The sequence below is a fragment of the Podarcis tiliguerta genome, assembly GCF_965153285.1.
Source record: "Podarcis tiliguerta genome assembly, chromosome: 2".
In the NCBI taxonomy this organism is placed as follows: Eukaryota; Metazoa; Chordata; class Lepidosauria; order Squamata; family Lacertidae; genus Podarcis; species Podarcis tiliguerta.
Genome location: NC_139535.1, coordinates 79,482,718 through 80,052,623, shown reverse-complemented (window position 1 = coordinate 80,052,623; position 569,906 = coordinate 79,482,718). Strand labels below are relative to the sequence as shown.

Genomic DNA, 569,906 nt, shown 5'->3' with positions numbered 1-569,906 from the left:
TGTAGGCCTGAGAACTTGCCCCAGGCTTAGAAATTACTACCTACAACAACACTGTTTATCAGGTTGGAGTCTGCAGGCTAAGCAGACAGTATTTGGGCAAAGGCAAGTGTGTTGGCAAGATCCGTCTGTTGTGTAACTGAAACCAACCAGGGGGAGATGAATGCAGACTTCAAGAGGCCAGTGGAGGGTCAAACAAAGGACCAAAACAAATGAGGTGCTGGAGATCCTTGACTGAGTCTCCCAGCATTTCCCCTTTTCTTACCTCAAAGCAGTTACAGAGTGTACTGGAGGGGTTAATCCTTCCCCCATGCCGTTTCCTAGATCTAAGTACCCCCATCCCAAAGCTGGTCTTAGCTCTGCAGCAGGGGAGCGAAAGAGAGGCACATGCAGGTGTCCTCTGCAGAGCAAACAACATTGTGGGAGGGCAATTTTGATTAGGGAAGCACAAGGGGTGGATTTAAGCTCCTCTCTCCCACCACTGCTCCAATCAAATTTGGACCCACCTCTTTTTAGGTAAAAAATGAATAAATTAGGAGGCTCAGATCATGCATCTCCTGCATCTCATCACTTGCAGTCCCAAAGAGGCCTATCACTGGAGCATGCATTCACCTGTAAAGGTAAAGGTAAAGGGACCCTTGACCATTAGGTCCAGTCGTGGCCGACTCTGGGGTTGCGGCGCTCATCTCGCTTTATTGGCCGAGGGAGCCGGCATACAGCTTCCGAGTCATGTGGCCAGCATGACTAAGCCGCTTCTGGCGAACCAGAGCAGCGCACGAAAACGCCATTTACCTTCCCACAGGAGCGGTACCTATTTATCTACTTGCACTTTGACGTGCTTTCGAACTGCTAGGTTGGCAGGAGCAGGGACAGAGCAACGGGAGCTCACCCCGTCGCAGGGATTCGAACCGCCGACCTTCTGATCGGCAAGTCCTAGGCTCTGTGGTTTAACCCACAGTGCTGAGTTTGTAGTTAAGGATGCCCAGGTTGCCCCCTGGGAACCTTGCCTATATCCTTGGGCAAGGGTGAATGGCTGTTGTTCCTCCTCCTGACTTTCAGCCACAGTTATGGCAATCAAGACCAGAGATCTTGAGGGATGTGACTTTGGTATCACTTGTATTTATGACCCACCCCCAGCTGTCCTGCTTTCCACTTCAAGTGCTTTTGCCCGCCTAGGATATAGAATCATAGAATCATAGAGTTGGAAGAGACCACAAGGGCCATCGAGTCCAACCCCCTGCCAAGCAGGAAACACCATCAGAGCACTCCTGACATATGGTTGTCAAGCCTCTGCTTAAAGACCTCCAAAGAAGGAGACTCCACCACACTCCCTGGCAGCAAATTCCACTGTCGAACAGCTCTTACTGTCAGGAAATATGTCATTGAACTCTGATAATGCCTCTTGCTTGCCTGGGTGGAGGACAAAGAAAGGCATAGGATTGTGCATAGAAACTAGCCTGCTGTACAGAGGGAAATGTTGCATTGGTGGCTCTGCCCCATTTTGCCCCGGCCCCACCCACCGCTGGCATGTGGTCCCTGGAAGGTTGCCCAGGCAGGAATGCAGCCCTTGGGCTTGACAGGGTTCCCCACCCCTTTGTGAAATTAATTTCTGGTGATGGACAGATAGATAGATCTTGGCAAGTGCTTGTCATTCAGGAAAAAATGGTACTTCTGGCAAGGGCTCAGTATTGGGTCAACGTATGCCTGCCCAATGTGACCCATGCTTTCCCATCAGAATTGTTCTTGGCATATTGGCATGTTGCTTTGATGGCTGCTATCGCTAATGGTGTGATATGTAATGGTTTCTAGGCGATGCTTATAACCTCCACCCTTTAGTTTCCACCCCACTCCAATAGAGTGGTCTCTCAGGTTAAGAACTTAATTTGTTCTAGAGGTCCGTTCTTAACCTGAAACTGTTCTTAACCACTTTAGCTAATGGGGCCTCCTGCTGCTGCCACGCTGCCACTGCACGATTTCTGTTCTCATCCTGAAGCAAAGTTCTTAACCCGAGGTACTATTTCTGGGTTAGCCGAGTCTGTAACCTGAAGCGTCTGTAACCCGAGGTACCACTGTATGTGGAATACAAGCGCCAAACAGAGATGCCCTTGCTTTGGGCAGCCCCATAAAGGAGGTAGCCAGGAAGGAATGGAAAAATATGGGAATGGGTGCCTGGACGCCGCAAAATTTGTGAAGTCTTAGCCCTTGCCAGTGGGGTGGGCATCTGGGTTCTGCTTCAGGCAACAAAGTGCCTAGGCACTTGCTGCAGCTACAACACACTCAGATTTTTCCTGGAGGAGGTTGGGGAACGCTGATGCAATGTATCTTGTTAATCTCCTGGTTAAATAAATGCTAATTCCACGCTGCAGTAAAGTGAGGCCCCAATCTTATGTACTCACTTACTAAAGAATAAACATCACCAAACACACGCACAGGGTTGCACTGCCAGGCTCCCCTCCTCCACCCACTTACTATTGAACTCCGGTTGCAATCCTGTGCACATTTACCTACTCAAATCCCATGGAACTGAATGAAACTTCCTTCCGAATAAACATGCATACAGGCTTGTTCTGCCAATGGGACTCCTTTATTACGAAACCTGCATAAGGTCTAACTACATGTCCCAAATCAATAAGAATGTAAGAAGTCGCTTTATTCCAAGTCAGACTGGTCTATTTAATTTAGTACTGTCCACACTGACTGGCAGCAGCTCTCAAGGGTTCCAGTCAGGGGCATGGCCAGCATGGGCTCTGCTGCTGGGGTATGATCCTTCCCCTCAAAATAAAGTATGTTTCTAGTCCTCATAGAGCTGAATAAAGGGTGTAATAATCAGATAGGTACATAGAAATCTGGAAATGTGGCAGACCTTCATTTTGGGGGCTGCTTCACAACCAGTAATAAGGTCTGGGTAACCACTGTTATCTCCTTCAATGGTATTGTTCCACAACAGATCACTACCGTATTTTTCGCTCTATTGGATGCACTGGACCATAGGAGGGGGAGAACAGGGAAAAAATTTTTTTCTTGTTCTCCCCCTCTAAAACAAGGTGCATTCTGTGCGTTCAAGGTGCGTTCACCCGAAGCCTTTTACATGTGAGGAAGCAGCTATCCCAATCACCTCAGAGCAACCATGTATTCACAGGAGTGCACAAAGTTTCCCTAACTGGTTCTCTCAGGAATGACAATAGCAGGCATATGGAACAATTTCTAGGTAAAACACTTTGAATAAGTAATGTAACTGCTGCCCAGCTCAAATTCCTCCCGTGCTAAACTACCCCCAAAAATGTGCAGCCCACTGCAAGGCTCTGAAGGCTTTGGGTTCCTTTCGACCTGCTCTTTGGGGCTGGCGGGGGGGGGGAGTGCTGCTTTCCCCCACCGCCAGCCTCCAAACCAGGTCGGGGAACAGTGGGAAGGCAGCGCTCCGGGCTTCGGGCTGCAGGCTGCTATCCGCAAGCCTTCGGAGTGCAGTGGGCACTCCTGCCGTGCTCCAAAGGCTTGCGGATAGCTTCCTGAAGCCTGGAGAGTGAGATGGGTCGGTGTACACCGCCCGCTCTCACTCTCCAGGCTTCAGCGAAAGCCTGCATTCGCCCCATAGGACGCACACACATTTCCCCTTCATTTTTGGAGGGGGAAAAGTGTGTCCTATAGGGCGAAAAATACGGTAGTTATTTATTTAACTACTACATCTCAGATTTTGATTAAAATTGCTGTTCTGGTTTATCTCACATGTCGAAATCATGGGTGGGAATAAATATTTCCTATGCCTTATAGTTTTTGAGTTATGTGGAGGGGTGGTAAAAATAGGGAAATGTTATATACATGCACGAATAAGGTCGCTTATGGGGCCCCTCCAGGATTAGGGGGCCCCTGAAGCTTAAACTTCATTAAGTTTCATAGTAGATATGCCCCTGCTTATACCAAATCAGGTCACTGGTCCATCCAGGGTGGTGGATTTATGCCAGACCTGTAGGAACTCTCAGACTTAGCAGGAAAAATTACCCAGTGCTAAACTTCTTCCTTGGGAAAATGATCGGCATCAAACAAGAGGCAAGGTAATTCCAAAACCAAACAGAAGGAGCGAGGAAGCAGAAACAAGCTGCCACATTTCTCAATGTTCTGGAGCTTTGGTGCCCGGCTGGCTTCCTTTCATTTACCTGCCAGTTGCTTCCGGGCTCTGGGATCCAGGCCTTCATACACAGCCACACTGTTTAGACTCTTGCGAGGGGAAAATTGGCATCAACACAGGGCCCAGCTCCCCAGCCCACACACATATTGCTGTCAAGAAGAAATGGTCTATTCCAACCAGAGCTGCAAAACACCACAGACAACCTGAGTACGTCTGTTTAGAGGTAGATCAGGGTCGGTTGAATTTCCCCCCAGACAATGAAAGGCTTTGAGCCCATTCAGAGTCCTAACGATCAGCTTTCTTGAGAACATAATAACCGCCTTTTATAGGCTGCTTTCCTCCACTCACCAAAGGGCAGAATTTAGCACAGGGTTTGTCTACAAGCTTGCCACAAACATTTTACGTAAGGGCTGGAGAGGGGATTATTTTTCCTTGCCTCCCACTTGGACATTGGCTGAAGCGGAGGAGCGTGACCCCAGAGGCAGCTGCATTTTTCAGCAGCGCCGAATGATCTCTGGGTAGCCCCTGCCACAGACTGTGTCCAGAATGACTCAATGGCTCTCAATGGCTGGTGCCTTTGTATGCTAAGGGACAGCACCTTGCTCCAGGGGAGGGAAATGCTGCTGGCACTGAATGAGAAGGCTTTTTGTCCAAGCACAAAAAGACCTGCAGAGATATGAGACCGAGATCCATATCATCACAGGTGTGTAAAAGCATCTCCAGCCTGGGGCTAAGAAGCACAGGCAGATACCAAGGGCCTGGTTTTAAATGGTGACAAGACTTAAAATGGTGTGATCACTGGGGCCTTTTTGACATGCTCTGCATGGAAGCAGCACATGTCCCAGCTGGGAAACCGAAGGCTAGATTCGTACAATCATTTGTCCCACCAGAAAGAGAACTCTCAACATCCAAGGTCTTCCAACACAGTTGTGGGCCAGCACTAGTTTGGTTCTGCCCTGATTGTGAAGATTTGCAAAGAATGCATGATCTAGGTTTTTTCTGCAACAGCAATACCTACATGGATCTCTAGTGCAAGGCGACTCCTCCAAAGCTTCACCTCATGGCAGGGGAAAAGGGATCACAGAAGAGAAAAAGGATTGTATGCATTTGCTGTGAAGCCACATTCATCACACAATCACATGGAAAGTCCTTCAACTACCACAGAGGTAGTACAAAACTTGTGTTTTGTATGTGAACCCTGGGCTGGGGGGGGCGCGCACACTTTTTTGGCCAAAAGGCAGAACAGAAATAAACTCAAACAATGACAACACATTTTCATCACCTCTGAGTGATTTCAGTTTAGTTCATCACTTGGTGAGGGCAGCATTGGATGATGAGTTTTGTTCATGACTCAGGCACTGCAGATCAGACAACACTGGCAGCCGCCACTGCATCAGCACAGCTGCAATATTCTTTAGTGGAAACGGTTAACTTGCTCGGTACTCCTGGTCACACTTTCTTTTTTTTTCTTTTTTGAGTTTTATTTATTTATTAATGTTCTTATGTTGCATCGGTAAACATTATCATATTACATCACAAAGCTTATTATAATATAATTTTCAGCATGTATACAAAGTTTATATACCTAAAGAAAAGCAACAAGGACAAAAAAACTATTCCAAAATCATATATGTACCAACACTTTGGACTTCCTGTCTATCCCGTTGGATATTACTTTTTTACAAATGAATGTACTCTTATTATTGTATATTTCTTTACATTTTATCTAATACATTCCGATATCAATATGTACCCTTGTTCTTATTTCTCAACTCAGCCTTTCTCCAACGTCTATCGTATGCTAGCATTCCTGGTCACACTTTCAGGGGCCTGGTCATCCAGTCACGAGAGGCTGAGCAACACAGGTGCTCTTACACTCCTGTGTGTCTACTCCAGCACAGCAATCCCAGATGTGTTCAATCAGGGCAGCCGAAAACATTTTGGCACCTGAGGCAAACCACAAAATGGCATGCCTCCTCCCCCAAGGAAACAAAAAGTGGACATTGACAAGGATAGCTCAGCTGACTAGAGCGTGGTGCTGGTAACACCAAGGTTACAGGTTTAATCCCCATAAGAAACAGCTGCATATTCTTGCATTGCAGGGGGTGGACTGCATGTTCCTCAGGGCCCCTGCCAACTCTATGATGGGAATAAAGATCTACCAGTATATTGAGAACATCAGGAACAGCACCTCCTGTTTGCTAAAAGGCCACTGCAGATGTGCTATTGGGGAGTCTGCAGTTCTATCCTCCAAGGAGTGCACCACAGCAGTTGATGCCACTGTGGCAGCAGCAGCGGGCAATGCATTTCTTGGAGACCAGGTCTGCTGCTTGTGGATCCTGCCGCCTGAGGCCATCGCCTGACCTTGCCTCATGGGTGGGCGAGCCCCGTGTTCACTCCAAAAGAAGTCCTGCTACGTTTAATGTAACTTAATCCCAGTCGGGTTGTGTGTGTTTAGGATTGCAGCCTTACAGTGGTTTGAGATAAACAGAGAAGGGCAAAGCCACCACCAGAAGTGGTGACCAGGCTGATGCACTTTGGATCTTGCTGAGATGTCATATCACTTTCTCCTGATATAGCTCCGAGCTGTGGAAGGAGTCAAGAGGCGGCGAGCTAGCCAACTCTTTTGTTGCATTTTGCCACATCCACATGAATGGCGGTCACCACGTGGGGTCAGCCGTCCACCAGAACCCACCAGGTCCCAACACCGCACCGCCCCCCATCCTGAATCTGCTTCAGACGTCCAGCGATCCTCGAGGGAGGTTCCAAGGCAGCGTGAGAGGAGTTGGAAATGGCAACCCTCCAGTGGGTGGTTCCCGGCCTGGGCCCGTCTCGGGCTGCTCTTCCTTGCTTCGCGTGGGCCGTCGGGGCGGATTCCTCTCGCTCGGTGCTTGGCTGGGCGGCGGCGGCGCCCTGCGCGAGGTTCCCTCCCTTCCCCAAGCCAGCTCAAGGGAATGGGCAGGGAGGCGGGAGCGCCGGGCGCCTGGGGAGGGACGGGCCCGGCACTGGAGGAGAGCGCCACTTGTACCGGCCGACACCGCCGCCGGCGCCGGAGAAGCCAGCAAGGGCCGCTGCCTCCTAGCGCAGGTGGCCATAAGGAAGCCGGCTCAGGTGCTTCCGGGCGGCCGGGGCAGCCAGCGAGAGCCTACAAACTCCAGGCAAGCGGCTGGGGAGAACCGTCGGTGAGTGTGCGCGTCTTTACGCAGGCTGGGACGTCGGTTTTAGGGAGAGGCGGGATCGACTCATAAAGGGACCGAAGCGTGTCCCATTCACTTCCTCGAAAGTGTGGCCGCGGAGGGGGACTCAAGATCCGGCCAGAGCCGGCGTGTTTACCTGGAAGGAGTCCCACAGGGCTCCTCGTGGAACTTCCTAGGCAGCGCGCTTACGGCGGGCGGCCCACCCTGACTTTGCCGCTAGAGGTATTGCCCCCGCCCCACCTTGGCGGCAAGAAAGCGAGCATGTAGCCTTGCCCGTTCCCAGAATGTGGATGAGGTCCCGACGAGGTGATGCCCGAGCCTAGACCCCCGACAGCAACGGGAGCCTGGCGCGCGCACCGACGGTGCCTGGAGATGCTGTGCATGGCTACCCTGTGAACGCGCGTTTGGGGGCAAGATTAGCAGGCGGTGGGGTCTCCCCTTTGACCGATGGAGTGGGAAAGTGCGGAGGGGGGCGCTAGAGAGATCTACTCGTAAATGAAGGAACGTTGGGTGAAGAGATCTCCTCAACTTGCTTATTTTGTAGCTCCCGAGTTTAGGAAGCTCTCCCCCCCCCCAACTCCATTTGGTCCGGCTGGAATGGCACCCTGCGCATGCACAAAGGGGCCTTCCTTCCTTAATATTGCATCACAGCCCCCAGGGATGAGCCCTAGCGCTGGAAATGGGCTTGGTGAGCCTGGGTGAAGGGGGTGGGTGGGCATTGAGACCAGCTCCTGTTGGTGGGCTTCCCATGGGCATCCGGTTGGCTGTGAGAACAGGACGCTGGACCAGATGGACTTTTAATGTGATCCAGTTGTGTTGAACTAGATGACAATTCTATGGTTCTTTAATTGTATCCACTGTTTTGGCCCCACCATACTTTTAAAGCACACGGCTTCTTGGGAACTGTAGCTTGTTAAGAGGTAAACAACAGTCTACAGGATTATTCAGGGGAAGCCATGTGCTTTAAATATGCTATGGTGCATCTCTACCCAAATGTAGCCATTGCATAATGGGCTGCCTGTGGTGGGGAACTTTTAAAACTACAACAGCTTAAAGTAATTGCTAGAGTTTTCCAATATCTTTAAATACAGGAGCGCTCTCTCTGTGTGTCTCTCAAACTGCAGGGGTGAGGGGAGTAAGGGGAGGACTAGGTACCACCAACCCCGACTAAATGTTATGCTCCTTGGGTGAAAAATAGTCTTGGACTTTCAAGCGTTCTAAAGCAGGTACTCATTGCTTTGTCTCTACTTACATACTGTTTTTTCCAATGGGTGGGGAGAACAGCAAGGAAAACTAGTTGATAGGAAAGATAAACAATTACAGGGGGAGGTTGGCTAGCAGTTCCTGCTCCCTGCTCCCTTTCAGTGTTACCTGCCTATTTCTGGGAGACTCTTCAGCTTATTTGACAGAGTTTGGGAGCTGCTTATTCCCACACAGTTGTGTATTCAAAGGCTGCAAACACATTTACACACCGTGCATTTAAAGCACCCCTCCCCCTACAAAAAAGAATCATGGGAAATGTAGCTTACACAGAGCTACATTTCCTAGCACCCTTAGCAAACTATTACATAGTTCCTAGGATTCTCTGGGTGGGTGTGCTTTAAATGTATGGCATGTCTGCAGCTTGAGACAATGAAACCACAGCTTGATGTACCTCTTGTTTTGTTTCCACTTTGACGAAGATAATACGTAGACACAAGGCCCCGGAGTGACTGTAATTTAGAAAGTATTTAGTCTGGACTGGAAGTAGGGGGATAAGGACTTGTACAGTCAGTCTGGCACAGAACCTCCCTAATTATAACACATCTTGATTTATTCTCGCTCTCTAGGCACCTGCAGACCCTCCCTCCCTCCCTCCTTCCTTCCTTCCTTCCTTTTATCCACACAGGCAGGAGGCATTACCAGAGTTCAAGGACACATTCCAGCCAGGCAAAACTCCTCAAAGTGTGATTTATTTATTTCTTTAATAAATTTGTATACCTCCCTTCATCAAAAGATCTCAGGGTGGTTCACATAATAAAATTCACGATAAAACATAGTAAAAATTTTTAAACCAAAACAACCCCCTTCCCACAGATACATTTGAAAGGCTATAGGATATTAATCAGCCAAAGGCCTGGCTGAAGAGTATTGTTTTCTCCTGGTGCCTAAAAATATGTAATGAAGGCCCAGGTGATCCTCCCTGGGGAGAGCATTCCACAAACGGGGAGCCACTGCAGAAAAGGCCCTCTCCACCTTCTGGACCTCATGTGGATGAGGTGTACGAAGAAGGGCCTCAGATGATGAACACAGAGTCCGGGATGGTTTAATATGGGGAGAGGCCGTTCCTGTGAAGAAGGGATAGTGAGAAGTGTGGTCTGGATAGAGTCCCAAGGGCCATATAGAGAGGGTTAAGGGTTGCATTTGGCCTGCAGGCATGAGGTTCCCCACCCCCGCTTTACGCCAAGGGGCTTTTTTTTTTTTTTTTTAAAAAAAAGGTGAAATGAAATAAATAATGGGATGTATTTTAGTGGAGAGAGGATGAAAGGTGGCGTGTGAAAGGAGCAGGAGGAGGCAGAGGGATTAGCAGGTGTGGGAAATGATTTGGAAGGCAGAGTTCCTGGGTGCTCCACTCTCTTTTTTTGGAAGGTATATGCCATCTGAGATTAGCATGGAAGGCAGGTAGTTTGGGAACCAAAGCATATTGTTGTTGTTGTTTTAAAAAAACTTCTTTTCCTTAAACTGGGCGGAGACAGAAGCAGAAGAGCTGGTAGCTAGGACGCCCTGAAGCTATTTCTGTTCCAAGAGATCTTTCTATGGAAAATTACTACTCATAACATTAACTTTTATATAAGTTCCATTACTTTCAGAACATTTTACAAGTCCCATTAAAAGCTTGATTATTCAAATTGCTGGATTTGCCCTCTGTTCACCCCCTCCTGCTTCTTTTTCCCTTGGCTGCTTCCTCTGAATGGTAACCTTCAGAGATAATTACCCGGCTGGTTTGGTGCTCATAGAAACCAGAACCTTATGCAGACTGTGTCTGTTTCAGCTGTTCAGACATGTTCTTATGGAAGAAGCTAAGAAAGGGCATGAGCCAGCTCTCAGCAAAAGGAGACAAATTGACGTTGGGGAACAGCACCAATGATCTACCATGCGGGGATATTGGTTCTGGCCAAAGATTCATCTTGCCCAGTATCCTGTTCTCACATTGGCCAACCAGATGCCCAGGGGAATCCTGCAAGAGAACTTCCCTGCCTGTGTTTCCCACAACCAAGTATACAGAGGCATGTTGCCTTTGACAGGGGAGGCAGAACCTCCACAAATTTGTCTATCCAAATTGGTGGCCAACCCTCAATCTTGTGGGAGCAAATTCCACAGTTTAGCAACGCACTGCACGAAGAAGGGCTTTCCTTTGTTCTGAACCTTCTGACATTCAGCTTCATTGAATGTCTCTGGGTTCTAGTATATGCGAGAGGGAGGAATAACTTCTGTTTTTTCGACTCCATATCTATTCTATCTAGCACGTCCCCTGCTTACTTGACTTTTTGAAACTAAAAAGCCTCAAATGTTGTAAGATTTTCTCATGTGGAAGTTGCTCCAAGCCACTTGGTCATCCTGGTTGCCCTTTCCTTGGGGTGATTTTGGGGTCTCCCCTGGTGCAGTCAATAACAACACCCCTCTTGTTAATCATTGCACTTGCCCTTGAGGAGCGTCTTAGTAAATTGCACCCAGTGATCTATTGTAACAGGTTAGTAGCGGTGAGAAAACAAGTTCTACAACTCTTGGAAGGCTGGGAAGGATAATGGAAACCAACACCTTTTTTCGCTTTCAATAGTCTCTTTGTGTAAGTGCCTTTCCACCATCAAAATTGACTTTGATCTGGAGGACTCTCTTGCCAGTTGCTGCCAGGCCTGTCTCAGTTAAACCATTTGGCTGAGTCTGTAGAGTCAAAGCACATTTATTTATTCATTTCCATTTATTGTTTTCTATAAAATCTCTTGATAAGTGATTTCACAGTAAAAAAAAATCAACAAGAAAAATGATTTCAAATCTAATACAAAAGATCTCCACTTAAAAGGCTTGTTAATAAAAGGAAGGTCTGCAATGGACGCTGCAAATATCATAGAGACAGTGCCTGCCTGATGTGTAAATGGGAGGGAATTCCAAAGAGCAGGTACCTCCATACTAAAAGCCAGATTCCTGTATCATATGGAACAGCCCATCCCTTTCAGAGTGCAATGACCAGCTGGGTATACAAGAGGAGAGACTATCATTTAGGTATCCTAGTCTCAACCTGTATACCTAAACCAACAGTTTGAATTTAGCTTGGTAACTAATCAGCAGCCAGTGCAATTATTTATGCAGTAGAATAACATGATGGCGATAGTCTTAGTCCCAGTCAACAGTTGAGCCCTACAGAGACTGTATTGCAGCAATACACTGGGGGGGGGGGGAGGGTTACCAGTACATGGATGACAATGGTCAATCTATCCTGGTCCAATTTGACATCTCTTAAACCACACAGCTTTGGGAGTCTGATTTAGATTAAGGAAATGTTGGTATTGGGTGAGTCTAGAGAGAAGCATATTTTTCACACTTTTTCTAAAGTGTTATTTACTTTGGAACTATAACTTCATCAGTCAGGTTGGAGGAATCCTGCCTGATGAAAATGAGACGTAGATGGTGATAAATCAAACACCTGCGGCATATGTCTCAATGTACAGTAGTGCAATGTTTCAGAACTGGAGATGGAAACATCAGTTGACTGCTTTTAGCTCTGTATTTGTTTTCATCATTGATGTATTTCTGTTGTTTATCCTTTGTTGTGCATCACTCTGGGCTCTGTTGGAGGAAAAGTGATTCACAACACAATTAATTATTATTGTTATGAAAAAAAATATATAGAAAATCTCTGTACCATACTAAGCACAGTATGTTTTCCCTACGTGGTTCCCCCGCCCCCCATTAACCAACACCTAAACTTCATGCTGACCTTTCGTATATACACATTTCACTGTTTGCACATTGTTGGGAACCTGCAATTGTACTGAGAAGCCACAGCCATCTACACACAGTTAATGTGTGGTGAAACTGATGAAGCCGTTCAGGGACCACCAGATTCCATGGATGCTCAGTCTGCTGCCATGCTGCCCTCTGCTGTTCTGAATTTTGCCCATGCAGTTTCCGTTTATGTTCCTCTTCGATAGAATGACTAGCACACAGCAATCAAGGACCACCAGAACCAGATCCTACATGCCTACCAAGAGAAGAGAAGTCAATGTTGGGGGTCATTAGATAAACAGAAAGGGAGATGAAAACAGATCGCACCCTCTGATCATACTGCTAAAGAGTATCGTCCTTCTGGATTTTGGTGGGGCTGAGGCAGCACTAGACTTTAGAGGCAGGATTAGCATTTCCATGTCCTTGGTTCTCCTTGGCACATTCCATGCTGCTCCTCCAACATCTTTGGCCAGGCCAGTGTAGCGAGAGCACTACTATAGCAACCAGAATCTCAGAGACTGCTCTGTTCTATGGTGCCAGAGTCTAGGTGCTGGGCAGGAATGTAGCTGTGAAGGTTGCTCTTTCAGGGTTTCTGCAGAAGGTGTCATCCAGAGGACAGATACACGTGTAACTCCTGACTCAGACTCTGCCATCCCATCCTAAACCAAAAGAGAGGAGACGAAGGAACTTTGCATAAGCTATAGCAAGGAGATTGCCATACCTACACCAGACCATTCAAAGATTAGATTTTCTCCTGGTGGTGCTGGAAGCCAGATCCATCTTCACCATGAGTACTCTATTTGGGTGAGTGAGTAGGTCTTGCCCTCCTCGATGAAGAAGGCATGGCTGTGCATTTAGATCTCTGAGAATCTTGCATAGAAGGCAGCATAGTTGGTAGCATAGTGGGATCATCTGAATAGGCAACACTGATCCCGTTATTCCAGTGTGACATTTATCAGGCATTATATTCTCAGTGGCATCATATGCCAGGCAGATGCATGTGGCCCTGAGTCTGGTCCTTCCATCCCCAAGACCAGGGTCCAAACTATGAATATACCTCTCTTGTTCAACTCTCAATACCAGACCCTACAAAAAAAGACCTGTCCTAAAAATAAAATTTTGCTTCCACATAGGCTTGTACTTCAAACTACCATAATAAAATCTATTAGCATCATCACTTTGGGGGGCTGTTAGGTTGCCAGCGTTGCTATCTGTATTTTTCTATTTTCCCTGTGTATTTAAATATGTTAGCAAACACAAGCAAGGGATGGCAGTTTCTTGAATCCTTGGGTGAGTCCCCTCTGCAGCAATGTTGCTGACCAGATAGCCCTGCCTTGCCCTGCTTCGGTGCTGGGTGTGGCAGCCATATAGAAACAATGGGTTTTCTTGGTCTTTGAGATAAGCTGCCTCACTGTGAGATGTGGATGCTGGCCCATGAAGTAGCATGTCAAAGCACTGCAAGGGGTCCTTATGGGCCTAGAGATGCTATTGCAGTAGATGCCAGAATCTGCCTAACTTGGCTATGTTTTCTGTCAGGTGTAAACAATGGCTATTAAAGTGTTTTAGGGCAGGCACCAGTCTAGAAGGCAGCTCCCTCTTCATGTACATGGCATTGTCCCAGTGGTGTATGTATATTGGACAAAGGACACCTAGGTTGTGCAAGAACAGGGAGAGATTATAGGCCCTGCAGCCAGCCTATGAGCATTGCTAAAAGTGAGAGGTGACTGTTCTAATCCTTCACTGTCTTTTGGCAGGCAGTATGATCCCGGTGGCCGAATTCAAGCAGTTCACAGACCAGCAGCCTGCTTTCAAGGTTCTCAAGCCATGGTGGGATGTCTTGGCCGAGTACATCACCATAGCCATGCTGATGATAGGAGTTTTTGGCTGCACTTTGCAGGTGAGTGAGTATGGGGGGAGCCCACGCAGTGCCTAGATGCTGGCATGGTGTCATAGAATCAGAGAATTGTAGAATTGGAAAGGACCCTTGCAATGCAGGCATCTCAGCTAGAGCATCTATGAAAGATGGCAATCCAACGTCTGCTTAAGAACCTCCAAGGAAGGAGAATTGGAATCTTGGAATCATTAGAATCTTGGGGTGATGATCCACTCACTGCCTGTGGGAGAAGAGGCTCTAAATATTTGGGGGCAGTCTGGGCAAGGGTGGAAACGACCCCAGCACAGAAATGGTCAACTTCTACAGCCTGGGGGGCTGGATTCTCTGCATCCAACCACTTGTAAGGGGTGGTGGCCTAGCACTGTGCAGCCTCAGTAACGTAGGCAGGGAGGCTCTGTTCTCCAAACGTTGAAGACCCTATGTGGCAGAGATGAGGGATTGAGTACTGAGTATACTGGATTCATGCAGCCCGGGAGCCACAACTTTTTAGATTCCATCCCGTGTGAAGGGTGATAGATACCATAGCAGGACTGGGAAGGACCTCTGTGCCATGACTTCACCTTCTCTTGCCAGTGCTTTATCATAACTCTCCTCAGATCCAAAGAAGCCCACAGAGGGTTAGATCCTTGGGAAGGAAAGATAAGACATGTCTCATGCAACCCCCTCATTCTGTAATCAGTATTGAAAATGCAGCCCTATAGGTGACACAGCATAGAAAATGCATGCAGACGAGTTATTTGCAGATTTATACAGGGGCAGATTTGCCCTTGGCCCCTTTAGTATTAAGACTAGATTATCAGTTCATTTAAATTAGGTCCATTTTGACTATACATGAAGCAGTATTAGATATTAGACTTTATCATTTCAGACTACAGTTGGGCGAGGATGCCTTTTTAAATAACATATAGAACAAAAACTCCTTAAAAGTGAAACCAGCACATCAGAAAGAGCTGTTCTAGACCAGCCTACTCCTTGCTATGCTAGTTTTCTACCTGCAGGGACTTTAAAAATATATATGAAGAGGTACAGTCCATTCAGCCACTTCAAGGCTGTATTTGTTCATCCCCACCTCATATAAACTGTTGCGTTCTACCACTAGCCTCTGTTTTATATCATGTTCCTCTCTTCTCTTTCCTAACCTGATGTGACAGGTGACACAAGATAAGATTATCTGCCTTCCCAACCATGTGCCTGATGGCACAACCTTCACTGGTGCATCTTGTGAAGATTTCACGAAAAAGAGAGCCAATGTCTCTGAGCCAGTAGGACCCTCTGCCAACCAGCGAATGAATGGATTGAAGAACAACCTAGACCTCCAACAGTACAGCTACATCAATCAGATGTGCTATGAGACGGCCCTCCATTGGTACGCTAAATACTTCCCATACCTCGTGGTCATTCACACCCTCATCTTCATGGCGTGCACCTCATTCTGGTTCAAGTTTCCTGGGACCAGCTCCAAGATTGAGCATTTTATCTCCATCCTGAGCAAGTGCTTTGACTCGCCCTGGACTACTCGAGCCATCTCTGAAGTCTCCGGGGATAACCAGGAAAATGCATTCTTAGAGAAGGGGTACCAGAGGAGGAAAAGCAGTGCTCCCAGCGAGACAGCTGAACTCAACCCCCCCGGGGGATCGGTGTCAGAAAAGAAGGTTTCAGAGTCCTCCCCGGTTAGCCTATTGGACAAAAAGGAAGGGGAGCAGGCCAAGGCTCTCTTTGAAAAGGTGAAGAAGTTCCGGCTCCACGTTGAAAAAGGAGACATCCTTTACACCATGTATATCCGCCAAACCGTTCTCAAAGTCTTCAAGTTTCTCGTCATCATTGCCTACAATGCAGCCTTGGTTTCCAATATCAGCTTCATTGTGCCATGCACTGTCAGGATGGAGGACATGACGGGCTATGACCATTTCTGCTGCAACCACACCAAAGCCCACCTCTTCTCCAAACTGGCCATCTGCTACATCTGCTTCCTTGGCATATACGGCATGACGTGTCTCTACACGCTCTACTGGCTGTTTCACCGGCCGCTGAAAGAGTACTCCTTTCAATTTGCACGCAACGAGACAGGCATCAGCGACATTCCTGACGTCAAGAACGACTTTGCTTTCATGCTCCACCTCATTGACCAGTATGATTCCCTCTACTCCAAGCGCTTTGCTGTCTTCCTTTCCGAGGTCAGCGAGTTCAGACTCAAGCAGATCAACCTCAGTCATGAGTGGACGGTGGACAAACTGCGGCAGAAGCTGCAAACCAACGCCCAAGGCCGGCTGGAGCTCCATCTCTTCATGCTACCAGGGTTGCCTGACACCACATTTGAGCTGAATGAGCTGCAGTCCCTGAAGCTGGAGCTCCTCAAAGATGTGACATTCCCACCCTCAGTGACTCAGCTGGCCCAGCTCCAGGAGCTCACACTGATCAACTCTCCCGTCAAGCTCTCTTTCACCTCTCTTATGTTCTTCCGTGAGCAGCTGAAGGTAATGACTGTGAAGTTTGATGACATCAAAGATATACCACTATGGACTTACAACTTGAGAGGCTTGGAAGAGTTGCACATCTCGGGACTTTTCAGTCCAGAGATGGGCCGGGCAGGAACTCTGGAGAACCTGCGTGAGCTGAGGAATCTGAAGACCTTGACTCTGCACAGCAACATCTCAAAACTGCCACCTAGCGTGTCTGACGTTGCCGCCCATCTGCAGAAGCTCAGGATCTACAACGATGGGACTAAGCTAGTGACCCTCAACAACCTCAAGAAGCTCTTCTCTGTGCAAGAAGTGGAGCTGATAAACTGCAACCTGGAACGCATCCCCCATGCTGTCTTCAGCCTGGTGAACATGCAGCGGTTGGACCTCAAGGATAACCAGCTGCAGTCCATTGCGGAGATCATCAGCTTCCAGCATTGCCGCAAGCTGGTGTGCCTCAAACTTTGGCACAACCACATTTCCAGCATTCCTGAACACTTCCGCAAGCTCAAGACCTTAGAGCAGCTTGACCTCAGCCATAACCGCATTGAGGTCCTCCCTTCCCAACTATTCCAGTGTTCTAGGCTGCACACTTTGGACCTTTCCTATAACAATATCCAGGTCATCCCCCCCGGGATGGGAGTCCTGCAGAGCCTTCAGCATTTTGCCATTTCTCACAACTCCTTAGAGGCACTGCCAAATGAAATCTTCTTCTGCAAGCAGCTTAGGGTTCTCAAAGTAGGACACAACAAACTGCATCGCCTCTCTGACCGTGTGAGTTGGCTGCCTTCGCTCTCCACGCTAGACTTGAGAGGAAACCCCCTTCAGGCCCTTCCCTTGGAGATTGGCCAGTGCCCTGTGCTCAAGCGGAGTGGCCTGCTGGTGGAGAGCAATCTTTATGAGGCGTTGCCTTTGGAAATTAGGGAGAAAATGGAGGATCAGTGATGAGGAGAATGGTAAAGGGGACAGGGGTGTCCGCTCATGTGTTGGCCCCTTTGAGTCCAAGCATGGACTGAATGGGGGAGCTGGCTGGAGTTCTATCTTCGGCTGGAACCAAGGAGGGAATGGGAACTTTTCACCCTAATAAGGGAGCAAAGGAATTGAAAAGACACAACAAAGAGCAAAAGTAGAAAGTAACTTTTTAAAAAATAAACAACCCTGTTTTCTGAATGGATAAGACCACAGGAATTATCCATTGGGGCGGGGGCGGAAGCACAGCTACACCTGACCAAATCATCATTATAGCTATTTTTGTACATTTGTTGTGTACTGGTGTATCTTTGTGAAATGCCCTGGGGCTTTGCGGGATTGTTTTGTTCAAAACTCCTATCTCTGTTCCCTTCTTCTCATCAGTGTGTTCAGTTCGCAGGCCTGTAGCTTACAAAGCCCATCTTTTGAGCTTATTAGAAAACTTTCTTTTCTGCAGTTTCAAATGCCTATATATCATGGGGTGGGGAATCAGGGACAGGCAACTCTTCAACAGGGAAAATAGCCTAATTCCTTTTACTTCTTTGTTCAAAGAAGGGCTGTGTTCCTTACCACTGGACGGCCAGAGCACAATGCCTTCACATACCACTAACTGTAAGGAATCTTATGTTTGTGTGTGTCTGTGTACATATGCATGTATACCTTAATCCCTTCTGGTTTCTGTTTTTGTCACATTCTAATCAGGGTGACATTGGTTTATCAGTTCTGCTTGAGTGCTGGAGCCGAACTTTCTGGCTGTTCAGATCTCTTCCCACTTCAGGCTAGGAGAGTAGAGCCCAGCACCTCAGATCCTCTTCAGAATTCACTTCCTCTCTCATTACCTTCTCACGTAATTTCGGTGAGCATCACACATGGAAGAGAGGAGGAACTCTGCACTGTGAAGACCCATCCTCACTACCACACATGAAAAGCCACCTCATTCCCCCCTAGAGCCTTTAATCAGTTCTCCATATATTCCAGTCCCAGCATAGGCTGAATTAGGGGAGTTGCTTTCTCACTCCTCCTATAAGCACAGACATTCTTTCTACCCATTTTCTGTAATCAAAGCAGGTAAGTGCCTTTTGCTTAGCACATGAAGGAGAAGTGGGACTCCCTGCCTGCCGCAGCCTTTGATTCAAGTTGGCTGAGCTGATTTCCCAGGTGGCTTGGGCTTGCTTCTGTTTCGTCCCTTTGGGTTTCAGCTCTCTTATGGCCTCTTGAGACACAAGCAGACTCTTCTGGGCCCACCATAACCTGGCCTTCTCTTCCTGCTTTACCTGATTGCAGAGCACTTTGGGGCATGTAAAAGCCATTGGAAAAGGGACCCTGCTTCCTCAATGGCAAAGCAACCCAAAGCTGGTCTCAGAATCCTACCTGTTGGCAGCAGACTGCTTCATATCCAGTTAAAGTATGTTTAGAAAAAGTTTATTAAAAATAAACATTAGGAAGAACTTCCTGACAGTAAGAGCTGTTCGACAGTGGAATTTGCTGCCAAGGAGTGTGGTGGAGTCTCCTTCTTTGGAGGTCTTTAAGCAGAGGCTTGACAACCATATGTCAGGAGTGCTCTGATGGTGTTTCCTGCTTGGCAGGGGGTTGGACTCGATGGCCCTTGTGGTCTCTTCCAACTCTATGATTCTATGATTCTAAGAGAGAGCTGAAATGCATGGCATTAAGAAGCAATAGTGCACACTTTTAGCAGATGCTGTGCTAACGCTCTCTCTCTCTCTCTCTCTCTCTCTCTCTCTGTGTGTGTGTGTGTGTGTGTGTGTAATGTTCCTAACCCCCCACTTGTCTTTGCTCATAGAGTTGCTTTTGTCCTTAGAAACCTCACAATCTGGTCCTGGTCCGAAATAGTTTAGTTCATATGTCTTCTGCCGGATTGAATATATAGAGGTGGTTGGATGATTTCACCTTCCATTTGTTGAGAACTAGTTGCTTGAGGGAACTTACACAATAAGGGAGAGGTTGCAGTAGTCCCTGGTAATTATTGTTTTGGTTAATGAAGTCCTAAATTCAGAGCCTGCTGAACAACAAAGGCTGAAGTCCTGTGCACACATAACGGGAATAAATCCCACTTGCACTTGAGTCAACATTCATAAGACCAAATAGAAAGGTGGCAAGGAGACACCCATATCTATTTGCACTCTTACCAGCAGTCCTTGGGACTCAGCTGCTGAGCCTTGGTTTTGACAGGAGCGAGCTGTGCCCTACACTGGGGCAACAAGCCAGCCAGCCAGCCAATGCTTCATACCTGGGAATGGCACAATAGGCCTCATTCCTCATGCCATGGTGGTTGGAGGAGGAGGAGGAGATGGGTGGGAATGTGAAGCAATGGGTGGGAAGGAGAACCTGCTATGTGACTCACTGGGAGAAACCAACCAACATAGCTGCATTTTGGGAGTGCTTCTGAGGCCATAAAATTGGAAGAGGCTGTTCTGCAGCAAGGTTGTAAAACAGGCCTATTGTGCAGGAACATACTTTAGTAGCATGAATAACACTGATGGTGTTAACTCTGTGGTGGGAGGCCTGGTGTTTACATGAGCATGCACCAAAGTAATTATTTGGCAGTTCACATTTTTGTTTTCCTGGCAAAATGCATTTACAGCGGTACCTCAGGTTAAGAACTTAATTCGTTTCAGAGGTCCGTTCTTAACCTGAAACTGTTCTTAACCTGAAGCACCACTTTAGCTAATGGGGCCTCCCGCTGCTGCCATGCCGCCGTTGTGCAATTTCTGTTCTCAATCTGAAGCAAAGTTCTTAACCTGAGGTACTATTTCTGGCTTAGCAGAGTCTGTAACCTGAAGCGTCTTTAATCTGAGGTACCACTAAACTTAAAAGACTTAAATAACATGGGGGGGGGGGGTAGAAGAAACGCCAGCAGAATTAAAACAGATGTAAAACATTGTAAAAGGCCAGAGTCAATGTAAGAGATCTTCAGTTAATTGGGTAGGAGGCATAACTTAGTGGTAAAGCACATGCAAAAGGCCACCTCAGTCTCCAGATGAAGGATAACAGGTGATAGGAAAGATTCACCTACTTGAGCCGCTGCTCAGAGTAAACATTACTGGGCTAGATGGACAAAGAGCCCTACCTGGTACAAGGTAGAATCCTATGTTCCCATGTACTTGGTACTAAAAGGATATAAAGTGCTAGCTGGGCTTCCTGGAGAGGACATTCCATAAATGCGGTGCCACCACTGAAAAGTACCTTTCTCTGATCGCCACCAGTCTAACCTAAATAGGTTGAAACACTTAGAGATGGGCCTTGGAAGATGACCTATGCATTTGAGCAGAGACCAAGAGGCTGCAATCCTAACCCCAGCACCTGGAAGTAAGCCAGGCAAGCGAGAAGCACAGTTCAAGGGCACATTCCAACCAGACACCTGAGGGCCAATGAAGGGTGTGGCCTGAGGAGGAGGCATGGCCTAGGGAGAGGTATGAAGGGCCTGCATCTCTCCCTCCCTGCCCAGGTCTGAAGTTCCCCTGGGAGGTTCAATTGGTGCCTTCATTATACACCTTTAGATGCCAAGCAAAAATGTTCCTCTTCAACCAGACCTTGGGCTGATTGACATCTTACACCCCTTTAAAAATTGTGTGTGGGAGGGGATGAGCGGGGTTATTGGTTTGTGGGGTTTTTAGTTCTTGTTTTTATCATGTATTTTGTGCTTTTATATTGTATTTTTAGGTTGTGAACTGCCCTGAGATATGTGGGCACAGTATACAAATGTAATAAATTATCATCTAAGCAATACACCACCTTAGGTTTCAGGCAAGGAGTTTGGGAAAACACTGCACTGCACCACAGAGGAGTCTGTCAGAAATAGTTGGGATTGTCACTATGTACATCCACTGCCTTCGATATGGGCAATGACTGAAAGGGTCCAGACATGATGGATTATATGTCGGGCTGGATCATTTGCTCCAGTAGCTACTTATGCCAGTATTGGATACCCGACAGATTTATATTCTCTCTTCGATCAGAGGCCTTCAACTGGTGGATTGGGAACTCACTACCAGGTTGCCTGATCTAAGGTGGGTCACAACAGCAGCACTACCACCATACAAATGTATGGAATGAATGAATGAATAGGTCCCCAAATACTTGTTTGGATTACATAGGGGTCCTGTGTATGAAACCACAGAAGATTGTTGCAGCTTAAACATTTATGTGCTATGTCACTAGGTTCATTGGCTGTGTGTTGGAGCCTAATGCCACCTAGTGGTTAAAATTATTCAAGCACCTCAAAGAGCAATCATAAAATGCACTTTTATTTGTGGTGGGTGTTCAAACTCTACTAGACAAGGCTTTTCAGGTATAAGGCAAATAGCCGATTCTTCAAACCCCACTGAAGACTCAGCCTATGCACCACTGCGATTTGCTCTCCTATGTGATCAATTAGCTGCAGACTTCCTTTTGGAAGGGAAGGTTATACATCTTTAAAGGGAATAAATAAATAGGTGGCCACTTTCTATTCCTAATATGGAACTAAGCCTCCTTACCAGTCTTCACAGCATACAGATTTCTGGGATCACAACCAGCCACATTGTTCGGCTGAGTCAGGTCTTACAAGACTGTATGTGGATAGAGTGGGTGATTATGTTCCTGTATTGCACAAGTGAAAAATAATGCAACTTTAAGGAGAGATTTTGCAAAACTGAATCAAGGAATACAGTACATAAAACCTTGATCAAAATATATTGCATCTGTGCCAACTCTGACCACACATCAGAAAGGGCGGGACCTACCAGCTGATACATGCAAAAGACATGACTCAGTCAGGTTAACAATGCTTGTTATGGGACCTAGAGAAGCTGAGGGAGCTAAGAAAGAACAAGTGGGTGGTCCAAAACAGGGACAGTAGCTTAGGGTGCAGGCATCACAACAGAGCAGAGTCCCTCAGACTGGGGCTAAGGCTTTATTGGGCCTAGTGGACAGGGATTGGCCTTTGAGGGTCACATGACTGAATGCTCAGGTAGACCAGTATTACATGTAGTTGAAGCAGAGTTCAGCCTGCCAAACGTGCAGTTAAAGCAGAGTCCTGGTGCTGCAGAGATTAAGACACCAGTCTGCTGGGAGTCCTGGTTTGTGCACACACAGTGGGTGCCTCCAGGGAGCTTGCAGCCTACAAGAGCCAGTATGCTGTGATGGCTATCATGTTAGTATTACACCAGGGATATGTGGATCTTCAGACTGACCTGTATCAACTTGTGTGCCCTTCCCTTTCTCCTTTGTGGCTAGAGTTTCCACGTGCGTCACATTCTTCAAAGTTTCAATTAGTCCTTGATTCATTCTGAAAACCTTTTAGCCTCTATTTCACAGTTGTGTAATGCAGGAACAGATTTCTTGCTCAAGCCACTCCACCCAACCCTGATGACCTTATGGCTGTTATTATCAGCCTTCCCTACCTCACAGGGTTGTTATGAAGAGAAAATGAAGGCAGGGAACTATGTTTTGTGGGTGAGGAGTTCTCTAGTAGTTTAGTGGTCGTAGCTTAGCCCCTTCCTTCTTTCCTTCCTTCCTTCCTTCCTTCCTTCCTTCCCTCTCACATTTTTCACAGTGAGTTACAGAAGACAGAATAAGAAGTGTGAGTGAGGGAGTTTGTCACAGCTGGTAGCAATCCCTTTGCAAGCAAATGAATTCCGAGCAACGAGTTTTGCTTCCCTCCTCCTTCCTCCAGTCCTTTCGTCCTGCCTGGAGCTGCCATGGAAACGGAATAAAGCCTCTTGCACTGAGTACAGTGTGGTGTGCAGGCTTAATGCACAAGCAAAGGAGAGGGTCTGGGAGAGGAAGATCCTTGCCGGCGGGAGAGAAAAGAGCAGAGGTTGTGCATGAAGAGGTCTAGAACCGCCTGCAGGTGAGGAATTGATGCCAAATGGGATAAGGAAGTCAGAGAGGGAGAGAAGCTTGGCATGTAACCCACGACCAGTGTTATAACCACAGCCAAAAAAATGCGTGTGTCTGTGCATGCTAAAACCACCCTTCTAAATGATATTTAAGGACAGCCTGCTGCAGATCTGGCAACAGTGAAGTGGTTCTGTTTCAAGGCTGAGTGTCTGGGAGTGCGTGTGTTTTGTTGGTGGATGTTTTAAGGTGCCCCCAAACTGTTGCTATTTTGTGGGAGGAATACAAACACATACTGGAACTTTAGGTTTGCACAGTTAAAGTGGATTGCAACCCTCTGTCATCCTAGCATCACAAATCCACTTTAAATAAACAACATTGGACTTTTCACAGTTTGCAAAGTGATGGGGAAATGCATTCAAAAGTGTGGGATGATGAATTATTATTATTTATTAAATCTGTATAACGCCCTATACTTGCAGGTCTAAGGGCGGTTCAATGACACATAAAGACCCTGCACGCACATAAGGGTGAATGTAAGATAAATACTCGTTGTTGTATAACTACCCCATAAACAAATCAGAACAAGCGCTCAATGAAGATCAGACATTGTCCAACTATTGTGTAAGCTTTGTGCAAGCATATCAGGATGAATGTTGAATAAACAGGTTGTCTGGAGGAGCCCCGCGTATTGTGGACAAACAACAACATTGTCAGCAGCAACAGCCAAAAGGAATTGGGAACTAAAGCAACAGCTGCTATCAGAGACACCAGGATTAGATCCTCTCATAAACAACTTGTAGCACAAATGTGCAAATCACTTATTGGTATCTCTGCTTTTCAACTTCAAGTAACAGTAATTCTTCCATCTACTCAGAGTAAGATATCATTAAGCCTAGGCCATTTCCCCCTTGCCTGATCCACTGTAGGATGTGGAAGACAAAGATGGGGAAATGGAAAGTTGCCTAAACGCCACACAGTAAACCACCCTCTGTACAGCCTTAAGGCATTTTTCCATCTTTCCACTTTCCACAAAGCAAAGTCTGGTTACAGGATCTAAGGAGAAACTGTGAGTAAGGAAGTGTTGTTGCTATTCATGACTTGGAGATAGGTCTTGCTTGGTGAGCATCTCGGCAGATGGCTATATGAATTATATTCTTAGAATTTTTTTAAAAAACACATATTGAATATTTTTCAAGCCACTCCATCTCATTGCAATTATTCTTATTATTTAATTAGGTATTTACCGTATTTTTTGCTCTATAAGACTCACTTTTCCCCTCCTAAAAAGTAAGGGGAAATGTGTGTGCGTCTTATGGAGCGAATGCAGGCTGCGCAGCTATCCCAGAAGCCAGAACAGCAAGAGGGATTGCTGCTTTCGCTGCGCAGCAATCCTTCTTGCTGTTCTGGCTTCTGGGATTGAGAATATTTTTTTTCTTGTTTTCCTCCTCCAAAAACTAGGTGCGTCTTATGGTCTGGTGCATCTTATAGAGCAAAAAATACGGTATATCCTGCTCTTCTGCGCCAAAAGCATAATCAAGACAGCATGCAGGATAAAATAATAACAAAAACAAACTAAAATGCAATGTTAAAAACAATAACAAGGAAGCCACAATAAAAACGCAGGGTTGTTTTTAAAAAATTACCTGGGATGCATACCGGCTCTGCTCAGCGCTCCCTTTAAAGAGTCACGTGGAGCGTGTGTGCAGCTCTTGGGGGCTTTTCCCCGAGGATGGAGAAGGGCAGCCCCTCAAGTCCCTTCTCCCACCTTGCGGAAAAGCCCCCAAGAGCCACACACAGTGAAGCGGGAGAAGGGATGGAAGGGTTTTAAGCAAGAAAAGCGAAAGCCGCTTACATGCTCTGCGCAGAATATTTTTTTCTTGCTTTCCCCCTCTAAAAACTAGGTGCATCTTATGGTCAGGTGCATCTTATGGAGCGAAAAATACGGTAAGAGTCCATAGGTCAGGGGTGGGAAACCTGTGGCTCTCCAGATGTTGTTGCAGACTCCTCAGGTTGATAGGAGCTTGAGGACTCAGCTACATTAGTAAGGAAAAAGTGTTTTATATGCGTTATAACACTGTGACACCAGATAGCACTGTGGAATTCCGTCGTTCACCAACATGCTTTCCCACTATGTTGTTTACAACGCGTTTTCCTGAAACACTTTTTTCATGTGTCTAGATCCAGCCTAAGACCAGTGACAACTGGAGGGCTACAAGTCCCTCCCTGCCCTAGATTATTATTTTTTCACATTTGGAATGGCAGTTCCAACTCAGCATCCACAGATGCCCTGCTGCCCACATTGGTGCCCCTGGGCGGGGGAGGACAGATTATGAGCTTTTATTTTTTATTTTAAGTAAGGCTCTAGCCTTCCAGGAAAGTTATGAAACAAAACATACAGGTACCCTTCTAAGTGATTTCTGCAAGATGGGGGCTGCTGCCTGTCAATGCTTTTAACCAACGAATGAAGCTGTGATTGATAAATGTGTTGTTTAGACACCAGGCATTAGGAATCCCCCTGTCCTTTAGCACACTTTTCCTGTTTCTGTCTGTCCTATTTATAGTCTTTGGATTCTCTTTAGTTTGCCCTTCTTTTCCCCGTAGCAGCCAGGATACATCTTCCCTAAGGTCTCTTGGTGTTTACCAGGGCTTATTCGCAGGTAAGTGGGTGCAGGATGGCAGCCTAGACTTTGGTTTATGGTTGACGCTCAGGAAACAGGAGGTTCTTGTGTCTTTGGAAGCTGTATGGCAGGCAGAAACTCAACAGGTCAAGGCAAGCCTTTCCTAGTATGGAAAGCCTCGCTATAACTGTACTGTCTCTAAGTTTGGGTTATGCCTGACCACTTTGTTCATCAATGACGGCGCTGTCAATAGTGCCACACAATGCCCGCTGTACAACTACCAGGAGAGGAGCATTCAGTGTGGCAGCATCAAAATGATGGAACTCCCTCCCAATGTGCATTATGCAAGCGCCTTCGGTTTTGTAATTTCAAACACATTTCTGTTTAACCAAGCCTTCCTTGAAGTGTGACCAGTTCTGTATTTTAGTCATTTATAGCTGAACAGTTTTAATGTTTAACTTTTTATATTGTTCCGTGTAACTTTGTATTGCTCACAGTTTAGGGGGGTGTGTGTGTGTGTGTGTGTATATATATATATATATATATATATATATATATATATCACTAGCTAAACGTGCTAAACAAGCAGACTTTGTTTCAGTGCAATAGCCAAGGATGTTACTCAATTCCCACTTACCATTTGCTCCTAGTGATGTTTAACCTGACAGAAGTGACCTTCCTCGGTGATGCCCACGCTCGGTTCCAGACTCTAAAGCCTTGGTGGGATGTCCTGATGGACTACTTGGTAGTAGCAATGCTTATGGTCTCTCTCCTCTCAGGTACTCTGCTGATTTCTGTTGACCATATGACCTGCTTGCCACTGAATTACAAGCTAAATGAGACCACAGCAGCTATGCTCAAGCCTGGAGCTATGGACAGTGCCACCAATGAAGAGTTTTCTGCTGAGAACAGTGGACGCCCAATCAACCTTGACTACCAGCAGTACCTGTACATAAACCATGTCTGCTATCAGAATGCTTTGCCTTGGTTCTCCAAGTATTTTCCTTACCTAGCACTTGTCAACTCACTGGTTTTAATGGCAAGCAGCAACTTCTGGTTCAGGTACCCTAAGACGTCCTCAAAGATCGAACACTTCTTATCCATCCTCATGAAATGCTTCGAGTCCCCTTGGACCATCAAGGCCGTCTCTGAAATGGGCTACCAGAATTCCGTAGACCTACCCAAAACCACGGATACTAGAGGGTGTCAGGAACAATTTATTTCCCCTTCATCCTCTCCTATCCTTGACTGGAAGGAGAGGGAGCAGGGCCGGGCACTCTTTGAGAAGATCTGCAGATTCAGGGCACATGCTGAAGGTGCCAGCTTGATTTATATGGTCTACATGGGACAAACAATCTTCAAAGTTGCCAAGATCCTAACTGTGCTGGGCTACACCTCCAACTGCATAGGAGCCATCTCCTTTGAACATGTTTGCTGGCTGGACACAGAGAACCTCACCGGCTACTCTGTTTTCCTCTGTAACCACAGCTTGGCTTTCATTCTGCAGAAGTTGATGGTGACCTACCTGTTCTTGGTATTCCTCTATGGGGTGGTGGGGGCTTACCCACTGATGTGGCTGCTGCGGCAGCCGCTGCAGAAGTATTCCTTTAAGCAAATGCGAGAGGACAGTCACTTTCTTGGCATCCCAGATGTCTACAACGACTTTGCTTTCCTCCTGCACATGGCTGATCAGTGCGACCAACTATACTCCTGGCGGTTTGCCATCTTCCTCTCAGCCATGAGCAAGAGCTCTTTGCTGGATGTGGGCCTTGAACACAAGGCAAGTATTGAAGGGCTGCAGCTGCATGTGCATTGATACTCAAGGGCATCAGAGAACTAAGGCTTCACAAGCTGCCAGGCTACCTAGGGCCCTCTTCTGTGAAATGGAAGTCCCAAAGCTTGCAAACAGTCCCAGACTAAAGCAGCCAGAAAAATAGGTATACTAACCTTTCTCAATCCTCATTGGTCAAGATGGGACCCACTGACCTAGGAAAGCCCACAGTATTCCACATCACATTTCCTGACATTACAACCTGGGGCTGTCTCTCTCAGGGGTCTCCATCAGTATCTCTCTAGCAACTTTGGCAAGATGAAAGATGCACTGTTCAGACCTGTCCTTGTTGGGCTGGGATTATGAATATGGATTTCATATGGATATGAATATAGAAGAAGGGGTACAGCTCAATAGTTAAGCATGGGCTTTGTATGCAAAAGATGCTAGGTTCAATCGTTGGCATCTCCACTTAGGGCTAGGAAAGGCTCCTGTCTGAAACCATGGAGAACTGCAGCCGGTCAGTAATACTGACCTAGACAGAGCAATAGTCTGATCCAATTTAAGGAGCCTCTGATATTCTGATTAACTGAGGGCTGAAGATAAGGCAGATTCACAACTGGATCCTTTAACTTTCGTTTCTGTTTTAATGCAGTAGTTTTTATTAGCTGCTCTGCAATAAAAACAACAGGTACCTGTGTTGCCTGTGAACTTTCCTCCCTGGGGTTAATAACAGCTCTCTCTCTCTCTCTCTGTGTGTGTGTGTCTGTGTTTGGGGGTGGGGGAAGGGATCAAGGAATTGGCACCAATAATTGGAAAACTTCAATAGAAACCAAAGCCTCTTCTGTATTTCTGCTTAAAACAACAACAACAAATAATACACTGACCTGGGGATAAGTCCAATAGGGACATACTTTTGAGTAAATATGCATAGGATTGCTGTAGCATTTATTGCATCTGTTCTAGCCCTGGGATATTAACAGAGAAGCAGATTTGAGTTGGCATGATTTCCCTGAGCTATGCTGAAAGTAAACACATGAGCACATACAAATTAATGTAGAAAACTGTAACATTTTCTCCAAATGATCTTTTCAATGTTTGTTTGTAAAAAAAGAATTGCAGGACTCTACAGTTTCAGTTTAAGAGTGTAAGGAGTTGTAGGTAGTGAAGTGATCCACTTTCTGAAACCAAAGGAGAATATTAGTCATCTGATGGCACAATGGGCCATCAGTGTGCCTGGCTGTTAACCAGAAGGTTGGGACGGCTGTGGGCAGAATTCCTGCATTGCGGGAGGTTGGACTAGATGACCCTTGGGGTCCCTTCCAACCGTATAATTCTATGATTCTATTTCCAAGCCGTTCATATGTTAATGAAACAAGTGTGGGTTCAACAAGCCCTTCTGCCAAAACAAAGAGGATAAGTCCTCCTACATCTCCCTTTCCTGCCTGTCTTAGAGGGGTGACACTTTAAGGATATATGAAAAATGTGTCAATGAGGCAGTGACATAAGAAAAGAGGTGTTTCTTACAGCAAGAATGAAAAATCACCATAACCTATATAAAAAAGGAGAGGCCTTGTAGCCCTGCAGTCAGAAACAATGATTTACAGCACAATCCTATACATGCTTATCCAGAAGTTCTATTATGGTTAATGGGGCTTCCTAAAGTAAGTGGATATAGGATTGCCGTCTTCTTAACTGGTAAGCAGATTGACGAAGGGCTAGTCCACACTTTCACTTATGTCATGCCTAGAAAGCATGGGTCCAAGTAGTTTCCTGCAGATTTCTGCATGACCCACACTTTCAAGGCATGGGTCCAAGCAGTTCCCCCCTTGCCCCGCTCCTTTCCAATTGGAAATCTGCTCTTTAGCAGCAGGATGAGAGGAAGTGTGGATAAGCTGGGAGAACAAGCTCACAAAGTAACCTTAGTAGTCTCTAGTTAAATGAGACAGCTCTGTGGTGTCCCCAGTTCCAAAAACAATTCAGGACAATGTCCCTTATTTTAAACACAAACAAGGAAGAATGCAAAAAACAGAAAGGAGCAACATAGTAGAACTCAGAAGACAAAAAGTACTGTACTCCCATAGAAATGAAATGGCCTGTTATGGTTTGCATTTTCTTGGAAGAAACCATTATTATCAGAATGTTCTAGCTGAAGGCAAAACATCCTTAACTGTAGCTAAAGTCACGCAGGTGATGTTATCTGAATTAGAGATGACAGACCATGGCAGGAAAGTCAAACCAGTACGTAAAACTAATTGACGCATCATGCCCCCCCCCCCCCGCCAGCATTGCACCTTCCACAGAAAAATTCTAGGAGTCTGTAAGGATTCGACATTTCCTTCTGATACAATCTGTATATGTATTTTTATGTAGGTAAGAATCAAGTAGGTAAGGTGTGGGGAACCCATGGTCCTTCTCCACACATTTCTAGACTACATGTCCTATCATCCTTGATTCTTAGTAATGCCAGCTGATGGTGATGGGAGTTGGAATCCATCATCTGGAGGGTCCGAGGTTCCCCACCCCTGAAGTAGAAGGCATATATTTAAAATGAAAGATGTGTCTGTCTTAGGATGGAGGCGTGTGTGCACATATATAAATATACACGCAGTTTTCTTCTTAAACTTGATCACCGTATAAGAGAATGCAATAAAGGCTTGCTTTGCTCTTTACTTTGGTAGCTGTTATCTCATAACATGCTTTCCAGGGTACTTCTTCATGCAGCGCATAGTTAAACTATGAAACAGGAGGCAGTGATGGACAAAATGTTAGACAGATTCATGGAGGATGCTGTCAGAGGCTACTAGCTGTGCCTCCACTGCTGGAGACAAAATGCTTCTGAATACCAGCTGCTGTGTCCTTGTCCTCCTTGTGAGTTTCCAACAGGTGTTTGGGTGGCCACTGTGAGAACAGGATGTTGGATTAGATGGGCCAGAAGGCTCTTCTTATGTTCGCACCAGACCCTTAAAAGTCTGCAGTTCACATTTTAGATGGGAAACAGATCCACAGCAACTCCGATAAGGAATATAAGCCCAGCTCTTTCGACTCCCAGACCTGTACTCTGGATGTCCCAGCAAACATTCTATCATGGGTACTCCACAATACCAAGAAATAGACAACCTTATAAAAAACCTAGCAAACTGTGATTCCCAGCGACCTTTCATGAGGTTGTAGCTGGTTCCATTGGTTCCCTATCTGCGCTTCCTGGTTTCCTATTTGATATAACAGGTCGGACCTAGCAGAAGTCAGTGCGACAGCTCCCACTAGTGCAATGCCCTGCAGTGCAATGCATCCTGCTCCGGAGTGTGGGGAGAACCCCCAGAACAGTGCAGGCGGGGGGTGGGGGAGAGAGACGGGAGAAAAGGCGGCATATAAATGCAACAAGTACTGTACACAAATTCTAAAGAAGCACAAAGGAAACCCAAGCGCAGACAGGGAAAAAAATGCTCTTTCCGTATTTGGAGCAGTTCAGCTCCCGCTGGTCTTCAAGTACGTGCCATAGAATCACAGAACTGTAGAGTTGGACCCAGAGGGTCATCTACTCCAACGCCTGCAGTAATATTTTGCTCCCCGCGGAACTTGCACCCAGGACCCTGAGATTAAGAGCCTCAGGTTCTATTGACTGAGCAACAGGGCAGCATCTTCTAACACGCCTCCGACCCGTCATGACACCCAGACATGCTCCCTAGTCCCCATCAAAGCTGAGTGGAGATGCACGAATACTGGCGAGGAGAACGTCCAAAATATCATTGACGGCGCGGCCGCGTTGATACTGAGCTCGGGCAGCACTTTGGTGCCCTCGCGCATGCGCGAGCCAGGAAAAGCCGCGAGGCAAAACAAGCACAGCGGGCAAAAGTGGAGCCGTGCCTTTGCGGTGGGCGGAGGAGGAGGATGATAATATGGTGGCCTGGTTGGTCCTTTCGGCGCGTGCGCACTGCGGTGTTTGTGTATTCTGGCTGCGCGGTGGCGGCAGCGTCGGCGGCTCCGGGGGAGGGGGGGGAAGATGGCGGCGTCCTCGCTGGAGCAGAAACTGTCCCGCTTGGAGGCCAAGCTGAAGCAGGAGAACAGGGAGGCCCGGAGGCGCATCGACCTCAACTTGGACATCAGTCCGGCCAGGACTCGGCCTAGTAAGGGAGGCTTTGAGGGGGGAAACGGGGGCGGCGGCAGGGTAGGCTCCGCGGAAGGCCCCCCCCCCCTGCTTGGGCGACTGACACGGGCCCGCCTGGACAGGAGCCCCAGGGCCGGAGGGATGCGGGGCGGGGATGGGAAGAGCCGAGCTGCCCCGGAGAGGGGCCGGTAGAGAAAGGTCCTCCCGGAGAAGCGAAGGGGTCGGGAAACCCGGGGCGGGGAAACAAGGGGGCTCTTGTTTACCACGGAGTCTGAGGGAGGTGGAGGCCCAAGGCCAGGACACCCCGGGGCAGGGAGAAAGAAGACCCAGGGGAAAGGTAAAGAATCCAGTGGGGAAGGGACTTGGAGGAAGGCGTGGGCGTGGGGGGCGGGGAAGAGTTCGGGAAGGAAGGAACATGTAGGGAACAGAGTTGGGACCTGGGACCTAGTGCCCGGGCTATGATCTGCGTGTGGGTTTTTATAGGAGGACTCAGGGTGGAAGGAGAAGAAATGAGTGTATCAGTGGGGGGCACCGACAGGAGGTCATTGGGGACCTTAGGCTAATCGATCTTCCTGGGGATCGGAAACCACCTGTGTGTTGAGCTTATGATGTGATGGCGTTAGTGGACCGTGGTTCTTTGAGATTTTCTTTAAAAATGAGGACAGTACTTAGAGCTCAGAGTTGCTTTCGTGGGGCCAAGAGGAGTTCCCATGTACTGTATTCTGATTAGAAAAACTGATATACAAGGAGTTATACTGTAACTGTTATACTGGAGGAAGTAAAAGTGGATTTAGGATCCCCCAATTGCCATATTATAACTATGTTTTTAAAGTTAGGGAAGTCTAAGCAACTGCTCACACTCTGCAATGGAGAGGGAGGAGGGGTGGGTTAGGAATACCATGAAATAGGGATATGCTGTGCTCAGAAATGTCCCCAAGTGTATGCTTCTCTAGATCAGGTTCCTGTCATTTGCTGGACTAGTATCTTTTTGTAAACAAAGAAGTTCACAAGAGCTCTTTATTTAAGTTCTAATTTAAATACAGGAAAGTTCCATATTGTGTATATAGCAGTGCTTCCAAAACTCATATGGTTTCCCCACCCCATCTTGGATTAAAATTGAATGCATCTTTCACCCTATACTCAGATGTGTGTCAGGGATCCTTCTTGTGTCATAGTCTAGTTAATAGTGCATCTTGGTTTACTGTTTCTGTTTAGTTATCTTCATTGGTGTTTCTAGGAAGACTAAGCACTTGCCAATTGTACCATGGACTATGGCAAGGACTTACCTGTAGCTTCCATATGCTGAGGGATATAGACAAGTGTAGGCATCCAATATGGTGACTTAATTCTTTCAAGACACACTTCAGCCTCTCTCATGACACATTAGATGCTCCAGCATGCAGTTTGGGAATCACTGATGGCAAGATGTGAATATATTCACTTAGAAGAGAGCTGAGGGAGGAACTTAATTATTTGGCATATTTATAGGCCTCCCTTTAATAAAGTTGTCAGGGTTGTTCACAGCCAGAAAAGCTCAGTCAGTAGAGTAGAGTATGGGCCAAAACCTACAAACTTGAGCTACTGGTTTTGAACAGACTAAAATTTTCATGATCAACCAACAGCTCAAGTTTTTATGCTTACTATAGCTGTTTGACCCATGTTTTGAGATACAGAGCTGAAATTTAACATGGAATAATATTTTTTTGTATCACTGAAGGATTTCCCCCTGTAATTGTATTGTATTGCTACTAGTTTACTTGGCACACAGGACAAAATATTAGAAAGTGTATTGATAACATGTATAAGTTTGTCATAAGCAACATAGAATGTATAGTACAATGATAGTGACATTGAAAAGATTTGGAATATTTTTAAATCTGATTTCTAATTGTTTGGCAATAGATTATCCTAGCTGTATAGTCTGTCTCTGTGAATAAGGCACTTACTTGTGTGGCCAAGGTGAAATTGCCAGGGCGAGAGTTAAATGAACAAAAAATCTAAATCATAAATATTTTCTGACAAGCCAATGGCTTAATATGTTGATCAGAGTACCTCTGATAGTCTTACTATGGCTGGAGCAAATCTCCAATTATAACAACTGAGATTTAAGCATGGACAGCTCAAAGTTTTGGTGCAGGCACAGGGCTCTTACCTGTGCAGGTAGGTAGACTCTACCCCATTCAGCATAGTGCCTGGGATGTCTCTGTCCCTGCATTTGCCTCTACTGCATGCATTTGCCTACTGCTGGAGCAGAATCCAGAAGTAGCTATGTCACTGAGAAAGGCGGAAGATTTCCCTTTAAAGTCAGTTAAAGGAGGAAAAATGTGAAGCTCATCTGTTCCTCACTGCTTTTAAAGTTGAATTACCTCTGGAGCATGGGAGCTATTTCAACACTGTCTGGACCTGCAGTGCCGTGATAATGTGCACAAACAAACATCATGTGAGTGGATGCTTATTTATTAATTTTGATGATTTATGTCCCACCTTTCAATCAAACAATTTTCAAGGCAACTTACAAGCAGGAGGTAACAATACAACCCCCCACCCCCACCCCCAATTCACACATACAATCTAGCAGCTGCTGGATGGGACCAGAGCTTGCTTTTCATCAGCTCTCTAGTCTCAGGGCAACTGGCAATTGAAGTTGAGTGTTCTTTCTAGAAGCAAGGGGGAGGGAGGAAGCAAATTCCGGCAGCTGCTCATTCTCTGGCTGATGAATGGGGCCAGACTGGTCTCCCTTTTGCCTTACTTCCTGTGAGGCAGGGGGTGCAGGTTCCCAGTGGCCCTGCTGTCCTGGCCAGAGACAGAATGGGATTCTCTTCTGTTTTCTGGTCCTTGTATTACATGATCTCTGCTGAGATTGAAATTGGAATGTGGTTGTTTCTTATCCTGGTGGTGTGGGAAGTAATTATATTATCCCATGCACCCACGTGGTTCTTGTATCTACATAGTACTGGGGTTTTCTGAATCCAGGATATAGACGAGCAGTTCCAATAGTGTAATGCTAATATTTGAATTGTTCTTTAATATCCAATAAAGAACAAAGAACAGATTCAGTTTTGAGCCACTTTTCAAATCAGCTCACCTGGTGCAGGATGTCGGGGGTGGGGGATGGGAAGGGATGCTTTAGCTCCTACAACTAGTTGTGGGTTTAATGTGAGTGTAATGCTTTCTGGTTCCACTTTCCATTGAGGTTTTGTGGCTTGGATGTAGCTTCTTTCAATCCTGAGTCTAGAAGCTGGAAGTGGAGATTACACTGTGTATGTTACCATAGGTTAGTAGGTTATGTGTGTGTAATTAGTTAGGGGAGGTTTCTGATAACCCTTCCATGTATTCAGAGACTATGTGAGGAGGATTGTGGGGCTGCATGAGTTAATCCTGGCTCTATTGCAGCATCTAGCAGCCCTGTACCCCACACTTTATTATGTGAAAAGAGGCTTGCTATACTACTACTACTACTACTACTACTACTAATAATAATAATAGTTATTTATTTGCTACCCATCTGACTGGGTTACCCAACACTGTGGGAGGCTTCCAACAAAATAGGAAACCACGGTAAAACATCAGTCGTGTGCATCAAGGTTCTCCACATAAGTTGGGATCTTGATGCACAGATGTTGGTATATTTGTAGAGCCCCTTCTCCTGTGTGCTAATTGCAGGTGAGTGGGCCTTCCTGCTGTGTAATTGGCAAGAGCCAATTCCTGCTCATGTGGTTCTGCAAACCCCTTAACTTTGAACACATGGGGAGAGTCATTGAACTAACCCCCCATCCAATTGAATAACCATTTCTGATCTAGGCTTTCTAAATATTTATTCAATGTACTTCTGTTTAGGTCACATTCTGTCTTTCTGAAATCTTGTATGCTTACTTTTCACACATTTGTGTGAGGGAGATAGTGTTCACGAATGCCTAATAATGTACCCCATTAACCTTAAGAATGTTTACAAAATATTTCACAAGAGTGACAGAGTCATGGTCCTTCCCTAATTAAGAAGCATTTCTTCATAAGAATAGATGCGACCTTCTTATATGGTATAGTGGAACTAGAACCAAGCTCTGTATCCTTCCTACTTTGTCGGATGATCCACAGCTATTTAACAGAGAAAGTCTAATTTACCAGATCGTAGAGGTAGAGGAGGTTTTGTATTCATTTAAAAAGGACAATACATACACTTGGTTTCTCTAGTGGAATGAGACAAGGGTAGTGTAGGTGAGAGATTAAAAGGAGAAACAAAAGTTTATGCTTTATGGAGAGTCCAGATGCACCTCCAGGATTTTTGTTTTACACACTAGCCTCAAACTTAAGTGTAATGTGAGTCTTTCAGTCTGCTTTATGCAGAATAAAAAGTTTTTATTGAAGGTGACTTTTATGAATTTCAACTCTTTCTATTTTGTTCTGGGTAGTCCACAAAGGCAACAAAAAGCTATTATGTACTTGATGTTTTTTGCCGTACTCTCAAGCTTCTGATATAAAATTCCTGAATTCTACACTGCACTTTGATTCACATTTCAGGCTATCGCATCTCATTTTGCATGTAGGTATCCTTTTAGAGAATGAAATTTGAGAATGACTTATGTGGCCATGTCTTCATAATTGCAGGCTTTTTGTAAGAAGATGTTAATAGTAGTTTCCTGTAGAATATGTGTGACTTCTGGTTTGTGCTGTTGGGTGCTTATATGCCAGATGTAAATGAACGTGATGAAAATGGAGTGTTCGAAAGTTGCCTTGCTGAAATTCTCTCTTTTAAAGCAGATCAGGTTAATCCATTTTAACTTAATAATGACAATTTAAGACACCTTTTAAAATTATTAGCATGAGGCAAGTAGAATTTTGACAAGTTGCTACATTGGTATAGACTTCTCATACTTATAATTCTTGTAACAATGCTCTTGTGTAAAAACACTTTTCAGTGATAATGTGATCATAGCAACTCTATAAAGTTGTATGTACCACTTTTAAGAAAGGGGCTGTAGTTTAGAGAGATTTGCTTCCCAATGTCTCTTAGTGAACCCATGACTAAAATGAGGGGGAAAGTAAAATGATGACCGAGACATGGCTTCTTGATTTATTTTATTAAGATGGTGAGCATCAGTTCTTGTTTATTCAGGCTCTTACTTGCAAAAACGGAGTGGAAATTGGGATTTCTTATACATTTACAATTAATATTCACAATAAATGGTGTCTTGAACTGGTTTTGAAGAGTATAAAAGCTCAAGAGAATATATTTGGAAGTATAACTAGGTTTTTAATGTGAATGATGCCATCATTGGTAGGTTATAAAATTGATTTCATTGTGACATAAGTCCTACCAAGTAATCCTTATGGCACAGTTTTTCAACCATTTGGGGTCCATGGCTCCCTTGACCAACTACATTCTTTGTGCGATACCCCTGTGGGGCTCAGGAGCCCAGTTATGTCACCCCTTGCCTGCCGAGCTGGCAGCTCCCTTGTGGAGGGCTCCCTCAGCCTCCTCTCTTCTCCCCATGGGAGTCCTCTGGGCATCTGCAGCTGCTACCCCTGGTATCTGAGCTGCCTCCCCTGCCCCAAAGAGAGGTGCCTCCTCTCACTGCCCCACAGGGGCCTGGGAAGCACGCCCTGGTCAGCTCCAGACACACCATTCACCTGGGAGCTTGTAGCCAAGGCTGCCGCAACAAACAACTGTGCAGACCTTTTGGAGGCAGAGATGTGAGAAAGCATCAGATGAAGGGAGGAAAAGAGGGACAGAGGCCAGTATTGCCCATGGCACCCCTGAACATCACTCAAGGCACCCCAGGTTGCCATGGCACACTGATCGAAAACCACTGCCTTATGCCTCAGTCTGCAAGAAGCAATACCAGAGAGCTTTTCATTGTATGTATATGATTTGATGTTACGAGCAGGTGTACTTTGTTTGCTGTTCATATTGCTTATAACATTATTTAGATCAGTAAGCCAGTTAATTAACTTCCATGTGTTATCATGAAGCAAGGAGTTCATATCCTATTTCAGATCTTGTTTCCTTTCAGGGCATGTAGTGGTGGTCCAACAGAATGAAAGAAGAAATAAGGTGATGGTTCAGATAGTGGCGGTTTTCTTTTGATAAGCTAGAGTACGGGTGGGGAACTTAAGGCCCTACAGAGGTTGTTTGAATCCAGTTCCCATCATCCCTGACAATTGGCAGTGCTGTCTGGGTCTCATGGGAGTTGGAAGTCTATTAACTTCTGGAGGACCCCAGGTCCTTCATCCCTGAGGTAGAGGCTGTTAGCAGAAGATACTGTTTTTATCAGTTGTTTTTAAATCTCATTAGCTTTCAAAAGCAGGAGCAATCATTTCTGCTTCTACGTCTTGGGGATCAACTAAAAACTTTGTGATTTTTTTTACCTTTTATTTTTTCTTAGAGAATGGGCATATTTTATAACAAAAAAGAAATTACTTACGTGCATCAGTTGGGGTGGAAGTCTTTTAGAAAGCAATTTTCAAGGGGAAATGAAGAGAAGTTATTAGCATCTGAGTACTTGGGTAAAAACTAGAATGTTTTGATACCTTAAAGTAGAAAATATTTCATGAGATGTTGCTTATGAGAGGTCTGTGTAACATAAATAGAATCAAGGAGCATAATTTATGTTATCGTCTTTAGATTATCCTAGTTACCTCTTATGGTTTAAAATGCTGTTAGTAAACGTCATTTTGAGAGTATAGCAAGATCATGGCCTTTAAAGCAAGTCTTTATACTGTGATCAGACCTTGGAACATCACAGATAAAAGGTTTCCTAGGCATCTAGGAATATGAAATATTTGAACGGCATTGGTGCCTAAAAGAAGTGGAGTTTGATGCACATAATATAGTCAGCCAGGTGCAATCTTGGAACATAGACGATGCTGACTTTGAAAAATTAGAGCTTTGCCCCTGGGTCCTTTAAGTACATTTCATGTATATCTATGATTGTGAAGCACTGGGCTAGATTGTTGATGACGCCATAGTGAATGGGTTTTGCTTTCTGGAATGAAGGAAGGCCAATGACCAGAACACTGCTGTGCAAGGGAATTGTTGACTAACAACAAGAACCATAGCTGTTTTTCATGTTAGAAGCGCTAGGGATGTGAAACCTGTGGAATTGATTCCTTACTGTTTGACGCATCACATTTTCACCTTGTCTGTCCCCTTTGTTGGTTTCTTGCCACCTCCACTCTTTATCCTGAAATTGATTTGAATATGAGTTATTTTCATTTTGATGATTTGATTGTTTCTGTTGTGATTTATCGTGTTTTTTTCTTCCTTTTCCCAATCCAGTTATTGTGATCACTCTAAGCCCTGCTCCCGCTCCATCCCAACGTGCAGGTACCAGAACTTTTTATCATCGCAGCTTGGATTTCTTGCATCATTTATTTAATGCTTCCTTCAACTGCATAGAATTGCCACTTGTCTGCTTCTCTTCCAAGTGTGTGTCTGACCCTGCTTCCTTCCCCACTTTCGTATTCTCCTTTACTATTGATCTAGCCTTACTTGCCAAGACTGGCTAGGCAAAGCGGTATGTAAGGCCATGCATGAAAACATGTTTTGATTGTCCACAGCTGCAGTAGTTGCTTAGCACCTTCCTTTCCTGATGATGTCAAAGCACTTTCTGAAGACAGGTAACCATTAAATTTTCACACTGATATTTCCCACCTTCTATCTTCCACCTTCCACTTTAATGTGCCAGAGCCCTCAAGTGGCAAATGGCAGAAATTCATATTGCCATACATTTCCTTAGATTTTCCTGAATGGAAAGGCAATGTCAAAATGTCAACCTGCATACAGCAAAATTAAATAGGCTCTGCTTTTTGTGATGTGCAGTTGCCTCTGAGGTAGAACCCAGAAGCAAACTGTCAGTGCTGTTGTACACTAGTTTGCTTTAGGGCAGGAAGTCAAGACTGCCCTCTTAGTCAAGGGCAGCTGCTGTAGGGATTTTAAGATGGGAACAGAGTAGCTTTCCTTAGAGTTGAGCAGGGCTCAGATTTCTATGAAGCTCCTAGTAGTGTCTGCTGCATCCCACAACGGTGCCAGACTATGTTTCTGATATAATCTCAGGAGGGCATATTTTTATATGTATTTGATACCTTTGTATGCCTCTTTCCCCCCAAAAGAATTTTGATTACTATTAACAGGTTTTCCATGCAGATTCCTGTCTAGGTATCATTTGGTCCCAAATATGCTAAGCTTCAGACATGGACCTAAATGAGCTATTTCAGACAATTCTCTGGACCAGTGTTATTCACTGGGGCTTTTATTGCACATATTTTGGAGATGTGTGCCGTAAATATATAATTGCTACCTAAATAAGCTGTAATTGGATAATATACGGTCAGGTGAGAGATAGCTTTATTTTATTTTATTGTTTAAGAACATGCATTAAACAGTTAATAAAATTCAGTGAAGCACAGATCTAATGCCATACCCTACATGATACGGGGTAGGAGTCTACAGCAGAAATAAAGTTAATTCCTCATTTTTTAATTAGTTGCTGCTGTTGCATGGTGCTGGAATCTTCCCTGCCTCTTACAGAGAGCTGTCCTTGATCTTCTGGATGTTAAAATTATGCTCTGGAAGTTAAAAGGATGCTGTACTGTTAATATTGCTGTAGCGATATCTCTTATTAAGATTAATGAATTAATTAGGTTCTGGGCATATTGGTGCTTATAGAATCATAGGATCAAAAACTGTAGAGTTGGAAAGGACCCTGAGGGTTATCTCGTCCTTGCAATGCAGGAATCTCAACCAAAGCATCCATGGCAGATTGGACGAGTCCATGGTAGTACATGAAGAGGGTTGCTCTGTAAATGTTAATGTCACAGTCTTTAGTTTATGCAAATGGGTTTCTTCACCTTCTACCCTGAGCTACTTTAGCTGTGCATTGTGAAACAGCTACTGCATTGTTTTTCTACCCTAGAGGCAGCAGTCTTTGAGTATAGAAAGTACAGGGGCTAGTCTGCCATTTTGTCTAGTGGATGCTTGCCTTACAGTGCTTTGAAGCCTTTCAGGATGGGAATGTGTTTCATTAGATTACCTTCCAATGCTTTCCAGTCTTGCCTTCCACTAGCTCTTACCTGTGCTTTTGTGCTATGCCACTTGTTCTTTGCAGCTGCCATCCAGCAGAATTTCTTACCCTTCCATTTTCAAGTAGTTATTATTCTAACACTTTCTTCTAAAAGCAGCAGATTGATAGTTTGTATGATTATTAGGTTTAAGCATGTGTTCCTCTTGACTTGCCAGTTCATGGCAGCCATCTGAAGTGCACATGGTACAGGCAACTCACTGTTGACCAAGGTTAACTATGCAACCAGAGCAGCTTGCGAGCAAGGTGGGTTAGTTTCACTTGAGTCTGCACACCTGATCAGGTACTGCCACAAAATCCCATCTCAGCTCCAACGTTTTGGCTTCATTTTTTTCAATTATTTATTGGAAAACTTAATTTTAGTTAATTTCTCTTATATTTGAGGGAATGGGAAGATTCCAGCTTTAACTTTGAATTGTTTTTTTCTATTGTGGCTGTATAGAAAGTTTAAAATATGACCACTGTGTCTTTTATTGCCTAGAAGTCTAATGACAAAGAACAATCCCACAAATATTATTTTGTAAGCTGTCTATTGAATTGGCAGATGAAGAAACCCAGGTGACACTTGCAAATATATAGGATTGGCAACTACCTGTATAAAATACATTAGCTGTGTCTCAAAAAACATGTTCCTCCCTGAAATGTGAGAGACCACTGGGACTTTAAAAGTAGCCATGCCTAGGATTTTTCTGTAAATGGTGCACTTCCATGTCTTCTTTCTGGGTAAATGTAGTCAAAGAGGAACATGGCAGCTTGCTGCTTGAATTCCAAAGGGATTCATGGATCATATTGCTGGATAGTGAGTGAGACATTTTGCAATTTAAACGGTGCAGTGCCACTTTTCCTCTCTGGTACACTTCTCCAATGATTGATGGACTGTTTGTTTTAAAATGGATATTCAGAATCTTTATTCTTTTCATTAATGTAGAAGTGAAAAGGCATATAAGCTATATGCATTTTGGGATGCAGGCAACAATATAGGCTTGAGTTATTTCACTAAGTACTGCTGTACAACCACTTTCTAAGCCAGGGTTGGGGGATCTTGTTGGATTCTAATGAGCTCCAACCAGCATGGCCAGTGGTGAGGGATGATGGGTGTTGTAGTCCAGGAACATCTGGAGAGCCACAAGTTCTGCATCCTGTTCTGTGGGACAGCATGCTGCATTTAATAATAATAATAATAATAATAATAATAATAATAATAATAATAATATAATATCCCACCCATCTGGCTGAGTTTCCCCAGCCATTTCATTTGGAATAGGTAGTAGAATGCTTGGTGCTAAAAATGACCAGGTTTTGGAGGATGGGGAGATTAGGAAGATAGAATGCAGCTGCTAGAATTAAAATAAAACCATTTTTGTGCTTCATTATGGAAGGGAAGTTTCCAGAGCGCAAAGACGCAGGCCCACATCTCTCAGCTTGCAGTTTCTGCAACCTGAAACTGCTCTTATCCCTCTACAGATGATTCTGTGTCATGCTCTAGTTAACTTTTTCATTCAAATGCTGTCTTGGCCTTTGCCTGCTTAGCTTGTCTTCTCAATCACAAGAGGCCTGAGTTATGAAAGGCCTATAGATTGTTGTCTTGGGGGGGAAAAGATACAGAAGCACTTGCAGTCCAGTAGCGGAACGGCAGGTTGGAGGTAGACATTATTAAAATGGCCCTTCTAGGCAATATTGTTTTTAAAGTCTCCTTGTGTGAAAAGAACCTTTGCCTCCCATTGTTATGGAAGTCCTGCCTACCGTCCGCATGACAACCATTGGAGAATAAACAATTTCAAATATCCCCAAATGAAAAAAAAAAATCCATACAAATTGAGCAACGATGACAAATTATGCCACTTGATTTTATTTGCATACATTATTTCACAGGGACGAACTGTAGATTGTATTTTTAAAAGAAAATTAAGCACAGAATTCAAGATTGCTTGCTTATATAGAGACCAGCTTGGCCTTATATAGCAAAAAATCACTCCTTCGCAGAAATGTAACAGACCAATGATGCTTCACTGTATTTGTGACTCTGGAATGCTACCACATGCTACCACATGAAGGCTGTCTCAGTCACTAGAAGTAAAAAAAAAACCCTGAGATAACATGCTTTCTTCCTTTTGTCACTTCCGTTGCCAGGCCTATTTTTCTTTGTAAAAGTTTTTTTTTTTTTAAATATTCAAATAGAAAGCTAAAAGGAAGTGTTAAGTCTAGTCTTCATTCTCATTCCCTGTGTGGTTGGTTGGCGTTCCTTGAACCTCACTCATAATCAGATCTGTAATTTGCCTGGCACAGGATTAATTCAGTATATGCCAGGAAGAAACAGGATCAAGTGATGGAATTTTATCCATTTACTTAGAACCATTGAAATTGGTCACCTTAAGTTGGTCAAGTCCATTAATTTCAGTGATATGACTAACATTGGATATAAGTCACTGTCTCTAAAGTACCTTCCATAAAAAGGCAGCCGATCTCCATGGCCCATGAAGAATGTATGTTCAGAAGAATGCCAGTTTGTCTGGATAGCTGAAATACATTTGTATGTGCCTTCATTTCATCATCTCTTGAGAGAAAGTGATCTTAGAAGTGACTGCATGGTTTGTGAGCCTTGAACTTCCAGGATAGTGATAATATTTGGTGTAACTTCAGATTTTGAACAAATGCTAAACCTATGAATACTGATTGGGTTTTTAAAATTAAAGGCATGGGGACTGACACAGAGCATAATTAAATATAACCAAATATTTTTGGAAATACGGAGGATTCACAGTTATCTTTCTAATACTTCTGAAGGTCAGATATATTTTCCCCACCTAACCCAGCAGGATTGTGGCTTTAGAAATTTGACTTCTATTAGTTTCAATTTTTCATGGAAATCTCTTTGCTAAAATGCAGGACTTTTTATTTATTATTGCATAGATAGACATATTTCACTGAGAACATATCAGTAATACTGACTTTGTAACTCATTCTCTAGAAGCATCAGGGACTTAATTTCCTGGTTTATGACGATTTAATTTTAACCCTTTATCACATGTGTGGTTATTTCATGCATTCTTAATCAGAATATTAAATCACATTAAATCCACCGCTTCCTGGTTTAAAGTAACTAGTGGCTTACAAGCAGAGACAATATGGAGCTATTTGAACTGGCTTTAGGGGAATGCCTTAAAGCTGCAATGTGGGAAGTTTAAGCAAAAGAAAACATTATTATGCCATGAAACTCCAGGTGCCTTTCTTGAGCAGTCAGGTATATAAGCTCTATCAGCAGTCTCAGTTTAGAGGTGATTTGCAAAAATAATAATTTCCATGACTTAAAATAATAAGTTGGTAATTTGCTCTTAACACAAGAGATCTTTTTTTCAAATACATCTGGTGCAAGTTTCTATCACATTTAATATGATTGGTACATTGAGCCTGGTTTCAACTCTGGTTAAACTGCTGGTTTAAAGAAAAGCCTTGTATGGGCATGCCAGCAGCTGGAACTGGGTTGTCCTTTTAGCTTAGCTATCACCATTACAATAATTTAAGCTGATTTATGAAGCTTGCAAAATGTGTGAGTCTGCTCTGCCTGCACTTCTGCCTCCCTGTTCCTAGCCATTGTCATTCAAAGTAGAGTTCATGTTGAATTCAGTCAGTGCTGGCCTGAAATGGCCATGTAGGGTTATGCCCCATAGCTGGCAAACCACATCATCTGAAGTATCTGGTGAATACTCCAATGTCAGCAGCCTAACTAGTGTTTCTCTTTTCCTCTGCTTCCATCCTGTGTGCAGTACCTGCTTATGCCCATCAACTGAACCTTCCTGCTTTGCTCTGCTTCTGTTTTGGCTTTCTTCCATGTCCTGTTCTTCCCACTACAACCGTTTTCTTCCCCTTTAATGTAACCTTTTCCAGTATTGTACTGGATTGATTGAGCATTTCTGCAGCATGATTTTCTCCTTTGCTGTGGTTCTCCTTTTGGCAGACAGAGGCTGACAGGTTTGCATGATCAAGCTGTAGTGTAGCATGCAGACTTCTTCGATTGAGAGCTTGAGCGGGGAGCGTGTTATAAGAATGGATTTCTCCTTTACAGACTATTACTATATTTGGATGCAAGGGGGAGGTGTGCAGTGCAGTAGGGTGTGATGGGGAGAATAGCAGCTAGATTTGCCATACAGTATTTTCACAAGCATTAACGTTTCTGGGTTTCTGAATTGGTATATTGATATCTAGGATTAAGAGAGTATACCCTTTATCCTGTTCGGTGCAGCATGATTGATAATCCTCTACTTTCTTCAAGCCCATCAGCTTCCAGGCAGAATTCTCTGCTGCTCTCCAGAGGGTCCCCATCCATGCTAGTCTGGACAGTTCAGTTGAAACTTTGGTTCATATGCTCACCTTTCTAACTACACATCAAAGAAAGCACGTGCTTAACCCAAGAAGAATAAGCCCTTTTTTGTTTGCAGAAGCATCCTGACTGTCCTTGTGTTGGAGGGTACCTTAGCTCCATTAAAGATGGCGAAACCAGAGAGAAGCCGGTGTCCTTTCATGATATCTGCCTCTCTTTCTCCTTACTTCAACAAACGTGATTCTGCTACTGGTTCTGAAAACTCTTTCTTATGTTATAAAGAAGGGTATAAGAAGAAGTTCAAGACTTCATTAAGCCAGTGTGGTGTAGTGGTTAAGAGCGGTAGATTTGTAATCTGGGGAACCGGGTTCGCGTCTCCGCTCCTCCACATGCAGCTGCTGGGTGACCTTGGGCTAGTCACACTTCTTTGAAGTCTCTCAGCCTCACTCACCTCACAGAGTGTTTGTTGTGGGGGAGGAAGGGAAAGCAGAATGTTAGCCACTTTGAGACTCCTTCCGGTAGTGAAAAAGCGGGATATCAAATCCAAACTCTTCTTCTCTTCTTAATGTGGAACCTGCAGATCTCAGAGATAAACAAATCCCAAGTTACAGTTGAATTGGGGGGAAAGTGAAAGCTGCCACTTCTGTCTGTCTTACAACATATGAGTAAGCCCCGAGATTAATATATGCCACTCCTCTTCCATCAATCAGGAGAGGCATATCACATAGTTCAGACCCACTACCAGGGGCCAAGCAAGCACAGTTGCATTGTGCTAGATATGGCACATATGATTCAGATATAAGCCAGCCTGGTACAAAAACTCGTATCTGCCTAGATAATTGTTTGTGTGTCAAGGCAGCTGAAATGCAGTTTCTTGGCAAACCATATTCCCAAATAGAATTACTCACTGCCAAACTGGTTTAGTCCCATGAGACTGACTGTATAAGAAACATTATGTTCCTAAGGAGGCAGGAGAAAACAGCAATGAATTCTGTAGAGCAGGGGTACCCAACATGTTGCCCTCCATATGTTGCTGGACTTGAATTCCCATCTTATCTGACCATTAGCCAAGCCAGCTGGGCTGGTGGGAGTTTGAGTCCAACAGCATTTGGAGAGCACTGTGTTTGCTACCGCTGCTGTAGAGGCTTCTGGAACACATTTTTAAATGGCAAAACTGCTACTTCTTTGCCAATAAACTTTGCAGTGTTTGTCCATCACAATACTCTTATTAAGGTATTATTTTCACTTTATAGGTTTCACTCCCTCCAAGGTTAAATTATGCTGCTTCATTGGTTTTGTTGGCTTCATTGGTTTTCATTGGCTTGCTTTTGTTAATAGAGATTCTTAAGCAACTTTAATCTACTGCTTGCAGTTTGCTATAGGCACAATCCTATCTGTGCTTGACAAATCAATGTGTTCCCAAAAGTAGGAAGCCCCAAACCACTGCTATAAGAGCATGCAATAGAGAGCCATTGGAGAGGTAAGACTGAATGTTTTATAAGAGAGATAATTTTTTAAAAAACCAAGTGAAGCCAGAAGAAAACTTTTGAGATTGTAGCTCAGTTCACTTGTAAATGTCTACTCAGTGTGGGACTTGGTGAAATGATGATTTTCTATCCAGAAAAATTATGAAAATTATCATTTGCTTATAACTGCAGTCATTTTTGTTGTAGACATAATCCTGACTCACCCTTTTGGTATATTGGCCCCTGGATCCCTTGCTCTTTCAGAACCCTAAGGTACTCATTAAAAAATGTTGTAGTAAAAGAAACAGATACAAAATGTAATTCTAAATCAAAAAAATGTCCCTGATTCTTTAACTTATAAACAGAATATTGCCCGAAACTATCTACAGAAATGGTGTACATATTTAGATGGCAGTCAAAAGTGTTTGACGGATTTGAACTGCAGAGGCTTAAAATACTATAGTGATATGCACCTATGTCCAAGCCAGAGTCCATTTATTTGAGAAGGTCTGTTCTGAGCATGACTAATGTTGAATATCAGCATATGTTCCAAGAAAACTTTGAAATGACATGGATCCTACCAGATGGGTTTTTAATGAGCTTAAGACCAATCTCTGTTCATTTTTGTAGTGTTGATTTTCAAAATGGATGGGCTGTCCTCTCAATGCAGAATTCTGTTAACTTCACTAATTGCTGTAGCACTTTGCTTTTGAAGTCACTTGCAAAGTAATATACCCTTTCTTTAACCTATGCACACTGGTGTGGGAAGAAAAGCCAAATTATAAAAAGAATGAAAAAGCCAGTTAAAGGAATAAACTCATAATGAGTTTTTTTATTCTTTACATTGTTTCTGAGGACACTCTTCCATAGCTCTCCCAGGGCAAACCAAAGATATGTTATGGTGCTGAAAAGGTTTTTTGAAATGCTATGTGTGGCTCCTTTAAATCTAAAGCCTATGCCATTGAAAACTTTATGAAAAATTGTTGCCAAACCTGAGCTTTAATACAACATAGCTGTTCCATGAGCAAGACTGCAGTGTTTCTGAAAACTATGGGAGACCAGGAAGGAATATCACATTAAATAATGGTTTCTTAAATTAATGTAATTCAATAGTGTTTGAGACTTCATCAGAGTTGAATCTCCCATTTTTGCAGCAATAACATTTCCACCTCTTTTAAATAGTTTTTATCCCCTAAAATAAGCAAAAAGGTTAATGCTTTTCATACCTACTAGGTGGAGACAACCTGGAGAGCAGATGCTTGTATGATGACACTTATATTTCTACCATTGATCTGTCATACTTGATCTGCTATTTGTGGAAACTAGGCCTCAGCTAGTTAGCTGCTTCTAAGATTAGTGTTTTAGCTAGTCAGGACCCACCTATATACCCCAGTCCTTTGATGGAAATTGAAGCACCTTTAGATTCTTCTGCTCCTTTGCCCACAGAACCAGTCCTACCAACATATCCTCCAAACTTCTCATTAGAAATTTGTGTTCACTGTTGCAACAGAAAACCTTAATAAAAGCCATACTATTTCCTTTATGTTGTATTTATAGCATAAAGGTACCCCTGCCCGTACGGGCCAGTCTTGCCAGACTCTAGGGTTGTGCGCTCATCTCACTCTATAGGCCGGGAGCCAGCGCTGTCCGCAGACACTTCCGGGTCACGTGGCCAGCGTGACAAGCTGCATCTGGCGAGCCAGCGCAGCACACGGAACGCTGTTTACCTTCCCACTGGTAAGCGGTCCCTATTTATCTACTTGCACCCAGAGGTGCTTTTGAACTGCTAGGTTGGCAGGCGCTGGGACCGAACGACGGGAGCGCACCCCGCCACGGGGATTCGAACCGCCGACCATGCGATCGGCAAGTCCTAGGCGCTGAGGCTTTAACCCACAGCGCCACCCACGTCCCCAATTTATAGCATACATTGTAATTAATGCTTTAATCTTTGCCTTTCTGGTAATTGAATAAGTTTAGAGAAATTCAAGGTAACGCTGAGGAGATTGCTCTATCGGTGCAAGCAGTTCTGCTTGTTTGATGGAACAACCTCTACACTCCCCCTGTGTCATTCTGGGGAGTCTCTAAAACACCCCCCCCCCCAGCCACTGGGTGGGCATTGGGGGGAAAACCTGTTGTGTGGTGGAAGCATTTGCATGGACTTCTGCTAGTGAGACCATCTAGCTGAATCTGGCGCCTTGTACTTTTTGCCAACCTGGACTGCATAAATTTTCATCCATTTCCTGTATTTTCTTTCTTTGCTTTCAGGTTATACTAGAAGCTCCTTTTCAGGGAATTTAAAAATCCTGCACTGGCCATTTTAGAATTCTCTTGTCCTTAGCAATAAAAACGATTATGCCTATATATATATATCTCTCTCAGAAATAGTCAGCTCTCCTTAATTAATTTTCTAGCTGAGGAAGCTTCCTTTTTGGAGTTGAATTCAGATGACCTGTACTCCATTGGTTTGCTCCTATCCTCTGCCCCAAGGGATTATGTACAAGCATTTTGTGGTCACTTGCAAGAGAAGCAAGCATCACCTTTAGTAGTTTTCATGAACTGGTACTAATTGAGATGAACCACAATTTTAAAACCCCTTACTCTTCAGTTGGGGGGTTGTCTCATGTCCTCCATGATTTTGTCATCCTATAAATCTTTGTAGCGTGGACTGCACTGCACATTACAGTGAAACATATCAAGAACAAGCTGATCTGAGTGTTAAGACATCCCTTGTTACAATCTCACTTCATGACCTCTTTTGGCTAGCCTCACTATCCCTTTCTCCACCTGTTATACTGATCTACCTTACACAACAGTTGTAAGGATTATGGATGCAATATAAAGGGGGCTCTTTTAACAGAAGATGTACATTTTGCTACCGTAATAGAGCTTCATTGTTTATATTTTAAAAAGTACCAGGAAACTGGTACTTGAGAACCCACTTGAGTACCGGCAACCTATCATAACTAACTGACAGTAGCAGCACTTCTCTCTCTGCCTCTCCCACCTTAATATTTGCAACCTGGGGGGGGGGGGATAGAAGTGTTTCAGAAATTAAAATTAAAAAATAACGTTACTGAATTCCCTTGAGCAACCTTGTCATTGAATGGTGAGATTGCAATATGGAAGTCAGTATTTCTACTTTAGCCAAGTTGAGGTTGTTGAAGGAAATTGTGTGTGGCTGAGCTTTTTATTTTTCAAATGAGCAAGCAAATCCACTGGGGCCGGGGTGGGGAACTTGTGTCCTGCCAGACGTTGTTGAACTCCCACCTCCCGCCAGCATGGCCATTGATCAAGGATGATGCAGGTTGGATTCCGGCTTCTGGAGGGTCACAGCTTCCCCACCACAGCACTACAACTTATTCACTGGTTGATTTAAGGGACAATCCTGTTCCCATTTGTAGAAATAAGCCATGGCACCAAGAATATGAGTTGCGGCTTTGTATTCTGCTTGATCTCATGATGCACTGCTTAGCCTCTGAGCTAAGTGGAGGTGAGTTGGGATGTCTGTGTAGAATTGTTGTACTCTGGCTGTGTGCCTCGCTGTGTCTTCCTATTTTTGGATTAAAACCTGTGTAGACACAGGAAACCAGGTAAAATATGAAAGGTTATGGAAAGAATTGCAGTATCAAATAATTGTACACATTGTGCTGGAAAGATTAGATCTAACCATTCAGCTACTAACAGATGTTTCTAAAACCTGTGCAGCATGACTTCTGCTTGCCTGTGCTATTCCCAGGATACTGCAGTTTCTTGATCTAGGTGCCCTGAAGGGTCCCCTCTTTTAGATTTGTTCAAAAATGGATAGTTGCCCTTAGAAAGCTCTCTTCAGGCTTAGGAGAGACCTCTGTCTAAATATGCTTGTGCTAAGACCAAGCAGGAAGAAAGTTCTTGGTGCTATCTCACATCACACTCACTGCACAAGCCCCTGGGCAAAGAAACTAGGCAAGATGGGCAGCTTTGTTTTTAGTTCCAGAAGCAGGTTCTTTCTAAAAATGGGTTTAATTTTAAACCACACATACTCTCCCTCCTAGTCTTAGGCCCAGATTAAGCCTGCAAACAACTTGCCAGTATAATATCCACACAGTCATTGATCTGCCTACCAGGCAGGCCTACCAATGTAACACGAATATGCCAGTTTATGGCTTATTCCCAGTCAACAGATGCCTACTGTTTTACTATATGCATAGGTACCAACAATCCAGTTTAACTTGCTGCATGGATCCTCATATGAGTGAAGCCTGGCCACCCTCTCAGGAAAACAAGGGAAGACCTATTTATTGTGCCCAGGGCTATCCCCAGGATGGTACAGTTAAAAGCTGTGGCTTCCACACACATTTGAGAAGATGGGATTTTAGAACACCTTGGGAGTACAGTAGGGCTAAGCTGACACCTCAGAAGTCAAGGTAACAACTGACTTTTTATTGGAACCACAGGCTGGTTTTCTAGCACCCCTGCCTTCAAGACAAGAAACATTGTGGGCTTGGGCTGCAAAGGAACCTAGCTTGAACCAGGAGCCCATGCATTGAAGCCTCCCTGCCTGACTTTCCCTCTCCTCTCCTCTCAGCATTGCAGCTTCCCTTAGCCAACGATGGAAGTAGCCGTTCCCCCTCTTTGGACAGCTCGCCCCAGCATCATCACACTCATCCGTCACGCCCCCGAAACTTTCTGGGCTTGCCTCCTCAGCCCCCCTTCCACATGAACAAGAGCATGGAGAGGTAAGCAGAACTAGACCAAATGAGGCAGGTTCTGGTGTGCTGTGCTCATCTTCTCTGCTGTATTGAGACAGGAGGGGCCAACTTGTTTTGAGAAAGGGAAGCAGTTTGGAGCAATGGTTTTATGTTGTGCTTGCCATTTGATCAGACAGGTCTGCGCACAATACATGAAGCGTTTGCTGTCCTTGTGCCTGTACAGCCGTGGATAATAGCGTGTTGGGGAACTGAATGTTCTCTAGGCACTTTAATCTTGTTGCCTATTGCTATTGCCACAGTCTTAACAGCTGCTTCACACAGTTCTTTTGATGTAAGAGGCAGAGCTTTTGAAAAGGGCTCCTGTCTCAAACCATCTTTGTTAGGTAGATACGGAACTTTCATAACCCCTAGTTGCCTTGAGTTGCATTATTTTTTTGTAATATCAGTAGCAGCCCATGCAAAGTTTAAACTCTCCTGTTTGTGAATTAACGGGCTAAGTTTGTCTGCTAAATGAGTGATTTATAGCATGCACACAAAAATATACAGTAATGGCCCTGGGAGTTAGTAGAGGACCTGCTGCTTTTTGGGGTTTCAACAGGTAATAAAAACTCATGATTTAACCTGCACTGTTCTGATCTGCAGATTGAGATGTCTTGTTATGTAAGTGACGTGAGTTGCTGGCTTTGAATTTATATTAGAAATTCTCTCGTGATGGAGACCTGCTAGTTCATAGGGTTCTCTAGATGCCCTTGTTGAGAAGAAGAATGTGTGGTTCTCCACAGAGATGGAGCCTGTTTCTGCAAAGAGAAGGGTCTGAGATGTTCGTATGCCATGGCTAAATGGAAGCAAACACAATATTTTTCCTTTTTTCTCTTTCCCTTTCTAGTATAGAGATTGATCAGAAACTGCAGGAAATTATGAAGCAAACGGGTTACTTGACCATCGGAGGGCAGGTGAGCTGACTTGACAGGTGCAGTAGTTCAAAATATATGGAAGTCTGATGTATATTAAGAATTAACCAAAAGCAACTGCCCACCCTTTTCAATATAAAATGGATTGACGAGTAGCTTCTCTATGTGCTCATCTTCTCACAGAGATACCAAGCAGAAATCAATGACCTAGAAAATCTGGGTGAGATTGGAAGTGGGACGTGTGGACAGGTGTGGAAAATGCGTTTCAAGAAGACTGGACACATCATAGCTGTGAAGGTGAGGTAGATCTACTGGGTGTTGAGTGGAAGATATCTTAAGATGAAAGGAAATGGCAGAGTTGGACTTCTAGAGGGTTCATTGCTCTTAGGTGCCACAGATTATTTGGTTCCTGTGTCAGCTGCTGAGGGAGAATCCAGTTGGGCAGGATTAAGTGGGCCTTAACTTTCTTTGATGGAAAGTAGTGATGCTCTGTGAATTAATCATAAAGCAGTTAAGGGCCATGAGGCCCTTTGTGGGTCAAAGCATTATCACCCACGACTCTTTAGTCTCTTTCTACTTCTGCTCCTAATTCCCATTCTCTTCTCTGTTCAGCAAATGCGTCGTTCTGGTAACAAAGAGGAGAACAAGAGGATTCTGATGGACCTGGATGTGGTGCTGAAGAGTCATGACTGTCCTTACATTGTTCAGTGCTTTGGAACTTTCATCACAAATGTAAATGAAGGCGATGCTACTGTTTTCTCAAGTCCACCTGTATTTTTCAATGTATTTAGAACAGCCACATCATAATAACCTTAACTTTTACTTCTTTTTGTATCCCCCCCGTCCCTTAGACTGATGTTTTTATAGCCATGGAGCTAATGGGCACATGTGCAGAGAAGCTGAAAAAACGAATCCAAGGGCCTATCCCTGAGAGGATCTTGGGAAAGATGACTGTGGCGGTGAGGGTTTTGTTTTTTGTTTTGCTTTTTACATTTAGATCCCAGATTTCCCCCATCTAGACATTGGCCCAGTTCACATGTCATGCTAAACATGGAACGAATAGCATGCTGGTATAGGCTACTTAATAGTACTCCTTCCTTGCTTCAGCTGTGGCAGATTCACAGATAAAACAAGCTATATATCTGGTGTGTCATGTCACCTGGACTTGGGCTCATGGCTTGTTTCCTCCAAACAACTGATGAGTAGTAACAAAGGTTTATTCTTGGGTTACCACTTGAGGTTTGTTTGGAGGAAACAAGCCCTGAGTCCAGGTCCACACAACATGACAAGCTAGAATCTGGCTTGTTTTGTCTGTGACACAGAGGAGCCATTAATTGCTTCCAGGTTTCCATGATCACGGCTTTTAAGGAGATGTGTTGTGCTTCAAACTCCTTCCTGCCTATGGCATCCAGGTATTTTTCTTTTTCAGCTGTGTTTTCTGCTGTTTTTGAAGGGACAGCAACCATTCTCCACTTGTTATTTGTTATTTTATCTACCATTCTCCTCCATTTACTTGAGCCTCACACGTCTGTTTCTCTTTTGGCACACAGAAATGAGCTAAGCTTCCCTGCTTGGAGCAAAATGCTGTTGTGGACAGCAGAGGGAGTAAGATTTTTTAAATAGTGACTGCACTGTTGGGCGGATTTTGGCAAAATCTGGAACCCAGGAGTGGGTGCTCTGTTCTGTGTGGTTGTTTTGATTTCCTTTTGGCCATGCCCCCCCCCCCTGATGCTGCATAATGAGATGTGGTAAAATCTAGGGCTCGGTTGAAGAGTCTGAAGTATTATCATACCCCACTGAAAACTATGAAGCCCAATATCTCACCTTAGGATTCCAAGAATAGTAACAGCATTTCAATAGTAACAACAGTTCATGAACATGCCATCTTTCTTTTTCCCCGGTGGTATCTCTGAAAACTGCTTGGTAATCTACATGACTGAAGGGCTGTGCTGTAACGCTGTCTCCCCACAAGTTGTTGTGTATACAAGACGTTTTGCCCCAGATAGCTGAAACTGTCTTTTCCAAGTATCACGAAAGCCTCAGACTGATTGCTGAGTGCATAACCTTTGTTCTCTAAGCAGCACATGTTTTTACAGGCACGTTGATAAAAGGGTATCATGAGTTCTAGACTAGTTCTGAGTTGTTTTCCTTATAGTGAGCAATGATTAATTCTTCCGCATTGTTTCCGATGTGTTGCTTTCAGATTGTCAAAGCGCTCTACTATCTGAAAGAGAAGCATGGTGTCATCCATAGGGATGTGAAGCCTTCAAATATCTTGTTGGATGAGAGGGGGCAAATCAAATTGTGTGACTTCGGGATCAGTGGGAGGCTGGTGGACTCGAAAGCCAAAACCCGGAGTGCTGGTTGCGCAGCATATATGGCGGTAAGAGATGGGCAGATGGCGAGAGAACAGCAGCAGGAATCTTGCTGTGCTGTGATGGAACTGAGTAAAAAAAAACCTAAAAAAAAACAACTGACGTTGTATGTTGCTCTTCCTACAAATTGCTCAGAATAGCTTGTGTATGATTTAATTAAATACTTTTTATTTGTTAAACTTTTATGTCATTCTTCCTCCAAGCTGCTTTGCATGGGTTGGGTATGATCCCTAGCAGTCTCATCCTAGCAGTGCTCTAGGCCAGACCCGCTTTGTTGCAGCCATTGAAATGCACCATGTGTCTCGATAACTTCTCTCCAGGACTAAGAATTCCATCGCTTGCATTTTACTATAGAAAGTTGTCACTAGAATTGGCCTGAGCTTTTGGGAAACTGTATGGCAACTATTACGCAGATGCTGTTACGGTATCAAAACAGCCTGCATTTTGTCTTAGCAACATCCAGTAGGATTCAGCTAAGTTTTTGTGTGCATGGAACAAGGCCCACTCATGCAGTGAGACTCTCCCTCCTCTCCCCATGTTCCCATGTGCTTCCCCCTAACTCTGCTTTGGAAGGTTGAGGGAACCCCCAGAGCAGGTTTAGGAGGATGGGGGAAGTCTTGTTGTGTGAGTGGCGTTCATTCTGTGCACACCCACACACCCACTTCATGCTGCATTCAATTCCACCCATGGTTTAGGCTTCTGTAATTAGGGGAATCTTGCTAGGTGCAGATAAGAAACCAGTAGCAAAGAGTAGCAAAGATTTTTGACTGAATTTGTAATAATCTTTTTGTTTCCAGCCTGAGAGAATAGATCCCCCTGATCCCTCAAAACCAGATTATGATATCCGTGCAGATGTTTGGAGCCTGGGCATCTCTCTGGTAAGTAAAACCTGCTCCCCATTTTTAAGGAAATTTGTGTACCTTAATATGCTTGTTGGGATCTTCAGGTTCTGGATCATATCTCAACCATCCTTTAATGTATGCAGTGCTTAATACATGACATAAACAGCAATAAGCTTTGGGGTGAGTTTTTCTTCAGTTTTTTAAAATGGAGTTAACTGATTCAAAGGAGGCTGAATTCTGGCTATCCTGAACCCCATTTTTGTCTCTGCTGTTGAGGCTGGATAAGCCAAGTGATCATTCTGTTCCACATTTCTTCCCTTTCTTGCTCTCGTCTCTTTCTGTACAATCATTTAGAATTGTGTTGTTTGTATGGATTTTTATCCATTTGCTTTTGTTGTAAACTGCCCTGCGGCTTATATGCAAATAGTGGCGTATACATCACTGAAGCATCATTGAAGAGATGCTGATGATAATAATGCTTTTTAGATTATTCCCATTTTTAAGCACTTCTTCTTCATTTCTCTACCACCCTTAATGCAGGTTGAGCTGGCTACAGGTCAGTTCCCCTACAAGAACTGTAAAACAGATTTTGAAGTCCTCACCAAAGTGTTGCAGGAAGATCCTCCCCTTCTCCCAAACAACATGGGATTTTCTGTGGATTTCCAGTCCTTTGTGAAAGACTGGTGAGTGAAGTGCCTTAAATTCATGTTATGTAGAGCGGCTGCTTCAACATTTCTTACAGAGACAGGAAGCCCTGCAGTTCCAGCTGGTTCCTCACTTTCCTGCTCAACTCTTGCACACCACTTGCTTTCTCAGATATTGGTTAATGTTCATTCTAGGGCACCCCATCTTCAGTACTATTAATAGTGTAGGTAAAAGAACTGGAACTGTTCTGCTTGTTCAAACTGGTACCATGCTCTTCTAAAGACTGAACTCAACCTGTGCTGGTGATTTCCACCTAGAAAGGAAATCCCATATCTGCCTCCGGGACAGCTGTGCTTAAATTCTGGGCTAGCACATCGTTGTGTATGACCTCTTCTTGTCTACACATTCCTGGCTCTTACCTCTTTCCTGTGTCTGATGTACCGATTCTAAAGGTGTAAGAAGTCCTTCATTGCTACAGAAATAAAAAGTAATGTTGTAAGTTAGTTACATTTCCCCATCTTTCCTTGTTTCCATTCATTCCAACAATTAGGCAGCCGTAAATGAATTGCACTCCTTGCAACTGGCATTGACACTTCCACAAATGTTCAAACAGAAAATCCACTTCTGATAGTGATTGTTTTGTTCCAGTTAACTTTGAGCTTATGTGTCCAACTTGCCATTCCTGGATTCCATCAAACAACCCCACATAAAATTGTTGCAAACTGCCATGGGATACTGGGCATAGGAAGTTGACCCTGAAAGATTATTGGTATGGCAGGATAATGGACTTGATCCTGTTTGGCTGAGAGAGTTTGAAACTTAGAGTAGACCTATGTCAATATGAGCTCTGTTTGCAAGGATCCATTATGCATCAGGTAGTGGAAACATGCCGTGTTGGTTGCTCCATAAAATAAATTGGATCCTGTGTTTTGAATGTGTGTTTCTGTTATTTCTAGCCTTACTAAAGATCACAGGAAGAGACCAAAGTACAACAAGCTACTTGTAAGTATTGGTCACACCTCTTTCATTGTGAATATTTTAAAAAATCCCCCAGGGCTTGGAAAAAGGCCACAGTGGGTGCTTCTGCCAACCCTTAAAGTTTAGAAATAACCAGTAACATTTCTTGGAACTAGTTTGTGCCAACTGGCACGGAAGCTGAGATTAATAAAGTGACATCCTTTCTTTTCTCCACATAGTTTCTTTAAAGGAGAGGGAAAGTTCTTTTTTATTTGACTTTGGTCAGATTTTTCCCTGCTCATGTTTGGTGCTGTAGTGTATCCTCCTTGTTGCTTAGCTATAGCTGACAACTGTTGCTCACAGCTCTGTAGGAATAACACAGGTGGTGTGACTCCCTTGCTTATTTTCCATCTCGTTTTGCCTGTTCCTTTGCAGGAACATAACTTCATCAAGCGTTATGAGACACTGGAAGTGGATGTGGCGTCCTGGTTCAAAGATGTCATGGCTAAGACAGAGTCACCCCGCACGAGTAGCATCCTTAGCCAGCACCACCTGCCATTCTTCACCAGGTAGCCACGTAGAGTGGCTATTGTGCCAGGGAAGGACCCCTTGGCAGACAGAGCTTGCAAGGTGGGGCAAGAGAGAGCACCACAACAGACACCTGCCCTCACAGCAGCAACTCTTCAGTGGCATGAATTGTTTGCTTCACCTGCTCAAATCACCCTTGCCCATGTTGTCTTTTCCTTCAGTATTGCCATGAAGAGATGGGGTGGCTGTCTGGTCTTTCTGGAATGTGGGTGTGTTCTAGAGCCTTTGGCGTTTCTGGCACCAGGCAGCCCAAGAATACAAGGCCTTTTCCAGCCTGTGCTTGTTATCTTTCTGTGATAGAGCGCCTGCCATCCGGAGTTGCCACGAAGTGACAGCTGCTCCCTGCTTGTCTCTCTCCACCTTGTCTGGAGGCTCAACAGTGACCCTTGCTCACGCACTGTGAACAGACACAAAACACACAAAAGGAAAAAGAAGATATTTTTTTTACCACTTATTTATTATGTTTGGACTTGTGGTGCTGCGGGCCGCCTGCTGCACCCGTTCACCCATCCCTGCGTTATTAATGTCTGTTTTTGTTTTTTTGTTTTTTCGTTTGTGTTTTTGGGATTGTATTTGCTGAGGGGGAATGGGGCTGGACGTAGATGGGTCGTCTGCTGCTTTAGATTCTGAGCTTAGCTGTTGCTGTTGTCTTGGTTTCATTTTTTCTTAGGGCTTGGGGAGACAGGAAAGTGTAGGTTTGAGAATTATTCTCATCCAAGAGTAGCTCAGTTAAAGTGATTTTTTCCCTCTTCAATTCTTTTTGAACTCAGGGGTTCCTATCTTTTGTTTTGAGCGTGAACAAAGTTTTGTCAGTGGTGTTTTATTTACCAAAGTGTGTGTTTGGTGCTAGGATAAATGCTTGTTCATTTTCTTCCAGTATTTAAGAAAAGGAAAAGCAGAACTTAAAAGATAATCCTGGCATCAAGAAAGCCATTTTTTTAAAAAAGATTCAGCCCAAATGATTCTTACTGCTGTGTCTTAGGGATTCTTTAATATATTTAAATAGTAACACATTTATGCCCTATTGTGGACTCGATTCTTAACTGGTCACAAGTGTGTATCTCCAGTTGAGAATTGGTCAGAGTTTGCTCTTTGGAGATCATGGGCTAGAATCTGCACTGTCTGTCTAGATGCTCAGACTTCATGAAATCTCAGAGGCGGGATTCTAAAATTATCCAAAAGGCTTGGAGGATGAAGGCTGAGCACCCTCCTCAATCCTACTCTTTCAGAATAAAGCTTTTTTTCTGCTAGTGTTTTTAACAGGATAAGAAGCCAGAAGGGACAGAATTCCAGTCAACTCTAATTGACAGGCATTCCCAAAGTGTTGGGGCCATGCTGTAGGCACCAAGGTCTCTGGGTCATTGAAGTTGTCATATAAACCTTTAGGGGCAACAATTGCCACCATCAGCCTTGGGAATGAGAGGTGGTCAGAGACTTTGGGAATGAATCCTGGTTTTCTTCTTGAGTCAATTCTGCCAATAACAATTGCATTTCAGGTAGTCCAGAGGTTAAAGCACAGTCCTGAAGCTCTGACTGTTAACCTGAAGGTGAGGCTTATTCCTGCTTTCTCTTGCTAGCAAAGGTTGGAGTACCATAATCTTCGCTCTTGTCTCAATCTTATGGATATTTGGGTTAGTGTGGTTACTTGTGGCGCAGGCATGACGGTTCACTGCATTGTCAGATGCCGTACTATATTAGATGTATAGATCAACTTCATAAACCCAACACACACACAGAAGTTTTAAACTAAAGTCATAACAGTACTTGGGATGTCCTGAAAAGGAGATGCACCTGTGGTCATTGATGATGCTGGGCTGTCTGCTTAGTACAACTCCTTGAGACATGATTCCATCTATATTCTGGCTGTTTCCAAGGGGGAGCTCCTATATTGTATTATGTTTCCAAGGGGAGCCAAAATTAGGTACATTCAGTGGCAGAATTAGTGGAGGGAGGAGCAGTTATAGCATAATCCATGTTTGGGTATGTCCTACAAAGTGCTTGGGGATGCTGGGCAACCTGCCAGAAAGTCAGACCAGACCAAGAGGCTCCTTTGAGATTGGGGCAGTGCACTTGCTTGACTTGCGAAGAAGTAGGTGGGTGTTTTCTGTGACTGATTAGATTTTTAGAGTGGATAGTTGCTAACAAAATGAGGCAAGTTACCAAAGAGCTTGGAGGACATGGAGAGTTCATTTCCTGAGAGGGTGGAGGTCTTCATTCCTTGTGACCGGGACATCGTTACAACACAGTGTGGAAGTTCAGTTATTCTGCTGACCTCAGTAGTGGCTGTTAATGTGGCAGCATTTTTCGGAATATGAAGGAAGGCAATTTCATTTGCACACAGGCTTTATGAGTAGGTGGTTTTGTGCCTAAAAGAAAATGGATGGAGTGTGTTATATGAAAAGACATTTGCTGTATGAGAGAAAGTTGGAAGTGAAGAGCTGATGAAAACTAAAGGGCAGTGAGCAGAGAAAGCAAGTTTCAGATTTAAGATGCGTCCAAACAGTGAGTGAATATTAATGGTTTTATGGAAGTGGAGTAGGAAAAGCAATGAAGTTTACCTATGGGTGTCTAATGAAAAACACAAGGTGGTGCTGCGGTGCATGTTTAAGAGATGCCTAGCCTCCAAGATGAATTCCTTTAGTATTGTGGAGGCTTCAGCAAGATGTTTATTTAGCCTCTTCTCTGAACTTTGGCTATGATGTCTTCCTAAACTCTCCAGAATTTTAAGAAAATCTGAGTGTTTTCCAAAGACATTATGCCACAGTTTGAAAGTAGCTTGAAAATAGTGTGCTAAACCATAGTTCAAGAACCAGGAACAAACAACAAACTCACACACTTACCTTTCCCATTAGTGATCTGATCCCATTGGATCTGAAATAGTAAACCGAGCTGTTACAGTTCTCTAGCAGTAATAATAAACCATGGTTTGACCCTGGTTAGTAAAATAACAGTTTGCCAATTCAGACATAATGGGGAATTGCAGCTGAAACTAACCAGGATCTCTGCATCAACACAGGGTGGGGGTAAAGGGGGAGAATGCATGCCTGATGTTTGGTGACTTCCTAAACTTTGATTTAGAGAGTCAGTAATGTACATCCAGACGTGGTTTTGATTTCAAGATACTGAGTCGTGCTTTTCAAAAAAAGAAATAAATGGGTCGTTCTGCATAGGCACAAGACTTTGTTATCTTCAATAGCAAGATCTTTTTGCCGTATTGGAAGCTCTTTGGGTAGAGGACAAACATAGTAGAAATGCAGTTTTGTGTTTCACTTGAGCAAAATAACAAGAAAGCTCATATTAAGACTACTTGGAGATATCATCTATCAGGGCGAAGGGCATAGGAGATCATTTTGCCACAGAAATGTGTTTTGATTAGGAATTGTTCAGGCCTCCCAACTTCAAATTGATACAAGAATGATCCTATAAAGATGCAGATTTGAGATGTCACTTGCACAAAAAAATGGTTTGGAGAAGAGTAAAGCATGCTTTCTAGGGCATCTTCCACAAGATGACAAGAAGAGCAGTACACTGTCAAAATATTGAACTGCCTAGAGAAGGAGTGGGGAGAGGCTAAAACCCCTTATAGCAGAGGACAAGGTAGAGTGTCTGAAAGATATAATGAGAAACTCATAGGAGAACTAAAGCCCTGGTGACCAGTAGGACCAGTTGCAGTAGTCTTCTCCATGGATGATCAGGGTGGCCTGTCTTTCTCAGTGATAGGCCCTCACCCTTCTGCTTGCTTTTGCACAGTCCAGCAATTGCGGAGTTAATCACCACTTTTGAGAATTCATCTTGGAAAGTAGGCTAGTAGTCATCAAAGGTCTGGGCGTGTCTTGTGGTTTTGTCGGGGAAGTGAAGCACCTTGGGTAGAGAATGCTGGCGCAGGTGAGGGAACAGAGGAGATATTGGAAGTGTGAAAAGTTGGACTCGAGATCCAGGTGGAAGAACAGCACGTGCAAGTTGAGAACGGCACTGGGCTGTGTGTAGAAGAAAGTGGTGTTTAAAATTGGATGTCAAGTTAATGTGCGGTGCGTACTGGGAAGTACAGAAGGTGTGGGAAAGAGATAAATAGAAAGGGTTAGTAGAAGCAGTCCAATGGGAGCGGTTTTATCGCCTTATCCTAAAAGCTGGGTGTGCCCTCCTTTTGGCTCTACAACCTGTTCTTCCATTGGACTTCTATGAAATGTACTTTAGGAAATGAAGTATACTAGTTGGCAGAGAATTGGTGATGCATGGCATGACAACTGGCACTGGTACCTTTCCAAAGTGGCTGATATCTAAAAGTGGAACTAGCAGTGGATCTACCTTCTGGCTTGACCTAAAAACCATGGTTTAGCTTTAGAGCACAGAGCCTCTCAAAACTTTTTTATTAGCAGTTGCCAGCATGAATTGGTTAATCTTTAGTGGCTGGCTAGGCCCTGGAAATCTTAAATCAAGAAGCATTGGTTGGAAGATAGTTGAGAGTACAAGAATGTTATTAGAGCACTGGGTTTTCTAGTGCTAATGGAAAGCAGGTGCCCCTAATGATGGGATTGGCTTTGCAATGATGAGATTTTTCTCTTTAAAGATGGCTTTTGGGTTTTGTTTCTTCTTGGTGTTTAAGAATTTGTAGGTATCTGCTTTGCCGCTCCTAAAAGCTTTATTCCGTTTAAGATTCCAAGTGATGGAACTGTCAGGTCCTATGAATAAGTGCCTCCTGTAATGTAACTCCTGAAAAGCTATTTTGTCCGTTGATTTTTTTAGTGGATATTTATTGAACATTTGTGTCGTATCTTGTGAACTTGGAATTTAAGAAAAGAGCCCTTTAAAAAAAAAAGTTGCTTAAAATAAGTAACTTCAGCCTTGCGCTGTTTTAACTTTCCATCTGGAAGCTTGTTCCAGCCATTAAATAAACATATAAATCTTTTGGCTCTCCTTTCTCTAGTGCCTCAAGACGTCAAGGTTTAGAAGTGCTCCTCCCACAAAGTTGTGAAATAAATTTGCCTGCATGTTTGGAAATGTGACGTATGAGATTTTTCCTGCACATTTCATCATATGTTCAGCAGAGCAGTAGCTAGAAGAGATACTAAGAGATTTCTCCAGGTGTCTGAGTTTGTGTTCTTGTCTTAGCAAGGCAAAAGATACCAGCAAGGGTCTTCAAGGGAATTAGACTGTTTGCATGCAGGTACTTCAGTACATAGTGATGTATGTACTTGAGTATTTATAAAATGACTATTAGATGAAATGCAGTACAATGACTTGGTAAAGTCCCAGAACTAAATCAGATTTTTTTTATATAAAAAAAATAGAAGTTGTGCAAATGTCAATTAAGGTTAAAATTCAAAATTGAAAATACCGTATTTTTTGCTCTATAAGACTCACTTTTTCCCTCCTAAAAAGCAAGGAGAAATGTGTGTGCGTCTTATGGAGCGAATGCAGGCTGCACAGCTATGCCAGAAGCCAGAACAGCAAGAGGGATTGTTGCTTTCACTGCACAGCGATCCCTCTTGCTATTCTGGCTTCTGAGATTCAGAATTTTTTTTCTCTTGTTTTCCTCCTCCAAAAACTAGGTGCGTCTTGTGGTCTGGTGCGTCTTATAGAGCGAAAAATACGGTATTTTTCGTGAACTGACAATTTATCCTGATGGAGAACATGGCCAAAGTGTTGGAAAAAAATGGGAGAGGGTTGATTATAAAACATAATATTTACACAGGTTCAGAATTATTAGATTGTTGTTCAGCATTTGAAGCAGAAAGCTTCTGGGTTCACTTTTAAAAATTGCACATTTGTCCCTTTCAAGAAATGAGTTTGGATACAGTATTCTATTTCCCTTTGGACTTGAAGCTCTCAAACACGGCAGACCACCCAAAAACAATTGACCTCTTGAAGAGCCTGGTTCATCTTCCCTTTACTTCAAGAGAAAGCAAGAATAACCTCTTATCAGGAGATTGCCTAACTCTCAAATGCGGAAGGGTGTTTTCCATTCTCAAAAGAAGGTTATAATTTAGCTTGCCATGGTGGGGGGAGCATACAGGGGTGGGATAGGTTTGGGAAACGTTAAAGGTTTTTTCAAACGTTCAAAAACACGGGATGTCTTTTCAAGAAAAATTGAGGAAAAAAATGCAGTTTTATTGCATTTTTTAAATTATTTTTTTAATGTATTAATTTAGAACAAATCTTTGTTAATGTTATTTTTAATCTGGATTGCTAAATGTTTACAATCGCCTGCCTGACATCTGCTCTTAAAGTGTGTGGGGATATTGGGGTGGGTGGGGCACAGGTGTGCAGCGTGTGGTGCATGCAATTCAAAAGGGGGATTTTAAAACAAACAAAACTGTAAAAAAAAAATCATGCCAAAGGTAAGGCAGAGACTAGCTGGGTAGATGGTTATATTCTAGACATTAGCATTTCACTATATTCTCTATATACCATATATTATAAATTTGCATGTTAAAGTAAATAGAAGTAACTTCTATCTTATACAGAAAGGGACTTTAACTTTGGATTACTTGTAAATTTGGTCACTTGTCTTGATTCAGGACTGCCTGAACACCTTAAGCTTTAGGGGCTGCTTGATTTTGTTTTTGTAATTTGTTTTATTTTTGTAGCCACCAAACTTTTGCTTTGCTGCCTTTTCATTAAAAAGGGCATGATCCAAAGTTTCATAGAGGGGTTTGAGAGCAGAGCTACTGAGTGGTGGCAGCGAAATTGACTTGAGTTGCAGCCACCATAGAACTAGTAGCCAATTTGCTGTATCTTCTCCAATGCTGTATCTTCCTTTGCTGACCTGTTATACTGAAATCGGCGTCATGGAAACACCTGGAAGCTTTGTATTACGGACATCCACCAGGACAATGCTGTACTCATGTGAGCAGTCAGAAGGTTTCAGACGGCCAGCAGTTTAGCTTTGCTTGCTCAACCAACCTCCCTCATGTTAGTTCCAAGTAATCAAAGCTACACTTTTGTGCACATTTATTTATTGCCCACAGGGAACTGTGTGTGTGTGTGTTTAATTTATTTTTTAAAACTTCCCTTTCTTTGACTTCTTATGGAGGGTGTATTTTTCATTTATAGTATTTGGTGAGTAGACTGTTTTCTCAAAGTGGAGGAATGGAGCATCACAAACAGATTTAATTTCAGGTTGCAGACCACAGTCCAAATTAATTCCAGTGCTTGATTCTTCTCTAAGAGACTTGAAATGCTCGGGCTGTGGTTGGGCACGCGAAGTCTTGGAATCATGTAACTTTAAAATTCCCAGGATTCAATATCATAAGGCTAAGAGTCGGTGAAGTTGCTCATAGGTAATATTGGAAGAAGGACTGAGGCTGGAAATCAAGAGAATCATGATTATGCAGATTGACCAAACTCTGTGTTGAAGAATTCATGAAATTTGCTTTAAAATGATAATTAAGCTGATAAGTTGAATATTTATGCTTGCCTGCTGGCTTCAGAATTTTAATGTAGAACAAGTGCTAGTCAGTTACCTTTTAAGAATTTTTTTTTCTAATGTAGATCAAGCTGTTCTAGGTTATTCTCCAAACACCCGATTCACAAGAGTTGCAGTCAAAAACATGAGAATTTATAGCCCTGTAAAAGAGGAAGATTGACCAGGAGATGAGTTGGAGAATTTGCAGACACCCTGCCAATATTGAGTTTTATTCCCAAGTAGAGAGAAAATACTGTTCCTCTGTAGCTGTAGTGGATTTTGCCCAAATACAAGAACACAATATTTCAGGATGGTAGCGTAGGAATTGGCATGCAACATGAACTGATGGGGGGTGCCTGTAGGTAGAGGAAAGGGACTTAGGAGAGACAGTTCACATTACTTGTTTCTGTCACATCCTAGTTTTAGAGATGGTTTGTACACTCACACAGTAAAGTTTGGAGAAATGGTTATCTAGAGAACTTTGGGATCAGGTCTGGAGAGAAGTCCTGTTTTGTTTATCCTGCTTAAGGGGAGCTTCTTAAAAACAACAAAATTGTCACCATATATATATATACACTTACCTGTAGAGTGGTTCTTAATTTTTTAAAAAATAATAATTTGGCTCTAGTTTCACATTGGTGCTGTAAACCAAACCATTTTAAAAAGAAAGTAATGCTCTATATACCAAAGTATTTCAGTTATTTGTTTGGAAGTTTGTGGAGTTTTTAATAGCGTAACCATCTCCTTCCTATCCCCACAGCAGGCCATTTTATTAGTCGCTCTCCTTACTTACTTCCAGTTTAATGTCCGGTTAATGGACCCTCTTTATCTTGTTGGAGGGTTTTTCCCCACCAGCACCAGTTGTTCCCAGAGCCATTTGTCACGGGCAAGAAAAGGTTTAATGTGGCTTAGTATGCTAGACGTTATAATGACGTTCAGAAAGCATGGAAATGGCTTATCCCAGGGATAACATGTTGAGTAAATTCCAATAAAGTAAGTATTGGAGTTTGTCTCAGAAGAGGAATGTTCTGATTTATGATTTGATTTTAAATGATTTCAGGCTTAGAGTGCCCTAGGCCCTCTGGCCAGTTTTGGGGGTGAGTGGATAATTTGCTGAGCTCATTGCTTTCCCTACATGCTGAGAAATCAGAAATCGAGCAGTTGCCCTTTTTAAAATATCAGTTGTACCTTGGATTTTAAAAGATAATAAGAGAATAGTATCTCCCTGGGGTGTCTTCAAGAGTCTTTGTGAAACACTCTTTTCTGTGCCCTATGGGACCCAACCTTGTAGGTTCAGTCCAGCAACATAGGACAGTTCAGTGTCACTTATTTCCAGTTATGGTTTGCTAGTCACCTCTCAGTGCGATTTCACTGTCCTAAATTTCACTGCCCACTACTTGGCATGCACCAAATTTTAGAACAGAGACTTTCCTTTTCCTAGTCAGCACCCCACCTCCCCGTCAGCAGTCCAAACAGCTTGTCAGAAGTAGTTGCCTGCCTCCAAGCAGCGAGGCCAGTCTGATCAATTTTAGTGGAACTTTTGGATTTAGAAACATACCTACAATAGTATAAGGTAAATGACATTCTTGCTTACTTTTGAAAAGCTTTTTTTTTACTCTGTTTGTAAAAACCCTCATAGAAGCTTAAAAATAAAACTCTCTTTCCCTAAATGTCTGTTTCTTTCCATTTCATGCACAATTTTAAAGCAGCTTGCTTCCCCGGAATGAACTTCTAAGTCATGAATCATTTTGTACTTGGAATCAACAAGAAAGGCATCCTGGCAACCTTAAGGGAGTCCATCATGGTTTTAAATGGGTGGAGAACCTGAGGCTAAGGGGACTCAGTACAGCTCTCCTGGTCTCTCTCTCTAGCCTTTGGGACTCCCCCCAGTCCACACACACTCCGGCCCAGCTTCTCATGCTCCTCTACTAGTTTTTGACTGTCTGAAATGTGTCCTTGAATTCTTATAGCCCCTCTTGCATGAATGAAGGACACAGAGAGGCTGCATATATATGTGGAAGCTAGCCTACTGACCAAAGGTAAAGTTCACATTTGTTGTTCCACCCACATTTTGTCTCTGCTGCCCATCCCCAGAGGTCGCCCAGGAGGGAATGATGTGACCCACAGGCTAATAAAGGCTTCCCACTCCTGATCTAAAAGATTGATATTTCAGAAGTAGGAAGTGCTGAGATATCCGACAAACTTGAAGCTTGGAATAAGTAAGTAGTATTATTAATTATTAAAATTTCTATACTGTCCTTCACCCAAGGATCACAGGGCGGATTACAACATGAGAAAACAAAATGTGTAACGTAACAAGCAGAAGAGAGTAACAAGTGGTGAATGCATTAATTTGAGCAATATCTGTTTTGTCATTCAAAGAAGAAGGCTAACTGATAATTTGAAGATGGAGGGGAAATCATATTTGGTCTTTGGGCTGTACAGAGGCCTCCAAGCAGTTTACAGTTAAAACTAACGTAGCAGTTTCTGGGTGCAATGTTAAATCATGCAAATTGACTATTGGAACGTAATGTACTGAATACATTTGCCACATGTCATCTGTCGTAAACTTGGGAAACGGTGACCTGTTGGCCTGTCCCCTGCATTTGTTTAACATGTAGAGTAAAAATGCTAAAATTGTCATAGAGGTGAGACTCAACTTACATGGGGGTTATGTTCTGGGGATGAATCAAGCCAGAATCATGGATAGTCCATTTGCCTTACCTTGAGACAGCTGAAAATTGCTGAGGCGAACAGTGATGCAGCAGCAGAACCACTCACAAAATGGAAGCAGAGTTTGATAATTACTGGTGATGGTTTTTACTGATACCTAATCCATGTTAGAAAATTGACTAAATTCTTTGCTGAAGCATTTTTTTGTGCGACTAGGAGCTCATCTTTCCTCAAGTTCAGTACATTTGCTCTGGAGGTTTTGTGACTCAGCCTGCCCATTTTAGGCAGAATTTGCCGAATCAGAATCAAAATGCAGAAAGCTTATTCCTTTATATCTTCCCCTCCCCACCTCCACATTCTTCTCAAAAGTATTTTTACCCATCTCCTATAATTTCTTCCCCCATCCTTCTTCAGCTTTCTTTTCAAACCAGCCAGTTATTTCATTTCTCCTATCTGGGCCTTCTACATTTGCTACGTCTTCCTATCACAGCCTTCCTCTCTTATCCTTTTTCTTTTCTGTTCTTGACTTGGAGTCAAATCCCTGCTCAGCTGTGAAGCTCACTTAGAACCCTTTCAAGAAGGACTGGTTTCTCAGCTTTACCTACTGCACCGGGTGCTAGAATCAAAGAGCTGGAAGAGCATCAAAGTACATTTAGTGCTGATGAAGGGACCCCACAACAGCAGCATCTGAGATAGCGTAAAAACTGCTTAAAAACCTGTAATAGATGAGAGTCCACCTTCTGAGGCAGTCCACTGTCCACTGTCAAAACAGTTCAGGACGTTCTTCCTAATGTTTGTAATTTAAACCCATTGTTTTGGGTCACACACTCTGGAGCAACAAACCTGCTCCATCTATTTGGCAACCTGTCAAATATGTAATGTCCGCTCTGCCCCACACAGCCAAACCAGATCCTTCAACCTTCCCACATCAGCCTTGGTCTCAGGCTCACTCATCATCTTTATTGCCCTCTTCCTTAAATTGTAGTGCCCTGTTCCTCAGGTGAAGTGACCAAAGCATTCTAGAGTGGTGCCATTACTCCTGAATGGGACACCGAAACTCCTGTTGATGCAGCTCAGGGTTGCATTATTACTTTCACATAAGCCTCAAGGCAATTTGCAGTTATACAATAAAAACAAAATAGATTTTAAAACGACATCCCCTCGGGCGTAAAAAAAATACAAATAAACCTCCAATGTACAGATCCATTTGCTTGTTGTTTTTTTCCAAAAAAGAATCCCAACCCATTTGGAAACGCTTGTCTTTTTAGCCACTGCATTGAACTCTGACTCCAGTTTAGCTTGTGGTTTGCTAAAACCCTTGTTTGTTTTCCCATGTACTGTACATTTAGACTAAAATTCCTCTCTGGGCTCTTTGAAGACTGTTTTAACATAAATGCAGTACTGTATGTTAAAACGTTTACAATTTGTGGCGAGGCTAATGTATCTGACTTAGTAACAGTCTGAACCACATATTATTGAAGACAACACGAGCTGCCCTACTGAGCCAGATCATCCGTTTATTAGGATCTGATTCTTGTAGGAAGAAGGATGCTAGGCTGAATGGACTCAGGACAGGAAGACCTTGATCACATGACACACATTCAGTTATGCTAGCAGAAGCCAGTGCAAGGACTTGTCACTAGCACAACAGGGCTTTGCCCCACTCCTCTAGAACCTCCAGAACAGCAGGCAGGAGGAGGAGAGGAGACTGTTCCATTGCGCAAGCAGAACTCCTTACTCTGGACTATATGCCACATGGCGCTCTCTCTCCTTCCCAACATGAGCTCTCTTGTTCACACTTCCAGCTAGCCAGTCAGCTTTGCCCTCCCTCCAGGATATGCCATTTCTTTGCTCCTCGCATATATTTCACATTTTTCATTTCCATCTGACAACAAGCGAGCACGCTTTGTCCTCACTGAGCTAAGTATTGATGGGGAAGAGGGGATCCCCTTTAGATTTTATATTTAAAGGATATTTTTGTACATTTGCAGATTTCAGCCGAGCACGCTCAACCTCCCTCTTGTTTCTTGGTCACTCTGCTTTGGTTCCCACCATCTTGGATTCGTTATTCAGGACACAGATGTTAAGAATAAGAGCTTTAAATAAGTACCTGGGCTTTGAACACACCTGCTTCCGTGCACTTCCATGTGAGCAGTTCAGATGGTCCCATTCTCAAGTTTGCTTTTGAAAAATAACCTTGGAGCGCAGCTCCGTTTAGCCCATAACTTTGCAAAGCTACAAAGGTCCAGTTAACATGTTGCACTCCACCATTTACAATCAAAGATAATATAGTAGTAATTTGTTACACCTTCACAATACTTTTAAGACCCAGAGCCTTGTGTTCTTAGCATGTTAGTTATATGACATATATGTCTTGGGAACTCTAGTTTATTCCTCGGTATTACAATACCCAGTTCCCTTAAACTGCAGTTCCTAAGATTATTTGGGGGAAGAGTTATGTGCTTTAAATGTATGCTGTGTATGCCACCCTGTATGAGACCCCACAAAACTTCCTCTGTTCCTCTACCACTGTATTGTCCAGCAATTTAGGTCAACTCTCTGCTTTCTGTCTGGCTTAATATTTTCTCCTTCCCTCCCTTCCTCCCTTCCATGTCTGCAAATGAAAAGGCAAAGGCCAATGTAGCCCCACCCATCTGCGGACCCAGAAGTGTACCAGGCATTGGCAAGGAGGGACTGACGACTGTTTTTGCAAGAAAGGAAGGAATAGAGAGACTCCATGGCCAATTTGGGGGTGGGGGGATGGAAGAGAGGCTATGAACCTCAATAATAAAAAGCAGGGCTGGCTTGACGTTTAATCTTCCATAATTAAACACTTCTGCAGTAGAGAACTCTGCTCACTCAGACATACTTTCCAGAAATGACTATGCCACATTCTTATGTACGAGTAGTAAACAAAGTTTATAAGAGAGAGAGAAATTCCATGGATGAGATAGAGGGGAAGGGAATGAAACAAATCATAACATGGGATTTCTAGTCTAATATAAAACGGTTGTATGCAAACTAACCAGTTTTGGGTTACTGAGTTTTCAAAGGCAAGGAAGTTCCTGTGAAATTCTTTTCTCAAGGTGTTGGATTTATTATTAATCAAATTCATATACTGCCCTAAACCCGCAGGTCTCAGGGCGGTTCACAGGAGTAATCCATACCGTGATTCCCCCAGGAACAGACATGGCCAGTAAAAAGTTAATAGGAGTTTTGACCCCCTTTGGAGTGGCAGGGATCAGGTGAGCCCCTGTGGGAGCACCCTCGGGCCAGTCTTGAAAAGCCATGAGGCTACTTAACTTTGGGTGTCTGAGGAGTCTGCAACACTTACTGTAGGTTCTCATCTGGAAAATGTTTTATGTTCTATATTCAGTTGTAGGATGATGGGGATGATGATAATAATTATGATTATTTATATCCCACCATAACCAGGCTAAGGGCAGCTAACATCAAAATATAAATACATTAAAACATAAAATTCAGCAATTGACTGAAATACACCTTAAAATCGGATTAAAATCAAATAAGATCAGAAGGCAACCGGCAAATTATGACTATAGGGTTTGGGAACCTTAGGTACACACCAGGCTCAGCTATTTATATGAACCGGTGAGAGGAATTAGAGAGACCTATTACCGTATTTTTCGCTCTATAAGACGCACCAGACCACAAGACGCACCTAGTTTTTGGAGGAGGAAAACAAGAACAAAATATTCTGAATCTCAGAAGCCAGAACAGCAAGAGGGATCATGATGCAGTGAAAGCAGCAATCCCTCTTGCTGTTCTGGCTTCTGGGATAGCTGTGCAGCCTGCATTCGCTCCATAAGATGCACACACATTTCCCCTTACCTTTTAGGAGGGAAAAAGTGAGTCTTATAGAGCAAAAAATACGGTATATGTAGGGTCTTGTAGGAGGAGAGGGGTCAGACTGGGCCCTGACAAAAGGCCTGGCGGAACAGCTCTGTCTTACAGGCCCTGTGGAGAGATGTCAAGTCTTTCGCAGCAGGGTGTTCCACCAGGCTGGGGCCAGGGCCAAAAAGGCCCTGGCTCTGGTTCGAGGCCAGCCTAACCTCCTTGAGGCCCGGGTCCTCCCAAGATGTTATTGTTTGCAGACTCTAGGGTCCTCCGTAGGGCATACCAGGTACTCCTGTTGGAAATCTAGTGAATCTAGTTACAACCACTTGTGCAATCCCTTATCCAGACTTTCTCCAACCCAGTCTTAATGGTAACCAAGCACTGCCCAGTGGTCTTCCATGCACCTTATGCAATGGACAGCATGCAACGTATAGTCCGCAGCATGCTTATGCTACCCTTATATTGATTGCTTTTGCTACGACAGACTTCCGCAGCTGCTCTGTTCCGGAGGTGTAGGATGGGGCAGTGCATTCTGAGGCCAGCTGCTGCCTTTGTCTGTGGCCTTGGATGAATCACCTGGGTTACGTTTATCCCTCCCTGGCGTGAGGCTTGTTCGTTTTTTTCCAGAAGGCCTTGGAGTCTGCCAGAGCATTCTGGGAAAGATGAACATCTTGTAAACAGGCAGCCTGTGGCCTTGGAGCCGCGTGCAGCCCTCTCTGCCTAATTTCTACCCAGGTGCTTGGCAGGCAGGTAGAAAGAGAGGCCTGCTCCTCCTGCTGTTTGGGTTCTGTCCTGTCCATCTGACAGGATCTCTTGCAAAGGAGTAGCGGCACTTGACAGGCAATGATACCTTCCCTGCCTGCTGGTATAAAAGGGCGAGACCGGAACTCCCCTGCTTCCCTGTTGCCTCTTCTCTGTCCCCTGGTTAGTGATCCGTTAAAGCCAGGACAGATACCCGGAACGTCTCCTTCCTGGCCCTACCTCACTGGGGTGGTAGGCAGGTCACGCTGACCCAGATTTCAGCACAGCATACCTGCCGGTGCCTCTCAGGAAGTCTCCTCCTCTGCCTGCGTTAATCACAAATCCACCCCAATCTCCTTGGTAACCCAAGCGGGGGCTTGCCTTGTGTTTCTCACTCTGTGGGACATCCTTCGGGGTGAAGGTCGCTCGCTTGATGACTCCCTGCTTGGGGGGGGGAGCCATCTCCCCGCTACGGGGAGGGGGGTGATGAACCTGCCACTCGCATGGTGAGTTCCTGGGATCTGACAAGGGAGGAGAGACAGACAGAGACACAAAGAGAGGGAAAGGGAGCGGATGCTTCTTATAAGTCTCTGCTTTCTTAATACCTTTCCTCCACTGCTTAATTCCCTTAGAAATAAACAGCTTGCCACATAAACCATGCCCTCCTCCCCTCTCACTTGTAACTTGACCCTCCTTGTGGGCCTAGAGTTATTTTTAACCTCCCATTGACCCGCAAAACTTTTTTATTATTGTTGTTCATTAAACGATGCCAGTCTGGAGATAGGAGGCCTTGAATTGGCTCACGGTTTCTGCATCCCCTGGATTAAGCGCTGCGAGTCCTCCCACTTGCTTCCTGTCCTTCAGTTCAGGTAGCACTTTGTCCAACCTCCTCCTCCTCCTCTATTTTTCTCCTAACCTGCATCTAGATCCACTGGCAGTGGGAGAGCTCTGCTGGGCAAGGTAAGTGTTCCTCTGGCATTCCCTCTCCACATTCGGGAGCTTGGCTTGCTGGGAGGTGGAACACGTCCTGGAAACTTTTAATTACAGCCAGTCTAATCCTCTAACACTGAATCTTGCTGTCTCAATGCATCCTTCTTTTAAAACAGAGCCATAAAGGTGGGAGGGAAGTTTTTGTGGGAAACTTGAGACAGGAGGGAAGAACGCCTTTTTGACTGACAGAAGTTGGGACCAGAAGGTGAGGGAGAGTAAGTTGCCTTCAGAGAAAGATTGCAGATCGAGTCTATAGAACTGAGAAGCAAGTGTTGGGCAAAATCCTTCTGGCTAGAGACAGATCATCACAGTGGATAATACTGAGCAAAGTGGACCGATGATCTGGATTAGGCTCACACATCTTCCCATTTTCAAAGAGTAGAAGCTATTAGATAGGAAACAATTTGGAAGCAGGGTAAGCTCTGGGGTCCCCAATGTGTCACTCATGATCATCATAGTGCCCTCCTCTTGGTGCCAGCCAAGATCCCCTGACCCCATTTTTTTTAAGAAATTGAGGCTTTTGTGATGAGGAGAGTGGGGTTTTTTTGCAGGGGAGACATTGCCTGCTTTTTGTGTCACTTTTATTTCTTTTGAGTGGGTAGGTGTTTAGTCTGGTTTCTGGGGATGAGGGAGGGGTGTCTGAGCATCACCCATTTTTCTTCAGTGAAATGGGTATTCTTAGATTCCTGACTGTTTTATAAGATTGAAAAGGTTGGAGACCCTGGCTATATGCTATACCCTTTCACTTTGTGGTGTTAATCGGAAGGGTGGCCACCACCTTCCCCTCTGCTTACAATTGCAGAAGCACCCACTGCACCAAAATGAAGTCCTTCCACCACCCCATCCTGCTATGATTGCGCATATGACAGGATAGTTGAAGGAATGTATAATCCGTATTAAGGGACACTGAGTGTGGTCTGTATGCTTGTTTCTGTAGCAGATAGATCAGGAACGGAGAGAGGAAATGTTGAAGTTCTGTCCCAAAATCCGAACCACAAATTGACTGGTATGAGGTCTTGAGGGCTGGAAAGTGTTTCCAAGTAGCTCAGAGGTCATGCAACGGCATTCCCTTCAACTCCTGTGCTTTCTTGCCCTGGCTTTGCTGTCTTTCCTAGGGTGGAACAAGAGGGAAATCACAGCTTTTCTTTGGGTTCTGAACACCATGCATAGAAACTGCCTGCATATCGATCACCTATGGAGACAGTACCTCCTCCTCCTGCTTGTCATCTGGGGGTGCTGTGGGACAGGTAAAGTCTAACAGAGTGGCTATTGTAAACATTTAAATGGGCTGCACAATAATTATCCACACCAAAGGTGTAAAACGTTTTGCTAAAACAAAACAAAACAAAACACAAAACAAAACAAAACAAAACACAAAACAAAACAAAACAAAACAAAAACATTATTGTAGGGGAGCTGTCCAGGATACATTGCTGTATGTATCCTGAAGTGTACATGTAAAAAAGAAATTAGCAGTCTTAAAATGCATTTTTCTTTGCAACCTTGAATGTAGAGCAGGTCTTTCAACTTTGCTAAATAGACATGTGTGCGCTCACACAGAGCCATTTGGACTTGTCAAATTTTCTTCCCTTGCAGCAGAATAGGTAGATGAAGTTGTCAGAGTATAAATGTATTCAATGGGGTTTTATACTAGGGGTTTGAGGGATGTGGGTGGTGCTGTGGTCTAAACCACTGAGCCTCTTGAGCTTGCCGATCGCAAGATTGGCAGTTCAAATTCACACAATGGGGTGAGCTCCCATTGCTCTATTCCGGCTCCTGTCAACCTAGCAGTTCGAAAGCATGCCAGTGCAAGTAGATAAATAGGTACTGGTGCGGCGGGAAGGTAAACGGCGTTTCCATGTGCTCTGGTTTCTGTCACAGTGTTCCATTGTGCCAGAAACAGTTTAGTCATGCTGGTCACATGACACGGAAAAGCTGTCTGCGGACAAACGCCAGCTCCCTCAGCCTGAAAGCAGAGATGAGCGCTGCACCCCAAAGTCAAATTCGACTGGATTTAACCATTCATGGGTCCTTTACCTTTACCTTACTAGGGGTTTCCCAATTCTGCATGATGCTTCTGATGCCCTTTGTCCTGCTTCTCTTTATTGGATGTACCTTCAGTGAGCAGCTTGGATTTACAGAGTGTCCTTCATTCTGTACCTGCTTATTTTTCGCAGGATGCAATTTCAGTTCCTTGATAACCAAGTACACACAGCTAAGGGCACTTTTAATCTCCAGCTCGGCACTCAGTATTTGTTTTTGACATTGATTACCATAGGGCAGGTAGATGCTGCCTGTGGGTTGTTTATAGCACAGAGGCTGTTAAGCTATCTGCTGAATTCATAGCCAGCCGACCATGGTTGTTTCCCATAAAGAGAAGAGCTCAGGCTTCCAAAGTTGACCAGGAGTCATAGTTTCTGTTCTGAATGGTGAGGGGAAGGCACTCTGCACTTGCTGTAAGGTACTTCTGCTATTTCTTCACATTCCTAAATTGGGGGGAAAACATCCACGTTGAACAGTCCTGCAGCTGTACTTTGGTATCTGGTACAGCTCTCTGTGGGACGTGGGTGGCGCTGTGGGTTAAACCACAGAGCCTAGGACTTGCCGATCTGAAGGTTGGCAGTTCAAATCCCTGCAACGGGGTGGCTCCCGTTGCTTGGTTCCTGCTCCTGCCAACCTAGCAGTTTGAAAGCACGTCAAAGTGCAAGTAGATAAATAGGTACTGCTCTGGCGGGAAGGTAAACTGCATTTCCATGCGCTGCTCTGGTTCGCCAGAAGCAGCTTAGTCATGCTGGCCACATGACCCGGAAGCTGTACGCCGGCTCCCTCGGCCAATAAAGCGAGATGAGAGCCGCAACCCCAGAGTCCGCCACCACTGGACCTAATGGTCAGGGGTCCCTTTACCTTTACCTTTACAGCTCTCTGTTCCTTTCTCATGGTGCCAGAGCATATTCTTTCACATGGAATGTTAAGGCAGGTTGAGTTGGTAGAATCCTCATGTGCTAAATGGAATTGTACCATTTCAGGCTGCAGATGGTGTGTGTGTGTGTGTGTGTTTCTTTTTTAAACCCCTCCCCCCTAAAGCTGTCTGTGTGTAAAATTCTAATACACTGAGGAGAAAAAATTAGCTCCCTGGGGCAACTTAATAACTCTGCCCAGAAGCATAGGCAGAAACGAGAGAGCCCAGGCCAGGCAGCTCCTGAGGTCGCCCTGAGAATATTTGGTAGCTTTTGTTCCTTCCAGAATTTTAAATTGAAAATTGCCTTGATAGAAAGGCAACAAACCAGCCCAGCCTGCTCCCTACTGTGTTAGCTTTCCTATTACAAGGGACTTTTTACATTGTAGTCTCAGAATAGTATATAGTCTGGTCTGCCACCACATTCTCACCCAGTCTTCTTGTTGTGTATGTAATGTGTAGCCCCCGTGCAGGGCTAGCAGCTTCCCTGTAATTATTTAATTCGTAAAATGAATGCTCAGTGGTTAGAGCACCTGCTTTGCATGAAGTAGGTCCCAGCTTCATTTCCCAGCATCTTCAGGTAGGACTGAGGTTGTCCCTAGAGAGCGGCAGCCAGTCAGTGCAAAAGACAATACTCTCATCTTCATAATGAAAACAGACTTTAAATAATAATTCTCTTTAATAGGGTTGAGTGCCAAACATGACCACTGAAAAACAAGAGGAGTGCCATCAACATGCCCAGGAGAAACGGGGGGGGGGACTAAAAGGGAGGAACCCCCCCCCAAAAAAAACCACTTTCCCACCCAGCAAAGGCTCTACATGCTGAGTATCCTTTGGAAAAGGAATTTAAAGGGAAGGAGGAGACTGAGCCCCTTACAGTTTATAGTATATTGGTGGAGGGAAAGGATAGCTGACTGAAAAAGAAACACTTTTTCCCCTTGTACAACTTGTACAATCTAAAAATAAGCCAGTAAGCCATTGTTAGGAGCAATTCACAGTGACCCTCCCCCCTCAGTGTGGGGACCATGATCCATTGGTGGGGACACCAATCCATTTCTGTCCCATCATACCAGTTCCCCCAGAGTTTCCTTGTTTTATTTTTCCCTCCATCATCCTCAGTCATTGGTCAGATATTCCATATTTTTTGTTTCTCAGACACAGAATGAATATGCAAAAAAGAAAAGAAAAAAAGTTAAGCTGGTGTATCATTTTGAGCTCAGGCACCTGAGCACTTTGTGTTTTGGGAGAAAGGGGATGCCAAATGTACAGAGTTTTGGAAACTACTTTTCTGAAACCCCGTTTCTTCCAGCATTGCTCTTCTCCTTCCCCTGCAGCCGCCTGGCACCATCTTGCTTGCCTCCCCATGTCTGCCTCTACCCCACATCCCGTCCTCGGCTTCTGGGAATCACTGCGAAAAGGCACCGGATGCACCAGCCGGGGCCGCTCTACCCTGGGGCAAGAAGTCCATGTCATCAGCCTGAAGAAGGGATTGCCGGCAAATGGCCAGGTATGGGAGATCCCCATCCATACCACCTTCCCATGTATGAGGCTGTATGATGGGTCTTGCTACAGCTCCATTGGATACCCAAACAAGATGGCCGTTCAGCTTGGCACTACAGTTCAAGGTGTCTCAGTCAGTCAAAAAGGCAAAACTCCATTTCAGTCACTTCTTCACAGTTGTCAGGGCCTCTCTTAAGTCACAGAAGCGTTAGGTTAGCCAAGTTGTGAGAAGCAAAGAGGAACACTCTTGCGCAGGGCCTGCTTAGTGCTGGGGGTGGGAACATGCCTCACCTGCTGAACATTCAAGGGGTAAGTTGCTAGGCTGCCTTTGGTGGTATATCCTACCTTCTCTGGTTCTTTTCCAATCCCTTCTCCATTTCACTCTTTGATCATGCATGGAGAAGGTACCTGTCCCCTTGATCCTCTTTCAGGTAACTCTGATAACTCTGGACCCGGATCCCCACGACAGAGGCCCCATCTTTGTGCTGTATTCTCGGAAGCCTGTGCGTTGGGTGTTGCTGTCTCCCCCTGGAAAAAACTGGACCTTCCAGGTGAGATGGGATAGAGGGCCAAAGGGCCTAGAGAACATCATGGGGATCACTGAGGGGGTCGTTGGAGTCCCTGCTCTACGCAAGCATAGAAGATGAGTGGCAGCTACGGGAAGGGTGGATGGAAAAGCTAATTTGCTACCTCCACAGAACTTTTACAAAATACTTTCAGATCTAGCCCTGTTTGTCTTCAGAAGCATCTTGTGTAGTAAGTTCCTATTCTTCCCATTTTACAGATGGGGGAAATTGAGGCTGAGGGAGGCTTGCCTAAGGCCACCCAGTGAGTCTGTGGCTGAGGTGGAACTTGAACCCAGATCTCCCAGATTAAAGTGCAGAACTGTTCAACTTTAATGCACTCCCCAGCGTGGGGTGTCAGAGAGGGGGGAGGGTTCTCCAGGCTAGTATATTTTACCTTTGCCTTCCTCCTATCTACAGGTCTCCCCTGGCTCTAATGTTTCGGCCCCGGGGCCAGTGGCTTCTGCTGAGACCAACTTACCAAAGACGCCCAAACGCCTGCTGAAGTGGGCACGGAGGGAGCATGGAGGGGTCACCTCTCTGGCTGAATACTGTGGAGTCAACAGAATCTACACACGCCTGGGGGCTGGCCTGGGCAATGAGGGTAGATATCGGCTCTGAGGGAAAGGGTGGCATTATGGCTGCTGTGTGTCCTACAATTCCCCATCCCTGACCACTGGCCACCCTGGCTGGCAGCTGATTGGAGTTGCAGTCCAGCAACATATGGAGAGACACAGGTTCCCCATTTTTGCTACTGCAGGATCCTGGGCTAATGCAGTAACTTTGCAGAAGTTGTGCAGGTCTGGGTCTGGTCAGTGCTTGGAAGGGAGACCATCCAGCAAGGAAAGATCTGTGCACTGCAATCATAGAGGGAAGATGGAATATATACACAGCACAGATAAATAAGACTCACCAGTATCAACTGGAGAGCAGTTGCCAAAGAGTTTGCATTGCTTGCAAAAAAAGAGAGTAAATCGCAGCAGCTCTTCTGTGACCATTCAGTCCAGATGCTTCATTCCTTTCCTTCTCCAGATAGGATTGCCCCAGCCGCTTGCAGATTAAGTAGGAATTTCCTGACCCCGGTGCACTTTGCCTCCAAGTGCCAACTCCAGCCTCTGAGAGTTTGCCTGCGTCCTGACCCTCCGCAAGTCCTTGAAGTTCACATCATCCTCTCCAAAGGAGTTGCACCAAGGTGCGTGCCAGGGAGGCATCGCCAGAGCTTCAGCATGCGGCTGTTGAACTGGGGGGGGAGGGGGAGCAGGGGGTTGGCAAAATGTTCATAACGAGATGCCGTGTCTTGAACAGGGAGGTTGAAATTGTTCTTAGTGTAGATGGGGAAGGGGGATGGTGAGGAAGAACGAAACCTATGCAAGAAGCTGCCTATGATAAGTGACCCTTGTGTTAAAATGGATAAGATATAATAAGCAGGAACATGGAAGCTGGTTCATTTAGCCTGGTACTGCTGACACAGACTGGCAGCAGATCTCCCATGTCTTTCTCAGCTCTGTCTGGAGATGATGGGGATCGAATCTCTGACCTTCTGCATGCAGAGCAGTTGCCCTGCCACTTAGCTACAGCACTTCCCCCGAAAGTCAAGGCCAGATGGACACTGAGCCAAAAATGAGTAGCGACAGTGGCTGGTTTTAGGCCTTGAATATTGGGCAGGGATTTCTGAGTTGGGGGGCGGGTGGCGTGGGGCTTCACTGGCTTCCATCATGTGCTTAATCCTGTTGTGGGGGGGGGCAGCCTGCTCTCTTCTAGGCCCACCCTGGCTCATTTGACTGTGGAACTTCATGCTGTCCGAAGGCCCCCCCACTGGGGACTGATCTTGATACTGAAGAGTGAGGGAGCTGCTGAGTGGATGGTTCACACCCACCGCCTCACTGGCCGGCTGCATGTACTGGTAGGGGCAAGACCTGCTCTGGGTATAGATCTGTAACGCTCTAGGCCAGCTAATACACTTCTCTCTCTCCACCTCCCCAAGTTGGTGCCAGTGGCACACATCTGGAAGGGAGCAGGGCACACATGTGCTCAAAGCCAGATACAGTGGTACCTCGGGTTACAGACGCTTCAGGTTCCAGGCGCTTCAGGTTCCAGACTCCGCTAACCCAGAAATAGTACCTCAGGTTAAGAACTTTGCTTCAGGATGAGAACAGAAATCATGCGATGGTGGCGCGGCGGCAGCGGGAGGCCCCATTAGCTAAAATGGTACCTCAGGTTAAGAACAGTTTCAGGTTAAGAATGGACCTCCGGAACGAATTAAGTTCTTAACCTGAGGTACCACTGTATAGCCAAGTGTGTCATCAACATCAGTACAAAACTGGGTGGGATTTATTCCTTAATTAACCTGAGGTACCACTGTAGATACATTATGTAGAATTGCAACCTTTCCTAGCGGAAGCAGTTTGGTAATTTTAGATGCTTGGCTTCATGCTATTATTAGGGTTATATTATGGAGGGTTCATTCTGCTAACTCCTGCCTTCACAGGCGCACTAGTGAGCTTTACCAACCCTCTTCCATAAGCTTCCCCTGCATTCTCCCTATAACTCTAGGTTTGCCGCCTCCTCCTCCAGCCTTATTTTTTTTTGCTAAAGTGAGCCAAGGAGTCTTACTTCCTGGCTCCAACTCTCCACCCCACTAGGCTACTCCCTCTTGGGAGTCTCTCTCCATGCTGCCATTTGATTCCCCTGGACCGTCTCTTGTTTATGGTGTGCCTCCTGCTGCTGCTGCTCTCCATGTCTGGGCCTTGTATTGTAACTCAGGCTGGGATTCCTTTCTAGGCTTCGCACAAAGTCACAGTCAGCAGCACAGAAATGGATCTGCCTCTGACTGTGACCCAGCGGACGTCCCCTCGGCTGATGACCCTCGACCCTTTGCAGTTTGCAACGGAGCAGAATCTGCCTGCCTTTACATCCTACGTTGAGGCTGAGCGGGTGAACAGGTTTCTCCTTTTTGTTGGGATGAATGGTAGGTTTGGAGGGATTCAATGGACATGAATGGGAAAAGTGCCCACCAGAGAGCTTAGAGGCAAACCACTAGTGACCGCTGCAGTAGATTCCTGGCATTTATATTCCAGTTCCTCCTGCACCATTTTACCCTAGGGTATACAACCTCAGTTTTATTTTAGAAATGCACCAAATCAAAACATTTTCAGCATGAAAAGTATGCTTCCAAGGGGGCTGAAATGATACATACACACACACCCAGCCAAAGCATATATTTTGGTGCTTGTTAACAGATATTTTGCTGCTTCAGTGCCATTTTCCCAAACCCTTTTGAGAGCTTATTTCCTAGTCGTTATGTGATCCCAGCCAATCAGGATTCACGTAGGGATGATAAATGGCGTCAAATAGGCAATCAGCTGTGGCTACAATGGTAAAATCAAGAAGGGCAAATGAAACTGCATTGCATTCTGAATGCTGAGCCCATGGAAGAGAACAGGAAGGCGTGCCATATTATGTCAGAATGTGCAGACCTTTCACTTAGGTAACAGAAGGAATAGATACAGGGTTTCCAACATTCTTGGGCCCATGGGTAAGTCTGCAACAGAGAAATTGCTGTGAGTACCCTCCCCTCCTCTCCTGCAAACTATTCTATGGGCTCCAATAGAATGCTTCTTCTGAGCCTAATTTCAGTGCTGGGAGGGGAGGCTAGTTTGTAGACTGTAGAGAAGGCCTCTGTGAGCTGGGCACATGTGTCCTTTGGGGCCACACTGGTGATGCTTGGAATAGATCATATTCTGATTAACAGCTGCAGTGTATAAGGCATATGATTGCATCACACCCACACACCTGTATTTCCTTTGTAGGGGCCACACCTCCTCTAGAAGAGCCGACACTCTTTTGGCCCATATTTCTGCATCCTCCCAGTTTCACAGCCTCTCAACAGGACTTTGCAGAAGCCAACACAGCTGGCTGGGAGGTGACAAGGCAAGACTTTGGGGGAGAGGATGGTTCCGTTACCTACCCACCGTCTACAGCCAAAACAGAGGGGACAGAATCTATCTTGTGTCTTGGGGACCATAAGCCTATTCTTGAAAACCAGGACACTCAGAGAGTGAGTAGCCAAGGATGACATCTCCAGATGGACAGAGGGAATCTCTTTCCTACAGTGCCATTTCATGTGGATGTGGATGGGTGGGTATTCTCTTGCCGTTGTACATCAATACCGCTCCACAGACCTGTTTTTCTCCTGCAGGTCTCCTGTGTTTCACCTTCTCCAACCCAGATATCTCCCTCAGAAGCCGCAACGGCCTTCCAGGATCCCCACCTTCACCTTGGCAATGCCCTCATTAACCTAGAGCTCTACCACACAGAGGCTTTTGCCAAGCAACTTGGACCTTTTGTCGTCTCAGCCAACAGCCTTGTCTTTGTGGAGGTAAAGCGGACGATGAATATGCAAGAGCTGGCATTGGACGCAGCAGTTACACGCCAGAATCTTGTCCCTAAGTGATTCCTCCTCTGTCCAGAGATCTGGTGGTTTGCAGCACTCCCTGTCTCTCTCAGAGCCTCAAACAGGGCAGTTGACCTGCTTGTTGCTTTATGGGGGGTGATAAACTTACACTGTAGCTCTCAAAGGGACGAAGTAACAGGGGTGATTTGCCATCACGTTTTACCAGCTTAGAAGGGCAACGTGCATCCCAGGGAAGGTCATGATTTTGTAAGCAAAACAGCAAGGAATAGACTTAGCAGATTTCATACTGCGGCCCAATTCAAGGTCCAACTTTATGGTTGGTCGGCAATGGAAAAATAGGTATAAAAAGACAATTCCTGGATGCCAAGAGCCAAGTTTGGGGCAAGTATTCTTTGGTGAGAGAACCCCAGCAGAAATTTAAAACAACAAACATCTAGCAAAGTAAAGCATGGAAATACAGGTTGTTATTCTTAGAATATGACTTTCTAAGTTCCTTCCAAAATTCCCCTCTTCTCCTGGCATGGAAAATACCATGTGTGTGGCAAGTTCAAAATGGTTTACTTACAGACTCTCCAATGGTCAGATTCATGTGCTTTTCAGTGCAGCATTCAGAAAACATTGGCAGCAAAACTAGCACTTGTGTTTGCAGACTAGATGGTGTTTCCTTTTTCCTCCAGGCTTCCTTGGCAACCTATGACTCGTCTCTCAGCTTCACCATCCAGAAGTGCTTCATTTCTAGCTCCTCAGATGCTTCAGAGGCCTCAGTGTATCTGCTGGTCCAGCATGGCTGTCCCGTGGCTGCCGCCCAAGTCAGGCTGTGGAAACCTGAGCTGCCAAGGCAGGCCCAGGCATTGCCTCGGGAGTACCAGGAACGCCAGCGACTGAGCTTTGTGTTGAAACCGCGGTCCAATGCCTCCATCCACTTCTTGCACTGCCGTCTGACGCTCTGCAGCAGGGGGTCTCAGGACCCCGCCAGACCTGAGGGCGCAATCCCCAAGGTCTCTGGCTCCCTGGGCTAGGGAACCCTGTCTTCTAGCAGCTATCTGAGGGCCTGATAGCGCTACTGCTTCAGAATAGGCTCTCCTGATTGGGGATGCTTGGGGAGGAAACTGATATGCCAGAGCAAGCTCTCCACTTGGCCCAGAGGTAGCCAAAATGGTGCCCTCTGCTCGATGATGACACTGGCTTCCCAATTCCCAGCACCTCAGCTAGCATGGCCATTGGCCAGGGGTGATGAAAATTGTAGTCAATTGGTATCTAGGGGGGCACCATGTTGGTTACCCCTTAGCTTATTATTACTGCCTCCTCTGAACAGCAGAACCTCTCAAGTGTTTCAAGCAGAGGTCTTTCCTTTGATATGTTTGACTGGGGGTTGAATGGGGGCCCCTCTGTGTGCTTTGCCCCTCAGCTATGACTGGCCCTTCCAGAAATCCTTGGTCCATCTCTGCTCTGAGGGTGGAAGGGGTGGTGCCTAAGAAAAGATGGAATAAAGAGGAAAGCAAAACCCCTTGGAGGGGTGAAAACCCTCTGGAATGGGTCTTGTGCAAAAGAGCCTCCCAGTTAGCTGTAGAAATGAACTAGCTGGGCTTATGGAGAAGCAGGTGGGATGCAACTGGGCCGAGGCCTACCTCCCACTGTTGGGATGAGGCACTGAGGCAAGTTTTTGTTTCAGTGTCGGTCTGAGAACGAGGCCTGCAGGGGAGAAGAGGAGGCGGTCCCAAGCCGCTTCCAGCGCACCATCACAAAGCCTATGCTAGTGACTGTGGAGACTCCGCTCCGAGCTGACTCTCCTGGCCCAAAACCAGGTACTTTCCTGTGGGTTCTAGATAGCAGCAGCCAGGAGAGAGCTGTTGGCTTGAAGGCCTTGCAGTTCAGCACCCTGGCTCCATGCTGGAGAGAACTGCCCCGCAGAGCGAGTGAGGAACTGAAAGAAACCGATGGGGGAGTCCTGCTTGCTGGGGAGATGGAAGCGTCTTGGTGTGCATCTCTCCAGAGCAGAGGTGGTGGACCTGTAAGGGTACCCCTGCCTGGACGGGCCAGTCGTGACCGACTCTAGGGTTGCGAGCTCATCTCGCTCAAGAGGCCAGGAACCGGCGCCGTCCAAAGACACTTCCGGGTCACGTGGCCAGCATGACAAAGCTGCAACTGGCGAGCCAGCACCAGTGCCGCACACGGAAACGCCGTTTACCTTCCCGCTATAAAGCGGTACCTATTTATCTACTTGCACCCGGGAGTGCTTTCGAACTGCTAGGTTGGCAGGCGCTGGGACCGAACGACGGGAGCTCACCCCGCCATGGGGATTCGAACCGCCGACCTTACAATCAGCAAGTTCTAGGCACTGAGGTTTTACCCACAGCGCCACCCGCGTCCCGGGTGGACCTGTAGCCCTCTAGATATTCTTGGACTTCAGCTCCCATCACCTCAAGCCAGCATGGCCAATGCCAAGGGATGATGGGGCTTGTAGTTCACCAGCATCTCCTACCCAGGAGATTGATGCATTGGATCTCACCATGCTACAAGCTCAGACTTTGCCAATGACATCTTACATGTTCATCCTGAGTAAAGCCAAGTAGCAGTGATGGGCAGAGTTATGCACTCATTTCTTTTCTCCCCCTTGCCACCCGGAGGCTATTTTCTTCAGACACTCCCTCAGATTATCTGTTCCTTTCTTGACTGTGGTGTCTTTTTCTGCAGCCAATTTCCCAGACAAACAACAAGGAAAAGCACCAAAGGATGCAGCCCACAAGCGGAAGACTCAGGTAGTCCGAAGTAAGTAAATATCCCCATGCTCTCTTGCTGGCCTTGCTTCCTGGGGATTTGGGGACTGAAATTGGTTTTAGACTGGGATTCTACTCCTGGCTCTAGGGGGAAAAAACAAAGGTGGAGTTGAGGATTCCTGCTGCCGTGGGCTGGAGCAAGAACTCTGATCCTCAGAATTTTTCATTCTGTATTTCGGGCCCTGGCCCATCTCCCCTTCCTGGACAGAGAGTGAGAATGAATTTTTGTGCTCTTTCTCCACACATCCTCCCCATTTCCCGCTTCTCTGTAGCTGCAGCTGCTCCAGGCCAGACGGTCCCCGCAGTAATTGGGATAGCTATTGCAGCCTTCCTCATCGGCATCTGCCTCAGTATTGGGCTCTGGCTCATTTACACCTATACAGGTGGGTATGAGGAGGGTCCCCTCAGTGCCGTAGGTACCATCTATTTTATTTGAATGATTGATTTTTGGCAAAGCCTGGGGGAGCACACCTTAGCATTTCTGTAAAGGTAGACTGGGCCACATGTCCGAGATGGGAAAACTCCAAATTATAGATCATGACACCTTTCATCAACCTATTGCCTTCCAGCTGTTTTGGATTTTAGCTCCCATCACTAGCTAGCCATGCTTGCTGGGCCTGGACCTTGAGTTGTTCTCTCAAGCATCTTTGGGGCACCAGGTTGGGGGTTGGTTGGCTTCTGCCAACTGTCTGCCTCCATCTCTTCCGTCACAGACAGAATATGCATTATTCAGTCACGTGTACACAGGTTGAGTTACAGTAGGGCATGGATCTTGGGGTGGAAACTGGCAGCCAAATGATGCCCATTGCAGTTGGCTTCTGGGAAGGATCATAGAGTGGGAAACATGACCTTTAGGCGATCGAAGATGCAGCAGCTGAAATACATATTGGAATCAATGTTACAAAAAAGTCTGGAGGGGGATTATGTGTCTAGGAAATTTGCATCATTATTCATATTGGTCTGCCTTTGCACAGTTGTACTTGTCCACCCATCCACCATGGAAAAAAGAAATAGAAACAGAACAAATGGGATGATGAAAAGGCCAGACAGTCAAAGGAGGAAAGTAAAGGTCAGAGGGGAGGGAGAGGGATTTATGTGCACATCCATGATATTGATCCCCGTCTGCTTTTTATTTCTGGTTATTTTTTATTATTAGACAGTGCACATGCATTTTCACACCTTTCTCTGAAATGAGGCGGTCTGAACAAAGCTTTAATTACTAAATTTTAATGCCAGCCTTGAACTCGTAGGTGAGTCGGCTTCCGGGAGGAGGAGCCAGCCTGCAGCTGAGACCGGTAAGGTGACACATTGGCTTTTGAGAAATCCTTCATTTGAGCAGAGGCTTTGATTCTGCACTCATTTCCATCTCTGGCTGTGAACGGAATCAGTGGTGAACGCTTATATAGCGATGCCCCGCAAGACGAATGCCTCGCAAGACGGAAAACCCGCTAGACGAAAGGGTTTTCCCTTTTGGAGGTGCTTCACAAAACGAATTTGCTATGGGCTTGCTTTGCAAGACGAAAATGTCTTGCGATTCCGGGGTTTCCCCCCTCCCCCCCCTTTTCCCAAGCCCCTAAGCCGCTTAACAGCTGTTCGCTAAGCCGCTTAACAGCTGATCTAAGCCGCTTATCAGCTGATCTAAGCCGCTTATCAGTCTTTTAGCAGCTAATCCGCTAATCCTGTAAGCCTTTAATAGCCGCTAATAGCCTTTTAGCAGCTAATCCGCTAATCCCTTAAGCCTTTAATAGCCGCTAATAGCCGCTAAAAGCGCTAATCCGCTAATGGGCTTGCTTCGCAAGATGAAAAAAAACCGCAAAACAAAGAGACTCGCGGAACGGATTCTTTTCATCTTGCAAGTCACCAGTGTATTAACTTTTAATTATTTTTCAATGTTTAATTGTTTCAAACTGGTTCTTTAATTGATAATTTCAACATTATAAGCACCTTAGAGGTTTGACTACAACTAAGCAGTATACAAAATTTGTGAAATAATAATGAATGCATATTGCATGAGTGGCCAGTTCAGCAACCACAGGCACATGGCACCTTGAGACCTTCCTGGTGCCTGCAAGTCCCCTTCCCTCTGCTGAAATTCCCTCTCTGGATGGTTGCAGTGCAACTGGGGGCGGGTGGGGGGCACTGCTGCATTTTCTTTCTTCCTCCTGCTAGACCCTGTAGGACCATCTGCTCCAAAGCATGAAGACACTTTGTCAGCTCCAGCTGCAGCTGGCCCTGCACGTCGCACGTGGTGCTCTACCCTAAGAAGCCTCTACCGAAGAAGGTAACTAGATTTCAAAAAGTTCATGGGAGGAATGAATTTGGAGAATTGGAAGGGGATTATTTATTGACTTGGATCCTTTGTGCCCCCTGCATTTCCAGAGTTTGCCTCTGCAAATATGCAGGCTTATGCAAGTAGCGTGGTGATGTTTTTGGGTGATTTTTGTTGATAATAATAATACAATAATTTATTATTTATACCCTGCCCATACGGCTGGGTTTCCCCAGCCACTCTGGGCTGCTTCTATCAAAATATTAAAATACAATAGTCCTTCAGATATTAAAAGCTTCCCTAAACAGGGCTGCCTTCAGATGTCTCCTAAAAGTCTGGTAGTTGTTTTTTCCTTTGACATCTGGTGGGACAGTATTCCATAGGGTGGGAGCCATTACCAAGAAGGCCCTTTGCCTGGTTCCCTGTAACTTTGCTTCTTGCAGTGAGGGAACCGCCAGAAGGCCCTCGGCGCTGGAGCTCAGTGACTGGGCAGAATGACGGGGGTGGAGCCGCTCCTTCAGGGATACTGGACCGAGGCTGTTTAGGGCTTTAAAGGTCAGCACCAACACTTTGAATTGTGCTCGGAAACGTACTGGGAGCCAATGTAGGTTTTTCAAGACTAGTGGTCTCGGCGGCTGCTCCCAGTCACCAGTCTAGCTGCCACATTCTGGATTAGTTGTAGTTTCTGGGTCACCTTCAAAGGTAGCCCCATGTAGAGCGCATTGCAGTAGTCCAAGCAGGCGATAACTAGAGCATGCAGCACTCTGGTGAGACAGTCTGCAGGTAGAAAGGGTCTCAGCCTGCATACCAGATGGAGCTGGTAAACAGCTACCCTGGACACAGAATTGACCTGCGCCTCGATGGACAGCTGTGAGTCCAAAATGACTCCCAGGCTGCACACCTGGTCCTTCAGGGGCACAGTTACCCCATTCAGGACCAGGGAGTCCTCCATACCTGCCCGCCCCGTCCCCCCAAAACAGTACTTCTGTCTTGTCAGGATTCAACCCCAATCTGTTAGCCATCATCCAATCTCCAACCGCCTCCAGACACTCACACAGGACCTTCACTGGTTCTGATTTGAAAGAGAGAGAGAGCTTTCAGCACATTTGTTTAACTTTTAATGGATTTTTGTTGCATCTTGTACTTTGTTGTCTCTGCATCTCACTTTGGGACTTGAAGCAATACACCAGCTGAATAGATGGAATTGTTCATGGGATACCTTCCATGTCTGTAACTGAGAGATGGAAGTCAAATCTAGTAGGGATTTTGTATTTTGAAACTGGTCCTTTTGTTGTTCGTCCCATATTAGCATTCACAAATGAGATACTCCAGACCGAATGGAAGGAAATTTTTTAGGGTCAGTTTTAAAAACATGCCTCTACAGCTTGAAACACTGCAATTGTTAGCTGATGAGTTTGTGGAGGTAGCACAATGACGAAAATGTAAAATGTTTGCAGGACAAGAGACGAATGGGGAGCTTGGGTCCGTAATAGGTTGGCAAGAAGGGCAGGTGAAGGAGGGCCAGTGGGGAAGTCTAGCCTGTCATCCGCACTGATTTATCTTTCTTATAGGTTCTAGGATGTTTTTCCTGTGACCAAGCACCTGTTTTGGTGAATCCGCTTGCATTCCCCTGTACCAGCAACTCTTTCAGGCCACAACGTCTTTATGGCTTCAGTCCAGCAGCACAACCGATTCTGAATCAATACCTTTCGACACTGGAAAACCTCAGACTTTAAGCTTTAGCTTAAATAAGCAATTGTGTTTTCTGGGAGTTGTATGGGATTTTCATTGCTTTGGGTAGCTGCCTGGAGAGAGCTGTGCTGCTTCTTCATTGAGTTTTGCTCTTCGTTTCTGCACTGCTGAGTGTGGACTAAAAGGCAAACTCAGGCTCAAATTTTCGCAGAATGTTTGCACTACTGCCTATCAGGTCTACAGTTCCCCTCACCTTTGGGGAAGCTGCTAGCTACCATTGTGGCCTTGCAATCGCTCTTAGGCCTGCTTCAGCACTTTGGGAGAAGAAAACCATCGTTGCATTTGGCTGACATTGCCATTGAGGATTTGGTTGTTGCTTCCTATCTGACTATAGTAATACCTTTGTAGGAATGTTATGTTGGGATATAAATGCTAGTTTTCATGCCATTGCCCAGCTTCACAAGGAAACAAAGCTGATTGCTCCACAAAAAGATTCAAATTCTGAAACCTTTTGGGTCTTTTTTTTAGTTCACCACCTTGCAAATGATAGTTTCTCCAGTTTTATTAAACAGATGTGCAACAGAGTTGCTGAGGCTCTTTCAATAGGCAGTCAAGTGCCCCCATTGCCTTTAAACACCACTTGCTCCCTGCTTTGTCTACAGAAGCCTGATTCAACAGGATAGACAACTGGAAAGTATGTACTCTGTCTGTAGACAGAGTAAACAGCCTCTAAATCTTATGTGTGATCGTAAGTGTGGAGAGAAAAGGTGAATGTTGCTTTTGGTATATTTTCTTCAGCAAATACAGAAATAGCATGCAATCAATTCCACCCATAAACTGTGCTATTGTGGGGAAGGAAATGCTGTATTTTGGGCAGGGATGGTGAACATGTGATCCTGCTGGACTCCAACTCCCATCTCCCCCAGCACCGGTTACATGGACTGGGGTTGGTGGGAGTTGGAGTCCAACCTCCCTGATGTTGCCAGATATTTCGCATGAGGCTTGGGAGTCTTGTGTTCCTTCAGGAAAGAGCCATTGCTTGTGTTGCAGAGCTTTCAGCCTGATATGTTGTCATGTTTGTGAGTTTTGTGAATTAGGTGGATACCATGATCTAGGCCTCCACGCAGCAAACTCCCACGTGGGCAGATAGTACAAGTCTTTTGTAGAGGAAACTATGTGCTGGGCACCCACCCAATGCACGCAGGTGTGGTTTTCTCAGTGACTAACACCCACCATCACCACTGAAGTCGGAGACAGAATTATTAAGACAGTGTAAATAGTTTATTTCGTCGTTTTTTTGAAAGTACAGATATTATTTTGTACAGCAGTATTTGTTTTAAAATGGGTGTGGGCTGAAAAGAATGGCAGTTTATATTCTGAGGAGCAGAGAAGGGACACTGGTACATAGTTACACTAAACGCATGACTTGAGGAACAGTTTGGGGACTATGAGGAGAGAAAGATTCCTTCCAACCTGGAAAGCCCGAACGCTGCAATGTGCACATTCCCTTTCGATAGATGCAGCTGTGGGCTAGTACTGGAGCCGTGCAGAATACAGGGGCTTTCAACCACATAGTCATTTCATACTGTTCCACAGGATGGTATAAAATTGGAGCTGGATTTTTAGCTAAAGGTGTGGCAAATGTGTACCACTACCTCCAATGCTGCTTTATATCAGCTAGGCAACTGCTCTCACTGGATTGGAGCAATCCTGGATTTTAAGGTGAACTTCAGAAACTACCACACAAACAGCAACAATATTTTACATTTTTTTTACGCACCCAGAAGAAGTCTTTCTTTGAAACAGTGGCGACGTAGGGGTAGAAGGAGCATCAGACTCACTACAGAAAACCCTAATATAGTAACCAACCTTTAACACGGTGGTGTTTGTGTAATTATGACGTCTGCTAATACTTTCCAATGCTGAAAAAGAGTGCAGTGCTCAAATAAAACTCCTCAGCTGTGCTACCTTCTTAGTTCACTGTTCCTTTCTTTTAAGGACTACTAACCTGTCTGGATGCACTGCTCCTCCTCATAGCAATGTCTGATGCAAAGTCACCCTGGTCAAGCTTAATTCTGGTACCATTAAAAGCACCCTTCCATCATAACAACATCACCATGGTTTGTGTGTGGGCATGTGTGTCTAGTCAGTGCAACAGGCCAGGTCCTAAGGAGGTTGTATTACCAGCTCCCACAGAGATCATGGATGTGTGTGTGGGTTAAATAGTTGTTGCACATTGATGTAACATTCATTCTAAGGCAGACATGGCCAAACTTAGCCCTCCAGCTGTTTTTAGACTACAACTCCCATCATCCCTAGCTAACAGGACCAGTGGTCAGGGATGATGGGAACTGTAGTCCCCAAACAGCTAGAGGGCCAAGTTCGGCCATGCCTGTTCTAAGGGCACTGGCAATGGATCTGTGGACTCCAGCTCTGCAGCTTGCATTACACATACATAGCAGCAGCCTTAATGTTGCAGCAGAAAAATGTGTCTTGCTCTCACTCTTGCCCTAGGGCCAGGCTCTCTTATTACTTTTTAAAAAATGGCACATGTGTGTTTTATGCATACAATTTTTCCACCATGTGGGAAAAAAATATCAAACATTAAAAAGCAACACAGCAAACCATTTCAGGGGACAATGTGTGTAGGCAATTTCACAGGTGCTAACCAAGTGGGACCCACAAGCACTAACTTGGTCCATCCATGTTCCAAACATAACCAGGCAGAGCCAGTTGCCACTTTTGCTAGGACAAAAAATGTACAATTAGGTGGATGGCAGTGCTGAAACTCTTAATTTAGCTCTGCTCCTCGCTGTTATTCTTTCTAGAATAACCAACTAGAATCTGGGGAGCACACACTCATTCCTTCAATCCTCTAGTTCTGCTTTGTCTCCAGCAGGATACTGTCTTTGCAGCTTGTACACTGGGACCGAGTCTGGGAAGCCAAGTTCTGTTTAGTATAATTAACAAAGGGCCACGTGATTTATTCACAAGAGTACACTCGGCCTCTCCCGCTTCTGCAGAAGGGGATGCTGTGGTGCACACGAAGGGGATGGATGCATTCAAGGTAGAGAATAGCTAGAAGTCAAGTGTCAGAGGTGGGAGGACAGAAGCAGCACTCCCAACCCCAGTCTAAACACAGCACCACATTGTTTTCCCTCGATGATGAAGGGAAAGAGCTACGATTAAAGTGCAAATTGAACCTTGTCAATAGCTAGTAAAGATCACGCACAGGCACCATCTCCAGCCTATCCGTCCCAGGAGAACAGACTGGAGCAAGACATAACCACCTGCTCTAGGATATTGGTTTTTCCGCAATGGTGGCACCACTGTTTGCTGGTACGTAGTATAGGAATCTGGAGGCGATCGAACACAGAAGGCCAGATTCCTGATAACCTGCTGCTGTTAAGAGATACAGGAGGGTCACAGGTGTAGCTCAAGAGAAGAGAAAAGGTCTGTGCAAGCTTACTTTAGGGTAGAAATAGGTGTGCAGCCCCCCCCCCATCCTTTAAAATCCATTCACAATATTTAGTGTTATAAAAATGTAATACAAAAGTCAAAGCAAGATTGTGAGGGTGGCAAAGAGGGGGGGGGGCGGCGGTGGCTTAGCATGGCCTTTCTATGCCTCTTGGAGCAGAAAACCCTTGCTCCAAGACACAAACACAACGCTGCCTGAGAGGGTTTTGGGGCAGCCAGACTGGGGGGCTTCAAGTCTTCTCCTATCCTCTATGCCAAGGCAGAAGCTTGCTTTGTAGTCCGTGTGTGGATAGTATGCAGAAGACCAGCACTTCCAATATGCAAGTACAGTGGTGCCTCGCAAGACAAAATTAATTCGTTCTGCGAGTTTTTTCGTTCTACGAGTTTTTTCGTCTTGCGAAGCACCAATGTGTATTGACGGTTTCCCATAGGAATGCATTGGCGGTTTTTTTTTAAAAAGGCGCAAGACGTTTTGTCTTGCGAAGCAAGCCCATAGGGAAATCCGTCTTGCGAAGCAACTCAGAAAATGAAAAACTCTTTCGTCTTGCGAGTTTTTCGTCTTCCGAGGCATTCGTCTTGCGAGGTACCACTGTATCCATCCCATGAGCCCCCAAAACACACCATTACCTTTTAAGCCAATGCTTACCACAAGAAATAGGAAAATCCCTTTGAGATCAATACAGTACTTTTTTTTTGTTACCTTGATTTAAAGGGGTTGTTTTTAATGACCTTAAGTAGATGTGCATGAGAAGTAAATCACTTCAATATAAGCAATAAGGTTAGGGTTTTCTTAAAAAAAAAAATCAGCTACATGACCTAATGTTATTCAGCTCACTGGGGATTATCCTCACCTAGCAATTAGCCAAACTCAGTGGGGAGAAACAGGCTGCATCAGCTTGAAGCAATAGATCGAGTCCCTTGTGCTCAGTCACAAATCATAGCAAAGTCAGAATTGCCCTTGCCCTTAATGCTTGTCATTCTTCCATGGTTCCAAGGAGTCAAATTAGGCTTTCATTAGGAATAAACTACTGTTTTTAGAGCTTTACTGCATGTTATTCAAAATAATTGTTTCATCATATGGTTGTATGTTGCTCGCTCTGAGTATCAAAAGGATATAAATAAATATTCCTTGCCGGAGTGCTCGTCCCTTACTCTCCTGTTGTTGCATGGATCTAGTCTGAGAGATCAGGCAACTCTGGGAGAAACCACTTATTTTGAGCACCCTGTGATTTCTTTTACAATATGGAAGGGAAAATGCAAATTTCCTCTTGCCATAGTCTCTACAGCCATAGTCTCAAAACCACTGCAACAGGGGTGACAGAAAGGTGAATAATTAATGTAGTATTACCAATGTCACTTCAGGGACAGTCATGCTAGAACAAACTTAAAAGTAAGGCCTGCACATCCAAGTGAATTTCATATGCAAAACAAATCCCAAACCCTGACAAAAACAGGCCAGAGAAGCCGCTTGGATTCGATTCTAACAAAAATATTCTCCCATTTACTCCAATGTAAATCTGAAACACTAAAGTCAACGGGGTTTTACTCCAGATTTAGAAACAGCAGCGATTAATGATCTTCCTAACACGTAGCCTTGGAGGCAGCGAGCATTCGGGTAGCACTACACAAACAAGTATCAACAACAATTGCTAGGAATTATGATGCACAAACTGGCAAACAGTTTCACAAGCCATCCAAAACTGCAAACATGTGCCCACTGCTAGCAAAGAAATGAAATCAGACTGACACAAGGAGATCAAAGCAACAGTTTGGGCTGAACTCTTGTTTGGACCACATACTATGCTGCTGGATTGAGGGGGGAGGGGTTGAGGGGAGACTGAAAAATGGTACAGAAAATCACAGAGATTTGGCAATACGGTGCAGCATGTATATATAGAATACATCTATTAAAATATGCAAGGTTATACCAAACTGGAGCCTTTCCCCCAGGCATATTCATATAAGTACATACATAATACTTCAGGGCCACCCATGTGACAGGCTGGGCCAAGTGGGTGCAGGTTTGTCCTCCTGCTTCTGCAGTGTAAATGCTGGGTTAACCTCACTAGAGGAATCCAGAGTTGGGGAGGTAAAATGACCAACAAGGCTTGCCTGTAGCTAAGAGGCATGCAGCATAAAATTTGGGGAGAAAACCAAAGGAACTCCTCCTTCAACTATGGACCAAATATATTGCAAATCCATGCCAAGTGAAAAATCATGGAGACCTCTTTCAGAAAGAGAGGTCCATGCATCTCATACAGAACCTTCATTAGGTTTATTGTTGCAGGTTTTAGAAATTAGGCAAAATCAAACGGAGCATAAATTTGTACAAGCTTGGTATAAGGAAACAGATGAAAAGTATGCCCATGACAACAAATGCTTCTCCTTCCCTAAAAGCAGAAGCATCCCACAGTTTAGGAACTATCTGGTACTGTCCAGGGAACATTCTCTATAACCAGGGATGTTGCCTGATGAAGCTGCCTACCTGCTCAGCAGGGTGGAAATCCTACATCTTCAGAATTCGGCATCCTTCACCGCCTCCTTCACAGACCTTCTGTGGAACCCCTCCTAACAACAGCTGGTCTCCACCTTCATTTGCAACAATGCCTTTATTCAGACACCTTGCAAGACAAAATACATTTCGCACACCAGCACGTCCTTGAGATCTCTCCGTCACCAGTGGAAAGAAAGTGTGACACGAGAGAGGCCTTGCTGATTTTAATCTTGACTCTATTGTTAAGAGGGGAAGGATCCAATTATCAGGCTTCCTCCCCGTGTGGAAAACAAAGAGAAGGACCATGAATTGCAAATACAGAGTGATTTTTGGCTGGATGAAATCAGCACCATGCCGCTTCCCAAAGCATTGCTCCACGGGTTACCTCTAGCTGGTGTGGCTATGTCAGCACTGGCCATGGTAAGCGTTCTTGTTGAGAAATCAATGTTTCTACCCCAAACAGAGGTCTGCTTCTGTGGAGCAGAGCTACACATTATACAAGCATGTCTGAAGGTTCACGTACGTGCAGAGGCAAGAGTGGAAGGGGCACCTAGGGTTAAGCACACACCTCCCACTTGATCTCCCCCTGCAACCCTCCCATCCCCGACCCAATAGTGTTAGGAGGCAAACAGTGAGCTTGGAGCCTCATGTTTGCTTCATATGTAGTTCCACTACAAGAGTCTGTGCATTTTCACTAAAATAAAAAAAGAATTTTTTAAAAAAGGGCAGAACCTGATGTCCAAGCAGCCCATGTTTCTCATCTCTTTGTTTGCCAAGAAGAAAATACTCTTTAGGCAATTCGCTCAGGTGCCAAAAAATTCCGCCACTTCCACTGGCCTTGTAAATCATGAACAGACTAAAAGTCCAATAGTGGACCCTTCTTTCCTTAAAAAAAACCCCCTAGGGTTTGGGTGCTTTGATGGACTGCCACCCCCCCTGAAGTAAGCCAGGCATTGGTAGGAACTTTGCAAGAACCAATGTTTGAAAAGATAGCCATAAAGGTGGAATTGAGAAAGAATACTGCATCAGCTCACACAATTCCAGGCAGGGAATTCTGGAGGAACTGTCACTGACCATATGGATTAAGGCAGCGCCTAAACTCCTGTAATGGTTGCAGCAGAACAGAACTTCAGGCAAAGTGAGACACAGAAGTTACCAAGGGGAACCCCTCCCTTACCACAATTAAATAGAAAAGATGTCATACCTTTAGCTACAAAAGCAGTTCTGGCTGCTCCTTAAAAGCCCTCAAGATAATTGAACTTAAAGCTTTATGCCAAGCCTCCTCTAAGGGAGACGGATTGGCATTGCACAGTATAAATAAATAATATACACAGAAACAAAAATAAAAGCTCTCTCTCTCTCGATCCAAGCCACCTCTTCAGAAGCACTCTCTCTATCCATCCTTTCCTGGGCTGAAAACCACAAACTAGTGTGGAGGCATCCAATCTTCTTACCTCTCTGCAGAACAGCAGGGTAGGGGATCGCATATAAATAAAAGGAAGACAGACCCCTCTCATCTCTCCAAGCACAGCAAGGAGACAGAGGTTAATTACTACTGGACTGCATTTTATAGAACCAGCGGCCTGGTTGCTTCTGCTGTCCCTTCAAAGTTCTCAAGTGTGCAAACCTTTGTGTGTAAGGAGGAAGTTTTTTTAAAAAAAGAAAAAAAAAGGTGTGGAAACGGTGGGTGGGAGGGTGGGAGATGTGAATGAAGTCAATACATGGATTTGAACTACCAGTGACAACAGAGCTGGAAAAAAAGGCAGTGCAGACAATGATCAACGGAGGTGGCCCATGTAATGCAGGCCAGCTGTAGGACTGTCCGTCCCCCATGCCATCTCGGGGGCACGGTATTTGCTGGGTAAGGGGGCCCTCCACTCCATCTTGCGTGATCTGTCTATGACCTCCACACCCTCAGTACAGCGTGGCCAGAGGGGCCTGGTGCCTTCCAGACAGACTTGGGACGGCAGCACCACTTCCTCATTTGCTCAGGGCTTCTTCGAAGATGATCTCGCCATTGGGCTCGGTGGCAGAGGCAGGGTCGTCTGCATCGCTATCCGTGGTGCCGTCGCTCTCCTTGCCGGAGCTCTCGGCCCCCCGTAGAAAGTGCGTGTTGTGGGGCGACAGCGGATACAAGACATCCTGCAGGGCACCTACCACCATGGGGCTGGTCAGCAGCTCCTCGTCGGAAGAGTGCAGCGAGTCGTCATCCACCGCCAGGTGACTCACAATGTGGATGCCATCAAAGCCCATGGAGTCCTCAAAAGGCTTCTGTCCCTTCATCAGCCGAATCTGCAGGGAGAAGGCGTTAGGGCAAAGATAGGAAGGGGGGGGGGTCCTGCGAACCCTCAGAGTACAACTCCCACTGTCTCTGACCCTTTGGCCATGATGGTTGGGGCTGACAAGAGTGGGGAGCCCCAATGTATCCAGAGGGGCGCAGGCTCCCCGCGGCTGCACTGGGACAGCCATGATGGACTTGGCACTCTGCCTAATGGGACCGTTAGATGACATTAACTCTGATGCAGAGAAAGAACCCACGGTGGAGAGGACGCCTCACGCAGAACATGCACAAAAAGCTCCTGAAAACAGTGGCGATCCTGTGCTCAGGGAATAAGTTGAAATGGAAGCCGCGCCCCAGATCAGAGGGTTATCAAACCACATATACAGTCTCCACCCTGGTTGGAACAGAAGAGCACATTTGTCTGTGTTACATGAACATCCCCTCCCAGGGCTGGCAAGGAATCTGGGCTGTGAAAATGAGTAACTTTTGAGAGGGAAGACTTTTCCGCAGGTGTGCGAGAGGCAGAGATGGCTAGCTTTACAGCAAGAAAAAGGGGTTGTTGTGTTTTACATCACATAGGCGTGGGGGGTAACTTACTCTGCACCTTCCATCATTACCCTAGTTCTCGCCCACTGAAATCTCCTTCCTATGCCCTGGTGAGAGTCTTTGGAGCTCCTTTGCAGTGAGTTCCAACTGGTAGCCAACCACCTGGTTGACTCGCACCTTAAAAGCTGACTTCTGATCTCTATCAGCTCCTGAGGAAATCAGCAGTTTTGTAAGCCCCAGTCGCTTATGTCTGTTCTCCAGCTGGAGGCCCTGCGCAGAAATAGGCAGCTGGGGAGAAGGAATGGGGACACAGACGGAGGCGCATTTGTATTCTTCGATTGCAAACAATAAATATTAAATCTTCAAAAAGAAAAACAGGCAGCCGTGACTTGATGCAGGGTGCTAACGGAGGCCAGCAGAGAAGACACCAGAAGTCACACAACCCCCCCAACCCCTTGGTGGATCCCTCCTCCCTTTCTCCTACTAGTTTGGGCTCACCTCTGCCTTGAGCTCATCAATCTGATCCTTGAGTTCACGGATGTACTGGGAGGAGTCGGAGTTGTTGAGCTGGCCCTGAATCATCCCTTCTTCCCTCTGTGTGGAAGAAAGAAGAGATGGGAATTTACAAGGGTCGGATGCTTGGCAGAGAAGGAAGTGGAGAGAAAGCACATTTGCTGTTTCCTCCTCCCCTTTGTATGCATTATTTCACAGGCTGCACAAATGAGCAAGCACTTTGTCTACATTATACAAATTTGACACAGTCCGTGTGACTGATTGTTTACGTTTTGAAAAAGGGATTTGGAGAAACAAGACAGTCTGTATTTCCTCTACAGAATTCCTTATGTAAACAAAAAGTTGAATGCTTGATCTTCAGGTCTCTTAAAAAGAAACAAAAAACTTGTAAGCTGTGTAAGCAGAACTAAATAAGGGGACCAACACTGGCTACCCCTGGTTTAAACAATGACAAATAAAACATGTTTTTAGCCACCAGACCTCTCAGCTAGCTGCAGACACAAAAGGAACAACAGTTCATACAACAAGAAACAAATACTCCTGGGGGGAAATTGCTGCTTTAGGTACAAGGCAGGTTCATTGCTCCTTATCCTCCTTGCTCCCTAACCTGGATCTCCAGCTCAGCAATCCGCTGCCGCATCTCTGCCACTGCAGCCATGCTGTCGGCTTCTCGCAGGCGCACAGCCATCACCTCTTCTTTGCTCTGAAACAGAAAATGCAAGCCAGTGGCAGCAGCCCAGTGGAGTGCAAGCAACGAGGTCAGCCAATGGGGGCGGTGGGCAGTACATTGGGGGTTGGGGGGAGGACCGCCTGCAGTTTCTTTTGGCAGCTGAAGATCTCACGAGACCCACAATGAGGGCACCAGTGCCGAGGAACTGATTTGGAGGGTGGGGTGTATTCTGTAAATTTGCATGATTTCTGCTCTGAGTTCCTTGACTTCAGAGCAGCAGTGCAGCAAGATTCCTTCCTTGTCATGCATGAAAGGCTTAAGAGAAAGCAGCCTATGTCAACTGCACGGCATTAGACCAGATCTCACCTTGCACTCGGATTCAGCATGCTTGCGCTTGGTCTCACTCAGCTGGGTCTGCAGCCCCTTGTTCTGGGCCGTAAGGTACTGGACCTTTTCATGCAGCCCAGCACACTCCTGCTCCATCCGGTTTAAATGGTTGCTGTGGATCTGATCCTGGAATAAAGGCAAGATGACACTTGGACCCTTCCAAGACCAGACACGCTTATGACAAATAGGTTGGTGTGCACCATATTCTTACGTGGCACACTCTGAGTGTACTCAATAAGTGCCTATAATACAGTACAAAACCCTATACCTTCACTGACTAGAGTGTCATTGTTTGCATGTTAAAAAACCCCCAAACCAAACCAGGTCTTCAGTTAAGGAGATATGCTCACATTGCAAGTGGAAAGATCTCAAGTCAATTCCTAGCCATAAGAATAGATGGGGAGAAATTTATGTTTTTCAAGGAGTTTGTGTGGAATTGCCATAACTGCAACTCAACAACAACAACAACAACAACAAAAGATTGTCACCTGGGTTTCAAGTTCCACCACCCTCTGACGCAGTTCACGGACTTCAGCTTGGGCCTGCGTCTCACGCAGACGGAGGCTCATCAATTCGTCTTGGAGGTCATTCATTGTGTTCTTGCGAGGAGATTCCTTCCATCGCCCGCCTGTCCGGCTCAGGTGGGCCTAGAGTGAGGGAGACAGAAGGATAACCTTCACGTCTTAATATAGGCATATGATGCTCATTGGTCTCAATACTCCCATGTGCTCTACTTTAAGACCATGCTATTTCCTTATATGCTGTGATTGCTTATATATCTAACTAACTTTTATTTAAAACCCTTGCTTGGCATGAGTATCAGATATACTGCTATGTAATTTACAGGTCAAGCCCTTGCAGTCTTCCATAAAAAAGGGGGTTACCATATGTCACCAAAACAGCAGCATGTAGGAATTCAGCAACAGGGACAAGGAAGCAGGGCACTGCTTTAGTGGGCCACCATTCCAGTGGATCATACCTGCCAATTGTCGTTGAGCTCCTTCACCTGCTGCTGCAGTTCCCGAAAGGATTTCATAGCCTCAGACTCCCGCACTTTCATAGCCTTCAGCTCTTCCTGAAGGCGGGCCACATTGTTTTCATCTGGAAGCAAGCTATTCTTCTGCCAAGGGAAGAGGGTTTGTGATATTGTTGAAGCATTTCAACCCACTCTGGTGCCCCAAAGTCCAAAATTCTGAAGAGTGCAATCAGGAAAATCAGACCTCTTTAAATATCACACATGCTACCTAGAGTCCCAGGATGAATATACCCAATAAGTTCTGATGAGTTTTGTGAGGATGAATCTCACCCAAAATTTCTCTTTCCCTGCTATCTTTCCCGTGACGACAATTTCTCCTGAATGCATCTTGATCATGATAAAATCCGTATTTAAACTGCCCTTGAAAAGTGCGGTTTTCAACAGTTTTTCTGCAGAAACTACTGATGCAACCTCAAGGTGTATATTCAGAAAGGAAGACTAATCATAGAAGAGCAAACAAGAAAAGGTAATCTCTTGACTTTTCCTTGCTGAGACTGATAAGTGTAAATTCACCCCCCATAATACAATCTTCATCAACATGAGCATTGCAGAGAGGTCTGTATCAAGCTTTTGGGAGCTCAGGCCCTACTAGCCTAGGTTGCTTTCTAAAACATGCATGTTTCATGCTAGTCCTTTTAGCCAATGTACCTTCTCCATGTCCAGCACTTTGTCCTGCATCTCTTTAAGTGCACTCAGGGTCTCAGACTCCCGCAAACGTGACTGTTCCAGCTCTGTTTCCAGGTGACTCACAAACTCCTCAGAGTAGCGGGGATTTCCCTGCAAACAGGATGAGAAACGTTGATAAAACCAGAGTGGCTGGGACAACCCAGTTGGATGGGCGAGGTACAAGTCATATAGTATTAGTATTATTATTATTACTACTGCTACTAGTTCCTAGATGTTGCAACCATCCATAAGCCTTCAGGTAACAAATGCCATCTTCAATGTTTTCTATAGTTTTTACTGCAGTGGTTGAGCGTGTTTACCAAAATGCACTTGTAGGGGGCAGAAAAGTAGGCAGGGAGATGCTTAACATTCTGCCACTGACCCTCCCCTCATGTCAAATTTGGCCCATGAGGCAGCTCCTGAAAAGAGATCTGGCCTGTGGAGCCTAAAAGATTCCCTCCCTCTGCACTAGGAAGACAAAGGTATATTTACTCGGTGCACATTCATGTGTTCATTAATGTGTGACCAAAATATGGCAAAACTAATTTTTAAAAACCCATGACTTTGAGTGCATTGAATTCTCTGTGCTATTAGGAAGAGAGAGAGAGAGAAGAAATAGGGGCTACTCTGTACTTCTTGGGCCAGGAAAACCACCAACACCAAACCAGTTCACCGTACTTTTCGCTTTATAAGACGCACCAGACCACAAGACGCACCTTTTTGGAGTTTTTGGAGGAGGAAAACAAGAAAAAAAATATTCTGAATCTCAGAAGCCAGAACAGCAAGAGGGATCGCTGCGCAGTGAAAGCAGCAATCCCTCTTGCTGTTCTGGCTTCTGGGATAGCTGCGCAGCCTGCATTCGCTCCATAAGACACACACACATTTCCCCTTACTTTTTAGGAGGGAAAAAGTGAGTCTTATAGAGCAAAGAATACAGTGCTTGTACCTCTTTAATTTCACCCCCTCCCCGTGCCCCGGACTGTTTCATTTGTGATGCCCATCACCTGCTGTTCCTGCAATTGCCGAATAGTGCTTTGAGCCTTCTGCAAATTCTCGGTTGCTGAACTGCACTGTTGCTTAACCACTGCCAGTTCTCGCTTGATGATGTAGTTCTCTTCAGCCTCCTGTGCGCGGGTAACTTGGCCCTGAAAAACAAGACGAGAAGCTATTATCTCAAGAGAAACACACCCACGTGTCATTTCTCTGTGGGATTCCAATTGAGGATGTGCACCGTCCTCCACTGCATCACTATGAGAGGCAATTCCATGTCCCAGGAGTCCCTTAGTACTGGGGAAAGTATTATCACCGCCAGCCCTCAGCTAAAGTGTGCAAGGTGATCTTGAGATGATGTATGAAATCAAGCAGGTATCCAAATGAGGAAATGTTGTAACAATGGGTGCCTGGGTACATGTGTGATCTGGTCATGATAAAGAGACAAAGTTGCTAAATACCCCAAATGACAATGCCCGAAAACAGCTGGCCATGGAACTGAATGGAAGGGAGGCTACCCTCAACTTCATCTTAAAAGGCACCCAGGACCTGGTGCAAGATGTAAGTGTTGATGAGCCAACTGGGAACTGTGACCAGTGTTATCAAATTCAACGTAGATGTAAGTGGGACATTGCCAGCAAAGTCCAACAGTTACATTTGACTTCAAAAAAGGAAAATTCTCAAAAATGAGAAAACTGCCGTTCAGCTTCCTTTTTACCAGTCAAAAGGGTCAAATCTCTCGAAGATGCTTGCAAGTTCTTCAAAACTATGACAGAAGCCCATTTAGAATGTATAGGAAGGCATTAGAGGCAAGAAGTCTTCCTTCAGAAAATGAAAGTCCTGCCCAAATGTGAAGAGCAAAAAGCAGCATGAACTTTGATAAAATAAAATAAAATAATAAAATAAAATAAATTAAATAAATAAATAAATAAATAAATAATAATTTATTATTTATACTCCGCCCATCTGGCTGGGTTTCCCCAGCCACTCTGGGTGGCTCCCAATAGAATAATAATAATAATAATAATAATAATAATAATAATGTGATAAAACATCAAACATTAAAAACTTCCCTAAACAGGGAAATGCAAAGAAATGCAAGCAGACAACAAGGGATGCAAAAAAAGAAAAGTTTGCAAAGCACATCACTAAAAACATTAAGACCAACAAAAAAATTGAATACATAAAAAGCAGGAAACTGGGAGGCAGTTGGATCTTTAAAGGATGGGGGAAATCAAAGGAGTGATAAAAGAAGAAAGTGAGATTGCGGAGGAGCTGAATAAATTCCTTGCATCTGTCTTCACTGCAGAAAATGCAGGGCAGATCCCTGTGCCTGAACTGAAGCAAACTGGTGAGAAGAGGTGAAGTTCTAGGCATCACTGACAAATTAAAACCAAACAAATCACCAAGTCCCATTGGTAACCACCCGAGAGTTCTTGAAGAATCCTTCAAACAAAAAAATATATGTCTTGTCCCCAAGATCAGTCTTGTATGGAAGAGTATAAATTGGCCACTCTAACACCATTTTTTAAAAAAGGAGTCCAGGATGGATCTGAGAAATTAATGGCTAGTTGAGCTCTCCACCTTTGACAGGTCATTTTGGCAGGTCAGCAACGCAGCTACTCCCAGCGGCACTGATCAGCACAGACAGCAAGCTTTGCTTGCCAAGGAACGATCAGGAGAGCACTTTAAAGCTCCTCATCTTTACCGCCCCACACCTGACATCACATATAGGGCAAGTGGCTGTGGTTTAGTGGAAAATAGCCTTCTTGGCAGAATTAGGACTGTTGCTGTTGTTCTTTAGGCTGCAGTTTTCCTGTCTCACTAACCTTTTAAAGTCCTTTGACAGTATCAATAAACATTTGGATAGGTGTGACCCAGTCAACCGTACATACTTAGTCTGACAAAAAGCATTTGATAAAAGTCCCTCACTGAAGACTCCTGAGCTTAGCAGTCATGGGGTAAGGAGAGAGGTCATTTTATGGATCAGTTATCTGGCTAAAGAACAGGAATCAGAGAGTTGGGGAAAATGGACAGTTCTCACAAAGGAAGGATGTAAGAAGTGGAATCCTACAAGGATCAGTATTGAGACTTGCCCTGGTAGACGGCCCAGTGAAAATGCAGACTTTGTGTGCGGCAAATGTGAAAAAGGCCAATTCCATGTTAAGGAGCAGGGAGCTTCATAATGCCCTTATACAAATCTGTGATGCACTTAGAATACTGTGTACAGTTCTAAACATCAAAAGTTATTTAGTAGAACTGAAAAAATTTCAAAAACGAACAACCAAAATGATGATGAGGCTGGAACAACTCCCTTGGGGAAAAGCTTACAACTTTTAGGGCATTTTAGTTTTGAAAATATGGCAAGTTAGGTGTGACATGACAAAAGTTATATAAAATTATGCACACAGAGTGGCTAGAGATACGTCTCTGCCTGCCACATAGAATACCAAAACCCAACACCATCTAATGAAGCTAAATGTCAAAAGATTCTAGAGAGACAAAAGGAAGCATTTTTCTCACAGTACATAGTTTGCAACCACAACATATCGTAATGGCCATCAATTCAGATGGTTTTGAAAGAGGTTTAGACATATTTGTGAAGGATAAAGTTATTAACAGCTACTAGCTATGGTGGCTGGAGTGCTTCTAGTATTGGATGCAGCACTTTTCCGAATGCCAGCTGCCAAGAATGCTGCTGTGTGCATGCTCTGCTTGTGGCCTTCTTATAGGCCTTTGGTTGGCCACTGTCAGAACAGGATGCTGGACTAGATGGGTCTTTGGTCTCATCCAGCAGGGTGGTTCTTAAGAGTTGTTTTTTAAAAAAGGGGTAAGCAGAGTAGCATTAATTACCATACCGGCTTCCCAAAGCATTGCTCCAGCGCTAGCCCTACAGAAAAAGGATTGTGCATGTAGGTTTTGCTCCCATTTTTATTTCACTTGGTTGACTAAGGAGTGCACCAGTCTTTTAATGCTACATGTGGTTAAGTCCATATGACATCACAAGGTATATGAAGGGGGGCTTCTCCTTTGAAAGCAATCCTATGTAAAACCCTTTGCATGTGTGCAAAGCTAAGCTATCGCTTTACTGAAAAGGCTAAGCTAGAATCTATCTCTCAGACACAAACTGCTTTGCTTGGAAGGCTTTGATACATATGATGCTTTAAAAGGCATCTAGCCCAGAAATGCTATCATGCTTCTCATTCCAGTTGTGCAACACTGCCCCCCAAAAGACTTCCAGCTCTCCCAAATCTACACAAGGCCCATTTAATACAATCCCCAGATCTACCTGCTCCGAAAGGGCCTGTTATGTTACAGAAAGAAGGTTCTGTACTCTCAGATTCTGCTTGGGAGGCACAGCCTGCAGCAAGGGTTGGGGAGGGCCAAAGAATTTCACGGTTTTCTAGGCACAACTGTAAAAGATGTGTGCCTTATTAGTTAAAAATTGTAATTCCTAGAAACTGTAATATTTATATGCCTTATGTCAGCATAAGATGTGAAAACATAATGTTCCAGGAATTTGTCTTTACACAGAGCCTGTGCCATCAGCCATATTGTGTATACAAGGAACAGATGTCCAGTCATCGAAAGCAATTCTCAAATTCAGAGAATACCTGTGGGCAGAGGCAGGAAACCGATTAGGGGACACCACGAAGCTCACCTTCTGCCCTTGAGAGGTATCTGTGACTTGCCCATGGACTAGGGGGCAAATGGGCTTCAGACTGAGGGAATGTGAGCCTCCTTCCTCTTTCCAAGCCCACTACGTCAGCCTCAACACCACACCAGCTTTTCTTCTCTGAATAATACCATCTGCATTCATCATGGTTCCTCCCCACCCCAAGTCTTTTCCGGCTGGCAAAGATCTTAAGTAGGTCCTCCATCAGACTTAATTAAGAACCACTTGGTGAGTGTCTGGGACCCATTAGAAGCACTACAGTGTCTCTCTCTAATTGGAAGCACTGTGTGCTTTTGCAAAATAGTTACCCTTAGCTGTACATCAATGTGTGTGCCAATGATACAAATACACAGTAAGAAAAACACAATGAGATAGCTGCCCTCAGAAGCTCAGGTGTGGTGACCCCAGGAGGGCATTTTCTGTGGCAGTTGTGGAATTCCCTCCCCCAAAATGGTGTGTGTGGCAACTTCACTGTAGTTGTTGGTGAATACAGAAGATGTGCCTCTTTCCCCTGGCCTTTGACACTCAAGAGATATTTTGGGACCCACACAATTTCTGTGACTGTAAATTGTGGTATTGAAACAGGCCGACGTGGGGGGGGGGTGGTGGTGGTGGAGGTTAGCTTTGAGAGATCTTTTAGAAAAGATCTCCCCGCCGCCCCTTTTAGTGCCGATTTGTTGTTGTTGTTGTTGTTGAGCAGCTGGCTCTGTCCTACTTTATTTCATGATTAATTTCTGCAATGAGAGAGGGGTGGAGATGTCTATAGACATCTAAATCTGCGCCAGAAGCAATAATATGGGAAGCTATATGAAAAGACTGACGGACAAATTAATAACTTATTGAGCTAAATTGCAGGTACACATGTAAGGAAGCTGGAGTCTGATGAGTTCATATACAAGGCAGTCCTTTTTGTGCTTTCTTGCACTAACAGGACGAGAAGCAGTATCCACAGTTGTGTGGGGATTTGTGTTTTACATATCATGCCAATACCTCCCAACTTCAAGCAGTGCTGCTAGTACTAAAATCTAACAGAGCTGTAAAAGATTCTGATTCCCATGAAAAACAGAGTTCAAGCCTAATCCTGTTTTTTGATCCTAAGCAAAACTTTATTCAGTGGCATGTAGCATCAAGTAACTGAACAGGATAGTTTAGAATAAGGGTTAAACAGGCCATCCAAGGATCATTCAGTGTTAACACTAAACAGCTGAATACTTCCTATTTGTACAGCACAAGAAAGGACCCATGACAGCAATGAGAAAACTGATGAAAAAAAACAGTAAGTATTCTTATTGGGAAAGATTGGTGTTCTTAGAAAACAGGAGGTCCTTCCCTTTGATTGGAGCTCTTCCCCATGCGTGGAAATCTGAGTGTGGCATCCTCACAGGACAGTATTGGTGTTGGTTATGCCACTTCCACAATGAGATGCCAGACCTTGTTCGCAACTTCTGAGTTTGCCCAGTATTTGGGGCATATACTAAGCTTCCCGTATATGTATCTCAGTGCAAGGAAAGAAGTGTTGTACCCAGGGAGGGTTTGTATGAGTTGCCTCTCTGCCTGCAGGCATCTGAGGCAATAATACAAGAGGAGTCCTGTAGTATAAGCAAGTCAAGGTGATGTTAAGTCATCCACATAATCTACCTTACAATTCTAAACAGAGTAGTATACAACTCTTACTTAATTAGCAAAAGTATTTTGTTCAAAAGTAGCCCAACGTTAAACACTAAAGGTAAAGGTAAAGGGACCCCTGACCATTAGGTCCAGTCGTGGCCGACTCTGGGGTTGTGGCGCTCATCTCGCTTTATTGGCCAAGGGAGCTGGCGTACAGCTTCCAGGTCATGTGGCCAGCATGACTAAGCTGCTTATGGCTAACCAGAGCAGTGCACAGAAATGCCGTTTACCTTCCCACCGGAGCGGTACCTATTTATCTACTTGCACTTTGACGTGCTTTCGAACTGCTAGGTTGGCAGGAGCAGGGACCGAGCAACGGGAGCTCACCCTGTCACGGGGATTCGAACCGCCGACCTTCTGATCAGCAAGTCCTAGGCTCTGTGGTTTAACCCACAGTGCCACCCACGTCCACGTTAAACACTAGTTGGAACTAATTTGCTATAACCGCTTTGCCAACAAGGTGCACTCCAGATGTTTTGGTCTATTATGGCCATCAACTCTAGTTACACTGGCTGGGGCTAATGGAAATTTAATCCAAAATATCTGGAGGTGTTGGTGAAGACTGTTATTAAGAACCTCATTTTTCAGAATCCTGAAGGTTTTATTCCCATGCATTTCCACACAAAGCTCAGAAGCAGATGTTTAGCTAAGAGCAGTTTTAATGATTTTAGCCCCTGCTCCCCCTTGTAGCTATAGTTTATATATTGGTGTCTTGGAAGAAAATTCATCCACATATTAAAAAGATAACCATGGAGAAACTTCCAATATCCACATCTACAGCCCATTCAGAAAGCTTCCAATGGAACCCCCTGCAGCTTTAATAAACCCTTATTTCTTCTAGGACTTTGCAGAATAAAGAATGATGGGCATTCACACTGAAGACATGTAATTTCCTATGGAAGCAGTATCTCCATAAATAAAGTAGTCTGCACACTGTTTCCCATATGGACGTGATATCTATGTAAGAAATGAGATATCAAGGATACTGCAGAAAATGTTTTTCTGTGCAGTGATTTTCACACAAGAGAGGTGTTGTAGTGTCATGGTTCTTCCTCTGACACTTCACTTCCCTCACCCTCCCACAACAAGTAGTTGAGGGCTACATTTTTAAAGTCTCTACAGCACTGTATCCTAAAACCAGGTAAGTCAGCCAGAGCATTGTTAATTTTGTTTCTGCTAAAATATAATAATAATAATAATAATAATAATAATAATAATAATAATAATAGATCTGCTAAGACCCAGTTTAAGTCAGCATCGTTCTAGCTAAAAGCCAATCAGCAAAGAGTGATGTAGAAAGCTACGGCTTCAGAGCTCACATCCTTAGCTGCATAAAACAGGAAGGATTGTAGCATCATTAATATCACATGATCTAATGGATGCAACTTAAGAGTCCCCCTTTAAAGAATGTTATGGGTGATTCAAGAACCAATACAGAATTGTTAGTCTGAACTCTTCTGGGTGGAAGTGCCAAGTAAACCCAAACACAAAGATAAGGCTGCAAGTGGTTTTTCTGTCCTGGAATGCAATGTTACACCAAGAGGAGAATTAGAAATTAAAAAAAGGTTGTACCATACCTGGATCAATCTATCTGCCAAAGCAGCACTCTCCTACAGACTCAGAAGAGGGAGTTCCAGACAAGGAAGGAAAGATGAAGGAAAGAAAAAGATACAAAAGCAAGGTCACACACGCACTCTATAGCTAGAAGCACAGAAGAAAAAAGATAAAGAACCCAACAGAGCCCAAGTAGAGAACTTCCATTCCAGAACAGTGTCCAATCTGCAGCGTGACACTTCCCTTTATGGAGAAAGCAAGGCACATTTTACGCATGTGCTTTGTGCCTGTCCACAGGGGAAGGCAAACAGATATGGGTTCCCTCAAGAAAATCTTGTCTTGCATTAACTTCGCTTCAATCCTGCAAATGCTGCAGCGGCCTGTAATTTTATTGCCCATTAGGTCGATGGAAGAGATCTTATTTTAGGAGTCAAACATGTGTGTTGCCCAGTCTCCAATTAGCCAGACTCCCTGGAGTTGCTGGCTCTGGGCAAGTCTCCAAGATCTCTGTTAACAGTACATCAAAACGGGGCCAGATAACTTCTATATTTTTCATGTAAAACTTTAATATTTAGCACAAAATAAGGTCATCTGAGGTATATGGCACAGCATAGCTGAAAAACAATGAAAGGTTCTATTGCCGCACAGTGAAGTCCCAATAGCAGACTTGGACTGTCTAGAATATAATATGAGTTGCTTCTGTTTTAAGTTATCATCCAAGCTGAAGTTTTTTGGGCTGACAATATAATCATGTGTCTGCAGCTCCTGCAGTTTACGTTTTCCATCTTAAAGAGTGCAGGTAGCAGATCACCAAGGTTTTGCCGCTTCTTCATTACCAGCAAAGGTTGTGAGAGAGCTGAGTAACACTGCTTCGGACATATATTACTCCCTACCCTCCCGAAATAAAAACACCCCCAGCAGTCTCTGTGAAGGTACGCAGCAGAGACTAATGGCTAGCGCCCTGAGTAGTGTCCACAGTCAACCGGGACAGTCGGTTGTGTAAGGCCTCGTTTTTGGTGGCCAAACTAGCCTGGAAGCGGAGGAAGTGAATTTTCATGCGGCTGGGTACTCTCCTCACCTTCTCCAGGGTCTCAATTCGCTGTTTCAGAAGACGGTTCTCAGAACGGAGCCTCTGCAAGCGAGATCAAAGTCAACATGCATTCTAATCTGTCAGAATCAGCTTTTGTTAAGCGATGGCCAGCATGCAGAAATTATGCTGAAATCCTGAACACCGAGCTAGAGCCATCTGCACAACCAGCTGATTGAATAACCAGGAAGCAAGCATTACACCAGAGAGAGTGAGAGAGAGAGAGACAGATCTTAAAGTTCAGTATAGAAGGAATGCTTTTAAAAGAACTAAGGTACACTGAATGACACAAAAGGAGCCAAGGTACGTGAGCACTTGGAACTTTTGCCTCAAGTGCAAGAGTTTCTATAACAGCAGAGGACACAGTAGAAAGAATGCAAGCCCTGCAGCAGACAGAAGGACCAATATACCAAGGGTACAAGGCACTGCTATGAAACAGCAAAACCATCTATGTGATCTGACCATTAGACAACATTGCACGCCCTTAGGATAACAGTGTCTTGAGGCCTTGCACTGGAAGAACAAAGAGTAAGTTGACTTGCTTTTTTGGGAAAGGAAGCATGGGGAACGCCCATGTTTTTGTTCTATATGTCGCCATATGTGCAAGACAAGTGCAGGAATGTACAGGGGAGGGAGGTAAGGAGGCAGCTTACCTTGATTTCAATCTGCTCTTCCATCTCTCTGTTTTTGATTGCAGTGTATTCCTTCTCTAGTCTGCAACACAGGCAAAATACAGTTCACCCTGATTCTCCCTACAGAACGCCAGCGCTCTGGAGATGCTCTGAGAGGCAAGCCTGATATGATAGCAGCACATCTGTGCATTTAACGCCTGATCTGCCCCCATCACATTGAAAGAAGTCTATTTGGGTTAGAATTTAAGGAACATGGGTTATGGCTATTGGCTTATGGGTAATAGGAGTTTAATCTTTCCCATGCCTGCCAGTTAATTAACTGGCACTGCCTGCCTTGTCTATTTTCTCCAAGCTAGGCTCATTTCTGGTACAAAAGTCTGGGCAATGGACTGTAGGAAGGTGAGCAGCCTGTGAGGTTAAGCTGCCTTCACCAGGATGCCCTTTTCTGCTCCTTAAACCAGATCCCAACCCCTGTTTTCTATGCAAAAATCAGATTTGCTACAGTTGCACCCAATCTGGCTGCTAGAGAAGCCAAGGACTGGAATAGCTAACCATCCATGCTGGACAAACACAACTCCAAAGTCTCCCGGGTCACACTTCATGATTACTAAGTGACACAAGGCTGCCTGCAGTATTTGTCGCACGATCAGGAGACTTTTAAACTTCCAATTAAGTCAATAAGAAATGGTAATATATGATTCAGCTGCATCTGCTAGCAGTTAACATATTGACCCTAAAGCTGGCTGTGTTTCTAGTCTCCTACATGTTATTTTACACTCACTCTCATGCTACTCTGTACAGAGGCCGAATTGCCTTATCCCTTATGTGCCCACTCAAGTGCTTTAACCTGTGGAACTGGCACTGTTACAGGTGTCACATAATGCTTGTGAGATCTTTTAGTGTAACAGCACCAACACTTTGTTCCCACCTGCCTACTGATAATTACGCAGGCACCTTCACTGGACTCTCTCTCTCTCTCTTTTTTTGCACTTGCTAAAGCATTTTTGTTTCGGCGAAAGCCTATCTAGATACACATGATATGTTTTAATCTTCTTGTTATTCATTTTAACAATATTTAAAATGTTTCATTGTTTTGAACTCTTAGTGATTTTAATATTTCTTGTAAAAACCTCAGGGTTTTTATTACAATCAAACAATATAGAATTTTTGTTAGATAAAAATAAATAAAATAGATGGGACCCCAGTTTACAAATATGTTAAATTGCAGCCAGGATCTCCTATCTTTAAACAGATTTTATATTTAGGATGTAAGGTACACAATTAGCTAGTTCCACAAAAAGCCACACCATGCTCTTTCTAACCCCTGAAATTTATCTGAAATTGAGCGAACGAAAAAACACAGAGAAAGTTAAGTTTTAGTATTGGGTGCTTTTTGATGTTGTACTAATTCAAACACTAACCTTACCCTTCAGGGTTGTTTTTTGCTTGCTTCGTTTTGACTAGGAGTGGAGTTTCCCCAATGTAATATTTACCATGGTAAAAGGTAAACGTAAAGGACCCCTGACAGTTAAGTCCAGTTAAGACAACTCTGGGGTTCTGGCGCTCATCTCACTTTACAGGCTGAGGGAGCCGTCGTTTTGCCACAGACAGTTTATCCGGGTCATGTGGCCAGCATGACTAAGCCACTTCTGCCGCGCAACGGAACACTGAAACCAGAGCAGTGCACGGAAACGCCGTTTACCTTCCTGCCGGAGCAGTACCTATTTATCTACTTGCACTTTTGAGCATGCTTTCGAACTGCTAGGTTGGCAGGAGTTGGGACCGAGCAACAGGAGCTCACCTTGTCACGGGGATTCGAACTGCTGTCCTTCTGATCGGCAAGCCCAAGAGGCTCAGTGGTTTAGACCACAGCACCACCACCTTGTTTACCATGGATGTCCTTTAAATCATGTGTTTTTTGTGGCTTAAAGTAGGCTTTGTAAGCTTAAAGTAGGATGATCAAACCCATCGAAAAGGACAAGCCACAGAGAGGTTTCTTGGTGGATAACCATTAGTATTTTCACTGCAAATTCCACATACACTTACTGCCGGTTAGAACTTGGTATCTTAGCAATTAGTGAGAGCACCATATTTTAGAAGCATGGCATAGGAAAAGTTTCCAATCAGATTTAGTCTCCCTGTTTGAACTTTTGTTACAAACAATGGTTCCAAGTTCTCTCTCCCTTCCCATTAATGTTTAAAGACTCTGCCGATTATACAGCCAATACATAGGGTAGGAATGGGAGTTTATTTTTGACTGGGTCAATTTGCTTAACTTGCACTTTAATTATGTTAATGTGTGATTGTAAAGGGATTGTTAAAATCCATGAAGCGCACAAGGAAAGCAATAAGCACACATAAGATTGAGTTAATTCTGGACAGAAGGGGCAACATCCAACATGATGATGTGAGTGGATTCCTCCTTCTGCTCCTCCGCCCTGCAGCCTCCTGAATGTCCCAAATCCTGCTCCAGGGGGTCTTCCAGCCCTCCAAAGCATATTTGGTGGGTGTGCAGAGGGCTGTAGAGGGGAGAAGAGGAAAGGGAAGTCCCATTGGGCAGGTTGAAGTCTGTTCTGCTAATGTGTGGGCACAGCAGGGTATCACCTCAGGTCTTGTGAGCTGAGGGAGACAAACACCCATAAGAAAAGGTGTTTCGTGTCTACAGTCAACAAAATTAGGTGCTACTGTGTCCAAGTTTCAGCAACAGTCCATGACCACTTCTCACAAACACTATCTGGTGAAAAGGCCCCTTTTATGTGCCATCAATCATAACAGAAAACCCTGTTTCTGGCAATAAAAATTCCTCCAAGAGAAATTCCTTCGATATTCAGTGGTACCTTGGGTTAAGTACGTAATTCATTCCGGAGGTCCGTTCTTAACCTGAAACTGTTCTTAACCTGAAGCACCACTTTAGCTAATGGGGCCTCCCACTGCTGCCGTGCCACCGGAGCACAATTTCTGTTCTCATCCTGAAGCAAAATTCTTAACCCGAGGTAATATTTCTGGGTTAGCAGAGTCTGTAACCTGAAGCGTATGTAACCCAAGGTACCACTGTAGCTGTTCAGGAGACTTCCCACATCAACCTACACAGCTTTCCAAAGAAAGCGACAAAAGACACTTATGAGATATATGATAAAGTAATACTTACCGCTTCATTTTCTTAGGGTTGTATTTGACCTGGTAAGCCTTAAAGATCAGCTTATCAGGACAGTTTTCAAACTGATGAGGAATCACCTTCTGGAAATACTGTGAAAAAGGCAACACTGAAGTCAGAATGCGCTTAGGATGCATTCCCTGGTCAGCAAACCTGCTTCTAACGTCCAGCTTAATTGTATCTACTCCTTCCCAGAAAGCTAAGACAGAGGGAGTGGCCAGTCTCTGGAATGCTTCTTGTCATATAACACTTCTAAGTGCTGCTCACTTGAATTTTACCTCTTGAGAATCACACAATCTAGCATTACGGTCTGGAATGGAAGTGGGGGGGGGGGGGGAGCACTCCTGACCACATTTGTTTTAGTGCATTAAAAGCACTTTAAAAACGTTAACTCTTCCCCACCTCGAGGCACATGTGCAACACACCAAACACACAGGGCAGGCCTCAAAACAGGCTGCCTATAGGCTCCATCCTTTGCTATAAGATAGCTCGTAAGTGTTTGACATGACCTCCTAAAACAGTGTTGAAGCAGCAATGAACAGATAGCAAGGAACTGCCACCTTCAATCACTGCTGCTGTCACCAGCTGGGGTGGGGCCCTTCTCTGCCCTCACAGAGGCCCCCAGTGCCAACTTCCTTGTGAGAAGTGTCAGAACTACCTTCTCTGGTGTGCATGTGTGCCGTATTATCAACTGGCCCCGATTAGACCAGGAATGACAAGAAGCTGGCAGATTCCAGCTAGGCCCCATTCTCTATGGCCAACTTCTAGGAAGGCTGGGTCGCTGGGCTATTTTTAAGGATCTGCCAAGGCCTGCTTTTTAAACTGTGAGCAGCCTGTTCCCATCCAAGCTGATCACTATGAGAAACTTGTAACATTAATCATTTGGTGACCAATATTTCTGCTTTCACTCCCTATCCCTCCCCCCCCCCCACTTGTGAGACTGTAAGCCTGAAGGCAGGGACTATGCTGTTTTTACTGATTTGTAAGCCACTCTGGGTGATTTTCCAGCTAAAGAGCATAGTATAAAGGCCTTGAATAAGATGTATTCCATGTTATGGGAAAACTGGGTTAACCTGCAGTGGAGATTAAATCTGGTATAGACAGACTAGATTCATTTCAGGAGAAGAATGTGTTTAACACAAATCTCACAGTGAAAATATTACAAATGGGATCGGTCCTGGCGATATACTTAAAACGTTTTTATGCAACCCGTCAGCTGAAATTGCTCGCAAGCTCCTTCTGCAAGGGTGAACAACCAGGATCAGCTTTCAGAAGATTTGACACTTCAAAGTTGTGAGTCAACACAATTTAGATTGATTTTTACTGCCATTTTTGTTTCTGTACCTTCAGCATTTTTCCCCCCTGGCATTATGTCTTTAGCCCTAAAGGGAACTTTGTAAGTTCAACCTTGCAATTTGCCACACAGTTGGGTGGATAGTACTTACCCCAAATGCAAGCCCACCCTTCCTAGTGCTAGCTAATCCTGCATGTGACTTCCAATACCTATCACAGTGGGACATTGTCTTTCTCCACCTGTGGCAGTTCTAGTCTCTGCCCTCTTAAGTCTCAAAACCAGGAATACTCAAAGCAACTTCTAAAGTTTGGTTTCCTTACCTTCCTTTTAGAATTACTTTAGGAAAAGCAGGAGCAATAAGTGGTGCCTCGCAAGACGAAAAGAATCCGTTCCGCGAGTCTCTTTGTCTAGCGGTTTTTTCGTCTTGCGAAGCAACCCTATTAGCGGCTTAGCGGATTAGCGTTATTAGCGGTTTAGTGGCTATTAGCGGCTATTAAAGGCTTAAGGGATTAGCGGATTAGCTGCTAAAAGGCTATTAACAGCTTAGCGCCTTAGAAAAAGGGGGTGGGGAGCGAAAAAACCCCTCAAGAATCGCAAGACATTTTCGTCTTGCGAAGCAAGCCTATAGAGAAATTTGTCCTGCGAAGCGCATTGAAAAACGGAAAACCCTTTCGTCTAGCGGGTTTTCCGTCTTGCGAGGCATTCGTCTTGCGGGGCACCACTGTATAGATATTTGAATGGCCAGAGTAAGAACGTATACTCTCCCTCTCACCTCAATATTTCAGCACTAATGGTATTAGCAACTGCAAAAAAGCAACAAAAGGTCCCAACTGAGCTGCACTTAGTAACAGCGAAATCCCAACCATGTCTCCTCAGAATTATTGCCTACTGAGTTCAAGGACACTTGCTGCCAATTAAGTGGGGTTAGGATTGCAGCCCAAGGTATTTTCTTGTGATACTTCTCTTCCTCACTTGGTAGATTCCAAACGCCAACATACACCAGTTTCTTAAAAGGGCTATAATATTACAAGAAAGGACATTCCAACTAAACATCAGGAAGAACCTTCTGACAGCAAGAGCTGTTCAACAGTGAAATGGACTCCCTCAGAAGGTGGTGGATTCTCCTTCATTGGAGGTTTTTAAGCAGAGGTTGGATGGTCATCCGCCATGGGTGCTTTAGTTGAGATTCCTACAGGGGGTTGCACTAGAGGACCCTACGGATCCCTTCAAACCCTACCACACTCTGGTTCTGTTATTGTTCTTCTACCACTCTATGATTCTATTATTGTTCTTCTACCACTCTATGATTCTATTATTACAGACATGTTACTCAGACAGCATCCCATTTGGAATGCTTATATAGTACCACAAAACTGAGAAGCATTCAAAGCTGCCCCCTGGAATGCAAGTGGGCATTGAGACTCTGGTCAGGCCTTGAGCAGACTGTATGCCCCTGCAAGCAGCTTCTAGATCCCAACAGCTGATAGTGGAAACAAGTTGACTGGCTCATTACATAAATCAAACTGCAGAAGAATAGGGAGCTGCCAGAATTTGGGCCGTGAGGCATTGCCCGCAGGCACAGTCAGGCTGAAATGGATGTTCCAAAGATGTGTCAGTTCTCAACCAGCCCCCCACTTCCATTTCCCCTTCATGTCTTTCTCCCCCATACGGGTATCCGAATGAGAGACAGAAACTAGCAAGTCTACCTCTAGTCCTACAGTTCACCGTAGAGCTGACCTGTGACATCCCCTCCATGTCCAGTTGCATCAGTTCAGCCTGGTTGAATTGCAGAAGAGCCATCCCCACACGGAAGACTATTTCCAATCCCTGTAAGAAGTCAGCAGAAGTTAGATGGGCTCCACCCCAAAATGGAGTTTCCCATGGTTCCGAGTAAGACTTTGGAGTAATTGAGGAATAAGCCACATTTCCTATGAAGTGGAAATGCATATGGGATTAGAAGATATCCAACAGAAAAAAAATATCTCTAGTTTCCAACCCCCAATAAAATCATCAATCCGCTTGAGCACACCATCCAGAGAATGTGTTGGCTCATCCGTTGCCAAGTTAGGCTGAGAGAGCTCTGAATTGAACACAACTTAACAATTTGCTTAAGCAGCAGCGGGCATATGGATGCTAGCACATTTGCACAAGTATAAATGAACACAATTACAGAATTCTGTGACAAATGGAGCTGAGATAATACTTTGATGTCTTTAAAGGGGGATTAGACAAATTCATGGAGGTTAAGGCTATTAATGGCTGCTAATAATTTTGGCTATATACTACCTCAAGGATCACAGGCAGTAGGCCTCTGTATACCTGTTGCTAGGGAACAGCAGAGGGGGAGGGTTTGTTTCCCATTTCCTCCCCGTTGTGAACTTTCCATTAGGTATCTGACTGGCCACTGCAGGAAACAGGATGGAGCAGATAAGGCCTTTGGTCTGATCCTACAGGGCTCTTTTTACAGCATTTGAAGACACTTTGTTTAAAGGGATGTTCTGTAACCTGCAATATTTTGAAGAGCTGGTGTTTGGCTACAACACCTTTTTTATGGAAGCGGTGTCACTTTTAAACAGAATATCATTCAGACACTTTCTTACACAGACCTGGACTAGTGGCGTAGGAGAGATGGACGCAGTGTACATCATCATCATCATTATTATTATTATTATTATTATTATTTCAACTTATACCCAGAGGTCTCAGGGCGGTTCAGATGAGAATGCTGAAAGTAACATGTTTATTTCTGGTTGCATTCAACATAACACTAAGTACTGTATTGACCCGAATATAAGCCACACCCGAATAAAAGCCACACCTTTAAAATTCAAAGGGGGGGGGAGAGAATACCCAAATATAAGCTGTTCCCTTAAAATTCCGCAGGTACTCACACCCGTTCAATTTTACCATATGTCTGTTTCAGCAGCAATATCGTAAAAGCCAATTTTTGTAAGGTCGCGAATTTAAGCCGCACTTTAACTTTCCATAGTTGGAATTTGAAAACAAGTGGGCCTTATATTCAGGCCAATACGATAAATCCTTGTATGGATGGAATGGCTCCCATTTCCACAACAGGAACCCCCCCCCCCGCTTCCCCACACGTGTTCCCTAAGTTTATTCTGAGGGTCCCCCCCTCGAGAGATTTAGGGACAGCACAGGGCACACACACGGGGGGGGGGGGAGTCCCATTGCGCAAGCAGAAGCTATTGCACTCTGGCAAGGATTTAGTTGAATACCACTCTTTGATCCAGGTTTTTTCCTAAAACATTTAGAGTCTTACACTATGTCTTCACACAATCCACATTTCATAGCATACAGCAGCCTGGAGCAATGTTATTTTAAAAATCAGCCATTAATTCTTCCTCAATATATGCAGACTTGTTGTGATACGTCACATGAAACAGGCCATGCTCTCATTGCTGCTCTTCCTGTAGCCCTGGGTCCCCCCCCCCCTTCACATTTTTATATCGAATGCTTTACCTCGTACATGAAGATGTCAAATACTCGAGTGGCCACAGGCAGAGGAAAGGTGGTAAGGAAGAGGGTAAGAAACCAGGATGATGCATACATAGAGGTAAGGAAGCTTTGAGAACGGAAGTGGATATTCAGTTCAGGCAGCTGCTCCTGAAGAGACACAGAACACAGCTCTTAATCAAGAGGAATAACAGCAAGTCTTGAGCATCACAGTCGGATTCCCAGAGTCAGGACACTGGATTCTCAAAGGCAGGGACACATATAATAGTAATTAGTATCCTTAACTTTATTGCCCTAAAATAATAAAGCTGATGTACTTGAGACTGCTACAGGACTTTAAGGAGACAGGAGGGAAGTAATTCACAGTCTAACAACTTGTACACTTAGAAGCTTCTTTATTCACAACAAATGCAGCCTTTTTTACCTGAAGCAAGTACTCAAACTGGTAGATGCAGAGCCCTAGCTCAGCCATAGTGGGTTTAAACAACTCCCGTAATCTGTACTCTTGCATCAGACGTACAAACACACAGAACGCCTCTTCTTCAGGCATCTAGAAATGAGACAAGATGCTTGCATAAGCTTCTTCAAAGTGATTCTGTACCAAAAGACTGGTATCACACAAGACTGGTATCACCACAGATCCCACCCCCTTTTCAAAATAAAGAATGCAACAGGGAGAGGTGATACCAATAGCAGAAACTGACATCTTGCACAAGATGTCAGTTTCAATCCCTTGCACCTCCAGTTAAATGGGGCCTAGGGAGCAGAAGTGGGCAAGATGCTGGCCTTTGGAATGCTCTTGCAAATCAACGTAGACAATACTGCATTAGACGGATCCATTATCTGTTTAGGGCAACTTCGTATGTTCAACAGGTAACCGCCACGTTGCCACAAAAGTATTGAAGAAAAACATTCTATCTACTGTATTCACAGAGTCAATTTTTGTGCAAGTAACACAAATCTTAAGTGCATTCAGTATGAATGACTTCAATTAACTTGATATGGGAACACACTGCAGAATTGTTCTTCTTTGGTACACTGCATTAGGGCTTCTCAGCAGGATACTGGTGTTCTTGTTGTGTTATAATAGATACTTTTAGTGCCTAAACTAGTATTAGTTTTCATTTGCAGCAGTAAAATGATGTGTTCTCAAAAATGGATTTTTCAGTGATGCTTCTTCTAAATCAGATATCCCCATTTTATACTGACATATGCATAACACTCTCCCCATCACTGTTTAAAGTAATGGCAACTTGTTTTGTTTTGAAGCACTTGAAATTCTATATGGTTTTTCATTACTAAAGTTGATGAATAGGCTTCCACTCTTGTATTGACGACATTAGTACAAAGGAGTGACGGCGGGATATCAAAAAGATGCCTTGAAAGCCCAGCTCCTAGTCCAAACACAGGCCCAACAGTGAATGTAACTGAAAAATATATTCATTCATTGTGTTTATTCTAGATTACATTCCTCCAGCCTGGGCCAGAAAAAAAACACACATTTGTAGGACTTACCCTACAATGGATTTCAAAATTCCTAGGCACTAGCATTAATATAGGTGCCTGAAGATTTTTTAGGCCTGCTTCTAGCTCAGTCTTTCCCAACCCTGGCTCCCAGATGCTGTTGGATTACAAGCCCCATCTTCCACAGACAGCATGGCCAATGGCCATGGATGATAGGAGCTGTAGCTCAACAAAATTTGGGGATCCAAGGATGGGGGGAAATGTGGGGGAAACCATTTGGAAATATCAAAAGCTTTAATAAAGTAGGGTCATATAAGATAATGTTTCCTTCTACTAAAGGAGCTACTTTAATAATATAGTCAGACCCAGTTAAAATTTGTGTTTGGCACTGACCAATGCTAAGGGGCAAGCAACTAGATTTATAACCTGTTTTAATATTTCGCAAGGTACTGAACTGTTCCATAAGCTCCCAAGTAAAGATGAACACTTAGGTTCAGGCCAGATATCTACTCCCATGTTGCACAAACCTGCATCAGGAGCAGTCCAACGATGAATGCACTGCCTTGGCAGTACCCAACCTCACGGTCTACTAGAGAGTAAGCCTGAAAGAAAAGCAAACCTTAAGCAACAGCTGGTCCAGATTAGCACAAAATACAACCACCAAATGCCCAAAGGGATTTGAAGCACAACTAAAATACACAACTACGAGGCAGAGTTTTGACACAACTTGTTCAACCGCACACAGAATTTTCTTAATGCTGGGAAGTTTCAAGTATCAGCAGTGGGAAAGGGAGGGGAACTGGGAAGGATCCAGACCATGTCATTCAAGTCACTGCTTAATACACACAAGGAGAATGACAGAAAATATTTCTACAAATGTTTCTGCAATCATGCTACAAATGAAGATTAAAATGAGGACCTTAATACAATTAAAATTCAAGTAATTGCTGTTGTTTTGAAAAAATGAACTAAATGAAGAGGTGTATACCTTTAAGTACTTAAGAACAGTGCTTTGTTCCCCACAACACACAGAACACTTTTTTTAAAAAAAAAAGATTAGCTGAAGCTCCTGGCTGGGAATTTCCCTTCTTCTAAAGTACTCAGGATGTATCCTCTGCATTTCTTTCTGGGAAGTTGGGAATTTATTGAATTGGCTTAGCTTCAGCATCTGTCCAACTCTTCCTCTTTATACAGCAGATTAAGCATTTGTCTTTCCAGACTGTAGTTCAGCTTCAATCCTTGTGTCAACTACAAAGCCAACTGGGAAGGAGGAACGCATAGCTAAGCTATCCCAATGGCACAGTGTAGTTACATCAAAGAGCAACATGCAGAGACACCTCCATCTCAGGAATAGCTACATCTTATATTCCCCCTGAGAAGTCAACAAAATTTTGCCTCTGGCAGTCAATTATGTGTGGTCATCAGTGGCTCCCGTACCAATAGATGAGTCACTTCTAAAGTAACAGATGAGTCACTTCACACCACACATCAAAAAATGGGAACAGGAGAAAAAGAGGGACTGCCTATTTCCTTCTCCAATGTATGGCATGAAGCAAGACAGACATCCTCAAGTTCTCTGCATGTGTAGAGGACTCAGTGGAGGGCAAGGGACTTCTCTCCCATGTCTGGCACAGTGACAGCTCTTCCTAAGTTTTCTGTAATTTGCAAAGGTCTGGGTTCTAAGATCTGTGGTGTGTGTGGCTTTGTCAACTGGCTTTCTTAATTCCTGCTTCCCACAATGCATATCCTGCTAGAGGTTGGTTCTCTTTACCACCACACTTTTATTTATGGCTTTATTATGTAGCTGAAATTTTAAAATTGTATTTAAGTTTTAATTTCCCAAAGTCTGGACACAAACAATTGGATATCACAGTGTGTTTTCTGCCAGGCAGAGCCTACGGCTGTTCAGCAGATTGATGTCAGCCACAAGCCATAAAATTATTTGCTACAAAAAATGACATTAGAAAGGTCTGCAAAGCAATAAACACCCCATTCCCCACTGTGGAAGTCAAGCAACTCCTTTAGAAACTATCCATGGCTGGTATATTTCATGATACTGAGAGTTGAAGGAGCATCAGTTCGTATCAAGGCTGTCTCAGGAGAATTTCTAGATATAAAAAGAATAATAATTCAAGTAGCCTAATATAAAGCTGCATCCAGGGATTCAGGGATCCATGTGACAAGGCCCATGTAATTTAAGGGGCAGAGAAATTAGCATGTATTATGGTACCAAGATTTTACAGAGCAGATGAAAGTAGTGCATAGATACCACACATTTTGTCTTATGAATTATGAATGCTAATACCCAAACTCTAGGCAGCTAGAAGTCTTCCTTTGATGTGCAGGTTAAGCCACTTTGTAAAGTTCAATTCATGAAATGCCTGAATAACAAAGGATCAGACTTTTGGAGCATCAAGCACTGAGTGTTGATTTCTAAAGCAATTTCATTAGGGAGATTCCTACTTGCCTTCATAACATTGAAGAGGACCTCTTGGCCCAGACTGTCCTGTCCCTTAAAAAACTCGTGCTCTGGGTATGTCCGGGCAATATCCCTCCTGATCAGCTTTTCACAAGGAGAAGACATCTTTAACAACTCTGAATACTGATTCTTCACTGGCATGTCAGTGGCACTGCACAGAAGTTGCCAAACAATGGCTCGGAAGTGGTGGGGAATTCCTTTCCTTATGAGCTCCTAAAATTGGGGGGGGGGGGGGAGAGAAAAACAAAGTATCAGAAACCCCAAGTGACATCTGTGAAGTAGTTCTGCTCGATATACCATAAGGAAGCTGCATATTTTAAACCTTTGGTGTAAACTAAGGAGGACGCCGGATGCAAAGCAATTACCTCATGATCACAGCATATTGGAAAAAGTCAGCTTGGTAGGAGAGAAGGGAGTACATGAATAAAAAATTTAAGTTTTCAAAAATGTAACCAAAATTCTATTGGGAGAGAATTTCTGTTCACTATCTAGTTCTCTGTTTGTAACTATTAACTGATTGCACCATAATTTTTAATGCATTCTTTGCAAATTACCATGTACATCAGTGGCACTGTATAAATAAAACTTTCCTTCCCTCCAATATCTTGTCTCTGATAAATTCTGCTCCCCTCAAACAACCACAGGCACATCATTACTTACACATTAGCCCACAATTGTGATGCAAGTGTGTACAACTGTGAAAAGGATTACAGAGTTTATGCAATCACACTTGTGTTATTATAATTAAAAGTATTCATTAGCTGCATTACTTACAAATGAGACAACACAATATGAACATTAAAAGCAATTGTCACAAGCCAACCATATCACTTCTTGTTTTTACAATACTTCTTGTGAGAGGAGGAGTAGTATTCATGCGTGGTCATGGGTACTGCCCATCGCCAGAGCAGACTCCCTCACCTTGAGCAGTTTTTCCTTCTTTTTCCGCCATTCTTCCCATTCATTTACAATCCTCCCCCACAAGATCCAGGTATCCTCCTCAAGATGGCTCAAGTTGGATGAGGCAGAAGAGCTCGAGACCAAAGAGGACCCACTATTCCTTCGCGAGCCATTCATGGAGCGCAAGGATTTGGAATCTGCTTCCAGCAGCCTGGGAAAATGACAGCCTGTTAGTAGCATCCCTACCAGCCCCACAATCAGGTTACACCTTCAGAGCTATGCAAGTGCATCAACATCTAACTAAGTTACCACAAAAGTAGGACTCCTCAATTACACTTGGTATGCACAGAGCTTCCAGTTGAACTAAGTTTAAATGCTTTTGCACACAAGCTTTTTGACATGCCAGCCCTTCTAGCGGCATACAAAGCATCTCCAGAGGTAAAACAGCTACAAACATATCACATGAATCACAGAAAAGTTTGTTTGCTGATGGAGTCTGTAACAAGTTTACCAAACGATGCAAGCTTACCAAACGATGGGCCGGCCCATGTTCCGTCTGTCGGAGGATGGGCTAAAGTGTGTGTGCACGCGTGCTCTTCTGGGTCACTTCTCCGTCCCGCACGCGTGCGCACACGCTATTTCCGGTGCACATCCAGGTCAGAGGAGCACCCGTGCGCATGCGCACAGGCGTCATCAACCTGGAAGTCATTCCCCACGCCACTCCACACCGGTAAGAGCGGGCGGTGGGAGAACAAAGCACATTTCTCAACAGAGCCTAATTTAACGATTAAGATCTCAGGCAGTAAGAGTCAAGAATGATAAGAAAACCTCTCCATGTCTATGGTACATCTCGGCTTCACCCAATTTCTATTTTAAATAAAGGTATAATTTATATTCAAATGCAAGACCAGAGAATTAAGACAAATTGAATTCTGTTACTTTTACAAATCATTTTCAATGAAATCCCCTACTAGATTATTCTACCCATCAACTTGGTAAGCTCCTGAAGCCTTTAGCCAAAATCACATCACCATTTTAAAAACAGATTTAGAAACACGAAGGGCAATATAATTCCTATAAATATTAAGAAAACCTTGTTCATTATACACAGCTCAGCAGAATTTGATTCCTCAGGCAGCTATAAAGGACTTATGCTTACTGATCAGCAAGGTGTTCTCAGTTTTCTACTTTACTAATTCTCAATCCCAATTGAAGCAGCCATGATAAAACAGTCTGGTAAACAAAACAGCCTTTAGATTAGGAAAAGAGCTGTTATACATTAGGTCAAAGATATAAGTATGTCAAAGAAACAGCCAGACACAAGTTACCAAGAAATCTTTGCCTGTTCAATTCAAGATTTGTCACTTTCCATTACAGGTTCTTTGGCTGTCACGATCATTTTATGTACGGATGCCACCACATGGCCATTTAGAAATCAAGCAGGGCATTCAGTAAAAGGAAGCTACCATACAGCTACTGAAAGTAGAAAATCTACAGTTGTTTATATGATATGAGCAGCTGTCAAATCCAGGCAAATCAAAAAACAGAAAGGCAATGCCAAAACAGAGCTCTCACTGCCTGTCTACTCAGTCTAGCACACACTGCTTGGATACTTTGGCAAAACTTCTGCCTCTAAAAGGAATGGAGCCTCATCTAGACAATGGCATCTGAACAATGAAATCCAACATGAACTCAGGTCACTGATTGCTACATGGGAGAACATGTGCTTTGCTGGAAAGAGGAATACTGCACTCAGTCCTTATTCAAATGGAGAAACAGTGGAAAGTCTGCTAATTCTAGGGTCCCAGCAAGTTATTCCACCTGGCCTCTGATTTTTAGAGGTTCTAAAGTCCAACAAGGTAGAAAGCCTAAGAAGACTGAAATGCTGCCCTAATGATCTATGCAGCATCTTATTTTTAATATCCAGTTCATGTGCTTACAAATGAATGGTTCATTTGTATATATGGTTCATTTAGGGATGCTGAAGGAATGTCAGTGATCTGAATTATGAGGCAAGCACATCTGATCTACGCCTTGCAAACAAAATCATGGGTCAGACGAGTTCTGCCTCTGAATCTGGACCACCCAATAAAGCCCTACAAGGTGGTCTGAGTGGGACGTATTTATATATATATTTAAAAAACCCTCTAAGAGCTGCTTGCAGCAGCAAATAATCATGCCTGTTGCCATGCGAGTTGAAAACATGGCTACCAATGGCCCCAGGATTGATGAGATGTGTGTGTGTGTCAGTTGCTTCCAGAGACACTGTGTGACAATAAAACATGGTTGAACAATGCAAAAGGCATGCTGCTTGGACCACTAAAATGTAGGTTGGAAAGTAAGTTTTGCGCAGATTTCCTTTTAAAAAACACGTATGCAGGAACGGGACAGGTGGGGACTGATGGGGGTTCCATGTGATCAGAACTAGGCTGATCCCTAGGCTAAAGTAACCTGTCAAAGGGAAAAAAGGAAATGCTGGCAGGGAATGATGGCATATGCAACACTTGAGAATGTACAGACTAACTTGCCTGTACAGTATGGCTCACATTATTCATTCAGTAATAGCAATGATTGAACAAATGAACAGAAAAAGGTGACAACTGCATTTATCAAGGTCCAAGAATATCTCCCATTTGGTAGCATTGAGCTGTACACTATATGGCCTTTATACTCAAGAAAGCATTTAAAAATATGTATTTATGTACAGCATTCCCAACTAGAAGGATTGGTTTCTCAGCTTTAATACTCACATTGATAACTTTTTTAAACTACCCAGTGAGTATGCATACTATATCCAAGTTCAGCTCACTTCACTCAACTTACCTGTTTTGTTCTTCAAGCTTTGCCAATAGCTCCAACTCATCTGGGCTCAGATTCTCGGAATCGGACGTGGGGGAGCATGCAGGCATGGAGTTGACGGAGGAGAGTCCTTCATGGGAAGAAGAGTCTGGGCTGATCGCCGGACTTGCCATCTCAGGCAGTTTGAGAGTAGCGGGGATGTCCATTAAAAAAGTATTCAGAAACAGTTTCAGGAAGGTCAAAGTATCACCTGAAAGGAAGGGGGAAAACCACATTTTTCAGAGCAACAGTCCTTTTTTGCTTATATAGACTGATGTCAATATAAAGAACGACCTTTATAGGTCTAGTTCTACACTGTTCAGAGGCATTTGGTTGGAGGTGGCTAAGGCTCTAACAGGCCATCATATTCAAAACCGGGCACTTCAGGAAGAGTACAGAGATTATTAATTTCCGGCTCTACGAGATGACGACGACTGAATTTTTAACTTAAGGTGGTAGTTCAAGAGATGAACTTTTAAAAGATGTAGGAGTACAATGGTACCTCTGGTTACATACTTAATTCGTTCCGGATAACCTGAAGCACCACTTTAGCTAATGGGGCCTCCTGCTGCCGCTGCGCTACGATTTCTGTTCTCATCCTGAAGCAAAGTTCTTAACCCGAGGTACTATTTCTGGGTTAGTGGAGTCTGTAACCTGAAGCATATGTAACCAGAGGTACCACTGTACTGTTATCTGTGAACTAGGTAAGAATACGAAGAGTTGAATAAATTTACTCATTCAACTCTTCGTATTCTTACTAATCTGCTTGAAAATCCTGGCTGGTATTTTTTAATGATATTTCTAATCATGTCACGAAAAAGTGCAACACTGACATCGGAAGGACTCAGAAGTCAACTCACTATGTTCCCCCATGATGACTAACCATGTCTACTTGAAGTAAGTCCTACTGAATTCAGTGGGGCTTATTCTCAGGTAAATGAGGTTAGGACTGCAGCCAAAGACACTTTTTTCAACAGGCTGCATTAATGGTGCAATCCTAAAGTGGAGCTAGGCCACTCGAGGGGCCTCAGAATTTGGTAGAAGTCCTCCTGCCCTCACAGAATGCCAGATAACACCATAAAATCCCGCCACAAAAACTGGCAGGGTGCCCCCAGGAAGCCAACTGGGTCCTGAAGATGGAATGATTATGGTATTTGGTGTCTCAGACACTTTCCTGAAGGGCAGCCAGATATCTCTCTTAAGGAGCCATGTCTTGCCACTTGTGCCACTGGGGATCAAATGAATGATGGGCTGCTATGCCACAGCTGTATGTGTTGCAATGTATTCTGGCTCACTCCACTTCTGGGCAGTGATGTGGTGTTGACTCAATCCTATCCCAAGATTTGTAGGCAGCAGCTGTGTTGCCAAGGATAATGGAGCTGCCCTTTTTGATAGTGTTTTTAGATGCCTCTTCGTCCTGTTCTTCTGCTCTCCCCCCCCCCCCCACCAATCGTGGGCTGAGCAAGTATTGGACACAGCAAATGTTCGCCTGACATTGTGGCAACATTATCTGTGGCCCAAGCATTAATTGCAGTTTGTGATTGTTCAGCCTGGGTCTTTATCAGACCAATGTCTGATCTACCAGAGAAATCAAAATAATCCTGTTTCCAGGCTTTGTCACATAATTTATTTCCATATCATGTCATCTATTCACTTTCTATTTAAATCTCATGCCCCAAAGCCCAATGAATGTGAAGGAGAATGGGTTTGCAAGGCTGCAGTGGACCAAGCACTATCAAAAACATGTGCTCTCTTACTGTAAATTTGCCAGATGTCCCGGTAATTTCTTTTGCACCTACAGTGATACCTCACTTTTCGAACATAATCCATTCTGGAAGTCCGTTCGAGTTCTGAAACATTTGAAAACCGAAAGCGGAAGCCTCAAAACGCAAGCCTCAATATGGGAAACTCAAAACGGAAGTTGTGTTTCCTGTTCGACTTCCAAGGCGCGTTCGAAAACCGAGGCACTTACTTCTAGGTTTTCGGTGTTCGAGTTCCGAAATATTTGACTACGGAGGTGTTCAAAAACTGAGGTACCACTGTACATATTTCTAGATGTGTTCTGTTTAGCTGCTCTCTAAACTGGATGGACAGGCAACAAAAATCACAAATGAAATGTAAATGAGCTTCAGTGTAAGTGAGTGTGAGCGACACAGATACAAAGTGGTACAAAATAAGCTCCAACCTCTCACATACATTGATGAGGTAGTTGTACCAAAGCAGAGCAACAGCTAGGATATATTGTGCAACTCACTATTGGGATCATGGTGGAGAGTATAATGAAATCAATACAGCATCCTATGTGAAAAACAAAATCCATGCTAGGGAGATTATTAAGAAAAGATTGAAAATGCTCTTCTTGGTACTCTAATGCCTTTATACAAATCTATGGAGCAGCCTTGTTTGGAATGCAGAATACAGTTCTGGCGATTCCATCTCAAGAAAGATACTGCAGAGCTGGAAAAAGAACAGAAAAGGGCACCTAAAATGGTCAGAGAACGCTGAAATTTGTGAAAAAGGAGTAGGAAGGGGCACAGCTAAAGAGGATGTGATTGAGGCTTGAATAGGACCATAGTTGAAGCCCTATGTTAAGGGTAAGACACACGTACAGCATTTCTCCATTATAACCTGATATCCAGGGATGGGGGAGTAGGTGCTGCAGCTTAAAGAATCGCTTAATAGATATACAAGAAACTTAGCAGTGTAGGAAAGGTAGATTTAAGGATGGTCCATACCAATTTGTAGGAGTCTCAAGGTTGACAAGTAATTTACAGTAAGTAGGTGTTGCCAGTTCTTCCCCTCCTAATGTTCGCTGTTGTTGGACATGATTTCTCCATTTGTACTGCATCTTTTGGGAAATCTTTTATTATTATTAAGTCAAGGGACAAGTATATTAACTACTGTGCCCTAGCAGTAGCGCACCATACATCTAGAGTTTTAGGTTTAATCAGTTTTGCTGCTTATTTTAACCTGTGAGTGGTGCCAAGGTATGTCATGGCAAATGCTCAGTCAAAACCTGTGATACCTGTCAACAGTTCCAGCAACAGAAGCTGTGCGTTTACGAGGGTCGCTGGGAGGAGGGTGGGGGGAAGACAGGCCTGGTTAGAACAGGGATGAGGACTCCGACTCTGTGGCTCTCCAGACTCTGGCTCCCAGCAGTCCCAGCCAATACGCCCAGCAGTGAGGGATGGTGGAAGTTGCAGTCCAGCTACATCTGGAATGCCACAGGTCCTCCATCTCTGGGCTAGTGGTGCTAATAACACTAAAGGCCACAGGTTCATTCCCCATGCGTGCCAAAAGTTCTGCACCTCTTTTTCATCCTACTCATTTCTCTCCATTTCAAAAGTATAGTCACATAAAATGGACAATAATTTTGCAAACACCTGCGATAAATGCACAATTAATCAACTGAGCCATTAGAAGAGGGGAATTCAGGGAACTGCAGAGTCCATTAAGTCTAAGACAACTCCCCCCCCCAAAAAAAAAATATCCCCTGCAAGTTCTGTTCTGTCAGATCTCTTCTTTCAACCAACTCAGAGACACTCCCTCAGACAAGGCCTCAGTTAAGCCCCACAGACATCAAGGGTTTACAGGCTGAAAATGTTAGGCCAAGAGGCTCAAGGCCTCCAGACCAATATACACAGTATTACCTATGTGCTCAAAACCTTGTTTTGTACATTAATAAATGAACCCCTTATTATAATGAACAACTGTGCAGTTTTCGAGCAGCCATTTTGTGAAGAGCCGTGGTTGATCTCTAATATACCATTAACAGTAAATATAAATAGAAGGTCTAAATAATTATAACTGGGAGGTTGGGGTGGGACTCAGCTATTGTGGCGCTTCCTGAGGGGAAGAGAGTCTCAGTATTCAGCTATAGGTTAGGGAAGGAAGATTATCTCAATCCCAAATTAAAAAAGTGGGGAAGCATCCCCACACCTCCCCATTTTTAATGCATCTCCTTTTTTCTTGCTCAGCCTGTATCTTTTTCCATCTCTCTCTCTCATTTTCCTAACCTTCCCATATCTTTCTTTTCTTCTTTATTATTTCTCATTCCAGTATCTTTCCTGATTCATTCTAATTTCCCACTCCTACTTTCCTTTACACTTTCTTTTGCTTATGAAAGGAGAGTGAATGGTGTGCTACTTCCTTCTATGACGGGGCAGGAAGAACTTAGAATAAACCCCAAGCTTTTTTCCTTTTTTACAGTGGACAGTTGCTAATTTGGTGTGGGTTTACTCTGTCAGTTAACACAACCTTCACCAACCTGATGTCCTCCAAATGTGTTGGACTACAATTCCCATCAGCCCCAGCTAGCACAGCAGTTATCGCAAGAGTTAATGGAAGTTGCCGTCCAAAACATTTGGAGACCCCTAAGCTGGAAAAGTTTGAATTAAAAGTATGTAGATAATACTTGCCTACCCTACAGAGTTGCTTTAACATTTACAAGAGTGGTATTTGTAAATTTTCATGGCTCATGTTTCCCAACACACATACATTGTTTTACTGAGTTAGTTCCTGTAACCTTAGACAATAAATATTATGTAAAAGTACAAGTAAATACATTCAGCGATGCAGGCATTCAAAATCAGCAGAAGACATTTGGGACTTTCAGATAAGCTATGAACTCCTTTTGACATCTTCATCAGATTTTTTTAAAAACCATTTTTCACTTATCAAGTGGCAAGCTTACTGGATTTTAAGATACGCTGCATGTGCATTCTTACCATTTTTAATGGTGCCTGTTTTCTTATTTTATTCCTTCCTTTCTCTATTTAATTTCTCATTTCCAATTTCAAGTTTGTCTGCTAAGATAGTTGTAGGCACAGACTTCTCAAAAATGTATTCAAATATAATAAACAAAACAACAACAACCCACTTTTGATTTAAAGCAGGGGTGGGGAAACATCCAGCCCATGGCACAGATTTGGTCCTGCCTGACCTCCCCATTTAGCCTGTGACCAAAACACACACCCTTGCCCCTCACGGAACACCGTAGTGACATCAGGTGTGGGGCAGGCAGAGCTCTGCCTGGAAAGCCATGGCTGATCCCTGCTGAAAGAAGGATTGAATTCTAATGCATGAGGAATTAAATCCTGCTTGGTCACTATCTCCTTCCACTCCCATGGGTCAATTCCTTTCAGACCTTCACATATTTAGCACAAAGATCTGAAAGTGGCTAAGTGTGTTCTGTTGACTGCAGTAAGAAAACTCTGTGCAATTAGAGCCCTGGTAATAAGGCAGGGTTTTCAACTGCACACAGAGGCTTCCAAGCCCAAAGAATATAGAAACCCCCTTAGACCTTTGCACTCCACATGCAAAGGTCTGAGAACCCTGGGGCACAGCTTGAGTGAACTCACCTCCTCCTACACAGTTTTAACCCTTTTGTGTTCAAGCTATTGCCTAGAGAAATGCTTAAAACTCACTGCAGTCCTAATGGCTTCCTATCACCGACACTTTCATCCTCAAATTAATTTAGGTTCTTTTCATATCCTGCTTGTATGACTGCAGAAGAGAGCTAATTCCAGCATTCAGTATTACGTTTTCTAAGCCAGGAAAGGCTGTTTACAACCTCCTCTACACAAATCCTGATACGGGGGGGGGGGGGGATATCTAATAATATATAAAAATGTAACAGCAGCATTCAACTAAGAATTCCCCACGGATCAGGTCAGAAGATTATGAAGCAAAAAGCAGCACTAGAACAGAGCATCTTATCAATATCCCGGGCCTCCCTGCAAGAGCTCTAAGTAATCAATGCAAAGTTGCTTCAAGTTAGGCCTGAAATTGAAAGCTTCCGTAGTAATAGTTTCCAAACCTTCTAATGGTTCAGTTGATTTAAATAAACTCTTGGCCATGAGAAGAAGGGAATTCAGGGCATGTTCAGAGTGCCCACAAATTAAGGCATTTTTGCTTTTTTGTCAACCTTTGGGACCAAGGAAGCCACCGTATCTTGAACTACATATCAAATGCTTACTGCTGAGGTTGTGAACCAAAATCCCCATCACTGAACCCTCAGTCAAGATCAATTCTAGTAGATGCTGTTTACAAATACCTTTTCATCTAGGGGGAAAAAGTAACTTTATGCAAAAGTACCAGCTATTGATCCTGAATTAAGTTATTGGTCGCTTCAACTTTTTCCCAATAACAGTATCTAGCTAAGATACACTCCCTTCAATCTGAGACTACAGGCCAGCCATTTGTACATGAAAGAGGAGTACACACAGATGTTGCCACCAACACTGCAGGCTATACTATTCACAAGAAACAGGAAGACATTCCTACATTTCCAAATGGATGACTGTACAAGGAAGTACCCTCTGGGGAGATAAGGCATCAGGGGTTGGTTTGTGGCCATACGTAAACACTGAGCCTGGCAGGGGAAAATTGTTTCGTGAGAAGGCTTGAAAAGGCAGCAGCTGTCATTCATCACATCACCCTTTGTGGCTCAGATGCTTCAGCTAGCCTCCAGATAAAAATACTCAATGCATATTTATGTATTAGACATAAGGCAGCATCTTTAGTTTGAGTTTTCTTGCTTCCATTTATGCAACATGCTAAAAGTGGTAGCTTTTTGGTAAAGTGCTACTTCAAGGCTAAGCTCCAGTTAACTTAGCTGGGAATAAGTGTCTCTGGATTCTTGTTAGTACACACACAAAGGACTAGGCACCGCACTTGTGTTGCCAGGAATAGATGGTTTGCGGTGCACTTGCTATGTATGACAGAGAGGGCTACACATACCAAAATGTGTAGACTTCAGAGTATAATGAAACTCCTGCCCCTGCCCTGGCAAAGCAATATTTGCAAAGTTGTTTCCCATTAGGCCCGAAATTAAAAGCTTCAGTAGTAATACTTTCTGAAGCTTTACCTTGAAATTAAATGCTACCTCATTTATAAAATATGGAATACAACGAAGTCCAAGTTATTCTTGCTATTGTTCGTGGTTGCAAAATGCAGTAGTGGCTACAATGTGAAAGATTTATAATAAAAGGATGCATCACAAAATAACTGAAGCTATTCTTACAGCAGGCTTGTAAATAGCTACTTGCCTGGTTACCCAAGTGTAAGAAGTGCCTCCAAGCAACCAGGAAAAGGAAGCTTTTACTAGAACAGCAGCAGTAGTCAAGCATCTATTTCAAGCTAGGTGCTATACGAAAGACAAAGTTAAGACAGGTTCAGCCTAGGACCATGACCTAACACAGAGGTTTACATACCTGTGAGTTATTCACTTTTGTGATCTTATTTAAACAGCAGTCCTGTTTAGGGAAGTTTTTCATGTTTAATGCTGTATTGTGTTTTTAATATTTGATTGGGAACCACCCAGAGTGGCTGGGGAAACCCAGCCAGATGGGTGGGGTATAAATATTAACAAATTATTATTATTATTATTATTATTACAGCAACAGCCAATGAATTGCTCAAATCACTTTCTGAAAGCTTCAAAATATACTAATGGAAGGGGACACAAGAATTGAACTTTTAGTGCAAAATTAGCCTCAAAGGCAAGTTGAATGTGGGCAATTTAAAATTCATTTGACATAATTACCTTAAAAACTTGGAACGAACGTATATTGATCTGTCTCTACAGATGTGCTTAAAAAAACCTAAGGCCCTGCAGATATCGCTGGACTACAACTCCCATCATCTCCAACTGCTAGGCATGCTGCCTAAAGCAGAAGGGAGTCCACACAGATCTGCAGGGCCACAGGTTTCACACCCTTGCACTAGAAATATATTAGGGGTTCTTAGTTTCCTCTACTATGCAAGAAACTCAATGCACAGAGCACCTAATCCATAATTTCAACATCACCCATTGTATGACTCCACCCTCCCCCAGGTATGTGGACTCTGGCCAACAAAAACTTATGTCTTTAAGGTGACCTGCTATTGCACAAACTAACATGACTATCTCTCTAGATCTTCTCTCCAAAGCCTTTGGATACAGATTTTGCCAGCGGACCAAATACTCATTACACACCAGTGACATTGCTTCACACTGTAACAGGTTTATGGCTAGACACAACTCTAGCTTCCTGAGGCGAATAATCAGCAGCAGCCTGCAGCCAACCATGCAGGGAAGATTTACACAAGTGGGGCTCTTCACTTTTGTCTTTCTTGGCATATATGGAAAAGTATGTGTGGGTAGCTGGGCTTGTAAGCATTTGTGAGCTTGTTAAATTCATAGAATCATAGAGTTGGAAGAGACCACAAGGGCCATCGAGTCCAACCCCCTGCCAAGCAGGAAACACCATCAGAGCACTCCTGACATATGGTTGTCAAGCCTCTGCTTAAAGACCTCCAAAGAAGGAGACTCCACCACACTCCCTGGCAGCAAATTCCACTGTCGAACAGCTCTTACTGTCAGGAAAGTAATTCGGCAGACTTATTACCAATGCTACAGATTTCATTGAAGGAACAAACAGGGGATGCAAGGAAAGTATTGCCACCAATACTTGATCAATGCTTTTTCTGTTTCTTGTCACAAGGTTGATGGACATTCCAAACATATGTATCTAATGTGACTGAATTGCATGGTCTGATCTTGCTATTTTATATAATCATCAATCTTTATTACGGTCCAGAGACCCAACAAAACATTACAAATCAATACACAGTTCATACAGCCTTAAACAGAGGCTCACTATGTCAGGTTCCTACTGGAAGGCCGGACAAAAGCTAGAACGTTGGCAGTGGCAAAGTTTTTATCGGTGGTTGAAAGAACAAATGAGCCCTATATTCTAAACAAAATGCTATTTTATATTGTTTTGATTCTTTTTTGTACTTTTATTGTGTGTGTGTGTGTGTGTGTGTGTGTGTGTGAAGAAATATTGCTTTTATTTGTTTCTGTTTACTACAATGCGTTATACATGGGGCTTCCTCTGAAGATGCTTTGGAAACTTCAGCTGATGCAGAATTCAGCAGCTAGGTTGCACACTGGGGCAAGAGGGTTTGAGCATATTACACTAATCCTGGCCTGGCTGCCCATTAATTTCCAGTTGCAATTCAAAATGCTGGTTTTGAACTATTAAGCCTTAAATGGCTCAGGACCGCAATAATTCAAGGGCTGCTTCTCCCCTTATAAACCGACCCGGACTCTGCATTCCTCATCCGAGTCCCTTCTTTGTGTGCCTTCTCCAAGAGAGGTCTGGAGGGTGCCAACACAAGAACGGGCCTTTTCTGTAGTGGCCCCGTGTGTGGAAAGCTTTCCCCAGGGAGGCTCACCTGGTGCCTTCATTAGACATCTGTAGGTGCCAGCCAGAAAGGTTCCTCTTCAGCCATGCCTTGGGCTGATTAACGTTCTATGTCCTTTTAAATGGGTTTGTGGGAGGGGAGGTTAGCTGTTTACTTTTTGTTTGTTTATTCTTGTATGTATTATGTATTTTGGGTATTTTTATGCTGCGAAGTGTGCTGAGATCTTCAGATGAAGGGCAGTATACAAATTCGATAAATAAAATAAATATTAAATATTATTGTTTTGAACTGCGTTGGGCTCAGTTTGGTTATTGTAAAAGTGGCATGCAAATATTAAATCAAATGGAGGAAAAAATTAAATTGAACTTCCATTCCTTTTTCTTCTTCACCATCCCCTCCTTATGTATGCACACTTCTGTGAAGCCACAATGCCCAAAGTTATGGAGGAGATGCTGGAATGAGCATTGTGTCTTAATGCAGCCAACCCAAAGAGGCTACCAAAGGCTTACAGTCTCCCAAAGACACAGTGAAGTCACAATTTGGAGCTGGACAAGAAGTTTGACAGTGGGCAGGGGAGAAGGGAAGAAAAGAGAGAAATGGATTTTAACATCAACCCTTTTCTGATCTAATGATGACATGGTAAAAGTCATCCTAAGCTGCCTTATTTGCCATGGTAACCACTCTTTGAGTTCTCCAATATACAGTGAGACTGCAGCTCACAAACACATAGCACAAGCCACATTTTGAAAGTCATCCATGCGGTGGTGAGCTATGCTCAATACAAATTACTCATTAGTCTTAAGGTCCAGTCACTGTAACCAGAAAGAGGCCAAGTATGTGGGGATTCTCCACATTGTAAAAAATGGCAAGCTGATCTGATGTAATGTACCAAGAAGAAACGCTTGTGGCTCAGGAGCAAAGCACATGCTTTGCTTGCGGAAGGTCCCAAGTTCATTCCCCAGCATGGACTGGGTATGTCCACTGTCAGTAACCCTTGAGAGTCGCTGCCAGTCAGTGTTGACAATACTGAGCTACATGGACCAATGGTCTGAGTCAGAATAAGGCATAAGTTCCTAATATCACAGGAACACCATCATTAAAAAAAAAGTTTAATGCTTGTGCACATGTCTGCGAAGGTTTGTGCAAGCAAGAGAAAAGGACTGAAACAAAGGCATGCTTTTCATCAGCATGCAGTTGCACCCTCTTACAGCCAAGTCTTCAGATGACAGTAGTGAAGGATATTGTGCATGGCTCACTATATCATACAGCGGCAGAAACCTACCAGGAAGTGCCCATGTTATAACGCTAGCTCTCCACTTGAAAAGAGACTATGGGAGCTTTAAAACGCCTATCTGAACAATGACCCACTGCGAACATTAAACAGTAGTTTAATATTATTTATTCCATGGCACATAATATTTTAATATAAACTGTGACACCAGGTTGTGTCTTTAGTTGTACAGAGTGAAAAATGTTTTTGACAATGTTCCACTATTGTACAAGATATTCTCCTAAACAAATAAAGTTAATGAAAAATCAAATCTTATCCTCTTGATCATTTGTAGAAGTTTCAAGTACATTACTTTTTCATTTCAAGCTGCTTTTTGAATGGCAATATGTTATAACCCAGGATGGAAGCCATTTCTTCACCAGTAGACGTTTTTAAACCATTGAGACTTCAAACAGTTGTGATGCAAAGTACAAAACACAAGGCATAGCATATGGGCAAGAAAATTAAAGTATTGTTGCCCAAACATGATTAGAAATAAAATGAACTATATCAACAAAGCAATAGATTTCCTCGTTGAGGGACAATGGGCTGGATCCAGACAGTCATGGGGTTCAAGTAGATCCACTGATATTTATGGGACTTAAGTGATGACTAAGTCTGGACCCAACCCAATGACCTCATGTGCACATAACACTACACTAAAACCACGGCCTCGTGTGAATGAACAAATCTGTGGATTCTCAAGGAGAAGAATTGTGATCGCTTTGCTCGTCCTGCAGTTCTGCTAGTGCAATACAGCTGTGAGCACAACCATGGTTTGGCTTAGTGTTAAATCATGAGCCTGGGGTTGGATGTATGTGATAAACCAAAGAACAAACATTGGCTACAGCCTGTGGTTTGTCCCAAGTGAGATAAACCATGAGTCCAGGTTTGGACATATTAAACCAAACCATGGCTTGGCTCCAGGTAGTGCAGCAGTAAGAAGAAGAAGGGAGAAGGAGCAGCAACATGACCATGATGTTCTCTCCAGGAATCCACACGTTTGCTCAGTCATACCAAGCCATGTTTTGACTACGCAAAATGTGCGAACTGGGTTTGTGTCTAAAAGCATGAACTCCTGTAAAGTAACATTTCAGGCTGGTAACTATTATTTTTCCAGAGTTTTGTGCAACTGCTATCACAACAGTGAACTGCTACCTACCCCAACTTTCTGGAAATCTGTTACTTCTTCGCCATTCCAATTCAATATACCTGTAAGTGCTAACGAACAGGACAAATATGCTTTGAATAAGTAGACTGATCATTGTAACCAACGATAAGGTGGGAAGGTTAGCAACCCACTTTCTTTCTAGAACCAAATACCCTGTGAATGTCAAAATGATATTTGAACGAGCTCTTAGTTTCTAAAAGGCTCTTATATATATCCCAAGTACATTGTATTTTAGAGAGAAATCACTCTTTTCTGTTTCAGCTGTGACAACACCAAATTGCTGACACCGAGACTGAAGAGGTTAAATATTAAATCTTAAGGGCACCCGAGGGCTGAAATTCCAAACATCCATTCACTCTTAAGCTTAGCAAGCAACATGTACTTACCCCCACATGTTAAAACTCTAACTCAGACAAGACATTCTTATCATTTCTATTTTCCTTGGCTAAGAGATTCTATACCAAAGAAGCAATTCATGAGCCAGTATCAGCAAGGAAAACAACTTTTTAAACACTGTATTAGTATCCAAGAGGTTCTCACTGATAGAGCTTCTGAAGAGACATAGCTAACAGGTACTTAATGATTGGCAATTTGGACCTCTTCCTCTCAGTACAGAGTCACCCCCCCCCCCAAGGCAAGCCACAGCAGCAGTTTGCACCCATGCATACATTCATTCTTGCTTCATTTGAGACACACTGTTTGGAAACAGTTCCCCCATTGTTTAAGCTGTAACACTGGACTTCCAATTACAGCTAAAAACAAATGCCTAATACTATTAAGAAAGCTTCCCACTGGTACTTGATGGTATGCGGGCAAGTAGAACAGCAGTACTTTCTTTAGGATCCGATTAATGCAAAGACAGGGAGGCCCTGGATGCCAAAGGTACAATTTCAAATATCTACTGCCCTGATGTTCAGCTTAGTTATTTGCTTTCCCAAACTCAAAACAATGCAGCTACAGCAAAGAGCAAAAACAAAAGCTTTTATTCACAATGCTCGCCATTCTGGACAAATAAATTACACTGACTATTAAATAAATAACAGGCATTAACACTAAAGCCAAACATGTGGTAATCTTCCAACGAAAAGCAGTTGGCAGCAAATCATAGAAAAACTGTATCAAGATGGACAAAGTGCCCTTGGTTGATTTCTATCCTGTAAAAGCTGCCCACTGTTAACAACTGGGCAATGACAGCCCACATCCAGGGTGAATTTAATTAAGACCTTGAAAATGTCAAAGTCACCAGAAACCAACCTACAAATCAGCATTCATACAGAGATAGAATTTGATGGAAATGGCGGAAAGAGTAAAGGTGGCACATTACTGGGAATCGTAAGCAGCTAATGCCATTCTAAAACGGGCAACACAAAGTCCTTATCCAGCAGAGAAAGAGTCACTGGTGTTGCCAGACTAGATTGCTGTTTTCTTTAACCTTTAAGCTGGCTGCGGTTTCTAAAAAAGATACACCCTCCCTTAAGGAAGCCTGCCAATCAACATTTTTATCACTAAGAACTTTGTAGGACAGAAGATGGAAGCATCTTCAGTTCTTGGGCAGGGAAGGTACTGTCTCTCTTCACTGACCACAAAGGTTGGCAGAAAAGGAAGCAAGCAATGGGGGCTGCACACAGAGCATCCATGTCCCTGAGCCGTTTGACAAGACCTGGTTGGGCCAGAAAACAATTAACAAAACAAAGGAGATCTATTTTGTCCACAGACCTTGGTTCAAGCCATTGATCAGCTGCAAACATACTAGGTACCTTACTTAGCAAGTTCAGCCCCAGTGCCTGTCTAAAAAGGACAGCAGCAATGAGTTCATTGTGGAAATAGGAAGGGTTGCACAACATTTGTACGTTCAAAGTGAGTGATAAATGGCAATTGTTGATGTGCCTAAGGGAAAGGAAGAGCAAACCACTCCTTAGTTGGCAGTCCACAGAGAAGGATAAGTCACTACTTCAGGGTGTAGGCACAGTGGAGGACACACCTTCGGGGGTTTGGAAAGTACGGTAAATATATTCTCTCCCCAACCACAGCCTCTGGGAAAACCCTCTTCTTCCCCCTTGGCAACAGGGGGCAAGGAGACAGCATTCTCATTTCATGGCCTGCCCAGAGCCTGTAGACAGAAGGCTGTCACTGCAACCCGAGAAAATTCAAGTGTCCCAAGACATTTAGGCCAAGTGCTCCAACACAGCTAAGGCAGATGGACTCAGGCCCTGCCTATAGGGCTCAAGGAGGGGAGGGGGAACAGAAGAGTGAGACCCCCTTAGACCCCTCTGGGGCTGCATAGAAAAGCCCTCGAATAAGGAGGGAGGAGGCGTCTCCTGCGTTACATGGGAGGAAGGAGACAGAAAACAAACTACCGGGTCAGCGGCGGAGGAGGGAGGGGGCGGGAATGAGGAGGAGAGGTGGGGGGGCGCCGAGCCCCCGCCCGTCCTCCCCTAGACGGTGCTTTGCGCTCTTGGGCGAGAAGATGCCCAGGCCTCTGAGCAGGAGAAGGGGGTCTCCCGAGGGGCTGCCAGGGAAGCGCCCCGGCCCTCCTACCTGCGGGGCCGGCATTGCCAGGGCCATTGCGGCTCCTTCTCCTCCTGCTCAGGGAGGCGGGGGTCCTGAGCCTCCAGGCCCGGCCTCGACGGCCGCCGCCTCCCCGTCTAGCGGCACATGCAGCAGCGCAGAGGCAGAGGCAACCACGCCGGGAGCCGCAGCGGCCATGGAGGAGCTGCTGCGGGTGGCGGCGGCGGCGGCGGCGAGGGAGGAGCCAGCGGAGCGGTCGCCACGGCCGCCTCCCGCCTCCTCCTCCCGCGGCAGCCCAGATCCAGGGATGGATGGACGGACGGGCAGACTGACTGGCAAGGCGACTCCACCTCCTTTTCCCTATGGCTGGCCAATTCTGCACCGGGCGCCCCGCGCTCGGCACCCGCCTACCCGGGCGCGTCGTCCAATGGAAAGCCGGGTTTCGCCAGGGAAGTGGATCCTGCGCTCGCTGCTCTCCCGCTCGCCTGCCCGCCCCTCTTCAGCAGCTGCTGCTCATAGAGCGATCAGGGATGGGGCTGCGGCCGTAGCAGCGGCGAGAGAGGAAGGAAGCCCTGGAAGGGGCGGGGAGGCTGGCTGCACTATATATCTCTATCTATATACATATGGACGGCGATGAACCTGCATCGCTCTCTGACGGCCAATAGCAGAACCGTGTGAATTAAGAGGTGGTTAGGAGCGCTGGCGGGGGATCTACCTGAGTGACAAAACCAGCAGCCAATGAGGTTTAACAAGGGCAGCTCCGCGTTATCCCTTCGCACGGTCGACGTCTAGAATGATGGAGGGATGGATGCAACCAGAACCTTGGCTTAGTCTCCTTCGCCGCCGCCGCCGCCGCCGCCGCCCCCCCTCTCCCCCATAATCCAGCCCCCAGCTACGAGCCTCCGTTTCTAAACATTACCAGTACTGTAGATGATTGCGGCAGCACGACAAGTAACGGCACGCCCAAATTTCTCATTCAAATGAGTTAGGATGAAGCTTTTTTTCAGGTTTCCCTAGGCGATACTGATTAAATAGGTCCCTTTTGGGGACAAAAACGGCGATTTGCACCCAGTAATGGGCAGGGAGAGAGTGGGAATATAAGGAAACCGCCTTACCTCGATTGGTCCATATAGCTCAGCAATTGGCTACTCCTACCTCGAAATGCCAGGAATTGCACCTGGGACCTTTTGTATGCAAACCAGCCAGGTGCTCTACTCGTTTGTAGGTAGCAACAGGGTGCCTTCCAGATGTTTTGGACTGCTCCAAGTCATAATGGTCACTGTCCACAATATAGTGTTTGGGCGGGGGTGGGGGAGAGTTGAAACCCTTCTAACCCCTACACCCAGCAAGGGTTAAAATGTAAGACAGGCTAGCTTTCCGAACCCCTGGATCCAGCAAATGTTAAGATAACCCAGGCTAGCTTCCTGTGTTGAGATGATTGCCTGGGTGACGAGCCATTCAGAGAACAAAGGAAAAGGGGCTCTGTGCTAGACAGCCCACCCTCAACTCAGAGATAGTTAGAAAGACAAAAGAGTTTGAAGTATAGTTTCTTGGGCTGTGAGGAAAAGCAATGAGAGAGAGAGAGAGTAGGAGTCAGAGCACGATGTTTGATTTCTCTGTCTTGCAAGAGTTGTCAAGTCTTCTATTCATTGATCATGTGGGGGGGGGGGAGGGATAGTTTTATTTTTCCAATGAACCAATATCAGTCTTTTGTCAGAAGTGATGGGGTGGAGAGTCAATCTATACTGACCTGTTGACAAACCCCATATAGTTGGTATATAGTTTAAATAATATTATCATCTGGAGACATTATGCTGTGATTGGTGCACGTATGCAATATTGTCATGGATGCTTGGGGTTGTGTGACAGTGCTGTCTCCTACTGGAACCGCTATCATTTTCTGGGAGTGCATAGAACCCTGACTAATCTACATCATTATCTCATTGACTCTAATGGGCCTCCAGTAATGGGCTGCAAGGAGAATATACAGGATACAAAACTCAGAAGATTTGTGAGCGGATGTGATTAAGTTTCAAAATGATAATAACAACGGACTGTTAGGGATGTAGTAAATTACAACAAGAAGAATAAAGCTAACAAAGATTAAAAGAAAGCAGCAAAGCACTACAGTTATAGTAAATTGCAATGTGAATATGAGTCAGCAGTGAGAGGCTGTCACAAAAAAGAAGAAGACAAATGGCATCTGGGGTGGTATGAAGAGAACCATATGCAAGGCAACGAGGGAAACAGTCCTCTGCTGCTCTGTACTGATTAAGTACCAGCTGTAATACTATGTCCCTATTTGGTCATCATTTTTAAGAAGGATACAAAATCGAGGAAAACCATAAAGATGGTTAAGAACAGAAGGGAAAATAGATAAGCAAGTATAGATTACAGAAAAGAAGACGGAAAAGACATGATATTACCACAGTTTTTGAATCTCTAAAAAGTTGACGTGAAGAAGAAGAAAAAGAACGACTTGCTCCTGCCTGCAGCTTCCATGGGCATTTGGTTAACCACTGTGAGAACAGGATGCTGGATTAGATAGGTCTTTGGCCTGGTCCAGCAGGGATCTTCTTATGTACTTATGTTCGGCCATGGCTCTTCAATGCCTTAAGCAGATTCTCTAGGGTATCAAGCCTCACCTGCTACCCAATTATTTTAACTGGGGATGAAACCTGGGGTCATCTGCATCAAATCATGTGCAGTGCCTCTAAGCTATGACCCCTATTCTTGCTGCTGTAAACCTAGGGTGGATCTACACATGGGGGGGAAATGCTATAAATAAGTCATAAATCAAATCATTACAGTGGTATCTCTGATTTCGTACTTAATTTGTTCCTGAACCGTTCTTAACCTGAAACTGTTCTTAACCTGAAGCACCACTTTAGCTAATGGGGCCTCCTGCTGCCGCCACACGATTTCTGTTCTCATCCTGAAGCAAAGTTCTTAACCCGAGGTACTATTTCTGGGTTAGCGGAGTCTGTAACCTGAAGTGTATGTAACCTGAAGCGTATGTAACCCGAGGTACCACTGTATATCAAAAGAAAAAACCCTATGTAAAACTGCATAGAAAAGTTTTGTGCTCTACAGCACCATCTGGTGTTTCATGTTTAGAATGCATTTAAAACACTGGTGTGTGTGTTTTTTACTAATGTAGCTGAGTCCTTACTGCCAAACTTTTATTTCAAAGATACTGATTCGTGGGTGAGTCTGGGGCAGATTTAATAGTAAAAGCTTTATTTTAGCTTATGGCTGGTGCTGGCTGACCCCAACCCAAGATTCTAGTGCTTGGTGAAGGAATTGCACAAGGAATTGGGGATAAGAAAATCTCCATAGCTGCTGCTGCCGCTGTGGCCACCACCAAAGTGATGCATTGTTTTTCTGCTACCCACCCGGCCTCCCTAGGCTCAACAGAAACATTGGGGATGTCCATGGAAGGAAGCACAGGCACACACCCTGCTGTATCTTCTGCAGCAGTGTATGAAATGGCCAGGAGCTGGGACTGAGCTCAACAAACTTGGCTCTTTAGTGCAAATGCGTGGGCTACAGCATTCAAGCATGCACACTATGTGAAAATGAAGGTGCTGATTTATGCTCAAATATTCTGGCACCCGGCCCCAAATTCTGACTTGTGCATTCTGAAAAATATTTGGCAACTGGCTCAGAAGTAAGCGGGGGAGGGAGGAGGAATGGCATGGCTGGCTTGGCTTTGTTTCTCACTCCACCCCAATCAGTCTCTTCCGCTCAGTGTCTTTCTCAGCACTCCCAAATCCACCAAGTCAGCGTGACTCTTTTTGTGAACTCGTTGAACAAGGTGAAACTCTGGGAATGACAGGCATGGCCAAAAGGGGGGCTGATAGTTCTCGATTGATAAATATGAAACATCCCCATATATGCAAAACCATGTGAGCAGGTGAAGGGAGCTATACTGCTAGTATTAATTCCCAAAAGACAATTCAAACCAGCATCAAGAAAATCCAGTATTTCTGATTAAATCTTCTGATTTAATTTGGACATTTGTTATGTTTGCTAAGAGTGTGGAATGCTACAAGTATTGCTGCGTTTTATGGGATGCAAACATCATAATATTTTATAGTAGATACTGGCATCAGTTGTAGCTACTGTGGTGCCTTTCAGGACACAAGGTCCTGTACCAAGAGAATTTTGCTTGGAGACATAAATATCTCCATCCCTGAAGATTTGATGGGAGTTAGTCTCGCTCCCTTGCAGCAGGAAGATAGTCAAGTAAAATAAAATCCTACAGGACAGTATACCAGCACTCAGCAGAAGTAAAATCTATTTTCACACAATAAAATCTACCATGTGCATCTAGACTGCTAATATTCTTCAAGAGGCAGGGACACAGGTGGCGCTGTAGTCCAAACCACTGAGCCTCTTGGGTTTGCTGATTGGAAGGTTGGTGGTTCAAATCTGCACGACGGGGTGAGCTCCCATTGCTCTGTCCCAGCTTCTGCGCATCTAGCAGTTCGAAAGCATGCCAGTGCAAGTAGATAAATAGGTACCACTGTGATGGGAAGGTAAATGGCATTTCCATGTGCCATGATGTTCTGTTGCACCACAAGTGGTTTAGTCCCGCTGGCCACATGACCTGGAAAGCTGTCTGTGGACAAACACCAGCTCCCTCGGCCTGCAAGCGAGATGAGCGCTGCACCCCATAGTCATCTTTTACTGTCCAGGGCTCCTTTACCTTTTTAGACTTTTTATTCTTCGGGAAGGATGAGGTTTTTGCAATTAAAATGGATTAAAATGCTCTGACTCTTTAGCACAAGTATGGGGAAACTTCAGCCCTCCAGATGTTGCTGAACTATAATTCCCATCACCCCTTGCCAAGGGCCAAGCTTGCTGGTGCTGATGGGCATTTTAATTCAGTGACATCTAGAGGGCTGAAGGTTCCTCAAACCTGCCTTAGCACAACAAACACCCTTTTAAAATGAAGCATACTTTTTGCTGTTAGGGAATGAAACACATTGAAAAGTGTGGAATGAGCAAATTATTAACAAGAAGACTTGTAAACACCTCACAATGCAGTTCAGGATGAATGCTCAGTAAATAGGCCATCTGGAGGAGCATATAGTATATGGTAAAGTCAAGTAGATGCAGAAGCTTTTAGTTATGTAGCATCAACCAATGACCATGTCTCTGCTGGCCACTGGAGTCATGCCTGCAGAAGTACAGTAGTACAGTCATCGGGAACAGCAGTGTGCTTTGTCACGATTGCCACCCAGAGTAATTGGTCATGGAATTGGGGAGGGGCTATGATCGCTAGTGGAAATGAAAAACAGAGACACAGGCATATCACAGAAACAGCTATCATTGCTAGCCTGTAGATGGTGCACTTTCTTTTCCAGCAACTTCTAGCTATAACTGTGGAACCGTGACAAACGAAGAGTGACATGTTGTTAGCCAGAATCATAAAAATAACTTTCCTAACTACTTCTAATTGTGTTTTTACCAAATTATAATATTCTTTATTTGAGAAGATTTCCCTCAGTTATCACATTGGCTCTCTGATAACTCCTAGACATTTCTAAATCAACTCTCTTCAAATTGTAACATACTGTACAGTGCAAGCCTAACCATGTCTCCTCAGAAGTAAATCCTATTGAATTTAGTGGGGCTTATTCCCATGTAGGTGTGTTAGGATTGCATCTTCAGCAGGACTTGTGGACCTTGAACATATGCTCAGGAAGACATAAGGCTTAGCCTTTTTACAAAACCACCACATATGGAAAAGGTGCCTTCTTTTTCTTTACACTTCCAGCAATTATTGGATTCTGATTTATACATTTTTGCTAGTTTACTAGGTGTTAGGTACAATCTAGAAATCATTTTCATAAAATTCTCTTCTATCCCATAACACGCCTTAAACTGTAAATCTACATTCCACAATCATTCCCATACTGCCATTTCAATTTTATGTCCTATATCCATTGCCCAGTGTATCATGGATGGTTTGATTTGTTCATCTTTTGTCTGCCATCCTAGTAGCATCGTATTCATTTTTGACATCACTTCAACATTATCGCCCAGCAGGTCTCTTTCTGACTGAGAGCTTTGGCTCATAAAACCCAACCTTTGTTGAACTTAAATAATTCATTAAGTTGATAGTATTGTAACCAACTCATCAAGCTTTCTGCTACATCTTCAAATTTAATCTCATCGCCTTCTTCTGTTAAGAGCAGCGGTCAGTACACTTTTTCAGCAGGGGGCTGGTCCACTGTCCCTCAGACCTTTTGGGGGGGGCAGACTATATTTTGAAAAATAAAAATAAAAATGAACAAATTCCTATGCCCCATAAATAACCCAGAGATGCATTTTAAATAAAAGGACACATTCTACTCATGTAAAAACGCGCTGATTCCCAGCCCGTCTGTGTGCTGGATTGAGAAGGCGATTGGGCCGGATCTGGCCCCCGGGCCTTAGTTTGCCTACCCATGGTTAAGAGGTTTCTATACTGTATGTTACCCAACTGAACTGTTTTTGTTCGCGTCTCTTCCTTGTATTCAGTCACTTTTCTACCAGTTAGTTGAAAGGCTCCAAACAACATGATCAATGGCATTGATGGTCAGTATTGTATTATTTTCTTGCACCACTTTTATCAGTTTAAATAAGAGATATGCACAATTAGTTTCACCTTGCAATGCTGAATAGATGTATTATGCTGTATCCAGTGTGAGCTCAGCCTGGGAGGGGAAACACCTACAATTAGAAAACCCAAAGAAAATGGCAAATATACTTAAACTCTGTCAGTACCCACCAATTAGGGATTGTGCCAGTGATGCGCCCCACATGCTGCCAACATGGGGGGGGGGGGTAGCCAATGAACTCAGAGTGATGGGGAGACACCTCTAGCACAACCCTGCATCACTGCAAACCCACAACATGCAAGACAAAGCGACAGTGTCCCAACTCCATCAGCACCAGGGTGGCACAGCCAGCAGAGACACCACTATTGTCAATTCCCAAGCATCCCTCCAGGCAGGAGTTCAAATGCTCCTCACGACCACTAGTTTGTGTGTGTTATGAGCAAAACATGCAAAGGAACAAAAAAGGAACACTTAGCTCCCTAAGCAAAGGAGCACACATAAGCCTCTTGGGGGGGGGGGGAAAGGTTCAACACTTATCAAAATCATATACTGCTGGAGATACAGTGAGACTGAGGGTACCTTCTATCATATGTGGTGGGCCTGTAAAAGAGTAAAAGAGTATTGGGAAATAATTCATAATGAATTGAAAAAAAATGTTTAAAAGTACTTTTCCAACCCCTCCCCCCAAAAAAAACCCAGAGCCCTTTTTGTTGGGGATAAAGCAGACGGAAATTCCCAGGTGTCAAAAAACGTTATTTATGTATGCCACTACTGCAGCCCTTGTTTTGTTAGCCCCCCCAAATGGAAAATGAGCAAAGTCCCAACTAAAGAAGAATGGCAACTTAAACTGATGGAATATGTGCAGCTTGCGGACCTAACATAGAATAAGAGAACAAGAAGAACAAACGTGTGTTTAAAGAAGATTGGAAAATGTTTATTGAATATGTGGAGCAAAATTGTGTACCCCTGAAAATGTTGGCAGCATTAAGATAAATTCAAGTGTAAATAAGTTTTGAATGATGTAATAATGGAAAACTTAATGGTTTAGTTTATGTAAAATATTCAGGGATTTATGTTATGCAAAATGAACCATGGAAAGAGAAGGAGGGAAGTCACTGATATTTTAAGGTTGTTTATATGAGTATTCTAAATTGTAAGACAAAAAAATTAATATATATATATATAGAGAGAGAGAGAGTCTGTGCTTGATTGCTTGAGAGTCTTTCATAGGCACCTTGTTGTGGGAAGCAAACTGTTGGACATGGGTGGGTCTTTGGTCAAGTAGAAGCGATTGCCACAACTATCCATCAGTCAAATATATTCTGTTCATCTTGCATCCGTCTAACTAACAGTGCACTCTTGACATATACTGCTGCTAAGGTCAAGGGATGCATCAGCAAGTTTGGTGCCATTGGGGCTGCAGGCATCAGCAGAAAATTCCATTTAAGTTCCTAATACCCCATAATGACCCAACAAAAGTGGAAGCTACATTTGTCCCAAAAGACTGTGTTAGTTTCTCTTTCTCACTGAGCAGCTGCTTGCAGTCACAGGACTGTTTACATTCCAGAGAGTCCAGATACTGTTGGATTCTCACGGGAACGGGAGACAGGATGTGACGTTACTGGTTTCCTGTTTCCTTTGTTCTTTCGTTTTCTTTGTTCAGTTGCTCTCTGCTTCTCATAGAGAGAACATGCATATTTCTTTGCTCTCTGCATAGCTTAGGAATAAAGCACAGCAATGTAGCCCATACCTGCCTCATCCTTCCGTTGTGGACTTTGCTGTTTTAATGCTCTGCTGGGCTCAAAGGAAAATGAGCCATATCAGCTCGGACGACCGGAGCTGAAATTTCAATATGAGCCAGGGCGGTCATCCTCTTATATACCGACTGGGATTGACAAGACATCTGACCCTCACCTGAATCTCATAACTCTCCTGGCAGGTGATTTGGTCTGCAGCCACAGACCAAATAAAGGATGAGATTGCCCACCAGATACCAGGCACTCTACTATTCAAATTAGGCTCCAGTGTTTTTGTTACAATCCCCTTTTCAATTAAGTAATCAATTTTAATCTAGAATTTAAATTCTCAAAACTTTCTTACTTGTTAATTCGAGCAAGTAAACTATTGTTTTCACTTCATTACAGACAGTATTTCTACCTGCAACGCACTTGAGCAAACCTGCTCCTCTTCCTTTCACAGATATTTTGTTGCCATTTTCAACTGTAGCTGCCTCTGATTTTTTGTTGTTTAGTCGTTTAGTCGTGTCCAACTCTTTGTGACCCCATGGACCAGAGCACGCCAGGCACTCCTGTCTTCCACTGCCTCCCACAGTTTGGCCAGACTCATGTTTGTAGCTTCGAGAACGCTGTCCAACCATCTCGTCCTCTGTCGTCCCCTTCTCCTTGTGCCCTCAATCTTTCCCAACATCAGGGTCTTTTCCAGGGAGTCTTCTCTTCTCATGAGGTGGCCAAAGTATTGGAGTCTCAGCTTCAGGATCTGTCCTTCCAGTGAGCACTCAGGGCTGATTTCCTGAAGAATGGATACGTTTGGTCTTCTTGCAGTCCATGGGGCTTTCAAGAGTCCCCTCCAGCACCATAATTCAAAAGCATCAATTCTTCGGCGATCAGCCTTCTTTATGGTCCAGCTCTCACTTCCATACATCACTACTGGGAAAACCATGGCTTTAACTATACGGACCTTTGTTGGCAAGGTGATGTCTCTGCTTTTTAAGATGCTGACTAAGTCTGTCATTGCTTTTCTCCCAAGAAGCAGGCGTCTTTTAATTTCATGACTGCTGTCACCATCTGCAGTGATCATGGAGCCCAAGAAAGTAAAATCTCTCACTGCCTCCATTTCTTCCCCTTCTATTTGCCAGGAGGTGATGGGACCAGTGACCATGATATTTGTTTTTTTTATGTTGAGCTTCAGACCATATTTTGTGCTCTCCTCTTTCACCCTCATTAAAAGGTTCTTTAATTCCTCCTCACTTTCTGCCATCAAGGTTGTGTCATCTGCATATCTGAGGTTGTTGATATTTCTTCCGGCGATCTTAATTCCAGCTTGGGATTCATCCAGCCCAGCCTTTTGCATATAAGTTAAATAAGTAGGGAGACAATATACAGCCTTGCCATACTCCTTTCCCAATTTTGAACCAATCAGTTGTTCCATATCCAGTTCTAACTATAGCTTCTTGTCCCACATAGAGATTTCTCAGGAGACAGATGAGGTGATCAGGTACTCCCATTTCTTTAAGAACTTGCCATAGTTTGCTGTGGTCGACACAGTCAAAGGCTTTTGCATAGTCAATGAAGCAGAAGTAGATGTCTTTCTGGAACTCTCTAGCTTTCTCCATAATCCAGCACATATTTGCAATTTGGTCTCTGGTTCCTCCGCCCCTTCGAAATCCAGCTTTCACATTTAACTCTGTGGGGAAATAATTAGCATCACACATCACGTGCATCGAAGTTGCCGAACCAATTAACCAACTAGAAGGATTACTGTTAATAGTAGCAGTTTTCCTATAACTTGATATTGCTGGATAGTTTTGATGAACTGCAAAAGCATTTTTAGTTTGCTTTCTGTTGCCACCCTGGAACTTTTCTTTATTAGTTCTGCTTTGTTTTGTTCCTTGCAAATGAAGGAAAAGAACTTTTCTGCTTGTATATGTTGATAATATAATTTTGGCTACTGAGAACAAACAAGATTCTACAAAAACAAATTGGGTGCAGGCCTGGCCAGGACATAGGCGTCCTGACTGTGACAAAGGTGACCTGTGTGCTTGCTTGCTTTGGGACTTCACTCGTTTTCCATTTTTGGGCTAATGAAACACAGGCCATGGTAGTGGCATTCATAAATATCCTTTTTTGACATCTGGGAATTTCCATCTGAATTATCCCCAACAAAAATGACTCTGGTTGTTGTTTTTTGGAAAAGTGTTTTTAAACATTTTTTCAATTCATTATAATTTTATTTCCCAATACTCTTTCACCCTTTTACAGGTCCACTACACATGAAAAAACCACACCCGCGACCTCATTGCAACTCCAGCACTTATTCAGTCTTATACATCTTAGCAAGCCTACTCAGAGCACAGACTCTCATAGCCCAAACTCCCAGCCTTACAAAATTGAATATGGGAAGTGGGATTAAATCTTGAGTCAGTCACATGTGCATTGAAACACCAACAGTTCCTCGGTATAAAAGACATCTGATGAAGCGTCTCTAGTACGTGGAAGGTCATGCCACAACAAATCTATTACTCTTTTAAGGTGCCACAGAAATCTTTTTTCCTCCCATGTGTTTGCTGTCATTAAGACTACAGTGGCTGTCCCAGGGGAATTGGTATATAAGGTATTGACAAAGGATCCTGCGCAGCTGAGGAGATGGAAGCATCATCTAACACATGGGACCCTTCAAGGCAAGAGGAATTGTCAATGGAGGAGCAGAACTACCGGTATTTCCCTGGGAAGAGAGGTATGACAAATAAGCTGGGTGTGGAAGAAATGTTAAGGAGGTTGGCACTAAAATAATTAATTATGAAATAATAAATAATTGTTAAAATAATTAATTTAATTAATCAGTCATATAAAGGATTGACTCACACTGATGTCATAGAGAAGGAAAAACATACACTGGTAACATTTTCCTGAGGGAAAAGCTAGATGTTCATTTAAATACATAACAGGCAGCCATACATCTGGCTTTTCCTTAACTAATTACAGGGATAGAGCAGCCCAATTCTCACTGTGAAGACACCATGTGGGAACCTTTCAGAATGGAGATTCCACCACCCACATCCCAGTCAGCCAGCTAACAGTGTTAGGAGGGGAAATCCCCACTGATGTCAATGGAGATCTTTCTCCTAGGGGTTCTAGCTCCACCAGGGAGAGCAGGGAATGATCTCCATTCTGCTCTCACTGGGGAAGTGAAGAGATTTGTCTGTCTTTCCCATGTGCTGCCTTCACAGTGAGACTTGGGCCCCTCTGTCAATGCAATTAGTTAAGGGAAAACAAGGTACATAGCTGCCTGCTATGTATTTAGTTTTGCCCTCATTCACTCTGCATTTGGCTTTGGTGGCATAACAAAAGCAGCTTGGCCTGGGATACCAGTCCAGATCCACTAGTCAAGCACTCTATTTGGCCCTCAATCAACAAACTGCAATTTTGCTTCAAAGCTCAGAGTCCCTTCAGTGTTACTCTTGTCAGAATTTGGACATATCTCTTATTGCAGCTTGCCAGATACCTTTTGGGCATCCACATAATTTTACATTTGCTTTCTTTTCTCATTCTTCAAATGTTACTTTTTCCATTCAGGATAGGGGTGAGGGCGATTCTTACGGATTTGAGATTTATGTTTTGGATTGTGACATCCTCCAGTTTTTGACAATAATGTGCTAACTTTGAGGGGAGGAAGGGCACTCTCTTCTTATTTGGACAACTGGGGGTTTAGTTACATCATATAAATAACTTTGACTACTAGAGGTATGCAGTTATATGAACTCTATAGCAGTCAGTCAAAGTTAACTTTGGTTCTTCTGCCTAAACCAAGCATTTTCAACTGAGCAAGGTTCCCTTACTGGGGCATCCACACTGCACTGACCTCTCTGCCCCCACCACCTTCCTGGTAAACTGCAGTGGTGACATTGCCAACTTTGAAAGATGCTGATGTCTATTAAGCTACAATCCAAAACTGTCCTTTCTGCCTGCCTGCTTCCCTCAGCTTCCACTTCTTCTCCATTGCTGATTCTTATTTGTTTCCCTTATCTTTCACAGGTTTCCATAGCCCCCAGTTCATCCGAAGGAATCCTGTTATCATCTGCTGTGCCATATTGGGCATTGGCCTTGTGTGTTGCATAGCCCTTCTCACTCAGAGCCTCAGAAATGGTAAGTCTTTCCGAAAGAAGAAATGCCATTCCTATGAGAGGACACTAGCCTCCTGCTACCTTGTTTTTCTAATAGAAGAAGTGTCGATGTTTTAACGATGCTGAATGTTAAGCTGGATTTTGATGATGGGTTATGGCACCTTAAAGACGAACACATTTATTATTGCATAGGTTTTATGGACTCCTGTCCCCTTCACCAGATGCCAGGTGCCATGCAAATCTTTTTGCTGTTGTTGTAATTGTGGCTTTTGCTGTGCAGACTAACACTTCTGGAAATGAATCGTGATTGTGACTATGGATCTATAGCATGGAAGTGATTTCCATAGAATTAATCCAGAGTAAAATGTGTGATTGTGTGTCCCTTTCCCTTAACACTACCTTCATAGAGATGAACCCATGAGGTCAGCTAAATTATTCTCCCGCGCATCACTGCTGTTTATCAAGCGGGAGAGGGGTGATGTGCAGAGAGCTCACTGTGGTGCAGTGCAGTGGTGGAATGCCACCATGTGCTCAGCTTCTCACCCCTATGCCTTCTCTCTCTCCTTTCAGTAAGCAGCAGAGATACATGGTGTTTTGATGAAACTGGGACAGCAACTCAGCTCAGCCCAAGCTGTCCTGCCAGCCACTACTGCCTGATGTCATTGTAATATCAGGTGACTGACAGGTGGGTGGGTGAGATAACGATCTGGCCCACTGGCCAGAGGCAATTCCCCATGCCTGTTCTAATGAGAGGGAATGATTTTATCAGGGATCTCTAATCACATCGCTTCGAATGTTGTTGTAATATATCACCTTGTTTTCATCTGCTCTGTGCTCTTTGCTAGTTCTGCTAGCGCTGCTTGCTTGGGAAGTGCTGGACACTTAAGACCTTTTGTTTCTGTGCCACATGCTTATACTTCCAGTCCTTTCAAGTCAGATTTGCGCTTAATTTTCATGAGTTTTGGAGCTGGTTGAACAGAACACAAGCCTAAAGGCGTTCTCTTCATATAGCTCCCTGTTTTGGTATTTTGCAGGCTCCTTTCCTAGAGGCATCTCTACAATGTATTCTGTTTTCATAATAAAGTTATTGCCCAAAAATCCCCTTTCCCTCCCAAACCAACTTTAAAGATGCCTATCACAAAAGCCCCTTGACCTATTTGTCTGAACTTTGGCTGGTTTCTTACCTAGGGATACATTTCTTTCCCCCCACACAAAAGCACTGAAGCAGACCAGAACCAGATTTGTAGTCAGTGCCCATACCTACTGTGTAATTAAAGTAGTATAACAAAACAACATATCTTTGTTGCCCTGGAAGAAATGTTTTGAACACCATGGAGATTATTATATGATTACTTTATAGCTGAATTTGAGTTCCTTACAGAATGTGTGTGTGCTCACAGGCCAAAATATGTGACCAAACTGAAATATTATTCTTGTGTTTAGACTCAGCTATGTTCAAAGATAACAGCAGGAGGAACACTCAATGGTCACAGATGATCGCTTCTAGTAAGTTCTTCTGCTATTGTATCTTTTACACCCTAGTAAAGACAGAAATCCTTGGAACGAGTTCTAGTCCCCTTTTTTAAGAACTCGTGAGGTGGCTTGCATTGTTAGATTTTATGGTTGATAACACACATCTTGGTAATACTGAAAAATCAGAGGTGAGTATGGCACTGCGGGGAATTTTGTGGGAGGCTTCAAATATATGGGTCTTTTATTTGCATATGACTATTTTTACAAAGGCAGATTTCAGCTGCAGAATAGCACGACCATGCTGATTCAAACTAGATTGGAGAAGTTTATACCAAAATAATCAGATTAAAGAGGCTTGATTCTGAATCATAAAACAGAATTTCCTGTGCTATCACAAAAGGCTATGGACAAAGCGCAATGAATTTCTCCTGGACAAGCCTCATTAAAATAAATGTGGAATGTGCAACAGCACAACTACTGGTTTCATGTGGTGGCTAAGAGACTGAGCTACAAATCAGGAAGTCTCCAGTTTGAATGTTGCCTCTGTCATGAACTCACTAGGACTGCATACACACCATACATTTAAAACACCCCCCCACACACACACCAAATACACTTGGGAACTGTAATACTTCCCCCGAGCTTCAATTATTTGGGGGAAATAAGGTGCTTTCAATGTATGGTCCATACGCAGCCTAGGAGGCCTTAGGAAAGCCAGTCTCTCTCAGCCTCAGACTCCTTATCTGCAACATTGGGGATAATAATATTGACTCCCTGTTATGTACTAAGCTTGGATCCTAGAAGAATAGGCAAGTAGGAACCTCGAACGCAACAACTGATTGGCCTGCAGGAAAAGACCAATCAGGCTCCAGGGGGGAAGCAGAATCAGCCAATCAGATGGGACTCATTGTGTAAATAATGTTGATAAAAGCCTGAGGTTTGGGGGGGGGGTAATTCAATCACTGTTTTACAAGCTGCAATAAAGAGTATGAAATCACTACAGGACTCTGAGTATATTTCACTCCCCTGCAGGATTGTTACAAGGGATGACAACTAGATGCACTTGAAGTACTTTGAACAGACGAACATGTTATACATGTGTTAATTGTAACCAGTACTACTATACATCTGTGCTGCTCTCATTCTTTTCATTGGGGACGGACAGGAGAATTGGCCTGTGGAACGTGCCCTGTTTCATTCTAAATAACACCTCATTTGTTACCTGCAGTGTCAAAGGAAGTGTTTGGAATCAATACGAATATTATGTTGCTCCAAGAAGAGTCCAAGAAATCTGCAGGTAAGAGGCAGTCCAGTGCCTCCAGGTGGTGCCTGGCTAAAAACAAACCAGGAGATATTTCAAAAAGAGATGCTGGGGTGATGGTGAGAACTTGGTGCCCTCAGAGGGACTATTGTTAACTGTAGTTGCAGTACTTGGAATAATCACACCCCTCTTTGTAAAAATGAGGAACAGCTGGTGGACCAGGATGCTTCAGGAATTGTGCTGTTGGCCCAAGAAGACCTCAGCATGACTGTTGCCACTGCCCACCTGAACACTCAACATTCCAGCCTTATACATGTCTGTTCAGTTGTAGACCCTGTTGAGTTCAGTGGGTCTTATCCCCAAGTAAGCAAAATATAGGATTGTGAGCCTTAGTGCAGCCGCTTCCAAACCTCTAGCCCTGAGTTAATTGTAAGAATTATTTATTTACTTATTTCTCACATTTGTTAGTTGCTTTATCTTGCACAAGGCAACCCAAAGCAACTTCCAACAACCAACCAAACAAACAAACAATTCAACTCCCCTCCCACATAGATACATTAAAACCAAGAGGAAAAAGAAATAAATCAAAAACATCCCAACTTCTTCTAAAAGGCCACAGATAGTTAAAGGCCAAAGGCCTGGTTATAGAGGAAAGTTTTTGACTGGCACCCAAAGATATATAATGATGGGGAGAGCATTCCACAAATTCCACAAATGGCGAGAATAACACAAACTTGTTCAATGCATCATGGTATGAGATGGCATATACAGTGGTACCTCGGGTTACATATGCTTCAGGTTACATACGCTTCAGGTTACAGACTCCGCTAACCCAGAAATAGTGCTTCAGGTTAAGAACTTTGCTTCAGGATGAGAACAGAAATCGTGCTCCGGCACGGCAGCAGCGGAGGCCCCATTAGCTAAAGTGGTGCTTCAGGTTAAGAACAGTTTCAGGTTAAGAATGGACCTCCGGAACAAATTAAGTACTTAACCAGGGGTACCACTGTATTGTCATTCCTGTCCTAGGATGAAGCTGGAGTATTTGGCCTCGAAATGGCCTTGGGTAAACCAGTCATATGATAAAGCCTGTTGCCTTGCCCTTGTATCTGTATAAGTAAGCACACAGAACAGAGGATCATTTGGAATGTAGAAGACTGATATGTAGTAATTGTATGAAGAAAGAGAATCTGTAGTAGTATAGGGCTCCACTTCATTTGCTTGAACTAACTAAAAAAAATAGAGGTTAGTGCAGGGTATGGGGTATCCAGTTCTATAAAACAGGGATAGCCCATGTGGTACCTTTGAGATGTTGTTGGACTACAGCTCCCATCACCCTGGCAAATGGCTGTTGGAGTTGGTAATCCAACATGGAGGGCACTATGTACAAGCCTTAAATATGAGCAAAGGTGTCAGCATGCGTGAAGGAAAGAGGGCAATATGTCAGGCTAGCTGCTGGGAAGGATATCCTGAGGTGTCACTATGAAATTCAGCTGCTAATTCTTTTAGCATTTTCTGTTCCTTAGTTGCTGTATTGGAAAGCAGGAATTCAGTGCCCTCTGTGCTAGAAGAACTGGCTGAGCTGAAAAATAAGACTGGACGAATTGCCCAAGACGTAGCACAAGTGATGGGAGAGTTGTACAATATTACAGGTGAGGAGCATCATGCAATGATACTGTTAATAGTCCTGTGCTATTGTTAGGCACTCCTACTTCCCCAAATAGTAAGAAGCCCCAGGGCAACTCTATCTCGGATTGTCTTGCTTTTTGAGGACAGATAATTTTAAACTTTTTACAATTTTGGGGGTAGAATTATGGGTTTATTTACAAATATACAAGCAGAACATAGGTGGAGACTTGGGTGGAATCTACACACATATGAAAAACGCTGTGAAGATGCTTAAAAAAAGGTTTTGAAAAAAATATATTGAATTTGCCATAGCTCACCATCACCATCTAGTGTCACATTTGTATATTGCAATTTACATAACACTTAAAACGTTTTATTTGCAGCTGTATAGCCGAGTTCAAAGTCACATATGTAACACTCCTAAGCAGGGCAGGAGACCTGCTGTCTCCACATCAAATCCTCAGAGAAAGAACCTGACACTAATTTGTTCGGCATTTTCTGTTCCTTAGTTGCTGTAATGGGAAGCCAGAATTCCGTGCCCTCTGTGCTAGAAGAGCTGGTTGAGTTGGAAAGGGAAAATGGCAGAATTGCTAAAGATGTAGCACAAGGAATAGGTAAGTTGCACACTTGCACATGTGAGAGGCATCATACACTGATATTGTTCAAGTGCATATGATATGATCAGAAGATACATAGCCAGCAAATGTTGTAGGAGACTATAGGTATAGGGTGCTTAGGTGAAAATGGGGAAAGGGCTCCTACACATTTAATAGTAGTGTAGAAGAGGTCCAGAGGGTGGCAACACGAGAACAGGACTTTTTTTCAGTGGGTCCCCGCTTGTGGTATGCTCTCCACAGAAAGGTTCGCCTGGTGCCTTCATTGTGTACCTTTAGGTGCCAGGCAAAATCATTCCTCTTTAATCAGGCCTTTGGTTGAGTGTCACCCAATGCCCTTTTAAAATGTGGATTTTTTGGGGGGATGGCGTTATTCGGTTGTTTCTGGATTTATTTTTATTATGTATTCTGTGTTTTTATATTGTGATTTTATCCTATGAACCACCCTGAGACCTGCAGGGGTAGGGCGGTATATAAATTGAATAAATAGAAATAAAAATAAATAAAATTTCAGTAAGGGGTACCTTGTCATCTTCCTTCTTATACAACTATCAAAGATGCATGAGACCTGTCCTCTGTCTCTCCTGGCCATCTTATATGGGCATTATGTGATCTTGTAGACCTCATCATCTTGCTCTGTATTTCCCCAGGAGGAGGAAGGAATATAATGTAAGTCCTAATAATAGTATTTATGGTTTTCTGTAAGCTCCTTAGAACACTGAGTGATGGAAAGCTGGGATAAAAATGCCAACAATATTACTACTTGGAAATAAGCTGCCTTTAGCACAGTGAGACTTACACCTGAGTAAACATGTACCAGATAGCCATTCTATACCCACTTCCCTTGGCTGAGTCTTGCTGAACCCAGTAGACTTCCTTCTTATAAGACATTGGATTTCACCATCAAGTACTCTGTAGAAGTCATCAAATGTTAACACACCATTATCTGTTTTTTATTTCTTTATTTATCTGTGGTTGGGCTGTTCTTCAATGGTTCCTTTAGTATTTTTCCTTTGTGTTTTATTCCTTTATTATTGTTTTCGTTGCACTATAAGTCATTATTGGGAGAATCGTGGAAGGATGAGATATAAATTCCAAAAACGATCAGGTAAAAGATGTATGAGGTAAAAACATCAGCTTGTGACTGTTGTGGAGTGTGTACGAATTTGTTAATGGCGTATGTTTCTTATGCTTATGTTTCTAAATGTGTTGGAAGTCACTTGAAGACTAACAAGTTCAATTATAACAATAATTGCAGGATTGCGAGACTCGTGTTGACGTGCCTGAACAAATGGAAAAAAATATAGTGCATATAGTGTAAATATAGGCATAGGGGTAACCAATATTGAATTATAATGTATATACATGCCCTAAATATGAAAAATATCAATGAAGGAAGGGAGGCACCTGTCTGTTAGCTTCTTGGAAGGATATCCTGAGAGACCCCAGTGAAATGCACCTGCTGATTCTGTTATCTTTTTTTGTTCCTTAGCTGAGTTGAAAGCAGAAGGAAAATTGACTCCCTCTGTGCTGGACGAAGTGACTGAGTTGAAAAGGCTGACTGGCAGAATGGCCAAAGATGTGATACAGTTGCTGGAAGAGTATCGTAGCTTCACAGGTGAGACCATTCAAATACCTATGATAGGATCAGAAAATCTAGTAGCTTCTTGGTGGAACAGCAAAGGAAGGAGACAGCAGTGGCCAGCTAGCCAGATAATCTGCTGCCACTGCTGCCACCATTTGTGGTTGAAGAGCAGACCCAGGAAAGGTGGCGGGGGCCACAGATTCCCTGACTGCCATTTCTCGCATCCTTGCCATGGTGCTCCCCCACTGGGCTGTTTATTGTTTATTTTACTAGCATGTCGCGACACACCATTTGGAAAGCTCTGGTCTAAGGCAATAGTTGGAGGGAATTTTTTGGGGGTGACATCTAGGGCCTGAGGTGAGTTGGTAAGGAGGCGTGGGGTGTTGGTGAGGGGATAGACACAGTTGGTGAGCAAAGGAGTTAGTGTGGGGAGGTGGGTTTGGTGAGGGCTTTTTATATGCAAAGTCTAGGCGTTGGGAGTTTGGGGAGACGGTAGGTGGGGCTGGTGAGTGAAGCAAGTGAGGGGCACAGACTCCACTACTATAAAAAGTCTCAAAATGCTGCAGCAAAGATGATTTTCTTGGTGATTTGATCGGATTATGTTTCTCCTCTCTCGCAGTGACTTCATTGGCTGTCTGTTAACTCTAGAATACTTGATAAGCTTCTCGTTTTTACTTTTAAAGCTCTTTGTGGTCAACCTCTTTCCCATCTCTTGGCCTCGGTGCTCCTCTATGGACCTCGTTGCACTGGCGGAGGAAGGGGATGCAGTGGGTGCAGTCCGCCCTGGGTGTCATTCCTGGGGGGCGGGTGACATCGCTAGCCCCGTCCCTGGGTGCACAGCACGTGCGCCATAGCTGTCAACGTTTTCCTTTTTTTAACGGGAAATTCTGAATAGGATTAAAATAGCTATGATGGGCGCCACTCCAGGTGCTGGAGCAGCTAGCTCCGCCTTTGCCTAGTTGCTCACTTCGTTCTTCTGATTCCATGCTTCTTACTCATCCAAGGATTTCTTGCTCTTTGTTGAGTCTTTGTCCTTTAATCTTTTGGAACATTTGTGGGCTGCCCTCTCAGTTTGTATGTTTAAATCTCTTTTAAAATCTTCTTTTTTTTTTTTTTAGGCCTTTGGGTTTGGCTAGTTAGTTTTATTATACCCAATGTGATGGCTTGTGAATTATGCATTTTAATCCATTGATTTTTTTTTATTGTACTGTATTGTTTATTTGTTGTTTTGGATTGTGCACCCTTTGGGGTAGAATTTTTTATTTTAAATCTGTACAGAGCCATGTACGTTGATGGTACTATATGAATCAATAACAACAGCAAGGTGAAGGTGAAGAAAGGAAATTCAACTCACTTCCAAAGATTCTCTACTGTGTGAGCGATCCAGCACTGTTTCTTACTTGAATACTTTTACTCTTCCAGAGGAGTTGTGCACTGGCTGCCCACAGAACTGGGTGCTATTTGAAAAACACTGCTACTTCTTTTCAACATCAAAAAGACCATGGTTGGCTGCCAAGCAATCTTGTGAAAAAGAAGGAGCTCACTTAGTGGTTATTAACATCCAGGCGGAACAGGTGAGTGTTCCGCTTTCCTTGTCTTCTTTTACTGAGACAAGTGGAAACCATGGTTCATGTATTCACTAGCTCAGTCAGGGGCAGCCCAAGACATTTTGCCGCTGTAGGCAAAAAGGCCTCCCTCATCCCCTTCTAGATCCAGGCCTCCTCCCTGCTCACACTGCCATGCTGGTGCTGCTGCCAGCCTTGCCAGTGCTATTGCACCCTTGCCATTACGATGTAGCAGTGAAGGCGAGGGCACCGTGGTGGCAGTGGTGATGGAGTGGGCCAGGCTTCCTCAACCTCAGCCCTCCAGATGTTTTTGGCCTACAACTCCTATGATACCTAGCTAGCCGGACCAGTGGTCAGGGATGATGGGAATTGTAGTCTCAAAAGATCTGGAGGGCCAAGTTTGAGGAAGCCAGGTGTGGGCAAAGATGTGCCAGTGCTAGCAGAAGAAGAAGAAGAGTTTGGATTTGATATCCCTCTTTATCACTCCCCTTCAGGAGTCTCAAAGCAGCTAACATTCTCCTTTCCCTTCCTCCCCCACAACAAACACTCTGTGAGGTGAGTGGGGCTGAGAGACTTCAAAGTAGTGTGACTGGCCCAAGGTCACCCAGCAGCTGCATGTGGAGGAGCGGGGACGCGAACCCGGTTCACCAGATTACGAGTCCACCGCTCTTAACCACTACACTCACACTCCCTCACACTAGCAGCGGTGCAGTGGGCTGGCAGTGGCGCACTAGTGGAGGCAGGGCCGGGATGGAGGTCAGATCAGCTGCCTGAGGCAAATTGCATTACTCTGCTTCATGCAAGTGCCAGCCTTGAGCCCAGTCATTCTACATGGACCTGCAGTTTAACGTAAGTGCTTTGGTCTTTGTACTGCACATTGTCTCTTCCATCTCATAGATTTGGTTTTGTTCAGCTGTGGCCTTCCATAGTTTGTTAGGACGCCAGCTCCCATCATCCACTGAGCTAGCGGGAGTTGGAGTTCAAGCACATCTGAAGGACTGTGGGTTCCCTACTTGTGCTCTAATATGTCACTGTGCTGCATGATGGGAATTACTATTCCAGCCTTATTCTCTGCAAGCTTTCCCCCTTGGTTCCTCATGTAGCCCACCCATAAATCAAAGTAGCACACAACTGAAGACAAGGAAAACAACATGGACAGGATTCAGCTAATGCCTTCTGCCAGTGAGAGCCCTGTGTAAGCACTTCCACATGCTCAACAGGACTGTCCCCTCTCTCCTCCCCCTCCTCCCCATGTGCCTCCCAAAATTAGCTCAGGAGGGTCAGGGGAAACCTTGGAACAGCACGCATTGGCAGAGATCATTCCATTGGACAAGTAAAAATGCTTACCCTAAATTACAACTTTGAATTCCTCTCCATATGTTTTTCATATTTGTGACCGAGACATAAACAACTGGACATAATCTTCTCTATTTCCCCATGTAGGTTTTTCTGGTAAAACAACTTGCTGGTGATCAGGTGTTTTGGATTGGCCTGAGTGATACCGTCAAAGAAGGGGAGTGGCGCTGGGTGGATGGCACTCCCATGTCTATCGCGTAAGTACGGTAATTCCCCATTAAGTTCTTTTTAACAGAAATGGCAGTCAGGGCCCATTTATCCTGGGAGAGTTTGCACTGAAGAACTGCAGAGATTTTCAGAATATCTTGGGAGAATGAAGGTTCCTTGATCTCGGGGCTGAAGCATTTCCTCATGCATCTAGTAAGGTGTCACAGTTACAAAAGTCCATGCCATAACAAAGCCATCATGGCTTCTCAAGACAATGTGGGCTGGAGGGGCCAAATCAAATGAATGAGAGGACCAAGTTTACCATGGCTGCTCACTGAGAGTGATCATTTCCATCTGAATTCAGTGCCGACCCATCAATTCTATCTTAGTTACATATTTAAAAACAGAAAGAAGTTAGAACATGTAATAACAGATCTGTCAAATTACCACTTCAAAATATTTATTGAATTAAAACTAAAAGGCATGGCATATATAATTTATTATATTTATTAAATGTATACCCCACCCTTCCTCCCAGAGGAGCCCAGGGCAGCAAACAACAAGTGTCACAGCGGCTTAAAAATGTATGTAAAAAAAACCCTGCAGATGCAGACTGGGAAAGATCTGAAAGGATTGCTGAAAAAAGGAGAGGTCTTCAGTAGGTCCCAGAAAGACAATAGAAATGGCACCTGTCTAATATTTAAGGGGAGGGAATTTGCTTTGCATTGACCTACAGAATCAGGTGCTCTCTACTTCCTCTTAAGTAGGGTTCAGCATTCATCCACAGATGCTACTTCAGCATATAGCAGGACGTAATTCTTAGTAGCTGCAGATAGTCATTAGCCCTTTTGCCCCACAAAACATATCAACCTCCCAGCCCCAAGGCTGATCCAGCAATTTGTGTGGAAAGTGGTAAGGGGGCAAAGTTGGGAACCCATAAAATTGGGAACCCTATGTTGCTTCTAAGGGATGCAGGTGGCGCTGTGGTCTAAAACACTGAGCCTAGGGCTTGCCGATCGGAAGGTCGGCAGTTCGAATCCCTGCGACAGGGTGAGCTGCTGTTGTTCGGTTCCAGCTCCTGCCAACCTAGCAGTTTGAAAGCACGTCAAAGTGCAAGTAGATAAATAGGTACCGCTCAGGTGGGAAGGTAAATGGCATTTCCGTGCGCTGCTCTGGTTCGCCAGAAGCGGCTTAGTCATGCTGGCCACATGACCCGGAAGCTGTACGCTGGCTCCCTCGGCCAATAAAGCGAGATGAGAGCCGCAACCCCAGAGTCGTTCACGACTGGACTTAACTGTCAAGGGTCCTTTACCTTTATGTAGCTTCTAAGCCTTTTGTGCAACATTCCTGATCTAGACTGAAGTTACAAGAGGCAAATATTGGTATGTAGGTCATACTACAGTGTTATATTTCTGATTAGGGCTCAGCAGATCTGAGAATGGGTGCACCACACAAAAAATTCAGTCTTTGTCAGCTCTTGCATCAGTTTGCTAAATGGGCTGCTTAATGAGAAACTACTTCTGAGGTAGAATGATAGCTCAAAATCTGTGAGGCATTACCCTTTTTTATTTTCTGCCAGGGAAGTGCAGCCATTCAGCTTCTCCCTAGAGCGCTTGGGACTCTCTCCAAGCCACACTCTGTTCCTTGGCCACACACCCTATCCCTAGGCCAAATCACTCAACAGTCCTTTTTGTACACATACACCCCACTTGAGTTTTTTTTGTTTGGCTGGAACGTGTCCTTGGACTTCGATCATGCTTTCTTCTTGCCTTCATGGGGGATAGAGAATGGGGTGTGTGAGAGGTGTAAAACTAGCTTATACAGTGGTACCTCTGGTTGAGAACTTAATTCGTTCTGGAGGTCCGTTCTTAACTTGAAACTGTTCTTAACCTGAGGTACCACTTTAGCTAATGGGGCCTCCCGCTGCCGCCTTGCCGCCGGAGCACAATTTCTGTTCTCATCCTGAAGCAAAGTTCTTAAACTGAGGTACTATTTCTGGGTTAGCGGAGTCTGTAACCTGAAGCGTCTGTAACCTGAGGTACCACTGTATACAAAGATAAAATTTACATTTGTTGCTCTGCCCAGTTTTATTTATTTATTGCATTTACTGTATATCCCACCTCTTTCTCCAAGGAGCTCAAGGTGATCTACATGGTTCCCCCCCCTTCCTCATGTACTCCCCACAACAATCCTGTGAGGTAGGTTAGGTTGAGAGGCAGTGACTGGCCCCCAAGGTCACTTAGTGAGCTTCATGGCTGAGTGGGGATTTGAACTCGGGTCTCCTGGGTCCAGCACTCTAACCACTACACACTAGCTCTCACTTTTGCTTCTGTGCCCCTCCCTGGCAAATGGCCCTTGGAAGGGAAGGTGGCCAGAAGGGTATATGGCCTTCGGCCTGAAAGAGGTTTGCCACCCCTTCGATATTTTGTTTATTGAATTTATATCCTGCCTTTCCACTCCAAGGAGCCCAGGGCAGCAAACAGATATATAATTTAAGAACAAAAAGAAGAAGCAAAAACACTTAAAATTTTCTTTTAAAAATGTATGCAAAAAGGCAATTGCTGCAATGGCTGGAAGTGTACTACTAAGCAGAGACTAAAGGTAATTTATGATAGGGAAGTGAGCTGTTGCCTAGGGATTTCTGAAGCCTACCACTAGGGCAACAGGAGCTCAAACAGAACAAGCAACAGACCCTCATGATAGTAAATTATGTTGTTGATTATGTATGTAAGCTTGAATGCTTTTTAATAGCACATAAAGAGCACATTCAATAAAAGAGAAATTGGGAAGCATTAAAAAGCTTCTAAACTCAGCTGCCATATAGCGCTTTTTAGAAGAAGGCGATATCTATATTTAAGGGCTTCATTACGTGAGAGGTTCTCACCCATAGCTTGTAAAAATTCATCCCTCCCCATAGAGTACAACAAGTTATGAAAGGCCTCCCTTTTACTGCACTGCTAAGAGCTTTCCCCACTGAGTAGGTAATAAAAGCTACTGGTCCCAACCCACTAGTTGAAAACCAGTGATTTAGAAGACAAGTGTTTGCCATTACCTGGTTGACAGAAAGACCTGCACCAGATAATATACTGAAGGCAGTGCATTGTAGGGATGGGGATGAAATTCGATTCAGGTCTCATCTGAAGCCAAATATATTAAATCTGCACTTTCTGAAACAGTAAGTGAGCCAGAACACATCTATCCTTCAAAATTCACACTTAGCCAGATTTTGATATGCAGTTTGCCAACCAATCTTTCCCCAAAGGTATATATTAGGGGACTGTGTGCATAAAAATGAATATTGTGGTGAAAATAACACACAACAGTGCAGTATATTAGAGGAAGCTGCTTGCAAAAATATGTATAAAACTGGATATAAAGTATGTTTATTAGGAGAAATATGTACTAATATGTTGATGAATTTTCATGAGGATTTCAAATTGCTGCAAAATGTGGAGAGCTGAATTTAAGGTCAGGAAAGAATGAGAAACTGAGAGAACAGGGATAGCTCATTCAGTAAGAGCATGAGATTTCCATGGTGCCCCAACAAATTATTTCAAAACACTGTGAATCTCTTCCAGTCTTTCTGAACCCTCTGGAGTACAAATTGGACAAAAAGTATAAAATATAATGTTTCCTTACCCCAAACCCTAAACAAGACCTGCGGGGAATTTTGCAAAGACTTTGGTTGGGGATTATTGTCTACAAAAATGCAGAGATGACATATTTCCTGGGGTGTTATCACAAAATTTTCTAAGTACTTCCCTCTTGCCTCCCATTCACTTTGCTTGGGAAATAACCAATCTTTTATTAAGAGAGAACTGTCTTGTGTTTAACTTCCCTTCTCTGCTGTCTTTTACATTTCCTTCCCTGGGTTCTCGGAGTCTAAATTAAATAAACATGTCAATATAGCTGAATCAGACCCATGAGATACGTCCCATGTCTGCCTTGTCCTTTTGAGAACTTTGGGCTCAGGAGGTGACATTTTGCAATTATCCTTTTGAAAGGGCATGCAGTGGCGTTGCGTGGGTTGTCAGCACCTGGGGCAAGGCAAGTAATTTGCGCCCCCCGCTGCACTGTCCCTCCCCCAGATAGTCCCTCGCTCTCTCTCTGCACCGCACCGCATGCCTGGCACCCTCCCCTCCACAGTGGGCGGCGACCCGGCGGCTCGGATCGGATTCGCACAGCCAGCACTGCAGTGAGAGAGAGTGAATGAGCCAGGTAGGGGCAGAGAGCTGCGAGTGCGAGCGCGCCCCCCCCCCCAGATGTTGCGCCCGGTGCGGCCGGCCCCCCCTGCACCCCCCACGCTACGCCACCGAGGGCATGTCATCTATACATGAAAACTGCAACTCGTGGAAATTCTATGGAGAGCCAGAACGCTTTTTCTTCCCTTTCTGGTGCAATTAAAATGTTGGCCCCCTCCCCTTGTGACTTATAACGTGCCCTGCAGAATGACGATAGCAGATTACATTATCAGGAGCAACAGTTTTCTTGTTTTCCTTCTAAAATCCTGAAATATCTTTACTTCCCTCCTTCCTTAGACAACGTCCTGTGCCTCCAAACGCACAGACAAAGATGAGAAGCAAGGCTGGGCAGGGCTGTGGAACCTGTGGCCCAGCAGATGTTGGACTACAACTCCCACTATCATTGACCATTAGCCATGCTGGTTGGGGCTGATGGGAGTTGGGTCCAGCAATACATGGAGGGCCATAGGTAGGGTAGGTTCCTTTACAGAGGGCAGTCCTCTTTTTGAATAGCTGTCTGGTCCGTGTTCAGTTCAAAGACTAAGAGACTTCAGTTCAAAGACTAAGAGCAAAGGAGGGCCTTGAAGTGGCCCATCAACAGTTAGCTCCTGGATGACAAACTCAGCACACACACAGGTCACTTGGCTATAGCCTTTCCTGCTAAGGTGAACTTGATTGTAAAGGTAAAGGGAACCCTTACCGTTAGGTCCAGTCGTGGACGACTCTGGGGTTGTGGCGCTCATCTCGCTTTATTGGCCGAGGGAGCCGGCGTACAGCTTCCGAGTCATGTGGCCAGCTGACTAAGCTGCTTCTGGCGAACCAGAGCAGCGCATGGAAACGCCGTTTACCTTCCCACCGGAGTGGTACCTCTTTATCTACTTGCACTTTGACGTGCTTTCGAACTGCTAGGTTGGCAGGAGCAGGGACCGAGCAACGGGAGCTCATCCCGTCACGGGGATTCGAACCGCTGACCTTCTGATCAGCAAGCCCTAGGTTCTGTGGTTTAACCCACAGCGCCACCCGCGTCCCTTGAACTTGATTGCACTTCTGCTTAAATTATAGCGCTTTTCCTAAATTTGTATGTGTATGTATGAATTAGAATTTTTTATTTCGTCCTATTTTTTGGTAATGTATTTCCAATGTGGGGGACACATGGTGATGTGCAAGTGGTCATCCTATCCCCAAGGGTCTGCATTTCTGGACTAAACCCAGGGCTTTTTTTCAGCTGTAACTCTCTGGAACGCAGTTCCAGCACTTATCAGGTGGGTGCCATTGCTATTATATGTGAACACGGCAGGCATTCATTGTGAGTTCTGACACCTCTTTTTCCAGAAAAACAGCACTGAAATTATTTGAGGATTCGGAGAGTAGAAGAAAGAGAACTGTGGGCGGGGTCATGAATAAGTTTATATGATCATGAATGGTGTGGAGAAAATAGACAGGGGCATTCCCCCCCCCCTTTTCTCAGAAGACTAGAAATCTGTGACACCTAATGACATTGATGGGCAGCAGACTCATGGCATACAAGAGAGAGCAATTCTTCCCACAATGCACAATTAACTTATGGGACTTGTTTTCACAGGTTTTCACATGTGTGCTGCTAGAATATATACATATGTGCTGACTGTGTGTGTTTTCTTAATGGTCTCAAGTATCAGGAAACATCAGTTTGGCACCAACTTTGAGGTTTCAGATTCCAAGTTTCATTTCACATAATCTAATGGATCTAAAGGATCCAAACGTCCACCAAAATCAGCCTTTGGTCTCCAACAATGGCCCATCAGATGCTTCTCAAAACTCACAAGCAGAGTATTCTGGTGATAGCCATTTAACTAGTTTGTTTCCAGCATCTGGAAGGCAGGGTTACATGGAGGTTTTATTCTTAGCTATTATGAGAGTCTTTCTCCTTTAAAAATATATTTTTTAAAGCCACCTGAAAATTAGGTTCTTAATTTGCCACAGTGGGTGAAAAGGTGGTGACCAAACAACTCACGAGGCTAATATCCATTGGAAAGATCTACAACATTATGAATGCAGTGGTACCTCGGGTTACATACGCTTCAGGTTACATACGCTTCAGGTTACAGACTCCGAGAACCCAGAAATATTACCTCAGGTTAAGAACTTTGCTTCAGGATAAGAACAGAAATCATGCGGCGGCGGCGCAGTGGCAGCAGGAGGCCCCATTAGCTAAAGTGGTGCTTCAGGTTAAGAACAGTTTCAGGTTAAGAACAGACCTCCGGAACAAATTAAGTACTTAACCCGAGGTACCACTGTACATTGACAGAAGTCCAGTGAATGCATTTCCATATATGAAAGTGATGAACATAATACCAACAAGACAATAAATACTGTGCATACAATAATCTTGGGGAAGAGGGAAATAAGGAAGATCCCTGTTGCTGGCTGGGATGCGACTTGATGACATTCCGTTGCTCTCACATGGGATTCCATGGGGAAATATGGCTGCCCCTAGTGTTTATGGTATATAGGATATTTATTAATCTGTGTTTTTTTTAATCCCCTTCTCTTGCTCTTTAACTTCACCTATTCACTGCCACCACCAGCTTCTGGGGGCCTGGAGAACCCAATAATGCGGGTCAGGGTGAGGACTGCACTACACTCCGTTTCAATGGGAAATGGAACGATGCTGCATGCCATGGAAATGAATACTGGATCTGTGAACAGAAATGCTAGTCAAGCTCCTCCTCTCTATACTGCAACGCTACTCAAGCCTGGGAAAACTTTCACCTTTAAAATATCCTGGGTCCCTTTGCAGTCATCTCATCGCAGGCGTGCACACATCGCTTCCGAAAGAGGCTTATTTTAGCCGAGCACCACTGAGCAGACCTCCTCATCTGTTTCCACCCTTTGATTTTAGGGACCCTCCTCTTGAATGCTTGACTGCAACTTTTGCTTCTTGCTCAAGGTTAACAAACATCCTGTTTCTCTTTGAATCATGTTGAACCAACCTTATGCAAATTGACCCATTGTGTCTTCTGAAGCGTGGAAGCCCAAAGGCTCCTGTTTCCACTTTGCTTTAGTTGCATCTGTTGCTAAAGTTGCTGCTGTGTGTTGACAGAATGGGTGTGTTGTGTACTTGCCCAGATCTGCATGCCTCTTTGGGTGCAGGTGCTGCTTAATGTGAATCTTCCAGTGTATGTGGCGGAATGCATCTGAGTGAATCTGTGTCTGTGTGTGAGCATTGGCTACTAATTTGATACTGTGCATAAGCACATGTGCTGATAAGGAAGGATTACCAGGGCCTCCTTTTCATCCTTTGCCACAAATATAAGGGAGAAAACAATACATCCGGCTTCAAAACCACAGAAAGACCTTAATAGCAGCAGAAAGTGATTCTGCAGCACGGGTCTGCACAGGGTATGTGGCAGTCAATACACTTTAGTAGCAACCTCATTCACCAAAGGACTATTATTGACCATTGCTTACCCACAACATTTGCAAATTAAATACTGTGGCCCCAGCACGGGCATGGCCCACACCTGTTACCAACAGCCAAGCTCAAGAAGAGTAGTAAAAGTGTTTTTCTGTGCTGAATCATTGTTTGCTATGTTAGCAAAATAGGTGTGTGTGTGTTGGTGAAAAGAAACTAACTGAGAATTAGGGAATCACTCCAAGAATGAACATCACATGTTTATTGGTGGAAAATTAGCATTGCATCAAATTGTGACTGTTTAGTTAAAAGTACTGTCTGGTGGAAGTTATCTTATTGGTGTATGAACCCATGGCTTCCCCAAAAATATTTTAAATTCCTAAGCATAAGTGCTTTTCTGTTACAATTGCTTTGCGGTACTTTCTATTACTGCCTGCCAACAATGATTCTAATAAAAAAATCTACCAATCCATATGAGCCTTATTCATGCAAGAAGGGTCTCAAGCCAATATCAGATTTTGTTCACCACTTAGAGATTTTTAAAAATATATTAAGCAGTATAGAAATTAAACAGTCATTTTATGTACTGAAGTTCTCACCCTTGGCCAGCAGGGGGATACTGTAGATAGTTTTCACTTGGGTCCACATACGCAAATAAGGGATTGAAAGTGACGTTCAATGATTGGATAGTTACAGAAAGTGGTTACAGTTGTAGTGGAACTCTATATAAGCAGGCTGGCTGAACCCTTCATTTCAGTTCTGTTCTGGCCTGTGAATAAGCAAGAGCTGTTTGAAGAATCGCTGTGTCGTCTGATATGTTCACCCACAACTTAACAAATCAATCACTTTGTAATCAATCAAATATAAGGTCTGCGAACCACTGAAATTTATCCAGGGAAGCATGGATCAGACTAATGCCTTGAAGCATCAAGTGCAAGGTGAAATCAAAAGCATCTGCAAGGCCATGGTTGTAACAAGGGAATTCAATGCAGCACTATGGCAATTGTTCCACCAGTGTAAGCTTCTCAGCTTGCCAGATGGAACAGTCCCCTCTCTCCTCCCCTGTGGGCTGTTCTGAGTTTCCTGCTCCACAGGCTATTTGGGGGGATGTAGAGGGAGGAGACATCCTTGCATGGGCTTCCACTAGCAGGACTAGGAAGTTGATCCCACCCAAGATAATGAGGCACAGGGAATTTTTGAGCTCTCTGGTGACAAAGAAGAGCATGGATTGCATCTAACAAAGTAATTGCTACTCCTCCCTCTCCTGCACCTGTACACCCTGCTCTCACCTTCCACAAGCAGATTTGGGGTGGGGAAGGGAAGGGAAGGGAAGGGAAGGGAAGGGAAGGGAAGGGGAAGTTCCCATTGTATAATTAGGAGGCATTCTGCTCATACAGTGACTGTTGGATTAAATCCCATGTTCCAATCCCACAGAGTTATGGAGGGAGATGTTGAAAACCAAGAGGTAGTGTGTGCTGAAGCATGGCATCTCATATATTTGTCCACAAGCAACTTCTGGTGCCATGGTAGAGCTCTTTTCCTTTGCCCAGTACAAATCAGAGAGTAGAGATAGATTTGCCTGACTTACATGGAAGAAAAGTAGAGACTACTTTTTGGGAAGCACTCAAGGTGGCTTCCAACAGATCAGATTTTTTCAAAACCAGAATCTGTATAAGATACAAACCTAACAACATATGAAGAAGGCAATCATCAAATCAAACTACCACTGTTGAGCAGAAGATGGAGGGAAACCGTAATGGGGTAGCATTTATTGCCTTTGCTCTGGAACAGCTGCACACATCCAGTTAGAAACCAGTGTGAGTTTTCTGGCAGGGTTTTGGGACTGGGGCTTCATTTTAATATCCTATCTTTCCTCAAAGGCCCTCAAGCAAAGGCGTAGCCAGGATTTTTGTTAGGGCAGGACCGACTTGACCTTACTTGGTCAGTAAGTTAAGTATTTCTATTGTTTTATTTGATCTGGGGGGTGGCAGCTGCCGCCCCTTGGCTACCCCCATGCACTCAAGGTTCTCTCCACTACCCCCTATTTTATCCTCACAGCAACCTCCATCTAGGCAAGCAAGATGTATTATCACTGTTCAAGGCACATTCCAGCCAGCTAAAATAATTGAGGGTGATGGTGGGGGAGCATGACCTGACTAGAGTCCCACAGGCTGGATAGAGAGATTTGGAGGGTTACATTCAGCATCTGGGCCTGAGGTTCCTCAACCCTAAATTAGACTGCTTACACACTATACCTTTGAAGAACATTCAAAGCACCTTTCCCCCTCAATGAATTCTGGGCACTGTAGTTGACCCCCCACAGAGTTACAGATCCCAGCAACCCTTAAGGAACTGGAGTGCCCAGAATTATTTGAGTTGGGAAATAACCTTTGAATGTGTTTTAAAGGCATAGCATGTACACTGCCGTAGATAAACTACATCCGGCGTCATCACTAGAGATCTACAGTAGGCCGATCAAGATTCAGCTCCAGTGACCTTAGTGTAGTGTGACTACAATCATTCCCTTCATGTTTGTTGTACCTGCTGCTGGACTTTCATGCCATGGTCTTCTGAGTAATCCAGCGACTATTTGCATAGTGGTACTCAGGGCACCTCCTCTAAAAGGGAGAAGTGAAACTAGAGGTAGAAGCCAAAGAACCTAGTAGTGGGACGCTTAGTGAGTGGAATTTGACGGGTTGACCACATTCTTCCTCCTCAAAACCCTTAAAGCCACAAGGCATGGCCGAGGAGAGGCAATATGGAAACTGGTTGCCAACTTCCAAACTGTCAAATTCCCAAGGAACCATGGCAAAGCCAGGTAAGGTCATAACGGTCTGTGGGGTTGGGGAAGGAGGAGTGAGAGCACAGATGAGGAAGCCTCTGTGTGGTGGGTTTCTTCCTGCATGTGTAGCATCTGGTCTACTCACCCTAAAAGGAATAAATTCCAGAAGAATAGCTCTTTTAGTCTGTCAAGGCAAATGTGGCAAGTGCCTGTGGGACTTTAAAAACAAACACACAGGCCTTTCATGAGACACACAATTTCATTGGATAGATTTTTTCAGCTCTTGTTCTCCTCCCTTTAGAGGAGTCTTGGAGAGGCTGATTGGATCAGGAGGAGAGAGGAGAAGAGCCTGGAGAGTTGGGATTTGAGGATCTAGGGGTGGGGCCCTGGGGGATTGGGTGTTTGTCACCCAATCAGAATCAGAGGTAAAGGCTAGTGGGCTAGGAACCAAGGAGGCGGAGCCAGGAGAGGAGCCAAGTGGGTCAGCAGATATACCCCTAGCCAGCACCCTCTGACCAATCCACCCCCAGCACCTCCAGCTGTCAACAACTTGCCACCCAGGAAGGAGCTGCTGCACAACAAATCAGAGTCCATGCTGGCACTGACTACTCCTCCACATCCTAGGAGATGCCAGCACTGGCGTGATTAGACTGCTCAGGCCCAACCCACACAATGGACTGCCTCTTTGCTTAACCTAATCGCAAGACTTTTCCATGCTAAAACTGTGGCCACCCTGCTTCTCAAATAGCAAGGGGCACGTTGCTCAGTGGATCAATCTCTTAGCTTGTGTATAGGCATGGTGTCCATCTGTTGAGCCTTTTAGCCTTTGCATTGGCTATGTACCACACTGACTTATTCATTAAAGAGTTTGGCAGAAACAGAAATCCAAGTTCAAGGTCTACCCCCATAAAAGGCCAGGGCAGGTCTGTCAGTTGGGGAAGGAGCCTGCTGCTATGCTGCTGTCCCCACCCCAATGTCCATTCATTTTGCTATTCTGTAATGTCTGAAAAGAGCTCCTGAGCACCATATTGGAAGTTGTGCAGGAATTTTGCATATCTTAATTTGGCTGGTAATTCTGATGGGTTTGTGCCTTCACCTGCAGCAGGAATGGGAAACCTCTAGACTGTGGGCCTATTTAGGCTGGTAGGCCTCCCTATTGGGGTGTTTTTGCTAACCCATGCCCACCTTCCTTACACCTGAGGTCAGGTATGGGCCAAAGTGGGCTACAATCAACTGGTTCTTGACACTTACAAAGGTGGTTTTCAGCAAGCCCCCTTTGAAGGCATGCTGTCAGAAGCTTGGCAAGGCACAGTCTTTGCCTGACAGACACACTCAGTCGAAGTCCATTTGCAAGCAGGATTTGGAGTCAACTCTCACCTGCAATGGGAGAGGGGAAATGTCTGCAGATGGAGAAGAAAAATTAATCTAAACCACGCCTGAAAACTGACTGGTGCTGACAGAGGGTACTAAACCGTCCTATCATCAGCACAAGTATTTAGCTTTTGCAATAGGACTTTCCCCCCTCCTCCCTCCCCACGATACTCCAGAGGGTTGGGGGAACTCCTAGAATAGAATTGGAGGAGTGAGGACAGAGCGGATAATGTTTTGTGCTGATGGAATTGTTGCCTTAGTGCTACATTGAATTCCAGCCAGAGCACCTTCACAGGGGCTCGCAGCCAATCGGCCATGAGAGCGAGCCCATTTGATTGACAGGTGGGCTACAGCATAAGTCTATTCATATCAGAGATAATCCCTAGAGAGGCCCGTGGGGCGTGCTCCCAAGTAAATGTGTCTGGAACTGCAGCCTTAAGCAACCTTTTTCTTTGGTCAGCCAAATGCTCTGCAGACATGGCCCAGCGAAAGAGTTGTTTGTGCTTTGAATAGCATGCTCTGAGTTTATTGGACTCTGGAGCCTTCCTTAAGTCTGCCTTCTGATGAGCACAGCCTGGACTTGTTGCCTCCTCCTATTTCTCTTTAACTTTTACGGCTTGAATCAAGCATTCCCATAAACAGCACTCTGCTCACAGGGTGTGCCTGCTGAAGGAAGAGAGGGGAAGCAGGTTTTCCTCCTTGCCTCTGTAGCCATTTGGAAAGTTGTGCTGGATAACTGAGGACATAGAGAGGTGGCACTGACGGGGGGTGTGTTCAGGGGACACAAAAGGAACACCTTGGGTCCAACCCTGTATGTGTGTGGATTATGGCACCACTATTCTCCAGATCACAAGAAACTGTCTTTGTGAAGGTGTCCTAAACTTACAGTCGGCATGTGCCCTACTTCACAGAGGGCAGTCCTGTATTTGGAGGGCTGTCTGGTCCAAGTCCAGTTTAAAGATAAATACCTTGGAGCAGGTAGAGTAGGGAGGGCCCTTGCTCACTGGAGAGCAGGCACACAGGCCACTGGGTCCCACAGTCTTTCTCGCAATGACTAGATTATTGCATTTCTATTTAAATTATAGCAATTCTTTCTAAATGTGCACCTACGTGTATGAATTGGCACATGTACATTTTATGCAAATCTCTTCTCTTTATTTCATTCTCTTTATTGGGTGTTGCTGCACTTCCTCTTTTAGGGTGATGTGTAAGTGGCCACCTTGCCTGAACTTTGCACGGCTCAGGAAAGGGGGTAGGGTGGGACAAAACAATATGGTGCAATAGAAATAAAAGCACACATAAAGCTACAAAAAAATTAAGAACTGAACTGAGCAGCTTTTACAGCTGGAAGAATAGAAGCCTTAGAAAGAAGCAATCAAATGCAAGCTACATCAAAGCTCTATAAGACGAGATATGCATAGAAAATGCAGGAGGAAATATTATTTATATCATTACAAAACTAAGAAGCTTACCCAGGAACACGTAGTGATGGAATAATTAGGGTTTCTTTGAAGGAAAAAAATACTTTTGCATGTTGTAAAATTAACATGGAAAACTCACAGCTAATCCTACAGTTGGTTAATTAATATTAAAACAGATTTCTATACCTTGCTCTGCTACTTCCCAACATTGGCATGATCAAGCTTCCATCTGCTCTCCTCTGGTCTTTCAGACTCTGGTCCCTGCACTACTGTTTTTGAGTGGCAACTAAGAACATCTCAGGATTTTACTAGTTTTTTCTCTATTCTTACAGGAGACCTAAGAGGAAAGTACTGCAGCCTCCATAAATCAGTGCCCACCACAACCCCATGACCCATACAATAGCAACACAAACCATCGTGTCCAATTATCATACTTAAAGGAAGTTTGTTTTTTGTTTTAAATCAAGATAGGGAAGGATAAGGGGAATGCCCAGCAAAGTTGCAGAACTAAATAAAATGCCAGTGTAACTTCTAGTCTGTACTCACATGTGTGGTAGTTACTTACATTCTGTCCTCACCCAAGGAAAGTCCTTTTTTCAGAATAAGGCATCCATTGAAGCATCTGTATCCCAGGTGAGTCCTTGCTTTTATCTCTGAAATTAATGATGCTTTCCATTGGGCCAGTGCAAGCTAAAGGGCTCTGCCTATGTGCATTTGAAGCAAGGCATCTGCACTCCTAAGCTAGACTCTGGTGGATTTGTCCTCAGATCCAAAATTTTAGGTTGTTGTAGTTTTAACTCTGATTTTATCATTTTCAACTCATTTTTAGTCTTATTTTAATAAGATATCTTGTACACCACTTAGAGGCGGCTGTGTTTAAGCTGTCTACAAATTGTTAAAATAAACGAAGTACATCTTCAAATGTGCATATTCTCTGTGAACAGTTTTTTTTTTGGGGGGGTGATAGGAATTTGGCGGATGTAGAAGCAGGTACTTAAATATTGTTATGTGCTTCTCAGTTCCCCAAGTAATGAGAGGTTCCAGGGGCAGTGCTTACCTGGGTTTGCTTTCCTTTGGAAAGCGAGATTTGGATTTATTTACAAGTGAGTTGAGCCTGGCTGACAAAGCGCTTGAAATAATTGCTGAAATAATACCCCTTTGAAATAAAGGTTAATGGTAATGTAAATTCCTGAACGAAATAGTGCTAACTCTCTCATTCACAACCTGAAAACTCTGTTCCTTTGTACTGCACATAAAATAAAATAAAGCTTGGTCTCTTGCTTGCAGAATACTGTGGGATTTTTGCTTCAAAGTACACCTACACTCCTCTGTTGGCTGCTTCCACCAAATAGGTACAGAAATAAACTTAATTGGGGGAAACAAGTTTCTGTATCTTTTTAAACCTCTCCTAAACTTATTGCACTGTGCCTTGGGTCTAGGCAACTAAGTAAAATTTTAATAGTGGTTTATAATGCACAAATAACTTCACTGAGAGAGAATTCAGTATTCTTTTCCCCTTTTCAAAAAATAGCAACATTGATTTATTTTTCTCTTTGGCAAGGGCAACTGGAAGTTGTAATCTCCTGCTCTGTGTTCTCTGAGTCCTTCATTTGTCTGCTCTTAAACTATCACCAATTAGGGTTACCCTATTTCAAGAGCTTTTTTGCACAATCGCCCCAAAAGTTGATGATCTTTTTTTGCGCAAACGCACAAAAGGTTGTTGAGCTTTTTGCAGAAAATCATTCTATAGCCCTCCCCCCCACCTACTACCGCCGAGCCAGAGTTGCCTGTGCACTTTTAAAAAAACAAACAAACAACAAACCAAAATCCTAGAGATTTGCTTTAAAATGTAAAATTCCCCCAGGATGGACTTGTAGTCCCACTGAAAGAGGACATGTCCAGGAATTCCCGGACGTATGGCAACCCTTTTTCAATACAATTTCACATGGACTGCGAATGGCTTGGCTGAGGCTAGCTAGTAAGACAATGGCAGAGACAATATTTGAATTGGGGGCTTCTTGGTTCACTTAGCTCAGTTTCTTAACCACTTTGCTGTACCAACTCTCTATCACTATGTGTTCTGGGCACTTAAGGCTATAAATCCTGTGAATGGGTTTCAGTGTAAGATCATCTATTTAAGCCTTCCAGTACTAAGAGGTACAGCTCAATGAATCGGCACATATGGAATAATGAGGTTGACAGCATTTATGTGGCATGAAGATGCAAATGACTTTGGATCCATTCATAGCACAAAGGTGTATGTCTCTATGAACATAAGCAGCTTATGTGGAATCTAATCCAGACATGCATGCTTAAGAACCACCCACAAAGACTTATTATCTGATCAGTCGGTTCGATTCCCACATTGGGCAAAAGGGTTCCTGCATTGCAGGGGGTTGGACCAGGTGATGCTTATGGTTCCTTCCAACTCAATTCTATGAGGGTATGAGGGCAGCCACTTACACATCACCCACAAGGAATAAATCCATGACCAGAAAAAAGAGGACACAGACTTGCACCAATTTTGCATATGCTAAATACAGTACAGTATGAGTATTGAGTGATCTGTAGTGTTAAGTTGTGGGTGAACATATCAGACGACAGAGCAATTCTTCAAACAGCCCTTGTTTATTCACAGGCCCAGAACAGAACTGGGCGGAAGGGTTCAGCCAACCTGTTTATATAGAGCTCAACTACAAAGCAACAGTAACAACTTTCTGTAACTATCCAATCACTGAACGTCACTTTCAATTCCTTATTTGCATATGTGGACCTGAGTGAAAACTATCTACATTATCCCCCTGCTGGCCCAGGGAGAGAACTTCAGTACATAACATGTAGCAATAATTACTACAATTTAGATAGTTTACAATACTTCTTACCATCGTTGGGAAGACTGTGACTGGCCTGTGTGGCAGCTTAGCCAGTAGTCCAGGTGCCAATTGCTGAAGGTCACCTTCAAAGCCCCTCCTGCTCCCCCCTCCTGCTCTTATTTTACCTTTAAACCGGGCTTGGACCTGAGAGCCCTTCAAGCAGAGGACACCTTCAAACTCAGGCCTGTCCTCTGTCAAGTAAGACACATGACCACCCAACTTTCTGGCCCTGTGTACAAATATTTATCTCTCAGCAGGGGTCAGCAAACTTTTTCAGCAGGGGGCCAGTCCACTGTCCCTCAGACCTTGTGGGGGGCCAGACTATTTTTTGGGGGGGGGGGGAATGAACGAATTCCTATGCCCCACAAATAACCCAGAGATGCATTTTAAATAAAAGGACACATTCTACTCATGTAAAAACACACTGATTCCTGGACTGTCCGTGGGCCGGATTTAGAAGGCGATTGGGCCGGATCTGGCCCCCGGGCCTTAGTTTGCCTACCCATGTCTGAGAGTAATTATTAAGAAATTTCTGCTTTGAATTCTCCCCCACCCCAAGTCACTTCACACATCCCTTGCATGTTTCCTGTGTCTAAGACCAAAGAGGTGCTTTCTGCAATATCTTCCAGATAAAATGAGACTTGAGGTGTCCATTGCTGTGCCTTGCCCGAATAGGAGCACCTTAGAGGCCCTTCAGTTTCACTTCCTTTTGACTCAAAAGTTCTGAGCTCTCTTGCCTCTGCACCAGGCACTGCTACTGCAGCGAGTCTCAGGGCAAGGGCATGAATGGATCGCTCTGCTGTATTTGGGGGGCCTCCTGCTCCTCGCTCTGCTGAGCGGGTCCCAAGACTTCCCCCCACAGGTTCTGGCATGACAACATCGCAGGGTGAGTGGGCCTTTGTTTTCTGCTTTGAATTTCAGGAAGTTGCAGTGCTTGCTCCCTGTTTCTTTGGGAAAGTTTACCTACTCGAAAGGATTACAGCATAGAGTTTTGTGTCATCCTAAAGGCTAACAAATAAACTGTAAGAACTTATGTTTAAGCTTGCACATCCCTCTTCCCTCCCATTCCCTTTTCCTTGTGTGTCATATCTTTTTCGATTGTGAGCCCGATGGCATTTTAGAACTGATTTTTGTAAGTCACTTTGAGAGCCCTTAGGCTAAAGGGCAGGGTATAAGCTTTTGTTGACTTCCGTCCCATCTCCTCAGATACATGAAATATTATCCCGAATTGCAGGCATATGCTGTATATATATGCACCATGGTTGCAAGGTGGATTTTAAACAGTGAGGTCAGAAGGAAATGAAATGCAGAAAAGTACAGATGGTGATTATTATGTTAATGCAATTATTACAGTCTCTACTTTTCTGCATTTCATTTCCTTCTGATCTCGCTGTTCAGAGTTCACATACATACAGCCCTGGGTATATATTATCCAGGGGTTGCTTGTGGGGGTGGATAGTGGCAGTGGAGCAGAGTGAGACAGCAATGAGGATAGGGGAGCTCTGGGACGGCCACAACAGCTGAGTGTGGTTGTACCCAGAAGGGATAAGGCCAGTGCTGGATTAAACCCTGTGAAGGCCCCTAGGCGGTCAAAATTTTGGGCCCCCCACTCTAGTGGGTTACCAATGAACTAAGAAAGCTTGATTGTAATTTTATTTCAAGATCAAATCAATATTATTTCGATCTGTTGTCACAGGGCCCCTAAAAGGCCCTGCAGTGGATGAGGTCATGGCTAGATTTATAATGGTGCAAATAGAGGGTTTTGAAGAGCAAAAAAAGAGGACACATTTGCCAACTTTTCACTATGGATCACTATGACAACTCTACCCATGAAAAAGAGGACATGTCCTGGAAAAAGAGGACACATGGCAACCTTAGAAATAGTGCAGTTGTACCACAGCCCATGCTCTGAGCTTTCTTTGGGAAAAAAGTACCGTAAGCTTCTACACCTAGTAGAAGGAAAGTTATAAAGCAAAATGTGCATCACCCTTCTGAGTGATCTCCTTTCAGTATTTTAAGGCAGTGCTTTTTTCTGGGGGGATAGCCCTGAACTTTTTGTGAATTTTTGCACTTTTGTCCATTTACTGTATTTATTTTCCCCGATTTAAACTATAAAATGGTGATTTTCTTGAGTCAAAATGAGAGTACTCCTAAACATTTTTTAAGAAAAAAAGCACTATTTTAAGGCAATGCCTCTTTCCTTTGATGATTTTCTCTGCTACAATGTGCTCTCTACAAGTTATTTTCTCCAAATCAACTGCACTATAAGTTGCCCGGTCATTAAGAATTCACTGTACAGTGGTACCTCGGTTTACATACGCTTCAGGTTACACACTCCACTGAGCCAGAAATAGTGCTTCAGGTTAAGAACTTTACTTCAGGATAAGAACAGAAATCGTGCTCCGGCAGCACAGCAGCAGCAGGAGGCCCCATTAGCTAAAGTGGTGCTTCAGGTTAAGAACAGTTTCAGGTTAAGAATGGACCTCTGGAACGAATTAAGTACTTAACCTGAGGTACCACTGTACAGTTAACTTACTATACAATGGTCTACCCGTCAACTCAGAAGTAAGTCTCTTCATGTTTAATAGGGTTACTTGCCACATCAGAGGGTAAGGGACTACAGCCTTGGCTTTCTTGTCAAAAAGAGTCAAAGGTTTGTGTATGTGTGTTCAGTATCAATGAAAAAACAACTAATTTTTTTAAAATAAAAAAACTGATCTTAAATACAGACACCCCATAATGTTTAATGTTATTTTATAAAGAGTGACAGGAAGGGAGCAAAAGTTAGAAAGGGAGCAAAAACAATGGGAAATGAGTTTTAAATTTGAAACTGCACATGCTCAGAATATTTTGGTTTTGTTTATTAAGGTTGCTGAAATGTTTGTGTTTTTCCGAGGGTTGTGAAACTGAACATGTTTGGAGTATAATTTTTGTAGTCCATGAAAGCTTATGTAATAATAAAATTGTTAGTCTTTAAGATACCTATAAGATGTGTTTTCTCTACTCCAGGCATTTTCTGCGGGGGTGGGGAGGGGGGCTTTATTTGGGGAACTGTATCAGGGACCCCTAGGGACGCGGGTGGCGCTGTGGGTTAAAGCCTCAGTGCCTAGGGCTTGCCGATCGAAAGGTCGCCGGTTCGAATCCCCGCGGCGGGGTGCGCTCCCGCTGTTCGGTCCCAGCGCCTGCCAACCTAGCAGTTCAAAAGCACCCCTGGGTGCAAGTAGATAAATAGGGACCGCTTACTAGCGGGAAGGTAAACGGCGTTTCTGTGTGCGGCTCTGGCTCGCCAGAGCAGCGATGTCACGCTGGCCACGTGACCCGGAAGTGTCTTCGGACAGCGCTGGCCCTCGGCCTCTTTGAGTGAGATGGGCGCACAACCCTAGAGTCTGTCAAGACTGGCCCGTACGGGCAGGGGTACCTTTACCTTTACTTTATCAGGGACCCCAGCTGCCGTAATCTGGCCTTGATCCTAGGGGTCATAAGAGGGGCATCACAGTACTTCCTTTGGCTGATCCAGGTTCAGTTGTTTTCTTGCTGTCCTTCAGATTCCAGTGTCATTCCAATAATAATAATAATAATAATAATAATAATAATAATAATAATAAAAAAATTTATTTATACCCCACGCTCAGCTGGGCTCAGGGCGGCTAACGCTAGTAAAATTACAATAAAAACATAATAGGGGGGGAACAATTTAAAATACAGGTTAAAATGCAATTTAAAATGCAGCCTCATTTAAAAAGTAGCCCATGGATCAAAACCATAAGGGGAGGGAAACATAAGGGTCAGACTGAGTCCAAACCAAAGACCAGGCGGAACAGCTCTGTCTTGCAGGCCGTGCGGAAAGATGTCAAGTCCTGCAGAGCCCTAGTCTCTTGTGACAGAGCATTCCACCAAGTCGGGGCGAGTACTGAAAAGGCCCTGGCCCTAGTTGAGACCAATCTAACCACCTTGCAACTTGGGACCTCCAAAGTGTTGTCATTTGTGGACCTCCGTGTGGCATACCAGGAGAGGCAGTCCCGTAGGTACGTGGGTCCTAGGCAATGGAGATGTCATCTTCAAGAAATATCCGTTCCCTGAATGCTTTCTATCCCTCCCCCCTTTTTCCTACAGGGATTTATACACTTGCTAAGCCAGCAAAACCTCCCCTGCCTCCCAAACCAGGTGAGTCAGTATGTTTCCTTTCTTCTCTTCTTCAGCCTCAGTCGTGCTTCTGCACTTGACAGGCTCGTGACGGTGTTCTCAGTATGCCAAGAAGATGAGACACAGGCTTCTTCCTAGCAGTGCCTTACAGATCTATGAGAGTTCTTTGCTCTTCCATGGCTTCTCTGCCAGTGATGTGGAAATATGCATTATATATGTTAACGATTCTTCAGTATTTTGGTGTATCAATTTTATTTATTTTATTGCATTCCGCCAAGGAGCTCAAGTTGATGTATGCCATTACTCTGCACCCCAGCTTTGTCCCCATAACAGTAGCAGCTGGCAGAGTGGCACAGGCGGGTCTACATTGCTCGCATGCTTCCCCAATGCACTGCGTCACTGCATGTTGCCAAGAAGGGGAGGGAAGGGGCAAGGCAGTGGGGAGCTCATCTTGGTGCCAGTGCTGCAGTATGGGGAGCATCGGATTGGCTCTGCCACTGCGCCTACAGCATCCTGAGCTCCCTGCTACCTTGCCCCTCTGCCCTCTCAGTGAACAGCAGCCACATGCAGTGTTGGGAAGCCAGGCCAGCAACACAGACCCACCTGATGCTATTTCATTACAGTCCTATGAAGTTAGATGGAGAGGCAGTGTCTGGTTCCAGACCACCCAATGAGCTTCATCTCTGAGTGCAGGCCCGTGCAGAGGGTTGGGGAGCAGCCAGGAATGCTTGCCCTCAGCCTCAGGGGGCTACGCTGGCAGGGAGGCCCTGCCAGGGGCTTGCTGGTCTTATGCTGTCATGCCAAGAATGCCCGTACCTCCTAGCTGACCAGGGACTCACATCCCAGGCCTCAGACAAGCTCTGCACAGGGCTGGCTGAGTGTAGATTTGAACCTTGGCCTCGCCACCTTTAGACTGACCCTGTGATCACTGCCCTATGCAGCCTTTCAGTTAAAGAGTGCAAGTCTTCCAATATGGAGGCTTTCACTGTGAGCCCCCAGACTAATGGATTAGTCTGGTACCCTTTTAGCTTATACATGTTTGGAATGGTAGAGAGCAAGTGGCACAAGCGCACGTAAACGTTCCTACCATGTGGCAGTGAGTCCTGCAAAGATGGCATGTGGCAGAGTTGTTTTGGATGGTCCAGACTTTACTGGCTTCCATTCTAGCAGAGTGCTCTGGAGAATTCAAAGATCAAACTGATCCAACACCCTTTGATGATAAAGTCGCTTGACTTAGGAGTGATCTTGCCTCTGCACTTGTTGAAGCTCCTCTTGGAAGTACCCAGTGACAGAATCGAGGATGTGTGTGTGGGATCAGTTTCAGCTGACACAACCAGCTGATGTGGACACGGTGCTGGTGGTCATGCCCCTAGCCACTGGTCTTCTGGACCCCTGTCCCTCCTGGCTTATGAAATCTGTCAGAGGGGTTCTGACTGGTTGGGTCCAGAGTGGGGTTAATGCTTTATTGCTTGAGGGGATGGTCCCTGCTGCCTTAAAAGAGGAAGGGGTGCAGCTGCTCCTAAAGAAACAAGTTTGGACCACTTAGATGGGATCAACCAGTTGCAAATACCCACTTTTGGGAGAAGGTGATGTAGAGCAAGCATGGCCAAACTTGGCCCTCCAGCTGTTTTGGGACTACAACTCTCATCACCCCTAGCTAACAGGACCAGTGGTCAGGGATGATGGGAACTGTAGTCCCAAAACAGCTAGAGGGCCAAGTTTGGCCATGCCTGATGTAGAGGCAAGTTGTGAGGCAGCTGTAAGAACTCTTAGATTCTGCAGATTATTTGGATCCATTCCAGCCTGGGTTCAGTCCTGGCCACAGGACTGAGATGGCCTTGGTTGCCCTGTTGCAGGGAATAGGACAACCTTGCTCCTGCCTCTTCATCTATTGACCATGATATCCTTATGAACAGGCTCTGGGAATGATATTTGTGTTGCAATGGGACACAGCCTGTAGAGTACCATTGGGAGTGTGCTTTTCGGCCCCCTGGAGGCAATGTCATGGGGTGCAACAGGGCACTATCCTATCTCCAGTGCTATCTAATATCTATATGAAGCTACTGAGAGCGGTCATTAGGAGTTTTGGGGCAAGGTGGCATCAGTATTCTGATGACACTCTGCTCTGTTTCTCCATAATTTCTCCAGTAGAGCGAGGCCGCGCAGTCCCTGGACCTGTGTCTGGATGCAGTGGTGAGATTGATGAGGAAAATCAAATTGAGCTTGAATCCTGGAAAGATGGAAGCACTGTGGGTGAGCACGCCCTCCAACATTTCTCCGATGAAAATAGGGACATCCCATTCCATAATGATAATTTTACTATTTATACCCCACGCATCTTACTGGCTTGCCCCAGTCATTCTGGGCAGCTTCCAATATACTGTATATTAAAACATAATAAAACATTAAACATTAAAAAACTTCCCTATACAGGGTTTCCTTCAGACAGCTTGGGGGTCGGATAACTCCATATCCTCCAGCATTTCTCCAATGAAAATAGGGGCGTCCTAAGGAAAAGTGGGACATTCCTGGATCAATTCAGAAACCGGGATGGCTTCTCTAAATCAGGGATGTCGCTAGAAAATAGGGACATTTGGAGGGTTGGTTAATAGCCTACCCTGGACGTGGTTGCCCTCCCCCTTGTTTTGTATTTTTGCAGTTTGGGGGTCCTCCTGGATCCAGCTTTGTCACTGGAGCCCCAGGAAGCCTCAGTGGCTGGAGGTGCCTTTTACCAGCTGCAATTGGTACAACAGCTACAGCTGTTCCTGGTCCGGGAAAGTCTGACCACAGTAGTTGGTGCATTGATTGCTTCAATCTGCAGTACACTCTGTGTGGAGCTTCCCTTGCTCTTGATTCTGAAGCTGTGTTAGCTTAGCGCCAAGTGCTGCAGCACAACTGCTGACAGGAGTGAGACCCTGTCAGTATATAACACCCCTGCTCAGAAACCTGCAATGGCTGCTGGGACAAGTTCAAACTGTGTTACTATTAGCATATAAAGCTTAGGACCAGTTTATCTGCATGATCACTTTATATATGCTCACTTGACCACTTAGATTTGTGGAACTGGCCCTTTTAGAGGTGCCATATCATATTCATCCTGCATTTGTCTGAATTCGATCTTTATGTGTGGCAACATCCACACTTTGGAACTTCCTTGTCTGTTGACGTCAGGGAGGTGCCTTCACTGTACGCTCTTTGGTGCCTGCTATAAGCGTGTTGTTGTTTTTTAAAGCAAACCTGCCCAAATATGTAGGATGCTGACAAATGTTTTAATCTGCTTTTAGTTTAGTGTTGCTTTTAAATAATGTTTGAATGTTTTAAATAGTTGTTTTAAACTTTTGTCTTTACTTATTATTCCAATGTGTTATCCTTTTTGCAAGCTAGCTGCTTTGAGTTTGCAAATGTTTGTTTGCTTTTAAATCAAGTGCTATGTAAATTCCATTAAATAAAGAAAAGAAAAGAAAAGGAAGGAAGGAAAGAAAGAAAGAAAGAAAAAAGTTGACTCACCTTCAGGGCCTGAACAATTTGTTGCATGTGACTACCACTGAAGTTGTTTAATACAAATGTTTTGATTTTAGGTGAACTCAGCAATTAGACTCCACTCAGGGGTAGTCTTAAAATAACCTTATTGTGTTTCTTCAGAACTGGACTTCGTTTCTATAAACATTCTAATCCCAAGTTAATGATCTTTTTACTTCTGGTTAGTTGCTGGTGCTGATGTCAGCAGCCATCACCTTCCTAAGCTAGTTGTAGTTTGCTTTGTCAGAGAAACACTTTGCTGATCAAATGCCCGTAACTTGAAGCAATGAAGCGAGCCTTGGGCACTGTGTCCCTTAGGCTGAAGAAAAGAATTGACGGTGCACTTTGTAAGTGACCACAATATGACTGACTTTCTGCCAGATGAACTTCCAATATAATCTGCTTATTTTGTGCTTTATTGCTGCTTTGGTCCTGCATTTGGTTATATGTTATGTGCTTTGCAAAAAAAAAATCCCCCCACAAACCTGGATTCCCGGTGCCCGAAAGAAAAATTGCAGTGATCCAATGCTTTGCACTTTAAAGAGAAAATTCCTTTTCTATATTGCATTTCTCCATGTATGGCAATAAGGTATTCTATTTGCTTCTGTATATTCTAACACTGCTTTGATACTTTATTTTAGAAATTAGTGCAGGTTGTACTTCAGGGTAAGGGAGAAGTTTGGTTTGGTTTGCCTTTAATGTGAACTAGGACAGCCATGAGGATTTCTGCTTGGGCAACAGGATTCCCCCCCTCCCCCTGCATGCACCCCATGCCCTCCCCAAATCTGCCTCAGAAGTTTGTGGGAACTCCTCAACTGATTTAAGGGGCACAAAGGGGGAGGAGAGGGAGAGAATGTTCTGTTGCGCAACCAGAAGTCCTCACCCTGATAGAATGTTCACCTTAGCACTGCATGGAATTCCACCTATAATTTGCAATTCAAGAAACAGTATGTGAACTGAAAAACACAGCTGTCCCTCAGCATTCACACTTCTCATTTTGGATGCAGCTAATCAGGCAAAAACCTTTAAAAATATATAATAATTATACACACACACACACACACACACACACACACACACACACCACCCATCTGGCTGGGTTTCCCCAGCCACTATGTATAGAAGTGAAAATAACATACGAAAAATGCATTACAGCAGGGGGAATTGCAGGCAAAAGTGTGTATATTAGGGGAAATTCCATACATACCGTATTTTTCGCCCTATAGGACGCACTGGCCCATAGGACGCACCTAGATTTTTTTGGGGGGGGGGAAATAAAGGGAAAAAAATCCCCCCCCCCAGGCGCTGGGTCCCCCCCAGAACGGGACCCAGAGCGATGCCGAAGCTGTGTGCAGCTTTGGCCCCGCTCTGGGAGCTTGCGGGGCTGGAGGAGGGGGAAGCCCTCCGCCAGCCTTCTAACCAAGTCGGGGGACAGCGGGAAAGGCGCGCTGCGCCTCTCCCGCTGTCCCCCGAGTTTGCGGGGCTGGCGACGGGGAGGAGCAGGCTTCTCCCCCCGCCAGCCTTCTAACCAAGTCGGGGGACAGTGGGAAAGGCGCGCCGCGCCTCTCCCGCTGTCCCCCGAGTTTGCGGGGCTGGCGACGGGGAGGAGCAGGCTTCTCCCCCCGCCAGCCTTCTAACCAAGTCGGGGGACAGTGGGAAAGGCGCGCCGCGCCTCTCCCGCTGTCCCCCGAGTTTGCGGGGCTGGCGACGGGGAGGAGCAGGCTTCTCCCCCCGCCAGCCTTCTAACCAATTCGGAGGACAGTGGGAAAGGCGCGCCGCGCCTCTCCCGCTGTCCCCCGAGTTTGCGGGGCTGGCGACGGGGAGGAGCAGGCTTCTCCCCCCCCGCCCGCCAGCCTTCTAACCAAGTCAGGCTTCTCCCCCCCAGTTTGTGGGGCTGGCGGTGGGGCTCTCCTGAAGCCTGGAGAGCGAGAGGGGTCGGTGCGCACCGACTCCTCTCGCTCTCCAGGCTTCAGGGAAAGCCTGCATTCGCCCCATAGGACCCACACACATTTCCCCTTCATTTTTGGAGGTGAAAAAGTGCGTCCTATAGGGCGAAAAATACGGTAAATGTGTATACTTTGAGAAATGTGCACTAAAACTCTGATTAATTTTCATGAGGACTTTTTTGTGTGTTTTTTTAAATCCACACACATAGGCTGATGTGGAAATGTGGTGAACTCAATTTAAGATTGGGAAAATGAGAAACTGAGATAAACCCAAACTGACATATTCACCCACCCTGTTTTCCACTTCAGTTTCTTATGTATTGGAGTGTAATGTTTGTATTTATCTAATCACTTGGAAAGTGTGTTAGTTAGCAGAAGGGGATACAATCAGAGGCCTGCTGAATCAGACCAAAGACATGCTGACTGCTCAGGTGCCCATAGGAAGCCAACAAACAGGATTTTCTCTACTGGTTATTGACTGAAATATATGCTTTTTCCTTCTGACCTAAGCCACATAAAGGGGCATGGAATGTCTTTGCTAAAGAAAAAACATTCTTAACAGCAACAGTCTAACTTGGGACCCCCCATTGCTGTGGAAAGGCCCAATTGTACAAGCAAGGCAGCCATTTGTTTGAGGCACCAGGGAAGCACCACACCATGTGAAAGTGCTGTCACGGTGAAACCTCTGATAGCATGCATCTGAATTTGACGTTGCAAGGGTTCCTGGGACAAAGCTCTTTCATCCTCTGTGGGAGTCACTTGGGGCAGCAAAGAGCCTTGAGTTGGTCCTGGTCCAGTGGTTCTCAAAGGGAGAAAGGGCAAGTGTGGCAGGAAGATTCAAGGACAATCAAAGAAACATGTAAACATTTCTGTGTAATATGGAATAGTATTTTATTTTTCAAAATATGGATAGATATCTGTTCAAAATGAGAGCAAATTCTGTTATGTAAATCAAGCACTGCTGGGAATTGTTTACTTTTTGGTTTCCAATGTATTTCTAATCAATAAAAAGATTGGTGTGGCATGAGCAAATTTTCTCTCTGAAAGTGTGGCCCAGAGAAAAACATTTGAGAGCCACTGTCCTAGTCAGACTGTGCATAGCAAGAAAGCAAAATGCTGGAATTGTACTATTGTATTCAAGGGCAAGCCTTGATAAATTCAAAGCTCAGCTTTTCAGACCCACCCAATGGATTTGCTAATTTGACTCAAATAATCTCTAAATAATGCACACAACCCCCCCCCCCGAATCTGAGTGGCTTGTTTCCATTTTCAGAGTTAACCGTTCTTCTGTTTTTAGATTCACCCAACAGTTTTGACGATGATGATGACGATTATGATGATGGGGGTGTTGTGACTGCAATGACTCCTGTAAGTCAGACAACACCTTTGGCAGACAGAAGAGGCATGGATGCTAAGAAAGGTGCGGAAAATACCTCAGTCTTCTAGTCTTCTTTAGCATGCATGGTTATTGGTGAGACATTCATTTCAGCTTGTGATATTTATGAACTATGCAGTTAGAAAGGCTGGAGAGATCCTGTCTCAGCAAATGAGTCATAGAGCAAGGACAGAGAGCCAGAAGTTGGTAGACTCTAGGGTTGCCATATTCTCAATAGTGAAAACCTGGACAAAGTTTTTGAGCCCCCCCTTCCCCCTTTTTTATTTTCATTTTGGGACTTTTCCTGAATTGGCCAGGCTTTCCCGGACATTTTGCTGATTCAGAAAAATCCACCCAGATGCCATTTTTTCTGAGTGATTCCCAGATGTGTCTGGGGAAACCTGGACGCATGGCAGCCCTAGTAGACACCATCTGCCATCATCCCTGTCCGCAGGCACACTGAGTGTTGGAGTCCAAGCTCTTCAGGAGGGACACCGGAGGTTCTCCATCCCTGCCATAGAGGTTCCATGGTAACCACCAACAGATGAGCCACAAATGAGCATCCTTACTTCTTGTGGCAGTGGATTCCATACATTTATTCAGCATTGTCTTTCTCTCAGCCTTTCCTGTTCTTTCTCTCAGCCTTTCCTTTTACAAATCCTGGACGATTTTAAGCAAACAAAATCAAAACAGTTATTCAGAGCCTTTGTCTAATTGTGCGACCATTGTATCATGCTGCTCCCCCCCCCCCCCGAAGGCGGAGTCTCTAAGAGTTTAGCTATTCTTTTTCTCCTCATTTCTGTCTTCTGTATTAAAGATCTCTGTTCCCTCACACACAATTATAATGGGAGGAGGAGAGGAACCAGGCACTTGAATAGACTATAGTCAATTCTAAAAGTGTCTGGAGTCTAAATTCTAAATGTGGCTTATTTCACTCAACATAAGCTGCTGTTTGTCAAGCAGCTAGTGTGAAACATGAGCTCCTGGAAAATTGGGACAAAGGCTGCCCCATTAAATTGAGGCCCTCTTCTTACAGTGCAGCAGTACCCTTAAACTTCACCAGCTCCCCCCCCCCCCCGCCCACTGAGCTGCCTTCAAGAACTGAGCTATGCCCAATATGGTATGTAGAGGGAGCTCCACCTGCTCCCACAGTTTGAAACTTTAGTGAAACTTCTTAGGGTCCAAATTAGAATGTGGCCAATGCATTAAATTAACCGCAAGCTCTTACAGACTCATTTTAAAATTGTTGACTATTCAGCTTGAAACTGACACATTTCACAAGAGAGGAATGCATGGCTATGTCCCTCTACTAACTTGTTGAATAGTTGGTGGATTTCATCATGGTGGAGTGAGGAAAAAGGGAGTGATTCTGCATTTTTCATGCACATTAGCAGTTTTATCGACTTTGTATGTCTGTGGCGTGCTCTCTGTTTCTAATCCCAAACTCCTGAATTTGTACTGTATAGTCGTTGATCCTGGATACAGCCCAAGCTATTCAAGTATCAATGCCCTTCCTTCTGATGAAGCGACAAGCAATTCGAATTGTGGTATGTAATCCAAATGGCATCTAGATGATGTGTGCACTCAACCTGTAGCCATCCTATCTTACTGCTGGGCGAAATATAATTTCTTTTAACATAAAGGGCTTAGCCTTAGGGGAAACTTGCAAGTATCAGCAGGTACCTTGGGAAAGCGCTGACATGGCTGTTCTTCAGGAGACCCACCTCCAAGCTCCTGAGATGGATTGGTTGTGAGACTGGTTGGAGTGAGCACTGGGCACAGGGGGCTCCGCCAAATCTAGGGCAGTAGCAATCCTCTTGCCAGAAGTAACTCACAGATGTGAATCAGAGACCCCTCATGGAGGTCCCAATATCTATATGGATGAGAATAATTATCTCTTAATTAATGGTTATACTCAAAAGACTGAGGGTCCCTTGGGTTTGACACCATTCATGCAAAGGTCGCACAATTACAGAACACCACTAGCATTTATGGGGAAGACTTCAATTGAATCCTTAATTTTAATGAGCAAGATCATATACAAAGAGGGGACTTCCCAAGCAAAGGAGGCACCATGTGTTTCCACAGATAAGTACAGCCCTAGAATTGTGGTTCAAGATTTTATGTATACACAACTGGGTCAGAGCAAGGCTTTCCCCCCTTACATCTATGTTGGTTAGCTTTTGTGTAACCAAATGCACAATAGACCCCATATTAATCTCAAATAATAGCTCACATTTAACACACTCATCCTCAACACCCTGGATGTGCCTCACATTGGAAAGTTAGCTCCACACCATGTAGGAAGGTGGTCTATATCTTATGGTTGGAGGTTGCAGTAACATAATTCTTGGAGCACAATAATAAACAGGCAGTAAAACTCCTCTGGGACAGGGGTGGCAAATCTTTGCCCGCCTCCCCCACAGTGTTGTTGGACTCCAGCTCTCATGAGCCCCAGCCAACATGGTCAATGGTCAGGGATAATGGGAACTGGAATCCAACAACTTCTGGAGGGCCACGGATTAGCAGAACCGATGCAAGAGATTGCACCACAAGCCCCATTCCTCCTCTCCCCTTATTTTTGCTTACTGAGAGCATCACTGGAGGTCTCTTGGCCACCACATCGTCCCTGCCTCACTGAGGAAGGGCCAAGGGAGTCCTTCCTCAGAGTGATGTATTCTGGGATAGATGGGCAGGAGAACACTGCTGCTGCAGTCGCTGGAAATGTCCACATTTAGTAAAATGTTTAAACAGTATTTCCAGCTGCTGCTGCAGCAAACCACATCACTGGTCAGAGGCCCCAATTTCTTGGGCGGGGGGCTCCCCCCAAGTCCAATGACCTCCTGAGGAGGCCAAGCACGGAGCTGAGCATGGCCACAGAGGAGAAAGAGGCTGGAAGCAGCTCCCAAATAATATATGAGGTGCTAGAATCGGGGGGGGGGGGAATGGAAGTGTGGGGATTGGGTTATCAGATGATCTAGATGCAACTTGGACTACCCTGATTGTGTTCCACCTGCAAATCAGAAGTGTAATGTGTGACACATGCTTTTTATCCATAGATATATACGTTTTTGCTTTAGCTTTCCTTTCCTTTCAGTCCTCTGCCCCCCTCTACACACACACACACACACACACACACACACACACGTAAGAGAGAAATGGGAAGGAGGGAAGGGGCTAAAAGGGACTGCCAACAGATTAACAATAAAATGCAAATAATAATATATTTTTAAAACCCCACATTCATTTCCTTACAAGCCTGCTTATGTTTAGTTTGTGACTGGGAAAAGCTGTTTCACAAAAACATAAGAAGAGTCCTAGCGGATCAGACTAAATATCTCTTTAGTTTAGCATCCTGACTCCCACAATGGCTAAGCAGGTGGCTCTGGGAAGGTCACAAGCAGGTAACGAGTGCAACATCTCTCTCCTGTTCATGGTCCTCAGCAACCGGTATTCAAAGGCATCGCCTCCATTTTCCTTTAGCGTCAGTGGACACAGAATTGGGAATTTTGATATTATTGTAGGATCTCATCTTTGCTGACCTACGGCATAAATCCGATCTCATTAATTTAGCTACTTAACATTAAAATATGAGCATATTCTTAAGCAGCTGCTTTGGATATCCAACATCACTTCTTCCAATATTTGTACAGTGTAAATTCTCACAGGTGTTTCATTGTTTACATAACTCTATTAAATCTGCAATTAGGTTCACAGAGAGCAAGAAGGAAACTCCCTGAGTCACCAGACAAACGCACACAAAACCAGACCATAATTCTGTCTCATTTACGCTGGTATAAAGAGCAATAATCTTTATAGCATTGTATAATTTTACACTGTCATGGGGTTGAGGCTTCAGCTCAGTAGAAGAACTCATATTTTGTATGTGGAAGGCCCCCAGTTTCAGTCACTGGTACCTCCAGTTACCATTTCCTGATATGTCCAGTTAGAACCACTGCCTGGTTGAGACTCTGGAGAGCTGCTGTCAGTCAGAGTAGACAGTACTGGATGAGATAGATGGTGTAACTTGATAAAAGGCAGCTTCCTAAGTCTCACACAGCACAGACTTTCTCCTTTGCAAGATCACTTAGATCCCCATGATCATAATAGGAAGGAAAAGATTCAGGATCCTCTCATCCAGTTTCAGGACCTTTCTTAGTTTTGATTGTTGGGGAGCAATTACTCCTTTGTGGCCTCTAAATTATTTCTATATGACTTATAAAATTCCCCACATCCTCCCATCAAACTCTTATTTCCTCTGCTTCTGATTCCCATCCATCCCCTTTTACAGTCTATATGTTCTTTCTCATACCCCTTATTTTTCTGAGACTATTACGTACTTCAGTTTTCTAATGGATTGGGACTTATAACTCTCCCAGTAGGTGGCAACCCTCTCCCAACAAGTGAATTGGATTTGCTGCATGGAATTGTGGGGTGGGGGTGGGGGAGAAGTTGCAGAAATCAGAGAACACTGTGTACCATAATCAGCCGTAGGGCTTATGGTTACTATGCAATACCAGGTTATAGCCGGTCAAGTCGTCCAGGAGGCTAATGACATTGGCCAGACATAGTAGTATTTCTAGACAGCATCTTTTGACTCTTGAAGCTTACAATGACAAATACAGCTCCTCTAATATTCATTTGTTTGGTTGTATACAATGTATGTACATTCCTTTTAGATTGGTCCAACTGTCCTCAACAGCAGCATTAACCAAGCATAAAGCAAAATGTTTTAGATGGTTTAGTACTGATTTACCCTCACCTTCAGCATTATTTTTTCAACATGAAAAGATCTAATATTTTGAGCCTTTTCTTACATAAGAGGTAAAAAGAAAATTTAAATTTAAATAAAGGAGCATTGTCTAGACTCATTTATGTTGTTTCCCAATTTATGTGGTTCCTTTTCAGTTGAGGTTTCCCAACCTATGCACAGAGACAGCTTGTATCTCCCTGGAACTCAGAATAGAATTTGGCAACCTTGCTGTGATTGTGCACAAACACCTGCACACTCACTGTCTCACTCACACATGTTACATGACTTTGACCCCCTTTGTTATTCATTTGGAAAGGGGAGGTCACCATTTGTTCCTTCTGTTTATTTATTTTCTAAATGTTGCAAATAAAACGCTTCCACTAATCTTCACTTCTACAGCTCCTGCCAATGCTGAGTCTCCGCAAAGGAAAGACAGCAGAAGAATTCATGTTTTCATCCTTTATGTCTTGGTAGCCATCTGCCTTGTGATGTTGTCAGCGCTACTCGTCTTGGTCCTGGTGAAGTGTAAGTGATCCACTTCAGATGAAAGGAAGTCTGTATAAATCAGGAATGCGGATTGTGTTGAATCCCAACTCCCATCAGCCCCAGCTGGCATGACCAATGGTCAGGGATGGTGGAGTCCAGCGATATCTGGAGGACTGTAGATTGATTCCCCATCTCTGGTGAAAATGGAAAATTGGAATTGTCAGAAACTGCAGGGGTTAGCAATGGGGACCCACGAATCCAGGCATACTGCCCTGTATGGAAAACTATCCATGAGGCATAGCTCAGCCGGTAGAGCATGAGATTCTTAATCCCAGGGTTGTGGGTTCAAGTCCCACTTTGGACAGAGATTCCTGCATTGCAGGGGGTGCCTTCCAACTCTACAATTCTATGATTCTATCATGGCTATAATTGGTTCCTGGGATTGCATGAGTTATAGCAGTCTTTTCTAACCTTTCTCCCTTTGGCTTTGTTCCTAGTACTGTTCCTCTCACCTGGCTCCCACTTGTGAGTGGGCTCAGCTTTGAAAGCTATTTCTAAAACACTTTTTTAAAAATCAGATTTTTGAAAAATGCTTATGTTTTTTAATGAATAAAATCTGATACTATTTAACAACATTTATATTCCGCATATCATATCTATACCGAAGTGGTTTATAGCTCTCAAAGGCAACCCACTTAAGGAAATGTGATACTAATAAAAACACATTGCAATAAATGCACATTAAAATACAGCCATCTGTTGAGTAACCAGAACAGTTCTCAAATCTAGGTATCAGATTACTGCTCTCCAATGCACTCTCCCTTCCAAGCCACCCTGAACTGGAAGGAGCCAGTGATAAAGAACAAAGAAACAGTGGGGTCACTCAGAGGAGAAGATGGTGAAATGCAAACAGGGGACACAGAAAGGGCTGAACTCCTCAATGCCTTCTTTGCCTCAGTCTTCTCCGATAAAGAAAACAATGCCCGACCTGAAGAATTTGGAGCAAATGATTCAGCAGAGGAAACGCAGCCCAGAATAACTAAGGAGATAGTACAAGAATACTTGGCTAGTTTAGATGTATTCAAGTCTCCAGGGCCAGATGAACTGCTTGGCAGGGGGTTGGACTCGATGGCCCTTGTGGTCTCTTCCAACTCTATGATTCTATGATTCTATAAATGCATCCCAGTGACCTAGCATATGCCGCCTTTGCCTGAATCCGTTGCTACTGCCACTGGAAAGGTCTAAAGAACAAATCCCTTGGCCCAAATGAAGCATATGGATGAAGGCCATCAGATTATATGAAAGAACATGGTTCAAAACAAGGTTTATTTTGACAGCACAGCAAAAAGTAGAAAAACTACCAAAAAAAATCTAATTTTCTTTCCTCAGACTCTGGACTATCAGAGGAGATACAAGCTCTGTACTTGAACCAGTCGGAGATGCTGCTGAGAGGTAGGTAGTGTGGCTCTTTAATATGTAAGGTGGAGGATAAGATGTCCCACAATGGCTGTGCAGGGCAGGGTAATGGCCCCCAGCACAGGCCCCAGTCGTGCTGGACTACAGTTGCCACTCACTGGCAGCTGATGATAGTAGGTACTTGTGGCATCACCACTGATAGTCTGAACTCTTAATGCACTACTAGATCAATAGCAAAGCAGGAATGGCAGCCTATGGCCCTAACACACTGCTTTTTTGGGTGGACATTTTGATTTGTCTTTCAGTGAAGAAGGACCTGGATGATGTGCAGGCGGCACAAAAGATTATGGAAAGAACCATAAGCAACAACTTCAGTGAACTGCAGGATGTCACAGGTGAGACATCCTTGGAAACGTTATTTATCTTGATTATTTTCCTTCTGGCTTGGTCATCCTGGGGGTCTAAAAACATAGGAGAAGTCCCAGGCAGTGCCATCACTAGGAAGGTAGGAGAGAAGGGAGAATTCCTATTGAACCGTGTAGTAGCAAAAGGGGAGGAGAAATCCAGTTCTGCCCACATTATGATCTGAGCAGTTGCAATCCACCAGGCAATCCATATTGGGCTTCCTCTGCCTAATCCAGAATAGGGGGAGGCAGTGGCACAATATGTGTTGGCAGCTCCCAGGGCAAGTCAAAGTTGGTGCCCCCTAACCTAATTGTGGGCATCATGTGGGCCACGGGTGGACTTGGCTGTGCCCCTGCTGCAGCTTCTCATCATGGAGGTCCCCTGCCAGTCACTGCATTCCCCTCTCAGCTCAGCGAGCTCCCAGTGGGAGCAGCGACTGGCACTCCTTGGCAGGCTTGGCAGCATCCCAGCACCACCAGAGCCACAGCTGCAGCAGGCCTAGGAGGAGGGCAATGGAGGACAGGCTAAAGCGTCAAGTGTAGCCTTTCCCCAGCTATCTCTCTTTGGCCACACACTGGCAAGACTCAGGTGAGCGGGTGGCTCTCCTCCCTGCTGGGGAAGGACTGGTGTGGGTTGGGGAAAGTTCAGGTTCCAGCTGGTGGGAGTGCCACCCAGGTGCAGGCATCCCTTCACCGGCTGTGAGAAGGAGGTGTCGCCGCAGCCCTGAAGGCCCAGCCTGGGTGCAATTCTTCTCCGCATGACTTGGGACATGGCAGCCCATCGCCACGCTTAATTGCTGCTGTATATTCTGAAGTCCCCAAGTAGGGTACAGTGTTAATAAAGTGTTGCACTACATTTACTTTGTAGAATTCATCTGTAGCAGCATAAATTACTCTCATCGGTGCCCCAAGGACTGGAAGACTAAAGAGAAGAACTGCTATTACATTTCAGAAGAGGCAAAAAACTGGACCGATGCTCTGTGGCAGTGCATTTATAATAGGGCTTATTTGGTCAGCATTTGGTCTGATGATGAACAGGTTAGTCTTCCTACATCATCATGATTCAGAATGGACAGACATGCCCATTTTTGTTCCTGACAGTTTCTCATTTTTTCCGGTCTTTAAGTTTAATTCTCCACATTTTCGCATCAGTTTGTGATTTCTTTTTTAATCCCCATGAAAATTTATCAGAACTACAGATTTTTGGGTGCAATCTTCCATAATATACACATTTTAGCAAACATTTTTTTCTAATACAATGCAATTTTATATGGTCACTTTAATTAACATATGCATTTTATGCACAAATAGGATGCATTTTTGTACACAATATTTCGTTGGAGAACTGCAACACAAAATTCAGAGAAGTATGAATTCTGAAATATAGCTATGTTTTGGTTCACCTTCTGTTTCAGGAAGTGCAAATTAAGTATGCTCACATTACAATGCAAACTGAACCCAATTTCTTGCCCATTCATATTGATCAGGTGGAGCACCATTCCTTGTGAGGTATTTGCCATTAGTATGGTGTTCCCTGGGTACTATTAAGAAAGCTTGGGGGGCGGGAGCCACAGCAGATTTCCTAGTAAGCTAGTTCCCTTCAAAAATGATTCTATTTTCTCCTTCCAAAAATTTGATTGCCAAAAATTGTTTCCTTAGCTTTCACTGCCTCCAAACACACAGGGCATTTTGGTACAACACTTCCCTTGCATAGTTTGACTCTACAGTGGTACCTCTAGTTACGAACTTAATTCGTTCCGGAGGTCTGTTCTTAACCCAAAACCATTCTTAACTTGAGGCGCGCTTTCGCTAATGAGGCCTCTTGCTGCCGCTGGCACATGATTTCCGTTCTCATCCTGGGGTAAAATTCTCAACTCGAGGTAACTCTTCCACGTTAGCAGAGTTTGTAAGCTGAAGTGTTTGTAATCTGAAGCGTTTGTAACTCGAGGTACCACTGTACCATTCAAAAGAAGTATTCCAGTATTATAGATTAGTAGCAAGAAATATGCCCTTCCTGTCCTTGACCATCTTTCATTGGAAATGTGTCCCTCTGAGTTCAGTGGCATTTTGCCTTCTACTTGTTCATTAGTGAGGAGAGGGGAGTGGCCTGAGGAGAGGGGGGGTGGCCTGAGGAAACCTCTGTAGGCTGGATTCGGATGCCTTGAGGTCTGGACCTGGATGATGGTCAGAAGCTCCACCACCCCTGCTCTAGTACTTTTTTTAGGTTTGCAGTTCAAATGTAATCTAGATTATTTCTCATCCCAGGGTTTCCTGAGAGATAACATCCACAGAGCAAGCACATACTGGCTGGGTGCAGCTTACAATGAAAAGGAGGGAAAGTGGAGGTGGAAAGAAGGCGATTTGCTTATATCTACAGCGTGAGTACATTTTAAAGTACTTACATGTTAAAAACGGACTGTTTCATGATGCACATTCCCATAGGCTTCAAACCATGTGTGCTGAAGAAATGCAAGGGGTGGAGGTAACCTTTAAGGCATGACAAGGGACATCAGTGTTCAGTATAATGAAATAACCAGATTCTAGACTTGTGATGTAACCAGTCTTTTAGATTTTAATATCAAGATTTTGGCCAGACTTTGGGAGCTTTGTGGTGGTGTTGGGGGTTCTATGCTGATAACAATTATTCCACAATCCCTCTCCCTCTCTTTCTTTTCTAGTTTTTGGGATATAGGACAGCCACAGATGGGTGCTGAAAAGGAATGTGGTGTCATGCATCCCAACGGAACATGGGCTTCTGCTGTCTGTTCCCTTCCCTATCGATGGATTTGCAAAAGGAGACTGTTCTGCTGAGACACCTGGTGGGACAGGATTGTATACAAGTTGTGTTGCTTCCCTTCCCCTGCTCCCACCCCTCCTCATCCTGGAATGCATTGCAGCTACCAAGCAGACGGATGGAAGATGATAGCTTTTTATCATTGCGTGATCCTAAGCTTCCTAAAGCATTTTCATGCATGACACATAGTCTTGCTTTTGCTTATTGCGCAACAAGTGGAAGGATTGTCTCTCATGTGAAATCTGAGTGATTGTGCCACACAGTGCTGCCCACGTTCCCAGAAGACCTCACAATCATCCCTGTCAAACATGGGAGGAGGGGAGAAATCAGCCACCCTGACTGTGGGAATCAGAAATGCAGCTTGACTCTCCCAACTAAGTCACCTTTGCAACCAACTAAACATACCTTTGCAACCTGTTCACGTCTCAGGCACCTTATTAACTTTCCCCAGCCACAGGATGAGGAGGAAGCAATCGTGGGGTGAGAAGGGAGGCTGTCTAGTGAGCAGGGAGGTGTGAGAATGATGAGCTTGCAGAAGCATTCAAACTTCCTGAATGCTAGGCACTGTATTAAGACAGAAGGCAAGGAGACCGTGCTGTGTTAGGTGCTATAGGTTCACTATTATTTCAAATGGCAACATACAAGAAGGATATATTATTTTTAGAGCAGGGGTGGGGAACCATTTTTAGCTGGAGGGCCAGATCACATTGCGGCCCCCCCCCCCCCATTTGACACGTGGGCTGGGTTGATAATCTGTCATTCACCTGGTGTCACATGGCATCGTGGATCTGAGCCAGGCTGAAAGCAGCATGGCTTGCATTTGGAAGCAAATGTAAAGAATGCCAAATGCAAGCCACACTTGCAAAGGGAACTACAGGGAGCCTTGCTTGGAATGCAACCCTGGCTGTTCTTTTGCAAGTGTGGCTTCCACATGGTACTGTTTAAATCTGGCACCAAATGCAAGGGTCACTGCTTCTGGCAGACATCAGATGCACCTGAGCGAATCTGATCATGTATTCTAAGGCTCCTGATTGTTTCTTTGTGGCCATGGCTTTACCTATCCTGGGCCTGACATCATATGACTTCAGACAAGTGGGCACGGCCCAGAGAAAGCTCAGAGATCTGGTGGCTAGCTTGGCTCATGTGATGGAGGGTTCCCATCTGTATGTTAGAGGAACTACAAATGGAAGCAAAGTGTCTGTGACATTTTGTTGAGTTAAGCACAGGTATCAATCTTGCCTCTGCACAGCCACGTGATATAGCCACTGCTGGTATTTTTAGGAGAGAAAAGGCAAGTTTTTACTTTTGCAAACCACATAACTCTTTGCATAGTCCTCAATGGCAAATCTGCAATACAATACTGTGATTGCCTCACAATCAGGCTTTGCTCAGTTTTATTTCATTTATTTGTGTGTGTGCGTTTTTCTGCAACTACTTTCTTCTAAACAGCATAATTCAATAGTTTGCTTTTTACAGTTTTGTACTGAACCTTTCGTTTTTCACTGAATAAAAATTCTCACTGTAATCATCAATGACTTGTTTTGAGGAATGCTCTTAATTTTCTTGATCTAATTAAAGATAACCATGTGCTATCCAATCCAGAGCTCAAGGCAGCAACTCTGTACCTACTCACCTGGGAGTGAGCCCTAGTGAATTCCATGAAGGAGTAAGCCCCAGTGTATAGGATTGCACCGTTGGTCACAAAGAGGACAACGCCTTTGGCTTACCACTGTGACTGAGGGACATGGGCACTGTCCTCAGATTTCTATTCTAAAACCCTGTGGAACATAGTGCAATGGTGGGAACTGCAACACTACCCTCAGTGCCTCATTTTTGAATGTGTTTCAACTAATTGTGTTGGATTTAAAAAAAACAAACCCAATGAGGCAGAAAGACAGGTATGCATAAGTTTGTCAATTGTATCATTGATCCCTGGATTGTAAATCCTATTGAATTCCTCCCTTCCTCTTTCTTTGGATACTGTGCACTTGCCCTTTGTAGCACTGAGTGGAGGTGAATTTGTTTAAAGGGAAACACAGCCCTGGTCTCTTCCTCACTATGCAGTTGGCACGGCTAACAGTGGTGAAGCACCATGTTACTACCACAACTTCAGTTTAGAGTAATCCTAATTTGCAAGCATAAATATTAGAATAGTGGCCGCACACCCAAGGTGGCCCATGGATAATGTTTGGGTGTTGGGGCAGTTTAGGCACAATGTTTTTAACAATGAAACATGTTGAAAACAATGAAGCTGCACTGCTGTCAGAAGATGTAGTAATGCTGCCATCTAGCTGCTGTTTTGTTGGGGTTTTTTTGGTCTTTTAAAATCAAAGATTCGCACTCCAGGTACTGTATTACTTAATTTGTTTTTTGTTTGTTTGTTTGTTTTTACACTTAAATAGTGGGGGCTATTAACAAATAGTAGTGGCTTGCCAACATACAGAAACCACTCTCGGTTATGGTGATATTCCAAATGGTTATGATAGAACTAGCTGGCTAATGTCAATATTGCTTTTTTCCTCCACCCCACCCCCTCAAAGAGGGCTTCTGTTCTCACTGACATTTGGGTACCAGGCCAGAATCTGAACAGAACTTAGGCCTGAAAGAAAATCCAGCTCAGGACATATCTAGCCTGCCTTCTTTTCAAGTGAGGGAATTATGCTCAACCCCCTAGCGATATGAACCCAGACCAGAACTTGCCATGGGAGTTGGATTGAGCACATCTGTCACCTGCATCTGTTGCCAACTCCCCTTCTTGATAAAAATCACCCAGGATTGCAAACCAGAGATCTAGTCTATATCTTTAGATTCACCATTGTAATGGAAGACAAGGCAGCCCCAATTTATCCTGCTCGTTCCTTCCTGTCATCTTTACCCTACCTCATAGGGAAGCTGTCTCATACCATCTTGGTAGTGTCCATCTTGGTAGTATCTTCTCTCAATGGGCAGCAGCTCTCCAGGGCCTAAGGCAAAGGTTATTTCCCATCCTCTGCAACCTGATCTTGGCTCCATCTACTACAATATTGCCTACTCTGACTGGCAACAGTTCTTCGTGGGGTGTGCATTTCACATCCCCTGCCACCCCACCCTTTTTCACGTGGAGATGTGAGGTCTTCTGTATGTCAAGCATGCCCTCTGCCATTGACCTATAGTCCTTCCCCCTGCATTGGGGAATTGAAAAGAAGAGACTGGATTGCAACCTAGCAACAATATTGCCATCATTATGTGCCTTTTACTAGTTGCTGCCTATGCTTGGGAATTATCCCCTTCAGCCTTCATTAAGCTACTTTGCTCTGCTTCGAGTTATTCTTCCAGTCCCTCTTTATATACAAAGCCTTTTCTGCATCATCCTATCATCATCCTAAATTACTTGCTCCTCCACTAACATTTTACTTCCCACAACTATGCATTGTAAAGTCCTGGGCTCCCCTCACCCCACTACTTCCTTTCCTTGTGCATCTACTGTAGATGGAAGAGCAGGTCTGTGCAGAGACAGTCTGCTGCTTCTGTGTACTGCTTAGCATCCAGCTCCCTGCTGGCGATCTATAAAATGTTTAGCAGTGGTAGTGCTAATGATACAGTGGGTAATTTTACTCTCAGTGTAGTTGTGCATAGTGAGGGGTAGTAGGAACTACCTCAAGAGGTGGGTGGGAAGAAAAACCAGAGGGATAATCAGAATCTGAGAACAGGAGGAGAGAGGGGAAAAGAGAGAGAAGAGGGAGGGATGGTGGAAGAGACAGGCATGCACGTGATGCATGGCACTGGCTATGGGAGTCTACAGAGCATGCCTGGATCCCCATCTTATGGTCTTATTTACGACTTCATGGAAAGCAATTTTTGCACCAATATCTGTAATGTTTATTTAGACAAAGTGCATTTCCCTGAAAGGAAAAAAAAAAGGTTCCGAAGGAGACTGGTTTAGATTCAGCTTTTATTTTTTGCCCCAATTGGTGCATTGAGCAGTAAGCAGAATTGGTGCATTCAGCAGTGGGCATTTGCAAAACAGGTGGAGCTGTGCATTTCTTTCTGACTAACGTTACTTTCTGCAGAAGATGAAGATTCTACTGCTTCCTCAGGGGATGGGTTAGCCTGACCCAAACACGTTTCTTTAGAATGAGAGCATGGGTTTATATCTCGGCAAAGGGGACAGATACAGCTCCATTTCACGGTACTTGTGAAGGGTGCTCATTGAGCCTTGTTCAGTGTTGCTGCTTACCCAGCAGGGCTGCCTGGCAGACAGAATCTTGTTCCAGGCGGCAAAACAGGCCTGTCTGCATACCAGGCCAAAGGATGATTGGGGGCTCTTTGTTAGCTTCATGGCCCAACTCACAAGATGAGCAGTAACGAGCTATTGACTGACTTTACATTGCCTCATAACGCTCCTTAGTGAGGGTGAACTATTTTTTTAAACGAATACATACAGCAGTGGTTGCTTAAAGGTGGCATTTGAGCTCACCCCAAAGCATCTACAACTGGTGTGTGTATTGGGGAAAGAGCGTAACAAACAATTTTCCTAATCTGTCCTCATTGTTTCGCTCCATCCCCTGCTGCACATAGAGAAGGAGAGGGAAGCCAAGTGGAATTGGAGTGGGGAAGGAAATGGTTACTTACTTCAACACACACATCAGAGAGAGAGGGCAATTAATAACTCCGCCTCCCAACTGAGTTAGCAGTGGCATAGCAAAGGGCACAATTACCTGTCCTCTACTGGAACGACCACCTGGAATTTCCAGCTGCTCCCTCGCACAAAGGGTCAGGGTACAATCCAGACTGCATCACCAAGAAGAGACTCGCAACTGACTTTGGGTCCCAACTGGCCACTCAGCACCAGTTCAGTGAGTTTCAGTGGGATCCTCCTATTCACCCAGCTAAGGCTGCTTCAGGAGCAGAATGTGTGCCGCCCACTGTTCCTTCCTCCCTTTCCCCGTCCTCTTGGGATCACGAGGCAAGGCTTTGCCAGTTCTCTGGAAGCTGTGGAAATAAGTTCCTGTTCAGTCTCTCTGCCATCTGCCTATGAATATATGGCATTGGCAACAGTTAGTTAAATAAAGAGAGGAAAAAGAAGAAGCTAAGGCAGACCAGGGTTGCCCAATCCCGTCACGGACGGAATTGATTTCCATTTCTGTTGCCCTTCTTCCCAAGGATCAGGGCCAAAGTTATTCTGAGATAGCAAAGATGACTAATGTCATGATGTATATGTATACTGCAGTGTGGCTCACTCCCAGGTAAGTGGGTACAGAATTGCAGCTTTACTTATCCTGTAAATAAACCAAGTCCCTAAACAAGAAGGGCGAGTCTTCAGTTGTGTTAGGTCAGTCAGTCAATCAATCAATCAATCAATCAATCAATCGCAGCACACCTTTGTTATTCTCTGTCTTCCTTTTTGTACTCATGAACTCCTTTCTTTCATTCACCAGCTACAGCTTTAACTGAACAGTCACTATACAGAGTTCTTCTTTTTAGAAACACGGCTTAGGAAAGCTCTCTGATACATATTACCCCCATTGGTTATTGTTTTGTTGTCCCCATGCAAACTAATGGGTCCAAGCAGTCCCATTAGCCTGCATTGGGACAGGAGGCAAGGAAACAGGGAAGCCCCCCCCCCCCCCCCCGCAAGCATTTGGATTTGGGGCACTTGGGAAAGAAAACTCAGGGGTCGGATAACCTGAGTCTGGTTTTAACTAAGGTCTTTCAAACCCCTGGATTAAAATGCGAGGCAGGCTGAAATGAGCTCTCATGCCACCCCTACAACATATTGAAGAAAAAAATACTCATCAAAACAGTTTCAGATAAGAGTCTCCAGAATATGGAGATTACTTAGACCAAAGCTGCTGAGAGAGAAGGGGCTGAAAAGAAAGAAAAACGTAAAACAAAAATACAGCTGAAGAGATATTCAAGAATAAGGAGCTGGAAAAGAACAAGGGTTATCAATCTGAAATTAATTCAGCCAGTAATGACAGTGCAGACATTACTTCTCATGTGATGGATCCTCCCAGCTACTTGGGCTGCAGCAACTGGCCGTAACAGAAGTGACAGATGGTGGAGACAATTTCCTTGCCTAGCAAAGGGAACAGTATCCGTTACATTTAACATGCTCTTTATTTTTAACAGAACTATTGCTAAAGTGGTTCTATGACTTTGGGGTGGGGAGACAAATGGGAATCTTGTGGTACCACAGGAATGAGAAGATGAGACTGTACCATATAACAAACTAAGCTATAACCATTTTCTTTTCTACTAAAGCAGACTGGCTTGGTGATAATTTAAGGCAGTGATTCTGGACAGCTTGGAGATGTGTGGGTTTTTTTCATTGGAATACTGCGAATAAGCTATGCATTATACACAGTCCTGATTCTGATATTGTTTTCCCCATTTGCTTCAACACAAAGGCTTCAGGTTGGAGCAGAGAACCAGCAAGGGAGAAAGGAGCGGCTTAACCATTCATTTTGCTAGCTATCTGCTCAAAAATTCTTCCAAAGCAGCACGGGGGATGAAAATCGGCAAAAATAATAGCAGTAGTTTGGCCTTTAAATATGGGTGCAGAACCTGGATTCATATCCTAGCACAGCCATACATCCACTTACACACTCACTACATTTGTTACGAAGTCTCTTTCGCCGTCCCTCCCCTCTCTCAAAATGGGAACAATTGTGGCCTGCCTTGCAGCAGTCTTGTTGTGAGGACAAACAAGACAATGGCTGTAAAAAGGCACAGCATGTGGGTTAAAATAACCAAGAGTCTTGTGGCATCTTAAAAACTTAATAAATGTATTATGGCATAATCTTTTGTGGGCTAGAGTCCGCTTCATCAAATGAATTAAGTGTTTCCTTATGTTGGCAGGTATATAGACCCATGATTGTTGGAGGTGGGTGGGGGACCATGGTAATGTCTGCCTGCTGGGTAGGGCAAAGCCTGGAAATGCTTTTATGAGCTTTTAAAACCATCAGTGTCTGAAAGGAAATGAGACATGGCATTTGGAATAAAATGCTATGTGCAAAGAGCAACAGCAGTAGCAGGGCAGGATTTTGAAAATGAGCCTGCCTCACCTATGTTGAAGGTAGTTGAGTAGTGTGTGTGTGTGTTGGGGGGTAAATATGAGGCTAAGGAAATCAGAATTAAGAAAACAGACTGAAAACTTGGTGAGATTTTAGTCTGGAAGGTGTTGCAGGGGGAAGAGGCTCAGAGCCACTGAGATACCTTACATTACAAAGTAGAGCTCTGTCCATGGTGCTCAGCTGTTTAGGACTGGAGAAACCACTGGACCAGGCAGCTAATTCTGAACATGGTTGGTACTGAATGTTGCAGGGCTAAGACCAAGAAGTTCGTCTCCACAAAATAAGAGACATGGAGAGATCTCTAAGCTAAAATTGTAAATTTCTTCTGTTCACTTTTCATGAATTTACACTGCAAAAGTCATGTGGATATTCCTTTTTCTTTGTGATGTTATTTTCCTGCATCTATTCCTTAACATGCACTCCCCTGAGGATTAAAAAACATTACGTTGAAAATGGTGTGCGACAACTAGAGGGCCAACAGTTTTATTCTTGTCTGTAGTGCACCCAATATTATGAAGTTGTATTGCAATGAATATCCCAATTGATTAGACTGCTAATTTACCCATATTTAACGCACACATACAACTACTAATCTACAAAGCATTCAGAAGCACCATTTATGGAAGAGGAAAGGTTCTCCTCATTTCTGGTGTTTTGGAGTATATACAATTACAAGAGCATCCATATTAAAAAAGCATATTAAACACTCAATAAACAGGACTGGGTTTCAGTTTGTGGAGGCACTAGTCACTTCATAAATTGAGGCCCTCATTCTAAACCCAAGACACACATTTATCGCTCTAATTTGATTGAAAATATGACCAAGTTTGTGGTGGTTGTGGGGTTTTTTAATTTCCAAGGGTCAGACTTAAGTTGGTCAGGGTACCATATCTGGCCCCTTTCTTAATTTAATCGAATCCTGCTCTGAAGCTGGGGACTGAAAACAGTGGCCATTAAAAAATGCTTCTCTCATACTGAATTATATAATGGAAATTGCTTGGGCTGATATTTTTTGCTCAAGGCCCGTTTCCTTTTCTTCAGAGCTAGTGAATGTCCTAAAAAACTGAGTCCCTAGGCATGTAGCAGTCCTGACTACGAATGCTCTCAAAATACTCTCACTCTTGGGGGGGGGGAGTTAATTTTGAATGTATCCAAACCCTTGTTACGAATCGTCTCTCTTTCCTAGCCACACCAAAAATAAAATAAAAATGTCCCCCTGAAAAGGAACAAGCTTCAAACTACCACCTGCCGGCTCCCCAATTTCCACTGCAAGGAGTTCCGCGGGTTAGCCTCGCCCCTGCAGCGCAACAAGTCGCTTCTCCCTCACCCTCTCATCTCAGTGGCGGGAGTATCACCGATGGATCCACCGGAAGCGTCATGTCGCTATTTCGATCTATATGCACACACACGCACTTCTGACGACCCCCGCCCCGCGGCCACCCTTCCATAAACGAAAAAATAATAATCACCTCGCCGCTCCCTCTTACGGCAGACGGCACCTGCGTGTCACAGAGGAGCCCCGGGACTCCGCAGAAAAACCCACCTCCCGCCACGCAGCACAGTGGTTTTTGGGTGGGTAATTTATTGATTAACATATTTTATTGTAACTTTGCCCGTCCCTCGCTGGGCGCGCAGAGAGACAGCCAGGCACCGAGAGGGTTGCCTGCCTGCCTGCCTGCCTGCCTGCCTGGCCTCCCCAGCTGCTGAGGGTGCCGCTTCCCCTCTCCCCTCCCTCGGTGGGTCCAGCCCCGCCTGGGGCCCCGCCAGCTGCAGCGAGTGTAATTACCGTTTTGGGTTTGTTGTCGGCATAAATAATTGAAGGCGGGCTCCTCCTGTCAGGGTTCTTTTTTCCCAAATAATTATTTCGTGAAGAGCCACGTGCGAGGAGGAGGGAGGAGGAGGAGGGGTGCGCGCGAGGGGAGCGGGAAAGCTGGCGGGAAAGCCGGGCGGGGGAGGATCCGCCACGCAGCCTTCGGGGAGGGCGAGCCGGGCTGGCCCCCTGAACCTTTGCCGCCTCGACAAGCCTGAGGCCAGCTGACTGGGCGGCTGCTGAGCGGTGGTCGCCATGTGGGAGCCTTAATTGCAGCAGGCGCCCCCCTCCCTCCCTCCCTCGCGGGTCTGCCCAGAAAAGGGAGTGGGCAGCGGGTGTCCCTCCACCCCATTCCCGCCTCCTCCCACTTCGGAGCCCTCCTGGGAGCTGCTCGGTGCCTCCTCCCTCCCTCCCTCCGTCCCTCCCTCCTCCTCCTCTTGCTCTCTGTCTCTCCTCCCCTCCATCCCTCCCTCCTCCTCCTCCATGCTGGTTCAATGCCAGAGCGGCGTCTAGGGGACCACCATGCCCTGAGGCTGGCTCCCGGCTGCGCCCCCACCAGCCACCCTTCCTCCTTCCCACCCCCCTTACCTGGCCCCCCTCCTGGCCCCTCCGGGCAGCGGCGGACTGGGATGTGCCGTCGAGGTGCCTGGGCAGGACACTTGGCAGCCAGCGATGCCGGGCACAGCTGGCAGCGTTAACTCTTCGCTAGCTGCCAGCAGGGATCTCTGAGGAGATACAGGTGAGTGTGTGGCTGGCAAACCCCGCTGCCTCGGCGCGGGGCTGGCGAAGGATTCCCCGCGGCAGAATCCGTTTGCCATTCTCGGCTTCTAGGGCACCAAGGCGGACGGGCACCCCGGCAATCCCCCCCCCCCCCCCCGCCATCCCATCCTCTGCATTGAACACGGTGAGGGGCAGGCGCCCCATCGCTGTATATGTGGGGACAGCATCTGGTGTGCCGGGAAGAGTTCTGGGCTGGAGACTCTTAATTTAAGATGCATGCCAACGGGCTGGGGGAAAGAAGAGCAGCGAGGTGCAATGATTTCCTCATCTTGCTGGGTCTCATTCATTCATCCCAAGGCAGCCTTGGATCAATCCTCTCTACCCTCATTGCTCTCCAGTATCTGTTTTTAATATGTTGCTCTCCCCTCTGCTAGGTATATTTCCATCTTGCATTGCAAGCAGTAACTCCTGTTCTCCCCTAGGTGGGCATCTTGCTTAGCACTGGGAGGGCTGCATCTGCTCAGACTAGGCTAGGATGGAGGCATAAAAACATGGGGAGCCCCCCACCCCACTCAGCTTTCTAAGCTCTGGTAGCCTCCCAACCCTGTGATATTGTTCCCCACCCCACTCTCTGTGTGTATGTGGTGTATGTGTGCATTATTCAGCATGAAACAGGGAAGCGGGTGGAAATGCCAGGCTCCTGGGGTGTCTCCTAAATCTGTATTCCCTTTCTCCCTAAAGTTAGAAAGTAAGTCAGGTCACCTTCTCTTTATTGCTTGGCTCCTGCTAACTTGGTGGCTGCCTGACTTTCAAGGAACCCTATGCAAGCGGACGGAGATGGTGAGGTTGTGGATTATTTTTGTCTCACCGTCTGCTCCAAGGAACAGATGCTTCCAGCAGGGATGGTGCATGTCGTTTCCAACTGCCCCTTAGGTCCCTGGCTTCTGCTTTAACAAGAACAGCCGGAGCTCAGGGCCAGGGAACTGCCAGCTCCAGAGTCTGTGGCTTGGTAGATTGCTTTGACCCTTGACCCTGGGTGATGGACTGATGTCTATAAAGGCAGCAGCTAGAGGCATCGTGATATAGATCAGGGTCAGATATGGCCTGGGGAGTAAGAAGAATCCTGTGAGAGAGAGAATGGTCAGGATGTCTTCTGCACTATTGTTTTTCTCTTCTATGCGGTGCTTTTCTTGTACGTGGGATCTAGAATTACAAATCATCTACCCGTCCCCCAAGAGCTGTCTCTTCCTAACACAGTTCATTGCCTTTATAACAAATCAGACCATTGGCCCATCTAGCCAAGGATTGTTAACACTTACTAGCATCTATCCAGGGTTTCAGGCAGAGTCTTTCCTAACGCTATCTAGTGATGCTGTGGATTGAACCTGTTCTTTGACATCCACCCCATCCCAGTGCTCTTAAGACAGCCCAGTATTGGTAAACAACCTGGTGAAGTTACCTAAGCTGGAAGTGTCCATAACAGATTCACAACCTAGCGGTTCGAAAGCACGCCAGTGCAAGTAGATAAATAGGTACCACTGTGGCGGGAAGGTAAACAGCATTTCCGTGTGCTCTGGTTTCCATCATGGTATTCCATTGCGCCAGAAGTGGTTTAGTCATGCTGGCCACATGACCCAGAAAGCTGTCTGTGGACAAATGCTGGCTCCCTCGGCCTGAAAGCGAGATGAGAGCTGCAACCCTATAGTCGCCTTTGACTGGACTTAACCATCCAGGGTTCCTCTACCTTTACCTTTTACCTATAACAGATTCACAATAGGCTGTTGTAATATATTGGTGTGAACAGCAGTATGTGGGCTGGAACTGGTCTTCATCTTCTTCAGCCTTTTGATTGGAGTTCTAGCTAGGTCCTGAGGGCAGTGGACTGAATTCAACTCTTGTCTGTCATCAACACCTGTAGTGAATCACTTGGGGTGCGTGACGTAGGTTCTTTGAATGTACCATGGGGAAAATATTCCATCTCACTAGATACTATAAAGAGCAGCATTGTAAATATAAGGCAGCCTGAAAGATATGAGACACCAGAGCTTAACCATGCTGCTGTGATAAGCCATTTGCTTATTTCACTGTCTTGCCTCCTCTTAGCTGTATAGAGAATCTTTGAGGTTCTTACTTCAGGATAAAATACAGGCTGCTATAAGGAATAAAGATTTTTCATACAGAGACTGGCCGAGATGGCAATCATGTGCACTCTTATTAGGTAGTAAGTCCTACCGAATGCTTTGGGACCTACTTCTGAGGGAAAAAATTCATCGAATTGATTTGTATGAATGTGGGCTGTGAAGTTCCCAGTTCAAATATTGCCTCAGCCACAAACTTGGGAATTGGCATTAGGCAAGTCACTAGTCTGCATTTGACAAGGCTTGGTAGCCAGCTGTGACTAGTTTGCAAGACACGTTGGCTCACATTTATTCCTGTTTAGATTCCATATCAACAGTCAGATGGTGTACCCTCTGCTGCTGCTCATCCAGTGATTATTAATTCTTTTTAGCTTGTGCAACCTGAGGATGCAGACATTATTTTTGGATCAGTGAGGTTGTCTTAATGCGTGTTTAAGCCATACCCATTATTGGCTTATAAACACTGTCAGAGAGGGGTTGGCTAATTGGGTCTTTATGAGAGGGCTCTATTCCATCCTAGCAATAGTTTGGCCTCTGTTTATATATATATGCACATGCGCGCGCGCACACACACACATATGCAATCTTAGCTGTTCACAGCAGTGGAATCAACTTGATTCAATCCAACTGTCAGAGCTAGAGTTGAACACTCCTATTTTGCATAAAGGACCTGAGTAATAAAATTCCTGCATTAAAATGATTATCTGGATCCATTTCAGGCCTGGTTTTGGTTCAGAAACAGCATTGGCTGTCCTAAGTAGATGATCTTCACATGGAGGTAGACATTCATGGGTGTCTGCAGGAATTATTTTTTTGGGGGGGTGTAAAATTTGATTTCTCCTGGAACTTTCAGCAGCTTTTAGTCCCCTTGACCATGGTATCCTCCTGGGCTTCCTTTCTAGGGTGAGGCTGCAGTTCTTCCTTGCAAGAAAGTGGTGCTGGGGAACTCACGCTCATCCTTTTGATCTATGGGATCCTGCAGGGTTCAGTTTTCTCTCCTGTGCTCTTAAATATATACAGGAAATGTCTGAGAGAGATCATCTGGGATTGAGTGGATTTTCATAAGGCTATCATTGGCTACTACTATGCTCTGCCTCCACAGTCGGAAGCAGTGTGGTTCTGAATACCAGTTGCTGGAAACCCCAGGAGAGGAGAGTGCTCTTGTGCTTGGGTCCTGCTTGTAGGTTTCCCAGAGGCTTCTGGTGGACTGCTGTGAGAACAGGATGCTGGACTAGATGAGACATTGGCCTGATCCAGCACACTGTTCTTGAGTGCATCAGTGTACTGATGATATGCAGCTCTTTATCTCCTTGCCATCTGATTCTAGGGAGGCCAGTGAGATTCTGCTATTTGTCAGGAGGCCAGGATTGCCTCCTGGATGCAGTTGTTCTCCTCTTGAAAGAACTTGGTAGCACTCTTGGGCCCAGCCTTGGTATTAGATGCTCAAGTGTCAGCTGTGACCAGGATGACTGTTCAGGGGGAGGTTTTAGAGCCGACTGCCCATTAGAGACTGTGTTCTCTGGGGGTGAGTTTTTGTTTTTCTGTGTCGAAAGGTGAGAGGAAATTGGTCCACAACTTACTTTGAATACTATCAAGGCTTATAATTGTTAACTAACATCTTGTTCCTGTGAAAGCCCTTTGTTCATTTGGAGGTGTGTGCTTTTTGTCTAGTTTTGTGTGTGTGTGTGTGTGTGTGTGTGTGTGTGTAGCGGGGAGAGAATTCCCTATCGTTCAGTCAGGGGTAGTGATTACTAGGAATGATACCCAGTGCATGCAGTAGATAGACTGTTGGGCCTGAATATTGGAAGCCCATGTTCATATCCATATTTCACCATGCGGTAGTATTGATTTAAGTCATTCTCTCTCTCAGCTGAACTGTTATGTAGGTAAACCTCCACTCTGAGGTCTCTGAAGCAACTAAAAAAATGTAGCTAACAACTTCTAATTACCTCACCTTTAGAATTCAGTGTAGTCTGGAGAGTGTAGGACTTGGGATCTAGAACGGCTTCAGAAAGGTGGAAAGGATAAGGAATATTATTCATGTATGATTTCCTGAATATGCCTTTCAGAAAGGAAGAGATTCAGAAACTTTGAGATGTTTTGAGGGAAAGCTAGAGAACAGGGTTCTGAAGTTCTGTCCTTAAGTGTAGAATGAAGAATGGTGTGTGATGCAGTCCTAACCCCACCAACCTGGGAGTAAGCTCCATTGAATTCAATGGAACTTCTGAGTAACCAAGGTTAAGAATGCAGCCTAAGACTCATGCTGGTTGAGGACTAGTACTGTTTGATGCATAAGGTAGTGTCAGATGTGTGCCAGGTTCTACACACAGCACAATTAGTTCCTAAAAGACATGGCCAAGGAACAGCAGAGAGCTTGTTAAAGGTGCGGTAAGGATGCCATAGGGGAGATATGTCTAATACAGCATGCAGAAAAGTGAACCTGGAGGAAAAGTTTTAATGAGGAAGTAGTGGGTTTGGTGGAAGAGAGAAATATGTTTTGTTGGTCAGAGAGGAAAGAAACAGAATTTAATAAAATGCAGCACGTCAGACCTTGTTTTCCCCTTTGCTTTGTATTCCCTTGAAGACTGATTTGTACCTCAGCCAGTTCCTCACTTTCCCTTGAGAGGGAAGGGGCATTGTGTGCTGTCAGTTTATGGCTGTGGACTCACAGGCCATCATTACTTTCTATAGAGAATATTGACTGTGAAGCAAGATAACAGGGTTCTGGGGAAACCCCAGCAGGAAATGTTTTGGCGCAGCTGCCAGAAGGATCCAGGTGTTAATGGGATGATAGGCAGGAAAGAAATTCAAATCATTTGCTTCCTCTGGCAGCTCTTCTGGGACTTCAAGAAGTGTGGGGGCAACTAGCTGCCCCATAATGATTAAAGCACAGGGTGCTCTTCTACAGCTTTATTGTCTCTGAATTCTTGCAATAGAAAGGGTCTGGAGTCTACAGTAGGAAGGGGGCCTTTCTGGTTTTTCCATTTATAATGGAATGATGATCTGCCCCTGCAACATCTGTCTCATTTCCATCCTAGTTATTGGAAGACACGTTTGTGTTGGGCCAACTGAAGCTAAAGCAGCTGGGTGGTGCTGCACCTTTCGCTTAGATGAGTTGATACTAGCCCCACCAAGTGTCTATCAGCGTGGCCTTCCTCCCATTTAATCTTTCTTAGATTAGGGAACACCTAAAATGCAGCATGGGACGCGGGTGGCGCTGTGGGTTAAACCACAGAGCCTAGGACTTGCCGATCAGAAGGTTCGAATCCCCGCAATGGGGTGAGCTCCCGTTGCTCGGTCCCTGCTCCTGCCAACCTAGCAGTTCAAAAGCACGTCAAAGTGCAAGTAGATAAATAGGTACCGCTCCGGCGGGAAGGTAAACCACGTGTGCTGCTCTGGTTCGCCAGAAGCTGCTTAGTCATGCTGGCCACATGACCTGGAAGCTGTACGCTGGCTCCCTCAGCCAATAAAGTGAGATGAGAGCCGCAACCCCAGAGTCGGCCACAACTGGACCTAATGGTCAGGGGTCCCTTTACCTTTACCTTTAAAATGCAGCATGCATATATTTCTATATTAATAGAACTGTACACCAGTTCTATGTGTTGCAGCTGCTGCTTTGGCTATAGAGGTTTAAATCCAGTGTATGAGCAATGAGTCGGACATGACTAAATGACTAAACAACGAGCGACATCTCTGGTAGTCCGAGAAAGCAGCACTTTGCAAAGGGGAGGGACAGGACTTTTCTTGCGCCAGCAAGTGGAAGGAACTTTCCATTCGAAGCAGAAACTTAGTGCATATGTGTTAGGACAAGGTACCATAATAGAAATACACTTTCACTGGCACATCTGTTCGAAATGCTAAAAGGTACCCAGCCTCACTTTAAAAGACAGCTTGACAGGACTACATGTTCTATAGCAGGACCACAGCAGGATGACAACCTTATAAAGATGTAGCTTGCTGAATCTCAATAACTTTCTGAAAAATGAAAATTGGAGGCAAGACTGGAATGTTAAGTGATGGGTTTGTTGCATCTAGGATATTACATAGTACTCAGGAACAAGCGTGGGAGAAGAATCCTTGGAGTCTATTGTATACTGTCACAGCCTGCAGCAGACCTGTTCTTTGTTACCAGGTATTCTGAAAGCTACAGGCATATTTCATAACAGCCTATTTCTTTTAGGGAGCCCTTGAACAGACTATATGTGCACACGGACACACATGGAAGAAAAGACAGGCAGACAAAACACATTAGCAGAATAGTTAAGAAGGGTCTCTTGAAATCACAGAGCCACGAACTCAGGTGTGGCCAGTGCCCAGGAATGCTTTTGTGCAGCTAAGACTAGTGTGCCAGCTGCACTTTTACAGATCCTGGATCTACCCACAGTGACATATTATTGTTTGGATACCGTAATGTGCTCCTTGAGAGGTGTTTGGGAACTTTTGCTGGTTAAGAATTTTGCAGCTAGTCTGTTGGCTGCCTGTCCCATCTTCTTGACAGAATTCAAAGTGTTGGTTTTGACTTGGAAAGCCCTACATGGATTGGGACCAGATTATCTGAAAAGACACTGTTCTCCTATATGGACCTTCCCAGGTTTTAAAGCTCTTTGGGAGAGATCCTTCTTTTTGTCCTGTGAACATCTGAGGTGCTTTTTGTGGGTACTTGAGAGAGGACCTTCTCAGTGACTGCTCCCAAGCCCTGGAACTCCTTGCCAAGGGAGGCTAACTATCCAGTTTTAGAATTACATTTTTCTAACAGACAGAGGTGTATTTGGCCTCATTAACTTACTTCTTATGGCTGAATGTAAATACTGCAAAATGTTCAGCTAGCTGTTTTTTCATTGCCTTTACTGATGTTTTACCTACCTGCTTTTAATATTTTAATTGCTATTTTGTATTATACTATCATTAACTGCTTTGATCAGCATCAGATGGGAAGGCAGGATACAAATTTAGCAAACAAAGAATAAATATTGTGCATCTTCAACAACATAAAGTTATCTTTTAATCTTAATCCACCTGTCACATGTATATTTCAAGGTAGAATTTGAGTTTTAGGTGTGGCAACTTAAAGGATGCCTTTTCTCCCATCTTCCTCCCCAGTAAGTGGGACACATAGCAAATTTTCTAATATCCCTCCCATATGAATCCCATCTTTGGAATCTTTGTACCTGAGGATAATTCTGAGACATGTCCCGTCCATCTCTGGAGCAGAGATGTACTGACAACCTTACGTTGAGGAAAGATATGGCCATCTTAGTCGTACTGGAGCATACAGAAATCTTTTACAGAGTTGATCATGGATTCTTGCTATAGCATCTCAGAGACTGCTGGTGTGATGAGAGCTGCCAATCAGTGGTTTGAGTCATACAAGATTGGAGTTAATTGGTGATGATGGATGGTTATGCGTCACTCCCAAGAGACTTGAAATGCAATGTCCCTCATGTTGTTCAACATATAAATACAGCTGCTCAGGGATTTCAAGGCTAAGCATAGGGTTGAGTATCATCAGTATGCTGATGACAACACAACTGTGTATTTGCTGCCCCATGAGCAATGTAAGCTCTGTCAGCTCTGTCTCTTCCCTAGAGGGATGCTTGAATGAACTATCCAGATGAATGCATTACAGCGTTATCTTGTACTCGGTCTGGGGAGGAATGGGGTGATATTGGTGAGGAAAGACTGCTGATAAAAGGATGCCCTTCTGCTGTGCCAAGGACTTGCATATTGAGAGGATCCAGTGGAAACAGCAAGCCAAGTAATGAAACAGTGGGATTTTTGTCCATGCTACATTAGATAAGTCAAGCGCAACAAAATGTAGGGTGGAGTGCTCCTGTTCAAGATGCCAGCCAGCCAGCCATGCTCTTTTCCAGGATATTCCACTCCATTCCACCTCTCTCCCCCACCCTCAGTTTTCCACCCCACCCCCAACAAGGAACTCATCCTTTTGCAACCACTGAGCAATACTGCCTTCATTAGGCGAGCTGGTGGGGTTTTTTGCCCAGGTTTTTCCTTGTACTCCTGCAAGCCTTCAGATTCCCGTTAGAACGCTTCTTGTTTTTCACGGGCTCCATTTTGACTACAGTCTTGTCGGCACTTGACATTCACCTGCTGAGTTTGCTATTAGAATGAGAGTGCATTTTTAAAAGCTGCACGATTCATATAGTTACATTTCTGGGTTGGTTTTTTTCCAGACTGAACTTGCTGGGTGATGAATAGTCTTGTGTGTGTGTTTTTGTAATTATTCTTATATCTGCAGGTAGCAGTGCTTCTCCACAGCCTGCACTTTATTCATAGCGAGACAAGTGCATCCTGTGCTGGTTTAGGCAACTGTGTACAGGTCTAGGCAATCCCTGTCCCAAACGCTTATACTGTATTAGTTGCTTGCAGAGAAGTATCAAAATTAAGAGGGCACACCACACAACCGTACAAAATAGTACTTTCTGCTTTAGATTTCATTATGCTAAGGATCACAAGGTCTGTGTCCAGGATAGCCATATGCTCAACTTTACAGAGGACAGCCTGCTGTTTGAAGGTGTCCATGCCTGCTCTAAGGATAAGGAACTACAAAAGGCTAGAGCAGGAGCCTTGAATTTGCTCATCAGAAGTTAGCAGCACCTAAAGAGCAAACTGAGCAGGCTTATAAGGGACCTGGTGTCATCCCTGCTATGGTGAGATGTATTTTGTTTTTATTTAAATTAAAGCAATTGGTTCTAAATTTGCATCTATACGTAAAATTTCTACATGAACATTTTATGCAAATTGATGTCCTTTTTCGGTCTGTCTTGTGGTGATGCAAATTCTTGTTTTTGACGATGCATATCTGGCCACCTTAGCTGAGTCTTCATATGGAAAACCTGCCTTGGGACTTGGAGGCGATTTTCCTACTGTGTGTGGATGTGGGTGTTTTAATTTTTGTTGGTAGTGCTAGAATTTTTGTGGCTTTGCATGGTTCCTGATGGGCTTTTATTATTTCTTGTAGTGTTTCTGGGACAATGTTTTATCTTGCTGCTTTTGTTTCTTGGTAATTATTATCTGATGTTTTTATTGTGTGAATCTGTTAGGTACCTTGAGCTTTGGTGGACTGGCAGGGTAAACATATTTAACACAAATAAACAAATAATGCCCTTCAGTTACAAGTCATGTGGGATAGGAACCTTGCTTATTTGCACATATTTGAAGGGAACCAGGAAGAGTGAAATATATCCACATCTCCCCTGTTGAGTGTGTCTGGGACTCATTCCTGGAATAAGGGAGAATGCTATTCAATGGGTGCTAAGTGGTTTGAATTAGCAGTTATACTATCACCGTCAATTATTTAGGAAGCATTTACCTGTGGATTTTTCATGCCGAAATAGTATGCAACTTTACTGAAAGTTGTATGTCCAGTTACTCCTCTTTAGTTTTTCTTTAAAGACAAGGAGAGGCACTAGTAAGCCAGAATTTACTAAAATTACTGACTGACATGTTTTCATTTGCAAGGACTAACAGATATAAACTATCTTTCAGAATTCCCAAACTTGTACAATTGAACTCTCTCTGTCCTTATTTGTGATTCCAAGCATTCAAAGTATTCAAAGGCATGCTGCCTCCAGCACAAAATGAAGTACATAGGCTTAATGACTAGTATCCTCCTCTTCCATGAATTTATCTAAATTGTAAAGCTGTCCAAAAGCGTGGCCATCACTGCATCTAGTGGGTTCAAATGCCATAGTTTTAACCATGTGCTCTTTGAATAAATACTTTATTTTGTCTGTCCAGTATCTTCCCCTTTTCAGCTTCACTGGATGGACCTGACTTCTAGTATTAAAAGAGAGGAAGAAAAACCTTTCACCACACCTCATAATCTCATGCTGCTCCTATGTCCCTACCATCATTCCATTTCTAGTCTTCCCTTGTTACCATTTTCAATCTCTTTCTTTGTCTCCCTCCACCAGCATCTAGGCTACATGCTCTTCTGATGAGCAATCTGTCATTTTTTGTTTATATTAGGAGGCAAAATGCATGCTAGTGTTTATCACACATTTTTTAAATTGTGCTTAGCACTGGCTATGTTTTGTTTTTATATCAGGAAAATGGTGTGCAGGAAGTGTGGGGGGGGGGGGAATGCTTTCCTGCCTTGACTCTTTTTCTGCCAATAACCCCCCTCCCCAATTTCTATTTGCCCCTGAATAAGCTATTTGCAGTAAACAGCACCTTCTGGGGAATTATCTTGGGAGGACAGTTTGCAAAAGACAGTGGCCCTGATCTGGAATGAGACCCCACTTTTTGTGGAGTTGGGCTGTTTGGACTTTAGTATGTAAAGTACATTGTGCACAACAAATTAAGGTATAAAATGCTGGGAACGAGCTTTTGAATGAGGAGATGATGAAAAGGGAAGAACTGATGATGTGTATTGATTTGCTTGCCTCTTTCTTCTTTAGAATATCTAAGTAAGTGTTCTCTAAAGGCTTTTATCTAACATTTAAACCTTAATTGACCACAATAAAGGTATTGTCTCACTTGTTCAGTGCAAAAAATAAATAAAAATAAATTGCTGGTTTTCTTCCCCCATCTGTTTTTCTGATAATGCTGCTTCTAACTACTTCAGTTCCCCTATCAAATCCCTTTCCCGTGAGTTAACTTTTCTGTGCCTCTTGGTGAGGTAAATAGTGCTTTGCTCCTCCTCTCTTTTAGAGCTGTTTACGGACCATTACACACATGGCATAGAAGCTGTTGAGGGTTTGTTTTGAGTATGTGCCAGGTACTTACACCTTACGCTGCAGCTGGAACTCCAGATAACACTGTTTGCTTAGGCCTTATTAATGCTCATTCTATTGCTGTGACCTCAGATCTGTTTCCTGGGCCAAGGCAGCTGTTCCACTGCTGTTGTTGTACATGTCTTCCTTATCCCCTCCTAAACATAGGCATGATTTGCAAAGGGAAAAGAGAAGATTTAGCCAGATGATGGGCAACTCTGGGGGAGTAAGGAATGGGATTCAAGACCTGAAAGGCATTCACCTGGTACTCAGGAGTGTTTTTATTTTAAATAAAAAGACAAGCTATTAATTTAATTATTTTTTATTTTTTTTAAATTAATTTATGATTAACCTTCTAATTTAATGATAAATCACATCTGTCAGGAAAAGAGGGGGGGGGATGCCATTTCTAAAGGTTGTACAAACACAGTAGCGCATGTTATAACATTGTAAAATATATTTGTGGGTTTGGGATTATTTTAAGGGCTGCTGTTGTTACTTTATTGCAAAAGGCATCCAGTGGTTGATAGACTTGCTGCCAACACAAAATTAGCTAATTTTGAAACACAAGGTAAATCACATGCATTTTCAAATGTTTTTCTTTCAAAGTTGGAATTTTAATTTCCCTCCAGTTTTTGGCATAATGAGTTTTGGCAACAGTAATGGTGTTTAGTAAAAGTAGCAGAGGATCTAACTGAATTGAACTTGGGTATAGCTTTTATGGGTTATCACGACCCAGATGATAGGTCACAGATTTTTGTCCTCAATATGGTCGTCTGTGAACTTGCAAAAGTCTGTAAGATCTTCTTTGGAAAGCAACTGTTTCCATGTGCCATGGAATTTCATAAATAAAAGAATATATTTTGAGACTAGACCTCAGCCAATACAAATCCACTTCTATAACAGAGGAATTGGCTGGCTTGTGTCTGTATTTGGTATACCTTCTCATTGAAAAGCAAACACTGTCCTGTATCCAGCTACACAAGGTTAGGAATTGTCTGGTTCATGAATGCTGAGAGGAGTGGATAGCAACAGAGATAAAACAGCATCTCTCCCCATCCCTCCCTGTCAAAGATTTGTGCTTTTATCCATGATAGGTGGGGGTGCCACAGGAAGATGAGATGCATTCTTGGGGCTCATTCATATATTGGCTTAATGTGGATTGTGAACCCTCGTGCTTCCTTTCCTAGAGCGAACTCCAAAATGGCACCAAGGGTTGAGGGGAGCTCTACAACATGAACAGCTGGAGGGAGGCGGGGAGAAAGATCAGAATCTGGATCTGCTGCCCTGGTGAATACATTGTCCCATTGCTGCCTGGCCACGGTTAGGGTTGCTCTGTTACTAGAAAGCAAGTCCCATTCAACTTGTAGGACTTGCTTGTGTGTAACACATTAAAGTGTTCATAAGTGACACAGAAAACTCGTATGTCCCCCAATTGTACTTAAAAGAAACCCATAGTTGTGTATCTGATGTATAAACAACAATTTTAAAAATTTGAATGACAAGTCTCTAACTATATGGCTGTTTAATTTATGTGAGCTGGCAGGTGCATGTTTTCTGCTTGGGTCGTACATAGGCATATTAGTGCAATTACAGAACATCAAACCATCCAGGATCTCTTCTTTGACATATAACCAAGGCTAGCCCTGTTATGAAGTATACTGGGACTGTTGTGTCAGGTGGAAAATTTGAGGCTTAGGAAAGTCACAACTGTCACAGGTTTGACTTTATTCAACGGCACAATCTGGTGAAGGATAAATCTCTTCCACTGAAATCCATGGTCTTAAAGTGGCTATATTGTGCTTATATACATATATGTTTATCTTACTGAGGGAGCCCATGTGGATTTGTTATCACAGGCACCAAAAGACATCTTGGTGCCTCATTTGTGGGGTGTATGTGGTGTAAATGATCTTTTCTGAACATGCTGAAAGTGGATTGCTGTAATGTTGTTAGGGGAGCATACAGCATTGCAAAAGCTGTTTTGGTGTCTCCTGTGAAAGTGTCCTTCGTGGTGAAATCAAAAAGGGAGTTTCAAGGATGGAGAGTGAGGCGAAGGTGACTAAGAGAGAAAGAGACACCAGAGTGAGTAAAATGGCAGAGCTAGAACCTTGGATTGAAAGGGAAAGGGATTATAAGGAAGGATTCTTGATAATAGTTGTGATACAGTAAGTGCATAAAGCAGACTGGACAGTTGTAAACGATGAGCAGAAAAAAGAACTTCATAATAATGCATGGTAGCATCCGTGCTGAACCCTGTGATTCATACAAGTATACAAGTTTATTACATTCTCACAGATAGTTGTTACTGCTGCCACCACTAGATTATTCGAGTGTAAATATATATTTACTGAAGAAGCAAAGCAGCCTTTTGAAATACATCCAGGAATATTATTTAAATTATACTGTTATCAACCAACAGTATATCGCTTCCTTTGGATTAATTTAGGGTACAAAATCCTAACTGGATTTTCGGTCATCAGTTCCAAGAATATTTCCACCTGTGCTTCTTGCTCTCTGACTGTTTATCCCCACCCCCACCCCCCAACCACCAGTATCTCAGCAACATTATGTCTCTCAGCCCCAACAATGGGCACTTTCAACCATCCAGATAAAAAAAAAATCAAAGCCAATGTTGTGTTTTCCTCTCTTTGAAGATAAAGGACTAGTGGGGACAAATGCTCATCTCCGAGCTTCCTTTTAATTAACATGAAGATAAAATATCAGCTTCCCTTGCGCAGGTGGTGACATGCACCAATGAACGCCCCCCCCCCCGGACATTCTGCCTGGTTTCTTAGGACCACGTACAGTGGATTGGGAAAGCAGAGGGAGGGGAGAAATGCAAGCCAGAGTTGGGGTAGTTGAGATGGAAATGGAAGAGCAAGCCTTGATAATATTGCTGTCGGCCTGGAACAGCCATTCTGTCAACAGGAGAGATGGGAAGGGAAGCAGAGCACACTCCTCCCTCAGCTCTGCTGTGGAAGGCCAGCTCCATCGGGCCTTCTCTCCCACAAGTGTCACCTGTGGGCAGCCCTTCCGCCAGACTGCCTCAGCTGGAGAGCTAGGAAGCAGGGCCGGAAGCCCAGCTCCTTCGATCAGGCACCTCCTATTCTTGAATTGTGCCAGCTGGCCATTAGAAGAACAATTGTTTGAAAATTGGTGCCTGAGTTTGATTTCTCCCCCACACTTCCCTAGAATGTGTGCTTTTATTTAAAATACATCTCTGGGTTATTTATGGGGCATAGGAATTCATTCATATTTTTTTTTCAAAATATGGTCCAGCCCCCCACAAGGTCTGAGGGACAGTGGACTGGCCCCCTGCTGAAAAAGTTTGCTGACCCCTGCTCTAGACTCAATGATTGCAATGCACCCTATGTGGGGCTGCCCTTGAGACTGACCCAGAAACTGCAGCAAGTGCAAAGTGTGACAGCTTGGCTGCTTATTGAGGCAGACGGTCACCATTATACTATGCTGCTGCTGAAAAATAAAAATCACTAGTTGCAAGTTAGCTACTGGGCTGTCTGCTGCACAACAGCACTTCCTCTCCTTGTGTACTGCCCCCAATTTGTTCCCCTTCCCCTAACTCTCCAGAGTGTATTTGGGGTGGGGGAGAGCAGAGGGAGAGGAAGTCCCGTTGCACAGGAGGAAACCCTTGCACTAATGGGGCAGCTTTGTTGGATGCAGCCCTCAGTGCCCTTCTTGGAGGGAATAGCTTGCTGGAATGCTGAGCAGGTCCCACTCGTCTTCAAATGACATTTCAGATCACTGGCTTGTGTTGTCATGGGACTCAGGGAAACTAATGAGGAAAAGAGAACAACGTAAAGGATCAGGAGACTGAAATAAATTTTGAGGGCAGAGCTATAAGTGGAACAGCTTGTCAGACTTTCCTTCTGACGGCGGAATAGTCAAAGGTACTAAGCTAAGGCACTGCAGGTAGTGCCTTCAACGAAAGAAGAGTGGCAGATGGAGATGACGGACTTTGCAGAACTTGCGAAGCTGGCAGGAGAAATCTGAAACCAGTGTGATCGATCAAGTATTCCAAAAGGACTGGAGAAAATTTATACGATGCAGTGGACGCTCGGGTTGCGAACGTGATCCATGCGGGATGCATGTTTGCAACCCGCAGCAGCACGTCTGCGCATGCGCGGGTTGCGATTTGGCACTTCTGCGCATGCGCGACTGCCGAAACCTGGAAGTAACATGTTCTGGTACTTCCAGGTTTTGGCGGTCTGTAACCCGAAAAAACGCAACCTGAATTATCTGTAACCCGAGGTATGACTGTATTTGAAAGATTACTGTAAGCAATTAACATCACTAGCAGGGTTGTCTGAAGACTTGTAATGATAAATGTTCTATCTTTCTATATTTATTTAAATTTTGAGCCATTTTGTAATGAGTGTAATTAGAACAGGAAAACGTACAAAATGCAATGATATAAAGGTTAATTTTGAAAGCCATGAGGTTGTCGGGAAGGAAGTTGATAGGCTCTAAAGAGGTAAAGTGGATAATGACGATGGAGAGCGGTGCTGTATGGGGTAGGATTTGTAGCTAGCAGGGATGACCAAGTAATTTATTGCTAAGCTGGCTTTCCCCTTGAAAAAGTTGATTCCCTTTGCTGTGTTTTATTATTTCTCGGTGGTGAGAGTGCCCTCTTGTGGCCAATACTTATCTAGACAGCTATGGCAGGTGCTGCAATGCCTGGGTGAGAAGGCAGTTATGTGGTTTGGGGATGGGTGGTTGTTGTTTTTTTTCATAGCAAGCTAAGAGACGGTCTAGGGCCTGATGTTGGGTTTGTACAATAGAAATTCCCTCGGGGCCTAATTATCTTTTGTTTATTTTTAGTTGCTGTACAAAATCTCCCAAGGGCTACAAACAAACCAAAAAAAGAACCAAAAACCCAATTGCCATCCAGCTCTGAAGACAAAACCCAGAATCCTCTCTGCCTTCTCATTCTGACCTCCCCACTCTTTCCAACTTCCCTCCTGTCAGCTGTACAAGGCTGACACGGACAAGCACCTGGAATTGGGAGAATTCCTTAACATTATTCCACATATAGACCAAACTCTGCCCTCTGAGAAGAAACAGCTTTGTTCATTCACAACTCCCTAATTTATTACCTTAGATTACTTACAGGCCTGTGTAGGTAGAAGTGGATGGATAGCTTCAAATTAAGGGAGTGTTCTGAAGCAGCCAGGGACTTGGGTGCAATTGCTCTGAGTGAGCCAGTTTGAAAAAAGAGAGCCTATATTTCTATGCAGCCACTATATCTAGCCAATCTGTTTCACTTTTTCCTTTCTCCCCTTGTGTTCTGTGTCCACAGCTACCCCTTGGGCAGGCAGCCAGCCAGGCAGAAACCTCTGGGGTCTCCACCCAAGTCCCATGGATGGCGAGGCGTGCTGTGGTCCGAGCATCCCTTCTGTCCCCTCCCAGCTACTATGAAGCCGTGCACGATGGGCGTGGGCCTACCAGCCCCGAGTACCCTTTCCTTGGCAGCTGGTATCACTACATGGGCCAGGAGCCCCTCTCGTACAAGCGGCGTGGAGGCGTGGTGGATCACCGTGACATCATCATGGCTCATCAGGCCCACAAGATCCACAACACACCCCAGGCACAGCGGAAGGAGTGGGAGTGAGTATGCTCAGATTCTATTGTTGAGCTGTAGCTGTTCCTGAGTAGGCCTGAAGCCACGCCACTTACTGCCTGCCACCTCCCTTCCCTCGCTGGAGAGCTGCCCAGGTCTGTCCTTTCCAAACTCCATTGCTAGGTACACATTCCCAGCTGCTGCCAGGCCTCTTAACCTTTCCCCCCTTCATTACCTTGATCTTCCACCTATTTGTGACTCCTTCATTGTTCTGCTGATTCCTGTCAGTCTGTACCAACAGCCCTTGTCCAGAAAGCAAGAGGGCCTGTTCTTCATTCTCTCCTTTGTTGCTGGTGTTCTGATGCTTCCCAAGATTTCTGCTGGATGAATCCGGCTCTGGTACCGTATCGGGGACTAAACCCTATAACTCTGCTATGTTTGTTCCTTTTGAAATAGGATCTTGACATTCTGCACTTCTGGTGGCTTGTGCTGTTGGTTTTAAGAGTGGTGCCAGCAGGGGTATGAAACACTTGCATATGAGCTCTGAAGTAAGCCCCATTCCCATTTAGTTCAGTGGGGCTCCCCAAGAATGCCACGTACAAGATTGCAGCCTAAGTTATACATAGTATTGCAAGACACACCATTTCTGCGTAGTTCAAGGACACATTAAAACATGCATGTAATAGATAAGACAATGAAGCTACACAGCCAGACATCTGGGCTTTCAAAGAGTTCCAGCAATTAATAAGCAAAAAGAGAGAAGCGGACACGGAGCAATGGATCCAAACTACAAGAAAGAAGATTCCACCTAAACATTAGGAAGAACTTCCTGACAGTAAGAGCTGTTTGACAGTGGAACTTGCTGCCAAGGAGTGTGGTGGAGTCTCCTTCTTTGGAGGTCTTTAAGCAGAAGCTTGACAACCATATGTCAGGAGTGCTCTGATGGTGTTTCCTGCTTGGCAGGGGGTTGGACTCGATGGCCCTTGTGGTCTCTTCCAACTCTATGATTCTATGATTCAGTAAGTTTCTGTTGAAGTGGGCTCTGCAAGAGTATTTGCCACAATTGACCTGTTGATCTTTTAGGGGGGGGCAGGGGTATGCATACCCATAAACATTTTGTGAATCTAGGTTTGGCCTCATTGAGGGGCAGTATTTCAATATGAGTAGGAAAATGAGAGTACCTCTAAACATTTTTAAAGAAAAAAAGCACTGCATTTAAGTTTACATTACAAACTGACTGCAAACATCATCTATTGGTTTTTGAATCACATGGAAAGACACTAATACTCAGTTTACGTACAGACTAGTTAATTTCCCCCGGGAACTATTAGGGTTGCATTAAAGGAATTTCCCTGTGTCTATGGCTGCTCTCTTCACTGGCCAGTAGTCTAGATGGATCAGAGATCCCTCTTTAGTCCAGGCAGGATTCTTAAGTATCATTTATTAGGATGGCAGGAATAACGCTAGTACAACCTGCTTTAGGTCAGTGAAAGCCAGTTCTAGGTCCTGAATCTGATCCACCAGTTGAAGACAAGTGGGCTGGCCATCTTGAGATAATCTGGGGGAGGCAGATATTTTTCCTATTGCAGGCCATGTAACACATGTGACCAGAAAAAATGGCCAAAGCAAGGGAGAGCATGGCTATACCTGCACTCCTTCAAACATATTTGCACCGGGCTCATATGTGTTCATACACTGCACCTGTCCATTGCAGGTTTCAGTTCATCCTAGTCTTCTATTGTCCATGTGGCTGATAAGAAGAGTTTGGGGACCAAAGTAGACATGGCAGAATTCCCACTGTCAATGCAGGTGTCTTAATTGGAAGGCATACTTTCCCCCTACAGAACATCACCCATATTTCTGATTTTTGTACAGCTGTACAATTCCAGCAGCCCAAGCAGCTTCTGTAGCTTTAGAGATTAATTGACCTTCAGGGTAATTATAAGCATGCTATAGGTAAAAGGTAAAGGACCCCTGGAGGATTAACTCCAGTCCAGGCTTCCTCAACCTCAGCCCTCCAGATGTTTTTTTGGCCTACAACTCCCATGATCCCTAGCTAGCAGGACCAGTGGTCAGGGATGATGGGAATTGTAGTCTCAAAACATCTGGAGGGCCGAGGTTGAAGAAGTCTGCTCCAGTCATAGGTGACTATGGGGTATAGTGCTCATCTTGCTTCAGGCCGAGGGAGTTGGCGTTTGTCCACAAACAGCTTTCCGGGTCATGTGGCCATTATGACTAAACCGCTTCTGGCACAACGGGACACCGTGACGGAAGCCAGAGTGCAAGGAAATGCCGTTTACTTTCCTGCCACAGCGGTACCTATTTATCTACTTCTACTGGTGTGCTTTTTGAACTGCTAAGTTGGCAGAAGCTGAGACACAGCAACAGTAGTTCACCCCGTCGCACGGATTTGAACTGTTGACCTTCTGATTGGCAAACCCAAGAGGCTCAGTGATTTAGACCACAGCGCCACCAGTGTCCGTATAAAGGATGCTATAGATAAGTACGTGAGACAGAAGACTTGATAGGCTTGTTGGTTAAGATCTAGGTGTTAGGGAGGTGACTTATCATTGCTGCAAAGTCAAAGGAGGTACGACAGTGGGGTCACATTACTTTGCTGTTTAGAAAAGCATTGCTGTGAAGATTTATCCCTACTGCCCAAGCTCTGTTTGGTTACCAGTGGTCAGGAAACACAAAGGGTCTTTTCATTCCAAGTTCCTTTTGGCTAGGGAGACGTGGTGCCAAGCTATGTGTGAGGTTAGTCATGTGTTTATACAATCATACTTAACCTAGATGCTTTGAAGAAAAAGTTGCAGTGGGCCCCCCAATCTGGAATGTGACCCTGAGGCTTTATGCTTCCTCCCCCTGCTGAAAATCACTCCCTCCTGGCTGCCTTTTGCCTCCCCAAATGCTGTTTACTGCAAACAGCACCAGTCAGGTGGTGAAGAATTTCCAGCATCAAAAAGGCAAGGACCACCCAGCTGAGATCAAGATTGTGTTCCAGATCAGGGTCTCTTGCCTGCTCATCTTCCGTCAGCCAGGTTAAACATGCTGGCTTAAACATGAGAATAACACAGAGCACACATAGTTTGGCTCTCACTAACAGGGCTACCCTTCCCCTGATAAAAAGGGAACTTAGTCCAATCTGATTGTTGCACAGAGGGCCAAATCCTGGGAAACTAAGGGGCCCGCATTGCTTCTTGGGAGCCCATTGTGGAGGAATCCCCCATCTGAGCCAGAAGCCCCAAGTTAATATTGACACTGGCGCTCCCCAACACCCCCGCACTCCCTCATTTTCTTTCCAAGCCATTTCCTTTTTTGCTGCCTCCAAGAAAATCCCATCTTGTTGCCTTGGAAACGCTGATATCTCTAGCAGAGGACTATAGTTTTACTGAGGGCTCAGCCGGCTTGCCTGGGGGTGGGGAGGATCAGAATTGAGGGAAAGGGACACCCCCTTGCTGGGGAGTGAGACAAAACAACAACAACACCCTGCTGTAATGTGGGACTCAGCTGGCACTGGAGAAAGCTGCAGTGACAACCATTGTGAGGCTGCTGTGCAGTTGGTACTCCATAGCCACGTACAGGGATTTCTTGCATAATGTGTGGGTGGGGATAGACCGAGAGCATGGATGTCAACTGAGCAGAGAATGCTTCCGTCTCTCTGCCTCGGCATAGCGCTTTAGCACAGGGATTCCCTGAACACCATCCCACCCAGATCTGAAATGGATAGTGCTTTTCAGATTTTCACTTTAAGAACAGCTTGTGGGACATATGAAATGTTTGCACAACTGAAGTCGGAATGGCTTGGTGATTTGCTTGTGTAACAGTACAGGCTTTCCTGCTCCCTGTCATGAATGCTATACCAAAAGCATTTTGCATCCTTACCACCAGCATTTCCCCCCACTGGCAGCAAGTAAAAGAACTCCCCCCCCCCCCCATTTGGATTGTGCATGTTTGTCACATCCGAAAGGTAATAAATATGCTTGATGACAATTTTGGATAAGTGACACTGCAGCCGGGAAGGGGTATCTATCTCTGCACTATAGTGAGGACCTTCCCTTATGCTGTGGATTCTTATGGTAGACACACACTATATTTGATACTCTATATATTTGGCACACTCTATATTTTGATAGGAACAGTTGTGTGATGAAATGGACCCAGTTACTTTAAGCATGGTAACAATTGTAATTACCTTTGGTACAGCTAATGGCTAGGCTTTATTTGCAATGCTGTCTTCTGTGAGCAGAAAACATGTTTAAAAAAAAAATTCTGTGTGATGGGCTCCAAGTATTGCTGTTGGAGAAGGTGCTTTTTAATTTCACTCAGCAGTTAGTTGATTGCAAACCACAGTCTTTTTGAAAACATTGATAAATTTCAACTGACTTGCAATTATTTCCTTAGGTGACAAGTCATAATTCATGAACTTATTATTAGAAACTTGAGCTGCAGTGTGTATAGTTTACACTGGGACTTAAATATCAAAGTAACAAATTGCAAAATGTCGATTGATGAATTAAGCAAAATATGAAATGGCAAGAGGGTTTGAAATGCCCCTTGGGAAGTTTCCAAGTGAACTGTGAATTTCCATTTGAATGTAAACATTGACACACACACACACACACACACACACACACGTGGTGGAGTGGGGGATTGAATCCAGCACTGCTATAGAAATGCATCCGTGGTCTTTATTCAAATAGATTGAGAGGTAGGGTGTGTGTGTGGTGTGTTTACAGGGTCATGGGAAGGAATGGACAAATCCATTGGATCTGATCTCAAAATAGTCTAGGATCACCAGATAATTCAGGCTTGACAAGGCGTGGCTGTTACTACCTTTGCTAATGGAGGCTAGTGAGGCCCAGCGTAGGGTGGAGAAATTCTGGGCCATTTCTGGTTTGCTTCTGGAGTGTGGTAAGAATCCCTAGACATCAAGCACAATCATCTGATGAAATAAAAATGTTTCCTCCCCCGCCTGCCAAACGTGCATATGCCAAGATCCAGACATAATTCTAGCATCGTTCTCTCTGGGGGCTTTTTGCCCCAACGATGTATTGAAAGAGACATCCATAGAAACATATGTGTACTAAGGATTCTTCTCTTGCTACTATAGTGCTGGGGCCACAATGTGATGTCCATGAATGCCATGCTGCCCTCGGACACCAGTCTTGGTGCCTGTCAAGGCCCCCTGACCCTCCCAATTTATATTTGTTCTTTCTGGCAGGGGGAGGGAGAACTCTTTGGTTTTGGTTTTCCATGGGTGGTGTTGGGCTGGGCGGCAAGCAAAATGCAAGTATTCAAACACCCAACCCTCTTTACCTCCTTTTCTCCAGAATGCTTCTGGTCCCCAGGTGAGGGTGCTTTGCTTGCTTATTTTTTTTGTTGGTTTGCTGTGCATTTTGTCTGTTTTTCTTCTTCTTTGAGAATGTTGTCTGCCTTGTTTGCTTGTTTGGGCTGCTTGTTGGAGGGGTGTTTTGCCTGCTTTTTCTTTTTGTTAAACTGGGGTTATTTCTTATAGGCTATGTACAGGGGTTTCACTTGTCAGGAGAGTGGGGGCGGGGAGGAGAACTGCCAGTTTAGTCTTCTGTGAAATGGGCTTTTGTGGTGTCCATGGCAGTTTCTTAGATTTTCGAATGTGCCCCGGGCCCAAAAAAGGCAGGAGAGCTCTGATCTAGAGATTCACATTGCTGGATTTAGATAGGCAACTTTGTACTGTTATTTCTTTGTACTTTGCTAAGCCATAGATTAAAGTAAACCATGGTTTAATGTGTTTGAGTGCTTTGCTGCTGTTGTGCACTTGCTCGCTTTTCAGGGGAGGAAACAAGTCAGAATCAGGCTTGCTGCATGTCCAAAATCCAGGCTTATGGCTTGTTTCTCTTTGCTTTTGGCTTACCATTCATTTGTTGTTGTTGTTCTGGTGGTTGTTTTGAGGAAACAGCCTGGGTTCACATGTCACAGCAAGCTAGACTCTGGCTTCTTTCCTTCCCTGTGCAGCAGTCGGGAGTGGGGGAGGAACAAAGTGCTCATGCACATTAAATCATAATTTATTGTAAAAAAAATGGTCTAATGTTGCGTGCAAGCCAGGCCAACGTCCCTCTAGACATCTCCCCCCTGGCCTTTATTTTCTATGCATGTGCTTTTTCTTATCAACTTCTAAGATTGTTGAGCTATGATGTTCTGAAATCCATGCCTTTTGTCCTGCTGTCCTTATTCCTCCCTTGTTGAACAGTTTTGTGATTGCTTTTCCCTGGCTGTCTGCAGTCATTGTGTTCTCAGACAATTCCTCCTTGTTTGTCACCATCAGTTGTAAAATAGGTAATCCTCAGGTAGCTTGTCGGACCTTCTGTCGCATGCATATGTTGGTAACTTTCTAGATTTTTCTGTTCCCTGTTATGTGTGTGTCCACCCTCCACTCTGGCAGATTTAGGATTTGCAGAGTTTTGATGCAAGGGGTTGAGAGAGACAGCAAAGCAACTATAGCTGTTTGCCACCTCTTAACCTGTCAGCTGGGAGGGGGAAGACAGTGAGGAGCATACCAGGCAGAAAGGCTGCAAATGGAGGCTTTGCCTAATTGCTGAATTCTCTTTTAAAGCCATCCAAGCTGGTGACTGTCACTGCCTCTGGAGGGAGCAAAATGCATGGTTTAATGGTGTGTTGCATAAATAAGGACTTTCTTTTGCCTGTCCTGAATCTTGAAACATTCAGCTTCATGGAATGACCATGAGTTCTAGTATTAAGAGAGAGGGAGAAACATTTTCTCTGTCCACCTTCTCCATGTCATGCATCATTTTATAAATTTCTGTCATGTCACCTCTTACTACTAGCCTTTTCTCTAAACTAAAAAGTCCCAAATTGTGTAACCTTTCTTCATAGGGGAGTCACTCCATCCCGTTGAACATTCTGGTTGCCCTTTTCTGAACTTTCCCAACTCTAAAATACCCTTTTTGAAATGAGGTGATCAGAATTGTACACACAGTATTTCAAATGTGGGTGCGCCATAGATTTGTATCGGCGTTGTGATATTGGTAGCTTTTATTTTCAATTCCAAATGATCCATAGCATGGAATTTGCCTTTTCCCACAACTGCTGCACCCTGGGTTGACATTCTTTGAGTTCTCCACTACAACCCTGGCCAGACCCCAAGAGCATATATATGAAATTAGGGGGTTTTGCCCCTCCATGCATACCCTCCAACATTTCTCCAAAGAAAATAGGGACATCCTAAGGAAAACTGGGACATTCCAGGATCAAATCAGAAACCAGGACACCTTCTTTAAATAAGGGACATCCCTGGAAAATAGGGACACTTGGTGGATCTGTCCATGCATCAATATAAAAATTTGTTTATGTTGAACTGCATTTGCTAGTTTACCGCCCATTCACTCAGTTTGGAAAAGTCCTTCCCCATCCCTTTTCATATTAACCACCCTTTAGTATCAGCAACAAACTTGGCCACCTCGCTGCTCACCCCTAACTCTAAATCGTTTATGACTTAGTTAAAAAGCACAGGTCCCAATGCCAGTCCTTGAAGGACTCCACTTGCTGTCCATCAAGAGAACTGTCCATTTATTCCTACTCTCCACTTTCTGTTACTTAACCAGTTGCTGATCCATAGGTCCCCAAAGTTGTGGGGCCCTTGTTCCTGTTATAGCTGCTGACAGCTGTCACTGTGTTCACACTATGGACCTTCAAAAACACTTCTCTGCATATAAAATAAAAGGCTTTCCTATGTCCAGCACATGGGGTAATGTCTAAGTATTGTTGTGACAATTGTTTTTTGCCAGCTTCTCCTATGACCGATGCCACCCAGGTTTTGTTTACTCCCTTTAAAAGCTACCTCCTAGTTGTGTACTTTGCCCCAACCATTATGCTAAAAAGTTTCCCCTGCAGTTTAATGCCTTTAATAGCATGGGGCATGAAGGCTGGGATGTGAAGCAAGTTACAATGAGAATATCCTGGTTGTGTGAATGTGCGTAGACCTTGCGTTTGAGATAATCATTTCCCCCCACAAATAAACTTCTTGCTCCTTGACAATTTCCTGCAAACCCACTGGGTGGCACTCATGTTCTCCCACAAACTGATTCAGTAATCTGTGCAGAGGTATTTCTTGATACAGGGAGGCCATTAAGCAATCCATACAGTTTTCTGGTCATTCCGGAGACTAGAATAACAGATTGCTCATGGTCCGTTGGTGGGCTCAGAGACTCCTGGGATCCTCTCTCTGGCTGTTGATAACTGTGCATCTCAACTTGCAAGCTCTGGTCACACACAATTTAATGGTATATACCTTACTCTAAATTGATGGAGTGATATATTTTACTTACTAGCTTACTTGTGTTGGTGAAAGAGCATCTAATTTGCTCTTTTGGATAAACATGACATTGAAGCCCACTGATTTCAATGGGTGTATTCTTGTGTATGACTTTGTCAAATCTAACCCATTGTATCAATTTGTATTTAAACCATACATCCCCCGACTCACCCTGAATTCAAACTCATTCAGTGTTTATTGGAATTTCAAGTACCTCTGCATCCATCACACTACATATTCGGGTGACAGGATTAAAAAACAAAACACTTTTCTCATGTGAAATCTTTCCAATACATTCATGGTACTGCCTCTTTTAAAAAAACACAAAATAAAAAAATGAGGCAGTAAATACAAAGCAAACCACTAGCTTGTGGTTTGCATGAGAAATTGAGTTGATCTTGTGGATTTTGCAACAGCTAGCCAATGGTAAGAAATTCAACTTGATAAACACGTTGCAGTGCCAGTTTCCTATCTTTACTGATTTTCTTAGATTTGTTTCCTGTCTTCCTTTTGCTATGGAACCCAAGGGTGGGATTCAACGAATGAGTGGAAGCCCTGTGCAAGGGCTGATGCTTGTGCAATGGGACTTCTCCCCCTCCTTCCCCCCACCCAGAAGCATGCAGTGGGAAAAGAGAGGGGATCATTCTGTCTGGCAAGTCAAAATGCTTGGCTCTGATGGAGCAATTACCTTAGCGCAGCACTGAATTCCTCCCCAAGGTGTCAGTTACCCATCCAGGTTCAGACCTGCTTTGCTTCAGTAATGTGGTGGCCTTATTTGTTACTTTCCTTTTTCCATCCGATGCTATATGTTATAACATGGCCATAACTAAATCTATTCTCGTTAGTAGCCTTTGGAATTTGATTCAGCTGGAAAAGTAGGAGCCTAGGTAACTGATAATAACGACCAACTCTCAATAGGTGGGAAATATGGACCTATTGGCTATGAGCATGACTGGGGATTGCCAGCCCTTAAAACCCAAACATTCTAGTACCTAGGAGAGATTTGGGTGGCACTCTGTATTTTTATGGGTGAAAGCAGAAGGCATAGCTTGGTGACTTCTTTTGGTAGATCTCGCTGGTTTCCATGGGATGGAATCAAGCACATAAGGCTGGAGTCGCCAATGCAGTGCCCCTAGGCACCATTGGCACCCACCAGGTTATCTCGTGCCCTCCCACCCCCCACCAACCTCAGTTGGAAGTTATTATCTTCCCAGTGCTGCTCCTCTGGCCACTTGTAGCTCATTGGGAAGCCTTTGCTGCATATGCCCACTTCTGCTATGAATGGATGGCAGCAGGTTTTTGGGTTGGTTGAAGAGGAGAGAGAAGGACTGGTCGTGACTGAGTTATGCCACTGTGTGCATGGACTGGAGGAAAGTTAGGACAGATGAAATGATGGGGAGGCCAGGCAATGGGATGGGTGGATGGGGCCATAAGGGGCTCAAAAAGAAAGCATGCGGGAGAGAGGGGAACCAGAGCTATGAGAGGGGCAGAAAGTGGGTCCTCTCTGTAACTGGCATGAGGGCTAATGTTGAAGACTGAGCAGGCTGAGGCAGCTTGACTTTTCATTTCAGCAACTGACATCTCCCAGTTAGGGTAGCCTGTACCAGTTCACTGATTTATGCTGATGTGTTCCAGCATCCCCCTAGAGAACACCCAAAAACAAACCCAGAAGCCCATTTTATTATGATACATGTCTTCTGCACCCATTTCAGCTGCCTGTCTGCTGAATTCCCGGTGGCTGACAGGAAGCTTGCTCCATCCCTTTCAGCAGCGTAGACATCATACTACTGCGAGTCTGGCAGCCGTCAGTCTGAGGCACAGGGCACTCCAAAAGAGGTCAGGTGACCCTGGAGTGGCCTGTAAGTGGTACAGAGAAATCTGTTTATGGAGGGATTTTGCCCAGGGACAAAGCTTCACAGAGATGCTTGTCATGCTAACCAGATAAGGTCTATTAATCAGGAAAGTATTTATGGGGAAGTCAGGCAGATGTTTGTGGGTCCCCAGTCCAAATCCAATTCTTCACCTGCTATATAGCACCTGAATTCTTTTGCTTTAAAAAAGAATATTTTCCAAGCATGCTTGTTATTTTTCAGGGGGCATTCAAGTTCATACTGGAACTTTAGGTTTGCACAATTAAAGTAGATTAAAGCTCTCTGTTACCCTAGCACAACAAATCAACATTAAAAAAATAATGAACTTTTTGTGGTTTGGAAATTGATGGGGAATTGCATTAAAAAGTGTGGGATGAAACAATGATTAACGGGAAGACGTATAAACAAACAAATCAGGGTGGATGCAGGATGAAAGCACATGGTTGCATAATCCACAAACAAATCAGAATGAATGGTCAGTAAGGAACAGATACATTCTAACCTCTGATTAAGCTTTGTGCAACCAAATCAGGACAAATGCTCAATAAATAGGTTGTCTGGAGAAGCCCCAACAGATTCTGTAGCTAAATCCATAAATGACAGGTATGAATTCCTTGGATTAAAACTAGATTGAGTCTTTTTTGCTTCATGAACATGCTTCAGTAGAGCATGTTTCTGGTCTTATTGTTTGTGGAATTTCAGTTGTAAATGCACTAGAGTTATCTAGTGTGTAGACATTTACACATTGGCAAATAAAGAAGTTAAGATTCACCTTCTGTTGTGTGGGCAGGGTGGTCCCTCCCCCTATCTGGCCGATCCCCTGGCAGGGATTGGGCGATTGGCTGAGGTAGGCGGAGACCTCCAGGTATCCAGTCTGGGGCTGTGTGCAACCACGCAAAAGGTGCCCCTCATTTGATGTGGGGAGCGGTCATTCTGCTGTTTCTGCTGTTGGAGCCTAGCTGTGAAAAAGTGGTGCTGGGCAACTGACTGTGGGGAATTAAGCAGGAGAAGAGTGGAGGGTTTAACCAAGGTAGCCAATGTAGGCCAACATCTAGAGAGCAGCACAACTCCCACCATCCCTGATCACTGGCCGTTCTGCCTGTGGCTAATGGAAATTGTAATCCAACAGTGTCTACAGGGCACTTCTGGAGCACCTCTCATGTCCCCTTTGACTTAAAAATTGGGGTGGTGTGTGCGCGCACCCGCACAGGGAAATAACTAAAGATGGCACCTTATATAAAAGCAAATTTCAAATGTACTGCATGTTCAACTGCACAGGTTTAGTTGCGCAGAGGTTATTCAGAGGTTTAGATGAGGGGAAAGAAGACGGCATATACCAAACAATAGTCACAGTTCCATGTGAACATCTGGCTACCCTAGAACAAAGTAATAAATACAGATATAAGGATTTATTTATTTATTAATAAGAGAACATTGAAATGGGCCAATAACTACACGAGATGTGCTTATTCTAGGTTGGATTAGCCCATGTGATTCCCTCCGAATGTTGTTGAACTACAACTCTAGTCATCTCTGGCAAGCAAAGCCAGCAGTCAGGGATGCTACAATACCCAGAGGGCACCACATTGTCCTGCTCTAGACAGTGTGAACCAACACTGCATGAAATAGAAACGTGTATTTAGACAGCATGTGTTCGTTCCCAGCTCTATCCCACTGGTTAGATTCCCTTCCCATTGGTATTCCGTGCTCTTTCAATTTATCTAAGGCTGGTACTCCTGTGGTCCCTTGAAAACTTGTATTGAGCTCTTTAATGAGAAGGCAAGGATGAGCATGCTTTCCTGAAGTCAAGCTTATCTTCCATTACTGATAATTCCCCCCCATCGTGCAGCCATAGGAGAATATGAGTGGCATCTTTGTATGAGGCAAGTATACCTTAGTCAAGTATGTACCAGCAGCCCCTGGAATGTTTTTGGTAGACATGTCAAGGTTTCTCAGAAGACTGGTCACTGTGGAAAAGGTTCCCCGAAGGTGGAAAGCTTGAAAACCGCTGCTCTAAAGGATCTGTTTAAGCTGCAGTTATTTGGGCCATGGGTTTTGCTTGTCATTTACTATGCACCTCCCAGCATTACAAGGCTCCTGGGCACATCCGTCCTAGAGACTTATAACACAGAGTTGGAATGACAGTAGCAGAATAACTGAAAATGCAAACTCGGTACAATCCAGGAGTCAAAAGGTGAATCAGTTGTCTTAAGTTCTTAGGAAAACATTGGGAGGGCTGAAAAACTTAAGAAAAGCCTTCTGGATCAGGCCAAAGGCCCAACTAGTGCAGCCTCTTGTTTTTACAGTGGCCAACCAGATGCTGATGGGAAGCCCACAAGCAGAACATGAGCGCAACATCACTTGTGCCCCTGATCCATTGGTGCATCCTGCCTCTGAAAGAGGAAGAAATGCAACAACCAGAATGGCTAGCAGTCATTGGTAGCCTTGTTCTACATGAATTTGTCACCCTCCCCCCTTTTTAGAGCCATCCAAGCTGGTGGTTGTTACATTTTATGGAAGTGAATCCCATAGTTAACTATGTGCAGTGTGAAGAACTTCCTTTTACCTGAATCTTCCAACATTCACCTTCAAGGTGATCCTATGTTCTGATATTATATGACAAATGGAAAATAACTTCATTCTATCCAGTTTCCCCACAACCATACGTCATTTAATGTGTTATGGCATTATGATATTGCCAATTTTATTTCCAATCCATTTCCTAGTTATCCCTAACATGGGATTCATCCTTTTTTTCCTTTTTCTTTTTTGGAGCTGTCACACACTCGATTGATGTTTTCATTGAGTTATCCACCACAACCCCAAGGTCTCTTTCTGGTCACTCAAGCTAGGATTTTTTTAATTATTATTTTTTGCCCTCTGTGCATTAATTTATACTTGCTTATATTGAATCATTTTTACTATTCTAATGCCAACTACTTGAAGAAGGAATGGAAGCAGCAGAGAATGACTTCTTGGTGCCTCCATCACTACTTGATAGGTGTGATAAGAAGTGCTTGGTCAGCTTTAGATTGAGTTTTATACCACTTACACTGGGTCTCATCTGATTTGGTGGTGGCTCTTGAGGGTTTCCAGACAGAAGGCCTCCAAGCCTTATGTGGAGATACTGTGGACTGAGTTTGGGATCTTTAGTGACACATACCTAATCCTGTACACTTGTAGAAAGTGTGGTCCTCAACAAGTCTGTAGATTTTAGTAGAAAATTCTCACAAAATTCTCCTTAGGAGATGGAAGAAACCAGTAGGTGAAGGTGGAGATAGTCTCTGTGCCATAGGGAGACTACCTGCTATTTCTGAGGGTGCAATACAATGGGAGGAAACAGCCCCAGAGTTCTAATGCCCTCTGCAGTGCTTTCCCCTACACAGTGGCAGGAGAGCTAGATGTCAACATGACAGAGCTGCCCCCAAGGCAGTGGTATGAAAAATCAACACGACAAGCCCGTCACATCTCGCTTATCACTTATGGAAGTGCGGCCGTTCTTGTCTAGTTCTCTCCCCAGCCCCCACCCTTTGCAACTCATGGCTCAGCAGGCGTGAAACCTTATATTCTAGGAAACAAAAATAAAACAGAAGCTTTGGTAGGGACTTCCATCTCCTTGAACGGATGGGAGCAGGTTGGTCTTTAGAGCAGCACCAAATATTTGCTCTTGAAAATTTTCAAAGGGAGGAGGGCTTTCAGAAGGCATGAAAATCTCCCTTCATGCAGAACCCTGTTTACCACTCCTTACAGCAATTCTTAGCTTGTGTTTCCCTCCTTCCATGACCGCTGCAGCTGCTCCCCACCATTATTTTATTTAATTTTGGAGCAGGCATTCTCCTTACCTCACAATGTTATTGTGGCACCACATTGCCACTGAAGGCAACAATCCCCATCTCCATTCTGATGCAACTAGTCAGGCATACTTGCATGCAGCTAGAACTGGATCAGGGCTAGCAAGTGTTGGCCCTGTTTCCTCAGCGACACGGATGTATTTCTTCCCTCAATAAACATTTTAGCACTGTTTAAAGTCCCATTTTTTTAAAAAAAACTACACACATAAGAGGTTGCAAAAATGTTCATGACATTCCTCACCCCCACCCTGGCTTTCAACTGGTCTCCTTGTCCGTTCCAGAATGTAGGCAGATTGCCTGCAGGTGTACCAATAATGCCACCAGGAAATATGCCAGACATGGCCGTGTGCAGTTAATATCCCTCTACAGTCAGACTTAGCATGATGTCTATAATATGCTTGGATACCAAACACATTCCTGTCCCTGGGTCAGCATTGGTTTTCCCCAGGTCTTCCCCTACTCGGCAAGAGTGTTCCCTTATCGCAAGAAGGGTTCACAGGCCTATCTGACTTCTGCTAATGCTGTAACTCATAGCCATTCACCAAATTTCAGGGCTACAGAGTGTGACTTCCGCCAATTCTAACAAGAGTTGCCCAAGTAACAGTCATCACAGAGATCCTCCATCTTTCCTTGCACCCTCCAGATGTTGCAAGTGCTGTCCACTAATTGCCCAAACTATGCACACCTGCCCATCAGCTGATGTCACTGGTGATGTCAGCCGATGGATGGGAAGAGAGGGATTAATCTTTCAGGGAACAGGACTGCACAGCCAAGGCAGCAGGATTTAATCCCTGCAGAAGCAATGATTTGAAGCATCTTGTGCTTCTCCTTTAACTGGGGTGGGGGAAGAAAAGAACCTCTCCCCTATCCCACTTGCTAAAGTGTTACTTGTCTCCAGAGGTTCAAATGGTAGTGGGGCAGGTGTTTTAAAGCCCTTTGTAGGCAGCAAAAGGGCTTTGAAGCCACCGGGGTGCTTTGAAATGCTGCCCAAGAGATTTTGAGGGGTGGTTGGGGGGTGCCCAGTTGTCAACCATGTGTTTTTACAATGACATTATGTTAATTACAGGTAGGTAACACCAAATTTGGCCCATGAGGCCAATCCTTATTTAGCCTGTGGAGCCAAAAAGGTTTCTTACCTCTGTCTTAAACCATAGCTAAATTGTGAACGTGCCTCTTCACATTGCTACTTCCATGCACACAAATACAGTGCCTGTGTGGCTCAAGCAAGCAATACTATGTCTCGCCGTGTCATCCTTCCTTTGTTTATTTTGAGCAAAGCACAAGCTGTAAGGCAGAAATAAACCAGGGTTTGTTCCTGGTTTATTTCTGCCTTATTGCTCATGCTTGGTTTGAAACAAACTGTGGTCCAGGTTTGGATGACAGGACAAGCTGTAGCATGGCTTATTTGAGCTATATGACACAATATGGGTGGAGCAGGGAGGAGCCATATGGGAGGCACGTTCACAATTGAACTATGATTTAAGACAAGCTGTCTCGTTTTGTGATGTTCCAATGAGACCAGTGGAATTTGCCAGTAGACATGCATAGGAATGCACTGTAAGTAGTAGAATGCAAATAATATATTGTAAGATGCATCAGCTTGTACAAAAATATTGGTCTGAACGTATCCCACCTCTATCATTCCAGTGCTGGAAAAGACAGTGCCTCGATCAACTAACGCTGGCCCACAGCTTCTTAGAAAGGGATAATAAATCCTTATAATGCTTTGTTCATTTTTGCCTGAGAAGTCTCAATCTGATAACACACACACTTCTGCCAGTGAGATCTTAAATGGGACCGAAACTCAGTTAATTCATTCCTTGACAGCCCACACAGGGCAATAAGATAATCCTGACCAAGATGGCTGTTTACTGACCTGGTTTGATATAGGTCTGGAAGACTGCAAAGCCTGGCAGCTTGCAGTTTACAGCAGCTGAGCTCAGCAATCTGGCAGCGAGTCTGGAGGCCTCAGCAGGCATGCCGTAAGAAAAGCAGAAGCCAGTTTTGTTGTGGCCAATCTAGTGGCTCCTTGTTCAGTCATGAGCTGTGAAGCAAGTCTTTTTGTTAAAGTAAACATTTTCAGTGCTGCTTCAGCATGCAGTGAGGTTGAAGAGAGGGGCAGCCTTTTGTAAGAGTGCTCACAGCTGGCTCCTCACCTTAGAGTGAACCTGGCTTTGCAGTTTGTGTTATAGCAAGTCAGATTGCTGAACTGGTTTGTTGTTAGCCACTCCAAAGAACTGCGTCAACCCCAAGTCAGACCCCATTCCTCATGCATCCGGCAGGCTATCAATCTGTATTTTTTGAAAGGCATGTGTGTGTTTATTATTTACCTAATAATAAATAATAATTTTTAAAGTAGTTGCAAAGTCTGGAGATTGGGGGGCAGTCATTCTGGCCATGCCAAAAACTTAAGTAAATAGGTGCCAGTCATAGTTGGCTTTTTCCTGGTGCAAAAGGAACTATACCAAATCCCTGCAGAATGGTTCCCTGCAGAATGTTGTTCCTGATTCCTAAAGTATCGTCCAGTTCCACCTTTAGATTTTTAGCCTAAGATGCAAATCTTGTCCTAGGGGTCCTCTTTTATTCAGGAGAACCAAAACGCTGTTTTGAGACTCTGTCTGAAGCATTAACACACACAAAAAGTGACAATTGGTAGCATTTGATCTTGTCTTAGACTGCAGGCAAGGAGGCCGGATGAAAAGGCAAAGAAAAGGTACACACAGTACAAGGCATGCATATGGACCCCCAGAAAAGGAATCAATAAACCTCTGATTAGGAAAGCGGGAGATGGTGCTGTGACTCACAGGGGATGTCAGTCAACGGGGCTGGAAGGCGCTTGGGTACTCTGGTAGTTGGGAGTGATCACTTTTGCCAAGTGACCTGAGATAAATGTGTTGCTCAGCTTGAGAGGGAGAGAGAGAGAGAGAGAGAGAGAGAGAGAGAAAGACACGTTGGTGCAATCAACAGAATTGCAACCCAACTGTTTCATGGAGGGCTTATGCCTCTTCCTGCAAATGCTTACACCCCAACAGGGAAATCTACATCATGGTGAGAATTATGGATCTACAGGGAGGATTCTCACCATCTGCACCTCCTAGTACACACTCTGAAATACTGGATCAATCATGACTTTTCAAAACTATAATTTCCCTGTTCTCGGAACATGTTTTTATAATAAACTGTTAATTATCAGTGCTAACATTGTTGAGAAGGATTACAAGGGTAAAGAAACAGGCACATTGCAGAGTTCTATTAAAACAGGGAGAAATCACACACACAACCAGTCCCAAACCCTTTGTGCTTTTTTTCTGTCCCAGATTGTAGCTTAGCAGGAAGAAGTGTCCTGCATTTCAGGTGCCTGGAATATCAGTTCCCCACCAGAGCCCGTTATATGAGCCCCATTAACTAACAGGCTTACATGAGCCTAGGGAAAAAGCCATCTCTTTGCTTTGCATTGTTGTAGCTATATATTCTAATGCAAACATTTCCTCCCCCAGCCCAAGGGATTGACCTCTGCCCATGAATGAGGTTGTAACATTTGAAGATGTCCAAAGTGTTTCTGAATATGTACCAACAAACTGAAAGCCATGGGCAATGACTATGCTCCCCTATTTATTTGTATTGTGGCATTTTCCCTAATGGGCTGCTTGGTAACTGACAAGCTGATTCACGTGACCACTCTTCCCATGGTCAGCCTCTTTTCAAATGTGCTTATGTTTAATGGCTCCTCTGTGCTCTTTGCTCTAAACAGAAGTCATAGTCATGCATGCCAGGGGGAAGACCCATCCCCCCAAAGTGTGTTGAATGGTGGGATATATAAATGTGGATTTTGCTGATGGCAAATTATTCAGATGACTTGTAATCAATAAGCATGGTTTGGTCTGAGCAGGTGGATAAAGCTCCTAACCATAAGCAAGGTGGTTGTGTAAATGGGGCCAACACACTGCACAGGCTGCTTGTTTCTGAAATTCAGCTCTTAACTGGAGAGGACAAGTGTTGTTCAGTGATTGCACCAGCAACTATCAATTTTGCTTCTTTTTTTGGCTCTGGGAGGGACAAGTATAGACAACAAAAAGACACCTGAGGTGAGCTTTCCAAAGCATTTTCAATTAAAGCCTTGCCATGGTGGGTGTGGATGAACATTTAATCCTCTGAGAAAGTTGATTAATTCCACAGGTGAGTGGGGGATAAGAGCTGAGTTGCTCATAATGAAATCTGCATCTAGGAGCTAAAATGCTAGGGTTCACCTCCCTGTTTAGTAATGTGAGTAGGTTCTAGCAGGTGACTGCAAAGTGGCAGGAAGCCAAGTTTTAGGGATTAGTGGGGTGGACTGGAGGAAAGCGGCATTCTTGGATTTTATTCTAGTCCTACAAAGACAGTTTGAAGAGACTGGAGGTCTGTTGTTATAATGGCAACATCACTCGTCCTGAGACAGCTTGGATTCTAAGACCATATTTTATGAGTGATTAATTTAGTAAATCATTAGATTGCACACCACAAATATAGTGAGAATTGAAGCATTATTAGGAAGGAAAGCCCATAGCGCCTTTCTAGCAGAGGAGATGATAGAAGAGCATAATACCCTCTGAGGGCTACTTCACCTCCAATACTAAAAGCAGTGCACAGCCATTATTGCTAGTATCCACTGGTAGCTTTATACTCCATAAATTTATCTAAAACTGTTTCAAAGCCATCTAAGTTGCTGGCCATTGCTACATCCTGTGGTCGTGATTTCTATAGTTTAACTACGTGTTGTGTGATGAAGTACTTCCTTTTGCCTGTTCTGAATCTTCCAACGTTCAGTTTCGTTGTATGACCCCAAGTTCTAGCATTTTGAAAGAGGGAAGAGCTTTCTCCACTACAAATGTAATTTTATTATGCCCCCTGCCATGCCTGTGACATGTCCCCCACTACTTACAATTTTTCTAAACAAAAAAGGTCCTTTCCTGAACTTTTCCAGTTCTGTAATACTCTCTTTGAGGTGCAGCCACCAGAACTGTAAACAGTATTCCAAGTGTGATCACATCATACATTCGTAGAACAACACTGATGATATTGGCAGTTATATGTTCAAACCCTTCCTAATGATCCATAATATGTATTTTGTCTTTTTCACAGCTACTGTGCACTGGGTCTTTTCTTTGAGGTATCCACCATGACCCCAAGATCTATTTGCATACACTGAATTGCATTTGCTATTTTGATGCTCATTCACCCCCTTTGGAGGAATCATTCTGGAGTTCCTTACACTCTTTGTTCTTTCTCTGAGAAATTTGGTATTAACAGAAAACTTGGCCCCATCTTTGTTCATCCCTCACTCCAGGTCATCTATGAACAAGTTTAAAAACACAGGTCCTGGTCCTTGGGGGACACCATTCACTTCTCCTTCATCAAAATTATCCATGTCCTTCCCAATCTCTGCTTCCTGTTTTTTAACCAACTGCTGAGCCATAAGATGCCCTGTCCTTTTATCCCATGATTGCTAAGTTTACTCAAGAGTCTTTGGTGAGGAATTTTATCTAACACTTTGGAATGGATTGGCTCCCTGTCATTAGCACACATGGTGGCAAAGATACTTTGATTGCCAAGTAAGGTGTGAAGAGGTCCACACTTAATGCAATCCTTGACATGTTTAGTCAGAAGTAAGTATCTCTGTGTTCAGTGAGGCTCTTCCCAAAGAAGTGTGCACAGAACTGCAGTCTTAAGACTGACTTTCCTTTCCACAGAGACCACTGGGAAAGCAAGAAGTGGCTTTATCCTAACATAATCATTATTTCAAGTCACTGCATTTTGAGAGTGCATCCAGGTGGCAGCCAGCCATGCTCTTGGATCAGTGCTTGTTCAGTAAACTGGAAGTGCAGGAAGAGGGGGAGAAAATAGGTACATTGAAAAAGCAAGTATGCTTTATGGTTTCAAAGCACAATTCTTGCCACATAGCATCTACTGGTTCCACAACAGATACTGCCGGTGCTGTGAACAAGCATGGGCCGGCATGACATTATGCCTTAGGTGCACACTTGCTGTAGCTATACATTAAATACACATCTGTGAGAGGTCCAGAGGGCACCAACATGAGACAGGCCTTTTCTGGGGTGGCTTCCCACTTATGGGATGCTCTCCCCAGGGAGGCTCGCCTGGCACCTTCGTTACATATCTTTAGGCACCAGGCAAAAATATTCCTCTTCTCCCAAGCCTTTGGCTAATTAAACAATCTAAACTGTGTGTTTGTGTGGGAGGGGTGTTATTGTTACTGTTTGTTATTATTGTATGTCTTGTGGGATGGCACCCCAATCTCTGAGAGGTGTGAGATTCTAGGAGTTCCAGGCACTTACTCAGGGTTTGGTTTTTGGAATGAGGCACATCAAAGACTGTGGTGTCTTTATGAGATATGGTTTATTTACGCATACATACAACCTGGGCCTACGATGGAGGGGTTCACAGCAATAACACCCCAAGAGGGTCTTGCTTCTCCCATAGTCACAGACTTGGATTCCAGCAGAAATGAGACATAGCTTTGTCTCTCAGCTGCCCAGCCTGCAGCCTGGCAGCTTCTAGCTTCTAGACCACATAACTCAACTCTTGACTCTGGCTTTTGTCTTCCTAACTGTCAGACAGTTGAGGGGAGGCACCCATTTGCCCTCTGGCACAGAACCACTTCTTTTGTTACCTTAATACTTAATACTTAATACTTTTGTTACCCATACTTAGGCCATTACCTTGCCAGGAAGCCAATCTGGCTATTCCAGGAATTTGAATCCTTGCTTAGATTTAAAACTTGCTGGATCCAGGAATTAGAAGGGTCTTGGCATATAACATCCCACCCTAAAAGAAAATTTTAAAAAATCTTATAATTGTATTTTTGTGTTTTTTTTCCTGTTGTAAACCACCCTGTGATCTTTGGATGAAGGGAGGTATAGAAATTTAATTTCTATAGGTCACAGGTTTGATCCCCGTATGGGTCCATATGCTTGCAATGCAGGGGGTTGGATTAGATGACCCACAGGGTCACTTCCAACTCTATGATTCTAAGTGCTGAGTTAGGATGGCTATGTTGGCCAAAGTTTCCACTGAAAAACAGACAGAAGGTATTGGCATGGTCAGTCACTGAGCATTCTCGGGGGCCATTTTGTGAATGTCTGTTGTAGGGGATAGAAAACTTGTAGGGAGGAATTGAAAATCCCGAAAGACAGCTTGACTGACAGGCTGGAACACTGAACAGCAACACTCAATGCTGCAATTATTTGTTGCTAGTCTCTTTTCCTATTGTTCAGTTCCAAACAAGCCCACAGCTAAATGTCTTTTTACTTCAAAGGTATGTTCTTGGGACAGGCCACTTTATGTTTCTTCCATCTCTGATTTGTTCTCTCTAAAAAAAAACTTCATAGCACAAAATAATCTCCGAAATTAATTAGTGGGCTTTTGGATTAGTGTATATCCTATACAAGCTATTTCCAGAGTTAAGTCCACATAGAAACAAGGCAAACAATATGTGAAAGACCAAAAAGGCCAATAACATTATATTGCTCTTTAAAATGCATTAGCTAATTAGTGCTCATTAAAAAGGAAGAGCAAGAAATATTGGGAACAGAGAGTTTGATTAGGGGGAAGGATTACAGCTTCGCAAAAAAACATTTATTTGGTTTCCAAGCTTGGTTACATTATGAGTAAGCTTATTGTGTTGAGATGAATATTCAGATACAATTATGTTACAAATGAATTTTTCAGGTTTTAAAACATAAACTTTCGCTCTAATTCTGCATAAGCAGATTTGGATAGGCAATGGTTTGGCCCTGGGCACTTCCTTAGTCAATCACTCCATTTCCCCTTCCTGCACTTTTATTTGATGTTCTTTATGAAGCCCTATGAGTCACTGATTAATTTGTGGCATGTGGTGAAGAAGAGTTGATGATCAGCCAGTATATACGCATCTGAACAGCTATTTAAAGAAAACATTAACACTTGTTATACATTGTCAAAGTTGCCAGTGTGAGTTTTTCTGTTTGTGGATAAATACATACTTGAACCCATCTACCTGGTAATTCTTTTCAGATATGGCTAATAAAGTAATTTAGGCATGGTTCTCACTGTCACCAAGTTGGGGGTCGGTCACACGTCTAGCCTGGCTGAAAGAAATGAAATCATTTCACTTACCTGCTAATGGGGGGAGTGGAAGAGGAGGAAACTGTAAACAAGGCAGGTTTAGTGTTTATTCTGCACTAGCAGAGATCACCAGGAGGAGAGGCTGCTGCCTTGATGTTTTCTATGGCATGCATGGATAGAAGTGCCATTTTCCACCTAGTTGTAGGGGAAAGAACTTGAGCTTTGCTGGTTCAGCAGATCATTTCCCTTTCATCTGGCAACAGATGCAGCCCAGTCTTCTGCCTGTTCACAACTGGCTTTTTTTTGGGAGGTAGCTCTTAATGTAGTCAGTTATCTCAGAGTGAGTGGATAATTTATTTATACTGAACCTTTGTTATGCCTTTCATTTGATTTTGTATTCCAAATTACAGTCCATTGCCTGTAAAATGTTCACAGGGACAGCAAAGAAATTTATTTACCAAGATCAACCACTGTTAACAGCACAGTCTTAATAATAAGTGTGTTTCCCCCTTTCTTTATTAGTTTTATTTTAATGAAACAGCATTAGCAAACAGTAGTTGGTTTTAAAAACTGCTTTAGCATATCTGTATACACAAGACTAACTGTGAGGAAGCCTAAAGACATTATGCATAATATTTCATATCAAAAAGCTATAGCATTAAAAGTTCTGTTCTTGCAAATCAGAGCCCTGAAACTTGTTTCGCTTTTGTCTGATATAAAAAGACTATTTCTGAGCAGGTGCAGTGCACTTAATAAAAAACAGAGGTCCAAGCTCTAGTTTACTTGGGATCAACACCCACTGATTTGTAAGCTCAGAAACTCTCTTAGTTCTGGGAGGGGGATGTGTGGCCCCCAGGCTAATTTCATGTGGCCCTCAGCATCATCCATCTGTCTGGATGCTGAGGGTCCAGCACTTGCTCACCTGGGACTCTTTCCACTTCCACTTTGTGTGTTTGTGTGCATGTGTCAGAGAGAGAAAGAGGGAGGTGGAGAAGGGATAGAGTACCCAGACAGAAAAAAGGAATGTAGTGCTGCAAATTGTAATAACATAAGAAAAGCTCTACTGAATCAGACCAAAGCCTCATCTAGTCCTGCAACGTGTTCTTACAGTGGACAACTAAATGCTGCTGAGAAGCCTGAAAGCAGAACCTAAACAAAACAGCATTCTCTCCACTGGTGATTCCGGAAAACTGGTTTATAGACACACAATGCCTCTGACAGTGGAGGTAGAGCACTGAGACCCAGTATGGTGCAGTGTTGGACTTTGACCTTGGGAGACCAGGGGGTTGTAGCTAAAATAGCACTCCTTGGGCAAGCAGAACAACTTCTGCTTTTGCAGTGGGGCTTTCTCTCTCCTCTGTTCTGGTGGTTCCCTCAATCCTCCAAAGCAGATCTGACAGTGTGTGCAGGGGGAAGAGGGAGGGAGTTCTGTTGTTCTATTATTTAGTTGAATACTGTCCATAAATAAATCAACCGCCTTATCCTCCATGAATTTGTCCAATACTCTTTTAAAGCCATCCAAGTTGGGAGCCCTCTCTATCTCTTTTGGAAGCTAATTATATAGTTTAACTATGTGCCATGAGGGACGCGAGTGGCGCTGTGGGTTAAACCACAGAGCCTAGGACTTGCCAATCAGAAGGTTGGTGGTTCGAATCCCTGCGATGAGGTGAGCTCTCGTTGCTCGGTCCCTGCTCCTGCCAATCCAGCAGTTCGAAAGCACGTCAAAGTGCAAGTAGATAAATAGGTACCGCTCCAGCGGGAAGGTAAATGGCATTTCCGTGCGCTGCTCTGGTTCGCCAGAAGCGGCTTAGTCATTCTGGCCTGGAAGTTGTATGCCGGCTCCCTTGGCCAATAAAGCGAGATGAGCGCCGCAACCCCAGAGTCAGTCACGACTGGACCTAATGGTCAGGGGTCCCTTTACCTTTACTTTTATGTGCCATGAGAAGAGCTTACTCCCACTGCTCTGTCCCAGCTTCTGCCAACCTAGCAGTTTGAAAGCACGCCAGTGCAAGTAGATAAATAGGTACTGCTGTGGCAGGAAGGTGAACAGTGTTTCCGTGCGCTCTGGTTTCTGTCACAATGTTCTGTTGTGCTAGAAGCAGTTTAGTCATGCTGGCCACATGACCCAGAAAGCTGTCTGTGGACAAACACAGGCTCCCTCAGCCTGAAAGCAAGATGAGCGCCGCAACCCCATAGTCTCCTTTGACTGGACTTAACCGTCCAAGGGTCCTTTACCTTTACCATGAGAAGAAGAATTTCCTTTTATTTGCTCTGAATCTTCCAACATTCTGCTTCCTTGGATGACCCCAATGGTTGTACCTGCCATCAGCTTACTCTTCACATGAGTCAATAACCTTTCATAGGAAATCAGCTCAACAAATTATGCTGTAAGAGATATCTAATCAGGATCTCCCAGGGTAGTCCTAAAATAGAATTGAAACAGGTTATTGGAGGAGGGGCACTGGACAATGGAGCATTTAACCTCTTTCTTCCTTGCTGTTTTCTTGACGGTAGCTCCTGTGGGTTATAGAGGTTGACCTTAAAGGAGGTCTGTACAAATTGCTTGAAGGTATTCTATCAGTGGCTTTTGGCCATGACAGCTCAGTGGAAATTCCTTGTTCAGAGGCAGCTGCTGGGGAAGAGTTCTTGCCTTTATGTCCCCCATCTGGGCATCTGGTTTATTGATATGAGAAACAGGATACTGAACTAGATGGATCTTTGGCCTTATCCAACTGGGTTGCCCTTGCATACTTACTGAAGTATGCAACCCAAGATAAACCTCTTAACCCTGGCCAATGATGCCTGAGATGTGTGTTTTCAAGACCCACTCTATTCCTGTGATTGTAATTTGTTTTAATTGTTTTTAATACTGAATTTTAAATTGTTGCAACCCCACTGCAGGATCTGCTGGTGAAGGGTGGGTGGTAATAATAATAATAATGTTGTACAGTACTTCCAGAGGAAGTGACTTACATTCATTTTAAATTGCTTGTGAAACACCTTGAACTCAGGAAGAAGTGGGGTAAAAATATTTTAAATAAATAAAACTATCCATCTGGTAATAAATAAAAATTACAAATCATTCAGTGCCTTGACAGTGGGCAGGACCAGAAACTTCAGAAATGTATATTTAATCTCTGGGCCAGTTCTGCAAACACTTGATCTCTCTGGTCCGCTTTTCCCAAGTACAAGGATTAATAGGATAGATTGCTACAGAGAAACACTTGCATGTTAATTTTTGAAACTGGGTCAGAGCATATAAAATTAATTGTAGGCACAAAAAGGAAACTGCCAGGCTGCGTTTGGTCTAAAATTTGGAATAGGGCTGCAATATTCAGCATACTTACTTAGAAGCAAACCCCATTTAAAGCAGTGGGGTGTCCAAATAAACATATTTTGGATTAGAATGTCAGCTTCAAATCCTGTAACAGCTGGGGTCTAAAGGGCTCAGTGGGAACTCTATATGTGCAAGTGGGAAATTAAGAGCAACCACTTTGAAAGTCGCCCCTTGCAACCTGACAAATCACTCCCCAAATCTGAGGAACTTTGAGAGAGACCTCCAAAGTAGTACACACAAGAAACTGCAGTAGAAGAAAGAGATGATAGAGATAGAATTAGATTTTTATTATTATGCTTTTGGATATGCTGCAAGCCACCCAGAGTGGCTGGGGAAACCCAGCCAGATGGATGGGGTATGATGATGATGATGATGATGATAGACAGACAGAAAGAAGGGATTATGTATGGAAGAGCCTGTATGTGCCTCAGGGACTACCTGGGTACTGGCCATGGTCTCAGTGAATTCCTGCCCCCTAAATAAATACAGGCCACGCTGCTTAAACTGCCTATTAGTTTTCGCAGAGAATGAGACCCCCCTCCCCCACCTTGAAATTACATTTATTAGAAATACCAGAAACTGCTGCTTCTTTTTTTTCTTTCAGAGTGCTGCCTTTCAGGGCAGTGAGACATTTCACAACTGAGGGAAATGAGACTGTCTTTCTTTTTTAAGGGATCACTATTCCTCTGGAGGAAAGGCCTGTCTCCTGTACAGCTGCTTTCTTTAAAAGACTTTTCAGAAGATAAACACACAAGACAGTTGCATTGCACAGAAAGACTTCTTCATTTTGTGATGTTTTCCTTGACAGTTGACTTAGCAAACTCTTGGCTGTGGGAGAGATTTTTGTCCCACGGAGCTTGGTAGCTACCATTCTTCCTGCTTCTTTCCACTTTGCCAATATAACCTCTCCTTCCCTCAAGTAACTAAACAAAGTGGGCACTAATGTTTTCCAATGTATTATGGCAGTTTAGCATGGGCAGAGCTCTCCTCTCCATAGAGGGCTACTGTGGGCTGGAATCTGTAGAGGGTCCATGACAATACTAAGGAAGTGCTTAAAATGTTCTCCCAGACAGCAAAAAAAGTGGAGGTGAGGTCTTAAGGGAGAAACAGAAGCTATAAGTCAGGCATGTCCAACAGGTAGATTGTGATCTACCGGTAGATCACTGGACGTCTGTGGTAGATCACTGGCTCCACTCAAAGAACCTGAACAACTGTGGCTCCCCTAAAAAAAGCTCCTTCCTAAAAAAAGCTTAACAACTTTGACCTGAACCTGCCAGTTTTTAACTCTGTGAGTAGATCTCAGTCTCTTGGGAGTTGGCCACCCCTGCTATAAGTGATTCTCATTTGAGCAAACTACTTGGCAAAAGGAGTGAGTGAAAGAGGGCAGAGTGAAAGGCTATTTGCATTATTGAGCCTGCAATCCTGTACCCATTTGTCTGAAAATTAGCTTCCTTGAACTTAATGAGATTTATTTTTGAGTACAGAAGATTGCACTATGAACAACAGGAGACGCCGTTTAATATTCTGCCTCTAAAGCAACAAGCTGACTATATTGCAATGGCAAAAAGGCTCTGAGTCTGTGCAACTGTTCTGCAATCTGCATATGCATGCAAGATGCTATTTGAAACCTCACTGCATGGTGCCAAAGATGAAGGGGTTTAATTTCACAGAGATGTGTACATTGACCTTGGAATTCAGATTTGAAGTTTTCCAGTGACCTTTCTCTACAAGCACTCAGTTATGTGGGGCAAAGTTTGCCTAGTGTGGCATTAGAGCAGTTAAGCTAATGGTGGCCAGAGGATCAATGACTACCCTGTCAATGTAAGCATGTTGGAGCAGATCATGGTATCAGGGAAAGGAAAGGAGACACAATCAGCAGGCAGAAGATGGAATGTGGTCCATACCTGTTGCTTACATATCATATAATTTCACAAAGCCAGAGTGATTAAATTTCCTAAGTCTAATGCTGCAGTTTCTATCTCCTCTTTAAGGGGGGGAAAGTCTGTCTTATCCTTACAGTCAGCTTAATCTGACTATATGACACTTCTGAACTGCCTATAACCTACAATCTTTTTTAAGAAACAGTCTAGGAAAGTTAATCTGAAATCCTCAGATGTTCAAAGTATTTTAAAACTGAATTAAATTATTTTAAAAAGCTCTGTCAATAACTTCTGTTGGAACGACTACATTGAGGGCTCCTAAAGAAACAGGTATCTTCTCTACATTGGAAAATGACCCGTCCATAGTTGTTATTAGAAGGAACCCAGGAGCCTCAATATGTAGCCCATATCTGCATTGCTGGCTCTGTCATGGAAGAAGGAAATGGTTGTGTCTTAGTATGTTACCATGTGGCCCCTCTCCATAATGCTTTTATTGTACAGAAGCTATGCCTGATCAGCATCCTATCCTGCTTGCAGTGTAGGTGGATATGAGCTAAGTGCAGACCATTCAACATGCATGCAAGTCAGGGCCATTGAGGGTAAATCTGTCACAGGGCCATTATAAGAGCCAATTGTGTTGGCTCCCGCTAACCTAGGCCAGAAGGACCACGGCTTTGTTCCAGTGCAGAGCAGGGGGGAATCTGCCTCTATTCTGCTTGCTCAAAGTCCAACTGTACTCCCAGGGTGCTGCAGAAAGAATATGTCCCATCATGCCTCCCCTGTTGGGTGCTGTGGCCAGCATAAAACAGCTTCCCCAATAAATAAATAATGGACTATGGCATGCATTTATATTTTGCTTTCCTTTGTAGCTTTGTTATCTTCACTGGCCCACTGCAAGGAAAGGGCCAAGGGCAATGATCTCAGAAATCACCGAGAGTGCTGCTTATTTCCTCACTTCTGGAGTCTTTCAGCTAGGTACTTTAGACCGGTTCTTAAGACGCTGGTGCCTTAAGGACTATATTTAGGCAGCCTCAGATCTGCTGGCATGGGACAAAAGCATTACCCTCAAACAAAGGAACCTGGTGACGTCAAGGCTGGTGGGAATGAAAAGGGAGAATAGAAAATAGGTTAGGGACTCAAACAAGACAGCCCATTATGCCTTGTGTGCAGAGCGCTGGCTCTCTCAGCTGCAGCAGTCCTAGATATTTAGGATTTTTATAGGGTATTTAAATGACTAGACAGCAGCCTCCATCCTTTCAATACAAGTTTGGGCCTTGTTTTATCCTCAGACCCACATGCACACAGGAACTGCCAGAACAGGGAACACCAAGGAACCCATCCAGTCCAGTGTCCTGCTTTTGACAATGTCCAAAAATAAAGACAGATTAAGAGTATAAGACAGAGGTGTGTGTGTGTGTGTGGATGGCTGTGGAGTGCTCCACCCTTTCCATAGACTCACAGCTTGCTGCAGGCCAGGCATTTAGAATCCTCAGACTGTTGTGAGATATATACCTTGAAAAGTGATTTCATCAAATCATGGAATTGTAGAGTTGGAAGGGACCACGAGGATCATCTAGCCCAACCCCTTGCAATGCAGGAATCTTTCACCCAATGAGGGACTTGTGATGCTTTACCCTCATTTTTAAAGGTGTGTGCTTTCCAAAGCCTAAATCCCAGAGCCCCAGGCTTTGGTCAGAAGGAGCATGAGGCTGCCACCCTGCTGAAGTTAAGCAAGGCTAGGAGTTGGTCAGTGCTTGGATGCATGCTGCTTTGGGATCCACAATGGGGGGGGGGGAGAGACACAATATAAGTGTAAATAAATCCAAACCATTGCAATTATATAAACTTAGCTTCTTTTTCTCTAATTCCCCAAGTTACTTAAGCACTATTTCTTTTTCTTCTTAAGGGCTCAATAGTTGTTGAGTTACAGGACTATAGGAATATTATTGAGAGCCAGTGTGGTGTAGTGGTTAAGAGCGGTAGTCTCTTAATCTGGGGAACCGGGTTCGCGTCTCTGCTCCTCCACATGCAGCTGCTGGGTGACCTTGGGCTAGTCACACTTCCTTGAAGTCTCTCAGCCCCACTCACCTCACAGAGTGTTTGTTGTGGGGGAGGAAGGGAAAGGAGAATGTTAGCCGCTTTGAGACTCCTTAAAGGGAGTGAAAGGCGGGATATCAAATCCAAACTCTTCTTCTTCTTCTTATGTACTGCAGGAGTGTTATTAAATGATGGCCAGGGAGCAGGGCTGGGTTTTATGCACTAGACCCTGGATCTCCTGCTGCTCTCCCCTATTTTCTTTTAACTTTGTTTACAGGGTATGTTGCAAAGCACAGTACTGGTGAAGCCCAGCTACCTGCCATCTTAATTTGCAAAAGGACCAATCCCCATAGTAAGCTCTCATAGAAGGAGCCAGAGTTTGTTTTTCTCCTTGTCTGAAAGTCAGCCCATATTTGCATCTATACATATAAATCAGCATTAGGAAATGTTATGCAAATTTGTGTCATGGGCCTGTGTCAGGAGTCCTTTAAATATCTAGCAATGCCCCTGATATTATCTTCTGTGTTGCTGCCAATCTTTTACCTACAATTGAAAGCTGGTCCTTGCGCTCTTGATTTAAGCAACTGGGGGAGGCTGAGCCACAACTAACCATCCTGCACATTCATGCATGCATAGCTCAGAAACTTAAGCACTTTCCAATGAAAAAATAATGCTATAAATGTGCCTATGGGTGGCATTCAGTGAAGCTTTACTTAGAGTAGACTGACTGAAATTAATGAACATGATTACTCTAGATTCATTAATTTCCGTAGATCTACTCTTACCAGGGGCAGGCTCTGGTAATATGGTGCTCTGAGTGAGGACAAAATTTGGCTCTCCCTCCCAAATATTTATTACTTTGATGTCCTCTTCCCTTTCAGCTTCCTTTCTGCACTTCCTCAGCTCTGCACCCAGTGCAGGGGAACTGCCCATAACACCCTAAATCTGGCATTAATGCTAACTAAAACTTAGTTGGATACCACCGGATGTGTCTTCCTTTACAGACTGTCTGGGAACTCCATCTTCCCTGTTACTGATTGCCCCAGCTAACAGCTTGTGTCTGAGCACTATTCAGCATGCAGGTGATTCCCTGAAATATCATACACATCCATGCGTGTCTCAAAGAGTACCACTCCTGATTTCTCCCTTCTTTGAACTTTCTTCAGTGTTAAGATCCTCAAAGGGAAAAGAAAAACCTCCTCTGCAGCATCTGCCCATGAAGTGGGCCTACAAGACCAGAGTAAACATTCATTTGTTTCTGCATCCAGCTTCCCATCGTGGCCAGTCAATAGGAAGCCCAGTAGCAGGGCATGAAATAGCCTTTCTGAGAGAGGTCTATCAGAGCACCACATTCTTTAAAGACAAGTTAAAACCCTTCTGTTCAAGAGGGTCATTAGATGTGTCTGCAGGAAGATGCCATTATCTATCTATCTATCTATCTATCTATCTATCTATCTATCTATCTGTCTATCTATCTATCATCTATTATCTATCTATCATCTATCATACAGTTTGTATGTATTTTATATGCATGTTATCTAATACTCTTAGAATCCTAATTGCTGCTATGTTTTTCCTACTGGATAAAGCAAAGCCAGATAGAAGTTATACAGTTGGTCAGGGATGGAGAACCTCCAAGCTGCTGACCAGATTAGCTCAGTGGGGGTCATACATGGCATCAGGTGTGAGGCAGGTAAAGATACAGCTGCAAAGGAAAATCAGGAGCCTTTAAGTGTGCTTCCAATTGTTCCTTGGCAAGCAAGGCTTGCTGTCAGTGCTGATCAGCAAGCTCTGCTGGAAACTGCTGCACTATAGAATTCCCAGTTGACAGCAGATCCCTGCCCAGTCAGATCACCTGTGCTTACAGCTGGACAAGATGGGCCTTTGGTGGGTTCCAGCAAGGCTCTTTTTATATTCTCAGAAAATGGCTAAGGGCACCATCACTGTTGCAGAGCATGTTCAGTTGAGCATACCTAGTGACCAAAAAAGGAAGGTAGGATGGCACATTAAATTGTGGAACACCTTTATCCCTCATGACTTTTGAACACATTTTTCTCTCCCCCCCCCCAATAATTAAAAAAGGCTTTGATTAAAAGTTGATAGGTGCACTGCTACACAAGTCTGTTCCAAGGGCCATTAATTGGCTATTCGTGCTCCAAGGACTCAAGTTACTTCCAAATGATTTTTTTTTAATCCCAAATTTATTTTGTCTTTAGTACTACATGTTGCTACTGATCCAGTGCCATTAGTGCAGTACCCCCATCACTAGGTGATGCTAGTGGAGTTGGCCACCACCATTCTATTCATATAATTACACTGCCGGGCAAGCTACACACAACAAACCAACACACAAAAGGAAGCTTTAGTAGCATTTGGAAAAAGAAAAGAAAAGCAGCCTTGAGAGGGTTCGTGTGCATCCAGAAAATTACAGGAATGAAATGTAGCAAGTGCGGGGGATGTGGAACAGAAAGATGCCTGGTCGTGAAAATGTTAACTATGTGCACACACCATTTGCTTCTATGCTCAACACACTTACATACCCCTCCAATGTGGCTTTTCATTAAAAATGTGTGTGTGCATACACGTACACCATTGGGACTTTCTGACATGTTGGCACGCAGTGTGCTGTTACATTATATGCCAACTTGTGGGTCTGCCTTTGAAGACCATTTGGAAGCTCCAGCTGGTGCAGAAAGTTGCTGCTTAGTTCTTGATAGAGCCCTGGAACAGAGAGTATATTAAATCAGCATTTGCTGATCAGCACTGACTTCTGATTAGCTTCTGATTAGTTTTATGCTGTGAACTGCCCTGAGATCTACAGATGAAGGGCGGTATATAATCCTCCTCCTCCTCCTCCTGATTCAAGATACAGGTGATCACCTATCAAGTCTAAATAGTCTGAGTGCAGTGTTCTTAGGGTTTAACCTCCCATACAAAGCTACCTGCACATGAAGATCTACAAATGATGCTTTTATTGTATACTGTAATAATAATAATAATAATAATAATAATAATAATAATAATAATAATAATACCCAGCCCATCTGGTTGGGTTTCCCCAGTCACTCTGGGTGGTTTCCTTCTATTTGAAATGAAATATCCTCTCAGATCCAGAGCAGGACCTTTTCACTGGTGATGCTGCAGCTAAGGAGTAGCCTCCTCAGGAATGCTCACTGGGCCATATTTTGATTCACTTTCTCATAGCCATTAAAAACTTGTTTATTTAATTAAGCATTTAATTAGCTGTGTTACCTTCTGATTTTATGGCCTCTGATTTTATGTCTCCTTCACTATTGCAAAATAAAGCAATCAAAATTAGTACAATATCAAAATATTTGAGCTGCCATGGTGGTTTTTGCAGCCATTAAGAAATACAAACAGGGCTGGCTTTACATTACATAGGAGGGTATAACCATCAAGGTTTTTAAAAACTAAAGCATGAGACTCTTAATTTTAGGGTTGTGGGTTTGAGCCCCACGTTGGGCAAAAATATTCCTGCGTTGCAGAGGGGGTGACTAGATGATCCTTGGGGTCCCTTCTCACTCTTATTTTGTGAATCTATTATTCTACCTGGAATGCAGAAGAGGAAGCAGTTCAGATGAGTGGGTGGCAGTCATGCTTGCCTCTCTGAACTTTTTTAAAACTAGTGCTGTATATGGGTGCTCCTGCATTGCACCAGGAGAGTGCAGATGTTTCATTTAAAATTTATATTTATTCCCATTTATTATTTTGTGAAATATCATTGTTGTTTTTAAAGTCACTCCTCTGTTGCACAGTATTTTATTTTATTTATTTTATTTTCGGGTAGTGCGTATGAGACACTTAAGTGGCTAAGGGTAGGGGCAGGGTGATTTTTCTTTGTGGAATTCTGAGATTCTATCACAGTGTGGGGAAAGGAAATAGCCTGATTTCACCATCAGTTATGTTTGCTACTCAAATCAAGAGAACAAAACCAGTCATTAGCCTGGATAATGTTTGTATCCTTCCTCCTCCTCGAATAAAAATCCCCAGGTTGGAAGGAGCTAAAGAGTACTCCTTGTTCGGGATAAAGAATGAGAGTGGGAGGAAAACCAGCCGTGGCTTGGGTGAAGTGAAGGGAGAAATGTATGATGGGAGGGAGCCTTCCAGGCAGCCTAATTTGATGGAGATAAAAGGAGGGCCTGGCTCAGCAGGCCACTCCATCCCCCAAGAAAGGGAAGAGCCATAGCTCAGATGCTTTTTTTGCATCTGGGATACGCCAGAACTCAGTTCCAGCACCTCTTAGGTGGGTGCCATTGCCATGATAAGAGAGCAAGGAAGGCATTCTAGAAAAACAGCACTTATTGTAGTGTATATGCTGTGCATGTAGAATGTCAAATCCTTGACACTGGCCTTCATATGGTAGGATGTGACATGTTGGTTTGCCAAAATGATGGCTTTCCGGCTTTGCTTCAAGGAAGGGGCAGAAGGTTAAAAGGGGTGGGGGGATGATATACATTGGCAGACCACCCGATAGAGTTTACACACTCACAAACTGTATGTATAGGCTCTGTACACACAACTGCAGGTCTTGCCTAGTCACATATGTATTTGCAGCATGCGTTTTGTTCCTCCTCGGAGCAGTGCTCGTTCCTGCTTCCTTACATGCTAGTCCCTCTCTCTCAACTTGCTACCCTTTCTTCACCCACCCTTTATAGAGAACTCAGATAATGTTGTGACATTTTTTAGTCCAGTGTTTCAGACCTGATTTGTGGCCAAAAAAAGAAACTGCTATAAAATACAGTTGCAGCACCAGCTTGTCCAGAGTGAGCAGGCAAAGTGGTTTGAGGCTTGCGGGGCGGGCGCTCCTTTGCCTTTTATCATCATCATCATCATCATCATCATTATCATCATCATTCTGTTTAGAGGTCCTGACCAGTTTTTGTTTTTCCTGTTGATACATTTAGAGGTGAGGGGAAATGAATATTTACACCTGGATTTTCCCGCTAGGCCTTTCACAAATCACAGACTTGATCTGAAGCAATTAGGTGACATACAACACTTTTCTCCTTGCTGTTAAAAGCTGCAGATCAAGCAGCATAGCAGCATAGGCTGGTTAAGGAAGTTGGCAATCTTCCATACAGTAGGCAGAACTGAGCTATCAGCAGTTTGCAGTAGCGAAAGGGAAGGGCTGACCAAGTGAAGCCTTGTGAGAGAATGGGAATGCTAAAAGTACACAAGAGCACTGGTTGTTTTTTTAATCCTTTGGTGTATATGCCACTGAGGTTCAATTATGGCTAGCAGTGTTCAATGCAACAGTTTTTATTTTATTTTATTAAGATGACCTGAAATATTCCTTCGTGCCACTTAGCTTTGAAAGCTTTCAATCCCACCTCCAGTTGCAACCCTTGGCAAGCAAAGGGCTAGCTAGATGGGGAGTGGGGGAGGTGAGGGAGGGAGAGAGAGAGAAAGTATGAAGTGTATATTACTGGATTGTGCATCTGAGGCTATTGCTGCTAACAGCATGTCTGAGGCTGAAGCAGGGTCTCTGCCCTCCAGCGCAGACACCAAGACAGAAATACCATTGTGACAGGCAGCTCTATCCACCCCTTTGCAGAATGCTGTTATTTTACAGTGATCTCTAAGAAACAGAGCAAAATAATGGCATCACTGAGTCTATCACACACACACAGTGCACAGTCTATCATCTTCCTACTCTGCTGCCTTTATCTTATCTTTCAAGAAGGAGCTAGTGTACACAGTAGGGTTTCCCCTATACAGTGGTACCTTGGGTTCCATACGCTTCAGGTTACATAAGATTCAGGTTACAGACTCCGCTAACCCAGAAATAGTGCTTCAGGTTAAGAACTTTGCTTCAGGATGAGAACAGAAATTGTGCTCCGGCGGCATGGCGGCAGTGGGAAGCCCCATTAGCTAAAGTGGTTCTTCAGGTTAAGAACAGTTTCAGGTTAAGAACGGACCTCCAGAACGAATTAAGTTCTTAACCCAAGGTACCACTGTAGTCACTATAGCAGGACTGCTGTAGGATACTGCCCTCAAATATTCCAATAAAAGCTGCCATTGTGCACATTCTTTTTTTTTTGTCCTCCATTATTAGAACCAAAACACAGCAGTGTAGTCCCAGGTAATTCAGGGGAATTTACTCATGGTAAACCATGCTTAGGATTGCAGCCAAAATTGAACTGTTTGTCTCTAGGGTAATGCTATAACATGCACTATATGGGGCTGCCACAGAAGGCTGTTCCTCAGCTGTATAGGGTTCAGGAAGTGGCAGCCAGAGTGATCTCTAGAGGTAATTGCAGGGTATGTATAACATATGTTCAGTTTTCAATGGTTACCTCTTTGATTCCAACCTAGAATCAAAGTGCTGGTGTTTATCTTTAGTTTGGAGCCAGATTTTTTGCCCCATAGGTGTCTTCTCCCATATATAACTCCCAGTTTTTAAAGCACTTGTTCAGGAAATTTGCTAACAGCTCCACCCTCTATTCAGCTGGTGGCTGGGGTGGGCCATCTTGTTTTGCCACCCACTCACCCCGCTGGGGTACGTGTTGCTTCCGTCATGTGGCTACCACTGGAAGCATTCTGTGTGTGGTGTCTTTTCCACGCTCTTTCCTTAATCATAGTCGGCATCATGCTGTGCTACCACTATAGAAATGTGCCATAAGACGAAGAGAAATTACATAGTGAGAGATGTGTTGATGTTACAGCGGTGGAGAAGACAGACGCCAAACAGAGTCTGTTTTGAAAGGGAGCAGTATGATAAAGGCAATGTGACAGAATTATCCACCGCCTGGATGCCACTAAACAATGCAGTTTTATACATACCTGTTCAGAAGTTCCATTGTTTTCAGTGGATAAAGCATGGCTAGGACCATCAGGCCTAGGGGCCAAATGCAGCCCTCCAGGCCTCTTCCTCTTGGGACTCTCTCCAGGCCACACACTCTCCCCTGCCACAACCCTCCCTGGCCCTGCCTCACATCCTCCTTGGGTGTTTTTGCTTGGTTGGAATGTGCCCTTGAACTCACTTGATCACTCTTGCTTTCCTGGATGGAGAGCAGATAGATGTTTGTTTGTGTGTAAGTTTTACATAAATTGCTCCGCCTACTTTTGACTCTGGCCCCGCCCCACCACTGGCATATGGCCCCGAGAAGGTTTCCCAGAAGGGAATGTGGCCATTGAATTGAAGGTTCCCTACCTCTGGGAAAGAGGATTGCTGGCTAAATTGCTCCCCCTGAAATCTGAGTGTCACGCTGCTTGGATTAAAAGGCCTTATTGGCTGGGAACGTTTCCCACACAATCACACACCTACAAAATAAATGTTTGCGGCAGCGTAGAAGAGATCCCCAGTAATCAAAGAAGGATGCTGCTCACGAATACTGGTTTGTCACATGGAGGCAGTTTCTGCAAGATTAATTCAATGTTGCATCCTTTATTGGGCGTACATTTCATGTGAAGTAAGTCTTGTAATTCTCAAGCCAGTGGAATGAGTCCAGATTTAAACCAGGGTAGATAAACCCAGAACCTAGAGCTACAGTGAAAAGGTTTATTTATGCTATAAAAACTTAATGTAATGGTCCTACTGGATCAGGTAAAAGACCCGTCTAGTCCAGCATCCTGTTTTCACAGTGGCCAATACAATCCTTGCGAGAATCCGCAAGCAGGACATGAGTGCCGTAGCATTCTCCCCACTTGTGATTCCCAGGACTTGGCATTCAGAAACATGCTGCCTCTGAAGGTGGACATAGCCATAGACAGGACATATATATGTCCTAACAACCATAGATAGCCTTATCCTTGTCTAATCCTCCTTTAAAGTCATCCAAGTTATGCATTGTGGGAGCTTATTCTAAAGGTTAACTGTGCACTGTGTGAAGAAGTAATTTATTTTGTCTATCATTCATCTTCTAACATGTTCAGTGCTATTGGAGAGGGAGAAAAAGTACCAAATTTCTCCACACCATGTGTAATTTTATAAATTTCAGTCACATACCCTGCAGTGTTTCTCCAGTGAAAATAGGGACATCATATTCCATCCCCTCCAATATTTTCCAGCGAAAATAGGGGCATCCTATTTCCCTTACTTGCTTTTCTTTTCTAAACCAAAACTCCCCAAATGTTTTAACCTTTCCTCAAATGCGGGTTGCTCCTCCCCCTTGAACATTTTGGTTTCCCTTCTCTGAAACTTTTCCAGCTTTACAATATTGCTTTTTAGGTGAAGCAACTAGAACCAAACACAGCATTTCAAGTGTGGTTGCAGCATAGATTTTAAAAATGGCATTATGATATTGACATTAAAAAAATTCTCAAAACCCTTTCCTAATGATCCCTGACTTGGAATTTGCCACACACTGGGTCAACATTTCCACTGAGCCTATCCACTATAACCCCAAGGTCAGACACCAGCAGCTCAGACTGTATTAGCATAATCATTAAATTAGATTTTTTTTTTTTTTTGTCCTATGTATATCACTTTATACTGGCTTACATTTAGTTGCATTTGCCATTTTACTGCCTAGTCACCAAGTTTGGAGAGATCCTTTTGGAACCCTTCACAATCCCTTTTGTTTTAACCATTTTTTTTTTCTAAAAAAAATGTTCAACGGTACTCTCATTTTGATTCAAGAAAATCACCATTTTATAGTTCAAATCGGGGGAAATAAATACAGTAAATGGACAAAAGTACAAAGATTCACAAAATGTTTAGGAGTATGCGTACCCCTGCGTGCCCCCAGGAAAAAAAGCACTGGTTTAACTACCTTGAACAATTTTGTATCATCGGCAAAAATTATGAGCACACTGCTGACCCCCAACTCCAGATTGTTTATGAACAAGTTAAAAAGCACAGGTCCACTTTCTTCTGACTGTCCGTTTATTCCTACTCCTTACTTCCTATTCATTAACCAATTGCTGATCCATAAGAGCAGTGCTATTTTTCTAGAAAAACAGGTGCTCTGGAACTCACCATGAACGCCTCCCTTGTTCTCCTATAGTGGCAATGGTGCCAACCTGAGAGGTGCCAGTTTCGGTGAGTTCCAGCTGAAAAAAACACTCTGCATAAGAGGATTCCTCTTAACCCATAACTGCTTGGGTGAGGGACTTTTTCAAAAGCATTTTGGAAATCTTAAATACACAAGGTTGACCGGATTACCTCTATATGCTTGCTGATACTCTCATTAGCTGAACTGAGCTCCCAGTCCAACCCACTGGAATTCACTCCTATTTGTATATTGGTGTAGCAAACACAATACTGGAGCTACTAGAACTATTTTAACAAGTGGGGTATCAGTTTGGCTGACTTGCTCAGATATCTCAGCTTTATGTCCATGACACATGCACTTTACAGTTCTGTGCCACACACATGCAACCATCTGCACATTTCGACTTTGCAGATGGCACACTGACTTGTGTATGCACATTTACACTCGCATGCCTTACTAACACTCACTCCAGCAGTATCGCATTTCTTACATTGCACGGCGGTTCTAACATTGCCCCCACTTCCACCCCAGGACTTGGTAGTTGCCAACTGCATTCACTATAAAATGTGTAAAGTAAGGGAAGCCCATTCTGACCTGATTTTTATACCAAATGAGGGCATGAAGGCGGGGTAGAGATATTCATGTTCCTGCTTTCCAGTAGAAAGATCTAAGTCTACATCAGAGAATTGACATCAGTCTAATCTGCCAGGGTGTGGGCTGCTGAGAGATGCCATTTGTATGCAGGTTTTTCCTACCCCATCAAGCTGTGTGTGTGTGTGTCCTTCTCTCCCTGTAGAAACCCAACTGGGTTTGGTTGGGCTGTAGCCCCTGCTATTGGTTCTAGGCCATCATGTGCCAAGCCTGACCGAGGCTTTGGGATGCTCTGTGCTTGCATTAAATCGATCCACTGCTGCACATTAGAGCTCAACCTGCCAGTGAATCAGACCTTTTCTTTCTTTTTTTTCCATTTTCTCTCCCTGCCTGCCTGCCTGCCTCCCTCCCTCCCTCCCTAACACCAGTCTTATTTTAGCTTACCCAAGAGGAGGAGGAGGCGGTGGAGGAGAGGAGGAGGAATACAGGGCAGGAAAAAATACTAGACATTGCAGCAACCAGGGAACCCTTATGAGTAGATGGTGGATGGCAACTACTTCTCTTGTCTCTCTCATTTTTGGATTTTACAGGATGTCATTGCTGCATTCAACTCCAAGCTGAGGCAGAACCGACACACACGCTCTCTTTTTCTGTGTCTCTCACACGCACACACACTCATACACGCAATCGCACGGGAAAAAGGCAGGAAGAGAGACCGCTGGTTAGCAAGAAGGGGGGGAGCACAGCCTTCAGCTTCAGAAGCTTAAAGAGAGCCCAAACCGTTTCGCCTTCAGATCTTGGACAGTGCTGAAGATAACAGGATGAAGCTCCTGTGAAAAGAAACCTTTGGAGGGGGGGTTTTCTTTTGATTTTAGGGTGTCTTTGGGGGCCTTTTTGTGTGTGGGGGGTATTTTTCTGCTTTTTAAAAAAGGAATATCTTTTTCCTCCCCATCACCAATGCAGTACTTTATTTCTCTATCAGTGAGATGGGAGGGCATGTACTGATTTCATAAATCTAACAGAAAAATATATATATATGCTTTTTTTTCTTTGCGAGTGCAAACATTTGCCAAGCTGTCCGGCACAGAGGAAGCCTGCATTTCTCCCATCAAATTGCATTGCAAATACCTAGACAGTGAGCCTAATTTTGATGGCATCTTTTTTATTTTTATTTTTATTTCAATTTCCTTTCCCTCTGGGCTTGAGAAGAGAGGCAGGAGCAAGGAACTGGTGCATTTGATTTCTTTAATTGCATTTTTTCCCTCCCTCAGTGGGGAGGAGGTGCTGCTGTCGCTACATTTAATTGTCATTTCCCCCTCCTCTCCCTCCCAGTGGCAATGCATTTTTTATTCTTTAAATTGAAATATTTTTAACTGATGGTGCATTGATTCTTTTTCTTTTTCATTGTAATTAATTTTAGGGGCATTTTGGTGCATTGGTCTTTTTGCCCCCCCCCCCCACCAATTGCAACCCACAATTTTGGGGTGATTTTTCCCCCTTTCTTTTTCTGGGGTGTGGCTCCCACCCCGACAATTGCAACCTTTTGGGCAGAGGGTGGGGAATTTGTACATCGCTTCCCTCCCCCCCTGCAACGGGAGGCGAGAGTGACAATGTCCAGGATCTCTGCTGCTTTTCCCGACCGCTCTCCAGCTTGAGTGCCCCTCCCTCTGCTGCAAGCTTCCCTAGCAGCATCCTACAGCAGCCGATGGGATGTGATGAGCTTCTTCTTTTCTCCGGCAGCATCCTCAGCGGCGTAACCCCCGGCCCTTTGCTCTTTACAGGATGGCTCGGTTTGGAGACGAGGTGCCAGCCCGCTATGGGGCAGGAGGTGCAGGGGGAGCTGGCTCCGGAACGGCAGGCGGCGGAGGTGGCCGGGGTGCCGGGGGCGTCCGGCAAGGTGGTCCCCCGGGGGCCCAGAGGATATACAAACAGTCAATGGCCCAGCGAGCCCGCACCATGGCACTCTACAACCCCATCCCCGTCCGGCAGAGCTGCCTGACTGTCAACCGCTCCCTCTTCCTCTTCAGTGAGGACAACGTGGTGAGGAAATACGCCAAAAAGATCACCGAATGGCCATATCCTTTCTGTTGGGGGGGGGGAGGCTTCCAGCAACCTAGGCCGCAGTGAACATCTCAAACTTAAGGGGGAAAGAGCAGTGGCAAAGCCTGTGTCCCACTTTGGCTCCTGCCTGCATGCCTGGCCCACCCTGTCTCTATGCATGAAGCCCACCTGCACATCCCCCAACCCAGTGACTGCATACCCATCCCATTCATGCACCACATCTGTATCATTCCTGCATGTGCTACCCCACCTAGTCAGCATGTCTCTGCCAAGGGACCTTTATCTTCCACCCTGATTTCTCAAGGCACGATTCAGATGCATGTATGCAACCCTCGAGGCTGACAGCTCTGTCACTGAATACATCCCTGCTCTGATCCATCTAGTTGAAATGCTTAATTGATGTATTGCTCCCCCCCCCGCCCCAATGTCTCTGATTTTAAGTTGTATATTGCCTCGTGGATTTCTCTCTCTCTTTCTTTCTTTCTCTCTCTCCCTACATGCAAGCCTCCCCTGTGCAGAGGCCAGTTGCCTCTCACCAAGCCAAGCATCTCCTGCTTTCTTTATTCCTCCCTTCTCTCCCCCATCCCACTTTACCTCTAATACCTGTTATTGAGCTGCTCTTTCAAGCCAGCTGTCTTTCATCCATGCAAAGGCGGGTGGGGGGGGAGGATGGGGAGGATGGAGAGGACGAGGAGGACCGATAGCATCAGTTTTCATTTCCTCTGGCTCAGGGTTTTGGAGACTGCATTTGTTAGTCATGCCTTCATTTCCCCTTCTTCAGGCAGAGGGGCATATGGGGCCAGGCTTTTCATGTGCCTTCTGGAACGTCAGCAATCAACTTGGTTCCCAGAGGTGTGCTGTGGAGAGTGGGGCTTCAAAGCACTGTGTCTAGCTAGTTGCGCAGAAAATAAAGGCCCTTATTAACGGGGGAATTGTCAGGTAGTGTTGAGACAGGAGGAGCCAACCTCAGCCTAGTCTCTAGAAAAGGCACATGGTGGGCAAAGAGCAACCTAATAGAGGCCCCCTGAGCCAAGTGTAGCCCCCATACTAGAGATAGAAATCAAGAGAAAGGGATGTGAAACTGAACCATCAATACGTTCCACTGAGCACATTTTTTCCCCTCCTCCACCCTCCCAGTTTTGAGGTCCAGCATGAGATTTCAGTGCCCCTCTTCATTGATTCATGGGTCTGCTATCCGTTATCTACTATCCAAGTCCTAGATATGTTCAGAGAGCCCAGGGCAGTATTTTGGGAGTGGCATAGGGTGGTGAGAGATATAGGAGGCATGTTGGGTTCATCTGCCTCTGCTGGGCCTTGCAGGGGGAGAGGGGGCTTCTCAGGTCTTCTGGTTTCCTCTGATGGTGGAGAAAAATGCAAGATCCGCAGCCGTTGCCTCCCTCACATCAACTTGGTATGTAAAAGATCTTGCTTTCTGTTATAATAGTTTGTGTAGTACTTTGTATCTTGTATGGGTCTTTGGGTTTCATAGACTCTAAACCTATGCCTACCTTGCTTAGAAAAGTTTAGTGTCTGCTACGAGTCACAATATGGTTTAGGGACAACATATATTATGCCTGGAGAGGTAATTGTTATTTTGGAATGTGCTAAAAATCCTGACACACTCAAGTGCAAGGGGCTAAAATATGAGGCAGATTGCAGGGAGATGCTGTATTCTAGAGCAGGTGTGTCTGTGTGGAGAAAGTCTTTTTAAAGTGTAGTTGTGTTCTACACAGCGTGTGTGTGCAATTTTGTCATCCGTGTGAGAGAGGGAATACACATTTTGTTTACAGGAAAGTGAAGGTAGAGCAAGTCTCTTGAAACCAATGAGTTAATGCAGGTGTAACAAGTCAATCAGGTTACATTGCTGGTTCCTTTCTTATCATACAGTAGATACTTGCAAATGTGATTTTCTTAAAAACATACATTGAAAATGATCAAACTCACTATTGAAATACGGATTACCAAGCATGAGCACTGCAGATATTTGATGTTAGTAAAAGTGGGTACTGAAGAAAACTGTAGGGTGGATGGGTGGAGACAGATGTGTGATGGATAGATGAAAAGCGAATCAGCCAAACTTCTCTCTGTTTACTGCAATTGTTTATAGATCCTGAGAATCTATTGAAGTATCATGTTGTTTGTGCTTTATTTATTGTTTCATGTGAGTTTGCAATGCTCCTTTTGTTTTCAGGGAGAGGAATGTGATAAAATGTGGGAGTTTGGTGGTGATGAGAGCAGTTTAATCCTGTAGATGAAGTGCTGGCTTTCCTCCCCCCTTCCTGACAATCCAGATTGTAATCTCAGATCAACCACAATCTTATGGGATTACGTTAGGCAAGTTATCCTAATGTCTGAGCCTTGTGGGCACATGAGGGGCCCATTGTCAGTTATGGATAGAGCTGTGTAGCCACACAGAACTTTTCTACTTCACTACCATAGCCTTCAATGTGGGAGCCCTGTTTCAATGCACAGGGCTACCTCATTTTCATTATTAATGGAAATCATAGCTATCACCTGTCTAAAAAAACCCAGTTCATCTCCAACAATTTCTCCTTTTGTTACACTTTCCCCAGTGTCCCATCATATTCTTCTAACATTCCATCACACTGTAGATTAGGGGCTAACAGTGCTTAGGCAAACCTGCCCCTCCAAAGGGTGGTGTCTTCTTCTCCTCCATTGCCAGCCAAGGGAGGTTGCTTTTGCGGCACTTGGATGTGGTATTTGGGGCAATGCAGATTGTTGTGCTCCCCATCCCTCCATCCCATCTCAAAGCGATCATCCAGCAAAACTAAAGGTCGACAGCCAGGCTCTAGCATGACTAAGAAATGGATGAAAGGGTGGAATCCTATGGATAATGGCTGGATCAATTCTGAATGAATTCTATTAAGTTATTGGGACACAGTGATTACAATGTACGGCTAAGGTGAGGAGTCCATTTCTTTCTACAGGTACTGGAATCATTAGAGTCAGGTTTAACCCTCTGCACTAATGGCTGCTGTTCATTCCTGTAGGGAAAAGTAAAGCGCTTATCCTTTGTGCTTTTAGTGGAGGCAGACTTGCCTATTGGGAGACTATGTGGCTCCTTGAGGAGTAGAACAAGGTTCCATCTTCCCCTGCTGAAAGCAGATGTAGGGTGAAAGAAGGAAGGCATATTTTTTGTACTCCCCACCCTGCAAAATCAGGACCTGAGTTCAGAATGGAGAAATGTGGAGCATTGGGTGACAGGGGAAATGTATGTTACCAAGGGCCTGAGCCCCACCTGTGATAATGGCCCCAGTGATGGACAGTGGATGGAGAAGTATAGGAGCGGGGAAAGGGCTAGAACCCTCTGTTCTTTTCCACCTTGCAATTGTTGGGATGTTTGCTAATTACTAATAATGGGCATGTGGATTCACACAGGTTTTTATTTTTATTTTTAAGGAATATAAACACTGGTGCAGGAGTAGGGAATACTGATTGGTGCCAAAAGATTGTTATGTTTATATCCAGGCAAGGTTGTCGTATTTGTATGTAAGAGCTAGCTCTGGATTTAATATATCTGGCATGATGTATTTGAACTCGGGTTCTCTCTGAGAACATTCCTAAATCTAGAAAGCACACACTTGAATCTCCAGGTGGGTAGGAAAGCAAGTTTCTTTCTGGCATAGAATTGAAGGTACTCTCACCATCCAGGAGGCCACACACTGCCCCATATCTAAGGCTGCGTTTGCCAGGGTGGAGCTCTCATTCCCTCACCAACCACCTATGTCTTTTGTGGAAGTGGAAGTCCTACTCATTGTGCAAAATGGATGATCCAGCCATTTCTCAGAGCAAGCTTAGGGGCTTGCAAAAAAAGCCACAGAGGACCAGAGCTATTCTAAGCCTTTATAAGTTTCTCTTGGACCTTGACTAGAGCTGGCAAATGATGAAGAGTTCTAGCCTGTTCTAACCACAGGGACAACATTGAATATTCTTAAGAAAGAAGCTGTGGAAGGGGAAGTGTGGGTGACTCATGTTTTTTCTCTCCAGTTTCCAAAAAAAGGTGATGTCTATATTTCCCATAGGAAGATACACATTACTTCCGCACCAGGATGGGGGAAGAGCACATCTCTATGTAGGGGATAAATGCATGCCACCCTGCTTTGTTCAGAATTTAAGGACAGTGAGGAAGATAAAGAATAAGTCACCCACACTTCCTCTAATATTGTGTATCTAGGGGGTTGGTGTTCAATGTTCTAGGACTTGGACTTAAATGGGTTTACTGGGGGCAGGGTCTTTTTCAGCCGGAACTCACTGGAACTCAGTTCTGGCACCTCTCAAGTGAGCGCCATTGCCATTATAAGAGAACAAGGGAGGCATTCATGGTGAGTTCCAGCATCTCTTTTTCTAGAAAAATAGCACTGACATGGGGCATGTTCAACCAAAACAAAGCAGGTTTGGGGGTACAATATACTAGGATGCACCCTTGCTCTAGCCTCAGTGAAATGAATGAATCTTCATTCTTGTGCAGGTCTCATTTAATTCACAGGGGCTTGCACAAAATAACTTCCAGGCAGATTGTGCCCTATGACTGGCTGGGGGAAATTGTGCTAGTCCTTTATGCTGCTGTTAGCACTTTTAATTTTTCCAAGAATGCATCTTATGTAACAGCGTTAGTTAGAACGAGGATGTGAGTGTACTATTGAGTTGGCATTAAAAACACGGATGCAGTGGTTATATGCTGTGTGTATACTCTACAGACAGATGGGCACAAATAAAAACTGGCAGCGAACTGCTTAATTAGTGCAACTGGCCCATTATTGTTTGCATGCTATGGTTATAAAAACAATACCTGTTGTGGCATGAGGTTAGATGGCGTTTGACAATATTGGTGTGCTTTCTGCACTGTGGCCCATGTATCCAATGCAATGGAAGAATTTCCCAAGCCAAATCTCATAAAAACCAATGCAGTTCAGGGTTTCTGCTCTTCGGATAATAACCTGTGTGTGATCATAAAGGATAGAAGAACTGATTGTCTTAAAACTGCAGGCAGAGAACTTCAACACTTCCCTTGCAGCTGCAGAAAAGATAGTGCGGAAACAGACCACAGTTTTGTCAGTTTCAGAGCAATGATACTGAAGGTTGTCATGTCTCTGCCTACCTGGTGGTTCTTTGGAAGCTCTCAGCAGTGAGACACGGTTTTCTTCTCTGGCATCAGTTAATATCATGTACTTATTTGAGGGTTAATGGTTGGCTTGTTAATTGTTTCTCTTTATTCTTACGGAACATAGAACTTTACATCTCCTAGGTATTTGGTGTTCATGCCACTACCTTTGCTTGTTTGATATAAAAGAGGAGTGCTGAACAATTTGTTGACAGGCACTTTCTTTTGCTGCTGCAGCCCCTCCTGATCTCTTCTGCTGCAAATGCCTTGGTTAATTTTCAGCACTTAATCCCGCCCCACTGCTGTCAAGTCTGGCTACCTATAAGGAGGAGAAATATATGTTTTCCTTCCAATTAAAGCAGCAAGTGGGGGCTCAAGAGAACATAGGCTCCCTTTTAGTGACACTGCTGACGCCTTTGAGAAAGTTGGCCTTTTCTGTGCCTTAGTCCTCTTCCCATCTTCGTACAGTTAGCTGTGACAGCCCTCCGTATCTGCCTTGACTCATTTAGAAATTTCCAGGCATAATCTGTCACTTCCTGTGAGTCTTGTGGGGTCATTATTGGCTGGACCTCTTCATGGTGCTGTAGTCCATATAATTAAACGTTTGAATGACCACAGATGAGAATCTGAAAGAGTGTGCATTAGGCAGTTCTAGCCCTTTTAAGCTACTGCAGAGGAAGAATAGAGTGGGATTGCTGTGGGGTAGCTTAGCCAGCAGACCGTTAAGTGTGCCTAGAACCTGCTTCCCTAGCTTGAACCTAGCCTCTCTGGTTTGCACTTACAGTAGTTGCTAGAGGATGTTAGTATAGCCCAGGGAAAGGGTTTCCACAAACAACCGTGGCTGTTTGATTCCAGCAGCCTTCTGGAACAGAAGGTATTGCGGTTGATGGCTGTTATAAAAGGGAGTCTAGATTGGGGTTGAGGTTGTGTGACAATTTCATGCCAGAAACACAGCCAATATGGCAGCATGCATAGCTTGCTGTGTGCATTAGCTTTCTGTGAGCATTTAAGCTACAGATCTGCAAATCCTACATCTTGCAGAAAGTCAGTAAGAATTTAGAAAGATGGAGATGGTCCCTGCCTTTTCTCCTGCCACTAGTCTATTTTTGCCAGCAAAGATACACAGGGGGATTGAGGGGAGATAGAGAACTGATAGACTGCAATGGATATGCATTTATTGCAACAAGTTACTTATTTTGCAGGGAGGCTAAGGGGCTGGGGGTTATGGGTAGACACCCATGAGAATGCCATTTCCCAGGGCTCAGTCTTTCTCTCAGGGTACGTTCAGAGCTAAATTTCCCTACTGGGAGCTGCTTTGGATGTTGTCAAAGAAAAGCAGCGAGTCAAAAGCGCAGTCACTTTCTCATTTGGCTGGTGGCACTTTAGGAGCTTATGTATTTGACCACAGGGTGAGATGCGAAAGTTCTCCTTTGAATGTTACTAGAAATACAAATGTTACAAGAAGCCAAATGGCAGAAGTATATTCTAATATTTGGCTGGCGGCACTTCTGCAGTAATGCCTGAACCCCTCTAAAACAGGCCTACTCAAAATTCTGCAAAAAACCAAATCACCTCACAGTCTTAGAAGAACAGAAGTAGTTGAAGCTGAGCTTCCAGCTGTCATTACTGGGGTTGGATCTTCCCAGTAATCAGTTGAAGTGGTTTGTTGTTGGGAAACTGTAGTTCTTTTCTCAGCTAGTTGTACCTGTTGCACTTGAAATGTTATACTGCAAATATATAGGTGTTGTGGGCATCTATAACAATGCTAAGGATTTATTTGATGACAGTGCATCATTCTTGTCTGATGTTGTATTGAAACAAAGGTTTTTTTTTAAAAAAAACACACTTTCACATGTCACTTCCATCTTTCAAAGGAATCCTTTTTTTGAGGCTGCATCCTCTGATCATCTTGGTTCTATGTCCCTTTGAGGATTTCTCTGTAAAATGGCAGATTTTGAATTCAGTTGTCTATTTTTGGTTATACAGCATTTCATTGCAGTCACCCAATTTATTGTGTAGTTAGTGGCCATTAAACAGATGAACTAAACAACAAGTGTGTGTGTGTGTGTGTGTGTGTGTGTGTGTGTGTAAATTGGATTCCCCCACCTATCCAAGTCTGCATATGTTTATTGGCCCTTGAAGACACTGGCTGTCATCTGTCATTTTATCCCGTATATTGTGAGATCTTCTTATAGTTTTGAATCTATGTACATATGACCAACAGGGTTCTGGAGGGCACCAGGGTGAGGAATGTTGAACTAGAACACCCTTTTCCTTGTGTTGGTAGGCTCTGCTGAAAATCTCCAATTATTTTTGCAGAAACTGTGCTAATGGTTCTTCAAATTACCATATTTTTAGTGAGTCTAATAATTCTCTTGATTCCCACATTATTTAATATTATGCTTATTGGATGGCAATGTTCAAGATTATTTTTGCTGCCTAAAAGAAAAGTATTTATGTTAGTTCTTTTCAAGCCAGTTTTCTTTTCGGGAGCCAGTTTTAGTGGTGTTTACATATGTGGATTAGTTCAGCTATTTTGTATAAGATCTTCCCCAACTCTTGGATGATTGTTATATTGTCCCCCAATATGTTTATCAATTTAAACTTCTCAACAGTTTGAACCTTTTTATCTCTTGGAAATTGTTGTTCTTATCCATGTCATAGCCATGATATATTTCATCTGCAATTAAATTTCCTTCAATTTGATACAGTGTTAATTTGACAAGTGAGATGACATTAATCTGGTAATCAGCTCCTTCAAATCAAACTGAAAAGTAGGCTATACCTTGGAATGCTTGGCTATTATTTTAGGTTTCTATCCCCGTTAAAATCCTATCCCACACTCCTATTTAAAATTGGGAAACTGAACCCAATTTAGCCCTTCTGTTTATCGTATTTACTGTCTGGGAGCTGGGGAATATTGCTCAAGAGAAAGGAAAAGGAACTCCTGGTTCCTGGCAAGATTTGCAATTGCACCTGTTTCATTTGTATTATGCATGTTTTCTTAATCATGCAAGGTGAATGTGAATTATACACTATAAACACCACAGTGTATGTGCAGCAATTTCAGTAAACATGTAGTCCCACCATATTCTAAGCAAGTATCAATCTACTCATAGATTTCATTTAGCTTCCCTTTCATGGCCTTGGTGTCATTGATTGCTCCTCTTACACCTTTATGGTCTAATGGCTCCATCACCCAATTCCCAGCTGACTTCCTCCTCCTGATGTAGTTAAATAAAAACATGAAACCCTTATTGTTAGCATTTCTGCCTTTAGCTCCTCAAATTTCTTCTGGAGTGTCATATTACAATCTTACATTTAACTTGCCAGAAGTGATGCTCATAAACTATTCAGGGATTCAGATTGCACAATCTCATTAGCCACTTTGGTATCACCATATTCTTACAAATTACTCTTTTAGGTTGCAACCCCTATACACGTTTGCCTGGGAGCAAGTCCGACTGAACACTATTGAGGTTACTTCTCTGTGTATAGGATTTCAGTTTGACAAATCCTTGGCTATGCTTCCTAGGACCCACGTACCTATGGGACCGCCTCTCCTGGTATGTCCCGCAGAGGACCTTGAGGTCCACAAATGACAACACTTTGGAGGTCCCAAGTTGCAAGGTGGTTAGATTGGTCTCATCTAGGGCCAGGGCCTTTTCAGTACTTGCCCCGACTTGGTGGAATGCTCTTTCACAAGAGACTAGGGCCCTGCAGGACTTGACACCTTTCCGCAGGGCCTGCAAGACAGAGCTGTTCTGCCTGGCCTTTGCTTTGGACTCAGTCTGACCCTTATGTTTCCTTCCCCTTATGGTTTTGATCTATGGGCTACAATTAAAATGAGGCTACATTTTAAATTGTATTTTTAACCTGTATTTTAAATTGCCCCTCATTATGTTTTTATTGTAATTTTACTGGTGTTAGCTGCCCTGAGCCCGGCTCTGGCCGGGGAGGGCAGGATATAAATAAATATTATTATTATTATTATTATTATTATTATGAACAAAAGGGGGAAACACTGGAACTTTAGCTTTGGTTATTGACAGGAGCAAGCCAGCAGAAAATCACACTGAGCAGGCTAAAGTTACCTTTTTATTAGCAAAGCAGGAGTGTCAGGCCTAATGAGCACAGCAACTCTAGTCTTATCCCCCTGAAGCAGTTGCTGAGACTAAAGGTTCCTTCCTTTCCACAGCCAGCTATGTCTCTTCCTCTCTTGGGTTTCCCCCCCAAGCAATCGGAGACTGTGGCTATGTGCTTGTCTTTTCTCCTCCCGCTACATGCTTCTCATAGTTCTAGGAGGGCAGGGAGAAAAGGAGCTTGTCACAGCAAGAGGGGAGACACCCATGATTCTGCACCAGCTTGACTCAAATCTGCCTCTTGGCCTCACTCATCCTGCTTCAGCTTCTGACTGATTCTGGACTTCTCTCTGGTACAGACTCTCTCAGCTGACTAAGTCCTGTTACCTCTTCAGCTTCTGACACCTCCTCCCCCTCCTAGTCTTCTCGATCCTCCTCAGACCACTCATCATAAAACCACCAATCCCTGGGCTCTGACCCTTCTTCTCTTGGGGCTCACCAGTTGGTTCCTCCCATCATTCCTCTGTGCCCAACCAGTCCATGACAGTTATTCAGGAGCAAGCATTTGATTTGTGTGTTCTGTGCATGCAAGAGTAAATGCTTCCTCTCGTGAAAAGTGGCGGGTTGTGTAAGTACGCTGTGGTGATTTACTAGAGCGTTTCCCTTTACATGGGCAGTCAGCCCATGTAAATCAGTGGTCCCACTTCAATAATGTTATACATGCCATCGTTTGGAAATGCAAGAAAGAGACATATATATGCCAGTACTTTGACCTTTTATCACTGTTTCCATTGCCAATGATTCACTTCAGTCCCATCTTTAAATGTTACTTCACCTGGACAATTTCGAAAATGACGGCTGTGTGCAAATATGCATGATCGCTCTTGGTCACCTCTGTGTTCATTAAGGTATGGCAGATTTTTTTTAAATTACAGCAATATATTTTTTAATTAAAAAAATAGGACTGGAGAATATACGGGACAAAAGCAACAGCGACAGGCTCAGGGGTGACGAAAGTGAGCACAACCGGGATGGCCTTCAAAATTGTTAGGCAATGTAATTGATACCCCTGTAATGTTCTCATAAGCAAAATTATTCAGGAGTAGGTCTGGGTGTAAACTGAAATGTTTTAAGATTTGTGAAGAAGAAACAGTCAGTCATGTACAGGCAACACCCCATTTCTGCAGGGGTTGCGTTCTGGGTCAAAGCATGCATAAGCCTGTTCGCCTCCACCCCGTTCTGCCCCCATTCCTCCCTCTTCTGGGGAGGACCAGTGTGTTGGCGGTCATCTATTGAATGCTCCTAAAATGGTTGCTGCCTGTAATCATTCATGTAACTCCACTTTGGTCTTCAAAGGGGCTCAGTTCATACATTACCATTATGTGGCATCACTTCTTGTGATTCAGTCCCAATTGCTTGAGTAACGTCTGAAAAGGGGAATAACGAAGTTGAGTGAATGACGTGGGTATCTGCACCAGCGTCACCATCAAGGTGTTGTTTTTAGAAATAGATACACTGTGAGACTAGACCATATGGAACAGGTTCCTATGCTGCAATACTGACACATGAATTGGGCCTGAAAGGAGAGTGAAAGTGGTTCACGAGAACATTGCCAAGAAAAGGCTCCCTTCCTCACTTCTGAGTGTGTCGCCGTGACTCATAGTGTGGAAGATTATGACTTCCTCTCTGAGAAGCTGTTCCATCATGTGAACTATGCGTAGTCCGTTTATGCGTTCAATGTAAATTATGGGGAAACTAGCAAAGGAGGACTCTAGATGCTCCTGTGAGAGAATGTGATTCTATAGGTGAATATGACCTAGTTTGTCCCCTACCCCCAACAATATACATAATGAATAGTACAGAAGGAAAGTACATATATCAAGTAGCATCTACAGAGGGACATAATGAGGTCATTGTTTTTGAGGGATATTACAGTTTTTCAGAAACATACCAACCATTTTGTCAATTTCCCCATGAGAACATTTTAGTAAAAGTTGGCAAAGAGGAGGTAATACTTTTAAGAGCTGCCAAATAGAAAAGAAAAAGATCTAACAAAAATTCATAGAAATTGATCTCAGCATAGAAGCACAATGCTAATTATGCATTGCATGTATAGAGTTGCTGCCTGGCTATTTCCACCCCCTTTCAACTCAGTTTTAAATTCATATACAATGAAATATGCACCAGCCCTCTTTTTTCCTCTTCTTCAGAGAGACATTGCAGTCCTAGGTATATTTCCATATTGGTGTCACTGAGTCAAATCAGAAGACAGCCTGATCTGTTGCCAACCAGGTGACCATTCTTAGTCCAGAGAGACACTGTCATTGATCCCTCCAGAGAAAGAATCTTCTACATTGAGAATACTGGCCCTACTCCACTCTCTAATTGTATACATATTAAATTCATTGGGCAAATTCCAGATTCTCTCCTGAGCTTGTATTTTTGCCTCCAGGTCACACCCAGAGCTTACTTAGACAGTTAGTTGAAAATGTGCCTCTCTCACATCTTGGTCTCTGTGAGAATCCCTGCAATGCTAAAACAATAGTGCAAAATTGAGTTGATGCATAATGAATGGAGAGGTAGCTTTTCAATAAGGAACATAGCCTTGTTACAGAGTTAGCTATGCTGCTGTCTCCTATCGGTCATTTCTTTTTGGGGGGACACACACACACATATGAACAATACAGATAGCAAAGCAGGAGATGCAAAAATGGGGTGTGCATGGAGGCTGATGCTGATTAATCCCAATGAAAATCTCTTGCTAGAGTAACCTGGGCTCTGAGTTCTGCTGTGGTCTCAAGTCAGAGTCCGAAAATTGTCAAAGGAATTCTCCCACACTTGGCTTGCTTTGACTCTCATGTGGGCCCCTTCTTTACAAGCTCAGCACTGGTATAATATCATATGGGCAGGGCTGTTGTCTCTCTCATTTTCAGTGATGTCACAGGGACTATCCAAAAGGAACCTGAAACACTTGTGCTACCACAATGAAGAGAACAGTTGCTGTCTCCATATACTGCTAGAGAATGGGGAGAAATTGGATTCAGTGTGCACTTTGCAACTAATTATCTAATTTGCACTTTCTGAAAGAATTTGAGAACCAAAACCTGCAAAATTTGCACGTATCTGGATTTTGTGATGCAGTTGTCCAACCAACATTCATTATTTGCAAAAGTGCATATACTGGGGGAAGTTGATTAAAATAATGTAAACATTAGTTAAAACTGCATACCAAAATGTTCTGAATGTGAAAAATTTGCACTGAAATGCTGATGAATTTTCCAGACATTAAAAAAACAACAACCCTCAAGTTGCTTCAGAAATGTAGGGAACTGAGTACAAGACTGGAAAAATGAGAAACCGAGAGAACTGAAATTGACAGACCCTTCCATCCTTTTTGCATATATATGATATAACACATTGTAATCGCAATAACCTGCAGGCTTAGGAAAGCAGTATCCCCTCCCCTCACCAATATCATAGGAGGAATTCAGTCTTGCACTAAGGCAATCATTCCAACAGCACAAGCATTTTGGTTTGCCAGACAGAACAATTCCCCCTCACTCCATGGACTGGGGGGCTGGGGGGGGGGAGGAGAGAGGGGAAAGCATCATTGTGCAAGCCAAAGTCCTTGCTTGGGACTTCTGTTGATGGGACTCATTTGTTGAATCCTGCCCATTGTGATTCAAAGGCTAGGAAATTGTGTTACTCATAAAGCAGAAGCACCTGCTTTGGGGAAGATATCTGAATCGCATTCAGCCTATGAGAACATATATATTCTCATCCAGCATATGAGAATATAAAGTGTAGTCATCCTAAGTGAGACCTGCAACAAAATGTATAGGATTCCAGCCATTCCATTCCTTCCCTCCTCCATTCAGTCAGCAAACCAGGCCCGCTAAGCATACCCAGTACTCAATTGACTTTTTTGGGGGGGCTCCCTCTTAGAGGCCTGCTCCCCCCGATTTTGCTTTACTCTTTATCTCATCAGTCTCAAGGCAATCTGTGGTGACTTTCGCAAGTGCATTCAGCTAAGCTGTGGTGCTTTCTGGATCTCCTGCCATCCCATGGAGCTATCAAAATATAAGGTTCAGTCCTTTAAAACACTTCTGCCACAATGGTACTTCCCTCCACCCTTTCTCAGTAGTATTTCTGTCACTGGGGTTGCTTTTGCATACTTCAGTATAAAATCCTAAGAGCCCGACTGGATGAGATCAAAGGTCCACCTAGTTTAGCATCCTATTCTAACAGCAGCTAACCAGATGCCTCTGAGAAGTCTGCAAGCAGGCCATAGCACTCTTCCTTCTTTTGAGGCTCAACAATTGGTCTACAGAGGCATACAGATGCATGCTACTTCTGAGAGTGGATATAGAACGTGGTGTAGGGAAATTTTTAAAGAGGCTTGTGGCTTCAGGAATTTGATCAAATTTCAAGTTACCACTTTTCATTGGTGCTTATATATTGACACATTTCCTTGAATCACTTGGAGCAGTTTCCTCTGCAGGCGCCCTTTCTGAACATCACTTGCTCTCTTCTGGTAGCATACAACTTTACATTGCATGCATTGATCAGGCGAGGAGGAGGAGAGAACTAATAGGTAGATGCTACTAACACTATACTGTGGGTTGCATTAGATGACTGTGTGGATTGTTCAATGCTGGAGCTCATCCCTTGCGTAACTAAGTTTAAGCATGTGCTGATATTGTTCAAGATTTGGCTCTGTGCAAGTAATTAAACACCTGGAGCCTGACTTGGATCCTCTGCACATAAGTATCATATCAAAAATAAGAGGCAGGACAGAAAATCACTTCCAACTAATACCATTGCAAAGGTCATGTGCGCCCAATGGCACTGGGAGGTTGGGGATAGCTAGATGGAGAAGCTTCTTCTTCTCCTTCTTCTTGTTTGCTAAGGCCAATAAGGCATAGAATTACCTGTGTTTGAAGCTGCAAGCCTATCTGAGTGGATTTATCAGGGGAAGGTCACAGGGGTAAGCATCACCTGGAGTCTAATATTACAACCTGGATGTGTGGGCCCTGCTTTTGCTATCCCAGCAGGTTGGAGCAAAATGACAGAAATATCTTCTCCATCTGATTTGGTTGTTGTGAGCATTCTTCTTTTCCTTCATCAGCCTTTCCTTGGAGAATAGCTTTGAGGAGTTATCCAGGAAGAGGCTGGGATAATTAACGGATTTTTACTGGTCCACTTCACAGATCACATTAAACCATACTTTTAAACAAACTGTGGTTTAATATGAATGCATTGCATGCTGGTGCGCAAGGGTCAACAGTTCTTGCAGTGCGCCTCCCTTGCTACACCGGCTGCCACACAGTGGATGAAACAAACCAGAGTCTGGTTTGTTATGTTGTCCAAACTTGTGCAAGTTGTTTTCTTCCCCCAGATAATCCACAAGTGGTAAGCCAAGAATAATCTTTGGTTGCCAGTCATTATTTGGAGATAAACTAACCAAAAGATGAAGTGGCAGGCCAGACTCTAGCTTGCTTTTTCTGTGGCACAGCAGCAGCAGCAGCAGCAGGAGTGAGTGAGTGAGTGAGGAGCACTGTGAGAACTTTTGAGCTCACTTACATTAAACCATAGTTTGTTTGAAATTATGGTTTTATGTAGCATGTGGCCCAGGCTCATACATTTTCTGCATGCTTTGTGTTTCCCCCTCAAAATGGGCATTGCAAGTTGTGCCACAAAATGCAGGGTTGGCTTTGTAGAATGCAATGTGATGCTGTTACACACCAACACATTTCTTCTGCTCTATCCTTGTGCAGTCTGTGATTCTTAGAGGAGCAGAGAGAGCACTGCTGTGGAGAGAAAAGGAAATGCACTTGTATCCACTTCCTGTTCCTCTGCATCCCTGACTCATTAGGCAGCTGAAGCATTTTCTGGGTAGGGGAGATGTAAAAAGTTCTAGAATCTTAGAATCAAAGCAGTGTAGAGTTGGAAGGGTTATCTAGTCCAACCCCCTGCAATGCAGAAATATCAATTAAAGCACCCACGACAGATGGCCATCCAACCTCTGCTTGAAAACCTCCAATGAAGGAGAGTCCACAACCCCCAGAGGGAGACTGTTATAATAATAATATAATAATAATTTATTATTTATACCCCGCCCATCTGGCTGACTTTCCCCAGCCACTCTGGGCGGCTCCCAATCGAGTGTTAAAAACAATAAAGCATTAAATATTAAAAACTTCCCTAAATAGGGCTGCCTTCAGATGTCTTTTAAAAATAGGATAGCTGCTTAATTCCTTGACATCTGATGGGAAGGCATTCCACAGGGTGGGTGCCACTACTGAGAAGGCCCTCTGTCTGCTTCCCTGTAACCTCACTTCTCGCAATGAGGGAACTGGCAGAAGGCCCTCAGTGCTGGATCTCAGTGTCCGGGCTGAACGTTAGGGGTGGAGATGCTCCTTCAGGTATACAGGACTGAGGCCGTTTAGGACTTTAAAGATCAGCACCAACACTTTGAATTGTGCTCAGAAACGTACTGGGAGCCAATGCAGATCTCTCAGGACCAGTGTTATATGGTCCTGGCGGCCACTCCCAGTCACCAGTCTAGCTGCCGCATTCTGGATTAGGTGTAGTTTCCAGGTCACCTTCAAAGGTAGCCCCACATAGAGCGCATTGCAGTAGTCCAAGCAGGAGATAACTAGAGCATGCACCACTCTGGCAAGACAGTCTGGGGGCAGGTAGGTTCTCAGCCTGCATACCAGATGCAGCTGGTAGACAGCCGCCATGGACACAGAATTAACCTGCGCCTCCATGGACAGCTGTGAGTCCAAAATGACTCCCAGGCTACGTACTGCGAACCACCTTAAAGTGTCTCCTGCTGCTGTTTTCTGCAGATGCAATAGAGGCGGTGAAGAAGGTCCTCTTTGCTGTTGCCATTGCCACTTGGTAGGCTTGACGTTGAGCTCTAGCCCGTGTCCGGTCTCATTCTGAATGTGTTTTCTGCCACCAGCGCTCTAGCCGTCTCAACAATTGTTTCATCGCCCTCAGCTCCGGGGAAAACCATGGGGCTGTCTGGGCTCCATGCAATTGGACAGTGCACTTTGGAGCCAGACAGTCAATAGCCTTGGTTAACTCCGCATTCCAGCAGGCCACCACTGTCGAACAGCAAGTTCTTCATCATACATTTTGTTGTAAGATGATAGGTCTTCAGACATAGGCTTATTATCCATTCCAACAATATAGAGATGCATAGGATGGAATAGTGTCACTATAGTGTCACTACTTAAGCTGTTCTTGTTTGTCCTGCCTTGTGGGCAAGAAGACACTGAATGAGCAATTCTATCCGTCACCCATTTTGATCCCCATGTAGCTGTTCCCTTAGTGAAAATTCCACCTGTGCCCACCCACTCTCTCCTGTTGGGGTTTGGTTGAATCCCATGTGAGCAAACCATTCAAAACAACATCCCTTTGGTATTTCTTTTCTGGTTGGAGGACAGGTAGTTTTTTGAGGGGTGTGTGTGTTTCTTTTAAGTTCTGTAAGAAGTAAAAAGAAGAGTTATGTGCATTATTAAGATTAAATGAACTCAGTAGCTAGACTTCTGCTTTTGCACTTCCCACTTTAAGCCTGAGATACAAATAAGAAGGCTGTGTATTAGGATACCGACTACTCATGCCCTGTGGGTTTGTGTCATTTGTGAAATTGTGGGAGTCAGCTAGTTCTTTCTCTTTGCTCTCTTCACTGTATGGCTAGTTCCTCCCTCCATGTGGGTGCTTCAATATTCCATCAATAAAAGCTCTTTTGAGAGTCACCACATCATCTACAACAGTTTGCCCAGTGTCCCCTCAAAACTAATGACAAATGCAGGTGCTGGGAAGAGACAATATTGTTAACAATGCATGAGTCATTCCTGGGCATAGGTGCAATGAGGTGGATCCCAGGCCCAGGGTTCCCTGAAGTGAGGTCTGTGAAGCTGCTGCTTTGCCAATAACCGGTGCGTGCCAAAAGTGGCCGCAGGATGGACAGGAAATAACAAGAACCAGTCACAGTCATTTCTTCTAAATCAGCTAACATTGTGCCTTGGACCTTTTTACCTGGGGACAGTAACAAATAATGAGGAATCCCTAGATTTACATCTCATAGTTTGTGTGTAGGCAAGGGAAGGATTTTTCCACTGTAAATGAGAGCCAGCACTCCCCGACCCTGCTGCTTCTCTGATGAGCAGTTGCCACATTCTTTGTCCCCCCCCCCCCAGTTCTTGCAAGTAACAAGCTGGCTCCATCTCATGTAACCCTCTGGTTGCTGTCCATCTCCTGCCACAGATCTTAGCATTCACCTGCACACAATATGTGTGTGTTTGTATGTTTGTTAGAGAAAACAAACAAACAGTTCCTTCATCAAGTCCACTCAACCTTTTTGGTGGGCGGTGTTGTGGCCAGCCATCTGGGCCCCTTCAGTGATCCGGTGTGGGGGCAGGGAGTTGACATCCCCCTCATGCCGTCTCATCAGTGCTGGGCAGAGCCATGCCCAGTGTGGCCCTGCTGGCCAATCAGTACTGGTAGGGGGCATAGCCAAGTGAAATTTAACCGCGGCATGGCTGGGGGGGGGGCCTTCTTTCTCACCTTTTTGCCAGATCTCCCAACCCACCCACCCTCTTTTCATGCTTTGCTCTGACACGACCTTGCTATGGACAAATGTCAGCTGCCAGATGGTTGGGGCCGAGTAGGAATTTTTTCCGCATGGCAGATTGGCACCAGCCATTTGGTTTTCGCCTACCTTGTTGCAATCGTCATAACTTTGTGAGTTGAGGCATTGGGTAAGCCTTTGTTTGGATGGAAGGGAGGTTGTAGCCTTTGCCTGCCCCTCCTCATTAAGGGTATCCTGTTAAAGGGATCTAGTGGTGTGGATCCTGTCCAATGCCCGGACGTGGGCTAGGGCCATGCCATGACCCCAACGGGGACCCCTCGAGGTGCCCCTATTTGATGTAAGTCATAGGGCTCCCCCTATGGGTTTACCCTTAGATGGACTCCCTGCAGACACTCCCTGCAGATGGGTCGGCTTCACCCAATTCCTAAGCAAAACCGCTCACATCTGTAACCAATAAAGCTGTGGCCTATTTGAACCCATAAACCTAAATACGTGTGTCTGTGTGTTTATTAGCCACTAGGGAACTGCGGGTCATGGGGCCTTGGCACACAATCCCAGTGTTTGTAAGCACAATGACTGCTGGAACTGTTGTACAATCCAGTTCCTGCAGCAAGCTATTTTATCTAGGAGGGCCATGTTTATTTCCCCTATTATTTCTACTGCTTTCTCCAGAACAAGCCCTTAACAGGTAGGTTCAGGGAGGGTTCTGCTTTTCAGAGTGGGAGAATCGTTTGGAAGTAGCTTTTCCCCCCACCCCCACCCCACTGCAGTGGCTAATGTCATAATAAGCCTATGTCTGAATACCTATCATCCTGCGGAAGAATAATAGATTCATAGAAATGTAGAGTTGGAAGGGACCATGAGGATCATCTAGACCAACCCCTTGTAAGAAGAGAGATGGAAGTAGATAAAAGGGGAAAGGGGACTGGGGAACTAATAGCTCTGTTACAAGAACAGAATGAAGAGGTTAGCTTTTAAGATGGAACCAGAACATGCAGTTTATGTTCTTGTCAGATTTTGGAGATGAGAAGGCCTGGCTAGAAAAAGTAAGCTAAGAGAGGATCCTTTAAATCAGGTTTTGAAACTGGAGGCATACATTAGAGCAAATGAGATGAAAATAAATGAGAACTGCGATTCTTGAAGTCAGTGCTGGCCTGCTCTGGGATGAGAGCAAGATCTAGGAGTAGAGAGTGGGGAATGTGGTGGCTTGGAATCCAGGTTTCCTGAGATTTGCTCCTCACAGGGTCTTTTCAACCTTGCCTTTGCTGCATGGGAGCCAGTCATTTTGGTGGTGTCCCTGCTGTGCTATTCTAGTCACATTGGAAGATCTAGATCAGTGATGGCCAGACTTGGCCCTCCAGCTGTTTTGGGACTACAATTCCCATCATCCCTGACCACTGGTCCTGTTAGCTTGGGATGATGGGAGTTGTAGTCCCGGAACAGCTGGAGGGCCAAGTTTGGCCATCACTGATCTAGATTAAATATGAGTCCTTCCTATACCAGTGTTGCTTTTCCGTGATTATGGGCTTCTTCCCTGCGGCCATGCTTTCACTGTTACCAAATTAGCTTATAAAAGGAGAACACAATGGAGTGGCTCCCATCCTGCTATAGTAACCTCAGAAAGACAGGAATATGACAAACTCACCACCAAAATTCATTTGTAAAAAATAAAGGCAACCAGAATTTCATCATTCGTCCTGGTTTTTGCTGTTGATTTTCAACATCCATTAGTAACAGTTGCTTATCCAACTTTGCAGGCTTTTATAAACCACAGTCGGCTGGGGTTGTTTTGGATTTTAAAACACTGTTTAGGAATAAATAATCTTGTTACATTACCTGGACTGTGTGAGCCAGATGATCTCTAGGGAATCTTTGTGTCCTGATGGTTCCAAGTATTATGTGCATTCTCTGAGCGCTGCAGATGAGACCTGCTCCCTGCTGAGTGGTCTTGGTACCTAGGCGAGGAAAGAAAGGCAGCTGGGCTTTGTGGGGGAAGGTGTGGGCTACTGGGAGGCAGGCAATTCCATGGAACTCTTTGGCTTTTGGTAGGCCAGGAAGATAGAGGTTTTGAGAAAAGATTTGTTTTGCCTGCTGGAGAGGCGATTTGCTTGATGAATAGCAGTGAAGCATCTGTGCCAAGCTTAGGAAGCAGTGCTGTAGTGGCATAAAAAGATGGCTGTGAAAAAAGAACACAAAGAGAACTAAAGCAGATGAGCTTGTTGCACAGAGCAGAGAGAGCAAAAGGAGGATGAAGTGGCAAGAAGGAAGAAATATGGTCTGGGCCAGGGTGATGGAGAGCTTTAAAACTGGCCTCCTTACACAGAGCCAAAGGAAGTTCAGAAGGAGACGGCAGAAAATATTCCTCAGAAGCTATGGGATGTAACAGCCCTGCATAGCATTCAATTTATCACCCAAAACAAGCTGGCCACCCTGTCATTCAGTGCAGAGAATTTGTTTTTGCCCTATTCTAACTAGGAAAGGATCTTGCAACAAACATTCCATTGAATGTCGCAAGGGATGAAAAATAGATAGCAGCATGTGCACACACATAAGCCTAAATGTTTCTGCATTGGCTGTTTTTCCTAAATGGAGAAGATTTGGTGGCTGGATGCGGGGGGGAGCTGGTCATTGATTAGGAAAACATGAATGCAGGAAGCGGCATCTGATCCCTTGGCGCCACATGCCAGCTGCTTAGGAGAAAAAGGAATAGTTAATTAATTAACACTTGGGAAATCCGATCAACGCCACCCCAATATTTCTGCAGATTCACATGGATTTTTTTAATCATTACCTTACATAATATAAATTAATTTTGACTGAGTTTTCAGTGGTCAAGAAGGGATGGGGTGTCCCCCCCCCCAATTTTCAGAAACTGGGATACACCTCTTTTTCAAGAGTTATTGGGCAAATATTAAGGGATTTGCTAGAAAAAGAGTTGTGTTCCATGTGAATTTTAGAATAAGGGGCATCAGGTACATTTTACACAATTGTACAATAAAGGACAACCCCCCCTTTAAAGCTCTATTAAAAATGTAGAGTAGAACCAAGATGGCATTAACAGGGCATTAAAAGCAAGTAATTTGAAACATGGAAATTGTGGTAATTAGTTGGTCATTTCTAAGACCTATAGAGGAAATGGAAACTTCCTATCAAGAGGAGAAACCTAGAAGAGATCTTGGGGATTTTTAAAAAATCATGTTACCCCCGCTCTTCCACTAGCTCTTGGTGGATGGACAACTGTTCTGTTGTTACAATTTGCAGCACCAACCAGTTTAACATACAGTTATGAAACTGAGAATTCTCCTGGTCAGTGATAGCTGACCAAGATGAAGGCTTAAGTAGGGCAGTCTACAGCATTGCAGTTGTGTGCTGATCAACAAGTTGTTCATATTGTTAAGTCAGGCTGGAGCAGCAGTCATAAACGCAGATAGGACTGCCCGTGGCTCCTCAAGTCACCTGGTGCTGCTGGGTCCTAATGCTACAGCACAGCCTCTGGCCATGTGCAGTAGTGGTGCTGCAAAAGTTTAGGCCAGCAGATTGCTTTGCTTGCAAATGGTACTAGTAGTACAAGATGTGAGGTTCATGGGCTTTGACTTCAAGATCCCCAGGGATTTATGTTTCTGTGTGCACTGAAGGAGGTTGTACCCAGCTAACTCAAAGGAATTGGAACTAGGTGGCCTACCTCAAAAGGTTATCCTTCTGTATACATGAACCCTGTTGTCCACAGTGGTTTAAACCAGGTTTCTGTTCTTCGATGAAAGAGACTTCTGTACACCTAGGCTTAAGAGTTATGTAAGAATATTTAAGAGACCACTGGGTCACAGGTTGATCAGCTACCAGATTGGTTGTGGGGAAACTTAGAAGCTTATCTGGCTATAACCTCTGTGCCAGTCTGTTTTTATTTCTTGTATTTTACTTCTAAGCTTCTGGTACCTATCCACATTCTTCTTCAGCCTCCTGGTCTCAACAACCCTCCTTTCTCCATGAGTTGGCCTTAGCTCTTTCTGCCCCTACCTGAATAGTGCCTTTTGACATCTTACCAGAGCTCTGCTTCCATCCCCCTTATCACAACCCTGGTCCTTGTGAACAATGAGACTGAGGAAAACGAGGCCTAATGCTTCTCTTCCCCCACCCCCAATCTTTTAGTGGCAGAGCACTGTGGGTTTCTTGTCACAACACTGTAGCAGTGCATGGCCTCTGGTTAATCCCAGCGGCAGTGACTGTGTAGCTCTCCCCAGGGTCATGCTGTAAACGAGGAGCTTTGATCTCAGTTGGACTCCTCTGAGCTGAATATTTCATCATGGAGGAATCTAGGCTGCAGCTCATGTGATGGTGAAATTAATGAGAGGAGGAGAGACTTGTAGGTGGCACGCGTGAACAGCAGGAGCTGCTTCCTCAGCTAAGCTTCCCTTCTCTTTGTGGTTTCCTCTGCCATCTTTCACCCATCTTTCTCTTCGTAGCTCAGTTCTTATTTCCCTTTTGTTCTCCTCCTCCTCTTCTTCTATTCCCCCACATTTGTCTTCTTTTCCATTCCCATCTCCTCCTCTGGGGAAATGAGCCATTTTACTACATGAGCCAGCTGTTACCTCTCTGTCCTCATGGGCCCATGTCCTCTACAGGCTGTGAGATGTAGTGTCAATCCTCTCAAAGTATTTCCTGGATAGAGAGAGAGAGACAAACAGAGCGAGAGAAAAAAGAGAGAAAGAGAAATGTCCTCCACCCTGGGTTCCTTCTGTGCCTGTTGGGACCCAGCGCAACCTGTGGTTCAGTCATGTTCAGGGCTATTTTCTGTTGAGAATCTTTCACATTTCCCAAGGAAGGACAACCTATATTACTGCTCTGCATATCTCTCTTTGTTGCACATGAAATGGGATCAGACCTGCTTGCGGGTTTCAAAGATGACATGCAAGATGATAGCAGGTAATGGCCAAGGGTGTTGGGATGAAAAACCCAAGCTTTACAGTCCCAGAATATCACAATGCAATGTGAAGCTTTCTTCCCTCTGGACACAAGAACTGATGCCCTGATCCCAGAGTTTTCTCTTGCACTCAGGGTACCTTGGTTGTTTTCAAAAGTGTAGTTTAACTTGACTTTTGCATTTCCTGCATCTGAGCTTTTAACGTAAAACTTAACATGGGGCAAGTCTTTTAAATGTTTTTCTTCCACTTTCAATTCAACATTCAAAATGGTCACAGGTGGCACCACTCTTGACCAAAAATCATTCTTGAGCATCCCTTAAGGATATGCTGGATTTTAACAGCAATGTGGCATAAGAAAGTAGCTGCTGTCCTTTCTTATCCTGAGAGGGGCAGCTAGAGAATATGGAAGCAGAGGGCCACAAGACAGAAAAACCAAGGTGTAACACGAAGGTTGTTGTTTAGGGCACCCCATGCTTAATCTGGGAAGCAGGGACTCCAGGGGGCTTGGAGAGTATCATTCCGCTTTCTTCTGACAAGTGCTCTGCTGTTTGGAGCTGCGCTGCTGTAATCATTGCTGAGCCAGCCTTCTGCCCGGAGCCATACAATTGCAGTAATGCCTTGGCTGGAACAGCCTGTCTGCCATGTTCCCAATCCTGCTTGCTCATGTGCTGAATAATGTGTGTGAAGAGCTGGCTGCCCCTCTGGTTTTGCTTGACCAGAAAGGCTCAAAACTGCAGGATCAGAGTGAAGCAAGAAATTACTTTTTGGGTGGTTCTCTTCATATGTGTGTGCAAAATTGTCCCAGTTGTGAACAGGCTTGTGATAAACAGTCCCAGGGAAGGTATGCTGTGCCACAGTGGCATAGCCACACCTCACATATAGGGATTAGGAAAAGGGTTTTAGAGGCATTACTGCCAGCATCTCGATCTCAGGTGACCTGCTCACCACCTGAGCTTTGGGAGCCACCGCATGCTAAGAGACGGAGCATGTGCTAGGTTGCAGGGGTTGAGCAATTTGTTTCCCAGTTGCTTTACCCATACCCACTCGCCCCATCTTTCCCACTGCCAAACTTCCAAGCCCCAGAGTGAGTAGGGCTTCCGAGTATTGCTTCCATTGCTTTGGAAGGTTAGGATGGCTGGAGGAAACCAGAAGTGCTCCTTGCTTTTTACTCAGTATCTGCCTAAAAGCCTGTGGCAAGGCCTAGTCACTTTACAGAACTGGTGTTTTTCATTTTGTAAGGGTAGCCTCATAAGCAACTAATCCATTTTCTGCCTCAAGTAAGGACTACTGAGATCTGCCTCTGATGTTGAGACGTAAAGGGAGGGAGTGTGGACTGAATAGATGGGGAAAGCAGCAACCCTGGGGGTTTGTTTTTGGGAAAATCAGAGGCATGTGGTATGGTGAAATTCCTAGGCTGTGTTGCTACTTGAGCTTTTATTGATTTTATGGCTGGGCCCTGTATATAATTTTGTCTGATGCTGTTTTTACTGCATGTTATTTATTCTAATGTTGCATTGCTTTTAGTATTTTTATTACAAGCCATCTTCTGAGGGCTTGCCCTCAAATGATGGGGTGGAAATGACAAAACAGAGGGTGTGTGGTCTGGTCTGGATAAGATGGCGCTAAGCCCCGTTGCCTTGAAAAGCAAGGTTGGCATGGACAGTGCTATAGCCAGGTTGTCTGGCTTCCATGTGATCAAGATGTGGATTCTTTCTTTTCTAAAAGTCAGTAGGGCTGCTCTGTCCTTTTAGGAAGGTTGACATACACATGTGTAGGATTTATGGAAACAGATAGCCCCTAAAAAGTGCTCCTGTTTCTGAAGCCTCTAGTGCAGATCACAGAACCACCACATTCTTGGCTGCTGTCCCTCTCTGAAAGCGGTTCTTGTGCAGGAAACTGAACCCCTGCCCAATTGCTGTCAGGGGGCCTAAAACTTCCATTTCAGCAGGATCTGTGCAGAGAGAGGAAAAGGGAAGATGTGGCGCTAGCACTGCACATTTCAGCTCTCTGCTTTCCTCTGTGAATGGTGGGAGGGGGAGAGAGGGCAGACAGTAGCGAAGAACTATTAGTTGAGGCTTCAGATGGGAAACAGGCTTGTGGTTAGTGTGAAGGTCCATGTTTTGAAACTCACTTGGCTTTAGTCAGACTTACACCCCAACATTGCTCCGGAGTGGGACAAATAATCATTGGTCTACCAGCAGTAATAACAATACATTCTACAGAGGAAGTCTATTATGAAACCGCAGTAATGGAATATCCCATTGTCTGTGGTTTCTTTTCCAGCTTCCAGCAACCTTGGGTTTTAAAGGCAGTCTGAACTGAATGATGCTTCCTCTGAATTACTTCTCCAACAGCTACTGGTATTCCTACTCCCCATACTTTTGTGTAGAGCGGTGACAAAAATGTTTTGGGTCCTGTGAGCACTTTTGCTAACCAGATAAACTTTTGTGGGTAGCACACCCAAGTCCACTTTGGAACCTATTATATTGGCTGCAACAGAATGCTTCTTTAAAGCCTCATTTCAGTGGGGTAGAAATATACACCTATGAATTAAGCTACGTCCTAGAAGCCTGCTGCCCATTTCAGTGGTAGCTGATTTAATCCTCATTTTATGTTTTACGTGGAGTCTGCGGCCCAAGCATGCCAGTGATAAATAATGTATTCCCATTTCTGGCTTCTTGTTCCCCATTTTTTGAAACTCATCCAAATCCCACAGAGGATGAGATGTGCCTGAGTTTTGAACTGGCTGTCTATGTGCTTCCAGGCTCGGTTCAAGGTTTTGATGTTGATGTGCAAGCCCTAACAAAAGAGAAAGATTGAATTCCAGTGGCTTGAAGGATCGCCTCTCAGTGTATCATCTTTTGTCTTGGGCTTTGAGATCTGCAGAGGAGACTCTGCTCATGGTCCCACCTATGTCCCAGGACAGGGCACCACACCTCAGGAGTCCCCCTGACCCTTGAGCTCCTCTTGGCACTTTTCATTCTGAGCTCCCATCAGCAGTTAAAAACGTGTCTCTTCACTTTGGAACATACTGGTATGCATTGTTTTTGCGGGATTTTATGCTTTTTGCAAATTTCGTTATATACCGTCCTGATATTTTATATGTGGGGCAGTCTATAATTTATTTATTTTTTGTAACTGAATATGTTGGTCTGCACCTTAGACTGTGCCCTAGAATGCAGCTGTGTTGTGATTTTTGAACCAAATCATGCTTTGCCTTTAATATGGTTGTAGTTTACTGTTGTATTTTGAGGTTGTGTTTCATGTTTTGATGTTATGTGTATTGTAAACCGCCCTGTGGTTTTTAATGAAGGGTGGTCTAAAAATAAAGAAATAATAACAGTGTAGGAATTGACTTGCTGGATCAAACTAAAGGCCCATGTCATAAGTAATCCAGCATTCTGCTTCCATCACTGCCCAAACAAGCATTGTGTCCCACCCATTGCTCGACAACATGTAGTGTTTGCAGATCTGCTGCCTCTGAATGTGGAGGCTCTTTTTAGGCATCATGGCTAATAGCCGCTGATAGACACATCTCCATGAATTTGTCAGATTCGCCTTCAGCATCTTCCTTGTGCCACTTGGTTTGTGCCAACTGGGATTCAGAGCCTATTTGCTCATGTAACAATGTGACCCTCTTCTCCACAGTCTTTTAAAGACATGGGCTCAGACTGAGCAGCATTTCAGAGAGAGGGGAGGGGGGGAAAGGAGAGAGGGAGAGGGAGCTGTTTTGCAGCGAGATGCTGTAGGGTCCTGCTATATTGATTAAGCTCCTGGGACCGCTGCCAGTTGCCTCTAGGATTAAATCGATACAGTTTGCAAAAGGAAAAGCTTCTCCTTGCTGGAGACATAAAATATTGGAGTTTATTTTTTAAATGATAAAACTTACAGGCGGGGTGAATGTTCCCACTACTCTGCCAGGGATGAAGGATAATTGGGGCTTTGAGAAAGGGGAATGGGGTTCCTCAGCAAAGTGACTATAATGTTAAGTGCTTCAAAGGGTTAAATAGCCAGGTTGCAGAGCTACAGGGCACACACAGGAAGAGAGTCTAATTTCAGTCTGAATAATAGCTATATTGGCATGCCAAGAATGATATACAAGTGTTGCCCATTATATGGGAAGGGCAGATTTCTAAGGTATCTTGTCAGACTGGTGATAATAAAATTATTCTGTGCCAGCATCTGCAACAGTACAACTTGCTGCTAACTTCGATCTCTTCCTCCCAGTGAACTGAATATTGTTGAATTAGCTTTTGTTCCTGCTGCTTGAGCATCTTTTTGGAATTTGTTTTGTTTTACGGGTCTTAGGGGAACTTAACTTAGGTAATGATGATGTATATGCATGGAATCTGTTGCAACTCAAACTGTGGGCCAATTTACATGGTACTTTGCCACTGAGGATTTGCAGAAGCAGAAGTCTTGGGGGCGGGGATGTGAAGTGTTAACACATAGATCATCATGTGTATTCTACAGTACATTGATACACTCCTGGGTGGGATTTCTGCGGCATTTTGCAGGGTTTCCCTTTCCTTTTCTGAATATGCAAAGCCATGAGTTGATTTCAAATCTAGAACAAAGTGATATGTGAATTAGCTCTAATATTGTGATCTTGTGCTTTGCAATCGTGTGAGAGCCTCACAGAAAGAGTGTGTGATCTTCTGTCTAATGTAACAACAGAAATGTGCAGGTTCTTTGCTCAGTGGTGCCGTTTGCATTTGTTCCTATGTATGTAGGGAATACACAGCTGCAGAAATTCCATTACAGTTCCAGCTGGGAAGTATGGGGTAATGGTACCTTTGCATATCGTACACATGTGTATTAGAATGACATGCTGGCATTCTTAAGCTTGTTCTTTAGAAGTGTATCCAGGGTTCTACCCTCTTTGACTTTCCTAGTTGTGCACACACCACTGAATGCCATTGGATTGCTGTAATTATATAATTAACATTTCCTTATCCATTGAGTGGGCTCAGAGTTCACATGCAGTCTTTTAGTACTCCTTACAACAACTCAGTAAGGTAGGCCAATGTTATTGTGTATGCTGGAGGGGGCATTGAAAAATAGCCTTTTGCCTGCAGCCCCTTTGTGAATTTATGGCTGCAGTGAGATTTGAGCTAAGAACTTCATAGTTGACAGCTCATACTCTTAGCACTCCATCCATCAGCATAGAGATGCAGTCAGCTTGACCTAGTAAAATGTATTTTTTTTTTTAAACTTGTACATGGGAGGTATGGATTTAAATCTCAGATCAATATGGCTTGATTTGTGTTTAAATGTTATCATACTACTTCCATCCAACATTTGTAAAATGAGAATAGCAATAGCCAGCTTCACAGGGTTGTTGCAGAGATGAATCAGATAAGACCAAAGCAGTGTTTGCTAGAAGAGCTATATAAATGATTAATAATAACTTCCCAATGGTTTTAAATTAAATCAAAATATCTGCCATTTGTGTGCTGCAATAGTTTGTTGCAAATTGCAACATGCAAACAAGACAGGGCCCTATTTGCAGACTTTTAACCCATAGTGGGGGGGGGGGTTTCATTGTGAGGAGGGGTCCTTATATATCTGCTCACCAACATGGGTCCTCAGATCTGTCTTCTGCCCAGCCATTTTTTCTCTAGCTGTAACTGAAGCTCTTTTTCTGTGGTGTAGCTCCCAGCCCAGAGTCAAGTGTCATCCTGGTGGTTTGGCCTACAAACACTGCCATGCAAAGCTAAGAGAGACCATGCAAACTCTTTCTTGCAAGGTCGCAGTTTGAGCAGAGGTGACTGCCTTGGTGAGGAGCTGGCCAGCGTGCTGAAAATAGGTTCGGCACCAAGGAACTGCCCTTGCTACACAGCCATTTCTCGACTCTGCTGCCTGTGGGAACAGAGACTAGGCTGCTGCTGTTGCTTCCTTTCCTTTCTTTTCTTGTTTGGCCAGGAATGGGTTTTTTCTTCCACAAGTAGAAAGAGAAAGAAGCAGGTTTTTTTTATGAATTGGTCCCACCCTGCTCTAATGAACAGCCTTGCTGCCTTCTGGACCTGGGCACAAAAACTCCCTATTGTAATCCAGTTAGGGCAGGCCTGCTCTACAGTTTCTTGCACACCCAATTTAGTGGTTTAGTGTTGAAACATAAATGTGCAGGGCAGGGTGGGGTGGGGGTGGGGAAGAATTGCTAAAAAGCAGGTCTGCCATGGCATGGTAAAACCCTGTGCCGGCGTCACTTAATAGGCCACAGAGACAGCACTACCTATGCTGATGGTTTCTAGATAATGTCCTCTGCCAAAGCTAGTTTATCTGTGTCCATAGATTGGATGGTTGATTCAGAGGCTATCTTTTACTCCTAGGGCACTTTTACACACAAAAGACAAAAACTGGTTTGCCTCAACAGCATGCAGTTGTGGCTCCATGGCAAGTGTGCCACTGTTATAACAAGCACAAGTTTGCTGCATTAAAGATTTCCATATTAGACATATATCTAGAAACATGATGTGTAAAGGATTCAGGCCTAGAGGCACGGTGTTCCTCCAAGATGGACGTCCTGGTTATTTCTCTGTCATAATTCAAAGAAAATCCCTTTGTGTCAAAAGGTTAGGTACAGATAGTTTACTTCATGTGTTTATGTGTAGGTGTGGGTGTTTCAGATGATAATCACTGTATAAAGATGGCTGGTTGAAGTGACTGAGGAAGCTAAGGGTGGTGGTTGTTTTTGCAAGATGCAGGATTGTTTATACACAGAGTTTCAGAGCTTGAAGGAAAAGGCTCCGGAGTTCTGTACCCAGTTTGGCAAGGGAGCGGGAAGTAATCATTTATTGGCATCAGATCCTGGGGAAGGGAAGAGTGGCAATGGCCCATTGCCTTCTCATTTTGGAGAACCCTTTCTAAATCACACACTTAGAAACAAAAGATGCTTTTGTCAGTGTCCTGACCTGCTAGTTTTCCATGTGGAACACACAGTTTTGTGTGGTGAAACATTCAGTTGTGTGAGTCCCCCACCCCCAGACTCTGAAGTGAACAGTCCAGGCATAGTTTCTGTTCACTTTAGTGGCTTGAAATGCAGCGAGATCTTCCCCCACCCCAGCTGCAGTCCAGGCTGCATTTGCACGGTGCTGTTCATATCCGAGAGGGGTTGTGGATGTTGCCACCTGATGTGCATGGCATTTTGGGTTTCCTTGCCCCTGCAAAACACACAAACCTAGAACTTATTCCTTATGCCAGTGTGTGCCGTGGCACCCTGGGGTGCCCTGAATGATGGTCAGGGGTACTGCAGGCAACACTGGCCTCCATCCCTCTTTCCTTCCATCTCTCCTCTGCCTCCCAAAAGCTTGCACAGCTGTTTGTTGCAGCAGCCCTGGCTAAAAGCTACCCAGGCAAATGGTGCCTCTAGGGCTGGCCAGGGGGTGCTGGTTGCCAGGAGCTGAGGTGGCTCAGAGACCGGGGGTGGCTGTGGCGATGCCTGGAGGACTCCCAAGGAGAGGAAAGAGAAGAGGAGGCTGAGGGAACCCTCCACAAGGGAGGGGTGAGGGGCTGCCGGCTCTGCAGGCAAGGGGTGACATATCTGGGCTCCTGAGTCCCACAGAGGTGCCACAGAAATAATGTAGTTGGTCAAGGGAGCCTTGGACTCAAAAAGGTTGGAAACCTCTGCTTTTATGCTATCACTTGTGTATTTGCAACAGCTGTTAGATTGTGTTCACACTTCCATTGACTCCTCATCTACTGCTCTATTCAGATTGAAGCAAGTTTAAGGGAGGGACACAGCAATATATTGTCAAGAAACTACAGGATCGAGATGGAGTGTGGCTCACATCTTATGAATGTGGCTTCAAAAATGAATACTGGGCATGCACTGGATGCAGAGTAAGCAGTAATGTGAACATCCCCAGACTTACCATATTTGAGAACTAGAAATATGTGTGAGAAGCAGAGGAGGATGCCTGGAGTTTCAAGAATCAACTGAAGAAAAAAGAGTGGGGACATAAAAGTGAAGTATATTGTTGCGCATATTATGTGAATTAGTTCAGGGTTGGATTTTGGTAATATGGCACCCTGAGCTAGGGACAAAATTTGGCACCCCCACCTAAATATTTCTTATTTTCACAATAATTCCTTTTGGTATACTTGCTTTTTAAAAAATAGATCTTCTCAGTAGGCACCTGTATCAATATACAGTGGTACCTCAGGTTAAGAACTTAATTCGTTCTGGAGGTCCGTTCTTAACCTGAAACTGTTCTTAACCTGAGGTACCACTTTAGCTAATGGGGCGTCCCGCTGCCGCTGCGCCACCGCCACACGATTTCTGTTCTCATCCTGAAGCAAAGTTCTTAACCCGAGGTACTATTTCTGGGTTAGCGGAGTCTGTAACCTGAAGCGTCTGTAACCCGAGGTACCACTGTAGTAGTAGTTGTTGTTTGCACTCGCTTGGCTCGCCATAAATCCAGGACTGATTAGTTACCACCTAGCACACTTGAAGAATCATGCCCAAATGTAGGAAAGGATGGATTCCTCCCTCCCTTTTATTTCAGTGTACAGTGGTACCTCGGGTTACATAGGCTTCAGGTTACTGCGCAGCAGCAGCAGCAGGAGGCCCCATTAGCTAAAGTGGTGCTTCAGGTTAATAACAGACCTCCAAAATGAATTCAGTTCTTAACCCGAGAATAGCCAAGTGTGTCATCAACATCAGTACAAAACTGGGTGGTATTTATTCCTTAATTTTAAAAGAGGGGGCAGTGGTGGAGATCTTATAAATGCAGACCTGGAACATATGGTCGTTGGATGGTCATAGGAAGGAAACTGCATCTTGTGTACTTGGGCAGGAACCCAAGCTATCCACCCCCTCCCCCCTCGCCCCTTTTTGATCCTGGCTCTGGATCATGGAGTCGCCCTCGGGGCTCAGAAACCACGGAGCCTGGCTTGGCGCGCCTGCGAGCTCGTGGAGCTGAGCTGCCTTTTTCCAGAGGCCTCCTCCTCCTCGCCCTCTTTTTCCGCTCAAGGAGCTGGCTGGTGTTCTCGCCTCGCCTTCCCCTCGCGTCCCCGGCTCACTCTCCCTCCTCCCCCCGCATCTCTCTCCTCCACCGGATCCGCTGATTCAGGCATCTTTCCGCGCAAGCCAATCAATGGGCAGGAAGGGCCTGCAGCGGGCTCCGTGGCTCAGCAGCTGACGGTGCTGTGCTGCTGCGAGGCAGGCGGCGCGCACTGCAGTCTCAGATCCTCCTGCCCACCTACCCACCCCAAGAACTGGGCCGGTCCCAGCGGCACGTTTCAGCGCCTGCCTCCGCTGCTCCACTTTTTAAAGCAAGCTCGTTCGCTGGCTGCTGCGAGCTGCGAGCTCTTTTCCTTTTGACCCTTTCAGCGCCGAGTCGTAGTGATCCAGCAGGGAGAGGGAAGGGAGGAGGCGCATTGGTTTGCAGGAGCAAAGCAAGGAGCATGGGGGGGGGGGCAGACATCAGGGGCTTGAACTCTGACTGGAGGACGAGGAGGGAGGCAGTCTCTGTCCGGAACATCAGCAGAGGTTTCAGTTCCTGGCTCAAGTATGGGGATATGTTCAAGAAAGGGCTCAGATGCAGATCTGTTTGCATTCCAGCCCCTTGCTATGGAAGCTGTGCCTTGTATGTGTAGCAGCTGGTTCTGGTGTCTCTTGAAAGTTGGGATCTCTATACAAAGGGTGCTTCCGGATGACCTGTTTGTTGAGAATTCATCCTGATTTGCTCATTTGCAGGGAGATGAGGCAGCACTGGCTATTTAATAAGCATTCTTTCTGATTTGTTTCTGGGGAGATTAGATGATGTTGAATCACATCAAGGGGTAGCCCACACATTCCTTTATATTTTCCTGTTTCTTTCTTTTTAAAACAACTATAATTACGCAGCCTGAATTTGCCAGTATGTGGTCGAATCTCATAAAAAATAGGGATGGTCTAGATGATCCCATAATCAGAGGCACTCTTCTCCAAGCGGTGTGTGTGTGTGTGTAAGCTACACCTAGATCTGGCAGGCTGAAGTCCTAGAGCCTAACACCAGTTTCTAGAATAGATATAGTTACAGGTAGGTAGCCATGTTGGTCTGCCGTAGTCGAAACAAAATTTAAAAATTCCTTCCAGTAGCACCTTAGAGACCAGCTAAGTTTGTTATTGGTATGAGCTTTCGTGTGCATGCACACTTCTTCAGATACACTGAAACAGAAGTCACCAGACCCTTATATATAGTGAGAGGGTGGGGAGGGGTATTGCTCAGAAGGGTGGTGGGAATGGGTGATTGGCTGATAGGGGTGGTAAAGCTTTTGACGGCTGTTAATGACTGCTGTTACAGTTTTGGTTTTCCCTCCATTTCCTCCAATAATTCAAACTTTCGTTTCTTATGGAATTCATGATAATTTGGTCACTTGATGCAGATTAATCAGCATCTTGGAAAACCTTTCAAAAACACCTTTGGGAAAAAATTAAGAGAGGATTGTCTGAAATTCCAAGATCTAGTATTTTAAATCCTAGAAGGGAATGAACTGTGTTAAATTCCAAACGGTTTAGTGTTAAATTGGCCAATGTCGGTTTAAGAATGTGTGAGGTGTTCAGACCACCCATTTAAGCATTTCTAAGTCTGTCAGTAAGATCCTACCCTGTCAAAGACTAAATAAGACCCATAAATAGAGCCACACCTTTGTGCTCTTGTGCCCAAGGTCAGCATTTTTTTCAGTAGGTGCTGATTACAAATAATAAGCTGTGTGTGTGTTTACAGATTTGGGAAAGATTTCTTTGGGTGAGGCATTTATTAAGAGCTTTTACTGTGCGTCCTGTTTATATTCCATAATAACCAGAGATTTAGTTGCTCATGCTCCTGAAGAATAATCACTTGTGGTCTGAAACACAAGTGGAACAATTGACTCTCCTGCTTTCCCTAATAGATGCTTTTGGCGCAGTCCTGGTAGTGATCAGTTAGCACTTAGTGCAGCTACCTTTCCCATCATTACACCTCCACAAAGGTGCTCGAGTGGTTCATGCAACACTTCCTATATAACTGGGCTTGTGTGTCAGGTCCTGAGCATCAGGTCTCCATGGAGAAAGATGAGCAGATGCTTCCTGGCAGGTGTGTTTCCAGATTTCCTATAGATTCCCTGCCCTGAAGCTCCCACATGGAGCCTCACCTCAGCAGGAGAAACAGTGGGTGCAAGAATCAACCACTTCACACAGGTAAGCCAATGAGGAGCCTATTGTTGGAGGATGAGAGATGGTATATGCCACATAATTGTACCTGCTTCCCATCTAGCAAATCTCCACTACCATGTACATGAACCGGGAAACCCATGCACACAACAAAAACAAATTCCAGGTAATATATTGCCACGAGCATGTGGAAGAAATGAAAATGGCCACAAGAAAAGGGCACAAAGTGCTCCAGCTGCAGGCCAGCCACTCACATAGGAACATAGGAATCCGCCTTATACCAAGACAAATCATTATTCTGTCTAGCTCAGTACTCAGGCATGCCTCTCTAGGGTTTCAAAGGGGGCTCTCCCAACCCTGCATGAAGATGCCAGTGTACTTGGCAGACATGTTTGCTGTGTGTTCACCAGTGTGTCTTAGCTAAGACTATAAAGTCTGTCTTACTATTAAGTAGAGTGAACAACTACAAGGCATTGGAGGACAGAGCTATGTATCCTGCAACCTGCCCTGTTTCTCCTAAGTTATCCTGCTGTCCTCAGGTGTGGTGTGAAGGATGCTGTCTCTCTGCAAGTGCTGAAGGAACCTGTTGAAAGGGTGGGCATCTTGTCCTTCACTTCAGTCAGAAAAATATATTGGGCCAGCCCTGTGAACTAGAGATGCATGCCCAGTGGGCACATGGTGAGCAATGCACAATAGAGCTGTGATTTGGTGCGGCTCCAAGGATGAGTGGATGCTTCTCATTCCATTTTGTTTGTTATTGAGTTCAAATATGCACAGATTAAACATCTGCACACAGCTGGCTCTCAAGAAAATCCTGATCTGTATCTGCAAAAGCTAAGACAGGAGCTCTTTACTCACAGCAAAAGCAGGAGTCTGGGAGTTCTGTTTCCAGCTCTCTTGCTGCAGAGCTCTTGAATGGCACAGGGCCAATGGCTTGGCTCCTCTGTGAAACAGTGACAGCGTCACTGACCCTCCTAATATTCCTCTAAACGATGTTTAAAGAGGATTCAAGTCAAGTATGAATAATCTAGACTCACAACTGCAAAATTCACACTCCATGTAACTGTGAGGATAGCCAACTGCAAGTCACCGAAGCCCTCTTATCTTCATGGCTTTTAATTGGGAGCTCTTACTTTTGAGATATCTATGCATTTCTTTAATAGATGCTCATAAACACACAGAGCGAGGAGATGGAGCATCAAGGAAATTGTACAGCCAGGCACTCCTGTTCCTATTTAAGTGAATTAGATCCAAACGTAACACCATTACACTTGTACACATGGTTGCTTGACTCATGGAGTAAATTACTCCAGATAATATGCTTTTTATCATTCAGAATTCAATATATCCCTATCAGCTCTAAATATTGGTATAAATTAATGTTCTGAACACAAAAGAAAGGAGGAGTTTAAAAGGTTACTGCAAGATAAAGTATTATATGAAGAAGCTTGTGTAATGGGTAAATGATAAAACAGGGCATAGTAAGGGACAGACTGTAGGGCTGCTTTCTTTTTCTAGCCTCTGTTTCTGGCCTCTGTTCTGTTAATGTGAATACACAATGTTAATCTCTGCATGGCCTGCAACTGGCATTCACTGAAAAACCTTGGCGGATTTTGGAGTAGATGTCAGAATTTTCAGAAAGGACAGCATTGATTGTATTTTGGTGAAGGTGAAGAGTTGTCACTGTGCTCTACCCAGGAAGTTGAGGTGCTCTAGAAATTATCTCTATTGGCATTAATCAAATGATGATGTTGATTTGTAGCTGCACTCAGGAAAATTGCACTGGTGATTAGTCGATATTTGTCCTTTGTTGTATCCAGTGATTTCAAACCACCTTATTATTTGTTTATATCCCACTTTCTCCCCTGACAGGGGCTCAAGGAAGTATATTTTTGACCTTAGTGCTTAAATTTGTGTTTTCATTTGAAACATAGAAAGTACAAAGAATGGCATTGACTGGAACACAGATTTTATTCCACTTCGAAGCCATTCTCTTCTACACATTGCAGACTAAAGAACATTCTAAACATCCTTCATATATATCTGATCCAAGGTGGGTAGACCACATTTACTTGAGGAGTGGGGTTCTTTGTTTTTCTGAACCTAGAAGATCCAGTCATATGCAATACTTTCCTTAACTGTGCCTCACTCCTTTTGAATACATGATTTTAGCAACCATCATAGCAAACTGCATTGTTCTTGCTCTGGAGCAGCATCTGCCTGATGGAGACAAGACGCCAATGTCAGAACGACTGGTGAGTAGCAGCCTCTCCCTTTTAAATGTTGTTATGGCAGAGTTAACGGAGCATTATAATAATGTCAAAAATTAGAGTCCTGTGTCAAGTTCCTTCTCCCTTTCCGTAAGGCACAATAAACTTAACCTGTGCCTTGACAGTGTTACGTTTTGTGTTTCCCTGCCGGCATTACCCAGTGATGTGGAGCTCAGGTTGCCAACTCAGAAATTCTGGTGCATGGTTAGAATGTAGCAGTGGAGCCAGGGCCTAGGATGAGTTTCTGCCTCATCTAGTGGGTCCAGGTGTTGGGTGCTGCCTATTTACCTAACACATCCAGCTATTAAACTAAAAACTGCCAGGCGGGTTCCCTTGCCCCTTGCTTATCTGGTATCATTCAAGAGAGTAAGAAAACCAAGCAGACACCCCCCTCCCCCACAACCGGTTGGCAATTCTATGTGGAATGCTAGTGGGGAAACATACATCATACGGTCAGGTCACAGGGGGCACAGAGGGAGAGACGGGAGCTCCACACTCAATTTCTGTTTTCAGTAGCAGGCTCATGCTCCCTTTAACATTACTTCTGCCCCTAGAATAGTGCCACCATACATTTTCTTTCTTTTCCTGTTTACCGCAGCAGCTGACATGGGAACTAGGGATATTCCTCTGGGTTGAGAGTTCTCTTTCTCAGTATTGCTCAAACCGTCTAAGTCTGGACCCTAACAGATTGACCCAAACAAAGCTTTCACTGGACTTGTTTTCATAAAATATTGTTCATGCATGTGATTGAATGAAAATTGGGAGTGGTGGCTCATTAGCAGCCTCTCCATAATTTGGATTTAAAGTTGGTGTCATACCTAATCCTACGCATATTTTCCTCAGATGCATTGATAAGGTCTTAGGAGCCTGGCTCTTATTGGATACCCTGATAAAAGGCAGCAATGATTTTTGTACTCTAATAATAATTGGTATTAATAGATATGTTGGGAAAGAGAAAAATGTTCCTAGAATTAAATTAAGATCCAAGAGACCAAAGTTCCCTCCTCACTATGTAACTCCTTCAGAACTTGTCATTTTATCTTTGAACCCAATCCTGCCTCACATTATTGTAGTGATGATAAAATGGGGAAGAGGACCATATTGGTTTCCCTGAGCTAATTGGAGGAAGAGTGGAATAAAAATTTAACATATAAAAATTTTCCCTTGTGAATCTCTCCTTAGGATGACACAGAACCATACTTCATTGGAATATTTTGTTTTGAGGCTGGAATTAAAATTATTGCCTTAGGATTTGCTTTCCATAAAGGCTCCTACCTAAGGAACGGCTGGAATGTGATGGACTTTGTGGTGGTTCTCACAGGGTAAGTAGCTGGTTTTTAAATTGTTATCAGTTCTTGTTTAATTTCAGTCTGGCAGAGGCACTTCTGTCTAGCGGACATTGGACAGTGTCAAGAGTCAAGAAGGGAGTTTGAATTCTCAGATTCTGTTCTCTGACATGCAAGGAGAGGGAAGTCTAGTTAGAACAGGGGAAGGCTTGGCATAAGGTCTTCTGGCTTGGATTCCAGTTTTGAGATGCAAGTTGAATGCTGATTTAGCCATCAGTCCTGTCTCTCTAAATCATGCTACAGCCAAGTTATGCATCTTAAAGAACCTAAGCCTCATAGATATGCTTGTAGTGATATACAATCATTCTTCTTTTTTTATATAAAAAATGCAGACATTTCATATTGAAAACAATTATTGTAGAGATGGAAGGAATGTGTTGGTAATATCATGAATTCTAGCCAATAGGTGCCTTCTGAAGGTGGCTTTTATTTCCTTTGTTTATTATTTGTTTGTTCTACACATTTATAACCCCTGCCTTTCTACTGTTCAATGCAATTTCCTACCAATTCACACTTCGCCTTGCTGAAAATTTGCAGAATCTTTTTTAAAAAAAAATTATTTTGACTTATCATCAAAAATGGTATATTTGTCCTGCATGCTGTGGGGTGCTTTCAAACTTCCCACCACCACTGCTCTTAAAATGTTGCATATACCATACCTTTACCATTAGAATTCCAAATGGAAGGTTTGGGCTGTTGCTCATCTTTGCCACTAACTTCTGCTGGTTCTCCCTTGTTAGCAGATGTGTGGGCTAATAGAGATACATAATTTTTGGACACCATCATGTTTTTGGTCACCGCAGCTTTAAGGCTGGCCCAAGAGCACGAATTTCTGGGTCTTTTGTGTAGCAGGTACATCCTGCCTGCAATGCTGTGTGCTCTCATACTTTTCTAGTTTGCAGTGCTTGTTCCCTGCTGCTTCCCAACCTGCTCACAATTCCTCTGATGGGAACAAAAGCTTTTTCCTCCCGAAACAAAGATGTTTATTGGTGGTGGAGTGTTCACAACACCCACAGAGGCTCTCATTTGTTGTGCATTCTTGGATATGAGAAGAGCATCTAGTCAGCAGAGTGAAGTCCATGGAGAGAGTGCTGGGCTATTTGCAGGTTTGCTCCACCATGCCTTGCAGCTTCTGTGCACTTCTCTGATGCTTCAATGTATGTAGCTGATGTGTTTTACTCCTGCAGTTTCAACAGGTGTCTTGTTATGGTGGTTTATATTTCTTTGAGACTGATTGAAGGGGGATTGTAGCGCTGATAAATTCCCATTATTTGCCCGGTCTGGTGGCTTCTGTCATCTTTGAACAAAGCATGAAAACTTTTCCTCTCTTTGTCTGGTGCCTCTGTTTCAAGGCAGCTTTGAATTTGACTAAGGGAAGCCCAGGTTCAAATCCCGCCTCATCTATGAAGCTGAGCCACTAACTCACAACCTTGCCCAATTCACAAAGTTGTTGAGAGGATATACCGTATTTTTTGCACCATAACACTCACTTCCCCCCCCCCCAGAAAGTAAGGGGAAATGTCTGTGCGTGTTATGGAGCGAATGCCTGCAGGTGGCGGGGGGGGGGGGATCTGCTGCAGTCGTGAGCAGAGGATCCATGGTTCCCCTTCCTTCACTCCTCCGTGGTTACAAAGCATGGATCCACATGGATCCTCATGATTTTTGCATTGGGCTACTCCAAACTCACTGTCAGATCACATGTCTGTGGCCACAGCATGAACCACAAAAATCATATATCCACTATTTCGTTTAGAATATTTTTTTTCTTGTTTTCCTCCTCTAAAAACTACGTGCGTGTTATGGTCTGGTGCGTGTTATAGGGCGAAAAATACAGTATATATGAATGAGAGAGAGAGAGAGAGAGGTCACTTTTTACAATGAAAAGCGCTATAACAAAGAGAAATGAGAATCCCACAAACCCCTGAGAGCTAACATTCAAGTGAAGCTCCCATTACATGGAATTGCTGTCCTGAGATTGCTTTCTCTCCTTCCTTCTTTGTATTTCCCTAGGAACAGTAATTCATAGAGTACTTGGAAGCAAGGTTTTCAGAAGCCATTTTAGTTTAGAGAGTATATCTCTAAGAAAAATCTGAAGAAGTCAGTGCTCCTACTTGGATGATGCCACTGCTGTTCTGGTTTACTTGTCTTTTTAGGCACTTTGATCACTACATCCACTGTTTCTGGCGGCATACCCATGGGTTCTAGACAGGGCCGGATTTAGGTGTGATGAGGCCCTAAGCTACTGAAGGTAATAGGGCCCTTTATATAGCAGGTGAGGCCCATTACATACATCAAAGGAGCCTACACAACACAAAACACTGTTGCTGTATGTAGGTTTTATTTTATTTGTTTTTTATCTTATATTTTGGAAATATACATCCAGTTTTTTTCCTTTAATTTTTTTGGGGGCCCCCAAGAGAGTGGGGCCCTAAGCTATAGCTCATTTAGCTTATACATAAATCCGGCACTGGTTCTAGAATTGCAGTGGTTTAAATGGTTTGAAATAAGTGCTGATTCATGTGCACCTTTTGGACACCTAAGTATTTCTAGCTTTCTGTGGATTGCACCCACTGAGCCTGTTGTCCAAAGAAAAATTGTCCTTGCATCGTTCCTATGGATTACTCTCTGGTCCGCTTCACACAGGACCTTCTGTCCACAAGGAACACCCTGAACAGTTCCTGGGGATACACATAAGCAGAGGAACATCACTGTAGGCTTCACAGCAAATAATATAGTAGCAGTTCCTGGGATTGGGGCGGGGGGAGTGCTGTTGTGATTCCAGTAACTCATGTTTAGCCGTGCAGTTTGGTTTACAGTGTTGTTTCTCCACAGGGATAGTGCCTGTCAGGGACTGGCAGGACACGGGCAAGTGTGCATCAGGGGAAGGGGGCTGGAGTCTGACTTGTGGAAGAGGGGGCAGTGGTCTGTGGGGACCTGTACGAGCCAGGAGGCAACAATCAGAGGCAGGGGAAGCTTCAGAGCTGGAGGAAGAGGCAGGTGGAGCAAGGTGCTTTGCCCACCCTCCCCTGCACCACCGTCTCCCAGAACCAGAAGAGAATTGAAGCGGGAAAAGCAGAAGCACTTCCACGCAGGCGTAGTCTCCATCTCCATGTGTACAGCCCTTTGGGAGAAGGTACATAAACTGGGGGGGGGGGGACTGGTCCCCAGTTGCTGCAACTACTCCATAGAGTTTGGACCTGGGAATAGCTGCCTAGTTGTCAGATTGGTGTGTGTAGGATTCCAGAGCAGTTGAAGTGACTGTGTTATCTGACAACAAAGAGTTATCTCTCTGCTGTGTGCATTCCTTGGCTGGAAAGCGCCTTTGACAGTGACTTTGTAGTTTGGACTGTTCACACATAGGTGTGAAGCCATGTCAGACCTCTTCATGTTAGTACTTGGGTTCTTGAGGACACAGTCATCAACTAGAGGGTTTAGGTTTGTCAAGTTCCCTGGGGGTGGCTCTGCTTCCCATATTTCCAAAGCCAGTGTGGCTTCTTCGTGCAGAGGAGATCAGTTACATTTCCTATTTGTCAGGAGTGAGGAAGGTGCTGTTGGACTCCAACTCTCATCAGCTCCAGCCTGCACAGCCAGTAGGCGTAGATGATGGGAGCACCTGAAGGGCCACTGCTTCTCCCACCCCTGCTCCGTGTTTTTTGGAGAGTGGCGGGTGGCTGTTTGTTGCCCTCATTGTGTCTCCATTCAGTGCTGCTGAGGATTCTCAAGCTAAGATGGAAGGGAGCTGTGACTGATGCAACATGCTAAAGAGGAGTGCCTGGAGGTGAAAAACAATGCAGTATATTTAATCTTGCTGCGTTCTTTGAGCGGAATGAGAAGGTTAAGGGCCAAGCTAGATGTTGCACAAGGGATGTGTGGCGGCTGCCAAGAGCATCAGCTATCCTCTATTTCCTCTACGTATTTCCCTGGTAGCTAGTAATAGAAAACACGGGTCGTCATCTCAGCACTTGGTGCTTCCCCGCATCTCTTTAAATAGGCTCTCAGCTTGTATACAGGTTGGTGGATGTGTTTTAAGGCTGTGACCAAAGAGACCGCACAGAGGCTGATTCACAGAACCCAAAAGACCAATTGCTGGGTGTTTTGTAGCACAAGCATTCTAGATTTATTCATTGGGCTTTGAAGAGAAAAAACGGAAGGCTGTTTCTGATGAGCAGGAGGTAGCAGCGCAAATTAATGTCCTGCTTCACGTGTTCTAGGGCTGACCTCTGGCACCAAGGTGCTGATTTGCATGTTCTGGAAATCTGCACAGTATTGCTCTCGCAGGACTATATCAGAATGCAGGTGGGGGGGGGGGTGATATACTTGAATGCCCCACACTCCGTGAGGCTACCTTCACACATTCATCCAGAATGGCTAGGAAATTGCTGCCACTCTTTGCCCACTGCATCCGTAGCAGTACGCAATTCATTAGTATGCCAGGCGGCATTTGCTTCTTGATTAGGGAGTCCTCCCAGCACTATTACTTAAAGGAGCTTTCCAGACATGCCCTGAATGCTAAAAGAGTCTCAGCCTGCATGCACAGCCAGAATGGTGAAAAGGCAGGGAGGGAGCAGGGATGCTGAAGGAGGTTCCCTGACACTTTGGCAGGCAAGCAGCTCGGCAAGCAGATCTTCTGGTCTCAGATTCAGATGGTGCACTATAGGACTTTGGTAGAAGCGATTCATTTGTGGCTAGATCTCAATGGGCATTTGCACTTTTATGCATCCACATGTACAGCATGCTCTGCTTATTAATCTTTCTGTCTTTGTGCACATCAGTAGGCATGTTTACCCAGTGCACAAATGATATATTCATGGGGGGTATACCTCATGTAAATATAGTTTGTTTTTCTTGCAGTGCCTCTGAGAACAACCATCACAGGAGTACGTGTGTGTATGCCCAGTAGTATATATATATGTGGGGTGGGGTGTCTAATATTCTTCCACCTCACCTTTTTATGTGGACACATGATCATGTGCCTCCGGGTCCAAACAAAGAGTGCTGATTAACACTCTGTACTGAAGGCAGCAGTCCAGTATAGCTCACTGTACATAGATGTCCAGATTAGATTACTGTAATGCATTCTAGGTGGGGCTGTCCTTGAATACGCAATATGTGTCTTCCAGGATGTTTACTCATACAGTTGCTCTAACCCATATAACACCACTTCTGAAGAGTTGATGTTGGCTGCCTGTATGCCACCTGTATGCCACCAGTTCAAGACTTTATTGTGGTTTCCTGAACAAGTTAGGACCCAGTTAGCTGAAGGAGCAGCTCTCTTGGTCTTGCCTTGCCTTGCCTGAGTTTTACAATGAGAGGCATTCCTTCTTGTTCTATCACCTATTGAAGCTTTAGCTTGAGATAGGGTCTTCTCAGTGGGAATACCATAGCTGTTGAAAACTTTTTCCCACCAAGGTGTGGCTGGGATTAACAGCTGAGCTCTTCCTTGGCCTTTGGTGGAGATCAGGGTTATTGAGCTGCTTGGTAGTCAGAAGCAACATTTGTGGTGGACTAGAGCTGCCATCGATGCCGATATTGCTGCTTCTTAAATAGATGGTTGTGGAATCTGGGCTGCATGAATGCACCGGGGCAAGTGCTGCTGCAAGTTCAGCACTCCCAGCTGATGCACCCAAGGGGCCCTGGCTCATTGCATCTCCAGCCCAGCCATGCCCAGGTAAGCAGCTATGTTGCGGGTGTTGGGAGGGCAGTTCTGTGGTTCTTCCCCACCACATGCTACTGTGGTGCCACTGTTGGTATTGTTATAGGAAGCAGATTAAGCCATTGAGATTTGATATGGTTTTGCTGTTTTATTGAATGAGTTTATTGTATGCTTTTCTTTTTCTTTCCTTTGAATGTGAGCTGCTTGTGATCAAGGGAAGGATATATACCTTATAAATAAATGTTTTTTATTTTAAATATGGTGACATACATGACATTTTTGAGAATACAAGAGAATACAAGAAACCTTTCCAGATGCATGTTGTGGGTCTGTGCTCTGGGGACACCAAGGCTTGAAGCTCTCAAAAGTCTGGGGAAATTGCCATCTCAGATCCCATATGAGGAGGTGGCCAAAGCACTCCCTAGTCCTTCAAAGGATGTTCTGTATTTTGCTTGTCCAGTATACCCAGTATGTCCATGTTGTGAACAGCCCTAAGATATATGGATGAAGGTCGGTAAACAATAAATAAATAAATAAAAGCCTGGGGTGGACTAACCTACAATTATTCAGGCTGCTCTGAAACTTGACTAAGCCCAAAGAATGATCCATCAACCATACTACAACCTGGGGCTCACTATTTTTGGATGTCCTTGGAGGCTAGGTCAAAACCTGTGGTTGTCAAGATGCTGCCCCTCTCCTAGGCCCTAAACCCTGACTTGAGGTCGGGGCTCTTCTCTGCCTCCATCCCCAGTTCAATGTTCGGAGCTAGAAAGGGACTTCCTGGTTTGGCCCTTTGCTGTCTTCAGTAATGCAGTGGCCAAAGAAGCTCTCTCTCGCCACCCCCTCTATCTCCCAAACAATCATTTATTATTATATTGTTATTATTATTTATTATTATTGATTTATCCTTTAGCTAGGATCACTGTGCAACAGTGGGGACAATTGCCACCCCTCTCTGCTGCTCCAGGATTGAGAGGATGGTTGGGGCTCATTACATTTGCCAAAGGGTTGTGGAACCATCACTGTGGCAAGCAAAAAGAAAAGGAAAAAAAATGCTGAATCTGATCATAACCTCAAAAATAATCATAGACATTACGGTAACGAATAAACAAAAGGAAGTCATCTCATATTTGTTGGCAGCAGTGAAATTATAATATTCCAGTAAGTGGAGAATGCAAACGATCCCAACAACAAATGAATGGCTTGAAAAATGCGGGGATTTTACTTTAATGGCAAAATTGACTCACTTTATAAAGACAAAAGAGAAAATATAGCTTTGAGAAAAATTGATCATTTTAGGGTAGAGTTGGTTACTCCCACAATCTGAAAATGGTTTTATGTTGTTTTGAATTATCCCATTCAAATTTATGAATAATTGAAAAGAACTCACCAACTGTCTTAAAATTAAAATCCAAGATAAAACTTGTTGATTGTGAGTTGTGTATACATTCATGAGTATGCGGATATACATGATGTGCATATATATGTAAATAGTAGGCAAGATCCAACTAACTTGTTCCATTAGTGCACGGATTTACACTTGTTTAGAAAACTTCCCCTCTCCTTTCCCTACGTATGTCTCGCCCCTGCCCAGATATCCTCCAGAGTCCAGAGGACTGGGAAATCCCAAAAGCAATTTTAGGAGGCATGGGGGTGGAGGAGACTGAGGAGAGAGTTTCACTGCTCAAGTTCAAATCCTTGTACTGATGGAACAAGTAAGTGGGATACCGTTTAGTGTGTGTTTGAGTGTGAGTATTTATATGCAGGGCTTTTTTTCAGCCGGAACTCGCCGGAACTCAGTTCCAGCACCTCTCAGGTGGGCGCTATTGCTATTATAAGAGAACAAGGGAGGTGCTCATGGTGAGTTCCAGCACCTCTTTTTCTAGAAAAATAGCACTGCATATATGTATATGTATATCTATATTTGTGTGTGTTTGTGTGTATGTGTGTGTGTATACACATATATATACAGTATTTGCTTAAGCAGTGTGTATGTGTATGAACATGTGTATATATAGGTTTGTGTAGTTATGCAGAAATGAATGCATACCCAAAGAGAATGTATAGTGATCAGTCAAGGAAAATATAGAAATATTAAGATTGATATAAATTAATTTATGTTCATGGTGAAAATATGCAAAAGGAAATTTTGAAGGTAGAGATTTAGGTATGTGATAGGAAGTGTCTCCAAAATCACTTATGGTTTGAAATAATATGTTTGAGTGCTTCTATTCTTTTTTGTACTATATGCTATATTTTTGAATATACTGTATTTAATATATTAGGTTTTCAAGAAACGTTCCTAATACTAATTCTGTTCCAGATTGTTCTACTGTTGTTCATGGTTAGCACTAAACATCTGTACTACTCTGTGGGCAGAAGATTCCTTCACCATTTCTAGCAGAGACAATTAGTAGAAGTTGATTCTATTGCAAATTTTTATATGGTTCAAACTAGTGAGGTCTGTTTTTGGGGACAGTGCCCCTAAAGTTCAACATATATGAACTGGAGGGGGGGGTGGGAATACCTGCAGAGAAGCCTGTCAACTTTCCCTCATCCTCTATCCAACTATTGGGACTCTCTCTAATTGCCACAAAGGCTGTTATCCCAGGATTCAGTTCCCTTTCCAACTGCGCTGTGCATTCCCACAGTTTCATATAGCTCCTTCTTGACTCAGCTGAACTGAGGAGGATTTTCCAGAGCTATTTTAATGTCAGATTTAAAAGGAAAGGAATGGTGCTAAGTTAAATTCTGAGGAGTGGATGATCTTCCCACTTCCTTAATGTCACCACCACCGTTGTAAGTACCGTAGTTTCCCACAACTCTGATATTTACATGCCCCCTTCATGCTAAGCTAGCCTTCCTTGCTGCTGTTAGCATAGTTGGTAGGTATTGATGTAGTTCCCTAATAGTAACCTCATCAGGAAAAAAAAGTCTTACAAACATAGAGTTGGGAACACAAGAGTCATCTGGTTCAAACACCTGCACTGTAGGAATCTTTTTTCCCCAACATGGGGCTCAAACCCAGAGCCCTGAGATTAAGAGTCTCATGCTCTTACCAACTGAGCTATCCCACTGTCCTCTTGGACAACTGTTCACTATTCCTTATGTCCCTATAAAAATGCCCCACTATGGACATGTGAGTCATGACTCACAGCTAGATCACACCCTGACTGAAGGTGAGTTGCTAGTATTGCTACCACTGTTGCTTGTGTGGAGTAGGATAAGAAAAAAAGAAGGGATGCAGACAGATAGAGAAAAATAGTGAAGGAATTGATGGGGGGGGGGGAATGTGGAAATTAATGGTGGGCCTGAAGGTCATTGCCTTAGACATTTACTCTCCTTCTGTTCAGGCTATTCAGAGGATACTGAGGAGTGGAATAAAATATTACGAATTCCTAAACACAATAAGCTCTTTGTTTTAACAATTTACACCAATGTTTTAGGTGATGCTCCTGCATGGGACTGAATAAATATTTCAAATTCTAAAGGACAGGTTTCCTGAGATTATTCTAGCCCTGTGTAAGGGGAAGACGTGTGTTAATATGAAGTACGTTTAGGAGACTGCCCCTTTCTCACTGCCTCAATAAAGTTAGAGAGGATTACTCGGGATTCATAACATGCTGAATTTTGAGTGATTAATCATTTTTAGGATTGGTAGCAGGTTTGCTTGTTGTGTAGGGATAACATATCGTCCATAGCATAGGGTAGATAATGTAACAATTGGCCTCATTTTGCGAATGAAGGACGTTCAGGGAGAAGGACACAATTTTAATGGAGCTGTTGGAGGACGGTTCTTGCTATGTGAAATACTTTAAAATGCCATCTCATTTCCTATTCAAACAAAAGTCTTTGTAGCTTTCCCTGTCTGCTCCACTTGTCATCCTCAGAGCTGGATCATGGAGGCAACTTGTCACAGCTGCTTGTAGCTTCATTACAGTATCCAGCGACAGTGGTTTGGATAGTTAGTACCATCATCAAATGGAGAATGGAATCATAATAGGATTCTATTTGAACAATTCACCATTTGCCAAATATGGATGGATGGATAGAATATGGATGGATGGATAGAATAAGTGGGTAAAATGCACATTATTATTATTATTATTATTATTATTTAAGAAGGAGGTGAAGAAAAGAGCCCTGCATTCACATATTCATTCATGAAGACAAATATGGATTTTTATACATCCGTAGAGTCTGGTGAGGGAGATGTAGAATATGACTACAAAGATGACACTACCTCTTATTTGTTAAAAACATTTATATCTGCCTCTCCAGAGCTTGAGTCAGCTTACAATAAAGATGACAACAGTAAAATCACAAAACAAAAAATATAAATAAATACGGCACACATACCCTCAGCAAGGCTGTATAAAATTCATACTATCAACATGATATTATTAAAACTCAGTGGCGGAAAGCTGCTTCAAACAAGTGAGCTTTACTCCCCCTTTTGAAGATGAAGAGACAGGGGAAAACCCTGAACCTTATCAGGAATGCTATTCCGTAGTCTCGGGGCAATCAAATTAAAGATCAAGCTCCTTTCTGCAGATGTCCTCACTTCATCCCACATAGGCACACAGAGAAGGGGCTGACCTGCATAATGCAAACCGCAGTGGGGTTCATCTGAGGATATACACATTTTGCATGTGCAGTCATTGGAAATCAATAATTTAAGAATGTGCTTTCTTTTGCTAGTGTGCCTTTGGTACTTGGGCCAGTCATGAATAGACCAGTTCAGATGTGGTCATCATATTTGAGCCTTTAGCTCACATACTGCCTTCTCATGCTCTGATTCCATCATTCATTTCCTGTGCAAGGAAACCCATTGTTCAAACAATGTAAAACTGATTTTCGATTCTAGTTTGGAAGCAAACTACAGTTTGTGCAAACCATTGCTTGTCCAATTTGGAGGTAACAGCAAAATATGGTTTGCTCAAAACAAGAAGTGGAGGAGGGAGCTGGAGTGTGCAAGAGTGGTGGAGGGAGTTCAGGAGTTGAAAGCTTTGAGCCAACAGCCAAACCACGATTTGCCCTCGGAGTGTGTCAACAGTCGTGCTCACTGCAAAACACATACAAACATAGATGGCAGATTATATCAATGAGATGACTCCCGTTGCCATGGCAACCAACATGAATGAGCATAAGAAGGTAACTGTGAAGAATGTGAATGGGAAATGTCCAGTTGCTATGGTGATCCAGTAAATGGAAAGAGCCCCTCTGGTGTGACAGAAGCAGGCTCATCTGCAGGCAGAAGCTCCTGATGGACAAGTAATAATAGAGTGAGTGCCTCGCTCAGGATAAAGGGATTGGGACCAAATAGGTTTATATTCATAGGAAAGTCCCTTAGGTATTTACAGGACCCACCCAATAACCCAAGTGTGGATATGAGAACATATGACTGCAAGCCCTATTTATTGCAGTGGTATGTTTATGGGAAACTGGGTAGAGTAATTAATACAATTGGCAAGATAAGTTACTTGGAAGTCATATGTCAGACTCACCTATATAATTACACCAGCAGTGTACAAAAAACGGGCTAAAAATGGAGGGTTGATTCTGGAAGTATGTGAGGCAAAGCGTGCCAAGTATGAATGGGAAAAATTCTCTATATCTGGTTCATATCATTTTCACGTGTTTTTACCAATCATTCCATTCCGTTTATGCATTAATTTGTGATTTCTAAATAAAACATTTCAATATATATTGAAATGTGTGTTTTCTTTAAATGCCTATTTCGTATGTCCAGACAGCCTAGAACTGGGTCACAGTATCTTGAGAACTGTGAAATCTGGTGGATGGCTGTGTTCTGGTTTTACGAATTAGTCTCAGATGTGCTGATTATTTAAAACATCCACTCCGGGCTGGATTATGTCAGGATAGTACTCATGCATCTGTCTGGTCAGGGTCACAGGGTATGTTGTTCTGGCAATAGAAGTGGAGAAGGAGATACATTCTTCTGGCATTCAGCCATTGGTTACTGTGAGTCACTAGACTTTCACCTCACAGATCAGTTCTCTAAACCAACTAGTGCAACAGGTGTGACAGCTGTAATTCCCTCCTCTGGAATTACAGGGAATCTCTGGAGCACAGATTCTTTTCTCTAACCAGTTCTACAGCACAAGGCAAGAGAGGTATGGGTGCTAGAGACCAGGACTCTTTGGGTTTTCTTCCAATCATGGAGGACAGGTATGGTAGACCTAGGTAACTAGTCTAGTGTAGTGGTTAAGGTGTCAGACTAGGACCATTTTTTCCTCAAATACCCAGTAAGATGTGAAGATTACTAGATGACCCTAGAAATCCTTTAGGACCTCTATAGTTGTGTATATATGAACTGTTTTGAGATGGGCCAGCAGCTACCCAGAAACAGTAGTAAGTCATGAAGGTTCTTTGACCAACCAACATACACACTTCTAGTGGTGTTCTCTGACTCCACTGCAGTGAAGTCTGTTCCCCATCTTATTAGGATGCCTATGAGTTTGCACTGGTTCCCATTGGAATCATTTGATGCCCACACTGGTCCCAAACTGTGTATACGGACTTTCCACACACTCTTTCTATGCACAAAGCTAATTATAAAGCTTGTGAGCTGGTTCCAGATGCTGCCATCCTGCCAAGTGCTCCTATTCCTCCTCTCTCTATGGGTTGTATCCAGTGTTAGGTCCATTAATTCCAATGGGTCTACTCTGAGTAAAGCTTAGTTGGCTACAACCCTATGCAGTATTTCTAAATCGATATATGACTACAAATTGTTTGGTTGTGTGCATATTTATCTTCTGTGTATTTTTTCCAGATCGTAGAGAGTATTTTTGTTACATTTGGGCAACTGTGGAAATTAAGCAGGGGGACTAAACTGCTGTTGCACAATAAGCAATCATGCTTGCTTCTTCTGTATTTTGTAATTGTTGATCAAAATGACTATTGGGGATGAATTTGGGCATTTGTACAGCTTCTGATTCAAAATGGAAAAAGGAAAAGCCCCCTCCCAGCACAAATCTTTTGTTTTGAACCGGGGGTGGGGGAGGATATATTTGATTCACACAATTGCCATGCAAATATCCTTCCTGTAATTAGAGTAATGGCATGATCAGCCCACAGCAATGTAATTCTGGACCACATCATGCCCACATTGCTTCCTCTTAGAGTTTCAATGTGAATGACCCTAAGCAAATGCAGGGCACATGCACAAAACAGTGCAGTTGTAGGTAGCAGATCAGGTGTGCATCACAGATATCTTAAAATGGCACTAACCTGTGGTGCCAGTTTCCAAGTAAGGCAAATAGGCCCTAAGGTATATCGTTCATTTACCTATTATATTTCTGATATTCAAAACCCATGATATCCAGCACAGTTCCATAATGTATTCAACTTCAGCTGCCCAGTTCCTGCACATTCCTTGATTACTGGACCCCTATCCAAGACAGTTTAAGGCTTTATGCTGCGTATTTCTGGGAATCCAGAGCTCAGCTTTTAGTATTGCAGCATAGCTGATGAGTCAAAAGATCCTCAGTGAAATGACTTTCCCTTTCCTGTGCTCCAGCTGAACTCCTGCTTTGCACCAATTTGCAGCTTCAGTTCCTAGATTTTGCAGACTTTGATAACCACTCTTGCAGTGTGGATTGCAGTACAGTGGTACCTCGGGTTACATACACTTCAGGTTACATATGCTTCAAGTTACAGACTCCGCTAACCCAGAAATAGTGCTTCAGGTTAAGAACTTTGCTTCAGGATGAGAACAGAAATCGTGCAGCAGCGGCGCGGCGGCAGCAGGAGGCCCCATTAGCTAAAGTGGTGCTTCAGGTTAAGAACAGTTTCAGGTTAAGAACAGACCTCTGGAACGAATTAAGTACTTAACCCGAGGTACCACTGTAGTGGAAACCCAGAAGTTGCAGTGAGCCACAGTATAGAAAAGTCGAAACCTGCCAGAAATTGTATATGTGTAGGCGTGTGTGTGTGAGAGAGAGCTCAAGGGTGTCTTGCCAGACAACTCCTTGGGTTGGCCCAGTGGAAAGCATGCTGCTCATCACCTTCCCTGCCAACACAGTTTCCCCTCTTTGACTAGCACTTCCACACTGCCCTTTGCTGCAAGGGGATATTTCCCTAGCACAGTCCTTGCCCCTCATGTGTTTTCTTAGAGCTTGGGGAGAAGTATGGGTTGTTCTGTCCGATCACCAGGTTTTGTTTCTGTTCTTGTTTTTGCAAGAGGGAAGTGTTTCTAGCATGGATAGAGACTCTCCTCCCTCCTGTGCCCTCTTGGATTCCTTCATGTGGATACTGCTGCTGCTGCTATTTCCACCCCACACCTTTTAAGACTCACCCTCACAAAGCAGCTTATATTCAAAACAACCGGCAAGACAAATAGCAGCATAATATGTACCTTAATATAACCCAGTGCTCATAGGTTGTTAAATGCATATTACTTTGTTGTTGTCCTATTATTGCAGTTGTTTTTAGGCACAGCTGGAGTTACCTTTCTGTCTCCCAGTAACTGGGGGTGCACAATACAAAACTGCATTTCAGACAAGGAGAGTTTTGAACATCTCCATATTACCCGGCAGCTGAACTGTAATCTCTGCACCACATGGTGGAATGGGAAAGAGCCGTTCAGCCTTGGGCTTTTTAAGCAGAATATTGTAAAGGAGAGGAAAGGGACTAGGGCGGCAGTTTCCATGAATTAAAAGCCTCAGTCTCAGATCTAGAATCCGTAGGTTCCAGATCTCAGCTTTTCTTAGAACTGCTTGGGCAGCCTGAGCAGGTCAGTATCTCTCTGGAGCCTCAGTCTCCTATCTGTAAAAGGGGGAGTATATTAGAGAAGGATTCTGTATATGAAATGCATGCAGAACACAAATGATATCAGCCTCATTAATTTCATTGGGGTTTGGGGTGGAATTCAGTGCTATAAGCCATTCTGACACTTCCATGTAGGAAGGGAAGGATGGGATATAAGGATTTTTAATAGCGTAAAAATGCTTTGAAACTTGGGTTAATTTCCTCCTATTTCTAAATTATTATTATTATTGTTATTGTTATTATTTAAAAAATTATATTTTGTTCCCCTGTTGTATACTGTTGGGTTTTTTCCCCATACCAGAGATTTCTGTACTGTAATGCATTTAGTTACATATGGCTTCATCAGCTGCAGTGCAGCTGCTAACTTTTCTGGGTGATACTTGCAACCCAATTATGCCCCTTAGTGGGAAGGATGTGTATAAACTCCTCTACCAGACTAAATTTCTGCTATTTACTCCGTGCTTCAACAAGCAAAGTTTGGGATATAGGAATCATGTCAAACTCCTATAAAGTGGTGGCCTGGGAATGAGGCAATTTAAAGTACAAGATGGGTGGTAGGATTGCCAGTGTTCCCCCCCCCCCAGGTCTCCTATGCCTTGAAAAATTGCATAGCAAATTGAGTAAGTGCATCTTTTCCCATTGCTTCCTATGCATTGGGGGGGGGGGCATTCACCTCCTGCATTTTACTTGCCATGCAACTTTTCAAGGCACAGGAACTCTGCCAGGAAAGAAAAAATGGCAACTCTAGGTTGCCTGACTCATTTTGCACATGAACTAGTTTGCAGTGGCAGGCAAAACCAAGAGATGGTTAGGTATGACTCAGATGATGCACTCTCATAGATAGAGAGACCTCTGCCATTGACCAAAGGAAGGAGCAGATTCCTGGAGCACGGCAGTGGGCCTGATTCAGGCTTGTCCTAAATGTTCTAGTGCTATACAGAGCATGACCCATTAGGATTATTTTTTGATCCTCCAAACCTCCATGTGAGAATGGGAAGCTTGGTGAGTGGTGAAGATTAACCTTTTCCCTCTGTCATGATCCTGAAGCTTCTATTTGTACCAGGTGGGGACTTCCAATTGGCACTAAGGCTATGCACATACTATACATTGAAAGCACACAATTTCCCCTAAAGAATGCTGGGAATTGTAGTTTGTTAGCACAGGGATGGAATTTGGTAATATGGAGCCCTGAGTGAAGACAAAATTTGCCCCACCCAAATATTTATTATTTTCACAATAATTCCTTTTGGTACTTTGAGTAGGTACTCATATAAATATAGGTGGTATTATTAATATTATTATCACAGTGGTACCTTGGTAGTCGAACAGCTTGGCTCCTGAACAAATCGGTTCCCGAACGCCACAAACCCAGAAGTGAGTGTTCTGGTTTGCAATCATTTTTTGGAAGCTGAACATCCAACACGGCTTCCGCAGGTTCCGATTGAGTGCAGGAAGCTCCTGCAGCCAATTGGAAGCCACGCCTTGGTTTTTTAACTGTTTCGGGATTCCTGGAATGGATTAAATTTGAGAACCAAAGTACCACTGTAGTATTATGTTCCCCCTCAGTTGTTGCCCTGTGCAGGGGAACCACCCACACCACCCTAAATTTGACGCTGTTAAGGGTGCTGGGAATTGAAATTATGTGAGGGGTAAATTACACTTCTCAATATTCTTTGAAGGAAGTAATGTGGTTTAACACACTACAGCAATATAGTGTGCTTATCATGAGTAACAGTGGGACTTCCTGATTTCAATGGGACTTTCTTGACAGTGTACTAGGATCACAGACTTGAACTGAAAACTATTCAAGATGTTGAAATTCTCATCTGCCTGTCCTAAGAGGGTCTGCATTTTGGTGCTGACATAGAGCTGCTGCTGTTTTCTAAATATCCTTTATATAGACCTGTAATGGGGATGGATATAGATATAGGTATTTCACTATGCCCAATACTGAGCCATGGTGGTTTTGTGATCTTTTGGAGATGATACACTATGTAAATTAGTGATGGCTTGGGATACATGTGAATTTACACTGCAGGAGCCATTTTTGCCACCTTTCCCCTCCCCTTACTGAAAGGAAGGTGACAATAACTTCACCCAAAGCTTTTTCAGGGCAGGCTGTTTAACACCCAACCTGCTATAAATATTCTCCTGATGATCATATTTTAAAAGCATCTATAGCTTTGGTGCCCTTGATAATTCTGTAATTAAAAATAGAAAAATGCAAGACTGCTAAGTACCAGCTGGTGGCTTGTAAACCAAACCTATACATGCTTGCTGCTGGCTTCAACAAGATCTGCACCTCTTTGGCACAACACTGTTTTTGGGTTAAATGGCTTTGGTGCAATTTGTTTATCAGTTGATTTTAACAATACATTATTGACATTATTGACTCTGAAAATAATGCAAGCCTTTGCAGAATGGTACTCCCCTTTTCCTCTTTTTTTTATAAATCCCTGGGCAATTCATGCTGAAGTTTAACCCAATGCTGACTCTGCTTACTCTCCCTCTAGTCTGACTTTCAGTGTGTCTGAAAGACAGAATGTTATATAAACCCAGATCCAGGCCTGTGCATTAGTGTGCAGGGCAAAAGAATGCATATAAAATCAAGAACTCAACAGCAGGACGATCATACAGGTTTTGCATCTCTTTAAACATCTCAGAAACTAGGCATGTGGCATGCCATGCCAGTTCCAGTAGTGTGCTCTGAAACACAGACGTGGTAAACCTCATGGAGGAACAATTTCAGAATGACTTCGTTCTCCACACTGCACACTCATGGCACGCACTAACAGCTTCCTCTGACACCGAGCTGCAGCTTTTCCAATGAGTGAATGCTCTGATAAAAAGTACATGCTAACAGAATCAGATTTTGCCTGGGTTTGTAGTGCTTCCATCCTGACTGCAATTCTGCACACAGTTCTGCCCTCCCAGTGACATATCTGACCCACGAAGTTCTGGAGCAGTGAGATTGATGGGAATATGACCCATCACTACTTCTTGTCTGTAGTGAGCTCTATCCATGCAAATGCCGGGGAGAATTTTTTCCTAGTGGATCTCTGTGGGGCTAAACATTGCCAGAGGAAGGAATGGCAATCAGGAGAGTCCAGAAATGTAGGGTAGTAGGCAATAGAGTCATTGTGACTTCAGAATGTCTCTAACCTAAGTAGTACACAAGAAGAGTCTGGTTGGATTTGAGCAAAGACTTTCCACTGTGGCTAATCAGGTGCTTTTGGGAAAGATCACAAGTGGTACTTTGCTTCAGTCTCCCCAGCAACTGAAACTCATAGGAATATGGTCTCTAAACATGGAAAAGCCATACAACCATCATGGTCAATCACCGAAGCATCGTTCGTGAATTTGTCTAATCTCCTTTTAAAACCACAAAACCTGAGATCTTCACCACGTAACTTGGAAGTGAATTTCATAATTTTATTATGCACTGTGTGAAGAAGGTACTGTCTTTGGTGCTTCAGCAGCTGGGAATGCAAAAGAGGGGTGAAAATCAACAGCCTAAGGCAAACTGAAAGATAGAAAAGTTAACTATTTACTCTGACTAACGTCAGGGTAGTAATGTCATTACTATGGTCTGATATTTAGACGTGTCCGATGAAAACAGGTACACATTCAAGAGGTGGTCAGGTATTAAAGGCAAGGGGGGGGGGCGGAATTTTCACCATCCAAGATTGAACCAATTTGTATGTGCCAAATGGTTCAGAGTAAAATTTGGATGTTGTAGCAAATATTTTTTAATGAAAACTTATATTTATGATACCTTACCCATACCAGCTGCTAAAAAGTTGCACGCTCCCCGCTGTGTTGATGAAATTTAGGCACATTTGGTAGGTTTGTAAAAAGTAAAAAAAGAGAAATTTTGGGTTGCTCTTACAAAGAAAAATGATAAGATCATAGGACATAAATTAATCATGGATCCCACAATTATATTATCAGAAAAACTGAATGAGGCATTACCCAAAAAAATTAAAGGAAAATGGTGGGGGAAATGTTGGCAGCAGCACAGATATTGATAGCTAAATGTTGAAAGAAACAGCAAAAGTAATCTGTGGGGAATATGGAAAATATATTTGGCATACAATATTAATGCACAAAGTATTTTATAATAAACTTTAATAATGAGAAAGGTGCTTTGTGACTGTGAATTTATTTCATAATGGACTCTTAAAACTTGATATAAAAATATTGGGAAATCAGTTTTGAAAGTTATATAAGATTGAAAATCATGCTCATTTGTAAAAGAAAGAACTGTACTGGTGTTATTTAATTACAAAGCAATTCTGTTCAATATTAATCCATTATTATGTAATTAGAGAAGTGTATAAATATATGATTAATAGATTTTAATAAATCATTGTTTAACATAATGATATAGTGTTGTACTATATCACACAATGATAATTAACTGGAATGTTTATGTGATTTTTTAATGAAATAAGAGTTTATTATTAATAATAATAAATATTCAGTACAGCAATACATAGGATTGAGAGAAAGAGTGGAGGTTGAAACATTATACTTCATAATAGCAAGGTAAGGATGTTCCGCTGTAATGTGTGAACATTACATATTTCACATATGGTGCTTTCCCATCCTCGTTCTGTTGGCCACAGATGGCGTGTGAAGCTCATGAATTTCATCATAAGTTAAATCAGGGGTGGGGAACCACTTTCAGTCCCTAGTCCAGACTGAAACCTGGCCAGCCCTCTGGGCTCCACATTCCAGTGATGGGTGTGGCCAAAGCAGGGGGGTTACTATCAAATGTACTTTACATTTGATTCTCCCTTTGTTTTAGGGCAGTTGTACATAAAACATGTAAAACATATGCAAAATACTTTAAAATTTAAAGTCTAAGCCAAGGAACATCACAGAAAGTGGTGAGGCAGATCAAAACAATTGTCAGATGGCACCATCATAATGTCATATGATTGGCAACTGTTGCTAAAAATGGACCATTTATGGGCCATTTGGAGGGGCTCAGTGGGCTAAATCAGGCTTGCAGGATCCACAAGTTTCATACTGCAGACAGCAGCAGAAATGTGGAAAGAAGCTCAGTACATGTCCTGCGTCGTGTTTTCCCGCTTCTGTGTACTGTATGATCTACCTGCAGTTCAGGGTCTCTAGGCACAAAATCTCCCCCCACCTCAACTTGGGGTATGAGAACTACACATAAACTCCAGGAAAAAATGCTACCTTGTAATGTAGGTACCATATATTTTTCAAAGCAGATTATGCCAGCTTAGAGTTAGTGAGTTCTTTATCTTTCTTCCCATTTGTCTGAGACTGTGGCATACACCTTGCTTTCTCCCCCCCCCCCCCACTGCTGAGTCACATGGCCAGGGTAGATAAGTGGTTCCTAATCAGAGTTGCTCATTGAGCCCATCTGAGTCAGCTTTTTAATTACCATAAGAAAAAGATAGGAACACAGCAAGAATAACTTCTAATTCCAGAGCCCAGAGATCTCATTACAACGCAATTACTATCCTCTAAAATGTAACCACTTTTAAGTTAGGAAAGGCAGAAAAAAGGATGGGGGGAGGGCTGCTTAACTAAAAACCAGTGAAAGGATGCTAAGATGCTTGCCACATATTTATGCCGTGTATGGTGCGTTTACCTCTTGCCCATGTTACGATGATCCTGAATGTATTGCAGTAAAATGAAGAGATTATGATAACAACCATCATCATATTATTTCATAGCACTAAACCAATTGCAGGCAAAGTTCTTGGGATCCTTCCCAGCTGTTGAGAAGGAGTGGTGGATTAAATTAGCTGAAGGCAGTTATGGAGAATGGTGATTACTAGCTGGAAAAGAAACGCAGGTCAGCAAAAGAGAGATGGCATTCTTCAGATATATAAAGTGTTGTTTAAACAGGAAGGTTGGGTCGCTTTCTATGCCCATGGCAACAGAATATCCCCCCCTTATTTTTAAAAAAATATTTATATCCTGCCTTTGAGGCAGATAACAGCTAATAAAATCATTTTTTAAAAAGCAAGCAATTATTGGTTCATTAGAACCCACCTTGTTAAATGAACCTATTTAGTCCAGTTGTTGTCTGTGACCTAAAAGCACGGAGAGGAAGTCACCTGAATCTTTGAGTGGACACAAGCTAAGGGTTTCTTTGCACTGACCAACTCCTACCTCTAAGCAGTTGTTGGCCCACTTCAGCCATGCATATGGGCGTAGCCAGGATTTATTGGGGGACGGACGGACAGGATTTACTGGGGGAGTAGAACCAAGTTGTCTACGATGCAATTGGTCACTTAAAAAGTGAAGGTAAAGGACCCCTGACCATTAAGTCCAGTCGCAGACAACTCTGGGGTTGCGGTGCTCATCTCGCTTTACAGGCCAAGGGAGCCGGCGTTTGTCCGCAGACAGTTTTTCCGGGTCATGTGGCCAGCATGACTAAACCACTTCTGGTTCAACAGAACACCGAAACCAGAGCAGCACACAGAAACGGCATTTACCTTCCCGCCAGAGTGGTACCTATTTATCTACTCGCACTTTTTGGCGTGCTTTCAAACTGCTAGGTTGGCAGGAGCAGGGACCGAGCAACAGGAGCTCACCCTGTCACGGGGATTCGAGCCGCTGACCTTCTGATCGGCAAGCCCAAGAGGCTCAGTGGTTTAGACCACGGCTCCACCTGTGTCCCTATATTGGTCACTTAGTTAAGCATTTTTGTTTATTTACTTGATTTGGGGGGGGGAGCTGCCCCCCTGCCACATCCATGGCGAGGCATATGCCAATGATGATGTGGGGAAATGTAATACTTCCTTGCCTGATTGTGGGCACGTGTGATTTTTGTCTTCAGGCATTTGCATACAGTCTAGGTTTCAGATGTAATTTTTAAGATTTCATACAGATAAAATTAAAAAGGATGTGCATAGTCCCAAGGGGTTCCCCTCCCTTGTGGGAGTAGCCAACAAATACTTATTTCCAACTCAACAGCCCCTGGATACAATGTATTCTTTCATATAAATGGCACATGGGCCAGATAGAAATTTGGGGACTATGGTTTTCCTTGATAAAATGGTGATTAGGAAAAGGGTTAATCCCACTTTCTAGGTGCTATACTCCTTATCTGAATTGATTGTCGTTTAATGGAAGCCTGACATTCAACAGGAGAAACTTCCCGGCATGTAAATTGGAGCCAGTGTGGTGTAGTGTTTAAGAGCGGTAGTCTCGTAATTTGGGGAACCGGGTTCGCGTCTCCGCTCCTCCACATGCAGCTGCTGGGTGACCTTGGGCTTGTCACACTTCTTTGAAGTCTCTCAGCCCCACTCACCTCACAGAGTGTTTGTTGTGGGGGAGGAAGGGAAAGGAGAATGTTAGCCGCTTTGAGACTCCTTAAAGGGAGTGAAAGGCGGGATATCAAATCCAAATTATTCTTCTTCTTCTAATGTCTGTTCATGAAACTATTATTAATGACACACCTAAAATTTGCAGTATTTTTGTACTCTCTAAATGCAATTAATGTGTATTAGTGGAATGGTGGAGCTAACCTCTATTAGTTATTGTGGATTCAGAATAAAAGAACGATTGCTATTAATCCTCAGGAAATGAGTATATCTTGCAGACATCCCTAGAATTAACTTCCAGAAGAAGGAAAACTTCCACATGCTTTTGGCGAAGTCCAGATTCCTTCCGAACAGTAGCAGGAAATAACAGATTTCCACTGCGTTATTGGGGAAAATCTACTTTTCTTCCTACTCTGCTCTGTTGAAATAGACCAAGTTATCAGCACCAACACTTCCTCTTTATTTCTCTTGCAGCATCTTGGCAACAGTCGGCACCGATTTTGACCTGCGGACTCTGCGGGCTGTTCGTGTGCTCCGGCCACTAAAGCTAGTGTCGGGAATCCCAAGTGAGTTAAGTGCACTCTTCATGTCCTGCAGCTCACCTGTAACTTATTTGAAGCACCCACCTTAGCATCTTCCTACAAGATGTAACGACTGACCCAGGCAGGGGTTCTTGTCTTCCTGTGGCCCCAGTATCAACCTCTGCCACCTCCTCCTGGGAACCTACAACTTTTATGACAGCCTTCCCATGCAACCCATATGAACCAGCTTGAACCCTGTGATCATCATAGGAGGCCCTTCTTTGTGTGCCTCTTCCTCAAGAGGTTTGGGGTTGGCAACATGAGAACAGGCCTTTTCTGTGGTTGCTCCCCATTTGTGGAATGCTCTCCCTAGGGATGCTTGCCTGGTGCCTTCATTGCTTTTCCTTAGGTACCAGGCAAAAAAGTTTCTTTGTATCCAGGCTGATTAACATTCTGTGGTTTTTTAAATGTGTTTGAGGGAGGAGGGTTGTTGGGTTTTTTATTTATCTTACATTCTCATATATTATTTTTATGTTGTGAACCACCCTGTGATCTTCAGATGAAAGGTGATATACAAAATAAATAAATAACCCAATTCCTAATCAAAGAATCTGTCCTCTCCCTGTAAAACCCAGACTCTAATCCTAGGGACACCTTCCCAGAAGTAAACCCCACTGCAGGACTTACTTTTGAGTAAACATACATAGCATTGCACTGCCACCCCTTATTCTCCTCTAGGCTCTACATGTAGGAACTAGAGCGTCAGCCAGGAGTATGGCATCACTGGATATTATTCCAAAGTTCTTGAATGCTAAGAGCGATGTCTAGAACTTGTGGAGTTTCCCATTTGTTTCCATGGTAGAGATTTGGAAATAATTTGCATGAATGGAGCCTATTCCAATGAAAGATGGTTATCAAAAGGGACTTGGGAATGTCCACGTAAATTCCATACTTGGGAAGATCTGGTCCCTTGTGACCTTCCAAAATGGTTCTTGCTTAATATCCGCTAGTTCAGGCTTCTTTCTTATTAGGATCTCTTCCCTCTAGGCTTATGGCCTCTTCTGGAAATATCATGTAGCAGAAAAAGAAATGGTCATAGATTATAGCCGCATGCTGTACAGAATGAAGAATTTCTTTTCTCTCATTCTTCTGTCTCCACTACTTGTGAAAGAAATAAGCAGGGAGTGAATTCTAGGTTAGGGGGAATTTGCACAAAGCAGGGAGCAGTGGTCAGGTCCCTTGCTGCTCCTGTTGAAATTTAAGTACAGTATGCATACTTATGGATCTGCCTTGTGATAATCCTGCTCTGCACTCTGTCTTTTTCTTCTAGGTTTACAAGTCGTCCTCAAGTCCATCATGAAGGCCATGATACCTCTGCTGCAAATTGGCCTCCTCCTATTTTTTGCAATCCTTATTTTTGCAATCATAGGGTTAGAATTTTATATGGGGAAATTTCACACCGCCTGCAAGGATATTATTACAGGTAGGTAAAGAGCATCTCTTTCTCTGTGTTTGCCCCTCATCCTCATCATCCCAAGCTCAGACATAGAAGGCAGTGAGGTTGTTTTGACCCTGGATAATAGGTATCAGGCAAACTTTTTTTCTGCTAGGATTAAGTGAGCCAGGCTGAATATACTGAGTGAGCAAGTTTAGGGCAGGGGTGAGGAACTACTTTTGGCTGGAGGGATGGATCCAAAAAGGGTCAACACTCCTAGGATTGGTACTTTGGTAGGTGGACGGGAACTCCCACTTGCCAATCACCTGATTTCACCTGATTTCCTGTGACATCAGACATTTCCTCTGCCATGTCTCCAAAGGAGGATTTGAGAGTGTACTTAAGAGCTCTGATAATTTATTTGTGGCTGCTGTTTGAACCTTTCCCATATCCGATGCCAGGTGATTTAAGGTGGGTGAGGCACACCCAAAACAGCCTCTTGAGCCAAACCTGTGACCTGGTGGGCCTAATTAGTTCCTTGTTACAGGGTTTCTTCTCCCCCCTCCAACTTGTGTAGGAGAAGAAATGTAGACTGGATAGAAATGTACATGTTAGGTGGTGAGCTTCCTTACAAGATTGACCTCAGGCCAAAACAGCTCTACCTGTTTCTACAGAAGCCAAGTACAGAGAATGCTAATTGACTGATCCCTGTGATATCACCACCTCTCCCCCTTTTCATATAACGTTTTTGTTTGTTTAAAAGAGTTGTGTTTTGATGGGCCTCTTTTTTAATGAATAGGGTGCTGAACAAATGTTCAAGCAACTGAACACTCCATAATGTGCTTTATTACCTGCTCCTGATTACCTGCCTGGCACAGTTGCAGTATAACCAGAGAGTCTCTTTTTCCTCCCTCCACAGATGAAATCAAGGAGGAAGCTCCATGTGGAACGGACGCGTCATCACGCCTCTGCCCTAATGGGACCAAGTGTGAAGAATACTGGCAAGGACCCAACTACGGGATCACGCAGTTCGATAACATCCTGTTTGCCGTGCTGACTGTCTTCCAGTGTATCACCATGGAAGGGTGGACTGACCTCCTATACGATGTGAGTATTATTGTTATTTATTTATACCCAGCCTTCTTCTCTCAGAGGGACTCAAGGCAGCTTACAAAGAAATATATTAAATGGTAGAACTGGCTGTATTATGGTTCTGTCTGCAGAATGTACTGCAGCAAGAAAAGCAGAAAAACAAGGACTTAAGTACAGTCATACCTTGGAAGCCGAACAGAATCTGTTCCAGATGTCCATTCGACTTCCAAAACATTTGATTTCCAAGGTGCGGCTTCCTATTGGAGCTTCCTGCAGCCAATCGGAAGCCCCACCAGATGTTCAGCTTCCAAAAGAACGTTCACAAACACTCACTTCCGGGTTTGCAGCGTTCGGGAGCCAAAACGTTTGACTGCTAAGGTGTTCTTCAACCAAGGTACGACTGTAATTTGAAAATATAGTATCTCTAGGTATGTTATGAATGTAGGCAGGCATTGGCCTAATGCTGGTAGAAGAACATTGTGGCTTTTTCTATGGTATAAAGGAGTGATGAGTATAATATGAACCTAGGCATGGGAATTAGGATCTGTTCGCCACATTCCTGCCTTGTTTGTTCATTTGTTGGCTGCATACATGCATATACAGTGGTGCCCCGCAAGACGAATGCCTCGCAAGATGGAAAACCCGCAAGACGAAAGGGTTTTCCGTCTGCAGAGGCGCTTCGCAAGACGAATTTCCCTATGGGCTTGCTTCGCAAGACGAAAAATGACGAAAAAAATTGAATTTATTTTTTTTTTGCTCCAAAACCCCTTATTCTGAATCGCTAAGCTGCTAAAAGCATTTTAGCAGCAAAACCGCTAATCCCCCACCCCTAAAAAAGCCGTTTTTAGCCCTTAAAGTGCCAATAGCGCTAATAGCGCTACTCCGTCAATGGGCTTGCTTCGCAAGACGAAAAAACCGCAAGACGAAAAGACTCCCGGAACGGATTCTTTTTGTCTTGCGAGGCACCACTGTATCCCTTTTTCGCCAACATGCTTCAGTTTCATCTGTAGTAAATACTGTTTTCCTGCGGAGTAGCAAATTAGTTTTTGCATCTGTCCCATAGCCAAGCATTCATCTAAACCAGGGGTGGGGGGATCTCAGGTCCAGGGGCCCAATGCAGCCCTTCAGGCCCTTGGACCTCTCCCTAGGCCACCCCTTTCACTGGCCCTGCCTCATACCCTCCATGATAGCTTTTGCTTAGCTGTAAGATGTCCTTGAATTCTGATAAGGTCTCATTGTGAGTAGAAACTAGCCTACTGTATAATGGTAAAACTTGTATTTGTTGTTCCACCCATTTTTGCCTCTGGCCCCACACATCACTGGTCTGTGGCCCTTGGAAGGTTGCCCATTAAGGAATATGGCCCTTGGGGCTTAAAAACGTTCCCCAGCCCTGATCTAGACTGAATCTGGCACCTTAGTCGCAGTCTCAGATGCACAGAATCCACATTGAGCTGTAACAATTCTATCCCATTGGGAAATACCATAATTATGCTGATCAGAACTGGGAGATTTTAATGGAGAAAACAGATCTTCCCACTGGCTGCCCTCTGACCATTCAAACTAGGTTTCATAACATAATTAATGATACATGGGACAGTGGTGGTGGAGATTTCTCAGTATCTGTTGTGGAGATTTAAGAGGTCACACAGGCAAAATGGTGCAATTACTGAGGATAGTTCGATTGCATTAGGTGCAGCACAGTCTCTCTCACACACCCAAATTATATTCCAGACCTTGAATTGAGGTCAGTAAATGCCAGTCCCAGTCCCTTATTTTCTCCTCTTTAGCGTTGAGTACAGCTGGTGGCTGGTTGTGTGGATAAGGCACAAGTGTCACAGCTGAACCAACATGGGGAAGAGGAATTAATCCTAAAGCCACAGGGATTCCTGAATCCTTGGAGCAATTTAGGAGGCCTCCTGTTAGGATTGGTCTGCCTGTCATTAGGAAATAAGATCATTTGGAATTCAAAACATAAAAGCCAAAGAGGTAACATACATTTTTTGCTGGAGGTACAGTTCTAAGTCTTCTAAAGCCAGGCTGCAGAGCACAGGAGACTGATAACTTCCGTGAGTCACAACAAGCACACCTGATTCCAGAATAGCAACAGGAACCTTTATTCCATAGCAGCAGACTCTGTAATAAGAAGCAAAAGAATCTGAATTGAATTGAAACGAGATGAGATGCACCCATTTTGGGCGAGTTTACTTCTGCAGGGGAGCCTTATAGGAACATGGGGTAGCCATGGTGGCATGTCATAATGTACTGCCACTTACCTAAAACATTTAGATGAGCACAGCAAGGACTGCCTGTCCTAGATAGCTCCAAACAGCTAGAAAAAAATGAGGGAAAGAGCCTGAAAGCACTCAGACCACCTTGTAAAAAAGAAAAAACAGCAGCAAATACATGAGTAGGAGCAGACCATGCTCAGAAAGAATTGTAGACATGCAAATTAATCTGCATATCTACATTCTGATCTGATCATGATCTGTTGGATGCATACTTGGAAAGGTGGCTCCAAATTGTGGAACATACGGAAATTCTCCTCCATCCCTGTTCAGGTGGCTGCACAGACTCCTAACCACTAGCTTCAGTGTCCAGAACCCATTCTAGCATCCCAGCTGGTGGTACAGCAACCCCATAAAAAGCCAGCCCATCCTTCTTTGACTCTGAACTCAAGGCTGAGATTGTTATCAACAGTTCTGGGCTCTGCGCAGGGATTAGACAAAGGATGAAAATGTAAGATGAGCATCTGAAAAAGAGAACTCTCAACTGTAAGGTGAAAAAGTTTGATGGCCTCTCACACTTTAATGGTAGCCACCAGTGAAGATTTGTCATTTTCCCTGCAATGTCACTTGAAATGACTCTACATCATGATGTAGTGTAATTCTGGGGCATCACAGGAAAATAAAAACGGCAGCTGCTAGCCTGAAGAGCACCAGTGAATTTCAGAATTTGTCCCCCTTGTTTCATGGCCTCTGAGTGGGAACATAGAAGGAGGAGGCAGGTTTGCTTCAGTCTAGTTTTGCAGTCCAAGCAACAGCAGAGGGTTTTGCATAAGAAATGGCATTGCTGATCCCCCCAGTTGATAATATTTGCCCTTTTAAATTCAGATGCTAGTGGTGTAACTTGTCTAATATAATCCTGGTTTTGTACAGCTACTGTAGATGTCTGTCTCCAGAAGCAGAAGGCTACTCTGGTATGTGAGAGGATGCAGAAGCCAGGTGATCTAGGGTTGTGCACTGGTAGACCTTGGGTAGACCTTATAGAGGTTTAGGAGAAACAAAGAATATTAGCAGGAGAGAAGCGATGCCTGGTTGCAGTGTTGGTTGTAGAAGTCTTTTAAAAGGAAAGAGCAGAGTTGGCAAAAGGTGAAGGATGGGTGAGACATGGAGAGGGAGGGAAACTGGCTGGTAGCCAGGGAGGGTGGATCACTGTAATGGAGAGAGCATTGATCAGCCATGTAAATGGCAATTGATGAGACTGGGCATGTTGAGTTTGTGTTTCAAGAAGCGTGAGGAGTGGTGAGGTCAAGAAGCCAGGAAGATGAGCACAGATTTTAAAATCTCTGGGGAAAGGGAAGAGAGCCAGGAGTCAGACACAGTTCTTGTTTACTGAAGTTGATTATGGATAGTACCAAAGGACCAGCTGTGGGGGCACCATTATGATATGTTGGTGGTACTCTCTCACATAATGTGTGGTTAAAACAAATACATCCCCATTTTGACTGCAAAACTCATTGCCCCAGAACTGAATGTCACTTGTTAAATTCTGAGTAAGGAGTAATAGTTATTGTTGAATGTTTCTTATGATCACAAGATGCAATTCCTGAAGCTACAATAATACTGTTAATATTAGTCACTGGATCATGTATGTAAACACAGCACTTCTTTCTATCCCCCCCCCCCCCAAGATTACATATCCCATGAGCAAACCATTTAAAAATGAGGAGGTGATGCAGGGACCAAGTAACTGATAGGTGACAGGAGTGGATATAAGACTCTTTCTACAGCAAAATAAAGTTGAGTGAGAAATTAGATTTGAATGCTCCCATACACCTCAATCTAAATAGTTAAAGCTCTGTAAAACATCTGAAATTGACCCTCAAACTATATTGGGAGTAGGAGAAGCCAGTGTCACAGAGCGAGGAATTCCGGAAAAGGCAAAGTCATTGGTTGTTTTTTAGTATGATATGGTAGTTGGGAAAATAGCTCCTCATAAACCTATAGCTGTCTAGGTGTAGTCCTAAGAACATAAGAAGATCTCTGCAGGTTCAGAATTAAGGTCCGCCCAGTCCAGTATCCTGTTTTCAGGAGAAGTCAGCCAGGTGCCTCTGGCAAAACCACAAACAGGTCATGAAAGTGACAGCCTTCCCTGTTTGTGCTCTCTCAGTAACTAGTATTCAGTAGCTTACTGCCTCAGAACCATTTTATCGCATTGAACCAGACCTTGGGAGGGATGTGCCAAAAGAAATTTAATTTCCATGTCCCACAAGAAGCACCCAAAGGTAAGTTTGGGGCATAAGATGTGCATTAGAGACAGGTCTCTCTTTGAGGCATTCCTATATTGGAAACAAGACTTTCTTGTAAATTAATGTATCATCTACTACCATTTTAGTATGTTGCTAACACTAAAAAGTTTGAACCCCATGAATCATCCCCTCCTACCTGCCCTCTTTTCAAAAGCACAGATGAGCAATATGTATGCTATTCTTTTCCTTTTTGCCTTGTGGGTCATCAAACTAGAAATCATAGGGTTTTTTGTTTTTTTTTAGAGAGACACGTGTTCATTCAGTTATACTCACAGTCCTCCCTTAGATCCTAATTCAGTTTGGATAATGCACTTGCAATAGCAGTGAACTATAGACTCTCTATCCCTTTCCCACTTAGAATGCATGTGGATATTTCATTTTGCCTCTTACCTTTATATATATATATATATATATATATACTGCAAATATATGAGTGTTATTGCTGCCACACTACCGTGCTCTCCTGGAAGACGTAGTTTTGCTATGGAAGGTGAATGTGCATGAGATGCCTGCAGCAGGGTTCAGTACTTTTAAGGTTGCATACAGGTGTACCTGCACATAGGAATGGGACAGTTTTTTCTATTGCAGGGTGAGCTCTGCTTCTTCCCTGCCTTCACTTCTCAAAGGAGGCGCATGCAGTATCCAAACTGAAGCCGGTTGTTGTTACTCCTTTGCCCCTCTCCCCCACCAGGCTTCATTCAGGCATTCTACTTAAATCTCAAGCATGTGCATCCGGTTCTTGATTTCTTTGTTTTCAAGTTTTTAAAGAAAAGGCTTTCACAGAGTGTATTCACAGTCTTGTACTGCTGCTCTGAGAGGTGGCTTTTTGATTGACATAAAGCTCCATCAGTCATTACTGTGCTTCTGCAGCAAACTGGAAGAACAGTTTCCCCCTAAGCTCAGTCCTGGGAGAAGATGGTGTTTAGCTCTAACTGCGGTGAGTGCATCTCTACAGCAGGCTCCCTGTAAAAATGGCACGTGTTTGTTTTTATTCTATCTGGCTGCATCAGAGGAGCAGTTGAAACAGCAAAGCCTACTACAACGGCTTCACTAGGACCAGCTGCCATGTAGCTCTTCCTCTCCCAGGGTTGTCATCTGTTAGTCGTCATTTCACTTGGCTGCCTCTGGAGAAGACAAATTGGCCCCACTTCATTGGCTTAGCCAGGCCCAATTGCCATTTGGCTCCTCACTTCCCAGAACTATCTCTTCATTAGCCATTCCACCTGGTCATTAGAGCAACAATAATAGAATTGTATATAAGAATTGGCTCTCCCACATTTGCTTTCTTCTTCTTCTTCTTCTTCTTCTTCTTCTTCTTCTTCTTCTTCTTCTTCTTCTTCTTCTTCCCTGTCTCTTTTTCCCATTTTATATTGTGGCTATTAGACTAAACCTGTGGGCAGGGTCTGTGGTATTTTTTTTTGGGGGGGGGGGGATGTTTTTTGTACAGCAACTATGTCTGGCTAGAAATGGGAAAATATTAGCAATAATGTATGTTTGCTAGTGTTGTTGATAATTCGGCGCAGCCATAGAATTTGGGACGACAGACATTCACATGTTGTAATATGAAAGAAGATGTGATGTCTGTGTCTATTTTTCCTATGAGACAGCAGGAGAGCAGTACCAGCCAGATATCTTGGCTAATTAAATCCACAGCAGTTTGTACTTGAAAGAACCTGAGGGGCTGTTAAAACCACAGGAAACTGCCTTAAACCAAGTCTGACCCATCTAGCCTTTAAGTGCAGGGTTTTGTTTTTCCACAAATTGGCAGGGCAGGTCCTCAGATACAGATCAGGAGCGTAGTATTGAGGGGGTAGACCACCCCAGCTATAAACCTGATTGGAATCAGACTCCCCACAGCTGCAGTTTTGCACTACAGTGGTACCTCGGGTTACATACGCTTCAGGTCACATACACTTCAGGTTACAGACTCCGCTAACCCAGAAATAGTGCTTCAGGTTAAGAACTTTGCTTCAGGATGAGAACAGAAATTGTGCTCCGGCAGCGCGACAGCAGCAGGAGGCCCCATTAGCTAAAGTAGTGCTTCAGGTTAAGAGCAGTTTCAGGTTGAGAACGGAGCTCCGGAACGAATTAAGTACTTAACCCGAGGTACCACTGTACAAAAAAAGCCACCATGAACAAGAGGTATCTCCCACCCTCTGGTTGTAGGCATAGGAGCCGCAGTCCAGATCTGGACCACACAAGAGGGTAAATAGTTAAAACCCTCCCTACTATGTTAGGATCCTAGTTGAAAGGCCTCATACTGGTAATTTGTGTAAAAAGCAAAACCCCTGAATAAGCATGCAATTAAATGTACAGATGCATAGCTAAATGCACAGCTTAGCCCTCAGTATTCTTCACTTACTTTGCCTTTCAGGCAGGGGGGTTTTCCAGCACGTAAAATGTTAATGTTTCAATAGTCTCTTTCATTTTTCTAAGCATTGGGCATTCATGACTGCATAAAGTTTCTGCTGTGCTGTAACCTTTTCAGTTGTGCTAGGCAACATCTGCAGCAGGTTGCCTGTGTTGTTTGTCTGGTGGTATTTTAGCAGTGTACCCCTAAACCATCCCAATTTGAGCGGAACAACCCAGAAGCAATTGCAGCTTCTGATTGGATCTCAGACCAAAAGACCCTCTTTTTTGGTCTCACTCTCACACAAATCAGTTGGCTCATGCCAAAGCGTTGGACCAAAAGACACCCGTTTTTGGGGGTCATGCGCAAGTCACCTGGCTTGCCCACTTTCTCAGAAGTAGCCGTATTAGGGAACTACGGGTTGTAATAATAATAATGATGATGATGATAATGATGATGGTGATAATTATTTTATTTATTTATACATACATACATACATACATCATACATACATACCCCACCCATCTGGCTGGGTTTCCCCAGCCACTCTAATGCTAGACCTACTCAGATTGTTGGCCCATTGAAATCAATGGACTGAAGTTAGTCAGTGGATCTACTTTGAGTAGGATTACCATCAGATGGAATTCTTTGTATCAAGTTTCCCAAACAGCTTGAGACTGGGAAGTGCTCTGCCCATGGAATTCACACTCTGTTCCATGAGCTAATCAAGCTAATGCAGACAGCAGAGCTCGCTGTCCCAGGATTGTCTCTCACTATATTCCCCACTGGCTTCCAAGAGAATTTGTGGCAGCCAGCAATGCTCTGTGAGTCAGTGGCCATGAATCCCTCCAAGACAGCACTGGGATGAGGAGACTGCACTTTGCACCAGTATTCATGGAACTATTTATTGGAACCCTGGGAGTGAATTTCAGTGAACAAATTTGCTAAATGCCTCCATGTTAGTGTGTGCGCACTAAATGTTTGACAGACATGGGTGTGTGGTTCTAGTTAGAAATGGGAAAACTAAGCAGTGAGTGTTAACTCCTCAAAGGCAAGCAGCACACTATGGCTGTTATTGCTGCCTGCCCAGGAATGCAGATATGGAGTGGGGCTGTCAAGCAACTGGCAGGCCCCAGAACATGGCTGGTGGGCTGCCTTTGGTTTGGTGGGTCACAAGTTGTTCAGGCCTGCCCTAGAGGGTGGCAACTGCACCTTAAGCTTTGGTTACCAGGAAGAGGAGAAATTTGAAAAGTCGGTCCATTCTCCTTTCAGACCCTGATTTGATTTGCACAATTGCTCACTCTTAGAGCAACTACATACTACCAGGAGTCTGTCACTTTTGTTAGAAAGAAGTGGAGTAAAAGCTTTATGTCCTGTTATCCCCCAAAATGAAGACCACCCTACTATTGGAGGAGGGGCACTGGGTGTGCGATGGGGGAAAGGCAGACTGATTGAGGTGAATTAAATCCAAACTGGCAGTCTCAGCCAGCAATAAAAAAATCACTTTAAGAATCAAAACAGCACAGTCTACAGGGGCCTGAAAGAGGAAGATGCATGCTAGGGAAATGAGAAGCGAAAAAGAGAGAGCACTTTCAAATTATAGATTGGCATGACCTTTCTCAGCAGCTTTGATTTGATAGAGATCTTTGAAAAAGCCAAGCAGTGGAGAAGATCCACGATATATGCTTAAGTCCGCTGGAGCTGTCTGTTCTGCAAGAATCTGTTGCTGCACTCACTTCTGATTTCTCGAGAAGTCTTTTCACAATGAGCTGGATTACGCTGATTAATCATCTGTGCTTGTGTGGCATGTGGATCATTTGGCCTTGATGATTTCCTGGATCAGTCTATCCTCACAATTTAGTTCGAGTTTTATTATTTAGATTTTCACTTGGCTTTAGCCTAAAAATAAAATTAAAAAGGCAGAGAAGCAGGGTACAAAATTGTCCCTCTCCCATTCTTTACAAAAAGCACGATAGATAAAGTAATTACAAACTACTCTCAACTTATGCTGGGGTTATGTTCTGGGGATATTGCTTAAAGCCAAAATCACATATAGTCCAAAACACATTGGGTTCAAAGATTTTCCCCCCTTGTTGCCTGCCCCCTTTCCGACCCCTTTTCAATTAAATTTGCCAAGCATGTAAAGCTGAATGCACACAGGTTAAATGTGCTTAAGTTGCGAGTCACCTGTGCTAAATATTTTTAATTCTGCATAACAAGATTTTATGATCCTGCAGTTAATGCAGCACATGCACAAACACTGCCAGTATTCCAGTGCTAACTGCAAGTCTGGCACTAACTTTATTTGCTTTTAGGCAGCAGTTAAAAACTCATCCCTTTGTCCAAGCTTTTGGCAGGGAGAGGTTTTAGGGAGATGCAGCCAATACTAGTTGTCTTGTTGCAGGAGTATTCAAGTATTCATTGGAAATTTATGTGAGAGGTGATGGTTATTTATAACATTTATAACATATTTTGATTTTATTATGTGACCCACCCTTGGATCTCCTTGTGATGGAGAAAGATGCAGTAGAAATTTATTAAATAAATAAGCCCAACGCTGCTTCAGGTGTTTACGCTGCATTTCTTCATTTCACTTTTTAATTTGTATACTCCCTTTCTATATCGCTATAAACAAGCCACTTTGCAATCTGAAGAAACAACAAAATACACAACAAAGATCACACATCCTTATAACAGTCTAATTCAATACAAGTAAGTCATTTTAAAAATGACTTAAAATAAAAACTTATAAAAAAATAAAGTAATACAGTGGTACCTCGGAAGTCGAACTGAATCCGTTCTGGGAATCTGTTCAACTTCCAAAACGTTCGGAAACCAATGTGCTGCTTCCAGTTGGCTGCAGGAAGCTCCTGCAGTGGAAGTTGCATTGGATGTTCGGGTTCCAAAGAATGTTTGCAAACTGGAACACTCACTTCCAGGTTTGCGGCATTCGGGAGCCAAAACGTTTGACTCGCAAGGCGCTCGGGATCCAAGGAACGACCCTTCACTTAGAATATATTATACAATAAACTCTCGAAATATCAGTAAATAATAATTCAACAGAAATTCACTATCAACCATTACAACAAATCATTCCTAAACTATAATCAATAAAAACAACAGCAAAGTCACAATACATAAATTACCACAGTACATAAAAGGCCATGTAAAAAGCTTGAACTGAGCACAAAGTCACATAAATTATAAAATCACAAAATGCCCTAACATAACTGGTGCAGTAGGTTTGGTGAGTTTCCAAGGGGGTTGGGGGAAGGATACCCTTCCACTCACAGTTCTTTCTCCAGCCTCTTCCCCCTTCTCCCCCAGCTGCATGTTTACCTGAGAGTAAGCCCCATTGAGCAGAGCTGGAGTTTTCAACAGAAGTGAGTTCCACAGTTATGCACCATCTAGTGGAATTCCTTCTCATCATACTGACCTGGTAGATCCTATGGCCCAGATTCAGCTAACACAGTACATTAAGTGGAAGCCAACATCGGGGCGTTCCCCATCTCTTCCCAACACACACCTCTCCCAAATCCTTTTTGAAGAGTAAGGTGAACCCTCAGAACAGCACATAAGGGGAGGAGAGGAGGGTTGTTTTGTCTGGCAAGCGGAAATGCTCGTGCTGATATAACAATCAGAAGAGCAAATAAATGATTTGGGGGGGAAGGGGGAGCTTCCGCTTTTTGTAGTCTGTGGGGTGGAGATGGTGAGGCTCTGTTTAAATTGCATATTTAAAGAAGAAACATCCACTTCAATGGCTTTCTGCTATAGTACTTTCCCTCCATGTTCTCAGATCACTTTCCTGTGCCCACCTTGTCCTCTTTTCTCTGTGTCCTGTGCGTTTCTGAAGGTGCCCTGGATAACTAACCAGCACATCTTTTCATTCCTAGCCTCTTGGGAAAGGAAACTAGTTTCTTTCTACCCAAATTGGTTTCATTACTCTCCTGTGCCTTCCCACCCCCAACCCCCATGTAGGTCTCCTATAAGATTTTTGAAAGCGGTTGTGTTCCTTCTCCCTGTAGGCTCTCTAAAAATGTAACATGGCTGGAGTTTATGCATATAACTGTTTCCAAGAAAGAATAGGGCATCAGTGATTCTCTTTCTTTCCTAGTTCCAGTTCACACAACCACAGAATCATAGAATTGTAGAGTTGGAAGGGACCGTGGCGGTCATCTAGTCCAACCCCCTGCAGTGCGGGAATCGTTTGCCCAACATGGGACTCAAACCCACAAGCCCGAAATTAAGAGTCTCATGGTCTGTGGACTGAGCTATTTACTTGATGAATGCAGCATCAGGTTATTTATTTAATTTTTTATTTGGTGTGTTTATTACCCACCCTTCACAAAAAGTCCTAAGCTACCTTATACCACAATAAAAGAGTAGAATACAGTATAGAGATAATCAACAGTTAAAACAGCAATCAACATATAATTGATTATGACCCCTTTGATGACTTATTCCAAGGATGGGCAACCTGCAGCCCTCTAGATCGGAGCTTTCCAGACTGCGTGTCATAACATGTTAGTGTGTAGGTGTCTCATGCAAACGCTCCCCCACGCTCCTCCAGGGGCTGGAAAGGGGTGAATTAACCTCCAGTTTGCTAGTAAAACTGAATTACTGTGTCACAAAATGATACATGTCTAAAAAGTGTGTCACCAGCATGAAAAGTTTGGAAAGCTCTGCTCTAGATGTTGATGAACTACAGCTTCTATCATTCTTGACTATTAGCTATGCTGGCTGGGACTGATGGAAGTTGGGAATCTAACAACACCAGGACAGCCATGGCTCAGACCGCCTGACTTTCTCTGTCTCTCCCAAACCCATTGTCAGATGGAACCAATCTGTACATGGGGTCAGCTCATATACGCATTGAGTAATCATGGGAAAGGAAAGCAATTAGATAGGAAGAAGTTCTTAGAATAATTGGTAACATTCTACTGCCATTGAAACACTTGTATTATACTAGCAAACAGTATTTTAATATTTTGGGAAGTGAAGTCAAGAGAAAATATAGTAGAGGGCATCTTCTCTCAGGGAGATAATTCATTGGGCCCCTGTGGCTATTGATGAGCTGGACTGTGCCAATGGACTATGTGCCTTTACAACAGACCTGTCTGCCTATTTGTGGCACCTTGGGGCATAATACACACCCATTGTTTGCATCCCTTTCCCACATCTATACGGGAACATCTAACACTTGCTGAAGCCAATCAGGGGGTGAGATAATGCCTGCATCTTTACAACTGCATAATGGCACCAGCTTTTCTAGCCTGTAGCAGCCATTCATGCTACATGGGTCACCTATTCTGTCTGACATGCCTTCTCGGCATATGAATTTCTGGGAGAGTGAATTATTTCTGTGCTTTTGCTACGGAACTCAGTGAACAGTAGATTGGGGGGGATGCAGGGACTGATGACAGGAACAGAACAAAATTAGAGATGGAAGAAGGGCATAGGGAGGATTGAGAAATGGAAGTGCAGAGAGATCTGTGGAGAGGTAAGCAGAAAAACATGGGGTGGGCAGACCAACCTGTGGTTGTGGGAAAAGAAGAGAGACCACTATTGGATGAAAAAGCATGTTGTGTCGAGAGACCTATGGAGTGAGGAAAGGGGGACAGTGGTGAGGTGGAAGTGTGGAGTGATTTGTGGGTAGGAAACTGAAAAAGAAGGGGTAACTGAGAGATGGAGTGCAGACCAAGAAGAGAACATGTGCATTGGTATGGGGTGCAAAGAGAAAGTGCTGTGGAGTGGAAAGAGAGAGAAAAAGATGCCCACAGTAGTGTTAAGAGAGAAGATATTGTTGTGGGGTTCAGAGAAAAAGGGAGGTTTGATGTGAGAATAGAAAACCCTACATAAAATGGTGGCAAAATTTGTTTTTTGTGGTTATTATAGTGAAAAAGGGACGCGGGTGGCGCTGTGGGTTAAAGCCTCAGCACCTAGGGCTTGCCGATCGAAAGGTCGGCGGTTCGAATCCCCACAGCGGGATGCGCTCCCGTTGTTCGGTCCCAGCGTCTGCCAACCTAGCAGTTCGAAAGCACTCTCGGGTGCAAGTAGATAAATAGGGACCGCTTACTAGCGGGAAGGTAAACGGCGTTTCCGTGTGTGGCTCTGGCTCGCCAGAGCAGCGTTGTCATGCTGGCCATGTGACCCAGAAGTGTCTTCGGACAGCGCTGGCCCCCGGCCTCTTTGAGTGAGATGGGCGTACAACCCTAGAGTCTGTCAAGACTGGCCCGTACGGGCAGGGGTACCTTTACCTTTATAGTGAAACAGTTTGTAAATAAAAGTTAGTAAAAAATACAACAATGGCCCTTAGGGTGATTTCACTTGTGTCCTGCTGAACAGCTGCATGCCGCTTATTCTGATGAAGGTATTCCTGGGCAATAGAAACACAATTTCCACTTTTTTGTTGAAGGCAATACTTCACATTTGTTCCAAGCAGTACTTCTGTTGCTGGGATACTGTATTATTTTCCTGGTGTTTGGGGGATGTTAGATTTTTATTACCAGCAAGGGTTGTATCATTGCAAATTGGATCACCTTCTAGAATGTGGCTTCATGAACATCAAAAGCATCCGTTGGAAACCTCAGTATTTTCCCCAAGGGGCAAATAGCACCTTTGAGGGGTAATTTAAATCAAGAAAACAGTACAGGGGAGAAAGAGTCATCATCCTGCCCTGCACCTTCAGTCCTGATTAGATCCCCTTCCCAGCTGCTATGAACTTAAAAAATGAAGCACAGGCAACCGTGATCATGAAGTTCCTACAATATGCAGTTAGGGTACACATATCTTAATTGTCTGGATAAGTCTACAGAGTTCTCGCACAATGAATCAATAGAGTTATCATTGATGTAGAACCAAGTTGAACCCAATGAGTTTGCCTTCTCCACAAGCTCAAAATAAATGTGAATGCCGGTAATTGTCGCCTATGTGCTGTACGGGTTGCACAAAATAAATGTTAGGCAGATATAATGGTTTGTTGGTTGGTTTGTTGCATTTATCTACCACCTTTCTGTGAAGGGGGTTTACAATTTTAAAATAGTAAAACAAATATATGATATAAAATGCAGAAGGAGGAATTCTACAGTGCCCTAAGGCAAGCATTTTGGTCCTGGGCTTCCTTAGAAAAAATTCATGCATTTGAATTAATACATGAATCTGTGCAGAGGCCATTTTAGTGTGCTTCAGCTCCTCTACTAAATTTAGATCCTCTGGGAAGTACTTCACCCCAAACCAGAGGTTGATTATTAACAGAGGAGCTGTCTACAGAAATACTCCGATAGATAACCCCCTAAACCAGCTTTTTCCAACCTTGGGCTATTCAAATGTTTTAGATTATAACTCCTATCATACCTTTTAAATAGTCATGCTAGCTGGGGCTCCAAAACTCCTGGAAGGCACCAGGTTGAAGACATCTGCCCTAAACTTGCTCTGTGACCTGATACTATCATATGCATCAACAAGTTATTCTTTCATCCCAGGACAAGTTGTCATGTAAACAATAGCTGGGTAGATTATGGCAGATGTGAAGTTCACAGTTTCACTTTTTTAAAAAAGAAAGCAGAGGCATATGAATGATGCAAGATAATCAGCAACAAGAGGGTATGAATAACCTCAAAATAGCAACCCTTGAGATAACAACCTTTAGTTCTTGACCATGCAGATAAGCCCAGGATGTGAACTGAGTTTTCACTGTGCGCATGATCCACATGATTTCTTGACGTCTTGGTCCTACTCCTTACCCACCCACCCATTTGCAGTTATGAGGATAATACTGAGCATTCTTTCACATCCACCCCCCCATCTGCCCCAGATAACTAAGATAAGAAATATAGTGTGCTTGGGATTCTCAGAAGCCCTAAATAAATGCTAAATCTTACTATTTTTAACACTGTTCACCTCAGAGAGCTCCAGTGTAAGTGATGAGGTAGAAACTGTGTGAGGTTTAGATTGTTCTTGCACCTGTCGTGAGTCAACAATTGTGTCAGATATTTGTGTGGGAAGAATATGGTTAGACATAGAAGCCTCTCAAGTGACTGTGGAGTCCTTTATGTGCTAAGTCACCTGGCTGTTCAGTGCGCTCTTGAAGGCTGGGGTTCACCAGCTGCCACAGTTGCACAATATCTTTTTGTTCCTCAACCTATAGTTAGAAGGGAGAAATGGGGACAAGGAGTTGTTAGTGGCTCACAAAAATGCAATCCATACAAAGCTCCTACTTCTAGTGCCCTACAGCCGCTGCCGAGGAGCCAGGCTTCACAAAAGGGTCCGTTCCATTAGCACATTCCTTGGGGCAAACCTGTGACCCGTTGCTAATGTTGGCTTTCAAGGTACAGAGGAGAGGCAAGCTACTTTCTGTTGGAGAACTATCTGCATACAAGCAAAACATGGCTGGTATTCTATTGCAGGAGGCATTTGATAGCAGGGCATGGAGCAAGGACCAAATAGTTTCTGTTGATGGTGTCAGTAAGACAGAGAAGGTCCAAAGAAGACTCATTTCTGTACTTGCCTTAACAGATGAAAGAAGAATCCTGGTTCTGGAAGTTGTCTTGTTTAGGAACTAGGACAAAAAACCCCAGAAAGCCACAACTTCCAGGTTCTGGTTACAGTTGTTACAGGGAAGAACTTTCTAGCACAGACCTTAACTTAAAGTACATGTTTTATGGGCCACCAGTTCTGTTGAGATGTAAAAGTGGCTTGTTCACCTTTGCAAGAAGTTCACCAGTTTCCTGTTTCCATCATCTTTGCTGCTACAGTCTTTTACATACTCGTGAAATGTAACAACCCAATGGTCTAATGCAGAGCTTTCCCAAGTTGGGTCTCCAGCTGTTGTTAGACTACAACTCCCATCATCCCTGACCACTGGCCCTGGTAGCTAGGGAAATGGGAGCTGGAGACCCAACAGCTGTAGACCCAACTTTGGGAAACCCTGTTCTAATGGAAACCGAGCAATGGGCCTAGAAGCAATATTTCTTGAGCCTTTCCCCTTGACATACAAATTGTCTCATACAGAATCAGACCATTGGTCCAACTAGTCTCTACTGCCTACTCTGAAGGCCAGACTAGATGTGCAATTAACATATGGTAGGCTGTAGCTTATTTTGTTTTCTTAAGTAAGGACAAGGGCAAGGGAGACACAATTCTTACTGTAAAGGCAGTTCATGAGAAATGAAGTCTTATATCTGCACCCCACTACTGGGATTGGAATGGAGATCATTGCCTCTCCCTCCCCCAAATATATTGTATCTTAAAGGACTAGGGAAAAGTCCATTTGCACCAATGATTCCCCCTCCCCACACCCCTAAAGCTCCTAGTCTCACAATTAGTGGCAACAGTATGGCATGGAATCTTTATTTCAATCTTAGTGGGAAGTGGAGAGATAATCCCCTTCCACCGCAGGTTGTCTTTACAGTGAGAATTGCTCCTATAATTAGGGAAGAAAAAACAATATGCATAACAACCTACAATCTATTTAAGTGCCTACTAGTTTGGCTTAGCCAGCCACGCTCCAAAGACTCAAGCATAGATATATCCTAGCCCAGCCTGGGACCTATCACAGGAAAAGCATATGCTTTGTCATTGAGCTATGGACCCTATCTTCCAACATCAGTGCTGAGGTATGCGCTGTTCGTGTATGAGGGTCCAGCTTCAATCCTAGCATCTCTAAAGACCTCAACCTGAGACCATTGATTGCTGACAATTCTGCTGTAGGTCAACCACTGGACTACCTCATTTTAAGGCTGCTTCTTGTAACCTACGTCTTATACTCACACGTAAATCCAGGGGGAAGGGACGTAGCTCAGTGGAAGAGCATCTGACATGCATGCAGAAAGCCCCAGGTTAAAACGCCAGGTAAGCCTGGGAAGGACACCTGCGTGAAACCCCCAAGAGCTTCTGCCAGTTAGTGTAGACAATACTGACCTTGATGGATCAAAGGTCTGACTCAGTGGCTTGGGTCTCATGTTACACTATGTCAAACTCTGGCTTAATGTGTACATGTGAGTGCACAGGTACTCAGGGAGGAGAGTGGCCATTTAGCTCATCTGCAAAGATACAGGTTTATTGAATAACAACATCACTATCAGTCGAGGTAGTTAGAGGTAGTATTGGTAGTTAGAGTAATAATAATAATAATAATAATAATAATAATAATAATAATAATAATTTATTATTTATACCCCGCCCATCTGGCTGAGTTTCCCCAGCCACTCTGGGCGGCTCCCAATCAAGTGTTAAAAACAGTACAGCGTTACATATTAAAAACTTCCCTAAACAGGGCTGCCTTAAGATGTCTTCTGAATGTCAGGCATATGTTTATCTCTTTGACATCTGATGGGAGGGCGTTCCACAGGGCGGGCGCCACTACCGAGAAGGCCCTCTGTCTGGTTCCCTGTAGCCTCACTTCTCGCAATGAGGGGACCACCAGAAGGCCCTCGGCGCTGGATCTCAGTGTCCGGGCTGAACAACAGTTGCAGTCATTGTGAATGAGCCAGATTTCCTTGTGATTACATCTGAGGGATACCTGTACCTAAGAATTCAGGAAGCATCAAGGTGGATTGTTCTTACACCTCATACAGTACTTGGTCCAGCTTGCCCATTCCTCTGTTGTTGGGCCAACTTATTATGAGGCTACCTTCCAAGCATTGATTTAGGAGCCTTGCTTTAAGGCCTAGTTTGAATGGTTTCCATGCAAAATGTGTTCCTTTATGTTACCATCTTATAACTTCACCCTTTCTGTCTTCCTCCTGCAGAGTAACGATGCCTCAGGGAGCGCTTGGAACTGGCTATACTTCATCCCCCTCATCATCATTGGATCCTTTTTTATGCTCAACCTTGTGCTGGGGGTGCTTTCTGGGTAAGTATGTAGCACACCTGTCCTAGACAGAGCTTGGAATTGCCTTTCTCAGCCCTGCAAATGAAATGACGTTTAACAGCAACTGAACACCATGACAGGGTTCATTTCTACCTTTGATCTTCAAACACTCACTGTGTAGCTCTGTGTCTTGATTTTGTGTAGCTCTGTGTCTTGATTTTGTGTAGCTCTGTGTCTTGATTTTGTTTCTCTTCTGTGTCATTCTTTACAGAGAATAAGGCTATCAGTGGCTAGTAGTCATAATGACAGTGTACTACTTCCAGTAACAAAGGCAATATGTCTCTGAATATCAGTTGCTGAGGATCACAAACAAGAGAGTGCTGTTGCACAAACATCTTGCTTGTGGACTTCCAGAGACCTTGTTGTTGTTACTATACTACTACTACTACTACTACTACTACTACTACTATTATATTTGTACCCTGCCCATCTGACAGGGTTGCCCAAGTCACTCTGGTTGGCTTCCAACAGATATAAAACATAATAAAACATCAAACATTAAAAGCTTCCCTATACAGAACAGCCTTCAGGTGTCTTCTAAAAATTGCATAGTTATGTATCTCCTTCACATCTGATGGGATGGCATTCCACAAGGTGGGTGCCACTACTGAGAAGGCCCTCTGCCTAGTTCTCTGTAACTTCACTTCTCGCAGTGAGGGAACCGCCAGAAGGCCCTTTGAGCTGGATTTCAGTGTCTGAGCTATACAATGTGGAGTGGAGACATTCCTTCAGGTATGCATCTGATTGGCCATTGTGGGAAAAGAAGTCTAGACTACATAGGCCTTTGGTCTGATCCAGAAGGGTTCTTCTTATCTCTTCTTGTTCCTCTTGTGATTCAGCCAGGGTCATGGAGAACCTCTAGCAATCTGTCCCATTCTTACCTACAGGGAGTTTGCCAAAGAAAGGGAGCGGGTGGAGAACCGGCGAGCATTTCTGAAGCTGAGAAGACAGCAGCAGATTGAACGGGAGCTCAATGGCTATATGGAGTGGATCTCCAAAGCAGGCAAGTACTGCTCCATGCCTCTTAATCCCGCATGCCCTCTTCTGGTATTTGCTGCACTTCCTGGCTTTTCTCTTGGAAGCCGACTTAAAGATTTTATCCTCTGGTTTGAGTGTGACAGCCAGGTTCTTCTTCTTCTCCACATTGCTACCTTTATGACCAACAAAATCTACACTACAAGTTCAGCTCAAGTGTTTTGGAATTGCTGATTTCTCAGCTTTGCCTTTTGGGAAACTCCCACAATCTTGCCTGTCTCTGTAGTAGAGACTGACTGGTGTGTTAAGCCAGGCTCTGGGCTGGTGTACGTGTGAACACGAAGTTTATCAAAAAGTGCTTCAGACCTACCATAAAAAATAAGTGGGGGAGAGATTTTGTGTTAATAGTTGCTATTCACTTATTTCACTGAATGAGGCTTTTGTTAGATAAAATTGTGATTTTGTCCAATACACGAAAAGTTTCCAGCTTTTAAGAAACATCTCAGTTTTGTAGTTTTGCTTTTGGGATCTTAGAGAGTGAACTTGAAGAGTTGGTTGTTGAAGTTTTGTTCTGAGAAAAATATATTTGACTCTTTCAGCTGAATATTTCAATTTCAGTGAATTAATAAAATCAGTTTAACTTGCTGCTTGTTGCTTATATTGATTACTTACTGCTTATAATATTATGTACTAGTTATAAGGGTAAAATGGAAATAAATTCAGTATAAATATTTTTACTTGGAAGTATCTGGTTCAGAAAGCCTCTGAAAACAGAAGCCAAATTTTATGTATCTTTTAATCACTGCTGTAATTGTGGATGAATCAGAGGACTTCATGAACCCTAATAAGGGCCAGACTATTTGTGATGTGATTGTCCGTGATCTGGGTCTTCTCTTTTTAATGTGTTTGTTTTTTACTTGTCTGGATCTGCTAATTCAATCAAGGGAAAAGCACTTGAGGAAGGGAGTGTTTAACCCTTTCCTCCCACACCCTTCCCCAAACTAAATTCTTCCCCCAAGCTGTTCTTGGCTTCGAAAGTTCGGGGAGACATGCTTAGTATCTGTGCCTGTGTTTCTGTACACCTCTGTGTAGCTAATAGCTGCACTAGAGTTGAGGATGTTATTTAAAGAATGGAAATGGTGTGGGAGAAAAGGGTTGAAAACTACCTATCCAACAGTACTTCACCAATCAAATTCATAGCCCCACATTGTTACCCTGATCACTGATCTCCTGCATATAATGCACTGAGCTGAGCTTCTACTTTGTGAGTCTAGTGACAGAATCAGCGACCAAGGTGCATGTCACACTAGGATGGGTGCTGATGGGCACTGAATGTGGACAGCAAATGACATGTCTTCCTAGGATTTTGTTTGGGTGCATAGTTATCCATATACAACTTGCCGCAGAATTCTTGTCTCTGCATAGCAGATGTAAGAAATCTCAGGTTGTGTGCACTGTTCACAGCACAGCACAGATGGAGAAGTGATGTCAATGTATGTAACCCCTTGCCATTTGCCTTGCACTGACCAGCGCAGCGTGTGGGTGGTCACCCCTTAGTTTCATGAGTGGTATTAAAAAAAACAATATGTGGATAATAGGGAGACATTTTGAGAATTCCTGTGATACATATTCGGGTGTATGTAAAAACATCCCCAAGGCCAAATAAGACAGCTGCCCTTCCTTTCACAGGTTCCTGCCCAAGTTAGTTTGTTCACTTGGCTTCCCTTTTCATTGCATGAGAGGTGGGTTTCTTAGGGCAACTGTCTGCCCAAACATGTTCTGGAGCTACCCATCTCTTCTTTGATGCATTTGCCTCACTTGCCTCCTGCAAAGCTTAATGCCGCCCATAGTTTAATTTCGCACATTTGTCTTAGAAGAAGTGATCCTGGCTGAAGATGATATAGAAGGAGAGCCTCGTCACCCCTTTGATGGTAAGCCACCGTCTTCTACAGACTATTTTATGCGGGAGCAGGAGGGAAGCAGCATGCTACCAGTCACATTGGGATGTGGGCTTGATCTACTTTGATTATGGACTGTATAAGGATTGTTACATTCAAGCAATGGAAATACAGCAACTGTGGTTAACTGGGCCATGAGCCTGAAAACAATAGCTGAAAATCATACAAAAATTTTGGCTTATCCCAACAGGTGGTATCATTGTAGAAAGGTCTTCTACCCTAGTAGAGGGACCTGTTTTTTTCTGCTGGTGTGGTAAAGTGGATAGACTAAAGGTCTTGGAGAGCTAGGGCCATACTTTAGATCAGTCATGAAATTAGGGCCAAATGTTACTTGTAAGTGCATGTTTGTAAATCTTTGTGACTGCTTTATTTATGGGAAAGCAGGTTCAAGAAGGAGCAATTACAGGTGGGAAGGTGTGGATAAATGTTAATTCTCTCCTTACTTGCTATTTTCCCACTCCAAATGCATGTTTACCCTGTAACCCTTCAGGATGTAAAGTTCCTTAAGGGTATAGTTGCGGGTGATTTGGAGGGGGAAATTGTGTGTAAAAATGGTTTAAACTTCCTCTCCTTGCTTTTACCTCTCTGAATTACTGCCTCTCAAATATACTTTTCCACAAACAAAGGACTGTCAGGGTTTTTAAAAAGAACGTTAACATGTAGCATCTAGGTTGGTCCTCAGTAGGTGAGCAGGGAATCGAAAGTGGTTCGGTCTACTTTGCTTCCACTTGCTCCCAATTAGGTGAGTGGGGAAAGGGCATGAACTATGGAGTCACCAATGTGGTGCCTACAGGTCCTTGAAATTTTGCTGGTGTCCACAAAGCCTCTGAGATCTTACTTGCTCTCACTCCATATCTCCTTCACCATGAGGTGGAGAGAGTGGTTACCTTTCCCATCCTTGAGAAGAACATATAGCTGAAGGGGGGAGCAGAAAGGCTAGTGTTCTTTCCCCCTTTCTTTTTCAGTTTGAAGTGCTTGTTCAAGGTTCAGTTCAGAGCCTGATTGCTGAACAGAAAGCAGATTAATCCAAAATGTAGAGGGAGAGGGCAGGAGGGAAAGGGGAACAAACTAGAAGACTGGGGAGAGGAAAATCGAGTTGCTAGACAGGGAGGGGAGAAGAGAGAGAATTGGGTGCCAGAGAGAGAGAGAAGGCATGTGTGCTCGCTTATGAGTGCACACACACACTGGATCCAATAAAACAGGTCTTCCTGAAACTGCATACTTTCCTCATAGGTTCCCCTCCTTAAAGCCACTATCAAGTCACAGATCATGTCTGCTTCATTGGCTGAACCATAAAAATAATGGATACAATTCTTTCCAGCTGTGTCATGGCACAAAGATACCTGGATCCAATACATTAAATGTTATGGACAAGCATATTTTTAAATGTATGTATATATTTCATAAAATTTGTACATCACTTGATTGTAATTCCCTCAAAACTGCCATCAAATCATAGGCCACACCTGTATCCCAAAACGTGTTCTGTGATTTGTTAGTAGTCTTGGTGTCAGCCTATGTAAAAATCACGAGGGTCCATGAGGATCTGTGCCCTGGATCAGTGTTTCTGTGGTGCTGGTAAGCACCAGAAAAGTGATCTTTACTGTGCAGACCACCAATCTAAGCTTTAGTTTGATGATGGGTTATTTGGGGACCCCATGTAAAATCATACAATTTCAGGAAGGTCTGTTTTAATTCTAATGGATCTGACTTTTTTCCAGATCTCATGGAAAAGTAAAGTCTGCCTACATGCACACATCTGGGGATGGGGATTTACCAAGAGAGGGAGGTGGGAAAGAAATAGCCAGAGGGGTTGGTCCCCACAGCACTCTGTCAAAACTCCAACTGTGTTAACAGGCCCAAAAATGTTGGCAGCCTGAGGTAGCCTGTGGTGATCTCTGTGCCCTTTTCACTGCTTAGATCAGGAGTGGGAAACATTTCTCAACCTGTTGGTTGCATTTCTACACGGGCAGCCATGTTAGCCAAATGCCAGGGGTAGCTGGCGCAATAAGTGAGCCTCTTCTTTTTATACAGTAGAGTTTATTCCAGCCACATGCAACAGCAGAGGTTTCTATACCTCCTCCCCATTTTTCCATCCTCCAAGCAAGCAAGAGCCATGAAGACATTTTCCAGGTAGGGAAAAGGGCTTGAGGAGGAGGCAAAGCAGGACTGGTGATTGGTGCAGCATGTGGAGATTCCCGAGGGTCAGATAGAGAGGGCTAGAGAGCCATAGGCAGCCTCTGGGTCTGAATATCACCACCCTGGCTTAGGTTCTCTATATTAGGTGGTTTATAAATTCTTAAAACAAAATAAGTAAAAATAAATAAATATCTTTTGATTCTGATGAGTCTAATCAAGGGACCTTGAGGATAATGTGTGTTTTTCTTGCGATGTTCCTATTGTTGGAGCTCTTCGGAGGGCCACAATCAAGAAAAGCAAGACAGATCTGCTGAACCCAGAGGAAGCAGATGACCCGCTGGCTGACATCTCCTCAGTGGGTAGGTCAAATAGGCAGGTGGGGTGGGGTGAGGTGCAAGAGTCACCTACCATTTCAGACTCGGTGCCTACCATTCATCCAGACATACATTTGGGGACCTACTTACTAATTCGTTACCATCTATGTGTATGATGCCCATCTTTGTTGCTACTTACCCAAGATCAGGGCATGGCCCGGTAGCAGGTCTTGGTCCAGTAGCAGAAGAACAGTGTGAGGGCCATTCCCTAGGAGGAGGCTTAAAATACATAACTAAGTAAATATAAATGTTAGCAGACTGCAACAAATGTGTGTTTGGGCACATGCAAGTGCTGCTGCTCTGTCAGAGACCCGATCACATTTCTAGTGCTGCTCCTTATAACAAGCAGCAGTTACTGTATCAACCGGCATTCTTAATTGCAAGTCTGCAACCACTAGCACCTTCTGTGGAATCTTGTCAGTCTTTCTATTGCATAGGACAGTGCTTGGAAGGCAAACAGTGAATGACAGGCCACCATATTGTTTCTTGTACACTGTTTACTTCAGAAGTGTGGCTATTGTTGGCGGCAGCATACCAGGCCAGGGAGGCCTTTGCTGTCATGCTTAATAGAAGTTCTTTGGCTATGACCAGCATCAAATATCTTGTGAGCAGCAAAGAAGGCGCACCTGGTGATCCTCTTCAGGACAAATGTAGCTGATGAGGCCACGCTCTGTAAAGATGAGAAGACTTCTTCCTAATAGAGGGCTATAGTTGGTTATGCCTATTGAGGATCGAGATGAGACCTTACTGGCAATGAGATATATTCCACATCTACCTAGTGCAGGGCCAGAGACTTTCCTGTGGTACTTTATGTGCTTTATGTGCTTTATGTGCTTGCCACAGAAAGGATACTGGGTTGGATAGACCACAGGGTTGAGCCAGTTTTGGTAGGTTAAATGCCCTAAGACCTTTCTCTTTCTAATCTTTGTCTCTTCTTGCCAGGTTCACCCTTTGCTCGAGCCAGCATCAAAAGTGCCAAGCTGGAAAACGCTACTTTATTTCACAAAAAGGAGCGGAGGTTGCGTTTCTATATTCGTCGAATTGTCAAAACTCAGGCCTTTTACTGGACAGTCCTCAGTCTGGTAGCTCTCAACACTTTGTGTGTTGCTATAGTACACTACGACCAGCCAGAGTGGCTATCTGACTTCCTCTGTGAGTACTAGAGCCCCTGTACTTTCATTTTACATGGGGAGCCCTCCTGATCCTTGTCTAGTAGGAGTTGTTCAGTTTTTACTATAATAGGCCCATCCTCCTTTAGCCATGGACATTTATCAGAGGCATAGCCAGTTACAAGACAGTGATAATGGGTTCTGTATGAGGTCCGTGTGATTAAACTCTCTTTTAAAGTTAGCCTCTGTATTAACTTCAAATCCTAGATATTGTTGTTTGGTTTTATTTATTTTTATTTATACTCAGATATATTTTAATTCAGAAGGTATCCTTTGATCTCTGCTATGGGAAGGAAATTGCTGTATAATACATCACCATATTATTGTTGAACCTCTCTTTTATATCTGGTTCCACCTTTACCAACAGACTGAAGAAAAGCAATGCTCAGCAGCAATAAAGAGCATTAGTGCGGAAACAACCCATTTTTAGTCTTCCGTTCACAGGATTTTACTTTATTTTAATTTCGGTATGGAGGAGCATTCAGTCATGTGACTCCCATCTGCAGTCTGAAGGAATACAGCCCAGTCCCAAATTTACCAACCTCAATGAGAACTAGGTCATGAAGACGTATGACTTCTGGATTATATTTTTTAATTCTGACAGGAAGGTTGCTGTTTGATCACTATTTTAAGACCATTTATGCCTTCTAGGTTGTGTGTCCCTACCCTGCCGCCCCAGGAGTCCTTTCCTGTGCTGGGCTGGAAGAGCATCATAATTCTGAAGGGGGTCTATTTCTTTATCTCAGCACTTATTGTTACAGCAGATGATAATTGCTGATGTTTCTCAGTTCATGAGAAAGAAATCTAAGCTTGTTGTGATGCAAGGAAATTGTAAACAAAGGCTCCTATGCTATGCATGCTTACTTGGGAGTACGTCTCATTGAGCTCAACAGGACTTACTTTTCAGTAAGCCTGTATAGGATTGTGCTGTAAGGGACCTTTCATGTTCTAGAGCAGGGGTGGTGAACCTTTTTCAGCCTGAAGGCTGCCCACTGCAATCTAGGCATCCTTCCAAGGTCCACATGCCAATGGTGGGCAGGGCCAGGAAGGAGGGAGTAATAAATGCAATTTTTACCTTTCTACGGTAGGCTAGTTTCCATACACCCTCAAACACCTCTCTGTCTTCCCCATTCAGGTGAGCAAGAGGCATTATCAGAGTTCAAGGATGCATTCCATCCAAGCAAAAGCCCCAAGGGCCAGAAAGAGAGGCCAGCTTTGGGCCCTGAGCTTGCAGTTTCCCACCCCTGGTCTATTGTGCTTAGGTTCTCCATAGGATCCTTCTAGGTCTCTAGTAGGTGTTAGCAATTTTTCAAACAATAACTACTATGTATTTTGGCTTCTTTCATCTAGGGAACACCAAGAGAGGCTGCTTCTGTTTAATAAAGTGGGGGATCATTAAAGGTTGAGTGAGGGGTGGTTCGTGCTGTGGAAACAGATGGGTGGGTCATTTTGTCGTACGGAAGAGTTTGGCTCTGACCCTGTACCTCTCCCTATTTCTCTGTTTGTTTCAGACTATGCAGAATTCATTTTCTTAGGGCTCTTTATGTCCGAAATGTTTATAAAAATGTATGGGCTCGGAACGCGGCCTTACTTTCACTCATCCTTCAACTGCTTCGACTGTGCTGTAAGTCTCTCTGACATGACAGGACTTCTCTTGTTGCCTGCTCTAGTATCAGACTACAACCACTCTCTTAGATCATGCACTCAGCTACGTAGGTGAAGGCACACTAGCATGCAGATGAGCCAGCTCTCTCATGAACATCTTTGCTCCAGATGTCATTGGGAAGTATCCCATACCCACAAAACATAAACCTGTCCCTGTGGAATGGTCCCAGGTGTAGCCAAGTCCACCATGAAGTACTGTACTACTGACACCATTGTTGTGCTTTTGTTGCCAGTTGGACTTTTAACATCAGGGTGAATTGTGCGTTATGAACTTTACTTTTAATAGATATCAATCTTGAATTGCTTCTAGCAATGAAGAACAGTATAGAAGTGCAATACATTAAAAAAAAATAGATAAAATAGATAGATAGATGATAGATAGATAGAGATAGATAGATAGATATAGATAGATAGATAGATGATAGATAGATAGATAGATAGATAGATAGATAGATAGATGATAGATCATAGATAGATGATAGATGATAGAGATAGATGATAGATAGATAGATAGATAGATAGATAGATAGATAGATATAGATAGATATAGATAGATAGATAGATGATAGATAGATTCAGATGGTTCCTAACAAATCTAGGATTTACTGACCCTGCTGCTTGACCTACTTGGGTAGCAAAATCACCTTCTGCTTTGGTCATCTATATGACTGGAGGCTGCATCTTGCATCATGATATATTTACAAACTGGATGTGCTCTCACATTGAAGCCAGGTTTGTCCATTCTCAAAACTTGAGCTTGAACAGCTTGATTACTGTTTGAACCCTGCCAGCCAAGACACCAGGTGTTCAAGAAACAGTAACAAAAAGCAACTTCCTGCTCACAGCCAATATAATGATTAGGTATGTCTGACATATGTTTTGAACTTTTATGCTTAGCAATCCTAAGTCTAATTGTGGAGTGAGCAGATGCAATGTGTTATTATTATATGATAGCTGCAGAAAGCTTTGTAGTTTGCTGCATGTTTATGAGCTGGAGTTAGGATTACCAGATGTCTAGGATTTTAGCAAGATGATGCATTTTTAAATGCCACAGCTTCATGCTGTTCTTATTTTTCAAATCTTGATATTTGCCCATCTAGTCCAGTGTTGTCTCTTCTAACTGGCAGCAGCTCTCTAGGGTTTCAGGCATAGGTCTCATCCATCACCAGACAGCCAATCCTTTTGCCTGGAGGTGCCAGGGACTGAGCCTGTGGTCTTCTACACATAAGGCATGTGCTATAAGCACTCTCCCTATGCATATGGAGTATACAGGCTTAAGTAGATTGATGAGTAATCCTCTGTGTGTGTCTGTGTCCATGAATGCTGGCAAAAATTGTCTAAAGCATAACCTATAATAGTGTGTTACTAAACTCATTGACTTGGTTTTTGGTAGGTTATCATTGGGAGCATCTTTGAGGTGATCTGGGCTGTGGTAAAGCCTGGCACCTCCTTTGGGATCAGCGTCTTACGAGCTCTCAGGTTACTGCGTATTTTCAAAGTCACAAAGTAAGTTGTTGTTGTTTTATATCAGTGCCCTAAGTGTATGTGCATGAATTAATTGGCAGGAAGACTGAGTGTGCTGTTTGTACGTGTCCCAACATGTGCTTACTTGTGCAGTTGCGTGTGTGTACACAGTGTTGCATACAAATACAGTGGTACCTCAGGTTACATACGCTTCAGGTTACAGACTCTGCTAACCCAGAAATAGTACCTTGGGTTAAGAACTTTGCTTCAGGATGAGAATAGAAATCGTGCTCTGGCGGCGCGGCGGCAGCAGGAGGCTCAATTAGCTAAAGTGGTGCTTCAGGTTAAGAACAGTTTCAGGTTAAGAATGGACCTCCGGAACAAATTAAGTACTTAACCCGAGGTACCGCTGTATGTATATGTTCTTGCACACTGGAAATCTGCAATTTGTTCTGCAAGCATATATTTTACATTGTCAAAAACAAATAATTATTTAGAGCAATTGAAATATCTAAATTTAGCTTAAGAAGGTTTCTTCGTCCTGCTGCATCTATAAGAACAACTTTCTGCATATATTTACAATGAAACTGCGATCTGCAGAATGTTCCTTTCACTGCTGAAACTGCCACGTCCTCTGTGTCCAAAGGGAGAGGCATTTGGATGGAAGCGAAACATCAAACAAATAAAATAAACAATCCCTTGTTTTGATGGTTTGCTTCATTCTATCTAAAAAGGAATCTTCAGCCAGCAGGCAGCAAAAGCTAAATACCGTTGGAGTGTACATCAGTTTAAGAAAAACCAGGAAGCATTAATGTGCTTGGTGGAAGCCATCTGTATATGGATCAGGAGATCGCTGCCTTTGTATATAGTCATTAATTTCTCTAACAGTAAAGATGACATTACAAAATGACCACAGTTGCATTTCCCTGTAAAAACTGGCATATAAAAATTCGCTGTAAATATACTGTTGCTGGGTTACCCAAAGCATGGAGATGAAGCAAAGGAGGTCACTATAAGTTAGGACTGGCAGAAGTCTTATTGAATGAAAAGAATTTGGGAAGTAATATTGAATTTGAATGTTTGCAATAGAAAAGGCAGAGAAAATGTTTCAGAGGAGCAGTGCTTAGAACATTGGACTGGCACCAGAGAAACCCAGGTTCAGATCCCCTCTCTGCCATGTAGTTCTCTGGATGCCTTTGGGTTAGTCTTTGTCTCCTCACCTGACCTACTTCAGAAGGTTTTCGTAAGGATAAAATGGAAGAGAGAGAACTATATACGTTGCCCCAAGCTACTTGGAGGAAGGGTAAGGTAAAAATGTCACGAAATAAATAAAGCACTAGTCCACCTTTAAAAAAAATTAAAAATTGTCCAGTAGCACCTTAGAGACCAACTAAGTTTGTTCTGGGTATAAGCTTTTGTGTGCATGCACACTTCTTCAGATATCTACAGATTCTTCTTCTTCAGATATCCCTACCTGAATCTAGTCCACCTTTAGTTACTGCCAGTTCCCAAAACAGGTCAGAACAAGTGGTTCAGTAGTAAAATAATTTGATTTTTAAAAATGAAACAAAACAAGACAGAACCTCTATCTTATCAAGAGATGCAGTTGCAGGTCGTCGACATATCCAAATTACCAACAATATGCAAGAAAATGTTATTTTGTATTAATTATTGTGGATTACACATATATTGTTTGTAGCAGCTGAAGCTAGCTAAATTATGATCTTGCATCCTGACAGCCTTCACCAGGCCTGAGTGGAAATATCCTTTCTATCATGTGACCCCTGGAATGAATGTTTGCTATATGATGTGTGGCCCTAGAAGACAGATTTCCCTGCTAGCTCACATGTGGATTCTCTTGACAGGTACTGGGCTTCCCTACGAAACCTAGTCGTATCTCTGCTGAACTCCATGAAGTCCATCATCAGCCTCCTTTTCCTCCTCTTCCTGTTCATAGTCGTCTTTGCCCTTTTGGGAATGCAACTCTTTGGGGGCCAGTGAGTAATGGGAAAAGCTGGGGGGGGGTGACATTTCCTGCAACATCCTTAGAATGAATACTTGGGCCCTGTTCAGATGTCACAATAATGGCCTTTGAAACCATGGTTAAGGTTTGTACCTGCACACTCCCTTCTGCCCCTTGCTTCCCTGCTTTCTGTATCCTCTTTGATGTTAATATCCTGACTTGTTAAACTACCTTTTTTCATGATGTCACTCACGATATCAGATCCTGATTTCATAGCCTACTTTGTAGACAGTGCTTAAACCACAGTTGACTGGTTCACATGCCGCAAGAAATTGTGGTTTAGCAAGCCAGGCTGTAAGCACTAAAACTCAAGAGGGAATGGGGAAAGCACAGGCACAAAGCTTGTTACCGCTTGCATAAACTATGGTCTATCAGATGAGGATTGTGGTGTCTGAACCCATCCCAAGTCTTGGGCATTGTTCCACTTGGGCATCACACTAACTCATCACAACTCATTTTGGTAATAGGAAGAGCTGGAGTACGCAGATACTCATATCTGTAGCAATATAGAAGTATTCCACACATCCATGCATGCACACACATATAGCCAGAATCTCTACGGTCTTTCTAGAAAGCTCCTGCTTTTGATCAGCTTTAGAATGGAGAAATCAAATAGGGAATCAATAAGCTAGGGTTCCTCTCCAGTTTCTTCTAGGGACCCAGATGCTAGAAACTCATCTCTGCCCACAGCTACAATGTTTTTGCTAGACTTGGAAAGTCTGTGATGTCTCTCTCTCTTTCTCTCTCTCCACACACACACACACACACAAAATCAAGATTCACACAACTGCCCACATTTCTGTGGTATCTGCAGTTCCTTTAGCAGGCAAAGCTAGGATTCAGATGCGAGCTGACTAAGATGGAAAGAGTTGAAGTTCCTTAGGATCTGTAACTAACATCTCTGTTTCTGTTGGATTGGTGTTTCTCTTGCTCAGGTTCAATTTTGAAGATGGAACCCCTCCGACCAACTTTGACACTTTCCCAGCAGCAATAATGACAGTATTTCAGGTATGCAGGGGGAATGGGAAGGAGGCTGCATTCCCTGTCCTGTTTGTCTTTCTGTCGCAGGAATGAGTCTCATGTAGGGTAACCACCTGAGCTGGGATTATGTGCTGATACGTCCAAAAAGTCCACATGGCAGCAGTTCTTCTCTTCTGTTAGTTGTCATAGATTATTCACATTAAATTGGATAGTGATGTAGCAACAAAAATGTCACAAAATCTGGCAGCCTGGAGTTGGGGTGATAGTTGAATTTTAGAGACTTGGGTTGTAGAACTGCTGAATCAGCCCCTTAGGATTGGGGTGCTCATGCTTTCAGAAGTGTATTTATTGCCACTCTTTGTGTTCTTTTGTTTTTGTATGTGCATTGGAGTAAGCAGGATTATTCATAGAAATATATCTTGGATAATTGTATGTAGGTTTGCATCATTAGAATATCTTTGTTTTAAACCTGAGAATTCTTGCCACTCTTTTACTTTTTTTTCTATAAACAAGAAGCAAGTGACCAATTGTTCCTTGCTGCATTCCTTTTAGTTTGTGCCGCTGAATTAATTTGAATATTGCATGTCTTGATTTGTTTAATTGCCTTGAGTTCTGTTGAAAAAGCATTCTAGAAGTCTGGTAGATAAAAACATTTCAAATGGAAGAAACTCTAGTGAAACAAACCATGACACAGAGCACTATTCAGCATCAGAATAAAACACTTACTTACATTAGAAGGTAGTAGATTATATGAAAAACCTCTTCAGAATCTTCTATTTAAGTTCTGGCCCTGTTTGATCAATAATGAATTCCCTTTTCAGTACTACCATTGACTCAGCTGAGGAATCTATCAATTTCATCTGGAATTTCTAGTTATATATTGCATATTTCAGATCTTGACTGGTGAAGACTGGAACGAAGTAATGTACGATGGTATCCGATCTCAGGGCGGTGTCGATACAGGAATGATGTTCTCAGTCTATTTCATTGTACTGACTTTGTTTGGTAACTGTATCCTTTGTTGAGAAATATTATAGTTCTCATATGTTTATGGGACTAGATTATGAACTCTGAGGCAATAACTACTGGTTATAAAAGCAGGAGGTGTCTGGGAACGAGGATTCTTTGGTGGTTCTTCCATCTTTACTGTTGACTGTGTTACATGGTTGGGGAAATACATCCTCAGTTGAACTTGTTTCCGTCTGTTTAAAATGATGGAGAAATTCCAGTCTGTCGGTACTGGGACCGAGAAATGGTAAAGTCAGTACTTTACATGCTAAAATAAAAGGTCCCCTTTATAAATCTTGAAATTACACTCATTTGGGACACTCCTTCCAAAGGGAGTTGTGGAATAAGATGAACCACTGGTGCTGAAATAGGCATTAGGTTTGGGTGACTAATTCTGTTAACTCTGCAGTCTGGCTAACCATTTTAGGGAAACCCTGCAAGGGAAACCAAGCATTTGACAACTCTTCAGGTAGTCAAGTGAAAATGAAACTAGAACTGCTTTTGGTTTTGCCTTGACTCTCAACATTCAGACACTTTGCTCAATGTATTCTTGGCTATCGCAGTGGATAATCTTGCCAACGCTCAGGAGCTCACCAAGGTGGGATTACTTCACCACCACTGGGAAAACTGGGGCTACAGGGAGACATGCTTATTGAATGGGGTGATTACAGGGCTGGGTTTCCTGTATACTGAAAACAGGATTGTGTAGGTGAATGGCTTCCCTCTGCTTCATTTTCTGATTGCTGTCAGTCCAAGGGTTGGCACAGGTGATAGTCTAAACCAGTGACTAATTGTGTTAAAACCTGGTGCTAGCTGATCCTTCTTCCTACAGATACTTTCAGTTTAACCTTACAGTCATTTGGGAGAAGCTGCTGTCTGGATGCATCCTAACTCTTGTGTAATTATGCCTAAAATGGTATTTTGAGCCCCTTTCTTTCATGAACAGGCCGCTGTCTCTGTCCTGTTACTGCCAGGGTAGCTAATCAGTAGCCCTCCAGCTATTGTGGACTCAAATTCCTATTAGCCTCCCAGCCAGCACAGCCAATGGCTAGGGATGATGGGAGCAGTTAATTCAACAACACCTTGAGGGCCACAGGTTTGCCATCCTTGCTCTGTTGGAATCACATTTCTGTGATGAAAGAGGCAATTCAGCCCTTTCTGTGATTGGGAAAGGAATCACAGGACAGTTGCGAAAGCAGCTGTTACGGTTAGCTTAGTGGCACTGGCATTTCCTCATGAACGTTAAGTGCCCCCCTCCCACGCTCAGACACATGGATATGGGCAGTAAACCTCAGGGCAGTGGCAACTCAACTCTAATGTATGGGCTTCACAGGATGAGCAAGAAGAAGAAGAAGCTGCCAGCCAGAAACTTGCCCTCCAGAAGGCAAAGGAAGTAGCAGAAGTGAGCCCTCTGTCTGCAGCCAACATGTCAATAGCAGCGTAAGTGTTGTCTTGATTTACCTCAGCCCCACATGACCCCTGGGTTTCTGTTTCACAAATGCAAAGCAGGGCAGGCTTACATGTAGCTCTGGATCTCAGTAAAAGGTTCCCACTGGGGGGCGAGTAGGGACAGTTTGAGTCCTGTAAACTGTGAGGAACACTTGCTTATGGAAGGAGAAGTTGGCCCTCACCAGCCCTAGCCTTCTAGCAGAAAGTGCTGGCTTCTTGCATGCCCAAAGAGGACACTATAAAGAGAAATGATACAAACTCTTACTCTAGTCTGTGCATCTTCTAATAGGGGTTTTTGCAAGTAAAAGTAGGAGGAGTAAAGTCTGTATGAATAATGAATAGTTGCCTAGGTCCAAGCTGACCTTCCAACATTTCCTAGAGAGGAATCATTATGGCATGTGTGGTGGTGATAGAATAGCTAGGGAAGAGTAAATGGCCAAAGCAAGTGCTAGGAAAGATGTTCAGCCACAGTTCCTCTTCTGTTTTAACCTGCCGTTTGCTGTCTTGCCCCGGTGAACAGCAGAATCAGGAAGAAGAGCTGTAGTGTCAGCAGCTGGGCCGAGTCATGTCTGCACACATCTGGATTAATGTACAACCTTCATTCCTGTCCATGCCAGAAGCAGCATGTAAACCAAATTCTGCCTTTGGGCTTCCATGCTGCTTCCAGCATTGCCAACAGCACGTATAAGTGGAGAGTTTTACTCTAGGATCTTTTGCAACTTCACAGTTCTTTGGATTGCATTATGCTCTGCAGGCATAGCCTGACTGCATCTGAAAGGAATGATTAATTGGCTGGATACAGATTGATTTAATAGGAACGCCAGAAAGTCAGAACCAGAGCAGGAAAATTGGCGTCCTTGAGGATGGTGCGTGAGATGGTCTTGGTTTAGGCAGGAGGAGTGCTGAAGCTAAGGGTGCATTTCAAGAAACTGTTTCTGTTTTGTCTTCAGGAAAGAGCAGCAAAAGAACCAGAAGGGCGCTAAATCAGTGTGGGAGCAACGGACAAGTGAGATGCGGAAGCAAAACTTGATGGCAAGCCGGGAGGCCCTATACAATGAACTGGACCCTGAGGATCGCTGGAAGGTCACATTTGCCCGCCAAATGCGACCAGATATGAAAACCCACTTAGACCGGCCACTAGTGGTGGATCCTCAGGAGAATCGAAATAACAACACTAACAAGACACGTCCCAGTGAGCCACCCTTGGACCCCCACTTTGGACAGCAGCGGCCTGAAGAGTTCCTGAGAAAGCCACCTCGCTACCATGAGCACCCCCGAGACCCCCACATATATGAGCGCCCTGACTCAGGGAGCATGGAGCCACGACGCCCACGGAGCAGCAGCAAGGAAATTGATTTTAACCAGGAAAGTGGATACCATGAGATTGACTATTCTAGCAAGGAGCACAATGCCATCCTTGAGCGTGGTTACCGTGGTGACTGTGACTCACAGCGAATCAAGGCCTTGGACCCCCACCGCCGGCACCGAGGCAGCAAAGAGAGCCGAAGTGGGTCACCTCGCACAGGCGATGGTGACCGGGAGCACCGGCGGCATCGGCCTCACCGCCGGGCACCAGATGAGGGAGGGGGGGAGGAGACAAGCAAAGCTGAGCGCAGGCCACGGCATCGTGAGGGGAGCAGGCCTGCACGCGGTGATGTGGATGGGGAGCAGCCTGATGGAGAAAGGCGCCGACGGCACCGACATACTGCACAGTCCACCTATGAAGCTGATGGAAAGGAGCGACGGCACCGGCGCAGGAAGTAAGTAGGGATAGAAAGGAGACTCCTCAGAAGCAATGGAGCCTGGTTCCCTCATAGCACCCATTCCCTTCAGAACACCAATTTGCCTTTAAATATTACTAGGCTGTTTGACATCAGTATAGAGTTAGGAACCTCACATTCGGATGCTCATGTTGCTGAAGCAAGACCAGCTCAGAACCCACAAGGTGGTAAAGAATATCTAGTGAGGAAATTATTAGTGACTAGGTCATCTGCCTCTCTGGAAAGAGAGTTTAGATTCTAACCCCTTAGTACATGTGTGGATATGGTGAAAATAAGCAAGGCTCTTTTGCTAAACCTGCCGTCCTGCTGGCCTATTGCTGTATTGAGCCAATAGCCATCAGGGAACTTGGTTGAAGCTGGACTGGAGGCAGTTAAGATGGAGTAAGATTAATAGCTGAAATGATGGACAATTTGACTAATACATTTTGTGCACATAGGAAGATAGTCTGGCTCTAGAGGGTTAAGGCAATGTCATGTGGGTAATGATGATGCAGCTTTAGAAGTGGAGAGTGTAGGTAATGCTTGTGCTAGAATGAAGCAATTGTCACGTGAGCAGGCAGTTTCAAACCCCACTTGCTATTGTGCTAGTTGCATTTCAGTGACCCATTGATATAAATATTTCGACCTGTGATCAAACTTTTTCTTTTTAATTATACAGAGAGAACCAAGGCTCTGGCCTTCCACCTGGACCAAACCTATCCACCACACGGCCAATCCAACAGGATATGGGGCGTTTGGAGCCCCCAGTGGCTGAGGATATTGACAACATGAAGAACAATAAGCTGGCAACCAATGAGACCTCAAACCAACATCCCATCAGCCACCCTCAGAATCCTACCAAAGGAGGCAGCCACTCAAATTCCACACCAAGCCACCTGCCCCCAAACCCACCTGTTCCCTTGGACCAACCACTCCCCAACTCTCAGAACTCTACCAGTCGCCGGACCCCCAATAATCCTGGCAATCCATCCAGCCCTGGACCCCCTAAAAACCCAGAGAACAGTCTCATTGTCACTAATCCCACCACCCAGAACAATCCACCCAAAACTGCCAAGAAAACAGAGCACACTGTGGTGGAAATCCCACCCACCTTTCCACCACCAATCAACAACGCTATCATGCAAGGTGAGCACTGAGTGCACTGTGTCTGTAGGGCTAGAGCCAGACAACATGGATATGAGGCAGAAGAATTATAGGCACATGTTTGAGATGCAAGTTGGGTGGAATTTCATGAGAGGAAAGGATAGAGAAGGCTTTGTTTTGTTTGTGTGGAAGGCAGGAGCAAGTACCGTATTTTTCGCTCTATAGGACGCACTTTTTCCCCTTCAAAAATGAAGGGGAAATGTGTGTGCGTCCTATGGAGCGAAGACGCCATAGCCCCGCGACCCTCTCCTGGCTGGAGAGGTGACGCGCGGCTATGGCAGGAGCCTCTCCGCTGCGCCTTTCCGCCTCTCCCTGACCTGCTCTTTGGGGCTGGTGGTGGGCTTCCCCCCGCCAGCCCCAAAGAGCAGGTCGAAAGGAACCTGAAGCCTGGAGAGCGAGAGAGTGGAGAGAGTGCGCACCGACCCCTCTCGCTCTCCAGGCTTCCAAGGTAGCTGTCTGAACGCACCTTAAACGGCACCTTGTTTTAGAGTGGGAAAACAAGAGGGGGGAAATTCTCCCCCTCTCTGCGCAGCGCCTCCTGCCACTTCACTGAAGAGGCACTGGGCAGAGAGGGGGAGAATTTTTTTTTCTTGTTCTCCCCCCTCTAAAACAAGGTGCGTCCTATGGTGCGAAAAATACAGTAACCATCACAGGCAGTAAAAGAGACAAAATGAGTTTGTAGAACACTCACATAATGGTGTTTGTGATTAGTTCTACCTATTTTCTTGTATTAGTGTAATGGCTGTGCCATCAGCTATGTTACTCCAGGTCATGTTTGTCTCTAGCCCAATGGCTATGTAAGTGGACTGATGTTCTGAGTGTGAGTTGGCTCTGTTCCTGTCACAGTTGTACTGACATGCATCTGCATGTGCCTCTTAGCTGCTGAATTTCTGTGTGTCTGTATCTGTGTTCCCTTGGATATCCTGAAGATTTGTTGTCTCTTTCATGCTGAGTGTATATAAACCTGTCAGAGGAAACTAAGACTACAGCAACTGTTACATGATAAGTATGACAAGCCACCATATTCTGAATTGCTGAGGACTTCATTGCACAAAGCAGAATGTACACACTTTACACCTAGGAAAGATTTTTTTTTTATTTAAATCTGTTGCATCTTTATATATTAAGGGCTTTTAGTTGTAAATTATCTTAAATATTTATGGCATGGTAAATTGAGTAAATAAAAGAATAAAATATTGGGGATACTGCTGGCCTGCTACACATATTGTCCAGATCGGTGTGTGCTATGGTTCAAGAGGCTTTATCTTTCTGACTGTGCTGAATCATTTCCATACACAAGTTGTCATGCATCTGTCTGAGTCCTGCAAACCTTTGTGCAGACATTTTTGCATCCCAGAATTGGGTGTCAATATCTACTTTGTACACTTCGTGTTTTCTGTAGGCATATGCAGTGTACCAGTAAAAAAACAAAAACAAAACCTGTTTCTATATGTAGAGTATCCAACATCCTGGTCTCCATATTTGTCCTTAACTTGCTCCCCAACTCCCCCAAAAGACTACCCAACATAAGTTTCTGCATATGCAGAACTGACTGGATCAACTTTTGCTAAAATGGTACTGGGAGGACTGAGAGAGGGAACATATCAAGACTGATCACTTTTATTTTTCTCCACCTATTCGCCAGTCAATAAGAATGCCAACCCTGAACCTCTGCCCAAGAAGGAGGAAGAAAAAAAGGAGGAGGAGGAAGAAGATGATGGAGGGGAGGGACCCAAGCCTATGCCACCATACAGCTCTATGTTCATTCTCTCAACCACTAACCCGTAAGTGTTGCTCCATTATGGACTGAAAGGTAGCTGGGAACCTGATACCATAGTTCACAAATGGTTAGAGTGTGTGAAAATTGGATACTTGGCTGGATTATGCCGAGGATTCATTCAGAGGATGAAGGAGGACTGCTTATTTGCAGAGACTGAGTCTTTGGGGCTCTGATTTAGGTTGAATATGTCATTTTTTGTGAACTTGGGCAGAGAATGAGAAGGATCATGCTGGTTGGATTCATGAGACTGATCCACAACTAGGCTCAGAGATATTAAGGTTGGCTTATGCACCAGAACCTAATATATATTGGCGGCTTTGACTATTTTCTCCCTCTCTCTCTCTCTCTCTCTCTCTATATATATATATATATATATATCAGAGCTGAAGACAAATGCCCTCTCAAAAGTCTCCACTCCAGCTTGTGGAGAACTTAAGTGGCAGTGAAATAGGCATCACTATTTTTCACTGAATTTCTCTGGGGGAGAAAGTGGTCTTTTTCCAGCAATAAAAAAACACAGTGGGAAATTTTCTAAAAAATATATATTCTGAGTAATTCTCACTCAGCTCCAAAATAAATACTTTATCTGATTCAGTAGGAGAAATGTAGCCATTTGCTCAGCACTTGTGATACCCTTCCACAGAATATGCTTTTGCCTATTGGTACTAGGTTTCGGCGGCTCTGTCATTACATTGTCAACCTGCGCTACTTTGAAATCTGCATCCTGATGGTGATTGCCATGAGCAGCATTGCTTTGGCTGCTGAAGATCCTGTGCAGCCAAGTGCTCCCCGTAACAATGTAAGTCCTTCCTGCATTCCTTTACTTTTATCCGTAAATCTCCATTGAAGCTCCTGCTCTCCTCTGACTTTGAAGATGAATCATAGGATACCAAAATAGATATGGCCAGCTCTGGAAGGCTCACCATTTAGATGGGGAAGACTATGTCTCTAAGTTAGCCTTGATGGGTACGACTATGGCCTGATCAAAATGTTTCTAGGCAGTGAGACATCTTGCTATAGAAACAAGTATTCTCCTCATCATTGGATGTTGTAGCCATGGTTTGCTACAAAATCGAGTTCACGAGCAGGGAATCTCAAGCTTGGGGCTGAATGTGGTCCTCCAGGCCTCTGTAGTTGGCCTTTAGGACCCTCCATAGGCCATGCCCACTCTGTAGGCCTCCCCACTCACTGGCTGCACTCCCTCCTCAAATGCTTTTGCCTGGCTGGTATGTGTACTTGAACTGTGGTTCCCCTTTCTTGCTGAGTGGAAGTGTGTGTGATTCCTCACCGTGGTCTAGTTTGATGGGACTGGCCAGGAGCAAAGCTGGACAGTGACCCAGTAAGGACATTTGGGAGGCTGCTGTACGGGAGTTCCATCAAAAAGTAAACCAGGGAGGTCTGGTGGAATAAAAGAAACTCCTGGTCAGTTAGCATAAGTACCTTCCACATCTCTGCTGGTCCAACCTGCAGCTCTGTCTCTCCTCCTTTAGTAATAGAAATAAAAAATTTATTATTTGTACCCTGCTCATCTGACTGGGTTGCCTACCTACTGTTGCTCCCTTAATTCCACACTTTATATGGGAGTTCTTGGTATGTGTAGAGATGTCAGATGGTCCTCAGCTATATAGCACCTCATACTAGTGTCCTTGTAAGATCCATATTGTATTCGCCTACTGCAATCTGGGATTGGTGACCCACAAGGAGCTGTACTGACTGTCCGAGCCTATGATCCAATTGGTATGGTTTTCAGTAGAGCCACATAGAACTCAGTATATGATTGCATGGCTTTGTGATCACTTTACCATGCATTCCAAACTTTGACTGAATATGGATAGAGCTTGGAAGGAAGGAATGGGAACTAGAGCTCAAGATCGTATTGGAACTTAGGTGCATCTTGCTTCTTTTCTGTCCTTCCTGCCGCTGTCCAGCTTTCTAACTGCTTGAGATAATCTGATAGACAACCATACTAGGGTGACTTACCAGTGTCATGTCAGCTGTCAAATTCATAATTCACTGGCCCCAGTGAGTGAAATGTTGGCGATGGGCCTTTGAGAGAGAAACCTATCAGGGGACTGCCATTGGAACAGGGGAGGAAGGCAGGGGGGCCGTTAGAATACAGAGAGCCTCCGAAATGCCTGAGGAGCAGTTCCTCTTCCCCAGGTGTGGGGAAAAGCCCCACCTCCAGTGGAGAGCTGGCCAGGAGGGACGCATGCCAGTTCCATTGCCCAGATTGCGCAGAGGGGTGAAACGCAAGGAGGGGAGGAAGAGGCTTGGGGTGCCGAAGTTCTTATATTGAGGGAGAAGCCGGAAGGGGCCACTCCCGTATTCTGCAAGGGACTAAGATGGACATGAACTTTGTAGATCTGCACTGTAAATAGTTTGCACAATAAAACCTGTAAAAGACAGGTTGGAGTCCTGCCTGATTACTCACGAGCAACCACCAACAGCATCTGACAGAAACCCTTTGTCTTATGTTTTCCAAGACCTTATGGACAGCTTCGTACATTAATGATTTTTCTACATGGATATTGCTCTTTGTAGGCAAAATCTTGTATATCCTCATATCAGACAAGGGTTCAGATGTCTATTTCAATGTGTGCATGCAGCCAAATAGACACATGTGAGTTGGTTGCACGTGATGGTGTACAGTTTTTTCTACACTGAGGTGATTTTCATATAGGGAAATTGTCATGCATATAGAAGCCTTATGTCCGGTATTAGCCAGTCCTTTGAGAATATTGTAAAAAATAATATTTGGGGTGGGATTGTTATTAACACTACTGATCTTATAATATTATATGTGAAAAGCAAAAATCCCTTTTTCAGTCTCTGACTTTCTGAGAAAAGCAGCTGGGATTTAAATAGGTTAGGAGGGAGGTGTAGTGGTATAAAGGGAGAGAAAGAGATAAATCACAGCCTGGCTCTGCTACCAGCTTACACTGCACTTTCTTTTTCAAGAGCTTCGCTGGACAGGTCCCATGAGATATCCCTACGGAAAAATGAGTGAAATAATTAGAGCAGCATCTCCACTAGGGATGGGCAGGAGGGAGGGCCTCTACTGGGCTTCTCTGTTTCATGCAGTAATAAGAAACCTTTGTGCTGGGATGAGGATAAAATCAATAGAATACATCCCAATAACCAAAGGACACCCCCCGCCCCCCAGCTTTATGCTAGCTGAACATAAGAATAACCTGGCCCAGGGTGGGCATCCAGCACCAGTGTCATACATCTTAGGATGCTAAAGGAGTTCAGTTTCAGTACATTCTGGTGCAAACTGACCTGATACATACCTGCAGGCCTAATGTGTGGACTGAAACATTTTCACACTTTTCCAAATAGTGCAATGTAGCTCTTGGCTCAATGATGCACCAAAATCCATTACAATGTGCATTTTAGAGTAAAGTACATATAAACATGTAATTTTGACATAAAATAAGTTTTACTCAAAGTAGACCCATTAAAATAAAATAAGCATGACTGTTTTGTCTATTAATTTCAGGGGGTCTACTCTCAGTAAAACTTAGTTGAATACCATACCACTCTATGTATTTAAATACAACTTCTAGTGTGGATTCAAAGATCACTGATTAATGTGGAAACAGGTCAAAAGATGTGTCAACAGATATACCGTATTTTTCGCTCTATAAGACGCACCAAACCACAAGACGCACCTAATTTTTGGAGGAGGAAAACAAGGAAAAAAATATTCTGAATCTCAGAAGCCAGAACAGCAAGAAGGATCGCTGTGCAGTGAAAGCAGCAATCCCTCTTGCTGTTCTGGCTTCTGGGATAGCTGCGCAGCCTGCATTCACTCCATAAGACGCACACACATTTCCCCTTACTTTTTAGGAGGGAAAAAGTGAGTCTTATAGAGCAAAAAATACAGTAGATGAAAACAAACAAAAATTGATATGGACCAGGAAGAGACTGAACTATGTACATTTGGGACTATTAATACCCAGTAAGATAGCATGTAACTGGCAGAAGTGAAGGCCGTCTTCACTACCAAAGCAAAGAGTAAAACCTGTTAAAGGTCATATCAAGGGAGGTATTAACATGATTTGGACATATCTTAATGGTTGAATTTTGTTTTTATTCCCATTTCCTGTGTTTAATGAGCTGTGAACTCTGCAACTTATTGACTACATGCCATCTTCATGCACCCTGGTGATTTCCCCCTTTTCTTTCAGACTGTCTAATGTGGATACCAAAACAATTTTGGCTTATTTTTGTTTGTGGCTCCTATTCTGAAAAGGAATTTTCCTGCACAAAATTGAAAAAAACTTTACATATAGGCAAATATCTTAAACCCTGCTAGTTTAAGATCAGAGTTAAGATGTTGTCCTTGTCCTGTGTTGCCTTATGAAGCCTATGGCCCTTAATGTATTGCTAGAGGACTCGTGTCAGTTTGTGGCTTAGATCATAGCTAGCAGGATGGGTTAAAGAGTAGCAGAGTGGGGAATCCTCTGATGCACAAGCGGTGAGACTGGTACAGTACTGCTACCAATGACTTGGGGCATGGGGTGTGTAGACCTCTTTCCTAGCACCATTACAACGGAAGATTATACCAAAAACAGTAAAGCAAGTTTTGGAAAGAACCCAGCCGTTTCATAGATTTTGAAGAGGCAACAAGAAAAGGAACGGGTTGCTTAATTATTTATATTTCAGTGCATATGTAGGCCAGTGCCTCTTCCCCTCTAAAAAAGCTCTCATGGGAACTTACAGAGAATATCAAGTTAGATAAGGGAGTTTACAAATCTTAGTCCACACATATTTTCTGTTGCAAAGTGATATTCAGAGGGTGCAATCTGAAGCAAAGCACTTGTGTTCTGAAAGAGGGACTTCAATTGCTTCACAAGGCACTACAGGACAGCATGAGGCATCTTTGCTGTACACAGGAATTCCAAACTCCCCATATGGATTTGGGCCTGAATGACCAAGGAAAAGTGTATGTGCATGGGGAATAAGTTGTAAGCAAGCGCAATTTGTACATTGCACAACATCATTCCTGATCATGAGGTTCATCTTTTAAGGCATCAGCCTTGGCTTCCAATTTCCCAGCTTTGCAGAGCTTGAGTTAACACGAGACTGCCCTAACTCTAGTCTTAAACCAGCAGGTTTTATGATTTAATTTCACAGGTTTTTAAAAAGAAAATGTATTAAAATACTGGAGTCTGCTAAACATGAAAGTGGTTGTTTTGTAACTATTAACTGTTGGATATAATTGGCAATTCTCCATTATACACTTTCATTCATACTCTGAACTTTACACTGCACTGCAGCCTGTTATGAAGAATGTACAGTATTTAGCAAACTGAAATGCAACTCGCAGTGTTACAAAGCTTGGTCTAGAGCCTGACAATTTTAAACTGCTAACCACATGGCATCTTATTTTCAAAGTAAAAAAAGAAAGAAAATGAAGACTTTAGGTACCATTGTTCAGTAGGCTATCATAGACAAATCTGACCTGGATCTGTCGAACCTACAAACCAATTGACAGGGGCATGCTGCCCTCAGGATAGTCTATGCTCCTGCTCTTTCAGGATCTGTTAAACACGCTCTCTCTCTCTCTCTCCCACCCACACCCATATTTATCTTTAACTGTGCAATGTGTGCAAATGGATATGTTAATGTACTGAAGTTCTCACCCTGGGCCAGCAGGGGGATACTGTAGATAGTTTTCACTCAGGTCCGCATATGCAAATAAGGAATTGAAAGTAACGTTCAGTGATTGGATAGTTACAGAAAGTTGTTACTGTTGCTTTGTAGTTGAGCTAAGCAGGTTGGCTGAACCCTTCAGTTCAGTTCTGTTCTGGCCTGTGAATAAACAAGAGCTGTCTGAAGAATCACTGTGTCGTCTGATATGTTCACCCAAAACTTAACAGGATAGTTGTGCCTCTTCTACGTTTAGAAAGATTTGCTGTTCTGAGTGATCTTGCACAGGCTTACAGTATACCTCATTGTTTTACTTCCCTACCTTCTGGCAAACTAACTCCCTAAGGCCTCAGAAATTACCTCCATACTGCTTCAGTTGTCACTTAACTGCCGCCCCTCCCCCACATGAGAACAGTGCTGGACATGCTTGACCTCTGTGGTAAACAGCTTCCATTGGCCTAAAGGGACTTTGTACCTATATCTTACAAAAAAAAAAAAAATTCTATTGCTGGCTGTTCACCAAAAAAAATCCAGTTCTCAGCAAAAACAACATTTTGGAGCCTGTATCAACATGGCTGCCATAGCTGAGCCTGCCTAGTCACAAAATGACCACCAAGACACCCTTGTCCCCATTCCCCTCCAATAAATTCCTGTTCAATTGATTCCCGAGCCACTCCTTTCCTCTCCATCAGAAAACTCATCCCCACGCTCTTTCTCTCCTATAGATAGCAACTGTGGCAGTGTAATCTCATACCCTCCAACATTTCTCCAATGAAAATAGGGACGTCCCATTCCATAATGATGATTTTACCATTTGTACCCCACACATCTTACTGGGTTGCCCCAGCCACTCTGGGCAGCTTCCAACATATATAAAAATAATAATTAAACATTTTTTTAAACAATTCCCTATACAGGATTGCCTTCAGACGGCTCGGGGGTCAGATAGCTCCATACCCTCCAGTGAAAATAGGGATATCCTAAGGAAAAGTGGGACATTCAAGGATCAAATCAGAAACCGGGACAGCTTCTCTAAATCAGTGATGTCCCTGGAAAATAGGGATACTTGGAGGGTTTGTAATTTTGTGAAACACATGAAATTTGTTTAATCCAGTGGTCATCAAGTTCTTTGCATCTGGGGACATAGTTGGAATTTTGTGAAGGTGTTGAGGGCACCAGTCACAAAATGGCTGCTGCCAGGGTGGTGGCCTAATGCAAAATGGCTGCTCCCTCCTCAACAGCAGGATTGGAGCAAACGGCCAGGACAACTGCAGAGGAGGCAAATTTTTGCTCTGCTTTTGCTTCTCCCTAAAAATGGAGGAGAGATACTGAACTATCACTGGAGGACACCTCCCCCACACACATTGATTTACATCAACTGGCCTTGCCACAAGGTTTCTGGGCAGAGTGGGGAGATTAAACAAAAACAAAATACAGCCTAGTTAATATGAATGATCTTTGGGCCATGGAGGGATGTGTTAGTGTTGAGTTATTTTTTTTTAATCTGATGGTTAGGGGATGGGAGAGTTGTTTTGTTTATTGTTAGCGTTTATTGTTTTTGTTTTTCCAATATGTTGTATGGGATCAGTGTAAATGTGGCACTTTTGTAGACCTCATCAGGTAAATCGTGTATGTCAAATTCCAAATCATTAGCCCACCAGTTGCTATTTTTATAAGCTATAAAATGTTTATGCATGTAATCACAGAACCTTGTTTTTGCTACTCTAACTGTATGCCCCTATAAATCAGCCCTTTTCTAATAGCAACATCACAAGCCAAAGGACAGCTGTAACTCCCATGGAGATAGGATGTTACACATGCAGATGCTTTTTATGTTTCCGTTAGCATCTTCCACAGAGAACAATGGTTACAATGGGAACTCCATAAGGTGGTAGTAGAGTAAAACACAATTCGAAATTCTGACCCTCATTACAGATCAGTAAGGCTGTAGTATCTCATAAAAAGATGGAGAAATGACCAGAATGCAGTATGGATTACTTTATTGATTCTAGATAATATAAGAGTCTTTAATTTGTCATTTGTTGCTTTGAACCTTATCTCCTGCATGCTGCTGACTAGATTGTGTTTAGAGACAAAATGGAAGCCAAGGTCTGCCTTAATCACGAGTTTGGTTAGGATTTATGACTTCAGAGATGTGGTGAGACCTGAACTATATTTTTAATTCCTTTATGTCATTTCTCCCTGTAGGTTCTCCGTTACTTTGACTATGTCTTCACAGGTGTCTTCACCTTTGAAATGGTTGTTAAGGTTAGTAATTGGGGAACTGGGCTTGAGCCTGTGATCTCATGACATTTTGGTAGTGTTTGGAACAGAGAACTTGAAGCTGCAGGGCAGAAGTAGAGCTGGGCTGAATGTTTGTGAATCAGTATTTGGGGGGCATGAGAAACAAATGTCCCTTGGGGGAATTGCTCAAAAGAGCCTTTTCACACCTCCTTTCCCATTTAGTAGTCTAACAGGCACACATATCTTTCTTAGCTTGCCCAGGGCGAGTGAAAATTTCAGAAATAAGATTTTTTCTTTCTTTCTTTCTTTCTTATATTGTATATACTGCTAAATATTTCCAACAGGCACACATATCTTTCTTAGCTTGCCCAGGTCGAGTGAAAATTTCAGAAATAAGATTTCTTTCTTTCTTATAATGTATATACTGCTTAATATTTCAAAAATCTCTAAGCAGTTATGATTAACTTCTCTGCCAAAATACAATATGGATTTGAATACTTCCAAACCATTCTTCCCCTCAGAAAAAAAACAACAACAGTTGTACATGGACACAATTATGAACAAGTAAGGGTATTTGTGCCTCAAACCAGAGCTTTCAGAAACTAAACTCTGCCACTCTGCCTCCTGTACAACCAGCACTCTAATTCTTCAGCAACCCTAGCAAATTAAGAGTTAAACTACATGCTATGCTTATTGTGCGGTGTGCAGCTACATCTCTTTGTCTTAAATTAATTATAGCCCTAGGGGTGGGTTGTTAATGTGATCGCACCATGCACAGAGAGGAAATATATCCCTTTCCTCCATAGCTACAACTCCCTCCCCGCAAAAAATGTCCCCACTACAGTTATAAAGCATAGTATAAAAGCATCGTAGCAGGGGAGGGGGGCAGTTTTCAGGAGAAGGTTGTGGCTAGGAAGGGAAAGGATAAACCTTCCCTTCCTGCATGCTGTAACCACAGTAACAGTTGCCCCCATGACCAGAATTGTAAGAAAAACAAGAGACAGCCTAGAGCAGATCTCTGCTGGGGCTTGACTGAACACTTAAGACAGATGCACACAAGTTTAGATTCACCGGTGAGGAAATGTACAGGCATGGTGACATTGACAGATATCCGGGGGCCTAATTCATATACAGTGGTACCTCGGGTTACAAACACCTCAGGTTACAAACACTTCTGCTAACCCGGAAGTAGTACCTCAGGTTAAGAACTTTGCCCCAGGATGAGAACAGAAATCGCACGGCGGCAGCGGGAGGCCCCATTAGCTAAAGTGGTACCTCAAGTTAAGAATGGTTTCAGGTTAAGAACGGGCCTCCTAAACTAATTAAGTTTGTAACCCGAGTTACCACTGTATAATATGTTAGCCACTTGAAAGCAGAGCCAAACTGAAATCTTTTCACCCAGGAAGCCATTTGTGTGAAGTGTCTTCCTAGAAAGTTACAAAAATTTCAAATGTGCTAGCATATTTCCTTGAGGGCACGGAACTGGGCCTAAGAAAGCAAGGCATTATTCCCCAAATGTGGTTATTATAGTGAAGAATATTGTGTTTTCATGCTGCAGCTTTACAAGCTAAAGTGTGCCGTAGTTCACACTGCTGGCTTCTCTTGAGGCTACCGCGGATTGATTGTGTGACAGGCTTTTTCCACTTCACTTGGGAACTAAGATCTGCTCAGTTGAGTGCTAAGACAGAGCAAGATCTGGACTAAAAGCTGGTTTGTGCAAATACGTAGCATGAGATACTATTAACTATTCCTAAAATGAGGTATTCCTAGAATCCACCCAGACCAGAACACCTTCATTAATTAAATTTCCCCTCCCCTCTGTATTCTCATTTTTTATTTCTATTTCTATTTGTTACACTCATCATTCCTCCTGCATTTTGTATGTGCTTATGTCAACTATTCTGTATGAAAAATGACAAAATAATTACAAAAAGCATTTAATGTATCAGAACAATTAGTAAATTTATAAAGAATAAAAAATAAGTTTTTTCTATCCTGGCCAGGCATAATGGTTAAATCCCTCTCTTTTAGAACTATCCTAATATTATTACCTATACCTTCGTTTGTTTATTCGTTCGTTCATTCATTCCCTCTCTAACACTCACACACCTAATTCCCTCCCGCATTTTTACTCAACTGCTCACACTCTTTTAGCTGCCATTCACAACGGACACTAGACCTGTCATTCATTCTGACTCTAGCTAGCATTCCATCACATCCCCCTGCTGTCAATTGTTCTTCCACTCACCTGTCTATTACAACTGTCTTTCATGTTTGCTGACATAATGGTTGCTCCATGCCCTTATCGTAACTCCCAGGTCTCTTACTGAGGGGAATATATTTCATTTGGTTGACAGCCCTAAGCATACTTTTTCCCCTTCTGGCTTCCCATTTCTGTATATACAGGTACTCTCTCAAGCCAGAGGATTTGCTTGTAGTTGTGACTGAGGACCACTAGATGACACCATAGCGCCTTATAGGTTAACTTCCACCACAATTCATCCTCGCTTCCACTTGTCCTATGCCAATATAAAGCATGGGTCAGAGCGGTTTTCCACTCACCCTATACTTTCTAGGCACAGGTCAGAGTGGTTTTGCTTTTGCCCTTCCACTTTCCTCTGGAAAACCCATGCTTTAGCGCTAAATCGAAACAAACAGCTATCCATGGAAAGCCTGATTTATGATTCAGTGCTAAATCACAGGTTTCCCTGGGAGAAAGCAGCAGGGCAAATGGAAGTGTGGATAAGCCCTAAGTCTCACTGAAAATCAATGGGAATTATCTGAGTAAACATGGTTAGAATCATACAGGGGAAGGCTGTAGCTGAGAAAGGGCCATAGCTCATGCATTGCATGCCCCAGGTCCAGTCCCTGGTGTTTCCAGACAGGACTGTGAGTTACTGAAACCTTGTCAGTCATTATCAACAACACTGAGCAAGATGGACCAATAGTCAGATCCAATATAAGGCAGCTTCTTATGTTCCATTGGGCTGCAAGAGCTTTTCCAGGCATTAGTTGTTTTTAATTCAGCAGTTCTTTGTGAGCTGCTTAATGGGTTCCAGAAGGGAAAGGTCTCACTCTGCATTCACTTCTGAGGCTTCCAGGTGCATGCTTCCCACATGACTGCATATATTTTTTCTCTTTTAACATTACAGAAAATGTGTGGTTGGTACGTAGTAAAAATGCTAGGCTATATGTCTTTTTTACTGTAGCATTTGAAGTGGCTCTGAATTTAATGCATGCTTTACAGAGTGGCATAGTGAAAGATTTGCCTACAAGCAGCAGTATATGTGCTGCAGAATGTTTTCATGCACTCTGGATTTTGTGGTGTGGGGTTTGATAACTCCAGTATTGCATAGATCCCATCTCTACCCAGTCAGGATTCCTGTGACGACAGCACCATTAAACATGTGGGGAGAGATTATGTCATGGAGGAAATTGTGTGTACAACACATCCAGAAAAACAATCAGTGTTTCAGACTCTGTTGTGCCAGCACAACTCTCAAGATTCATAAAAACCAGATTTTAGTCTTTGAACTGGGCATGAAGTATCCTTTGTTTGCTATTTTCTGCATTGCCCATGAATACTAGAACTGCACCTGTGGTCTGTTCATTTTCATTTTCATGCAAGTCAGTCCCCTTTTTTTGCCTTGATCTCCTTCTTTGTAAAATGAGCCCAGCAAGACTGACCTCCGTCATTAGAGTGGAATTATGGAAACAATAGTAATTGACACTAGGGGACTGGGGATCTCAAAATTATAGTAATCAAAACCATGCATAGTGCCTCAAGAACCCTGTGTTTCTTTGCTTTGGTTAATTCTTTAGATGATTGACTTAGGACTGATCCTTCATCGAGGCGCTTATTTCCGGGACCTGTGGAACATCCTGGATTTCATTGTGGTCAGTGGAGCATTGGTGGCGTTTGCCTTCACGTAAGTTTCTTTAGGGAGCCATAGTGCTTTCTTTCTTTTACCTCTTTCTGCAGAAAGCACAGCTCATTCCCTTATCCTGGAAAAGACTCTTGTTGAAGCTTGCTGCATGATTGGTCTGTTAACAGTTGTCAACACATAGGCAACTTGGCCCTCCTGCCCATTCCCTCATCACAATCCCTCTTCCGGTGCTGCCATAAGCCTTCCTAGAGCATGGACACTCCAAATCTGTGTGCTCTCCCCTTGGCTTGGGATGCTCCTTGCATGTGGAGTTTTCCCCAAGGGCCAACTATAGGAATGGCAGACTGCCCCTGTTTCTTTTCAGACTCCTTGTAAGTTTCAGGTTGTGGGAATCCAAGCCATAAATTCCGAAAAATGATCTCCTATGTTGCACTGAATGGATATATCAGGATGCAAAAAGGCCAAGAGGCTGGCATGGCTAAGATTTTTTTTTTCTCAGTGATAACAGAAGCATACATCATTTGTAGAGAGACTCCACTACTTCCTGTTCAAGCTAAGAGACAGAGCTGATTAAATGTAAAACCAACCTACATTTACAATACCACATTTAGGGTGTGTCAACATCAGTTCATAGTTCGTCATCAAAATATAGGGTGAAAAGCTCATGTGGTCTGCTCTTTCTGATTTGTCCCTTGTACATTTGCAATACAGATGCTGTGAGATGCATAGCACCAAAATGGGTTGGGTTTAAAAAGAAGAATAAAATATGGTTCAGGCCCTGAGTTCTAAAGTGCCTTATGCTGTATTCACACACTTTAGAAAAGAAATGTGAACTCACACATTTTAGAAGACATCTGAAGGCAGCCCTGTTTAGGGAAGCTTTTAATGTTTAACAGACTATTGTATTTTAATATTTTGTTGGAAGCCACCCAGAGTGGCTGGAGAAACCCAGCCAGATGGACGGGGTATAAATAACAAATTATTATTATTATTATTATTATTATTATTATTATTATTATTATTATTATTATTATTTATTATCAAGTTTAATTTACTCTAAAACAAAGAAAATGAGGTTATGTTCTTAACAATATTTCTAATAATATCAGCAAAAACCTGAGCTGATGGTTTACTTTTGGCTCAAATTAGGGAGGGGATATATTTTGCTTTCCTTTTATTTTCAACTCCCCCCCCCCCCCCGCTACCAGTTTTGCAGGGTTGATATCAAATGATATACTTTTTATTTTAAAAAATATTTTTATTGATTTTCCAATATCATTCCAATAGCAGCCTCACTATAACTACAGCATTCTTCACATCGAACACATTCCTTTGTGGATAATGGAGGTTAGGGTGGATTTTGCTCTTCTCATCCCCTTCCCTCTCAGTTCCTTTCTCTCACACACGAAGTTCCAATTTTGTTAAATTCCATTTATATTCCAATTTCTTCCATCCTCACTTGTTCAGATATTTTTAAATAAAATTTGCATCCCAAGGAGGGTTGCCGTATCAAAAATGAAGAGAAAAACTATAAATAAGCAAACCACCATGAATGCTATTTAGTCCTGAGAGGAAGAGGGAATCAATATATATTTTACTCCAAGCCTCAGCCTTTGTAGCAACTAAAGTTTACAGCCAGCTGTTATTGTAGGATTCCTGCCACTGTAGGTCACATCCAAGCAGCCAAGAGCTTTCCAGCTGATCTTCACATCCTTCAGTTTTCCTGGATGTATAGAGATGGTCCCAGTTCTCCAGAGATGGCGCTAACTCTCCCTGCTCAGTTGAAAATTATGTCAGGTAACCTGATGGTATCCCACGCTCTTAGATAAAAGTGGCTGCAGACATGATCTGGTGCTCTTGGGCAGTGGCAGGGAAACATCTGTTACAAATTCCAGCCTGCTGTCTCCTTCACCCACAGAACCTTATGCAGATTTTGAAACTTAATGCTTCTTACAGAGCCTTATGCATTAAAGGGGTAATACATACCCTACATTTAGTTTGGACAAATACCACCGTCCTTGACCATTTCCCTTCCATCTTCAAATTGTCAGAGTTTCCCTCATTTCTTTGAAAGAAAAAGAACCTGATTTTGCTCAAATTTATCCATTCACCATTTGCTACTTTCTTCTGCTTGTTACTTTGTTATGCATTTTTGTGGTATATATATATAATATTTGTAAATAATTTTTATTAATTTTCAATTAATAATATTCCAGTTGGTAATAAATCAAATCAAATCTTGCCACATCATACAAACAATAATATGAATTATACATCCGAATTAAAAAAAAAAATTCAAGGGAGCTTCCCATATTCTGGATGTCTAGAGAAAGTCTCTTTCAGTTGTTCCTGCGTTCGTCTCTCTTATTTTCCCCCCAGTTTCATCATTCCAATCTTAACGTCTTCTTCCAATCACTGGTGTGCGGCTTTCTATGGTGATTCATAAATCCATAAGTCTGTTCGAATGCAAAGCATTTCCCCTGTATTGATCTTCTTTAAATGGTTTAAGCGTAGTCATCCCAGTTGACCCTTCCTTCATCCCAGTTTTATCTTTGTTTTCCAATGCTCTGAGCACTCCTCCAACTCTTCTTTAATTAGTAAGATTTATAGCACAGCGACCTTCCAGGTCTTTTAACCAGTTGTTGCTCTAAATACAATTTTTCCGTAGAAAAACAATGCCACAGGCTATATCTCACAGTTTCAGTAATTATTTGTTGATTGTTGTTCCTCTGGGATCCAAGCCAGCTCCCCCTGGGCCCTGGGGGGGGGGGGGAGCGAGCCACAAACCACAAATTCACCTTCACTTTAATCCAAGTATAAAGATAGTCCATGCAGGCAAAATGCAGTTTTTGCATGAGATATTCCCAGTCAATTGAATGTATTTTGCTTCCCCTAAGGGGAGTTCATTTATTTTCCTTCTGCATCACAACCACCACAGCCACTGCCATATTTCTCAGCCTGAGCCTCCTTCTTATCAAATCATTATTTTTGCCTTGGGGCTCTCCGCAGATGGCTATGCAGCCAAATATCAAATTGATTTTAACAGTTCCTCCCACATTCTTTTTGAGTAATTCATTCCTTCTTGGTGAGGTTCACCAAAGTTGCAAATGAGAAATAAAAGAGAAAGTCGCTCACCCCACTTAAATCAAAGCACAGTGATGAATGTCCGTTTCAAGTCCACACCTTGGCATCCAATGATTGTTTTGTTTAGCAGGTCTTTTTTATCTCCTTCTTTCCAGAATACACCTGTTTCTTAGTCCAAATTTTAATGATTTTAGGAAACAGGGATCTCCCGCTCATGGCGATGACATTAGAGCATTGCCAACTCATGCAGTGCTTGCACCCAGCATCCCTGCCCCTGTATTCTGTAGCAAGCAGCAGTTATCGGACAAACTGCGGGTGACGGCCAGTCCACCCCTACCCTGGGGTGGGGGTCAGCAGGGCCAATTACCCCCATATTAACCCTGAAAACCTGCACGATTGGGGTCCAGTATTCTGGGAAAGCAGCCAACGGCCATGGCAGAAAACTGGAAGCTGGTTTGTGTTTTTATATTGTAAACCGCCCTGTGATCTTTGAATGAAGGGCAGTGTAGAAATAAGAATAATAATAATAATAGTAATAATAATGTATTTTGATGGAGAAGACTGTTTCTGACCTTCCACAAGCCTGGGTACCTCATTACCTCACAGAGCTGCCTCAAGATTCTGTCGAAAATTTCTTAGGATGCCAATAAAATTATAAGTGTGTTTGGGTGTAGGCTATAAAGCTATAATTGGACAAATTAGCTTTTTTCAAACCATGACAAAATATCCATTGAAAATCAGAGTCTACAATCTTGAGGGGTGAAATAATTTTTTACAGGAATTCCACAGGAGCTTATTCTGGGATAATGAAGAACTCACTGGAATGAAGAAAGAGGGTGGGTTGATGCAGAGATATCCCATTTATCATATGAAAAGAAAAGTAGGAATTTCCTGAATTCTCAGAAGCATCATACATCATGTCTGGAGTTCTGAACTGAGTCTCAAACTTTTATCAATAAATGAAGTTACAGTGATTTAGAATCAAGAACTTTCTGAGATGTACTGGAAAATAACTTTCCTGCTTAGCAGCCTCAGCAATTGGTCCATTTCATAAGGCAGAGTAGCCAGCCCGGTGCCATCCAGATTTGTGGACCACTGTAACACCCACACCATGCAGTTAGAGCACTGTTCACTTGAAGAGTCATGGCTCCCCCCCCCCCCAAAAAAAACCCTGAGAACTGTAGTTTGTTAAGGAATTCTAACTCTGTGAGGGATGGCCTAACAACTCTAAGCACCCTTATCAAACCACAGCTCCAAGGATTCTTTGGGGGAAGCCATGATAGTTAAAGTGGTATAAGAGTGCTTTGAATGTATGGTGTGAATGTAACCTACAACTCCCATCATCCCTGACCATTGTCTATGTTGAGACTGATGGGAATTTGAGTCATAAGCACCAAAATGTCACCAGGTTGGCTATCCCTATCATAGGGCTTGACTGAACTGGTCCCAGCTCCTGATTTCCTTTGCTCCCACATGGAACAAGGAAGTCAAAGGGAAGAAACAAGCAGAGACTCCTTAGTATTGGGGAACCTCATGCCTGTGTCATGTGTCTGCGGTTCAGCTGAAAATAGGATGTGCACAGTGTGTAGTGCTGATTGATTCAGAGCACGTTGGACAGGATTTGAATGTCTTAATTGCTTCCAAGGGTAACTAATTCTAAAGGTACAGATTTATATTCATTTTCCCTCCTAGAAATAATTTTTAGGAGCTTGGACCAAGGTGTAGTAGAAGAGGAAAGAACAATCTAATAGGTTGCCACTTCTGTGTTTGTTCATGTTATAGCTCTATTAGCACACATGGCAATCTAAAGGCTTATCCACACTTCCTCTTGTCCTGCTGCTTTCTTCATGGGGAAACCGCTCTTTAGCGGATTTCCCCCAGATTGCCATTTGTTCTGTTTATTGCAAAAGAGCAGGTGTTCCCTTGGAAAGGAGTGGGTCAAGGGGAAACCGCTCAGACTCATGCTAGAAAGAGCAGGTCAAGTGGAAAACCACTCAGCCCTGTGCTTTCTAGGCAGAGCCGTAGCTACAAGGGAGCAACCAGGTTTTTGCACTGGGTAAAGGCTCCAGAGGGGGGGCACCATTGAGGCTCCCAGGTGAAATAAAGCTTAGTTTCACCCTGTTTCTAGGCACAGGACAAACAGAAGTGCAGATGAGCCCTAAGCTGCAATCCAGTCCACTTGGCTAGAGAGGAGATTGGATGAGGCAGAGGTGAGCCTCTGTCCAACCCTGCCAGCAGAGATGTTTCACCACTGTACCTCAATGTGCCTGCACAAATGGCAGTCAGGCAGAAGCTACCACCAGCAATATCACCACTGGATGTAGTCAGGGTAAACCCCATAACAGGGAAAGGTCAGAGTCAGTCCAGCAAGGGATCTGCTGGATCATGAACTAGCCCTGCTGCCATCACATGATGCCAATGGGCCCAATCTGGGCCTCTTCACTATGCCAGCTTGGGAGTTGGCATAGCAATAGGGCATTTTTGTTTTGTTTCCCACTCCCTTTCTGCCCTGGCTGGAGTGAGTGGTGGGGCTGTATGGATGTGGTGGTGGCCATGTCATTTGGTTAAGCCCTGCCACTGCAACCCATGAAGAAAAAACAATCCTTCAGTGCCAGTGAGCTTACCATTTAAATTGTGGTTAGAAAAACGGGGAGTTGGGGGGTGAAGTGGAGGCAAGTGTAACAAGGTTTTCTGAGTATGCGAGCAGGTGAAGTTCCATATGCATTGGCAGTGGGAGGAATGCAACATAGCACTAAGGAAATTGCTTCATCAGGGCAAGCATTGCTGCCTGATGAAACATCCTCTCTCCTCCCCTATTGTGCTGTCCTGAGGGTTCTCTCAGTACCCACCCTCCAAGCCAATTTGGGGGTTATGTGGAGGGAGAAGAGCAGGAAAGCCCAGCAGCAGTTGGGGTTGTCCTTGTGCAGGCTTCTGCTAGTGAACAGTTAGTTGCCTAGTGTCTTTATCCCAAAATTCATCAAAGCCAGAAATCTTGAAGTTCATGGGCAGTTTTTCTGAGGTGCTCTGCACTCCATCATTCAACATCAGGCTCTTGTGATACATGAGAAAAAAAATATTAATGCAACCTTATCTTATATTTTCTATCTACAAACCACAAGGATGGTAGGAGATTTCACAGCAACCCAAAGGTTACCAGATTAGTGCAGTCAGCCTTTCTCCTGGAATAGCCACCTTATTTCCTCCCTACCTGCATGCCTTGCACCCATTTTCCAGCTCTTCCGTGCATCTGCAACTTTCTTCTCTAGTTTTTGGCTCTCTGCATGAACCTAGGAACGTGCTGTGGCCTCCTCAAAAGTGCTTGCACTCATGCACTGGGGTCTCAGGGTTGCTGTCTCCAGTCATGCCCAGGTGAGATTTAATCTGGAGGTGTTTCAGCCTCTTTTCCCAGATCACACACCTTTAACAGCATGTTATTCTTACATTTTTTTTCCGTCCTGAGGCGATGGGCAAAGCAGCCTGAATACAGAGTGAACATTTGAAACCTTCCGTTCTCGCCTGAGGCCGCAATGCTTCGCTTACGAACCCCTCCATATGTCCTTTTTATTCATGATTATTTGTTGTTGTGATGGTACTGCGAGTTCCTCTGTAGGCATCTCAGGTGAAGGTAGTCTTACAGTTCTAGCATATCTCTTAAGTAGCCAGACATAGAACAAGCTTGGGGAAGAACTGAGGCTGAAATCCTGGAATGGTCACTAAAGTTTCTAGTCAGGTGTCACATATGCAGCACGTGGCACTGAGCCAGTGCCATCACATGGAAAGGCAAGCTCCAGTAGTGTTGTGAACTTGTGACTAAGGCAAGCCTATGTACCTGGGTTGTGTAGCAGGGTGAAAATGTAATTGTCTCTAAGGCCTGCCATAGCTCACTCTTCCAGATATTCCAATTTTTAAAATACCTTAACACAATGGAACTTGATCCTGTACCTGCAGGACTGAAGAATGAGAGCTGTGAATTCACCTTGCAATAGATTAGCATTTATTCTACTGATCCAACATGCACATGCTTATATACTCAGCCTTGGAGATCTGACTAGGACAGTTCTTCTGCTTCAAAAAGAATAAGGGCAGCAAGCGCCATGGAAGAGAATATGGGGTGCATTAGTAGAGATGATGGGTATCTGACAGATTTATCAGAGATTTGGGGCTTCTGGAGACTATGGGTCTCATTTTCTTTTATAATCTGACAATTGCCACCATAGAAGAATGGTGGAATAGGATTAATGTCTGACATAGCTGGCATTTAAAAAGTCAGTGCAAACAACTTTGCAGAGACATTGTTGGTGGTTGTGTTTCCCAGTCATTTATTACTCTGATGGAACTTGCCACCCTCTACTGCACTTTTCCTTTCCTCTCTTTCTTATGCATTCTATATCACTGGTGATCTGGTTTGTTCTTCTCTCATCTCTCATCAGTTTCATTAAAATTTTCATCAGCATATAGAAAATGTTTTTGAGCCAATCATGCCAGCTTCAATTAAATGTACAAGGGTCTGTATTGTTTTTCAGCTGTGTTGCTGTCATCTGACTGTATAAACTGCTCTGTAGTCCACTACGTTATGTTTATTCATACTATTGCATCAGTAGCAGCCACACCAGTGTGTTAAGCAACTAGATTCTGGATTGTAAACTCATTTCATAGCCACTGTTCTAGACTGGAACTTGGGATCACCAGAGGAGTGTCAAGATAATTGCTATTACCCCACCTAGGTCCAAAAAAAATTGTGCTGATGAGAGCTTGGCCTCCCCCACCCCTATTGCTATCTGTATTTGGACAAAAGAATGATCACCTTGATAGGGAAAGTTAGTAGAGCTTCATGAAACAATAGTTTTTATTTGTACTAGCTTAGAGGTAAGGACTGAGAATTGTTAAACAGTGTCCCAGACCTAAACAGCCTAATTAGCTTCCCATGTCATGTGGTGAGGCACATATGTTTATTTGAAACCAAGTCACACTTAAAATCCTAACCATGCCTACTACAAAATATGTCCTATTGAATTCAGTGGTGCTTACTCTCAGTTAGGTGGGGTTAGGATTGCAGCCTTTGTCCCTACTAAGCGGGCTTAGGTATAAAGACTTGATATTTCAATCAAACTCCTCTTCATTTTCATTCCTTAGTCAGGATTTGTGTAACCATTGGAATCTGACGCCTCAATTTTTATGTCAGTGGAAATTAGTATATAAATCCAAGTAAGCACATCAAGAAATGGATGCTGATGAAAGACTGAAAAGCTTGAAAGAATAAGGATATGTAAATTTAGGATAAAGATTAAGCCTTGAATAAAAACCAAGTACAATCTGAATGAGAGTAAGCTCCACATAAGAGATGAGTAAGATTTTTTGAAGCGCCTTTGGCTGCTGCCCTTTGCCCTCAGGTGGTTTTTTGTGTTTGTTGTTTGTTTTTGGATGAGCAAGGGCAGACAGGTTTGTTTTCTTTGTAAGAAATGCTTTGTCCAGTGATGCTGGAAACTTCCCAGGTTTCCAACTGAGCTGGCATGAAGGATTTTCTCAACACCAAGGCTTTGATCTTGTTTAGCCTAACATCTGTAGCTAAACAGTTGTAGCACATTACTACCCTGTGTTTCAAGGCAGCCGCCAAAGAAGGGTGCAGGAAAAACCTATTTGGTTCAGAAACGTCCCTGAACAGAGCCAGCATGTGGTATTGGGTTCGTTTGGGGTTTATGTTGTGTGTTCTCTTTCTTAATGTTACTCACTTTCCTTGTCTCTTCCCTTTCACTGCCACTTCACAACAGGAGCAGCACACGGTAAAGTCTTTCTGTCTGTCTCTTTCTCTTTCTCTCTTTCTTTCTTTCTTTCTTTCTTTCTTTCTTTCTTTCTCTCTCACTCACTCTCTGGTACACATTCTATTTATCTATGTGATCTTGGTTATGCATCACTTTGGCTAATGTGGTTGGAAGGGAAGACATTTTAGAGCTCCTTTCGTCTCTCCAAACATCAGTCATTCAGTTGGTACTGTTGTAGGTTGCATCACTGAGTTAGGATCATTGTATTTTACTGTCAGGATTTCACTCTCTGGGACTCTGCAATGGCCATGATGTGCACTGAACAGAACATTCTACTGCAACCTGCTTGAAATATATTGAAATCCTACTTGTGCCAGGAACTGATGATATGCTAATGTTGTCAAGGAGGAAGGACAAGGATGGTGATTAGAAATAACATTAGCTTTAAAAAGAAAGCCCCCACGTGCTAGAGACTTTGGGAACATCCAACTGCACTGAGCAGTCATAGGACAGGGTGCTACTTCCTAGGGGCCTGTTGTCATCTATACACAACAGCAACAAAAACGGCCCTGGAACATATGCTTGGGAGTTGTTGGGGTTTTTTTTTTTTTTTAATCTACCCTCCCTTGTTCTTTTGTTCTGTCAAGGAGGGAGTTGGAGAGCATAGTTTGCTTGGCTGTAAAGCCTGGGGCTCACTGTTGTTTGAAGGAAAGTCTTCTGGTGAATAGAGATATAACACAAATAAGCAGGGCATTCTCACAACTATGGAAATATGTTATGCCCAAACAGACAATCCTTCTGTCTCTTTGTTCTGCAGGCTAGCTATTTACAGTAATGTTAAACATTTATGCTGAAAAATGACAGTGTTTGGGAATGTCATGGCCAGAGAGTGCTAATAGGATCAAGCTGGAATATGTCACTACTAGGCATCCGTTTTGCATTTTCTGGCATCTAAAACTGTCATTTTATTAGAAGTGTCATGAGAGATTATCTAGCTGTCAGAACTGAGAGGTCTCTAGCTAGAACTCTTTCCCTTTGTGCCTGACTTTTGGAAGGATTATAATCGGGGGCTCTTCTCCAAGTGGCTTTGTTGGCTCTCCATTGACTATATGTTCACTCAAAAGTTTGAAAACCATCTCTCCAGCAGTGCATTTCTGAGAAGAGGTTTTGCCACTCTCTTTATAGTATGAGGCTATTCACATGTGTTGAATCAGAAGTGTAAAAGAAAGAGTGCTCCTCGCAGGAGTGTGTGTATGTTAGCAGGGCCTGTGAAGCAGCTGTAGTTATAATAGCTCTCCTGTAATACAGTCATGTTGCTTAAATGTTTCCTTAAATTATAACTATAATCTATTATATAGATGCCTCAAATAAACCCGCTATTAGAAAAGCTGTGTTGTAGTGGACTTGCAGTGGTTTATTGTAGGCATATACAAGTTTCTCTTACCACCCCAGCTGGTAAAAATACAACAACATTAAGAAATTAAATAGCTAACAATTTGCTGCATATTCATGATTTCCAAAATCAGCTGCCCTGCTCTGCCTAATGGTGGGGCTGGCTTTCAGTGGCTTCTTGTAGAAGATGAGAAGAGATTATATATTTCTCCAAACTAGGAATCGATTCCAGGAATATGTCCTTGTCGTCTTCTTTTTCACTTTTTCACCCAATAAGAAAAATTGACAAGGTGGAGCTAAATGGGACTGAAGAACTTTAGCATATTGATACTCTCACCTTTGCATGTGTCTTGTGCACTGAAGGGAGAGATGGAATTCTATCTTACTGCTGGAGATAAGGTTCTAGGTTATCTGGATGCAAACAGAATGTGAGCCAGTGGATAGGTTAAGGAAAAGCATATTGAACAGTCATCCAAGGATGGGACTACTTCAGAATAAACTTTTAATTCTCCCCATACCAAAAATTCTCTGGGATTGGAAAACTAATGTGTAATGGAGAAGGATAGGCTAGAACAATTCTCATAGATGTGCAAGCATTCTTACTGTGGTGCTGGCTTTCAACATACAAGAATTTTTGTCATGAAATATGCCATGCCACCCATCTGCATTCTGAAGTACAGTAGTACAGTCCCAGGAAGGCTTTACTACATGATATAATAACAACTACAACTACTACTACAACAACAACAACCAAAGCACCCAGTATGTTTGAATATGTGTTTTTTATGCCTCAGGGCTATAAAGATTCTGTAGGTGTACTTTGTATTCTGTCAATTTGTAGCAGGTCTGTAAGGGGCTTCCCACATTTCTGTGTTCTGTTAGTTCTGTATAGTTATCTGCATAAAGCTAGTATATGTTTCTAACAGCATCAACATATTCTGCTTCACTTTGGCATCAGTACCCGAAGCAGCACAGTGAGAGCATTAATTCAGGCTGCAACTTCTTCCTTTGTTATTTTCCCCATTCTTAGGAGAATCCTGTTTTAAAATGCCCCCCCTTCATTTGATATGATGTACACACAGCGCGGGTGGCACTGTGGGTTAAACCACAGAGCATAGGACTTGCCAATCAGAAGGTCGGCAGTTCGAAACCCCGCAACTGGCTGAGCTCTTGTTGCTCGGTCCCTGCTCCTGCCCACCTAGCAGTTCGAAAGCACGTCAAAGGGCAAGTAGATAAATAGGTACCACTCCAGCGGGAAGGTAAACGGTGTTTCCATGTGCTGCTCTGGTTCGCCAGAAGTGGCTTAGTCATGCTGGCCACATGACCCAGAAGCTGTACGCCGGCTCCCTCGGCTAATAAAGTGAGATGAGTGCCGCAATCCCAGAGTCGGTCACAACTGGACCTAATGGTCAGGGGTCCCTTTACCTTTTACCTTTACCTTTACACACAAATGCATAGCCAGTTAGGATCTGAGAAATGTAAACCTTAGTAAGGCTGTAATGATTCTTGGCATTGTATGTGTGTACACTTTACAAAACTGGGAGAAGACAACTTTAGTAGCACAGGAGATGAGGGGAAACTCATATAGGGTAGCATAAAAACAGGCAGGATAACTTGACTGGCAAGGTTTGAACTTTAAAGGAAATTGAAACTGAGTTGAAAACTGCTGTTGAATACTTTAGTGCTGTGTATCAGCTGGTATCAATGAGTGCCATTGCCTTGTAACACTCCAATACACCTCACAGCACCTTCTATGCTTTCTCAAGTGAATCTGGTAAAGAATACATCCAGCAATACTTGAACCCCCTTTGAAAATGTTACTTCTAGACCATGCTATTTTCTTTTTTGAGGAGCACATGCTTTGGGACGGAGCATTCCAACTTCTTAGCACCTTGAGGAATTCTTCACAAGGGATCTAAATCCTATGGTGCTGGTGAACAGAGAGGTGCTGAAAGGGTACCAATACAGATGAAGTGATGGGTGGAATCAAAAGCATATAAAAAGGGTAAAGCAGCTGAAGGAATGGAAAGAATGGAGTGGTAACTGGAAAAGGTAGATGCTACTGTTACAACAGAACCTTGAAAGGAATATGGATGACAAAAAGGGTAGCAGATAGCCTGAGTATATATCTCCCTTTGGCAGTCCTCTGTCTGGAACAGTGTAAAGATTCAAGCCTCATTGTTTTTCCTTGCTCTTCTGTCCTCACCCAACATCTCTCTACAGAGGCAGCAAAGGGAAAGACATCAACACCATCAAATCCTTGCGTGTCCTGCGTGTCCTCAGACCCCTCAAAACTATCAAGCGATTGCCAAAGCTCAAGGTGTGTTGGGGGTAGCAGCAGAAAAAGATGGAGTCAGAGCCATGTACATTGATGGAACTATATAAATAAATGATGATGATAATCATTGTTGTTTTGGGGGGATGTAAATCAACAGTTTAAGAAAGAAAATGTGGGTGTGGTTAGAGTGAGAAGAAGGTTGGACCCAGCCTTCAGACCCTTTCATGCATGAGATCTAGTGAAACAAAGGGAGGGGTTTCTGTATTTTCTCTCCATAGGCATCTCTCAGTGTCATTTGAATTGGATCATAGTTAGAGATGAAGGAAGAATCCACCCTGCCCTTATACAATCCAGACAGATCATGCATGACCTGGATCATCTTCAGAATCCACAGTCCAGTGAATTCCATTATGAGGGGATCTGCAGGTTCTGTGCTGCCTCCAACCCCTCTTTGAACTTCCCTCCCTTTAAAATGCATGTAAACATTGGGACAGCCATTTTCCCCCCATACAGTTCTCTCTGGGAGTGACAGAATGATATCAAGTACTGTTGCTCCCAGGGAGTCTTGCTCTATGCATATTGGAAGCAAGGAGCCCCCCATGCTAGCTGCTTAGGCTCCACGTGGTTGCATACACTATTCCTGAAGCTGTAAATAGAAAAATGGGTGGGGCGGGGGGGACTGGAGAGAGTATGCAACCAGCAGACTGCCTTATAAGTACTTTAACATGTGTGTTTCTAGGTGCATTTTAAATAATTTTCCATTTAAAATCTGCCTGGAAAGGGGATGGGATGAATTTAGTCCCATCACCTGTGAGAACTGGGATGGACCAGACTTTAATGGGTCCATCTATACCTAAGTATAGTTGTGCCTGATTTCCAACCATAATTCTGCAAAATGAGGATAACATTTCATGCATCTGATTAAGTGGACTTTAATCCATGAAGATTTATGTACGGTAATAAATAAGAGAGCTAGACTCTCTCTTGCTACAATAGACTAACACAGCTTTATCTATAAGTAGCAAAAAAGATGGAATCCTCTTTGTGGGGACACGTTATTGCTCTGTTCTGGAGGAACTTGAAATTATTTTTGGATGGGCTGAGGATTTTCAAGAAATAGGTACTTCTGTGGTTATGCAGACAGCTTGGGACTTGGCTTCCTCAGAAGTTGCCTGCTCCCACAGTGATTTCTCAGCCCTTGAGAGGCTCTGCTTTCATATAGGCAGCTGCAAGAGAGAGAGGTGGTGGAAGCAAGATAGTGGAGTATCCTCTGTGGGAATCCACTGGATTTCTATCTGTTTTTAAAGGGCTTTTGAATATTTCTACTTACTTATTTTAATAAATGTTTCACATCAAATTGAATTGCTGTGTTCTGCAATTTTATGGTCTGCAGCTCTTAAAATAGTTTTTATTCATTTGTTTAGTGCTGATATTTTAGTGCTGCATACAATTGTTAATTTAGCTTGATTTTATATTTGGTGTTGTATGTCCTTTTTTTATTATTATTGCAAGCTCATTTGGAGTTTTCTTTAAGCCTCTTTGGTTGGCTGGATATACATTATAATAAGTTATCTAGCAAACCCTTACCAGAACCCTGTATTCTTTCCAGGCCGTCTTTGACTGTGTGGTGAACTCACTCAAAAATGTCCTCAATATTCTCATTGTGTATATGCTCTTCATGTTCATCTTTGCTGTGGTGGCTGTCCAGCTCTTTAAAGGCAAGTTCTTCTACTGCACTGATGAGTCCAAGGAGTTTGCAAAAGATTGCAGGTATGTATGTTGCTTCCATCCATTTTGCCACCATTCTGCTTCCTGGCCCTGACACCATTCCCATTCTAACATTTTCTAAGAAATTTTATGTCTCTTCTCTAGAGTTATAGACTCAAAACCCAAATTAGGTTGGAGCTTGCAGGTTGCATTTCTCATGTTGCGTTCCCTGCTACATCAGTGCAGGCAAATGAATTCTAATGCTGTAGTTCCTGCTTTATATTTTGCTGTGTACTTGTTAGTATTGTTTGTTATGCTGATTTTATATCTCACCATTAAGTAAATATAATCAAGAATAATAATACAAATAACCCAGATCCATAGTGAAATCACAGCATAGCTCAGTTATTATCTTACTAATAACACAGCCAAATCTTAAACTGGTGTACATCAGTGTCAGTCAAGTTAATGAAGTAACTGTGGTTTATATAGATCAGACCTATTAAGAGCTATTGTGTTGGAGCTAAGTGAATCAGCTCCACTTAAGCACCCTGAAATGAGGCTGTTATACCCGCTAAAGTGTGATCATTAACTATCTGGATTAACTTTTGTGTGATAACATGAATAAAAGGTTCAGACACTTCTTGTATTCACACAGAGACTGAAGCTCCAATCACTGGCAAAGCAACCATTTGCACCATAACATATCCTTGCTAAATTGTCCACTTCATTGTTGTAGCATGTCCCTGAATGTTTCTCTTGATCTCCTTCATCAGGGGAGAGTACTTAGTCTATGAGAAGGATGACGTGAAGGCTGAGAAACGAGAATGGAGGAAATATGAGTTCCATTATGACAACGTGTTGTGGGCGCTCCTTACTCTTTTCACTGTATCTACAGGAGAAGGCTGGCCAGAGTAAGTGATCCAGGAAAATGAGTGTTGGTTACCATGCTAGGCTGCTGGGTATCTGGTTGGCCGCTGCTGGAAACTAGATTGGTCCCTAGACAGAACTAGTCTAGCCCTTTTGGATTAGCTTCATCACTAAGACACTTTTGTCACATAGAAGTCCAGGCTTATCAGCGATAGTTTTCCCTTTCCATATAAAAACACCATCCTGGGAAGAAGGATTTGTATGAAATGTTTCTTTATTTCTGCTGATGAAAAGCCACTGAAAGCACAGGAATGTAAAATGAGGCCAAATGTAATTAAGATTGGGGCTTGTGATTTATGACACCCATCTCTACCTCTCCTTTAAATCAGAACCAGTGAAGGCGGTGAAGGTCCTGTGTGAGTGCCTGGAGGTGGTTGGAGGATGGATGGCGGCTAACAGATTGAGGTTGAATCCTGACAAGACAGAAGTACTGTTTTGGGGGGACAGGGGGCGGGCGGGTATGGGAGATTCCCTGGTCCTGAATGGGGTAACTGTGCCCCTGAAGGACCAGGTGCGCAGCCTGGGAGTCATTTTGGACTCACAGCTGTCCATGGAGGCTCAGGTTAATTCTGTGTCCAGGGCAGCTGTGTACCAGCTCCACCTGGTACGCAGGCTAAGACCCTACCTGCCCGCGGACTGTCTCACCAAAGTGGTGCATGCTCTAGTTATCTCCCACTTTGACTACTGCAACGCGCTCTACGTGGGGCTACCTTTAAAGGTGACCCGGAAACTGCAATTAATCCAGAATGCGGCAGCTGGACTGGTGCCTGGGAGTGGCCGCCGGGACCACATAACACCGGTCCTGAGAGATCTGCATTGGCTCCCAGTACGTTTCCGAGCACAATTCAAAGTGTTGGTGCCGATCTTTAAAGCCCTAAACAGCCTCGGTCCTGTATACCTGAAGGAGCGTCTCCACCCCCATCGTTCAGCCCGGACACTGAGATCCAGCGCCGAGGGCCTTCTGGCGGTTCCCTCATTGCGAGAAGTAAGGTTACAGGGAACAAGACAGAGGGCCTTCTCGGTAGTGGCGCCCACCCTGTGGAACACCCTCCCTTTAGATGTGAAGGAAATAAGTAGCTATCCTATCTTTAAAAGACATCTGAAGGCAGCCCTGTTCAGGGAAGTTTTTAATATTTAACGCTGTATTGTTTCTAATACTTGATTGGGAGCCGCCCAGAGTGGCTGGGGAAACTCAGCCAGATGGACGGGGTATAAATAAATTATTATTATTATTATTATTATTATTATTATTATTATTATTATTAATGAACTTTACCTTCTGGAAACCCAAGGTCCATTGTGAGCATGCACATAGCTATTTGTTTACCTGTGCATATGTCCCATCTTTATTTTAAAAAATGTTTTGTCTGTGGAATAGTGCAAGAGTGGTTGTACACAAAACAGCTGTTTTAGAAAATTAAACTAAATTGGACATGCCTCCAGCAACAACTGGTGAAGTTAGGCATGCTACCTTTCCTTTGGACTGTTGAAATAAAATAGCTAGATTGTGCTCAGACAACAAGCAAATGGGAATAGGGGATGTGGAAATAAATAGCACTGAGAAAAATAGCTTTACCCATGTTAAAAAAACAACAAACCAGCCACACAATGCACTTCAGTGGGTTACATGCTATTTTATGCCAGATTTCCCACCTCCATTACTGCATTATCAATAGATTGGGAAATGCAAATTAAATGGGGGCGCTGCCATTTGGATGATGATGTGTAGATAACACGAAAAACTTTAAAACATAGGTTGCATCAAATTCACTTTAAAATGCCCTATACATAACCCCTTTGCCAGTGAAACAATTTCTCATGTGACCTATACTGTATTTTTCGGCCCATAGGGCGCACCTAGTTTTTTGGGGGGGAAATAAAGAAAAAAAAATTATTTCCCCCCCCAGGCGCGGGGCTGGGGCGGGGGAAGCCCGAGCTTCCCCTGACCCCAGCCCCCAGAACAGGCAGCTCTCCGCAAGCCGTGGGAGAGCTGCGCGACTTTGCGCAGCCCTCCCACGGCTTGCAGAGAGCTGCGCGAAGTATGAAGCCTGGGGGGTGCTGATCTCAGCACGCCCCCAGGCTTCGGGGTGCAGGCAGCTCTCCACAAGTCGCGCAGCTCTCCCACGGCTTGCGGATAGCTTCCTGAAGCCTGGAGAGCGAGAGGGGTCGGTGCACACCGACCCCTCTCGCTCTCCAGGCTTCAGCGAAAGCCTGCATTCACCCCATAGGATGCACACACATTTCCCCTTCATTTTTGGAGGGGGAAAAGTGTGTCCTATAGGGCGAAAAATACGGTAACTGTGATCAGCTTACTGTAGACCTCCAGTGCCCACACCCCACATTAATATAGCAGTGCCATTGGTGCGAGATTTGGAGGCAGATGTCCAGGGCTCAATTCAGAAGAATGAGTAGAAGGGGCCCCAAATATAGGAGAGTTGGCATATTTTAAACCACATTTTAAAATCAGAGAAATAATACATGTTACCATCTAAAAGCCTTGCCCCTCCATAAGATGATAACGTCTAGAGTTTAAAATCACCTATATCCAGCATTGTGCAAATAGCAGGGGTTGCTTCTAGTGCCCTAGAAGAATTGTTACAAAGAACAAAATGTGGCAATGTATTAGTTACATCAAAGACAGGTCTTTCTTTAAAATGGAAAGAATCAGCAATCCCTAAGATTAAAAACTGGCTATTAACAAACTGGGGAACTTACTGCATATAACACTAATGTCTCACAACAAATGTAACTGATTTGTAGAATACAGAACCTGAAAAAAGAGACAATGCATGTACTTTTGTAAACTAAGAAAATATTTAATAAAAATTGTTTTTTAAAAACAATCTGGGGAACTGCTGTGATGGATGGTAGGGGTAATACAGTATGTTAAGATGAGAGAGCCCAAAGCATACATATACCAGCTATTTTCAAACAAAATGGAGTTCATGAATTTCTGAGAGATACATGCACAGACAAATGGTTTTGAAATTGCAGAAGAATGTTTGGAATGTAATGTTTTATGTTTCAGACTAATCTCTGGTTCTGGAAAGTCTAACGTTTTGTTTTGTTGACTTACAGATTTGTAAATATAATTTTTGTTAATTAAAAAAACAGAATTGTTAGAAGGTGTCTCCATTTCAAAAGTACCAGTGCTTGCATTGACAACCACATGGGAAAGAGAACCAGAACAAATGACTGCATCTTCCTCTTCCTCTATGCACCCAAGAGGAAGAGGTAAGTGCTGCCTTCCCATCCATCTCTTTCCCACTTGCTATGAATTTTGCCAGCTGCCATCTGAGACCTTGAGCTTAGTAAGATTCATCTCACTGTGTGATGAGAATCTCAAAAGCTACAAAAGACTTTGCAGACACTTTGGTGTGATTACAGCTGATTTGGGATTTTAAATAGTCCATGTCAGAAAAACCTTCATGGAGCAGACTATCTCAAATCTTCTTAAATTTTGAGTATTGGGAACCTATCTCAGAAATCATAGGGTTTTACTACTATTTTAGATGGATCAGCGAGCATGATGGATCATTCACAGGGCTCTTCAATTCTTCCCACCACATCTCATTCGCTTTCCCCATCTCTCCTTGTTTTTTCTGCAGTGTCCTCAAGCACTCAGTGGATGCTACATATGAGAATCAAGGTCCCAGTCCTGGTTATCGCATGGAGATGTCCATCTTCTATGTGGTCTATTTTGTGGTCTTCCCTTTTTTTTTTGTCAACATTTTTGTGGCCTTAATCATTATCACCTTCCAGGAGCAAGGGGACAAGATGATGGAAGAGTACAGCCTGGAGAAGAATGAGGTAGGACTAGGCAAAGTGCTTTGGCAAAAAAAAAAAAAAAAAAATAGTACTGGTACTGGTAAACCCAGCCAGCTTCCTGAAGTTTCTATTCCATTCCTTTATGATAGTTTCAAAACTTTGATTTGTTAAAAAATAGTGGGGGTGGGGGCAGTGGATAACTGAATCTGTGTTTAGTAGCAGTGAAACTTAAATGACAAAAAGTCAACAGATTTCAAAAACAGATTGGTTATAGAACTCAAGAAGCTCATTCCCATTTTGAACTGCATCCATCTCCTCCTCTTGAGAAATTCTAAGAAGTTAACAATAACATCAAAATCCTTTAAAAAATACCCAACACAGAGATTTAAAAGCAACGCCACCACACACATACAAAAGTACACATAAGGGACACTGCACCATGTACTAGAAGTCTTTAGAGTTTTATTGATGTATCCTCTACTTCTGCCATCTATAAGGTTGGAGGGAACTGGAATTTGTGATAGTTTAAGTTCAGTTGATATCATTTGTTTTTTTCCTCCACTCCTTGCAACATGAACAAGATTCTGCTCCTAGTTTTGTGGCGCACAATCCTTTTTCTGTTTCCTTCTTCTACAAATAGTAATAGCCCACCTCAAGCAGCTGCCCTGGGGGGAATATTGATGTCCTCTGAAAGCAGGAGTGCCTAATCTTCAGCCTGATTCTGTCACAATTTTCCATGACTGAGCATAATATTCCACATACCCCACCCAAAAAAACAACCAGAAACCATGACGGATGCTCCACCGATGCAACGGTAGAGCCCCAGTGAAGTTGGGAGGGATTCTTTTATTTTTAAAGTAAGGCAAGATAATTATTCCTCTGAGGATCCTGTAGAAAGCAGACCTCACTGAACTGGTTGGGTGAACTGAATGGTATTTAGCTCATTGAGGTTAGGATTTCCAAGTCATGCTGCTGGGATGGGACTAAAGCACCCTTCACCAGCCTAGCCCACTCTAGATGTTTTGGATTGCAACTCCCATCAGCCCCAGCCAGCATGGGAAGGACCAAGTTGGTGACAGCCAGATGGAAGACTTCATAGGTGATAATTAGTTGTGCTTCATTTATTTTAGTGAAATAACCTTAGGGCCATTTACCACATTGCTTTTTGAAGGCATGTGTACATAGACTCATGTCTTAGACCAACTTCATGTAGGAAAGCAGACATTCATCTACTTCCTAGGTAAGACTTGGGTTTAGAAGCACTTATTGGGTATTTGCATCTTCCTTGACATATAGATGCATGTTTCAACCTTGCAACATTATGTTTTCTGGCATCTTAAGATACCAATGTGCACAACCTTGCCTTCAAAATTAATGTCATATACAGCAGGCATTTTGCTACTGGTGCTAAAGTAAGGCCACATTCAATGTCTTGAGTCAGTACAAGGAAGGACTAGAGGGAAGAGCAAACATTTTGGTCAAAGCAGACTCTAAAGTGATCCAGTCAGAAGGAAAGAATATAGCACCATAGGAATCTGCCTTATGCCAAGTCAGACTATTGATCCTTGTAGCTCAGAACTGTTCATGCTGATTTGCCGCTGCATTCCAGGGTTTCAGGCAAGAATCTTTCCAAGCCCTGCCTGGAGAAACCAAGGATTGGGCCTGGGACCTTTTGCATGCAAAGCATGTCCTCTGTCCCTGATCTACGTACATTTCCTATGAATCCAAGCTTGTTTTTTCTCCTTGGCATCTTCTCTTGAAAAAGATTCTTCACTTCTTCACTTCTACTCTTCTATTCTCTCTTCACAGCGAGCCTGCATTGACTTTGCCATCAGCGCCAAGCCACTCACCCGGCACATGCCTCAGAACAAGCAGAGCTTTCAGTACCGTATGTGGCAGTTTGTGGTTTCACCACCCTTTGAGTACACCGTTATGGCCATGATTGCCCTAAACACCATTGTCTTAATGATGAAAGTAAGTAGGCGGAGTCATGGGGTGTGCTTCATGTGGGGTTTGCCCTGACTAACGTGGGGGTATGATGAATACTGTATAGCTAGCTGAGCTACATATTTCTGAGTACCATCGTAGTGGACATTGTCCAAACCCATTGTTATTCAGAGTCATTTGTGCTCCTATTGAGCTGACCTCATTGGTCTGTTATTACCCCTATTGAATAGCTGTGACACTGAAGTAGCAACTAATCTGGATTTTTATAGTATTAACTGGGGAGGGTCTCACTTTTACCCTGGCCTAGTGCAGCATTGTTTCAGCTCCCCCAGTTTCCCTATCCTAACCCTACCTCCATCTTCATGACTGTGCTTTCTCTCTTTCTATTTCTCTCTCTATCCCACCCCCTCAATAGTTCTACAATGCCACACCTGTATATGATCATCTACTAAGGATGTTCAACATTGTCTTCACTTCCCTGTTCTCACTGGAGTGCATTCTGAAAATCATCGCCTTTGGATTGTTGGTAAGTGTCACTCTTGCTAAACTTCATGAGAAATAATCATGAAGGCCTCCACTACAGAGTGGAAGGAACATGACCCCCTTCCTCATGAAACAGGAAGGCATATATTGCACCTTGGTTAGTTGTTGTTTTTAAAGAAAAATTTTATTTATTTGATAATAATAATAATAATTTATTATTTATACCCTGCCCATCTGTCCCTCTACATGAGCTCACAGGGCCCTCAGAGATCACACTGCTTATGGAAGCATGGGAAGTAACAACATCTCACTCCTCCAGAAGCAAACTGTACTTCTGCTGGAGGCCATGGATATAAATGGACTCATTTACAAAGGAGTCTGAAAAAAATCACCAAATTTAGACCTTAGCTTCTCTTGCAACAGGGCTGCTCATGCTAGGACTCTTGGCTTCCTGTACAGGAAGCTACTTATTCTTCACATTCAACTCTAGTTAAACTCTGACTTTTGCTACGCCCATGATTTAGAGAAGAGTATTTTTGGGCAGTGTCCAGGCTTGAATGTTGTAGTCAGAGAAAGAAAGAGGGGGCCTCCTAGGAGAGTGAGAAAGCAATAAATCTATACAAAGGTCAGTTAGTTGTTAGCTTCTTCTGCAACATGAATGTTCCATTCCAAGGGGTCCAACTAAACATCTCACCTCTCATTTGAAAACTTTAATGTTCAGCAGCCAAACTTGAGAGCAGAAACTAAGTTGGACTCTAAGCGTTCTTAAAAGGGAAACAGAAACACCATAGGTTCGTGTGAATAATAAGTTTTATTGTTACAAGCAATATTGTGACAATAGCAGCTTTAGGAAATCTGATCACTGAAGGCTTTCTTCTAACATAGAAGCCAGCACCTGACAACACTTGGGCCAAATACAATCTGCTAAGCCATGCAATCTCTCTGCCTGCATCCCTGGTTGCTAAACTCAGAGGAAACACAAGAGTTTAAATGACCAGTGTCTATAGCAATAGAATGGTAGCAGATAGCAATGGGTAGCAGAACATTTTGAGGTGTTGGGCTTAGGGTCCATGGATAGCTGCCACTCCCAACTTCTCTACTCATCTTAAAGTGACCCTCCAAAAATAATAATCTTAATTTTAATTTAATTCAATTTTACCCACCCATCACCACAAGGTCCCAGGGCAAGTTACAACAATATAAAAATACAATATTAAAACAATTTAGACCAAATTGCTGGCAAGGACTCTTTCAAGAACTTACTCATTCCTGACCCTGAACCACACTATTTGATATTCACTGTGATTGATGAGCTGAATTATTTTGCTTAGTAATAGCTCTGCCATTACTTAGTTAGACTTTGGAGACAACTGGCATTCTCTCCTTAGAGAAGCCGAGCTGAAAAATGGAATAGTCCCCAGGTGTAGTCTTATTATTAGGCTTGTGTGTGTTGTATTTACTTTTATAGATGTTCTTGTGATTGTCCATGCAAATAATTGAGGAAGGGGAAAGATGTACAACTGCTTGCTCCTTGCTTGAGAGTGTCACAGCCCTTGGTCTCACTGGGCAGTTGCATTGCCTTAAGCGTTCACAGGGAGCATATTGAAAGAAAACAACCCTTCCCTCTCATCCTACTCTCACTCACTGAGGTCTGTTTCTGGCCAGTGGAAACAAATCCCATGGACCTCTGAAAATTTGAGCTCAGCTGTTTTCACTGACATAAGGCGACAAGACCTGCCACTTTATCCCCATTTCAGGAGGCAAAATGCATAAAGAAAAGCCCCCTAGCTAGTTTAGTTTTGCAATCCCCATCACAAGAGCTGGAATGCACCCAAAAGGTAATCAGGACCTGACTGGGGCAGAAGGGTGGGGGAATAGAAAAGGTGGATATTTCTCTGTTCTCGTTGCTGTTGCTTCCGTCGTGATTGAATGTTGTCACCTGTTTGCTGCTGTGTGGCTGTTCCTTTTCGTCCTTTGTTTTGTTCTTTCTTTATAGAATTATTTCCGTGATGCCTGGAATATCTTTGATTTTGTCACAGTTCTGGGTAGCATCACAGACATCTTAGTGACAGAGTTTGGGGTAAGTTCAAAATGATGGTGGGGATGGCATTCTGGGGGTGGGAGGCATTCTGCAGGGAGTGGGAAGCAAGAACTGAAACATGAGGTTTTCATCCCATTGAACTGCATCCTTAACTAGGATAGGGGCTGGAGAATCCAGAGAATGGCAATACAAGGCCCAAGTAAACATTATTTGTTGGCTGCCAATGAACATAGTGCAGTGTTCCCTTTCTTCTTCAAGAACAGATTCTCAAAAGTGCATAACAGCCGCTCCCACATTTTCAATAACTCTTCAGTAAAATATGTATATTTGTGACAATCCTTGCTGTTGCTCAGCAAAAGGTGTAGGCTTCTTCTAAGGCCTTGACACTGGTATTTATTGGGAATTTCTCAAATTAGATAGTTACAGATTTAAAGATGCCAAAGTCACTCCATTGTATTCTTTACACCAGCATTAACCCATAATCTTTGTAATAAGTTATAAATGCTGGATCCTTTCGTTATGGCATTTGCCACCACCTGAAACAATAGAGTACGAAGGGCCACTTTGCACTTTACAGTGTGGATGCACAAATTAAAAGAATTAGTAACTACTACAATCGTTTCCAAACCAGTGGGCCAGAGCATTCTAGTGTGCCAAAAGAGAATCACTGATATGCTTCCAGAAATGAAATGATTCAGTTTCTTACTGTGAGCCCAAAGTTCCTGCCCACAACAGAGGAGGCTACCCACTTCAGCCCTCCATCCTTCATTACTCAGGTGTTCATAGAATCATAGATTTGGAAGGGATCCCAAGGGTTATCTAGTTCAACCCCCTGCAATACAGAAATCTCAGCTAGAGCATCCATGATAGATGGCCATCCAGCCTCTGCTTAAAAACTTACAGGGAGGGAGAGTCCACAACCTCCCAAAGATGACCGTTCCACTGTCAAACAGCACTGTCAAACAGTGTTGCTTCTTTCCAAGCAGCTTCTGTTAAGAATCTATAATTCTACCACATCTCTCCATCTGGTGTGATTGGATTATTCAAGCACTCCTCAGTGCAGAGATGCAGCAGAAACACATGTCCTTGGTGGAAGCTGCATGTTACATCTCTGCACTTGTCACTGTTCTGGGAAGCTGTTCTCCTTCCAGTCAGGAAGCCCGGCCAAAGCAGTGACTCTCAGAGAACACAACAGGGCAGGTTCCTTGGCAGGCAGGCAGGCAGGCAGTTTTTACTCTTACACATAATAAAATTCAACATATGAGTGTATGAGTCAGTGTACTTCCCATTTTAACTCAGAAATGTGTACCTCCCCTTTAAAACATTTAGAAATACTGATACACTCACTTCTATTCCATAGCATGTTAGGTCATGTCTAAACATGTGTGTATATCATAGACATATGTGTCAGGGGAAGGAGAGGGTAACCAAGATCATCTGCAAAATGTTGGATTTCCTCAGTGTATCTGCAGTCGAAAGTAAAAGGCATTTTATCAGACTAAAAGTAGGTACACCGTAAATCTTTAATGTGTACCTCCTTTTGCTGTAATGTGTGGAGTGGCTCCAAGTGGGATATACATGGTCAAATCTTTACAGAGGTTTTTTATAGAGGCAACAACGAGGGTGAATCTTAATCTAAATAGATGCCATCACACAAGAGAGCTTGTCCTCATGACTTCCAGAGAAGATTGTGTAAAGGGCTGGCAGGCTGTGCTTGGCATGGCAGCAGTTGGGGTGCCTAACTCCCTGCAGAAATCCTCTGAATTAGTTTTTCTCATGCACATCCCTCTATAACAGAGTTCAAGTTGCAGAAGGGGCTTGCAATCAGCATTCCCTCATTTTTTCCTCTCACCCTTATCCAGCCTTCAGAATGTAACAGGTGGCTGGGAGAGGGACATACTAGGCATGCCTTGGGGCTAAACTGTGCATGACTTGGAAGCCCCATGACCAGATCTCCCAATATCTTCTCTCTTTTTTCTTCAAAGCTGCATCTGAGAGTGGGGAGGTTTCTAATTTGAGATGGGGGGATTCCTATTTTACCTTTATGTAGTTATCAAAATGTATGTATTATTCACTTGGCAGAAAATCACTAAGCAGCTTACCAAAAAAATCATTTTAAAAAGCCAATAAAAGCAAACAAGTTGACTTTTTTATCAAAATATAGATAAAATCAACCATTTTAATAAAATTACATGCAAAAGCTGCATGTTAAAATTACAGGCTATTAGCAGACAGAGAAAAATATACAACAAAGGTGCCTGCCTAATGTTCATGGGAAGAAAGTTGTTTATTTATTGCATTTCTATCCCATCTCCAAGGAGCTCAAATTGGCATACATGATTTTTCCCTTCCTCATTTAATGCCCTTCAACAATCCTGTGAGGTAGATTAGGTTAAGAGGCAGCAACTGACCCAGGGTCACCCAGTGAGATTCATGGGCGAGTGAAGATTTGAACCCTGTTCTCCCAGGTCCTGGTCCAACACTGACCCAGCCTTTCTTAACCTTGGGTTCCCAGATGTTCTTAAATTACAACTCCCACCATCCCTGACCATGCTGGCTAGGAATGATGGAAGTTGTAGCCCAACAACACCTGGGAACCCAAGGTTGAGAAAGGCTGCTCCAATCACTTCACTACACTGGCTCTCAGTGCTGCCATACTGAAGGATCAATTCCATGTGAGTCCTTCCTACCACCGTGAAGTTTCCCCATTCAAGCAAAGGTCTCTCCCTCTAAGCTACTGGGAAAAGCCCATATTCTACTTGTATTTTTGCCTCAGCTGAGAGGCAATTTCACTCAAGGAAACAGCATAGAGAGAATTTCTCTCCTCCAATGTTGCTTCCTTATGCTGTTTGCCTAGTCAAAATAACAGTCCCTTTAAGTAGCTTTGAAGAAAAGTAAAAGAGCTTAGGGAGATTTGATCATGGATCTCCCATGTCATAAGTAGCTTAGCCCACAGTGAGATGTGGAGCAGGGGAAGATATCTGAATGAACATCCTGAAATGATACAGAGCCATGACTAATTCAGGGAATTGGCAGAACAACCCACCCATTCAAAGGCCAATGTGCTTCCAGCAGGAATAGACCAGGGAAACTGAGGCATTAACCTTGGAAAGGCTTCCATAAGTTTTATGGCACAACCAGGCATGGAGAGACTTATATCCAGTTGCCTACAGGAACTGCAAAATCCTTCTGTCAATTTTGTCCAGAACGCTTTGATGGTGATAATTTTCTTTATCCTTGGTCTTGGGAAGTACACAGCACAGCAAACTCTTTCTTACTAAAATTATTCTGTCATGGCCTTTGGCTAGAACAAGAAACATGTGAACTACTAAAATTATCAGGAAAGGTCTTTCCCAGAGAATATGCATGCATGGCAAACTATTCCAAAATGCCCATGTGTGTGCACTGTATGTGTACCAAGGGAGCATATGTATTGCTTATGCACATTTCCTCACAGGTGATGAGGATGTTTAAAGAAAACCCATTCTTCTAGATTTCTTAATATGGCATAGTGATTCATTTCTGTTTGACCTAAAGGGTTGACAAAGGAATGGCATTACACAGGAAACACTGAACAGTTTAGCTATGTACTGAGAACACTTCAAATGAGGATTGCAAAAGCTAGTGCTGGCCTTCAAAGTGTCTTGTCAAAGCAAAATGTTGCAATGTGGAGTGTTGCTGCTCAGGACGCTAACCACTTGGTTCCATCGCAGCCTCGGTTCCTACCCTCCAATAGTCTGTTAATGTTCTGTGGCCACTAAATATGCTCAGGAACCCCCCAGACTGCTGTGGGTGGGGGGTTTCATGTGTGTTCTGCAACATGTCATTGATGCTTTAATAGTGCATTAGTGGTGGATTTATACTGTACCAGCCACACATCTTCTGATTTTTTGTTATTCTACGATTCTTTCCCAGTGTTTTCTGGAGGGGCACTCTTGCACTATAACACAACAAAAATGGGACCCTACCCCCTGAACAGCTGTGGTATAAAAAGTTACAGGATTTTGGCAAGACACTACAGGACATGGATAGACTGGAAACGAAGCAATATGTCTGCCCCAAATTTTTTGTAAGCGTGAACAGTATCAAAAGCAGAGTAGCCGCCCCAGCATAATCATGAGCACAAATCATAAATGCACAATAAAAAGACATCTAGAGGTGCAGGAAATCTCCCACCACCATCCAAGGGCAGAACTTCAGTTAGGAGATAAAATCTGAGACCTTCCAGTATAAATAGGTATGAAGTCCTCATTGTGCTCCACATTCTGAATGGATCTCTTTCTTTAGTGCAAGTTGTACAACCACCAATACCATTTTGGGTTATTATGCCTTTTTTCAGTCTTTTATCTTGGGGCCAAACTAGACCTGATGTAGGAGATCCATGATCAGGATCTTCCATGGTTTAGGCTTCTGTTTTTGTTTTGTTTTTCTAATTAGATTAGCAGTCCCATATGGGAAAGGCCTGTATGGGAAGTGGGTTTCCCAATCTAAATTCCCATCACCCAAAGGAGATTTAAAATGAACTCATACATTCTGCTTAGAACACAGTAGGTATTTCAAGTTTGTGGTTGCTAAGTCATCTTTTTTACTACAGCTGTGGTGTAGATTTGTTCTGCCACTTATTCATATATGGGTGATCTTTTCCAAGTAGTTAGGCTTCCACACATTTCCAGTACGCTTGGATGGCCATTCGTATGGCTGCTCTAAGAGCAAGTGAAAGTTACCTACAAGTAGCTTGAATTACAAGGGACCTTCCTGTAATTGTACCTGGCTTTGCTTTGAATGCCCAAACTCTTTGAACACTGCAACTTCGTATTATGCAACTTTGTTCATATAGCATTTCTTTGAGTACTTGCCACACTGAAAGATGGAGAAATTAGGTCACTCCAACAAGTTTCACATTTTAGAAGGTGGTAGTCTAAGGACACATAGTGCTCAGACTCAAAGAAGTGACCTCACAGATGGGTTTTGAAGAACTGTGTTGGTAAGTAACTTTCATTAATAGCACTGACTCATGGAAGTCCCTGTTCCAATATGTGCCTCAGTTTCCCTCTCTTGCTTACCTCCCAGAATAATATGGGCGGGTCAACAAAAGTTTTGTTTATGCTGGAAGCCTGTAGGTAAAGCCAAACGTGTAGATATTTTGGTTAGGAAGATCAGAATGCTAAAGTCATGGATTTCCTAAATTCCAGAAAGACAGGAGAAAGGGGTGAGTGTGGGAGAAGGGTGGGCTAGGGGTCTCCTTCCCCAAGACTATGTATGATATATAATGACTTTGTCTTTTGTCTTCTTTCCATGCTGTCTCTTTATATTGTTCTATTTTGGCGCAACACCCTCTGAAAATGTCATCCAATCAAAATGCACTATGAAAAATCCATCTGTCCATCCATGAACTGGTCTGTGTGTCCATGCTAATGAATATTTCTGAACTTCCCTGCCCTGATCCCTCTCCCATCACCAAAAATGAAATCACTGTCTTCTGCATTTCTCCGTTTGCTGGTTGGAACTCAACTTGCGGTATTAAAACACCCACCCTTCCCTGACCTTCTCTGATCCTCTCCATCTCAATGTTTGCATCTAGGATCCGGTTGGTTTGATTACTTTCTCAAGCCTAAGTGCCTTACATTAATCAAAAGCATCTTCTTGGCGCATTGCATGATCTTTTGAGCCAAAGATGCCTGCAGTTTACTGGGCAGCTTCCGCTTTTAGTCCCCCCACTTACCCCATATTGTGTCACTTATTTTATTCAGATTCACATATGGCTTCCAGTAACCCCATAGCAGGGATGTGGTATATATGCTGGTTGTTTGCCATAATAAACATTGATTGATTGAGGGATATGGTATAGTAATACTGCAGCCTTGGTGATGCCAATCTCTGAAGAGATGATTACATTTAATCTAAGACTTGCATCAGTATGGATAGGCTTTCTAAAAGGATATGGTGGTAGATAGAAAGCTGTATCTGCAAGTTGCTGGGTTCTGACCCAGGGCCAGTGTCAGTTTCTGTCTGGGGGGAAACTTGGGATGGGAATTCAACATGCAAGTGCCTTACTTGATGACATACAAAACCTGATGGCAGTTTGCATGGGTGGAGCATCCACCACAGTTGAAATACTACAGATACTTTGCATATCATCTGGCATCACCTCCAGGCACATAGTTTTTGCAGTGTGTGCGCAGTCAAATAGAAGACCTAAAAATCCCACTTGTCAATAGCTATCTGAACAAGTACAGAAAAGCCCTGCACCCCCAGCTTCATTCTGCGTGCACAGGCATGCCCATTCACTCAAAACTTTTCACATTTTACCTTCCCTTAACGCATACAACGCATATATCCACTTACCACCTAAACACAACACACGCAAACACATTTCCTCACACATGAACTGACCCTAAGGTCCTCTCAGTGATATTAGTATTCTCCATACACTTTCAGCCATCCACAGACAACCTCTGCTTTGGTCAGTTGAGGTAGAACAATTCCTTAGAAGAAGTAAAATATCATTATAACTATGGAAATTAGCCCAAGCCCATTTAGGAGTATTGAGAGGGATATTAACATCCCTTTTCCTGAGAGTCAGTTGTGGAGGGTGAGTCAAAGAGAAATCCTTAATTTTATTTCTCTGGGCCACATTCAGTCTTACTTTTCTAACACACACCGATACTCCTCTTAAGATTAGGGTAGACATTAATTTTGAAAGATTGCATGTGCGTCCGTTTCACATATTTAACAAAGAGGAACCTGTTGAGAAAACTTCTTCAAAATGAAACAGACATATATATAATAAATATAAATCAAATTGAAACAGACACACATCACAGACACAATGCATAGCTTGAAGCAGTGATGCCTCCTATACTGGTTGGCTGACTTGGTACAATGATCTAAATATTCAGTTGCTGAAAGGACATTGCTACTTAAAGTCCAGCTTTTCTGAGGGAGGGTAAATTGACAGTTTGACTGAAGACATCTTGGCCTGTAGTGAAGCTTAGTGATAAAGTGTTCAGAAGAAGGGAGGCAGAATGAATGGTACAGAGTAGGAAATGAACTGAAAGCAGGGAATCTGAAGGAAGGGTAGGTGAGCTAGGAAAAAGCAGCAATGGGAGTTGAGGCAAAAAAGAAAAGGAGGAGGCGGCAGTGAAGAAATTCTACAATGTGTAAGATCAAGAGGCAGGTGCATGGTGTATGTTTGGGGCAGGAGAGTGCTAGGACTGTTAGCCAAAAGAGACAGGATGAATAAAAAGTGTGGGGCAAAGTAGAGTGGACTGAAAAAATGCAATAAAATTTGTAGGTGGAGACATGGAATGGAACTGAAGAAAGTAGGATACAAGAAGAAATTTGAGCTAGGGCTGTGGATTTTGTCTGAAAGGAAATGGGCAGGCAAGAGAGGTTTGGAGGACTAGAGACAGTGGAACCGGGGTGGGGGGGGTGTTTCTAGATCTAGTCTGACACAGGTTTCCACCGGTTAAATAGTTTACTTTCACTGCATCATTGTGTCCTGGAATAAGATTCAAAAGGCAAGGGGCAGAGCTGAAATATATATATTGGTTTAAACAAAAGAGCTAAATGTTTTGGCTGAAAGATTGTCCACTTAAGATATTGACCTTAGAATAGGCTTAAAAAGTAATGTAGGAAGTGAACTTTGGAATACAGGTGGTTAATAGGAAAGAGAGAATGGTGTGTGGCACCATTCCTAATGGTCTGTGTGGGCATATATTTCCAGCTGGAAATGGGTGTGGGTCCCCTGCCTGTCTCTCTTTCCCTCTGCATGAATATCATTCTTTGTTTGTCCTGCATGATCTGAGCATGGCAGTTTTAACAAACTGGTTTCACCCCATTGTATGTATCACAGAGCCACCTCCACTACTGCCACCATGCATGTCCACTGAAATCCCAATTAGAGGAACAGCCTTTTTGGAGGGTTGGAGAAGGATGGGCTTATAGCTTCTGGGAACACACATGCAAACACATGCATATAAAGAGTGAAGATGCAGCAATTAGGTTTCTTTTTGGAAGAGAAAATAAATCCTATTACAGTACATGGATATATTTGGCTGCAAGAACCACACTGTATGTCCACTGTGTTATCACACACTTATAATGTCCACTGTGTAACTGCATGTCAATTCCTCAGTCTTTGTTTTATAATTATAGAGCAAGGCATGTAGCAAGCCGGTACATGTTGAGTGGTCACACCAATCTTTTGGCATGTGTATTGCCTGAGTCTTTTTTGTGCAGTTTTCTTTGGAGTTTGTGTATGAGGGGCGCTGTAGCACAGGTAATTTCATGAGTCTTGAGGGAGATGTTGGTGCAACTACATTCATTCCTGTGATGTATGTTGCATAGGTATCCCTACACACTCAATCTGCCTCAATCTGCCAGATCACTTGCACTGTTTAGTGTACTATGGTGAAGCCACATGGTAATTCTCTTTGGAACCGTTAGAGCCAGCCAGGTTGTCCCTTTACAGGGTTCTCATTGCTTGAACATGCAATTCGGGTTCCAGTGAGATCAAAGTGTGGTTCCATTGAGTTCAGTATCGAAACCCAGGAAAGGTCCATGGTGCATAGATTACTAAAGCACTTAACCATTCATACTGGGGCTAAAATACAGGTTCCTGTTCAAGGGCTTTTGCCCAGGGATAAAGCTCATGTGTTTCTTACATGAGTTAAATATAAGTTGGCATTTTGTATCTAAGTTTATCTTTTTCTGTGCTAGGCCCTTCTTCCAACCTTTACTGGAACTCTTTTTTAGAAAGTGTCTGAAGGTCTCAGTGGTAGTTACTAGAGATACACAAACACATACATCAATATTCTATTGTCCAAACTCAGGTGATATCCCAACCCTCAGAAACCTTGGGCATCTTTCGCTCTCAGGAGCTGTGGGTGTCTGGCCATAGAACACTTTGCAACTAAGAAGTACAATGTCACACTTCAATGTACAGTATTCATTTTATCCCAGAAGCTTATATGCCATTTCCTCTGAAGGAGACAGATAAAAATGCATCTTGGTGAACCCAACAGGAGAATGTTTTTCCTATCTTGCCAGAATCACAAATCCTTCTTTTAGCTACAAATTTGTTGAACTAAGCTCTTCCTTCAGGGCTTGGAGTGTGGCCCAACACCTGTTGGGTGCACAGAACAGATGCATTTTCCATCGAGAATGATATGATAGCAAGTCTCCAGACATTTCTCAGCTCTCCTCTTCCTCACTGGCACTTGTCTTGCTTTCTCCTCTCTCCAGATTTGTGTGCACAGAACATGTGTGATGTGAGGCCACACAATAATGTTCTGCCTGCTTGTGTCAAAAAATATCAGTGCATTTGGTTGTGGGTTTATTTAAAAAAAATGTAATCATGTGCTAATGAATTATTACTAATTTTCCAAATGGATGATTTTCCAAGTAGAGGGGTGGCCTTATTATCATGCTAATTTTCTTCATGTGTGTGATCCCTCTCCCTTTCTTTGCTATTCAGTGATCCTTACTAACCACTGCAGAGTTGGTTTGCATTTGTTTTCTTACCAACCCCCTGAGTCTGTGGTCACCACATCCCCACCCTGATCCAGCTAATGCCACTTTCCCTTCATCTCCCCAGAACAACTTCATCAACCTGAGTTTCCTTAGGCTGTTTCGAGCTGCCCGTCTCATTAAGCTGCTCCGACAAGGCTACACCATCCGCATCCTGCTCTGGACCTTTGTCCAGTCCTTTAAGGTAATAACAAAGGGCTTTAGGATTGAGCTACTAACTTGGATTCCTTGAGATTTGAAGTTGTGGGTGGTTGAGAGAGAAAGGGAGGGAAGTAGTAGGAGTGCAGAAAGTTTAGGAGATTATAGCTAGAGACATCCAACCTCATCCATCTACCTGTTTATTTCTCTGTTCATTCACCACCTCTTATCATGCACTTTGAATCATGAATACTTTCTTTCATGTTGCTGAAGTTGAATCATGTTTCATGTTTCCATTAACTCACCCTTTTGCATGGGTAAGTAATCACTGCACGATTTCTGTAGTCACAATGTGGCAGGGATTGGAGGAAGGAGTGATAGAGTCTACAACAGCCTTCTTCAACATGGTGCCCTCCAGTTGACTCCCATCCTCCTTCATTCCTGACCATTGACCATACTGACTGAGGCTGATGGTAGTTGTAGGGCAGCAGGGTGGGGAAGACTGACCTACAAGCAGTATCTTTCATTGATTCAGTGACAGCAATCAGTTTGTAAGAAGAAGGGAGCCATATTCCCAGTAAAACAAGTGTGGTACACACACACAAATTGTGAAACTTAAAAAAAAAAATAATGTATGCTCATGTTTTTCCCCTCACTAGGCCCTTCCGTATGTGTGTCTGCTGATTGCAATGCTCTTCTTCATTTATGCGATTATTGGAATGCAGGTAAGTGCCAGTAAGCTACTATCCCATGCTGGGTTTCACCATGAATGCTGCAGTGCTTCTAGCGCTTACCTTAGGTACAATAACATACTGCTGTTTTTGTGCTGGAGCCTTTGAACTTGTAAAGTGAGGACCAGCCTAGTTGGGAGCTGTCCCCAAACTGCAGAAGACTTAACTTATGGAGCGCTCTAGCACATTGTAGTGTCAATGTCAAGAACATCTACCTCACCCTTGCAACATGCCTGAGGTCTTCCTGCTTGTACAATAAACCCTAGTACAAGCTGAAGACAGGCAGCTTGGTGCCTGTCATCCTCATTGTTATAACAGCATTCCAGGTTAGGATGAGTGTTGTCCCTGTAATATTGCCTTACCTTGCCTTATAAAAGCTTAGTGTACAACTGCACTGTCCCACTCCTGCTATCAGAAGAGATTTGATGTCAGAGAATGAGGCACATCCCCTTTAAGTATTCATCCTGAAGCACCCACTTTGCTGCAGGACTATTTAAGGTGACTGGTACTGAAAGAATTCTGCAAGTTGTTTTTTGCTGGGATACCTTACATTCAGTCTGTCCTTGTAACCAGCCCCACAGTAAACTGCCTGGGGTTGGTTTCAACTGCTGGCAGCCTGTTCTGGCCTTTTGTTGTCCCTAGTCCATGTAGGCTGTGGTCAGGAACAGATTACCTTTTCATTTCTTCTCCAAACATGAAAATGAGCCCCACCTAGCCTCGCTGATAGGTGACCTACATCCATTGCTACAAGCAATGGCTCTACCACCACTAGATAGCAATGTTTGGAAACCTACTCTTTCCTGAAGTTTTCTTTTTGGATCTTTTGTATTTCACGGCTTTTTCTTCATTTTGTTTTTATTTGTTTGTCTTCTCAGGTCTTTGGTAACATTAGCATTGAGATTGATGAAGATATGTCTGAAGATGAAAAACCTGCCATCACCGAGCACAACAATTTCCGCACATTCTTTCAAGCTCTAATGCTTCTCTTTAGGTGAGGCCCAGACCTTAATCATGCGCAGGAAGCCCACTTCATCTAGCCAAGGCCCTGCCCAATGCAAAAGATGTACAGTCTCCTAGATGCGGGGCAGTAGCTGTACCTAAAACAAACTCAGTGTATTTCATTAAAGGATCAGAGATTGCACTATACAATACTTCTTTTGCTCATCCAAAAAGTGACTGAATCAACAGGCTAAATGAAAAATCCCTGTATTAACAAGCTTCTACATCACAGTCAAGGGATTTTTCTGTAACTACCACCCATGTGTTCTGAAGGTAGCTGCAGTTCTTTTGTGAGACCCCAAAACTTATGGACCTTTATTGGTTGTTATGGACCTTTATTGAGATGGAGATGCTGCCATCCCAGTTGTGATGGATCCCCAATGCTCACTGTCTTTTTCTCTTCTCGCTTTCTCAGAAGTGCCACAGGTGAGGCTTGGCATGAGATCATGCTCTCCTGTCTGAGTGGAAAGCTCTGTGATGAGAAAGCAGACCTCAAAGGCAGAGAGTGTGGCAATGAATTTGCATACTTCTATTTTGTTTCCTTCATCTTCTTGTGCTCTTTCCTGGTGAGTCAAAATTCATAAAGGGGAGCGGCGGGGGGGGGGCATAGGACTGTGATACACAGTTTGCTAGAACCAGGGTGCCAGCAGACCACCTTTCTAAGATGACAGTTTCATTATGCAGTAGTAAACACTTGTTGTGGGGATTAGGACATCTTTCCGCAACATGATGCTGGTATTACAGGGCTGTTTGTTTTTAGAGACAATGTTTTTCATTATTATCAACTGTACAGTAACAGAATGAGCAAAGGGGATGAATGGGGAAGGTGGGTAAATAGGTATTGTGTGCTTTTAGTGTGTTAGATTGGCACGCACGTATTTTTAAGTGCCATAAGTGTCAATCAGAGAAGGCATTCCTAATAGCATTATAGACATTTGGGTGTTTTGCCAGAGGAAGATCGCTTTTTTCTAGCATTCAAATATTAATCACATGGAGAATGCAACTTTCCCTCCAGCGAGCACTTCTGTGGTTGTGCAACTATCATATACTTTTATTAGCTGGTACCTGTACAATTCCTGTTGATGAACAATACACTTCTCCCCACATAGTCTTGTACCATGTGAGAGTTTGATTTTTTTAATTATTAGTATTTTTATTGACATATCTTGTAAAAGTGCAATCAGTTGAAAGCGTCATATATATATTGCCCTGTTATTTATAATTCTAGAACATAATGAACATTGCCCATTTTCCCATGATTTTGTTTGATTGGTTTACATGTGTTCTGTTAAAATAAGTTAAGTCATTGTTATGATAGACCATACCTTCTCTATCCACTCTAATAAAGATGGTGTATTCCGCTTTTCCAATACTTGGCAATTGTTATTTTTGTGGCTGTTAATAAATTAACTACCACCTCCAAGTCATTTTATGAAATTAATTATTTTAAAAATCCTAAAAATACAGTCCTAAAATAATGAGGCATAAGATAATCCATAGTAGTATTAAGGATTGTTTTCAAAACAGATTGAATAATAGGACACACACCAAAAATATGTATAAAGTCTGCTTTTCTTTCCCCACATCTCCAACAGTTTGTCCTCATTAGTATTCTATATCAAATTCAACTTATAAGGGGCACAGTCCCATTAATACTGATTTTAATAATAATTTTACTTTAAATCAGCTAATAACCTTTGAAGACTATGAGCTCATATTTATTTCCATTTATTTGTATTTATTTCATACCCATATGCTTTCCAATTTTTTTCATAAAATTACTGGTTGTTTGTTCTGTATCTTGAATCAGATCATAAAATTTACTTATATTCCCCCTTCTCTCTGCATTTGTAAAAAGAGCTGTTTTTAATGGTTTTTAAGTTTTTTTTTACTGCTGTAGATACTGAGCAATTCCAGCAGGAACACTCAAGTATCTTTATCTGTCTCTCAGGAATATAGGCACTCTAGGCAGTTGCTTAGTTTGCCTCTATGGTTGGTCAGTCCTGATTGGTGAAGGAGGAGCTTAGGGAATGGCTCCAACATTGGTCAACATCTGTTCTCTCACCAATTAGTGGTACTTAGTGGGAGAGGATACCTGAAGCTCTGAAGCAATAAAACCCAGTGTGGTATCTCCACACGAATGAAGAGCTGCTGTATTTTGTAGCTAACAAGTAGTACCAGTAACAAGTAGTACTTGCAGTATGGAGTCTTCCAGTTCAGGATTTTAGTCAGCTAGCCAAGAGCTCTTTGAGGATACCCCATTCAATTTCCCCTCCCCTCTGATTTTCCATGTTGTTTTTCCTCCCACCATCAGGCAATATTCCATGGCTACTGAACAAGCTTAGTCCTCATTGAACTGTTGATTCCTCTGCAACACACACTGAGGGCTATGCTTGCTCAGGAATGCTAGCTGGTGGTTGTTGCAGGCCTGGGGGAGAACACAAAAATGGGAAATTATGGTTTAAAAAAAGAAGCTTTTTTGTCCTTTTGCAAACCTTGGGTTTTCCGTCACACCTGCTTGTGTGTGGATTATACCATTTTGGCTTCATAAGCCAACATTCAGAGAATTCAGATAGCTGTTAGTATATGATTTTCTGCGTTTGCACTCTAGAGTCAGGGAAGGACAGCTTTGGAGTGAATTGCAGCTTCATTTCTCAAATGAGGAACAGGCTGTTTGGTAGCTGCAAGAAGGACCTGCAGCTCCCAAGCATGATCTAGTGTGGCAGTAGTGGTTGCAACCACAGGAGGTGGCTTGAGGTAGGCAGCAGCCTTTGCTTTGTGGCAAGTTGTATGTATGTGTAAGAGAGAATGTCAGCAGGTAAATGGTAAGTTACGTTGCTCTACTCACAGGTATGCTCATTCCAAGTTTTAAAATGTTACGTTTGTGCCTGCATATCTGCATATATAATTTTGTTCATGTTACCGTTGCTAATATGCAATGTGGGGGGGGGGGGAGGCGAAGGGGTGTGCCACTATTTGCTATGTTGGTCCCTCTCTCTAGTTACTTGAGGTCACATAGACTCTGGGCCTAAGCCTTGGTTTGCAGCAAGATGATAATTCTCAGCATTATTGAGCATTTCACCAGTTACTTAACACGTCTGTATCCATCTGTGTACCTTCTTGATATTGCAGATGTTGAACCTTTTTGTGGCTGTTATCATGGACAACTTTGAGTATCTGACACGTGATTCTTCCATTTTGGGGCCCCACCATCTGGACGAGTATGTGCGTGTGTGGGCTGAGTATGATCCTGCTGCCTGGTAAGGACATGCCTACCTGGCCGTTCCCAATACTGTACTCACAGCCATTGCCCCACACCAAGCAAAAGCTTGGGAAAGTGGATCAAATTGATCCATGCTTGGGGAAAACTTTCCTTAGTAAGGAAAACAGGGGCAGGGGATGGAGAAGAATTAGGCCTTAGAAGCTGGGAGGGCAGGGAGGCTACAGCTTAAGATTCCTGGGTTCTGCTGATTCCAACTCTATTAGGAAAGAGATTTAGCAGTGTGAAAGCTAAGACACCTATGCTCTCTACATTACTTTCACACAAGAAGTGCATTGGCTGGTAGGAGCATCGACTCCTGCGTTTTTGTTCATCTCAGGAAGGGAACCAATATTTAGAACTACAAAAGAAAAATAGTCTTATGCTTGTTCTACTCTAACAGAGCGAAGATAGGATGTCATATTGGTAGATACAGTCCTTATCTGTAATGATGCGAGAGAAAGGCAGAAGCCTAATCTGAGGCAGAGATTGGAGCCACTGCCCCTGTTTGCATGCAGCTCCATTGTGAGTCACCCACCTTAGCTGAGTTCCAGTCAGTGTGGATCTGTGGCCACTGCCACTCTGCCATTCCCATTCCTGTTGGCTAATTTCTGTGGGTCTCACTAGGAACAAGAGATTGCAAGAAGCAGATATGGGGGGGTTGATCTCTGATTAACATTTCCTCTTTTAATTTTAGGTTTTTGCAGCTGGACTCTGTCAACTCCACACACACACACACCCTTACATTATCCCATATGTTCAAAAGGGCATGATGTATGGCCCCTTGTGCCCAGGGATACCTGTTGCCATTTCCCTATTCTACCTAGTGGGCTATGTAGCCCCTACTGTAGGAAAACTGAGTAACATCACTAGTGTCACTTGAGCCAGACATGTGTATCTGAAGAAGTGTGCATGCACACGAAAGCTTACACCCAGAACAAACTTAGTTGGACTCTAAGGTGCTACTGGACAATTTTTATTTATTTATTGAGCCAGACAGTTATCTCAGTGAAGCCCCTGATGGTAGCGGCTATGCTTCATGTTTTGTGTCATGTTAGTAGTATGTGAGCTAAAAAAGGGTTATTGTGGTACTGATTTGGAAGCCGTCACAGAACCTGCCAGTGTTACGTATTGTTCAGCCATCAAAGAAATGTGCTCAATAGCTCTGTTAGTTATAAATGACACACTTCTCAAATGTTGGCCTGTAGAGAGGTGTTTGTTTGTTTGTATGTTTGTGTATGTATGTATGTGAGACAGAGAGAGAGAGCATGTGTATGTGTGTGCCTGCTAGGGCCTGGCCTACCATTCTGGTGTGTAACTATTCTTGTAATTTTTTTATGGTTTGCTGGGGAGGAGGCCAAGCACTCTGCTGCTGCAAGCAGGCACAGTGAGCAGAGTTGTGATAATTGGCACCTAACAGAAGGTCCACCCAGCGTTCTCTTGGTATCGTTTGTCACCCCTGTGCCCTGTTGAGAATGAATGCCCGTTGTGTCCAGGTTTAATGTGTTTGTTTACGCTGCCAGCCCTAACTGGCAAAACCTGCCAAGCCCAGCTGAGGGAGTGTTCATCAGGGAGCCTGTGCCATGCAGGGGCAGGAAAACCAGGTCTGCCCCTGCCTGAGCACTGGTTTCTATGCATTTATTAATAAGGAAGAAAAATGTTGGAGTGGGAAGCCCAGGGCTCCTAGAGTCCATGGCACAATGACTGGTTTTAAAGCGTCCATTGTGAGTTACAGAAAGGCAGCAATGCCTAATGTAAGAAATACCCAAGTTGGGACCTCAGCTCACACTTGACACATGATCTTTGATAAATCTCACCATGCTGCATAGTTGTGTGTCATTCCCCTATCTTCCTATCACCCTATATATTAATGAAAATGGTACTGGCTCATCTTCTTTCCCAGTACTGATGAAGAACCCAGTAGAGCTGCAGCAAAACCTGGGCTGCACAGCTCTGAGAAGCCCCTTTCCCCCTGCTGCCACCAATAGGAATGTACAGTTTCTCCATAAGCCCTGTGGGGGGTGGTATGGCTGGACTGAAGGTCTCTAGCCGGCAGTCCTGCTATGTTCTGTGTGTTCATGACAGTGTATGTGTTTCTCTTGCCCTGTAGCGTCTGCACTAACCCCCGTGTATTCTTCTTGCAGTGGCCGAATTCATTATAAGGATATGTACAGTTTATTACGTGTAATATCTCCCCCCCTGGGCTTAGGCAAGAAATGCCCTCATAGGGTTGCTTGCAAGGTTTGACTTACACTAAAACCTGCTAGCATCAACGGAATGAATGTTGCTTATGATTTCTTTAATATATATATTTCATATATATATATCTATATATATCTGTACACATACCTATCTATATATATTGCACTTTCAAGAGTAATTTAATGTAATTAGCCAACAGAATGCGTGAAATGATGCTGCCACCCAGACCAGTAACGCATGGAGCATACCGGTTACCTTGAACCATCTCTGCTTGCTGTTAGCTGGAGCTAGGCCTGGAGGGTTCTATGAGTCTCTCTCTCTCTACTCACCTCCACCACTCTCTGCACATTAATACTTCATTTGGGGAGGACAGAGACTCCATTGACACCTCTGCCATTTCCCCCCCTCCCCTCCCCACTTCTTTCCACCCCCCTTTCCCTCCACCTTCTCTTCCTGCACTCTGCCCTCCTCCCACATTGGCAAAGAGGGGCTTTCTCATCTCAATCTGTCTTTCTCTTTCTCTCCTTCTTTCTGTGGATCTTCATTACTAAGAGGACCTGACTCTGCACTCCTTGGCCCTATAAGCCCATGGAGGATTGTGGTCTGCATTTATAACCTGAGGCTGAGTAAACTAGATGGAGGCACATGCTTAAGTTAAACCTGTCCCTCTTGCAATGGGAACGCTAGCTCTGTAAGTACGGAGCTTGCACTTAAGCATTTTGCTGGATCACAGCCAGTTTGAGGAGCCATCTTTCTACTCCCAGTCGCTTCATGAAGATCAAGCATATTTGAACTCTTGGCTGACAAGCAGCACAGTAATCTTTACATTTTTATCTTCCATTTTTTTCTTTTCCAATTGATTTCCAATATTTTTCTCTTCTTTGCATCTCTCTCTCTTTTCTATTTTTCTGTGTATTTTTTCCTTTTTTAATTATTATTAATTTTTTTTGGTTGTTTTTATTTTTAATTTTTTGCTCCCAGGGGCCGGATGACTTTCATGGACATGTATGAGATGCTGAGACACATGTCTCCACCCCTGGGGCTAGGGAAGAAATGCCCTGCCCGTGTTGCTTATAAGGTAGAATAATTTTTAAGAAATAAACAAGGCATATTTCAAGTTAGCTTCATTTTTAATTATTTTTTTTTCAACAACAAAAATACAAAAGCTATAATTTTTGTACATTTCTTCCCCCTTCTCAATACAATTTCTTGAGCAGTAACAGTGTGTCCGTTCAGTACCGTTAGCGTTTCATGTTTCAGAGACTCCATTATGGCCAATAAATGTTGGGTGGGTAAGAAACAACTCCAAGGTGCATGATCCTACTCAAAATCCTCCATCAAAGTGCCACCACCCTGTCCTCCTGCATCTAGCAGAAGAGACATTGCTTTTAAAATGTTTCACCTCCCATTCCCTTTGCCGCCGCCCCCCAAACAATTTAAACAGCTGTGATTGCTCTGAAACTATCCAGCCAATACAGATACCCCAAATGAACTGGGAAGAACAAAGCCGGAAGGGGAAGAGAGACCAAAGATCCAAAACACATTTAATGGCGCTATGAGTACTTTTGATCAGGCCAGTGTGTCCGCTTCTAGTGCGGGGAGTCAAAATGATATTAGTCACCATTACCTGCACTCTCCAGAAAGAACTGATGCCATTGGATTGAAATATTTTCTAAATAAGTAAAATGCAAGGCCTTGTGCATCTATTCATCAGTTTTCCTCTACCTGGGCAACCTTTCCCTTTGACCCATAACACTGTAGTGGAGCTCCTGAATCTCTGACCAGTTAACCACATTGCAGGGGTAGGTTGCAGCATAGTACATATGACTGTTGATGAGCTTTTCGGTGTCAATATAGGGAACACTGCAGAGAAAATTGATGTTATAGCCATTAGTTGAAAGCATATGAAGCACTTGAACTGCCCATATATGCAGGTGAACAATGTAGCATATAACTAGAAGTTTGCCCACACTCATCCATTTCAGACAAAATCCCCCCAATGAGATGAAGTTTCTGTGGTTCCCAACTTTCTTGAATGCACCTCACATGTTCAGCAGTATCTGGGACCCAAAATCCCCTGGTGTCTTTCACGGCATGAACAGAGCTCTCCCAGGATTTCCTGATCAACCTCCTGTAAGTAATGTGAAATGTGGGGGTAGCACAAGGGCAGAAGCACGTTATTCAGACTCCATGAGGTAATTTGCAGGGATGAGTTAATTTCCTTGTATCTGGGTTTAGATTATCTGGATAAATTCCAGATAAATTTAACAATATTTCAAAACAGCAGGAAATTAAATGTAAACAAGATAGTAAGAAAGTGCCCCCATCTAACCCCACCCCACTGCATCCTGGAGACATTGGATAGTGTTAAGGGACCAGAATGCATGTGTGGTTTCCTGCACATGATGAGAGCCTATGCAATGATAAGACAAAGTCACCTTCAGTTTCAGTGAGGGAGATAAAGCCATGGAAAAGTGATAGGTCACCAAGGAAGGCGAGGACAATGCAATTTACCCCATGGTCCTGTTTGCCACCCCACCCAAGGATATGGGTTCCTAGTTGCCCCTGAGTGTCCTCCCAGGCTTTGTGGAGCCTGTTCTGCACCTTGGTACACAAGTGGCCATTAGGAGATTTGGGGTAAGGTGGCATCAGTATGCTGATGCTACCCAGCTCTGCTCTGTAACATCAGGAGAGACTGTGCAAGCTATAGATTGATACCTGGTCTAGGAGCTGGATAAGCTTCAACTGGTAAGACAGCTACAGCCATTTCTGGATCAGAATATCCTGACCTCCAGGCTGGATTACTTACTTCAGTGCGCTTGCCTTTGGGGTTGGTCCAGAAGCTGCAGCTGCTGCAAAATCTGGTGCTTAGCTACCAGGCTGTTTGTGTTGCTGGTTTTGCTGTATAAAGACCTATACAGCATGGGACCAGATACCCAAAAGATTGTCTTACACCTTAGATACCTTTGCAGGTGAGGGCCTCCTCAGAAGGTCCATCCTGTACCATTTGGAATTCCCTTTCCTTAAATAGTAGATAGGTGCACCTAACGAAGATCTTCCTCTTTCATCGGGCCTTTTAAGATGAGATCTTTACCAGTCTGCATCTGTACTTGAATTGTTTTAAAGATGGTTTTATTATTCTATCCCTTGTGGTTCACTGCCTTGGGCTTCTTTGAAAGGAAGGGCAGGGTATAAATTTAATTAATAAATAATAAATAAAAGAAATAACATCACATCTAGTTTGGTGCTGATAATGATTTATAAAGCTCGTTCTGAGCATTTGATTCAGTATTTAACAAGTATGCAATTAGAGTGCTCACTTGCTATGCATTTTTTTCATAACTGAAGTTTTTCTGTTGTGTGTATCCTAGAGATCACTTTTGATCTACACCACTTTCTGTAACCATGGCATAGGCATGACCACTTGGTGCTGCATTCATATGGCAGCAGCTGATAACGCAATTTAGTACTGAAGCATAAATTTAGGAAACAATACTGAATAATGAAAAATAGGATTTTGAATGATGGTCCTTTTTCAGTACACTAGGGTATGGTACCCATGTTAAGCCTGCTAAGTCACCAACCTGCCATTTGAGCTTGTGGGAATCATTGTCCGGATTAGAACACATGGCACATGACTTGTAGGTGTTAGTGTGCTTGACACTTGACGTCTATCTGGAAATGAATTGAAACTGGTAGAATTGGGCTTGTATTATGAGGGTCTTCACAGAGTTTTATTATGGTTCAAGCTCCAGTTTATTAGTTCAGACTTTTGTGCAAGACAGGCAGTATTCACCTTCAGCTGCCAGTTAACAAGAGCCTAGAAGTGCAGGACTATACTCATTACCTCTTACACATGCACAGGCTAGCAACAGAACACATGCCCAGGTAGAGCTCCTTCTGGGTAAAAGTTAGACTCAAGTCTTGGGCTCCATCCACCAACTTGCCTATGGGTTGCAGTTCATTCTGCAGTTGGGATTGCTCTCTCATGCCCTTCCGGCTGCCCATAAAAGAATAAGGGAGGTGGGGAAGTTCTTGTAGTTGTTCTAATGGCTCTTTTGATCTCTTTGCATAACTTAAAACAGACACCCATGCCTTTTCAGTGCTTCTGCCTCCATAACGGTGTAACTTCCTACAAAAGAACACAACCTAAGGGGAGGTAGTTCACTAGTCTTAACCAGAGACGAATTAACAGCAACTAACCTTTTTCTCTGCCCCCTTCTCTCTGCTGCTCCATGCCTCCTTCTCTGTCAATGCAGTTCTAACCTATCAGAAGCTTTTCCCTTCTGCTCCTCCATAACTTCATATTCTAACCCTAAACCTTTTATGCATCTCAGCAGCTGATCATCAAGCTACATCTTCTTTCTCCTTTTCTTCCCTAAGTCTACCACTCATACCCAGAGCTTCCCCTCTCACATTTTCTGTGTTATGTGTGTGATCTCTCTTTCACCCTTCTGAACCATTGGGTTTCTATTGCTGGTTCATGGCACAGATATTGAAAAGCTCACTCTCACTTGAAAGGGTCCTTGGATTCTGCAAGTTTAGTGTGGGGAGAAGGGGAAAGATATAAAACTCTGCCAGTTTTATCAGTGGGGATAGACTCTGTAGTAAAGGTTTCAGTGCAGTCTGATGCCACAGAAACTGTGTAGTGAACATGCCACTATAGGATGAGAAATGTAGGAAGATTTGAGGAGAGGGTACTCAAATCCACCCAAGCAAGAGCAGTAAGTAAAGATGAATGTTTGAAAGGGCCATGGTGAGTAGGAGGCAGTAACTGAAATAGGTTTTTCAGATGAAAGATTATACTACTGTATCCTAATGGCAGCCAGCAACTAATACTTCCTTCAGACTATAATATCAGACCAGTCGTTGTACTGAAACATATGTGAAATGATCAGAGTGCTGGGAGAGACGAGGTCAGTTTGCTCACATTGCTCTGCCAATGGAAGAACCTTGTGGGAGGGGTGAATTGCACAGCTATGCAAGTGCCACCACACATTTCCGATCTCTGATGCTTGTGTGGTTCTTCACATGTAATTCTACCCCTCCCACATGGTTCCTGCGCTTTTAGGTTACCAAAGTGGAAGCCATAAGAGAAGTGTGATCAGTCTCCAACTGCATCTTGCTACTGAAGTCAACATGACAGCTCTTTCAACCTCTTGGTAGGTCCTTTTTGTGATATGTTTTAATTTGGGTTTAGGAGCAGGGGAAGGGTGTTATTCTTCTTTTGGAATGGTCATAATCTTACTCAGTGAGAAAACATGCATTTCTCAGCCAGTTTGACTGTATCTTATTAGTTGAACATGCTTAATAGAAACAATATGTATAAATGAAAAATTACTATTAAAGCAGTAAGTCTGATGGAGAATATTGCATGCAGACAAAACTTGAAGAAGTAACAATAATCACTCTGATGTTTTGATACTACTGTGACTACTACAGTAGTCTTGAGGAGGATGTGATTTTTTTGAGAAGCAGAGAGAGGTGTAATGGGCAAGAGGAGAAAGAGAATTCCATTCATTGGAGGAAGCAAATGAGAAGAATCAAAGACAAGACATAGCCGAGGCTATCTGTGACTTGAAACAAAATAAGATAATTATCCAGAGCATTATGACATATAAAGAAGTTAAATAAGGATGGATAAGACTGTGAAGAGTGTTGCTGAGAAGTTAAAGCATCAACGGAGAGACAGGTGTAAATTTTGGTGAGGTTAAAATATAACACCTGCCTGAATTAGAAACAGGATATTTGAGAATGGAAGAGGACAGTAAAAAATAAAACTCGAGACAATGAAATTAGGAAGAATGACAAGTATATTATTTGTCAGATGAAGAAACAGAAGGTTTACAGGACAAGACAACAAATTCTGTATAGTGTTTTTTAAGTTGTCTCTGGGTGTTCCAACCAGAAAAAGCAAAAAGGCAGAAACAGAAAGATAAACTTGAATGTCGTTTGCATAAAGATGATCATTGAAATCAAACTGTTCTGTCAGAGATACAAAATTCCAAAGCCAGGTATGCATATTGAACCAAATAAAAACTTTGTGAGCTGGACATTTCAACAAGGATCGTTCCATCCTGATGAATCAAGGAAGACACCAAAATCAATGTGATCTTCTCATTCTTCTCAGCCTCCTAGTAAGTAGAACCATCTAGATCAAGAAATGTTAACCAAAATTTTATTAGATTTTATAAGCTGTGTCAAAAGTTATGACAATTGCAAAGTCACAAAAAATTATAATTACATTTAAAAACAATACGATCAAATACAGAATCAAGGCCAAAAAATTATTGAGTTCATCTTACAATGAAGTGTTCACTTCAGCTATATATTCAGCTATGTTTCATGCACAAAAATCTGCCTGATCTTTGCAGGACAGGCAAAATCTGGATATGATGTCAGGCTCTCATCTGTCCAGTGACTTTAGGTTTGTCTTTAAAGTTCAGCTTTCTTAAAAGTGAGCCAAGCAGTTCATTCCTGCAGTTCATTCATCACATTATAATATAGCAGATAAAATAACTCTAAAGTTTCAGTGCCGTAGAGATGTGACCACACTGTCTGCCTACAGGAAGTTGTAGAAACACTCTTCACACAAACCATTTGTCATTCATCCATACACACTGCCCAGGCTTGCGCCCCAGGGACGTCACTTCAATGCTGCTAATGCAGAGTTTGACTTCGCCCCTGGATTTGCGCTGCATTGACTTGCGAGACTGATGGATGCCAACATGGAGAATGCTCTCATCCTGCACAGATGCAGGGAGGATATGTTGTCTGTAAACACAAATATCTTCTTCCATAAGTTGGAGTGACTGCTGTGACAATGACACATAGAATCCTGAACATCTTCGACATTATTAAAAAGCAAAAAATTGCTGAACATGATAAATATGCAGATCATAGATTTTAAGCTAATTAAGTTCATCCATTGTAACAGATAATGCAGGTATGTACCTTTCACACTGATTTTTTCTGTCACTTTTTGAGTGGCAGAAGCCACTAGCATGTGATTTCCATGTAATTCAAGATTCACACCCACTTGTAGTATAAATTGTCTTGCTTTGTTAATTATGGGCGTGTGAATAGGCTCCATGAGAAGACCCTGATTTATAAACCAATGCCTCTGTGTAATCTCCAAAAGGATGCAAGTCTGCCAGCAACTCCATAAGGAATTGTATGTTGACTTTCGTTGAACCATGACTGTTTCTGCGATTTGGGCTAAAAGTGAATCTGAATTGCTGCAGGCATTGCTTTGTCACATTAATACTGGTTCTTAACAACTACCCCAGTTCTTAATGATTGGTTCAAAAACTGATGCTAATATTTTGACCCCGCACATGGAGGTTGCAAAAATGCTTTCTAGTTTGATTTTGTCTTATGTTGATCTCAGCACATCTGCGATGTGGATCAGACAATTAAATCTTCACATGAAAGCTGTTGGAAAATGTATTTGCCAGTCACTTGTCAATTAGCTGGCTTAAACAAGTGAAGAATCTCCATGGTAGTTGCTCCGCAGGAAAATAAATTATCCAGTCGCTGCTTTGCACCACCAGACTACTTTGCCAGCCTATATTTGAATAGAAAATCAGGTTCTCAATCTTCCTACAGTTTGATTAAAAGGAAGAAGAGGCCAAATGGCCTGACAGGCTGCCTATTTATCTTGGCACTGAGCGCAGGGTCAAGTGCCTCCATTGGGCAGTTGTTCCCATGCCCAGGGGAACACCCACAAGGCCCTGCCACCATTGGTCAATTTGGCAGCAGAGAACAATCCGGCCTGCCATATGCTGGTTCACAAGAGCATATTGGGGCCTGTCTGCAAAGCCGCCCATGCCAGAAGGGCAAACGGACTTTCTCTTCAATGCAAATTTCCATTATTATTTTTTGCTGTACTAACTGCCATTGATTATTGCTTTAGATTTGAAGAAATTAGAACATACACACCTCTTTTTATTAAAACAAAAACAAAAAACCCTGCCAAAACTTTTAAAGAAAGTTTGCACCTACAGGACCACTATAAGAAGGACTGCAACCTGATATTGTTACTGTTGAAATTCCAAATTCACTTCCTCTATCATTGGTGGGAAACCAAGTGTTCTCTTTCTACTCATCTTTTTGTCACGGCTCTTGAGGTCTTGGATAATGAAAGGCACTCTCAGTATTGCCTCTCATCTCCTTTCGCTCAGTTCCTGCAGCCAAAGAGGCAGAAGAGTTCATAGGCTGATAACACTGCATAACAATTTTTGACAAAAGTCATGCCTCTGAGAGAAAAGTAGCCGTTTCTTATAGATTTTGAGGTGCTGAATACGAATATGACAATGAAAACGCAAAATCGGCTACAGTTTCTTAGAGCTCTGCAATCATTTGTTATAATTTGAGTATGACTATATGCTACTTAAAGCAGTAGCTGTTTGAGAAACGTGAGTTATTTGGCTTGAATACTATCTAACTGAAGAAGCAATACATTGGATAGTGGATATGGAAGATATGGAAAGAGGGCAGGTGAAAGGTAAAAAAATGTGCTTGGAAAAACCCAACCACCAGTTAACAACTAGAAGATTTGAAAGGCTACAAAGAAAATGTTGTCCTGCCCTGTCAGGTGCATACACATTAATAGTCAGCCCAGTGTTGAATATATATCTATGAACAGTCTGGATTTCATCTGCTTACCTGAAGCCCAGTATTGTTTGCTCACTTACTTTGATTGGAAGTGGCTTTTTGAGGTCTTAGGCAGAAGTTTCCCCCCATCATCTGCTTCCTCATCCTTTTAACTGCATATGCATGTGAATTAATTTGGGACATTCTATGTACAAAGCATATACTCCACCACTGACCTATATCCTGTCTCCTGGAACAGTCGAAAGCTAAAGCCTGTGAGTACCAACAAACTATACTGTATTGCCATACTTGCTAAGGTGCTGGTACGATGGGAGGCCCTCCACACAAATTAAATATGCTGTGACAGTCATAGTAACTGCCGTTTGCTGCATACAAATGTCAAAAAGGAGCATTGCAGGGAGTTTAACTAGATTACCCTTTGGGTCCCTTCCAACTCTACAATTCTATAAGAATATGCAAAGTTGCAGTAAGTCAAGTCTATCTAGCCTATCTATCTAATGCCTTTCCCAGCTTTTGTTTCCTGAGACCCTTCAACCAGAGATGCCAGAGATTGAATCCAAGACCTTCAAACAATTTGTTGTACTACTAAGCTAAGCCCTTTTTCCCACCTAGAGGGAAAGTCATCCTTGGTATCTAACTACTTTCATGCCTCAGTTAATTGTGACAACACCAGGATAAGAAAAACAACAACTCAACTAAGTACATGCTGGTCAGAGAAGAATAAAATTCCTTAGGAGGAATTTGAAGAGACTTGGTGGTATTGCAGTTAGGGTGCAGGCTGCATTCGCAGAATACCTCTTGCATTTTGCTATTCTTCAGACAGGAGGCACAAGTGACCATGTTTTGAAAAATCACCACTATGCTAACTTCTCAGTGAGATATTGAAATCTAGTCCTAAGTTGTGGAGAGTCACAGGAAGATATGGAACCATTGTGAGTCCACACTGCAGTCCATGCCTCCTGTCATGGGATGATCTGCAACGATCATGTTATGGCTGGAGAAGAGCAGCACACTGATGAATCGTTTCTGAATGGGGGCAAAAATCGAATTAGCCTTGATGCAGATGGAGTTGTTAAAAGTGGTTATTGGCAATATTAGGCTCATCATGTAAGGCCAAGCAATTAGGTAGGGCGGGGTAAAAAATCTAGTACCCTCCAGATGTTTTTGGACTATGGTTCCCATCATCCCTGACTATTAGCAATGCTGCCTTGGGGAGTTGTAGCCCAAAAACATCTGGAGGGTACTACATTGACTAGCTTTGGTGTAGGAAAGCTTTGTTTGTACCATGTTGACTTTTTACATAAGGAAATGCACATAGCTACCTGTGCCTTAGACCTGGTAAGGCATCTGGTTTCAAAGGAGACTGTATGCAGGGGCTTGCATTGGGTGTCAGGAATCCCAGGTTAGCATAGACTTGGTGAAAGGAGGATGAAGGGATGGGAGAAGGAATGTGGTGTGTGGCGCTCAAGGTAAATGAACTTTAGGCTAGAGGCCTTGGTGTCAAGACTCATAGGCCTCATTCCTAGCTGTGCCATTTCCATATCTGTGCTTTACATCCCAGCTTTACAAAACCCTTTGAGTAAAAATATTGTTTTCAGTGCAATACACTATAATAATCTCTCTCCTCTGTAATGGCCCACTCCTCTGTAAATCTTCCATGTCCTTCCCATTCGCTACCATTGTCCATACATCCCTTGGTTCATTCAACCATGACATCAGCTGTCCAGAAAACCAGAGAGAGATAAATTTGTTCTGCAGTTCCCTTACATATTTGTGGGGAAGAGAATTGGGATTTCTGACTGCCCTATCTGCCCTGGTAAATAATTGCTGCCTGTATCCATCTACCCCCACCATTATCCCTTATTCACTGTTGCTGTCCCTAATCATACAGAGATCCCAGGGTTTATTCTGCATGAGACAGCAATCCAAGGGACCCAATTCTCCGACAGAATTGGCATTTTCATAATCATTAGCCTACATACACTATGGCTAACATGATTTGGCTCTTTCATCTCCCTTACTGTTGCAATCCATGCTTGCTCCAGTGCATGGAAAAGCTAGGGTGCTGTCCCCAGATAAGCGCACTGTGAATTCTGTGCCATTGAAACACACACACATGCACACATACAGAAATTCAAATTCAGTAAGCAGAAACTACAAGCTATAAGTGATTTTTTTAAATGAACAATACAAATCTGTATGAATATTTCTATAACATTATGTTTTTGTTTTGATTGGCATTGAGATATTTTGGGTCACTACAAGAAATGCTTCAGGGAATTGAATGCAGCAAAACAATAGGGGGAAAGTGGGTATAGAATGACTTTGGAAGAAGGGCATGTGGCATGGGAGTGGGGAGGAGGGAAGCCACAAGCAACTGCTACACTCAGGCCTAATATCACAGTTTGTGATATAATAATAGCTGCAGTGTGGTAACATTTGAAGGAAGACAATTCTGTGGGTGGAAGCAGCAAGGTAGTTTACAAACCCATAACAGTTCTGCAGGTCCTGGGACAGGTCACTGCTCCTATGGGAGGTAACTATGCTGCTGGCCCCAGCCACATGAATCCATTGTTACTAGAGGTCAGCCATGCTGTAGCAGTTCCTATGCCATTCATAAAAGCAAAGTAACACTCAGGGTTTACCCACAGTTATATTACCTCTACTTCTTCCAGGCACAGTCTGCGCTTTAAAACACCGCATTCAAGTGCTCTCTCTTTTTTTGCCCCATCGCATTCCTTGCAAAAACCCACTCTTTAAAGCTCAATCAGAGCAAACAGCAATCTGCAATTGATGCTTGCTCCGACTGGGTTCTGAAGAGCAGGTTTTCACAGGGAAAGCTTCAGGGGGGGGGGGCGGAGATCCAACAACTCTTGGACGTGGAGCTTTTGAGTGCAAACCTGTGTCTGGAAAGAGCAGGAGAAATAGTAGCTGTGGATAAGCCCCCAGTCTTGTAGACTGCCAGAATCCTGGGGTATCCACTGAGGGTTTATCCACACTTTCTCTTGTCCCGCTGCTTTCCTCCAAGGAAAACTGCTCTTTAGGGCTCAAGTTATCTCTCGCTTGGACTACTACAATGCGCTCTATGTGGGGCTACCTTTGAAGGTGACCCAGAAACTACAACTAATCCAGAATGCGGCAGCTAGACTGGTGACTGGGAGCGGCCACTGAGACTACATAACACTGGTCTTGAAAGACCTACATTGGCTCCCAGTACGTTTCCGAGCACAATTCAAAGTGTTGGTGCTGACCTTTAAAGCCCTAAACGGCCTCGGTCCAGTATACCTGAAGGAGCTTCTCCACCCCCATCGTTCTGCCCGGACACTGAGGTCCAGCGCCGGGGGCCTTCTAGTGGTTACCTCACTGCAAGAAGCCAAGTTACAGGGAACCAGGCAGAGGGCCTTCTCGGTAGTGGCACCCGCCGTGTGGAATGTCCTTCCACCAGATGTCAAAGAGAAAAACAACTACCAGACTTTTAGAAGACATCTGAAGGCAGCCCTGTTTAGGGAAGCTTTTAATGTTTAATAGACTATTGTATTTTAATATTTTGTTGGAAGCTGCCCAGATGGGCGGGGTATAAATAATAAATTATTATGATTATATTATAATCAGAGGAAATAACAATTCAGGTTCCCCGCAAATTGCCATTTGTTCCAATCTATCACTAAAGAGCATGTTTTCCCTTGGAAAGGAACAGGACAAGGGAAAACTTCTTGGACCCATGCTTTCTAGGCACGGCACAAGTGGAAAAGTCGACAAGCCCTGAGTGAGGCAGTCACCAAGAGGTGTGGCTATTGAGTTCTGGTTGCAAAGCAAAAATATAATTTCTACAACTATTGTTAAACTTTTGGTCAACTGCCAAAAAGTCCAGAGAGTCCATCCCCAGTCCTCTCTGAATTCTGAATGCAATGCAAAAGGAAGGTCTAAGGGATGAGAAGGAAAATAAGGTTGCTTCATCTTGTTTTATGAGGTGCCTCACCTTTGGGATCCACAACAGATCCTGCATATGGCCCAAAAGAAAGGCTTGACTCTGCAAGATCTTCTGACAGGTTGAATTAAGTTATGTGACAGAAATGGATTTGATGCACAGGCCATGTACCTTGTTCATGGACAGCTCAGGAACACAAGGTAATGTGAGGGCACAGGCAGCATTCTTACCAAATTGCCAACGAGGAGGAAATTCTGAGTACCCAAGTACGAAGCACTGAGGAAGATCTGTTCAGTCTAATGCAGGCTGCTCTCCCAAGATTTACAGGTTTTCTGGACATCAGATTCCTGAGGGATCTTCCTACTTAATGTGTCATCATCATTATCATCACCATCATCTATATGTGTGTCTCCCTCTTTCTTTCTCCTCTTCCTTCAGAGTTTTTGATCTCATCTGTCATTCTGTGCACCTCTGTTCAGTGACATCCACTTAATGAACCCCAAGGACCCTGACCGTCTAACCCCCATTTCCATTGGTCCTATCTCAGCTAATGCACTAGCTGGTCAAGCCCCACCCTGAGCATCTTGTGTGATCTCCAGCCCACAGCCTTGGCTCAGGAATGGCACATGGCCCATAGTCTGTCAATTTCATTTCTTTCTTTTCTACCTTAAGGATGCACCCATTTTTTGCACCAAGAGCCCACAATCCGGATCTCTCCCTTAGAGCAATCTATACCAGAGCTATGAATGAGTCTCAACGTGTTCTCTGTGCATGCTTTTGCACTGTGCTGCATGCTGCATGCTCTTTTTGCATGCTCTAGTCTTGCGCATTTGATGAAACCTGTTCTGTTGAATGTTTGTGTGCATTCTCCTTGGACCCCAACCCTTTACCACTGCTGTCTACTGCTGTCTTGGATAGTTGGGATTTTATTTGGGTTTTTCCTTTTTTTTACACTTTTTTACTTTTATATAGACAATGAGCTCTTTGGGGAGAACTCTGTGTAAGTTTGGAAGAGGACCTTAAAAGGGATACATTCTGGAGAGGAGAGATTACATCATGAGAGACTTAGTTGGACAGGACACATGGGACTCATCTACAGCTAGGGGATGAGAGTAGCTCTAGTGACCCAAGCTAGGAGACTAGAATATTCCTAATTCTGAAAACTGATTGGGACACAGTGGGCTAGAACAGAAGCCAGGAAACTGCCTCCAAGTCTAATACAGACAACATAAGGGTCTCCTTGCAGAGGTCTTCAGACTACAGTCATCTCTGGCTAAAGTCATTGGCAAAAACCCAGTAGATAATCTTGCAGAATGTTTAAGGTAAATCTCAGTGGGATGAATTTCTAAGCAACATGTTTAGGAGTGCAACCAGGTCCATACAGTTATTATGTGGGGGATTTTCCAGGCCCATCTTCTAGTAGCTGATGTGGAATCCACATACCAGTATCTGAAAGCAGTTGGGTGAAAGCAAAATAAGGTGTGATAAGAGCAGAGTATCCAGATATTAACATATTGCAACTGGGCTCTGGTCCTCATGATACTGGGTGGGAAGTGAAGTTAAAACATGAGTAGGAGGATTCGATGCAAATTATTGAACTCAGAGTTCTCCCCAGAGCTCATATACTCCTCTGTGCATGATAACCTGGGTGGTGGGGAGTTGTGAGATGACACCTTTCTGCTTGGGTTTCTGCAGAGACTACTACGTATGGACCTGCCTGTGGCAGACGACAATACAGTCCATTTCAATTCTACCCTCATGGCGTTGATCCGGACTGCACTTGACATCAAGATTGCCAAAGGTAAGTGACAGCAAGAGAGAACAGTTTCTTTCCTAACAGATTAGAGAATTCTGGGAAATTGAATTAAATATTGGAAAGCAAAGCCTGGGAAAAGTTTTCAATTAGCAATAATTTTGCCTCAGATTAACCTCATTAGCTACACTACTACCACTGCACAATTATAGTACCTGCTAGTTCTTTTATGGGGACACGGGTGGCGCTGTCGGTAAAAGCCTCAGCGCCTAGGGCTTGCCGATCGAAAGGTCGGCGGCTCGAATCCCCGCAGCGGGGTGCGCTCCCGTTGTTCGGTCCCAGCGCCTGCCAACCTAGCAGTTCGAAAGCACTCCCGGGTGCAAGTAGATAAATAGGGACCGCTTACTAGCAGGAAGGTAAACGGCATTTCCGTGTGCGGCTCTGGCTCGCCAGAGCAGCGATGTCACGCTGGACACATGACCCAGAAGTGTCTCCGGACAGCGCTGGCCCCCGGCCTCTTGAGTGAGATGGGCGCACAACCCTAGAGTCTGTCAAGACTGGCCCGTACGGGCAGGGCTACCTTTACCTTTACCTTTTAGTTCTTTTATATAGATGATACATTGCACATAAATATGAATGCAAATGCCTATAGGAGAAGCAAGGCTCCCTGGACCAGATATTCCCCAGGGAGGAGGAGTAAGGGGTAGGCATTTTGCCTCTTAAATTGGTCAAACATCCCAGTACCAGCCTATGCATGAAGAAAGCAGTTATGTTAAAGAACCCATCAGAAGAGTGATACTGCCTTTAAAACCAAGGAACATTTCACTGTACAGTTTTACACAGGATGAAATGTCATTATTAAAAGCTCCAAGGCCCCTTTTCTGACTCACTTGGGTTGGATATCTTTCTGGTTATTTTGCCATAGTAGTTTGTCTCCTTGCCCCCCACAGGTGAGGTCAGGGAGCACAGAAACATCCCATGGAGCAGAATGCCCCAGGGTGCATCATTCCACATCTCTCAGGAAGACTTCTCCCAAAGTGTAGATAAGGGTTGCAGAACCTGTGGCCTTCCAGACTCTGACTCCGCTTCAGCCAATATGACCAATGGTCAGGGATGATGGGAGTTGTAGTCCAGCAACATATGGAGGCCCACAGGTTCCCCATCTCTGACCTACATGCAAGGAGTCATCTTACTGAGTGTAATGGAATGCACCCTGACCAAAATAAAAAAATTTAAAAAAAATGATGTAGAATATTCTGATATAGAACTTTAGAATGTTAAGGAGAAATCTGTTCTAGAATCCTCACTGACTTGCCAGTTTTCTGTGTCCCAGGAAATGTTGAGGGCAGCAATGGTCAAACATACCAACTAACACCTACAATGTGAAGTGTGACTCATTCAACTCTGATGTAGAGTGGCTGTAACAGCAACGGGGCACATCCATACCATACATTTAAAGCACATCCAATACACATTTAAAGCACATGACTTCCCCCAAAGAATCCTGGGAACTGTAGTTTGTTAAGGCTGCTAGGAATCGTACCTCTGTAATTCTATATTCTGCATTGAATATACTTTAAATGTATGGCATGGATCTGCCCTAATATTTCTTTTCAATTTTGGTTTCAATATTGACCAGAGAATTAACAGAATCCAAAAGAAACAGATTAAATATTCTAATACTTCTGGGGGACAGGGTGGAGATCAGGTGCCCAGTTGTTTATTTGTTGTGTCTCATCCCTGGCTTACATCTTCTAGGGGGCGCTGACAAACAGCAAATGGATGCTGAGCTGAGGAAGGAAATGATGGCAATCTGGCCCAACCTCTCCCAGAAAACTCTGGATCTCCTGGTCACCCCTCATAAATGTAAGAGTTGTCGTTATTGTCCCTGCCTGTGACATTCATTCTGTCCACATTCATTCATGTCTACCTGAGCTGCAACTACAAAACCCATGAAGGAATTAACAATTTTACATGCGCGCACATACACACAGACTTACAGTGATGGCACCCCACCAGCCAAGAAATCTCAGCCCAAACTGAAGGGCAGAGTTCACCTTTAGACAAACCTAAGGGAAGAATAAGCTGAAACAATTTATTGTTTTCTTTCTGCTTTCTTCATCCTACAGCTACCGATCTGACAGTGGGCAAAATCTATGCAGCCATGATGATCATGGAATATTACCGCCAAAGTAAGGCCAAGAAGTTGCAGGCCATACAGGAGGAGCAGGTATGTGGCAACCATAAAACATGGTTTGAGAAAAGATCCCTCAGTATCCAGTTTTCTTTCTTTTCTTTTCTTTCTTTCTTTCTTTCTTTTTTTTTTTTTTTTGCCAATTCTGGCCATGAATCCCTGAACAGTGGTACCTTGGGTTACATACGCTTCAGGTTACAGACGCTTCAGGTTACAGACTCTGCTAACCCAGAAATAGTACCTCGGGTTAAGAACTTTGCTTCAGGATGAGAACAGAAATCACACAGCGGCGTGGCAGCAGTGGGAGGCCCCATTAGCTAAAGTGGAACCTCAGGTTAAGAACAGTTTCAGGTTAAGAACAGACCTCCAGAACGAATTAAGTTCTTATCCCGAGGTACCACTGTATTTTAGGGGGGGGAGGGATTTATGATACTGTATTTGTGCAGTTGTGTGTGTGCAGTCATGCAGATGTACATGTGCCAAATAATTTTGATGCAATATGCATCAAAGGCAGGGTTGGAGGAGAATCTTGAGATGCCTTCTTGAATTGTGAAGGAACTGGAGCTAAGTAAAATCAGGGGGGGAAACTCCCTGGCAAGGAGGAAATGCTCAAACTTCAGTGTCAGTTCTTAAGTACAAGTTCTTATAATGCCCAATTCAAGGCAAGGAAGAGCCAATGGTTACTAGACTCTCAGCTGCATCAGTGGAGTGGCCCTAGAACTCCTCTCTCCCCACCTACCCTGCTTTAGCCTGATGAAATGACTGCTGCCAATTGACAGTGATAGAGGGAAGAGTGTGGCTTCTCAGTAAAGCCAATAGGCAATGTATCAGTCTGTGAGCAAGGTTTCACTCACAGTTCAAAGCATGCAGGGATTGTCTTGTCACTGACAGCTTTTCAAATGGTCTGAACTTTTACTCGAGGAAAAGAAGCTATTTAATAGCTGCATGTATTTTCCAACAGATATCTAAATACCAACTTGTGCATCATTCTGTGCTTTCCTGTAGAATCGGACACCACTTATGTTCCAGCGCATGGATCTAGCATCCCCATCCCAGGAAGGTGGCCCAGGACAGAATGCTCTCCCTTCCTCACAACTGGATCAAGGGGATGGAACGTGAGTCTTAATCAGTATAGCTTTCAGACCTGCTATATTCGAAAAGACATCTCAGAAACAGAATGTGCAGAATCAGACACCTTGTAGAACATGGGTAGGCAAACTAAGGCCCAGGGGCCGGATCCAGCCCAATCACCTTCTAAATCCGGCCTGCAGATGGTCTGGGAATCAGCGTGTTTTTACATGAGTAGAATGTGTCCTTTTATTTAAAATGCATCTCTGGGTTATTTGTGGGACCTGCCTAGTGTTTTTACGTGAGTAGAATGTGTGCTTTTATTTAAAATGCATCTTTGGGTTATTTGTGGGGAATAGGAATTTGTTCATCCCCCCCCACCAAAAAAAAATGGTCTGGCCCTCCACAAGGTCTGAGGGACAGTGGACTGGCCCCCTGCTGAAAAAGTTTGCTGACCCCTGTTGTAGAACCATCATCATAGATTACTAGATTATCCACACAATGATTATCCACACAATAGATATAACTGGAGTCTTCAGCCCAGAAACACTACAGTGTATTTTTATAGATATTTTCTGCTTTAGATGTTTGTATACAAGCCTTTACTAAATATTCTCAAGGGAGTTTGTCTCTGGTTTTCAGTATGTCAGCTTGAGTGGGGGGCTTTCCTGATGTGGTTCTGTACATGACTGATCCCTGCTGTATGCTTTCCAGGTACTGTATAAGAGTTCCTGAAACTACCAGATTCTGGCTGTGTTTACTTAGCTGGGAAACTCTAGGGTTATGAATAGCAGGGAACCTGACAAGGCAGCTATTGTAGCTATTTCCACAACCCTAATGATACTGTGTCATCAGACTCTGTTTGTGACTGTGCAGCAACTTGTTATAGTCTGACTATTCTTTCTGCTCCAGGACCATGCAGGAAGGAGGAATCAAAGAAAGTGAATCCTGGGTCACACAACGAGCGCAAGAAATGTTCCAGAAGACAGGAACCTGGAGCCCGGAGCCGGGGCGCCCGGAAGAGATACCCAATAGCCGGACCAATTCCCAGGTGGTTTGTGTGCCAGCTAGGTGCTTGGACTGGCACTTGCCTATCTCTCAATCTTTCTCTCTTCTCTGACCAGTTTGTCCTCTGGGAATCTTTTTAAAATCTGTTATAATATGCAATCTTTCACTAGAATCAGACATCGTGTTTTGAAAATTCCAGAATCATAGGAAAGTTGCTCAGGAAGGTCCAGTTCAGAGGAGCAAATAGTTGAGATGTGGGTCAGGCCAATATGGGTTGAGCTTCAGCTGAAGAGGAAGGAATCGTGTGTGACACTTGGATCTCATGACAGCCCACATTTACAGCACCCTGTGCAACCTACTCTATAAAATTTTGGTAGCATGACAAAAGGGAGATGAGTTGCAAATTGTGGTGAATCAGCTGCAAAATCTTTTTGCCATAAACTGAACTCAGCCTGTGCTTGCTCATATTGCCTTCTTGCCATGCTAATTTGATCATATGAATTCACCTTACCTTAAACAAAGGGGGAAGGGACTCCAAAGGTGAAGCAAAACCTCACCGCCACCTAGATTGTAGGGGCTCCACGTGAGTTAAATGGAGAAGTATGAATGTTGATGCTCAGTGTTCATATGGCTGTTCTCAAAATATTTGTCTTAAAGATAAAATTGCAGTTATGCTCTGTATCATGAACACAGTGTCATTTGAGAGGAAAATCCATCCTGGCACATTACATGTCATTTTCAGTCACAATCTACTGATTTCTTTCCACAGTCATAAGTCTACTACCTTATTGGGACAGATGTTCCTCCGTAGTGTGCATTTGGCTCTCAGCCTATGAACTGGGAGAATAGGAGTGATTTCTCCAAGAATACTAGCAACGCCCTCTTTCCTTGCATGATTTTATATATGGCAGCCTTAGGAGAAAGCGCCTTAGGAGAATTCACCCCTGCCTCTTGCTGTGTCCTGCAGGCTCCAAAGACTTTGCACAGCATATTTGAACCATTTGTATATCAATGGAGGCTGCTCCATTAAGGCAAATGGGATGCTGCACCACCAATGTCTACCTGCCCTCAGCCAGCCCCAATCTGCCTGCCTTCCTCCTTACAACCAGTCCAGAGAATGGCACTGGCTGTCAGTTTCTTCCTCTCAGTGTTGCCTTTGCAGTACTCAAAGTACCAGGAAGAAGGTTGAGGAGAAAAACAGAATTAGTTTGTTCTGGCTCCAGTTGCATTTGGTTTCTTCTCCAGTCCACACCAATCACCACTTGTATGTGGGATTCCACAGGACACAGCAGCAGTACAACAGCCTGCAGATCCAGAATCTAAAATGCTCATTGCCTCTGACTTGTATTCCTGGATTTGGGTAGGAAATATATTTATGAGAGCTAGAGACAAGGAGGTCAAATCATGTTTAGCAGAAGAATACTTAATGACTAGAGGTTGCCAGCAGCATGAGGCCAGAATAAGTAGATTCTATGTTTGAAGTCCATTGAGCTCTTTAATCTTTGGTCAGTTGTTCCACATCTGTCCCCTCCCAGATCCCCCAAATCTGGCATCCCATATGTCGTGACCCCATTGCTTCAGACATGGCATAAAAATGTATCTTTTTGCCCAGGCTTTCTCTGGCCCATAAGATTGCCCCCTTTTTTTTCTTGTATGAATTCTCTAAATTCCTGTTTCTCCTTGGTACTGTTTTATGTTGTATTTCTATTTTAATGATGTTGTTTACTGTTTTTTATGTTGTGCACTTCTTAGAGGCTTTTCAAATACTAAGAGGTTTATAAATGTTTTAAATCAATCAATAAATTCATCTGCTTTGCCTAATCCAGTCTGTAGAGATGCGGGAGATGGCAAGGGAGGGCTACTCAGACAGTGACCAGTACCTGCCCATGGAAGGTCATGGACGTGCTGCCTCCATGCCACGACTGCCTGCTGAAAACCAGGTGAGGGTTTTTTTATCCAGCCCATTTTGAACTTGAGGGCTGTGATGACCTCCCCTTTCTTGCACTCTCTTTTGCTCATAGGGGTAGCAGTGGTCCTCATTGCCACCTGCACATCAAGGAGGTAGCAATGTTGGGCTTAGTGCTACTCGGTACTGGTGCAAACTGAAAGAATCCTTGAGTCTTCCTGTTACACATCTGTTTATTTAGGGTGTGTGTATCACTCTAAGGAACAGCATGCTCCTTCCAGGAATCATTTCAGCTTATTAACATGTGCTGAAGGCTTTGCTTTCACACAGGAAATGAAAGCCCTGGGCAAGATGAAGGTTCCACAAAGGGGCACCTGAACAAAGAATATTACGTATTCTGCAGGGGAGATGCAGGTCAATGGCATGTGTGCATCTCCCCATTATGTGTAGTTTAGGTCTAAATGGCCTACTGAATCCACTCCCCCTCAAGAAAGGGCTAGACTTTATAATACTACCTTTTCTGCATCCTCTTCATCCTGCAGATTCTCCCCACCCACTTCATGTTAAACCCTTTAAATTCATGGAAGATGCTCATGAGATGATACTTCCTACCAATACATCACAGAATAATGTCTTACATACAAGATAGCAGGTGCCTGTCATCACAATTTATTGGTCCAAATATTAGGGGAAAGCTATCAGGCTTTCTCATTAAAGGCAGCATTCTGCTGTAGAAGTCATCCCTAATATTTCCAATGCTACCACTGCCTTCTTCTGCAGTGATTCCAATGTAATGGGTCCACTCCAAGTCCCTTTAGGCAGCGAATTCCCTCAATACTTTTACAACCTTCTGATCTTTAGCATCTAGTTAGTAGACTACCAAGTAATCCAGACAGCTCAGTTAAACAGCTGGGTAGCAGCAAGACTGAAGTGGATATTTTCTTCCAGCCTAGTGGCAGTCAGAGTCACATGATGAAAATGAAGTCAGAGCAGATGTGTGTAGGCTGTTTTGCCTCCTCACTGCCACCAGTCCAACTAATTCACCATGGTGCCCTGCGGGCATTGAGTGCCTGCTACACATTTCTTTCAATTTGCATCAGTAGCAGGTGCACAGCAGTAGCAGCATTTGCTGCAATACACGTGTCAGCTCTCTATTAGCAGATCCAGCCCGCTGTGTCTAAGGATGGAGATGTTAAAGAGGAGAATGAGACATTTCCCTTAAGAAGCATAAAAATATTGGCATGTGAATGTAGTAAAGCAACAAATCCTTCCTGAGAAGGGAAATTGCACCTCTTTGTCAAGGAAGGTGGGAAGGAGGGTCCTCTGAGTAAGTAACATATGCCATGAATCCCAGCCATGGGAAGAGCACCCTATCAGACAGGAATGTGGAACTCTGGGCCTCTAGATGTTGTTAGATTTCAGCTCCCATTAGCCCATTAGCCAGTGGTCAAGGATGATGGGAGTTGTAGTCCCAAGGCCTTCTGGAGAGCCGCAGCTTCCCTATTTCTGCTCTGAGACCTGGGATCTGGGAATCAGGTTTCTGATCTTGTCTTTGCACTTCTGCTTTCCCACTGGGTTTTCACAGGGGCAATCACCTCTTGTTGTCTTAAGTGGTCTTGTTTTGAAGGCATAATTTCTGCTAACTTGTTGCTTTGACCAGGCTGGAATTTTATTTTACTTCCTTGGCCCCTGGAGGGCTGTTTTGGTATGCTAGCCTTGTGCTCACTCTTCACTTCTCTGATGGGGAGTGGAGGAAAAGGCTAAATTAAACTGTGGCCTGTCACAGCACAGCTGCTGTCAAAGCAAAGCCCGCGTCCTTCTGCAGCTACCGTCCAGCTAGTAATGTACGCTTCCTGATCTGGCATGAAGCATGCTTTATAGTAGCAAACTTTACAGGGTTGTGAGATGCTATTCCAGCAGCCAGTGTTGTGCAAGGCGGAAGGTGGGGATGGGATAATGGGCTGGGGGTGAGTGCTCTTTGCTAAGCATGTGCCCAGCAGCAGTCGCTCTTAGCATGCTCCGCTGTGTAGCAGCATTTACTGCCGTACCAGCAGGCTAAGCATATTTGTGTCTCTGTGTATATGTGTGCAAGTGAGAGCTTGGGCATATTATGAGGTGAAGACCATGGACAAAATAAATACATTATCTGCTACAATTAGTTTATAACTGTGCCTCCCAATTCTACCAAGTAGGGTCTAAATCGTAACTTATAAGCATCTTAGCATACACAACTTGTTGAAAACATCAGCTATGGCAACCTAGCTACCAAACACAGACCTTCCCTTTAAGTCAGAGGTACATAAATCATGGTTGTCTCACACCAAAGCCCAGCATCCTGGATAGCTCCCTGGGCAAGCTGTCCTTCAACCTAGTAGGCCCACTGGTCTTGGAAAGGTCCCAACAGCAGGCTGCTTGGCATCATCCACACTGCATTTTCAACAAAGGTTTCTCCCTTTGATTCAACAATAGGTTTTATTACTCTTAAGATAGTTGTTTTCAAACCTGTTCTGGAGGCTCAGGTTCCTCAATGGGTTCCTCAGTGGAAGAATAGTAATGACAGACCTTATAGATGACTTGCCAGCCACTAGCAATCTTCCCTTGCAGTACAGAGCCTCAGGGGAATTCTAAGGAGCACATTTTCCTCATATGTGGGCTTTGTGAAGCAACCCAGCTGGTCTGACAAGTGCACTATGTGAACTAAATGTGCTCCCTAAAACTTTCAGCACAATTTTTTGCAATATACAGATGCTCCTTGTCAGAAAGGTCAATGTGATCAGGGTTCTCTGAAGGCGAAGAGCTTGAAACAATGGCTTTAAGGCATAGGCTGCCAACCTCTGACACAAGCAGTAGGAGTTTGTAGTACATGTCGATGGGAAATGGAGGACCTCTGGACCTAACAATGGCTTGGAATCACTGTGCTCCTACCTGGCTCTCTCATGCTGTGCTATTGTCTACTCCAGTAGACAGAAGCAAAACAGTTCCAAGACACTAGAACATTTTATTATGTACTGCAGAGTGAGGCTGAGTAGCACTGCATTATTCTTTACATTTGATTTGTGGTTGTACACTTGCAAAAAAAAATGTTGGCCACTGCTGCTTTAAAGCATCTTAGGCTTTTTATCGCTGCCGGATGCTTGCCTGCTATGCCTGTCTGCTGGAGTTGGACTGATAAGACCTTCTGTGCAGTCTTGATCCAACATCAGCACAGCTCCTAGAAGATGATCCAGTATGTAATAGAAAGTGTTGCTTTCAGCACAGCTGTGATGATGAGTTACAGTGCAGAAAAGGGGCATCTGTTTGCAGGGAAGGAGGTGAATGGCGTTGGTTCTCCTTTACTTTTTTGCATGAGCTTTGCATCTGGTAATCAAACCTCAAAACAACAGAGGGAGTTATGGCGGGATGAAGCTGCTAAATGCTGCACATCTACTGCCCAAAATAAGGACAGGATAGAACTTCCTAAAACCAGAGTAGGGAACTTGTGGCCCTCCAGGTGCTGTTGGACTACATCATACCTAACAGTTGGTTATACTGGCTGGTATTGGTAGGAGTTGAAGCCCCCAAACATCTGGAGGGCTGCAGGTTCTCTGTACCTGTCCTAGAGCCTTCCATCTCTGTACCTGGTTCCAGTTCTTCTGAGTGAGACTGTGTGTGGGCAATGGGAAGAGGTCAGAATGGAAGGCTCCCCACCCTGCCCTACTCCAATAATCAATGCTGTCTCTGTTCACCAAGCCTATTGCAGCCGATCTGTATAAGTAGGAAACAAACCTCCCCCACTGCCATTTGTAGGCATATGACATATAGCCTTCTTTATCCCTACAGATTAGAAGAAGGCCATAACATTTTTAAACAAAGTAATGTAACACTTGGTGATAACTGCCACATTGCATGTAGTTTGCCTTCTCCAGTTTGGCAATTTCTGTCCCTGTCCTAGCACAGGCACTTACATACCTTTCTTGTCGCAGTGCTGTCATGATGCTGCTGTTCCTATGAACATTCTGCCAGCCCTTTTGTAGCACTGCCCTTTCCCTTGGTACTCTCACACATGCACCTTCCTACTGCCACTTTCCATTGCAAAACTTACTCTCAGCTCGTGTCCAGATGCCAGATTCCTGTGCTGTGGTCTTACTCTGTTGCTGTAGCACTCAACCATGAGTACAGGAAACGTTTTATAGGAGAAGCCATGTACCTTTTCCACCAGGTCATCCCTTTCCTGCACTTCCCTCCAGAATCCAGATGTGCATACTGCTGGGGTTGTGCTGACCCTCCTCCTGTCACTTAGCTCTGGGTTTCAGGGAAAGGAGAAGAAGACTGGAGCACTCTGCAGTCTTGAACTTGTCTTCCAATCTCCAAAGTTAGTTTTGTCTGGAAGCAGCCTGTTCAGTGTGACTCATCTCTCTCAGTAATACACTCTTATGGATGTCACACTGCAGAAAACATCCCCATGATAATCCTGTCCCTTGGCTGCCTAGGTGGACTCAGTGCTGGACTCTGCAAGAGAATTCTTGTTGTTTGGGTCTTTTTGAGGAGGACCCGTAACAGTTCCCAATACCCAATCAGAAAACTCCTGATGCTTCCTCAGAAATCTTGGCCTGTGGTGATGAGAAGCGGCAACAGCCTTTAGATCAGAGATATGTGTAGGTTGTGATTGCTGGGCAAGAATACTAACCTGGGGTGATTTGGTGGAAACTGATGCCTTTCTTATCAGTTAAGGAGGACTGATTTTGGAGAACCAAAGGTCTAAAATAAGGCATTCTGAAAAAGTCAGGTTAGTGGGACTGTTTTTAGAACCATAGCGCTGCAAGGGATGCAGCTACAGCATGTCTGCCAAAGGCCCAGCCAGCCTTTGCTTAAATACCTCCAGGAATCAGAGCTCATCACTTTCCAATGCACCCTGTTCCACTGTCAAACAGCTCTGTGACCACCTATGATAAATCCCTTCCCTAATTCTCTCTCTCTCTCACCCACACCCACATATACAGGTATAGTTAGTTGCCATCCAAGGTAAATGGTGATTCATAGCCTTTATACCAGTTTGAAACAATGCAAGAATAAGACGCTGAATGTTTCCATTTCAGCGGTCACATCTCTGACCAGAAGCTATTCTGATCAAGAGAGAACACCCATGGCAGCAGCACCTACCAACATCATTTACCAAATAAAAAAGGCAGTACAGCCGTTCATATTCTATTCATTAGTCCCTTTCAGCATTACACTTTTCTCATTAGGCTTCAGAATTAGCATACAAAGAATCTCCCAAACTTTGCTTCCATCCAAAGAAATGGCAAGAAATTCATTTCTTGGAATTCCCAAGATTGCAGGTATATCCAAGGTTACAGACCCCTATTTCTCCACTTATCAAATCCTGCTCAGGGCTTCCTCTGCAGTTTCCCCTTGCCTTACTCTGCCTCCTTTGGGCTGGGTTGGGCTGGCAAGGCCAAAGTCGCGAAGACGAGGGGGCCCAGCCAATCAGTGAGAGCAGCTCTGTGTCTAGGGGTGACTGTCCCCATTTGGGCCGTGCACAATGTTGCAGCTTTTAACAGTGGCTGAGGCTTGTTGCCGCATGTTTGGGGTTGGGGGGGGGGTGTGTGGCCTTGCTGTTGTCTCCGCTGTGCTGCTCAACTCATCCCTACTGAGAACTGTCCGTCCCTTCGTGGTGTCTATCTTTGTTTATCTTGGTTGTCAAGAGCAACCAAATATCAGAGAATATGAGCTTCCAGCACTGGGCTGGGCTGGGCTGGACTTGTGCATAAATGACCAACATTAACCTGACTGTTCTCTCCTTACACTCCTCCCTTTAATCCTTTACCACATTCTGGTTCCTCCACCCTCCCCTTTGGTCCTATATTTCCCTTTGCCTTTATATTTATTTCCTTCTCTCTCTCTCTTTCCCGTTTCTGTGTGCACCGTCTTGTATGGCTGCGACAGTGGAGGAAGGCGCGACCGCGAGGGAATAATCTCAGTGTATGTACTGCAGCCTGGGCTCCTGGCTCTGCGCGCTCGCTGCCTCCAGTTCCCTTCCCCTGGGCTCCTCAGACTAGCAAGCTGCCAACTCCTATGTGTTTATCTTCATGCACACCTCTTTCTCTCTCTTACTGTACTCCCAATTGCTTTTGCTGCATTCAAAGCTATGCAGGCAAAAAACTTTCTCTCCAGCCCATTCTGTCCTCATCTTGTCTTCATTAGGCTTTCTCTTCCTTTCATTCACTGTCCCTTTCTGCATACCTTCTTCCTGCTTTCACTCTCTCTGCTTCAAGCCATACACTTGATTTTCTGCTCCTGCCTCTGTTGTCTGCCATGTTAGTTTTAACGGGTGCTAAAATAATTCTTTAAGCACTCTAGTCCAGTAACAGGCTGGTTTTCTGTCATCACATCAATTGAAGCTTTTCATGTGGCCAAAACATCCTTTGGGCCAGATGAAGTTTTTGTTTTGTCTATTTATTGGGCCTGCTGGGGGAAAAGTTATATGCGTGTCCACAGCCCCACACTCATTCTAACCATAGATCTGCTCCTTCCTCCTTCCTGTTGCCTTTTTTCTTGGGCTGTGAAAAACTTAGCCGGTAACCTACTGTACCTTCCAAGGGCATTTTAAAGATTTAATGGACCAAAACCCACTTTATTAGACATGGTAAGTGTTGCCTTCAATTGGTGTGTGTACATACACATCTGATGAAGTGGGCTCTAGTCCAAGGAAGTGTAAGTTCAGTGGGGCTTCTGAGTAGACATGAATAGAAGTGCACTATAAGTCTATAGTTCTCTAAGGTGCCACAAAATGCCTTGTTGCTTCTTCTGTCTGTCAGATGCCCAATTACTTATTTCCATTTTCCATCTGTTTTGTGGGGTGGATGGGAATTCTTTCTCAATCTGGACCAGCTATCCATTCTCACACTCACTCCACCAAATCCTGGATTCTGTGTGTCCAACATGTTCCTCTCTTTCTTCTCTAATATGATCTGCCCATTTGCAATTGTTGAATCAATGTGCATTCAACCAGGCCTTCCAGAAACAAGTGCTCAGCAGTGAGCCACCAGAGCAGGAATTGCCTTTTATTTCACTGCAAAAGCACTCCTCTGCTGAGCTGAGAGTGTTAGGGCACATGGGAAGCTTTTCTTGCTTTCTAGCACATGCTTTTGGTATAGAATGGTGTTGCCTGAGGAAAGTGATGGTGTGACACTGAGCTTTTGGTGTCCATTTATCTGCTTCCCATGTGTGGACTGTGCAGCCCAAGCACAGCCTACCATTTCCTGAATTTGCTGAGTTGACAGATATGGTGTGACCAAGTCTTGATCCACAATAATGTTGTGCAGAGAGCATCTAAGAGGGGTAGTTTCTCCAACCACCTCCATTCATTTTTACTTGATACAAAAGGAGGCATCCTATCAAGAAAACTTCCCATTTTAATTAGAAATGTCTGTGGTTTTCTTAGCAATCTCCCAGAGAAATTTCTGTGCCTCTTTCCTTCAATTCTGAAGCACATCTAGTTAGAGGAGGGGATCGCAAGATGGAAAAACTTACAACCTGGATATGGCTGGCTGTACTTCCTACAGCAGGATCCCTTAAGAGCTATGAATGGCTGTCTTTTTCAATGAATGTACTTGCTCAAGCTGCCATGTTGTAGAAGATACCATTGTTCTTGTTTACTTTTTTCAAAATTGACCGAGCCTCTTTAAGAAATGGTTGCTAGCTTATATGTGATGCTATTTTAAATTATCTCTGTCCATTTCCGACTCTTTCCCAGATGTCTACCACAGCATGTTCCCTTCAGTCTCAGTCTCAGAATACCCAGCCAAATAGATTCTGATGAAACTGTGAGGTAGGAGTCTTACATGGCTGAGGTGATTGGATCAAGTTAACTCCTTTTTGAGAGTTATTTGCAACTCTGTGGTAACTTGTTTGATTTTAATTGTGGTTCACTATGCACAAGCAGCCCCATACTCCAAGAATAATCTATTGGAGAGAGGTTTCTGGAAGGCCTGGTTGCATATGCATCTGCACCTATATATAGGTGGGAAAAGGGGAAGGACAACTGAAAGAGCATCAGTTACAAGTGAGTAATTTTTCTCTCTCTTGTCCTGTGAAGCAGGAAGAGTCAGGTGGCTCCAGCAGGGAGGGGATTGTAAGCAAGAGTGTTATTTCTGGCTTTGTGTTAAATATGGGCGAGTTGACTACTAGGATTTCTGGGTTGCATACTGAGACGTGGGATTATTTGGTCAGAGCAGTATGACTGTGGGGTCGGGAGTCCTAGTTTCTTTCTTTAGCATTTCCTCTTTCTGAGTTAGTGTGATTTCAAGGGGAGGGAACAATGTCTTAGTATAATGGAGAAGTGTTAACCTATCCAAGGCAGGGATAGTGTGTGGAACCTTGATCCCTGCTCTGCAATGGAATATACTGCTTTCAAGTGGTAAGAAACATGTTTGTTTGCACATGGGGATATTAATTTGTCTTTCCCTAAATTTCCCTAAATTTAATTAAACTAAACTAAACTAAAACAATAATGAACCTTTGTTAGGCAGAACACAGTAATGTGTGCGTGACTGATCTTTTCCTGATACTCTAGAACTCCAATACTTTGGGGTATGCACAAAAAGGGTAGAAAATGTAATTTCGCTCCCAGAATGGATATAAGATAATGTTTTCTTTGTGGGCAACATTTACAGTTCACCTGATAAGACTCCAGCTAGGCATTTATGAAGGCAGCTTACTTTTCAAGTTATATAGTAGCTACCGGAAACTGTATAGCCATTTCTGGACAAGTTTCATGGCTGTTTAAAAAAACTTTTTTTAAAAGTATATGACTGTTGGTGCTTCAAATAAATATGGTTGATACTACACACGGCCAGTTCTAGCAGTGCTTGCTGTAAGGCATTGTGGGGGAAATGTGACCCTCAGGAAGTTATTGGACAACAACTCCCATCATCTCTGACCATTGGCCATGCTGACTGGGGCTCATGGTAGCTGGAGTCCAACAACATCTAGAGGGCCACAGGTTCCTCACTGCTGCTGGAAAGGACATGACTGAATGTTTCTCACAGTACCATTCCTACAGTTAATATATCAAGTCATATTTCACAACCATTTCTGAAGCTGTTCAGCCTAGAATGTGGTCCTGGGTGCAATAGATGTGTTTTTGGAGACAAGGTAGTCTTCAGTGCAGTTATGGAGTGTTCTTCATGAGAAAACCACCACAGATGATATCATTTGAAAGTGACTACTGTCCATACATATGTAATTGAATTTATGACTTGTGTCCTATATTGTTTCTGAAAGGATGTGTTAAAACCACTAGCAGCATAATCTCCAAAAACATTCCTCATACTTTTCTGTTAATTTGGTCCCTTTTCATTTTCTCGATCCAGATGTCTCCAATATCTCTTGATCAAAAGTTTGGATGATATATATCAACATCCAACCCAAATGAGCTATGATTAAATCTCTGTGTCACAAAACATAATGATGTATAACTTTAAGTATGCATCCAAACTCAAATGTGATTGCTACTTCAGACCCAAATTATATATTCAGGATGACACATCTATCAAATGAAATAATCTGTAACATACTATAAAGGACCATAGAACGGCCCTATAATGTAGGGAAGGGCCATAGCTCAGTAGCAGAGCATCTGCTTTGCATGTAGAAAGTCCTGTGTTCAATTCCTAGCATTTCCAGGTAGAGCTGGAAGAGAAGCTTGTCTGAAATCCTGAAGATCTGCTGCCAATCAATATAGACAATACTTAGATTGCTGCTCTGACTCAGTACAGTGGTACCTCGAGTTACAGACACTTCAGGTTACAGACGCTTCAGGTTACAGACTCTGCTAACCCAGAAGTAGTACCTCGGGTTAAGAACTTTGCTTCAGGATGAGAACAGAAATTGCGCAGTGGCAGCAGCAGCAGCAGGAGGCCCCATTAGCGAAAGCGGTACCTCAGGTTAAGAACAGTTTCAGGTTAAGAACGGACCTCCAGAACGAATTAAGTTCTTAACCTGATGTACCCCTGTATAGGGCAGTCCTATATTCCTAATGTCTGTTGCAGATTACTGCATGTGAATATCTTTTGGTCACATTTAAATTTACAAATCAGAACTCTGTACACAAGAATAATAAATACAGTTACATGTGTGTATTTTCACCCATATTAAATCAAAGTTGACACAAATGTGTTTTATTTTACCTGTACAAGCAATGTGTAATTTGTGACTTCTAGGTTTACTTTCAACCTAGTGGTATTCTCATACAATAATAATGTAATTCAGAAGAAGTTGGATGAATTTTTAAAAGCTTTTTTATTCTGTAAGACTTTGTAGAGGGCCTTTTGTTATTCTTGTTGTTCTGGCTTGTTATTGTGTAATATTTTGAACCAGGGCTGTACAGATGTTGTTGGACTCAACTTCCATTAGCCCCAGCCAGCATGGCCATGGTCTTGGATGATGAGCAGTCCAACTACCTCTGGAGAACCACAGTTTAGCCATCTCTACTTTAAACCAAGATCTTTCTGGCTGAGGAAATCTGAAATACCAAACACAGATTCCTTGAAGTTGTTTTAATATATCATGGTGTCAGCCCAACCCAGTAGTTTTTGAAAGTGATGTTGTGAGTAAGCACAAGGTAACACAGGGTAGGGAGTGGGAGTCACAGGGCATTTGGCAGCATTCAGATTTTTCTATGGCCTCCTTTCTACTAAATCACTGCCTTCCATTTTTTTCTTTTATTGATCACAAGATGGCCTCCAAGAGCCTTTGCAGATTTTCTGGTTTCTGAGAGTACTGTACCTTGAAATGTCTTTATTCCTAGAGATAGCTGCCTATAAATGTAGATAATGAGCATGACGCCCAAAACCTAAGAAGGAAGAAGTAACAAGAGGTCTCAATTCAGGCTCCAAGACCAGTCGTGTTGTGTCCTATTCAAGAAGAGGGCTGACAGACAATGATTTGAGCAAAGCTGAGGAAACCATATAAGAATCTTGGGAGTTGTTACTGGCACCAATCTTAACATACAATGAGATGTATTGTAAATTGTTGTCCAGTACTATAATATCAGGTGTACCTTCACGTTCCGTAATAAAAGAACAATGAATGACATTTGACAAATTACTTAACGAGGGAGATTTTCCCCCTAATGCTAATTACTGGGCAGTGGGGACAGGTGGTGGAGAAGACTTATGCCTCTTCTCCAAGCACACTACGTTTCTGAGGACAATTCCACTCCCTACCCCCCACACCTGGCATTTACTTTTTAAAAAAACAAACACATCTATGTCATATGTCAGAGGTTTTCAACCTTATTGAGTCCACAACTCCCTTGACCAACTACATTCTTTCTGCGGCACCCCTGTGGGGCTCAGGAGCCCAGTTATCTCACCCTTTTTCAAACACCCTCCCTTGTGGAGGGCTCCCTCAGCCTCCTCTCTCCCCTCTCCTTCAAAGTCCTCCGGGCAGCTGCTGCCGCCGCCCCTGGTCTCTGAGCTTCCCCCCTGCCCCAAAGAGAGGTACCTCCTCATACTGTCCCACAGGAGCCTGGGAAGTACCCCTTGGCCAGCCCCAGAGGCACCATTTGCCTGCAGAGCTTGTAGCCAGGGCTGCTGCAACAAACAGCTGTGCAAGCCTTTGAGAAGCAGAGTTGCAGGAGGGCATCAGAGGAGAGAAGGAAGGAAAGAGGCACAGAGACCACCATTCAAGGCACCCCAGGGTGCCATGGCACCCTGGTTGAAAACCACTGTCATATGTAGTCAGACCACACATTACATTAATCATGTGGATTGCCCTTAAATGCAGGGTTTTTCTTTCTCAAATGGCCAGTGTGGGGAACCTAGTTTAGTTCAGTGTCCTGGTATAGAGGGCTTTGACCCCCCCCCTCCCCGTTGCAGTCTGATTCAGGGGACCTGAAGCACCTGCTCATTGCATGTGTGGGAATGTTCCTATTAGTTGATCTGGATCAGGAACACATCAGTAAGCAAAGGGTTAAAACCAAACCTACCCCATGCCGGGATCCCAGTCCCAACTGACAACCCTGCGCTAGCTATTTGTGAAAGAAAAATCTTATATGTAACAGTCACATGATTAATGAAATGTGGGGTTTGGCCCTTTTCTGTATCATCTGTGGGAGAAAGACAACATGGCAACTGCTCTCTATGCTAGCTAAACCCATGCATTCATTCTTCAGCAGATTGGGAAGGAAGATTTGGTGGTTTGCAAGCAAAACCTCACACTCCATAACTCTTTAGACAACCATTCCTAGCACTTGTGGCAAATGGGTATATCTTGAGAGAGAGGTTCATATATGCATCATTAACTTAATAACTATGGGCACAGAAAGATGGACTGGGTAGCAACTTGGACGGGAGGATGGATAGATGTGCCCATAGTTCTTTAGCTGAGCTATACATGACAGAGTAGTTGCCTAGAAAGAGGCATAGTATTCCATTGTCTATCAAATCCATTGGGTTTGCCTTCTCATAAAGTGTCAGTTCAGTTATTGCTCTGGGTTTCTGTCCCTTTCCAGACAATCACAGATGCAAGCCCCATGAAACGCTCTGCCTCCATGTTGGGCCACTCACGCTCCAAAGGCATGCGCTTGGATGACTACTCTTTGGAAAGGGTAATCCCAGAGGAGAACCAACGGCATCACCGGCGGCGGGAACGAGGCCACCGGACATCAGAGCGCTCACTCAGCCGATATACTGATGTGGACACAGGTCAGATTGCAGGACCAGCAGGAGTAAACCCTAGAGACAGAGACTTCAGTCCTTTAGTTACTTACTTCAGAATAGCTGCAATCTTTGCTACTGTCACAATTCCAAAGAGTAAATTATATGGCAGCCTTAGAATTATGGTAGCTGGTCAAAGTATATGTGTAAAGATCTAAGGCTCCTGCTTGGCAAGCATCTTAAGGTGTGAGTCTCTCAATAACTGGTGAATACGTTTGATGTATTCAGTATAATTGTACAGGTTTTTGCAGGTTTTCTTTTTGTTGCACTATAGTTCCAGAGTGCCCCTCCAGGTGGCAGTAATGTGGTAACACTGGGAAGAATCACATAACTAATAAAGAGGAAATGTGTAGACAGTTCACTATAAATCTGCCGCAGATGCACTGTGTCAAAGACATGTTGCAGAAAACACCTACACAGACAAACAAAAAGTATGTAGGGGCCTTAGTCTTTAAAGTGTTAGAAAACTGTTCACTGATTTTGTTGCAGCATGTGAAATGTGCAAATGCACACTTGTGCTCTTTTGGAGGCGTTGCATAATAGACCTTTATAATAGCACATAAGGTTTGTGAGAAATGTAAGATATGTCTCAGGTACTTTCATTCTTGCTTTCTTTGCAGATCAGTCCTTCCCCAAACTGTAGGTCAAAAGACAATGTATGGGATCCAGAAGTACTTTTGGAACATTTTGTCAGCTAAGAGCCTACTTTAAATTGAGGACTCACTGGAAACAAATTCTGATCCCTCTATGAAGGGACTTCTGCAAGCCAAAATAATTATGATGTGGGTGATCCATGAACTGGATCTCCACAGTTTAAGGGTTAATAACAGCAATAGGGGGGTTGTTCATATTGCAACTGCAGCACTAGGAGTGTGTGTGTGTATATGTGTAGATTAAACCCTTTAGCATTGTTTTTCTGATTAATATCAGCAAACTGAAATTTTGTTTGCCATGCAGTGCAAAGGCTTAATTAATCTTGCCCCCATGGGGCAAATAGCTTGGGAAGGACAATTTTAATTGGGGGAGTGGTGGCATGAGGGTTTGTTTTTTAAGCCTCCCTGGTGCTGCAGTTCTGTCCCCCCCACCCCCTCCTGCCCTCTGCTCTAAAGTTGCTGTTAACCTCCAAAGCTGATACTTTCAGTGCAGGGCAAAACATGTACAGTGGTACCTCGGGTTACATAAGCTTCAGGTTAAGAACGGATCTCCGGGTTAAGAAGTTTCAGGTTAAGAATGGACCTCCGGAATGAATTAAGTACGTAACCAGAGGTACCACTGTATAGTCTGTTTTGCCCAGGAAGGCAAATAGCAGCTTTAAGAGTCCAATTTTCATCAAGAAAATGCCATCATGAGGTTTTAAACCACCACCACAACACCAGTACTATCGTACTCTCTTCCATGGCTGCTGTTAACATTTTAATCAGCTGTGGAAGATCCTGTTCACAGATCTCCCCCACCAGTCTTGATTTAGCCCTGAGTAGCTGCTTGAGCTTTTGAAAAGACAGACTAGAAAAGCAATATACTTTGGTATATGAGTCCTGGGCACGTGTTCCTTCAGGTTCACAACATCAGCCATGCAAAACGTTGCCTTCAGGATTTCCTTGTGGTTGCTGTTCTCCCTTGTTGCCTAGATGCCAGGGAAGGATGGGGACATATGTTGACATATACAGAATATTTCTAACTGAAACATTCAACCTTGAACTGCCTTCTTTCTTCTTACTGGCAGGGCTGGGCACGGACCTCAGCATGACCACACAGTCAGGTGACCTACCTCCCAAAGAAAGAGACCAAGAACGAGGCAGGCCAAAGGACCGGAAACACCATCACCATCACCACCACCATCATCACCACCACACATCTTCTGACAAAGAGCGGTACTCACAAGAGAGGCACGAATATAGCCGGCCTCGCTCCAGAGATCGACGTTGGTCTCGCTCACCCAGTGAGGGCCGAGACCACATGCCTCACAGGCAGGTGGGTGTGGCTTTCCATTCCATGCTGCGCCCCTAGGGATCGATCCAGGTGTGTCCAGTACGGAGAGAGTCTCTACTCTTAGGGAATCAAGCTCCAATTACCCACCCTGTTATTGCTTTCTGGATCTCTCTGATGGAACTTTATGATCCTGACTGGCCCAAGCAAGACCTGTAGGTTCTATACATACAGTAGCTGCACATGAATGGACATCCCATGTATTGCTAAGGGACCGCCACATTAGTAACGTAGTGCAGTGAGAATGCCGGGTGAGCATGCCTGCACTGAAGTGGCTGCACCATTGTAAGCACACTTCTGAATTTAACCAACATCAGAACTTGCAGAGTCTGACCAAGCGTGACCTAGCTCAGCATTTTGTCCAACAGCAGCCATCCAGATGTCTCTGAAAGTTCACGTGCAAAGTAGGAAGATGGTAGCCACCCTATATGATTTGTCTCCATCATCTGGTACTCAGAGGTAAACTTCCTCTGAACATAGGGGGGTTCCATTTAACTATCATAGCTATTGACAAATCCCCCATGCATTTGTCTAAGTTTTGTCTTTCTTCACTTCAGTTGTGATTTTGTGAACTTTGACAATTTCCACTATAGTATTTTTTTTCTAAACTAAAAAGGCCCCAAAGCTCATTTGCTTCCCCTTATAAGGAATGTGCTCCAGCACCCAACTTGCCATTTTCTATCTGTTTTACATCTCTAGGATAATCTTTTAACGTGGGAGACCCTAACTCTTCACAGTATTCAAAACATACCATAGATTTATATAATGGCATTTCAATATTTATTTTATTTTTTTCCTTTCCTAATTATTCCTGGCACATTACCATGGCACATGGATGTTTTCTGTAAGCTTTCCACTATAGCTCCAAAATCTCTTTGCAAAGCAGTCACAGCCAATTCAACTCAATCAGCATACATATCAGCAGTCAGATTTTTTCCCCTCCAGTGTGCACAATTTAGGACTTATTTGTAATGAGTTTAATAAGCATTCTGTTGCCCATTCACCCATTTTGGAGAGACCTTTTTTGAACTCTTCACCATCTGGGTTTTGCTGTTCTAAAAACGAGAGAAGAAGAGACATTTAAACTAGTTTAAGACTTTGGTATAGATATGTTTATATAAGCAGAAGCTTCCATTGCTGAGATCCAGAAAAGATGGGTGTGGATGACGATCCCTTCTGGATCAACATTACAACTACATACAAGGGCTCATTTCCAGTAAATGGTACAGAGGAAAACTCCCTATTGCATTTTGCCCCAAGTGATATCCTCCTTTCCTCCCATTTCAGGAATTGCTTCCTCAAAAGATACCCTCTCGCTTCATACCTGTCCACCCTTCTTCACAGACACAGAAGGCATTTCACACAGAGTCTTGTCTGATTCTGATCACCTCTTGAGTTACACACACACACACAATCACAACGTGTGTGCACAGACAAGTATTGCAATGTCTGTGAAACCCATTTACAATATCCCTGAGGTATCACAACAGGATACCACAAGTTCCTGTGGCTTGGGCAAGGCTGCTTAGGCTATGCTCCTGCTAATTATACACATATCATGGACAGCATATTTCATGGCACTTATATAGAGAAAATGGGTGGAAAATTCTGTCACCTTTATTACTGGAGTACATCCTCTGATCAAAATAAGACAATTGAATAGTATCCAAAAAATTTAGTTCATTCAAAGCTGAGTTCACACCTAAGGAAGTATGGGTTTGCAGGGTTTGATTTTCACAGGGCTTAGTCTGGATTCATTCTATTGCAGTGTTTGTATGTCTACAGCTTTGGAACTGGAGCAATGCCAGGACTGCCAATTTAGTCGTGCAGTTGGCTCCCTCCATATATTAATGCAGCATGTTACCCCATCTCCATGCCAAATATTATATCCTGTAATGGGCCAAGAAAACAAAGGCTATCAAACTCACACTGAAGCTCACAACTACATTCCTTATTTATCTTCATAGTGTGGTACAAAAGCCAAAGAAATAATAAAGCCTACCACTTTAATTATAGAGAAAATTGAACAACATAAGGGTAGAGCCTCAAGACAGCGGTTGTGCCCAGCTTTATGTGAACCACATCAAAATTTTATGGGGTGTATGAGAATACAATTACTCGATGAGACTCTTCTTAAGGTCCTTTATTCCTTTGTTTTCCATTTATTCCCCCCACTGCTGCACGCCGCCCCTCCGTTATCACACACGAAGTCATTTTCTTTGTTCCTATTTGTTTCCTTTGGACAATTTGGACGCTTTACTCGGGGTCTCCTGGCCAATCTGCCTTTATTTACATGTTTATTTCTGTATCCGTTGTGCTTGGCTCTGCTGTCACGGCGAGGGGCGGGCGCAGGTAAGATGGTTGGTGAGCAGAGAACAAAAATTCAAACCAATCCAGCGGATGGCCCTGCCTAGCTCGCTGGCCTATTTCTCCAGTGTCTGTGGTGTGACCCCTTTATTGTTACGCTGGTGGCACTGAACTCTCTGGGGTTTGTGAATCTGGAAAGTTTGGAATGAAGCTGCACCTGAAGAGACAGGCACACATGTAAGCTGTGCATGTCACATCCAAGCAAAACAAGAAAAAAGCAGAAATACATGCATAAACTGTAGGCATGCATGCAATAAGCGTATATAGAACACAGGATATATGGCAGGCATGGGGAACGTGGCCTTGCAGATGTCAGCTCCCATCTTCCCTGACCATGGGCCATGCTAGCGTAGGCTAATGGAAGTTGTTGTCTACCAATAGCTGGAAGGCTTCATATTTCTCATCCCTGGTACATGGGAGAGGGATGCCCAAGGGTGTGACAAGACTGAGGTACTGATAGATTTTCTCCAGCAGGGGATCAGTCAAATAGCAGTTTCAGGAGATATTTAAATTGGAATGGTGAAGTGTTGGATCCCCTCATCTAGTGTAATGGGCCCAAGCTATGTCTCTACAACTGCTTATTTGTTTAAAGAAGCATCAGGATATACAGTCACAGATCTCCTGACCTAGTCCAGTTTGGCCCTAAAATTCTATCCTAGGAATTTTCAAATTATGCAGTAATATATTTTGAACATTAGGCATCTTCTCATAAAATTGACTTGATTTTCAGTAATGTATTCAGACCGCAAATTCTGGTTCTTCTGCAAAATTTAGTAAGTTAAAAGGAAAAGAGGACACTAAAAGCATTATGTAGAATACGTATTATGAAGTTTGAACTGGGATAAGAAGCTATATTGGGAATGGAGATACAATCTATGATCAGTGGGACCCCCTTGAATTGTCAACAGAAAATTGCCCCTGTGTTTTAAAGTTCTTCCTGCAGCTCTGAGGGATTCCTCTTGTACATCCCCAAAATAAGAAGTTGAGAATCAAAGGATTCTTGCAGAATACCTATATTTGGTTCTAGAAATCTAAGTTCTGTGGCATGCAGCTGTGGTCTCTTGTAGATGGTGGTTTTCAGCTACACATACCAAAATTAGATACAGACACATATGACACACACACACACATACACACACACAAAGACACCCCATACAGATTTTGAGTCTTATGGCATACAAAAAGTTGTAAGTACAGCTAATACTGAGAGATGCAGGGCATGCATGTGTGTTTTTAATACAAAAGGATGCATATAAATTGTGTAAGTAAATATTCACAGCATACTAAAATACACAGTACAGGCATGGCATAACAAATAATATGCAGGTTTGTATGGCATACATAGGCATTCATAGATGCATGTATGGTGCAACATGATACAGAAAGAGATATTTCATTGAAATACGTATGTGTGAAATTCCCGGCAATGTGGTTATGTACATATACATGCACACACATGAGCACATTCAGAGCATACAAAAACTTGCTTTGTAAACCTAGGATACCTTTCCTAATTATGATTCCTGTTTGGTTTGGTAGGCTTTTCCTTCCTGGTGCTACTTCAATTACTTTCTCTGTCTTGGTTTCTCTCTCTCCCCCTCTCTCCCCTGGTCTTCTTCGGACCATGAATCACTGATCATCAGCCCAAGAAAACTGTAGCATGGCAGCCACTTTCAAGTACCAAGCAGCATGGAGCTGCTTCAGTGGTTAGCAACACATTCTCCCTTAAAATATGTTTCCATATTAGATCGAGGTTAATTATAAAAAAACAACAACCACCAGCAAGCAGTATTCTCTTCTATTTTAACTTGTCCTTCATATTTAACTCTCATGGGCTGGAGTTCTCTCAGACTTCTACAGTAAGGCCTTCTTCTTTTTTTTACTATGCCATGAACCATTATTGTCCTCCTGTCTGAACAGACCTCCAGACCACCTCCAGCTCCCCTTTGAGGTAAGTACTTCATTCTCTTCCTTTTTTTAAAAAAAGTATATATCCAGAGATAACTTTCAGCAACAATGGACTTAACCTCTCAGCTCTTTGAGATGCAGTCTCCCCTTTCTTCTTCAGATTTATTCAATCTTCTTAGGTCTATAGGTTTCCAGTTCAGCCTAGATTCTTCCCAAAGACTATTCACCATGTGTGTGACACAACTGCTCACCTAAGGCAGATTAGTTTATACATCTAATTGGGCCTTCTTCATTTATCTCAGATTCTTGTCACCTTTTGCCAGGCTTATGTAAATTGCAATGCCTGCACATCTGGGTTTTGGTAATGTTCAGATCTCTCTTAAAGAAGTTTCCACAGTTCCTGCTTGGATATTGTGATATAGTCTTGTGACACTGTCCTGCTGCACTTGAAGAGCAGCTTTTACCACGCTCCACCTTTTGAGGAGTGACTGCTGACTGGCTCACAGATTCACTTTATTCACAGCTATGGAGCTATTTCCTTTTCATTGCTGGCATAGAGTGGCTGGTCACTTGAACGATGCCACAGAAGCCTCTTCTCACAACTTGGTGCAAGACCCAGGGCGACCACATTGCAGGTTTTTCAGGAGCCTCTCTCCAGCATTCTAGTTCTATAAGGCTGAACTCAAGCTAGATTTCCACTACTCTCAAACTACTCTTCTGAAGTTCTCTTGTCCCAATTGGCTGATCACAGATGCAAAATGATTCCATTTGAATGACCAACTTGGCTTCACCTTCCTGGGTGATTTACAGAGTCTATGTGTATACATCTATCACTTTTTATCATCAACAGCTGGAGTTCAGGGGCCTTATTATCCTGTTGAGGGCCATCCAAATGGGGTCTTTTATCACTAGAGAGGTGCCAACTCCCATGAAGGAAACAGCTGCCTCTGCATGTGTGGCTACATCATTGTCTTTTCACTTTTTGTTGGTTCAGCCAATACTAGACACTATCAGACGCTTCTCATAGCAATAACACCGAACCATTCAGCCATGTTATAGAACTTTTTAAAAAAATCACACAAAGTTTGCTTTCTGAGTGTGCTTTATCTGAAGAGACCCATCACAATGAGTTCAGCCTCTTTGAAGGAAACTGATAAAAATTTTGCTTACAGGGAAAGTGACAACAGGAAGGGTAGAAGCAACTTACCAATGGTTACCTAATGATAGCAGGAACAAAAAATTATTCTTTTAGTTGGGGTGAGGTGAAGGATATGATCTGAAAGTTGTTAGTTCAGGATTCAGCTCTGCCAGATGCTTCTTAGAAAGCTACCCCCAATTCTCTTTTTTTTAGCCTTCCTCAACTTTGAACTTCATATTTGTTACCTATAGAGCCAAAGGCACCATATAAACTCTCAAGAAAGGGGCATTAGAAGCACCTGGAAATGTAGTGCAGCCTATCTTTGACCAAGATGCAAAGAGACATTGCTGCTGGCTTCAATGAGCACTGCATTTTTTGCTGCTCAGTACTTTGCAGTTCAGATGTTAAAACATATTGTTTCCTGCCTTAAGAAACTGCTAATCAAATTTAACTTTAAAAGCACTACCTATTTAATATGAAATTATTTCTAATATGCCATGGAACCTTATAGCACTGCACAGCCAAGTGTGTGTGTGTGTTCCTGATGGAAAAATATCAGTGACTATCCTCTTTGTTCCTCATTTTAAACCATACTGGAACTTATTCTCTCATCCATATTCCTAGACAGAGGTAGTTGTGCTAGAGTCAGAAAATTTTCCTTGCCTGCTCTGTGTCATTTGCTTTACTGTTAGATTTAGTGACAATGTGATAATTGGAGGTCGCATCATATAGTACATATAGTACATACCCTGGTACCCAGCTTACCCATTTCCATTCTCTTGACAGCGAGGGAAGTACAGTATCAGTATTTTCAACACACACCTCCTCATTCACTTGCCATGGAACAAAGCCCCTATCCAAGCCAGACAGATGAAAATCCCTCTCTTTCATTATCTTGCCCGTCTGTCTGATCTGCAGTCATTTTACTAAAAATGTGTACTTTTTGAAGTTCATTCCGTAGTTCTCTTTTTCTGGCTGCTACAGTCTGGCACAAGACTTAATGGGGGTGGGGGTTTACACACAAGTTTTACATCTGTTACTAAATCAATCTAATGACATATACAGTGCTCAGAATGCATATTTTATTTCTTCATATTAACAAGATTCATTTGTGGAACAAATAGTATGACATAACTCATAAAAACTCATTTGAGCCTAACAGTCCAAAGAATTGGTGAAGTAAGACAATTAGTAAGACATGAGCCCTTCAGCTTCACAACTGGAGTAAACTGCTCAGTACTGGCAATATAATAAAGGACGTTGCCCGGGATCTAGTGGTCTCGGTCTTGTGCATTTAGGGTTTTGTTTTGCTTTGTTACTGTCTTCCACATGTTATTCAAGTAGGGTTAAGGACTGGGTGGAGCTTTGGTCTGTTGTACTGCAATCCATCAGGCAATCTGGTCAAGGAGGCCACTTTAACTGTATGTGGGTGGAGGAGTTATCATCCATAAATGATGTAGAGTTCAGTGTGCACGAAGTGGGAAACTGCCTCTGAGGTGAACTCTCATTTGGTCCGGGGCTCCACCAGACTGGGGAGCCCACGCTGTTGCCTACCTGCCTGAACTGAGAACATGCACGCACAGGCCTTACACCAAGAGCTTAAACATTTCACAGGTACACAACAGCCTCCCTCAAGAGTTCGGCTCTGTTCCAAACTTTTCCAGACCCAGTGCTCTCCCTCACCTTTCCTTGCTAGATTCCCACTTCCACCCCGTCACTCTGTTCCAACCTCCTCCTTCCTTTTTCAACTCCAGATATTTTTCTTTTCTTATTTTCCCCTCCTAACCACTTTGATAACATGCAATATGACCCGTGCTTTGCAAAATCAATCCTGCCCCGCCTCTCTCCTTCAGTTTTTGTTTTCTTAAATAAATTGACATCACCCTTTTGTTTTGTTTCTTTCCCCTCCCCACCCCCGCCAAAAAAAAACCGTGCAAGTAATTTTTAAAGCTTTTTGCTGCTTTTTAAACCCTGGAACTTATAAAAACTCCATTTCTCATTTCTCTTTCTGCTTTTGTTTTGTGTTGGATCCTCCCCCCTCCTATTATTATTATTATTACCCTTCTTCGTTGTCCCCCTTGCCCTCCTCTCCCTCCCCCCTGATGTGGCTGTCGCTTTAATTATTATTTTCCCCGCCGAATTATTTTCGTTCCTTTGCCTCCATCCCCCCACCCAACTCCTCTTGCCAACTTTGTCCATGTCTGTGTCACCTTCACTCCTGCCCCGCCACTTTTCCTCGTGTCTCTTCTTGGTTGATTTTCCTTGTATATTTTTTCTTTTTGATTTCCTTTGTTTCGATTTTCGTGTAGGGCAGTAGTTCCGTAAGTGGGAGTCCGGTCCTCTCAACGTCTGGCACCAGCACCCCGAGGCGAGGACGCCGCCAGCTCCCACAGACCCCTTCTACACCCCGGCCACATATCTCCTACTCCCCCGTGGTCCGTAAGGCCGTCAACACGGGGCCCCAGCAGCAGCAGCAGCAGCAGCCGCCGTCCGTGCACTCGGGCCGGATCTCCAGCCCAGCCCCGAGGCGCTACCCGTCGCTGCCCGCCGAGCACCACGTCTCCGAGCGTCGCAGCAGGTCTCCGGCTATGGAGCGGCACACGGTCCCGCCGCGGAACGACTCGCCGCGGGCCTACCGACACGCCAGCAGCCGCTGGTCGGCCCCGCACGTCTCCGAGCCGCACCCGGGGCCCCGGCACGGCAGCGGCTACTACCGGAGTCCGGACTACGCGGGCCCCGGCGGCGAGGAAGCCTTCCCCTATGAGACAATGCAGCAGCAGCAGCGGGAGCAGCAGCACGGGGGCAGCTCAGGACGTTCGCCCAGAACTTCCCGGGTGGGCAGCGGCTCGTCCTCTCTCTCCCCCTCCAGGCATGGGCGGCGGCTCCCCAATGGGTACTATCACTCGCATGGACCAGCCAAGTCGCGTGGGACAGGATCACGCAAAGGACTGCACGAACCTTATAGCGAAACCGATGAGGACGACTGCTGCTAACCGAGAAGTGGTTTCACCTTAAACACATGCGCGCCCGCCGCGCGAAACACACGAAACACACACACCCGAGAGGGATGGCATTCCCGGTTGGGGGAGGGGGGAGGGGAGCTGTGCGGGGAGGGGGAGAGAGAGAGAGCGCTTGAGGAAAGAAGGAAGGAAGAATGGGTGGATGGATGGATGAATAGCCGCGAACTCAACTGATTTGGGGAAGGCATCCCGGAAGAGAACCCTGCAAACGTGGGCAAGGGAAAGAAACTTTTTATCTTTTGTTGGGGGGGCTTGGGGAGGGGGGTGGGGGACAAGGGTTTGGGGGTCGGGGGGGGAGGCTAGGGAAGAGAGGGTCTGGGAGATCAGAGCATGTTTATCTTTTACAGATCAAGTCGTGTGTGGTGATTTGAGGGTGGGAGGGGGGGACGTTACTCAGAATTTACAAAAGAAAATGCACTCAGGTGTGGGGAAATTGTGCAGTCCAAGAGCCCCACGCTACAGCTAACTATGCCTCTGAGAAACGAGACCAGAAGCCACTTTACCTAGGGACGGGTGGGAGCAACAGGAAGGAGTCTGTCAACCTCAGCAAAGACGTTTTGGAAAAGTTTAAGAAACAAAAACCTTTTAAAAAACGTAAAACGAAGCAAAAAGACAAAAAATATTTTTCTGGGCTTCTATTGATGAGTTTTATCATCTCAGTTTACCTGGTTAACTTAAAAAAAAAAAAGTTTTAAAAAAGTTTGTGGCCTGACCTTTTAAGAGGGACACACGCACGCAAACACACACACCCAACACACAAACACACATACACACACACAAACAAAAGGAGTGCTTGCTGGTTATACCAAACCCTAATATTACTGCCTGCAGAGATAAAAAAAAAAAGAAATAATAAAACTAAACAGAAAAAAACAAAAAAGGACAAAAACAATTGATAAAAATGAAGCATTTTCTTCTGACATTTTGGTCCTGCTTGAAAAATAAGAAAAAGAAATGACATCAAAAAATTACTAATTCCTCAGCTTCTTTATTTCTTTTTTCCTACTTTGTTTGAAAAAAAAGTTGAAAAAAAACCTGTGGGATTGGGACTGTGAAATATTGCATGAAACAAAGTAAAAAGACAAATGATGAAAAATTTTAAAAATCCTTTAAAAAAAACAAAAATATTAAAAAAATGAATTTTTAATTGAAATGTGCTTTATTGTTAGTTTCCTCATACTTTGCTCTCTTCCTCCCTCCTTCCCTTTCACCTTTTTCATTTATAATGCTACATAAAGCAAAATGTACAGCTATGTATGGTTGATGAGAAGTATTGGTTGCTGCTGTCTGAGCTGCAAAGAACGAACAACAAATCAGATCATTAAGCAGAAGCTGTTCAACAAGAGACCTTGGATCGAATGTGGGTCTTTTTATAATCTAATCATTCTCAAGTACACCTATATGTCTGTGTTCAACCACAATGGGATCTCTTACCTAGCTCTTCACCCTGACAGACACCTAGTTGGTTGTCTGTATGTTTTTATACTATACCTGAGGCCCCTGTAGTCAACATCTGGAGTGATATGCTGAAAGCACCAGAGAATGAAGCCCTTTGTCTTCTCTCTTCATCACTGACCCAGCTGCTAGGCACATCACAAGGATTGGTGGATGAAATTCGCTATTGAATATATAATGAAAGTGTCATATCGTCTCCAAACCTATTGCCCCATTATAATACTGTCTATCAATATTAGAGTAATGTCAGGGCCAAAAATGGAATTGGGTGTGTGTTCAGTTTACATATGTTACTTTCACACATGTGATGGTGAACAATGCATATTTGCCACTATGTGTATATGTGATGGAGTGACATGGTTATTCCTAGCTTCCTTGTCTGTACCCATTTGACAGAAGAGATTGCAAACAAATATTTTCCACATACAAGCAATGCATGTTTACATGTACATTCATACAAGAGTGGTTCTCAGGGTCATTTGATACACACATGGTCTGTATTTGAGGCTATTTCAGCAGTTACTCCCCAACTATAAATTGGCAAAAAAACTGATTATCACTAACAACTGCTTTGTAACAGAAGAGAAAGCTACTACACTGAAAGACCAGCTGGTGTTCAGCAGTTGTGACTGAAACACTCAAGAATAGCATTACTACTGGAGAAAATTGTGGTCACAGGTCTAGCCCTGTATCTGAATTCAGGCAAATCCCATATAAGTGGGCCACATGCAGGTCAGCATCTTGGGCCCCTGCAGCTTTAATACCCCCAACTCTAGCAACAAAGCTTTTGAAAAAAGAATCACAGGGGCCCATTGAGCACAATCCGAAGGCAAGATCCCTTGTAGGTGAAACATACATGCTAAAGATTCAACCAGTTAAGCTCAAATATAATGCACCACAATGGAACGTTTTTATCTATGCCAGAAAAGCCTATCCTATCAAGAAAGAGTTTATTTAAAAAATAATACTGTATAACACTTCCTCAACCCTGATGGACCCTTGAGTAATGTCTGCTAGTTCAGCAAAGTACAAATGGAGTTTGCAATAAAAATTTGGCTCACCGTTCTGCAATGCAGCAGGGCTTAGTTGACACTGTTTGCGTGGACAGGCGGAGTCCCCAGATCCCGAGCGGTCCCCCCCGTCATGTGGAATAACGACTCAAGACAACATGCTATGGGATTAAATTGGCCACATAAATTTCAAATGTGGGTAGACCTTGGCTCAGGCATTGGGCGTTCTCCCTCCCCAGTCCCCAGCCGGGGACCTAGGGAGCATCAGGGTTATCCAGTGTGGGGGGGGGGATGGGCCGGCTCTGGAGAACATATGTTCAAGCAGAGATAGCCGCCCCCGTTACGCCGCCACTGCAGGGGAGAGCAATGACGACCTTTCGGCCTACGGTCAAAGCCTCCCTTCAGAAACCCCTTTAGCGGGGAACCCTGGTATCGCCTCCGCAAAGAGGAAGATGGACTAAAGGATTCCGCCCAAGGCCTGATACTGCCAAAGTTGTGACATTTTGCTACAGGAAAGGCGAAACCTGCCAATGCAGGGAAATTCCTTTCCGGCCCTTTTAACAGCAACCTTAACGTAGCAGCACCCGCATACCTGTGAAGAAAAGTTAACCTGCAAAATAAGACATTAACTGAGGGTGGGTAGGGTGGGAGAAGCTCTGGAGCCAAGTGAGGATTCCCAGGTAAGATCCTCCCTCTATTGTGTGGGCTGGGCAGGTAATCCCTCCCCTACCTGGCCTGGTCTCCTTGGCAACGCTTCCCCCAGGTGGGATTGGACAACTGACTGAGGTAGGCGGAGACCTCCAGGTATCCCACCTGAGGGAAGGGAAGCCAAGCCTATGCTGATGGAGCCGCTCCAGATCTAGGGGCTGTGCGCGTCCACGCAAAGGGCGCCCCCGTTTTAAGCGGGGAGCGGTCATTATCAGCACTGTGTAAGGATCTGTCTTGGGACCAGCTGTGCCTTCAAAACTAGCTGCATGTTCTCTCCATTGCTTGTAAAAGTGGAAGGCTAGAACATGCAAGAGACTCTTCAGAAGATACTGCTCCTGTGTTGCTCAACGCATGAGCAGCTAGTAACTAGTCTCTACAGGAGCAGCATGGCAGCCTGCACCAATGGTGCTTTCCAAATGCTTCCTCATGATCTGGAGCCCCAATCACATGAGTGCAGAATGGTGCTTGTGTTGTTTGTGTGAAGATTGGGAGTAGGACTATTCAGCATGCCCCTGCTCCTGTGTTGTCCAGGTTTCAGGACTTGGAGAGCTCATGGGCAAGACCTCTTCCATGGTCCCCGCTCCCATAGTAAATATAGTGCTGCTCTTCTTTCTTGGCATTGCTGCCACCTCCTTGCTTGCCAGGTCAAACGCCAGCAAGTTAGCAAGCAATCTATTGTTTTGCCTCACGACTGCTCTCATCTGGGTGAGAATGAGAAGTGGGCAAATAAGCAGGCTGCAGTGGTGAATAGGAGAAGAGGTGCAGGAGCCTGGCTGGGGTGTGGGCCCTTGGCAGATACTTGACCATGCTGACCACAGACACCAGTGTTAAGCAAAATGTGGGTGGTATCTTCTGAATAAAGTTAGAATGGCAGGAAGAACTAATGTGAGTATTCTCTGGGGACAGCACATTATTCTACAGACATTGACCTAAGGACTAGAAGGGAATTTTGCTACACCTCCCAACTTCTTCATGGATGTTCTGGTTCTATAATGAAGTCTCCAAGGAGCTGTCAACCAGAGTGTTAAATTTAAAAAAGGAAGATTTATCACTAAGGTATGGCATCTCTCTCACACACACATTCACTTATTTCCATTAAGAATGTGAATAAAATGTTTATTATTCCTTGATTTAAAATATAGGGATGCTGGCCAGATTAATTTGCTTCAAGGACCAAATTTGGTGTGTAGGGAACCTGGATTCTAGCAGTGCTTTAAGATGCTGTCAGTTTGGCACCTGTAGGTGTGTTAATATGGGAGCAAGAAGAGATAGCCGTGGGCTCTTGATGTTCATGGAAGAAGCCAGTAACATCCCAAATAATGGCCACTAGTGGGGCTGCTTTTGACATACGCTGGAACTAACAAAGCCCCACTTAGAGTTGGCAATAAGGGCAGTGTGTCTACATTTCCTTTTATAGCATTTGCATACCTTTAATTTGAAAGGTTTTACATGAAGGTAATAAGCCCCACTGCCTGTATGATGGCTGCAGAAATCTAAACTTGCTTTTCAAGGCCTTAATTGACCATACTTCAACACTAATGGTTTACCTAAAGCTGGAGTGAAGCCATAAACTATGGCAACTGCGTAGCAACTACACACATTATTCACTGCATATCCACCTCATCAGTCACCCCATTACTATTCAAGCACCTGGGGAAACTGTTCAGTCTGGGAGCCTGGACATATGTTTATGCATTCACAAGGGCAGTTCTGTCATTGAAAAGGTAAGTTTCAGCATCAGTTGCCACATGGTGAGTCAACAAAAATCACTGCCCTCTCTAGCAATGCAGGTTGTCTTTGGCATCCATCTGTCTTGAGAGACAATAGAATGTGCCTCCAGGGGTGAAGTCTGCAGAGACTGGTAACTGCTGCCTCCTGCGTTGTTTCTGCTGAATGACCAGCACTGAAGTGACCTCTTTGGTGCAAGCCTGGGCTGTGCATATGGAGGTCCTGGGTCAGCCAGACAACAAGACCTCATTCTCAGCCTCACTGATGTGATCTAAAAGAAACCAGAGAAATACATTTGGGACGAGCTTGGCTGCAGGAGTTGCTGAAAGGAGATGTACAAGGCACCATCCAACCGTCTTAGGGACTCCACGGATTTGTGTAGGATTTACTCCTTAGCCATTTCTTCTCCCAAAGATGTCCCACAAGGCAGTGGGTATGGATTTTTCCTTGGGGTTTACCCCTGAAGCCTTTATCATGAATGAGTATAGCCACAAGGTATTGGAGGTTTAGAATCAGCGTTTTCCTTCTCCTAGATGGGCTATCTTCACATGTACATGAGCCCCTCACACCTCATTTCCTTCTACAGCATGTGCAGTAACTGCCTTCTGGACTCTTGGACCCACTGTTGATCTCATCCGCTTGATCTGCCAGAGCCTGTCTTCGCATGCAGGGGAAGTCCTTAACTCACTGAAGGTTTGAAACTGATCAGCTTCCCTCACCTGGTTTAGCCAGTTAATCAAAGCCATTTCCTGGGATGTGGCTGCTGTCACATGCTGACAGATTCTATGAAGTTACCCAGAAAATAAAGGCCAAGCTAGTAGCGGAGACAAAGCTCTATTACTTGGTAACTCAACAGAAAAAGGAGATGCTAGCAGTTTGGATGTGCAAGTTCACAAAGTGGTGTGCTGGCTGTCCCAAGAATACTTGTCGTAAGCATCATCTGGTGCTTGGATGAAAAACAAAAAAGAAACTGTCAGGCCTAGCCAAAAAGACACCTCTTAAATCCTACATCCCACATCCATTACCTACTAAAAACAAGAGAGAGTGACGTCTTAGAAGTGGTATAGATACAAACACTGTGACTGCAATCCTATGGGAATATATCTCATTAAACTCAGCATGACTTACTTCTGCATAGTCATGCACAGGATTGAGATGTATGCGTTTGTGTTGCTGTAAACAACCTGGATGGAACCAGTATCCTGTTAGCTGTACGTAGGTTGCCTGGGAAACTAAGGATACCAAAGTAAAAATATTAAAAATGTTTAACATGAACTTTGGTTTCCCCCCACTTTTTTATGGGAAGGAGGATTTGAGTCTTTTAACATCTAGCAGCAAAAACCCATCCCAAAGAATATCCCTATTTTCTCCTGATGGGCGGGAAAGCAATTTATCATCATTCCCTTCCCATATAATCCACAAAAGAGCCTTCCAACCACATTCCATTTCCCCCCAAAGCCCTACTATACTAAGAGACTGAATAACAACACTGGACTACACTGAAGGTTTGTCATACACTATTGTCTCACAACAACAGCACACACCCAGCAATATTACTACAGCAGTACTGAGTTTCTCTGCAGGGCTAATGCAACCCACACTTTCTCGACCACAAAGCAATTCACTGCAGTACAGATATACTAATAACATGGGGCAGGGCTTACATTTGCATTGGCAGGTTCAATTTAAAAAATGTAGATATTGTTATGAGTTTGAGTGGAGGAGTAGACTGCAGACGGAGACCCTTCTAATTCTTGGAATAGCCAGGCTCACTTAAGGTCATTAAGGGACCAAAGGGGATGACTCTCTGCCAGAGGACAAATAGGTTCGCCTCTCTCCCTTGGCAATGATCAGACCTAGAGGAAAAGCATCAAGCTTTGCAGTTTTACGTTTCCTACTTCCTGCACTCGACAAAGCAGGCGCTCAATTAACAGTCACCGCCCACTCTTCCCAGCCAGCCAATTGCAAGGGCTCCGTCAGCCTCGCGCAAAGTTAATTGAATGAGTTTCAAAGCAGGGCCGCCCACCAATCGCTTTCGTTTTCCCCCACCCACGGAAGGCGTGGCTTGCCCGGAACCCTGCTCTAGTTGTCATGTGAGTGGCTGGTCACATGACCGCCTCTCTGGCAACTGCTGCAGGAGCTGCAGCTATGGGGCTCCGCTCGGGTTTGGTGTTCTTGATGGGGGCAGCGCTGGTGGCGGCAGCTGCGGCGACATGCGGCTACCAGGTAAGGCGGTCTACGTCTGCACGGCTGTTATGGGGAAAGCTAGGGTGTCCCACTAAATTCTGGGTTCTGGCGCCGAAGAATGGAGAAGGTTGTGCGGAAGGTTGAGAGGCGCGGCGGTCTAGGAGGTGCCTATATGGAGAGAGTGGGATTCGTGAGGTCTAAATGAAAAGGGAGGTCGTACGGTGTGAGGAAACGGAGAGGATCCTCCGTTTAGGCTGCTCAAGAAAAAGATCGTGAAGAATCACTAAAGAATTTTATATGGTATTCTGCAGGAGTGCAGCAGTAGGGATTTATTTAAACCCAGAGTCCTTTTTGTAATCCATTGGGCAGGAAAACTGAGCAAAATTAGCAAGGTGACCTGCTATGAATACGGCTAGGCCATTACTTAACTGAAAAGAGGAAGCCTGGAGGATTCTGTAAAGAAAAACCCTTCGAGAAAGGAAGCACCCTGACTGGGGACTCAAGACTATAGCTCCGTCATTCGTCGTAATTCGTCTGAAATAACTGTAACTACTGTATAACTATTTAGCTCCTACAGCTGCACTCCCTATAAGGATGAGCTGAAAGGAGCAAGAGAGCTCCACTCTGTAAATTAGGCACGAGTGGATGGTAAGAGGTAGTTGCTGAGGCCAGAATACTCGCAAAGGAGGAACCTGAGCAAGGGGGTGGGTTGTAGTCACGAGAAAATTGTCAGATGCACAAAGGAAATGGGGGTGGGAGGTGTGGCCAAATTGGGAAGATTCAGCTACAGAAGAGACTCTTTTTGCATCTGGGACTGCCCACACAGTTCAGGTTTTAGTTTTGGTTCAGGGCTGGAGACTAAGAACGCAAGATTTGCCCCACTAGACCACACCAAGGTCTGTCTGTTCCTAACATTAACCACCTATATACTTTTGATGGTCATTTCTGAATATCCAGTATTCTGATGCATCTGAGCATAATTTTATTGAGCTAATTTAGGTGTAGCTGACATTGTGCTTTGCAGATGCTGTTGGGCTACAGTTCCCACCATCACTAAGCATTGGTCATGCTGACTGGCACTGATGGAAGTTGGGAGTTCAACACCTTCTGGAGGACACCATGTTTGCTGCCCCTTGATTTATTTTAAAGCTATGTAGGCTAGTGGTCATAATCATATTCAGCGTTGGTTAATTCCATAGGCAGTGTGACAGAGAACCACCTTCAGCTTTCCACTGCTGTCCCCAAGGTTGTTTGGATGGAATCTGCTAATCCATTCTGTCTTTCCACAACTGCAAATCTCCCAGAGAGCTGATGATTCTTATTGTGTAAACACTGATGTTTTTGAGATGGGTTGAGAGCGTGGGCGGATTAGGGATTCAAGGCTGAGCACTCTGGAAAGCTGATTCAGTGTTTGTTATTTCCCAATTAGCTATGTCCTTCATGTTTGATTTGCTACCTGACTCCCCTATCTACATAATCTTGTTCCCTGGGCAACTCTTAGTCTGAATACTGAGCAAACTTAAGTCAAGGTAAAATTCTTCCTTCCTGTCCCTCAGGTTCTGGGAAATGGCTTCACTGAAGGTCAAATACTTATCTTTGCACTCCTGATGCTCCTCTGTTAGTAAATTCTGTGCCTATGCACATCCCCACATTGGCAGCACAAATGGTCAGCTTCACATAGGCAAGGCACAATAAACTGAGATCAAATGCCAAGGCCAGATTGCTCACGAGGAGCAAGGTCTATTCTTGGAGTAATGAAGTCCAGGCAACCTGTGAGACCTATAACACCTGAAAGTGGCAAACTGTTTCTGTTTGCCAGTGCAGCACAGCAGAAACATTCTAACTGTTAATCTGAATGTCCTCACTTTGTGGTTTCCACCCTTGCCTTGAGCAGCATCTTTTGACCCTCCAACCAGAGCTCCGCATTTTACATGGAAGAGAGTTGTGTTAGTGCAAAGATTAGTGCTAGTGCAATGGAGTTTCCCCAGATCTGCTTTGGAGAGTGGGAGAAACTGGGGCAGATTTATGGAGCATGCAAGGCGAAAAACATTCCACCACACAGGGAAAAATCTTAGCTCTGACAGAACATTATACTTAGCTCTACACTGGGTACAACCCTAAACATTTTAGGCATCAGGGTTGTCTCCTCTCAAGCTTTCAATAGATAATATATATTTATTCTGCCTTAAATTTTCATGAATAACCTTTGATTTCTGCTGTGTTACTTTAAGTGCTTCTATTGTGTTTTTTGCGAAGTGTTTCTCTTTTTTATCAACTGATTGTATATTTTATTGTTAGCTGCCTTCAAGCCTTGTGCTAAAATGTGAGCTAGATTTTTTTTTAATAAATAAAATCAGTACTAGAACATTGTAGACCTCATTATCTGCTGTTCTGAAATCTTCTGAATTGTGCTTCTCTACAAGCAGCAAGGAATTCTGGATCCCAGCTATTGTAAGCAAAGGGTTTATATTTCAGTAGAAAAATTACTATACCACTGATACTGTATGCAAAATGTTTAGTTACCAATAGTATTAGCCAGTAGCGCTTCCCTATCTTGTAGCTAGCAGGAATTGTTTCTGCCTCCTTCACAGTTATACTGAGTTATACTACCTGTTTAGATGACTGTGGCTTTCCTGTGGCAGATTTTGAGATGTTTCCTTGTGTATATATTGTCTCTCCTGGCTCAGAAATGCACTCACTCTCTCTCTTTCTCTCTTTCTCTTTCTCTCTTTCTCGTTCTCTCCCCCCTTTTAGTCCTGCCCAGTGACGAAGCCTGACATGCTCAATGTTCACCTTATCCCACACACACATGATGATGTGGGCTGGCTGAAGACTGTGGATCAGTATTTCTTTGGAGGTGAGTTGAAACTGTGAAGTAAGCTTGTAAGCGGTCTCACAGCAAGGCCTGGCAAAAGGCTGTAAGTTTCTAGGATCTGTACTTTAGGTTAAGCAAGAGCCCTTCTCTGAGTTTAGTGTTGAGTCTATGAAACGTGGCTCTAGGCATAGTAGACCAGTGTGGACATGTTTGGATTACTTTCCCTCCTTGAAACGGGGGATCGGTGCACAGGGCTGGGCTTCCTCGCCTTTTGACTGACTGGACCGTGTTGGGGGAATGATGCCCTAGTGGAGCAAAACCTTGTATCTCATTTCCAACAGACAATTGCAACAATCCTTAGTGTTTATATATGCCATAAAAGCCAGTTTAAATATATTTTCACAAGGTGTGAAAAATGCATGCAGAACTTGTTTAAAGCTCAGTAACCTTTGCAACAGTTCTCTAAGGTGCACACATATTATTCACTCCATATTAGAAATGAGGGTTGAGGTAAAGAGATACAGTGGTACCTCAGTTTACTAACTTAATCCGTTCCGGAAGTCCATTCTTAAACTGAAACTGTTCTTAAACTGAGGCGCGCTTTCCCTAATGAAGCCTCCCTCCGCCGGTGCCCTTCCACTGTTTGGATTCCGTTCTTAGACCGAGGTAAAGTTTGCAAACCAGGACACTACTTCCGGTTTTGCAGAGTTCGTAAACCGAATCGTTCGTATACAGGGCTGTTCTTAAACCGAGGTACCACTGTAGTACCTTCTCTTAACCATAGTTCATAGCTGAGGTGAATTTTTAAATCGGGGGCTTCTTGGCCTACATGTCATGCACTTCATCTTTGTGTTAGACCTGCTGGGTCTGAGCTGTAAATTGCTGTTCTAGTATGGAATTATACAGCTTCTCATTTGAACAAGAAATCCATATGCTGTTTTCCACTGCCTCTGAGAAGAACCCACTGGGAGATAAGCCTTAGTGCTTTCTACGTCAACATCCTGTTCTGAAGGCTGCAGGTTGGTGGGTGGATTTTGCATGTTTCCTTTCAAGGCCAGAACAGTGCCACAATTGCAGATATTAGTTGTGACAGCTGTTTGACTGAGGAATGACAGGATATTTGTATGGTGCCACATAATGTGAAGTTCTCTGCAGGGATGTACGGTACATAAATAAAATAAACAAACACAACCATTAAATGGGGAGTTACATAAATATAACAAAAAATAACATACCACAAACATAAAATTAAAACAAACAAAACAGAGGCCCGGATTATCTCCTAATTTATTTAAATATGAGATTCTGCTCTTGGTTGTCTTCTTCAGGGGGGGACTTTCTTCCATCTACCCAGTGCCTGGAGACTTTTTGGTCCAGGCGTGAGCTATCCGATTCCTCCTCAGCTTCTCCCCATCCCATGTCCATTGCCTTGCAGTCCGCAACGACATCCAGCATGCTGGGGTGCAATACATCTTGGACTCCGTCATCCCACAGCTATTGGCTGACCCCAGCAAGCGTTTCATCTACGTGGAAGTGGTCTTCTTTGCCCGCTGGTGGGGACTGCAGACTGAAGCCATGCGCCAGGCCGTGCGGCAGCTTGTTGCGGAGGGTAAGTGTGACGGGCAGAGTGGGGCTCCTGTCTCCGTTTCCCACCTGGCTTCTCTGTGCGCATAAGGAAAACAAGGAGCTCTTTGCCTTTGGGGGTGGGGGAGCTTTCCTGAGGGAGAGTGGCGAGCAGGGAGCCAACTAGTTACTGTTTTATTTGTTCCATTTGTGAAACGTCTCAGAGAGGTTAACAAGGAAAAAAATACATAAATGTATGGGTTGCCAAGGCAGCAGAGCAGCTCAAAAGTCTTGCTGCAACTGAGGAAATGAAGTGAGTGGCACTGCTTACACTTGGCATAACCCAGAGAGCGCTCTCTTTCTGCCCCGCATCTGTGCAAAAGCATGCAGATACAGCTTCTCCTGCTTTGCTGTTCCTCTCACTCCCTCTCCCATCTGCTGTGGGGCAAAAGCAGTGCCCTGCTTTCTCCAGTAGGCTGAGGTGGGAGGGAGCAGGGTATCAAAAGCCATGAGAGCGGAGCCTCCTTTGCTTATTTAGGGCAATAAAGAGGCAAGAGGATATTCTGGGCTGTGACCGGGCAACCTGGCCTATTGGACTACAATTCCCATCATGCCTGACCATTAGCTAAGCTGCCTGGAGTGATGGGAGTTGTAGTTTGGGACCCAGGTTGTAAGAACACTACCCAGAGGCTGTTTGTGGCAGAGGCTGCCAGTTGCTTTTTCACACCTGCTGGGGCTGGCTGTCACATCTCCGCTTACCTGCCTAAATACCTCTTGCTCTTCTTCAGAGCAACAGTGGAAGGCAGCACAAGTCTTGTCCTGATGGCCTCTCTTTTTTTCCCCCCTCCCCTCCTTGGTAGGGCGCCTGGAATTTGTGAATGGCGGGTGGTGCATGAACGATGAAGCAGCCGTACACTACAACCCAGTCATCGATCAGATGAGCCTCGGCCTCCATTTCCTGAAAGAAACTTTTGGCGAATGCGGCCGGCCCCGTGTGGCCTGGCACATTGATCCTTTTGGGCACAGTCGGGAGCAGGCCTCACTGTTTGCACAGGTCAGCCTCTGTTCCCAGGATATTGCACACAACAGCTACAGGATTGTACTCTGTGTCTCCTCTTCCAGTCACTCAAGGCTCACCCACTCTCTCTTCTCCTTCCCTCAAGATGGGCTATGATGGTTTCTTTGTGGGCCGCATTGACTACCAGGACAAGGCCCAGCGCGAGGCCTTGCGGGAGATGGAGCAGCTGTGGCGTGGAAGCGGAAGCCTGCCTCCCCCTGCTGCTGATCTCTTCACTGGTGAGTAAGGCTGACTTGTCTGACATCTCTTATTCTGATGGTCCCCAATGTAGTGCTCATGGGCACCATAGCACCCTAAAACACCACCCTTGGTGCCTGCCAAGCTCCCCTGCCCCTCCCAGGGTTTCTTTAATAACTAGGGCAGGGTTGGTTTGGTGGGAGATTGTTTGGGTGAGTATAGCCTGGCTGTTTTGGGGAAGTGTAACCTGGCTTAGTTTATTGGCTTTGTATTGGGGGGTGGGCTGTACAGGTACTTTAAAAGCTGGGGTGAGGAGGTATTAGTATGAATACCCTCTGTGAATTGGGTATTTTGTGGGGCTGACAGCAGTTTCATAGATTTCCAAAATATGCCATGAGCCCCAGAAAAGTTGGGGGTCCCTGCCCTGGCCAACCCACCAACAAAGCAGCTTAGTGCCTCCTGGGCAGCAAAGTTGTTTCCCCAAGCAATGCAAATGTAAGACTAATCAAATAAGTATAGAGACAGGAGTCTTCTTAAGGATCCTCTTATCCAGCCTCTCTCAGTAATATCGGTCTTGACTGTGTCTCAACAATTGGTGCCATGTCTCTCTGTTTCTGTATTAACTGTCTCTTTTCACACTTAGATATTCCCAATTCCGATTCCTCAGTAAAGTGCATTTATCCCAGTACCTTTTGGTAATGCTCCCCTTGTTCTATTCAGCCCTCTCTCTCTCTCTCTGGGTGGTTCTTCCCCAAGATGGCTCTCGGCTTCCTCTTTTGTTGAATGTGGCCTTGTAGGATTCACCCTTCCTTTCTCATTTACCCAGAACATTGTGGTCAGAAAGCTCCCATTTCTCCCAACTCTCTCTTGGCAGGTGTCCTGCCAAACGGCTACAACCCTCCCATGTCTCTTTGCTGGGATCAGATCTGCTCGGACAACCCTATTGTTGACGACGACAGTGATGAGAACAACGTGGAGAGTATCGTGGCATATTTCTTGGGGACGGCGGCGGCTCAGGTTAGAGCAAAGGGGACCAAGGGTTTGCAGCTCTGTCCTTAGTCAGGGGAGGGGAAAGGGAATTAGTTTGCTAACAGCAAAGATCTAAGACAACAGGAGACAACCACAGGCCTGACTTGACCCATTGAGCCTTCCCAAGTAGCCTGCCAGCCCCTGACTTAATTTTATGGCAGTGCCACCATGAGGGTTGGGAGGAGGAAGGGTTGGGAAGTGCACAAAGTGAGGATGGTGTAGCTATTGCACATATAATACAGGAAAAATATGGTTCATAGGCTTTCCTTACTGAACTTCACTCTAAACAACTTTTAAAAATGAAATTACATTCAGATAGTTGCATATTCCTTATTCTGGTCCTAGCCCTAAAGCTTGATCTAAAATCTAAGCTCCTCCTCTTCTCCTTTGCAAGCCTGCATTAGCCTTGGACTATTTGCTGGAGACAAGGGATTCACACATCCATTCTCTTCAGTAGCTAAGAACAAAGAGGGCACCCCACCCAAGATGGATGCCTACAGATTAGCATATGCCATAGACCTGTAATACAACCCTTTTCTTATGACTCTGAGCTAAACATCTTGTGACTGAGCTACAAAGATACAGCCCCACTTAATGATTAACTTGCTAGGCAATTCTTCAGCTTCATGGAAATTCCCAGCCATGCTTCACAGTGCAGTACAGGCATATTATACATTTCCATTTCCATGTAACTTCCATCTCCAGTGCAGTATTGGGTGGGTGGAGAAGTTTAATCCTCCCAGTCTATCACAGTGTCATAAAGGGGATGCAGATATCCCATCCCTCAGCTGAGACACTCTGTGTCTGTGTGTGTGTGTGTAAAGACAAAGACTGCGGGGGTTTTTTTTGTGTGTGTGGTTTTTTTAGGGCGGCTCCCATTGCCAACTCTGGTCCCACCTACTCTTTTTAGTCCACTTTTCATAGGCACTTTCGGAGGATTGGCAACAGGGCCTTATGCCCCCTAGGTCAAAAAAGCACTCCCCACCTGACGTAAGGCAACCTGTGGGTCATTTCTGAAGCTGGTGTCTCACTAGTGCACAGGATCAGGCCATTGATCCATCTAGCTCAGCACTGTCTGCCCTGACAAGCGGTGGCTCTCCAGGATTTCAGAAAACCCTATCTGGATTTCTATCCCTGCCGGGGATTGAACCTGGGACCTTCTGAATGCAAAGCAGATGCTCTTCCACTGAGCCACAGCCTTTCCCCACACTGAGCAGCTGAGAGCTGGAGTAGCATAATGGCACAGGGACTGAAGTCTGTAGTTTGAATCTTGCCTCTTCCATAAGCTCACTAGGTGGCCTTAGTTCAAGCCACTCTCTCTTAGCCTCAGCCTCTCCATCTGCAGTGGTGGAGGAATAATAATACTTTCTCTACAGAGGTGTTTTAAGGATTGCAGCAAAATAAATGCACACGGTGCTTTGAACTCTCTAAAAAAATATATATTTATTAAATTTCCACAAATTTCATATAAAATTCTAATATATAACTTTTTCTTTTCTTTTCTCTGCTTCCCATCCCATTTTTTGTGGTGTTTTTTTTAATTCTATTGTGTTGCTGCACCCTGTCTTCTTTTATATCAATAACCATAATACAATAATCTCTAATTATTTCAGCTGCTCATAGTTCAAATCCCGCTCATGGATTCATCCTGTTACATTTCTTTAAATAGTTTGAAAAAGGCTTCCATCCATCCATCCATAAAACACAGTCCTTATTAAGTTCTCTTATTTTAGCTGTTGGCTTTGCTGATTGGGCATGGTCCGTTGCTTCGCTTATCCATGGTGCTTGGAGCTCTTGGAAGCGTTACACAAATGCTGCAGCAAGGCTGTTGTGGAGTCAGGAGACAGGCCAACTCCCCGCTTTCTTTCCTTTAGGCAAAACACTATCGCACCAACCACATTGTCATGACGATGGGATCCGACTTCCAGTACGAGAATGCCCTCCTCTGGTACAAGAACATGGACAAGCTCATCAAGCACGTCAATGCAAAGGTATTCCCGGTTTATATTTGTGGAGTCATATTCTGTGCTAAGCTTCCAGACTGTTTTCAAAGGCATACCCACCCCCTGACCTCAGTATAGGACAGCACATTCCGTAATCCAAAGGTAAAGGTAAAAGACCCCTAGATGGTTAAGTCAAGTCAAAGGCGACTATGGGGTTGCGGCGCTCATCTCGCTTTCAGGCCGAGGGAGCTGGCGTTTGTCCACAGACAGCTTTCCAGCTCATGTGGCCAGCATGACTAAACCTCTTCTGGCGCAACGGAACACCATGACGGAAACCAGAGTGCACAGAAATGCCATTTACCTTCTTGCCACAGCGGTACCTATTTATCTACTTGACTGGCATGCTTTCGAACTGCTAGGTAGGCAGGAGCTGGGACAGAGCAACAGCAGCTCACCCCGTTGTGCGGATTCGAACCGCCAATCTTCTGATCAGCAAGTCCAAGAGGCTCAGTGGTTTAGACCACAGCGCCACCCGCATCCCTATAATCTGAGCAGGAGGCCAGCAGGGCATAGGTTTCTCAAGCCAGGCGGTTGCATCTGGCAGTAGCCCCCATGCCTCTGCTGACAAAGGTGGGTCAAGCTTTGGACCTGGTCCTTTTGCCAGGGAACCTGTGGCCTTCCAGGTGTAGTTGGCTTTCAGCTCCCATCAGCTCCAGCCAGCATATGGATGGCGGGAGCTAGAAATCCCCATTCCTACCTTAGAGGAAAAGCAGCCTCTACACACACAGTGAACAGGTTAAACATAAATTACTCCAGTAGTCAAATGTCACATTGACGCAACCTCAGCCTTGCCTAGGCTGAACTTCAGTGAAAAACAGAGAGGGAAAGCCTCTCTCCTCCTTCCGCCAGTCAGCTCTGGAACTGAGAATGAGCCTCTTTCCTCATTCACATGCCATATTCTGGAAATATAGAGAGATATGACTTGGACCACGCTGAAAGAAAACTAGAGCTGGCATCGTGCCCTGTCTTTGCTGCATAGCCGATACATGCCCTTCCTTTCCTCAGTGAGCGCTTGCCTGTTAATTTCCCTCGCTTCTCTCTTGCAGCAATTGAACGGGAGCCGCGTCAATGTCCTCTACTCCACCCCAAGCTGCTACCTGTGGGAGCTCAATAAGGCCAACATATCATGGTGAGAGGGCTGGGTCTGGCTGGCTGGGCCGCCCGTGTTTGCAGCAGGAGCATTTCCTTAGGGGCTGGCCGCCGCCTCCTCTTCCCCAAGCAGGTGCTTAATTCTACCCCTGCGAGATGGCTGCTGAATTCTAGCAAGAGAGGGTGGGTTTCAACTGCATGAGGGCTGTCTGTTTGATAGGACGCAGCATGTAGCTGTCAGAGGCACACCCTCCCCCCTCAAAAAAGAGTGTTCTTTTCTATAGATTCTTTCTAGGCCCAAACCTCTTTAGTGCCTGTTTCCCACTGTTGAACTGGGAGGGTTCATCTGGCCGCCACACCTGCATCCCTGCCATCTGCTTCCATCTTTTTTGCGTGTTCTGTGGGGTTAAGGCCTTCTTGTTCCCCAGGCAGCTTGGTGACTTGAAGGAGTCCCCCCACGCTCACCAGGCTGAAGATCTAAAGAGAGCACAAATGCTCGCAGAGAGCACAGCCTTCAACAAAAGGGGAGAGGGTCACTGTAGTCCGAAGCAGATTGCTCTGAAGGCACAAGCATTTCCGCTTGCCTGATGGAGCCAGCTGCTCCCTTCTCCCTCAGTGTGCTGTTCTGGGGATTCTCCTAACCCCCACCCTCCTCTGAGCCAATTTTCAGGGCTGAGGAGGGTGGGGGGAGAAGCCCCATTGAGCTAGTGGAAGTTCTTGCAGGGCTGGAGCTCATTACTTGAATCCCTCCCATTGATTTTATGTGCAATCTGAATTGCTTAATGAGCTCATTACATGCCAGTAACCTTCACCGTGTACTTTGGGTACATAGTAAAGTGGGATTATTGCTAATATTAATCATCAAAAGCTTTTAGTGTTTTACTTGTCTAGCCTTGTAAAGGTTAGCCACTTCCATATCATAAGATGGAATACAGGGGCTGATAGACACGCAGTCAGTCAGTGAATCCCTGGCAGAAGATGGATTTGGCCCTGGGACGCCTCTCTCCATGTCTTCACATCCTGTGCTGACCACCTGCCGCAGGCTCCATTTGAGGTGCAGGGGAGGGTGATAGGCCATACACAGGTATAGATCTTGGCTGAAATGAAATCTGCGTTGGACAGGACTGTGAAATATGACGACTTCTTCCCATATGCTGACGGTCCTCACCAGTTCTGGACAGGCTACTTCACCAGCCGCCCGGCTTTGAAACGCTACGAGCGGCTCAGCAATAACTTCCTGCAGGTCAGTGCTCAGTTGCAGGGGGGGAGGGGGGTTAGAATACAAAAAAATGGAGTATTTTCCTCCCACAAGATATGGAGGGGAGAGGCAAAGAACCAGAACTCCTGGGTCCTGGTCCCGCCGCCATCACTGACCCCTTAGGCTCAGGACATACCTGACAGGCGAGCATTTCTCATGCCTCTGATGCTGTTTCTTTACTTTTGCAGGTCTGCAACCAGCTCGAAGTGTTGGCTGGCGCACAAGCAAATGTGGGGCCTTACGGCAATGCCAGCAGTTCTGTGCTGCGTAGGTGAAATCATGAGGGTTTCGGCAGGGGTGGGTTCATCCTGATATTACAGCAAGAGCCAGGAAACAGCAGTAGCTGCCATGGTGGCTATCAGAGGGTCTCAGCCAGGATCTGGTCTAAATTCTGAATTAACTTGGAGAACATGATGATTATTTGTAATTACCTGGCCTTCAGCCTAAGATCCCAGGGCGGTTCACAACATTAAAGCATAGTATTACAAGTTCAAAGCAATGTACAATGACAAAAATAAGGGGAGTCGTAAAAGTATACACTTGCAGGTGTCAAAAGCCAAGTCAGAGGGCAGTGGTGTCTGTATTGGAGAGCCAGTGAGTTGGGGTGGCCACTGTCTGCATGTGTGAGCCAGCCTATTGGGGTCCCCTCCCAGTGTCACGTGACACGCTCCTCTTTTTCTTGCAGGTCAGGCCATGGGAGTTGCCCAGCACCACGATGCAGTGACTGGCACAGCAAAGCAGCATGTGACCAATGACTACGCCAAACAGTTGTCTACCGGCTGGGATGCCTGTGAGGTGTGTGCTCTGAACCAAGAAAGTGGCCGCCCGATGTATCTCACATGCAGATGTATGTGAGCGTTACTGAATGAAAAGATGGAGGGCAGCCCTGGCTCCTCAGTCCTCTGCTCTCCTCCAAGATGTTTGCTGATGCCTTTCCTAGACCTGTATTTATTTATTTATCTGGATCTTGCTTGTGCGATGTTCTCTTTGCTGCCCTGGACTTCTTTTGGGTGGAAGGGTGTGTACAAATATATAAATGCGTGAAGTTGCTCTGTTTTCAGGACCTTCCCTGGAGATCTCCTTGTTATGTTTCCGCACCTTTGCACAGGTGGCGAGAGTGGTTAACCTATAGCTACCGTTTTCTCTGGCAGGTTGTGGTCAGCAATGCCCTCACCAGTCTCGTTGGAAGCAAAGAGAACTTCATCTATTGCACCTACCTTAACATCAGTGTCTGCCTGCTGACTGAAGTTGCCTCTACTGTAAGGGACCATCATTTTTGTCTAGTCCCTTATCCCACTGAACACTTGAATTCTGTAACTTCCCTCTTTACCTCCAAGCATCAAGGGTTGTGCCTTGGAATTCGGGGGGACCTTCCAACACCGTCTCAGTTGGCTGGGCTCCTCTTGCAGTCATTCATTCCTTCCCTAACATGTTGCTCTCTGCCCTTGCAGTTCATGGTGATTGTCTATAACCCTCTGGCCCGCCCTGTGGGATGGAACGTCCGGCTGCCGGTGAATGGAAGCCATTACTCCGTTTTAGATCCTAGTGGCCAGGCTGTTCTGAATGAGGTAGGAAGGAAACAGCCCCTGTTTCCCCTGTAGCTGGGGATGCTTGAGGGGTAGATAGAATTGAAATTGGCACTGTTTTCCTCACTGGGGCTGCCCGGTAATGAAACATTTGGTGGGGTGGCCAACGTAAGCCAAAGCTCTTGCCAACTTCCCAATCCTCCCCCTGCTGCAAAAATGCAGCTAACAGAGGGCTAATTGTATCAAAACTAAACATCAGTGCTTGTCCACTATCTTAGTGCTTCTCTACTCAATGGCCATGAAACTGATGTCCCATGTTGTATGGAATATCACAACACCAAACTCCCCTGGGTTTTTCAAGAGACGAGTATCCCTTCCAGGTGCTGTGTGGAATGAAGAACTGTGCAAACTTTCTTTCCAGGTCATTCCCGTATCAAATTTCACCCGTGCTGTTCGGCGTGATCGGGGCGATGCTGTCAATGAGTTGGTGTTCCGGGCATCTGCCCCACCGCTGGGCTACACCACTTACTCAGTCTCTAGACTGCCCGGCAAGGAGCCAGCGCGATCCAGACTGCTGAAGAGGTTGCCCCACCAACCTGGAGCAGACCAGCTTTCTTGGTCCATCCAGAATGAGGTATTCGCCAATCTCACCCTGACATTTGGCTGACTCTGCTTTGGTCTTCCTGGCCTGGTCTTGCACGCTCTTTTCCTATGAGGCACAAGCCTTTCTTAGAAAACTTTCAAAGGGCAATTTGTTTTTCTCAAGGAACAAAATATTATAACTTTGAGCAACAGAGAAAGCAGAGATTCCCACACCTGATTCCAGTAAGTGGTATTCAGCTAAGAGTTGGCTCATTGTAATTCATGGATGTGACTAATTGAGGTTAATTAACTTCAGTGGGTTGGTCTATCCTGAGCAAAACTTGGTTGAATACTACCAGATATCTGGATTTTCAGTTCTCCATTCCCAAATGTCCATTTTGGTGTAAACTTTAGACTATTCTTTACAAAAGTGTTACCAGACCCCTGAAATCGGGGACAAACTATGAGTTCAGTCTGTAGAAAGAAGTATAACCCAAATCTATGAACTAAGACCAGTTCAGGAACAAAACAAGCTTTCTTGAGAAGTCATCTTCCTTGGAGACATTTGAGAAAAGCACTGAAAAGAAATCCATCAGAGGCAGCTCCCTTGTTTACGACTTGGGTAGAATGAGATGACCACATGATATACTTTTTCCTACTTTAAAACTTTTGTAGGGATCTGTTTCTTGAAAGCAGACTTCCCTGGAACGACGTCACATCTTTTCATGCACATCCAGACTAAGAATCTTTTCCAGACTGCATCTCCTACAGCAATTTTTTTCCTTTTCTCGTTCGCTCCTCCTCCTCCTTTCCCAGCATCTACGAGTTCTGGTTGACCCCAAAACAGGACTCCTGAAGGAGATTCAGAACCTGGATAAGAACATCTCGTTGCCAGTGTCTCAGAACTTTTTCTGGTGAGTTGTCTTCTGCTTTGAAAGGGAGAAGCTTTGGGAAGCAGTGTGGAGGGGAGCTCTCTACCTGGACTTCCTGGCTGCGAGCTGGACTCTCGCCTCAGTGGAAGGTGGATATTAAAGATGGGCTGGCTGTCTTTATACTTTCCTGCTTGAATTATTGGCAGTAGTTGGTGGGGAACTTGTTATAGCTGCATAACCGGTTCTGTCCACTGGCTGACTTTTTCAGGTACAATGCCAGCGCTGGGAATGAAGAGAACTCCCAGGCCTCTGGGGCCTACATCTTCCGCCCAGACACCTCTCAGACCTTCCCCATTGCCAAGGGAGCCCAGGTGCACCATGTGAAGGTAGGAAAAACCAGCAGAAGACGGTACAAATACCGGCTGAGGGACGGTCATAAGCCTAGAAGGGCTGCTAGCCTGTCCAGGGAACTGACCCCGTCACCAAGGGCCTGAAGAGCTTTGGATCCATTGTTAGAAGGATGGTGGCCACATCCAAGCTGGCTCTCTTAAGTGGTCTGTACCCTAAATCCCACGTTCATTAACAGTGAATCCCACAACCAGAGCATGCTGAATGTCTTGTATGGGCATTTTTGCATAGTTTGGGCTGCAGGAACAGTGTTGCCTTGCCACTGAATGCTCAGCGTTTCACTGTGGCCTAAAGAGACAGAAGAGAATTGAAGTTGCAGCGTGGAGCCCAGGAGATGAGAAAGTTATGGCGATATAGGAGAGAATGAGGAAGAGATTGGAAGCTGTCACAGCTCCCAGCCCCGTTTTCATGGATGTTTTGTCATGTATATTGCTTTTGAGTCTTCATGTTTTACCATCCACAACCAGAATCTTTTTGTGCAATTATTCTGCACAAATACCGGTTCCATTTTAATTTCTGCAGTTGCCAGGGCTTGGTAGTGAAAACGGGCTTTGTTCCTCCTTGGATTTCTGCTGGTGGCTCTTGAGTGATTGGGGAAGGCGGATTCTGCTGCCAGACCCCAAGACTAGAAGCATCTAATATGTACAGCAGGAGTGGCTAACCATTTCCAGGCCAAGGGCCACATTGACCCTTGGACAGCCCACCAGGGGCCAAAGTGGGGAAGGCAAGATCTGCTGTTCTCAAGGCTGATACTCAGAAGACTTTCCCCATCAGCTAGTCTACATTATTTAAAATAAGTTTATCATTGCCAGGGTTTTGTGCGGGGAAGGGGGAAGCTGCATGTTAGCCTCCTGGCTTATAGCTCATGCCTATGCAATTTCAAGCCTAAAGTTTCTCATGTATGTGTGGCAATAGAGTGCCCTGGACTACTTTTGTATGCCCAAAAGCCAACTTCTGCAATTCCCTTCCTCCTTCACGCCACCCCCCCGCCCCCCGTGCACACACAGTCTCCCCAATCCCATCTGTGCCACTTTTTATCGATAGAAGGGGCTGCATATTGATGATAGGAAAATTATAAATAAAAGCTGCATGTGTCTCTTATCTGGCAGACCCAAGTGGTGGAGGAGCTGTACCAGAACTTCTCTGCCTGGTGCTCCCAGGTGGTGCGACTCTACGCTGGGCAGCCGTACGTTGAGCTGGAATGGACGGTGGGGCCCATCCCTATCGGGTGAGTGTTAGGAAGCTGGGGGCAGGGGTGGGGCCTTCCCCTTCTCTTCAGAGTACATCTCTGACCTCCGGGTTGTCCCACAGTGACGGTCTTGGCAAGGAGATCATCAGCCGCTTCGAGACAGACCTGCAGACTGCTGGCCGCTTCTACACAGACTCCAACGGGCGTGAGATCCTAGAGAGAAGGTACTGGCGGGAGCAGCAGGCAAAGTGAAGCATTTGTGTCTTGGGACTGTCCCTCCATAGCCTGGACAGGAGCAGAGGATGCTAAGAGCGCAGGGTGCAAGCTGCTCTTTCTCCATCTTGACTCTTCCTCTCCCCCATCTCCCAATAGATGTGTAACGGGGAGGATAATACTGGCTTATTGTAAGAAATTCTAAGACAATAGACATGCACTTAGGAAGAAGTGTCTTAACGTAGTTGCTGCCGCCAGCCCCTTGGGTCCATTTTGCTCTGCCTCTACCCTTCCATGTTTTGTTTTTCCCTCCTCATTCACAATATCTGGCTGGGTGTGTCTGGGTTCCTAACTGGCTGAGGAAAGGCAGGAGGTTGATATTCCCCTTTCTCTTCTCTCTCTGCTCACCCTGGTGCAGGCGCAACTACAGGGCCACGTGGAACCTGAGCCAGACAGAGCCTGTGGCCGGCAACTACTACCCTGTCAACAGCCGTATCTACATCAAGGTAATGGCACCCCTTGCGCACTGTGACGGGCCCACCAACCCGCACAGCGTAATTGTGGGAACAGGTGCTCCTCTGTTTCCAGTGAAGGTTTGGGGCAAAGGTGGAGGGAGAGGGCTGTGGGTTATGTTCAAGTGTGGTGGGACCGGGGGCTGAGAGAAAGGGCACCCCTGCCCTGCCCTCCTGTAGCACCTAGTGAGCAGTGTGGCAGGAGGCTTTCTTAGTGTACACACGCATGCAGCTCTGTCCTCTTGCTTGCTCTTGGAATCGCTCCAGGACCAGAAGGTGCAGCTGACGGTGCTGACGGACCGCTCGCAGGGAGGCAGCAGCGTCTTCGACGGCTCTCTTGAGCTCATGGTGAGCGCAGCAGGACTTCCAAGTAGCAAGAAGGGCAAACTGCCTCAGTGTCAGGCCCAGGAAGAGAAGGAACCACCGTCAAGTAGAGAGGCCCTCATAGGCCGGGTGACTGGGGGCATCCAGAGAAAGCAGAGAGCTACCCAGTCGGGAGTCACTGAGGATGTGCAACTTTCACATTTCCTTCTGGGCAAGCTTTTGAAGTCACCATGCCAGTGGTGGGCGGGGCCAGAGGCCAAAGTGGGTGGAGTAACAAATGCTACCTTTGGGCTTGTTATACCTCTGCATCCTGTATCCAGGCCTTATCAGACACTCGGGCTGCAAAGCAGGGGCAGGGAGGAATAGGGCCTGAGGTGGAAAGACCTGAGGGTGGGGGAGCCCTACATTCAGCCCCTGACCCTGATGTTGCCCCCCCTGCCTTAAATAATAGCAAGGCCAAAGCTTATACTGGTGACTCCAGTGAAGGAATTGCTGGTACTTCAACATCCTAGAGTGGCAAGCCCACTTTGTAGCACCAGGCCCTGTCAGCTGCAAGGCAAGCAAACCAGCCCGACCTGCAGTCCTTCTCCCAACTTGCATCCCCTCTCCCCCTTTCCTCCTTCGTGGTCTTCAGGTACATCGACGGCTGCTGCATGACGATAGCCGGGGCGTAGGGGAGCCACTGCTGGAACCTGGCGACTTCCACCATGGGCTGGTGGTGCGGGGTCGCCACCTCATCCTCTTGGACACAGCAGAGTCGTCAGCTGAGCAGCACCGCCTGTGGGCCCAGCAGGAGTTCATGGCACCACAGCTGGTGTTGGCCCCTGGCGAGGGGCCTCCATACCAGCCTGGCCAGGACAACGTGAAGGAGGTGAGGGAACGGTTGGGAAAGCAATGTAGTCAGCTGGCTGTGGCTGCCAGTTGCACGCACTCAAGGCCTTGCATATGCAGCTCTGTGGGCGAGCTCATGCTTGGCATGCAAAATGGTCCCACCTCTGGCTAAAGAGGGCAGAGCTGGGAGTGGTCTCTGCCCCAACCTTTGGAAAGGTGCTCTCATTCAAAGTCAATGTGTTGATGCTCACCTTTAAAGCCCTAAATGGCCTCGGTCCAGTATACCTGAAGGAGCGTCTCCACCCCCATCGTTCTGCCCGGACCCTGAGGTCTAGCGCCAAGGGCCTTCTGGCGGTTCCCTCACTGCGAGAAGCCAAGTTACAGGGAACCAGGCAGAGGGCCTTCTCCGTAGTGGCGCCCACCCTGTGGAACGCCCTCCCACCAGATGTCAAAGAGAAGAACAACTACCAGACTTTTAGAAGACTTCTGAAGGCAGCCCTCTTTAGGGAAACTTTTAATGTTTAACAGACTACTATATTTTAATACTTTGTTGGAAACCGCCCAGAATGGCTGGGGAAACCCAGCCAGATGGGCGGGGTATAAATAATTTATTATTATTATTATGGTACTAGGCTAGATAACCCATGACTCTCCAAACAAGGCAGATTCTCATATTGCTCTACAGGTCTGGGCCCAGAATATCTTGGGCAACACATTTCTTTGTATAAATCACATCCCACCCACTAGTCCACAAAACTTTCTTAGGAAATGATGTGATCCAAAAAGAACAATTCATTGGCAGGTGGGGACACAGATGTTGTATTCTTAGAATGTGTTTCTTATTCTTGAGCCCCTTTTACTGACTTTCACAACATATTTGTCTCACTTTTTTCTTACTTCATTGCTTTGAAATGGCTGATCAGTAAAGTAAAAGCTAGTGAATCTCAGCTCTGTTGTAATTGGGTAGTGTCATATTACGATGCTTGTCTGATTGACTCTCTCCTTCCCCAATCCCAGTTCTCTGCTCTGCACCAGGCTCTCCCTTCAAATGTCCACTTGCTTACGCTGGCCCAATGGGAGCCCGACTCCATTCTCATCCGTCTGGAGCACCAGTTTGAAAGGGGGGAGAGCGTCAATGGCTCCATGCCTGCTGTTGTTAACTTGCTGGTAGGTCTCTTTTGTAATATTCTTCACATCCCTTTACAAGAAAGCCTATAAGGCATGCCAGCATTTATTTCTCTTGTCTTGCAGATGAGGGAAGGAAGCTAGCTCACAATGAGTGGCTTACTGGAGGCACTCTAGTGAATTTATTGGCTGTTTAAGGAGTTTAGCACTGAGCTATAACTTCAACTAACAGCATGATATGGAATCTCTTTGAGTTGTCACCATATCCTGTATGGCTTTTATCTCCACACCCTAGAACTTGTTCTCATCTTTCAACATCATCAGTGTGCAAGAGATGAACTTGGCTGCTAACCAGAAGCTGGAAGACGTGAACAGGCTGATCTGGCAGCCAGCTGAAGGTAAATCTTCAACTCTGAATGTGGCTACTGTGACAGACTTGATGGGCCATATCTGTTGCTATAAAGGGAAGATGGCCGGCGGTGACCAAAAATCCCACAAATCACTGGGCAATACCCTCTGCTAGATCCATTGAAACCAAGTTACTTAAGTCAAATCCATAGACTTCAGTGGGTCTACAATGCATGCGACCATGGTGGCTCACTACTCTAAACTACAGTAGCACAGAACCCATCTTCCTCTGAGGTAATCCTTCACACCAACTATAATAATTGGCTATGTCTGTGCTTACAGCACTCAACTGCTTTGATCCTTGTGTCCTAAGCAGCAGAGGTGTTCATAATGACAACAGTTCATATGTATAAGAATGCTATTGTGAAAAAAACAGCCTTTGGTCAAGCCAGCCCATTCCACCTCTGGAACAGGGTGAATTTGGCACCATCCTGCTCATGTGACTATCAATTATATAGATAAAGGACCCCTGGACGGTTAAGTCCAAAGGCGACTATAGGCTCATGTGACCAGCATGACTAAACCACTTCTAGTGCAACAGAACACCATGATGGAACCCAGAGTACACGGAGTGGGTGGTGCTGTGGTCTAAACCACGGCGCCTCTTGGGCTTGCTGATCGGAAGGTCGGCAGTTTGAATCTGCGCAACGGAGTGAGCTCCTGTTGCTCTGTCACAACTTCTGCCAACCTAGCAGTTCAAAAGCACACCAGTGCAAGTAGATAAATAGGTACCACTGTGGTTAGAAGGTAAATGGCATTTCCATGCGCTCTGGCTTCTGTCACATTGTTCCGTTGCACCAGAAGCGGTTTAGTCATGCTGGCCCCATGACCCGGAAAGCTGTCTGTGGACAAACGCTGGCTTCCTCGGCCTGAAGTGAGATGAGCACCGCAACACTATAGTCACCTTTGACTGGACTTAACCGTCCAGGGGTCCTTTACCTAATTATATAACTGTCCCCCAAAGCTGCATAAGATCCCAGAATTCCCTGAGTGTCTCATATAGATAACCATGCATCACTGAAACCGTTTCGACCAAACTTACTGTGCAGTGGTTGCTTCTAATGTTGTCAGATTCTGATTCTGGGTGTGTGAATAAGAGGCAAAGAGCCTTTCAGAACAGTCTCCCCAAGGCAGAGGGGCTCAGTCCTGTTTCTTTCCCCCTTCCATTGACACTTGAAATCCCATAGGAAGCTGCCTAATATTAAGTCTGACCAGAGGCTCACCTGCCTCATTACTGTCTACACCAGGGGTCGGCAACCTAAGGCCCATGGGCCACAAGTGGCCCATGGCGGTCGTTTAACCAGCCCATGAGCTGCCCCTGAACCGAGCCGCCCGCTCGGCGAATCCCTGCGTGCTGCGCTAAACCAGTGCAGCACGGGGACTTGCTTTCGCAGCACCAGAAATCACGGGGGGGGGGGGTGTGCCCATGGAAGGATCTCCGCTGGAGTGAACCGGGCCCAGGCAAGGTAAACCTTACCAACCCCTGGTCTACACTGCCTAGCAGCAGCCCTCCAAAGCTCCAAGCAGCAACCTTTACTAGTTTTACCTGGAGGTGTTGAACCTGGGGCAAAGCAGATGCTCTCCCAGTGACCTATGGCCTTTCCTATTAGATTCCTATTAGTTATCCCTGCTGTAGCCTACATGAAGATATGAAGCTACTAGGTGAGGCAGAAGGTGTATGCCCTTTTTTCCACCAGCACTGTTGCAGGGATCTGTCCTTCCTTGTTATAAGATTGACTACCCTTGCCAGTTAGCTGGTAATTATCTGCATGTAACTCACAGGCTTTCCACTAAATGCTAGCTATTGACTCCCAGATGCAAGGGACTTGAAGCCACAGGATCATGTATGTAAGTTAAGACCAATTGCATTAATTAGTCGACCAAAGGTACTTGTGCCATTGCTTATCTACTTCATTAGATGCACAATTAGTCCTATTGTTTCTTTCCAAAAGCATCTTATTGACAAGGGACTGGGGTTCCAATATTGTCTTTCCTAAACTCCTTCTATCCACAGGAGCAGCAAAACAGCAGTCCAGAAGCAGGCTGGACCCAACACACATTGCACTGCAACCCATGGAGATCCGGACATTCCTGGCTCGTATTCAGCACAAAACAAGGCCTGGCAGAGAGATCTGAGCAGAGGGATTAATGTTCCACCTCTTACTCCGTCCAAATGGAGTTGCGTCAAGCAAGGGCAGGACACTGGAGCTCTTGACAGGGCCTTTTCAATGGAGATGAAATGATTTCTCTCCAAGCCAAGACATTCTCGTGGAGAGAGGATTCTTTTAGGCTGCTAAAAGGCAGTAGAATCAGCTTCTGTGAACTTCTGCAATGATTTTGGTGAATAAGGGATCACTGTAAAATGCCTTTAGACTCCCTTTTCCTCCACACCTGCACACCAAAGAAACTTGGATCATTTTCAGGGGAGGGTGTGGAGATGGTGGAGTACTTGGGCTACCGTAAGTGCAATCATTACCTTTTCAATAAACCACTTAAAAACACGCTGCAACATTCTGCTTTTAGACCCCAGTCTAGCATCTAAGTACAGTGGTACCTCGGGTTACATACGCTTCAGGTTACAGACTCCACTAACCCAGAAATAGTGCTTCAGGTTAAGAACTTTGCTTCAGGATAAGAACAGAAATCATGCTCTGGCGGTGCGGCAGCAGCAGGAGGCCCCATTAGCTAAAGTGATGCTTCAGGTGAAGAACAGTTTCAGGTTAAGAACGGACCTCCAGAACGAATTCAGTTCTTAACCCGAGGTACCACTGTACACAATAAGAGGGTGAAACAGGCAGTTTTGTTTCTTTTAACATACCATCTTTCTAGGGCTTCAGACAGAGAGGTCTTTCCCAGCCCAGTCTGGCAGAGCCAGGATTTCAATCTTGGGAGTTGCTGCTGCATGCAAAGGATTTGGCTTTATCCTGACTCATTATTGCACATGCCATTGGGCTGGAGCCTGTGGTGCTAAACAGTGTAACTGTGAGGAATCAACAGGGTTTCTTAATACTGCTACTGTCTATTCACTAGATTCTCAGACTTGACCTTCCCCTATTTAGAATGGACAAACATCAACAGTGAAGCAGCGCGTGAGGATGTTCTTAAAATATCATTTTGGGGATGTAATAGGGTCATCTCCCCGCACCCCACCCCGCAACAGTACTTGAAGAGCCTGACAGTTCAGTAGGCTCACAGGGCAGGCAGCTGATCTACTAGAGAGCAGTTTGAACATGATCAGGTAGAAAACATCTAGCAAACCAAGAACCATCAAAAGCTAACACCATTTTTTAATGGCAGGCACATCATAAATGGACAGTCATTTGAAAATAAAGGCTCTCCATTTAGCACAAATATATAAAACAAAAGGGAGCAGATACCAAAGACTGTTTCTCATCAAGATGGTGCTGGGTTGTTTTCTGCCGTCTTTCCTTCTGTCTCATGGGAGTAGCAGCACTCGTCCCCCAGTGAACAGTTGCCCTGTAAGGGAAAAGCAACACCAAACATCACTAAACCATTCAAGTCCTTGCATGCAGCCCTGTGGCTGAAGCAGCTGGCCCTTAGGCAAACTAAGCCCGGGGGCTGGATCCGGCCCAATCGCCTTCTAAATCCAGCCTTCGGATGGTCCGGGAATCAGTGTGTTTTTACATGAGTAGAATGTGTGCTTTTATTTAAAATGCATCTCTGGGTTATTTGTGGGGCATAGGAGTTTGTTCTCCCCCCCCCCCCAAATATAGTCTGGCCCCCCACAAGGTATGAGGGACAGTGGACCGGCCCCCTGCTGAAAAATTTGCTGACCCCTGCCTTAGGCAAAAGAGAAATTGGCAGCTTGGCCTAAGGAGGCTGTAGCTGATCTAGGAACAGAACCCATAGCTACACCTCTAGTTGCCTTCACCATTCTGTTCTGTATAAAAGCCAAACATACCAAATTTTCAAGGTTCCTCTAAACAGCCCACTTGCCGTCTGCAAGTGTTTTAAATATTGCAGGTAAAATTAAAACAGACTTACATACAACTAAGGACCCAGCCAGCCAAATAGGGTAACCCAGGTTTAAGGAACCTCCTGGTTTTGCTGCCTGCCTAGGTCTGTAAAAACAGAGCAGCTGTGAAGCACTAGGTAAGCTGTGCCTGGGTTGGTGGGTCACAAGTTATGTAAGCCTGGTTAAAAACAGTATCTTTTTTCAAAAAAAAAATCTGCTTTTCATTGGTCATCCTCATACCAAACATAGAATGGTGTTTAGGAACAGGGCAATTGTAGCTGGGCTTAAAATGATTACTGAGAACTGTATTCTCCAGCTGACTCCCCTAAATGAGACCAATCGATACAGGTTGTGCATAATGACCTCTGGTTGCCAGCAGCTGGCAACTAATAATGGCAGCTGACAAGAGCACTCCTACAAAACTGCCTGCCACATGGCAGAGAGGCAAACCACATGCAGCTCCAGTGGAATAAAACCAGAACCCAGAGAAGAGGGGTGTGCTTAACCCTTTCCTGTTCCCCATTCTATACCATTTCCTCCATTTGCCACGAGTGCAGCTTCAGCTGCACAGGCCATGTGCTTAGACAGTAAAAAAGCAAAAGAGAGATGGAACAGGGCAGAGAGCAGAGAACCATGTCCCTTCTCCTCTGCACTTTTAAGAACACCTATTCCCTGCTGATTCCCCCAAAAGGCTACCCAGTTTCTTTTACATACCAACCCAACTTCTGGGTTCTAAGCCAACAGCACAGTAGCTGTGACTACTCACTTGCCGGAACCGTTTGCAGGGAAAGTTCTTCAGGTGGGCCCCATCACTCTGTTCTGCACATTCTTTCCTCTTGTTCTGGTGTAGCTTTCTCTTTTCCTGCAAGGAGGAAGAGATCCCACCCCTGCCCCCAGCAGATGTGTCAGAACAGAGCCAAGGAGGCTGATGCTTTTGTTTCGGTGTCCCCATCACTACTGCCCTAGCCAGGATGGTCAGGGCAGAAACCTGGGCCAAAGACCAGAAGGAGTAGCCCAAATGAGGTAGATACATCTTCCTCTACTTCCCAGAAAGTTTTTTTTGGGGGGGGGAATGGGGAAAGGCAATACCAGAACATACCGGTGCCATAGTTCTCCTCGTCAGCTTTTCCATGACATACTTAAAAGTAATGCATTCTGGTACCATTTTTAACCAACAGGAATGAGTCCTGGGCCTGTCTTTGTTCTAATGCCCCCACCCCAGGACCTTGATTTCCCCATCCCAGGTTACATAAACTGTATCCTAGCTTGCTCCCAGCACACCCAGGTTCCATGTTAAATCTTACCCAGCTTTGGCTCTTGCTTTTGGGCCCCAAAAAGGCTCTGGATTTAGCTGAAACCGTTTGAGGCCTTGCTTTCGTGAGCTAGGATTAGCATCTGCCCGGACAGTGAAGGATGCCTGCAGCCTGTGGAGTTTAAGAGTGTCAGCAAGGAAGGAAGGCAGACAGTTCCAACCTGGAACCAAACCCTTTCACAAAGTGGGATCACTACCTTCTCTTGGTCAGAATGGGACAACTTCTAGATGAAACACTCTTGAGCATTTGAACACACACACACACACACACACACACACACACACAAACACACACCTTAGAGCTTATCTTGCTATCTATCTTAACCCGCAGCTGTCTGTCCCTCCCACCCCTGCCCCACAACAACAGCCTATAGATATATGCCCTCCTGATTTCCAGAGTTTGCTGCCAACGAGCCATTTCTTACTTGGCCTAAGGTCCATATTTGCCCATCCAACACCCAGTCTGGCAGTACACCCCCAATACCTACTTGGGTTCTACAGAAAGGATGTGGGCAGCTGGGCTGCTCTCGGAAAGGCGCTCTCTTTTCACAGGATTGAGTTTCTCCTAAAGTTGGGAGATAGGCAGGAGGAATAGAACAAGAAGTGGGTTTAATCTCAAGAGGTGAAAAGGGGAACACAAATGAAGAAACAAACTTCAAGTGAAGGATGGGCTAGGAATCTGTCCTTTACAAACATCTCAGGACTGTGTTTTAATCGCTCTTTATCAAACCAGACCCAAAGAGCAAACTATACACACAGAAACAGCGGCCAGTGGTACAAGGTGGCAGGAGCATGCCCCATCATTGCAGACAAAAAGCAATAGTGCCACAGGCTGGAGTCTGAGAACGGGGAACAAATAGCTGTTCTGGAGGTGCCTACGGTAAAAGATCCAGAAAGAAAAGCTCCTTTATGCAGAGGTTAAGACTTTGCTCACCCAGCAGCGCATGATGTCCCAAAGCACAGATGGTGGCGCATCTGTCTTGATGGCATTTTTGCAGGCATGGGACAGTGACACCCGGTAACCAGCATGGAGGAGAGCTGACCTAGAAAGGAAATCCAGGGAAGATTTGCACAGAAATCCCTAATTTCCAAAGGGGAAGAACTTTGGTAGAAACAGTGGAGGGTTTCTCACTGTTTGAGTCAATTCTGTATTTCAAACTGTAGCCAACATCACTTGTTACCTCATTCTTAGAACATAGGATTCCAATTTTGGTCAGATTCAGACCATTTCATTGCACATCTCTAAACATTTGTTGCTTGTTGATGTCGGAGCACTATAGTCTGTCAACTTGTTCGTCTTAGCTACTCTGTGAAGTGTCATTCTTTCCAAACAATGCAACAATTTGAAGATGACCACCCTCAAACTGCCAGACCTGTGGCTTCCTGCATAACAGAGCGAAGTTCCAGCAGCAACCTAGCATAACACAACCGGCCTGCTCAGGTCTGAACTACAGAGACCCAGAGAGTCACAAAGTCCTCCATAGGACAGGAGTGAGGACCCTGTGGCTCTCCAGTTTTTTCCAGACTCTAATTCCCATCAGCCCCAATCACTCTGGTCCATAGGCAAGGGTGGTGGGAGCTGCAGTCCAGCAACACCTTGAAGGCCACGGATCAGGTACCCCTGCTACAAGAAAACACAAGAGTCCCACAGCAGGACCCTTAAGGCTTAAGCCAGACAAGATTGCTGAGTAGGGAAGTGAGAAAACAAAGGAAGCCACAATGCTCCAGTATAGCTCTATAAAGGCTTTCAGAGCCTGACTCTGCCACCAGCTAAATGAGCCCCTGCCCACTCCAACCCACACAAACTACAACCCCTCTCTGTATGCTTTCCCCTACTTTAGGATACGTTCTTGCAGCACAAACCCCAATCTTACCTGAACTGTAGCAGGGAAGGGCTGCTGCAACGGACAGTTTTGCTGAGATGGTCAAGGGTATAGTAGAGAGGGACATCACTGAGTTCCTATCGCAGAGAGAGAAAATAATACTAGTTAAAACCGGGTGTTTGCCCTACAGTTGCCATAAAGACAACAACACCAGTTTATCTTATATAGAGTATTTCAAAGAAAGATCTTGCAGTGGTGGCTTTTCAATCTTTGTTTGTTTCTCCACCCTATTTCTAGATTGTCAATAGACCAGAGTACACTGGGTGATTCTTCTCCCTACAGAGATTCCTTTCCACGGTGATTCATCTGCTTCAGATCTACTGCAGGTTGTAAGAACGGAGGCCTGCTCTATGGCAGAGGTGCAGAAGCTGCAGCCCTCTGGGTGCTGCTGCTCCAGCTACTATGAGACGCAATGGGAGTTGGACTTTCCAACAACATTCGGAGGACCACAGGTTCCCCACCCCTGCTCTAGAGCGAACTTTTTTGCAGGCACTCCCCTTGCTAAACACAAGGTGAGAGCATTTGCCAGAACATTGCCAGACACTGGTAGGTATTCCATTGTGGCTGTGGATTGCAGAAGAAGACCGACTGCAGTATACAAGTTCTTGCTTATCTACCATTGTTTCCCCCTTCCCTTTTGGCGTCCCTTCCTTCTTATCTCTTTTTTTTTTCTGTCTACCACTGCTAATCTTCTCACTAGATGGGCTTCCAAGGAACCCCCAAGGTGCCCTAGAAAAAGTTTGAAAACCACTGCCCTATATGAAAAGGGTGCCGAGCACAAAACATACCCTGCATATGGTTTGAATTTCTAAATCAAACCAGTTGCCACACAATACTGTATTCATTTGTTCATTCACAGTGAGAGTTTGCGCAACTCAGTGGTCCACTACCCAACATCCTTTGTTGCACCTTGGCAAAAAGCTGCGGCTCATGGGGGTGGTCTAAAGGGGAAGGGATCCTGTATGGCAATCGCCTTCTTCTTTTGCACAGTCTTCCTCACCTCCATCACCATGCTCAGGATGCCCTGAATCCGCTGGCTTGTTCGGAAGCGTGCTGGGTTGCTCCCAACTGCTGACAGGACTTGCTGGACAAAATCCGCATTGTGCAGGGGCTCTGCCCACAGAGGGCCACCCAGCTGTGGGAGGAGGAGGAGGAGGAGAGAAGCAAGGGTTAGCTTGAGATCTTCTGGCCAGGGGCATATTATGAGGTGTAGAGATCAGCTGGGCTCACCTGGTGGCGCTGCTGACAATACTCACAGGATGGTCCCACAGGAGGCCCACAGGCAGCCTTGTAGTTGAAGCTGTTGTTTGGTCAGAGAGAGCAAAAGCAGTATTTAAGAGCCTCATTGCGGTAAATGGGGCCAGTACTTTTTCTTTCCCTGTTCCTTTGTTGTTGTTTTATTAAATATTGCTTGTTAGGTGCCCAAGTCTCTCTCTCTCTATTTATTTTTATTAATATTTTATTTATACCCCACCCATCTGGCTGGGATTCCCCAGCTATTCTGGGCAGCTTCCAGCACATATTAAAACATAATAAAACATTAAAGACTTCCTGATACAGGGAACAAATATCATTTAAGCATCCATCAGACAGACTGTCAGTTTGCCTCCTTTGATTGGTAGCTCAGAACCGTGTCAATTATCTCTGGCATCAGGCAGAAGAGGCAGGCACAGAGGGGTTCAAACATTGATCTTCACTTCCCCAAGATCCCTTCCCGTTTGCCAATTGTTCTATTACACCGATAGGAAGCATCCAAAAATGAGCTAGCATGATTTCCACTCTAATAGAAACTTGCGCCTAAACACACCCTCCTCTCCTCACAGAAACAACACGTCCCCCTGCTTCTGACTCCCACAAACCTATTGTGTATGACTACACACAAAACTTTGGTTTTTAAAATTTGAAGCCAAAAGCTGAGAATAAAGGAAATGTTGCAATGAACCCCCACCGAAAGAGGATGCCTCATTAAGAGAGCCACCCGGGAAATGAGTTCCCCCCCCTGGTCACCACAGGAACATCTGGCAGCGCAAGTGTTCCTGGAATCTGCCCACCTGACTGTCTTAGGTAGGAGGAAGAGGGGAAATGCTGTTTGATTGTTCTGTAAAAAACATCTCCCCAGCTCTCTTACTTGTTTCCATTGTGAGCCACTTTGCCAAGTCTCTGCATATGAAAGGAGCCACAGCCCACACAGTTATAGACAAAGGCCTGTTTGCTGCCAAAAGAAAGAGAATTATTAACATGTAGCAGACTTGGCTACAAATAAGAGGCAGGGAAAGAAAAGCCCAGGGATGGGCCTCAATAAGTATTGGTTGCAGTGGATAAGCTCCCTGTTACCTCAGCTAACTGGGAGCACCATGGACAGCCACACACACACACACACACACGGTGACCATTTTGCACAGTGGTGCCGCTCACAGTCCCCACACTCCTTGCCTTGCCCCACATTCTACTTTCTTCTGTGTCCAAAAGGATCTGCATGTCAGTGATCACATGAAGAAGAAGAAGAGGAGGAGGAGGAGGAGTTTGGACTTGATATCCCACCTTTCACTCCCCCTTAAGGAGTCTCAAAGCAGCTAAAAATCTCCTTTCCCTTCCTCCCCCACAACAAACACTCTGCGAGGTGAGTGAGGCTGAGAGACTTCAGAGAAGTGTGACTAGCCCAAGGTCACCCAGCAGCTGCATGTGGAGGAGCAGGGAAGCAAACCCAGTTCACCAGATTACGAGTCCACCGCTCTTAACCACTACACCACGCTGGATGCCACTAAAATGGTTGTAAGCACAAATGGGGCACTACCCAAGGACTGAAACTCAAGTTTGGGGGTGGCTCACCTGGCAGAAGCTTTAACCTTGGCTTGCCCAGTAAAGACCCGGACGAAAACACGAATGTAGAAATCTGCACTGACTGACAGGAGTGGGACAATGTAGCGCTGGTAGCAGTTGGCCCGCAGATCAATGCTGTGCAGGATAATCCGCAGGGCCTGAAGGAAGGTAGGAGGAAACTACAGTGAGAGCTATTGTTACGTTTTGATTTTGGACAGTTAACATTACTGTGATACATGGGAACTTCAACTCTTCATGTGTCAGCCCCATAAGAATGTAAGTGTCACGCTGTTATCTTGAGGTTGGCCTTGGGAGTGTGTCCTCCAGCACAGCAGCAGGCAGCCAAGCTGGGAAAAAGAGGGAGTGGAACTGCAGCAGTGTCCTGGATGCCTGAATGGCACTGCGGGTAGATACCACTTGACCTTGCAGAACCACCAACTTGAAAGCATTCATTTCCTCTTGAGGAAGACAATAGACGGGCCAAAGGCTGGACAGATACAGTGATGGGACATGGGCTTGTAGTCTGGGGTTCCTGGCAGCTCAATCCACTCACCATCTCATGGCAGAACTTGCCCTTGATAGACATGGCCCCATATTTGCTGTAGCAGGTCTCCCCGGAGTTCCCAGCCATTACAGCCATGTCGGTGCATGTGACACACAGCAGGCCTGCAACAGTGTCCCCAAAGGGAAGGGAAGGGTCAGGAGATACAATACAATCTTTCCCCCCCAAAAAAAACACCTCAAAGGGCATCAAGCAACAACTGTAGAGTCAAAGCATATGGTGCCATGACCTCAGTTTGGACTGCTGCTCTGCCACAAAGCCCATAGGCAAACCATTACATATGCTGGCTTCAGTTTCTATCTGCGCATAGGGAAAAACAACACTCTCCTGTCTCAGTGAGGCAGGGAAGGCATACAGAAAGAGTTCTGTAGCTTGCACAGCAGGAACAATTTCACTTTTACAGGAGTATTCCAATCCTCAGAGAGCTTTAGGAACTTGCATAGCTAGACTGCCATATAATATGCTAAAAGTATGTCTCTGACAAAGTCCTAGCTTTTCCGTCATGAGTCAACGTGAGGTTATGGTCCGTATTTTACATTTATACCCAGATTTTGTTTTGAAACACCCCTTCCAAAAAAACCTGTTTATAAGGGCTGACAGAAAAGCTAAGTAGGCAAAAAAAAAGGTTGGTGTCTCCTAAACCAAAAACCACTGCAGAAGAAGAGTGGTCCAAACACCCTGATTTTCACCATCACTCACAAAAGTGGAGCTGATAGAAGTTATGAGCTCACCTCCGTCACTCACGCTCTGAACCGCAGCATCCAGAAACATCGAAGGGCTGCCATATGGGTCCAGATCAATGACATCAAAGAGGTCTCTGTCTGCCTTGCTCTGATACATCAGCATCCTGTGAGTGTGGGAGAAAGACCTGTTTAGAAGCACCACACTCCACATACAAAAAGAAACAAAAAGACAACAGCGGCCCAGTTCTTACTATGGAAAAAGGAGGAGGGGTCTAGCTCCCAGGCCCTGAATCACAGGTGGGGAATCTGTGGCCACCCAGATGCTGCTGGACTACAACTCCCATGATCCCCAACCATTGGCCATGCTGGCTGAGGCTGAAAGGAGCTGGAGTCCAACCACAATCAGGGTGTCATGGGTTTCTTATCTCTCTTCTAAATGGAAAACCTTTACTCACCGGGCATCTGACAAGCTTGGAGTCACCAGGTGTCCGACATCATTGAGCTGGATGTTTTTGGTTATTAGCTCAACAGCCTTGGCAGATAAGTCATTCGCCACCACTCTCTGAAGGCCAGGAACCTCCTTTGCAAACCGGATGGAGCGTAATCCAGAAGCAGCCAAGGCCTCCAGCACTCGCACTCCCTCCTGCAGAGAGACAGGAAGAAAGATATAGAAAAGAGAGGTGGCGGGAGGCCCCAAAGCAACTGAGCTCCACAGATGCCTTGCTAAAAATGAACATAACAGCTGACTTCAAATGGTATCCCCTTGCCACAACCGATGGGAGATGTAGAACAAAATTTTCCTCATATGCCTTATCATCTTGTGACCAATGCACATGGTGTAGTAGACACAAAATGACTTTTGCAGCAGATCTTGAAAGACTGGGTCAGCCTTGTGAATGCCTCAGCGTGTCTCAAAATCTCCAGCTGTTCCCCAGATCTTGGATTTCTTGAGAATGTGTGCAAAAACACAGACTCAATGTTGGAGTTTGGGGAGGAGAGAGGGAATAATGCAAGGTGGTTAGTATTTAGTGGAGCATTTGGTGACCACTTGTAAGCCAGGCCTCTGTACCAAACAGAGACCTTGCAGTCAAAACTGTAACACAGCTAGCACAGTGTAGCAGTTACCATGTCAGATTCAAACTGGTAGGACCCAAGTTCAATCCCCCCCCCCCCTCGGCCATGAATCTTGCTGGGAGACCTTAATCCAGTCTCTATCTTCCAGCCTAATCTACCTCAGAGGATTGTTGTGAGAATAAAAGGACAAACTTGCATGCCACCTTGATAGCCTTGAAGGAAAGGCAGGACACAAATCAAATAGATAAAATATAACTAAGCACAATAAAAACTAGTACAAAAATAAATATATTTTGACAAAACGAAAGAATGGAGGGTCAAGGATGAACAAGGAATCAATACATTCAGCACTGCAATAAAATAAGGTGCCATCACAAGACCCTCAAACCCCCAAAGTGTACATACACACAGGGACACAGCACCTGGCATACTTCTCCCACTTTCACAGCTTCATGCTCCTCATTATCTTGCTGGTCATCACCACCAGGTGTCTGCTCCAGGTCATCATCTTTTTCCCCTTTTGAGAGATCCACAATCACTTTTGAGGCATTCTCCTCTCCAGGGACTGCAACTGGAACAGATGGAAATAACACGAGTGACCTGAAGTCTGGGCCTGCCATTCTCCTTACATAGATTTGCAATCCTGAAATCATTTCATACAACTGTAATATGGCATTCAACATTATGCTGAACAGCGTGCACAAAGAGATTGCATATATTTTCCAGGAAGCTAAGCAGCCATTTCCCAGAAGTTGGAGAAAGGTTAGCAGGATGCTAAGAGATCTACAACGTGCCAATCAAGCTAGCATTCTATCTTCTATTTACCATGCATAGATATTCTTAGCACATTTTGTGTAAGAAGACCACAGCTGCTCATGGCTCTTTTATGGTACAGAGTGGGGTCTTGGCTAAAGAGTGATGTGTTAACCAGTTCTAGGAACAATCCCCAAGGCTTCAAAACGGGGCATGGCTAGTTCACAACAGAGCCACTGACAGTATGCAAGCCTGCCTAAACAGGTGCTTAAAGCACAGCTGTCACAGCAAGAGGAACAATATAGAACTGGAGAAGGAAGAAGAGAGTGGAAACAGCAGGCAAAGTCAATATCAGGGTCTGCTACAGCCAAACCGTTCTCCCCTCTCTCTCCCCTGGCCAACTTTACATTTTATAACATTTATTTGTTTTAATATTTTAAAATGTAAAGTGCCTTGGGTGCTTGGCAGAAAGCCAGGTGCAGGGGAGATCAGAGCATCAACACCTCTTCTGCTCCTGTTTACTTCACAGTCAAGAGAAAGAATAACGAAGTGCCCTAGTCAAACGTTTCATTTTGGAGAGAGAGAAAAACTGCCTCCAATGGACAGACGTAATTACCCCAGTGTCCAGACTACAGGACAAACAACGAGAGAGAAAGGTAAATCAACATTCCTGAAAAGACAATTATGCATGCCTCTTACACATCAGCGGTTTCCCCCTCTGGGTCTTGTCTCAAATAGAGGAAAACATTACTACTCACTTGAAATCCCTTTTGATGAAAGCTGCAGCCGTACAAATTCCGTAAGGACTGCACACCTATATGTGGGAGGGAAGAGAGATGTCAGAGATGTGATTTTTGTTATTCTGTAGCCAAGATATAATAGGAAATAAGATTTCATGAAATTTATAGACCACTTGATTGTGAAAACCCCCTGCAAAACTAAAGACCCTGTGTGTCTTCAGAACCACTCATTTTCCAGAGCACAGGCTCATCCATCAGCCCCAGCCAACATGGATGGTGCCACCCATCAAGAATGATGGGAGCTGCCGTCCAGAAAGCTGGAAAGCTACAGGTCCCCCACCCCTGCAAGAAGCCATTCCGCTTCAAACCATACTCACTAAATGAGCTTTCCCGTCCATATTTTTCAGCCTAAACTACTGGGTAGTTATTGGTAACTAAAAGCTATGTTACAGTATCAGTAGACAAATCCAATAGAAAATATGTTATATAAATCAGCTTTTAAGGCTCACTGAACTCAAGCATCGTCACTATTATTACTAAAAAAAAATCCTCTCAACTACCAGATTCCTGAAACTATCAGCTACTTGACAGAAATCTTTTTGGCAGCAAAATAGGGCTGCCCCTTCTCTGTCAAAGGACTGGCCCTTCCTTTCATCAACCCTCCTGCCAGCAAAGGGGAATTAACTTGACTTGATTACCAAAAGGGTCTTGAAGTGGGTAAAAACTAGGAGGCATGTCCTCTAGTACATGGCCTTCAAGTTCAATCCTCACACACACAAAGATCCTTCTAGCAAAGAGAGGAACACCCAGGACACAAACACAGGCCTCTCCAGGATCCTTTTGCCCCCAGGGTTCCTTGCCACTTCTGGAGAATAGGGTTCCTTCTGGTGACAAAAGTGCATATCCTTGCACCACTGAAGAGATCCCAATGGAAGAGGGAGAGTTTAGCACCAAGCACATGCAGGGGTGAATTCAATGTAATGCTAAGTGAGCTCTACTTGCCCAATGAGACTTTTCACCCCTCTCTTCCCTCCCCATGTGCCCCCTAGGTCTTTTCTGGGGGTTCCCCCCAACCCTCCAGAGCAGAATAGGGGCCCCTGGGGCAGTATGCTGGAAGAGAAGAGAGAGAAAAGTCTTTCTGCAAAAGCAGACCTTGTAGCTGAATCAGGTACCCATCTTTGGAAACCAAATGCTTCCCAACCTCCCCACTCCACAATGAAGGTCCACTGAACCCACCTTCACCATAGGAATAACCTGAGGAGGTGGATTGGGCAGTCCTCAGTGAGTTAGTAAAAAAAATAATGAAGTGGGGTCACAACTGTAAGCAGAGCTTTTTTCTGGGGGTACTCAAGGGTACACAGTACCAGCATTTTTTTCCTAGAAGAAAAGCACTGACCGTGAGAATGTCACAGTTCCTCTCTTGTTCATTACACTCAAAAACCAAGTTTAATTCGGCCAGTGGTTGCAGGCCCCTTCTCATTCTTGCAAAATCAAAGGGGCAGCCTCTTCCAAAATGCAAGAGCAGATTCCAACAGTCCCATCATTTGCAAAGTTAAATGGAAAGCAATCTCTCCCCACATGTCTACTTACGTAAGGTCTCTGTTAAACTCCTGAACAGGGTTGTAGAACACTTCATTGGCACTTGGAAAAAATATTTTCCCCTTCCCTTCAGTGACCAGGGTTCCTCCATTCTTTACTGCCTCACTGCCACCAGTAGTGCTCACGATAGGGGACTGAGCCACATTTTGCTCCAGATTCGAGTCAGCTGTTTCCATACATTGTGCCTGATCACCATCCATGGCTTTCACAAAAATATTTCTGACTTTAAGAGCAATTAAAGGTGAAATATTCCAGGCCTTTTGAAGCTGTCGAGTTCCTGCCCTTCTGTAAGGAGGTAAGGTGCCTCCCAGAGTCCAAATCCACAGGAGACACTTGCTTTTCATTAGTACAGGCTTCTTCCTGAGTATTTTCTGAAAGTATAAGAAAAGCTATTTCTATTGCATAATTTTCCAGTCATCAGCACTGCTGTTCAGTATATGAGTGACAGCTTACATATGTTATGATAGCTGTCCGCTTCCAAAGATATGGGTAGCAAGCGGTGATTAGTTAAAAAGGAAGGAAAGCCCTCACTGGCCTTTAAGAGCAAGAGGTCCTTAATTTTTTTTTAAAAAAAGATAAGGAAATATCAGATTTTAAAAATCAGCCTTGAATTTAACAACTTACCTGATAACAATAGGCACTTAGGAATTCTATGCAGAGAATTCCATGCAGGTGAGTGGGCTGGTGAAGGACAGATGGATCTCTCCATTTGACCTCCACCTGCCCCCATGCTCTCCTGGTGAATTCTCTGAGCCAGCCAGCCAGCTAGTTACACTGGCAATCCAGCTGGCAGGGGGAAACAAGACATGCAGGAAAAAACATACAAACTGCTTCCAAGCTTGGCTTCTCCTTCTTCCTCTCACTTATACTCTATCTGCAAGTGGACAGCCATAGCTCAGTGGTAAAGCATATATTTTGCATACAAAAGGTCCCAAATTCAATCCCCAGCATCTCCAGGTACTGCTGGGTGAGGACCCTGCCTGAAATCCTGGAGAGCCACTGCCACTTAGTATAGACAACTATGTACTAGATGAACTAAGGCTCTGACTCAATATAAGGCAGCTTCCTATGCCCCTAAGTTAAAATGCCGTGATGTACTGCTGGTATAAGGCTAATTCTGTGGCTTCTAGAGCAGTGCTGGCTCACAGCCCTGTCTCGGCTGCCTAAGGGCAATTGGTACCTGGCAATGCAGCAGACCTTACTTGTGTAGGACTACTGGGAGGCCCATCAGCTCACCAATCAAATGAGAAAAAATGGATGAGATGCCAAACACATCTTCCAACATGCAGGAGGGGCAGCTGAGTTAGGGAGGCCACCTATTCAAGTTGATCATTAAATAAACACCTTCAGGAAACACTTTATCCAAACTATAGGAAATTTGCTGGGCTTTAACACAAAGAAGGTAAGCATTAAAGAAGTGGGTCTTGATTATATTTTCTCGAAACTATATAACTCTAATATTTGACACTTAACTGAGAATTCTCGATTGGCTGCTGTTTGCACACCACCATAATTATGCTCTTACTCCGCAATGCTGGCTGTAGGTTTCTGCGTCTGATCAGAACTGGGAAGCTTGCAGCACCACCGGGAAAAGGAAAGAAAATACACAACACTTCAGATCCATCTTTTCCATAATCCTCCTCCTAGTCTAAGGAATCGGAAACAATGCCAAGCCAGCATAACACAAACAGCATAGATTGGGAAGAATAAGAAAGTAAATGCTTTATGCTTTATTCACACTCCGGGCGGAAGGAAACAAAACATGTTCCATAATAGAATCTGAAGCTTGCTCCAGTCTAACAATCACCAACCTCTTTAACTCATCCTCCAACCCAGAATACAGTATTTCCTTCCCAGAAGCAGCACAACCAACCAGCAGTGACTTCCACGCTTCTCAGCACAGGCTATGTCGACGCCGCCATATTGAAAATTGTGGGAGACGATCAGCTGACGCTCTTCCGACCAATAAAACTAGCGGCGGATGGGACGCCTATAGGGTCAAAAAGCAGACGTAGCCCAGCTTCCGAAACGCAGTTAGAAAAGCTGGAGTTCTTTAAACTCATTTAGGAGGGGTCATGTGTCGTCCCTTTGAACACGGCTTCCTCCGTGATCCGGATGTATATGCGGCTTATACGGGAACATCTGCAGTTTATAGTTTCGTTCCCCAGAAACGATTTGCAATAAATGGCGATGAGAATCAGTGGGAATGTAAGCCGTTAGCCGGTATTTCTTAGAAGTCTTCGTTGGCGGGGGCGGGGGGGAGAAAAGTAGTTCCTTTTCCATCTTGCAATATAAAACTTTTAAACCATATCGAACTCAGTAGGGCATAATTTCTCCGTGAACAGGCATTAACTCCGTCTGAAAGAGTCAAAGGTAACAACGTGGCGAACTCCTACACCAAGATAAGTGAGAGTGGTGACAGTTAGCGGGTCCCTTTCGCGCTTTTCCAGGATTTGGAAACAGCTCATTATTCAGAGTCGGACTGTGGCACTTCGCCAAGCTCACATATTGCGATTTTCACATCAGTTCAATAAAAGCATCCACTGTCTAGTCCTCAACCTCTGAGTTCAACGAAGGGGTGGATACACTTTACTGGGGGTTAGTGGGAAGACACCTAACCAATAACCTTGAGGTTATTTGGCTGAAGCTAAATTGTACATCAAGGCTGAGGGTAGCTATGCACACTTGCTGATCTGTGCCTACATATCTCTCTGTATATTTTTAAATAACAATATATATGCTACCCTTCAATTTATTGAAAACAATATTAACACTAGGCTGGGCATTCTCACTATGCTGATTAGACTTCTTAAAGTTACAGCAAGCTTCCCCAGATGCATAATTTTGTTATGTATCCTTATTCTTAAAACCTACAGATTTTATCTGTATTTTTCATAAATATTTCACACTGTTTTAGGTAAGTCACTTAGGGATTCTCCCTCTTTTATGAAGCAGTTAATTTTATTTATTTGACAAGATTTATAAGCAATCTAAATATTAATATGCATGTTTACAGGGTGGCTTACAATATATTTGATATCTTGGTGGATCACTTGAGATTTTCTAGAGCTAATCAGCATCAGTGTTAGGACTCAGTAGGGCAGTTCAGATTATCCTCCTAGCATATATGAGAGAGATAGCAGGGCTAGCCCCACATCCCATCCCTTAAATATAGGGGTTTCTGCTTATATGTTTGCATGCTGTGCATGGGCATTCAATGGGCAGGGCTAGGCTAGCCAGATAACATCAATGACAAGGCCAGCAACATTGCTCTGTTCTTTGCACAGATATCCTTACATGCATTGCACAGTAATACATTATACATATGTTGCAATATCCTGTCAAGTTTACTGTATCTATAAATACAAATCAGGTAGACAAGAAGATAAGGATCTTTAGATGCAAAGGAGCACACCAATACCTTTACAAACTGGTCCGTTTGTTTACTCCAAAGTAAATCCCACTGCTTTCAGTAGAACTTACTCCCAAATAAGCACACATAGGATTGCTGTTTTAATAGCTGTAAAGAGGGAGGGATTTGGGCAAGTGTGTCTTGCAATGCTGAACTTGCTTCTACACAATTATTTTAAAGTATGCAAGCCTATCTTCCTTTACACCTAGCTGCCACCTTTTTTTGTTCTTGCTCCTTTAGCAGCAATCTCATACTGAAAAAATAAGCAAGTAAGGCTTTTCCTGGCACAGGGATGCAGTAATGTGGATTAAATGCAGAAATCAAGCAGGGACTGTTTTTCCCATACACAGTTCAGAGCCATTTTTGTGCAATGTACTTACTCTAAGTTGTTGGCATCTGTTTCAAGAGACAATGCAATATACCTCTGGGGTGAAGTCAAACCGCTGCATTAGTAATACTGAAGTGACCTCTCCAGGGCACAAGCCTGGGCAGTGTGTATGGAGGAGGTTCTGGGCCAGTGTGTATGGGCTGCCCAGACGATAAGACCCCCATTTTGCCCTCATTTATGTGGTCCAAAGAAATTTAGAGCAATATGTTTGGCACCAGCTTGGCTTCAGGAGTTGCCAGGAGGCATCCAAGGTGCCATCCAACTGCCTTAGGGACTCCACTCTTGATTTATGTAGGGTTTGCTGTTAGACTTTGTTTCTCCTGAAGATATCCCACAAGACAGCAGAGATTTAGGATCAGAGTTTTCCTTCTCCTAGATGGGCTACCTTCCTAGGTTGATAAGCCCCATCTACTCCCTGACTTACCTCTACAGCATGTGCAGAAACCGTCTTATTGACTGCTGGACCCACTATTGCTCTCATCCACTCGATCTGCCAGAGCCTGCCTTTGCATGCAAGGTAAGTCCCTAACTCACCTGGTTTAGCCTGCCAGTCAAAGTTGTTCCTGGGGTGTGGCCACTGTTGCATGCTGACAGCTTCTAGGAGCCACAGGTGAGAGCTGAATGCAGGGTAAGGATGATGTCTCCTACCAAAGGTACTGCTCCTCCCTTAGCACCCCATATTGAACGAATGATGTTCAAATCCCCACTCAATAATGAAGTTCACTGGATGACTTTAACCTGGTTGCTACAGCCACCATCTTAAGATGAGTATCTGACAACCCTGTCTACCTATAAGCAGTTTTTCAACCAGGTATATGGTTGATCACAAATGGAGGCCAATACTAGATTATGTTGCCCCTTGATCCAATGGGTGGATTAGACGGTGTTGCATCAATAATTTTCTCACACTGTCCAGTGCACTTTCCCTCCCCATCACTTTCCTATCTCAAAATGCCTGATCTTTGGGGGAAGCAGGTTTCTTGTGCAAGACTTCCAAATCAACTTTTATTGCACAACCTGAATTTGCTGGTATGTGATTCAATCACACCTGAAAATAGCGACAGCCTGGAAATTCCCTCAGAGAATGTTATAGTCAAAGTGGAGTTCAGATTTGAGTCTTCCAAAGTTAAGGTCACCATGTAACTCCAGGTGTTGCTAAGAATGCCAACTCTTTTCTGGTTCCCGTTCCTCCACCCAACAGCAGGTTATGATGCTCATCTGCATATTGTGAAAATGCACCTGTTCGTTTCTACAGATAAAGCTACAGCTAAAAGCACAGAATTAGGCCAGGCAGCTTTGTGTGATGAGTTGGCAAGTTTAGTGACAACATCACAATGGGTCTTACTAACAGAAGTGGCTCAAATGATGATCACAGGTTCCAGGTTGGTTCATATGGGGAGAGTCAGTTCTTCAGGTGTTGCAGTCTTGAGCTGCTTAAGGATTTATAGATCAAATAACAACACTTTGAATTGGGACCAGAAACTAACTGGCAGCCAGTGCAGTTGGGCCAGGATTGGTGTAATATGCTCAAGCCATCTTGCCCCATTACCAGACCACTGAATTCTGCACCAGCTGAAGTTTCCAAACCGTCTTCAGAGGTATTCCCACGTATGGCATGTTGCAATAATCTAACCTAGAGGTTACCAGAGCATAGACAACAGAAGTTAGCTTATCTCTTTCCAGATAGCGGTGCAGCTGGGCCACCAGCCAAAGCTGATGGAATGTGCTCCACACCACAGATGCTGTCTGAGCCTTGTGACAGCAATAGATGCAGAAGTACCCCCAAGCTGTGCACCTGTGACTGCCCTAATCCACTGAAAACTAGCTTCCTTTTGAAACTATATGATAAAGTGTTTACAGCACTTTAACATTAGCAAACGGGTCCTTGCCCAAGCCTTGCATTCTACTTTTAGACAAGGGGCAAAATGGAGATGAAAGCGTAATGATGTGTGTGAGCAAGAGAAGTTACATATTTATACTTTTTTCCCCCAGCTGAGCATGAGAACAGAGGACTGGTTTGATCAACTGTGTTTGTGCACCTGGGAATTCAGGGTGGAGAAAAAGTAAGAATAGGCAATCTTAAATGCTCAGTTCTGTATCAGAAAATTATGAGAATGTCTTCAAAACATGAAAAAGTGCTTAAGTTTATTTTTCTCTTTTGTAGTGAAAGATGTTCGTACGGAATATAACATTATTTTCAACTCCTTTTTTCCCCTGTCACTTGTCTAGAGTTCATAACAGTGTTGACTTTGGGTAGTTGCTAGGTGCCTTGAACATTTTGTTCCCTCTTCCAAGACTAAAGCCTGAACTTTTATCGTTATTCAACTCTGTTTAATGACAAGTCTTTTGGATTTGAGGATTTCTGAAAGCTTGATTTTGTTTCAGTCAGGATAAAGTGAATGACTTGACTCAGGTTTTTGGGAAATTTCTATGTGACTCACGCTGTATGTAGTTGACTTGAGAATTAATTCCGGGCAAACGGTGCGGGAAGAGAAAAGCTAGCTCCCTTTTGTTTTCATTCGTCGGCGGAGTTTGGAGACAGGAACCCAACTTGGTGAAATTTATGCGCCTCTGGGCACAAATCGGGGAGGATTCCGCCCGTCATCCTGAAACCCTTTCCTTAAATTTTATTTATTTTAATTGCGGATCCTCAGATTGGAACATTTACTTCCCTGGGTTAAATACTGAGCTTCTCCCGCCAGCTCCTGGGAGATCACTCGCTTCCAACTCTCGGAGAACAAAGTCAGGCTGGCTGGCAAGTTCAGAAGCAAATATTTCCCAGTTCCAAGGCAAAGGGGAGAGGAGGGGCGAGGGAGCAGGAGCTGGCTCGGAGCTCCGCTAGCAAGGCCTGTGGGAGCGCAGAGACGGAGGCCTGGCTTGGCTGGGCAGAGCACTACAGCGGCTCGCAGGCTGCTCCATCCACCAGCTCGGCTCTCTGCTGAGCCTGCCTAGGCTGACAATGAATGGCTGCTGCTAGTGCTGCTTGGAGGGCTAGGGGAGCAGAGCCCCTCCATTGAGCGACATCTCCTCTCCCCCCCCTTCTCTTTGCGCAGGTGAGAGCCACGTCGCCCCCCTCCCTTCCAGGAGACCTCACCACTCCAGGGTCGCCCCCCGCCCCACTCTTTTAAGTCGGGGCACCCACCCGCCACCCTCCTTCCAATGCATGCACCCCTCCCCCCATTATCCCGGGTGTTTAAACTTTCCTCGCCCTCGCCAAGCAGCCCTCTAACCTGCCGGGTTCGCCCAAGGGGGGCGGCGGGGTGGGGGGAAAGGGGATCCTTAAAATAGCAGCTGTTGCCTGCGCCGATCCCCCCCCCGGGTGGGAGAGGCCCCCTTTAGCACCCCTCCCCGTCTCTCTCTTTCCCCCACCCTCCCTCCGTCCCCCTCCCTCCGTTGCACCCCAAACCGGACCCCAAGGGAGGACCTTTGCGCCTGCCTTCGGGGTGTGGAGGGGGAGAGGAGCTGCGCCCCTGGGCTCCCCTGCTAGGCCTCCCTGCAGTCGGCGACCCCTTAGCAAAGTGTGTGTGCTTGGGGGGAGGATGCCCCCCTTACCCCCCACCCGCCTTCGTCCTCCTCCTCCTCCCCGGACCTCACAAGCAATGTGGTGGCGGTCGCTGCCTCTCCCCGGCCTGCGCCTTCTCGTCCGCACAGGCTGGCTGGCCGGGAGGGCGCGGGCTTTCCCTCTCCGCAGGCCTGTCCGAAATCCCCCGACGTTCCCTGCGGGGGCTTTGTCCTGCTCCTCCTCGCCACGCTCCCCCCCGGGCCCGGCCGCCTAGAGGAAGGGCGCAGCGGCGGGGCCACCCTCGAGGGAGAAGTTTCGAGTGGGAGCCCCTTGGCGTTGCCAGGCGAAGAAGGCCTGGCCGGGCGGTTGGCTTGGAAACCCGGAATTCGGTGGCTTTCGGAGGATGCTTTTGGGCCACGGTGGGGGAAGGGGCGCGGAAAGAAAGCGGCAGGGGAGAGGAGAGGAGGAGGGGCGCTTCCCTTCCTCCTCCTCCTCTTCCAGCGGGGGGGGGGGGAGGAGGTGGCGAGGGGGCAAAATGTTACTTTTCCTGCAATGGGACCTTTTAGAGTTTAAACATGGGAGGGGGGGTTCAGAAAAAAAGTTCGAGAAACGAAACTTCAGAAACTTTCACTTGTGGGGCAGCAAAAGTTAAGATCGATACTGGTTCGAGGAGACCAGGCTGGGAATGGGGGGATTATTAACTGTTTTGGCGTGCACGTTCACTCGGAAATTGCAGTACTGTATTACTCTCTCCCTGAGATTAATGGAAGTTTACTCCCAAACATAGACTTGGTTTACAACTTCCTGGGGTTGCGGGTGGGGAATTAAAGTTTTCAGTGGTTGTTTTGGAAGGGGTGGGATTATGAGTATTTTACTTAGGTTAACTCCTTATGCACGTGGTAGGGGAAGGAGAAGGTCACAATGTGGCTCTGACTTGAGGATAGTTTTTGTTCTCTTGAAGATACTTGTGGAGGTGGTGCAGTATGTTCCTGATAAATGAACATTGTAAACAAGTTGCCACTGAATAGCTCACCATATGTTATTTGTTTTCTCAAGTCTTTGCTTTTCTCTCTCTCTCCCTGGATTCCAATTTGGCCTTTCTAAGTGCCAAGTTTATTCTACCAGAGGATACAATTGTTGTCTTGTCAACTTGTGACTTCATAACAGAAAAGAGTTGTAGTGTTATTTTTCATAAGCAGGTGAGCTATTCAAAAATAGTGCATGACAACTTTGCAGCAAAATTGGCTCTGAAAAGAGGAAGACCACAGGTATATGGCATTGTATACATTGTTAACTGAGCTTCTCAGAAGGGCCTCCAAAATTTAGGTCCTGCTGTAAATTGCAATAACATCTTATATAGATTAAGGCTTTAATAAGAATATTCTGTCACAACTGAGGTCTGACTAATGGGAGGGAGACGGTGCACAGACAATGGAACTCTCCGAAGATTACCTTACTGGTACTTGAAGCTGTGTATTATAGTTAGTAGTGTTGTTTAGAGCAAGGCTATATTGTGCAGCCACAGTCCAAACCAAGTTCTGCTTCTAATAAGTTCTGCACAAACAGATAACAGACTCTTGTAGAACAGCTGCATGTCTGTCGATTCAGAAGTACATCTTGCCAAGTTACATGGGGCTTCAAAGTAAATGTTCACAGGATTGCTGCTTTGGATCTATTTTATTTTCCCCCGTATACATAAATTAAAATAAAGATGAGCATCACAAACAATTGGAGTACAGAAGTGGTCATTTTACAAAATTATTATGACTTACATAATCATTTAAACAGGTGTTGGTTGAGCTCCAGCAGACTCACTAGCCCTGCTGATGAATCAGTAGGGAGATCATATTTTTAAAAAAAAACCCATTCACATTATGTATGGCAGACAGGTGTCAGTGAGATGGTCTTAGTGAGTCTGACCCCTGCTGAGTTGCAGTGTTGGGTCAATTTCTCAGAGAAAACTGTCTGCTGTGCCTTTGATATATACCCCTTAATTGTAAATCTGATTTAAGAGGCCAAGTGCTGTGCAACTTCCATTTATGCCACTATCAGCAGAAAGATTTTAAGATCCATGTGTAGCACTGAGCTCTTCTGTTGTAAGGGGTTGGACAGGAGGGCTAATGCTGAGTCTGGGATGATCAGATGGCACAAAATATCAGCTATTATTCCAAATATATTCTTGTCAAAAGATTTACTCCCTAGGGCATGACAGTCATAGATGAATTAAGGAACCATCCTTCTTGCACCCTCTTCAGCAATGAGGAAAGGTGACACTGAGGAGAGATGGCACTGTTAACTCAGTGAGGGCTGACAGCAGTATAGTTCTACTTGCAGATTTGAGCTTATCTTCCCTGAGCTTGGCAGAAACCCTGTGAAGTCATGCCATCACTATACTAATGACTTGTAGCTCTACTTCTCAATAACATCTATGTCAGTAGAACCTGTGCATGGTATCGTTCTGGAGCAGCTGTCCAAGTTAGGGGAGGTAAGCACCACTTTGCAGTGGTTCCAATCCTACTTGGATAGTAATTTCCAGAGGGTGATACTTGGGGAGTGCTTTTTGGCCCTGTGGAGCCTTCAGTGTGGGGTTCCTCAGAGTTTGATTTTATCCCCCATGCTGTTCAACATCTACATGAAACCACTGAGTGGGGTCATCCAGAGTTTTGGAGTACATTGTGAGCAATATGCTGATGACACATCTGCAGGTGTGGCAGTGGAGGTGTTGGACCGTTGTCTTGCCTTGCTAATGGACTGGATGAGAGCCAATAACTGAAGCTCAACCCAGATAAGACAGAGGCACTGTTAGTGGGTGGTTCCCTAGGCCAGATGGATGGGAGGCTGCCTGATGTTGATGGAGTTACTCTCCCTTTGAAGTGGGTATGCAGCTTAGAGGTACTTCTGGATCTGTTGCTGTTGCTTGAGGCCAGGTAGCTTCTGTGGCACAGAATGCCTTCCAGCAGCTTTGGCTGGTGGCCCAGCTGCACCCCTCTCAGGACAAGAATAGCCTAACTTGTGTTGTCTATGCTCTGGTGACCTCTAGGTTAGATTACTGCAGCATGTTATATGTGGGGCTGCCTCTGAAGGTGGTTCAGAAACTTCAGCTGGTGCAGAATTCGGCATCTAGGTTGCTCACAGGGGCAAAATGACTTGAGCACTTGCTGCCCATTAGTTTCTGGGCCCAATTCAGAAGTGCTGGTTTTGATCTATATACCCTTAAACGGCTCAGGACCCCAGCACCTCAAGAACTGACTCTCCCCATATGAATCGACCCAGACCCTGCAGTCATCACCTGAGGCTCTTCTTCATATGCATCCTCTGCAAGTCCAGAGGGTGGCAACAGAGGAACAGCCCTTTTGTGAGATGACCTCCTGCTTGTGGAATGCTTTCCCCAGGGAGGCTCACTTGGCACCTTCATTACATATCTTTAGGGGCCAGGTGAAAAAAATCCTCTTCTCTCAGTTCTTTGGTTAATTATGCCTTTTAAACTGTGGGAAGGGGTTCTTTTTTGTTTGTTATTATGTTATGTATTTTTGTATTTTTATACTGTAAACCTCCCTGTGATCCTCAGATGAAGGGTAATGTAGAATCATCATCTGGAGCCTTCAGTGGGTACAGTGGTGGAGTGGATGAGGGCCAAAAAGATAAGCTGGAATTCTAGAAGACAGAGGCACTTTGAGTTGGTGGTTCTTGTGTCCAGGAGATTGGCCATTTATCTGTTCTGCATGGGACTGCAGGGAGTCAAACTGTTGCCTTGCTCTCCCCGGCCTCACCTCCCTGCATGCTTTGGCTTTAACTCTTGTTCATCTGTGGCAGAAAGTGTTCTGGTTCAAGCAGGTGAAGATTGAGTAACTGGTTCAGCAGACCTGAACCAACTGGTTCAGTTCCAGTTCATGTATGAAAACTTACTTGTCATTTACATATGTGGAGATATTCAGCAGTGCAGTATTGGATCCTGTTGTTAACTCTGTATGGTTACACATACTGGATAGAAAAACTGTGCAGGATGTTGGAACCTAGTGGGGCGGATACACAGGCAAAACACTTGGTGATCTGGATTATTTATCCTAAGAGATGTAACAGGAGTGAATCAATTCCTTTTAAGAATTATGTTCTCGTGATAGTTTCCACCCATCCAGCCCCATGTTTCTGGATTCCCTCTTTATTGTCTCATGGAGAATAAGGACACTGGGAGGCTGCTGGACTATGTACTTGCTGTCTGGGTCCCTGTAAGCCTAATTATCATAGAAGTAGCCTGTTTGTCAGGGATCTTACTGTTTAATCAACAACTATTTGCATCCTGACCCATAGGTCAAAGGTTAGAAAGATTGGGTTTTGACCACTTTAATAGGGACACAGACTGCTGCAGTGCTGAACCAAGGGGAAAGCATTTTGCAGTGCACATACATTTCTTCCTTTCCCTGCCTATTTCCTCCACTGACCTGTAAAGCTTCAGTCTCTGTCCTGCCTCCTGCTTTCCAGACAGAGGGCAGAGTATGGAGGACAAATTCAAAATGTATAAAAACTCTCCCAGTTATTGGTTCCATATATACATGGTAAATTCTGGTTGTGGCAACTGCATGTATCATTGCAGTGTTGTTGTTGGGTTTTTTTTTTATTTAGAACCTTATTACCTAACTGTAATGAGTCTTGAGGGGCTTGTGTGTTCTGTTCATGTTCATTGAAAATTTTCTGATAGTCAAAGCAATAAATAGTTGGTTTGGTGTTGAATTTAAATCCCTAGTTCTATGAAATTGCAGTGCTCCAGATTAGCGGGCTCCGGCATCCATTGTGATCTTTGGGGATGTGACCAGTTCTATTGTAAGGAGGCATATCTGATGGCAAGCCTATCTGAGCCTGGGGTATTGTCCTATTCAGTGGCTGTAGGTCCAAGTGCTGGCAGAGAGAGCTTAATGTGTTAATATGGTTATATAATGATGCATGTTACCAAAATAAATTGCAGGTGCATTTGTACGTTGAATATGATTTTCAGTTTTGGCCGTTTCATCTTAAACTTGTAGAACTGGAAAAGATGCAGGGGTGGGCAGAGTATAGAAGGCCTTTCACATGCGAAGAAAGTAAACCTACTGAGAGCCATTGGGACAGATAACCAACACCTAGGTGAGAATATGAGTCATTTCTGCAAATCACAGCTAGATTGGAAAATCTATTTTGTTCTTTCACTTATTATAACTGATGGATTCACTTATTAAATTAACACAACTGCCCTACCCCCACGGTACAGTTGCCCTGTGATACTGCTTTGCTACAGAAACAGGACAAAGAGCCAACATATAAGTAAGTTCAAAAGAGGACAAGAGCAATTTATGAGTGATAGAAATATACTGGTAGGCAGATGCCGTCTAAGATGATCGGGGTAGTGTGTCATTTTGCTGAAAGAGTCCGTAGTCCTGAAATTGCTGAAGGCTGAAAAGAATACAAGAGCAGGTTCCTTATTAATAAGCTGAGCAGTTAATGTTCCCTGTAGCAGATTTTGGGCACACCCAAGATGGTCATGTGTACATTTGCCCTAGCCTAGACACTTAGAAGAATTCTGCTGTAACATATGAATAATATGGTTATGCAAGAGTAGTAGAGTTTTTTTAATGTAAGAAAATAGTTTGAGGTAAAACATGGAGCATGGAAGTTGGCTGTGTTCCCTGATGAACAAACAAAAAGAGAGAGAGGAGGAATATTGGAATTTGACAGGGAAGAAAAACTAGATTATTTACTTTATGAGATGTTTGTGACTTCCCTGTGATGGAATATACACATCTTATACAGACTTCAAACAGGAATTTCAAACAGGCTGGCAGAGTTTTCCCTTCCTGTGTGGCCAACAAGAAACTCATTGGGTGACGAATGAGAGAAGGATCTTGTCGACTTTTTTTAAAATAAAAAAATAAACCTGGATTGCTGAGAGGTTAGTAGCCTCAGTTTTGATGTTGGTCATAGAGGAGGACTCTTTTCCTCCATGGCTAGCATGGATATGTAGGATAATAAATGATAATAATTGCACAATAGTAACTTTTGTAAACTTACTTACAAGGCTGCTCTTGTACATCCTTCCATCATCCCAAGCATTTAAACCTGGCAATACCAGCCACCAGAGTTTGTCCTCGGTGGATGAGTCTGTCCGGAAGAAGGATGATCTTAAGAATACAATGAGGATACAGGTGTGTTTGGAGTCTTGGATGAAGAACATTAATAGAGTGAAGCCTCTGAGTGGCCCTATAATGTCTCAGTATGAGCTCATGGGCACAGATCAGGTTGTCTACATATAAACAAATAAGGCAAGAGGCAGTTCAGTAACCAGGGTCTGCTGCTGGTTGGTTATTTTTCCAGGTTCTGTGCTTCTACTACTTTTGTTCCTGTATTGATTCAAGTGTAAAAGGAAGCCACAAAGTCCTACGCATTAATTTGGTTCCTGTTGGCTTTGCCAGAAAGAAAGGTAGAAGAGTGTTGTGTCGGTGAAACAGTGAGGCATTTGTTTTATACTCACAAAGGTTGTGTAGTCAAGGGAGATCTTATGTTGTTGCTGTGACAGACTTGGGTTTTATGTACACAGAAAGAAACTTGGGACAGGAAGAAGCTAGAAAATATGAAGGACTGTTGAATTATCTTTTGCAACCATGGCTGGAGTCAGCATCATTTGGGGGCAGGGGGTGAAGTCTGATGCTCTCATATTACAAAATTTAACATCTACTTGCCTTATCCTCTTAAATAACTTACAGCATCTCTCTGTGTGTTCTGTCGGTAACAAGGAAATTAACAATCTTAAATAGTAACTTCTAAGCCTGGGAGACAGAAGCAAAAATACTCTTCTTCTTGAGCTGTGCTATGGTCACTGTCACTAAAGTATCCAAACACAAAAGGTTCTGTGATTTACGCTGCCTGCATAACGAAGAGACCAGCCCAAGTGCCAGCAGGCTTGCAATCCCTCAGATACATGGCAATAACTTTTTGAGGTTGCTAAATCGCTCAAGGTTCTCAGAGCGCTTCTTTAACAGAAGCATTGGGTTTCGTGAGAAAATGCCTTTCCTTGTTAATCTGCATGGCCCAATCCTTTTAGTGCTTACTTAGAAAAAGGTACCACTGAGTTCACTCAGTGATACCTTTTTTAAAAAAAAGTTTATTCATGCATTTTCCAGTTTATGAGTTCACTACTCCTAAGTTAAGAGTTCAGTTAGAGCACATGATTATCTAGTCCAGTTTCTTGCCTCCAACAGAGATCACAAAGCTCAAAGCAGGGCATCATGGAGAGAGCCTTCCTCTGAAGTTTGTCCCCTAGCACCTGGTAAACTAGAGAGATACGGGCTCTGAATATGGAGGCTCTGTGTTCACTCTTTACAGCTACTTCATTTAAGGCAAGTCATTTCTGGAAATAACTTGCCAGACTTGCTACTCAAGCCACCCAAGGACACAGGCTGGTCAGACTTCTTGTAGGCTGTAAGCAGTTGGTACCTAACTGCAAGGCTGAACTTCTGGCTTATTATCTTTGCTATGGGCCTAACCCTTGGGTACCTTTCACAACACACAACTCCAAAGGAGTAAGGAATTTGGTATCAACAGAAGCTATCCTGCTTTATTGAGCAGAAACTCTTAATTGATGGAAGCTTTGGTCATTTGATTCCATGATATTATTGGGGGTTAGTGAGAAATTGTGGGCAGCTGCTGTGTTATGAGTCACACGGTATTCCCACACTGCCTCCCATCCCAATCCCAGCAGAAGCATGTTAATGGGTTTCCTGCCCTTGAGTTGTTAACATGTGTGATAAGCCTGTGTGAAACTGCTCACTGACTTACTTTTACTTTGGTTAGCTAGCATCCAGGCCCAGGACTTGAAGTTAAGGCTGTCAGTTGAGCTATATTTTAATTGGCCTTTTGCTCACTAAATTGCTCCAAAAAGAAAGAGAGAGAGAGATGATCTCTGCTTGCAAGGCAACTTTGAGATCTTTTGGGGGCAAAAGTGAACTTGCTTTTGTGAGAGCCAGGCGGTGAAACTGATGGGCGAAATCATATTTTTTTCTGATAAGTGTATCCATAGAAATCAGAGAAGTGAAATGTGTTAGCTCATAAAAATACTAGGTGAATGTGAATAGTTCCACAAACCACGGCTGAGTAACTGAAGCCTCATTAATGTGCTTGCTAACACTGGATTACTCTGAGAGCAGAATCATGTTCCCATAGGGACTTCCTTGGTGGATAAGTGCTTTGCTGCCATAGCACAGAGCAGAATAACATACTGGAGAAGCTGTGATACAAGACACACTCAGCCTTCTCTTCAATCATTTCAGGCTGATATGCCACTGATTTTTGCCTCAAACTATTTGCTTTCTAGATAGGAAATATCACTGAGATTTAGCCTTCATTTCCTTATTTCAGTGACTGGCTGAAGGTTAACAATGTGGGACTCTCAACATGGGAGTCACAGGGCAGTTACTAAGCAAGGTGGGAACCAGTGCAGTGGCTAGTGCGTTGGGATTAGACTGGGCAGACATGGATTCAAATCCCTGCTTTGCCACAAAAGTCACTGGGTGACTTTGGGCCAATCACTATCTCTCAGCCTAATCTATTTTGCAGGACAGGGGTTAGAAATTAGCAGGGCATCAGGTGCATTTTGCGCTTAAAGATTCTCCATTTGTGAGCACCTCAAAAAGTCTGGGTGTCACTTTTTGCACCTGGCTGACACTCAGGGATTACTGAAATGTATATGCTTTGAAGCCTCGAACTATATGTTAAGGATAGTCAATATGTTAAGGTGTTAGGAGTAGAGCATTTTGAAAACTGAACCATGGTACCAATATTTTTATTGTAAACAACAAATTAAACATGTATTAACAATTTCTGCTAAGAATGTGATATTAACAATGTGTCACTTATGTGAATTGCGCATTAGTTTATGACTCAAAATAATAAAATAAAAAGTGTTGCTGACCCCACCACCCACCCATGGCGACTAGGCATTCTGTTTTGGCGCCCACAACCCATAAGCCATTTGGCGCCTAGATTTTCTATCACAGTTTCTAATACTGAACTTGTGAGAATAAAATTAGGGGTGGGGGTGACCATGTATGCCAACCCAAGCTCCTTGGAGGAAGGAAGGAAGGAAGGAAGGAAGGAAGGAAGGAAGGAGGCAGGCAGTTGCTATATGCAAATTCAGAAAGATCAATGCCTCACCTTTTAAAACCCTTTAAAAACCTCACTCCCAAAATGAAGGTCTTCCATAGGCAATTTATTGGACAGGACATGGAAAGCCAGAGTTCCCCATTCTTTAACTCTAAGCTGTTTTAACTGTAACATTACCTTCTCCCACATATTTCCAATGAAATTACTCCAGTTAACGGGGTAGACTTTTGCCTAAGCACACATAGATTTTAAAACCTACATTCCTTCAGACTGTCTTGATATCTGAGCACTGCTAGGCATGAGGGATCCTTGGTCACACTGGAAGAAGAATCATAGGGGTTTCCCCCTGGGTCTTTTATTCCATAGTTCACTCTTGCTTTAGTATATAAATCCTCTCTGGTCCACTGGCTCTGTTGCACCTTCCCTTCTGAAGAATGGGGAGGTATCAGATGTCTAAACCAGGTGGCTAGCACGAAGGTACAAAAGAGCAGAGGCTTCCTGAGTGACATTAGAATAATGAGAGAGGGGGGGAGATTTCTTATACTGAATGAGTCTATTCTAGGATGAGTTGTGAGTTAGTCCTGCTTAACAGCTGCTAGTTGAGCCCTAGCAAATGATAAGCTGATTAACTTTGACCCCTCAGTTGAAGAAACATAAAGGTAAAGGTAAAGGTACCCCTGCCCGTACGGGCCAGTCTTGCCAGACTCTAGGGTTGTGCGCTCATCTCCCTCTAGAGGCCGGGAGCTAGCGCTGTCCGCAGACACTTCCGGGTCACGTGGCCAGCGTGACAAGCTGCATCTGGCGAGCCAGCGCAGCACACGGAACGCCGTTTACCTTCCCGCTGGTAAGCGGTCCCTATTTATCTACTTGCACCCGGAGGTGCTTTCGAACTGCTAGGTTGGCAGGCGCTGGGACCGAACGACGGGAGCGCACCCCGCCGCGGGGATTCGAACCGCCGACCATGCGATCAGCAAGTCCTAGGCGCTGAGGTTTTACCCACAGCACCACCCGCTATACTATAGATGGCAACCATTTGTCAGAGGGTAGGCCTAGCAGTTAATGATCAGTGAGCACCTGAAGCTCTGCAAGAAGGATGGCCTGAATCTGGTCCAGCAACTCACAAGAAATGGCCCCTCTAGCCCTAGAAACTTTTATCTCCCAATCAGATCAGGAGATATTTGTTCTGTAGAGAGGAATCTCTAAAGAGTTGACACAGCATTTTTCTCCTGATTGAGAGATTTTTAAAATCCCTCTGCCTGCCCTTTAGAAAAGACATCTGAAAATCAGTCAGCGGGATCGTTTATCTCCTATTTCAGAGCTAAGCACCACAGTGTTGAGACTGGAGATAAGCCCTCCAAATTGAAGCTGTAGAGTCTACCTCTATTGTAGCTAACCTTTTAAATTCAAGGATAGGAATTCACTGGGACCTCCTGTATGGAAAAGCTGTGGTAAGAAACTGTCTGTAGGCCTCTGTTTTGGGATACCAGTTAAAAAGCAAGAGTCATGACATGGGAGTTCAGTAAGTGGATAATTTAGATCCTCAAAGGTTTTATTTTTTCCTAATCTGGTCAGGTAGCTTTGGAAGAGGGAGAGTTTGATGAGGAAAATAGCAGTTAAGGAATGGTTAACCCTGGTTCCAGGGTTTTTGGGGGGGGGGGTGGAGCTGCTATTTTAAAAATAAAATATGTATTTCATTTAGTAAATTCATATCTCCATACAGGTAATACAAAACCCCAAAACAAATGTGTTCCATGCTTAAAGGCAAGCAACTACAGAGTTCTTATTTGGGGCACAAGAGTTCAGATGGTACTAGAACTAATAATGTACAAGAACTTATACATGATTTTGATTTTTTAAAAACCCATAAAGTAATACTTAAATATACACCAGCACTGAAGAGAATACAGTATGGTTCAATTCTGTTTGCTAAAAGATGCAAACTTAAGGTAATTCATCTGTCTTGAAAAAAGCATAATGATAGGTTTAAAACAGAAGTTGACTGAGTATGTTTTTCCAGCTAAGTGATACAGCCTTGCTGAATCAATGACTCAGTCGCACAGAGTTAACACAGAAGCTATAAAATATCAGAACTACTACACTGTCGAGTTTGAGTGCCTGATACACATATTTTGTGGTGTGAAATTTTCTAAAGTAGAAACTATCTCTTCAAAGCCAAATACGTCCTAACAATTCACTCCGCTCCTCCTGCCTCCTAATAAGGAAGTTTCGTTGTCAATTTGAAGAATAAAGGTTAGGGCAAGGTTTAGCTCCATAGCAGCAAGCTTAAATTTTAAACTATTAATACACTGTAGATTTAACTACTCAGAAGTAAGTAGTTCCATTTCAGAATTAAAGCACAGAATGTCAGCAGTGAGTGATGATGTCTCTGAAATACCTTTCCACTCTTCTAAAGTAATCTCTACCTCCAGTTTTTCTAAAATAAATGAAGGAAGGAAAGCTTGAGCATGCTTTCAGTAAGGAACTCTGTGATCTGGGGCAGTTCCCCAAGGAGCGGGGGGCGGGGGGGGGGGCTCTAGTTTCTGATGGATCTATGCTAGAGACAGCAAAAGCTGCTACAATTTCAGCTCTTGTGATGAGAAGCCTGTGTTTTCTTTCTGCACACCATTTTGGAAATCGAGGAGCCAAATTATATTCCCTACCTCTTTTAAGGTGCTTAAAAATACAGTCCCCTTCGAAATAAAATAGGCAAACCATCAACATGTCCCCTCAAAGGCAAATAAAACCCAGGCAACAAGAGCAAACAACCCCTCCAAACAAACAAAAGTCCAAAAAGTTAGGCAAAATGCACATTCAGACAAATAGCTAAATGAAAAGGTAGACAAAGCATTCCAATGGGCAGACAAGAGGCATTATGAGGAAAAGGAGGGTAGAATGCCTATATTTTTCCAGCTAGTCCAAGGACACCCATGGGGGGGTTGGGGGGGTGTTAAAGCCATTTTAAAAATGACAGGGGCAAGAAGGCCTTGGTGAGTACAAACAATCTGAGGTTGCCATAGTGTCTGTGAGCACCTCATTGGGGGTTCCACTAGCCTTACACTCATTCTTGTACAGTGGTACCTCAGGTTCAGTACTTAATTCGTTCCGGAGGTTTGTTCTTAACCTGAAACTGTTCCTAACCTGAAGCACCACTTTAGCTAATGGGGCCTCCTGCTGCCGCCGCGCCCGATTTCTGTTCTTATCCTGAAGCAAAGCTCTTAACCTGAAGCACTATTTCTGGGTTAGCGGAGTGTGTAACCTGAAGTGTATGTAACCTGAAGCGTATGTAACCTGAGGTACCACTGTATTGTTCAAATTATTGCAGAATATGTCTTATTATGTAAACCAATATATCCTATCTGAAACAGAATAAACCTCTTAAAGATACATTGGACCAGCAGGTGTGATAGGATTCCCCCTTCTGCTCTGCCTCCTGCAGTCACCCTACACCCCCCATCTTTTCGAGGGTCCCCCAAATGGGGCCGGGGTGGGGGGCTGCAGAGGGAAGAAAGAGTAAGTCCCATTTGTGCAAACAGAAGTCTGTGAGCAGGTGGGGGCATTGCAGTTAGATGTCGCCCACCATTTTAAAAACATACTGCTAAAATAAGCTGTTCACATACACAATAATGGCGTAGTGTCTTTTTATTATTTTATACGGCATGCAATTAAAAAGGCTATACAGAATACCAACAAATAAGTAAAGCAAATATAAGGACTTTCAAGTCCCATTGAAAGCCACCGGATTTTCCCGGACATCACTGGAATTTGAAAGGTGGAATTGCCGTCAGGTGGGGGTGGATTTCCGCTTTGTCCTGGATCTTAGGCAAGTCAATTAGAAAATTGTGGGGGTTTTGCATTTTCGTGGTGGTCTGATTTTTACTTTATGAAATATGGCAACCCTATGTAAGCTAGACATAACCAGTTTTCAGCCCCGTCTGCACTATATATTTAAAGCAGTGTCTTAACACTTTAAACAGTTATGGCTCCCCCTCTCACCCCAAAAATCCAGGGAAGTGCAGTTTGTTAAGGATGCTTAGAGTTGTTAGGAAACCCCCATTCCCCTCAAGAGCTACAATTTCCAGAGTTCCCTGGGAAAGAGGGGTTGATTATTAAACTACTGTGGGAATTGTAGGTGTTTGAGGAGAATAGCTCAATAAAATTCATACTAGGGATTTTTCATTTGCATGCCACGCAGATCTGCAAAATTTTCAGTTTTTCGAAAATAGGCAGTTCTTCAAACTGCTAGTAATGTGGGATACTCAGTATGACTCTGCATGGGAGGTAAAATGTGATTCCTGAGCTGCTCATCCCATCTCCAAATGCCATTTCAGGCACTGTTTTGCACCCAGCCTTTAGCATGCAAGGGGATTTTAAAAAGCAGCAGTCACAGTGCAGTATCTCCAGAGCTCATCTTGCGTCCCCCCCCCCCCCCGCTCTCTGCAGCCTCACAAAGTAATATGTTCCCTCAGTGCGCATTGTGACAGACACATTTTAAAACTAACTAGGGCACCTCTTCTCCTCAGTAAAAATGTACATTCATTTTTAGTATTTAACATTCCACCCAGCATTAACTTGCCCCCACAGTTGGCAAGTGTGAAGGAATAAAAAGCACATGACTGTTTTGTCTGTTTTTAGCAAAAGCTTTCATTTAAATTCATAGTGTTTCTTATCTGCAGCACACATGCTGTTTGTCTTAAACAGACAATACCCATGATTCAAAGCTCCCTGTGCCCTGGGAGGGACGGATCCATACGCTCGCTCTCAGGGTTCTGTCCCTTCTTAGAGCTGACAATAGAGAAGCCTCGCTGGGCTTGTGGATCAGCAGTGCTGGGTTGCAGCTTGTTTACCCCATGTGGCTGGCGGGGGGGGGGGAGCGGAATAGCAAAAGCTGCCACTTCCCATTATAGTTTGTGTCTGCATGTCTCTTCCAACACAAGCAATGTTTCACCAGCTTAGACAAACAAACACAAACCTTTCCTGGCTAATGAAGAGCTATGTTTTAACCTTGTCACTTTTCCATAATCTGGACAGCGCTTGATAATATGAAAATAAACATCAGAGAAACGAGTTCTGAAGTTTCACATGGTTATGCTATAATACCTGTGACAGCTAACTGCTGAGTGTTATCAGCATCAGGCTGGTGTAAAAGGGGTGGATCATTCAATCAGGACGTTATGCACGTTATGTCTTTCCTGATTGCTAATAACCACAGGGCTGTAAAAGGTTTATTATATGCAAATGATCCCTTGTGGTAGTAGGTTGCTGCTACAAGTAGAAGCAGTGTTGATCACTCCTTCTAGCACATTCATCATCCATGTGTGGCTATAATAATATACAATATATGCCCACTGACATACAGTATCCAGTGGTACCTCTGGTTACGTACTTAATTCGTTCCGGAGGTCCGTTCTTAACCTGAAACTGTTCTTAACCTGAAGCACCACTTTAGCTAATGGGGCCTCTTGCTGCCGCTGTGCTGCCGGAGCACAATTTCTGTTCTCATCCTGAAGCAAAGTTCTTAACCCGAGGTACTATTTCTGGGTTAGCGGAGTCTGTAACCTGAAGCGTATGTAACCTGAAGCGTATGTAACCCGAGGTACCACTGTATATGTCATTGGGTATTCTTCACATACCATCTGTTCGTGTTTCTCTCTTGCACGAGGAGGTGCCCAATCACTTGCATCCCTAATTTTGTGCTTCTTTATGGTTTTGAGTTTGCCAGTTGTTCATTTATAGCACAGTACTTTGAAAGGGGGAAAGTCCTGTGTAAGTCAAACACACAGTTGTGAAAAGAATACTGGCCGGCCAAGGATGGAGTAGTAGATATCCTACAGAACCACACTAAAAGATGTGTCCATTTGCGACGGTTGCTGGAGCCATCTTGATTTGCCAATATTGGAATGTAAGCCCCACTTTGCTAATTGGATATGCACCACCTTTTCTCGTACAGTTGACAGCAACTTACAGAAATAAAAGAATACAGTAAAAGCAGTACTGTTCAAAAAAGAGCCAATATTGAAAGCCAGCAATAATGCAATTTCAGATCAGTTGCAACTGGCATATAATTTAGTCTGTCTGGTCTCTGTGGTCAGTTTGGATTTAGAGGATGGCTTGATTCTGGAAACAGAACGAAATGACCTTTAGGTTCCTTCAAAACCAGCAGTGCTCTCATCAAAAATTCTTGGAGGACAGAGACATTTCAGCCCTCAAGCGCCCATGCTTTGCCCTCATTGAGCCTCTAATCCCAGGATTATTATTTCAAGTTTTTTGTTTGTGAGCTACTAGGGTTATAGCCCATAATCACATTTGTGAGCTGTTCATTGGTCACATCTTTGCCCTCTATTCCTGGTTTACTGTCCTCTATGATATACTGTATTAGAGAGAATTTTAAAGGTGCTTAATATAAGCCCCACTTGCCAAGTAACAATCAGGTGCTCAATTTTAAGGCTCCCAGTTGTTCCTTTTCAGTCGCATCTTTACAGGCTGCACATCTGACATCATATACAACATCAGGTGCAGGGCAGGTGGGTTTAGTTTGGGGAAATCTGTCCCGAAGGCCAAATTAGGACCCCTGGCAAGACTCAAGTAGACTTGTGGGCTGCAGGTTCCCCAAGCTACTGTTCAAGGCTAATCTGAGATGCATGTTAGATGTGGAGAGTCTCCTGCCACAAGAGGCTGGACTTAAATGGCATTCTGACTTCCCTTCTATCACTACTAATCCATGATTCAGAATATATGAAGAACAACTATTTGAAGCTTAGCCTTACAAAATAGCCTAGCTAGTAGCTTCTGCTGAAAGGCTTCCTTTGTTGCAGAGTGTGCAATTCTGTTTTTCAAGTTACTGAATTCCTTTGCCTTTTCCAAGGCAAAATGTTGACGGGCCAATACCTGTGGAAGTTGCATCACATGTCTGCTATAACAATAGGGTGGATGCATGCTTTAAGGAAACATAACATTTTCTTTCAATGGACTAGTCGGTCAGTGGACTTAATGCAGCATTTGTTTTAAAAGGATGGGGTTGGGAAGAGTGTTGGCTGAGACATCTGTCCTAAGCGCTTGCACCTCTGACTTTAATGACATACTTCCTCTTCTGCTCACATTACCTGGCAAGAAAGAAACTTGTACATTCAATAATGTATCTCTGTTTATATCCACATTTCGGCCTGAGGCTGTCACAAGCTTGGGTATCCAGACGTTTTCTGCAAGGAGGGGTTCTTTTCCTATTGAAAGTAAGCTTCCCTGTCTTCAAGACTTTAGCCCACTCTCCATTAAATCACTCCCCACTCAGGTGGATATTTTACCTTTCCCCCCACAAATAATGTACAAATAATGCTTAATCAATGCAACCATAATGAAATTATTCCATAAACACAGACTTCAAAGCAGCTACAGTGGAACCTTGGTTTTCAACGATTCAGAACCCGAACGCCGAAAACCCAGAAGTAATTGCTTCCGTTTTCAAACACGCCTCGGAGGTCGAACAGCTTCCACTGCAGGTTTTTCCATTTTTTCAATGGATTTTGCCGACTGCCCATTGATCCTCGGATTTCGAATATTTCGAAAGTCAAACGGTCTTCCAGAACAGATTATGTTTGAAAATCGAGCTTCCACTGTATTGTATTTCCTGTTCCCCCCCCCCCCGTGTCCCATCTACTATGCAGAATTCCAAACCCTCTTCTTGTTCCACTGACGCCTCACTGTGTTTTATATGTGGGCTGTTTTAACTTCCCTTCTGATGGGGAATGTGTCCTCTCTATGCCTGGCTTCATAGCATTCTTAGTTTAGCCAAAATTGCTAAGCCAGTCTTGCGCTTGGTGTGTCACAATACTTCTGACTACTGAAAGCTGGAAAAGATCTGTAATGGAATGATGTTGCCATTTCTAGAAACAGCTCATAAAATAGTCGATTGGGTAGCCAGCGTATTTTTTTCCCTCTGTCACCTTTTCAAGGTAACCCTTCCTTCACCAGACAGTATGAAGGGGGACCTACCAGGGAGTAAAAGGAAATGGATGACCTTCTCTTCCCTTTCCCCGATGTTCCCTCTTTTCTCATATGTGCCTTTCCATGCTGGACCCATCTACAACCCCTCTGGCTCCTTCTTCCCTTTGCAGCTCACCTACCCAAGTGAAGAGAAGGAGAGGATGGCTCAGATTCTCCAGATGGAGATCCCCAACTTTGGTAACAGCATCCTGGAGTGCCTGAACGAGCAGCGATTGCAGGGCCTGTACTGTGACGTCTCGGTGGTGGTGAAGGGGCATGCTTTCAAGGCACACCGGGCTGTGCTGGCGGCCAGCAGCTGCTACTTCCGGGACCTTTTCAACAACAGCAAGAGCACGGTGGTGGAGCTTCCTGCTGCTGTGCAGCCCCAGTCCTTCCAGCAGATCCTCAGCTTCTGCTACACCGGCCGCCTCAGCATGAACGTAGGTGACCAGTTCCTGCTAATGTACACGGCTGGGTTCCTGCAGATCCAGGAGATCATGGAGAAGGGGACTGAGTTCTTCTTGAAGGTCAGCTCGCCCAGCTGCGATTCCCAAGGCTTGCACACCGAAGAGGCACCTTCCTCTGAGCCACAGAGCCCCGTGGCCCAGACCTCCACCTGGCCCTCCGGCAACACCCCCCTGCCCCTGGTCTCTCGCGTAAAGACGGAGCAGCAGGAGTCGGACTCTGTCCAGTGCACATTTGTGGTTAAGCGGCTCTGGGAAAGCAGCCAGAAGGAAGGGGGAGGCGGAGGCGGAGGTGGAGGCGGCAGTAACGGCAGCCGCAAAATGGCCAAGATCTCCTCGCAGCAGGAGCTGAGCGGGGGTAACCGGCAGGCGCAGCAGCAGCAGCAGCAGCAGCAGCAACAGCAACAGCAGTCTCAACAGCAGGGGGCGCTAACGGGAGGCAGTGGAGGGGCAGGCGTGGTCAGTGGCCCTAGCACATCAGACCAGACAAGCCCTGGTACCTCCAGTGCCTACACTAGCGACAGCCCCAGTTCCTACCACAATGAGGAAGACGAGGAAGAGGACGCTCCTGAGGAGGGCTCTGACGAGCAGTACCGGCAGATCTGCAACATGTACACAATGTACAGCATGATGAATGTAGGCCAGACGGGTGAGTGGCGAGGGCAGATTGGTGACAGACAACATTCTAGTTCAGCTTCTTCCCTGCAGGAAGGGAATTGGTTCAAGTTGCCCACCTGTGATTTGGGTTTAAAAAACATCATTGCAGAGATGCATTATGGGGGAAGTTATTGGAAGCTGAGGAAATGAGTTTTTAAATTGTGTGTTAAAACATTTAGATCTCACCCTTCTGGTACAAGAGCGCCACTCAGGGCAACACACAAAACCTTAAAATCTGCAGTTCTAGTAAAACAGCAATATAAAACAAATCGACCGAAGAGACTGGGCCAGCAGTTGAAACCAAAACATATAAAAGCCATGCAATAGAAGTCTGCTGAATTCAAGCAGTCTTCAACAACAGGGGAAGCGGCAGTCTGATATCTCAGCTGGTTAGAGCATGGCGCTGATAATGCCAAGGTTGCCGTTTCGATACGTTTATGGGGCAACTGCATATTCCTGCATTGTAGGGGGTTGGTAGGGTCCATTTCAACTCTACAAATCTGTGATTCTAAGTGCCAACCACACTTCACAGGACAAGGCATTCCATAAGCTGGGTGCAGCCACTGAGCAGGCCCCCATCTCTCATCCCACTCAAATGAATTTTCACTCTCCAGGGGAATCTGTGGAGTTGGATTGGCTCAGTCTGGGCCTCTTCACATTTCACAGCAGAAGTATGTACATGATATTCATCATGTGTCCACTTCTGCCTGGTGAAATGTGAGATGGGGGCACTGTCACCCACCCCTTCACACAATACACGGCGGAAGGGGCTGCAGTTGGCCTTGACACCCCATCTTGTTTCCATGGGTGTTCTTGTGGTGTTAAAAAGTTGCTGCTTTCCATACGTTAAGTAGTAGTGGAAAATTGCTAAGTATTTTAGATGACATGTAGCTGCCTCTACTGTGTGAAGCGCTCCCTGAGATATTAAAGAGTCATTTAATTCTCCATTTCTCACAGCCTTAGAATCAGGCCTGGATATCCCTGCACCTTGGAGGTGTGGCTTGCAGGGAAGAGAGTGACCAGGGCTTTGAAACTGGACTCTAAAGAGGGAGCAAGCAAAGGTGGTCTGGGTTTTCTAAGGGTTAATTCCATGGGTGACTTTTACCTTGGGTTCTCACTATCACTATGGCCTTGTATGTCCGTGTGGGATAAGGCTGTCTTTGTGCCTTCTGAATCTCTCTTTCCAGTCCAGTTTCCCATGGCCAAATACTCAAGACTCTTGAGATTTAGTCAGCAAAAATGTGCACTGAAAAGAGCAGAGGTAGCAAGGAACTTAATAAGAACTTAAGAGCTCTGATGGGTGAGACCAAAGCCCATCTAGTCAGTGCTCACACAAACCAACGAGATGCCTAGGTGAAGTCTACAAGTACAGCAAGAGGGCAGTAGCACTGTCCCGTTCATGGTCCATAGCAGGCATCCCCAAACTTGGCCCTCCAGCTGTTTTGGGACTACAGTTCCCATTATCCTTGACCACTGGTCCTGTTAGTGAGGGATGATGGGAGTTGTAGTCCCAAAACAGCTGGAGGGCAGAGTTTGGGGATGTCTGGTCCATAGCATACTGTCTCTCATATTAAACACATAGCCATTATGACTAGTAGCCATTTACAGTCTTATCCTCCCATTATTATTTTTAATCCTCTTATGGTTAAGCTTCATAGACCTAGAACTATCATATATGCCTTAGTGACTCTCGGGCTAGACTACTGTAATGCATTCTATATTGGTCAACTCTTGAAGACTGTTCAGAAGTTCTGGCAGAATGCTGCTGTTGCTGTTGCTTAGTTGTAGACTCTTGAGCTGGCCTTCTTGAATAATACTTGTATAACATACTAAGAATTTCATAGAATCACAGAATCGTAGAGTTGGAAGGAACCACAAGGTTCATCTAGTCCAACCCCCTGCAATGCAGGAATCTTTTGCCCAATGTGAGGCTCAAACCCATGATCCTGAGATTAAGAGTCTCGTGCTCTACCGACTGAGCTATCCCAGCAGTCACTGGCTGCTAGTTTATTGCCTTAAGCAGCCACAGTCCTGATCACAGGGAACATATGATCCATCTAGTGAGGAGGCCCTGCTGAAGTTTACATCTTATATGGAGGACAGTTCAGCATCCGCAAGAAATCTCTGTTTGAGTTCTGGTATTCTAGAATGCCTTCTCGTTGGCTGTGCCTCTAGCCTGCTCCCCTGCCATCCTTTCAGAGGCAATTTAGGACTTTTATAATCTTCATTTGATAGGTGACTCGTTACTTTTGATCTATTCCATTTGTGTGTTTGTTGTGTTTGCTAGTTTAAAATCACTTATGTTGCTTGTACACCATTTTGAGAAACGGTATATAATCAAATAATAATAGGAGGAGCATTAGTAAAAATGCAGTGTAAGCTGTAGTATCATTGTAGTTCAGACATAAGCCTTCTATGTAGCCTTAAGAAAGTTGCTCTTGTCAGCCTCACCGACCTCCTTCCCAGTATTTAATAAGGCTATAACAATTCTGCCTAAGGGGGGTTGTTGTAAAGATGGCTGTGAATTTTTAGAAAGCACTTCGGGAAAGTGTCCTATAAATATGATGTACTATTCTCCTGACAGGTTCCTGCTTGAGATGAGCAGTGCAAACAGAAACATAAAATCAACCAGGCCTTATGGATTATGGATCTTTTGCCACCTGTCAGCATTTCATCTCCCTGCATCCCATTGAATAGTGTGGATCTAACCCTTTTCACTGACTGGAGATCCCTGTGGCAACAACAGCAATGAGCTCTCCCCACTTTCACTTTTATTGAAAAGATAAAAACACATAAGCTTCCAAACAGCTTTCTGTTCTTGTGAGAGGAGGAAATAGTGAGAGGAGGAAAAGAATTTTCTTCCAGAATATATGTTTGTGGTGGGATGTCACACAGGTATATACTTGTTGAGATTCCACAGCTTTAAGCTTCATTCCTTGTTTGCTTTTCACACATTTTCTTCGTGTTTTCCCTCCTCGCCTCCCTTCTCCTTTTCGCCCAGCAGAGAAAGTGGAAGCGCTGCCAGACCAGGTGGCCTCCGAGTCTCGCAACCGGATACGGGTGCGGCAGGATTTGGCTTCGCTGCCCGCTGAGCTCATCAACCAGATTGGGAACCGGTGCCACCCCAAATTGTACGATGAGGGGGACCCAGCTGAGAAGCTGGAACTTGTGACAGGTAAGATAGGTGCCTCAGCCTGTTGGGGGTCAAGTGGGGGGCAGGGCGGTGAGTGAGAATGTCGGTTTCAAGCCAGTTGCAGTCAGGAGGAAAAGTCTGGCTTGCTTCCTAAAATTAATCCCAGTCGGGTGGATTAGGGCCTTGTTGGCAGAATGAAGTGACAGTTTCTCCCACCCCCAAGAGCAAGGTGATCCTGATTGTTAGCCTACAAAATACTAGAAGATCCTTCAGGGGGGCTTCCTCTCTCAGATTAAAAACAACAACTAGTAAATCGGGTACCACAGCTCTCTTGGTTGCAGGTTGCAAGCAGGAGTCAAGAGGGTGGGGCTGCCTGAATAGCACCCTGAAGTAATGCATGTGTATGTTAAATAGAAATTGACTGGGCCCTATGCATGCGCATGGCCTCAGAGTCTGATTAGGCCTTGAGATGATCCTACCAGGGCATCCCAGCTTCCAGCCCCTTGTACCTTTGTTCCGCGGCATTCTCTGATCTTGCCATGCCTCATTGCTTTAGACAAAGCATACTCCGTGAGCACTGTTTCAAATTAGCGGGAAAGAATTCAAACTCTTGATCTAAAGACTATTGGAAAGAAAGCCAGAAAAACAGGAAATCAGTTTGTAAATCTTGCTTATGAGCTAATCCAGCTTTTGGCTTTCCACTGCCCCGCACTGCTGCATCTCTTACAGGCTGGTGCCCAGCACTGGGATAGAAAGGAGAGAAACTGTGTTGGTACCCAAGCTAAGTAAGTCATATCCAGCACATGCTATATCCCGCTCAGAGCTATCTTGGGGGATTTGGTTCCTGCTGTTGGCCTTTCCTTTGCACGTGCCAATGTACTTGCTCTGTCTGTACTGTGGGGAGTGAGTTGCTCAGTAGCCTAGCCTCTGCTGGGACCAGCAAGTCAAACTTTCCTTTCACACAGAAGTGAACTTCCTCTTTCTCAGGTATTGGTTTGAATCTGTCTTCCCAACATCCCCAATCCACCAAAGTTACTAGCCACAAGCACGTCCCCAAAATGTCCGTATAAAGCTGGCAAGAGCATTAGAACTGGCCCTGCCTGGATCAGGCCAATGGCCCATCCAGTCCAGCACCCTGTTCTCACAGTCGCCAACCTGATTCCTTTTGGAAGCCTGCTAATGTTGTGTGCTCTCAAAAGCCACTTGTGCAGCTGTGTTTACAGGATGGGACCAAACTCACCCAGGAGTTAATGACTGTTAGCCAACTTTGTGCTTGCCATAGTTCTACACCAGCAGTTCTCAACCTGTGGGTACCCAGATGTTGTTGGATTACAACTCCCATCATCCCTGAGCTCTGGCCTTGCTAGCTAGGGGTAATGGGAGTTGTAGTTCAACAACATCTGGGGACCCACAGGTTGAGAAAGGCTGTTCTACACGGAGTTGGAAGCTGAGAATGGCTGGATGGATCCCATTATAATTGTTTCTTGTTGCTTCCAGAAAGCATCTGGTATTGCACACAAGTGATTAGGTGGCTTATGGGTCTGCACCCAAGTTGAAAGCTTGTTGTTTTCACAACAGGCCTTGTCTCTTTTCCCTGCCTAGGTACCAATGTGTACATCACCCGGGCACAGCTGATGAACTGTCATGTCAGTGCTGGGACACGACACAAAGTGCTTCTCAGGCGACTACTAGCATCTTTCTTTGACCGGTGAGTGAGCCTCCCAGTGTGTAGGAAAGGGGGAAAGGCTCTGTTTTGCTCCGTTTCCATCTCCCTTTTTTTGCCACACCACTTATTTCTGCTTTAGAGGCAGGACTTCTGGGCTTGAGGAGTCCTGCCAGAGCAAGAGGCGAGGCAGGAGCTGGAACGGCTAGGAGCGGACAGTTAAAGGTGGGTGGGTGGAGAACAATAAGATGCTGCTGGTAAAGGATTTAAATGCTTTCTCTTCCTCACTGCTTGCCAGGAACACCCTTGCCAACAGTTGTGGCACTGGAATCCGCTCCTCCACCAATGACCCTAGCCGGAAACCCCTCGACAGCCGGGTGCTGCATGCTGTGAAGTGTGAGTGTCTGCCTTAATAGATCCTTCTGCGGTGGGGAGGGAGCTTAGGAGTATATTATTACTGCTTTCTTGAAGGGCATGAGGTGGGAAATTTTAGCTGTGTGTCATATGGTCAATAGGCAGAATATCCTATTCCACCCTATTGGAGCACGCAGATCCGTAATGATTCCAGCAGCGGTAGCAAATACAGAGCTGGGAGCGGGTCCTTTGTCTCACTCAAGGCTGTGGTTTTAAGATTTACTGTGCTGTGAGTCATCGCAGGCTTCCACCAGCATCTCAGGGGTCTTTGCTGGCTTGGGCAGGCGTTGGTGTTTGGGTTCCCAAGAGGCAAAGAGCTGTGAGGATATTGATTCCCAGTTGCCGCTATAGCGAGCCTGATCCGGGCTCACGCCCTTCTTCTCTTCCTCAGTTTATTGCCAGAACTTTGCCCCCAACTTCAAGGAGAGCGAGATGAATGCAATTGCTGCTGATATGTGCACGAACGCGCGGCGCGTTGTCCGCAAGAGCTGGATCCCCAAACTGAAACTACTGATGGCCGAGGGCGACACTTACACCACCTTCATCAATGACACTGGCAAGATGGAGCCAGACATCATGGGGGTGGAGCACAGCTTCGAGACGGGCAGCCATGACGGTGACGCAGGCACCTCCACTGAGGGCCTCCAGTAAAAACATGCCCATCTCTTTCCCCCGCCCCCAGTCGATGGTTTTTATTTCCTAATTTGATTTTTGTAGAATCGTTTTTCCACCTTTATTTCATTTCTTTCCCCCCACCCCTGCCCGTTGTTGGTTTTTGTTTTTGTTTCGGCAGAGGAGAAAGAGCATTGTGCCTTCTCCTTTAAAAATATATATATACATATATATATTATTAAACATGGGCCTTGCTTCCTCAGGCGCCACAGGTAGTACGAGCTCAGAGGGGAGGTCTTGCTGCTGCATTGGCAGTTCTGGCTGGCATTTTCTCCCCCGTCCCTTCCCTCTGTCCTTGTTGTGCTATTAATTGTTCTTAGATATATATTTTAGTAGATTTTTTTTTTTTAATACCAAATCCATTTGCAAATGGAGGCCATGATCCAGGGAGGTCTTATCCCAGAGTGCCGCCTCTTTCTTCATCAGATCGGGTTCTCTCCAGCCAGGGCTCTCTCTAACTTAGACTGATCATCGTCAAGCCTTCTCCTCAGGTTCATACCAGAGAGTGGGAAAATCCTAGTGCCATGATAAATGAGAACAGGGAAGGGACTGGACTCCAGTGCTGTGGTCACGGTATCCTTATTCATCTTGGCTTCCCAACTCTACTCTTGCCTAGGTATGTTCAGGTCTTGCACAGCATGGCAATTCCACCCCTGCCGTTCTCAGTACACTCCCTTTTCCTTACTCTTTTTTCTCTCTTCCTCTTTCTTCCCTTCCCTCCCTCCCTCCCTTCCTCTCAGACATACCTCTCCCTACTTTTTCTGTCTTCTAGACCTTATGTACCTTCCCCATCCATTATCTGCCTTGGAGGTTTTGACCAGCCTAGCCTACTGAACTGAGAACGTAAATGGCAAATCTGTTTGGCAGTGCAGCCCTTCCATATTTTGAGTGGCACAGAGTCATGAAGGGAACAAGGAAGGTTCTCACCCTCGCACCCAAACCCACCCACCCCCCGCAAAAAACCCAAATTATACATGCAGGTCTAATGTAGCTCTGATACCTCCAATGTTTCCTAAGCCTAGTGTTCTCTCTGAGGTGTTTAGTTTAAACGTGGGGTGCAATGTGCAAACTATTCACTTTTCAGCCAGTCTGTGGAACAAATAGCAGCACTGCTGATTGAAATGCCAACCTTTTCTGCCACTTCAGCTAAATTGGCTCAAATGTCACAAGGTTTGGGAATCAGGTTTTGAAGGAAGAGGAAAGCCAAGGGAGAAAGCATCACGTTCTTTTTTCCTAGAAGTGCCAGAAGCTACCCAGTATGCAAGGCTGCCTTTGACCTTAGCTCGCCTCCCAGCACCAGGTAATGAATCACAGTGTGAAATTTTGCCTCTTTCCTTCCCCTGCTCCGTTAGTGATGCTTCCGAGTCATATTTGGTGCATAGCGGAGGAGCCAACTCCTAGGGGCCAAGGTCCCTTCGCTCCCCCCATAAAATATTTGATGTAGCCACCCCACCCCCCACAAGTTGATAGGCATTGTAATCCAAATAGTGTGTGTACACTAAGTCATGTCATCGATTATGCAGCGCAGGGTTTACCTGCCCCCCCCCCCATTTTATTCAAGTTTGCACCCCTGGTGCATAATGAAGAACTCCCATCCTCAGGTTCATAGGGATATTTTGAGATGGAAACTACATTTAGATGGGAAACAAGCACATTTAGGTTCTACTCTGATTGCAGCAAAGCTCCTCTCCCTCTTTCTGCATTTCTATCTGTATGGTCTAAGATAACGACTTTGAATTACATTGCGAGAATCTCTCTCCTGGTTATTCTTACTAGAAAACAAAGTCTGCAATTCTCTCAGGAAACGGTTGGCCTTCCTTTGAGCAAATCAAACTGTGAAATGAGGCAATGGGTGGCAATCTTTTTTTTTTAAAGGAATTACAGCTTTTTAAAGAGGGTGGAAACACTTGCCCATGAATTTCCAAGAGAATAAACTCCAGAGCAGTAGTTGTCCCTAGTAGCAAAAAGATGGCAAATGCTGTGACATCTTGGAGACTAACTGGCTTATTATTTCAAGCTGGGTTGGCTATCTCATGTCTACTCATCTGTCAGTTGACGCAGGCCTGGTCTGGGGAAAGTCCCGTTTCTCTTAAGGTAGGGCTAGCAGTGGTCGCCTGGGCTCAGGCCACTGTTTCTTTGTGAAGAGGAAGCGAGACTAAGCAGGCCCAGTTACCTCTTGTGAAATAACTCTCTTATAATTTTTAATAAAAGTTCTAGTGGGTAGTACCAACTCTGTACTGGATATGTTACAGTCGGAGTTGCAACACTCAGATTCCACCGGTCTGATGTGGAGATCAGTAACAAAAATTGAACATGTTGTTGTTACGGAAAGGGCTCAAAAGCAGCCTAGCCTATAGAGAGCACTTTGCTCTGAGTGCTCCTAATTAAGCATTGGCAGTTACTCCATGTTGACAAGTGGGCTGGGGTATATTTTCACTTGTCGTAGGCAAGCTCAGAGAACACCCTGGTACATTTAATTTTGTGGCGCAGGAGGAACGTACCTTGTAGTGGCTGCTTCACCTACTAGTACAAATCTATGGTTGCTTCTTCACTAATTTTACTTGTATTTTTGCGCCCAGGAGAAAACATTTGCAACACTAAGGATGCAATCCTAAGCATACGTAACTGGGAAGTGAGTGCCGTTGAACTGAGTGGGATATACTTCTGAGCAGACATGCACAGGGTTGCACTGCAAGGATACATTTTGGGTCTCGATATCTTGGTCAGAACTCTCCTTAGGTAACTTGACAAAATGGCCACCAACCAGCTGCATGACTGAAAAGTTATGTACAATAGAGTATGGCTTTTGAAATACTAAGATGGCATGCATCCATTTTGTATGTCCTACAACGTTGCTTCATCGTAGAAAGGACTTGGCTTCTACTTCAGGGCATATTTTTGGCTTTCTTTTGTCTGCACAGTTGGCAGTCTTAGCTGTTGTTTCTTTAATGAGTTATTTGATACTAAAAGCAGGACATTTTCCTTTCCTTCCACTGGAGGGAGACAAAGACAGACATGTGAATATGTTAAAAGGAAGTACTGTTTAAATGAGCACTCATTTTGCCTTTGGCGGCAGGAGACTGAGCTCAAGCCCAGGAGGCTGGATGCGTAGCATTCCCCATTTGCTCCGTGTTGGCCCAGCACAGTTGTATTTCACTCACTGTGAAATGGTTGTTTGTTTGTTTGTTTTTAAATAAAAAGGGCTGGCAATAATCTAAACTTACCGTAGGCAGATCTACATTTCAAACCTAGGTCAGGTTTATACTGCTTTAAATGACATGACTTCTCCAGGGAAATCATGGGAATTGTATTTTTATGAATTTGCTGAGAATATTCTTTTTCAATCTTCCCCAGAATTGCCATTCCAGTGCCTCCGTTGGTGGAAATCCATGATAAACTGGGTTTATTTAGCGATGTAGCCACACACTAGCCGGTGACTGTGTCAGCATTTGCACTACACTTGGAGGAATGGATCACATTTTGCCAAGATCTGAAAGCATAAATGTTGGCATTGACACAATTCTGACATAACACTAAGTTCTCGCTTTCTTTCAGGCCATTTCTTCTCCTTCCCCACTAGCTGCTTTTAAACAGGAAAGGGTTATTTTATCACCCAGCATGCCCTATTTTCTATTGCATTATATGGTCATGTATGTACTTAAGCTCACTCATTTTACCCTTGTACTTTTCCCTGAAGAAGTTGATGGAAAAGTAACATTTAAAAACATAGATATTCACTACACAAAAAGTGGCAATCTCATTCTAATTTTCTTAATCTGATTTCTCAGATAGTTCTAGAAGGGAAATTTAATGAGATTTCCCTTGAGGATTGGCCTTGTTCTAAGTCATGCTGAATATGAACATGGAACAAAATAAGGGTATCAGCTTGGTTGCAAGGCATCTGTCAACCTAATCCAGAAAAAAAGAACCACATGTGTAAGTAACTATACATATACATTGCCCCTGGATGCACACCTGCATGTTCATCTAAGTGTTGCTGAATGGCTGGGTGGATAATTTAATGCACATGAGGCCACCATTTGTTATGGGGTTATGAAGTTACCAGTTGCACTCAACTCCAGTTGCATATGGCCCAAGTCCCTCTCCTCCAAATGCCTGGCCATTGACTCTGTTACTCATATATATATAATATACACACATCATTACACTGGCTGACTGATGTGCATCATACTCTCTTCTCTTACTCTCTGCCCCACCCCACCAAACCTCTCCAATTTGACCTTTAAGTTCTAAATTGTACAAGTTCAGATAGATTTCCCTCTCCTCTCTCCCAGTGATGGCGGAACTGGAATTTGTAACGGAACTCTCTCTCTCTCTCTAAAGAATCAAGTTGGAGAAGTAAAGGTTGGGTGGCTTATATTTGGTTTGGAAATTACTCTGAAATTCTAAGTAAATGTGGTGAAAGAGGCTAGAATGCTTTCATATGTTCCTCTTCACGTACTAGTCCTTGTGTGCCTACTTTTCTCCATGACCTTCACGTAAGACCATCATTGGAAGAAGCACTCTTTAAAAAAACACTGTGGTGGGGCTACATCGTTACCTGAAGTTTGAGTTTTACCTTTTGTATATCAGCCACGAGGTTTGATTCCAGAGCTTTGGAAAGAACACTTTTTAACCTACTATTGGAGTTTGGAAACATCTGTAGAAAGTAAGTGTTCAATCAAACCAATAAGTTATTATGTAACTGATTTGAATACCTTCTTGATCCTTCTTCCTAACATAAAGCCATTTAGATATGTACAGAAGTGTGCATGGAAATTACAAGGACGCTTGGGGGAAGAGTCATAGGTCAGAGATAGAACAAGTGATTTGCATGCAAGTTCAATCTTTGGCATTTTCAGGTAGGGCTGGGGATGACAGCACAGACAAAATTTAGCTTGATGGACTAATGGTCTGACTCTGTATTTGACCACTGAGTCTCTTGGGCTTGCTGATCAGAAGGTCAGCAGTTCAGATCTACGTGATTGGGGGGGAGCTCCCATTGCTCTGTCCCAGCTTCTGCCCACCTAGCAGTTCGAAAGCACACCAGTGCAACCGCTGGGGCGGGAAGGTAAACGGTGTTTCCGTGCGCTCTGGTTTCCGTCAGTGTTCCATTGTGCCAGAAGCGGTTTAGTCATGTTGACCACATGACCTGGAAAGCTGTCTGTGGACAAATGCCAGCTCCCTTGGCCTGAAAAGTGAGAAGAGCACCACACCCCATAGTCACCTTTGACTCGACTTAACTGTTCAGGGGTCCTTTACCTTTTTTTACCTTTATCCTGAATCTCATTTGGCTGAACTTAGGTGAGCAATTTTATTTACACTGGAACATGAAACAGACTAACTTCTTGCAGCATTTGTCTGCATGCAAAAGGGTTGTTGTTGTTTTTAAAAATAATCAGGTGAGATTGGCTTAGGGCATCCCCTAGGCCAAAAAGATAAGAGTTGTACATTTTCTCACCAGGAGGCTTGGCATATTTAGGAGAGTTGGCCCAAAGTAGTTACTAACCTTGAAGAATCCTATCCTGTTTCTCTGTGTTGGTAGGACTGCCAGATCTAAATTTCAAAAACAAAGGGACACTGGAAGAGGAATGTCTGGACATATGTTATGACCTATTGGGGCTGTGCTTTTTGGAATTCTGGGTATGTAGTATCCTGGGGAGACCCACTCTGAGGCAATTGAAACGGCACTGTCTAGTCTCATGGATATTATCTGGAGATGTAGCAGAATGGGGAGATCCAGCATAAATGTCCTGCAGCAGAGAAAACCTAAGAATTACCTATATTAGAGGGTCTCTGAGGATCCCTTGGACTCAAAATCTTATAATCTTTCTCTGAGGTTCCTTCTAGCCAGCTGAATAATTCTCCCCGCCCCCCATGGTCTATTTGTATCTTGGGCAGGCTTTGTGTTGGAAATGGGAATAATCCCACGATGGGGCGAAGGGAATGAGGCCTTCTTCTGTCTTTTGTTGTATCCACTTTTTGGTCCATCTTTTATTTTTTTGCTTTTGTTGGGTTCTTCTTCTTTTTTTCTAAACTAGAGCAAACAATTTTATAAAAAAAAGGACAAAAAAATGTACACTGAAAAGCACTAACAAAGCCTGATTATGTAACCTCTGTGCAGATGCAGCATGGACTTTTCTCTCTTCCCCCTTCCAGGCGCTTTGGGTTGATGCAAGCAGCTACTCCAATATCAGCCCCTCTCCCTCCCTTGCCCCTTGTAAAACCCTCTCAGAGAGGAAAACAGATCCTTTAAAATGACATAACAAAAGCATCCTCCCCCTTTCCCCCGCCCGCCCCGCCCCACCCCAGCTCCCTCAGCACCCCCTGCTTTTCACCTTAAAGCCCACCTCTTTGCCCCTGGATAATGCCAGTATTTGTTCTGTGTTATAAGTGCCAAGAAAAATTTTGTGACTCCCTCATCCCTGTGACCTGAGAGTATCAAGAAATTGCACATTAACTACTGTAAAGATTAAAAATAAAAAAAGGAATTCAGAAATGTTAATAATAAAAAAAAAGTTTGTAACAGTTGCGTGCCTGACCATTTCATTTGTAAGCTTGATTATTCCCTGGGGAGTTTATCATGGAGCAGCCTTGCTGAAATTAAAAACAGACCGGATTTGCTTAAGGTAGGTATCTAAGCTTTGGAGCATTTCTGTGGATCCATCGGGCTAAGTAACTTCTATTTTCAAATTAAGCAACCCCATTATACAAAACAAATATGACTGAGATTCATGTTTGTGTGATTCATTAAATTTCGTATCTTGCTCTTCAACTCCACTATACTAGAGTACAGATGGGCAACTGGTTGGTTGCCCTCCATATGTTGTTCGTTCATTTCCTGCCAGCCCTTACCAGCATGGCCAATGGTGAAGGCTGATGAGAGTTGTACTCCAGCAACATTGGGAGGGCCACCGGTTTCCCACCCCTGGACTAGACAAAGCATTCCTTAAACCACAGCATAAATGTTTGCAAAATCGGGCATTAACATATTTACCTTTTCTTGAGTTCAGCAGAACTTGTTGAATTTCTACTACTCTACTGAAAAGAGTGGCTCCAATTAAATTGCTGTGCACAGTTTCCTGGGACTAAGCCCCACTGAACACAGATTGAACTACATCAGATTAGCCTGCAAACTGCACAGCAAGACTCTCAGGGAGGGAGGACATGATACGAGGTTTGTACTGCTGCAAATGGTAGAGACGAGAAATTCTCGGTTGCTCGGAATACAATGTGATCACAGCTTTGAGCTTTAGGCAATCAGATAAGAATCATCTTAAATAATGCCCACACAATTCAATAAGAATGACTGAGAGTGCATTCAAAGTACATTAGATCCCTAGCTTCAAATAACTTCTGTGGCTGGCCGGCCATAGTTGAAGACAGAATGCTAGACTAGTGAGATCAAAGTAGGGTTCTCTTCTAGTTCAGAGGTGGGGAATTTCTGTTGCTTCATATTTTGTTGGTCTTCAGTGTCCAGCAGCCAGGGATGATAGTGACAATTTGACATCATCTGGATGGCCATTGCTGCTCTTGTTTTCACATTTTGGGGTATGTAAATATCACCACTCCCTTCCCACAGCAATATTCCAGAACCAAAGTTTGTATTAAATAGAAGTATAAAAACTTTTATTTTTTTTCTTGGAAGAACTAAAAAGCTTGTTCGGGTACCTTTTTTTTAATAATACTTGACAATAAAAACAGAATGGCTTCTGAGTGCATGTGACAGTAGGGCTGCCTCATAGAAAGGACTGTTATCCTCCACATCAGGCTACTGAGTCACTTGGGCTTGGCTGAAAGTAGCCTCTTTATATCAGCGTAGACAGTGTGTCCTTGGCAGGGATTTAGACCTAAGGGGAGAAGGTTTGTTTACCATATAACTGAAAGGGATTGAGCTGACTGGGTGTCTGGAAACCAGTTTTCTTTAAGTGCTTGGCAGCACCCCAGAAGTATTGGCACCACTTGCAACCTGAAGCACAGCACTGAGGCCTGAGGGATTTGGGTGATGAGATTCTGACACTTTGCTCCCTGTTTCTGTTGGACGGCTGGCCTCACGGTAAGAGAAGGAGCTTTGGGGTGATGTTGCCAGTTCCATGAAGCAAAATCTCTTTCTTGGCACTTAATGCAGTGAGATGGCTTTGGCCTGTTCTCAACTCTGAGCAATTTTGCCCTTTAAAAAAGGAAGCGAGGCCTTTGTCCTACCCCGTCTATTCACAGTATCCATCTGCTACTGGCTGAGGTAAAACACAACTGATGGCTTAGTCAATTGTGCTTCTTCAGCAAGCACATTAAATGTGCAGCAATCTTGCGCCCGTTCAGAGGTGGCATGAAGAATAAGAACCTATAATGGGCAGCAAGAATAGTCAGCTGGGACCGTGTTCTTCCTCTTTGGCTGCTGGAGATGAGAAGAAAAGGCTACTCAGTGGGGGAAAGGAAACTGACGCTGCTGCATCTACTTGCAAACCGCATATGCAATATGGCTTCCACATTTAACAGGCACATCTGTCTGTCTATAATTTCACCCTGGCACACACAAAAGGAGGGAGATGGCACAAATTTCCTAAGCTCCAGAACCCAGTCCTCCTTTTTCACAAATCTGCAGCCTTAAACAATTAGGAGCAAAGTCTGACTGCAAGGGAGAGCAGCCCATTTGGAAATCCATCATTCCACCTGATTAAATGGACTTGCTTCCTTTTCACCTTTGGAGGAGGTTTCGCAACGATCCCACACAGGATACAAGGCCCCGGTGTTCCACTCGACAGGGATGGGATTGGCACCTGCCACCCTTCCCCCGTGTCCGTTCTGCCATTTGATCACAGAGCAAAAATAAGAACCAGCACTACCACCATGACAACGAGCAACAGGCCGATGATGCACCACTGACGCCGTTCTGATGGAGTGGGGGAAGAGAAAATACAGGGGGAAATGGTGTTAAGTGCAAGAAGACCAATCCTGTTAAGAACCCACCAGCCCTTCCACCACAGTGAGGGGTCTGACATTGCAAATAAGCAAAAACAGTTAGAAGGGATCCTTTAAGACAGGGATGAGGAACCTGTGGCCCTCCACATCTTGTTGGACTCCGGCTTCCATCAGCTCCAGATAGCATAGCCAATGGTCAGGGATCATAGGAGCCGTAGTACAAGAACATCTGGAGAGCTATGGGTTCTCCAGCCCTGCCTTAAACAGAATTAATTTAAAGCATGTAAGATGCCGCAATTTGAACCATATTCTAACCCTCTGAACCGTGTGCCCCATCCCACTGGCCTGCACTCCAAGCATGATGGACACAGGTGCAAGACTCATCCTTGGAAGACCACAAGTAGAAAGAGCTCAAGTGAACATTTGAGGAAATGATATTGGGTGGTCTATTCCCAATTAAAACACCATAGTGTGGAGACCTAATCTTTTTTGTTGGATTAATCATTAATCCAGGGGTCAGCAAGGTTTACTGGCCATGGGTGGGACCACCCTCAAGGAGATTGTCTGTGAGCCGGACTGGTGCAGTGCAACACCAGAAATCACATCTGCGCATGTTCGTGGTGCCTGAAATCGTTTTGCGCATGCCCAGATGCCAAAAAGCACACCTGCGCAGAAGCTATTTTCAGCATTTGACATGAGCAGACACGATTTCCGGTATCTGTGTGCGTGCAGACGCGAATGTCTAGGAACACTTTTTAAATAATAAGAATACAAAGCTTAAAAGGAATGAACTGCAGCTAAAATGTTATGTTCATTTTTCACAGGGTCTAGTCTTTCCCCTGCCCACCCCCCTAATCTTATTGAGAGGGTCTCTTCTCCAGTCTTCAGAGAGTAGCTGGAAGTGGGGAGGCAGAAAAGGGTCCTCCTTTCCACACTGCCATTTTAATCTGAAATCTTAGATACAGTACTCTGCCCAGAGCTCAGAAACTGCTAGCACGAATGAAATTCGTGGTCGCAAAATGCGCCTAGAACAATGGGAATTTCCAGCACTGGACACAGGTAGCTAACATCTGTAGCACTCTTGGGCAAGAGGTGGGGCAGGATGGAGAGACACTGCAGGCCTGTTTATGCCATAGAGTGGAGCTTGAATTCCTGCCTGCCTCACCCATGGAGGAAGGGCTGCAACTTAAGAGATCTGCATGCAGAAGCTCTCTGGCTCAGGCCCCAGCCTCTCCAGGCAAGGCTGGGAGTGTCTGGAGAGCTGATGCTAGTTGGCATTCACAATACCGAGCTAGGTAGACAAAGGATCTGACTCGGGAAGCTGCATTCCTGTGTGCAACTGCCTGCTCTTTGTAAGCCAGAAACAAGAGCACTAAATGACACTGTAGTGGCACTCCTGCCAGGGAAAAAATGGTTTTAACCTGCTTTTGCATCTGTTACTCTAGGGACTTGTGCTGAGAGCCAGCAGTAGAAATGGAGATGCAACACTGGCCCAACCAGAATGTTCAGGTTTTTATACCATTACATCATTCTTTTAATTGCCATTCTATTTCACACATATGCACGTACTCCAGATCTCCTGTGATGAATCTGCCTTGCTGAGTCTCAGCAGTGATGCCAAATGCTCTTTTGATTAAGAGAGGAAGGCAGCAAAAACTGCCTTCAAAGTGAATACTAAGCTCAACCCTGTATTATTGTTCCACCTGCACCACCACCCACCAGCAAGCGAATGGGTCAATCTGGCTGTAGAGGAAAGAGGCAGGGGGTGTGCTGGAGGTTTTGGCAAGAGGCAGGCGAAAAGGGGCAGAAATTCACAGCTGTGAAACACAGAACACTTTTGTGGAAGCCAGATTGCCTTCGCCTGTGGTGATGTTTATGGTGATGAAGGCAGGGTGAGGAAGCTAAGGCCTCTCTACCTGGCCATTGGGACTTTTACCAGGCCACACCCCTCTCCTGAGGCCACACCCCTCACTAGTCCTGTCTTGGCTGACTGAATATGTTCCTGGACTCTACTGCTTCTCGCCTGCCTGGATGGTGAGTATGTGTAAAATTATCTGACATTTGCAAAGCTGGAATTAGTCTACTGTACAAAAGGTAAGAATCTGCTGTGGTGCTGCTTCCTGGCTACCCCACTGCGGCTCCAAGCAGATTATCCACAAAGGAAGGCAGCCCTCAGGGTGAGAAACCTTCCCCACCACTAAAATAATAACATTTGCTATTCTTTTATGGGAGAAGGCAAGCATCCAGATTCCTAAACCAACATCTTCAGTTACTTGATGCAAATCCCTGAGCAAAACTGATGGGGAAAAGAAAGCAATTACAAGAAGTCTGGGGAATTAGGTTATCGGGGTGGGGAAGAGTAAAATCTCCCTTGTACCAAAGTAGTTCTGGAACAGAGAGCTGTTTCTTACCACTTGCCATATGGGAGACTCTGGCCATTTTTTTGAGCACGCCATCCATGCGGCTGTGAGTGCTGTCCATCTCGTGGGCAAAGTCTTCCAGCATCCTGAAAGGCCAGCAAAGGCATCGTCAACGCGAGTGGCAACTGCCCACAGGGCAACCCTCTCCCAATAAGAGCTTCTGAGTCTTGCCTCCACCCCACAAATATCACAAAGCATGGGGATGTCAGCCAGGTATGCCGGCAGGTTGCAAGCAGTTTTCTTTTAGGGGTATCTTCCCTGCCAAGAGAGTTCAGAATCTACTCATTCGAGCTACACCAGCATTTTCTAGTAATGAGATACACAACTGGGAGCCAGAGGTCCAATCTGTTCCAAGCATAATCCCTGATCCCAATAACCAGCCTTAATAAACACAAGGGTGCTCCCCTCTGCCAAGCCAAGATGCAAGGAAAAGGGTTTCTTAACTTGCTCCCTGGCAGAGTGAACAGCAACAGAGGTTCTGGCCATGTGCTCTCCTTGTGATGCTCACCCAGAAAATGGGGTTGGGCAGTGGAAGTGCACAGCAATGGGAGGGGGGCCCTCTGGCAAAGAAATCTGTTCCTGCTGAAGAAGGGCGGGAGGGAGAAGGTAAAGCACTCTTAGCCCCTATTGGGAGCTCACACAGGTACAGGAGCATCCTGTGCTCATGTCTCTGAAACTTGAGTCCTTCCTGAATCTGTTAGAAATGAGTGGCCACCACAGTCCTAGATAGACAAAGGTCCTGGATCCTCTTCTCTGATCTAGCAGTGGCCTTGGGACTAGTCTGCTGCCATTTTATCCAGGCCCAACCTGCTAATGGGCCGCCCCCACTGTCCCCTTTGCTGCTTGAAAGGTTTGTCTAAAGAGCAAGATAGGAGTGTTGCAATACATCAGCACACACGCACACCCCACACTACCTGCACTCACACAGTCTGCTCATCCAGCTCTTCTCCGACCCGACTCGACATGTGCTTCAACACTCGGATGCTGCCAGAGACGAGCTCCAGCTGCTCATCCTGCTCCTCAATGATCAGCTGTCAAGGAGAAAGCGAGATTGCAAGACATCAGCGGGGGAGTCTAAGCAAAGAGAAACGAAGAGGGTTCCTGCCCACGATACAATAATACGTTGTACAAAGAAGTCTCAGCCTCAACTGGACACTGGCCTTCAGGGTGAGGGGAAATGAGGACCAAGCTGGAGTAGCAACTCTGGGAGTTAGGCAGCCATACCGTCACTTCTGGTGCCCCACATATGACCCATAAACGTCCATCTTTTTGTGTGCATTTAGGCAAATGGGACCAAAACTCATTTCAACAGCAATCTTGAAAAACTGAAGCTAGTGAAAACGCTGACACCAAACCCTACATACATTATGCAAAATAGAAACACCGCCACCCCCACCCATCTTCCCCCCCTTTTCTTCCTAATGTCTCATCAAATGAAACTGATTTGTAAAAATGTTACATGGAAAAAACACGAGAGACATTACACATAATTCTGTAAATCAAGAAAATCTTTAATAAAAACAACAAAAAACAACCTGAAACTAGTGAATGCTTTTACAGGTTAATATCCCTTCACAGAAGTCAGCCCTCAGGATCTTGACTGTCACATTAATGTTTTGTCAAAGAATCCAGCACCTGAACAACAAGAGTGGTTATGGGACTCCTCTTCATTTAGCAAGAAGAGAAAGGCCTCTGGTACTTGCTCAATAGATGTCCTCCTGAGCACACCCAGTCCAAGGAGGACAAATGTTTAATTCTTTATTGACAAAGAATTACAGCTCCTGAGGCGCACTGAACATGCACACACACACACACACACACACTTCTGGTGGCTAGGTAGCTGGCGTCTCTCCTGAGGCTTGCGCTCGAAGTTGGGCTGTTGGACAGGTGGCCAGGCCTACACCCCAAACTTAAGTACCCTCATCTGATGGTGTGAGCACAAGCAGCCTGTGACTTCTCCTACATTGAAGTTGTCACTGTGCCTGCCTCTTCAAGCTCCTCATGGTCCTGGGGGACAGTGGGGGAAAGTACAGAGGGGATTCTGCCGGCCTCTCCCCTTCAGCCACTGTCTCTCCCTCAGTTCCTGGCACATCCTGTCCTTCCTCAGTCTCTGGCTGCTTAGACCAGCTCAGGCTCCTGCCTCGCAGAAGGCCCACAACCACATAAATCACTATCCCCTTCCCCAAGATCAGCCTCTGGCCCCACCACCTCTTCTGGTCACTCCTCAGAGCCCTGCCAGCCCCCAGTGCCAGATTACCAAATAGGCAGAGTAGGCACTGGCCTAAGGGCCCCACGCCTTTTAGGGGCCCCAAGACAATGTATCAAAATAATATTGATTTGATCTTGAGAGAAAATTACAAAAATGTATTAGGAGATTATTTGCAAGGGGGGCCTCCACAGGGTTTAATCCTGCACTGCCAGTCCCTGACAATATATTGAAATGGCCATTTGGGAGGACCAAACAGAGTGGGGAAAGAGGTTTGCTTTGGTCCTGAATAAACATGGAACAATTTGATTTCTAGCCTAAGTCATCCCAAAGACTGGATAATGTGTTTCCTTATCTTGACTGTCTTCACAATAACCTTTTGAGTAGCCCATTCTACTGCTGAGAAACAGGTCCTTGCCTCCTGCTTGGTTTTGAAACCACACTCACTATAAGAAAGGGAGGCAGGAACCATTTATCCTCACCTCCACTCAAGGATATCTGTCACCTGTAGTCTGACAGGGAAGAAAGAAGAAAGCAGTTCCAGGTATGGGGACCCTGTGGCCTCCAGATGTTGCTAAACTACAGTGCCCATCGCCCCTAACTGCTGACTATGCTGTCCAGGGTGACGGGAGTTGGAGTCCAACAACATTCAGAGGACCACAGGTTCTTCATTCTTGTACTTGACTGAACCCACAGCTGGGGGAGAGGAGAGAGGTACAGGGAACAGGGAGTATACAGATGCTGTGAGCATCTTTTGCACTAGAGCCCAAGATTTCTCTCAATGCAGGTATCAAGCTAGAGGACAGGGTTAGGTCTCTGTAGGAAGGGATGTCAGTGAAAATGATGGACCGGGGTGGCTCACTGTCACTGCTCTTACCTTCTGATGCAACTGCTGCTCTTCCAGAGTATGTGAATTAGCTGTTGATAGTTCCTCTGCATCCAGCATCCCATAGTGTTCCCTGCTCCCCACCAGCATCTGCAGAGGGAGGAAAAGGGGGACACTATCTGAGCAAGCCCAGGATTCTTAGTGCTCCCAGGAGAGCTGAGACCAAGCAAGGGTGAGCTGGGTAGAAGAATCTGCAGGGTTAAGTGGAACTCAGGGCCTAGGAAGAGCCTTTCTCTGGTATGGAGATCAGGAAACTTTTTCACTGCATTCCAGAATAAAATGACTCTTAAAAGATGTGGGGTTGAGATCAGAAGCAACATTGTGGATGATGCTCTCAGGTGGTTCTACTCCTTTAAGGGGGAATCAGTAAGTGCATTTCATAAGAGCTCTGGACTATAATCCACACCCCAAGGATACTGACAGTGAGACAAAGGATGTTTCACTTTAAAAAGAGAGAGAGAGACCATTTATCCAAGCAATTTGCGCCTTGCAGAAGAAAGCTGAGCTTACCCTTGGTTAGATGACCACCTCTACTTCCTTTGTGGCAAAGAAGCTCTAGACCAACCTTCTCCAACCTGGTGCCCCTCATATGTTCTGGACTACAATTCCCATCAGCCCCTGCCCACTTGGTGAGTGGGGGACTCTGGAGGTACCAGGATGGGGGATGCTACCGGGGATAAAGAGCTACCCTAGCCATTGCCAATTAGAATTCTTTCCCTCCCAGGGAATAAACTTCCAGCAAAACACTGAGGTGTGGCGAGGGTGGTAAAATGTGCTTACCTCTCTGTTTTTCCTCTCCGCAAAGGCCTGTGCTGCTGGACTGGATATGTGATCTCGCATTTCCTTTAGTCAAGAAAAGGAAGCAATAAGAGAATATAATCAGATGAGACCATGGCCTTTAAGAATACACTAATAATAACAACAATAAATCTGGGTTTTTGCAGAGGCACACAGTCTCCTATTGTAACCCATCCTAAGTAATAGGGTCCAAGGGGTATATATGGAAATAAATAAGATTACATTAGTTGACATCCTTGTAGATCACCTATGGGCCAAAATATTGGATATAAAATGCAGTACTGTCCCAGCTTCAGCTACAAGTGTGGTATAGTGATTAGAGTATGGAATTAGATCCTTCTTTTTTTAATAATAATTTTAAAAAACCCTCTCTCTCTCAGAATAAAGCACGCCAGCCACACACTTTTGTTAACACTTCCAAATCATCACTCAACATTTCACTTACCATAGCACAGAGATGGAGAAGCTGTGTCCCTCTATATGTTATTAGACCACAATTACCATCATCCCTGACCACTGACCTTACTGGTGAGGGTTGTTGGGAGTCCAGTAACACAGAGAGCCACAGGCTCCCTAACCCTGCAACAGAACTATTCCTGTTGCATACAATAAGTGTTTTATGCTGCACAGGACAAAACGCTGCAATAGTGACAAGGCATACGTTCGACTCACCCTGACTGATTCCCGCATCTCTGTGACAAAAGTGCGCCGGGTGACAACCTCAGAGGGCTCAATTTTGAACTTGCGTGGGTTTGACTCCACAATGCGTGTTCGTGAGTTAAGTCTGAGTCACCGAGTTAGATAGCAGACAGAGCTACCTGGTTACAAATATCATGTGGGCCAACGCTGCATTTAACCAACCAGATGCTCTCTGTCTGTAGCAGGAGCTACCTATTTATTAATTCCTTTTATTTAAGAAAGAATTTATATGGCACCCTACATCCGATTTTTCATTTCAGGGCTGTGTGCTACTACACTTTATAGCAAAATATAAAATAATGATCAGATAGAGAAAATAAAAGAACATTAAAACTGGGGGGGAGACCTTTGGCCCAGAAGCCAAATATGGCCCTCTAGTTCTCTTCGTCTGTATGTCACCGTTTTCTGGGTGACATGCGCCAAAAAAGGCAACATAGGCCCCAGATAAACCTCTTCAGCTAGGGCATGCCATAAAATGGGGGAATTACTGCTGAGAATGCCTTATCTCTTATAACTGAATAAGGGTTTACTCCCCTTCCAGTTCTTGCAAATATCCCTGCAAAGAGCAGGATGGGGGTGGGGTGGGGGGCTGCTATTGCCTGCTGCTACCATCCTAGCAGCAGACACTGCGTTTAAAAAATGATGCAACATAATTCCCTGGAGAGGCAACACGCCCCCTCATACGCTGTTCCAGCCCCAGCTTCAAAAGGATATCTATGGTTTCCTCCAGGTCCTCCAGGTCCCAGTCGATGCTGCGCAAGCTGTTGCGTAGTTCATTAGTAGTCCAGTCAAATTCCTCTTTGCTGATGACCTGCGTCTCCTGCAGCAGCTGACACCAGCGCTGATAGAGCCCACGTGCTGCATTGACGGCTTTCTGAACTTCCCTACAGAACACAAATACAAGAGAGTGGCAGGGATGAGGCGGGCGAGCTAGGACAGGGGACTCTTTCTCCTGCCAAAGCCGTGAGAACACCAGACTGAACACAACCCACCGGCCTTGCGTAGCGGCAGCTCTGTTTCTGCAGCTGCAGGCAGGTGACAAGCGTAGGAGGTTTGCCAAACCCCCGGTGGGTCCCCATATATCATCGGTTGGGTCCATTCAAGTGGGCAAACCGCAAGCTGTGCAGCTCTGTTCCACCTGACAGAGAGCCTCCCATAAGGCAAAGTTTCCTCCCTCGAAGCAGCTGCATCTCTACACTGAGAGAGGTATTGTTGCATTAAAAAAACCAGTTCACTTCAGAGGACTGTTTGGAAGGTGGAAATCTGTATGAATAGCTGTCCGGAGAACCACATGGTACTCCAGGCTCCATGGGTCTAGAGATGAGTTACCCTGGAGGAAACTGGGATTGTAAAAGGCTGCGCACTGGACCGCTGGTGACAGATAAGAATTGCCTCCTGGGGACCAGGCAGGAAGGTTTTACCAAAACATTGGTGGTTCTTCATTCTTTTACTCCAGTAGTAGCAAACCTCTGGCTAATGGGATGTTCCTGGTCTGGGCTCCCAACCCCCTCCAGTCCCAGTCAGCCTGGCCAATGGTAAGAAATGATGGGAGCCAGAGTCTAACAAGGCTACAGCCCTGTTTTAGATCACAACAGTCTAGCACAGATATATGTGAATATTGCACACGTCCAGCGGGTAAATGCATTTTGGCGATCCCTCCAGTCCAGCCTTCCCCAAGCTAGTGCCCTCCAGATGTTGATGGATTACAACTCCCATCATTCCTAACTATTGTCTTTGCTGGCAGGGGCTTATAGGAGCTGCAGTCCCACCGATACCTGGAGAGCACTGGGTCAGGGAAAGTTGGATCTAATCAGAAACAAGATACTTTCATTAACTCAAGTGGCATCTCATGAACTCCAAGAAATGACAACCTGACAATTGCACTAGGATACCTAATGGGTCATCTCAAATAAATATACATAAACCTAAAACCTTGAAGTCAGCTCCTTTGATGTGGAGCCTCTTCTTAAAGTAAGTGGGTGAGTATCTCATTGTTGGATACTTCATACGGAGGAGTACTTATGGAACCATGCTTTGAGCACCCCATGGGCACTTCCATTTGGGGGCAGGCTGCTCGAGAGGGTGAGGGTCTGTCAACTCCAGGGAAACTTGGATGGCACTGATCATCTTGACACATTCCAGTCTGGCTTCATGCCTTCATTTGGCACTGAAACAGCTTTGGTCCCCCTAACGAATGGCCTTTGCCAAAAGATAGCCCTGGGGAGCATGCTGCTATGAGTTGTCCTACACCAGGCATAGGCAAACTCGGCCATCCAGATGCTTTGGGACTACAATTCCCATCATCCTTGACCACTGGTCCTGTTAGCTAGGGATGATGGGAGTTGTAGTCCCAAAAACATCTGGAGGGCCAAGTTTGCCTATGCCTATCCTAGACCTCTCAGCAGCTTCAGTACAATCAACCTCCAAACCGGGGGTATCACATTCCAGTGGTTCTGTTGCTAGGTGTCTGAATTATTCCAGGAGGTGGTGCTAATGGATTTTACCCAGTATTACATTTTTTATTTTGTTTTTAATTAAACGACAGAAACAAATAGTGGTGTGTGAAAGATGCAAACTTGTAGTTAGCCTACAACTTGCCATCTCTTCCAGCCGCCTCTGTTCCATTCATTCTAATTCTGCACAGTACTGTACCGATAAGGCACTGTTAAAACTACTGCAATTATAAAGCAGAGGTGTGGCCCTCCTGATACTGCTGGACTACAGCTCCCAGCATCCCTGGGCATTGGCCATGCCGACTAAGGATGATGGGAGCTGGAGTCTAACAACGTCTGCCCAGGGGGGCAGCATAGGTTTCCCATGTCTGCTATAAAATGGGATGTTCACAGAGAATTAAGTGTGGTGAAAGGGAGGCATAGGTCTGTTTTTATCATCCAAACGAATAACAGTAGATTTAAAGAGAGAGCAAAGCACAGAACTCTAGATCTCCTTGTTCCCATCTATGAGATCCAGCTGCCAAAACTCAACAGTGTTCCTTCAAGCTGGCAAATTATATAGAGTCCCACCATTCACCAGATCAGCAGAAAAAATGAGGAAGGAGATCGAGGGACAAATCGCAACCAAGTATATTCAAGGGTTTTTGGGACTAGTCTGTTAATTATGAAATATGAAGCTGGAAAACATCACTAATTCCCAGTGGTTATTATAACCCCTTGTTATCCTACTCAGCAATTCTTTCAAAGTGCAAGTGTCAAGCAAAATACTTTACAAAAAAAAACCCCTATTTCTGCAAAGTAACTTCCTTTTTTAGTCGTGTGTGTAAGTATACTTAGCTACAGAAACTGATTACTTGTCACAGAGACATACTTTGGGGGCTGTAGCTCGTTCAGACACACGATTCTATCATCGTGGAAAATTTGTGCACAATAATTTTTTAGTAATGTCCACAGTTCCCCAAATATGAGCGGTCCATAAAATTTATAAACTGTGTTGTAGCAAGAACCCTAAAGAGAGTCCCAACTTCGAGGCTGAAATGAATCCGCTTTGCTGTGACCCTGTGGCGGCTTTCGTGAGAGTTTGATCCATTAGGGTGAATAATAATAATAATAATAATAATAATAATAATAATAATGTAGGGCAGTGCCTTTATTAGGACCGGCTAATAAACGGAGTTTCGACTAAGTTCCTTAGCTGAGGCGGGTTTCTAATCAGAGTTCTCTAGCTTCTCGCCCCCGCCCCGCCTCCACATCCCCGCGTTACCCGACGCTTCCCACGCTCGCGGATCCACGCGGGGCCAGGCTGCCTTGCTGCGGCGCCTATCCCCACCAGGGGCGAGGAAAGACGGAGTTTGCGGCGGCCGTGGGAGTGGCTGCCACTCACCCTTTCACCACGAAGAACGGGTCCTCCAGAGACATTGCTGACCGGTCGAGATGCCTTCAGGAAAAGCCCAGCCGGCCGGAGAGCAGCGTATGGGGGCCAAACCATATAAGTCTATGAGCGAAGCGTCCCAGCCTGCCCGTCCCTCCCTCCTTTGCTGAGCTGAAGCCGCTTAGCAGCCACGTTTACTACGGGCGCCTCTTTCCTAATAATAGCAGGCCGCCCTCTCTCAACTCAGCCCAACCCGGCGCTCCCTCCCCCACCCCTTCCCCTGCGAAAGTGGAGCCGGACTTTCCTGGGGAGGAGTCGGGGGAAGGGAGGAGAGCGCTTGGCGAGAGCAATCAGGAATCTCCCCGGGAGCTTCTAGCAGCCTCGCGTTTCTTTCTTGGCCTCCTTTCTTTCTTTTCCTCCACCCTCCTCCGCCTCAGCTTCCTGGAGATGGAAAATGCGTCACTCTTACTAAGAAACGCGGCCCTAAAATAGCGCAGGCCGCACCCCGCCCGGCTTCCTGATTCATTCATTTTCCGCCTGCAAACTGAGCGTTTGAGATCTTGGGCTCCGCTCCCTGGGCGTGGGTTCAAAACCGCAGCTCCTTATCGGTTACACTCTAGCCACTCATTCACACTGTAAGGGCGCCTGCAAAGAGGCTTACAGAGCGGTCTGCAAGTCCCTGCTTGGTTGTGTGTGTGTGTGTGTGTGTGTGTGTTTTCAGTGCTTGCCTGTGGGTGAAGTGGAGATTTTAATTCATGTTGGTGGCGGTTGTTAAGGGACCAGGAACAGTACTTAGATTAAGGGCACAATGGAGTGCGCCCCTTTGTACTTCCCGCATTACTCTGCAATTTATTTCGGTGTGATAGTTAGCGTGACCAACGCATGCCCAGGCATTAGGCAGGAAAAGAGAGTCCGCGGGGAAGAAAGGTCGCCTGCGGAGACTCGGGCGTGATGCAAGAGTAAGGGAAAACGCGCCAACTTGTAATACGAGACCAGCTAAAGATAGTCATTGCTGACTTCCCTAGGATGCGGGGCCCGATCTAACGCGTATTTTACTAATAAGTAAATTCCGCTGCATTCATCGGAACTTGCCTCTTGATTAGAGTGTGTATAGGATCGCGATTTTACATATACCGATGTCTACTCAGAAGCAAGTCCCGCTGAGTTCAGTGGAATTTACTCCCAAGTAAGTATGTATGTGTGTGTGTAGGACCCTTAGCCATAGTGGATCGTGTACAGATCAATGCGGAGGCTTGGAATATGCTTGGGGATGAGAGCTGTGCGCGCGTGAAGACAATGCGGCGAGGCTGTGGAGGGAACAACGCAGAGCACGTGCAAACGGGTTGCATGCGACCCAGCAAAGATGGTTGTGCATGGACGGACGGCATGTTGAGTCTATGAGAAGAAGGTAATACATTTAGATCACGCGGGAGTTCAGTGATAAGTATTTACAGACCTACGGCCGTGTTATGTGCGAAAAAGAAAACGTATCCAGGCAATATTTTTTTTTTTTAATACAAGCAGTATTTGTTTCTAATGAGGGAGTCTGTGCCTTTAGGTTACATTGCTAAGGCAGGCGTTAGTGGCTTGTGTGCAACTTGTGTATCTAGAGTGCCGTGTTACATCACGTCGCGGCAGTGTGTAAACAGAAGGGGGAGGGGCAAGCGCAGAGCCCTTCTTTGGACAGGCTCCCGGAAACTCAATGGAGTCTCTCGTCTGGTTGCCCATTTATGGACACAGGAAGCGGTGCTGCTACGAGCGTAAGCATATTTTACAACGTTGGTAAACGCAGCCTTGGCTCCGCCCCTGTCGTCATGGTCCAATAATACATGCAAGGAAGCGGTAAGCAGAGAGGCTGGGGTGACCTAAATAGAAGGAGGAGCCTGTTGAGCGAAGGAAGCCCTGGAGAGAAAACCGTGGGGGATCCGAGAGAGAGTCCTCGCTCCAGTCACCATAGTGATCGGGTTGATCTGGTAAAAATGCGAACAGGCCTCTCTGATTCTGTCACGAATGAGTAAAAGATTTGCTTTTAAAGTGAAAGCCTCTGATACGTGTGCGTGAACGTGACTTAGTAACCTGTGATGTGTGCAAAAAGAGCGCAACATAACCTCTCAGTAGCGTGTGCGCGCACGGCTAGTAACAAAGCCTGGTGAGTATAAGGGAAAATAAGGAGAGCAAGACCCACTGACCATAGCTTGGAATCCTCTTCCTAGTCGAATAGCCGTGGTGGTGACAGCACAATTTATTGTTTCAGCAATGCTGGCAGAGGAGGGAGGCGGCAGATAACAATTCCAGTGACACAAGCTGACAAGGAAGAGAGAAAGAAGCTCCCTCCCCCACACTCTGCTACTTACTATGGTTGTTGTTCCCGAGGAAGGGACACATGACTAGGACTCAGTATTTTCCCCGGTTGAGCAATGAGAGCTGTAAAGCAGGAAAAACCACTTGCCTGCACCATCTCTCCCACTCATGCTTCTGCAAGATACTTGCTGGTCAGCGGTGGGAACTGCTACTGTCCCAGCAGCAAGCCTGAATTCTTAATATGTTTTGTGTGCAAAACGTCTTGTACATGAAAGCATTATGTGTCAAAGTGTACAAGAATTCTTGCATGTCCAGCCATGCCATTAAAGGCTCATCATGTATAATGTGTGTCTTGCAGTTGTCAGGCTCAATTGTCAAGCTGCAGAAGGGTTTCTGCCTGCAGAGTTTGGCCTCTGCCTATCTGGGCTATACAGTACTTGCTCTTGACAGAGAACATGAAGAATGGAGCTGACCTTTTTATGCTTTGGGCTTGTTAAAACGGATGTGAAAAAATTGTCATTCCAAGTAGTGAATCAGCTCCTTGAAGACAAAGCTGAAAGCTATGTGCAGTCAGTGCTTACTAATCTGACAACTTCAGCTAAATCTGCATGATGGGGCAAGAGCTTGAGCTTTCAGAAAGTGTATCTTGCTCACCATTTACTTACACCTGCAGTGTCTGTTAAATAGTTTTTGCACTTCTATGGTTTTGAAGTTCCAGAGGTCTTTTACAATGACTTCCGCACCATATTCTGTTGAGAGTTCAGCAGTTCCATAGGCTTACTCGGCTTTTGATGAAATATGAGGATTGCAAGCATCAACTTGCAACCACAGTGCAGTTGAAGATTTTGTGGTTGATTTAGCCAATGAGGCAGTTTTGAAGAGTTCAGCAAAGCAAATTAAAATGATTCATATATATATGATTGTATTTGCATTAGAAGTAACTGCATAAAAATAAAACAGATTTGCTACAGAATGTGAGTCCTTAACCGTACTGTAATGAGCTTCCAAATCTAAGAAATAATTGTCTGGTGATTGTGGTTAGTCAAAGCAAAAATAGGTCAGAGTTCACCTCTCTCCTGGGTATGGCCCAAATAGAGTAGAACGAGAATGGCATGCTTTGGGAGTCCAGAGAGGGAACCCAAGGAAGCAAAAAATTAAGAGAATTGCTACCATGAATTCCCCCAGGACATCAACTGACACAATTAAGGCACTTTCATTCTGAACATGCTTACGTGGAAGTATGTTCTGTTGAAATCAGTGCAAATTAAATGCACATACAATGTTTAGGTATCACTTATGAATACTCTGAATACAGAAAGGCAAAATCAACAGCACATTATGGCCAATTCAGGTTTTTAGTTAATTATGAATGTGGGAAATGCAGTAAACCATTTAAGGCTACAGTCTTCTGCACTCAGGAGCAAGTTCTGTTAAAATCAGTAGGGATTCCTTGAAAACGATCATGGGTGGAACATGTGTCACTCATGGAAAACAGTTGAAGTGGGAAACCATGCTTACTCATTTCCTAGAGCTGTTTCACACACACATCTTTATTACTTGATTATAAAAGCAAGCAATGGATGGCTTGTCTGTGTGAATGAGCCATCAGAGATCTAACCCAGTAGCTAATAAGGCATGTAATTTCAAATGCAAGGCTTTTCAATGAAGTCAGATATTTCATTCATCAAAAGTATAGCATGGGACAATCATGAGATCTACATGTATGTGTGCATAGGAATAGGAAATGGGGAGTGGATCAATAGCCTCCCTCCAAGTCTAATGAAGATATAAAAAAAACTTTTGGTTAAGATTAGTCAGGACAGAGCCGATATATGTCTTCTAGCCTCTGCTTGCAGCAATGCCTGGTTGATGCTTTCAGAACCATGGAAATAGAGATTCTGCTGCAGGCAGAAATAAACAGTATTGGCCTGATTGGACATTCACTGAGCATTTACTGCAACATTCCTAACTGCACACACTGAGCACCTCTTGAAGGTGCCATATTTCACAGAGAGATTTTGTGCACTCGTTATTTCCACGTATGCAGCCCATTAAAGCAGGGCTTGTGGTCCTCCCAAGGTGGTTGGGTTGCAACTTTCATCATCACTGGCCATGCTGACTGAGGCAAAGGCATCCAGAGAGCCATGGCTTCACCACCAGGGAAGGCTAAAGACATTCCACTACCTGTGGTGAAGACGGTCTCTTCCCCACCATGTGCAGCAGCCAACCAGATTTGGAGTTGCACCTTGCTTCAACACTCTTCTGCCACATCTGGGGTCAATAGTTTCAGGACAGGCTGCGCTCTGCCTGCTTCCTAGTCCTTCAACATCTTGCTGCTTGAGGCTGACACCTCACACTCCCCCAAAGGGCAGAGCCATCCCTGTCCCCTACCCCTGCCTTAAAGGTAAGTTCACCAACTTGATACTATATTTGGGCCATGATGGCTTCTGCATGCATGAATGGGCCAGTGTAACACAACTTTCCTATGGCCCTTCATTTGCCATTCATTAATTGCATTCTAGCAAAGGGAAACTGAGTATTGCCCCATTCCGACCAGCTGTACACGTGCATGGAAACCCGCCCCATAATTCCCAGCTGTAAACGTGCATGGAAACCCGCCCCATAATTCCCAGCTGTAAACGTACATGGAAACCAGCCCCATTGATTTCGGTCGAACCCAAACCCATAAATCGTGCTTCCAGTGAAGCCAACACCTCTACACTTAAGTAAACGAGCTAAGGAATCTGCAGCCACAGGTCGTGCATGCTCCTTCGTTCTTCCCGGGGGACGTGGGCACTTGTGCAGCGCACTTATCAGAGACAGCCCAAGTTCCAGGCTCCTCTTTTGTTGGCGGCGGCGGCAGGAGCAGCCGCTTTCAAGTCCTGTCCCCGCTGGCTGCCTGGCTGGCTGGAGGGGGGCCGGGCCCTTTGCTCTTCCCTCCTCCCTTCCCCCACTGCCTGACATTTCCGCCTCCCCCTCCCCCTGCCGGGGAGGGCGGCCAGTGGCGCGCTGCGAAAGGCCGGATGCGGCTCTCGAAGTGGGCGGAGGAGGCCCAGGCGCTGAGATCACCGGCGGTATAAAAAGAAGCGCGCTGGGCGCGGCCTCCTTCAGTCGGGGCGGACGTCACGAGAAAGGCTTCTTCCGAAGGCTGCGCTTCGCAAAGCAAAGCAAAACAAACACCAATTAAGACCCGGGGGCACGCGTCACTTTCGCCTTTTAAGGAGAAAGCGCCAGAGGTCTCCCTCCCGGCTCCTCACAGCCCCCGAACAAGCCGAAGAGACCCGAACCGCGGCGAAGCCGGCTCCGCCATCATGGAAGTGCAGAAGGAAGCGCAGCGCATTATGACCATGTCGGTGTGGAAAATGTACCACTCGCGGATGCAGCGCGGCGGCCTGCGTCTACACCGCAGCTTGCAGTTGTCGCTGGTGATGCGCAACGCCCGGGACCTCTACCTCTCGGCCAAGCTGGAGGAAGAGGACGAGATGGCCGCGGGCGGAGGGAGCGGGGAGGACTTTGCCGGGCGCCCGGAGCCGCAGCTGGACCTGCAGGGCGAGGCGCCCGCCCCTCAACATCTGGAGGCGCCTCCGGCGACCCCCTTCCCCCAAGCCCTGCCCGAGCCGGCGCCTCTCCCCGCCGTACAGCCATCGGAGGCGCCGCCGCCTGCTCTGCCTTGCGCCACTCTTGATCCGGAGCCCATGGAGACCCAGGAGGAGCTCGACGGCAGCTCGCCCGCGCCTCCGCCGACGTGGAGCCGAGGCGCCCCCGGGCCTCAGGCGGGCGCCGCCAAGCCTAGCCGCAAGCGCCGCAGCAGCAGCCTGGGCAAGATCGGCGCCGCCGAAGCCGGTCTGGTGCCCAGCAAGAAAGCCAAGCTGGTGGAAGAGGAAGGCGAGCGGCAGCCGCAGCGCCAGGAGGGGCCTTTCCCGAGCTTAGCCAGGGTCCTCCAGGACCGCTTCTCCGGCTTAATCCTCCAGCCTCCGCCGGCCAAAGGCGCCGACGAGCCCAAGGCGAGCTGCAGGCAAGGGGACGGCGTGCTGAGCATAATGGTGAGAGCCGTGGTGGCCTTCTAAAGCGCCCCCGCCAGGGACTCGTAGCTGGAAACCTCGCTCTCTGCGGAGAAGCGGAACCTGCTGAAGCCCCTCTCTCGGCGGAGGAGCTGAGCACCACCTCCCGCTCCCGGCCCGCCGGCCCCCTCTCCTTGGTGGCGGGGCCTGGGCGGCGAGGAAGACGCGCCGCGGGAGGCTGGTGAAGGACTGGGGGCGGGCGGCGGGGAGCGCTGGTGGGTTCCCTCCTCCCATTTTCTCCCCCTCCGGGTTTAGGCGAGAGACGCTCTGGTGGCTGAGAAAGACGACGAGACAAAAGGCTGCGGGCAACGCGGCGAAGGAGGACGCCCCACCTCGGCCAGTAAACCCGGGACGCGGCTGCGGTGCGCTATGCGCCGGACTGGACGCAGCGGCGGCGTGGCGGGACACGATACTTTGGGGGGGCGGCGGCGGCGGGCAGCGAACTCTTGGAAAACGGGGGAGGCTCGCAGCCCGTCGGGCCTTCGGAAACCGGATTCGGGCGGAAAGCAAGCGCGATGTGTGCTGGGTGCACTTTTTTTTGGTGCTAGTCGATAACAATGACGTGTTCATTCTGCCGTTCCTTAACTAAAGTTAATTGCCAGATCTGAGTTTCTGTCTCCTCTTCCCCCCCCTTTTTTTTTTCCCTGAACGGGACTGGAAAGGTCTGAAGGTTTGTTAGGCAGCTCCCCTGAAGGGTTAAAAAGAGTCATGCTGAGAATTGTCGAAGAAAAGCAGCTTTTGTCAGTCCCGCTCCTGTCTGCCCAGTATTCTTTTCCTCAGGGCCATCCCTTTTTTTCTTACCTAGTAATTAAGAACGATGAAGTGGCCTGTTTCTTTGTGCCAGAGAAGATCTCCGAACCAGATTAGTCTTGCCAAAGTGTGTGTGCTGAGCAGGAACAGAAGGAGGGGAGGGGAAAAAGCCCAACCAGTCATACTAGTTATGACACATCTCTCATATGACTAGCATTTGCATTACACTGGGTCCACGACTGCAGGGGATTTCCTGCTTCTGTTGCCTTGGCTGTGTGTGTGTGTGGTTGTTGTGGTTTTTGTTTTTTAAGGTGTGGGTGGAGCCCTGAATGTCTGAAGGGTGGGGGAGAGGAAGACAAGTGGTTTTTCTTCCCCTAAAGATGTCATCTTAAAAGCTCGCTGGCGGTTTTCCTAGATGACTGAAGCTGTTTATGCACTGAACAGTAATGAGGGGTACTGTTTTACACCCACAAACATTTTTCTCTTTCCACTCCATATGCAGCTTGGATATTTTTCACCCAAATAAGGAGAATGGGGGCAAAGAAACCTGTATTCTTTAAATGGGTGTGTTCTGCAGTGTCTTGTCTCTAAACAACAAACAAACAAAAGAGTATATCAAGTCATTTTATGAGATTTCTTGACACCGTTTTTGCCTTTGTTCATGATTTTTTCCTCCACTCTCTTCTCTCAAATGTATGAAACAGTTGCTGTTGTGCTGGATTTATCTGTTGTGTCATCTCAGTGCTTCAAAAGTGTTAGTTTGATTCAAGCTTTAGGGTTGGGAGGAGAACAGTAAGAATGTCTTCTGAAACTGGTTTTCAAAATGGGCAGTAGAATGGTCACTGTCAAGGTACTTTGTAATGCTAATTGTATGTAATCTGCATTTGCCTCAAAGAGGGCAAAATACAAGTTTATTTGGTTTTATCCTCATGGTGTTAATATTTTTGGTCATTGAAATAAAGGCCATCTTTTTTTTTACTTCTGTGGTGTTCCGTTCTTAATTAAAAAAACAAAAACCATTTGTGAACTTCATTGAGAATTTTCTCTTGGTGGAGAGGATATGGGAGGGGAGAATGTTCAAGCAGCTACTCAAACCTACCTCCAAATGTATGAGGCCTCCTACTACATTAAACTAGTCAAGGTACAAAACAAGGAACTAGAGAAAAGAAACAAGGGGAACAGCAAAGTTAGTGACAGGGCAGGCAACCTTGAGTTCCTTAACCAACAGCACATTTAAAGAGCCAAACTTCCAAGCATGTGGGCTCTTGCAAATCTGAACTATTCAATGTTGAGATAAGGAGTAAACAAACTCTCCAAAGCTCTGCCCCCAGCCTTCTATGAATTAGCCTTCTATGACCCTTGGGGCATCCAGAACTTGTTGATTATGTAGCTGTTTCTAATAGTAGGTGGAATGGGGAGAGAAGGGGTTGTCAACAAGATTAGCCTTGATTGTTTGGGTAGCAGTCCAGTCCCGATAGGGTCCTAAGATGTTTGGGATCACTTTTCAAATCTCACCATGCTGGGTAGCATGGGTCAAGCAAGTCGAGTTGCATAACAACAATGCTTGGTTTCAGGATGGGTGTGAGAGCATGGGAAACTTATATTTAGAGCTCCAGTAACAGCTTGTAAACTTGTTTATGATGGAACTAAAATAGCCTTTCCATAAACATGGGCCACTAGCCAGCGGATAGGGCTGGCAGGCAGGAGCTTGAAGTATGCTTTGCAAAACATTAACAGTAGCAGTATCTCGAGGTAATCCCCCTAAGGGAGCAACTTATGCTTGTCTGCAATCCCTGATCATGTAATGGAAACCTTGTCATAAGAACTTGTTGGCACAATACAGGTTTGCCAGATTAGACCCCATGGATGTTGAGCAACTTCGCAAATCACCAAGGAAGGTTGTGTGTAGTCCCTTTCAACTGAAATATAAAACAGGGCAGATGTATACATTCTAATTTGGTGAGCGATGCCCTCATTTAGTAACCCTCAGCAAAGTGGCGATAAGTCTTTGTTTCAGTCCCAGTGATTTTTGTATTTTCAAATACAAGACATTTGAAACAAGGGGGTGGTTGATGACTGAAGGAATGAGATAAATGTTGGGAGAATGGGTGTAATCAAGAATGTAAGTGTGCCTCCTAGATAATTCACACACTCTGGGATGTGTGCTTCAGGGAAAAGTCTAGGATTTAGCATCGGTAGTTAAAAAGCTAAGGGTAATGCGCCAAGGATTTATTAAGTACTTTCTTCAGAACCCCTCCAGTTTCAGTGGATGCTCCCTGAGACAGCTGAGCAAGCAGGTGGGGTGAGATCAATGGGGAAGAGCCCCCAGGGGTTAAAGGAACACTGCCGTGATTCAAGGCTCAGGAATTTACTCCTTGTAATCTGAGCTGCTGCCAGTTTAGAGGCCATAACCTGGTAATTTTCCCTTCTGCAACAATGCTGATTGCCTGCCTCAGTGCTTTTATAAGATTTAATTCCTCGACTGGTGTAAAGTGCTCTGAGTTACCTGGAATAGGAATGACTGACACCAGTTAGCCACTATTGTTTGCTTTCACTGCAAAGAGTAGGATTATGCCTTGCTGGACACATGAGAATCCTAAGGCTAAACTATGGTTGTAAACCTGCGTGTGAGCTGTGCTGCATCTGAATTACAGGTCAGGACTTGCATGAGCTCTCTGCCTCTTGATAAAAACATTTCCCTGCGCATAGAAAACTTATGTTAATGAGAACTAGGCCTCAAGTTCAGCCCAGCCCTAAATTTTCCCACAAAAACCCACTCCACCCAGTCTCGTGAGTCAGCTGGAAAGCCAGTCTCTGCCGGAGGAGCTCTGTCTCTCTGTGAAAAATGCACTAGTGGCTTGGCCTGATAGGATGGGTATATTGCCGTGACCTCCTTTCCTATGACAGCAGAGTATTTTGTACAGACAGAACCAAAGATGCTGGCTCAGTCTGGGGAGCTCTGCTGAGCTCTTGGGCATAATCTTTGCCCTTCCATAGCGTAGTTGGTGTGCCTCACAGCACAGCCAAGGAGGTCTGACTAGAGTTAGAAGGCACACCCATGTGCCCCAAGGCCTTAACAGCTCGTGTTACTTTTCAGTCAAAGGGGTTTTGTGTTACCTCTTTAACTCGCAGCAACAATATATAAAAGAGAATTGGGGGGTATTTAAACAAGTTAGGGCAAGATAATTGCTAGAGGTAAGGCTGGGGTTTGGAGTCAAGACTCGCCACACATTCTTCGTTGAACAAATGTGTGTGTATTTGGAGAGAGGAGGCAGTTCTGTCTCTTTTTGAGTCAGGAAAGAAGCAAATGATAGGCGTCTGTTTTCAAAATACCAATTAATTGGCATTTTGTAGAAGTTTGAGCCTCACAGAAATCTGAAGTGGCCTTTTTCATCCTGTGATACTTAAAAAATTCTGTAACATCTTCATCAGTGTAACTTAAGTGCTAAACGTTTCAAGATAAGACCAATATATGGAAGAATATGTTAAAACCTGTGCATTTGAACTAGTACTTAATAAGGAGAGTCCTGTAGAACATGAACACATAAAATCCACTTTCACTAACCACATGGGAGCTGAATAAAGCATGTTGCCTATTTAGTGCATCTGATTTATCAGTTAATCTATGGCAGAGATAGACTTCCCAATATTTACAGCACAGGCTGTGACAGAATAAATTTAATTAGGAACCATTCCCCCAAGTGATCCTTGTTAGCAACTTCAAGGCATAAGGGGAGAATGGCTATGAACTTCCTTGCCCAAGGCAAGGATCAGGCTTGCTTCATGCTACATGGTGGACCTTGTTCTGCCAGACTACTGAATAAGTTGCAAGCCGTTTCATGCTGGCTATAAATGATGCAAGGCTTTCCATGCAATGCCTTCTAGTCTACCTCCTTGTGTGTTCTGGAAATCCATTTCCTCCTGGCATGGAGGAATATATTTTTTTTTAAAGCACTTGGAGGAAATATACACCATTTAATCTTATCACAATGTGTTCTGGTGAGGGCTATTTTTTTAATTTTTTAAAAAAGTAATCAGTGTTCCCTTTGCAGCCCAGGAGGCCACTGAAAACAATGGAGAATTTTCCCAGCTGTAGTTCCCAGTGTCCCTAGTAATACATGCAACAAAGTGTTGCTATGCATATAAGGATCTCAGGTAGGAGGGATGAGGTAAGAGTCTGCTCAGTATCTTGAAAATCTGCTCTGACTCACAGCAGCTCACAGGCTACAATATGCCTCTGCATAAGGCTGCTGCTTATATGTGGAAGCAAAAGGACAGTGAAAACATCCCACAGCTCTGGGTTCCTTCTGACATGTCATTTGTTATGCAACATAGTGTTGTAAATAAAAATATGCCCTTTTCCCTTATGGGGTATCCAAGAGCCCATATAGAGTCCTTACATAGGTTCCCTATTGGTAGGAGAAAATAACAGAGGCCAACCAGAGAATATTGAGAAGCAAAGCAGCTAGTAAGCTTGATCTTTATTGATCTGTTGCAACAGGGTGCTCCCCTCACACGCAGGAGAGGAAGAGGACCCCTCCGAATTGCTGTGCCAGAGCTTATAAAGACTTTTGAAAATCCCATTCTCTAGATCAGGACCACCCCCAGAAACATGCATACATTACAGAAGGAGTGTTAACCTAAGACCACCCCTCAGGTACATGCATACATCACAGGAATTTAAATGTTGTTTTTCTCCTCTCACCTCTACTATCTCCTGTCTGACAAGTTACTTGATTGGATTGTCTGGGGTGCCTGACCATTCTTTTGTAGTGCTAAAATACTTATTTCCTGGCCACTTATTTCCTGGGCCAGGTCACAGGTTCACACCTTATTCAAACAGACATATCCTTGAGACAAGATTTGTGAGGAAAGACAATGGGGAGGCTTTTCCACAGAGAAAGGATTTGGTCAGTTTAGGAATCAAAATGGTTCCAGGTTGGTCTTCCTGTGTTGATCTGTGTATGTGCAGTTATGAACATTACCATATATCTAATACCATAAAATTCCTATCACAATAGTTATTTAGCATATGCTCTGTATGGTTTCTCCCTCCCACCTCAAATGAAGTGCAAGGCACCTGGAAAACTAAAACCCCCAGTTTTCTCCCCCCTGTTTGCAATATTATACCAGACTTGTACCAGCTGAAGATGTGTGTGAATTCCAATGTTTCCACAGTCTTCCTCCCCTGCCCCCCTCCCTTAAGCTTTCTAGCTGTGTGGGAAACCCTCAGAGAGCCCAGGCGATTCTGCATTGCACCTAGGGGCCCTGTCACGCCATTGCCTGTGCAAGACACTCCCCCTGTGAAAAGACAGAAGGGTCTTTGATAACGCCCCAAGCACATCTCCAGCAGAACAAAGGCAGCATAGCTAATGGCTCCCACTCACACAGTGTGACTCTCTGCCAGGAATCTGAACTCCCTCCACCCCCTAAAGGCACAGGCTGAAGGACAGAGAGCGGGGAGGAGGAGGGGAGGAAAACACATCTAAGCCAGGATATGGGGGCTGCAGAGCAAAGGAGGCCTGGCACACCAAATGCAGTGCAGTTAGGTCGATTTCCTGTGCATCAGCTACCCCTGGAGACAGGATACCAAAGCGGATGGCCTGTTCCGCCTTACCATGAGCTGGGCTGTATCCGGCACCTGCTAAAGTTCCTGTGTTCTCACGGGGAGAGGGGAGGAAGGGGGAGGGGAGAGCACAAGAGGGAAGGGGTTTGCACCTTCAGCCTGCTGAGGTCCTTGGCTGGGTGACCGCAGCTGCTTTCTCTGCCAGTTATTTGCTGCCACATGACAAAATATTTCAGTTCGTACGGAAATTCAGCTTTCTCTCTTCTGGTTTCACCAAATTCTGCTTTGTCTCATTTAGTGAGAGGCAGGAAGAGAAATAGTTTCCAGCCCTGCTGCATTCAGAATACACGTGCTACTTATCACAGGGCAAAATACTAGAGCATCAAGGGGGATTATAGTAACTCATTCAGAGGAGATGTTTGCATACCCAGTCTCCCAAACCGTAAGCTCTGCTATCTGCATACCCTTTTAAAGTGATACTGCCCAAGATCCTTGGGTTATATTCCGGGCTTGTTCAGGTTACAAAGCTGGTGATTAAGACCAGCTTCCAGGCCCCTGGCAGCGACTACTCACCCACACTTTCTGTGGCTGCAGACAGAAACCAGCATTACCTTCACACACAAGTACTGAGAGATCTGCTTCCGAGGCTCTATTTCTGCCACCCCTTGTGGGAGCAATTAGGCTGGTGGCCACAAGGGACAGGGACTTCTTGGCAGTGGCCCCATGATAAGCCAGGTCCCATCACTGCAAGCCTTTATGTTTCCACATGTCTAAGGAGGAGTCTAATTGGGCTGTTGTAACATTGTTGTGATTTTCTTTTGTTTTTGTGATTTTTACTGGGTAGAGTGTTACAATGTTGTTGCCGGTTACTGTTTCTAATGGCGTTGTTGTTGTACATTTTACATTTATTAAGAATTACATGCTGTTGACATAATGTTGGGAGCTGCCACAGGAGGGTTCTTTGCTAAAATGGTGGCTTGTAAGCTTTTTAAATAAATAACTCCCTCCTCCCCAACTACTCTGATCAATGGATCCCTGTCAAAACAAGCTCTCCATTCCAGTTCATTACTCCTGCCTGCCAATATTTTCAATTACTTCCTTCTGCCCAGAACCCCATCTCCCATCTATCCTCAGCTACGGCTCAGTCCTTGCTCTTTGTGATACACCAGCCAATCTGAATGGAGGGTTAAGTCTGAAAAGCATACAGCCCTCCAGAGTTGCTCAGGGTTTTCATTCAGAGTTGTTTTTCCCTGCCCAGCTTCCCTTGACCTGAGTGAGTGCACCCTTGCTATGCTTCTCATGATCTGCCACATTGCTGCGGCAGTCTGGGATCCCACTACACTCCTCAGCATGTGGAATTACTATGGGATATTATCCTGGGCAGGGAAGCAGCCAGACAACCTCATTAAATTGCTCCAACCCGGGCAATTATGGGCCACACCTCGGAATAATTAGCACCCCTGGGAAACTGCTTTGTAGGCAGGCTGCATAAGCAAACAGCTAGAGCAGGTTATGCTACAAGCTCGGACTCTTTGAACGTTTACCATGTGCCCTTGGAGCTGGGTGAGAGAACCAGCCCTTATTGGAACAGAAACGGTCTGCCAACTGTTTTCTAAATTGAAAAGCAGGAATTATGTCTCCAGTGCTCAGGGGTGTACCTGGGGGTTGGCGGAACTGGCCCCTGCCAGGGGTGCAGGTCTGGAGTAGGGGCAAAAACCACCTATCAGACCATATATGTGTCTCACAGCAAAATCAAACAAGTGAGAAGCTTCCCATCCACCCTGCACTGTGGCACAAAGGCGTGTGGACTTATTTGCCCTTCCTCCTAACTTTGCCTTCGCTCTGGATGTTTTGAGTACTGTACT

At 44.3% G+C, this 569,906-nt stretch overlaps 13 protein-coding genes and 6 long non-coding RNA genes across 66 annotated transcripts; 11 read left to right on the top strand and 8 right to left on the bottom strand.

The window, feature by feature from the left end:
* The first annotated feature begins 7,063 nt into the window (after nucleotides 1–7,063).
* On the top strand, nucleotides 7,064–17,911 carry LOC310672978 (volume-regulated anion channel subunit LRRC8E-like). Of its 5 annotated transcripts, none has more exons than XM_083430766.1 (3): nucleotides 7,064–7,302; nucleotides 14,055–14,197; nucleotides 15,346–17,911. In XM_083430766.1, the coding sequence occupies exons 2-3, from the start codon at nucleotides 14,060–14,062 to the stop codon at nucleotides 17,596–17,598; spliced, it is 2,391 nt and encodes a 796-aa protein (XP_083286892.1). In that variant the 5' UTR covers nucleotides 7,064–7,302; nucleotides 14,055–14,059; the 3' UTR covers nucleotides 17,599–17,911. The 5 variants fall into 5 exon arrangements, with proteins under 5 accessions (XP_083286892.1, XP_083286895.1, XP_083286894.1 ...); XM_083430769.1 differs by having other exon boundaries at nucleotides 7,137–7,302; nucleotides 14,059–14,197; XM_083430768.1 differs by lacking the exon at nucleotides 7,064–7,302 and adding an exon at nucleotides 7,393–7,539.
* On the bottom strand, nucleotides 12,013–12,791 carry LOC310673066. Its single transcript, XR_014508790.1, has 2 exons — nucleotides 12,293–12,791; nucleotides 12,013–12,141 (listed from the first exon to the last, which is right to left on the bottom strand). It is a non-coding gene; the product is annotated as an uncharacterized lncRNA (long non-coding RNA).
* A 1,358-nt stretch (nucleotides 17,912–19,269) lies between the features above and the next one.
* Nucleotides 19,270–28,568, top strand: LOC310673008 (volume-regulated anion channel subunit LRRC8D-like). Of its 3 annotated transcripts, XM_083430885.1 has the most exons (3): nucleotides 19,270–21,650; nucleotides 23,297–23,473; nucleotides 26,732–28,568. In XM_083430885.1, exon 3 carries the CDS (start codon nucleotides 26,734–26,736, stop codon nucleotides 27,895–27,897), a length of 1,164 nt encoding a protein of 387 aa, XP_083287011.1. In that variant the 5' UTR covers nucleotides 19,270–21,650; nucleotides 23,297–23,473; nucleotides 26,732–26,733; the 3' UTR covers nucleotides 27,898–28,568. The 3 variants fall into 3 exon arrangements, with proteins under 3 accessions (XP_083287011.1, XP_083287013.1, XP_083287012.1); XM_083430887.1 differs by lacking the exons at nucleotides 19,270–21,650; nucleotides 23,297–23,473 and adding an exon at nucleotides 22,750–22,774 and having other exon boundaries at nucleotides 26,861–28,568; XM_083430886.1 differs by lacking the exon at nucleotides 19,270–21,650 and having other exon boundaries at nucleotides 22,793–23,473; nucleotides 26,861–28,568.
* A 3,145-nt stretch (nucleotides 28,569–31,713) lies between these two features.
* On the top strand, nucleotides 31,714–63,097 carry MAP2K7 (mitogen-activated protein kinase kinase 7). Of its 3 annotated transcripts, XM_083430866.1 has the most exons (13): nucleotides 31,722–31,979; nucleotides 39,237–39,284; nucleotides 50,223–50,311; nucleotides 51,386–51,536; nucleotides 52,396–52,462; nucleotides 52,604–52,717; nucleotides 53,033–53,152; nucleotides 53,272–53,379; nucleotides 54,624–54,803; nucleotides 55,593–55,673; nucleotides 56,178–56,320; nucleotides 57,239–57,284; nucleotides 57,675–63,097. In XM_083430866.1, the coding sequence occupies exons 1-13, from the start codon at nucleotides 31,744–31,746 to the stop codon at nucleotides 57,810–57,812; spliced, it is 1,521 nt and encodes a 506-aa protein (XP_083286992.1). In that variant the 5' UTR covers nucleotides 31,722–31,743; the 3' UTR covers nucleotides 57,813–63,097. The 3 variants fall into 3 exon arrangements, with proteins under 3 accessions (XP_083286993.1, XP_083286992.1, XP_083286994.1); XM_083430867.1 differs by lacking the exon at nucleotides 50,223–50,311 and having other exon boundaries at nucleotides 31,714–31,979; XM_083430868.1 differs by lacking the exons at nucleotides 39,237–39,284; nucleotides 50,223–50,311 and having other exon boundaries at nucleotides 31,795–31,979.
* Nucleotides 62,638–63,565, bottom strand: LOC310673067. The gene is made up of 2 exons (XR_014508791.1): nucleotides 63,435–63,565; nucleotides 62,638–63,173 (listed from the first exon to the last, which is right to left on the bottom strand). It is a non-coding gene; the product is annotated as an uncharacterized lncRNA (long non-coding RNA).
* A 1,425-nt stretch (nucleotides 63,566–64,990) lies between these two features.
* LOC310673083 lies at nucleotides 64,991–66,902 on the top strand. The gene is made up of 2 exons (XR_014508826.1): nucleotides 64,991–65,080; nucleotides 65,124–66,902. It is a non-coding gene; the product is annotated as an uncharacterized lncRNA (long non-coding RNA).
* A 5,992-nt stretch (nucleotides 66,903–72,894) lies between these two features.
* LOC310672976 (transforming growth factor beta receptor type 3-like) lies at nucleotides 72,895–91,632 on the top strand. Of its 4 annotated transcripts, none has more exons than XR_014508759.1 (18): nucleotides 72,895–73,090; nucleotides 74,610–74,741; nucleotides 77,785–77,957; nucleotides 78,382–78,501; nucleotides 78,934–79,117; nucleotides 79,546–79,705; nucleotides 80,260–80,416; nucleotides 81,295–81,481; nucleotides 82,323–82,570; nucleotides 82,712–82,891; nucleotides 83,605–83,925; nucleotides 84,600–84,732; nucleotides 85,622–85,696; nucleotides 85,977–86,087; nucleotides 86,955–86,999; nucleotides 87,874–87,985; nucleotides 88,417–88,528; nucleotides 89,545–91,632. XR_014508759.1 is itself a non-coding variant. In XM_083430761.1 (17 exons), the coding sequence occupies exons 1-17, from the start codon at nucleotides 74,416–74,418 to the stop codon at nucleotides 89,549–89,551; spliced, it is 2,430 nt and encodes an 809-aa protein (XP_083286887.1). In that variant the 5' UTR covers nucleotides 73,079–74,415; the 3' UTR covers nucleotides 89,552–91,632. The 4 variants fall into 4 exon arrangements, 1 of the variants encoding a protein (XP_083286887.1); XR_014508760.1 differs by having other exon boundaries at nucleotides 73,079–74,500; XR_014508761.1 differs by lacking the exon at nucleotides 72,895–73,090 and adding an exon at nucleotides 73,273–73,464.
* A 2,305-nt stretch (nucleotides 91,633–93,937) lies between these two features.
* Nucleotides 93,938–141,486, bottom strand: EVI5L (ecotropic viral integration site 5 like). Of its 6 annotated transcripts, XM_083430748.1 has the most exons (21): nucleotides 141,117–141,439; nucleotides 126,931–127,156; nucleotides 124,129–124,318; nucleotides 123,196–123,420; nucleotides 121,256–121,330; nucleotides 119,689–119,814; nucleotides 119,271–119,414; nucleotides 117,528–117,617; nucleotides 114,491–114,588; nucleotides 111,364–111,424; nucleotides 110,702–110,755; nucleotides 109,647–109,679; nucleotides 102,740–102,880; nucleotides 101,718–101,846; nucleotides 101,013–101,153; nucleotides 100,522–100,680; nucleotides 100,013–100,159; nucleotides 99,584–99,679; nucleotides 98,962–99,057; nucleotides 98,641–98,751; nucleotides 93,938–97,928 (listed from the first exon to the last, which is right to left on the bottom strand). In XM_083430748.1, exons 2-21 carry the CDS (start codon nucleotides 127,110–127,112, stop codon nucleotides 97,617–97,619), a joined length of 2,610 nt encoding a protein of 869 aa, XP_083286874.1. In that variant the 5' UTR covers nucleotides 127,113–127,156; nucleotides 141,117–141,439; the 3' UTR covers nucleotides 93,938–97,616. The 6 variants fall into 6 exon arrangements, with proteins under 6 accessions (XP_083286874.1, XP_083286877.1, XP_083286875.1 ...); XM_083430751.1 differs by lacking the exon at nucleotides 98,641–98,751; XM_083430749.1 differs by lacking the exon at nucleotides 109,647–109,679.
* Nucleotides 141,487–151,924: 10,438 nt separating this feature from the next.
* On the top strand, nucleotides 151,925–170,682 carry LOC310673019 (uncharacterized protein). Of its 2 annotated transcripts, XM_083430940.1 has the most exons (10): nucleotides 151,925–152,170; nucleotides 153,469–153,579; nucleotides 155,001–155,063; nucleotides 156,259–156,327; nucleotides 157,815–157,940; nucleotides 158,427–158,531; nucleotides 160,024–160,149; nucleotides 161,539–161,690; nucleotides 163,125–163,234; nucleotides 169,993–170,682. In XM_083430940.1, the coding sequence occupies exons 1-10, from the start codon at nucleotides 152,080–152,082 to the stop codon at nucleotides 170,120–170,122; spliced, it is 1,083 nt and encodes a 360-aa protein (XP_083287066.1). In that variant the 5' UTR covers nucleotides 151,925–152,079; the 3' UTR covers nucleotides 170,123–170,682. The 2 variants fall into 2 exon arrangements, with proteins under 2 accessions (XP_083287066.1, XP_083287067.1); XM_083430941.1 differs by lacking the exons at nucleotides 163,125–163,234; nucleotides 169,993–170,682 and adding an exon at nucleotides 162,785–162,903.
* A 2,689-nt stretch (nucleotides 170,683–173,371) lies between these two features.
* Nucleotides 173,372–201,634, top strand: LOC310673011 (asialoglycoprotein receptor 1-like). 7 transcript variants are annotated; one of them, XM_083430899.1, is made up of 11 exons: nucleotides 173,372–173,637; nucleotides 183,380–183,430; nucleotides 185,558–185,662; nucleotides 190,172–190,294; nucleotides 191,716–191,796; nucleotides 195,402–195,527; nucleotides 196,878–196,940; nucleotides 197,210–197,299; nucleotides 198,177–198,346; nucleotides 199,574–199,686; nucleotides 199,987–201,634. In XM_083430899.1, exons 1-11 carry the CDS (start codon nucleotides 173,559–173,561, stop codon nucleotides 200,117–200,119), a joined length of 1,134 nt encoding a protein of 377 aa, XP_083287025.1. In that variant the 5' UTR covers nucleotides 173,372–173,558; the 3' UTR covers nucleotides 200,120–201,634. The 7 variants fall into 7 exon arrangements, with proteins under 7 accessions (XP_083287025.1, XP_083287028.1, XP_083287029.1 ...); XM_083430898.1 differs by lacking the exon at nucleotides 173,372–173,637 and adding an exon at nucleotides 179,526–180,152 and having other exon boundaries at nucleotides 185,561–185,662; XM_083430902.1 differs by lacking the exon at nucleotides 185,558–185,662 and having other exon boundaries at nucleotides 173,374–173,637.
* A 7,966-nt stretch (nucleotides 201,635–209,600) lies between these two features.
* CACNA1A (calcium voltage-gated channel subunit alpha1 A) lies at nucleotides 209,601–462,959 on the top strand. 12 transcript variants are annotated; one of them, XM_083430670.1, is made up of 49 exons: nucleotides 209,601–209,706; nucleotides 225,881–226,188; nucleotides 266,858–267,151; nucleotides 303,152–303,257; nucleotides 304,455–304,594; nucleotides 326,852–326,943; nucleotides 328,229–328,381; nucleotides 329,253–329,440; nucleotides 347,052–347,155; nucleotides 348,061–348,176; nucleotides 350,023–350,079; nucleotides 352,509–352,604; nucleotides 353,562–353,771; nucleotides 355,300–355,412; nucleotides 356,847–356,959; nucleotides 358,783–358,914; nucleotides 359,876–359,948; nucleotides 360,815–360,932; nucleotides 361,460–361,527; nucleotides 362,263–362,369; nucleotides 363,329–364,138; nucleotides 364,818–365,284; nucleotides 366,948–367,086; nucleotides 367,752–367,881; nucleotides 374,946–375,005; nucleotides 378,804–378,910; nucleotides 391,327–391,423; nucleotides 392,991–393,151; nucleotides 393,865–394,002; nucleotides 397,627–397,828; nucleotides 399,596–399,760; nucleotides 400,149–400,259; nucleotides 402,213–402,296; nucleotides 411,856–411,972; nucleotides 412,586–412,651; nucleotides 413,533–413,648; nucleotides 414,072–414,222; nucleotides 416,789–416,916; nucleotides 420,099–420,195; nucleotides 433,357–433,462; nucleotides 435,173–435,280; nucleotides 435,544–435,644; nucleotides 436,614–436,723; nucleotides 437,589–437,727; nucleotides 439,511–439,624; nucleotides 445,516–445,551; nucleotides 452,087–452,279; nucleotides 454,015–454,262; nucleotides 462,000–462,959. In XM_083430670.1, the coding sequence occupies exons 2-49, from the start codon at nucleotides 225,944–225,946 to the stop codon at nucleotides 462,681–462,683; spliced, it is 7,710 nt and encodes a 2,569-aa protein (XP_083286796.1). In that variant the 5' UTR covers nucleotides 209,601–209,706; nucleotides 225,881–225,943; the 3' UTR covers nucleotides 462,684–462,959. The 12 variants fall into 12 exon arrangements, with proteins under 12 accessions (XP_083286796.1, XP_083286788.1, XP_083286789.1 ...); XM_083430662.1 differs by lacking the exon at nucleotides 209,601–209,706 and adding an exon at nucleotides 458,565–458,595 and having other exon boundaries at nucleotides 462,000–462,133; XM_083430663.1 differs by lacking the exon at nucleotides 209,601–209,706 and adding an exon at nucleotides 458,565–458,595 and having other exon boundaries at nucleotides 462,005–462,097.
* On the bottom strand, nucleotides 455,054–465,263 carry LOC310673095. 2 transcript variants are annotated; one of them, XR_014508843.1, is made up of 3 exons: nucleotides 465,227–465,263; nucleotides 464,202–464,328; nucleotides 455,054–455,332 (listed from the first exon to the last, which is right to left on the bottom strand). It is a non-coding gene; the product is annotated as an uncharacterized lncRNA (long non-coding RNA). The 2 variants fall into 2 exon arrangements; XR_014508844.1 differs by having other exon boundaries at nucleotides 464,202–465,257.
* On the bottom strand, nucleotides 460,753–462,000 carry LOC310673111. Its single transcript, XR_014508863.1, has 2 exons — nucleotides 461,901–462,000; nucleotides 460,753–461,109 (listed from the first exon to the last, which is right to left on the bottom strand). It is a non-coding gene; the product is annotated as an uncharacterized lncRNA (long non-coding RNA).
* Nucleotides 465,264–466,104: 841 nt separating the features above from the next.
* LOC310673100 lies at nucleotides 466,105–469,536 on the bottom strand. 2 transcript variants are annotated; one of them, XR_014508850.1, is made up of 3 exons: nucleotides 469,276–469,536; nucleotides 468,740–468,843; nucleotides 466,105–467,882 (listed from the first exon to the last, which is right to left on the bottom strand). It is a non-coding gene; the product is annotated as an uncharacterized lncRNA (long non-coding RNA). The 2 variants fall into 2 exon arrangements; XR_014508851.1 differs by having other exon boundaries at nucleotides 466,144–466,181.
* Nucleotides 469,537–469,693: 157 nt separating this feature from the next.
* MAN2B1 (mannosidase alpha class 2B member 1) lies at nucleotides 469,694–491,301 on the top strand. The gene is made up of 24 exons (XM_083430731.1): nucleotides 469,694–469,837; nucleotides 472,553–472,655; nucleotides 474,049–474,222; nucleotides 475,037–475,230; nucleotides 475,340–475,472; nucleotides 476,306–476,448; nucleotides 478,335–478,451; nucleotides 479,510–479,592; nucleotides 480,675–480,795; nucleotides 480,999–481,077; nucleotides 481,496–481,605; nucleotides 481,962–482,069; nucleotides 482,262–482,378; nucleotides 482,758–482,970; nucleotides 483,735–483,832; nucleotides 484,059–484,176; nucleotides 485,308–485,426; nucleotides 485,510–485,611; nucleotides 486,019–486,106; nucleotides 486,380–486,460; nucleotides 487,071–487,307; nucleotides 488,285–488,434; nucleotides 488,688–488,790; nucleotides 490,815–491,301. Exons 1-24 carry the CDS (start codon nucleotides 469,721–469,723, stop codon nucleotides 490,934–490,936), a joined length of 3,030 nt encoding a protein of 1,009 aa, XP_083286857.1. The 5' UTR covers nucleotides 469,694–469,720; the 3' UTR covers nucleotides 490,937–491,301.
* A 768-nt stretch (nucleotides 491,302–492,069) lies between these two features.
* On the bottom strand, nucleotides 492,070–506,170 carry TRMT1 (tRNA methyltransferase 1). 5 transcript variants are annotated; one of them, XM_083430822.1, is made up of 18 exons: nucleotides 506,014–506,150; nucleotides 505,676–505,774; nucleotides 504,194–504,573; nucleotides 502,622–502,677; nucleotides 501,533–501,681; nucleotides 500,492–500,679; nucleotides 500,085–500,200; nucleotides 499,345–499,457; nucleotides 498,801–498,949; nucleotides 498,100–498,183; nucleotides 497,202–497,271; nucleotides 496,972–497,106; nucleotides 495,963–496,048; nucleotides 495,023–495,131; nucleotides 494,577–494,653; nucleotides 494,081–494,200; nucleotides 493,543–493,663; nucleotides 492,070–492,277 (listed from the first exon to the last, which is right to left on the bottom strand). In XM_083430822.1, the coding sequence occupies exons 3-18, from the start codon at nucleotides 504,544–504,546 to the stop codon at nucleotides 492,194–492,196; spliced, it is 2,010 nt and encodes a 669-aa protein (XP_083286948.1). In that variant the 5' UTR covers nucleotides 504,547–504,573; nucleotides 505,676–505,774; nucleotides 506,014–506,150; the 3' UTR covers nucleotides 492,070–492,193. The 5 variants fall into 5 exon arrangements, with proteins under 5 accessions (XP_083286948.1, XP_083286950.1, XP_083286949.1 ...); XM_083430824.1 differs by having other exon boundaries at nucleotides 505,728–505,774; XM_083430823.1 differs by having other exon boundaries at nucleotides 505,676–505,850; nucleotides 506,014–506,141.
* A 3,876-nt stretch (nucleotides 506,171–510,046) lies between these two features.
* On the top strand, nucleotides 510,047–536,544 carry NACC1 (nucleus accumbens associated 1). 8 transcript variants are annotated; one of them, XM_083430855.1, is made up of 6 exons: nucleotides 510,047–511,055; nucleotides 528,739–529,720; nucleotides 532,730–532,903; nucleotides 534,440–534,569; nucleotides 534,823–534,920; nucleotides 535,330–536,544. In XM_083430855.1, the coding sequence occupies exons 2-6, from the start codon at nucleotides 528,769–528,771 to the stop codon at nucleotides 535,587–535,589; spliced, it is 1,614 nt and encodes a 537-aa protein (XP_083286981.1). In that variant the 5' UTR covers nucleotides 510,047–511,055; nucleotides 528,739–528,768; the 3' UTR covers nucleotides 535,590–536,544. The 8 variants fall into 8 exon arrangements, with proteins under 8 accessions (XP_083286981.1, XP_083286983.1, XP_083286984.1 ...); XM_083430857.1 differs by having other exon boundaries at nucleotides 510,055–511,055; nucleotides 534,464–534,569; XM_083430858.1 differs by having other exon boundaries at nucleotides 510,060–511,055; nucleotides 532,733–532,903; nucleotides 534,464–534,569.
* Nucleotides 536,545–541,003: 4,459 nt separating this feature from the next.
* Nucleotides 541,004–555,877, bottom strand: STX10 (syntaxin 10). The gene is made up of 8 exons (XM_083430990.1): nucleotides 555,376–555,877; nucleotides 552,253–552,422; nucleotides 551,512–551,606; nucleotides 550,822–550,884; nucleotides 550,033–550,131; nucleotides 547,874–547,980; nucleotides 546,941–547,035; nucleotides 541,004–544,500 (listed from the first exon to the last, which is right to left on the bottom strand). The coding sequence occupies exons 1-8, from the start codon at nucleotides 555,408–555,410 to the stop codon at nucleotides 544,424–544,426; spliced, it is 741 nt and encodes a 246-aa protein (XP_083287116.1). The 5' UTR covers nucleotides 555,411–555,877; the 3' UTR covers nucleotides 541,004–544,423.
* A 4,624-nt stretch (nucleotides 555,878–560,501) lies between these two features.
* Nucleotides 560,502–563,453, top strand: IER2 (immediate early response 2). The gene has a single exon (XM_083430984.1). The coding sequence runs from the start codon at nucleotides 560,976–560,978 to the stop codon at nucleotides 561,729–561,731; it is 756 nt and encodes a 251-aa protein (XP_083287110.1). The 5' UTR covers nucleotides 560,502–560,975; the 3' UTR covers nucleotides 561,732–563,453.
* Nucleotides 563,454–569,906: the final 6,453 nt, after the last annotated feature.

Excerpts from the sequence above, each read along its gene's own strand:
- MAP2K7 (XM_083430866.1), top strand. The coding sequence starts at position 31,744 with ATGATAATATGGTGGCCTGGTTGGTCCTTTCGGCGCGTGCGCACTGCG. Across the intron at positions 52,463-52,603 it reads ACTTGACCATCGGAGGGCAG|AGATACCAAGCAGAAATCAA; the intron begins GTGAGCTGACTT and ends ATCTTCTCACAG. Across the intron at positions 55,674-56,177 it reads GGAGCCTGGGCATCTCTCTG|GTTGAGCTGGCTACAGGTCA; the intron begins GTAAGTAAAACC and ends CCCTTAATGCAG.
- LOC310672978 (XM_083430765.1), top strand. Across the intron at positions 14,198-15,345 it reads TTTTTGGCTGCACTTTGCAG|GTGACACAAGATAAGATTAT; the intron begins GTGAGTGAGTAT and ends CTGATGTGACAG.
- LOC310672976 (XM_083430761.1), top strand. The coding sequence starts at position 74,416 with ATGCTTGTTTCTGTAGCAGATAGATCAGGAACGGAGAGAGGAAATGTT. Across the intron at positions 74,742-77,784 it reads CTGGGGGTGCTGTGGGACAG|CCGCCTGGCACCATCTTGCT; the intron begins GTAAAGTCTAAC and ends CTTCCCCTGCAG. Across the intron at positions 83,926-84,599 it reads CTGAGGGCGCAATCCCCAAG|TGTCGGTCTGAGAACGAGGC; the intron begins GTCTCTGGCTCC and ends TTTTTGTTTCAG.
- LOC310673019 (XM_083430940.1), top strand. The coding sequence starts at position 152,080 with ATGGAAGCATCATCTAACACATGGGACCCTTCAAGGCAAGAGGAATTG. Across the intron at positions 152,171-153,468 it reads GTATTTCCCTGGGAAGAGAG|GTTTCCATAGCCCCCAGTTC; the intron begins GTATGACAAATA and ends TATCTTTCACAG. Across the intron at positions 156,328-157,814 it reads AGAGTCCAAGAAATCTGCAG|TTGCTGTATTGGAAAGCAGG; the intron begins GTAAGAGGCAGT and ends TCTGTTCCTTAG.
- TRMT1 (XM_083430821.1), bottom strand. The coding sequence starts at position 504,546 with ATGAAAAGCAAGTGTCTCCTGTGGATTTGGACTCTGGGAGGCACCTTA. Across the intron at positions 498,184-498,800 it reads AAGGTTAAAGCTTCTGCCAG|CAAACAGGCCTTTGTCTATA; the intron begins GTGAGCCACCCC and ends TTCTTTTGGCAG. Across the intron at positions 493,664-494,080 it reads AAAGCAAGAGCCAAAGCTGG|GGGTGGGATCTCTTCCTCCT; the intron begins GTAAGATTTAAC and ends TGCTGGGGGCAG.
- CACNA1A (XM_083430670.1), top strand. The coding sequence starts at position 225,944 with ATGGCGAGGCGTGCTGTGGTCCGAGCATCCCTTCTGTCCCCTCCCAGC. Across the intron at positions 393,152-393,864 it reads GAGTTTGCAAAAGATTGCAG|GGGAGAGTACTTAGTCTATG; the intron begins GTATGTATGTTG and ends CTCCTTCATCAG. Across the intron at positions 411,973-412,585 it reads CCTTTGTCCAGTCCTTTAAG|GCCCTTCCGTATGTGTGTCT; the intron begins GTAATAACAAAG and ends TCCCCTCACTAG.
- LOC310673008 (XM_083430885.1), top strand. The coding sequence starts at position 26,734 with ATGTTTAACCTGACAGAAGTGACCTTCCTCGGTGATGCCCACGCTCGG.
- MAN2B1 (XM_083430731.1), top strand. The coding sequence starts at position 469,721 with ATGACCGCCTCTCTGGCAACTGCTGCAGGAGCTGCAGCTATGGGGCTC. Across the intron at positions 479,593-480,674 it reads AATAAGGCCAACATATCATG|GACTGTGAAATATGACGACT; the intron begins GTGAGAGGGCTG and ends TGCGTTGGACAG. Across the intron at positions 483,833-484,058 it reads GTGTCTCAGAACTTTTTCTG|GTACAATGCCAGCGCTGGGA; the intron begins GTGAGTTGTCTT and ends TGACTTTTTCAG.
- IER2 (XM_083430984.1), top strand. The coding sequence starts at position 560,976 with ATGGAAGTGCAGAAGGAAGCGCAGCGCATTATGACCATGTCGGTGTGG.
- LOC310673011 (XM_083430898.1), top strand. The coding sequence starts at position 180,053 with ATGGATCGCTCTGCTGTATTTGGGGGGCCTCCTGCTCCTCGCTCTGCT. Across the intron at positions 180,153-183,379 it reads TGGCATGACAACATCGCAGG|GGATTTATACACTTGCTAAG; the intron begins GTGAGTGGGCCT and ends TTTTTCCTACAG. Across the intron at positions 196,941-197,209 it reads GTCGGAGATGCTGCTGAGAG|TGAAGAAGGACCTGGATGAT; the intron begins GTAGGTAGTGTG and ends TTTGTCTTTCAG.
- STX10 (XM_083430990.1), bottom strand. The coding sequence starts at position 555,410 with ATGTCTCTGGAGGACCCGTTCTTCGTGGTGAAAGG. Across the intron at positions 550,885-551,511 it reads AGATGCGGGAATCAGTCAGG|GAAATGCGAGATCACATATC; the intron begins GTGAGTCGAACG and ends TCTTGACTAAAG. Across the intron at positions 547,036-547,873 it reads GAGCTGGATGAGCAGACTGT|GATGCTGGAAGACTTTGCCC; the intron begins GTGAGTGCAGGT and ends CTGGCCTTTCAG.
- NACC1 (XM_083430851.1), top strand. The coding sequence starts at position 519,923 with ATGGGAGTCACAGGGCAGTTACTAAGCAAG. Across the intron at positions 534,570-534,822 it reads CTAGCATCTTTCTTTGACCG|GAACACCCTTGCCAACAGTT; the intron begins GTGAGTGAGCCT and ends ACTGCTTGCCAG. Across the intron at positions 534,921-535,329 it reads GGTGCTGCATGCTGTGAAGT|TTTATTGCCAGAACTTTGCC; the intron begins GTGAGTGTCTGC and ends TCTCTTCCTCAG.
- EVI5L (XM_083430748.1), bottom strand. The coding sequence starts at position 127,112 with ATGGACATCCCCGCTACTCTCAAACTGCCTGAGATGGCAAGTCCGGCG. Across the intron at positions 119,815-121,255 it reads TTGGACTGCTCCTGATGCAG|ATGCCTGAAGAAGAGGCGTT; the intron begins GTTTGTGCAACA and ends TCTCATTTCTAG. Across the intron at positions 111,425-114,490 it reads AACCCTAAGAAAATGAAGCG|ACTAGAGAAGGAATACACTG; the intron begins GTAAGTATTACT and ends CCTGTGTTGCAG.